The sequence below is a fragment of the Homo sapiens genome, chromosome 3 (assembly GCF_000001405.40).
Source record: "Homo sapiens chromosome 3, GRCh38.p14 Primary Assembly".
In the NCBI taxonomy this organism is placed as follows: domain Eukaryota; kingdom Metazoa; phylum Chordata; class Mammalia; order Primates; family Hominidae; genus Homo; species Homo sapiens.
In genome coordinates this window covers 178,492,910-179,015,792 of record NC_000003.12, presented here as the reverse complement: position 1 = coordinate 179,015,792, position 522,883 = coordinate 178,492,910, and the positions used below count along the sequence as shown (strand labels likewise).

The window sequence follows — 522,883 nt, the reverse complement described above, 5'->3', positions numbered from 1 at the left end:
ATGCCAGAGGCACCTCTCTAACCCTGTTTTCTAGAAATCCTTACTAGGTTATGGACTTTGACCAACGGTATCTAGTGCCACCTTGTGGACTGTCTAGATTTTACAGTTAGCAGTTTGTGGTTGGTGAACTAACTTTAAAGCAGGATGTTTGGTTGAAAACCACCTTGTGGAGGATATGAGTTTTTATCTGTAAATAAAACAAGTCATGCCTTTAAGAGATACTGAGGACTGTTTTTGCAGCTTAAGTCTGTAAAGGATGACAGAGTGGGAAAGTGTTGAATTGGAAATCAGGATCCATATATATGTATGGATAGATATATATGCACAGGCATGTGTGAATGTCTCATTTTTTGTGATTATTTAAAAACGTCTATTTTGTTTAAAAAAATCTGTTCTCTACATATTCGGTTATGTGAACAACAACAAACATGGAAATTAAAATAATGGTCAATGAAGGCCCCAACCAGGAAGTAAAGGACTAGAAAAATCTTTCATCAAAGAAGACTTGAAAATTTAAAAACACAATTATATACAAGGGCAAATGTTACCAAACATGGAAATCTTGCTGACATAAAAATTAAACTATAAAATATTAAAATTTTCCCAAACATAGTTTATTTTTGGGGAAAACAATATTTTCTGCTTTAATAAGCTAGCAATGAAGAAAGAGACTTTTTTAAAAAAGTAGTTTTATTAAATATTTCAAACATTCAGAAAAAGTACATACTGGGTAACTGGTCTCAGTTCTGTCACCAGTGTGTTCCCTGGCTTGTCACTTGACCTCTTGAAATTCAGATCCCCATAACTGGGGTATTAGGGGTGGATCTAGTTATTTCTTCTTTATTCCTCTCTTTCAGTACTATGGATAATTTAGAAGATTGCTGTTTTCAAAAAGAATTGTTTTTTTTTTTCGAAATACATAAGTCCTGAACTCACTCCTGAACTCCATGCTGCCATGTCCCCCCTGCCCAGCGGCAATTGATCGCGGTTAGCAGTTTCTTGAGTCTTTTCCAGATAAAGTCTATGTAACGTGAATGGAGGCATTCCATCCCTACTGTTCTGTTCATCACCTTGGGGTATGTGTGTGTGTGTGTATGTGTGTGTGTGTGTGTGTGACCTTGGCAAGCATTCCATACCAGCACATGTGGATCTATTTCATTGTTTTTCATTCTGTGGTGTTTCCTTGTATGATTTCTAAAATTTCTGTTATTGATCCTCTATTGATGGACATTTATGTAATAATAATTTAAAAAAATTAAACCCTTAAAAATAGCAAAACATATAAAATTTACCATTTTAACCATTTAGTTTACAATCATAATCACTCTCCATCTCCAGAAATTTTTTATCTTCCCAAACGGAAATTTTACTCATTAAACAATAACTCCACATTCTCTCTTCCCCAGTCCCTGGTAACCACCATTCTACTTTCTGTCTCTATGATTTTGACTACTTGAGGTACCTCATATAAGTGGAATCATATGACAATTGTCCTTTTGTGTCTGGCGTATTTCACTTGGCATAATGTCCTCAAGGTTCATCCATGTCGTAGTATGTATCAGAATTTCCTTCATTTTTAAAAATTATTTTTAATTAGGGATATATAATATTGTACGTATTTATGGGGTACATGTGTCATTTTGATACAAACATTCAATGTGTAATGATCAAATCAGGGTAATTGGGGTATCTTATCACCTCAAGCATTTATCAACTTTCCTTCCTTTTTAAGGCTGAATAATATCCCATTGCATGTATCGATGACATTTTGTTTATTCATCCACTGATGGACACTTACGTTGCTTCTACCTTTTAGCTATTGTGAATAATGCTACTGTGACCATAGGTGTACATAGCTGAAGACTTGGAAAATTATAAATTATTTTATATATGCAAAGTGTATAAAAGTTTAATTTTTTTCACTGAAGCTTTGATAATTTGAGTCTGTAAAACAAACTGACCATGGATTAACAGGAAAAAAGGCATACAGATTTATTAATGTACATATGGGCATGGGAGTCATACAAAATATGAAAAACTCAAATGTCCAGACAGCTGATGCTGTAAACCAAAAAGTATCTGAGACAGATCTCAATCAACTGAGAGTTATTTTGCCAAGGTTGATGATACACCCAGGAAAAAAAGCCACTAGCCACAATAGAATCTGTGGCCCACACTTTTTTTCCAAAGAGGATTTTGAGTGCTTCCATATTTAAAGGGGAAAACATGGGCAGGAGAGAAAAGAAGTGTAGATGAAAGAGGCAAGAAGTTGCAATCTTTTGAAGATTTCATCAGCGTTCAGTGGATCCACATTTTACATGTGAAAGGAGAGGGTAGAGGCATTTGTCTCATGCTCAGTGAATCTACGTTTTTACATAAGATAAGTAAACAGAATAGAGGAAGCAGTCAAATATGCATTTGTCTCAGGTGAGCAGAGGTATGACTTCTGGTTCTATCCTTTGTCCCGTTCTTCTGAAGATAAATTGTTTGTTATTGTCAGGGTGAAATTCAACAGAACTGTTTTAGGGTAAGGATCTTGAGGGCCCACAAAAAATTTGCTCGTGAGCAAATTGCGAGGGAGGTATGTAGGTAGTCTTTCATCTTTGTAGCTGTTGAGGAACAAAATGGGAGGCAGTTTTGTGTGACTCAGTTCTCAAGCTTGACTTTTTCCCTTAGGTATGGTGAATAGGGGGTCCCAAAATTTTATTTTCCATTCACAACTCTTTAATACTATCTTGAGGTTACAGAAAGAATAGGGGCTTGAAGCTTGTCAAGACAGGTTATGGTGGCATGAGAGGTTATGGGAAGGAGAGAAGAGGCAAGGTGTGCTGCAAAGGTGGTCTTGTTATGCAGATGATCTCACAGGTAGCAGCCCTCAGAAAGGAAAAATGGGAGGCCAGGTACGGTGGCTCATGCCTGTAATCCCAGCACTTTGGGAGACCAAGGCAAGTGGATCACCTGAGGTCAGGAGTTCGAGACCAGCCTGGACAACATGGTGAAACCCCGTCTCTACTAAAAATACAAAATTAGCTGGGTGTGGTAGCGGGTGCTTATAGTCCCAGCTACTTGGGAGGCTGAGGCAGGAGAATAGCTTGAACCCGGGAGGCGGAGGTTGCAGTGAGCTGAGAGCACACCACTGCACTCTAGCCTGGGCGACAGAGCAAGACTCCATCTCAAAAAAAAAAAAAAAAAAAAAAAAGAGATGGGAGCCTGTGGTAGATGTTTCTATAAAACCTTTAAAGGTGTCAGGCTCTCAGTTAATCTTGCCTTGTTCTGGACAAGGTGGGGCTTCAGAAAAAGCCTGTTTGCATCTGTTGTTTACTTCACTTTATTTCCTCTAGAGATGCAAATCCCCGTAAAAGACTCAGCTTTGCAGGCTGATTCTTGTGTTGCAGGCCCTCTGAATAGTCATCTCAAAATATGTCAAAGAAGTATATTTTGGAGTGAAACATTTCTTAGTTTCCTTTAGTCCCCCACTTGAAACTTTAGAACGTTTCGCTTATTAATGTTTGGGCGCAGTGGCTCATGCCTGTAATCTCAACACTTCAGGAGGCTGAGGTGGGTGGATCGCTTGAGCCCAGGAGTTTGAGATCAGCCTGGGAAATATGGCAAAAGCCCATCTCTACAGAAAAAAAAAAAATAATTAGCTAGCCATGGTGGCACGTGCCTGTAGTCCCAGCTATTCAGGAGGCTGAGGTGGGAGGATCACTTGAGCCTTGAGGGGGAGGTTGGAGGATCACTTGAGCCTTGAGGGGGAGGTTGCAGTGACCTGAGGTTGTGCCACTCTATCCTGAGTGACAGAGAGAGACCCTGTCTCAAAAAAAAAAAAAAAACACAGAAGTGTCACTTATTAAAGTAGGATTGGTAGCTATGGAGAGATTTGGGTTAGAAGTTTTGAGATAAGAGGGAGCAAAACAAATTGGGATAAGCAGAAAAGAACAAATATAAGTATGTCATGCCATATCTTCTTGAATCCGTCTCTTAGTTGTGATACTACATCAGTTAAACTGTTGTTTCCCATTGCAACAGGTGGCATTGCAGATGGGCTCTCAAAGTTAGGCCAAACATCTTTGATAAGAGACATTTCTATGAAAACAGAGAAAAATAACGTTAACATTTGGAACAGCCTATAAATTAGTTTCTTTAGAGTCTGGAGGGCAGTCAGTTGAGAAGATGGCCAGATTTGGGTTAGAAACATCTTCAGTTGAAACAGACAGGCAGTGGCAATCTGGCAGATTTTCCTGGGTTGTAGTTTTTTTTTTTTTTTTTTTTAGTTTTTGTGGGTACATAGGTGTATACATGGGGTACATGAGATATTTTGGTACAGGCATGCAATGCATAATAATCACATCATGGAAAATTGGGTATCCATCCCCTCAAGCATTCGTCCTTTGTATTACAAACAATCCAATTATACTCTTTTAGTTATTTTAAAACGTACAGGTAAATTATTATTAACTATAGTCAACCTGGTATGCTATCAAATACTAGGTCTTATTCACTCTTTCTAACTACTTTTTTGTACCCATTAACCATCCCCACTTCCTCCCCTCCCCTCACTACCCTTCCCAGCCTCTGGTAACCATCAGTCTACACTCTATCTCCATGAGTTCAATTGTTTTGATTTTTAGATCTCATAAATAAGTGAGAACATGCATTTATCTTTCTGTGCCTGGCTTATTTCACTTAATATATTGACCTCCAATTCCATCCTTTGTTGTTGCAAATAATAGAATCTCATTCTTTTTTGTGGCTGCAGAGTACTCCATTATGTATAGGTATCACATTTTCTTTATGCATTCATCTATTGATGGACACTTAGGGTGCTTCCAAATTTTGGCTATGGTGAACAGTGCTACAACAAATATGGGAGTACAGATATCTCCTTGATATACTGATTTCCTTTCTTTTGGGTATATGCCCAGCAATGGGATTGCTGGATTGCATGGTAGCTGAATTTTTAGTTTTTTGAGGAATCTCAAAACTTCTTCAAAGTGGTTTTACTAATTTACTTTCCCACCAACAGGGTATGAGCGTTTCCTTTTCTCCAAATCCTCACTGGCATTTGTTATTGCCTGTCTTTTCTATATAAGCCATTTTAACTGGGGTAAGATGATATCTCACTGTAGTTTTGATTTGCATTTCTCTGATAATCAATGATATTGAACACCTTTTCATATGCCTGTTTGTCATTTGTGTTTCTTCTTTTGAGAAATGTTTGTTCAAATCTCTTGCTTATTTTAAATCAGATTATTAGATTTTTTTCCTGTAGAGTTGTTTGAGCTCCTTATATATTCTGGTTATTAATCTTTTGTCAGATGGGTAGTTTGTAAATATTTGCTCTCATTCTGTGGGTTGTCTCTTCACTTTATTGCTTGTTGCCTTTTCTGTACAGAAGCTTTTAAACTTGATGCGATCCTCTTTATCCATTTTTGCTTTGATTGCCTGTGCTTGTGAGGTATTACTCAAAATTTTGCCCAGAACAATGTCCTGGAGAATTTCCCCAGTGTTTTATTGTAGTAAATTCATAGTTTGAGGTCTTAGATTTAAGTCTTTAATCCGGTTTCGTTTGATTTTTATATAACACAAGAGATATAGATAAAATTTGTTCTTCTGCATATGGTTATCCAGTTTTCCCAGCACAATTTATTGAAGAGACTGTCTTTTCTGTAATGTACACTTTTGGCACCTTTGTTGAAAATGTATTCACTGTAGGTGTATGGATTTGTTTCTGGGTTTTCTATTCTGTTCCATTGGTCTATGTGTCTGTTCTTGTGCCAGTACCATGTTGTTTTGGTTACCATAGCTCTGTAGTATAATTTGAAATTAGCTAGTGTGATTCCTACAGTTTTGTTCTTTGCACTCAGGATAGCTTTGGCTAGTCTGGGTCTTTTATGGTTTCATAAACATTTTAGGATTGTTTTTTCTATTTCTGTGAAGAATGTCATTGGTATGTGAATAGGGATTACATTAAATCTGTAGATTGCTTTGGGTAGTGTGGACATTTTAACAATATTGATTCTTCCAATCCATGAACATGGGATTTCTTTCCATTTCTTGGTGTCCAATTTATTTCATCAGTGTTTTATAGTTTTCATTATAGAGATCTTTCACTTCCTTGGTTAATTCCTAAGTATTTAATTTTACGTTTGGCTATCATAAATGGGATTACTTTTTAAATTTCTTTTTCAGATTGTTCACTGTTGGCATATAGAAATGTTACTGATTTTTGTATGTTCATTTTATGTCCTGCAACTTTACTGAATTTATTTATCAGTTCTAATAGTGTTTTGGTTGCGTCTTTAAGTTTTTCCAAATGTAAGATCATATCATTTGCAAACAAGGATAATTTCACTTCTTCCATTTCAATTTGATACCCTTTATTTTTTTCTCATATCCGATCATTCTAGCTAAGACTTTCAGTACTATGTTGAATAACAGTGGTAAAAGTGGGCATTCTTGTTGTGTTCCTGCTCTTAGAGGAAAGGCTTTCATTTCGTTTTTTTATCTGTTCAGTATGATACTATCTGTGGGTCTGTTATATGTAGCTTTTATTATGTTGAGGTGTATTTCTCCTATTCCCAGTTTTTTTGTGAGTTTTTATCATGAAAGAATGTTGAACTTTGTCAAATGCTTGCTCAGCCTCAGTTGAAATAATCATATAGTTTTTGTCTTTCATTCTGATGATATGCTGTATCACATTGATTGATTTTTATATGTTGAGTCATTCTTGCATCCCTGGAATAAATCTCACTTGGTTATGATGAATTATCTTTTTAATATATTGTTGAATTAGGTTTGCTAGTATTTTGTTGAATATTTTTGCATTAATATTTATCAGAGATATTAGCCTGTAGTTTTCTTTTTTTGATGAATTTTGCCTGGTTTTGACATCAGGGAATACTGGCTTTGTAGAATGAATTTGAAAGTATTCCCTCCTCTATAATAGTTTCAGTGGAATTGGTATCAGTTCTCCTTTAAACATTTGGTAGAATTCAGCAGTGAAGCCATTGGATCCTGGGCTTCCCTTACTGGGAGATTTTTTTATTTTTTTTTTTTGGTCTGTTTGGGTTTGGGATTTCTTCATGGTTTAATTTTTATAGGTTGTATGTGTCTAGCGTTTTGCCAGTTTCTTCCATATTTTCCAATTCATTGCCATATAGTTACTCAAACTAGCCACTAATTATCCTTTGCTTTCTGAGGTATCAGTTGTAATATCACCTTTTTCATCTCTGATTTTATTTATTTGAGTCTTCTCTCTTTTATTCTTAGCCTGGCTAAAGGTTTGTCAATTTTGTTTAACTTTTCAAAAAGCCAAATTTTTGCTTCAAAGATCTTTTGTATTGTTTTCTTCACTTCAATTTCATTTATTTCTGCTCTGATCTTTATTATTTCTTCTACTAATTTTGGATTTGGTGTGCTCTTGCTTTTTTAGTTCTTTAAGATTCATTGTTATGTTGTTTATTTGAATTTTTCTACCTTTTTGATGTTTCTGGCTATAAATTTCTCTTTTTGTACCACTTTTGCTGTGTCCCATAGCTTTTGGTATGTTGTGTTTCCATTATCATTTTGTTTCAAGAAAGTTTTCAACTTCCTTCTTAATTTCTTCATTGATCCACTGGTTATTCAGGATCATATTGTTTAATTTCCATGCATTTGTATAGTTTCCAGAATTCCTCCTGTCACTGATTTGTAGTTTTATCCCATTGTTTTTAGAGAAGATGCTTGATATTATTTCAGTTTTTTTGAATGTTTTATGACTTTTTTTGTGACCTAACATATAGTTTATTTTTGAGAATGATCCATGTGCTGAGAAAAAGAATGTGTATTCTGCAGCCATTTGATGACATGTTCCATAAATATCTATTAGATCCATTTGTTTTATGGGGCAGATTAAGTCATATGTTTCCTTGTTGATTTTCTGTACCATGCTAAAAATGGGGCATTGACATCTCCGGCTATTATTGTATTGGAGTCTATCTCTCTTTAGCTCTAATAATATTTGCTTTATATATCTGGGTGCTCCAGTGTTTTGTGCATGTATATTTACTATTGTTATGTCCTCTTGCTGAATTGACCCCTTTACCATTATTATATAATGATCTTCTTTGTTTCTTCCTACAGTTTTTGTCTTATAATCTATTTTGTCTGAAATAAGTGTGACTACTCCTGCTCATTTTTGGTTTCCAATGGCATGGAACAGATTTTTTCATCCCTTTATTTTTCTGTCTATGTGTGTCTTTATAGGTAAAACGTGGTTTTTTTTTTTTTTTTTTTTGTAGGTGACAGATCAATGGGTCTTTCTTTTTTTTAGTTCATTCAACCACTCTGTGTGTTTTGATTGGGGAGTTTAGTCCATTTAATTTACTGTTATTATTGATAAGTAAGGACTCACTCCTGCCAGTTTGTTATTTGTTTTCTGGTCTTCTCTTCCTATTTTCTTTTCTTCTTGTCTTCCTTTTATTGAAGGTGATTTTCTCTGGTGATATTATTTAGTTTCTTGCTTTTTAGTTTCTGTATCTGTTGTATGTTTTTTTGTTTGAGGTTACCGTGAGGCTTGCAAATATTATCTTATAACCCATTATTTTAAGCTGATAAAAATTTAACACTCTTTTCATAAAGAAACAAACCAATGAGCAAAAAGAAAACTGATAAAAATTCTGCACTTTAACTTTGTTTCCATACTTCTTAACTCTTTGTTTTTTATATTTACATTTTATTTTACTGTGTATGTCTTGAAAAGTTGTTGTAGTTACTATTTTTGATTGGTTCATTGTTTAGTCTTTCTTCCTAGAATGAGAGTAGTTTACATTACCATACAGTGTTAGAATATTCTGTGTTTTTCTGTGTACTGACTGTTTCCAATTAGTTTTATGCCTTCAATTGATTACTTATTCCTCAGTAACATCCTTTTCTTTCTGATTGAAGTACTCCCTTTAGCATTTCTTGCATAACAGGTCTGGTGTTGATGAAATCTCTCAGCTTTTGTTTGTCTGTCTGTGAGTCTTTATTTCTCCTTCATGTTTGAAGAATATTTTCACTGGATATACTATTCCAGGATAAAGTGGTTTTTGTCCTTCAGCACTTTAAATATGTCATGCCACACTCTTGTGGCCTGTAAGTTTTCCACTGGAAAGTCTGCTGCCAGATGTATTGGAGCTTCATTGCATGTTATTTGTTTCTTTTGCTGCTTTTAGGATCTTTTTTTTTATCCTTGACCTTTGAGAATTTGATTATTAAATGCCTTGAAGTAGTCTTCTTTGGATTAAATCTTGGTGTTTGAGAACCTCCTTGTACTGGGATATTGATGTCTTTCTCTAGGTTTGGGAAGTTCTATGTTTTTATCCCTTTGAATAAACTTTCTACCCCATTTATTTCTCTACCTCTTCTTTAAGGCCAACAACTCTTAGATTTGCTGTTTTGAGGCTACTTTCTGTATCCTGTAGGTATTCTTCATTGTGTTTTATTCTTTAGTCTCTTCTGAAGGTGTATATTCAAATGGCCTGTCTTCAGACTCACCAATTCTTTCTTCTGATTGATTAATTCTGCTATTAAAAGACTCTGATGCATTCTTCAGTATGTCAATTGCATTTTCAACTGTAAGGTTTCTGCTTAATTTTTATAAATTATTTCAATCTCTGTTAAATTTATCTGAAAAAACTCTGAATTCCTTCTCTGTGTTATCTTGAATTTTGCTGAGTTTCCTCAAAACAGCTATTTTGAATTCTCTTTCCGAAAGGTCACATATCTCTGTTTCTCCAGGATTGGTCCTTGGTGCCTTATTTAGTTCATTTGGTGAGGTCATGTTTTCCTGGATGGTGTTGATACTTGCAGATGTTTGTCTGGGTCTGGGCATTGAAGACTTAGGTATTAATTATAGTCTTTTCAGTCTGGGCTTGTTTGTACCCATCCTTCTTATGAAGGCATTCAGGTATTTGAAATGACTTGGATGTTATTATCTAAGCTGTACCTGATTTAGAGGGCACCCCAAGCCCAGTAGCATTGTGATTCTTACAGACTTATAGAGGTACCGCCTTGATGGTCTTGGACAAGATCTGGGAGAATTCTCTGTATTATAAAGCAGAGACTCTTGTACTCTTCCCTTACTTTCTCCCAAACAAATGGAGTCTTTCTCTTTCTCTCTGTTCTGAGCCACCTAAAGTTGGTGGTGGAGTGACAAAATCACCGTTGTGGCTACCACCACTATGACCATACTGGGTCAGACCTGAAGCCAGCACAGCACTGGGTCTCACCCAAAGCCTGCTATAATCACTCCCTGGCCGCTGCCTATGTTCACTCAAGGCCCTGGGGCTCAACAATCAGCAAATGGCAAAGCCAGCCAGGCCTGTGTCTTCTTCTCAGGGTGGTGAGTTCCCCAGGCCCCAGGTGGGTCCAGAGGTGCCATCCAGGAGCCAGGGATTAGAGGTCAAAAACCTTAGATGTCTACCTGCTGTTCTATTGTACTGCAGCTGACCTGGCATTCAAACTACAAGACACAGTCCTTAACACTCTTCCCTCCCGTTTTCAAAGGCAGAGAAGTCTCGCTCTGTGGCCACTGCCACCAAAGGCCCATGGGGAGTTTTGCCAGACTACTGCCAATGTTCCCTCAAGACCCAGTGGCTCTTTAGTCAGCTTGTGGTGAATGCTTCCTGGCCTGGGACTCACCCTTCAGGGTGGTGACCTCCCCTCTGGCCCAGGGCAGGTCCAGAAATGCCATCCAAGAGCCAAGTCCTGGAATGGGGATCCCAAGAGCCTATTTGGTGGTCTACCCGGCTTTGGCTGAGCTGGTACCTAAGGTGTAAGACAAAGTACTCTTTACTTTTCCCTCTGCTTCCTCAAGCAGATGGAGTTTTGCCCTGTAGCCATCAGATGTGGGAATGTTCTGAGTCTCACCTGATGCCAGTAAGTCTCAGAGGCTTACCCAAGGCCCTCAACATAATATGTGGGTAATACTGCTGGTTGTTTAGGACCCAAGGGCTCTTCAGTTAGCAGGTGATGTATGCTGCCAGGTCTGGGTCCTTTCCTTCAAGACAGCAGATTCCCCTCTGGCCTAGGATGTGTCTAGAAATGTCATCTGGGAGCTAGGGCTGGAATGGGGATCTCACGATCTTGACTGGTGCCCTTTCCTGCTGTAGCTGAGCTGGTATTCAAGATGCAAGACAAAGTCCTCCCCACTCTTCCCTCTCCTCTCAAGTGGAAGGAAGAGATCTCTTTTGGAGCCTTGAGCTGTTCAACCTGGGTTTAGGGGAGAGGTGATGCCAGCACTGACTTAGTTGCCCTAGTAGGTGTTTCAGTAGGTCACATACTCCCATAGTCCACTGTCTCTGGGCCCTGCTCAGCAGTAGGACTCTCCTATGAGTTGCAGTCCTTGTGGCTAGACTGCCTTTCTAGTTTATTTAGATCTGAGCACTTTAGCCCATGGTGGTGAGGCTTGTGGGAACTCAAGTTCCAACCACTGGGATCAGCGATACCTCTCTGGCTAGGGCTGTTCTAAATGCTCCCTCTGTGGGTGGATGTTGGCTGAGTTTGGTCCAGTTTTCCTTTCAACTGTAAGAAAGGCAGCACTGAGTTCAATGCCTCATAATCGCTGTGCTCTTCCTTTCCCCAGGATACAGAAATGCTCTCTGCACTGCGCTGCCACTGCTGGGGGATGGAGGGATTTTGTGTCAGCAACTCAAGACTGTTTTTTCTACCCTTCGGTGCCTCTTTCAGTGATATGAAGTTAAAACCAGGTACTTTGAATGCTCACCTGATTTTTGGTTCTTATGAAGATGCTTTTTGGTGTGTAGATAGTTGTTAAATTGGTGTCCCTGTCGGGGGGACGATCATTGAAGCCTTCTATTCTGCCATCTTACTCTGCCTCCTATCCTCATTCTGTTTTATCTATATCATTCTTCTTTTATTCCTTCAATGTGAAATAACCTTTAAATAACCTCTAAACTAGACAAAATTGCATTTCCATGAACAAAAACTACATCTTTATGTCTCATTTATAAACTTCCCTGCCAAAAACACATCCTATCTTGTATATTTTTTCTTTATATCTGTATATTGTTTTCTTTATATCTGTGTATATATATAGTTTTCTTTATATCTAATATTTTAAATTATATATATTAACTATAATTTTAACTACTACTAATGAGTAACCCTCATTTCCAGTGAAAAACCAAGAAAGTTAGAAATTTCCATTGTTGTGTACCAGATGGAGAGCCCAGGACAGAGGACAGAGCTGTGATAACAATGCCTGAAGGATTCAACATTTCCCAACTTGCCCAGGAGACCAAGCTTGGCCAGGAAAGATGGGGCCATAGTGGGCTTAGCTCTGTTCTGTAGCCCAGACATTGGTGACACACATATTTCCCCAGGCCTCACCATGGCCACCTGTCTAGACTCCAGAATCTAAAGGCTCAAAATCAAGGACATAAACTCACAGGAAGTTGCATGCAAGGATTTGGGGGAGCCCAGAAACCAGCCCACATAGCTTTAGCACACTGACAAATAATTACCAAAATGTGGGAGCTAAGCAATTTGAATACATGGAGGTATAGTACAAAAACACATAACAGAGGCTGGGAAGAGTGAATGGTAGGGAGAGGGAAGTGGTAGGGAGAAGGGAATGGTAGGGAGAGGGAAACTGGAGAGGATAGAGAGAAGTGGGCTAAAGGGTACAAACATACAGTAAGATATATTTTATATATATATATAATCTATTCTATAATGTCTGATAGCAGAGTAGGATGACTGTATTAGCAAAAGGGTATCATACTCAGGTGGTGGATACTCTAAATACCCTGACTTGATTGCTAATATATACATATAACAAAATTTCTCATGTACCCCATAAATTTGTACAAATACAAAAAATAAAGTCAAAAAATCACAGAAGCAAAAGTTTTATGACTTTAAAACATGTAGTAGAGACAGTATAAATTGGTTTGACCGGTAGAACCATGCAAAAATGCTTAAAATTCTGAAGACATTTCTATTTTATTATACCAACAATTTAAAAACTAGCTGTATTTATCTAAGATTGCTAGTCATGTGAACTTGAAAATCATTTGGACTTATTTACTGAATTTATGAGGGATCATTTATGTCAATTTTGTACCATGTAGACTATATATAAACACAAAAATGTACAAATGTATACATAAAAATGCAGACAAACACAGATTTTATAGATTTGATTTTCAAATTTTGCCGTGAGACAGGTAAAACTCCCTAGTTTAAAAGTACTGTTGGATTAAACTGTGCCTCTGTAAATGTAACAAGTTAAAATTTATCTATGCCACATGGTTTAAGTCCCTACTAAGTTTAAAGGAAACAGGGTAGCAAATTTACTGTCAAACAAAAGAGAATTTAAGCTTTTTCAAGAAAAAGTTTGGGTGTGCATTACAGACACAGAAGAAGTTTAAAAATAGATATCAAGATAACACAAAATCATAGGAATTCATCACATACTTTATAAGGAGACCAATTTTAGTTAGATTCGTAACTTCCAATTTAGTTTCTGTGTTTTTACTGTACCATGGAGCTCAGGGCAGTGAATAGGGCTTACAAGGCTTTTGTAGTTTTCAGGGCCCAGTACTTTATATGTAGAAAGCAGGCTTAGCTGGAAGGCAGAGCACCTAGATCCCCAGAAACCAAGGATCCCATTTTTACACTGAATCCCAGGTGCCCCAGAGCTGAGGCAAAAGGCCAAGAGGGAAATGTCATGGGGCTAGGCTGTGCAACAATTCTACAGTGGACCTCATTGCAAGGACATTTTCTTTGAGGCTGTTGGGAAACCTAATGCCAATTAGCCCACTCCGTGACCAGCCTATCCCCCATGGGAATTTTATACCTTGATAGCAAGTGTTCCTACAGCCTCCAAGTGTCCAAACTGTGCTTTTCTTATCTAAATACTCAAACAATTAGCCTCACTTCAGTAATAACCATTCACTGAACAACTGTCAGCCACCTCTAAAACTGCAGTGACCTATCAGCCATCCAACACCCAAAGGTTAAGTGTTCTTTCACAGTAAAAAGTAACCCCTGGTATTCCTAAAAGCCAAGGAGATTGGGAAACTCAATGCAAAACGGAGCTGAGCTTTAGACCTGAGAGCAGCCTGCCCAGGACTCTTGGGGTTCCATGAGGAATACAGAAGACCCTAATGATATGGACAGGAGACGAGGAAATACTGGGTAGAAGAGGGCAGTTGCCCTGCAAAGGCCCCATCCTCAAGCCTGGATACCTGCTGCCCTAAATGGGAACAGGCATACCTGTTTTCATGTCCAAAAAGTTGTCTTTTCGCCCACCACACCCCGTATTCTATACTCATATAAACCCCAAACCCCTGAATCCAGCAGGAGATAAGCAGACGAACAGAAGAGCAGAAGAGCGGCAGAGAAGGAGAGAAGAGAAGGAATGTCAGGAGGAGTTCAGCTGGGGATGGTCGGAGAATTGGCTGCTGGATGGCCCAATTCTAGGGGAAGATCACCTTCCCACTCCATACACTTTCCAGTTCCCCATCTATCCTGCTGAGAGCCACCTCCACCACCCAATAAAACCCCAAATTCACCATCCTTCAAGTCCATGTGTGTCCCACTTCTTCTGGGATGCTGGACTCTTGTCGGGATACAGAAAGCTGTCACACTGGCCCTCTGCCGTTGTAAAAAGGCAGAGGGTCCACTGGTTAACAATTAAGCTGTCTGTGGATGGCAAGGCTAAAAGAGTGGACTGTAACACATGCCAACTTGGGATCTGGGAGTCACAGACTCCCACTCCTGGACGCTGCTGTGAGGCTGAAGCCCAGTGCTCCAGCTTCTGCACCTGTCCATCTACATGCTCCCCATCCCATAAGGGGTTTGAGCAGCAGCAGCAACCGAATAGACAAGCCACACCCCTGTCACATGTCCTGCGAGGGGGTCAGGGAACTCTCTCATTTCACTAACAAAGGGGTATGTGCTGCTTCTTTCTGTGTTCTTCAAGCAGTCTCAGGGCCACCAGAAGTCCCCTCTAGATCTCTTCATGTGGTATTGAATGTCACAAAAAAGGAAGGAGTAGAAGTAAATGGGAAAGCAAGTCTTAGAGCAACCATTTGGAAAGATTTTAAACCTTCCAAAAACCAATTAAGTTTTACATTTTTTTTTCTCAGCAAAAATTATACCAACAAGAAAGAAAGTGAACAAAGGGATGGAACATATAACTTTTTTACAACAGATTTCATTCAACGGAAAAACTTCTAGGGAGAAACAAGATCCAAAAGAAAAAAAGCAGATGGACCATTAAATATATATATATAGCCTGAATATCAGCTTTTTATTAAGCTGACTTTTGCCTACAGAGCTCTTAAAAAATCTTTTCAAATCTCTTACTATCAGATTTTTAAACCAAAGGTATTTTCCAAGTGACTCAGAGCCAAAACCAATAAGCCTTTTATGACTTAACCAAAGACTCATGAGGCATCTTCTAAGAGGCACAAAGCAGTCCTTGCAACCTTCTCAAAACCACCCCAAAGAAAGGTCAAAGAAAGGAAAGTGTTAGTAGCTACAAGTAGGGTACAATCTGCATTTCTGTCCAGCAATATTCTCTAGCATGTCAGCTTCTCAGCTGACCATCAGCATACACATTGTACATACAATTGTATACCCCATAGATGGAGGATTAAAAGAGACAAAATATCAATAAGACAGGCCAGAAGTTGTCCATGGAAGGGAAAAGGATCTGGGAAGCCAGGGTGGGCGGATCACGAGGTCTGGAGATCGAGCCCAGCCTGACCAACATGATGAAACCCTGTCTCTACTAAAAATACAAAAATTAGCCAGGTGTGATGGCACGCGCCTGTAATCCCAGGTATTCAGGAGGCTGAGGCAGGAGAATCACTTGAACCCAGGAGGCAGAGGTTGCAGTGAGGCAAGATCACGCCATTGTAATCCATACTCAGAGTGACAGAGTGAGATTCCATCTCAAATAAATAAATAAATAAATAAATAAATAAATAAATGGAATCCCCTTAAAGTCAAGAATCACACACATATTACACCAATTTTTATTTATTTACTTTTAGAAACAGGGTCTTTCTCTATTGCCCAGGTTGAGTGCAGTGGCACAATCATAGCTCACTGTATCCTTGAACTCCTGGGCTCAGGGGATCCTCCTGCCTCAGCCTTCTGAGTAGCTGTAGGACTACAGGTGCAAGCCACCATGCCTGTTTGTTTCGTGTTTTGTGTGTGTGTTTTTTTTTTTTTTTGAGGGGAGGTCTTGCTATGTTCTGCCCAGTCTGGTCTTGAACTCCTCAAGCAATCTTCCCCTCTTGGCCTCACAAGGGGCAGGTATTACAGGTGTGAGCCACTGTGCCTGGCCCAAATAAATTTCCTAATAAATGTTTCTCTCTCTCTTTTTTTCCTCCTGAGTTGAAGGACTTACATCACCAAGACACTGGTTCCCTGATGGGAATCAGACCTAGGCTGAAGTGGTGGAAGTGTAGAATCTTAACTAATAGACTACTAGGTGGAGTGCCCTTCTTTGCAAATCTTACAGGGGATCCAAAGCAGGCAGTTTGAATATAGAAAAGATTTTGAGTTTAAATCTGATTTCTGCTTTCCTTTTTTTTTTTTTTAACTCTTGCCAAGGGAGTTTCTAAGGCTATATTCCTTTTGTATATTTTCATAGGTACTGATAAGATAGCTGTTTAAGATGAAAGTTTTAAAAAATGTTTATTTTAAGTATAGCCAATTTATTTATTCCATAAGTGAACTAGTTTGGATACGTTTTTTTCCTGTTAATCCAGCTTGGAAAGGGAACAAGACAGATTCTTACTTCCCTCATTTGACCTGAGTGCCATAGGCAGAGATCTGATAAAAGTGACTCGGGAAAAAATTTCTTACCTTTCTTTGCTGGCTTTGATCAGTTGCTCCAAAATCTCATCCATAGGCTCCAGAACAGAGTGATTTGTTATCCTGCTGACAACACCAAGACTGCAGGGAAGTTGAAAAATTTCCCATGAAATTTTACTAATTTGAGTCTATAAAACAAACTGATAATGGACAGATTAACAGGGGAAAAAGGACATACAAATTTATTAATGTGCATATCAGATGGAAGTTATACAAAGTGTGAGAAACTCAAAGAAATGGCCAGATGGTTGGTGCTTTTATACTATCTCGAGAATATGGAAAGAATAGGGGCTTGAAGCTCGTCAGGACAGGTTATGGTGGCATGAGAGATTACGGGAAGGAGAGAAGAGGCAAGGCGTGCTGCAAAGGTGGTCTTGTTGTGCAGATGATCTCACAGGTAGCAGCCTTCAGGAAGAAGAGATGGGAGCCTGTGGTAGATGTTTCTATAAAACCTTTAAAGGTATCTGGCTCTCAGTTAATTTTTCCCAGATCTGGGCAATGGGGGCTTCAGAAAAAGCCTGTTTCAATCTATTGTTTACTTCACTTTATTTCTTCTACAGATGCAGATCTCTTCCACAAAAGACAGCTTTGCAGGCTGATTCTTGTGTTTGCAGGCCCTCTGAATAGTCATCTCAAAATATGTCAAATAAGTATACTTTGATGTGAAATATTCTTGATTTTCTTTAAAAGTATTATTGAGGATAAGAAATCAACATACATATATCACTACTGAGCTCCCCAGCACTATCAAATCTGAAGATTCTGCCATATTTTATTCTACATTTACCATATTCTATTTTTAAAATAAACAAAACATTACAGATTTAGCTGAGGCCCATTTTACACCCCTCTCCAATATCAATCTCCTGTCTACCTTCCCAGATAAGCCCACAATCTTGAGTTTGCTGTTTATTATTTCCATGTATATTGTTATATTGAAATGGGAGAGTTCCCTGGGCCCCCTCACAGGATGTGCAGCAGAAGCATGGCTCTCTGTTCTGCCACCATGAGCTCAAACCACTTATGGGAGGGGAAGCATACAGATGGTAGGCACAGGAACTGGGGTGAGTCCTTTTGGGCTCCAACCCCACGGCAGCATCTAGGGGTGGGTGTCTGTGACTCCCAAAGCCCAAGTGGGCATGTGTTACAGTGTGCCCTTTTAGCCTTGCTGTCTGTAGATGGCTTAAGTGTTAACCAGCTCAGAGGACCCTCTGCCTTTTTGCAAAGGCAGAGGGCCAATGTGACAGCTTTCCGTATTCTGAGCATCCTGGAAGAATCGGATCACACACGGACTTGAAGAGTGAATGTAGGGGTTTTATTGAGTGGTGGAGGTGGCTCTCAGTGGGATGGATGGGGAGCTGGAAGGGGGATGAAGTGGGAGGATGATTTTCCCCTGGAGGTTGGCCATCCAGTGGCTGATCCCCTCTCTGATTATCCCCAGTCAAACTCCTGTTGGTGTTCAAATGGTCCTTCTCTTCTCTCCTTCTCTGTCATGCTGTTCTGCTGTTTGTCTGCTCGTCTGTTGATCTCCTTCTGGAGCCTTGGGTTCAGGGTTTATATGGGTACAGGATAGGGGTCATGGGAGGCCAAAAGGCAACTTTTTGGGTGTGAAAACAGGAATGCCTGTTCCCATTTAGGGCCATGGGTATCCAGGCTTGAAGATGGGGTCTTTGCCAGGGAACTGCTATCTTCTCCCTGGTATTTCCTGTCTCCTGCTTATATCAGTATTAATACCATAGGTATCTATAAACAATACACAGTATTGTTGCTTATGCTTTCAAAATTAATATAAATGAGATCTCCATACTCAACATTGTGAGAAGAACAAAGATCACCTGGTGGCCCTGAAGCAGATCAGCCAGAGGCAAAACTCCTGATCTCAGGAATTCAGAAGTAATTAGACTTCCCTATTATCTAGAGCAAGCATCTGGTTCCAGGTTTCTTTTCCAAAAATTTATAAGTAACTAGAATTTCTGTACATCTCCAGAATGCATGCATAAAGAAACTCATTGAGCAATGCTTGCTGACAGTAAGGCACCAAAATGCCCAAAATTGTAATCATTTGTCATGAGCTACCTGGGTAATATGATCCGAATTACCCTTAGTCTCCTGCTTTAAGGCCCATAAATCCTACTAAGGAAAAATCCACGGTGGTGCGCTCAGTCCTCTCTCATTGAGGTGCCCAGCTGTGCTCTTCTGCAGTGTACTTTCTATGTAATAAAACTTTCCTTTTCAAACCTATACTGTTATTGGTAAATTCTTCTTACCAACCCACAAGTCAACCACTTTCTGTTCCTGGGGCTCTGACACCTTGCTCAGCACATTGTTTATGAGATTTATGTATGATGATACAGGAAGCTGTAATTTATTTAAAATGCTATATAGAGTTTCATTGTCTGAATATGCCACAATTCATCCTCTGTCCATTGACATTTAGGTGGTTTTCAATATTTTCTTATTGCAAACCACACTGCAATGAATGTTTTGATACATAATCTCCATAGACATTTGCATGAGAGTAAGTCTTTGTTACATCACCTTGGAGCTTGTTAGAAATGCAGCATCCTAGGACCCACTCAAGACCTTACAGAAATAGAACTTATATTTATTCAAGATCCCCAGGTGAACCATAGGCTTATTAAAGTTTGAGCAGTTGTTCTCAAATTTAGTAGTAAATTGGAATTACCTGAAAAGTTCAAAACCAAAATAAGACAAAACAACTTGTGCCAGGGAATACCTTCAGAGATTCTGACTTAATTACTCTAGGATGTGCCTGGGTCTCCAGGGATTATTTATTTATTTATTATCATTATTTTTTATTTTTTTATTTTTTGAGACGGAGTCTCACTCTGTCACCCAGGCTGGAGTGCAGTGGCGTGATCTTGGCTCACTGCAACCTCTGCCTCCCAGGTTCAAGTGATTCTCCTGCCCCAGCCTCCCGAGTATCTGGGACTACAGGTGCCTGACACCATGCCCGGCTAATTTTTTGTATTTTTAGTAGAGACAGGGTTTCACCATGTTAGCAGGCTGGTCTCGATCTCCTGACTTCGTGATCCACCCGCCTTAGCCTCCCAAAGTGCTGGGATTACAGGCGTGAGCCACCGTGCCTGGCCTCTAGGGATTTTTAAAAGCTCTTTAGATGATTCTAATATGTAGCCATAAGCACTGGACTGAAATTACTATGGCTGCAGTGTGTGTGGTGCATGGTTTTTATTGGGATGCCTCTCTAAAAAGAACAGTTTTACCCATAAGGGGCTAGAGCAGGTAGGTAGGTGGAACTTCCAGTAACTTATCAAAGCGCTTTGTCCTATTTTAAGTATAATTAGTTCTTAGCTGAACAAACACTAGCAAGCCCCTAGCTATATATCAGGTGATCTAATAAGCACTTTACTAACATTATCTAACTTAATTTTTGTGGGAAAATTTCCTTTCCACTTAAGAAGACATTGAGATTTTCAATGAAATGGTGCAGTTTATCAGAAAGTCAGAAGAATATATTAGTCATAAGAAATAATAAGACACTGAAGGAAGGTAAGATTCCTTTGCTTGATGTTGAGTGAGAATATGCAGCAGTCTGCTTTCAGCATCCAGTCTGGACCCCGCCATAGGAAAAGCTGCCACCCACTCACCTGGATATGGCACAGACTCTCAGTACACAAAGGAAGAGAACTCAGGATTGTGTTGATTCAGTGGTTGGAGCTTTTCTGCCCAACACTACAACGTCATTGTGATCAACACTGGGAAAATTCCTGATCTTTCAGTGGAGTCTCTGAGCAATTATTAATCTCTCCAGTCATTCTACATCTTTGCACAGAAATTGTAGAACAGAGCAGTTAAATCACAACTGGATTTCAAACATCAAAATGGAAACTTCAAAACTGAAAGTTCGTTTTTTTCATTACTTAAATTCATATCTAATCACATAAGTAAACATACATACATCTTCACCATCAAATAAACACTTTTGAAAGGGAAAAGTCTCTTTTAACTCCCTATTTCCCTAATCCTGCTTTCCCCTTCCCAGAGGTAAATACCATTATTGATATAATGTGTATCCTTTCAAATCTTTTTCTATGTATTTCTACATATATAGTTTTTTTTGTTGTTGTTGAATAATTTTAAACCCTATGCTTTTAATATCAATTATAGTGCTTCTTATGTAACTGTATTTTCTCACCTCTCTCCCAGATTTGCTAAACTCTTCCATTTGTTATCCTAGCTATGAATTTATTCACTCAGGATACAGCTTAAAAATACACTGCAGAGGATTGAAACAAATTACCAAAGTTGAAGAGTTCACTGCTGTATCAGAATTATATTTTTAAAAGGCAAGCAGTAACATCTATGTATCTCCTGTTTTCGATGGATAACATTGTAAGGACGAGGCCTTTCCTGGGGGTGAGGAATGTGCCTTATTTTTGCACTTGGATTCCTTTTCTTCTAGAGCTAGTGGCTTCTTTAGTCAGTAGCCTGAGGGATTTTCATTTGCTGAGTGAGATGCTGTTCCTTCTCCCTTTCCTTCCTCTACCAGTGCAGGAAGACTGATGAATTTGGTTCAGTAGGAATTCTCTCAGAAAGCTGGGAGGACAGCATCCAGCCACTGGGTTCAAGCTATTAGGAAGAGCTGCAGGAAATATCCATTCTGTTTGGCAGATGGACACTCTCAGACTGACTGTTGTCTAATGCCATTGTACATTTCTTCAATATGCCCTCCTACCAAGTCTTTCTTAGTGGACCATGGAAAGAGAATGAGAGCTTAATGTTTGTTTGCATATGGTCATCATTTTATCACTTGGTAATTGAGGAGGAAAACAGGAAATTCGTCTTTGGGCTCAAGGACTTTGCAAAGTCACTACCAGTTAGGAAAACTCTGGCTATGCTGGATTTGAAGAGAGATTTGTCTGCTACCTCATAACTGTCCTACTGCATGTGATTGCCACCTTTGGATTTCATGGACCGATGGGCTAAAGAGTAAAAGCAAAGCATTTGAAGGTGGACAAACTTGAAAAGGGGGAGTACTTCCAAGTAAAATCCAGTCATGACATTGTTTTGCTTAAAAACTTCTATTGGTTTCTCATTGCCTAAACTTTAAATTCTATTGGCAGAGGTCACAAACCAGCAGCCTAGGTCTCAATTTGGCTGGCAGATATGTTTTGCCTAGCCCTACAGTTGTTTTAAAAAAATTAGAATTTATCACCAAGAGATTAAGGTCAAGGGATTTAATAAATAAATTTGGATTTCTGGTCGTGTTGGCCAACATTCTGTATAGGTCAGGTGAAATAAGTTGTGGCTACACTCTTCGGAAGGGGCATGAGCTCTCTTCCGCTTTGCAACAGTCCTTCCCGTATTGGACTCCCCTAGGGCTACTTTCTTAATTGAGCTGCTGTTTCACTTTGTAAATATTGCTTTTTCCCCTAGAGCTTCCTCTGCTACTTCAGGGTGGGTTGCACGTAGGAATTCACCAGCCTTTCCGATGAACATGCAAACTGAGAAGTGTGAGAAATTAATACCCTATGGGCTAACCCCTGGGTAATAAGGATGAAGAGTCAGTTGATAACAGCTGATAAATACTCCCCACTCTTATGTCTCAGATGGATGTTTCCAAGGAATATCCTACATAGCTTCTCAGAGTACCCCTTGGAATAGAGCTTCAGTTTTCCACAGCAGTAACCTGATCCACATTCACCCTTGGACTGGCTTTCTCCTCTTCTCCTTTTTGCTCTTTTCAGTCCCTCACTCGAATTTCTTGGGAACACTTCCTAAAATAAACTGCCTGCAGTTAAGCCCCTGTTGAAGCCTTTGCTTTTAGGTGGGAACCCATCCCTTCCCTGTTTTCTTAACCAGCTTACTTGACTCAGTCAGTTTACCTTCATGACCCTATAGGCATTTGAGGTTGTGACCTGCCTTAGAGACTCACATTTAGGAACTAGTCCCAGGTCTTCTATGCAACTATTACCCTGAGCAACTCCTCAAATATTCCATGCAATATCAAAGCTATTTGCTAGTGCTGTTTCTCTTGCCTGAAATCCCATCCCCTCAACTACCCACTGATTCCAGGCTACCTCTTTTTCTATCAAGCAAAATCCTATTCAGTCTTCAAGGCTGGTTTTATGGCAGGCCAGGTCTCCCTAAAGGTTGCATAGGCAGGCCTCCATAACAACTGTTTCAGTACTGACCGAGTGGTTAAGTTAAATATTAAAAGCTGAAAGAGGCAGTGCCCTATACAAAGGCTGGAATGTAACAAAAGCCCACCAAGAGTTTTGCCTAGGCTTTTCCTGGGCCTTGAAGCCTGACAAGATAACAAATGAGTTCTTAACAGGACCCATTTAGAATTAAATAAGTTTTACTGGGGATCTGAAAAAACTCCCCGGGGATCTGAAGAAACTCCCCAGGCCTCCACAAACAAGTTTATTGGGGTCTGAAGGAACTTCCAAACCTCCATGATTTAGCAGGATACAAGATAAGGGTAATACCCCAGCACCTGGACCCACTTAGATTAAGTAAATTTACTGATGCTCCAGAGGAAGGTGTTCAGGACTCAGACCTTAATTATAGATTTTAAAAAGTTAATTACTTATGTCTTTAGATGAATGCACACTTACAAGTAGACATATAGCTTAGAAGGCATATAAGCTCTGGAAAACTTTGTAAGTTTGTTGGTCAGGTGATATTTTCCAGGCCTTCTCCCTGTACCCAGTTTCCGAAATAAACTCCCTCCTTTGCCAGTTCATCTGCATCTCATTATTGGGCCATGAGAAAAAGCAGCCTGACCCTCAGTTTGGTCTGGGAATAGTTTTAGTTGACCTTCCTCTGTAAGCCCTTCCCTAATTCTTCCACACCTGCACACCTTGAAAGGTAAAGAGAGGGAACTAGAAGAGAGTGAGAGATTGCAGTTAGAGGAAAAGACACTGATAGAGCCAGCACTTGTTGGAGATGATGGTAATGGCATCAGGGGTGCAAGTGTAGGAGCTTACCTACAGAAAAGAATTCTTCATTTTCTGAGATTAGAATAATGATATCAAACACTGACCTATACCTATTATGTGCCAGGCATTATTCTGGGTGCTTTCAAAATATTTAGTAAATGTTAACCTTTCTTTCTCACAAGGACCCTGTGAGGTTTGTATTATTATCATTACCCTAATTTCACATATTAGAAAAGTGAGGTACAGAGAGGTCGAGTAATTTGCCCAAGATCACACAACTGGTAGGTAGTCAGGTAGATGGGTGGTCTCGTTCGGAGTCTATGCTTCTTATCACTATGACTTGCCAGTTCTTTATTATTATTATTATTATACTTTAAGTTCTGGGATACATGTGCAGAATGTGCAGGTTTGTTAAGGGAAGCTAAGTAGAAAATACATAAATAGGGAAAATAAAGCTGAGATGGTTTCTGTCTGTTGGTCTAAATTTTCTTAATGAAGCAGGAGACAAAGCCAGCCAATATGATTACAGGAAGCAGTGACCCAAATTAAATTTGCCTAGGGAGTGAGAATATGAAGTAGGAAGGGTAAATTGGTCTTGGTCTTGTTTTTCCAAACCTTTTCGATATGGTTTGGCTCTGTGTCCCTACCCAAATCTCATCTTGAGCTACAATACCCATGTGTCGAGGGAGGGACCTGGTGGGAGGCGATTGGATCATGGGGTGGTTTCCCCCATGCTATTCTTGTGATAGCAAGTGAGTTCTCATGAGATCTGATGGTTTTATAAGTGGAAGTTTCCCCTGCTTTCTCTCTCTTTTCTGCTGCCTTGTAAAGAAGGTACTTGCTTCTCCTTCACCTTCTGCCATGACTGTAAGTTTTCTGAGGCCTCTCCAGCCATGCAGAACTGTAAGTCAATTAAACCTCTTTTCTTTATAAATTACTCAATCTCATGCAGTTCTTTATAGCAGTGTGAGAACAGACTAATGCTGTACATTGGTACCAGGAGTTTGGGCACTACTATAAAGATACTTAAAAATATGGGAGTGACTTTGGAACTGGGTAACAGACAGAGGTTGGAATGGTTTGGAGGACTCAGAAGAAGACAGGGAGATGTGGGGAAAGTTTGGAACTTTCCTAAAGCAAAAGCCTTTAGCAAAGAGAATGGCGTCATTTTGCCCCTGCCCTAGAGATCTGTGGAACTTTGAACTTGAGAGAGATGATTTAGGGTATCTGGCAGAAGAAATTTCTAAGCAGCAAGGCATTCAAGAGATGATAGAGTGTAAAAGCTTGGAAAATTTGCATCCTGACCATGGTAGAAAAGAAAAACCATTTTCTGGGGAGGAATTCAAGCTGGCTGCAGAAGTTTGCATAAGTAATGAGGAACTAAGTGTTAATTGCCAAGACAATGGGGAAATGTCTCCAGGGCATTTCAGAGATCTTTGTGGCAGCCCCTCCTGCTACAGGCCTGGAGGCCTAGGAGGGAAAAATGGTTTTGTAGGCGAGGCCCAGGTCTTGCTGCTCTGCGCAGCCTTGGGACTTAGTGTCCTGTGTCCCAGCTGCTCCAGCTCCAGCTGTGGCTAAAAAGGACCAAGGTATAGCTCTGGCCATTGGTTCAGAGAGTGCGAACCCCAAGCCTTGGTGGCTTCCACATGGTATTGGGCCTGTGGGTGCACAGAAGTCAAAAATGGAGGTTTGAAAACCTCTGCCTAGATTTCAGATGATGCATGGAAATGCCTGGATGTCCAGGCAAAAGTCTGCTGCAGCAGAGCCCTCATTGAGAATGTCTGCTAGGGCAGTGCAGAAGGGAAACGTGGGGTTGGAGCCCCCACACAGACTCCTCACTGGGGCATTGCCTACTGGAGCTATGAGAGGACAGCCATCATCCTCCAGACCCCAGAATAATAGATCCACTGACAGCTTGCATCATGTGCCCAGAAAAGACACAGGCATTCAATGCCAGTCCATGAGAGCAGCTGCAGGGGCTGAACCCTGGGAAGCCACAGGGGTGGAGCTTCCCAAGGCCTTGGGAGCCCACCCTTTGCATCAGCCTGCCATGGATATGAGACATGGAGTCAAATAATATTATTTTGGAGCTTTAAGACTGAATGACTGCCCTGCTGGATTTTGGACTTTCATGGGGTTGTAGCCTCTTTGTTTTGGCCAATTTCTACCATTTGGAATGGGAACATTTATCCAATGCCTGTACCCCCATTTTGCCTTGGAAATAACTAACTTGCTTTTGATTTTACAGGCTGCCAGGTAAAAGAGACTTGCCTTGTCTCAGATGAGACTTTGGACTTGGACTTTTGGGTTAATGCTGGAATGAGTTCAGACTTTGGGGGACTGTTGAAAAGGCATAATTGTGTTTTAAAATGTGAGGACATGAGGTTTGGGAGGGGTCAGGGGTGGAATTATATGGTTTGGCTCTGTGTTCTCACCCAAATCTCATCTCAAACTGTAATCCCCATGTGTCAAGGGAGGGACCTGGTGGGAGGTGATTGGATAATGGAGGCGGTTTCCCCCATGTTGTTCTCGTGATAGTGAGTGAGTTTTCATGAGGTTTGATGGTTTTATAAGTGGTGATTTCCCCTGCTCTCTCTGTCTTTCCTGCTGCCTTGTGAAGAAGGTACTTGCTTCTCCTTTGTCTTCCACCATGATTGTAAGTTTCCTGAGGTCTCCGCAGCCATGTAGAACTGTTAATCAATTAAATCTCCTTTCTTTATAAATTATCCAGTTCCAGGCAGTTCTTTATAGCAGTGTGAGAATAGACTAATACACTACTACAGTATCAGTAATGCTATGTCTGCCTCTTTATGTTTTATCAAGTACTTGGCAATCCAACTTCTACTTTTTCCAAATTGCATCATTTCTCCTCTATTGGTTCTCCACACCGCACTTCCAGAAACCACAGTACCTGAGCATCTTACATGTTTTGGAAATGACAGGTGTGGGAATGAACCTCAAACTGTCCAGAAGTCTCACTCTGGGAAAGCATGCTTCTGGAAAAAGGACCTTTGCTTCTCCCAGCATTGCTGTGAAACCCTAGGAAGGGTTTGGGGTGCCTTGTAGTCAGGCACAACCTGAGTGGTTTCCAGAACAAATAGGCATTAGATCTTCATGAGAATGGAAAAAAAATGACTCATATGTAGGAAATTCTCATCCCCAGGAAGGTGGTTTGTGGGGGTTAAGTCAGGATGGTAGGGAAAATTATAAGCCACAAACCTTGGAAGGCCTGAAGGCTTTTGCAAAAGTCTCGGGATAAGGTTATGGCTGAAGGCAACCTAATCCTTACCTTGAGTAAATAGCTTAAAGTAGGTACAAAGGAAGGTAGAGTAGTTTACCTAAATAGCTTGTTTATTCATGTGGTCCTAAGACTAACCTTTGATCTACTGTGGGTGCTTAATTGCTTTCTACTCAAGAGGTCCACAGTGTCAATTACCCTCTATTGGTGTTTACTCACGACCTTTGTCAATTAATCTCTACTGAATAAATGCAAGTCTTGCTGACTGATCAAGGCTGTGGCTGTGACTAAGTGGCCCAGATGCTCAGCTGAACTGGCAAAGCAGAATATCCGTGTATCAGTGTGCTTTATTCACCTGTCGTTAGGTCAGGGTCTGCAGGACAGACCCCCACAGTGGTTTATTCACAGTAGTGCATTTCCCTGTGGAATATATGGGTATCTAGGAAGTTTTGTTTCTATTTGTGTTATTGCCTGTGAATGAGTTCCAAAAATGCCACATCAAAATATGCTGCTTTGGTGTGCTCATTACTTTAAACTGAGAGCACTTGGGGAATAGCAAATGCAGGGGGGAGCTTTCTCTGAACTTCCCTTAAGTGTCTAAAGATGAATTCTCAAAGAGCAACTCAATTGTCATGAATTACTTCTCTGGGAATCTTGTCAACCAGGGAGGATTAACTCAGATCACAGAAGGAGACGCAATGCACAGACAGACTTTGCCAGAGTGTCACCTGTTCTTCTGAGGGCTACTCATGTTACAGCCCAACAGGTTCTTTTTGCCCAGTGCACAGATAAAGCCAATGCACTGAGACAGCAGTGCTGCAACAGAGAAAGAGTTTAATTATCTCAAGGCAGTTGAGCAGAAGGATGGAAAATATTTTTCAAATCTTCCTCCCCAAGAGCTCAAAGCCTAGGGTTTTTAAGGATAATCTAATGGGCAGGGGACTAGGGAATGGGTGCTCCTGATTGGTTGTGGGTAAAGTCATAGAAATGTTGGAATTATGTTTGCATGCTGAGTTGCTTTCTGTGTGGAGTTCACAGAATCAGTTGAGTCACAGGTCCAGGTGGCATTAATCAGTTTGCCAGAATGTAAAATTGTAAAAAAAATCTCAAAGACCTATCTTAGGTTTTACAATAGTGATGTTATCTATAGGAGAGACTTGGGAAGTTACAAGTCTTGTGATCCCTGGCTGCATAACTGGTGAGCAGTAAGCAAGCTAGGAAGCAGTGGCTGGTTATCACTTAACTATGCGTAGGTCTTAGCAGAGTTCAGGCTTTTTTCATAATTCTAACCTTTTACACAGACAGTTTCAGTCCCAAACCAGGAGGAGTGTAGTTTCAGGAAGGGACAGTTATTTTTGTTTTAAAGTTAAACTATAAACTAAATCCTTACCGTAGTTAGCTTGGCCTATGCCCAAGAATAAGCAAAGATAGCTTGTGAAGTTAGAAGCAAGGTGGAGTCAGCTTTGTCAGATGTCTCTCACTGTCATAACTTTTGCAAGGGCGGTTTTACTCAGAGACACCTTTTATTACCTGAGAGACTTTTTGTCTGCATAACAAGACAACCTTTATTCACCATACAATTCCTCTCATCGTCATCACATAATTTGTGTCACCACCACCTCAGAAGCCCCAAGTGCCTATTCTTTTCTTTATTTCAGGCACCATGTAAGCTTTCTTGGAGTCTCATATTTTGTGGAATTCCCATGCATGTGTATGTAATACATTTTTTCTCATATTAATCTGCCTCACATTAATTTAATTTGTAACCCAGCCAAAGAACCTAGAAGGGTAGACAGAAGTCATTTTTGTCTCCCCTACACCTGCTTTGTGTAACCATCTTTGAAATTTTTATATTCTCTACCGTTGAAGAAACTTTATATCATTGATGTCTGTGGAAATCTTTTTATCATCTTGTCAACCTAAAAAAAGACACTAGAGAAAATTATCTCTAAATATGTTGGCTTTACTCTGGCATAGAAATGAGGATTATACTTTGGAATGTGTGAAATGGCAAGTCACTAGTGCATTCAGTGAGGGAAGGATAAAGGGAGCTTTTATTTGCAGAAAAGTAGATTTACATAAGCTGCTTAGAAACTGAGTTCATTTGATCTAGAGGTTCAAAGTTAGAGCTGCTGTCAGTTCATTTATGGAGATGCCATTACTAGGCAAATGCTCTTCCAAGAACGTCTTTTATGAATTATTGAAGTTCTAAAGAATATCTAGTGATAAACTGTACCAAAAGAAAAGAGGCATGAATGACATGAAACGTTTTTAGAAAGTCTTTGGGAACAGTTCTTATCTTAGACATGTAAGCATGAGCCTCCCTTCTTGGCCTTCCTGGTCCTGTTTTGTCTGGATCTGACAAAAGTAATTTAATCCTGATATCTTCAGCTTTTATAATCTCATAACCATCCCACCATGGCAGACTCACAACAGACTTACCTCAACAGAGGCAAGAATCCAGATCTGTGGAGGGATGGAAGTATGGTGTGTCTAATTCAAGGATGTAATATGCAAACTTATTATATTTAAAAACTTTAATCAGGAAACAAAATTGAAGTAAACAAACAGACAAACAAGCTAAAAGTGTGTATGCATCTGTGTGTGAGTAATGGAAAAGAAAATGTTGGATTCTGTCTGGTCCTGGGCTTTTTTGTTTGGTAGGCTATTAATTACTAACTCAATTTCAGAACCTGTTATTGGTCTATTCAGAGATTTGACTTCATCCTGGTTTAGTCTTTGGAGGGTGTATGTGTCCAGGAATTTATCCATTTCTTCTAGATTTTTGGATTCACAGCCGAATTCTACCAGAGGTACAAAGAGGAGCTGATATCATTCCTTCTGAAACTATTCTAAACAATAGAAAAAGAGGGACTCCTCCCTAACTCGTTTTATGAGGCCAGGATCATCCTGAACCCAAAACCTGGCAGAAACACATCAACAACAAAAAAAGAAAATTTCAGGCCAATATTCCTGATGAACGTTGATGCAAAAATCCTCAATAAAATACTGGCAAACTGAATCCAGCAGCACATCAAAAAGCTTAACCACCATGATCAAGTCGGCTTCATCCCTGGGATGCAAGGCTGGTTCAACATACACAAATCCATAAACGTAATCCATCACATAAACAGAACCAATGACAAAAACCACATGCTTATCTCAGTAGATGCATTCAACACCCCTTCATGCTAAAAACTCCCCATAAACTAGTATTGAGGGAACATATCTCAAAATAATAAGAGCTATTTATGGCAAACCCATAGCAAATATCCTACTGAATGGGCAAAAACTGGAAGCATTCTCTTTGAAAACCAGCACAAGACAAGGATGCCCTCTCTCACCACTCCTATTCAACATAGTATTGGAAGTTCTGGCCAGGGCAATCAGTCAAGAGAAAGAAATAAAGTGCATTCAAATAGGAAGAGAGGAAGTCAATTATCTCTGTTTGCAGATGACATGATTGTATATTTAGAAAACCCCATCATCTCCTTAAGCTGATAAGCAACTTCAGCAAAGTCTCAGCATACAAAATCAATGTGCAAAAATCACAAGCATTACTATACACCAATAACAGACAAACAGAGAGCCAAATCATGAGTGAACTCCCATTCACAATTGCTATAAAGACAATAAAATACCTAGGAACACAACTTACAAGGGATGTGAAGGACCTCTTCAAGGAGAACTATAAACCAATGCTCAAGAAAATAAGAGAGGCCACAAACAAATGCAAAAACATTCCATCCTCATGGATATGAAGAATCAATATCATGAAAATGGCCATACTGCCCAAAGTAATTTATAGATTCAATGCTATCCCCATCAAGCTACCATTGACTTTCTTCACAGAATTAGAGAAAACTACTTTAAACTTCATATGGAACCAAAAAAGAGCCCATATAGCCAAGACAATCCTAAGCAAACAGAACAAAGCTGGAGGCATCACACTACCTGACTTCAAACTATACTACAAGGCTACAGTAACAAAAACAGCATGGTACTGGTACCAAAACAGATATATAGACCAATGGAACAGAACGGAGGGCTGAGAAATAACGCCACACATCTACAACCATCTGATCTTTGACAAACCTGACAAAAACAAGAAATGGGGAAAGGATTCCCTATTTAATAAGTGGTGTTGGGAAAACTGGCTAGCCATATGCAGAAAACTGAAACTGGACCCCTTCCTTACACCTTATATAAAAATTAACTCAAGATGGATTAAAGACTTAAACATAAGACCTAAAACCATTAAAGCCCTAGAAGAAAACCTAGGCAATACCATTCAGGACATAGGCATGGGCAAGGACTTCATGACTAAAACACCAAAAGCAATGGCAACAAAAGCCAAAATAGACAAATGGGATCTGATTAAACTAAAGAGCTTCTGCACAGAAAAAGAAACTATCATCAGCATGAACAGATAACCTACAGAATGGGAGAAAATTTTTGCAATCTATCCATCTGACAAAGGGCTAATATCCAGAATCTACAAAGAACTCAAACAAATTTACAAGAAACAAACAGTCCCATCAAAAAGTGGGTGAAAGATATGAACAGACACTTCTCAAAAGAAGACATTTTTGCAGCCAACAAACATATGAAAAAAAGCTCATCATCACTGGTAATCAGAGAAATGCAAATCAAAACCACAATGAGATAGCATCTCAGGCCAGTTAGAATGGTGATCATTAAAAAGTCAGGAAACAACAGATGCTGGAGAGGATGTGGAGAAATGGAAATGCTTTTACACTGTTGGAGTGTCAATTAGTTCAACCATAGTGGAAGACAGAGGGGCAATTCCTCAAGGATCCAGAACCAGAAATACCATTTGACCCAGCAATCCTATTTCTGGGTATATACCCAAAGGATTATAAATCATTTTACTATAAGGACACATGCACACGTATGTTTATTGCAGCACTATTCACAATAGCAACGACTTGGAACCAACCCAAATGCCCTCAATGATAGACTGGATAAAGAAAATGTGGCACACATACACCATGGAATACTATGCAGCCATAAAAAGGATGAGTTCATTTCCTTTGCAGGGACATGGATGAAGCTGGAAACCATCATTGTCAGCAAACTAACATAGCAACAGAAAACCAAACACCGCATGTTCTCACTCATAAGTGGGAGTTGAACAATGAGAACACATGGACACAGGGAGGGCAACATCACACACCAGGGCCTGTCAGGGGGTTGGGGGGTAAGGGAGAGATAGCATTAGGAGAAATACCTAATGTAGATGATGAGTTGATGGGTGCAGCAAACCACCATGGCACGTGTATACCTATGTAACAAACCTGCACATTCTGCACATGTATCCCAGAAGTTAAAGTATAATAATAAAAAGAAAATGTAAAACTGAAAAAAAAAAGTTGGAAAGTAAAATTACATTTTTTTACTTCCCAGTCGTGGCTGTTTTTTGTATTTGGTTTTGTCAAAAAATTGTTTGCCATAGTATTACTAGATCATCCTTTTTTTATGGAACAAAACTAAAAGCTCTTCAGTTGTGACAATTATCTCTAGAAGCCTTTCAATAGAAAGGAGATTTAGATATGGCTACTTTTTTTTTCTTTCAATGTCTTCTAGGAGCCAGACACTGGACTATGTATTTAGGCATTTATCATTTAATTTAACTCATCCGATGGTACAAAAGATAAAATAAGAATGAAGAATAAAAGATAAGTTCTGAAGACACTGAGAGTGCTCTTTGGGCTTCATGAACTCTTGAGATTGAGGTTGTAGTTCCCAAAATTCAGTGTGCATTAAGATCCTTGGGGTGCCTGCTCAAAACAGGAATTTTTTAGCCTCACCCTAAGTGATTTGGTTTAAGTAAACCTGGGATGGAGTTCAGAGATCTGCATTTTGAACAAACAACAGTTAACCTTGATACAGGGGACCCACACTCGTTAGAGAGAATGTTTTGTTTTAAAAGTAAAGAAAATGAAAATAACATGTTCTTTTAATGCTTAAATTAACTTATTGCTGGAATTATTAAAATGAGAAACCTCCAAAGTTTTGGTACTTTAAGTCAGATTTATTCATTTTTGAGGTGGTAAGTCTTGAACCTGAAAGAGAAGCCACTGTGAGGGAAAGGGATTATAAACTCATTTAAAGAGATGGAGTTTCAAGTTTATAGAATGTTAACTCTAAGGGAAATTGCTAAACTGTATTTTTATCTGTTAAATGCTTGGAAAGTTGAATTTCACTTTTACTTATTATTATTATCATTTTTCTCCAAATACCTTTTCTTATTCCTTAAAGATCTGAAAGGTCAATGGTGTAGTGGAAAGCGTGTAGATGTTGGCATTAGACCCAAGTTAAACCTCAGACCTTCCAGTTACAGACGGTGTCATCATGAGTAAGTTAAACTCTCAGAACTTTTGGTTCCTCATTGGCAAAACCTGTGTCATAACTACCTCAGAGTGTTACGTGGCTATCCACTGCAATAACTGATAGGAAATTCCCCAATACTGCCTGATACTTAATAAGTGCTTACTACATTTTCCCTGAGTGTGGCAATCAAACATATTGTAGACTAGCTTTTTCTCTCCCCTAATTTCCAATTATATGCTGACGTACATTTAAACCTTATTGCATCTTAGTTTGCTTGTTTCCAGTATGTTAATTTAGTCAACTCTGAGAGAGTTTTAGCATGTGGTGATGGCTAAGTTTTTGTAATATTTTTACTTGTATCCCTAGCACTCTTTATTTCTGTTCATTTTCATCTAATTCATACATATTCATTTGCTGATACATTGGTTTGTGATATTCTTTAAACATTTCATATGCTTATCAACTGAAGTATTATTATAAGTAATAAAGTTTAGATTTCTCAGAGTCCTCAGGCTGGTGGTGACCACTCAGATTCTTCAACTCATTCAGAAATATGCATTGAGAAAAAAAAAAGAAAAGAAAGACATAGGCATTGAGCAATAAGGAGAACCAAACTAATGAGTAGATAATTATATTTCAGATAGGTAATTCAAAGAGAACACTGGAATTCAGCAGAAAAGTGATGGGAAATATTGAAAGCAAGGAAGACAAACCCACCCATTCCAGCTTTGCCTGCCCCTCCCCCCATGCCAGAGCATGCAGTCTAGGGACCTGGGGATTGCCTGTCTCATTTCACCACTGTTGGAGCCTGAGTTCTCTTCCTAGGGGCCTGAGGTTGGGCCTATATACCTTGCCACCACCATGACAGCTGGTACCAACATGCACACACCATCTGATATATCCAAAGTGCTGAAAGAAAAGAGACTGCTAGCCAAGTATGTTATATCCAACAAAGTTATCCTTCATAAATGAAGGAGAAAGAAAGTCTTTCCCAGACAAACAAAAGCCAAGAGAATTCATCACCACTAGTCTGGTCCTATAAGAAATGCTGAAGAGAGTTCGACACCTGGAAGTAAAGGAAGATTATTTACCATCATTAAAACATCTGACATTGTAAAAATCATGGGTAGAGAAACTACACAAACAAGGAGGAGAAACAACACAAATGTTAACACTATGGGAAAACCACCAAAACACAATGATAAACAATAACAGAGAGGATATGCAAAACAATCAGAGATATTGTTTTGTATTATCTGTCATTTAGTAAAATGATAGAAATAAACTTTCACATAATAACCTTTAACATAAACAGATTAAACTTTGCATTTAAAATATATAGACTGGATACATGAATGTAAAAACATGACCCCACTATATGCTGCTTATAAGAAACTCATTTCACCTGTAAAGACACATGCAGACTGAAAATAAAGGGGTTGAAAAAAGTATTCCATGCAGATAAAAACCAAAAGCAAGCAGGAGTAGCTATATATATATATCAGATAAAAATAGACTTTGTGTAAAAGACAGCAAAAAAGAGAAAGAAGGTAATTGCATGATGACAAAGGAATCAATTCAGCAAGAGAGTAAAATTCTAAACATGCATGCATGTTTAAAAGGTTGCTATGAAAAAAATATATGCACTCAACACTGGAGTACCCAGATACATAAAGCAAATATTATTAGATGTAAAGGAAGAGATGGACTTCAATACAATAATTGTTGGGGACTTCAGCCCCACACTCTGATTGTTATACAAATCATCTAGACAGAAAATTCACAAAGAAATATTGGACTTACATTGCACTTTAGACCAAATGGATGTAACAAACATTTACAGAACATTGCATCCAACAGTTGCAGAATTCTCCTCACCACCGTACGGAACATCCTCCAGGATAGGAAAGATGTTAGGACACAAAGCAAACTCAACAATTTAAAAAAATCAAAATCATATCAAATATCTTCTCAGACCACAGTAGAATAAAACTAGAAAACAACAACAAGAGGAATGTTAGAAACTATAGAAATACATGGAAATTAACAATATATTCCTGAGTGACCACTGGGTCAAGGAAAATATTAAGGAGGAAATTAATAAAATCTTAAATGAAATTTGAATCACAACTTACCAAAACCTATGGGATACAGCAAAATCAGTGCTAAGAAGGAATTTTATAGCAATAAACATCTGCATCAGGCTGGGCGTGGTGGCTCACGTCTGTAATCCCAACACTTTGGGAGGCCGAGGTGGGTGGATCACGAGGTCAGGAGATCGAGACCATCCTGGCTAACATGGTGAAACCCCGTCTCTACTAAAAATACAAAAAAAATTAGCCAGGCGTGGTGGCGGGCACCTGTAGTCCCAGCTATTCGGGAGGCTGAGGCAGGAGAATAGCATGAACCCGGGAGGCAGAGCTTGCAGTGAGCAGAGATCATGCCACTGCACTCCAGCCTCGGTGACAGAGCAAGACTCCGTCTCAAAAAAAAAAAAAAAAAAAAAAAAAATCTGCATCAAAAAGGTAGAAAGATTTCAAATACTTAATCTAATGATGCACCTCAAGGAACTAGAAAAGCAAGAACAAACCAACCTCAAATTAGTAGAAGGAAAGAAATAATAAAGATCAGAGTAGAACTAAATGAAATAGAGACTAAAAAATAAAAGGAAGCAACAGAATGAAAAATTGGTGTTTAGAAAAGATAAACAAAATCAATAAACCACGTGTTAGACTCACCAACAAGAAAATTGCTGGGCATGGTGGCCATGCCTGTAATGCCAGCACTTTGGGAGGCCGAGGCAGCAGGATTGCTTGAGCCCAGGAGTTCAAGGCCAGCCTAGGCAACACAGTGAGAGCCATTTCTACAAAAAAAAAAAAAAAAAAAAAATAGCTGGATGTGGAGGCATGAGCCTCTAATCCCAGCTACTCAGGAGGTCGAGGTGAAAGGATTACTTGAGCTCAGGAGGTTGAGACTGCAGTAAGCCCTGATTGCACCACTGTACTCCAGTCTGGGTGACAGAGCACAAAACTGTCCCCCAAAATAAATAAATAACAAAAATGTGATCTGATGAGAATTGCAAAATTTCGAGATAGTAAGAAACCAATAAATGAAAAAGATATATCATGTCTTGTGATAGGAAAGTTAATTTATAGATTTAATGATGTTTTCATGGAAATGTTAATGGGAGTTTTGACAAAATTATTCTGAATTTCACATGAAAAGTGAATAAATAAGAATAGTCATGAAAATGTTGATAAAGAACAGTAATGATGAGTGGAGGGGATGAAAGATGTCTTACAGCTATGTATTAATATATATTTTAAAACTAACATAATTAGTAAGTGTCAGACCAGTAGAATAGAATAGAAAGCCTGGAAGCAGACAAAACAGTAAAATAATTTCACATATGATAGAAGTAGCATCCAAATCACTAGAGAAAGGCTGCATTGTTTTGTAAGTAGTGCTTGAGCAACTTGTTAAATAGGGGGAAAATTAGATTTTAGTTCTTGCTATAAATCAAATAAATTCTTAGTTTATTGGAGAAGCAAATGTAAAAATATTAAGCAATAAAAACTTGAATAAAATATGGTCAATATCTTACTTCAGGTAACAAAGAAAAATTGGGTGAACTACATGAAAATGAAGTTTCTGTACTCCCAGTAGAGGCCAAAGCAATTCCATCTTGGGAGCAAATCCACCATGTTGGCTTCTGACTAGCCCCTGTTCTGGCCTCTCAGATTTCCAGTTTACCTATTGTTCCTTGTGTAAAAGCACGTACTTAATGTAAATCCTGCCTTTAGGTCAAGCAACCTCGGTGTTATCGTACTTCAGCTGTCCTACACATTCCTTCTGAACCACCCCTTCTCTATGGTATAGAAGCCCTGGGTCTGAGGGATAATGGTGTAGGGATCCTCCATCTTGTCTCACTACCACCTGAGACGCAGACATAGCTTCTGTTAGCAAGTTGTTATTAAATGTTTCTTTCTAAGGAACTGGATACATCAGTCTCTTTTCTTTGGCCTTTCAGCCTCCTTGGACTTTGGGGTAGGTTTGCATAGGCCTGCCCATCTTGAAACACTCCCCAGATTGCTTCAAACAGGTTTTAAAACATACTATTAATAATAATAGCCATAGAATACATGACAAACCAAAATTAATCTCTTTCACATATGCAGGGTTTTAATAAGTAAATTAGAAAACAAATATTACAGTAGAAAAGTGAGCAAAGAATATAAACAGATAATTCACAAAAAGGAAATACAAATACCAATAATCCTATGGAAAATATTTGCCTTCAACAGTAATAAAAAATGAAAAAATAAACCAAAACAACCAGTTAACATTTAAAAATCTTTCATATTGGCAATACTTTTTTAAAAAAAGCCTGAGAAACATAGGAAGACCACATCTCTACAATAATAATAAAAAGTATTAGCCAGAAGTTGGGGGGCGGGGGTGTGCCTGTGATCTCAGCTACTAGGGAGGCTGAGATGGGAGGCTTGCCTAAGCCTGGGAGGTTGAGGCTGCAGTGAGCTGTGATCACACCACTATACTCCAGCCTGGGTGACAGAGCGAGAACTTGTCTCAAATAAAAATTAATGATGTCTAATATTGATGAAAATATTAGATAAATGTGTATTGCTGTATATCTTAAGTAAATTAGCACAGTGTTTCTAGAATAAAATTTGGAATTTTAAATCAAGATACATTAATCCTTTGCCTCACTTATGAAACCAAGAACTTTTCATAAAGAAAAATAATCAGAGATGTTCCAAGATTTACATACAAGGATGTACATTAGAACCCAACAGGACAATGGTAAAGTAAACCATAATACATTGCAGAAACCTGCATAAAAAGAAATAAATTTGTTGTATTCCTGTATGCATGCCATTTGCCATGTGACTTTGCAGTTCCTCACAAAAAGAGATGAAGCCTATGTCTTCACTTTTTGATTCTGGGGATGGTCATGTGACATGTTAGTGTACAATGGTACTTTATCAAACATGATGTAAGTAAGCAGAGGCTCAAAATATGCTGTGCATTGAGATTTGGCCTCTCTTGCTGCTGGAAACCCTTTCATTAATTACCACCTGAAAATGCCTGGGCTAGCTTCTTGGAAGATGAGAGACCAGGTGTAGAGAGGCTCCCACTGTTCTAGCTATCCCCGCCTTCCCAGCTGACGCCTCAGATATGTAAGTAGGGCCATCTCGAATGGCCCATACCAGAGGTGTCCAGCTACCCACATAACTGTGAGCAATAATAAATCTTCATTATTTTATTTTATTTATTATTACTATTTTTTGAGATGGAGTTTTGCTCTTGTCACCCAGGCTGGAGTGCAATGGCACAATCTTGACTCACTGCAATTTCCACCTCCCAGGTTCAAGGGATTCTGCTGCCTCAGCCTCCCGAGTACTGAGATTACAGGTGCACATCACCACACCCAATTAATTTTTGTATTTTTAGTAGAGATGGTTTCGCCATGTTGGCCAGGCTGGTCTCAAACTCCCGACCTCAGGTGATCCACCTGCTTCAGCTTCCTAAAGTGTTGGGATTACAGGCATGAGCCACTGCACCCAGCTGTTATTTTAAACCATTAGGTTTTGAGGCAGTTTGTTATACAGCAGAAGTTAACAGACATATAAATCTCAAGAGTGGCAAACTCAAATGGCTTTAGTGGTCAGCAGGTAACATAGATATATAAAATGTCTTTCTGTTTATTTAGATTATTTGGTTTCTGTTATCGGCATTTTGTAGTTCGTTGCATACGAGTCCTGTACATAACTTATTAGGTCTACATAAACATCAGTACAGATGGTTCCTGACTTATGATGCTTCAACTCATGATTTTTGGACTTTATGATGGGTTTATCAGGACTTAACCACATCATAAATTGAGGAGCTCCTTGCAACTTATGATGGGGTTACTATTCCTAGTGAATATGTATTGCTTTTGCACTATTGTAAAGTGGAAAAATCATAAGTTGAAATATTGTAAGTAGGAGACTGTCTGCTGTGTTGCCAGCAATGAATGCATTTTTGCTTTATGATATTTTTGACTTATCATAGGTTTATCAGGAGGTAACCCCATTGTAAGTCAAGGAGTATTTGTATTTCATTTTTTGAGTTGTTGTAAATGACTTTATATTTCTAATTTGTGTCCATGTATTCATTGCTAATACGTAGAAAAACAGTTGATTTTTAATATATATATCTTGTATCCTGAAAACTTGCTGAACTCATTTAATAGTTCTAGGAGTATTTTTTAGTAGATTCAATGAAATGTTCTATGTAGATAATCACATCGTCTGCAAATAGGGACAGTTTTATTTCTCCCTACAAGTTCTGTATGCTTTGTATTTCCTTTTCTTGCCTTGTTGTATTGGTTTGAACTTCCGTCACTGAGTTGAATGAGAGTAGTGGAGTTGCCTTGTTTCTAATCTTAAGGGAAAGACACTCAGTCTTTCACTGTTAGGCAAAATGTTAGCTGCAGTTTTTTGAATAGATTTTTTTTTAATCAAGGTAAAAGAAGATTCCTTTATTCCTGTTTTTTTTCTGAGAGTTTTTATTATAACTAAGTGTTGATTTTTGTCAAATGCTTTTTCTGCATTGATTGATATGGTTTCTTCTTTTCAGTCTCTTAATGCAGTAGAGTACATTTATTGACTTTCAGATATTAAACTAACGTTGCAACCATGGAATAACTTATGTCAGTTTACTGGAATTGTCCTTTTACTAGTACAAGTCCTTTTACTAGTGAAAGTGTCCTTTTACTAGCACTAGTCCTTTTACTAGTAAAAGTATCTTTTTACTAGTATTACTTTCACTAGTAAAAGTGTCCTTTTACTAGTACACGTCCTTTTACTAGCACTAGTACAAGAAACCATGGTCAGAAAGGAGTGACTCAACATTCAGTCATTCAAATGACAAACTTTTACTAGTGAAAGTAGTACTAGTAAAAAGATACTTTTACTAGTAAAAGGACTAGTACTAGTAAAAGGACAGTTTCACTAGTAAAAGGACTTGTACTAGTAAAAGGACAATTCCAATAAACTGACATAAGTTATTCCATGATTGCAACGTTAGTTTAATATCTAAAAGTCAATCAATGTAATCTACTGCATTTCTCTCATTGCTTTTAATTATTTTTCTTTGTTTTGGGAAGTTTGAGTATGATGTCTCTTGGTGTAGATTTCTTTGGTTTATCCTGTTAAGGATTTTATCAGCTTCTTGAATTTGTAGCTTTATGTCTTTTGCCAAATTTTAGAAGTTTTTAGTCATTATTTCTTTGAGTCCTTTTTCAGCACAACTTCTTTCTTCTCTTTTCCAAACTCTGATGACACTAATATTTCCTCTTTTGTTTTTTCCCAAATATCTCTGAAGCTGTATTTATTTTCTTTTTCTTTCTTTCCTTCCTTCCTTCCCTCCTTCCTTCCTTCCTTTTTTTTTAAATTTTGAAACAGAGTTTCACTCTTGTTGCCCAGGCTGGAGTGCAATGGCATGATCTCAGCTCACTGCAACCTCTGCCTCCCGGGTTGAAGCAATTCTCCTGCTCAGCTTCCTAAGTAGCTGGTATTATGGGCACCTACCACCACACCTGGCTAATTTTTGTATTTTTAATAGACAGGGTTTCTCCATGTTGTCCAGGCTGGTCTTAAACTCCTGACCTCACGTGATCCATCTGCCTCAGCCTCCTAAAGTGCTGGGATTATAGGCATGAACCACCACGCCTGGCCATATTTATTTCTTAAAATTACATTTCCTTCAGGTTGTTCAAACTGGATAATTTCTATTGTTCTATCTTCCATTTCATGAATTCTTTCCCCTGTCCTTTCCATTATGCTATTGTATTGGTCCATTTTCACACTGCTGATAAAGACATACCCAAGACTGGGCAATTTGCAAAAGAAAGGTTTAATGGACTTACAGTTCCACGTGGCTGGGGAAGCCTCACAATCATGGTGGAAGGCAAGGAGGAGCAAGTCACATCTTACGTGGATGGCAGCAGGCAAAGAGGGGGTTTGTGCAGGGGAAACTCCCTCTTATAAAACTGTCAGATCTCATGAGACTTATTCACTTTCACCAGAACAGCACGGGAAAGACCTGCCCCCATGATTCAATTACCTCCTACCAGGTCCTTCCCACAACATGTGGGAATTCAAGAGGAGATTTGGGTGGGGACACAGCCAAACCATATCAGCTGCTGACTTCATCCACTGAGTCTTTTCATTTTAGCTATTGCATTTTTAAGTTCTAAAATTTTCATTTTACTTCTTTATGTATTCTGTTTCTTCACTAAGACTCCTTCCTCAATATTTTCATTTGTTTCAAGTGTGTTTGTTATTACTCATTGAAACATTTTTATGACTGATGCTTTAAAACATTTGTCAGATAATTCTGCCATCTCTGTCATCTCACAGTTGGCATCTCTTGATTATGTTTTTCATTCAGTTTGATATCTTCCTGTTTCTTGATATGACAGGTGACTTTTGATAAAAATCTGGATATTCATGGTATTGTAAGAATGTGTGGATCTTATTTAAACCTTCTGTATTTGCTGGCTTTCTGAAACACTGCTTTAGCAGAGAAAGGGCAGCTGAGCCTTGTTACTGCCAGGTGGGGGTGGAAGTCCAGGTTTCCCACTTGACACCTGTTGACACTTAAGGAGAGGGCTCCTTATTACTGCTGGTCAGGGTGAAAATTCTGGCTCCCATTAGATCTCTTCTGATACCTGCCTATCTGGAAGGTGTAGGAGTGCCTTGTTACTCCTCACATAGTCTTCACTGACACTATGGGAGGAAGGTGGCCTCATTACCTCTGGACATTGGTGAAAATTCTGATTCAGTGGTTTGCCTCCTCTCACATTCACCAGTGGGGATGGTAGGGAGCTCATTACTGGCCAGTGGGGATAAGAGTTCAGGCTCCCCACTTGGCCTTCTCTGATGCAACACTGGTAGGGGTGTTGGGATACATTATTATAGCCTGGTGATGGTGGAAATCTAGGTTCCCCATTCAGCCTTTGTTGGCACGGACAGGATTGGGGTACAGTTTTTTTCTGTTGTGTTTGGCTGCAGTAAAACAATTTTTATCTAAACACTTTCTGTCTTGCTTGCCTGCTCCTTTCCTGGTCCTTTGGCTAGACAGCATGCATTTTGGGGCTTTAAGAAAAAAAATCTACACTTGGTGTTTACTGTATGGCTGTCTTCTTTAGCTCTGAGTCTGGGATATATAAAAACAGAAAGACCAAGGTACTCAACATGTCATTCCTCAAGTCTTGAGTTTCCTAGCCAGACCTCAGGGTCTGCCTTCTTTTCTCCTCCTTTTTGAGTATTCTTACGTTTGTTTTACATATAATATCCAGGGCTTTTAGTTATATTAGCAGTAGGAATAGGAAAAAGCACATTGCCTTCCTCCCAGAAACAGAGGTCCAGAGCTTTTAAAACACATATGTCCACAAAACTAATGTAAACTATGAGCTATAGTGGCTGTTTTTACTTAAAATTTTATTATGGGGATTTTCTTTAGGCTATATGTTCCTGAAAAAATGCTCCTTTAAATTATTGTACAATATAACATTGGTTCAGTGGGCTCTAACTTATTCAACTGATCCCTTTTTTTTTGACATTTAGACCATTTTTAATTCCTCGCTAGTATAGGTAACACTAAGTGAACATTAACTCATAATATTCATCCAATTCTCTAATTGTTTTCTTAGGATATGTTTCTAGAAGGGGAGTTGCTAGATTAGAGAGTATACAAACATTTAAAGCCCCTTGATAAATATTTGTTTCCAGAAAGATGGTACTAATTTTCATGCCTAAAAGTAGTGTATGAGAATGCCAGGCTTACCATACTCTAAAGTTGAATACTATCACTTAAAAACTATTGCTGATTTAAAAGGCAGAAAGAATGTTTTTAAATGTTAAATAGGGTGTCTTTAGTAGTGAGGCTGAATTTCACTACAATGCTATTTTAATAAACTCACCAACAACATGGGAGTTTAAAAAGTAGTTTACCATATTCATGAAATTTAAAGCTTGATAATATATAAAAATCTACCTATGTGGTAAAATTACACAGAACTATACACATACACAGAAACACATACAAATGAGTGAATGAAAATAAAACAGGTGAAATCTGAATAAGGTCTGTAGGTTGTACCAATGTCAATTTCTCGATTTTGAAATTATACTATTGTTTTATAAATTGTTACCTTTGGAGAAAACTGACTGATGGGTATATGGGACCTCTTTAAACTATTTTTGTGACTTCATGTGAACCTGTAATTATTTAAAAACTAAAGTTAAACAAATGTTGATAATATTATCTTCTATTTTATTTTAATAAACCTTTTTTTGGAGTGTCTGAACATCTGGCTCTTGAACTAGTTTCCTTCTAAGTTTCTCTGCTTGGATCAGGGACAAGTGAAGACTCTATTCTAGTTGTCACAGCTGAATCTGATATGGACACTTGTCCTTGCCCATGGGGAGGCCTCACTCCTGTTGGGCATATCATATCACTGGCCACGACATTGCTGATAAGCAGAGCTGAGCAGTAGTTTCACCTCAGGCAATTTGATCTTGCTTCATGTCTTGTTCCTGACTCATACCTGCACTTGGAGTTTCTACTTCCCACTTCACTATTCTGCTAGGTGGACACTGTTTCTCCTGTCATTTGATCCTGCTTGAAAACTGAATCTGTTTTGTCTCTTACTTTTTTCAGAAGAGGATCTTGTAATTGTCTATATAACCTGTGACATTGGGGTTTATAAATAATATTGATAGGATGGTCTCTGATCAAAAATGAGAAAATGTATATAAAATAATTAAATTTTAAAAGAGTAAATCATTTTTAAAAGACTATAATAATAGCAAGGAAAAGTTTCACCTAAAAATAAAATAATGCCTAAGAATATTCTTAGGCTGTTAGGATTTTGCCTGTCAGGCAGAACCAGGGTCAGGACCTGAAAGGTTGCCTTTGAATTATATTTGCTCCTATCCTAATAAAAATCCAAATATAACTTTGACAATGCTGATTTGTGTAATATATAAAACATGCTCACTTAGACATCAAAGTTTATGTACCTTTTAGTTATGTTCCCAAAGGACAAAATTGACAAAATATTTTATCTAATTGATTATTTCAAATAGCATTAAAATTTAGATTCAGCATATTAACTATCTTCCCAGGTACATTTTACTTGGAAAAATATCAGGAATATGTGCAGGATTTCAGTATTGAGATTACATAAGAAAGTGTAGTCCTGTGAAACAAATGAAAAATATTGGGTTTAAGCTCATGTAGGGACCAAGGGAAGGCTTCCCTTTTGTGTTCTGCAGGTTCACTGAATATCACTGACAAAGGCATATTAATCAAAGAAAAGACATACAAATTTATTTGATCACAGTTTTATGTGACACAGGAACCTTTAGAATAAAGACCCAAAGCAGGGAAAACTGTCCAGTTTTATGCTTAGGTTTAACAAAGTATGGACAACCATGTGCAAATATGATTGGACAAAAAGGGTATCATTTAATGCTAATAGAGTGAGTAGGGAAACCCAATAAAGCCTATCTGTCTAGATTATTTTTCTTCTTTTTTTTTTTTTTTTTCTTAATGAGACGGAGTTTTGCTCTTGTCACCCAGGCCGGAGTGCAATGGCGCGACCTCAGCTCACTGCAACCTCCACCTCCCGGGTTCAAGCGATTCTTCTGCCTCAGCCTCCCGAGTAGCTGGGATTACAGGTGCCGGCCACCACGCCCGGATAATTTTTGTATTTTTAGTAGAGACAGGGTTTCACCATGTTGGCTAGGCTGGCCTCGAACTCCTGACCTCAGGTGATCTGCCTGCCTTGGCCTTCCAAAGTGTTGGGATTACAGGCGTGAGCTACTGTGCCCGGCCTGTCTAGATTCTTCTTGGCCTCTCTGTGCATGCATTCCTTCCTTCTGGGTGTGGGGCAAGACACTCTCTGGAATTGGGGGTGGGGTCTTATAACCTATGATTGAACAACTAGGCTAGATAGTTTCTTTATGGCAGATTTTTACATAGAAAGGTGGGAGGAAAGTTAGAGCAACATGTTCAGGTTTTATGGCTGGCTATGGGGAAAAAGGGTTCTGGTTTCTATAGCCCACTTTGGAGAAGAAGATTCCAGTTTCTATGACTAGCCTTAGGGGAGAATAAAAAGGCAAAGACAGGAGGGTAGGAAGTTAGAGGAAAAACTTTGGGTTCTGAGGCCTTTATTTTGGGATATCATTTTCTGAGCCCCAGCACTTAGTATTCAAAAAATGTAAGACTGCCTTGGTAGTGACCTTCTGGACACTGGGAACTTTCAATGAAAGATTATAGGGATTATTACTGGAATCCACCTGGAATAAGAATCTACATCCTTAAAATATTTTCTGGGAATCTGTGATCCTATGTCACTTAGTTCAGCCTTTGGAAGAATATGTCTCACGAATTTACAGAATTTACACCTTTCTCTTGTTAAGCCTTGGTAGCCAGACTTTCTGTTTGGAAGTGCCTTTTCAGATAAGACCTAAATCTCCCTTGATATATGGAGCCTCCTAGAGCCAATCTGTCTTTCCAAAGCTGAATATGAAAAGTTTCCAGGCACTGCCACGTTATTGATGACTTCCATTACCCTTTGACGACTTAAATGACAGCCCTGCTGGGGAGAAAAACAAACACAATGGAGCTTCTCTTTCTTCTCCATTTTGCAATCGTACACACTCTTCAGTCTTCTACTTTACTTTTGAAAAATGTCTGTAGTCACTTCTGTCTACTCTTTCACTTCTGAAATGATTTTGAAATTGTTTTTTTTGAGTAAACATCTGAACTCAGGGGCCCGGGACTACTGTTGGTTGGCCCAATTGACAGCCATTAATTTAGTGAACCTCTTATTCATTTCATCTATGTCCATGAAAATTACCAGCAAGTTCAGGGTCAGGAGGGTGTGTAAGCATTCATACACAGTGTGTATGTGTGTCTGTGTTGTGTTTGGTGTGTGATAGAGAACTGATTGATAACAATCGGCCCTATGATCCTCCCCTTTCTGGGTGTCCTAGAAGATGGGCTAAGGGTATGATGAGAGAGGGGTGTTGAGCTTTCCAAGTTAATGCTGTAAGTATTTATTAGAGGGGTAGATTATGGAAGAGGATAGAGTCCATATTTAGCTAGCGTCTTCAAAGAGGAACTGATACCTTCAAGTGAAAGAAAATGTGCATGTTGCCTTATAGAGGCGTTCTTCCTGGCAGGTGACATGCTGTGGCTTTTTATAGAAATGCCTAAATGTCTCAATTATTCTTGCTTTATTTAAATTTTTTCTTTCTTAAAAATAGGATAAATAATAACAGTGACTGCTTATTACAGAAGAAGGTGATTAACTAATGAATTTAAACTTACTTGAAGTTTCTGGAGAAGACTGCTTTGGAAGAAAAAGGCCTATTAGTGTTAAAACTATTAATTATCTTCTAAATAATAATTGTTTATAGATGATTATCAGTGAATTCTAGGACTTGAGCCTCTCTTCCCCCATTTAAAAAATTAAATACATATGTGCAGATTAAATATCTATGTCTTTCATACGCAGCTATCAATTTTGGAGTCCTTGTTGGGACTGGAGGTCAATAGGAGTCACCTTCTTATGGTTTTACATTACCTCTGACATTGCAGATAAATTCACAGTCAAGGAAGTGCTTTTGCAGAAGTTTTCTTAGGTCTTGCAGAAACCTAGTGAAGAACGGTGAGGATTAGCCATGGGGGTTTGGAGTTTGCCACTCCGTGACTCTGCCATTCAATGAGCTCAAGCCTCTGGTCCTGACTCATCTTGTCTGTGCTTCTCCCATCATCCCTCTGCCCCTGCCTGTGGAGAGGTTGGGGTCTGCTTTGCGCCATTGTCTCCTCACTCCCAAGTCTTATCCGTGGTGACTGGGTCTATGCCGGAGAGGAGGAGTCCTCTCATTTGAACTGTGGCATCTTAAGGCTCTATGTGACTATTTTGCAAATGTTCTTAATGATAGGTTTAGAGTTTTCTTTCTTTTCTCTTCCTATACCCTTTCCTCTTCATTTCCTATAGGGCAAAAAGAGTGAAGATAGTAAAGAGTGAATCCTATAGATTTGATTATTTTCCATTAATAATCCAACAGAGTGTGTGGCACATGGTAGATGTTCAATAGACAGCTGATAAATTAATGAATGAATAACCACACTCATATCCACACTGGAAGGTGGTGTATATGGTTGTAGAGTGTGAGCTCTGGAGTCAGACTACCTGGGTTTGAATTTCAGATTTAGTAGCTAGGAGACTTTAGGCAGGTTACTTAGTTTCTCTGCCTCAGTTTTCTTATCTGTAAAGTAGGGATAAAATTCTCTCTCTTGAATTTCTTGTGAAGAGTAAATGAGTTAGTAAGTAATAAGGGCTAAGAATAGTGCCTAATACATATTAAGTACTCAATAAATGCTATTAAAGTATATTTCCATATGTAATCTCATTTTATCCTAACAACTATTTGGTGACATAAATGAGACAGGTATTTCTGGACCTAATAGCTGAGGAATCTCAGGTTCACAGGACTGCTAAGCAGTAGAGGGATGTCTAACATTCATTCTGATTCCAAGGTCTGATTTTTCTAGATTGAAGTTATTTGTTTAGTTTTGAAGGTGATTAAAAGACATTTAAAAAGAAAAGCAATTAGCTTTGATTTCAGTAAAGGTTATGGGTCTTGTAAAAGGTCAAAATCACTTTCTGTGGTTGAATGAGATGAAAAGAGGTTGAATGAAGTAACAAAGATAAGAACTGGTGCTACAGAAATAATGAGTCGTTATCAAAACACCTCAGTGTCTCGGGGAAGAGCGAAAGAAGCACTTTGGAATAACCAAGAGAAAGAATTAATCAATCTGATTTAAAACTGAATAATACCTTCTTTATTTTTCAGTGTTAGCACTGAGCTTTTGCTGAAAATTCACTTTGCTCTAAAATGGCCTAATTTTTCCTTTTAATTTGCATTTCCTTCCTGCCCAGATGCGACTGGCAGCAGCCCAGTGGTAGTTCCACTAAAGCAACTGTGCTACAGCACCTCAATTTGGATCTCAGAGCTGTCCTTTTACATTTGCTTCTTTGCATAATTTGTCAAACTTTGTAAGTTGCACAGCAAAATTCTGCCAATAAAGAACAGGAAGTTTGGGTCATCCTTCTGGGTTTACTGTTTTATATTTGTTTTTTCAGCAACTGGAGTCAAGCTCTGGTGAAAGTATTAACACATTAGCAGTTTGGAATTGCGCTCAAGGCTTCTGTTCAATGAATATGAAAAAACTGAGCAACAAGGAGACTTGGGCACATTATTTATACATTTGGTGAGCTCATTCACTCGCCCAGGGAAATCAGGCAGCACAGCCGCCAGCCCAAGGTTAATTTTGTTTTCTTCTCAGCCAGGAACAGGGTGTGCTATTACACAGAGAGAAATGAGGACTTTTTAATTGGCAAAGAGGAACTTCTGCTGCATAAAGAGGTATTCCAATCACTGGAGGTCAACAGAAATTCTTTCAGATTTTAAAATCTTGCTGTGTTCAAAGTTTAATGCAAAATCCTTCAAATTGCTAGTATTCAAAAACCCTGCATTAACTGTTTAGAAACAGAAGAGGGCACCTCATCATTCCTTATGCCAAATTTATTTATTTATTTTTTTAAGCGTGAACAGGAAACTGGCTTGCGAATGAAAATGAAAAACCACTTCCTTTTCCTAATGAATGAATGAAAAGATTCTGTTAATATTTTTAAAAGCTTAACTATGAGTAGAAAAGCTGTATTCACTTTCTAGTTTCAAGAGACCTCAGAGTTTAAGTTGGAGACTAGCCATAAAAAGTTTAATTCTATTATAAAGTGGCTGTCAAATACAATGCATTTAGATTTTAAACCAAGAGCCGCCTGGATATCCTTCTTTTCTATTGGCTAGGTAACCAGTTAATTAGGGTAACTCCTCCTTTCTTCTTCTCCTCATGTTTGAATCCCAGTTTTTCTCAGAATTAAATCTTTCTAAGCATCAGTGAATCTTTTAAATTTTATGCAAAATGTGTTTGTGTATTTTTCTAGAGGAAGTTTGGAGTTTTAATCAAATTATCTACCCTTTCCTGGGTTAAAACTCCAGGAAGTTTCCATGTTTAATTCTACCTTATGCTAATTGAGATTTTACTCTATATTCTGTCATAATAAATACTATTAGAATAAAAACCTTAGGACTTTTCTAATAATTTAAACCATAACTGTTATGGAATGTAGCAACAAACCTTTTGATTGTCTTTGATATTCTTTGTATTAAGTTTTAGACAGAGTCAAAAGGAAACTTTTCAGTCTAACCTAATCACTTTAATTACTGGTCCTAGAGGGTAGCACTGATTTGTCCTGGGTTACACGAGCAGTGAGCATGAGAATTCAGAAGTAATAGACCGGTCTTTTACCTTTACATTCTTTTAGTCTATATTCTTTTCTCTGAGTCATGCTTGGTTGAAAATTTGCACTGATTCATACATTTATGGAATCCTTATATTGCTCTGCTCACACATATGAGTTGCTTTTTTTTTTTAAGAGTTGAGGGTCTCACTATGTTGCCCAGGCTGGAGTACACTGACTATTCACAGGTGAGTTCATCGCTCACTGCAGCCTTGAACTCTTGGTTTGAAGTGAGCCTCCCTCCTTAGCCTCCTGAATAGCTGAGACTATAAGCACATGCCACCATACCTGGCTTCTGTGTTGTTTTGTGTTTTATACTTTGGTAGATAGTTTTATTCTCTAAGTGAACAGTTTAAAAGCAGCAAAATGCATGTTGTTTCTTTTCCAAGTTGTCTTTGTATGTAAGTTCCCCTGATAAGCATTATGTCTTGTTCACGTCTCCAGGTCTCTTCTTCAGCCCTTGGACACAGTGTCATCCCTATTGGAGTCAATAAAGGTATGGCATGACATATGTATTCTGGGGATAGACTATTTTCACAAAGGACAGTTGTCAATTTCATTAACACTGTACCATACAGGAGTGTTTCTAGGGGGCAGTTGCTTTCTTATAATAATAATAGCAAACATGTATATAGTGTTTACTACTTACAAGACTGGGAAACACACAAACCAACAGACTGTTCTGTCCTACTATACTCTCAGCACAGAATATTTTTGTGGCCAGATGTGTACGGGTCTTTACACATATTTCAAGCAGCTCTCCAGCAGATATCAACTGGGTCTTCCACAATTCAATTCGATTTTGACACTGTCTACCTGAATAGCCCTTACAAGTTGAAGGCTCAGTCCCATACGACTGCTCTCATTTCAGACGCCAATCTCAAGTCTGGGCCCCCCATATTTCTGACTGACCAGCAATAAATTGGAGGTTCCCATGACCCCCTCTCAGGTTCAGTAATTTGCTAGAATGGCTCACAGAACTCAGGGAAACACTTTGCTTACAATTACCCATTTATTATAAAGGGCAGCACTCAAGGACAGCCAGATGGAAGAGATGCACAGGCTGAGTAGAGACGTGAGGGGCATCCCATCCTCCCAGCTCCTCTACACATTCAGCAACTGTGAAGCTTGTCAAATCTTGTTCGACAGCTTTGGAGAGCTTAATCTCTAGACCCCACTCCATTTCCTGGAGGTTGGTCAACAAGGCTGAAAGTTCCAACCCTCTAATCCCTTAATCACTTGGTCTTTCTGGGGACTGGCCCCATCCTGAGGTTATCTAGGGTTATCTAACTCACCTCATTAGCATGAACTCACGTGTTATTATAAAGGGGATCATTATGAATAATGAAAGACGTTCCTATCACTCAGGACTTCCAAAAATTTCAGAAGCCCTGCAACAAAAACTAGGAACAAAGACCAAATATATTTCTTATTATATCACACAAGCACTATTCTGGGCACTTAATTTCACTCTCAAACGACCCTATAATGTGGATACTATTATTATCTGCCTTTTATAGATAGAACAATAGAATCTCAGAGACATTAAGTAATTTACCAAAGATCACAAAATCCGTAGGTAGTGTAGGAGTGAAGGGAACGCTTCATCTCTGTCCACTGAGGATTTGCTGAAAATGAGCTGATAAAAGGCAGATTAATAGAAGAAAAAGGCATATAAAATGTATTCAACATGCATAAACACAGAAGCTACACACAAAATATGAGACTTAAGGAGGAGTCAGATGTTTGATTTTTAAATGTTGTCTTCATAGAGGAGAGATGTATGGACATAGAAGGCAGACATTATTTTGTAAATGATTCTCTTTGGAAGCTGGATGACAAGGTTCCAGGACGGAGAGGGGCAGAACTTCACAAGAACAAAGGTTGTCTTATTATGAAGATAAAGTCCCCAGGTAGTCTCTCAGAGCTGTCCTCAAAATAATATATGAAAAGTCTGTCTGGTTGTAATCATGACCCCGTCTCTTCTCCAGTGGTTAATCTTTCCTGGTTATTTGATGAGATTCCTAGGTAAGAGGTCTTAAGAAAATTGCATTGTCTTAAGAAGGAAAATTTGTTAGTCAGATAAAGAAATTCCAAAGAGGGTCCCTCTTAGTTCTTTGGGAAAGAGGATCAGAGGCCTAAGGAGGCAGGGGTCAGAGGGAGGGGGCTGGAGGTAGAAGGTTAGAGAGAACTTAAGGCTGCTTCTCCCGGCCAGCATGTCAAACCACCATATTTTGGGGCATCGCTTTTTGAACCCTAACAGTGGCAAAGTGAGGATTTGAACTTGAATAATCTGACTCTAGAAGAATCTGAGCACCTCCCCACTATAGTAGGTAATCAATTGACCTTTGGCCAGCTTCTTGATCATCTCTGGACTAGGCCAATCTGATAAGCAAGAACCTTGCAGTCTTGAATTATTTTTATATCAAGAGATTATTCGGTTCTAATCTAAGGATGAAAACAGACACAACAAACTCAAATGCCTATGGGGGTACCGGCAAGTAGTGTTAATGAGTACAGAAGACTGGGTGAAGGATAATCAAAAGGATAATCTTAGTTTCTACTTTTCCTTTCAATTTTTAATTCAAAATGTATTTAACATAAAGACATTTTTACAGAAAAATATTTTCCTACCACAAAAAGAAAAATAATACAAATGAAATAATTGATGATAGCTGACATTCATCGTCAGCATTAGGAAGACAATAGAGGCAGGGGGACTGTAAAATATTGGAAATTACTTGCACTGTCTGAAAAGAAAAGTCATTATGAACTATCACCAGATTCTTTCTCAAGAAAAGGCAGGTACTCATATTTTTGTGTAAAATATGTAGATTTTGTCAGCTCAGTGTTTTAAAAGGTACAATGAGAGCTAAATAAAGCCTATTTTTCAGCCAGAGGTTACTGGTTTGTAGCCTCTGGAAGAAAGGGTATCTATCTTGTAATTGTGTTCGTGGGCATGTGCAGGTGAAAGAATAGATGGGAAAATAGATAGAGTTATTTTGTACCACAATAGCCTGAAGTCAATAGTGAAAGATTACATTTATCATCCTTTAACTGGATTGTATTATAAGTAGCAGTGGTTTTCAAGTCAGAGAAGTAAAAGGTCTGGAAACTGATAATAATGGGCTTATAGATTTATAAAGTAAAAAAAGAACTTCCTAAATATTTAAAATGAATTGATATAATCTATGGACAATCATAATAGGTGAGCCTTTTTCTCTGTGTGTACAGGGTAATCTTCAATTGTAGCAATTTGCATCTTGATGGATGGGTTATTTTATCTAGAATTTTGAACTCTTCCTTTATTCTGTAAAAATACAGGTTTAGGCAATTCTACTTTTCTCTTTTACTATGAGACTTTGAGAAAATGTAGACAACAAATATGCTTAAAGGGAAGAAGAAACTAATTTGTTGTAAATTTCTGCTCCATGTAGTCCCATCCTACCTGTGTAGAATGAACATTTCTGGAGACTTCCCTGCCTCTCTCCTTTCACTGATGACAGTCCAGCTGCAAGTTGCAATGGGGCAATGGCTCTTTTTTAGTTAGTGTCTAGAAATTGGGACTTTCAGAATGGTAGAGTGAAGAATATAGCAAATCCTCTTCCTCTCAAAATAATAATAACACTAAACAAGACTCTAAAAATCAACCACTTGAGAAATCTCAGAATTGACCAAGGACATTCAGAAAATTGATTAGTGTTTATTTAAGAAGATCTACTAAACTCTGGGTACAAACAATGAGAGTCTGTGCTGTATTAACCTGGGCTGCTTCCCTTCTACCTCCCACAGTCCCATCATGTGATAGCTTGGACAGAATAGGGCAATTCCTACTCAGCTAAGATGAATTTAGCTGCTGGCGGGGGCTGACTTGGTTTGGAGAGGGGAGCAGAAAACCCCACACCCTCGGGTGTTTGTTATCACATATGGTTGGCAAACAAATGTTGCAGCTAGCCCAACATTATGATCCTGGTTTTGGTAAGAAGCAGAATACCAGCAAGAAGTCAGCAAACCAGTGAGAAATTTAACAGAGAGATAGCCATAGTGGGACTTGGTAAACTCTTACTTATCCATGATGATTTGGAAGGCTGCCCAAGGCTGTGCACATTCTCAGGAGTTATCCACAAATCCTTGGCTGAACATGAGGGCTTCAGCCAGAAAGGTCCAGGGGGAAGTAAAAGCTGGAATAGGCTTGTAAACAATGTGCTTGGTATACTGGGTTGAATATTGTCCCCTGCAAAGATAAGTTCAGGTCCTAACCCCTGGTACCAGTGAATGTTACCTTATTTGGAAATAGAGTCTTTGCAGTTGTAATTAAGATTTTTGAGATAAGTTCATTCTAAATCACCCTAAATCCAATGACTGTTGTCCTCATAGGAGAACGGAAAGAGAGATTCAAGACACACAAAGAGGATAAACATGGAGTTGAAGGCCATGTGAAGATGGAAGCAGAGACTGGAATGATGCATCACCATCAAGAATTGCTGGCACCCACAAGAAGCTAGGAGAGAGGCGTGGGACAGATTCTCCCTCTAAACCTCCAGAAGAAACCAACTCTGCTGACACTGTGATTTCAGACTTCTGGTCCTCACAACTGTGAGAGAATTCATTTCTGTTGCTATAAGCCACCAAATTTGTGGTAACTTGTTCTGCAGCCTTAGGAAATTAACACATTTGGTGTGTTAATTAGGTTGATAATTAGGTCAACTTCCCATAAGTGAAAGCCTGTGGGAATGTTGGGCTAAGAGACCTATTTCTGATTTCTGGCTCCACAACTTATTAGTTTGTGGTCATAAACATTTAACCTCTGTGAACCTCAGTTTTCTTATCTGTAGAATGGGCTTCCTTGAAGGAGCCTTCTCCTGAATCCAGTCTGTAAAAAACTTTTGTTCTCTAGGCAAACTTTCCCTTTATCTCTACACTTAGGCCCTGTGTTAATTATTTTTGCTTATCTTTGATTCTATCAGACTGAACAAATTCTCTGAGGGCTGAGATTATATGATGTTTACCTTAATGGTAATGATACCTATAACACAGCAGGTATCCTCAATCCATGCTTATATGGTTGTTTGGAGGAGTAAGTCTGGTACTTGGTAGCAATGGTTATCTATGATAATTATTTATGACTGTTTTTAAGATTTGTAGTCTTCTTTTTCATTTTTAGTCACACATCTGTACATCCCTCAGGGAAAAGGCAGAATTTAGACTGTTTTTTTGAGAAACATGTATACTTAAGCTCGTGGAGAGGTTCAAGGAAAATGCTGTAGGTGAAGGATACAACAGGAAATGAGCGTGGTCTGCTCACAGGATGCTAGGAGCCTATCTGCATAGAGGGGAAGCTTCATTCCTGCATAAAAAGATGTATTCTTAGGTATTCTTAGCTGTATTGTAAGTTCCCTTTCCCTTAAAGCATGGTATGCAAACTCTATAGTATAGGATCCACATTTTTGCACGTGTTTCCTTTTTGTTAAACTTATTTGTTTATATACATGACCTCAACATGTTTGTGGCCTAGGGTCATGTGTGGTGAAACTAAATGGGATCACAGATCTCAGAACTATGGCCAGACCAGCTGTCCGAATCTGGGATTATCTCCATCTATAAATAGTGACTGGGCACAAAATCAACTAGCAAAATTAAGGGTTATAGGGCTTGGGTATTTGGGGAAAAAAAGAAAGGAAAGCATGCCAAGAAATCCAAGTGTTAGAAATTAACCCTCCAGGAACAAAAGCAGTGGAAAGCTATAGGCAACCGCAATTGACAGCAATAAATCTCGTCAGGAATGGAAATGTATGAATTGGTAAAAAGGAAAATATAAGGTGTTTTGAGATGCTAAACTCCCTCTGTATCAGAACTGTGCTGCCTGTTTTTGAAAAAATAATTCAAAGGATTTCACTCTTTAAGGGTATTGCACATGAAAAATTGAAATCTTTATATTCATAAAACAACTGCATGAATAAAATTAGCATTTAAAAGGGAGTTCTTCACATCCCATGCTCATGGATGGGTAGAATCAATATTGTGAAAATGACCATACTGCCAAAAGCAATGTGCAAATTCAATGCAACCCCCATCAGAATACCATCATCATTCTTCACAGAATTAGAAAAAAAATTCTAAAATTTATATGGAAAGAAAAAAGAGCCTGCATAGCCAAAGCAAGACTAAACAAAAAGAACAAATCTGGAGGCATCACACTACATGATTTCAACCTATACTATAAGGCCATAGTCACCAAAACAGCATGGCACTGGTATAAAAATAGTCACATAGACCAATGGAACAGAGCAGAGAACCCAGAAATACACCCAAATACTTACAGCCAACTAATCTTCAACAAAGCAAACAAAAACGTAAAGTGGGGAAAGGATACCCTTTTCAACAAAGCAAACAAAAACATAAAGTGGGGAAAGGACACCCTTTTCAACAAATGGTGCTGGGATAATTGGCTAGCCATGTATAGGAGAATGAAACTGGATCCTCATCTCTCACCTTAGACAAAAATCAACTCAAGATGGATAAAAGACTTAAATCTAAGACCTGAAAATATAAAAATTCTAGACGATAACATTGGAAAAACTCTTCTAGACGTTGGCTTAGGCAAGGATTTCATGACCAAGAACCCAGAAGCAAATGCAACAAAAAGAAAGATAAATAGCTGGGACCTAATTAAACTAAAGAGCTTTTGCATGGCAAAAGGAACAGTCAGCAGAGTAAACAGACAACCCACAGAGAGGGAGAAAATCTTCAAAATCTATACATCTGACAAAGGACTAATATCCAGAACCTACAATGAACTCAGACAAATCAGTAAGACAAAAACAAACAATCCCATCAAAAAGTGGGCTAAGGCCATGAATAGACAATTCTCAAAAGAAGATATACAAATGGCCAACAAACATATGAAAAAATGCACAGCATCACTAATGATCAGGGAAACACAAATCAAAACCACAATGTGGTACCACCTTACTCCTGCAAGAATGGTCATAATAAAAATATCAAAAAACAGTAGATTTTGGCGTGGATGCGGTGAACAGGGAACACACTTCTACACAGCTGGTGGGAATGTAAACTAGTACAACCACTATGGAAAATATTGTGGAGATTTCTTAAAGAACTAAAAGTAGAACTACCATTTGATCCAGCAATCCCACTACTGGGTATCTACCCAGAGGAACAGAAGTCATTATTTGAAAAAGATACTTGCACACGCATGTTTATAGCAGCACAATTCACAATTGCAAAATTGTGGAACCAACCCAGACGCCCATCAATCAATGAGTGGATAAAGAAACTGTGATACATATATATATATGTGTGTGTGTGTGTATATATATATATATCAAGTCCAGCCTGGGCAATGTAATATATATATATATTATATGTGTATATATATACATATAATGATATGTGTATATATATATTATATGTGTATATATACATATAATGATATGTATATATATATTATATGCATATATATACATATAATGATGTGTGTGTGTGTGTATATATATATATGTATATATATATATATATATATATATATATATGATGGAATACTACGCAGCCATAAAAAGGAATGAATTAACAGCATTTGCAGTGAACTGGATGAGACTGGAGATTATTATTTTAATTGATGTAACTCAGGGATGGAAAACCAAACAACATATTTTCTCACTGAGAAATATGGTGCAGTGTATACTGCTCCAGTGATGGGTGCACCAAAATCTCACAAATCATCACTAAAGAACTTACTCATGTTAACCAAATACCACCTGTGCGCTGATAACTTAAGGAAAAATAAAATAAAATAAAATAAAAAGATGTTTTTGGTGAATGGCATAAAAAGCCATATGTACTTTCTTAGAAGGCATCACATGTTGTTAAAATTTCTGGCATCATATAAAATTACGAGCAGAATTAGAAAGATCCTCACTCCATTATTATTTTGGTAAATATTATGCGTGTAATGCATATAAATTGCAGAAAAATTTAGAAGCTTTAGCTAAGTATGAATTTTTTTCCCTCAGAGATGGGTCTCATTATATTGCCCAGGCTGGACTTGAACTCCTGCCCTCAAGTAATCTTCCCACCTCAGCCTCCCAAGTAGCTGGGACCACAGCACTCAACTTAGCTAATTATAAATAAAAAAGAAAATCACTAATTTTCCACCACCCAAAGCTAATGGCATAAACCTTTTTTGTTTTTTTTTTTGAGACAAAGTCTCACTCTGTCACCCAGACTGGAGTGCAGTGGCACGATCTTGGCTCACTGCAACCTTCGCCTCCCTGGTTCAAGTGATTCTCCTGCCCAGGCTTTCCGAGTAGCTGGGACTACAGGCGCATGCCACCACACCTGACTAACTTTTCTATTTTTAGTAGAGACGGGGTTTTGCCATGTTGACCAGGCTGGTCTTGAACTCCTGGCCTCAAGTGATCCACCCATCTCAGCCTCCCAAAGTGCTGGGATTACAGGCGTGAGCCACTGCACCCGGCCAACATAAACATTTTTATGTGAATCCTCCTAGATGTATTATGTATATCATGTTAAAATGAGCTTTCACACTATTATTGATACATTCTTGATATTAGTTGAGATATTGTATAGCAATAAGTTTTCAGCCACTTTTAAAGGGGGATTAATTTATGTAGACATGAATCTATTCTTTAAGTTTCTCAAATATATTATTTGTTGTGGAAAAGAGTCTATTTCTATCACCCATCTATCTAATCTAGCTTTTTTTTTTTTAGCTAGCTAGCTTCCCTGGGTCTGGACCCCTTCCTTTATTTTGGGAAGTCCCATGGCTGAACCTGACTTTCATGGTAGAAGCTGAAAATACCAGATACATGTTCCTTAACCTGGCTTGCAGTTAGGGTCCAGGGTCCAGAGTGCAACAGCTGCAGGGGAGGTGAGCCCACCAATCTAGTCTGTGACCTAATTTTTGCTCCTGTCCTGGCTGCTGCCTAGTCTCTCTTATTCCTGTCTATTTTCTTAGCCTGTATCTCCGTATTTTGGTGATTCTGAAAACTACCCAGAAATCCTTTAGAAAATACTTTCCTTCTTAAATGAGCCAGTCTTTTTGTTACTCACAACTCAGAACGCCGATCCATAGAGCACTCTTCTCAGTTTCACCCAGAAAATAGAAGATCTAATTGTCTTCAGTAGGATAGTGAGCCATCTGGATTTTAACCCTCTCCCAGGGGCCTAGGAATTTAGACCCAGAAAGAATTCTGGAGATGGTTTTGTCATCTGCATAGATTGAGGACAATCATGCACTATAGTGGAAAGAGCACCAGGCTCGGAGCCAGAAGAAGCCCTGGATTCAAGGTCTTACTGTCACTCTTAGCTGTGAGATATTGAGAAAATCAGTCAATTTCTTGGGCTATATTTGTATGTATATGTAAATTTGTGTGTATCTGTCTATGACCTCTAGAGTGAGGGACTTAAACTTGAATTTCCTCCGCATTAGAAGATCTTTGATTTTAATCAGATCCAGAAACTTTAGACTTCACATTATAGCTCCTAATTCTGAATTCTCAGTCCTAGTAATTACATAATGCTAAGTAAGTATAAATAATAATTTGAAAATCAAAGAAATAAAAAGGGAATCAATCTATATTCTTCTTTTGCAAGTTTAAACTCATTTGACCTTTTGATGAATCAGTAGCCCCACAGATACCCGACTGGAATAATTTATATGGATGAAAGGACATTTACGCTCAGGTTCATAGCTAAACACATGAATTACGCTTTCACAATTATAAATTATTTGTTTCCTCTATGGTAGCTTCTTACGTTATGAAAGAAAGCTCTTAAATGTTATTAATAAGTATCTGTGTTACCTGTGATGCCTTTCCCTACAGTCTCTCAAGGACTCAAAATCTTATCTCAGGTGAAACTTTGAAGATATAATTGACCTGTACGTTCATAGTTAAGCACAAGTCAGTCAACGTTATACTATCCAGTTTAGATGTTTGTGTAATGAGTACTTTCATCTGCTTCCTTTGATGTATAACCGATTAGTGACAGCAGCATAAATATTCATAGCATTTTCCTACTGGACAGAATCTAGTCCAACTTCTATGTTTTACAGATGAGACTAAAGAGACTGAGAAATTAAGTGACTTGTCCAAGATCACGTAACTATCTTCAAGTTGAGTGGTAAATCTAAGACTAGAACCCAGGGCTTATTATACCTTAAGCAATATGATGTCTAAGGCAGTGTTTCTCAATGGCTGTTGAGACCCAGAGCCTTGTTCATAGTGGGTACTCAATCACTAAATGCTGACTGTCAATAGATTTTAGTACAGTGTAATTTCTGCTATGACATGTGTACTGAGGAATCAAAGAAAATACTCAGGAGTTAAATTTTTAAAAACAGAATTGAATATTTTAATTCTGGGAGACTGTGATTTATTTTGGTACTTAGGTTTTAGATTCAGGCTTCAAGTTGCTAAAATCTCAAACTGTTAATACTATATTGAAATAGATGATAACTGACCCAATGTCTTTCATTCTGAAAGCTCAGGTTGGTGTAGGATGATAGTGACATTGCTTGTCTCTTTAAATAACTAATAAGAATATTAATGTTGATGTAAAGCAGGTGGTGGGGCCATTTAACGTGTGCTCTGATTAACAGGCCATTGCTATTCTGTCAAGGTATTTGACATACACACACCGTGGCTCAGTGATGATGCTCTCTTCTTGTTTGGGTAAGGATTATTTGCTTAGATTATGATCTGAAGTCTTTATAGTGTATTAAGTCACTTATTTAAATGTGGCTAAAGCAGAATGGCAAATCTTCTTCAACAGTGTGTAATGACCTAGTTAAAATATAATTTATCAGATGAGATTGATATGTTCTGACAATAATGCACAATCGAGTTAAATTAAAGGAGAACAGAGATAAAATTCTGCGGGGGATGTGTTCAGAAATATGTGTGTAGATTTATTTTGGAATCTTGGTAATTAAGATGCAGCTGATCTGATTTATTAGACCTCTTCTGCCTCCTTTCATATTTCACTGTCATCTCTTCCCAATTTTAGGATCATCTCTCATTTTCTGCTTTAGTGCACTGACATTTTCCTTCTCTCCAGTGAGAAGCTATTGGACCTGTTTTCATACACAAAAAAGTAGTCTTTTTACATCTTAAAGTTTGCAGTTAGTTCTCTAGAGTTAGAGGTCCTATTTGAATAACATAAATTGAAAAAAATATTCTTTGATACTTGTAGATCTTGAGTTTCCATAGTCTTTTGGGGGTATATTTCTGGCAAAAGTGAAGTGGCTTTGAATACTCTACAGAGAGTACTCTGCTCTGAGATTTTTTCACTGTGGTATTACTCTTTAACAGAGTTTGGTTTGTGACAGGGACCTTTCCATGTTCAGTACCTACAAGGTACTGTGAACATTATTTCTACATTGGTGTTAATTAAGAAGACAGGAGAGTAGCAGAAATGACCTGGGATAAACAGTGACATCTATGGAAGAAGGTAAAAATAAGTATGCTTTTTAATTGCCAAAAAAAGCGTTGCATTGTGTGCAGAATATTTTCAACAAATGTTCTGTTCTCTAACATGCCAGTTACTCTATTGTTTCATTACCTGATACTTCTGTGAGGTTACAGGACAAGAAAATTTATAATAAGGATGCCCTGAGGCATCGTGAGATTACTAAATCCCTTTTAAGCAATTGGTTTCTAATTTTAAAAAGTGAGTGGAAACCTTTAAAAAATGAAATCATACATGAAACCACCATATTAAACAGAAAAAGCAGATGTGTTTGCTGCCTGTGTGGATTGTAGTATTGGAGGGGCTGAGCCTGGCTTACTTGGCCTCCCTGTATTAGCTCTCCCCATGCCTGGATTTTCTGGCATAATTTTCATGTAGCATATTTTAAAAATCAAATTCTAATTTGGAAAATATTAATCTATACTTAATGTAGGCTGAGATTCTCTATTAACTAAAATAGAAAGCTCATTTCCAGACCTTACTAGATAACAGTATATTAACTGTGCAAGGCAGATTTTATAAGTAGGTTGAGTAAATGGCTTCATTTATGATTACATTTGAGGGGTGTCAAAGGTCCCTGGGAAAAAGTATCTGCTTTACAAGATTAGAGGTCACACTGGAAAGAGAATTCTGAAAAGACCCTTGATTCAAGTGGCTTAAGTAATTACTTTATCTGCATAACATAATACATTAGGGAGAAATTCGACCCAATTCAGCATGAATGTGATGAATGTCTATGATACATGAAGCACTGTATGTATCTTTCAGGAATGCAAAGATGAATAAAACAGATCTTGCACTCAGAAAGTTTACAGTTTGATAGTGAAATTCAGTTTAGAGGAATATGAGATAATCTATCTAATTCAACCGCCACATTTTGTCAAGAGGATCTGTTACTGTATGACTTACCCAGGATCCCACAGCTGGTTATGACACAAACCTGACAATTGTTTGGCTGTTCACCAACTTTTCCTACATCTCCAAGAAAAATTAAATTCAGTTCTTAGTGTTTTTCTTATTCCACATTTAAAATAACAAAAGCAAACTACAGAAGAACGATTCTTGAATAAACCCCATGCACTCATCCACAACCAACCTATGGCAGCTTCTGTGCCATCCATTCCCCTCTCAGTCCATGTTATTGAATGAAATCCCAGACATCATGTCATTTAATTTGTGAATACTTTAATATGTATCTGTAAAAGATAAGGATTCTTATTAGAAATACATAAGCCCAATACTGTTGCCACTCTTAAAAATCTAACAGTAGTTTCTTAATATCATAAATTATACTAATAATATTAAAATTCCCAATTGTCTTATGAATGTCATGGATACATTTTTCTTTATTTCCCCCTCAAAATCAGGATCCCAGCAAGATCCTCACTGCTAATTGGTTGACACATTTTTAAAGTCTTTTAATCTATAGGTTCCCCTCTGCGTCCCTTTTTTCTTGCTAGTTTTTGTTTGTCCTCTAGAGTTTTCCAAATCTGATTATTCTTGCTGAATTTCTGTGACGTAGTTCAGTAGTTCACTATGTTCCTCTGTCCTTGGTATTTTCTGCAAATTGGTAGTTACCTCTAGAGGCTTTATCAGATTCAAGTTAGATTACTTTGGTGAGACTGCCTCACAGATTGGACTGTGGTCATTCATCTTCCATAAGAAGACTCAGACACAGAATATCTGGTTCTTCCTCTCACTCTCTTTCTGAAAAGGGCAACAATTGATGGCAATCAGTGCCTAGACCCTTTAGTTCATTAGGGATTGTAGAATAGTAATATTCTAATTCTATCATTTTTACAAATTTACTGTCTAGAATACTTTTTTATTTTTTATTTTTATTTTTTTCTATAGGTTTTTGGGGAACAGGTGCTGTTTGGTTACATGAGTGAGTCCTTTAGTGGTGATTTCTGAGATTTTGGTGCACCCATCACCCAAGCAGTATACACTGTACCAAATTTGCAGTCTTTTATCTCTCACCCCCTTCTATCCTTTACCCCCTCCCCCCCGTGTCCCCAAAGTCCGTTGTATCATTCTTATACCTTTGCATCCTCATTTGGCTGGAATATTTCTGTAAAGAGAAACTTTCTATATTCATTTGTTTTCTGTTGCTTATAACAGAATGACTCGAATCAGGTAATTTATAAAGAGAAGGAGTTTATTTCTTACAGTCCTGGAGGCTGAGAGGTCCAAGACCAAGGGGTCACATCTGGTGAGGGCCTTTTTGCTGGTAGAATCTCTGCAGATCCCTGAGATGGTACAGGGCATCACATGGACAGGGGGCTGAGTTCTGTCCTCCTCTTCTTATAAAGCTACCAGTTCCACTCACATAATAGCCCATTAATCCATACCAATTAATTCATTTGCCCTTTATTCCATGATCCAGAAATGGATTAATTTATTCATGAAGGTCCTCATGATCCAATCACCTCTTAAAGGCCCCACCTCTCAGTATTGCCACATTGGGGACTAAATTTCAACATGAGTTTTGGAGGGGACATTCAAGCCATAGCAATTCCCTCATTCACTATTTGCTGGAGTTTGTGTAGTAAAAGCAGGATCAATATTTGGTTCTTTCCCTTTATTTACAAGTTTTCAGAATAATGAGTTGGTTTCTTATCATCCCTCAAGAGTATCAATAATGACTCCCCACTTCTTTCTTCATTATTGAGATGGTTAATTTTATATGTTAACTAGACTAGGCTAAGGGATGTTCATAGGGCTTGTAGAAGATTATTTCTGGGTATGTCTGTGAGGGTGTTTCCAGAAGAGATTAGCATTTTAATTGGTAGACTGAGTACAGAAGATTGCGCTTACCAATGTGCGTGGGCACCATTCAATCTATTAAGGGCCTGAATAGAAAGAAAATGTGGTAGGAGGGTGAATTTTGCCCTCTGTTTGAGTTGAGCTGGCACATTGATCTTCTCCTGTGCTTAACATTAGCACTCCTGGTTTGGACTAGAACTACACCACTAGCTTTTCTGGGCCGCCAGCTTGCAGATAGCAGATTGTGGGACTCCTCAGCCTCCATAATTATGTGAGCCTTCATAATTATGTGAACCTCCATAATAAATCTCTTTCTCTATATATCTCTTTAGTTCTGTTTCTCTGGAGAACCCTAATACAAGTATCATTGGGAACTCATAGGATTTAAGTGAATTTGATGTGTTTTAATCCATTGCAGTTATTATTCTTATTCATGTACAAATTTCCCCATCTTTGGTCAGCAAGCCCTTCTTGACTCCTAGGTCCTCTCGACTTGACCTCAGTAGTTTTTGATAGCTTTCCTGCTATCTGTCAATAAAAAGATTTTTCAGGTTTATCTTTTATATTCCCTTCTCATGTATCAAAATTTAAGAGGAAAATACAAACATTTCTTAATAATTTTCCTGACAAGGAATGGTAAGGCTGAGTTTCAGTGGTTTCTTCATGGTTATTACCTTTACAGGACAAACCCTCAGGCACTGGTTCTGAATTTGAGTCTGCACTACACAGAAGCATAGCTACCTGGGACTCCTCCTACCTTCATTGACAGTGTTCCAGGATCTTGTCTGAGTCACTTTTGCCAGCCTCAGGTCTTGTAATTTCTGTACTGAATAAATCTTTCCTCGTTGCTTGATTTTTTAGCAGTAAAATTCTTCAATAGGAAGTGATTCATTGTACACATCCTGTCCTGTAAATGGTCAATTCGGCAAATGCCTTTGCTTCTCTTTTTAAAACTGTCAAGTTTCTCTGACTATGTATTTTCCCCCATCATCTCTGTTATGAATTATGTTCCCCCAAAAGAGATGTCCCCAATATCTCAGAATATGACCTATTTGGAAATAAGATCATTGCACATGTAATTAGTTAAATTAAAGTGAGGTCATATCAAGGTAGGGTAGGCCACTAATCCAATATGTTTGGCATCCTGATAAGAAGAGGGAAGATAATGTGAAAAGAGACACACAGGGAGAACCCTATGTGACCATAGAGGAAGAGATCGGAGTGATGCAGCTACAAGCCAAGGAACGCTGGCCACCACTAGAGCTAGAAAGAGGATTCTCTCCACAGTCTGAGGGAGAATAGCCTGCTAACACCTTGATTTTAGACTTCTAGCCTCCGTAACTGTGAGAAAATAAATTTCTGTTTCTGTAAGACACATAGTTTGTGGAACTTTGTTAAAGTAACCCTAAGAAATGAATGCAATAATCTTTGCCAGTAATATACTACATGGACCAGTCTAACTACAGTCATGTGCCATACAATGATGTTTTCAACAATGTTCTTATAAGATTATAATGAAGCTGAAAAATTCCCATTGGCTAGTGATGTCATAGCCATCCTAATGTTTTAGTGCCATGTGTGACTCATATGTTTGTGGTGATGCTGATGTAAATAAACTGGCTGCTCTAGCAGTTGTATAAAAGTCTAGCACATACAATTATGTACGGTACATCATACTTGATAAATAAATGACTGTATTAGTCCGTTCTCATGCTGCTAATAAAGACGTACCTGAGTCTGGGTAATTTATAAAGGAAAGGGGTTTACTGGACTCACAGTTCCACATGGCTGTGGAGGCCTCACAATCATGGCAGATGGTGAAGAAGAAGCCAAGGCGTGTCTTACATGGCAGAAGACGAGAGAGGTGCAGGGGAACTGCCCTTTGTACACCATCAGATCTTGTGAGACCTATTCACTATCATGAGAACATCACAGGAAAAATCTACCTGCATGATTCGATTACCTCCCACCAGGTCCCTCCCATGACAAATGGGGACTGTGGAAGCTACAGTTCAAGATGAGATTTGGGTGGGGACACAGCCAAACCATGTCAATGACTGTGTTACTGGTTTGTGTATTTAATTATGCTATACTTTTTATTATTATTTTATTGTTTTGATTTTTGTTTTTTGCGACAGGGTCTCACTCTGTGTCCCAGGCTGGAGTGCAGTGGCATGATCATGACTCGCTGCAGCCTCAAACTCCTGAGCTCAAGCAATCCTACTGCCTGGCTAATTTTTTAATTTTTGTGGAGATGGGGTCTTGCTATGTTGGCCAGGCTGATCTCCAGCTCCTGGGCTCATGCAATCATCCTATTTTAGCATCCCAAAGTGTTGGGATTACAGGCATCAATCACCGTGCCTGGCCACTATTTTAGAATGCACTTCCTCTACGTGTAAAAAAAGTTAGGTGTACAACAGCCTTAGGCAGGTCCTTTAGGAGGTATTCCAGAAAAAGGCATTGTTATCATAGGAGATGACAGCTTCATGTGTGTTATTGCCCCTGAAGACCTTTCAGTGGGAAAAGACATGGCGGTGGAAGACAGCGATAGTGATAATCCTGAACCTGTGTAGGCCTAGGCTAATGTGTGTGTTTATGTCTTAGTTTTTAACAAGAAAAGTTTGAAACATAAAAAAAAATAAACAATTTAAATATAGAAGATGACTTACAGAATAAGGATATGAGGACATGAGATATTTTTGTATAGCTGTACAATATGTTCATGTTTTAAGCTGTGTTATATAAAAGAGTCAAAAAATTAAAAAAATAAAAGTTATAGAAAGCTAAGATTGGTTTATTATAAAATTAAGAAAATAAATTTAGTGTAGTCTAAGTGTACAGTGTTTATAAAGTCTACAGTAGTGTACAGTAATGTCCTAGGCTTTCACATTCACTCAACACTCACTCACTCACTGACTCACCCAGAGCAGCTTCCAGTCCTGCAAACTCCATTCACAGTAAGTGCTCTATACAGGTGTACCACTTTTTATCTTTTATGCTGTATTTTTACTGTACCTTTCTTATATTTAGATATGTTATATACACAAATTCTTACCATTGTGTTACAATTGCCTAGAGTATTCAGTATAGTAACTTGCTGTATAGATTTGTAGCTTAGGAGTAATAGGTTGTACCATATATCCTAGGTATGTAGTAGGCTTCCCCATCTAGGTTTGTGTAAGTACATATTATGTTCATATTTCTCAGAGCATATCCCCTTTGTTAAGTGATGCATGATTGTATTGAGTCAATAATAGAGGATGTTTTCTAAAAATGGTGATTTAGGTTTTTTTTCAGATTAGAAAATAAATTGTTAGAATTTCTTAGTTTGCATTTAGCATAGAGAATCAGAGAATTTGGGTCAAATCCTTATTTAACTGATGGGGAAAGTGAAGCCTTAGGGAGGAAGGTGGCTTGCCCAAGGTTACATAGGTTATATGTGGGAGAAATAGAATCAGAACTCAGATTTCTGAATGCAAAGTTTAAAGACTTTTCCATTCCATACATTTTTCTGTTTAGCTTTAAATTATTTCTCTTTGCCTCTTTCTTCTTATCTTTGCAGTGAAATTTTAATAACATGAAATGCAGTAGGCTTAGTCAGTGGAGTATAGCATGGAGAGGAAAGGATAGTCCATACTTATGCCAAAAAATAAATTCTTTTATTATATTTGCACTAATTTTGTGAAAGTGGATTTTGGTTTTACTGGAACATTTTTGTAATCCCTCTGTCTCTAGGGGTCAGTGTGGCTTAAAGAAACTTTGTTCTACTTTGTTTCAAACTATATTCAGTTAACACTTAATTGAAGTGACTTTAATCAAAGGTGACAATAAAATGGTGCCCCAGGGGAACAGGAATTAATTCAAAATTACAACCATTATAAACTTTAACATATACAATAATATTGATGTTGGCACATGGAACTTTTCACTGAGCCCATAGGTTTTAACGACTGGAAATAATTGAACTAACTCTTATACCTTTTAGCATGTAAATTATTAATTTTTTTGTTTAAAAGATATATGACTCTATATTAGTCTGTTTTCTTGCTGCTGATAAAGACATACCTGAGACTGGGAAGAAAAAGAGATTTAATTGGACTCAACAGTTCCACATGGCTGGGGAGGCCTCAGAATTATGGTGGGAGGTGAAAGGCACTTCTTACATGGTGGCAGCAAGAGAAAATGAGGAAGCAAAAGTGGAAACCCTTGGTACCCATCAGATCTTGTGGGACTTATTCACTACCATGAGAACAGTATGGAGGAAACCACCCCCATGATTCAAATTATCTCCCACTGGGTCCCTCTCACAACACATGGGAATTATGGGAGTACAATTCAATATGAGATTTGGGTGCGGACACAGAGCCAAACCATATCAGACTCCATTCCAGATTCATTTTAGAAAGAGATGTTTGTGCTTCTTGTTTGAATGAACATTTATGACTAGTCACATTTGTTCTTCATAAAGACATTTTGAAGCAGATTATATATGATGAATATATATGATGTATGTAAGATGAATATATATATTTGTATACATATATTTCATCCTTAAGTGGCACTTAATGAAGAAGAGGCTTCGTGAGCTACTCGAGATGGAAAATTTTCATGGGAAAAAATGGAATGTCATTGAAAAGTTTGGGAAATCTTTGTGACAACTATCAACTTTCTTATCCAAAAAGCTTTCAAAACTCTTTTCCTCTCCTGTTGCCTCTTCCTCACTCTTTCCTTTCTTATCTTATTGGGATAGCGTAAGGTTGAACTGCTGACAAAATTAATAGGTTTCGTGCCATTAATAAGAACTCTCAGATGAGTTTGCCTATTGAAGTGCTTATCAATGAACACACAGTAATACTGAGACAAGGATAGGATAGGAAGGGAGACATGTTTCCTGAGTATCTCTTTGGGGCCAGGCAGCTGCTAAGTAAGAATGTGCCCCTCCCTGCCACCATCTCAACAGTTCTGCTGTTGTTTGTTCCCTTTATTGGAGTTCCATGGGCGATTTTATTTGTAGAAAGAATCCAATTGTTAAGATTCAAAAACCCTGTATAGTAATTACAGACAGTAAATTATAAGTAGAGTAAGGGTGGCTGAATAGAAGCAGCAAACATGCTTAAGGCAATGCAAAGCAGTAGCTAAATTCTGATGATAAGGCAAGAGAAAGAAAAACCAAAAGTGTGGACCAAGAACTTCATAGCAGTGTGGGGCCATTTTGTGTATGGAGAACTGACTCTGCATACTTGTATGGACATTATTACCTTTCTCATCAGTTAATATTTATTGAACTCTTAGGGTGTGCTGGGCGCTGTTGTAATTGCGGGAGATACTAAGAAATATTTAGCACAGATTCTGCCCTAAAGTTTGGTTGACGTAGAAAGAAAATGTGTCAAAAAAAATACCCAAGTTACTACAGCCTATATGATATTGGAAAGTACTAGAAAAGTTCAGAGGAAGGAGGAATTATGGAAAGTTGGATTGGTGTGGAAAGGAATCACAAGCAAGTACAACAGATACTGATAGCTTTTTATCAAAACTATTTCATCTTATCCCTGGGCCCACAACTTCCCTTGCCATCTTAGATGTGGCCACGTGAATGAGTTCTAGCTAATGGAATATTAGCCATGCCCTGTGCCATTTCCAGGCCTAATTCATGAGGTCCTCTCATGCATGTTCCTCCATACACTTTCTCTTTGTGCAGCAGTGACATTGGAAGCCAAGGGTTAAAGATAGCAGAGCCATCAGATGGAAGAGCCGGGGTGCCTGGGTTCCTGAATCACCAGTTGGAGGAGAGCCACCTGACTAACAGGAATACCCAGTTTAGACTTTATGAGAGCAAGAAATAAACTTCAATTGTGTTAAACAGATACAGTTTGGATCTGTGTCCCCACCCAAATCTCATGGCGAATTGTAATCCCCAATGTTGGAGGTGGGACCTGGTGGAAGGTGACTGGATCATGGGGCCAGATTTCCCCCATGTGCTGCTCTAGTGATAGTAAATGCTTGAGAGATCTAGTTGTTTAAAAGTGTGTGGCACCTCCCCCATCTCTCACTTGGTCCTGCTCCTGACATGTAAGACGTGCCTGCTTCCCCTTTACCTTCCACCATGGTTAAGTTTCCTGAGGCCCCCCAGGAAGCCAAGCAGATGCCAGCATCATGCTTCCTGTACAGCTTGTGAAACCATGAGCCAATTAAACCTCTTTTCTTTATAAATTACCCAGTCTCAGTTACTTCTTTATAGCAGTGCGAGAATGGACCAATACATAAACCATTGAGATTTTGGTGTTTTTCTGTCATAGAGCTTATGTTACTTAACTAATACAGAAAGTGAGACTAGAACAGAATGTTGAAGGATATTTAGAATATAGACAGTCACAGAAAATGCTGAGGGCATCTCAGACAGGAAGAATTAGATGACCAATGTCAGGGAGAAGGAAATGCAACACAGGTGGCTGAAATGGAATATTAAAGGAAATTTGAAAGTTAGGTAGTCTCAGTTTATGGAGGCTAAGGCGTTTGCACCCAACTTTATTGCCGAGGTAAAAATTGGAAAGATAAAGGGAAATAATAATAATACTATACTTTACCAAAATAAAAGTTTATTGTTTCAGTGGTGGTGGAGGCATGTTATAGGAAGATTCATATGGAAGTGGTGTTTTGGATGGATTAGCTATTGATGAGGTAAGAGTGAAGGCAGAGATAACTTCCAGGAGAATGTTGGTGAAGACCTGAACTGGGTGATAGTGGAGGGGATAAAAGCAAAGGCTGAACATTTGAGTCTTTACTAAGTGTGAATGTGGTTGACTAACAGTGGGAGTACTGAGAAAGGAAAGAAGGAACATAACTTCCAGGTCCGTATATTAGCTCAGAACAGTGAGTGATCCTTGTAATTATGAACTTGAGGCATGAAGAAAAGAGAGTATAATGTTTATTGTTGTCTTTAAGAAAACAAGGTGGTATTATAATATGTTGTAGGAAGCTCATCATCAAACTAGTTAACATGTAAACACATCAGCATATGGCATGCACACAAATCCATCTTATCTTCCTGGGCACAAAGGAAGAGTATATTTCCCAGGTCAAAACATGTGGCTGAGTTCTAACCAGAAGAGTATGGATGGAATGCTATATACCACTACTAGGTCTGTCCATATATCCCTGGGTTTGATTCCCCGGCCTCTTGAAGGCTACATGTTTCAAATGATGAATTGCAATATGAAAGAATCCTAGATCCCTGAGTCACCACTTGAATGAGAGCTTTCCAGAATAGCTACCCAAACACATTAAACTGTGATTTGAGAAAGAAATACACTTTTAGTGCCTTAACCTCTAAGATTTTAGGGTGTATTTATTATAGTAGTATAGCTAATCTCTTTCTGAATAAAACACAACTTTCAGTTTTTCAGCAAACTTTTATTGAGAATCTAATATATTCAAAGGATGAGATATTTCTAAAAATCAGACTTTATTTATAACATCTCCTGGTGGAATATCCCTATGACAGCACTGTTCCAATGGATTTTTATCATCTTGAAATTCATAAAACTTTGAAGTCATCCATCTCCTGTTTACTCCCATCCTCCCATTATTTGAATGTTAGTTATTAAATTCTGGCCTTTGTGTCAGTTTTTAAAATAAAAATGTTGACAGCATATTTTGACTCTGCCTTTTATTAAATTACTTTTTGACAAAACTCTTAACAGATGAGAAGAGCTTGAAATAAAGAAAACTTAACTCAAAATATCTTTTCTGAGATAGCTTTGGGGGTGTTAACAGATATAGTTTAGATCTGTTTTATTTTTTCTTTATTTGACAGCCAGTCAACCTAATGATGTCATAACATCTGCCCACATACACTGGAGATTTGAGCAGAGATAAAAAACCTTGATCACCTTGGGAATTCCAGTTCTGCAACAAGAAGTTAAATAACCTGAAGATTTTACGGAAATGGATTTATATCTCCTCTCTCTGTCAGATCTATCTACCGTCACATTTGAATGTCAGAGTCTGATGTAAGCATTCCTAAAACAGTAATTTTCAACATACTCTTATATACTCATCATTATTTTTATTGAGTACTGTCTGAATAAGCAGATACCATTCTTAGGATGAAAACTGTAGGCAGACCTGATTGCTGGAAAACAGATTCTTCACCTCAGCTAATGTCATTATGCAATTCTGGAACAATTACATGTCAGTCAATTGGATAACCTAGAAGACATGAATGAATTCTTAGACACATACAACCTACCAAAACTAAATCACGAAAAAATATAAAATCTGAAGAGACCAATACTGTGTAAGAATATTGAATCAGTAGTAAAAAGTCTACCATCAAAGAAAAACTCAGGACTGGGTGGCTTCATTGCTGAATTCTACCACGCTTTTTTTTTTTTTTTGAGATGGAGTCTCACTCTGTCACCCAGGCTGGAGTGCAGTAGCACGATCCCGTCTCACTGGAATCTCTGCCTCCTGGGTTTAAGTATTCTTTGCCTCAGCCTCCTGAGTAGTTGGGATTACAGGCATGTGCCACCACACCTGGCTAATTTTTGTATTTTTAGTAGAGACGGGGTTTCACCACCTTGGCCAGGCTGGTCTTGAACTCCTCACCTCGTGATCCACCTGCCTCGGCCTCCCAAAGTGTTGGGATTACAGGTGTGAGCCACCGTGCCAGGCCGTATCAAACTTTTAAAGAGGACCTAATACTAATTCTTCTGAAACCCTTCCAAAAAAGCAAAGTAGAGGGACTACTTGCAAGTTCATTTTACAAGGCCAGAATTACTCTGATACCAAAGGTAGACAAGTACACAACAAGAAAAGAAAATTATCCTTCATGAACATAGATGCAAAGATCTTTAAAAAATATTAGCAAACTGAATTTAACAACATTTTGAAACAATCATTCACCACGATCAAGTGAGATTTATCTCTGAGATGCAGGAATGGTTCAACATATGCAAATCAATAAATGTGATCTGCTGTATTAAGAGAATGAAGAACAGAAACCATTTGATCATCATAATGGAGGCAGAAAAAGCATTTGGCATAATTCAACATCTCTTTATGATAAAAACTGTCAACAAATTAGGATAGAAGGAATGTACCTCAAAACAAAAAAGGCCGTATATGACAAACCCATAGCTAATATTATTCTGAATGGTAAAAAGTTGGAAGGTTTTCCTCTTAGATCAGGGACAAAATAAGAATGTCCACTCTTGCGCCTGCCATTGCCCAGGCTTGCTTAGGTAAACAAAGCAGCCAGGAAGCTCGAACTGGGTGGAGCCCACCACAGCTCAAGGAGGCCTGCCTGCCTCTGTAGGCTCCACCTCTGGGGGCAGGGCACAGACAAACAAAAAGACAGCAGTAACCTCTGCAGACTTAAATGTCCCTGTCTGACAGCTTTGAAGAGAGCAGTGGTTCTCCCAGCACGCAGCTGGAGATCTGAGAATGGGCAGACTGCCTCCTCAAGTGGGTCCCTGACCCCTGACCCCCGAGCAGCCTAACTGGGAGGCACCCCCCAGCAGGGGCAGACTGACACTTCACACGGCGGGGTACTCCAACAGACCTGCAGCTGAGGGTCCTGTCTGTTAGAAGGAAAACTAACAAACAGAAAGGACATCCACACCAAAAACCCATCTGTACATCACCATCATCAAAGACCAAAAGTAGATAAAACCACAAAGATGGGGAAAAAACAGAGCAGAAAAACTGGAAACTCTAGAAAGCAGAGCACATCTCCTCCTCCAAAGGAACGCAGTTCCTCACCAGCAATGGAACAAAGCTGGACAGAGAATGACTTTGACGAGTTGAAAGAAGAAGGCTTCAGACGATCAAATTACTCCGAGCTATGGGAGGACATTCAAACCAAAGGCAAAGAAGTTGAAAACTTGAAAAAAGTTTAGAAGAATGTATAACTAGAATAACCAATACAGAGAAGTGCTTAAAGGAGCTGATGGAGCTGAAAACCAAGGCTCGAGAACTACGTGAAGAATGCAGAAGCCTCAGGAGCCGATGCGATCAACTGGAAGAAAGGGTATCAGCAATGGAAGATGAAATGAATGAAATGAAGCGAGAAGGGAAGTTTAGAGAAAAAAGAATAAAAAGAAATGAACAAATCCTCCAAGAAATTTGGGACTATGTGAAAAGACCAAATCTACGTCTGATTGGTGTACCTGAAAGTGATAGGGAGAATGGAACCAAGTTGGAAAACACTCTGCAGGATATTATCCAGGAGAACTTCCCCAATCTAGCAAGGCAGGCCAACATTCAGATTCAGGAAATACAGAGAATGCCACAAAGATACTCCTCGAGAAGAGCAACTCCGAGACACATAATTGTCAGATTCACCAAAGTTGAAACGAAGGAAAAAATGTTAAGGGCAGCCAGAGAGAAAGGTCGGGTTACCCACAAAGGGAAGCCCATCAGACTAACAGCGGATCTCTCGGCAGAAACTCTACAAGCCAGAAGAGAGTGGGGGCCAATATTCAACATTCTTAAAGACAAGAATTTTCAAACCAGAATTTCATATCCAGCCAAACTAAGCTTCATAAGCGAAGGAGAAATAAAATACTTTACAGACAAGCAAATGCTGAGAGATTTTGTCACCATCAGGCCTGCCCTAAAAGAGCTCCTGAAGGAAGTGCTAAACATGGAAAGGAACAACCGATACCAGCCACTGCAAAATCATGCCAAAATGTAAAGACCATTGAGACAGGAAGAAACTGCATCAACTAACGAGCAAAATCACCAGCTAACATCATAATGACAGGATCAAATTCACACATAACAATATTAACTTTAAATGTAAATGGACTAAATGCTCCAATTAAAAGACACAGACTGGCAAATTGGATAAAGAGTCAAGACCCATCAGTGTGCTGTATTCAGGAAACCCATCTCACGTGCAGAGACACACATAGGCTCACAATAAAAGGATGGAGGAAGATCTACCAAAAAAATGGAAAACAAAAAAAGGCAGGGATTGCAATCCTAGTCTCTGATAAAACAGACTTTAAACCAACAAAGATCAAAAGAGACAAAGAAGGCCATTACATAATGGTAAAGGGATCAATTCAACAAGAAGAGCTAACTATCCTAAATATATATGCACCCAATACAGGAGCACCCAGATTCATAAAGCAAGTCCTGAGTGACCTACAAAGAGACTTAGACTCCCACACATTAATAATGGGAGACTTTAACACCCCACTGTCAACATTAGACAGATCAACGAGGCAGAAAGTCAACAAGGATACCCAGGAATTGAACTCAGCTCTGCACCAAGCGGACCTAATAGACATCTACAGAACTCTCCACCCCAAATCAACAGAATATACATTTTTTTCAGCATCACACCACACCTATTCCAAAATTGACCATATAGTTGGAAGTAAAGCTCTCCTCAGCAAATGTAAAAGAACAGAAATTATAACAAACTCTCAGACCACAGTGCAATCAAACTAGAACTCAGGATTAAGAAACTCACTCAAAACCGCTCAACTACATGGAAACTGAACAACTTGCTCCTGAATGACTACTGGGTACATAACGCAATGAAGGCAGAAATAAAGATGTTCTTTGAAACCAACGAGAACAAAGACACAACATACCAGAATCTCTGGGACGCATTCAAAGCAATGTGTAGAGGGAAATTTATAGCACTAAATGCCCACAAGAGAAAGCAGGAAAGATCCAAAATTGACACCCTACCATCACAATTAAAAGAACTAGAAAAGCAAGAGCAAACACATTCAAAAGCTAGCAGAAGGCAAGAAATAACTAAAATCAGAGCAGAATTGATGGAAATAGAGACACAAAAAACCCTTCAAAAATTAGTGAATCCAGGAGCTGGTTTTTTGAAAGGATCAACAAAATTGATAGACCGCTAGCAAGACTAATAAAGAAAAAAAGAGAGAAGAATCAAATAGACACAATAAAAAATGATAAAGGGGATATCACCACTGATCCCACAGAAATACAAACTACCATCAGAAATTACTACGAACACCTCTACACAAATAAACTAGAAAATCTAGAAGAAATGGATAAATTCCTCGGGAGAGTAATAAATACACTCTCCCAAGACTAAACCAGGAAGAAGTTGAATCTCTGAATAGACCAATAACAGGATCTGAAATTGTGGCAATAATCAATAGCTTACCAACCAAAAAGAGTCCAGGACCAGATGGATTCACAGCCGAATTCTACCAGAGGTACAAGGAGGAACTGGTACCATTGCTTCTGAAACTATTCCAATCAATAGAAAAAGAGGGAATCCTCCCTAACTCATTTTTTGAGGCCAGCATCATCCTGATACCAAAGCTGGGCAGAGACACAACCAAAAAAGAGAATTTTAGACCAATATCCTTGATGAACATTGATGGAAAAATCCTCAATAAAATACTGGCAAACTGAATCCAGCAGCACATCAAAAAGCTTATCCACCATAATCAAGTGGGCTTCATCCCTGGGATGCAAGGCTGGTTCAATATACGCAAATCAATAAATGTAATCCAGGATATAAACAGAACCAAAGACAAAAACCACATGATTATCTTAATAGATGCAGAAAAGGCCTTTGACAAAATTCAACAACCCTTCATGCTAAAAACTCTCAATAAATTAGGTATTGATGGGACATATCTCAAAATAATAAGAGCTATCTATGACAAACCCACAGCCAATATCATACTGAATGGGCAAAAACTGGAAGCATTCCCTTTGAAAACTGGCACAAGACAGGGATGCCCTCTCTCACCACTCCTATTCAGTGTTGGAAGTTCTGGCCAGGGCAATTAGGCAGGAGAAGGAAATAAAGGGTATTCAATTAGGAAAAGAGGAAGTCAAATTGTCCCTGTTTGCAGACGACATAATTGTATATCTAGAAAACCCCATTGTCTCAGCCCAAAATCTCCTTAAGCTGATAAGCAACTTCAGCAAAGTCCCAGGATACAAAATCAATGTACAAAAATCACAAGCGTTCTTATACACCAACAACAGACAAACAGAGAGCCAAATCGTGAGTGAACTCCCATTCACAATTGCTTCAAAGAGAATAAAATACCTAGGAATCCACCTTACAAGGGATGTGAAGGACCTCTTCAAGGAGAACTACAAACCACTGCTCAAGGAAATAAAAGAGGATACAAACAAATGGAAGAACATTCCATGCTCATGGGTAGTAAGAATCAATATTGTGAAAATGGCCATACTGCCCAAGGTAATTTATAGATTCAATGCCATCCCCATCAAGCTACCAATGACTTTCTTCACAGAATTGGAAAAAACTACTTTAAAGTTCATATGGAACCAAAAAAGAGCCCGCATCGCCAAGTCAATCCTAAGCCAAAAGAACAAAGCTGGAGGCATCACACTACCTGACTTCAAACTATACTACAAGGCTACAGTAACCAAAACAGCATGGTACTGGTACCAAAACAGAGATATAGATCAGTGGAACAGAACAGAGCCCTCAGAAATAATGCCGTATATCTACAACTATCTGATCTTTGACAAACCTGAGAAAAACAAGCAATGGGGAAAGGATTCCCTATTTAATAAATGGTGCTGGGAAAACTGGCTAGCCATATGTAGAAAGCTGAAACTGGATCCCTTCCTTACACCTTATACAAAAATCAATTCAAGATGGATTAAAGACTTAAACGTTAGACCTAAAACCATAAAAACCCTAGAAGAAAACCTAGGCATTACTATTCAGGACATAGGCATGGGCAAGGACTTCATGTCTAAAACACCAAAAGCAATGGCAACAAAAGCCAAAATTGACAAATGGGATCTAATTAAACTAAAGAGCCTCTGCACAGCAAAAGAAACTACCATCAGAGTGAACAGGCAACCCACAAAATGGGAGAAAATTTTTGCAACCTACTCATCTTGACAAAGGGCTAATATCCAGAATCTACAATGGACTCAAACAAATTTACAAGAAAAAAACAACCCCATCAAAAAGTGGGCAAAGGATATGAACAGACACTTCTCAAAAGAAGACATTTATGCAGCCAAAGGACACATGAAAAAATGCTCATCATCACTGGCCATCAGAGAAATGCAAATCAGAACCACAATGAGATACCATCTCACACCAGTTAGAATGGCGATCATTAAAAAGTCAGGAAACAACAGGTGCTGGAGAGGATGTGGAGAAATAGGAACACTTTTACACTGTTGGTGGGACTGTAAAGTAGTTCAACCAATGTGGAAGTCAGTGTGGCGATTCCTCAGCGATCTAGAACTAGAAATACCATTTGACCCAGCCATCCTATTACTGGGTATATACCCAAAGGACTATAAATCATGCTGCTATAAAGACACATGCACATGTATGTTTATTGCGGCATTATTCACAATAGCAAAGGCTTGGAACCAACCCAAATGTCCAACAATGATAGACTGGATTAAGAAAATGTGGCACATATACACCATGGAATACTATGCAGCCATAAAAAATGATGAGTTCACGTCCTTTCTAGGGACACGGATGAAATTGGAAATCATCATTCTCAGTAAACTATCGCAAGAACAAAAAACCAAACACCGCATATTCTCACTCATAGGTGGGAATTGAACAATGAGAACACATGGACACAGGAAGGGGAACATCACACTCTGGGGACTGTTGTGGGGTGGGAGGAGGGGGGAGGGATAGCATTTGGAGATATACCTAATGCTAGATGATGAGTTAGTGGGTGCAGCGCACCAGCATGGCACATGTATACGTATGTAACTAACCGGCACATTGTGCACATGTACCCTAAAACTTAAAGTATAATAATAAAAAATTAAAAAAAAAAAAAAGAATGCCCACTCTCACGACTTCTTTTGAACATGGTACTGAAAGTCTTAGCTGGAACAATTAGGCATGAGAAGAAATAAAAGGCATCCTACTCATAGGTGGGAATTGAACAATGAGAACACATGGACACAGGAAGGGGAACATCACACTCTGGGGACTGTTGTGGGGTGGGGGGAGGGGAGAGGGATAGCTTTAGGAGATATACCTAATGCTAAATGATAAGTTAATGGGTGCAGCACACCAGTATGGCACATGTATACATATGTAACTAACCTGCACATTGTGCACATGTACCCTAAAACTTAAAGTATAATAATAATTTAAAAAAAAAGGCATCCTAATATGAAAAGAAGTGAAATTGCCTGTGTTTGCTGACAACATGATTTTATGTATAGAAAAACTCTTAAGACTCCACCAAAAAACTGTTAGAGCTGGTAAACAAAGTCAGTAAAGTTGCAGGGTACAAAATCAATGTATAAAAATTAGCACTTTCAATATGATAATAAAACCATCTGAAGATAAAATTAAAAAATAATCCAATTTACAATAGCAACAAAAATTAATTTGTTGTAAATTTAACCAAGGAAGTGAAAGATCTGTATACTAAAATCTACAAAACATCATTGAAAAAAATTGAAGAAAACACACAAAAATGGAAAGCTAGCCTGTGTTTATAGATTTTAAGAATTAATATTGTGAAAATGTCTGTATTGCCTAAGGCAATCAACATATTTAATTTAATCCCTACCAAAATTCCAATGTCATTCATCACAATAATACAAAAACAATCCTTAAACCAGTATGGAACCACAAAAGACCCCAAAGAGCCAAAATAATCTTGAGAAAAATGAACAAAGCTGGAGGCATCACCTTCCCCAATTTCAAAGCATGTTACAAAGCAATTGTAGTCAAAACATCAGGGTACTGGCATAAAAATGGACACATTGACAAATGAAACGGGTTAGAAAGCCCAGAGATAAACCTGCACATTTACAGTCAATTGATTTGTGACAAAGTTGTCAGGAACACACAGTGGGTGAAAGAACAGGCTCTGTGACAAATGATTCACGTTTATCACATATAAATGATAAATTGGATATCCACGTGCAGAAGAATGAAGATTGACCTTTGTCTCATACCATATACAAAAATAATCTCAAAATGGATTAAAGACTTATATATAGGATGTGAAATTGTAAAACAACAAGAAGAAAGCATAAGAGAAAAACTCCATGATGTTGATCTGGGCAACAATTGTTGCCCCCAAAACACTGGCAAAGAAACAAAGTTAGACAAGTGGGAAGACATCAAACTAAAAAGCTTCTGCGCAGCAAAGGAAACAACAAAATGGAGAGACAGTTTGTAGAATGGGAGAAAATATTTGCAAACCATATATCTGATAAGAAGTTAATATCCAAAATATATAAAGAACTCAAACAACTCAATAGCAAGAAGACAAACAACCTGATTTAAAAATGGGCAAAGAAATTGAGCAGACATTTCTGAAAAGAAGACATATAAGTGACCAACACATACATGGAAAAAAATGCTCAGCATCCCTAATCTTAGGGAATTGCAAATTAAAACCACAATGAGGTATCACCTCACATCTGTTAGAATGACTTTTATAAAATAGATGAAAGATAAGTATCGGTGAAGATGCAGACAAAAGGGGACTCTTGTACAATTGTTGGTAGGAATGTAAAGTAATGCAGCCATTATAGAAAATGGTATGGATGTTCCTCAAGAAACTAAAAATAGAACTACCTTATGATCTGGTAATCCCACTTGTGGGTATATATCCAAAGGAACCGAAATCAATATGTTGAAGGGTTATATGTACTCCTATGTTCGTTGTAGGAATAGTGACTGATATGGTTTGCCTGTGTCCCCACTCAAATCTCTTCTTGAATTGTAGCTCCCATAATTCCCATGTGTTGGGGGAGGGACCCGGTGGGAGATAATTGAATCATAGTAGGGGTTTCCTTCTTACTGTTCTCATGGTAGTGAATAAGTCTCACGAGATCTTATGGTTTTACAAGGGGCAACCCCTTTCACTTAATTCTCATCCTCTTTTGTCTTCTGCCTTTCGCCTTCCACCATGATTGTGAGGCCTCCCCAGCCACGTGGAACTGTGAGTCCATTAAACCTCTTTTTCTTTATAAATTACCCAGTCTCGGGTATGTCTTTATCAGCAGCATGAAAACAGACTAATACAGTCACAATAGCCAAGATATGGAATTAACCTAAGTGTCTATCAGTGGATGAACAAAGAAACTGTGTCATATGTAATGAAAAAGTGTTCAGCCTTAAAAGAAGGGGGAAATACTGTCATTTATGACAACATGGGTGAATCTGGAGGATATTATGCTAAGTGAAATAAGCCAGGCACAGAAAGACAAAAATGTCATGATCTCCCTTATATGTGGAATCTAAAAAAGTTGAATTCATAGAAGTAGAGAGTAGAATGATGGTTACCAGAAGCTAGGGTTTGGGGAGAAAAGAAAGTGAATGGGAGTTGCTGGTCAAATAGTACAAAGTTTCAGTGGGATAGTAGGAATACATTTTGAGACCCACTGCATAGCAAGAGAACTATAATAATGTACTATATATTTCAAAATAACAAAGAGTAAATTTCAAGTATCTCAATATAAAAGTAATATGTGGCTGGGTGCGGTGGCTCACGCCTGTAATCCCAGCACTTTGGCAGGCTGAAGCGGGTGAATCACTTGAGGTCAGGAGTTTGAGACCAGCTTGGCCAACATGGTAAAACCCCATTTCTACTAAAAATACAAAAATTAGCCGGTGTGGTGTTGCATGCCTGTAATCCCAGCACTCAATCCCAGCTTGAACCCAGGCGGCGGAGGTTGGAGTGTGAGCCCAGATTGCACCACTGCACTCCAATCTGAGTGACAGAGTGATACTGTCTCAAAAAAAAAAAAAGTAAGTTAGATGATGGACATGTTAATATGCTTGATTTGATCACTCCACATTGTATACATATATCAAAGCATCACATTGTACTCCATAAATTTATACAATTATAATTTGTCAACCAAAAATAATATTGATAATAATAAAAAAGGAAAAGAGAAAATTCTGGGAGGGTTGGAAAGTGATAGCTACTATACAGTTTAAACATTTTTCCCCCAAATAAAAATTATATTACTTTTATGATTGTAAATATAGTATGTGAATATTTAAAAACTGAAGCAGTGCAGAAAAGTATATGAAAGAAATATACCCCAAAACCTACAAAGGAAAGAGAACTGATGTTAACATTTTGGAGTATATCTTTTAAGCCTTCTCTACTCATAAACAAAACCAGACATACATAGTTTTTCTTTTTTTTTGCATGTGTACAGTATTTTTATTTTTAACTTTTATTTTAAATTTGGTGGTCCATGTGAATGTTTGTTACATAGATAAACACATGTCACGTGGGTTCGTTGTACATATTGTTTTAAGCCCAGTACCCAATAGTTATCTTTTCTGCCTCTCTCCTTCCTCTCACCCTCCCCCATCAAGTAGGCCCCTGTGTCCATTGTTTCCTTCCTTGTGTTTGTAGGTTCTCATCATTTACCTCCCACTTATAAGTGAGAACATTTGGTATTCAGTTTTCTGTTCCCTTGTTAGTTTGCTAAGGAGAATAGCCTCCAGCACCATCCATGTTCCTGCAGAAGACATGGTCTTGTTTTCTTTTTTCTATTTATTTATTTATTTATTTATTATTATTAATTTTTTTGGAGAGACAGGGTTTCACCATGTTGCCAAGGCTGGTCTCGAATTTCTGGGCTCAAGTGATCCACCTGCTTCGGCCTCCCAAAGTGCTGGGACTACAGGTGTGAGCCACTGCACCCAGCCTACTATGATCTCATTTGTTTTTAAGGCTGCATAGTATTCCATGGTATATATGTACCACATTTTCTTTATCCAATCTGTCATTGATGGGCATTTAGTTTGATTCCATGTCTTTGCCATTGTAAGTAGTGCTGCAATGAACATTCACATGCATGTGTCTTTATGGTAGCATGATTTATATTCATCTGGGTATATACCCAGCAATGGGATTGCTAGGTTGAATGGTAGTTCTGCTTTTAGCTCTTTGAGGAATCACCATACTGCTTTCCACAATAGTTGAATGAATGTACACTCTCACATACAGTCTATAAGTGTTCCCTTTTCTCCACAACCTCACCAGCATCTGTTATTTTTTGACTTTTTAATAATAATCATTGTGACTGGTGTGAGATGGTATCTCATTGTGGTTTTGATTTGCATTTCTCGAATGAGCAATGATTTTGAGCTTTCTTAAAAACATGCTTATTGGCTGCATGTAAGTCATCTTTTGAGAAGTGCCTGTTCATGTCTTTTGCCCACTTTTTAATGTTTTTTTCTCCTTGTAAATTTGTTTAAATTTATTTTAGATGTTGGATATTAGACCTTTGTCAGATGCATAGTTTGCAAAAATTTTCTCCCATTCTGTCTATTTACTCTGTTGACATTTTCTTTTGCTGTGCAGCTCTTAAGTTTAATTAGATCCCACTTGTCAATTTTTTTTTTTGCTTTTGTTGCAATTGCTTTTGGTGTCATTATCATGAAATCTTTGCCCATTCCTATGTCCAGGATGGTATTGCCTAGGTTGTCTTCCAGGGTTTTTATAGTTTTGGGTTTTAATAAGTATTTAATCCATCTTGAGTTAATTTTTGTGTATGGCATAAGGAGGGGTTCCAGCTTCAATCTTCTGTATATGGCTAGCCAGTTTTCCCAGGACCATTTATTGAATAGGGAGTCTTTTCCTCATTGCTTGTTTTTGTCAGCTTTATTGATGATCAGATGGTCGTAAATGTGAGTCCTTATTTCTGGGCTATTTTGTTCTATTGGTCTATGTGCCTGTTTTTGTACCAGTACCATGCTATTTTGGTTACTATAGCCCTGTAATATAGTTTGAAGTTGAGTAGCATGATGTCTCTAGCTTTGTTCTTTTTGCTTAGGATTGTATTGGCTATTCAGGCTTTTTTTTTTGGTTTTATATGAATTTTAAAATAGTTACTTCTAGTTCTGTGAAGAATGTTTTTGGTAGTTTGATAGGAATAGCATTGAATCTGTAAATTGCTTTGGAAAGTATAGCCATTTTAATGATGATTCTTCCTGTCCGTGAGCATGGAATGTTTTTCCATTTGTTTGTTCCTTCTCTGATTTCTTTGAGCAGTGTTTTATAATTTTCATTGTAGAGATCTTTCATCTCCCTGGTTAGCTGTATTCCTAGGTATTGCATTCTTTTTGTGGCAATTGTGAATGGGATTGCCTTTCTGATTTGGCTCTCAGATTGGCTGTTGTTGGTGCATAGGAATACTAGTGATTTTTTTTTGTACATTGATTTCATATCCTGCAACTTTTCTGAAGTTGTTTATCAGCTGGAAGAACTTTTGGGCAGAGACCATGGGGTTTTCTAGACCTAAGATCATGTCATCTGCAAACAGAGATAGTTTGACTTCCTCTCTTCCTATTTGGATGCCCTTTATTTCTTTCTCTTGCCTGATTGCTTTGGCCAGGACTTCCAATACTATGTTGAATAGAAGTGGTGAGAGAGGGCATCCTTGTCTTATGCCAGTTTTCCAGGGGAATGTTTCCAGTTTTGCCCATTCAGCAAGATGTTGGCTATGGGTTTGTATAGATGGCTCTTATTATTTTGAGGTATTTTCTTTCAATACCTAGTTTATTGGGCATTTTTAACATCAAGGGATTGAATTTGATTGAAACCCTTTCTTGCATCTATTGAGATAATTATGTGGTTTTTGTCTCTAGTTCTGTCTATGTGATTAATCGCATTTATTAATGTGTGTATGTTGAACCAACCTTGCATCTGGGGATGAAGCCTACTTGATCATAGCGGATTAGCTTTTTGATGTGCTGCTGAATTCAGTTTGCCAGTAATTTGTTGAGGATTTTTGTATCAATGTTCGACAGGGATATTGACCTGAAGTTTTCCTTTTTTCTTGTGTCTTTGTAAGGTTTTGTTATTTGGATGATGTTTGCCTCATAGAATGAGTTGAGGAGGAGTCCCTCCTCCTTAATTCTTTGGAATAATTTCTGTAAGAATGGTACCATCTCTTCTTTGTACATCTGGTAGAATGTGACTGTAAACCCATCAGGTCATGGGCTTTTTTTTGTTGGTAGGCTATTTATTACTGATTCAATTTTGGAGCTTGTTATTGGTTCTGTTCAGGGAATCCATTTCTTCCTGGCCCAGTCTTGGGAGGGTGTGTGTGTCCAGAAATTTGTCCATCTCTTCTAGGTCTTCTAGTTTGTGTGTGTAGAGGTGTTCGTAGCAGTTTCCAGTGGTTTGACATGGTTTGGCAGTGTCACCACCCAAAATCTCATCTTGAACCGTAATAATCCCCACATGTCAAGGGCAGGACCAGGTGGAGATAACTGAATCATGGGGCAGTCTCCCCCATACTGTTCTCGTGATAGTGAATAAGTTCTCATGATATATGATGGTTTTATAAGAGACTTCCCCTTTCACTTGGCTCTCATTGTCTCTCTTGCCACCATGTGAAAAAAGATGTGTTTGCTTCCCTTTTCACCATGACTTTAAGTTTCCTGAGGCCTCCCCAGCCATGTGGAACTGTGAGTCAATTAAATCTCTTTTCTTTATAAATTACCCACTCTCAGACAGTTCTTTATAGCAGCATGAAAACAGACTAATACATGGTTGTTTTTATTTCTGTGGGGTCAGTAGTAACATTCCCTTCATCATTTCTAATTGTGTTTATTGTGTTTGTTTGGATCTTTTCTCTTTTCTTTTTTATTGATCTAGCTAGTGGCCTATCTACTTTATTAATTTTTTCAAAAAACCAACTCCTGGATTTATTGATCTTTTGAATGTTATTTTATGTCTCAGTTTCTTTCAGTTGAGCTCTGATTTTTGTTATTTCGTATCTTCTGCTAGCTTTGGGGTTGATTTGTTTTCGCTTCTCTAATTCTTTCAGTTGGGAAGTTAGGTTGTTAATTTGAGATCTCTCTAACTTTTTGATGTGGGTATTTAGTGCTATAAATTTCCCTCTAAACACTGTCTTAGCTGTGTCCCAGAGATTCTGGTATGTGTGTCTTTGTTCTCATTAGTTTCAAAGAACTTCTTGATTTCTGCATTAATTTCATTATTTACCCAAAAGTCATTCAGGAACGTCATGTTTAATTTCCAGGTAATTGCATGGCTTTAAGCTATTTTCATAGTCTTTCCTTCTTTTGACTATTTTTATTGCACTGTGGTCTGAGAGTGTGTTTAGTATGATTTTTGTCCTTTTACATTTGTTGAGGATTTTTTTATATCCAATTATGTGGTCAATTTTAGAGTATGTGCCATATGGCAATGAGAATAATGTATATTCTGTTGGGTGGAGAGTTCTGTATAGGTCTCTCAGATCCATTTGGTCCAATGTTGAATTTTGGTTCTGAATATCTTTGTTAATTTTCTACCTTAATGATTAGTCTAATACTCTCAGTAGAGTATTAAAGTCTCCTGCCATTATTGCGTGGGAGTCTGTGTCTCTTTGTAGGTCTCTAAGAACTTGCTTTATGAATCTGGATGTTCCTGTGTTAGGTGCATATATATTTAGCATAGTTAGGTCTACTTGTTGAATTGAACCCTTCACCATTATGTAATGGCCTTCTCATATTTTCTGATCTTAGTTTGGAATCTGTTTTGTTTGAAATTAGGATTTCAACCCATTAGTATGCTTTCACACTGCTATAAAGAACTTCCCTAAAACTGGGTAGATTATAGAGGAAAGAGGTTTAATTGAATCACAGTTCCACATGGCTGGGGAGTCATCAGGAAACTTACAATCATGGTGGAAGTGGAAGCAGGCACCTTCTTCACAAGGTGGCAGGAGAGAAAGAGAGTGAGTGTGTGAAGGAGGAACTGTCAAACACTTATAAAACCATCAGATCTCATGAGAACTTACTCACTATCAGCATGGGGGAAACTGACCCCATGATCCAATCAGCTCCCACCAGGTACCTCCCTAGACACATGGGGATTATTGGGGATTACATTTTGAGATGAGATTTGGGTGTGGACACAGAGCCAAACCATATCACCTGCTTTTTTTCTGTTTTCCATTTGCTTGGTAGATTTTCCTCTATCCCTTTATTCTGAGCCTATGAGTGTAATTACATGTGAGATGAGTCTCTTGAAGACAGCATACCATTGGGTCTTGCTTTTTTATCCATCTTGTTACTCTGTGCCATTTAAGTGGGGCATTTAGTATTGATATGTGTGGATTTGATCCTGTCATTGTGCTGTTAGCTGGTTATTATGCTGGCTTACTTGTGTGGTTGCTTTAAAGTGACACTAATCTGTGTGTTTAAGTGTGTTTTTGTGTTAGCTTTCCTTTCCTTTCCATATTTTGTTTCCTTTCCATATTTTGTACTCCTTTCAAGATTTCTTGTAAGGCAAGTCTTGTGGTAATAAATTCCCTCAACATTTGCTTATCTGAAAGGGGTCTTATTTCTCCTTCATTTAGGGAAGCTTGGTTTGGCTGGATATAATATTCTTGATTGGAGATTTTTCTCTTAAGGAACATTGATTATAGGCCCCCAATCTCTTCTGGCTTGTAGGATTTCAGCTGAGAGGTCTGCTGTTAGCCTGATGGGGTTCTCTTTACAGGTGACCTGCCCTTTCTCTCTAGCTTCCTTTAACATTTTTTCTTTCATTTTGACCTTGGAAAATATGAAGATCATTTGTCTTGGGGATGATCTTCTTGTATAGAATCTTGCAGAAGTTCTTCATATTTCTTGAATTTGACTGTTGGCCTCTCCAGCAAGGTTGGAGAAGTTTTCACTAATGATATTCTGAAATATGTTTTCTTTTTTTTTTTGTTTGTTTGTTTTATTATACTTTAACTTCTAGGGTACATGTGCACAATGTGCAGGTTTGTTACATGTGTATACATGTACCATGTTGGTGTGCTGCACCCATTAACTTGTCATTTACATTAGGTATATCTCCTAATGCTATCCCTCCTCATTCCCCCCACCCCATGACAGGCCCTGGTGTGTGATGTTCCCCTTCCTATGTCCAAGTGTTCTCATTATTCAAGTCCCACCTACGAGTGAGAACATGCGGTGTTTGGTTTTTTGTCCTTGCAGTAGTTTGCTGAGAATGATGGTTTCCAGCTTCATCCATGTCCTTACAAAGGACATGAACTCATCCTTTTTTATGGCTGCATAGTATTCCATGGTGTATATGTGCCACATTTTCTTAATCCAGTCTATCACTGATGGACATTTGGGTTGGTTACAAGACTTTGCTAATGTGAATAGTGCCTCAATAAACATAGATGTGCATGTGTCTTTATAGCAGCATGATTTGTGATACTTTGGGTATATACCCAGTAATGGGATGGCTGGGTCAAATAGTATTTCTAGTTCTAGATCCTTGAGGAATCACCACACTGTCTTCCACAATGGTTGAACTAGTTTACAGTCCCACCAACATTGTAAAACTGTTCCTATTTCTCCACATCCTCTCCAGCATCTGTTGTTTCCTGACTTTTTAATGATCGCCATTCTAACTGGTGTGAGATGGTATCTCATTGTGGTTTTGATTTGCATTTCTCTGATGGCCAGTGATGATGAGCATTTTTTCATGTGTCTGTTGGCTGCATAAATGTCTTCTTTTAAGAAATGTCTGTTCATATCCTTCACCCACTTTTTGACAGGGTTGTTTGTTTTTTTCTTGTAAATTTGTTTGGGTTCTTTGTAGATTCTGGATATTAGCCCTTTGTCAGATGAGTGATTGCAAAAATTTTCTCCCATTTTGTAGGTTGCCTGTTCACTCTGATGGTAGTTTCTTTTGCTGTGCAGAAGCTCTTTAGTTTAATTAGATCCCATTTGTCAATTTTGGCTTTTGTTGCTATTGCTTTTGGTGTTTTAGACATGAAGTCCTTGCCCATGCCTATGTCCTGAATGGTATTGCCTAGGTTTTCTTCTAGAGTTTGTATGGTTTTAGGTCTAACATTTAAGTCTTTAATCCATCTTGAATTGATTTTTGTATCAGGTGTAAGGAAGGGATCCAGTTTCAGTTTTCTACGTATGGCTAGCCAGTTTTCCCAGCACCATTTATTAAATAGGGAATCCTTTCCCCATTTCTTGTTTTTGTCACGTTTGTCAAAGATCAGATGGTTGTTGATGTGTGGTATTATTTCTGAGTGCTCTGTTCTGTTCCATTGGTCTATATCTCTGTTTTGGTACTGTTACCATGCTGTCCTGTAGTATAGTTTGAAGTCAGGTAGCATGATGCCTCCAGCTTTGTTCTTTTGGCTTAGGATTAACTTGGCAATGCAGGCTCTTTTTTGGTTCCATATGAACTTTAAAGTAGTTTTCTCCAAATTTTGTGGAGAAAGTCATTGGTAGCTTGATGGGGATGGCATTGAATCTATAAATTACCTTGGGCAGTATGGCCATTTTCACGATACTGATTCTTCCTATCCATGAGCATGGAATGTTCTTCCATTTGTTTGTGTCCTCTTTTAGTTCGTTGGGCAGTGGTTTGTAGTTCTCCTTGAAGAGGTCTTTCACATCCCTTGTAAATTGGATTCCTAGGTATTTTATTCTCTTTGAAGCAATGGTGAATGGGACTTCACTCATGATTTGGCTCTCTGTTTCTCTGTTATTGGTGTATAAGAACGCCTGTGATTTTTGCACATTGATTTTGTATCCTGAGACTTTGCTGAAGTTGCCTATCAGCTTAAGGAGATTTTGGGCTGAGATGATGGGATTTCCTAGATATACAATCAAGTCATCTGCAAACAAGGACAATTGACTTCCTCTTTTCCTCATTGAATACCCTTTATATCTTTCTGCTGCCTGGTTGCCCAGGCCAGAACTTCCAACACTATGTTGAATAAGAATGGTGAGAGAGGGCATCCCTGTCTTGAGCCAGTTTTCAAAGGGAATGCTTCCAGTTTTTGCTCATTCAGTATGATACTGGCTATGGGTTTGTCATAAATAGCTCTTATTATTTTGAGATATGTCCCATCAATCCCTAATTTACTGAGAGTTTTTAGCATGAAGGGTTGTTGAATTTTGTCAAAGGCCTTTTCTGCATCTATTGAGATAATCATGTGGTTTTTGTCTTTGGTTCTGTTTATATGCTGGATTACGTTTATTGATTTGCGTGTGTTGAACCAGCCTTGCATTTTTTCTAAGTTGTTTGATTTCTTACCCTCCATTTCAGGGATGCCAATGTTCATAGATTTGGCCTCTTTACATATCCCATGCTTCTAGAAGGTTTTGTTCATTGGTTTTTATTACTTTTTCTTTATTTTTGTCTGATTGTCTCATTTCAGGGAACCAGTCTTCAAGTTCTGAGATTCTTTCCTCAGCTTGGTTTATTCTGCTGTTAATACTTGTGATTGCATTGTGAAATCCTTGTATTGTGTTATTCTGCTCTTTCAGACCTGTTAGCTTCTTTTTTTATACTGGCTGTTTTATCCTTCAGCTCCTGTATCACTTTATTGTGATTCTTCTTTTCCTTAGATTGAGTTTTGCCATCCCACTGAATCTTGTTGACCTTCGTTCCTATCCATATTCTGAAATCTCTGTATGTCATTCCAACCTTAGCCTGGTTAAGAACACTTGCTGGAGAGCTGGTGTGGTCATTTGGAGGACATATGACACTCTGGCCATTTGAGTTACTGGAATTCTTGCATTGGTTCTTTCTCATATCTGTGTGTGGGTGTTCCTTTACCTGCAGTGTAGATTGAATACAGTCAGTAGACTTCTTTTCTGCTTGTTTCCACTGGGCCTAGGCTTTGTGCACGGTCTTTATTTGAAGGTGCTTTCTTGTCTCTGGTTTCAGAGAGGGGGTATATTAGTGAGATATTTGTGGTTTTGAAGCTTTGGGGTGTGATCCAGCAGGTAGTACTCAGGCTTCTTTGTCAGTTGGTAAACTCTTGCTTGGTTGTGTGGCTTCCCTATGTTTCCACATAGTTGCAGCCATGTTCCCTCTCAATACTCTGAAAGCATGGGTTCCTTTCCCCCTTGAGTGCTGGCTGTAGATCATGACTTGGCACTCCTGGCTGCCCACTGCAGCTCTGGGGTGATCTCAGTGTTTATTTTCTTTCTCTGACTAGGAGGCAGCAGAGGAAGGGATCTTAGTAGTGGTGTGGTCTAGGTTCATTTGTATATCTCCTAGGGGCTCCACTCCAGAAAGATGAAGGTCAGCAATTGCTCAGTGCAATCAGCTCAGGATGCAGTGTCTGTCCTGTGGACCTAAGCCAGGGATTCCCTGTCTGGTGATGAGCAGTGGTGGTATGTGGGACCCATGGGAGATGGACTGGTCTCTCCTTGGGTTGACTGCAGCGTTTTGGAGGTGTGGATAAGGCACTTAGGGTCTTTGCTCCTTTGTTAGTCCAAAGGTGGCATATGGGAATGGGCATTCACCTAACAGTCTGGGCACTTTTCCATAGGGCTGCTGTGGTATGCTTGGGGCCCACTCGAGTTGCTAGTCACCTTGAATTTTCCAGTACCCAGAGGTATAACCAGTGAAGGTTTTGAAACAGCAAAGATGGCAGCCTGTCCCTCCCTCTGGGAGCTTTGTTCCAGAGAGGTACAAGCTTGTTGCTGGAAGGGCTAAATTGCCCAAACAGCAAAGATGGTGGCCTGCCCCTCCCTCTGGGGGATCAATCCCAGGGAGGTTACAAATCTTTGTCAGCAGGAGAACACTGACCAGGGGGGGGATGGAGGCCCCAGTTGGGAGGTCCCACCCAGTAAGGAGGAGTGGAATCAGAGGCCTACTTAATGAAGCAGTCTGGCCACATTTTGGTAGAGCAGCTGTGCTGTGCTGGGGGATCTCTTCTGGCCCCAGTTGGCTAGGACTCTCCAAAGCCCAAAGCCTGGATCAGCTAAGTTACCCAAACAGCAAAGATGGTGTCCTGCCCCTCCCTTTGGGGGTGCAGTCTCAGGGAGAATTTAAATCTCTGTTGGCTGGAGAGTACAAGTGGGATGGCTGGAGGCCCCATTTGGGAGGTCCTGCCCAGTGAGGAGAAATGGGATTGGGCACCTGCTTAAAGCAGCAGTCTAGCCATGTTTTGATAGAGCAGCTGTGCTGTGCTGGGGGATACTTTCCACTCTGGTCAGCTCAGGCTCTCTGAAGCCTGAAGGCTGGAATGGCTAAGGCACCCAAACAGCAAAGATAGTGGCCTGCCCCTCCCCTGGGAGCTCCTTTTTAGGGAGGTGCAATCCTGCTACTGGTGGCTGGCTGGAATTCCAAGCCAGTGGGTCTTATCTTATGAAGTGCCATGGAAGTCTGACCTGCAGCTTGTCACTGCTCAGCCCCCTGGATTCAGCCTCTTTCTTAGGGGTATTTACAGGGGTCTAGCCTCCCACATTGCTGGAGCTTCAGCTACTTTTGCCAGATAGCCCAAATATCTAAGGCTCTAGGGTCTCCATGTGTGCCTGGATGGCTGCTTTGCTGAGACTCCACATATCTATCTGACTGAAGGTCCTGGTGGAGTAGGTGCACAAGGTCTCTTGACCCAAGGGTTTCAAAGATCTGTGGAAGAAGCATGGTTTCCCTGGGTCCAATATTTACTCACTACTTCCCCGGGTCAGGGAGTTTCCCTTGGCTCTGTATTGCTCCCGGAGGTGCTGTTGTCCTGTCTTGCTTTTCTTCATTCTCCATGGGTCAAGTTGTTTTCTTGATTAGTCCCAATACAAGTACCTGGATGTTTCAGTTGAAGGTATTGTATTTACTCACCCCTTCCATTCCTCTCCATGAGAGCTGCATCTAGTTGGCCATCTTGGCCACTCCTTCCCAGTTTTTTATAAATAGGATTACACTACAGATATTTTTATAATGCACATTTTTACTCATAAACCTGGCATGGGTGTGTTTGCATGTCAATAAATCTAGAGCTACCAAATCATTTTTATGAACCATAAAATATTTTTTAAGGTAAATACCATAACTAATATGTCCAGTCTTTTGTTAATGAACATTTCAATTGCTTCCAGTTTTTCACTATTATAAATTATGCTGCCATGAACTTATATGTACATATGTTTGAATTTTGCATGAGTAGTGTAAATTCAGGGAGAAATTGCTGGGAGGAAGGTAAGCACATTTATTATTTCCAAGTTTAATATTACCAGAAGGAGAGTGTATCTTTTCTTTTGTATAATGCATGGGAAAGACAATGGAGAGGAGGATGCCTAAATGTAAATGAATTGAGAGAAAGAAGTTCACGCTTTGTTCCACCAAGAGTAGGTAGAAACTTCCTAGAATAGATGATAGAATCTGTTCTGCATCTGTAAGCCATTCTGTGGGTCTTTAAAATCTTTCTTTGTTATGGAATCTTGTATTCCAGTGTATGACAATCTTCAGCATAGCAGAAAATTTATTAAAGTTTTATCAAAAGTGTAAATTTGGTGTGGGTAGCAAGAAGAAGGATTTTGTTGGAGTAGAATAATGCCACAGCCTATGTGCATTTCATCCACTTCTCCTCTTGCTCCAAGCCAACCTGTGGACTCCCTCATGATACCAGTTCTGTTGTGGTGTCTTGTAAAGTTACTCATGATCTCCTCCTGGTATTCATGTGGCTCCTTCACAAATATTTTATTCCCACATCCCTGTTGAAGAAAATGATAGCGTTTGATATATTTATTTCCTCATCTCTTTTTCTCTGCCTTACATTAGATAAGTACTCTGAAAAGACAAGTTGGAAGAAGTTAGAGTTTTAGGGTTGAGGACACAGGTTTTGGGGTCTGTGTTAGGGTAATGCAAGAATATGCTGTGGCGGCAACAAAAACAACAACAACAACAACAAGAACAGCAACAAAACCAGAAAATCTCTGGAGTGTTAGGGGATTAACATAACAAAGGTTTGTTTCTTGCTTTCAGAAAGTCTAATGCACATCTCGTGATTCCTCACAGTAACCCTCTTCCACATGGTGTCTCATGGATTCAGGCTCTGTATTTGAAGACTGTACCATCTCAACTCATGGCTTTGAGAGTTACTGCTTTTAAATGCCTCAGCTCAGAAAAGGCACACACATCATTGTAATTTGCTCCTTGTTTTGCTCTCACCTACTGGGCACATGACCTCAGTCTAAGTGCATGGAGGCTGGAAGATGCAGGGTAGCACACAGAATATTTGGTGAGTACCACAGTCTGAGGCGGTCAGACCTGGTATCAATTCAAAATTTTGCATCTTATGAGTGTGTCAACTTGAAAAGTTTGTTAATGTTTCTGTGCCTTGATTTCTTCATTTGTAAAATAGGGATTTGAATACAGATGCTTCCACAATGGGCTTATCGAGACATAGCCCCATGGTGGTAAATTGAGTAGTGTACTCAATGCATATAGGTTTTACACCACCATAAAGTTGAAAAATTGTGAAGTCAGAGCATTGCAAGTTAAATCTCTGGAGAAAAAAGCAACCTTGCAGAGACTGGGGCATCAGGGGAAGACCATTAGTATTGAGTAAATTTCAGTGTGTTTTGACCTGAAATGAAAAACAAGGTATGAACAAATGACAAGTAAGCTGATATTAGTTATGAGTCAGTAGTCTTTGTTTTGTAAACAAAAGACTTCAGTCCTGGTTTTATTATTTTGGGGGTGTGCTATTCAGCTAGGTTTATCTGAGTTAGGACCATCTTAATGTTTGACCTTCGCAATCTAACGTTAGGGAGTAAAACAGCCCAACTTGTGGAACCCAGCTCTATGAGAAGAAGTTTGAAGCACATCCACAACTAAATTTATTTATACCTTTTCAAACAAAGAGAACTTGTTTGAGCTCAGCTATAGAAACACAAATTGAATAAGAATTTTTAAAAATTAAAATTAAAATTTTAGATTCAGGGGACACATGGGAAGGATTGTTACATGAATATGTTGCATAATGATGAGGTTTGGGCTTCCAGTGAACCCATTACTCAAATAGTAAACATTGTACCCAATAGGGAATTTTTAACCCTCACCCCCCTTGCCACTCTCCCCTCTTTGGAGTTCCCAGTATTTATTATTTCCACCTTTATGTCCATATGTACCCATTGTTTAGCCCCCACTTATAAATGAGAACATGTGGTAGGTGGTTTTCTGTTTTTGAGTTATTTTTGTTAGAAAAATGCCTTGTGCTCCACCCATTTTGCTGCAAAGAACATGATTTCATTTTTTAAATGGCTGTATAGTGTTTCATGATGTACATACACCGTACTTTCTTTATCTAATCAACTGTTGATGGACACTTGGGTTTATTCCGTAACTTGCTTATTGTGGATAGTGCTGAGATAAACATACAAGTGCAGGTGTCTTTTTTGTATAATGATTTTTTTTCCTTTGGGTAGGTGCCCAGTAGGGGATTGCTGGGTCAAATAGTAGTTCTATTTATTAGTTCTTTCAGAAATCTGCATACTATTTTTAATAGCGGTTGTGCTAATTTACATTCCCACCAACAATGTGTAAGCGTTCCCTTTTCTCTGCATCCTTGCCAACATCTACTGTTTTTTGATGTTTTAATAGACATTCTGTACTACACAGCCAAAAAAAGGGACAAAATTATGTCCTTTGCAGCAATATGAATGGAGCTGGAGGCCATTTTCCTAAGTGAACTAACATAGAAACAGGAAACCAAATACCACATGTTCTCAAAGTGAGAGCTAACCACTGAGTACATAAGGACACAAAGAAGGGAACAACAGACACTGGGAAACTGAGGGTGGAGGAGGATGAGGAAAGGAGGAAAGGAGGATGAGGATCAAAAAACTACCTATTGGGTATTATGCTTGTTACTTGGGTGGAGAAATTATCTGTACATCAAACCCCTGTGATATGCAATTTACCTATATAACAAACCTGCACATGTACCTCTGAAACTAAAATAAAAGTTAAAAAAATAAAAACCAACTAAAAAACAGCCATTCTGATTGGTGTGAGATGGTACTTCATTGTGATTTTAATTTGCATTTCTCTGATGATTACTGATGTTGAGCACTTTTTCATATGTTTGTTGGCTGTTTGTATATTTTCTTTTGAGAAATGTCTGTTCATGTCTTTTGGCCACTTTTTAATGGGATTATGTGTTTTTGTCTTGAGTTGTTTGAGTTTTTTTTTTAGATTCTGGATATTTGTCCTTTGTCAGAGGCATAACTTGCAAATATTTTCTCTCATTCTTTAGGTTGTCTGTTTACTCTCTTGATTATTTCTTTTGCTGTAAAGAAGCTTTTTAGGTTAATTAAATCCCATTAATCTATTTTTGTTTTGTTGCATTTGCTTTTGTGGTCTGATTCATAAATTCTTTGCCTAGGCCAATGTCCAGAAGAGTTTTTCCTAAATTTTCTTCTAGGAATTTTTAGTTTCAGGTCTTACATTTAGGTCTTTAATCCATCTTTAGTTAATTTTGGTATATGGTGAGAGGTAGGAGTTGTTTTATTCTTCTGCATATGGCTACCCAATTTCCCTAGCACCATTTATTGAATAAGGTGTCCTTTTCTATTGTTTATTTTTGTCAATGTTATTAAGATCAATTGGCTGTAGGTATGTGGCTTTACTTTAGGGTTTTCTATTCTGTTCCGTTGATCAGTATGTGTCTCTTTTTGTACCAGTAATGTGCTGTTTTAGTTACTATAGCCTTGTGATATAATTTGAAGTTAGGCAATGTGATGCCTCTGGATTTGTTCTTTTTGCTTAGGATTGCTTTGGCTATTTGGACTCCTTTTTGGATCCATACAAACTTTAAATGGTTTTTTTTTTTAATTTTGTGAAGAATAACATTGATACTTTGATAGAAATTGTGTTGATTCTGTAGACTGCTTTGGGCAATATGTTCATTTTAACAATATTGATTCTTCCAATCCATGAGCATGGAATGTTTTCTATTAGTTTGTGTCATCTATGATTTACTTTATCAGTGTTTTGTAGAGATCTTTCATCTCCTTGGTTAAATGTATTCCTAGTATTTTTTATTGTGTGACTATTGTAAATTGGATTGAGTTCTTGATTTGTCTTTAAGCTTGAATGTTATTGGTGTATAGAAATGTTACTGAGTTTTGTACATTGATTTTGTATCCCGATACTTTATTGAAATAATTTATCAAGTCTAGGAATCTTTTGGAGGAGTCTATAGAGTTTCCTATGTATAATATCATGTCTTCAATGAACAGAGATAATTTGGTCTTCTTTTTTTTTTTTTTGAGATGGAGTCTTGTGCTGTCGCCCAGGATGCAGTGCCGTGGTGCAATCTCGGCTCACTGCAAGCTCCGCTTCCCGGGTTAATGCCATTCTCCTGCCTCAGCCTCCTAAGTAGCTGGGACTACAGGTGCCCGCCACCACGCCCGGCTAATTTTTTGTGTTTTTAGTAGAGACGGGGTTTCACCATGTTAGCCAGGATGGTCTCGATCTCCTGACCTTATGATCCGCCTGCCTTGGCCTCCCAAAGTGCTGGGATTACAGGTGTGAGCCACCGCGCCCAGCCTGGTCTTCTTTTTCAATTTCAATGGCTGTTATTTCTTTCTCTTGCCTGGTTGCTTTGGTGGGAACTTCCAGTACTATGTTGAATAGGAGTGGTGAGAATGGACATCCTTGTCTTGTTCCAGGTTATTTATTTTTTTATTTTTTGTTTTTGTTTTTGTTTTTTTGTGTTTTTGAGATGGAATCTCTCTCTGTCACCCAGGCTAGAGTGCAATGGTGCGATCTCAGCTCACTGCAACCTCTGCCTCCTGGGTTCAAGCAATCTACTGCCTCAGCTTCCTGAGTAGCTGGGACTACAGGTGCGTGTCACCATGCCCAGCTAATTTTTTGTATTTTTGTAGAGATGAGGTTTTGCCATGTTAGCCAGGATGGTCTCAATATCATGACCTTGTGATCTGTCCACCTTGGCCTCCCAAAGTGCTGAGATTACAGGTGTGAGCCACCACGCCTGGCCTTGTTCCAGTTTTTAGGGTTAATACTTTCAAGTTCTCCTTTTCAGTATGATGTTGGCTATGGTTTGTCATATATGGCTCTTATTACATTGAGGAATGTTCCCTCAGATCCTGATTTGTTGAGGGTTTTCTATCATAAAGGGATGTGGAATTTTGTCAAATGCTTTTTCTGCATCTATTAAGATGATCATATGGTTTCTGTTTTTAATTCTGTTTATGTGGTGAATAACATTTATTAATTTGTGAATATTGAACCATCCTTGCATCCCATAATAAAACCCACTTGATCATGATGAATTATCTTTTTGATGTGCTATTGGATTCAGTTTGCTAGTATTTTGTTGAGGATTTTTGCACCTATATTCATCAGAGATATTGGTCTATAGTTTTCTTTTTTTCTTGTATTCTTGTCTGATTTGCGTATCAGAGTGACACTGGTTTCATAGAATGACTTAGGAAGGAATCCCTCCTCCTTGAGTGTTTGGAATAGTTTCAGTAAGATTGCTACTAGCTCCCCCTTGAATGGTAAAATTCTGCTGTGAATCTGTCTAGTCCTGGGCTTTTTGTTGTTTAAAGGTTTAAAATTTTTTTTTCAAATTACTCATTCAATTTTACTTATTGTTGGTCTGTTCAGAATTTCTCTTTCTGCCTCGTTCAATCTGGAGATGTTTTATATTCCCAGGAATTTATTTCTTTCCTCTAGGTATCCTAGTTTGTGTGCATAGAGATGTCCATAGTAATCTCTGATGATCTTTTATATTTCTATGGTATCAGTTATAATGTCACCTTGTCATTTCTGATGGTGCTTATTTGAAAATGCATTTTTTTTTTGGTTAAGATAGCTAGTGGTTTATCAATTTTGCTTATCCTTTCAAAAAACCAACTTTTTGTTTCATTGATCCTTTATATCACTTTTTTTCTCAGTCTCAGTTCTGCTCTGGTCTTTGTTATTTATTTTCTGCTGCTAACTTTGGGTTTGGTTTGTTCTTGTTTTTCTAGTTCCTTGAGGTGTGACATTAAGTTGTTAATTCAAGATCTTTCTATCTTTTTGATGTAGGCATTTAATGTTATAAACTTCCCTCTTAGCACTGCTTTTGCTGTATCTCAGAGGTTTTGGTATGTTCTGTCTATTTGCCTTTGATTTGCTCTTTTACATTGACCTTGGGTAGTCTGATGACTATATGTCCTGGTGATGTTCAGCTTGTATAGTATTTTCCAGATGTTATTTGGATTTCTTGTATCTTGATGTCTATATCTCTAGCAAGATCAGGGAAATTTCCCTGAACCATTTCTTCAAATATGTTTTCCAAACTTCTTACTTTTTTTCTCCCTCAAGAATACCTATAAAATCATAGGGTTGGTCACTTTACATTATCTTGTATTTCTCAAAGGCTTTGTTCATTTTTTTTAAAATTCTTTTTTATTTGTTTTTGTCTTATTGAAGTAATTAGAAAGACTGCTCTTCAAGCCCTGAAATTCTTTTCTTCTGCTTGGTCTAGTCTGTTGTTAAAGGTCTCAGCTGTGTTTTGAAATTCTTTCAGTGAATTTTTCATTTCCAGAAATTCTGGTTGGTTTTTAAAAATATAACTATCTAATTTTTCATCTCTTGAATTGTTTTTTTTTGGTTTCTTTGTGTTGTTTTCAACTTTCTCTTGGATCTCATTGAACTTTCTTATAATCCATATTGAGAATTCCTTATCTGTCATTTCAATGTTTTCCAAATGAAAACTTTGAAATGGATCCTTGAAAAAGGATCTATTGTTAGAGAGCTAGTGTGGTCCTTTGGGAATGTCACACCATTCTGTTTCTTCATGGTGCTGGAGCTCTTATGTTAGTTTCTTCTCATCTGTAGAAGCTGTCACTTCTCATTTTTGGTTATTTTCATTTGGGTGGGATTTTTCTTCTTTCCCTCCTGAGAGGTGACTGTTGTATATGTTGGGTAGGATCCTTAGGCTTTGTGTCTATGTGCTTTTAGAGGGCCAAGGCTCTGCATGAATTCCTTGGTTATAGATAGTCTTGGTGTATTTTCTCAAACTCTAGTAGCTTGTACGTTGTAGTGGTGGGGTGATGTATGTGTGGTCAGGCTCACTATCTCTTACAGAGATGGGAAAAGAGAGATCTCAAGAGGCTCATCTCATCTCCCAGTGCTATGCAATTCTTTCAGTAGTAATTATATTGGGTTGAGCAGTTTACTCTACAGGCCAGCAGTTGGTGCTTGCATGTAAAAGCCAGCTGAGCACTGTACAAAGATATCAATAGTTGTGATGGGTCCTGCAGTTTGACTTCCCAGCCAGTAGGCGGAACTTTCAGATGAGAGGCAGTTGTGGTAATGGCAGTGGAATTTTAACCTGGCCTTTTGTTGATTGGCAGGTCATGGGACTTTCAGGGTTCACATCCTGTTTCTGTGCTCTGCTGCCAAGGTGGCTGAAGGGAGTAAAGCTGGTTGGGGCTGCATTGGGCCAATCTGCAACTAGGCTTTCCAGGGCAAGTGTAAGTGCTGACCTCAGTGGGGATTTAGGGGAAGCTCTCAGGCTGCCGGTATCACCCTCTTGGTAGGAGCGGAGGTGCCTCTCCTGTACCACTAAACCTGCTCAAGAGAAGAGGGGTGATCTGCGATTTTCAGCTCAGCAGGTGGCCATGGGGCCCACCAGCCTCTCATACCCTGGACCAACACAGATGCCCTGGACCCACCCAGATGCCTTGGCTGGGTGGGCCAAAGGATCTGCTGGGCAGCAGGCCTTACTGGTTAGGCTAGTGCCAAGTTCAATGATCCTGGTCCAGAATAAAAACATTTCCTGCTTCTGGAACCAGCCTGGTCCCTGGCTCTCTTATCCTTGACTGCACAGCCAGCTTCTGACATCTGCACTTGTCCCTTGATTTGGGGCACTTATGAACTCTTACCATTTTTGGTTGCTTGATTGACCTTCCCTCTCAATTCTTGGCTCTGCTTATTTTCCTGATTTTGTGGCTCCCTCAGGTGACTCCTGCCTCTAAGAAACTCTTTGGCCAATCCAAGCCCTGGAATCCCTTTCAACTTGATTCCAGGAGCCTCTCAGTCTGTTAGGGGAACAGACTGATGCAAGGCAATGTGGTGTGGTAAAGAGTGAATGCTTCAGAACCAGGCTGCCTGTGTCAGAATCTTGTGTCTGCCACTTACTGGCTATATGACCCTATCCAAGACATTTTGACTTTTTGTGCCTCAGTTTTCTCATTTAAAAAGTGGGGATAGTAATAATAGTCCTACCCTCATGGGGTTGTTGTGAGGATTAAACAAGAATTAATTAAATGAATAAAAGTGCTTAGAACTATGCCTGGCACATAGTTAAGTGCTTAATGATTTTCATCTATTATTGTTTATTTAGAATAAGAGTGCCCTGGAAGCATGAGGAAGGAAGCAATTAATTTGGCCCAGGAGAGCTGCAAAAAGTTCCATAGAAACCATGATACTGGAGCAGAGTTTTGATCAATGAGTACTTTCCCAGAACTTGGGTTGGAAGGAGGGCAATCTAAGAAGAAAAAGGCTGATGCAAAGGCTCAGGTAGGAGACATAGAATAGAAAATGTACTGTGCATGGGGCTTTGGATGAATGCTGGAGCTAGGGATAAGGGAAGGCATGGCAAGTGATGCAGCTAGAGATGTGGGGCAAGGGGAAGTTGGGAAGGGCTTTAATGCTAAACCAGTAAGTTAGTTCTTTCCTCCTAGGCAGCGGGAAGCCAATGAAAGTCTTTAGGCAAGGAAGTAATTTCAGTCAGATTTGTAAGCTTACATTGGCTGTGCTGTAAAAGATGGATTGCGGTGAGTTGGAGTGTTGGCAAGGAGGTCCCTTTGAAGAGGCTATTTCATTAATCCATGGGGAGACATCATGTGAGAGTTTAATATGATGGGCTATTAATGACTGCTCTTCCCTGACCTTTTTCACATTGAGTTTTTGGGTTGGGTAGGAGGATTTTTTACTCATTTGTTTTGTTTTTTTATTTCTATTTTATTTTATTTGTTCCAAAGCACAACATAAAAAAGCCAGTCCTTTCTATACTAATAATTCACAGCATAAAGCCACTACACGGCATTAGTCAACTTGAAAACCTTTCTGTAGCCAATGCAGCCTAGGATTGGTTAAAACTTATTTGATACAGTATTGTAGCTTTGAGTATGCATGAGTTTTGAGTTGCCCCAGAAGTTAGTCCTTCGTCGGCTTCACTTGTCACAGCATTAGCAATATCCCTGGGTGAATGACCAAGAGTTAAGGATTAAGTTTAAAAGCCATCTTGGCAATTTCCTGCTTGTATTGGTTGGATTTAGGCTGATTTCATTAAATATTTAATTTTATTTGGTTTGCTGCCGGTTAATGCCTAAAAGAATTCTGAATGGTTTTTCTTCATTGTTCACCTGTAATTCTTGTTATTTTCTCAAATGGAAAGATCTTTCCTTCAGATGCACAGTGATTTCAAGAGTTTTATTATTGTATGCCCTACCTCAAGTGATTTGAATTATGTTACCTGTAGAACTAATTCATCAAGAGCTTTGTGAAAACCCTGCACAGGTCTGAAGAGTGTCCATTTGTAATTCCAAGTTATATTTCCTATCTAAACATTCCCTTTATTTGCTCATGTCATTTTGTTTGTTTGTTTTAACTCCCATGCTCTGTCCTTTTGAACAAGTAGCAAAGACACCTATGGTTTTAGAATTTTTTTCCCCCAGAGCAGCTAGGGCAAAAATCTATATAGACAAAAGAAAACCCTGGCAGAGATCTTTTTTTCAAACACATTTCTATTTAGCTGAGAAAAAGACTGCTTAAATGCTTATACCATACAATTCATTGTTCCTTTTCATTAATACTGAATAAAAGGTTTTTGGAGTTGACCAGTTTGCCCCTCTTTGAAATATTCCTCTTCATTAAACAACATTTAGAAGTGTTCTTCAACCCAATCTGAATAGTAATCAGGGTTCCGTTTCCTTTCTCTTTTTGTTTTGGGTCTTCAGAGTGGGGAAAGGTAACTGATGCTTTGTTTAAAAATTTTTCTTTCAGAAGCAATTAATTAATCTGGTGAAACAACTGCTAAAAGTATCCCTACACTTTCTTTCAGGATTGCTGGGTTTTTCAGTGTTGCTTGGTTGGAGGACCTCCAGCTGACACTGTAGATTTCTCTTTGCTTAACATCCTCTTTAAATTTCTCTGGAAGTGTGTGCCAGAAAGATCCATGGACTTACAGATTGTCAGTGCCTCCAAAGCCATTAGGGTTCCCACCTACTTTTTCTTATTTTAAGTTCCGGGATACATGTGCAGGACATGCAGGTTTGTTACATAGGTAAACGTGTGCCATGGTGGTTTATGGCACCTATCAACACATCACCTAGGTATTAAGCCCTGCATGCATTAGCCATTTATCCTGATGCTCTCCCTCCCCTCGACACGCCCTGGTGTGTGTTGTTACTCTCCCTGTGTCCATGTGTTCTCATTGTTCAACTCCCACTTATGAGTGAGAACATGTGGTGTTTGGTTTTCTGTTCCTGTGTGAGTTTGCTGAGTATAATGGCTTCTAGCTTTATCCAAATCCCTGCAAAGGACATGATCTCATTCTTTTTTATGGCTGCATAGTATTCCATGGTGTGTATGTACCACATTTTCTTTAACCAGTCTCTCATTGATGGACGTTTGGGTTGATACCATGTCTTTGCTATTGTGAATAGTGCTGCAATGAAGATATGCGTGCATGTATGTTTATAATAGAATGGTTTATATTCCTTTGGGTATATACCTAGTAAGGGGATTGCTGGGTCAAATGATATTTCTTCTTCTAGATCCTTTAGGCATCACCACACTGTCTCCCACAATGACTGAAAAAATTTACATTCCCAACAACGGTGTAAAAGTGTTCCTATTTTTCCACAGCCTTGCCAGCACTTTTGTTTCTTGACTTTTTAATAATCGCCATTCTGAATGGCATGAGATGGTATCTCGTTGTGGTTTTGATTTGCATTTCTCTAGTGATCAGTGATGTTGAGCTGTTTTTCATGTTTGCTGGGCACATAAATGTCTTTTTTTGAGAAGTGTCTGTTCACGTCCTTTGCCCACTTTTTGATGGCATTGTTTGTTTTTTTCTTGTAAATTTGTTTAAGTTCCTCGTAGATTCTAGATATTAGATCTTTGTCAGACAGGTAGATTGCAAAAATTTTCTCCCATTCTGTAGGGTGCCTGTTTGGTCTGATGATAGTTTCTCTCAGCTTATGTGCAACCAGCCTCTGGAGGGTTTCAGAGGAATATGAGAGCTATCTTCAGATATTTGAAGTTTCATCAAGTGGAGGAAGAATTTAACATATTTAGTATAGAGCTCTGAGCGATAGCACCAGGATAGGTGAAGAAAAGAATGTTCAGAAGCAAACATTTTCCTCAGTGTGTTCCACAGGACTGTGGAATGCTAATGGATGGGGTAGGGGTGTGGAAAGATATAGGGTTAAATGAGTTAGAAAATGCTGCATTCATGCTTTTAAACATTTCTTTATCAAAGCTAATGAGTGTGGTAAATATCTGAGAGGAACATAATATATGTGTATTTGACCATGGAATGTTTTTCATGGAATGGGTCAAAGGATGGATGTCCCACACTTAGAGTGCTAAGAAAGTACTCTGTTGCCTAACATGAAAATAAGTTTTAGTGTTTTACGTTAAAAGGATTAGGTGTGAGTTCTAGCTGCAATAAAGTACAGTGGGACGCCCCACACAAATATAAATACCTAAAGATTTAGTTTTATTTGTATGACAGGAAGTACAACTGCATATTCTTGAGGTCCTTACTAGGTCTCAATTGCTATGGGTGGCATCGGGATATATTAACCTTCCCATCTGTTGTGGTGTTCATGCCTGAAGTGGATCCCACTTGAAAAGCACACAGGGCATTCATGCTGGTTGCTAAATATTTCTCAGCAGACCACTTCCAGAGCCTTACCAAAAAATTATCTTTCAGGTGTGTCTCTTCTGAAATTGTACATGGCATCGTCATTACTACTATTATGTTACTTATAAAATGAAATTAATCATAGTGCTGATTTTACTGATAGATATTTGGGGCTTTCTCTACTAAGTGATAAAAGATTGCTTCAACAATACATACCATTTTGTTAGAATAGGGCTAATATGGTGATCATGTGCTGACTTATTTTAGTTTGGAATTTCAAAGGCTAGTAGAGTTTATATTATTTACATCTGTAGGACTTGAAAAGTAAGTATCATAGTATATTTAAAACAAGGTTCTGGGCTGGGCACAGTGGTTCATGCCTGTAATCCCAGCACTTTCGGAGACCACAGCAGGAGGATTGCTTGAGTCCAGGAGTTTGAGACCAGTCTAGGCAATATAGTAAGACCCTGTCTCTACAAAAAAAAAAAAAAAAAAAAATAGCTGGTTATGGTAGTGCATGCTTATAATCCCAGCTATTCAGGAGGCTGAGGTGGGAGGATCGCTTGAGCCCAAGCAGTCGAGGCTTCAGTGAGCTGTGATCATGCCACTGCACTCAAGCCTTGGTGACTGAGTGAGACCCTGTCTCAAAAACAAACAAATGAACAAAAACTAAGTTCTTGCCAGCCATATATATGGGTTTTTAGAAAGTGGAAAAACATGGAAAATAGATGTACTATAACAAAGACATCATATCTCTTCATGTAAATAAGACCGAGGCAAAGTACTTCTTAAGCAGATTTTTTTGGATAACAGACATAAATAAAAGAGAAATAAATAAAGATGTTGAATTATAGACTTTGGATCTGAAGAAGTTTGAACAGGTTGGAGTGACTACATGTTTTAGAGACAAATGTTAAGTCCCACATTTGGATATAAAAATGTTTTGAGCTACAGAAAAGGGGAAATACTAACTCTACCTCACCAACTATGGGGACAAATGATTTTAATCAACAGTGAGTAAATGTTCTGTGGTTATTAACAGAGTGAATGTGCACTTAGACCACAAGTGGAAGTCTGATAGGTGAGACAGAGAGATGACAGTTATGTTGAACCCAACCCAAGAGAAATGTCATTTCTGTGAAACAAGGCCAAGAAAATTCATGTCTGGTTTTTAGTTGGGAACATTGAGACAAGACTAATTTTTGTTAAGCTGGCTGCATGAATTTATAGCCATATACAGTAAATATTATGGTTGAAATTTGCTGATATTTGGTGGTATTGAAAGACAATTAGTTAACCAATCATTCTCTCTTTTTGTTTTACAGAGGCATGGTTTGCATATCCATCATAGTTCATGACTGACAATCTAGAGGTTGGAGCTAACATTGAAAAACATATTGATTATTATGGGACCAAGTGTTTCCCAAATTAGGGTAAGTGTCATAATGGCCCAGAATTTAATCCCAGGAAAATATTATTTTCTAAACATGCTTTCTTTCCTACCCTCTCTCTTCCTCTTTCCCTTTCTCTTCATAATTAAATTGGTATCATCCAATATTTATCCATATTTTTCATTGTCTGCCACAAAGCTCAGAACCAAATTTAGTGTGCTCAGTTACAGAAAGCAAGTCACTCATCCATGAATTCTAGTTCACTGTTCTTTCACCTTTCTTTTTTTTTGAGACAGAGTCTCGCTCTGTCACCCAGGCTGGAGTGCAGTGGCGCTATCTCGGCTCATGGCAAGCTCTGCCTTCCAGGTTCACACCATTCTCCTGCCTCAGCCTCCCGAGTAGCTGGGACTACAGGCGCCCGCCACCACACCTGGCTAATTTTTTCGTATTTTTTAGTGAAGACGGGGTTTCACCGTGTTAGCCAGGATGGTCTCGATCTCCTGACCTTGTGATCTGCCCGCCTCGGCCTCCCAAAGTGCTGGGATTACAGGCGTGAGCCACCGCGCCCGGCCTCACCTTTCTGATGATTAATAATCATCATTTTATATCTGTTTAATCTATTTTGTTTCATATGCATCTTGATATTACATATTTTTTCAAATTTATTTTTGGAAATAGGCAGAAAATACATGATGTATATATTTAAAAAATGCTGCCCCAGAAGTTACATTAATAGATGAAACTGCTTGCATTCCACAAGTATTTTTGAATGTGAATCAGGCTCTATTATAAGGAAATATCTTGTATGAAAATATTAAATATGATTTAAACAAAGGAGGGTGCCATATGTTTAGTATTTTCATATGAAGTAGAACTTTCCTATATTGAGACAGACTTTTTCCAAAATAAATATTTTGACTCTCTTTGTCAGTCTTCCCAGCGATGAACAGGTAATAATTTTGTAATTGTTCATAGATCTTCTGATTCAAAGACCTACTACATCCTAGACAGGGCTCCAGGTGTTAGAGAGGGGCGTATGGAGTATTGAGACCTACTGCGTGTGCAGACCGGATGAAGGGCTGTGTTAATGACTACAGCAGAAGCAGTGACCCAGAGAAGGTTGGTGAGATGAACTTCGTCGAAGTTCTATTGCCTGAGAAAGAATCAAGCTGTGGTGGGAGACCCAGCGATTGCTTTGGAGCACTAGTTATGAAATTTGCTGTACGTTGGAATCATCTGAAAAAGCTTAAAAACACTGAAGTCTGCGTAAGCAAGGAGGGGGAATCAGAAGTCAGTGTGATACAGTTTTTCCTTGAGTACAGGGTTTTCTCTGCCTCAGAACTGTCTAAATCATCACTCATCACTACATTCTGGAGGTCTTGAGGTTGCCTTCTAAAGGGCTTAGGAGTGGAGGGAAGCTGGGGTTATTTTCTTTAGAAAGACTTCAATGACTAGTCCTCATGGATCTGCTCTAGAAAACTGTTCTGTTTCGGTTGTAGCAATGTGGCCCTTTTAATGCTGGCTTTAATGTAACCTCTCCCTTTTCCCTGGGGACATAATTGTGCCTACAAAGGGAATCAATCCATTTACCAATTTCAAATGGACACTTTCCTATCAATACATAGTTAAATCCTTGGAGTGAAGCATGCAGGATCTGGAGTTGATTGCTAAGTTTTGAGTGCTTTGTCTACCACTTACTAGCTAGGCAAGTTACTTAGCCTCTTTATCTGTAGAATACAAATACTAATAACACAAACCTTATAGTTTAAAAATTATTTTATTTTTAAATTGACAAATAATAATTATATGTATTTATGGAGTATAATATGATGTTTTGATACACATATATATTGTAGAATAATCAAATAAGGCTAATTAGCATAACTATCACCTCCAATATTTATTATTTCTTTGTGGTAAGAACATTTAAACTCCTTTCTTTTAGCTATTTTGAAATATACAATATATTATTATTAACTATAGTTATCATGCTATGCAGTGAAACATCAGAACTTATTCATCCTATCTAACTGAAACTTTGTACTTGTTGACCAACCTCTTCCCTTTCCCTGTCAACCTCACCCCACCGGAAAAAACCCTCTTGTAAACACCATTCTACTTCCTATTTTTATAAGTTTGACTTCTTCAGATTTTACAGAATCTAGATATGAAATAGATAATGTGGTATTTTTCTGTATGTGCCTGGCTCATTTCACTAAACATAATGACCTCTAGGTTCATAGGTTTTTATTGTAAGTATTAAATGATATAATATAAGGAAATAATGTAGAAAATGTCCTGGGACATAGTAAATACTAAGTCAGTGAGTCACAATATGTGGTCAGAGTCTCAATATGTGGTCCCCAGACCAGAAGCTGCAGTGTCACCTAAGGACTTGTTAGAAATGAAAATGCCTTGTTCCCATCACGGTTACTGAGTCAAAAACTCTCAGGATGGGGCCCAGCAATTTGTATTTTAACAAGCTCTCCAAGCAATTCTGATTTTAGCTAAAGTTTGAGAGCCAAACTTTAATCTTATTAAAGATGATTTGTGGTTATTTAATTTATTCCCACCAGCTCTCATTTCAAACAACAAACACAACCTAGTGGTTATTCTATTATCTAAAAAGAAATACCTTATAACATACTAAATTAAAAATTTTAAAATTAATTTATTAATTAACTTTAGAAACAGAGTCTTGCTCTGTTGCCCTGGCTGGAGTGCAGTGGTGTGGTCATGACTCATTGCAGTCTCAACCTCTTGGGCTCAAGCGATCCTCCTGTCTCAGCCTCCCAAGTAGCTGGGACTAGAGGTGTATGCCACCATGCCTGGCTAATTTTTATCTTAGAGATGGAGTCTCACCATACTTCCCAGACTGGTCTTGAACTCTTGAGCTCAAGCGATTCTCCTGCCTCAGCCTCCTGAAATGCTAGGATTACTAGCATAAGCCACTGCATCTGGCCAGAATTATGTTTAAATAGTCAAACTAATCTCCTTAATTTGCATTTCAAACAATCACTTTAAAATAACTTATTTGTAATCAAGACCCTATACCGTCTTCCTTACTGAAAAACCACTACAAATTTGTTGTAATGCGATGTATCAGTCCAGAGGAATATTTTTCTCCTTTGCTCCAGGATACAGCTCTGGAAAACCTTGGGAATAAGGTGGCTGTCTGGGACTGTGAAGTGATGGGCCTGACTAGAGCACTCCAAATTGTGGGAAATCAGGTTGACCAGGTGGGGTATTACTGTTTATGAAAGGCCTTGAAAGTTAGTAAAATTAAGCTTGATGTAGTAAAAACCAATGGTGACCATTGAATCTTTTTGAGAAGGCAAGAGAATGGAAAGTGAAAAGGTTAAATTGTAATAGGGGAGGCCTGGATACCCAAAGTCAGTGTCTTAGAGCTGGCTAAGTTCTGAGGAATGTGGAGACTTCAGAGGTTTTAGAATATCGGGATGGGAAGGAGGCCTGGAGAGAAAATTTACTGGCCGCTACCAGAGACTATACGTCAAATTAAAATAATAGCGGTGACTTTATCAGGCCCGGGGATGTCACCCAAAGGGGTGCATTCTAGTGTGGGCTTTTGAGCTACAGGAGTTCCTAGATTGCAGTCTAGGCAATTGCTTTGTATTTACAGGTGGTCTTCATTGGCTAGCAGGTGGAGGCATGAGAGTGGGTAATTATAAAGTGAGTTCAGCCCTCTCTTGCTTGCTTGCTTTTGCACTCTTTTGGCCTGACAAGACAAAATAGGTGATATGGATGCCTTCAAATACTCTGAGACTGGGGAAAACCTTCAGTTCAAAAGCATGCATTTTCCAGGGGTTGTGCCAGCTGTATTGGATATGGGCCTTAAAGTCAACAAGTGGTTTTTTAGACTCTAGTGACTTGAGCTGTGTGTGTGTGTGTGTAAAGTGTGTGTGTGTGTGTGTGTTTGAGAGGGAGAAGAGAAGAGAAGAGAAGAGAAGAGAAGAGAAGGGAAGAGAACTGCTCGCCTTGTTTTACTGGTGGGAGTCTATCTATTCTTTTCCTTAATGTAATTTTGCAAGTCACTCTGGGTTGGATCCTTTGCTAAGGAAAGGCTGAGTGTTTTGTGTACCTGCCCTTTCCTCATAGGGTCTAAGTAGGAACCAAGTTGACTTCCACCTCTGTAGGAACTCTTGCATAAAGATATATAGGTTCTAATAGTCATTTTCCTTTTATTCCATGGTTTGGGGAGCTACAGCTGTTGCGTAGTCCTATCACAGAATTTAATTTTTGCAAGGGTCACTATAGCATGAACATTTTTCCTCTATAATAGTTTTTGTGGTGGGGGTGGGAAAGCAGATTTATAGAAATATCTTACTTTGAATTTATCTATTGTAATGATAAGGTAGACTTAAAAAGTTCTGTGATCATCTCTTTGTGGGAGGGTATAAGCATAAATACCAAGTAAGTCTCGGTCATTTAGAGATCATGCTCAAAGTCATCTTAACCTGGGATACACTTGGGTTTTAGAGGGGGATGTGCAAGGTCACCAATACTGCGTCCATCAGTTTCATGAGTTACATTTCTCAAATAGGAAAACCATCAGCTGACAGGGATACTAGAGATAATGTGGACCGTGTTCTCTGTCTTTGGTGCTGATTTTGACTTTTTCTTGCTGCTTTCAACACTAGGACCAGCAAGAACAAATTCATCATCATCTACTCTATTTCCAGAGGTCTTAGGTTCATTGTTCTTCCATCTATTTATTATTCAATTCTTCCACCCAATCATTAAATATACATTTATTGAATTGCCTTCTATATATCAGGCAAAGTATTAAGTGCAGGGATTAATATAGCTGACATTCAATTATTGCTATGAAAATGTGAAGAAGACATTGTGTTCTGTTATATTTAATGAACTATTCTGAGGTTATCATTGATAGAATCAACTTTGGCATCTAGAATAAGGTATAGTCAGAGGTTTAGTCAAAAGAGATAAACTACAGATAAAGTAGGAATGGTTGAGTGGTGACAGTCCCAGATTTCATTCACAGATTTGGGATTGTGGCATAAACAAAAGAATAATTCAAAAGCTTTCTAATTTTTTTTCCTACTTCAATTAAGCTTCAGACATCAGTTCACATCTATGGCAACAGTTTTTCTTCTTTGTATGATGCCAGGATGAAAATGTACTATTTTTGCAACACCACTTTCTTATACTTTTATGTCACAGATTTTTAAAGGTATCAATCAGATTAAACAATTGAAAAATAATATATTATTTTTCATGTATGCAATTTCAACAGGAAGTAAGATAATAAAAAAAATTAAAGAAATATTCCTAAGGGTGTTATTTTTCAAAGTGAAACTATCTCAGAATTGAGAGGTATCCTAGATCAAACCATTTGGTTTAGAAAAATGGCAACATAAGTAGAAATACATGTATTTACATAGTGTGTGTATGTATGTATGAATGTACATTGTATATCCATAAATGGCTTGCAAATTTCTTTCTTTCTCCCTTCTTCACCTCTTTATTTCTTCCTTTCTTTCTCTCTTTTATAACTATCTGTACCTATCTATCATCTATCTCTCTGTTATCTATCTATCTGTCATCTATCTATCTATCTATCTATCTATCTTAGTTTTATGTTGATTTAATAGAACACCACAGAGTGTGTAATCCATGATGAATAGAAATTTATTTGGCTCACAATTGTGGAGGCTGGGAAGCCCAAGGGAATGGCACCAGCATCTGGTGAAGGTCTTGGTGCAAAATGACAGAAGGCAGAAGGGCAAGAGAGTGCAAAAGCAAGCAAGCAAGACAGGGCTGAACTCACTTTTATAATAACTCACTCTCATAACAAATCCACTTTCTTAATAATGAACCTACTCCTGAGATAATGAAATTAATCCATTCATGAAGGCAGTGCCCTCATGGCCTAATCACCTCTTAATGGTCCTACCTCTTAATGTCCCACCTCCTGATACTGTCACAATGGCAATTAAATTTCAACATGAGTTTTGGAGGAGACATTCAAGCAATATTATTTTACCCCTTGTCCCCCATGACTCATGTTCTTTTCACATACAAAATACATTCATTCCATCCCAATGCCCCAAAACTCTTAACTTATTCCAACAACTCAAAAGTTCAAAATCCAGAGCCTCATCTAACTCAGATGTGGATGAGATCAAGACACAATTCATCCTGAGGCAAATTCCTCTCCAGCTGTGAGCTTGTGAAATTAACAAACTACGTGCTTCCAAAATACAATGGTGGGGTAGGCATAGGATAGATATTCCAAAAGGGGGAAATAGGCAAGAAAAAAAAGTAACAGGCCCGAAGTAAGTCTAAAACCCCAAAGGGAAAACAGCATTAAATTTTAAAGCTCCGTAATAATCTTCCTTGATTCCATGTCTCACTTTCTGGACACACTGGGGCAAAGATTGGGTTCCTATGGGGTTGGGCAGTTGTGTCCCTATGGTTTTGCTGGGCTTAGTCCACTTGGCAGCTCTCATGGCTTGGAGTCTTGTGCCTACAGCTTTCCCAGGCTGGGTTGTATGCTGGTGGCCCTACAGTTTTGCGATCTTGGGGGCACCTCTAGTTTTATGCCTCTATTAGGTATTGCCCTAGTAGGTATTGCCCTATGAGAAACTAGGTATTACTCTAGTAGGGACTCTCTGCAGAGACCTTGTTTCTATGGCTTCACTGGGCATTGCTTTAGTGTGAGCTCTCTGTGGTGGCTCCGTCACTGTGATGAGTCTCTGCCTGGGCCCCAGGCTGTCCGTGACATCCTTTTAAATCTTGATGGAGCCTACCATGGCTACATAGCATGTGTACTCTGTGTGCTGTAGAGTTATTGCCACATGGTCAGGAGTTCGAGATCAATCTTTTACACAAGGCTTGCTGCTTATACCTTCTGGGTTGGCAGATTGAGCCACATTGGGGTCGACTTGTGCTATGGCTGGGGCAGTTGAGGAGTGCTGTGCTGGAATGTGGAAAGCAGAGGACCAAGGTGGCTCTGGGCAGTAAGCCTGTGGAGGGTGCCCCAGGTCTGTCCTCTGAAACCATTCTGCCTTCCTAGAGCTCTGAGTCTGTGATGGAAGTGGCGGCCTCAAAGATCTCTGAAATGCCTTTAGGACCACTCTTCAATTGTCTTCATGATCTCTTCCATTTGTACTAATGATCTAATGATCTTCATGATCTCTTCTATTTGTACTAATCTCTTTAGCAGATGGTCACTTGGCCAAACCTTTAGTTTGCTCTCCCAAATATACTTTCTCATTCTTTACATGGTCAGGCAGAATGTTTAAACAAAATTTGCTTGCTTCTCTTTTAATTATAAATTTCATATTTAACATTGCTTTTCAGCCTTTTGGGTAAAATCCAGTGTATAAGTTCCATATTTAAGTCATTTCTTTCCACTTGCATCTTACTGTGTGCAGTTAAAACTAGCCACACAGATCCTTCTATATTTTGCTTACAAATTTCTTTTGCCAGATATTCTGGTTCATTGCTATTAAATTCTGCCTTTCATAAAGCTGTAGAGTATGGATATAGTTCAGACAAGTTCTTTGCCAACTTAAAACAAGGATGGCCCTTACTCAAGTTTCCAATAAGACATTTCTCATTTTGGGGGAGGGCGTGGTAGCTCATGCCTGTAATCCCAGCACTTTGGGAGGCCGAGGCAGGTGGATCACCAGAGGTCATGAGTTCAAGACCAGCCTGGCCAACATGGTGAAGCCCTGTGTGTACTAAAAAAAATACAAACATTAGCCGGGCATGGTGGCAGGTGCCTGTAATCCCAGCTACTTGGGAGGCTGAGACAGGAAAATTGCTTGAATCCAGGAAGTGGAGGTTGCAGTGAGCTGAGATCACGCCATTGCACTCCACCCTGGGTGACAAGAGCAAGACTTCATCTCAAAAAAAAAAAAAGATATTTCTCATTTTTGCCTGAGACCTCATTAGAATGGCCTTTATTATTTATATTTCTACTAGCATTCTAATCATGACCACTTAAGTATTTATCTCTAAAGTTTTGGACTTCCCTACAGTTCTTCTCTTCTTCTGAACCCTCACCACAATCACCTTTAATGCTCCATTCATGGCAATCTAGGCTTTTTCCGTTCCTCCAGATTCTTCCAGCTTCTATCCATTACTCAGTTCCAAAGCTACTTCAACATTTTCAAGTATTTGAATAGCAGCAGCCCCACCTCTTGAGACCAGTTTTCTGGCTTAGTCTATTTTATTTCACTCTAAGACAGTATCACAGTCTGGGTAATCTGTAATGAACAGAAATTTATTTGCCTCATGCTTCTGAAGAGTGGGAAGTCCAAAAGCATGTTGCCAGCATCTGGCAAGGGCCTCTGTGCTGTGTCATCCCATGGCAGAAGGTGGATGGGCAAGACAGCTCAGAAGCCAGTGAGCAAGAAAGGGCTGAATTCACTTTTATAACAACTTACTCCAACAATAATGACATTGATCCATTCATAAGGGTGGAGCCTTCATGGCCTAATCGCCTCTTAATGGCTTCATCTCTTAATACTGTCACAATGGCAATTAAATTTCAACATGAATTTTGGAGAGGACATGCAACCCATAACAATATCTATCTTTGCTTAAACAAGATCATACAATTATAATATTTGTGGATGAAGATGCTTCTATCATCAGAATAAGTAAATCATTCTTCTTTAAAGCTTTAGCCTTTAGAGGCCTATTAAAAGAATAGCAGGAGATTTTTTCAATGATGCTCTGTTATTGTTTTAGTTCAAAAAGCAGTTTCAGTAGAACAGGAGTGAGACTGAATATAGTGTTGATTCAATGCTTTTCCATCAGCCAACATCCTGCTAGGTCTTTCCATCTAGCAGAACCCACCTATTGAGATAAACATCAGGGCTCTTTGATGCAGAGGAACAATGTAGATGTAGAAATTCCCTTTCAAGAGGATGATAAAAGGATCAAGATGGGCATTTAGTTTTTTTTTTCCTGATGCATTCTTCTTGATAACATAATAGCTGAAAGGTCACCCTTACAGCTCAGAAGAGTAAGAATGTTACTGCAAGAGATGATCATAAGAAAAAGTATAGATTCACTAGGAAGAAAACAACTGATTGCTCAAGTGTGCATGTGTGTGTGTATGTGTGTGTATACATGCATAGGGAACCTCATGCATTAAACATTTGAGAAAGCATAGGTACAGCTGGTGCCCAGAGAGTGAGTCATGTGATCTCTGAAACATCAAATAATCCCTCTCTGTTTATCTACTTTGTAATTATGGCCTGTCAAATTTCCTTCTTGTATTTGTTTGAAAAATAAATATCCAGCCAGAGTGATTTAACTCTTTCCATGTTTTCCAACTGTTCCATTTGCATCATTGGCTCAAATGTCACCCTGAGCTGTTGAAGCCTGCCTATGTGGCATTATATTAAGTAACCTTTTGTTTCACATAGATCACCACATGGCTTTTAAATGGTAGTAAATTTCAGGCACTACTCCTTCATTCTGAGCTGCTACAGGTGAAAGGCTTTATCTCTCTGGAATCCTTGTAAAATAGCCAGTCACTCAAAAAGCAATTTTGAATCTTTTACACAAAGCTAAAAGATTAATGCCATTACTAAGGTGACATAAAGGGGATGCACCTGCCTTACAAAACGAGTAGCTTTTTCATTACCTTATTCATGTACTGAGGCTCCTCTGAGTTGCTGGCTATGTTCTGCAGTCTTTTGGAAGCTTGGTTCATGGACAGGTAAATATGTTATTCAGTCTTGTCATTATTGTGATTTTTTTCAGTCAATATTTGGATAGGGGATAAAAGATTTGGATAAAACTTAATGGAGTATAGATCCATTAAGTTTTCTTCCTAGATAAAAGTCTCAGTCCAGGCTGGACATTGTGGCTCACGCCTGTAATTCCAGCACTTTGGGAGGCCGAAGTGGCTGGATTACCTGAGGTCAGGAGTTCGAGACCAGCCTGGCCAACATGGTGAAACCTCATCTCTACTAAAAATACAAAAATTAGCCAGGTGTGGTGGCAGGTGCCTGTAATCCCAGCTACTCAGGAGGCTGAGGCAGGAGAATCACTTGAACCTGGGAGGCGGAGGCTGCAGTGAGCCGAGATCACACCATTACACTCCAGTCTGGGCAACAAGAGCAAAATTCCATCTCAAAAAAAATGAAACAAAACAAAAACAAAAATAAAACAAAACAAAGTCTCAGTTGAGATTTCTCAGACGGTCACTATCGATATCTGCTGTTTAGTATTACCCTGCATTCCTTAATTTGTACCATTAACTTAACTGTATGAAAAAAAGATGAATTGTAGAAGATGCCTCTCCTGCCATTTTCTCGTCTTTACTCATAGTCTCTAGTAGTCAAGATTCAGAGTAGCTTAGACACATAAGGCTTCTGGCCATGGGGAAGTCTAAAATTATATTTGGAATTTCTCTAGAAAGAAGTTTAGTTTCTCTAAATACCTCTATTTTGTGACACTTTTTTGATCCTATTTCCATTTTTAAACTATTTACCACCTCCTAAGAAGACAGGAGAGATGATTCCAGAAATGAGCTAGTTCCCACTGAAGAATACACTATACAAAAGCCTAGAACGAGTAGAAAGCAGAAAGTAGAAGCTATGTGCCTGGTCTTTTTATGCCATATTCTTCATGCCTGTACAAAACTTGGCAGAAATTATGACTGAGACCATTAAAAATTATAGAACCTCTCTTTTGTGCCAGCCACTATGTTAAACGATGGTATTTACAATGTTGTGAATTGTACAGGGCTGCTATATCCCCATTCTATAGATGAATATACTGAAAATATAACATATTACATGAATTGCTCAAGATTACATGGCAGTTAAGTGACACAGCTGGGTTGGAAACACTTTTTCTCTGATTACATGCAAAGTTCTATTTTGCATGCAAAGTTCTATTTTGCATATTCAATAAGATAACATAGATCAACTTCTTGGTACTTATTTCTCTTTGCTTCTCCTATTCTGTTCCTCCTTCCCACTTTCCTTTACCTGTCTTCCCCTTCAAGTCACAGTTTAAATAGTTTTCACCTTGTTGAATGTTACTCCTAGGAATTCTCAGACCTTCCAGACAAAGGAGTCCCTCTGTTACATGCTCTCATGTCACCCTGAAGTTTTCTTTCAGAGCATATATCACAACTAATAGTTATTTGTGTCATTCTTTTCTAATGTCTCTTTTCCATAGCAGATTTATAGTTCACGAGAACATAAAAGTCTCTGTCTTGTTCTTCGTTGTGTCACTAGCCCTTGGCAGAGGCTACACACATAAAAGCAGCTTAAAACATATTTGTTGGCTGGTCGCGGTGGCTCATGCCTCTAATCCCAGCACTTTGGGAGGCTGAGGTGAGCAGATCACCTGAGGTCAGGAGTTCGAAACCAGCCTGACCAATATGGTGAAACCCTGTCTCTACTAAAAGTACAAAAATTAGCTGGGCGTGGTGGTGGGCGCCTGTATTCCCACCTACTTGGGAGGCTGAGACAGGCGAATTGCTCGAACCCAGGAGGCGGAGGTTGCAGTGAGCCGAGATTGTGCCACTGCACTCCAGCCTGGATGACAGAGTGAGACTCCATCTCAAAAAAAAATTTGTTAAATGAATAAATAGCTATGAGTAGTAGTAGTTGTGTTATATTTACTATTTTTGATAATTATATATCATGCCTTATATGGATACTCAATGGGGCAATTGAGGAATCTGTCAGAATAAAAGCAACAAAAAACCTACCGGGGTTAGTGATTTCTGAACACAGCCTGAGGTTGAGGTGATCACACCAAGAATGATGACATGTCCAAAGTGGGAAAGGAGGGCCAGATGAATGGAAAGCAAGTTAGCAATTGCTTTGCCTTTGGCCTACCTGCCAGTCAGTATTCAAGAACTTCTGAAAGAGAATAGCCTTTCATCCTATAGCTTTGAATTAAGGGAAATAATCAATTCATCTCCCTGTTTACCATGTTAATAAAAAAAGAAAGATCCAGAGGCAATTTCAATTATACAGTTTCCCCCCAAGTAATTTTCAGTTTACCTCCATTATTTTTCAGTGCCAGTTATGGATTTCTACATTCCTAATCAGACTCTATTTTTGAGCAAATTGTCTACATGTCTTATAAACCTGCACACTGTTTTATATGTGTGTGAAGTTCAGAGAGAGATTTCATCTTCTCTTTAGGTTTTGCTGCTTAGTTAAAGTCATGTGAGACAACTTTGATTGCGTTTTTATTAGTTCTGTTTCACAATATATCAACTTTGAAGTGTTTCCAAGATCTTAGCCAAAGATAATATAATCCGACCCACTTTGGCTTCTGATTTATTAGTTTGATTTGTAGATTGAATACTGGAGAGATGTTAAGAACGTCAGTTTTTAGAGCTTTCAGGCTAACTAAAACAACTACTGTAGAAGTGTTTTTAATTCATTCTATAAGATTGTGCTAAGTGAATATTCAGTGCTATACACCATTGTAAAATGCTTTAAATCAAGGAAAAATAATTTTACTGCACCAAAATCTGTTTAAGAGTATGAAAAGACAGCAGAAACAAACTCCTTTTTGTATAATAGAAAATTATGGTTCCAAACCTGTAAGATTGAGGTAGTCAAACTATAATAGGGCATATAGGCACACAAATGGCTGTTAAACACAAAAACAAGAAAGATCCAGAGGAATAAATATAAAACAAATTATGCTACTCATTGAAAAATAAAATCTGGTAATTTACAGAAATATACAAAATACAATAGGATGAAAAATAAATAGAAGAATTTAAATTACTTCAATTTAAAACCAACATGTAAGGAGAGGATTTTGTGTTGTAAAGTTTTTTTTGTAAAGATTTTTAGTTATGCAGCAACGGATTTTTAATTATTAAATAGTAGAATTAAGTTTTAGATGGTTTCAGGCCTGCCCAGGTGCACTGAAAGAAATACAGGTAGATTCTAATTTAAGAATGGATAATTTAGGAAGAATCTGCCTATGCAGACAATACCAGATGCTTCTCTTTATTCTCCTCTAGGGACAGTTGGACCTTAGACCCCATTTAAAGACTACTGAAAGGATCAATGAACTGAAAATGTATTTTTCAATGAAAATACAGAGAGGTAGAGTGTGCAAAGATCAGCCTGTTTCTCCCTAATTGCTCCCTTCCCTAGTGGTGCTCAATCTATTTCTGGGAAATGGCTGGTGAGAAGTGAGCAAGGAACAGAGAAGTAGAGGATCTATTACTTTTGAAGTTTACTTCCCCTTACTTTTATTTCATTATATTTTATTTTTCAATTTACAAATTTTAGATAAATGCAAAAAATTGTGTACCCACATCCCAATCAGGATATACAAGAGTTCCCTTGTTCTCCCAAATTTCCTCCTAGTGCACCTTATATTAAAACTCTCCCCTGTCTCTGATGTGTTCTCTGTCCCTACAGTCTTGCCTCTCCTGTCCCTTCCCCTCTCATCCCATTCCCTCCCCTCCCCTTCCCTCTCCTCCTCTCTTCTTTTTTTTTCTTGAGACGGAGTCTCACCCTTGTCGCCCAGGCTGGAGTGCAGTGGCGCGATATCGGCTCACGCAACCTCCGCCTCCTGGGTTCAGGCAATTCTCCTGCCTCAGCCTCCCGAGTAGCTGGGATTACAGGCGCCCGCCACCACGCCCAGCTAATTTTTGTTATTTTTAGTAGAGACGGTTTTCTCCATGTTGGCCAGACCGGTCCAGTCTTGCCTTTTCTAAAGTGTCAAAAAAGGGAATTAGCTGCTCTATGAAGTAGCCATTCTTTTATTCCTTTACTTTCTTAATAAACTTGAACAACAACAACAAAATGGAATCATAGAGTGTGTGGTCTTTCAAGTCCACCTTTTTCCACTTAGGCTAATGGATTTAAGATTCATCCATGTTGTTTTACATATGAATAGTTTACATTTTGTTTTGACTGCTGAGCAGTACTTCATTGTATGGATGTTCCACAGTTTGTTTATTCATTCGTCTACTGAAGAACACTTCGGTAGTCTTCAGTTTCTGGTGACTATAAAAAATACTGCTATAAACATTTGTGTCAAATATTGTGTATGTATGTGTGAACATAAATTTTCACTTCTCTTGTGTAAATAGTAGGAGTGGGATTGTTGACTTCGAGTCATATGGTCAGTGTATGTTTAACTTTGTAAGAGACTGCCAAACTGTTTTATGAAGTGGCTGTACCATTTTGCATTCCCACACCAACCTATGAGGGTATCAGTTGCTTAAAAAAAAAAAGTCATTCCACTAGAATTGCAGTGGTATCTTATTATGGTTTCAGTTTGCATTTGCCTAACATTGAGCACCTTTTCATTTGCTTTCTTACTATTTACACATCTTCTTTGGTGAAGTGTCTATTTATTTTTTTTGCCCAATTTTCGTTTCCTTGTGGAGCTTCAAGTGTTCTTTATCTATTCCCAATATAAGTCACTTTTCAGGTATGTGATATGCAAATATTTTTTTTCCAGTCTGTAGCTTGTGCTTTTATTCTTGTAATAGTGTCTGTCACCAAACAAAAGTTTTTAGTTTTGATGAAGATTGATTTATCAGTTAAGAACTCTTCACTTAACTCAAGGTCACAAAAAATTTTTCTGTGTTTTCCTCCAAAGTTTAAAGTTTTATAATTTACATTTAAATCTAAGATGTGTTTTGAGTTACTTTTTTGCATAAGTGCTAGATATAGGTGAAGGTTTAAAAATATATATGTACAATTGTTTTAGCACTATTTGTTGTAAAGATTATTGTTTCTCCATTGAATTTTTCCTTGCATTTTTGTCAAAATCGGTTGATAGAATTCACCAGTGAAAGCATTTGAGTCTGTAGTTTTCTTTATTGGGAGGATTTTAATTACAAATTCAATTTCTTTAGTAAAAGTAGGAATATTCAGGTTATTTATTTCTTTTTGAGTAGGCTTTGGGTCATTTGAATCTTTCAAGGAATTGCTCTATTTTAGTTACGTTGTTGAATTCACAGCTACAAGGTTGTGTTTAGTATTGTTTCACTGTCCTTTTTTTTTTGGAGACAGAGTTTCGTTCCTGTCACCCAGGCTGGAGTGCAGTGGCATGATCTTGGCTCTCTGCAATCTCCGCCTCCCGGGTTCAAGCGATTCTCCTGCCTCAGCCTCCCGAGTAGCTGGGATTACAAGTGCCTGCCACCACACCCACGTAATTTTTTGTACTTTTAGTAGAGACGGGGTTTCGCCATGTTGGTCAGGCTGGTTTCGAACGCATGACGTCAGGTGATCCACCTGCCTCGGCCTCTCAAAAGTGCTGGGATTACAGGCGTGAGCCACCATGCCCAGCCGGCCTACTGTCCTTTTAATGTGAGGTTTGTGGTGACACATTCTCTTTCATTTATGTTATAAACAATTTCCATCTTTTTCCTATTTTTATTGATCTGTCTGGCTAAAGATTAATCAATTTTATTGTTTTTTTTTAAAAAAATAGAACCAACTTTTCATTAATTTTCTGTTTTCTTTTTTCATTTTTATTGATTTCCAGTGCTATAATTATTAATTCTTTTTTTCCACTTGTGTATATATTTATGGGGTACATTTTCTTTGGGGCTTAATTTGCTCTTATTTTTTAATTTCTTAAGTGGAGGTGCACCTTAATGACTTGAAATATTGCATCTTTTCTAATATTAGCATTAAGTACAATAAATTTCACCTGTTAGCACTGATTTAGCCTCATCCCATAAATTCTGATATGTTGTATTTTCATTTTCATTTAGTTCAAAATATTTTCCTATTTCTTTGAGCTCTATTTGACCCATTGATTTCTTAGAAGTATATTGTTTAACTTCCAAATTTCAGGGATTTTTTCAGATATTTGTGTTACTGAGTCCTAGTTTAATTCCATTATGGTTGGAGAACATATTTTGTATGATTTCAGTTCTTTAAAAATTTTTAAAGTTCATTTTACAAGATGGGATATGATGTATCTTGGTGTATGTCGCATGTGTGCTTGAAAAGAATATGTATTCTAGTGTTGTTGAGTGGGGTGTTCAACAATTGTCAATTAGGTATGGTTGGTTAATGGTGTTGTTCAGTTCTTCTATATTACTTCTCATTTTTCTATTAGTTCTATTGATTGTTGAACTGATTGTTCTACTGATTGTTCTACTGATTGTTGAGAAAGAAATGTTGAAAACTCCTAATATAAATGATGTGTCAATTTCTCCTTTCAGTTCTGTGAGTTTCTGCTTTGTGTATTTTTAAGGTTTGTATTGTACTGTTAAATTATTTTTGACTATAGTCATTCTGTTTTGCTAGCAAATATTAGGTCTTATTCATTCTTTCTATTTTTTTTTTGTATCCATTAACCATCCGTGTATCCCCATGCTCTGAACCCCCCAGCCCCACTACCCTTCACGGCCTCTGGTAAATTTGTATCAGGGTCATACAAATTTAGAATTGCTGTGTCTTCCTGGTACAAATTGACCCTTTTCTCATGCAGTGTCTTTCTTTATCTTTGTTAACTTTTCATACCCTAAAATCTTTTTTTAGTCTGATATTAATAAAGGTCCTGCAGCTTTCTTTTGAATAGTGTTTCCAGGTAGATCTTTTACCATCATCTTACTTTTACCCTGTAGGTCTTTTAATGTATCCACTCTGAACATTTCTGCATATTAATTGGTATATCCAGAACATTTGCTTTCAATATAATTAATAATATGGTTGTAATTAGGCCTATCATTTTAAAATTTATTTTTTTCTTATTTTTAATGTGTATATTTTTCCTTTCTTGAATTCTTTTGGATTATTTGAATTATTATTATTTTATTTAGCATTGTAACTGAATTTATCTATTGGCTTTTCTCCCTTTTTAATTTTTATTTCCAATTTTTGTGGGTATATAGTGGGTGTATATATTTATGCGGTCCAAGAGATACTTTGATACAGGCATGCAATGTGTAATAATCACATCATGGTAAATGGGGTATCCAACGTCTCAAGCATTTATCCTTTGTGTTACAAGCAATCCAATTATACTCTTTAGTTATTTTAAAATGCACTATTAAATTATTTTTGACTATAGTCATTCTGTTTTGCTAGCAAATATTAGGTCTTATTCATTCTTTCTATTGTTTGTATCCATTAACCATCCCTGTATCCCTGTGCCCTGAACCCCCCAGCCCCACTACCCTTCACAGCCTCTGGTAACTATTCTTCTACTCTCTGTCTCCATGAGATCAATTGTTTTAATGTTTAGTTCCCACAAATAAGTGACAACATGTGATGTTAGTCTTTCTGAGCCTGGTTTATTTCACTTAATGACCTCCAGTTCCATCCATGTTGTTGCAAATGACAGGACCTCATTCTTTTTATAGAAGAATGGCACTCCATTGTGAACATGTACCATATTTTCTTTATGCATTTATCTGTTGATGGACACTAAGGTTGTTTCCAAATCTTGGCTATTGTGTACAGTGCTGCAACAAACGTGAAGTGCAGATATCTCTTCAATATACTAGTTTCCTTTCTTTTCAGTATGTATCTATCAGTGGGCTTGCTGCATTGTATGATAGGTCTATTTTTAGACTTTTGAAGAGCCTCCGAACTATTTTCCATAGTGGTTGTACTAATTTACATTCCCACCAACAATGTATGAGGGTTCTCTTTTCTTCATATCCTTGTCAACATTTATTATTGCCTGTCTTTTGCATATAAGCCATTTTAACTGGGGGGAGATAATATCTCGTTGTAGTTTTGATTTGCATTTCTCTGATGATCAATGATATTGAGCACCTTTCATATGACTGTTTGTCATTTGTATGTCTTTTTTGAGAAATGTCTGTTCACATCTTGTGCCCATTTTAAATCAAATTATTAGATTTTTTTCCTGTAGAATTGTTTGAGTTCCTTATATATTCTGGTTATTAATCCCTTTTCAGGTGGATAGGTTGCAAATATTTTCTCCCATTCTGTGGGTGGTCTCTTCACTTTTTTGATTTTTGTTTGCTTTGTACAAGCTTTTTAACTTGATGTGATCCCATTTGTTCATTTTTGCTTTGTTACCTGTGCTTGCGAGGCATTACTCAAGGAAATGTTGCCTACTCCAATGTCCTGGAGAGTTTCTCCAATGTTTTGTCAAAGTAGTTGCATAGTTTGAGGTCTTAAGATATAAGTCCTTAATACATTGTAATTTGATTTTTGCATATGGTGAGAGATAGTGGTCCAGTTTCATTCTTCTGCTTATGAACATCCAGTTTTCCCAGAACCATTTGTTGAAGAGACTGTCCTTTCCTCCCATGTACATTCTTGGCAACTTTGTCAAAAATGAGTTCACTGCAGATGTATGGATTTGTTTCTCGGTTCTCTATTCTGTTCCATTTGGTCTATGTGTCTGTTTTTATACCAGTGTCATGCCATTTTAGTTACTATAGCTTTGTAGTATAATTGGAAGTCTGATAATGTGATTCTTCTAGTTTTGTTCTTTTTGGTTAGGATAGCTTTGGCTATTCTGGTTTCTTTGTAGTTCCACATGAGTTTTAAGATTTTTTTTTCTATTTCTGTGAAGAATATCATTGGTAATTTGATAGGGATTCTATTGAATCTGTAGATTGCTTTGTGTAGTATGACTGTTTTAGCAATATTGATTTTTCCAATTCATGAACGTGGACTGACTATTCATTTTTTGGTGTCCCCTTTAATTTCTTGCATTAATATTTTATAGTTTTTATTGTAGAGGTCTTTCAATTATTTGGTTAATTCCTAATATTTAATTTTATTTGTAACTATTGTAAGTGGGATTGCATTCTTGATTTCTTTTTCAGTTTGTTCACTCTTGGCATATGGAAATGCTACTAATTTGTTTTTCAGTATGAATAGTTTTTTGGTGGAGTCTTTAGAATTTTTTTCAATATAAGATCATATCATCTGCAAACAAGGATAATTTGACTTTGTCATTTCCAATTTGGGTGCCCTTTATTTCTTTCACTTGCCTGATTGCTCAAGCTAGAACTTTCAGTACCATGCAGAATAACAGTGGTGAAAGTGGGCATCCTTGTCATGTTCCAGATCTTATAGGAAAGGCTTTCAGTTTTTCCCTATTCAAGGTGATACTAGCTATAGGTCTGTTATATATGGCTTTTATTATGTTAAGGTACCGTCTTCTATACACAGTTTTTTGAGGGTTTTCATCATGAACAAATATTGAATTGTATTAAATGTGTTTTCAGCATCAATTGAAATAATCACATGGTTTTGCCCTTCATTCTGTTGCTATGATGAATCAATTTGATTGATTTGTGTATGTTGAACCATCCTTGCCTCCCTGGGATAAATCTCACTTGGTTATGATGAATAATTTTTTTTAATGTGTTGTTGGATTTGGTTTGCTAGTATTTTGTTGAGGATTTTTTGCATCAATATTCATCAGTCATATTGACCTATAGTTTTTTGTTTTTGATGTGGCTTTGGTTTTGGTATCAGGGTAATACTGGCCTTGCAGAATGAGTTTGGAAGTATTCCCTCCTCCTCTATTATTTGGAATAGTTTGAGTACAATTGGTATGAGTTGTTCTTTAAATGTTTGGTAGAATTCAGCAGTGAAGACATGGGGTCCTGGTTTTTTTTTTTTTTTTTTTTTTTTTTTTTTTGCGGGGAGACTATTACAGCTTTGATCTCATTACTTTTTATTGGTCTGTTCAGGTTTTGGATTTCTTCATGCTTCAATCTTGGTAAGTTTTATGTGTCTAGAAACTCATTCATTTCTTCTAGATTTTCCAACTTATTGGCATATGGTTGCTCATAGTAGCCACTAATAATCCTTTGAATTTCTGTGGTATGAATTGTAATGGCTCCTTTTTCACCTCTGATTTTATTTATTTGGGTCTTTTCTCTTTTTCTCTTAGTCTGGCTAAAGGTTTGTCAATTTTATTTATTTTTTCAAAGAATAGACTTTTTGTTTTGTTGATGATTTGTATCGTTTCCTTCATTTCAGTTTTACTTATTTCTGATCTGATCTTTATTTTTTTTTCTTCTGCTAATTTTTGGATTTGTTCTGCTCTTGTTTTTATAGTCTTTTAATATGCATCATTAGGTTGTTTACTTGAAGTTTTTCTTTTTTTGATGTAGGTGTTTGTAGGTATATATGTCCCTCTTATTATTGCTTTTGCTGTATCCCTTAGGTTTTGGTATCTTGTCTTTCCATTATCATTTGTTGCAAGAAATTTTTCAATTTCTTTCTTAATTTCTTCATTTACCCACTGGTCCTTCATTTACCCACTGGTCATTCAGGAGCATATTGCTTAATTTCCATGTGTTTGTATTGTTTCCAAAATCCCCTTTGTTATTAATTTCTACTTTTATTCCACTGTGGTCACAGAAGATGCTTGACATTATTTCATTTTTTTGAATGTTTTAAGACTTGTTTTATGACTTAATATGTGGTCTGTCCTTGAGAATGGCACATGTTCTTAGGAAAATAATGTATTCTGTAACCATTTGATGAAATGTTCTGTAAATCTTTATTAGGTCCATTTGCTCTATAGTGCAGATTAAGTTCAATGTTTCTTTGTTGATTTTCTGTCTGGAAGATCTGTCCAATATGAAAATGGGTGTTGAAATTTCCAGTTATTATTGCATTGGGGTCTATGTTTCTCTTTAGCTCTAATAATGCTTTATATATTTGGGTGCTGCAGTGTTAGGTGTATATATATTTACAATTGTTATATTCTCTTGCTCAATTGACTCATTTGTCATTATATAATGATGTTCTTTGTCTCCTTTTATAGTTTTTGTCTTGAAATCTATTTTGTCTGATATAAGTATAGCTGCCTCTGCTCTTTATGGTTTCCATTGGCATGAAATATCTTTCTCCATCTTTTTATTTTCAGTCTTTTTGTGTCTTTATAGGTGGAGTGGGTTTCTTTCTTCTATTTTTATTTTTGCCTTTTAAGTTCAGGGGTACATGTGCAGGTTTGCTACAAGGTAAACTTGTGTCATGGGAATTTGTTGTACAGATTATTCCATCACTCAGGTATTAAGCCTGGTTTCCTGATCCTCTCCCTCTTCTCACCGTCCATTCTCTGATATGCCCCAGTGTGTGTTGTTCCCCTCTATGTGTCCGTGTGTTCTGCTCATTTAGCTCCTACTTTTAAATGAGAATGTGTGGTATTTGGTTTTTTGTTTCTGAATTAATTTTCTAAGGATAATGCCTCTAGCTCCATCCATGTCCCTGCAAAGGACATAATCTCATTCTTTTTTATGGCTGCATGGTATTTCATGCTGTATGTGTACCACATTTTCTTTACCCAGTCTATCATTGATGGACATTTAGGTTGATTCCATATCTTCGTTATTGTGAATAGTGCTGCAATGAACATACACGTGCATGTGTATTTACAATAGAATGATTTATATTCCTTTAGGTATTTGCCCATTAATGGGATTGCTCAGTCAAATGGCAGTTCTGTCTTTAGGTCTTTGAGGAATCGCCACACTGTCTTCCACAATGGTTGAACTAATTTACCCTCCCACCAACAGTCTATAAGTGTTCCCTTTTCTTCACAACCTCGCCAGCATCTGTTATTTTCTGACTTTTTAGTAGTAGCCATTCTGACTGGTGTGAGACAGTATTTCATTATAGTTTTAATTTGCAATTCTCTAATGATCGGTGGTGTTGAGCATTTTTTCATATGATTGTTGACCACATGTATGTCTTCTTTTGAAAAGTGTCTATTCATGTCCTTTGCCCAATTTAATGGGATTGTTTTTTTTTTCTTGTAAATTGGTTTAGTTATTTATAGATGCTGGATATTAGACCTTTGTCAGATGCATAGTTTGCAATTTTTTTCCCATTCTGTAGGTTGTCTGTTTACTCTGTTGATAGTTTCTTTTGCTGTGCAGAAGCTCTTAGTTCAATTAGATCCCATTTATCAATTTTTGTTTTAGTTGCAATTGCTTTTGGCATCTTTGTCATGAAATCTTTGCCCATTTCTATGTCCTGAATGGTATTGTCTAGGTTTTCTTCTAGGGTTTTTATATTTTTGGTTCTTTTTAAATTTTATTTATTTTATTTCCATAGGTTTTTTGGTGGGACGGATGGTATTTGGTTACATGAACAAGTTCTTTAGTGGTGATTTGTGAGATTTTGGTACACCCATCACCTGAACAGTATACATTAAACCCAATTTGTAGTCTTTTATCCCTCACCTGCTTCCCACCCTTTCACCCTGAGTCCCCAAAGTCCATTGTGTCATTCTTATGCTTTTGCTTCCTCATAATTTCGCTCCCACTTATGAGTTAGAACATACAATGTTTGCTTTTCCATTCTTGAGTTACTTCACTTAGGATAATAGTCTCCAATTCCATCCAGGTTGCTGCGAATGCCATTAATTCATTCCTTTTTATGACTGAGTAGTATTTCATTATATATCTATATATATCACAATTTCTTTATCCACTCATTGATTGATGGGCATTTGGGCTTGTTCCACATTTTTGCAATTGCAAATGTGCTGCTATAAACATGAGTATGCAAGTATCCTTTGTAGAATGACTTCCTTTCTTCTGAGTAGATACCTAGTAGTAGGATTGCTGGATCAAATGATAGTTCTCTTTTAGTTCTTTAAGGAATCTCCCCCACTGTTTTCCATAGTGGTGTTACATTTAAGTCTTTAATCCATCTTGAGTTAGTTTTTGTATATGGTGTAAGGAAGGGGTCCAGTTTCAATCTTGTGCACATGGTTAGCCAGTTATACCAGCACCACTTATTGAATAGGGATATTTTTCCCCATTGCTTGTTTTTGTCAGGCTTGTCAAAGATCAGATAGTTGTAGGTGTGCAGTCTTATTTTGGGGTTCTCTATTCTGTTCCATTGGTCTATGTGTCTGTTTTTGTACCAGTACCATTCTGTTTTGGTTACTGTAGTCCTATAGTATAGTTTAGAGTTGGGTAGCATGATGCCTTCAGCTTTGTTCTTTTTGCTTAGGATTGCCTTGGCTATTTTCACTCTTTTGTGGTTCTGTAGGAATTTTAAATAGTTTTTTTTTCTAGTTATGTGAAGAATCTCAATGGTAGTTTAATGAGAATGGCATTAAATCTATAAATTGCTTTGGGAAGTATAGCCGTTTTAATGATATTGATTCTTCCTATCCATAAGCGTGAAATGTTTTTTATTTGTTTGTGTCATCTCTAATTTCTTTGAGCAGTGGTTTGTAGTTCTCCTTGTAGGGATCTTTCACCTTCCTAGTTAGCTGTATTCCAAGGTATTTTGTTCTTTTTGTGGCAATTGTGAATGGGTGTTCATTCCTGATTTGGCTGTCAGCTTGACTGTTGTTTGTGTTTAGGCGTGCTAGTGATTTTTGACCATTAATTTTGTATCCTGAGACTTTTCTGAAGTTGTTTATCAGCTTAAGAAGCTTTTAGGCTGAGACTACTGGGTTTTCTAGATATAAGATCATATCATCTGCAAATAGAGATAGTTTGACTTCCTCTCTTCCTATTTGGATTCCCTTTATTTCATTCTCTTGCCTTATTTTCCCCGCCAGGACTTCCAATACTATGTTGAATAGAAGTGGTAAGAGAGGGCATCCTTGTCTTGTGCTGGTTTTCAAGGAGGATGCTTCCAGCTTTTGTCCAATGAGTATGATGTTGGTTATAGGTTTGTCATAGATGGCGCTTATTATTTTCATATATATTTCCTTCAATGCCTAGTTTATTGATAGTTTTTAACATGAATGGATATTGAATTTGATCAAAAGCCTTTTCTGTGTCTATTGAGACAATCATATGGTTTTTTGTCTTTAGTTCTGCTTATGTGATGAATAACATTTATTGATTTGCATATGTTGAACCAACTTTGCATCCCAGGGATAAAGTCTACTGACTGTGGTAGATAAGCTTTTTGGTGTACTGCTGGATTTGTTTTGCCAGTATTTTGTTGAGGATTTTTGCATTGATGTTCATCAAGATATTGGCCCAAAGTTTCTTTTTTTGTTGTATTTCTGCCAGGTTTTGGTATCAGAATGATGCTGACCTTATAGAATGAGTTTGGGAGGAGTCCCTCTTCTCCTTAATTTTTTGGAATAGTTTCAGTAGGAATGGTACCAGCTATTCCTTGTACATCTGGTGAATCTGTCTGGTCCTGGGTTTTTTTTAGTTGTTAGAATATTTATTATTACCTCAATTTCAGAGTTCATTATTAATCTGCTCAGGGATTCAGTTTCCTTCTTGGTTTAGTTTTGGGCCAGTGTATGTGTCCAGGAATTTATTCATTTCTTCTAGATTTTCTAGTTTATGTGCATAGTGGTATTCATAATTCTCTGATGACTGTTTATATTTCTGTGGTGTCAGTGGTAATATTCCCCTTGTTGTTTCTGATTGTGTTTATTTAAATCTTCTCTCTTTTCTTCTTTATTAGTCTATCTAGTGATCTATCTATTTTATTAATTTTGTTCAAAAAGACCAGCTGCTGGATTCATTGATCTTTTGAATTTTTTGTGTGTCTCCTTCAGCTCTGATTTTGGTTATTTCCTGTCTTCTGCTAGCTTTGGGATATGTTTGATCTTGGTTCTCTAGTTTTTCTAGTTGATCTTGGTTCTCTAGTTCTTCTAGTTGATCTTGGTTTTCTAGTTCTTCTAGTTGGGATGTTAGCTTGCTAACTTGAGATCTTTCTAACTATTTGATGTGGGCATTTAGTGTTTTAAATTTCCCTCTTAACACTGCATTAGCTGTGTCCCAGAGATTCTGGTATGTTGTATCTGTGTTCTCATTAGGTTCAAAGAACTTCTTAATCTCTGCCTTATTTTCATTATTTACCCAAAAGTTATTCAGGAGTAGGTTATTCCATTTCTATGTAATTGTATGGTTTTGAGTGAATTTCTTAGTCTTGATTTCTAATTTGCTTGCACTGTGGTCTGGGAGACTGTTACTATTTTAGTTCTTTTGCATTTGCTGAGGAGTGTTTTACTTTCAACTGTGTGATCAATTTTAGAGTAAGTGCCTTGTGGCACTGAGAAGAATGTATATTCTGTTGTTTTGGGGTGGAGAGTTCTGTAGATATGTATCAGGTCTATTTAATCCAGTTTTGAGTTCAGGTCCTGAATATCTTTGTTAATTTTCTGTTTCAATGATCTGTCTAATATTGTCAGTGGGGTGTTAAAGTCTACCACTATTATTTTGTGAGAGTCTAAGTCTCTTTGAAGGTCTCTAAGAACTTGCTTTATGAATCTGGGTGCTCCTGTGTTGGATGAATATATATTTGGGATAGTTAGATCTTCTTGTTGAATTCAACCCTTTACTATTGGTAAAGTATTTCTTGTAGGCAACAGGTCATTGGGTCTTGTTTTTCTATTCATTCAGCCACTCTATGTGTTTTGATTGGATAGTTTAGTCCACTTACATTTAATGTTATTACTGATAAGTAAGAACTTACTTCTGCCATGTTGTTATTTATTGTTTTCTTGTTGTTTTGCGATCTTCTCATTTTTCATTCCTTCCTGTCTTCCTTTCAGTGAAAGTTATTTTCTCTGGTGGTGGGGTTCTTGGTGTTCCTTTCTTGGTGTTTCTTTTTTATTCGTTGTATTTTTTTTTATTTGAAGTTACCATGAGGCTTGCAAATACTATCTCATAACCCATTATTTTAAGCTGATAACAACTTAACGCTGCCTGCAGAAACAAACATGCCAAAAGAAAACTGATTAAAAGCTCTACACTTTGTGTCTCCTTTTTATTGTTTCTATTTATATATTATTGTACTGTCTATGTCTTGAAAAATTGTAGTTATTGTTTTTGATTGGTTCATCCTTTAGTCTTTCAACTTAAGACTAGTTTACACACCACAGTTGTAGTGTTATAATATTCTGTTTTTCTGTGCACTTATTATTACCTGTGAGCTTTGTACCTTCAGATGATTTCTTTTTCCTCTTTTTTTTTTTTTGAGACGGAGTCTTGCTCTGTCTCCAGGCTGGAGTGCAGTGGCATGATCTCCACTAACTGCAATCTCCACCTCCTGGGTTCAAGCGATTCTCCTGCCTCAGCCTCCTGAGTAGCTGGGACTACAGGCACCCACCACCACACGCAGCTAATTTTTTGTATTTTTAGTAGAGACTGGGTTTCACCATGTTGGCCAGGATGGTCTTGATCTCCTGACTTCGTGATCTGCCCACTTCAGCCTCCCAAAGTGCTGAGATTATAGGTGTGAGCCACTGCACCTGGCCTGTACCTTCAGATTATTTCTTATTGCTCATTAACATCCTTTTCTTTCAGTTTAAAGTACTCCCTTTCACATTTCTGGTAGGTCAGGTCTTGTGTTGATGACATCACTCTACTTTTGTTTGTCTGGGAAAATCTTTATTTCTCCTTTAGGTTTGAAAGTTATTTTTGCTGGATATACTATCCTAGGGCAAATGTTTTTCTTTTTTCCTTTAGCATTTTATATATGTAATGCCACATTCTCCTGGCCTGTAAAGTATTAATGTCTACTGAAAAGTCTGCTGCCAGATGTATTGGAACTCCATTGTATGTTATTTATTTATTTTCTCTTGCTGCTGTTATGATTCTTTCTTTATCCATGACTTTTGGGAGTTTGATTATTAAATGCCTTGAGGTAGTTTTCTTTGGGTTATTATGTATTCTTTACAGAGGTTTTTGCTTGTGATTCATGAGCAAGACAGTGGACTTTCTCTATGTTAGCCCAAGGTGGAAGCCTCACCCTGTTTTTTCAAAGCATTTGTTTATTCTATAAGTGGTGATCAGTTATAGTTTAAATCATTTTATTTGTTGTGTCCTTCAGGTTTGTTATGAATTAAGTAGAGTTGTGGGGTATCTGGGTAACTTATTTCCATTTTAACATCATTTATCTGTGAAAATATATTCTAAATTCTAAAAAACCATCATATGAAAACAACACTTGTAACATAACTCATTCCTATTGTATCTTCCAGATAACAGAAGGACTTGGGTCTGAAAGAAAAACTTGCATTGTTACTAAAGTTTTCTTTGTTTCTGTGTTCTCTACCCTAACGGTTGATTTTAGTTTTCAGATGTTCCAGTCCACGTCTGCTTTTCTGGCTCAGAACATGTGTAATCCTATTTCCCTATGGCTTCATGGCCTTTTAGCTTGATTGACCCCTTTGTTTCTGTCCTTCTGGGTCTTGATCTTATGCTATCACAGTCTATTCAAACCCTTCATGCTGATTTTTGCAGAAGATGACATTGGCTGGCACTAATACGATTTGGTTTTATTCTTAATTGATTAATTTGAAATCTTTTATACTTTGTGCCAGGCATTGTTTTAGGTATTCCAATACCAAAATTAATGTCATATAAACCATGACTTTATGAAACTTCTCCTTTAGTAGAAGACTACAAATGACCGTATTACAAGGGTGAAAGGGAGGCTATGGGAATTTAGAGCAAGGCTGGATTACTTCTTGCTGAGGAGATTAGAGAAGACTTAATCAAAGAAGTAGCAATTGAGTGGGTCTGAGAGAAGAAGCAGGGCTTAATCATGCAGAGAAAGGAAGACAATACGTTTGAAGGAAAGTGTATGGGGGAAAGTCAAGGAAATAGAGAAGTACAAGTTGGGAACAGTGGGTTCAGTTCACTGGCTGGAAGTAAGGGATTCAGAAGGAATAGCATTCACCCTCTCATCAAGCATAGATGTGCCACAGTATAGCCACGATCCTGTGTTCAGGCAACTTCTTTATATTCACCCATTCCATTCCTCAATGCTCATCCTTCTCTAAGACATGGTTATTGTGGAAATTAAGAAAGCAACATGCCATTGAAGATGCCATATAAATACTGGAGATCTTTATTCTTTAAGGGGACTCTACCTAATCTCCAGATGCAGGTGATAAGGAGCATGATTATGTAAACGTCCTCCATCTTCTCAAAAGCCTGGTTTTCATAACACAGTAGTCTCTGCTTCCAGAATGCCCAGAAGTATACTTTCTGCTCCCCAGATGGGGCAAATTCTCCCTTAAATTTACTGTAGACTGGATCCCCAGTGAGATCAGAGAACTGGAGGTCTCATCAACTAGCTCTGAAGGCATCTTGAGAAGGAGGATTTCTAAAGTGTTCTAAGTAAGTAGAAGGATTTTTGGAATAAGCAAATTGACTCCCAAGATGACAAAACTCATTTGCATATAAATTTTCTCATCTATTTTTATTTTAAAGCCTAATTACATCATAGTCATCCTGCATATAGCTCAGAGCTGTCTGTCTTGTGTTTTTTTTAAGTCAGCTTAAGCAGGCTAATTGTCTCAGTGCCTCTTACCACCTGTTATTTATTCAAAAGTGCATTTGCAATAATGTATTAAGTGGTAGCCTAGTGACCTGAAAGAGTTAATGTGCTTCCCCTTTTGCCGAACTCCTTCTACCTTAGAATCACTTAGGCACTTAGAGAATTTTATTCAGTGAATACAATATAATCATGTTTGACCCAGACACAGCAAGTACAGGCTTTTAAAACATGTTAAGACAGGGTTGTCTACTGACCCATGGCAAACATCAGAGAGGAATTAACAGACAGTTAAAGGATAACTGTCAGTTTTATTGCAGCTGTACCTGCCATCATGAAGTATTTAAAGTCAAATCAGAACCAAGACTGGAGACTAGCAAGTCAAATATAAGCAAGTCACTAGGGAGGGTCAAGTTGAATTTAAACTTAAATGCAAAATAAATGAAAAAAAAAGCAAACCAGATCATGCCACTTCCATGTTTAAAAACGTTCAGTGGTTCAGAATAAATCTTAAATTCCTCAGTAGGACATAAAGATTCTTTATGAATCAATCCCAAACTAAATCTCTGGGCTCATTTCTTGCATGTATATCTATTAGTTTGCTAAGGGTTTCATTACAAAGTACCACAGACTGAGTGGCTTAAACAACAGAAATGTATTTTCTCTGGAGGCTCCAAGTCTGTTATTAAGGAATCAGCAGGGTTGGTTTCTTCTGAGTCCTCTCTCCCTGGCTTATAGATGACTGCCTTCTCCCTGTCTTCACATGGTTTTCCTTCTCTGCCCATCTTTGTCCAAATTTCCTCTTGTAAGGACAAAATGAGAACACTGAAATGAGAACAGTATAGTGAGCCCTAATCCAGGATTCTCATTTTAACTTAGTTACCTCTTTAAAGAGTCTATCTCCAAATACAGTCACATTCCAAGGTACTGGGGGTCAGAACTTTAACATGTGAATCTCAGGAATGTAATTCAGCTCATAACACCCATCCTCCAACCACACCAAATTACCCTCAGTTCTCCAAATAGGCCTTGTTTGCTCTCACTCTTGGCTTTATGCACCTAGGCTCTTTCTACACTTCCTTGCCTGGTCAGCTTCTACTTGAATCAAGCAACACCTTTGTCCCTGCTAGCTGTGACCTAGAGATCAAAACGGTGTCTCACTTCTGCACTGAAGAAAGTTGTGCTCAACAAATTGATAATTTTAGGGAGTGAAACAAATAAAATGCAGTCGGTATTATGGATTCTTCTGTACATTTCTCCCCTTTCCACATCTCTTCTCCTTAATGACACTTGCCAATCCATATCCAGCCCAGGCCAGCCTTCTGGGTCTGGGTCTGGCTTGAGTTGAAGCTGGGTGATCCACACATGAGGGAGGATGGCATGGTAATGTGTGGGTCCCTGTGGCTGGGTGAGCAATCTGCTCAATAAGGTAACCATTAACCAAATATGGCTATTTCCATTTAAGTGACTTAAAATTAAATAAAATTAAAAATTCAGTTTCTCAGATGTGCTAGTTATATTTCAACTGCTCAAGAGCTACAAATGGCTAGGGGCTGCTACACTGGCTAGCACATCATTTCCATCACAGAGAAGTCCTATTACACAGCTCTATGAGGACACAAAAGGCCAGGTTGGTCTGTGTTTACTTCCTCTGCCTAACCTTAACCCTTTTATTTGGGAATAGGGCAATCCCAAGTGTAGTGAGCTGACCAAGGTTTCTTGGCTTTCTGGAAACAAATGAAACTTTGACTTCAGAATTTACATGTTTTATTATGGTCCTTGAGTAGAACTCAAAGTTGATTCTCACAGCTAGAATAAACAACTCTTTTAACACATTTCTACTCATATCCATTCCAAGGCTACAGAAGTGTTCAGGGAACACTTGGGATACAGGGGAAGGTTGTCTTGGGTGCTCCAAGTTTCCTTTTATATGCTTTGTTCTCATTTTGAGTGTTACAGTCTCCTCTTACAGTCACCAAATATTATTTCTTCTTTTTTTCCCACTAAGAAGTGATCTTAGGGAAAAATTGTGTATTCATCATTTCTTCCTTAGCATGGATTTATTATATTACCATGCCATAGTGTAGGATGACTTAATATAGTGAATCTGAATTAGAAAATATGACTCTCCCCCTACTAGCTGTGCAAGCCTGGAGAAGTATTCTGTCCCTTCTCAGTCTGTATTTCTTCTGCTATAAAATGAGGACAATAATGTCTGTTTCATATGGTTCTAAGTATTGGGAGGGTGTACAACACCTACCTCAGAATACACATATTAAAGTTAGTTAAAAACGTTTTTCCTCTGTGAAAGAAATTTAATTATTGGCAAGTCACCAGAAGACGCTTATTTAGGGTGGGAGAGAAGTAGAGCCCTCTTGTAGGACTCCTAAAAACATTCTCAGAGCCAGCTCTCTATTTTGCCTGCAGATCAGTTTGAGTCTTGAAGGGGGCACAAAAGGTGAAGCATTGTTTGGCCTCTTTGGTTTGTCCTTCCACAGGTGGTGTGTTTATGATCTAATTTCTGTAACAATATTGTGAGGCTCTTCATCGTGAACAGAGGCTTCACATTGTGAAGAAAAAGTGACTTCTGGAAGTTCAGAGAAAAGGCTCAGTGTGGCAGTTCATTATTTCTGGTAGCCAAAGTGGAAACGAGGTGGATCCAGCCTAGGAACAGATTGGACTTGTTAGGCATGGCTATGCACCTTTGCCCCTGTGAGAAATACCTCAGAGAGTGGGAGAAAATTTTCACAATCTATACGTCCAAAAAAGTACTACTATCCAGAATCTACAAAAAACTCAAACAAACCAGCAAGAAACACACAAACAATCCCATCAAAAAGTGGGCCAAGGACATGAAAAGACAATTCTCAAAAGAAGATATACAAATGGCCAACAAGCATATGGAAGAGCTCAACATCATTAATGATCAGGGAAATGCAAATCAAAACCACAAAACAATACCACATCACTGCTATAAGAATGGCCATAAAAAAAAAATAGTGTTGGTGGGAAAGTAAACTAGTGCAACCACTATGGAAAACAGTGTGGAGATTCCTTAAAGAACTAAAAGTAGATGTACTGTTTGATCTTGCAATTCCACAGCTAGGTATCTACCCAAAGGAGAAGAAGTCATTATACGAAAAAGATACTTGCACACGCATGTTTATGGCAGCACAATTTGCAATTGCAAAAATATGGAACCAGCCCAAATGCCCATCAATGAATGAGTGGATAAAGAAAATGTGGTGTATATATATATACATATATATATATATACACACATACATATATATGTGTATATATATACACATACATATATATGTATATATATACACACATACATATATATGTATATATATATACACATACATACATATATACACACCACATATATATATACACCACATATATATACCACATATATATATATCGCTGAACAGTATTCCATAATTATATATAACAGTATTTATATATAATATATGTAATGGAATACTGTTCAGCTATAAAAAGGAATGAAATAATGGCATTCGCAGCAACCTGGATGGAATTGGAGACTACTGTTCCAAATTAAGTAACTCTGGAATGGAAACTAAACATTGTATGTTCTCACTCATATGTAGGAGTTAAGCTATGAGGACGCAAGGCATAAAATGATACATTGGACTTTGGGAACTTGGGGGAAATGGTTGGGGGTGGTGAGGTATAAAAGACTACACATTGGGTACAGCGCACACTGCTCAGGTGGTGGGTGCACCAAATCTCAGAAATGATCACGTAAGAACTTATTCGTGTAACGAAACACTATCTGTTCCCCAAAAACCTATTGAAATAAAAAAAGTAAAACAAACAAACAAACAAAAAGAAATCCTCCAACTGTTCCACCCAGTTATCCTGTCAAAAGACTGCCTATATTGTGGGGATATTTGGGGATAACAGGACAAGGCGATGACTCTCCTTATTCAGTAAAAAACCTGGCATTAGAGGGACAAGTTTACTTTTAAAATTATGCTTTTAATTGATTCTTATAATTACCTATAACCAGAAAATCACCCTAAAAGAAAGATAGTTAGAATGTAGCCTTCCAAATCCAGCATCAGGAAGCTGATTTCAGGATATTAGCATTTAAAGGAAAGCTCTGCTTTTCAGGTAAGTATTCCACTTGTATAAAAACAAAATTTATTTCTAAGAGTCACCCTTTATTGATGGTCATCACTGACAAGAAGAATAATGTGCTACCCAGAAGTTACAGATGTAAATGAAGAGTACTAGAAATAGAAGCTCTTCATATAATGCCACAAAAACCTCCTTAAAGTTTTCCCCTAAACTGAGCTAAATGTTCTATCAGGTAATTACTTTAATGGTGTTTTTTCATGATGTATTTTAAATTTGAAAAACATATGTGAAAGTGTTACAATAGAAAGAGATTTATGTGCTATTGTCCTATTTGTTTTCCTACGTTATAGCAATTTACTACATAATTCAAACATTTTGGACCTGAGCTTTCAGACACCATGAGCAGAAATAATAACTGGGTTAGAATAAATTCTCAAAGGGTCAAATAGGGTAACGTGATGGTATTTTGATGGACTACACAGTATTTAATGGGCTATTTCTTTTATTCACTGAGATAAATTGTCCTCCCTCCACTCCTTTTTTATCTCTTCTTCCTTCCTTCTTTTTCTCCTTCCTTTCTTCCCTTTCTTCCTCCCTCCATTCATACCCTTCCTTTTTAAACTAATGAGTCTAGGAGCTTCTAGTTTTGCTCCCTGCTATATAATATTAAGTCTTGTAGAATCAAGTACACAGTATTGACTGAATACGTGCTATATTCCAGACATGGTTATAGGCATTAGGAATATAGCCAATGAAAAGGTATATAAACCGGTGTCCTCATGGAGCTTATATTTTCAAAATAATCTCTAGATTTGTTGAGGATTTTCTTGAAGCATTTTGGGGGGATTTTCATAAACTGTAAAGGAGAATTCAATTTCTCTGGTTTTCAGCACACATTAAAAAGCCATTTCCATGTACTGAAGGAATTGTAGACAGCCCATTACCGAAAGCTTGGGAAGCCTTGACCTTAAGATTACTGTTCTGGTCAAGTGCCTTAAACATCTCTATCTCTAAATCTCACATTTCAAATGTAACTCATCTACAAACTTCCATGGTCATAAGTCATCTTTTAAAAAACTAAAACTGTTTTTCTTTTCTTTTTTTTTAAACCTTGATGGATTGTCCTGTTTCTTCATTTCCATTGAAATGTTTATGAGCAAATGCCACACAGATCCTGATTTATCTTATTCATTTAGGTCCTGAAATTTGCATCCCTTTTCCTCTGACAAACAATAGATGGCAACACGTTCTGCTTCAAGATCATAGCCATTCTGTTTTTCTTATGCCTAATATATTTTTGAGTTCCTAAGCACGAACTGTCCAACTCTCAGACCATATGTTAACAAATTAGGTGGCAGGACTCAAAACGCAAGCAAAAGCGAGCACTCTCAGGGAAAGGCATTTTGCATGAATTTAGCATTTATGAATCGGGAAATGCCAGGCAAGTTTAAAACAACTTGTTTGAAGTAATTACCTTTGTCCTACCTTTTTGAATTCTCTCCACAGTGTCATTCTTTATCATAATTTGCTGAACTATACCTAGCAATTCAGATTGTGAATAAACTTAGCTAAGCATAGACTAAGTGTTACCAGGAGACAGCCCAACTGGTGTGTAGGAACATTTTCATTTTTTTTATACTTAATTTTTTCTTTCTTTAACAAAGGGAGACAATTTATCCTTGAAATTACACAAACTTGATTTTTGTTATTTTATTTACTGCTTTTTCTCAAGTATAATCATCCTAAAGTTTGACTTCTTCCTCTATGAAGAATCCCTCTATGAGGGGGTCTGAATTTGATGGCAATGCAAGTTTTGTTCTGAAGATTTAGGTTTGCAAATGGGAAGTATTAGTAGTACATATTTTATGAAAGCTTATGTCTAGGGCAAGAAAATCCTTTGATCCTTTTTCCCACATTTTCATGCCTTCTCTAACTTTTATTCTCAAATATTTAATGAATATTTATTAAATATTTATATAAATATGTATAATATTAAATATTATTATACAATATTGTTATATATGAAGCACTGATCTTGGGGATGAGAATTAATATAAATAATATTACGATGATAATAATAGTTAATGGATACCACTCAGAGCCTATTTCTGCCAGGCACTTAGTTTATTCATGAACATATTTCCTGAACCCTGGCTTGGAGCTCTAAAATCAGGAGTATAGCATCCTGCTCATGCACAGCAGGTGCATAGTAAATGTTAACCAAACACATGGGAAAACTCCATTTCCATGAAAAATAAAAAAATATTAGCCAGAGGTGGTGGCAGGTGCCTGTAGTCCCAGCTACTTAGGAGGCTGAGGTGGGAGAATCGCTTGAGCCTGGGGAGGTCAAGGCTGCAGTGAGCTGTGATCGTGCCACTGCACTCCAGCCTGGGCAACAGAGCAAGACCCTGTCTCAAAACAAAACAAAATAAAACAAACAAAAATGTTAACCAAACACATTTCAATTGTGCATGTTGTTCATGAAGAGCTTGTCTCACTCTTCCCCTTTTATTTACCTCTGAAACTTTATTTTGGAGAGGTACTGTCAAGTGATCCAGGGAGGTGATTTGGTCATGGCTTCAATTATGGTGTTTATGAAGATGCTGACCGTTGATTTTCAAGTCATCAGGAGACAGAGAGAGGGAGAAGGGTTTTGATTAAAAGAGGAGATATTGGGGTTAAACAAAGTGAAGGACTTGACTGGGTGGTAAAAGACGGAGTGAGCTCTTTTGTTGTGTCTCCATTCCTGCAAAAGTTAAACAAAGTCAGTAATAATTGACTACTATGGATGTTTTTTCACTTTCTAAGGACAGAGTGGGAAGAGAGAGCTAGGGAGATGGGGTGCAAATGGTGGCTATAACAGTGAAGGCAATTGTGTGGAGAGCGAGTTGGGAGAAGGAAGGAGCCTAGCTTCTTGGTTGAGGATGAGAGCGGAGACATTTCTCTTGTTGTGGGTCCCCAGGTTGATTTAGCAGCCCTCCCAGTTCTTCCTTTCTGGGCTCCTTTGTATCATAGTTTCATAAATGAAGTAGTTTCATGCCTGCTTTTTTTTACCTTCTTCTATGCTTACTAAATCACTTATTTCTGGTTGTATTTGCTGTTGGTGGAACCAATTATTCTACTCCTATCTTTTTTCATCCTAACCCCCTTTTTTTAAAATTTTTTTAAAAAACATACATAAAGAGGTTGGCAAACTCTGAAGATAATGAAAAGATCCTTGAACACAGAAGGTGGTTCATAACATTTATTTCTTTATTTATTTTGAGATGGAGTTTCGCTCTGTTGCCCAGGCTGGAGTGCAATGGTGCAATCTTGGCTCACTGCAGCCTCTGCCTCCCAGGTTCAAGTGATTCTCCTGCCTCAGCCTCCCGAGTAGCTGGGATTACAGGTACCTGCCACCACACTCGGTTAATTTTTTGTATTTTTAGTAGAGATGGGGTTTCATACATTGGCCAGGCTTGGTCTTGAACTCCTGACCTCATGTGATCTGCCTGTCTCAGCCTCCCAAAGTGCTGGGATTACAGGCGTGAGCCACTGCACCTGGCCCAATTCATAACATTTAGGTATGGGATGGAGTGTGATATGGGTGTAATGTAGGCATAGGGGATGGGGAGGGAATGAGAATAACATTAAGAGTTTTCCATATTTATAACAGATCCTAAAAATTAAAATGCAAAGCAATTTAGAATACATTGATAAGTAAAAAGAAGAAAATAAAATTACCTAATAATGACTGAGAACAATTTTATGTCTAACCAAATATTTTTTCTTATTTGTATTTATACTTATTATTTTCAAACTGAATTAAAAATCTCATCAATGTACGACAAATTCATTTCCACACACATATATATACATTTAGATTATTTTATACACACACACACACGCACACACACAAAAAATAATTCCAAGAAAGGGATTTTCCTATAATATTTTATAGCTAGAATGACTTGGTATACATAAAAGCCATAGATTTTTGTTACATTTGTTAGATAATGGCCACCTAGTAATCTTGCTTATTGTTTCTAATAGACGAGATCATCTTTGGTGTCTTAGAGAGGAAAGCAAGTGCTCTAGGAGCCAGGGGAGGGGCAACTGACTGGCCACTTATAGGCTTCATGGGTTGTAAACTTTAGTCCTGCAGTTATAGAAACTGTACCTTCACCAATACCCCCACAGATTGATAAAAATCCACATTAGCAGGAGATTAATGGGTAAAGCAGAATGATAACTCATTAACATATCATGAAAAGTCATCCCTTTGTAGGGATGAGAATGATCTCATGGTTCAATACAAGACACTCTCATTCTTTATTTTGAGGTAGCTGGGAAATAAAATTAAAAATGAAAAATCTACTTTGGAAGCAGGTAGATCAATGGACCTGGAGTTCATTTCAGATGGGTCATGTTGGAACTGATGGATTTTCTCAAATCTCAAGCAGGGAACAAACACTTTCCGCAGGTCCAGAATGTTAGATTTCATCCTGAGCAATTTTTATTCTCCTGCCTAGTGCTGGATACATACTCCTAAGGGGTTTGCCTTCTAGATCCAGCATTTTTCTGGGTCACTGAGTGTATTAGTGCATTCTCACACTGCTATGAAGAAATATCTAAGACTGGGTAAGTTATAAAGGAAAAAGGTTTCATTGACTCATAGTTCTGAATGGCTGGGGAGACCTCAGAAAACTTAGAATCATGGCAGAAGGCAAAGGAGAAGCAGGCACCTTCTTCACAGGGCAGCAGGATGGAGTGAGTGCAAGCAGGGGAAATTCCAGATGCTTATAAAACCATCAGATCTTGTGAGAACTCACTCACTATCATGAGAACAGCATGGGGGAAACTGCCCCCATGATCCAATTACCTCCACTTGATCCCAACCTTGACATGAGGATTATGGGGATTACAACTCGAGGTGAGATTTGTGTGGGGGCACAGAGCCAAATCGTATCACCAAATTTGAATACTTTTTTTTTCTTTTTTCGATTTTTTTTCTTTTTGAGACAGGGTCTCATTCTGTTGCCCAAGCTGGAGTGCACTGGCACAATTATGGCTCACTGCAGCCTCGACCTCCCAGGTTTAAGTGATCCTCCCACCTTGGCCTCCCAAGTAGCTGGGAGCACAGGCACAGGCCACCATGCCCAGCTTTCTTTTCTTTTCTTTTCTTTTTTTTTTTGTATTTTTAGTAGAGATGGGCTTTCCCCATGTTGCCTAGGCTGGTCTCAAACTCCTGAGCTCAAGTGACCCACCCGCTTTGGCTTCCCAAAGTGTTGGGATTACAGGCATGAGCTGCCGCACCTGGCCACATTCTTCCTTTAGATATGTTCTTACTACTGAAAAAGCTAGCAAGCTGTTTTTACAAGAGTAAGTCTTTCTATAGGGACAAACAGACTTTCTGTCTCCTCCCATTATGTGTTGATTTAATTAGCTTAAATTTCAGAAGGTGGACTTAATTTTCTGATTTCCAAATTTAGAGTGCATGTGAGAAAACTGCCTATAAACCCCTTTGTCCATGGTTTCTACAAGCATAGTGAAAAAAATAGAAGGATTGGTGGCCATGTGGCCTCCTGTAATTTCTTTTGTAAAAACTAAGGTTGTTAGAAATACAAAGGGAAGGCTGGGTGTGGTGGCTCACACCTGTAATTCCAGCACTTTGGGAGGCCGAGGCAGTGGATCACGAGGTCAGGAGTTCAAGACCAGCCTGGCAAATATGGTGAAACCCCCTCTCTACTAAAAACTACAAAAATTAGCCAGGCGCGATGGCAGGTGCCTTTAATCCCAGCTACTCGGGAGGCTGAGGCAGGAGAATCGCTTGAACTTGGCGGCAGTGGTTGCAGTGAGCCAAGATTGTGCCACTGCATTCCAGCCTGGGCAACAGAGTGAGACTCCGTCTCAAAAAACAAAACAAAACAAAACAAAAAAACCCACAAAGGGAAGTTAATAAATGCATTTTGATGACAATGGAGGGCATTGCCAAAGCTCAGGAAGGGATAGAACCAATAAAGCTTGAATGTGCATACCTTTGACCTTCTTCACCTCATTTTGCTTTCTGTGGCCAACACCAGTACCACATCTGTGAGAATCTTTCAATGACAGCTGAGGGGTGCTCTAGAAAAGAAAAGGCCTGGACATTTTTGAGAATATTTTTGGATGATGGGCTGAGGGTTCTCTTCCTGTTGGCGCCTAAGGGGCTTATGTTGTTGTTTTCTCATGAACCAGAAGAGGAGAATTAAGGCCCTTAATGCAAAATGAGCAGATAAAACTGCTCACCAACTTAATAAATAAACATCACTTTGTTACAGTTTGGCTTAGTACAATTTATTGGAGTCAGTCCATTGGGTGTTATCTGAAACATTTGCCAGAAAACATGTTTCAGCTAGGTTTGCTTAACCTGAGAAAGCATACAAAATATCCACCAAATTTAACATAAATAAAAACTGAAAGAGGAGCCAGACAGAAAACAGCATCACATTATGTAAGTAACCTTGTAAGTGATGAGGGCTAATTAGGCTGAACAGGAGCATTTTACTTGGGTTTGGTGTTTGAACATCCATTGTTGGTCCTTTACTTCTTCCTTTATGATTTGCATGTGTGTGTGTGTATTGCAATGCATATAGCAATGCATATATATATATATATATATATATATATATATGTAATGTATGCATTTACTTGGTCCTGTTGTTTGAACATCTGTTGTTGCTCTAGAGCAGCTATCATGCTCTAGACTTTCCACATGCTGCTGATGTGAGTTGATGGTCTTACTTCCACTTTACATGTAGAGAAAAGGAGATGCTTTCCTAAATTGAAAGCTTAAAAGAGAGCAGCCTTCCTAGTGCCTGTGTTTCATGCACCTTTCAGAACCTTCAAAGCTGTCACAGTGTATTTAGCTACATTACCTTCACCAGGTGGTAGCTGGCAAACCACAGCCAAGTCCTGGAATAGCTTCCATGTTTGTCAGCTTAAACATTTCAGGACCAGAAGGGGAAATCCTCAACAAATTGCTGCTGAATTACTAAAGGAGTCCTTTAAATAGGGCTGGGTTTTGAATTATTGGGAGTGGCTGCCAGTAAAAGGCAAGAATATAAAAATAAAGAAGAAAATAACAGACCTGAGCAGGAAAAAGATCTAGAAGAGGCAGAGTTAGAGAAATCAGAGAAGAAGGAAATCATAGGCTGCAGCCTCCCTAAAGTCAGGTGAGCAAATGGCCATTTCAATGAGAACCAGGAAAAACCTGATGAGAACCTACTGGCTTTTGGAATAAAGAATTCATTAATGGAACAGTTTCAGCAGAGTGGGAAGAGCAGGGTCAGACCACAAGGGGTTGAGAAGGAAAAGGGCAATCAGGGAAGAGACAGTGTAGCTGGGTGGTTAGCACAGTCATTTGCAGTTAGCTGGTCTGGGTCCAGTTCTACATCCTGTCATTTACTAGCTCTTTCTGATGAGTTCCTGAAACTTTCCAAGTCACTTTCCTCATTTTTACCAGTGAACTTATGACAGTACCTACCTCAGGAGGAATAAATGTGATAATGCCTATAAAACTTAGCTCAGTCTTGGACCCACAAGAAACATTTAATAAATATTAGCTGCAGAAAAAGAAGTAGAGGCAATAAATTTAGATATTTTTGAGAAAGGAAGAGGTAAAGGTGATTGAAGAACGGAAAAAACTTGAGGACATTTATAGGCTCAGTAAAATGGTAAATGTAAAGGAACATAATGGTGTAGAAGAGAGAAAACGTGGTTAGTGGAGGTGTGAGAGGAGAGTGAGGTCAGAAAGTTGAAAGGAAGAAGGCCTTGACCAGCCATGCCTTTTTCAGGCAGAGTACAAAGAAGGGAAAGAGCTTGCTAGATTGTCCTAACCTTAAGAGTGAAAACTCAGAGGTAAATGTATTTGCTGAGAGAATGAGGATGGAGTGAATGTTTAAGGGCTTAGTAGAGGAGAAATGATTTTGAATAGTTGTGGCACCTGCTATGGAAAATTAATGAAAGAAAAACACAAGACAAGATAAACAGCTAAGCTCTGTGGGTCTTGCTGATGGTAGTCTGATTTTATGGTGGACCGTATATCCAAATGGTGAGTTATGAGGCTAAGATTGGTAAAGCTCTCTGGGCAGAAAGAAGGTGCCCAACTGGTAGGCAGGGGAGTTTCTCCAGAGCTGGGACTGGCAATAAAGTACAGTAGAAGGTCTAGAGAAGAGGGGTCTAGGGCAAGGGAGGGCATTGTTGATAACTGACTATAAGGTCCAGATGGGAAATGAGCCAACTGATGCTTCAAATGAGACTAGGGAATGGAAAAATTATGTATAGGCAGATGTTATAATGGATATTTTACTGCATCTTGCTAGAGTTCACATGAACTCTCGTGGAGTTTGAGAGATACTGGCTTCTTGGACAAAACTAAGGTAATTTTTCAAGGAAAACTTGGCAAACCTTCACTACAAAAAGAAAGAAACTTTGGGTCTGCGTCCTTCTGATAAAAACTGAAGAATTCACAGAGGTCATTCAGTTTTCTTGGCCAAATGTCTTATTTGAATGCAGACTTCAAGGTCAGTAAGTCAGGAAACAAAATATTTAAAAAATTTATTTAACCCTGTGGGAACATTTGAGAAGCAAATCTCCTCCACATCTGGAGAACTGGATACACAAAAATGAACCCTGTAGTTAAGACTTGTGAAAATTGGAATGATTGAATATGAACATTTTTGGCTTACAGAGATAGTTTATTTATAGGTAACTCATTTCTCAGAATCATTTTTAAAAATAGCCTTTCTATTAATAAATGTTGCCATAATTAAAAGAATACTTTTAATCTCATGATAGCTCTGTAAAAAGGTATGTTAGTTTCCTATTGCTGCTGCAAAAAATTACCACAAGTTTAGTGGCCTAAAACAACCTAAATTTATTACCGTATAGCCTTAGAGGTTAGAAATGGATTTCACTGGGCTAAAATCAAGGTTTTGGCAGAGGCTTCTGGAGGATCTAGGGGCAAATTTGTTTCTTTGCCTCTTTCAGCTTCTACAGGTTGCCTGTATTCCGTGGCTTACAGTTCCTTCCCTCATTTTTAAAGCTCACAACATAGCATCTCCACATCTCTTGTTCTTTGACCTCTGCTTCCATTGCCACGTCTTCTCTGAGCCTCCTTTTCTCCCTCTTATGAGGACCACTGTGATTACACTGGTCCCCTGTATCCTTAACTGTATCACATCTGCAAAGTTCCTTTAGCCTGTAAAGTCACATATTAACCCATTCTGGGGATTAAAATGTGAACATCTTTGGGAGCCGTTGCTTTGCCTACCACAGTAGGTATTATTACCCATTTCATGGGTGAAGAAACTGAGACTCAGTGTTTAAGTGCTTTTCCTGAAGCCATGTAGCTAGTGATGGTGTATGATATCAGAACTCAAGTCTCTCTGAATCCAAAGATCTCATTCTTTCTGTGAGACCATGGTAATTTCCCTAGTCATGAGGAAGTTTTGGATTATTATATTTTTACACAAGTGCTACATGAAATATGCATGTATATGAGTTTCCTGTTGACACTGTAACAAGTTACAACAAACTTGCTGTCTTAAAACAGCAGAGGTTGATTTTCTCATAGTTTTGGAGGAGCCATGAAGAGTTTAAATCAGTGTAAAATCAGAAGTTTAAAATCAGTTTCACTGGGCCAAAATAGAAGTGTCAGCAGGGCTACTCCCACCAGAGGATTTAGGGGAGAGCTTGTTCCTTGCCATTTCCAGCTTCTGGTGGCTGCTGGCGTAACTGGGCTTCTGGATACATCACCCCAATCTCTGCCTCTTTGTCTTCTCCTATGTGTGTCCATCTAATCTCCCTCTGCCTTGCTCTTGTAAGGATGCTTGAAATGACATTTAGGGCTCTCCGTACAGGATGATTTTTTTATTTCAAGATGATGTTTATTTGTATCAATCTGGGTTCTCTAGAGAAATTGAATTAGTAGGAAGTACACACACACACACACACACACACACGCATATTTCCTATATATGCATATAGAAAGTATGGTATATATATTATATATACACTTCCTATATGTATATGTGTGTGTGTGTGTGTGCGCGTGCACACACACACACATATTTTAAATAATTGACTTACATGATTGTGGGGGTTGGTAAGTCCAAAATCTGTAGGACAGGCCTGCAGGCTGGCAACTCAGGCAGGAATTGATGTTTCCGTCTTGTGGCAGAATCTCTTCTTCTCTGGGAAACCTCAGTTTTTTTCTCAAGCCTTTAACTGATTGAATAAGGCTCATCCACATTATTGAAGATAATTAAAGTCAACTAACTAAATCTTAACAATGTCTGTGGAACACTTCTATAGCAACACATAGAGTAGCGTTTATGAATAATAACTGAGTACGATAGCCTGGCCAAATGGACGTGTGTCACAGGACTTATGTCTATGAGGGCACCATTTGGTTTATTATAGCATATTACAAAAATTAAGATGTAGATGGCATAGAAGGATGAAGAGTTAAAGTGAAAGCTCTTAGTTCATTTTCTGTCCCCCATTCTATTCTCCTTCCTAGAAGAAACACTGTTAACTGTTGGGTGTCTATAATTTCAAACCTTCCCCCATGTATTTATAGATCCACATAATATATGCATATATGCATATATGCATAAATCTATTTTATGTGTATTATAATTTTGACTTGCTTTTAAAATATTATGTCTTAAAATTTTTCTATGTCTGTACATGTGGGTCTATTTCAATTTTTAAGAATTATCTGCATAGATGTCCAAGGTATGGATGTCTCATAATACATTTAACTACTTTCCTTAGTGATAGACCATCATTTTCATTTTTTAAACTATGAAAAACACTGTTACTGTGCATATCTAAGAATGATTATGTCTCCAGGAGACGTTCTTAGAAGTGGAATTACTAAGTCAAGTGGAATTCACATTTTAATATTTGATAATGCTCCTAAATTGTTCTTCATAAGGGCTATACTAATTTATCCTCACACAACCACAGAGTACAGTACTCATTCGTCCTCACCCTTGTCAACATTGAGAATCATAACATTTTAATATTTTTCAGCCTGATTGCGGGGGAATGAAATATCCTTGTTGTTTTGGTTTATTTTTTCTTGATTACTAATGTTATATTAAACATCTTTTCAAGCACTTATTGGCCATTTTTATTTCCTTTCCTATGAATTACCTGTGCCTATACTTTGCTGATTCTTGTTTGGGGTGCCTTTTTAAATAGCTTTTTAGGAGCTCATTTATTCAACATATTGTTAATTTATTCAACATATTTTTAATTTGTTTACTATATGAATTACAAGCATTTTACCTGTGTTTTTCACTTGCTTGTGAACTTTATTTTTTATTTTTATTTTTTTATTATACTTTAAGTTTTAGGGTACATGTGCACATGGTGCAGGTTAGTTACATATGTGTACATGTGCCATGCTGGTGCACTGCACCCACTAACTCATCATCTAGCATTAGGTATATCTCCCAATGCTATCCCTCCCCCCTGCCCCCACCCCACAACAGTCCCCAGAGTGTGATATTCCCTTTCCTGTGTCCGTGTGATCTCATTGTTCAGTTCCCACCTATGAGTGAGAATATGTGGTGTTTGGTTTTTTGTTCTTGCGATAGTTTACTGAGAATGATGTTTTCCAATTTCATCCATGTCCCTACAAAGGACATGAACTCATCATTTTTTATGGCTGCATAGTATTCCATGGTGTATATGTGCCACATTTTCTTAATCCAGTCTATCATTGTTGGACATTTGGGTTGGTTCCAAGTCTTTGCTATTGTGAATAGTGCCACAATAAACATACGTGTGCATGTGTCTTTATAGAAGCATGATTTATAATCCTTTGGGTATATACCCAGTAATGGGATGGCTGGGTCAAATGGTATTTCTAGTTCTAGATCCCTGAGGAATCGCCACACTGACTTCCACAATGGTTGAACTAGTTTACAGTCCCACCAACAGTGTAAAAGTGTTCCTATTTCTCCACATCCTCTCCAGCACCTGTTGTTTCCTGAGTTTTTAATGATTGCCATTCTAACTGGTGTGAGATGGTATCTCATTGTGGTTTTGATTTGCATTTCTCTGATGGCCAGTGATGATGAGCATTTTTTCATGTGTTTTTTGGCTGCATAAATGTCTTCTTTTGAGAAGTGTCTGTTCATGTCCTTCGCCCACTTTTTGATGGGGTTGTTTGTTTTTTTCTTGTAAATTTGTTTGAGTTCATTGTAGATTCTGGATATTAGCCCTTTGTTAGATGAGTAGGTTGCGAAAATTTTCTCCCATTTTGTAGTTTGCCTGTTCACTCTGATGGTAGTTTCTTTTGCTGTGCAGAAGCTCTTTAGTTTAATTAGATCCCATTTGTCAATTTTGTCTTTTGTTGCTATTGCTTTTGGTGTTTTAGACATGAAGTCCTTGCCCATGCCTATGTCCTGAATGGTAATGCCTAGGTTTTCTTCTAGGGTTTTTATGGTTTTAGGTCTAACGTTTAAGTCTTTAATCCATCTTGAATTGATTTTTGTATAAGGTGTAAGGAAGGGATCCAGTTTCAGTTTTCTACATATGGCTAGCCAGTTTTCCCAGCACCATTTATTAAATAGGGAATCCTTTCCCCATTGCTTGTTTTTCTCAGGTTTGTCAAAGATCAGATAGTTGTAGATATGCGGCGTTATTTCTGAGGGCTCTGTTCTGTTCCATTGATCTATATCTCTGTTTTGGTACCAGTACCATGCTGTTTTGGTTACTGTAGCCTTGTAGTATAGTTTGAAGTCAGGTAGTGTGATGCCTCCAGCTTTGTTCTTTTGGCTTAGGATTGATTTGGCGATGCGGGCTCTTTTTTGGTTCCATATGAACTTTAAAGTAGTTTTTTCCAATTCTGTGAAGAAAGTCAATGGTAGCTTGATGGGGATGGCATTGAATCTGTAAATTACCTTGGGCAGTATGGCCATTTTCACGATATTGATTCTTCCTAGCCAGGAGCATGGAATGTTATTCCATTTGTTTGTATCCTCTTTTATTTCCTTGAGCAGTGGTTTGTAGTTCTCCTTGAAGAGGTCCTTCACATCCCTTGTAAGGTGGATTCCTAGGTATTTTATTCCCTTTGAAGCAATTGTGAATGGGAGTTCACTCATGATTTGGCTCTCTGTTTGTCTGTTGTTGTTGTATAAGAATGCTTGTGATTTTTGTACATTGATTTTGTATCCTGAGACTTTGCTGAAGTTGCTTATCAGCTTAAGGAGATTTTGGGCTGAGACAATGGGGTTTTCTAGATATACAATCATGTCGTCTGCAAACAGGGACAATTTGACTTCCTCTTTTCCTAATTGAATACCCTTTATTTCCTTCTCCTGCCTAATTGCCCTGGCCAGAACTTCCAACACTATGTTGAATAGGAGTGGTGAGAGAGGGCATCCCTGTCTTGTGCCAGTTTTCAAAGGGAATGCTTCCAGTTTTTGCCCATTCAGTATGATATTGGCTGTGCGTTTGTCATAGATAGCTCTTACTATTTTGAAATACGTCCCATCAATACCTAATTTATTGAGAGTTTTTAGCATGAAGGCTTGTTGAATTTTGTCAAAGGCTTTTTCTGCATCTATTGAGATAATCATGTGGTTTTTGTCTTTGGCTCTGTTTATATGCTGGATTACATTTATTGATTTGCATATATTGAACCAGCCTTGCATCCCAGGGATGAAGCCCACTTGATCATGGTGGATAAGCTTTTTGATGTGCTGCTGGATTCGTTTTGCCAGTATTTTATTGAGGATTTTTGCATCAATGTTCATCAAGGATATTGGTCTAAAATTCTCTTTTTTTGTTGTGTCTCTGCCTGGCTTTGGTATCAGAATGATGCTGGCCTCATAAAATGAGTTAGGGAGGATTCCCTCTTTTTCTATTGATTGGAATAATTTCAGAAGGAATGGTACCAGTTCCTCCTTGTACCTCTGGTAGCATTCAGCTGTGAATCCATCTGGTCCTAGACTCTTTTTGGTTGGTAAGCTATTGATTATTGCCACAATTTCAGATCCTGTTATTGGTCTATTCAGAGATTCAACTTCTTCCTTGTTTAGTCTTGGGAGAGTGTATGTGTCAAGGAATTTATCCATTTCTTCTAGATTTTCTAGTTTATTTGTGTAGAGGTCTTTGTAGTATTCTCTGATGGTAGTTTGTATTTCTGTGGGATCAGTGGTGATATCCCCTTTATCATTTTTTATTGCGTTTATTAGATTCTTCTCTCTTTTTTTCTTTATTAGTCTTGCTAGCGGTCTATCAATTTTGTTGATCCTTTCAAAAAACCAGCTCCTGGATTCATTAATTTTTTGAAGGGTTTTTTGTGTCTCTATTTCCTTCAGTTCTGCTCTGATTTTAGTTATTTCTTGCCTTCTGCTAGCTTTTGAGTGTGTTTGCTCTTGCTTTTCTAGTTCTTTTAATTGTGATGTTAGGGTGTCAATTTTGGATCTTTCCTGCTTTCTCTTGTGGGCATTTAGTGCTATAAATTTCCCTCTACACACTGCTTTGAATGCGTCCCAGAGATTCTGGTATGTTGTGTCTTTGTTCTCGTTGGTTTCAAAGAACATCTTTATTTCTGCCTTCATTTCGTTATGTACCCAGTAGTCATTCAGGAGCAGGTTGTTCAGTTTCCATGTAGTTGAGCGGTTTTGAGTGAGATTCTTAATCCTGAGTTCTAGTTTGATTGCACTGTGGTCTGAGAGATAGTTTGTTATAATTTCTGTTCTTTTACATTTGCTGAGGAGAGCTTTACTTCCAAGTATGTGGTCAATTTTGGAATAGGTGTGGTGTGGTGCTGAAAAAAATGTATATTCTGTTGATTTGGGGTGGAGAGTTCTGTAGATGTCTATTAGGTCTGCTTGGTGCAGAGCTGAGTTCAATTCCTGGGTATCCTTGTTGACTTTCTGCCTCGTTGATCTGTCTAATGTTGACAGTGGGGTATTAAAGTCTCCCATTATTAATGCGTGGGAGTCTAAGTCTCTTTGTAGGTCACTCAGGACTTGCTTTATGAATCTGGGTGCTCCTGTATTGGGTGCATATATATTTAGGATAGTTAGCTCTTCTTGTTGCATTGATCCCTTTACCATTATGTAATGGCCTTCTTTGTCTCTTTTGATCTTTGTTGGTTTAAAGTCTGTTTTATCAGAGACTAGGATTGCAACCCCTGCCTTTTTTTGTTTTCCATTTTTTTGGTAGATCTTCCTCCATCCTTTTATTTTGAGCCTATGTGTGTCTCTGCACGTGAGATGGGTTTCCTGAATACAGCACACTGATGGGTCTTGACTCTTTATCCAATTTGCCAGTCTGTGTCTTTTAATTGGAGCATTTAGTCCATTTACATTTAAAGTTAATATTGTTATGTGTGACTTTGATCCTGTCATTATGATGTTAGCTGGTTATTTTGCTCATTAGTTGATGCAGTTTCTTCCTAGTCTTGATGGTCTTTACATTTTGGCATGATTTTGCAGCGGCTGGTATTGGTTGTTCCTTTCCATGTTTAGCGCTTCCTTCAGGAGCTCTTTTAGGGCAGGCCTGGTGGTGACAAAATCTCTCAGCATTTGCTTGTCTGTAAAGTATTTTATTTCTCCTTCACTTATGAAGCTTAGTTTGGCTGGATATGAAATTCTGGGTTGAAAATTCTTGTCTTTAAGAATGTTGAATATTGGCCCCCACTCTCTTCTGGCTTGTAGAGTTTCTGCCGAGAGATCCACTGTTAGTCTGATGGGCTTCCCTTTGAGGGTAACCCGACCTTTCTGTCTGGCTGCCCTTAACATTTTTTCCTTCATTTCAACTTTGGTGAATCTGACAATTATGTGTCTTGGAGTTGCTCTTCTCGAGGAGTATCTTTGTGGTGTTCTCTGTATTTCCTGAATCTGAATGTTGGCCTGCCTTGCTAGATTGGGGAAGTTCTCCTGGATAATATCCTGCAGAGTGTTTTCCAACTTGGTTCCATTCTCCCCATCACTTTCAGGTACACCAATCAGACGCAGATTTGGTCTTTTCACATAGTCCCATATTTCTTGGAGGCTTTGCTCATTTCTTTTTATTCTTTTTTCTCTAAACTTCCCTTCTCACTTCATTTCATTCATTTCATCTTCCATCGCTGATACGCTTTCTTCCAGTTGATCGCATCGGCTCCTGAGGCTTCTGCATTCTTCACGTAGTTCTCGAGCCTTGGTTTTCAGCTCCATCAGCTCCTTTAAGCACTTCTCTGTATTGGTTATTCTAGTTATACATTCTTCTAAATTTTTTCAAAGTTTTCAACTTCTTTGCCTTTGGTTTGAATGTCCTCCCGTAGCTCAGAGTAATTTGATCGTCTGAAGCCTTCTTCTCTCAGCTTGTCAAAGTCATTCTCCATCCAGCTTTGTTCTGTTGCTGGTGAGGAACTGCGTTCCTTTGGAGGAGGAGAGGTGCTCTGCTTTTTAGAGTTTCCAGTTTTTCTGTTCTGTTTTTTCCCCATCTTTGTGGTTTTATCTACTTTTGGTCTTTGATGATGGTGATGTACAGATGGGTTTTTGGTGTGGATGTCCTTTCTGTTTGTTAGTTTTCCTTCTAACAGACAGGACCCTCAGCTGCAGGTCTGTTGGAATACCCTGCTGTGTGAGGTGTCAGTGTGCCCCTGCTGGGGGGTGCTTCCCAGTTAGGCTGCTCAGGGGTCAGGGGTCAGGGACCCACTTGAGGAGGCAGTCTGCCCGTTCTCAGATCTCCAGCTGCGTGCTGGGAGAACCACTGCTCTCTTCAAAGCTGTCAGACAGGGACATTTAAGTCTGCAGAGGTTACTGCTGTCTTTTTGTTTGTCTGTGCCCTGCCCCCAGAGGTGGAGCCTACAGAGGCAGGCAGGCCTCCTTGAGCTGTGGTGGGCTCCGCCCAGTTGGAGCTTCCTGGCTGCTTTGTTTACCTAATCAAGCCTGGGCAATGGCGGGCGCCCCTCCCCCCGCCTCGCTGCCGCCTTGCAGTTTGATCTCAGACTGCTGTGCTAGCAATCAGCGAGACTCCGTGGGCGTAGGACCCTCCGAGCCAGGTGAGGGATATAATCTCGTGGTGCGCCGTTTCTTAAGCCCGTCGGAAAAGCGCAGTATTCGGGTGGGAGTGACCCGATTTTCCAGGTGCGTCCGTCACCCCTTTCTTTGACTCGGAAAGGGAACTCCCTGACCCCTTGCGCTTCCCAGGTGAGGCAATGCCTCGCCCTGCTTTGGCTCGTGCACGGTGTGCGCACCCACTGACCTGTGCCCAGTGTCTGGCACTCCTTAGTGAGATGAACCCAGTGCCTCAGATGGAAATGCAGAAATCACCTGTATTCTGCCTCACTCACGCTGGGAGCTGTAGACCGGAGCTGTTCCTATTCGGCCATCTTGGCTCCCCTTCCGAACTTTATTTTGTTTTATGGATTTTTTGACTGTCAATATTTTGATGTACTTGAATCTGTTAATATTTTCCTCTATGGCTTCTTGGTTTTGTGCCTTGCTTACGAGGGTCTTACCTATTTTCTAATAGGCTATGAAACAGAAAACATATTGATTTTATATTTTTAGCAAAGAGTTTATATTTGGTCACCATAGTGCTAGAAAACCCGGATGATTGTGCAGTGGCTTGATAGTTGGCTGCAGTTATCACGGTTTTCCACAGACTTTGTTCTCAAAGAGCTTTGAAAGAACTGAGCTCTCTAGATCTTATTTTGTTTTATTTTTTAGAGATGGGATCTTACTACATTGCCCAGGCTGAAGTGCAGTGGCTATTAACAGCTGTAATCATAATGCATTGCAGCTTTGAATTCCTGGGCTTGAGCGACCTCCCCACCTTAGCCTCCTGAGTAGCTGAGACTACAGGTATGTGCCAGCAATGCCTAGCTTTTTCTTTTCTTTTTTTTTTAAACTTTACTGTGCTTACTAATAAAGGAGCTGTTATTTTTATTTTCTTCTGGAAGCATCAGAAGCTAGTTTCTTCAGTGCCGTATTTTCCATCCTATAATTCACAGACATGGCATTTCTGCTTACAGTAAAATTAATGCCAAAGGAAGCAAACAGTCAGTAGATAAACTCAGTCTTAACCTTCAGTATCATGCTGGTGATGGGCTGTTTCTCAGTCTCCCTCTGTATCATTTGTATGTTGGCTTTTTATTTCCTGTCGTTTTATTGATTGAGAGCTAGTTCCCGCCAGTTTTATCTGTTATGGTAAGGATCCCAATTGGAGATGATATCTGCTATGGAAATTGTGTATATATTTTTTATAACAACATCTGCCTTTTCACGCTGCAAAAATTGGTCCTAGGCAATGCATCACCATCAAGTTACATGGCTTCAAATGACACCCCCAAATCCCAGGAAACATGAAATATGTAACATAGCATAATGGGGCTTCCTGTTGGGCTGCAATTGAGTACTCACCTGTTTCTTTGATGTTTTGCCCATTTCAAAGTGGATCTGAACAATATTTTCATACATGAGATAGGTAGCTGGGAAATTCTCCTTTATTCTGCTTGTAGCCTGTGAATTTGGCAAAGATAGATTATTTGGAACAATTTCAAAGTCTTTTAAAATTATGTTGATCATTGAACTTTTCAAGGCATGTATAGCTTGAAGGAGTCCACATTTTGAAAACTGTATGGTTCAAGTGACTTTTCTTGGAGCAATCTACCTAGGTGGACATAGATAAGAACTTTTCATATGTAAGAGTATATGAAAAATGGAAGAGAAAATAGGTGAGAATTAGAATCCAATTCTTTTGGAGAATTACATTTCTTAAAAATAAAGGAATTAAAACTCTTTGAATAGGTAATATAGTCAATAGTTCAAAACTGAATGCTACTAAAGGATATATGTGACAAGTAGCTTTGCATCCCCCAACTTCCAGCCACTAAGTACCCTCCTAGAAGGCAATCAACAATATAAGTTCCTTGTGCATTTTGCAGAGATAGTCATGTGTAGGCAAATGTATACCTATATGTATCTGTATACCTTAGGGCAGTCTATCAGGAAGGGCAAACTGGAACTCTCAGGCCACAGGCAGAATTCAACTGATAGAAATGAGCCCACTCAGATTATCTAGTATAATCTTCTTTATTTAGAGTCAATTGATCATAGATGCTAATCATGTCTACAAAATACTTTCACATGACACTTAGATTTAGTATTTGATTGAATAACTGGGACCATATCCTGGTCAAGTTGACACATAAAACTGATCATCACAAGTCCACTGCTTGTCAATTTGGCACTCATACATACCTCTTTAAACGATACGTAATCTCCAAATAAAGACAGTAACAAAGTCATACTTCCACTTAACATGTTACAAGTATCCTGTGTAGAATACAAATATGCTAATTATTTCCCAGAATACTAATTATTTCACAAATCCTTGGGTGACATTCACTCTTATTCTTAATATCTTGCAACTTAAGTATACTGATGTAAAGTCAACTGTAATTAAACTGTAAGTATACTGATGTAAAGTTAACTGATGTAAAGTGAACTGTAATTAAAACTGTAACATCTATATTATGTTAGATGATAAGAGAATAAGAGTGGGAAGAAAACAAATATATTTGGTTAAAATATATGCAAATGTATTCATAACAAAATGAGAAAACAGTACCAATAACTATCACAATTCTCATTTCTACAACCGGCCATATGATCATAACTGGTATTTGTTGCTACCTTCTTCCACTACACATTACATATTCCATTTTCATTTTGGCCTCAGCAAGCACCTAAGTTTATCTTGGCTCTTTGCCTGGTGGGGTGACCCAAATCTCATTCCTGAAGGATCTGGGCCATTATCCTGCCTGAACTGGGTTGTTGTAGTTTTTCACCGATTCAAGGCAATAGGCATGGCTGTACTAAAAGATGCCATAAGGCAGGGGTCCCCAATCCACAGGTCATGGACCAAACTGGGCTGCACAGCAGGAGGTGAGTGGCGGGTGAGGAGCATTACAGCCTGAGCTCCGCCTCCAGTCAGATCAGCGGTGGCAGTAGATTCTCATAGGTGCGCAAACCCTATTGTGAACTGCACATGCGAGGGATCTGGGTTGCACACTCCTTATGAGAATCTAACTAATGTCCGATGATCCGAGGTGGAACAGTAGTATCCTGAAACTGCCTCCCCCTTCCACCAGTTCATGGAAAAATTGTCTTCTATGAAACTGGTCCCTGGTGCCAAAAAGTTGGAGATTGCGGCCATAATGGATCTCCTGTATTCCAACACATACTGTTCTGTACACTCATTTTGTAATAGCAACCTGTTTTTTTTTTCCCTTGGTAATTAACATCAGTCTCCCCAGCCAGCACAGTAAATCCCTCTTTGCCTGTTGATTCAGGGCCATGAGTAGTAAGTGGCTGAGTGCCAGTCTTAACTTACAGTGTAGTGAAATCATACAGTGTAGTGAAGCATTTACTCTCTTTGAGACTAAGACCTTTGGACCAGCAGGGCAAAGGTCTGCTGCGGATGGGAAATCATGAGATGAGAAGCAAAATTTTTGTCAGTGGATGATTAGGGCTAATTTTGAGTGATGCCACTCCTATTTCTACCCTTTAATTCCTGGACTTTTGAATTCTGGCTATCAGAGAAACAGCACCACATATTGGATGAAAATTCAGAACATAATCAGCTTTCTAGAGAACATTGACCCAGCACTATAAGGCTTTGCCAACTAGCTGGTGTGGTAACTGAGTCTTCAGAAGGCCATTCCACCGTTCTGTCAAACCAGCTGCTTCAGAATGGTGGGGAACATAAGACTAGTGAATTCCACGAGCCTGGGTCTATTGCTGCACTTCATTTGCTGTAAAGTGAGTTCTTTAATCAGAAGCAATGCTGGAGGGTAGAATACTAGGGATAAGACATTTTGTAAGTTGAAAGACGGCATTTTCAGCAGTATTATTTCATGCAGCAAAGGCAAATTCCTATCCAGAGTAAGTTTTTATTCCAGTAAGAACAAATTTCTGCCCCTGTTGATGATGGTAGTGGTCCAGACTAATCAACCTGCAACCAAATTGATCACCCTACAGAATAGTGTCATGTCAGAGACTCAGTGTTGTTCTCTGATGCTGGAAGATTGGACATTCATTGGTGGCTGTAGCTGGATCAGCCTTGGAATTTATATTACTGAACCTATGCATATCTTTAATCTCTGCCTCAGTGACCACATTTTATGAGCCCATTGGGTGATGGGGAATGGCTAGGGAAAGAGGCTGAGTGGCATCCACAGTCATCCCATGTACTTGAAGCTGGTGTTACATACTGGCTTCTCCCTTGCTTCTTTTACTTAATAAATCTCTTGCAAATATTCCATATCAGTGCATGAAGAGTTTTGAGAAAACACATCTTTCCAAGATATTTTTTTTCCTTTGTATAATGTGAACAGACTGAATTTATGGCCATGCGATTTAAGTGAAAGTCAACAAAGGGGCGAGCTCATGTCTGGACTTGAACTGGTGACATTTTCTGATGTGCTGAGCTGACCACGGAATTAGAAATACTCAGTACCTGAGAAGGAAGCCTGTGCCACAGGATGCCAGGAAAGTTCCTGAAGCTTCAGAGTCCAGTCGAGTTTTGGTCATGACTGTATAACACTTTCATAGTAGCTCATGAGCATTGACCCAAACCAATGACTATCCTTGGCTGTCCTTGTCTTTTCCCAACTTGTCTTTAACTCAATGATGCCTATTCCTTTCATTTGTTAATCTGTGTATCCTCTCTCATCTTCTCATAGCAGGGACCTTGACATAATCATTGTTGTAGTCTAAGTGCCTAGCATAATGCCTGATACATAGTAGGTGCTCAATTTATATTCACATTTAAATTCATTCAACAAATATTAACTGAGCCCCTGCTATTAATGCATGTTGACTGAATACTCCCTTTCTGTTTTCTTTATTTCTTTTTCTGGCTATAACTCTTTCCTTCTTTCTTTCTTTATTTGGCACAAAAGGAAAACAAGTCTTATTGAAAGACAACTTAGTTCAACTCAATTCTACAAACACTTAGTGAGTGTCTACTTTATGCTAGGCATAGAATTTGACAAAGTTTTCTCTCAGGACACTAGCTAGTAGAAAAGAAAGACACCCAAGAATATAATCAAAAGTAAGGTTGGGGAATGCCAGGATAGGAACATGCTTTTGGAGCTAGGAGAGTATTTTCCTGCCAGCAGATGTTTAGTGTGACAGAAGAGGTCATAGTAAGAGATTAATACTAACAACAACAATTAGAATATATGTAGTGATTACTAAGTTCTTGGCACTATTGTTAGTACTTTACATGTATTAGCTCATATACTCCTCACAACAACCCTAAAAGATAGGTACTAGTGTTATCCTAGCTTTTGGAGTGGGAAAACTGAGACACAGAGAGGTTTGCTAATATGGCAGAGCCCCATATTCCAATCCCCCACCTCCACCCCCCAGTTTCACCCTCAACCAATGGCTGATAGGAACTGGTGTATTAGTAACTGAGGAATCTTACCTCTCAGGTGGCTAATTCTTAGGTGGGATAGCTCTGAGGCAAAAGTTCTTCGTTATTGCACAGTTTCCCTGTGGGATAAAATGTCAGCTGTCATAGAGGCAGCGGGCTTGATAATGTTCCGTTAACTAAGGCGAAGTTTTTTCTCTTTCTCCTTTCCCTACTCTCCTGCTGGTATTTTCCGAACCTCTCAAATAAACTGCTGGCCCTTGAATCCTTGTCTCAGTCTGCTTCTGGGTGAATCCAAAGTTGTGAGTGAACCCAAACCAAAACAAGTGACACACCCAGGGTAGATTTGAACCCAGCCTTTGGACTCCTGAGTGTATGCTCTCCCCAATCCCTTTACCTACACTGGGGGCAGGATAGACAAAGAGACTGAGAAAGTCCTCTGGGTTTGAAGAAAATAGTTCAGTGTGACTAGAACAGAGCGGTCTGGGGAGTGGGGGTGTGGGGAAGGGGTGGGGAGATGAGATCAAACAGGCAACGTGGGATGAATGCATGAAGTTCATGTAGATCAAACTAAGGCATTTGAGCCTTATCGCAAAGGCAATGGGAAGTCACTGCATGGTTTTGCTCAGGGTTTGATATGATCAGATATATATTTACAAAAGTTCATTCTGGTGACAATGTAGAGGATGAATTGGAGTAAAGGGCAGTGGAGAGATTGCAGGTAGGATGACTGGTTTGAGGCTACAGCAACTAGGAGAACAACAGTGTATATAGAAAAGAAGGGGCTGACCTGACAGGCACTTAGGACATAGGATCAATGCTACATGGTGCAGGGCAGTTTTGTGGATGGCCTTCGACTGACTCAGTTCTCCATCTTTCTCACTTGTAGTTCTCAAGAATAACTATAGAATGTGCTGAGAACGCAACATCCTGGGATAAGGAGGGACTGGCTGGAACAGCTCAGTCTCTGTTCTAGTCTCCCCTAGAAACTGGAGGTCTTCCAATGCTTCAGCCTAGCAAATCACATAACCCCAAGGTATAAAATCTAGGGTGGGCTGCTTTCTGGGGTCCCTCAGCTTTGGCACAAGTGGGGACATGCGGTCATGACTCCATTTGCCCTGAGCCTTGGAGGGCCAGCTTACAATGAATCTTAGCCTTCTTTTGTCCCTTGCTGCCTCGTTGTAAGTAACTTCTTATATGTGAGTGTTCTGTATCACTGGATTCAGACAATTTGATAACCAATTTACAGTGAAGCTACTTTGCACATGGTGACTGGGTGTGGTTAGGTGCATACCTGAAGGAAATTGAGATATGTAGGGTGAATCTGAGGATTTGGGTGGAGGGTAGTGACTTTAACTGTAGTGGGAATATGTTGGGGGCAGGGATTGTGGTATGTGAGAGAGTCTGTGTTTAGAAAAAGGACTATTTCAAGTGGACATACTAAGTTTTAAGTGCCTGAAGGCTATCCAGGTAGAGATATCCAGAGGCAGATGAAAATAGAGCTCTGAGATTTACTAAGGAGGCAACAACTGAATGTACAAATTTGGGGATGTCAGTTGATATTTGAAGGTATTAAAGCCCTGGGCATGAATGGAGTTCCTTGAAAACTCCAAAAGGCAAAAAAGCTGCTGTGGACAGTATATATTTTCAAGCATATTATCTCATTTAATTTTCATAATAATCATCTAAGATGAGGATGAAAGATATTATTTTCATCATCATCTTGTAAAGGAGAAAGCTGAGACTTGAGAGAGGTTAGAAAACTTACTTCCTTAGCTGGAGATGGGAAAGAGCTGAGATAAAGGCTAGATCTACTGGCTCCAAGTCCAGTGTCCTTCCCATCCCACCACACTGGTGACATCTCAAAATATGTTTGCATGCCTGTGTTGAGTGATTTAGGTATTCTCTAGGAAAGTTTCTTTGTAAGAGAAGGTATTGTATTTTTCTTTATGTTTTATATATATAATCTGTATTGTATTGTAGAAACCTGGCATATGCCATAACATGATGTGTAATGTTCTTTTCTGTAATTTATGCTTATTTACTGATAACTGGACATATATTTAACTCAATGATTGGACCTAGGCATAGATGATAATCCCATTTTTCAAGGGAGTGCTTTCCTTGCAGGTGAATTCTCAGAGGCTCAGCTAATACTGGTGCATTTTTCTCGGTCCATTTATTTCTACATCACCTGTCACCATGGTTGTCTCCCTTTTCATTATTTTTGACCATGTGCTAAGCATCCAACCTTACTCTATAGAATTAAGTTTTAGGCTGTAATAATTCACATTTATTCAGTGGACATCCTGAATGCCTACAGCAAATCTTTCCGAGGTTTTTCTTGTCCACCTTTTATGATCTGAGGAAAGCACTCTCCAAATAGTACCATAAGTCACGTCAGGAAAGGACCCTGACACAGAGCCACCTTGGAACTCAACCAGTTTTGGCCAAGATGTTAGAAAACCTACTTCCCTCTGTTATTTGCCCAGGAAATGACACTGACATTTGAAAAAATGTTACAGAAGAGGCCTTATTATGTGACAAACTGTGACATTAAAAAAATACATGATTTGTGGCATATTTTATTTATTTGGGGAAAAAATCCTGACAATGTCAAATACATATAAGTGAGTCAGGTCCTCGTTCCAACCCTGTGGCAGTCAATGCCAGAACTCAGCTGAACAGATTAAAGGAGCTGCTGGAACCCACAGAATGCAGAAAGGGGCCTGGCAATTCGCTTTCCCACCTCTTGAAGCTTATGTTAAGTGGTGGTGGGAAAAATGATCCCCGATTATGGTATGACACTCCCTGATGTGTTTTTCAGCTTGTTGCTGTTTTATTTAATTTCCAGTCAATTATACTGATGTCTGGATCATTAGTGATTTCCTTTTAGGCAGAAAAACATCACTATCCTGATCCTTTTCTTTGAACATCAGAGTTTTCTTATTCTATATTTTAATTATGATAGTAATCAATCATGACTTACTTATAAGAAGGGACAGTTTCTGAAACTTCTGTCCCCTACTTTCACCCTCTTCAATGTGTCTAGAACAGAGCAGCTGCAACTCATTTAGGCTGTGGATGTGGCCTGCCTGGTGAAAAACTTGAATAAGCCATTTCTTCCAGAAGGTGTGTGTATGTGTGTGTGTGTGTGTGTGTGTGTGTGTATGTGCAGACTTCTGAAACACTATGGCCCTTTTCCCACCACATCAGACTTTCTGAGTATTCAGATTATTTTTGTGAGAGCAGAAAGTGTTTCACCATATGAAGAAAATGTTGGTCATCTACAGTCATCTTTTCTTTTTAGGAGAATAAAAATGTTTCCGGTATAATAACATTAAGCCATATATCAGGTAATAGTCGTACTTTTTCCGATTTGCTAGCAATTGGAGAAAGTAAAGGATAAATAATATTTTCACTTTCTGAATTGATAGCTCATGTTTAGGTCCTTAATCTGAAGTTAAAATAAATGCTGGAAAATCCTCGCATAAAAGTGTGAATATACGTAGAGTGTGTGTTTAATCAGAGCCCCGTTTCTTGACTCTTTTCTGGGGAAAGAAACAGAGGAACTTGGGTTCCGTTTCTGGCACTTTTGCATGTAGCCCTGTTGCTAACAACCCTGGTTCTAATGTATATATTCATTCTCTACTGCTTATCTGCATCTCTCTCCGTACCTCTTGTTTTCTTTTTGGGTGACTCTGAATTTTCTAAACTCAGACACTTCCTTGCTCAGCCTCATGCCTCTATGTTAACAGGCAGTTTCTGGGATTTCAGACATGCTAGGTGAGATTCAACACTGGGACCAAATCCCTTCTTTCACCATTTGGGGGAGTGGATGGGAATCCTCCTCAGAGGTTGCTCCCTGAAAGGAACTGGGAGCAAGTGATAAAAACCCACATTAGTCTCTTGACACCTCATCCACATTCCTCTGATTTGGATGCTTTTAAATCTTCCCAGAACTGATCTTAGTTATGAGATTCCATTTGGCAGAGCTAAGGCTGGGGCCGGTCCTAGGAAAAACTATTAGGAGAGATGAAACTTGCCTTAAGAATCTTTTATTGTGAAACATGCTATGAACATCTTTCTACTTTATCTCCAGACTCTTAGTGTACATTCTTAAAAAATAATAATTATATATCCCCACCCAAATCTCACCTTGAATTGTAATAATCCCCACGTATCAAGGGTGGGGCCAAGTGGAGATAATTGAATCGTGGGGGTGGTTTCCCTCATACTGTTCTCGAGGTAGTGAATAAGTGTCACGAGGGCTGATGTTTTTGTAAATGGGAGTTCCCCTGCACAAGCTCGCTTGCCTGTCACTGCGTAAGATGTCCCTTTGCTCTTGCTTCATTTTCTGCCATGATTGTGAGGCCTCCCTAGCCATTTGGAACTGAGTCAATTAAATCTCTTTCCTTTATAAATTACTCAGCCTCGAGTATGCCCTTATTAGCAGCATGAAAACAGACGAATACAGTAGGATATATAATTATTATTATTTTTAAGAGTGTAAACTAAGAGTTTGGAGGCACTGCAACAGGGTGTTTGTGAAACATAGAAGATAGGCAGCTAGCCTGGGACACAGGAGGTTAGGAATCACCTCTTGGTGCAGGTGAGGTTTGAGCTAAACTTTAAAGGATGAGTATGAGTTAGCCAAGTGGAGAGAAGGGAGATCAGAGAAGGTTGAAACAGAGGAAACAGTAAGTGCAAAAGCCCAGAGGTGTGAGAAAATTTGGAACATTGGGGATGGCCTTTGACTGGAATGGCTGAGGTATAAAGTGACAGTGGGAAATAGACTTGAAGGGCCAGTTGCCTCCACAATCCAAGTCATCAGCAGCAGCAAAACGTTACTAGTTTTTCTTAGGAGTGTAAGTCTTCCTTAATAAAGGCTGCTCTGCAGTCCCTTGCTGAATGAGAAATCTCCTCCTTTTAGCTTGCTTTGATGCCTGCAAATGCAAGGGTTTGGGCTGGGTTTGACTTACTGCTTCCCATAAAACAAAAATGAAAATGGCAAGAATGACCACATGAAGATAGCTTTTAATTTTCCAGTGGCTGCTTTTCAGGGATCTTGGACTACAGTGATATCAGAGGTAGAGTAACTTGCTGGCTTTCCCTGGTCTTGCAAAGTGTCCCTTTGTTCCGGTTCCCCATGGGATTTTTGCAAATCAATTTTGGTGGTTAATGCCAGGAGTTTTTGAGGCTACTCAACTATTAAAAGACTTCCTTCTTAAGAGAGGAGACAGTTGTGTATTTTCATCGTTGGATAATTTGGACATGTGGCTTCTCAAACATACCAAGTGAAATCTTCTAAACAGTCTTGGATGTTTGCCAGGTGAACTTGAGGATTGTTAGTATTCAAAGGGTTATTTACTCAGCCAGATAGTGTGACATTTTCAAAGAAATTGAGAATTGGAAAAGGGAAAGCCTCTGTTAGTGTTAGCAGAAAACCAATCCGTAACAAGTGGCCCCGACTGACCAGCCTAGATCTGGCTCCTGGAATTTCTGTTGGCAGATACCTGAGCTATATTTACAGCATTCACTTTTTCTAGGAATGCTGAAACTTCACAGCTGATTATGACTTTCTGGAGATGGACCTAAATGTAGAATTGGCACCAAATTCTGCATCTGTCACAACTGATAGAAAGGAAGGGACCTATTTTACATCAGTCCCCAGTCTGAACTCCCTGTTTTCTTCTCAGTATTGCTAGATGTTAGCTACAGCAGCTGAATGCTTTTGGTTAGAGACAGACACTGTCAATTGTTCCAAAATGATACTTCTGCCGTGCTCCAGAAGGCACGGGGAGGGCCTATTTTATTTGCTCACCATGAGAAGGAACTAAGTGTCAGGGTTTGCAGCTGCCTGGTAGAAACTGCTAGAATTTTAATGCAGCAAGTAAAAGGGTTGAGATTTGATGATTGTCCAACTAGAGGAGGCTGATGGGTTTGGGCAGACCTTACATGAGGTTATCACATGGATGATGAGGTGTTGAAATAACCACAGTGTTGCAGATGGTAGGTGGGGTAAGTAATGCTTTCTGTTGATTTATCTGTGATAAGAAATATCACTGGATGGTCCAAGGAGGACTCACTTTCTTAAATGTTATGATGTCAGAAAAAAACTAAGAGGTAGGGAGAAGGAGAATTCATTCCTTCATCTTCTTCATGCTCCTTAAAGTTGATTTACTCCAAAATAAGCAGGTAACAGGGCAATTGAATCTGTGCTAGACCAAATAGGTACTACTCAACGCAAGGGACAACAGCCTTAAGAAAAATGCAGAGAAATTCCTTAGTATCTCATGAATAGTAATGGTTGCTTAAATTAGAGTTTTAAAATTCTGAATGATTCCTCACATATTATCACTCCCTTCCTTTCTCTTAAACTAGTTTTTGTTTCCTATAAACTCTTATTATATCAGTTGCCCCCTACTATCTTTTTCTAAGGGAACTTCTTGTCTTCTGCTAAAATAAAAATATTCCTGCATCTTTCACTTAGTGAAAATCGGAAATGCTTTTCCCTCCTTTTAAATTGTATGAGATTACTGAGTGACTCATGCATGTAAAAATTGCAAAGTAAATTTTGAGCACTGGTTCTTTCGCTCTTTTACGCTTTCAGTAATACTTGCTTTCCTTCCCATATATGTGGGACCTTCAACCAAAATCTGGGAGAAGATTTTGGGACAAGACTCTGGCGTGAGTTTTTTTTTTCACATTTCCAGTAGTGGACATCTGCTGTTCTTACTTGCCCAGCATCCCTTCTTCTGTTCTTTACATACACCAGTTGACCTTTGAGGAATTATCTGACTTCCACTTAGTGTGGCAGATAATCACATGCCCTGCCTCCATCATTACAGAAGCGGGCATGTAATGCCATGCTATAGGTCTGGCCCCAAAGAGTTTACTATCCTCTGAGCCATACTGGTGGGCCCAGTAGTGGACAGCAGATACAAAGAGATCTGGCTTTTGTGAGGACTGATATTAATACTGGGGTTTTCTCCTTCTGTAACTATAGAAATAGGGATTTTGTGAACATGTAGTTGCTGGAGATTATCTTTGCTGGTATGTGATTAAAAGTGCAATCAAAAGAAGGAAAAAATCTGAGTGAGAGAGAGAGAGAGAGAGAGAGAGGATTTTATGAAGATAAGTTGTGTCTGCTACCTAAAGAAATTTTTAGTATTGCTAATATGCTAGTTGGTGAAGTTGTGTGGAGGGTATAGAGGACTTTGAAGCTTTCTCTGTGGTCTCTTCATATACTATGCTGGTAACAAGTCATACTACAACTTGCAAGGGCTTGGAGATTAAATTTGTTTTAAGGTTAAAAAAGCAGTTCTGGAAACCCTAGTTAAGTGATTATATTGTTTGAGAGAATGACTTCTTTTTCCACCTCAATGAAACACTTATCACAAAGTCACAACGGGAATTCACAGACTGACATTTTCTTCCAATTCTTTGGTATTGCACTGCAGAATTCATAGTGCCTTAGCCAAGACAAACCCATGGCAGCTGTAGTAATATTTTGTTAGGAGCACAGCTATGCTCTTAAGTAATCTGAGTCTGGTTGTCATCAGATTGAGTTAGAACATAATGCAGAGTTTCAGCAATGTTACTTTTCAGAAGGCCGAATCATACTTAAGAGGTGGTACAGGATTAAAACCAACATAGACATCAGAAGGAGTTAGCTAGTTCATCAGTTTAACTCATACATGAATATTTGGGTTCTAATGGATATATTCTTAATCTTTTAAAACTGATGTCCTTTGTGCCACCTTCATAAATTTCCCTTTATGTCATAATTCTGTCTGAATGGGTTATTTTTCATGGTCTTATGTTTGAGACAAATGGAAATTGCTCTTCCCCATCCCCTCCTTCATTTCAATAAAATAACACTAATAAAATAAGTCAGTGCAGGAGTATTGATTTTATTGTATAGATTTGGTGGGTAGATATTACAGGGAGACAGACTTCAACTTGTTATGAGGAAAACATGTTAGCATTAAGTGGTGACCTGTCCTATCACTGGCAGGATTCAGGTAGTAACCATTCCTATTGCTAGATGATTCCTGCTTAAAATCTATAGAAGGAATTTGTTGATGTGCGTTTTGGGCAAAATGACATTTTAGAGCTATTCTAGCTCCAAGAGATTATATACTACTAGTGGGTATACTAATACGACTTGTACATTTATTATTAATTATAATAGCTACTGTTATTTACTATTATGTCTGTTATATGCTGTATACAATGCTTGATATTTACATACATAAGCCATTTAAGCCCCATACCAATACTTTGTAAATATTATCCCCACCCATGTGGATACCTAATTGTTGTTCTCTATTTTTAATTTCATGTGTGTTTGTTGACCCATCTAGTAGATTACAAAGGCATTCTTAAAATATAAGGCAGGGTTATATACTTTGTATTATTTCTTACAGTTACTTCAAATATGGAAAGGTGGAACAGATTCAACGTAGAAGTTATTTCTTCAGTCCTGCTGTGCATATCATGCTGACAAACTTTTCAGGGGAGTCCTGAAACTATTTCTTGAGTCTACTTTCCTACATGATCCATACATCGAAGTGGTTATTGTAGAACTGTGACTGTTCTTACTAAATTATTTTACAAGGGAGAGAGAAAAGAGCAGAAGTTAAGAAGAGAAGGAACAGTGTCTACCCTTTAATCATCCCTTCTTCCTTATACGGACAATGAGAACTACCTTACTTACTTAACCATTGTTCATTTCAGTGTTTTGGTGGGGGAGGGAGGAAATTTAACTATGCTTGTATTAGAACAAACCATTGCTTTAAAATTATTGTTTTAACTCACTTGAGTCAATTACTCATATTGTTTTGCTAGCCTGCTGGTCTCATTTTTAATGCCAGTGGAATGATTACAGTGTTAAGATGTTTCACCCACAGAAATGTGGTAAGAAATTTATGGCTTGACATTCTGAAAATAATATTTGCTTTATAAATGCCATGCATTCACAGCATGGCCAACATGGTCATTCACAGCAATGGGAAACGGTAGCCTGCTGGAACTCTACATGTCACGTGGTCTACATAAGAGGTATTTTATGATTGCCTACACTGTTATTACCAGTGTCAGCTAGTGTTTTGCCAGTAGCTTTCTACAGAATCATATATTTATTATAGCTATTTGCAAGCAATCATTGGTGCATTTACCATTCCTGGGTTTTAATACAATTGCAACTCAGAGAATCTGAAATCAATTAAGTTTTAGATGGGGTGTGCCAATTGGATAATGAAAGTGATTTGGAAGTGTAGACGTTTATACCATTTAGGGAAGTCATTCTTGATGAATCATATGGAGATCAGAGCTCTGCTTCTAGCAGATGGAAATATAGCTTTAGGGCTTAAAAATGAAAGACTTACTAGGAATATCAATAGAAAAGCTGTTTTTCAATCCATAGATTAATATATACAGATTCTGTTTGAGAATCAGACCTGTGCTCTGAAGGTTAGCAAATGGTATTCATTCCTCTTTCCACATACCTAGGATGGAATGTTCGTGTTAAAAGGGACCTTGATGATCAGCTGACTTCACCTCCTAATTTTACAGTCAAAGAAGTCAAAAGACTAATTGAGAACTTTAAAGTCATCTAGTCACCGTATCTCCAATGAAGTCTTTGACTTCCAGTTCAATGCTTTTTCTTCACTCCTGTAATCTTTTCCAAGCCTCAGAATCCCCCTGTGTTATCTAAAAGATGCCAAAGTCATGGAAATGGTCACCATAGCAGGAAAACTACAGACTGTTTTCTTAGCTCTTCACCATCTTAGTATGTGCATAGCCTTGGGGAAATTATTTAACATCTCTGAGCTTCAACATTCTCATCTGTAGGATGAGATAATAATAATACCTCGCCCAACAGAGTTGTTAAATAATGAAATTAGTTAACATGTGCAAAGCATTTAAAACATTATTAGTCCCAGATCTTTCTCTTTTAATAATGAGCATTAATTGTATATATATCTAAATTTCTTGAAGGGGCTGTTGCTATGTTGGGATTCTAGAAGGCAGCAGTTAATCTCTTTTTGGTGTCATTATTTAAAAATTTCTACATTGTTATCTTAAACATTATTTGGGAATTTTTAATGAAAATTCAGAATTAAGTAAAAATAAAGTAACCCATCTGATAATTTCACTCACATATATTTCACCCTTGGATCACTCGAAGGGAAGCCTAAGGAACATTAAAGACAGCACATTTTCAGCTCTATAGTCTCAAATATTTCTTTAGTATCTTCAGAATTATATGTTTTAAAGTAGAGTAGAAATAAAAGAGTTTTTCATCCTATTTTTCAAATGGTCACAGCATTATGTGTATGTGTTTGGGTGTTAAAAAAAGAAACTTTCTTTGTAATCACTCAAAATATTTTTAAAGGTATTGAAATACAAATTTTTGGACTACCATGGGCTTGTCAGCTCAGAATGCAAGAAGTATTCAAATCTTGCAATTTAATAGATTTTTTTTAAAAAAATTTAATTACACATTTGAAGTCCTGATTACATCCTAGGGATTTATTTGCTTATGAAAAGTCAAACTATGAATTACAATATTGCAGAATAATTTTCCATTTCATCAGATTAGTTTTACCATTCATTCCACAAATGATTTGTAAAATTTTGCATTACCTAAAAAACTTTGATACTACATTACAAAAAGGTACTTAAATATAGATGAGAAAGATAGATGTTTGTCTTCTTCTTTTGATATTGATATTAAATGAAAGATGGAATGTTTTTTATTTAAAATCAATCCCTCGTATTTTCCCCCAAACACAAAAGTAAATAGCAATGTGAACAAAGGCTTTCTTTAAGTCTGTTATTCAGTTCAAATATGTGTTAGAAAAAAGATCTATTCTGTGTATAAAATATAACAACAAAAAAGGGAATTATAAATAGAAAAATAAAACATGTAGAAGAGACTAATATTCTGTGCACATAGCTTTAAAATCCCAATAGGGAATGCTTGTCAGAAGGAGATACTACACATTCATTGACTTAAGCACAAATTCACAAAGAGCAATATTCCAACACATTAATTTGCCACAACACATTTACCCATTGAAACCAGTCCACCAATTTTTACCAACAAGTAGCATCTTAATTTTACCATCTAATGGTTAAATTGAAGTGAAATAAAGATTTCCACACAAATATCAGTAACACAGACTTTCCTGGATTGTAATGGAGCACCTACCAACATTCAGTCAGCTCACAGGTAATGACACTCCTTGTAAGTATCATCTCTTCACACAGTAGCAGGGTCTTAAATGGAAAAGGGGTGTGTTCATTTTCTACATAAATCACAGGAAGATATTATAGAACTGGCTAATGAAAACAGCTTATATTTTGGAAATTAGTTTTACAAATCTGAAGTTATGAATAAAAAGTGATGAAAAAAAGTAGCTGGCTGGGTTTCCCCTCTTCTTTACAGTGATATGGTAAAAAATACAAGAAAAGTACCTAACTTCCTTTAATTAGGAAATCTGGTCCCTTCACTTGCTATAGGGCTCAGTTTAGAATAAGAAAAAAAAATATTTTTGGCTGTAGCTTTAGTAAACAATAAGTGATGAAAAATATTGTCTTCAAGAGATCTGACAACTCAGAACACAGACTTTATCACATTGATGTCACCTACATTCCTCCACGAAGCTTGGCAAATGAATAACTGAGCCCTGTTTTGGCGGAATGAGAGAAGAAAGTACTAGTTCCAGTACAGAAATAAGATTATGAAAACCACCAACCAACACAAAACAGTTATTTATTCTCCTGAATAATAAAGACATCATGTTTGCATATAGAACAGCTTTTGCATTATTGCTCTACATATAAGAATATATTAGGGAACTCATAACAGACTGCACGTTACAAACTTAAGGTTCTTTGGTGAAGAATGAAAGAAAACAGTATTTGAGCTTTAACAAAAATTATTTTATCCATTTTTGCATTTATCTATTGATCCGTTGGATCCTCTCACATAGTAGGGAGAGGTACTGTGTAAGTTTCACCATGGCAACAATTGCCACACCCCCAGCCATCATACAGGTTGGCCAGAAGAGTGAATGGAACAGCACGTTGGAACTGTAGAGTTTTGTTAGGATAACACTCTTCTGGTTTCCTTCTGGGTCAGAATAGCAGGAGAAGTGTTGATACTTCCTGAAGTTTTCCATGACAACATTCACCAGGGACATGGATTCTTCAAAATTTTTTCCACATTTAGGTATATAGGAGCACTGTGGAGAATAAGATAAACTGTTACTAGAAGATACTATGTGTGTTTGAGACTCTAGGAGGGGGTGGAGTATTGTGTCCAAATTAGTGATCTGTGAAATAACCATGGTGGTTATTCTTTTCATATTCAAACTGGTGCCTTTGGAAACCCTAATAAATAACACATTGATTAAAACAATGTTTTAAGGTATCTGACCAAGATGTCCCTTGATTGCTCACCCATATATTATTTATTGATTGAAATAAAATGATAGATATGTTAATTAGCTTGATTTAATCATTCCATGTTGCATGCGTAAAATAAATTAAATGATTCCCAGGATTCTTTTTGCCATAGCTAGGTATGGTAGGTTTTAATTATTTTCTATTGAACATACTTCTTTATGGAATCAGAATGTCAACTCTGCCATCATTTTGTCTGTCCACATCTGTCCACATAACATAAAAACTTACCAGTTCTCTCAGGGAAAGTAGTATACTCTTATCTTTTTATCTTGGCTTCATTTTATTTGGTTACTTTGCAACTGTCATAAAAAAACAGCTACACTTCTGTTGAATTACTGAAAAAGAAATCTGTAATATGTAGGAATATTGAATAAAGAGCTGAGATGAGTGGGTCAGACCCATTTAGTGTGCCAAAGTAGCTTTTCCTATAAGCCAAGGAAAAATAAAACAGCTTTTCCTATAAGCCAAGGAAGAATAAAACAGTTCTTTAATCACCACTCACCTGAGAACTTATGCTACCTTTCTTTTGATCTTTTCACCTCTCTTTTCTTTGGCTACCTCTTTTACATGTCTCTCCGCTCTGTATTTCTACACACTTTGATATGGTTTGGCTCTGTGTCTCCACCCAAATCTCACTTGAATTGTAATACCATGTATCAGGAGAGGGACCTGGTGGGAGGTGATTGGATCATGGGGGCAGTTTCCCCCATGCTTTTCTTATGACAGTGAGTAAGTTCTCATGAGATTTGATGGTTTAAAACTGTTTGACAGTTCTTCTCTCATGTTCTCTCTCTTGCTTGCCACCATGAGAAGATGTGCCTTGCTTCTCCTTCATTTTCTGCCATGACTGTAAGTTCCCTGAGGCCTTCCCATCCATGTGGAACTGTGAGTTAATTAAACCTTTTTCATTTATAAATTACCCAGTCTCAGGTAGTATCTTTATAACAGTGTGAAAATAGGCTAATACAGAGAATTGGTACCAGGCCAGTGGGGAATTGCTATAAAGATAACTTGAAAATGTGGAAGCCACTTTGGAACTGGGTAACAGGCAGAAGTTGGAACAGTTTGGAGCACTCAGAAGAGGACAGGAAGATGAAGGATAATTTGGAACTTCCTAGAGATTTGTTGAATGGTTTTGAGCAAAATGATGATAGTGATATGGAGAAAGAAGTCTGGAATGAGGTAGTTTCAGATGGAGATGAGTAACTTACTGGGAACTGGAGCAAAGGTTGCACTTACCATGCTTTAGCAAAGAGATTAGCAGCATTTTGTCCCTGCCATAGAAATATGTGGAACTTTGAACTTGAGAGAAATGAATTAGGATATCTGACAGAAGAAATTTCTAACCAGCAAAGCATTCAAGAGGTGACCTGGCTTTTCTTGAAATGTGCAGTTACATGCATTCACAAAGAGATGATTTGAAATTGGAGCTTATGTTTAAAAGCATAAAAATTTGGAAAATGTGCAGCCTGACCATGTTGGTAGAAAAGAAAAACCCATTTTCTGGGGAGAAATTCAAGCTTCCTGCAGAAATTGGCATAAGTAAGGAGGAGCTGAATGTTAATAGCCAACACAATGGGGAAAATGTCTCTAGGTATGTCAGGGATTTTTGTAGCAGCTCTTCCCATCACAGGCCTGGAGGCATTGGAGGGAAAAATGGCCTAGGGCCCTGCTGCTCTGTGCAGCCTTGAGACTTGGTGCCCTGTTTTCCAGCTGCTCCAGCTGTGGCTATAAGGGGTCAATGTACAGCTCAGGCCATTGCTTCAGAGGGTGCAAGCCCCAAGCCTTGGCAGCTTCCAGGTGTTGTTGGGACTGCAGGTGTGCAAAAGAGTTAAGGTTTTGGAACTTCCACCTAGATTTCAGAGGATAGATAGAAATGCCTGGGTGTCCAGGCAGAATTCTGATGTAGGGGTGGAGACCTCATGGAGAACCTCTGCTAGGGCAATGCAGAAGGGAAATATGGGGTTGGAGTTCCCACACAGAATCCCCACTGGGGCACTGCCTAGTGGAGCTGTGAGAAGAGGGCCGCTGTCCTTCAGACCCCAGAAGGATAGATCCACCGACAGCTTGCACTGTGTGCCTAGAAAAGCTGCAGGCACTCAGAGCCAGCCCGGGAAAGCAACTGCAGGGGCTGTATCCTGCAGAACCACACCACAGGGTGAAGCTGCCCAAGGCCTTGGGAACCCATCTCTTGCATCAGTGTGCCCCGAATGTGAGACATGGAGTCAAAGGAGATTATTTTGGAACTTTAAGATTTAATGACTGCCTGTCCAGGTTTTGGACTTGTATGGGGCCTGTGGTCCCTTTGTTTTAGCCAATTTCTCCCATTTGGAATGGGTCTATTTACCCATTGCCTGTACCCCCATTGTATCTTGGAAGTAACTAACTTGCTTTTGATTTTACAGGCTTATAGGCGGAAGGGATTTACCTTATCTCAGATGAGACTTTGGACTTGGAATTTTGAGTTAATGCTGGAATGATTTAAGACTTTGGGGGACTGTTGGGAAGGCATGATTGGTTTTGAAATGTATAAAGGACATGAGATTTGGGAAGAGCCGGGGCAGAATGATATGGTTTGGCTCTGTGTCTCCACCCAAGTCTCATCTCAAATCGTAATTTCCACGTGTCAGGGAAGGACCTGGTGGGAGGTGACTGGATCATGGAGGTGGCTTCCCCATGCTGTTCTCATGATAATGAGTGAGTTCTCATGAGATGTGATGGTTTAAAAGTGTCTGGCAGCCCCCTGGCCCTCATGCTGTCTCTCCTGCCAGTATGAAAAGACATGCCTTGCTTCCCCTTTGCCTTCCATCATGATTGTAAGCTTCCTGATGCCTCCCCAGCCATGCAGAACCATGAGTCAACTAAACCTTTTTCTTTTATAAATTACCCAGTCTCAGTTGTTCTTTCTAGCAGTGTGAAAACAGATTAATACACACTTGTATCTTTGGATTTTGTTTTCTTTTGTATCTCCTCCTTCCTTGCCCTTCCCTCAACCCCCACCTGGCTTTAAATCTTTCTCTCTGTTCCTCTTCCTGTTCACACTTCCCTTTCTCCTCTTTCTTATCTAGATACAGATGGAATTAAATCACTTTTTTGTAGTTTTTCTTTTTATTTTATGTTAGATATAGTTGGACACATTTTTAATTAAAAAAGCTATCTCTGAGGAAATCTCTGTGACTTATTTTCCTTGGTTTATAAATGTGCCATGACAAAACTGATATAATAATGAGGGTTTTTTTTTTTAAGTTTGGAAAAAAGTGATTTAAATCACTTTTCTGGGAGATGTTTGGGTTTTTGGTTAACTCTCTTCTCTATTGGTAAGAACCTCTCAATAGACTTTTTACTGTCCTGCCCCTTATGTAATCAAATGATTAACTTATCTGATTTATCAGAATTAAATTGGTTTCTGACAGAATCACTGCTTATCTATACAGTGTTTTAGTGTGAGTTGAAACACTGTGCTCCTTCTTCAAAACATTATAATTTTCAGTTGGAAAATTATCCTAATAAACTTATTTTTTTTATAAAACTCACGTCTTACTGTCATTTACCAATTTTTGCATTGTAACTATAAATATTCACATATATGACTTTTACAATGTGATTGGTACCTCTGTGCAATGCACAACCTCCATGACTATATGCAGAGACACAGATAAGGAAGCGGGTGAACTTTGAGGTACATTGATATAGGTTTTGGGGTAGAAGCCTGAAATTTCAGAAAAATTTAGACCAGTAGATTTCCCAGGAACAAAGTATTTAAAAAACAAAGAGTTTTGGCTAATGAAATATATTTGAATTACTCTTTCCCATGACTTTATCAGTGGGCACACAGGCACCTTGCTTTTTTTTTTTTTTTGCTGAGCTGTAGTCATTGAATTATTTGACTATAAACAGCAGGAAGTTTCTTTGATTAGTTAAGAATGGAGGATGAGCATGCTGGCATTTATCGTAAACCACGTTTAATGTGCTGTTCTTGTAGCAAGGTCTGGTTGACACCTTAAAATTTAACCAGCTAAGAATAAATGTGAATACATTTGTATAGGTGAGTAGAGCAGAGAATCCCCTGGTACTAGCAAGGCATTAAGGGGGTGAAAGTTATCACCAAGAAAGCAGAATTTTTCAATCAGTTATAATTTAGTATGAAAACTGGACTTTGACTGCCATGAAGCAAATTTCCTACCAGTTAGATGCCTCTGGATCAAAAGGGTGTAAGGCAGTGTGGGAATACCTTTATTTTTGTCCTTCAAAAATGGACATCTTCAAAGATGCCCTGATCATTTCTTTAACATTTTTAGAAATGTTTTTTGAACCAAAGCATTTAAAAAATAACAGACAAACCATTTCTGGTTGAATTTAAACCAAGCCAATTTAGATTATGAATGCTTCAGGTATCTGTATATTTTTGTGCCAAGATAGTTTATAGTAGCAATTTCAGTGGTGAACAGTGCTAAGTTATTGAAATGATCTCAGTAAAAATGGCATTCCATTGAAAGTGAAGTTTTTCCTTTTCTTATGCTTTTGTGAATTGATTCAGCTTAAAAATATAGATTTTTAAAGAAACATTTGTCAGACAAATGGCAATAATTCTGTCACTAGGTAAGATTCTTCATATAAACTACCACTGAGAACATCTGGCAGAACTGTAATACAGGAGCTGGTAATTAAAGTTGAAAGCCATTGGGCTTTCATTGCATGCATGTGGGCTGGATGGATGAGGCATGGTCCATACTTGATTGATTGTGGGACCTCAGGGCCAATGGTACACATATGAGCAACAGACAGATACCAGTGGAGAAAAGGTCCTCTGCCCTGGTGTTTTTAGCTCTTTCTCATCTTGTCATTTTTCAACATACATATAAACCAGCTGTCACTAGACCATTAACTGTCCCTGAAAATGAAAATTCTACTATTTGTCAATCAGTCATGTACTTTTATTATTGATAAGTCCTTTGGTGATCATGAATATATGAGTAGTATAACAAGCTCCTAACTTGTGCTCAGGAGATCTGGTTACTGTGTGACTGTAGGCAAGTTATGTGGCCTCTCAGAATCAATTTTTTTGAAACTATATAATGGGGTTAATAGAGCCTTCATGGCAGGGTTTTTTTTGTGAGGATTAAGTGATGAATATGCATAAAGCCTCAATAAATTTTCATTAACATGTTTTTCTATTGGAATTTCACATTTGTCCACATGATCATCTAAAAGTCGTCAATCAAGCATCACATAATAAACTATGAAATCTCTAAGACGAGAAAATTACTAGCTGCATGGTTTTCACAGAAGCAGTCCTGTTTAATGGCTGTCATCTCATGTCCCTTGCCTTTTTGTCTTAGGAGATTTGCATTGTGCTGAATTCTACACTAGGAGCCTAGGTTTTTGTTTCTGTGGCTCAAATGATAGCCATGAGTATGTTTCTTAGGCAGGTGTGAATTTAGAGTGAAGATTTAGTTATCTTATGATTTTATCATGTGTTCAGAGGGTATTTTTATGTCTTTGGTTTTGAATACATAGAATGCATTTCAATAAACAAAACTTTACTAAGTGAGATATACACTTAGTTGGAAAATGTAATTTAGATAGAAAAAATAAACATCCATCATTTTTAGATCTCTCTTTTTTGGTGGGAGGTGTGGGAACGGGAAGATTTAGCTTTTAGACTCTGTATGATATTTAACAGAAAGAATATATGAGTAATAATTTTATATATACAATATATTTTAGTACTGATAAAAAATATGTTAATATTTTACCATGGCTATAGGTCATTCTTTCTTTTGTGCTTTAACATGTGACTATATAAATCTATCAAACCTCTGAAGCAGCCATTCAGTGGAAGATTTAGACTTACATCTCTCTTAATACTGAGTTTTGTTAATAAAATCTTACTGCTTTTCCCAATCCTTAGATTCTTGACAGACAGAAACTTCTCTTTAGTACTGAAAACCACAGGGATGGACCCATGATCATGCTCTTTCCTTTCCCAGCTGAAAAACCTTGGGTCCTGTCAATGTCTTCTGATCATCCTTTCCCTTACATGGGCAATGAAGGTCCAGCAATTTCATCTTCTCTCCAATTTTTGGGGAACTGACTAAATTTTTTTTTCCTTAGCCTCTCTTCCAGAATCTTTCAGAACAGTTATTTTTATTGTCATGATGGACAGAAGTTTTGAGAATTACCTGTTGGGCTTTTTTTCAGACATGCCTCACTAGGCTTGTGTGAAGCGAAGAGTGACATGCCTTCATCTTAAAAATAAAAGATGTGGGGAAGGGAGGAGGCAGTAAGAAAGTGTTTTTGGCTGAATAACCTCACTGTCAGCCTCCTTTTCCTTGTGATGGTAGGAAGGGAGCTATCCATTTCTCAGATCACTTCAAGGGAAAGGTGTGTTCTTCATTTGCCTTTTTATAAAGAGGGAATTGTCTTATTCTTGAAATGGGGTTAGAAATTTGATAAAATCCGTGCGATATTTGTTGGCTCCAATATACCATGTAGCATGTTATATATAGGTGACAAAAACATAAACAATATAGAATGTATAGCGAAACAGAAAAAAACACAGATGGGTGATGAAATGAATTGAGAATGTGGCTAAAAAGCCTTTCAGTAAAGACTGTACCATCATAGAGGTGGGCCACACATGTACTGTAAAAACTCCTTAGTAACCAGGTCCTAGTCTACAATGTCCATGAAGTAAACAAACAAACAAACAAAAACCAAAAATGGAAAAAAAAACATTGCTCATGTGAAACATAAATATTATTAGTTCCAAAGTCAATGGAACTTTTTCTAGTGTTCCCAAACAATGAATATTGTGCACATATTTATTAAGCATATATAATGTACCAGACTTTGCATTCTATGCTTGAGAATGGGACATAGCTCAAATGTTCAAAGAATGTATAGTTCCCCAGCTGGTAGCCTTGGATTCACAAATATATTTTGAACTTTTGAATTTTTTGAACATTAGTGATAAACAGGTGAGTCGAGAAAGTAAATTGAGACTTCATTTCTTCCCACTCCTTTTGAGACTTCATGCTCTTTACTGTCACTTTTTTAAAAAGTGGATCCTACAACATTTACCTTAGACTTGTTTAGTTTGAACTTCTAGTATCTGCTTGATTTTGGCAAGTGGACCGTTCCAAGTATTTAGTAGTGAAAAGGAAAACAGAATTCACACTGCTATGCATGACTGTTTCTTTCAGTATTGAGACAAAGGTCCCACTACAGAGAGATTTTCCTTTCCTGTATTTGCCCACAGATCTCATATCTATTATGGCACTTCTGCTTGATTTGGAGTAGAGAAGAAACTTGAAAGACCTAGGAAATTGACTAAGGAGATAGAATCTTCTCGGCGCTTTGGGATTAGACAATATCCAGAGAGCTTAAACCATGGAATCCCTAGGATTCTGATGTATCCAATTAGTCCTAAAGTGAGGCTGATATCTAATCTGACCTTGAATCTTCACCATGGCCCTCTGTCTTGGCAATTGAAAAGCACTAGGTTCCTTCCCCCGCTTTTCTTCTTGATGCTCAGTATCAGCTTCTTTCTGGCACATTCTTTCTTTTACTTATACACAAAGGTGCCCTCTTCAGCTGTCCCAGATTCAACTTTGGTAAGGAGTGACTAAACTTTGTCAGTCACAAAGTGTTTCTGAATCTATGGTCTACAGGCAGTTTCAGCAAATGTCTAAGAAATATCTCAAATTTAAGATGCTAATTATGGGATGTCAAATGCCAAATTTCAGGGCATATTCCCCTCCTCCACGCCCCCACTTTTTTTTTAGCCCCTTTCAGGGTAAGCTTCTATCTGTTTAATATCCACTCTACATAAACTGGTGCTGAATATACAGTCCTAATCTTACCTATGGATCACAGATAATTCTATTCCTTGCTCATTGTTTCTTACTTGATCCTAAGTGCCTCTTGGAATAGGATGGAATGGTGTAGATTCTCACCTGTTCACCAAAATATCTATCAGAAGGATAAATAATTCATAGAATTTGGATTTTTCAGAACTCTTGTCTTTATTCTCTCAAGGGGATGCTCTAATGTTTTACTCTTTTAAGAGCAAGCATGATGAAGTAAAAATACTTAGATTTTAATTCAGACATAATTAGTTAGTGAATGTGTAACTCTGGGAAAATTATTTTATTATTCTGAGCTCACCTTCATTATGTGTGGGGAAAAGCCCCACACACACCCAGAGTTAGCAGTGTGTTGTGAGAGTATAGTAGGAGAAACTGAATTTGGATTTTTCTACATCATCAGAACAGATATATAGTATTATGCCATATACCAAAAAATGGGTATAGCTTCCTTTTTTTGCACCAAACTACATTTTTAATCTAACCTCAAATCATAGGGGCATGTTTTGGGAATTCCTGGTGAGTAAAAGAGGTTTTAAACTCCTGAAGGAGATGGGCATTGAGGTATTCACAAGCAACAACCACAGTGAATTAATACTCAGCTGCTGTTTTTTATGATGCTAGTGACAGCCTTGTAGCCAAGGGAGGCAGGGACCCTTGAGCCCTCTTGTAGCTCCCAGAGCCCATTAGTCAGCCAGTGGCTCCAGGAGAGCATGACAGTTTATCAGCTTAAACAGCTTCGGTCATAATGTTGACAAGAGGTTGGGCACTGGGTTTAAAGGCTAAAGAAAAACTATGTGAGAGAGGGTAAAAATGTAAAAATAAAATGCTTTCTACCAAGTTGCAGACAGATTGACTAATATCCTTTCGCCTCCTATTGTCTTAGGACAGTTATTATCAGTAGCGCCTGATGTATCTCAATACAACCATGCCCATTTCTTGGTAACTGTGAGGGAGACCATTATTTTTGGTGAGCTTGGGAAGGATAACAGGAAGGGGAGTTGACGTTGAAAATTGTTTATGTTTTTGCCAGAATTATCTTGAATATTCCTCATTTTGCATGAAGATGGTTTAATGACCTTTTGACATGGAGATAATTGTGTATTTTCAGTGTGTATATTTCAGATTAAAAGCAGAGGCTAGCTTTCTAGAAAGTAAAGAATCACTGGGCCAGGAAAGTGAGCCAAATGTTTGGTGCCTTTTTTCCCTGGGAGCATTTGCTGATTGTGGAAGAGGGGTGAGAGCCCAGGAGGCTAACTGGCATTTTTGACAGCCTTGCAGAGCTATGAGCAGGAATTATGATTGTGGGCCTATCAAGCTGGGGTCTTGATAATTCCCCTATTCACTTTGGGTTGGGATTCTGAAGGGCTGCATCCTGGGAGAATAGTCAGCCTGAAATAGATAGGTCCTCATAGGGACTTCAGTTCAGATTTGAATATCACAGTTTATGAAGTCAGAATGAGGTGATCCTGAATGGCTTGTACCTGGCAGAAGTAAGTGGAAATAATTTTTGGAAAAGATGACATTGTAACATTATCCTAGTATTGAAGTTATTTTTTATAAAAATTTTGCAAATATAATATCAGAAACCTAATAAAACATAGCCAGATATTATAAGACAACATGAAAGCAAACAAGAGAAAACAAAAACAGAACAGGTATATATGGGCTTCAAATAGTGAAGATATCAAAATAGACTTTATAATGACTATAATTTTACTTTTTATGTTGAAAGATTTAAAAGACAATAATTAAAATATTGCAGAGAACTAGAAATGATAAAACAAGACTCAGTTGGATATTCTAGAATTGAAAATACAGTAAGAGAAATTAAGGACTCAATGGATGGGTTTAACAGTTGATCTGCAGAGCAGAGGAAAGAATTGCTGAATTAGAAGATAGGAATGTATCCAGAAAGAAGTAAAGAGAGACAAAAGGAGGGAGAAAAACAAAAGGGAGCATAAGACATGTAGGGGATACAATGAGAAAACCTCGTATGTGGCCAACTGGAGTCCCAGAGGTGAAGAGGCAGAGAATGACTACAGACAATGTTGATGAGATAATGACAGAATTTTCTAAAATTGACAAAGAATATTAAGGAGCAGGGAAAGAAGCCCTGGAAATGCTAATGCTAAGTAGGCTAAATAAAAATAATTGCATGTATTGGCACATAATAGTTAAACTGTAGAAAAACCAATAAAATAATCTTTAAAATAGGCCAAGATTACTTTCAAAGAAGCAGCAATTAGACTGAGGGCTGATTTCTGAATAGTAACAATGCTCACCAGAAGACAATGGAAAAAAAATAGCCAACTTAGAATTTTATACTCAGTGAATGTGTCCTTCCAGAAGAAAAATAAAATGAAAAATGCTTTCAGACAAATGAAAAATGAGAACATTTTTTAGGGATGTCATTGCACTAAAATAAATACTAGTAAAGATGATCCTAGATAGAAGAACAGAGATAAAGGAATACGAATAATAAAAATGGAAAAATGTGGATCCATGTAAATTAACATTGACTATATACAACAACAATAGTAATGTCTACATGAGCTTCAAGTATACATAACATAAAAATGATAATATATAAGTTGGGAAAAGAATAAAAAAGTGGAGTTAAAATGTTTCAGTGTCTTTGATTAGTCAAGATTGCAAGTTGTGAAGTTTTATTTTAGGTTTAGGTGCAGGTTTGTTACATAGGTAAATTGCATGTCACAGGGGCGTGGTGTACAGTTTATTTCACCACCCAGGTAATAAGCATAGTACCCTATGTAGTTTTAAATTCTCACCCTCCTTCCTCCCTCCACACTCAAGCAGGCTTTGGTGTGTGCTTTTTCATTCATTATGTCCATGTGTACTCAATGTTTAGCTACCACTTTTAAGTGAGAATATGTGGTATTTGGTTTTCTGTTCCTGTGTTAGTTTACTTAGCATGATGACCTCCAGCTCCATCCATGGTTGCTGCAAAGGACATGATCTCATTCTTTTTCATGACTGCGTAGTATTATTCCATGGTGTATATGTACCACATTTTCTTTATCCTGTCCACTGTTGATGGGCATTTAGGTTGATTCCATATCTTTGCTATTGTGAGAACTGCTGCCATGAACATACATGTACATGTGTCTTTGTGGCAGAACAATTTGTATTGTTCAGGGTATATACCCAATACTGGGATTGCTGGGATGAATGATAGTTCTGCTTTGTGTTCTCTGAACACAATGGCTGAACCAGTTTACTTTCCCACCAAAAGTGGATAGGCGTTCCTTTTTCTTTGCAACCTCACCATTATCTGTTATTTTTTGACTTTAAAAAGAATAGTAACAGAATAGATAACTTCTGATAAAACAGAGGAAGAAATGAGATTCTAAAAATAATTCAATGAGGAAAAGTGTGATCTCTTCAAAAATGGACTGGAGCACGTGGGTGTCCATATGAAAAAACAAACAAAAAAGAAACTTGATCCATATATAAAAATTAATTCCAGTCAGATTTTACTGTATACATGAAAGGGAAAACAATAGTACACCTAGAATGACATTTAGGAGAATGACTTTATGATATTAGGGTGGACATAAGACTTAAACAGAACAGCAAAAGCACTGAACAGAAAGAAAAAGATTGACAAAATCTGGTTACACTGAAATTAGAAGTTTCTTCCACTGAAAGACATTCAGAGAGTGAAAAGGCCACATAATGCGAGAAGATATTTACAACACATATAACCAACAGAGGTTCATATTTAAATGATTCCTATATTGAATGTAAAGAAGAAACAATTCCACAGAAAAATGGGCAAACAACTTGCACGGACACTGCCCAAAATGGATACCCAAATGGCCAATAAATAAATGAAAAGGCACTTGATAACATTAGTCATCAGAATCATGAGGAAATATCACTACATTAGCTAAATTAAAATTACAGATATTACCAAATGTTGGCAAAGATTTGGAGCAGTAAGAACTCTCATACCCATAGGGTTGGTGAGAATGTATATTTGCATATACATTTTGGAAAACTACTTGGCATTATCTACTTAACTTTAAGATATGGATACTCTATGATTTAAATATTCCATTCCCAGGTTTATACCCGATGGAAGTGTGTGTGCTTGTGCACCAGAGACATATATGAGAATATTCATGGTAGAATTACTTGTAGTAGTCCCAAACTATAGACAATTCAAAATGTCCATCAGCAGTAGAATGAATAAATAAACAGACATACTCATACAATGGAATATGATACAGTAATGAAAATGAATGAACTGTAACCAAATGGAATAAATCTAACAAACATAACGCTATGTGAAGAAAACCAGACAGAAAGGAAAGTATTCTATGTGATTCCATTTATATAATGCTTAAAAATGAGGCAAAACTATTAACAAAATATATATGTTTAAGGATATATCCTTAGGTGATAAAAGTACAAAGGAAAGTAAGAAAGTAATTGCCATAAACAGTCAGGATAGTTGTCTTTGGTGGAGGCAGAGCCTGTAGTTATTGAGAGGGGGCATGTAGGGTGTTTTTGGGGTACAGAAAATGTTGTATTTCTTTACCCTTAAGGTGGTTACACGGTGGTTACGAATCTGTTTGTCATACTTGAGCTGTACTTTTTCATTTCATGCACAGTTCTGTATGTTATAATTTACTTTAAAAAACAAGATAGTGGGGCCAATAAAACAAATGATGACCTAGTATTATGCTGAGAGCAAATAAGGTACCAGTCCTGAATACATATCTGGGACATTTATTGGTAGCTTCCCTCTCCGTTTATAGCCTAAATAATGCATTCACAGGGCTGTAGTGATAAATTGTCAAAATGAGGAAATGAAAATATGTCCCACTTTTTGATGCCTATTCAGGTTTAAGAGTTTTATAGGCATTTGTCATTACTGGTCAGCTTTGATTTTAAGATCTGACTTAAGGGAAGATCTTGAAAGACAAGCACTTTGTGAGAGAGCTAGGCTTTACATACTGCAGCACAGCGCTGGGACTGGTATTATTTGTGGCTACTACAAATGAAAGAAAATCAGAGCCAGCATTTTCAAACAACATTCTCTGAAATATTTATTATGTTGAGTCCTCAGAGATATTTGCAAGAATTCCTTTAAGTTATTGTAACAAAAGTTCAAGGTGGGTTTATCAGAAACAAATCCCATTCACTCTCTATGTGCTAGTATTGAACCTTGAATCTACTGCATTTTTTTCAATAACTATAAGTTATATCATTTAAGTGCTGACAATTTAATGAAAAGAAAAGCTTTTACAAGAAAGATTAGAGGTCAGAAGGGTTTATCCTGGTAATAAGAGCCAAGAGTGGCATCGAGTTGTCTTGGCATATGAGATTATTCTGCATATCGAATTGTTACCACAAATCCAAAACTCAATATATTTAACTTAAAATTGTAATGGCAAGTTGGTTCTGCTGACACCTTCCTGGTCATCCCAGACCTTATAAATGTAAATTTTATGTAAAGCTTTAATAAAATACACATTCGTTGAATATCTACCATGTGGACTTGAATATCTTAGTGGACTGGAAAATTCAGCCTCTATGAATATAACATATGTGAAGAACACACACACACACACACACACACACACACACACACACACACACACACAGTGACCATGGGTTGAAAGTAGCATGCTCTGCTTAACATTGTACATGCTCAGGACTCATCTTCATAAGGACCTTGCAAGGTGGCCATTTGTTACTTTTTAGAGAAAAGGAAGCTGAGGATCAGAAAGGTTGTTATATCCCTGAGGTCACAGAACTAAATGACATTGACCATGGACAAACAGAATACACCTTTACCTGATGGTTCCCAGGTACAGGACAAACACATGGTTTTGTCTTGTACATCTCTAAGTTGCATACTTGCTTTGAAAGACTCAGTCTATTTGTGTAAAGATATATTAATATTTACCCTTTCAAATGGAAGTGAAAGCTAAATCTGCACTACCACAAATGTAGGAATGATTTGTCCACAACTTGCACAGAAAATAAATATTTTCTAGGCAAGAGTCACATAGCAAGTTCTCTGAATGGAAGAGGCAGGCTCTGCTTCCTGGAAGTATTTTCCTTTGAAATGCTGGCAAAGGGGAACTTCAGAGGCAGAGAGCCTGGTGTGAAGCTCTGTGGGGTAACTGAAATGCAGTACGCCAAGTTCCTACCTTCTGATTGATTTTTATTGTCTCTTCTGTGTGGTAGAGGAGGAGCTTTTCCCCGGAAGAAGTCAGGTTAACGTACACCTGGAGGCAGGGGTACTGAGAAAGTTTCCAGCAGTCTGGACCACAGCTGAAGGAGCAATTAAATGTTTCCGTGATGGACGCATTCAGCAAGGTGCATTGAGACTCTTCGGTCCACACGCTGCAGAGAAAGGGGTGAGAGTAAACACAGGCCCAAGAGCTAATAGTGAGAAAGGTATAGTCCGAGGGAATTATTTCTCATCTCCTGAAGCTGAAAAATCTTTTCTAAATCTCTAATATGATCTATCTGTGTAAAGTTTAGGCCTTCGAATAGAACAGCTTTAAGCAAACTACCGTATAACATAGACAAACGTGGACACGTGAGAACGTTTTCAATGACTTCCATTGGATATGGTATTCTCCAGTGCTTGACTTAAGTTCTTTTTTCCCTTATGGAACTCACTGGTAACATGAGGCATACTTTAAAATCATCACCTGTCCTCACCCTGTATTTCTACATTGTAGGCAGCTTCTTGACATGCTCCAGCCCCTACCTCTGTATGTTTTACTTTGTACTTTCTGCATCCCAGCTCCCTCCCCAGCCCAGTTTGTAGGCACAGAAGGTGTGAGGGAGAAGGAGGGGAGAGATGGCAAAGGAGTGGAGGGTCATGTGGTCCAGCTTGACAGAGATGGAAGGACAGTGACAGAATGCCTTAAGGTCTTTCTAATAAGGGAAAAAAGATAACTCAACCCTTTCATTATGTCATGAGCAATCACTTACTGCACATTCCTTTCACCCTAATTGGTAATTTACATACATTACCTTCTTTTGTTCTCTCAACAGCTGTGCAAGTTGGGTAGTAATTTCTTTTTAAAAGTGAGTGAACTGAGAAATCCCATGACATATGCAAGGACATATGGGCAGTAAGTGTTGGAAATTGTGATCCAATCTTGTAATTCTCTAAGGCCCAGGCTCATTCTATTGTGTTTTGCTGTCTCCCCACAAACACAATGGAAAAGAAACCCTTTTATGCAGACTAATGGATGAATAAGGGTGCCCTGTTATCTCTCACCTGGAAGGATTCCAGCTGCCCATTGGTCAACTGGTCATTTAAAAATACCTTTAATTTTATGATCAAGATTAACATTTGTAATTAGGAATTAACACACCAGCAATTGATGGTTTGGTTTTGGGTATAAGCTGATCACCATAGCAATGGGAAAACATGTTTTCTTTGCAGATTAATACGCTTTCCTTTTGTTGGACAGGCATCCACAGCTTCCTACCCCTTTGCATGTGTGAAGTTTTATTCCAGAAGCAGGATACTAGACCTGATCCCCTCCCTTGGTGTGGCAAACTGTATTTTCCTGGAACATGGGTGGTCACATTTTGCTTATATACTGAGGAAAAAGTCTCTGATGGTTCTAACCAGATGTGAAGAGCTGAAAGCATTTTGGAATCAACGACCACTTGGGGCCTGAGGCATCAGCACTTTCATAGAAAATGAGCACAGCTGAAGGCCATCAGAGAAACAGAGCAGAGCAGCCACAAATGTGAAAGACGATGCCTTAATTTCAGCAAATTACTGTATTTCAGCTAGATTTTGCTTCTAAAATGAAAGTATTAATTTAGATGGAGAAACAAATGCCACAAAATGGTTTCATTTTCTTTTGGATTGAAACCTCAATTTTTCATTTGAAAAGGTCTTGTTTCTTTAAGCTGAACTGCTGTGAGACTTCATTCGATACATCAGGGCTGGGCTTGCCTGTGTTTAGAGTGTCCAATTTATGGACAACAGTTAGCTAGAGATGCTGGTGGGATTTACTACATGGCTTACTGAGGACAGGAGTACACTTGCTATCCCACAATTTATTTGCCTCCCTATCCATTCAATACACCTACAGCAAATATTGAAATGAAAAGATTCAAAATCTGTTATTTTTAAAAGTTGATGCATAGCAGTGTTTCTCAGCCTAGAAGGCCCATTAGAACAACCTGGGGAGCTTTAATAGATACTGGTGACTGGGTCCCACTCCGGACCAATTAAATCTGACCTTCTGGGTTGATGATGATGGGGGCTGGGTATTAGCATTTTTAAGAGTTTCTGGGGAAATTGGAATATACAGTTGAGAACCACTCACGTGGAAGGTGAGGGAGGGGTTGGTTGGGGTGGAAAAGGGAGGAGGGTGGGGAACGGACAGAAGTGTGAAGTGGCAGGAACAGTGACTTTGGAATAAGCGAGATGTGGGCTTGAATCTTAGCTCTGCCACAAGCAAGAGCTGTATGACACTGGGGAAATCATATCTCTCTTGAGCCTCAGTTTTGCCGTTTTTATAATGAGTATATTTATACTTACCTTATAGAGTAATTGTGATAATTAAAGAAGTAGAAGTCTTTGACACCTGGTATCCAGATTATACATAGAGCTATATGTATCATTATTATTAGATAACATTATTGAAAAGTATTATTTACCAGGAACTTCTCAAAGTTCTTATCAGGAAAGAAGGTGAGGAAGATGACCTTAGGGTTGCCTAAGTGATGGGGGAGGATGGAGCAGGAGACAAACAGCAGGGTCCCACCCACCCAGTGGTATTACCTCTGCATGTATGAGCGCAGGAGTGTGATTCCCAGCAGAAAATACATCATGATGGAGCACACCATCATAGCCAGTCCCAGGAGAATAGCTCGGTCCTCTCCTGCCTTCAGTGCTGTGACTGTTTTCCTTTTGTCCAGGAGGTCATGGTCCCTGATTTTCTGGTAAATATTTCTGAGGTTAAAAACAATATGGTCTTACATTAAGTTTAGTTAATCAGCATGCCCCTAGAGAGCAGGTCAGTTTCTGCCCATGCCTTCCTAGGGCCCTCCAAACCTGCTTCAGTGCAGCTGGACCTCAGTGTGTGTCCACTACCTCCCACACAAGCACACACATGCATGTACACACACTCACAAGCACATGCACGCTTGTATGTGTACCAGTCCTGAGCAGAAATAAGCCCTCCTTCTTTACTCTGGGGCCAATGTCTTAACTGCAAATTAATTTTCCTTCTATCTAATTCTAAAGAAAGAAACCAATCCCCTCAACCCTCAAAATAATGCTTTGGGTTTGTTGACTTTACCATTTAACCCAAATCTGATCATTATTGATTTTTAGATAATTTTGGAATACCTAATGGAGCATTGATTCAAATAAATGGCAACATATACTAGGAATATATCAAATTAATCTTTCATTTTTCTTCAGTAGTGATAGGTAGAAGTTATTTTGGTTAACATTTTTCTCAAGCTGAGAGCTGCTTAGGGCTTTGTTGGCTTGAGATTGATAAGCAGTGTGAAGATGTAGAGTGGTGACCCAGCTATTCTTATATGTGAAAACTTTCGATTGAGTTAGAAAAGTGTCATTCAAATCGAGCCCAGGCCCTATAACTTTGGACAATTTTATTAGTATTTTTGTTTTTTATTTTAGAGCAGCAATGTAGGGTAAGAAAGAACAAGAAATTGAAATCAACTGTCTCCTGAGTTCAGACTGATTTCACTGCTTGTTAGCTGTGTGATCAATAACAAGTGCCTTAGTCTTTCTGATCCCCAGTCGCCTGCAAAGTGAAAATAATGTTTAAATGCATTTTAATGGCTAAGTGACATGATACACGCAAATTATTTAAGAGAATGACTGACATGAGATTTGGCCGGGTGTGGTGGCTCATGCCTGTAATCCCAGCACTTTCGGATGCCGAGGCGGGCGGATCACAAGATCAGACGATTGAGATCATCCTGGCTAACATGGTGAAACCCCGTCTCTACTAAAAAAAAAAAATACAAAAAATTAGCCGGGCGTGGTGGCGGGCGCCTGTAGTCCCAGCTACTCGGGAGGCTGAGGCAAGAGAATGGCGTGAACCTGGGAGGCGGAGCTTGCAGTGAGCCAAGATCATGCCACTGCACTCCAGCCTGGGTGAAAGAGCGAGTCTCCATCTCGAAAAAAAAAAGACAATGAGTGACAAGAGATTAGTAATAAATGCTCCCATTCAAAAATGGGGTGGGGAGCTACAGCTCAATGACACGGACATCAGAACATCCTAAAATTGCTACTATTCTACAGAGAATTTTTAATGGACAAAATGGCAAGAAAATGAGTAGTGTATAAAGCTTGGGGATGGAGGATTGGATTTGAAACCAGGTCTGGAGGAGAAGGTAGAAAAGAAATGCGGAAGTGCTGGGTGCTTGGGGAGATGATGAGAAGCTTGAGTAGGAAGGCAATGCTCAGGAATTCCTGCAAGGCCTGTGACCAAGAAACAGCTCATGATTTTTCAATGTCTATTTTGAGAAGGGAGCTTTGGATTGCAGGGCAGTGGAAATGGGAAAATCGCTGGCCTTTAGAGCCTAGAAACAGCAAGGAGGACAAATAAAATGCTGAAAATGGAAAAAGAAACTGAAGTCATTTTTTTTTAGCTTCAGGCAAAAAGCCAATATGCACAAGAATAACTTCAGATTTTTCATTCAAATTTTTATGGCTAATCGCTCTTGTTGCTTGGGAGAGGAACCAGAGTTGACTCTAAAGTGGAACTTTGCGGGGGAGGGAAGATATGCCTGTTGTTTGCGCAGTTGTGTGTTTATTCAGGGCTTATATTTAGCTTTGTGCTCCAGGATGGCCTGACTGGTGTTTATGGCCAGTATCTGTTCTGATTGGCTGATCCCTTCTGGGCTGGTTGCTAAACATTTTGATTCCTTATAGAGGTGATGGAGTGTGTATGTACTTAATATATTTCCATGAGGTTGTAGGGCCGAGTATTTATTAATCTAAGTATTGGTTGTGCAAAATTAACTGATTAGCTTCTTCTTATTATTATTTTAAAGTTCTCTTTTTGAGGTGGTTTGTATAAATCTTACTCTTTCCTTGAGAAGTGAGCCCATTGTAGTAGGAGAGTCAGAGCTAAATACAGGCCTTTGTTTATCATCATTTCACGGCCTTGTCTTTCCTGGCTTCTTCCCACTCTCACTTGCTCTTGGCTGCTCATGGTCATTGCCAGAGGCCTGGAGAGCCCATATCTTTCATTGTTCCCCAGCTCCCAATCCCAATGCCTCTGGATTAGCTGGCCTGCCCTGTTTTTGACTTCCACAGACTGGCAACCACCCACCCTCTGTGTTTCTTCATTCTTTTTTGAGATTTTGTTTGGAAATTCTAGGATTTACATCAAAGCTTTTAAAACTTCACCCTTTAGGAACTCAAATTTTAAAAAATCAGTGTCCGTTAGCAGCTAAAGCCAGTGGGCTGAAAGCTTTTCTGAATCAGGAAGAGACAGGCTGAGTCTGAGTAGCTTCAAAGACCTGCTGTAAAATAATAATCTGCTGTTACTTCACTTATATTATTTATCAACATGTATTTAACTCTGATGGCTGCCATAGAGATCTGAATTTCCTGCAGATAGAAGACAGCAAGGAGGGAGCATAATCTCACAATTCCAGGGTATTAGACTGTCACACAGCATCACTTATGTCAGCCTATACCCATAAAAGAGAAGAAGTGTAATCAGTGTCATCAGAACAAGAAGCATATAAAAATGATTCAAACGTGTAATTCAAAAACAAATCACAATTTGAAAGTGGTTAACAAATGTTTTTGATATGCTCTGGAATGTATAGAGAGGGGAAAAGTGAATGATTTTCATACAGCCCAAAAATATCTGAGAAATCAGGATACTACCCAGCAAAATGAAAGTGGGTGAGTGGAGTGGGCCATACCCATGGAATTCATTAGTAAATGATTATAGAATTAATGGAAAATAAAGAAATGAATACATGATTTGGAAGAGCAGAGTTCAGTTTAGGTTCACACACTTCTCCTGAATGCTGGTAATCTCTTGTTATTGGGGATATGGCCCCTGCCCCAAAGGAAAACAGACATGTATATAAATATCAGCGTGGGGTGAAAAACTTAATGATGGAGCAATTCACAGAGTGTTATGGGAATAGAGAAGAGGGAAGGATACCCCAGCTTGAGGGAGCAGGACAGAGAGCCAGGGTTGAATTTAGGGAAAGGTTCCTGAAGGAGAAACACCTTAAACAAAATCTTCAAGATTGAATCAGAGTTAACCAAATGAGACAAAGAGTCAAAGGTATTTTAGACAGAAAGACTCACATGAACAAAGGGATGGAGACTTGCAATTGCATGGTGAATATCAGAAACTACAACTGTTTTAATATTACTGAGATGCCTATGGGACAGGGAAAAAGAGGCAGATGAGTTTGCAAAGGTAGGTAGGCCATGAAGGGTTTTGTAAGTCATTCTAAAGAGCTTGGCCTTTATTCTGTAGTGAATAGGAATCTGTCAGAGGGTGACACGATTGAGTTTCAAAATGATCACTCTGGCTTCTGTGCAGAGTTTAAGAAACAGGATAAGGCTTAAATCAGAGAGAGGAATGGGGGGATTGTTACTGTAGTGTTGGCAAAGGACAGTGAGGGCTGGATCTAGGATCAAGGTAGGATGTATAAAGAAGAAACGATACATGGAGAAATATCTATGAGACAGAACTTCAGGATTTGGTGGCTGATAGAATACAGGGGATGATGAGGAAGTAAGAAAAAGGATATAGTTTAGATTTATGCTCTAGTACTTGATGTGGATGACTGGAGAAATCATGGAGAGTGGAAAGGTGAGATTCTTGTTTCCGTATTTCCCTACTCTTCCAGGATCCAAAGAGGTGACTTCTGCTGACCTTGCTAAAGAGGAAGAAAGTGATTGTACATTTATAGTACACACAAGTTTAGTGTCCTAAGCACAGGCAGAGGAGTGACTAATCTCAATGGTGAGATAGGCCAGTCAGAGGGCCACCTCTGTTTTTTGGGTCATTGCTTATGTGTGGCATAATTTTTGTAAAACAAAAATTATCATTTGGACTTGCTTTTGTTCAGGCTTTGGTTTTTTGCATGTCCAAGTAGTAAAGGTAGTAAGTCTCAGTTGGGAAAGAGGGTGTTCACAGCCTGAGACAGGGTGCATTAGTTGGCCCCTTCTACACCATGTTGTCTTCAGTGCTAGTTGGAAGGAGCATGATGCCATATTTTGGGCCACAGCCCTATGTATCCTCTTCCATACTAGGAAGCCTTGTAATGTGTGAGTTACCATGTAAGTATTAACAAGGCTGATAGCTTATCACCCTTTGGTTCTTTCTGTCTATTCTTTATGAATCTACCTGAGAGGAATTGAGGGTGGGGGTGGTAGTGCTAAGAATAATGGAATGAGGGACAATTCACTGATGTGGAGAGCTCAGGAGGAAGAATGAGTCTGGGGTATGACTACAAATTCAGTTTTGACTAAGTGTGCTGCCCAACAGTGGGTGTAGAGCAGGAATTTGACTTTATAAGTTTGAAGCTGATCTAGCCTTGGTGTGTCCTGGCAAAGCACCATATTTAAGGTCTGTTGAGATAGTCTTGGCTTCAGGGTGAACCACATGTTGACAATAACAAATAGTAGATATGTGCAGTCTTTACTATATATAGGGAACATTCTGTTCAAAGCCTTTGGAGAATAGAAGTTATTAATAAATCTACAGGGCAAATCCAAGTATAACAAAAGTGTTTGTGATAAATATCTTGTAAACAAAATATTTTCAATTGTTTAGTAAGGCTTCAATCAATTTTACGCCAAGCATTAGTCAACCTAGTAAAATTTTATTTTGAGCTCCTTTTATGTAGTTTCTTGAAGTTTGATATTGGGGGTCAGCCCATAATTCATAAACAAATTATTTTTGAGGCCATGCACATACAAATATGGATATAAAGAGCAAAATGTGAAAGAAAGTTTTTCCTCCTTGGCTGTCACACCCATTTAAATTCAGATTCCCTTGGTAGCTATCCTATAAAGAGAAGGAGAAAAGTATTCAGGTTAAGGCAGCATAAAGGCCACTTATGAATTAATTTGCTTATTCATTAGTCAACATTTCTAAGTCTTCATCAGATGAAACACAATGTGCTAAGTTCTGGCGATACCAAATAAATAAGACTTAGAGTCCCAAGGGAGCTGAGTGAGATGTCAGTCATTGCAGTGTATGGCAATGAGACTGATTAGATAGGTGTGTACAGGAGAAGCAAACTGATACGCCAAGGGCCAACTTGCTAAAGGATCAGTTTCTCAATGGCTAATTCCCAAAAAGCCAGTTTACTGAAGGATCAGCTCACTACATAAATATTTTGCCAACTTTACGACACTTACAGATTTAACAAAGACTTATTTTAAGGAGTATTGTTTTAAATATAGTAAATGAATATAAATAAATTTTTGTATGAATATTTTAAGACTATATTTTAAAAATCTGTTCAATCATAAAGTGTATTTTTCTTACGGATACATTCATCTTAGTGGTATTTTAGGATCAGTTTGATATTTTTAAAAGCTAAGTTTTCTAAGGAGGCTTAGTCTCTTTGTAAATATATTCTTATGAATATATTTATAAATATGCCTTTCTTGAATACGTTTGTGAATATATCCTTCTAACAAATATGACAAAAATTTAGCATTTCATGTGGGAACCTTTCAATTTTTACTAGTTTTCAGATTCTTTTTAGAGTCACTGGCTGTTTTGCTAATATTTTAGAATTATTGAAATTCTTGTGGCAAATTTCACATTATGACCACTTTGATGGATTTATCAACTTTATCAATTAACCAAAATTTGTTTCTTGACTCATTGATAAAGGTTATGGTAAGAATAGTAGGACCCTCTGCTAAGCTGAAAAGAAGAATCAGTGAAACACGAAGTCTGGCCCACTGACCTAGAGAGGGGGACACACAGGGGTAGAGGAGGGAAGACTAGCGGGCAGAGGAAGCAGGAGGGCATGGCTGGGATGGGGGTGGGGGGAACAGGGGACAGAGAGGAAGGGAGACTGGAGGCCGAGGGTGTCTGGGACAAGAGATGGAAAGACAGAGGGGCGGAGAGATTGAGAGACAATGGCTGCAGAGAGTGAGACGGAGTGGAGTGAGTCTGAAGGCCCTAAATCTGGCCCCCCTGTAAATGTTTTCATTCCATTTAGTGTGGTTTATTATAGAACTGTGTAGGGTTACAGTGATCATACAAAATTTGTGGTATATAGCTAAATTCGATAAATTCATCAAAATGACTGATGACAAATGGATTCTTTGGCAAATTGGCTTCAGGCACATTGGCCATTACTTTTTCAGGCATTCCTTAAAATGAACAGTCAGTGGATCGATGGTAGAAGAAAAAAACAGAAAAGGGCCAAATAAATGTCAGGAATTAAAAACCGTAACTACAGACATGTTATGGATTAAATTGGCCCAGGGCTATGATTTACAAGCTCAAAGGTGGTTTAGGAAGCCTGCCAGTTAGGGACCATAACTTGATTTAAATGGTGATGATTAAGAGTCCTTTGACGGACCAAACTAAGTCTTGGACGAGCAAATGATTGAGAAAGGAAGAGTATCCAGGCAGAATATAAGAGAATAGAGGTAGTAGAGTGTGGTTGGATTCCAGGATATTGTGGGCAGGGAATGGCAGACAGTGAGCTGGTTAGATAGGCAGGCACCAGAGAAAAAGGATCTTGTATGTCTTTTGAAGTTAGAGGGGGCATTAAAAGAATTAAGCAAGTACAATGATTAGATATGTGCTTTAGAAAGATCACTCGTGTTAGTGTGGTTGGTTGTTTAGAAATGTTTACATATGGAGACAAAGGGACTGATTCTTAAACTCTCCCAGTGTTTCAGGTGTTAGATAAAGAGGGGTTTAAAAAAAGAGAAATGATGGAGGAGATTAAGATTTAGATTTACTTAGATGAAGCTGGAAGCCATTATCCTCAGCAAACTAACGCAGAAACAGAAAACCAAACACCGCATGTTCTCACTTATAAGTGGGAGCTGAGCAATGAGAACACGTGGACACAGGGAGGGGAACAACATTTACTGGGGCGTGTTGGGGGAGAGTGGGAGTGGAAGAGTGTTAGGGAAAACAGCTAGTGCATGCTGGGCTTAATACCTAGGTGTTGGGTTGATAGGTGCAGCAAACCACCTATGGCACATGTTTACCTGTGTAACAAACCTGCACATCCTGCACATGTACCCCAGAACTTAAGAACAAACAAACAAACAAACAAATAGATTTAGATCTGGGCATCATTTGTGTCTAGAACTAGCAACACTATGGGTTTTAATGAGACTCTTTAAGTAGTCAGAGAAACAAAAGACAGCGTGGCCACTAAAACATGGAAAGGGCAGAAGAGAATTCTGCAGAATCCTGAAGCTATCAGATACATGATGGGGCACCTGGTGGATGCAGGGAAGAGAAGTAGGGAAAGCATGAATTAGAAATGAAGAATTAAATGTATCTGAAATTACTTGGCTGAGAGCTCTTCCAGAACTTACATGTGCTGAATATTTATGTTTGTGCCTCTCTGGCCCAGTGAATACTGAGCTGTTCAAGAGTTAAAGACAGACCACATCTTTGTAAGTTCAGTCTCTTGCATTTATTAGGCTCACAAAATATGTTCCTTTTATTTGGACTAGACTGGCTACAACAAGCATAGGTTGTGAGATAGCCAGTTATAGGGAGGCTGAATGGTCTATTAAAACTAAATAAATCAGGGAATGATGGCTAGAACAGACCTCCAGTTTCTATCTTCCCATCAGTGTCCATTGGACTCTACCACCAACAAATTTAGTACTCTTTCCAGAAGAAAATCAAACTCTCCAGGCACTGAACCCTCTAGTTCCCAGACTTAGGGAAACATGCCCTTCTGTTAGATCTTATGAAGGTGTACCTATGAGGCAATGGATTGCTGAGTGCCTTCAGAGCTTCAGTGAGCACAGCTGCTATACATCTCTGCCCCACGAGAACACACCTGTTATTTCATATGGCAGAGAAGGCATGGCTTTGATGAACACAGCCATTCTTCTGCCTTCTGTCCACCACAGCCTCTTCCATTTTTGAGATGTGCTTCTTTTACATATATCCTCATCTTAAATTAGTTTCAGATTTTATAGATTTTTCCTTGAGCTGGTAGGTATATATTTTATGGTACAATTTGATTAGTTTAATTATTATTATCTGTTTTGGTCTTTTAATGTGTACATTTCATCAGGAGCAATGTGTTTTTGAGTTTGGGGAGAAATGACAGTCACACTTCATTTATATATATATGTCATTAACATGAAGGATTTTGTCCATGAGCTTAATGTTATTATTGCCAACGTATTAATTCATGGGACTTCCCAGGAAGTCTTGTAACACTGTGACCCAGGTCTTATGGGTAAGACACTAAAAGTGAGAACAAAATTATGGAAACAAAGGTTGGAATTATTCTTTTTAGTCCTGCCTTTAGCTTATTAGATAACACACTCTCCCAATGATATCTTAATATTTTAATTCATATTTATTTTTGTTGGACCAATTAGCATATTAAATTTTATGAAAAGCTTTAATCCAAGATATAGAAAGAAACAGAAAATTATGTGAATCGTCCAGATAAGTGAGGGTGTTATAACCTAGGGAGACTTTGAGAAGTACTGGCCTTTTTATTGACCACATTATTTGGCTCTAATGCAATAATGCTAGAAATAAATAACAAAAAATAACTAGAATGACATCTACAGAAGAAAGTAAAACCATAGTACAAAGAACTCATGGGTCATAGAATAAAGTCCAGCAAAAATTAAAAATCAGAATTAAATGATATGAAAAACACTCTAGAACAATTAGTGGGATGCAGCTAAAGCAAAACTGTATATTTCTAAGGATAGAAATATATAGTTTCAAATACTTAGATAAGAAGAAAGCCTGAAGATTAATGCACTAGGCATCCAAATTAGTAAGTTAGGAAAAGATTAACAGAATATACTAAAACAAAGTATAAGGAAGGAAATAATAAACTTGAGCAGAAATAAATGAAATAGATGAACTATATTAAAGGACTAATGGGTTCAAAGGTTAATTTCTTTTGAAAAGACTAATGAAAAACTGAAAAAATTGATCAAGGAAAAAATAGAAAAGGGCCAAATAAGTATCAGGAATTAAAAACTATAACTACAGATAAGGTATGGATTGGAAAGAAAATATTGAAAATAACTATATAATGAGACATTTGAAAACTCTGAAGTTTATAACTTCCTGAAATATACAGCAAACTTTTCCAAAAATATAACTTACTGAAACTGATTCAGAAATAAATAGAAAACTCAAATACTTATAAATCATTAAAAATTTGAATCATCAATTAAAAATATCACCATAATGGAAACAGTAGTCTCTGATGATTTATAGCTAAACTGTACTTATAGTATACAAATCATTCCAGAATATAGAAAAAGATGAAATGCTACCCAACCTATTAATGAAGTTAGTAAACTTTGATACTAAAACCAAATCAGAACAATACACAAAAAAATTATAGGTCAATATCTTTCACAAACATAAACGTGAAATTTTAAAAACAAGATAAACTAGCAATATATAAAAATGAAAATATATCATGATCAAGCTGTGGTTATCCCAGGAACTTATAATGTGGGTTATTATTTGAGTAGTAATGTAATCTATTACATAAATAATATATTAAAGGGTTATAATCATATAATAATGTAATAAATGTAGATAAACATATTTGACAAAATTTAACATTCATTCATGATAAAAACTCCTATCAAATTGAAAAGATAGGAACATCCTTAATATGATAAATGGTATAGAAGAAATACCTATAGTAAACTTGATACTTAATGGTGAAATGTTGACAGAATCCATTTTATGAGCAGAAACAAAAGTAAAGATGTCCATTATTACCTGTTTTATTCATGATTTACTGATTTACTAGCAGTATAACATATGAATGAATAGTATATTTACTGTAAAGAAGAAATAAAAGCGTATTCACCAATGATGTAATTATGAAGAAAATACAAAAGAATCTATAGATAAATTATTAATAAGAAAATTTAGGCTGGGTGAGGTGGCTTGCATCTGTAATCTCTACACTTTGGGAGGCTGAGGTGGGAGGAGGATCACTTGAACTCAGGAGTTCAAGACCACAGCAAGGCACCATCTCTAAAAAGAAAATTAGCCAGGCGTAGTGGTGCATGCCCGTAGTTTCAGCTGCATGGGGGGCCGAGGTGGGAGGATTGCTTGAGCCCAGGATTTCAAGGCTGCAGTGAATCACGATTGTGCTACTGTACTCCAGCCAGTGTGACAGAGCGAGACCCTTTTGCAAAAAACAAAACAAAACAAAAAACAAACAAAAACTAGTATAGTTGCTGAAACCAAAGTGATATGCAATAGTCAATTGCCTTTTTATATATTAGCAAAAATGGTGTAATTTAAACATTACAAAAAAAAAGACAGTGCTCAAAAGTAAATGGAACAAAACCAAAAATTGACAAATGGGACTTAATTAAACTAAAGAGCTTCTGCACAGCAAAATAAATAATTAACAGAGTAAACAGACTACCTACAGAATGGGAGAAAATATTTGCAAGCTCTGCACCTGACAAAGGACTAATATCCAGAATCTATCAGGAAGTTAAACAAATCAACAAGGAGAAAACAAATAACCCATTGAAAAGTGGACAAAGGACGTGAACAGACACTTCTCAAAAAAAAGACACATATATGCAAGCCAATAAACATGAAAAAGTACTCAACATTACTAATCATTAGAGAAATGCAAATTAAGACCACAATGAGACCATGCAGGATGGCTATTATTAAAAAGCCAAAAATAACAAATCTTGGTGAGGCTGAGAGGAAAAGGGAACACTTAGGCACTATTGGTGGAAATGTAACTTAGTTCAACCTCTATGAAAAGCAGTGTGGAGATTTCTCAAATTACTGAAAATGGAACTACCATTTGACCCAGCAACCATAATTGATACCATTACTGGAGTGGGTATCTACCCAAAGGAAAAGAAATCATTCTATCAAAGAATATCTGCACTCATATGTTTATCAAAGCACTATTCATAATAGTAAAGTCATAGAATCAACCTAAGTGTTCATCAAATGTGGTACATATACACCATCAAATATTGCACAGCCATAAAAAAGAATGAAATCATGTCATTTGCAGCGGGAGGCTGTTACCCTAAGTGAATTAACACAGAAACCGAAAACCAAATACTGCATGTTCTCACTTAACACATGGGAGTTAAACAATGGGTACATGTGGACATAAAACTGGAAACAATAGACACTGGGGACTCCAAAAGGGGGCAGGGAGGGAGGAAAAAAGAGTTGAAAAACTACCTATTGGGTACTAGTTTCACTATTTGGTTGATGGGTTCAATAGAGGCCCAAACTTCAGTATTACTCAATATGCCCATATAACAAATCTTGCACATGTACCTCCTGAGTCTACGATTAGAAAAACAACAGCAGCAGCAGCAACAACAACAACAACAACAACAACAACAACAACAACGTAGTGAAGTTATGAGAGTAGGGGTCGTTCAAGTTTCTTTTTTGGCAGGATAATGAAAGCATTAATTATCTTCATATTGGTCAATTCATGCACACATATGAAAATGTAATTATCTAAAAACATAAATGAAATATCCAAATTTCCAAATGGGAGAAAATAGAATACAATTTTAAAGACTTAATTAGTTTGGCTGAATTAAACAGACCAAAATTACACAAACAAATGATGAGTTAAAAAGTAACTTGAGTTTGGAAAAGGCAGCCCAAATATATTAGTAATCATAATTGATTTGCTCTACAATATTATCCTGAAAGTTCCTGCCAATAGAGTAAGAGTGTAACACATGAGAAAAAACCGTAAGGATTGGAAACAAAGAAACATTGTTATTTGTAGAAAATACAAATAGGGAAATCAAAACAAATCTATCAGCAACTATTTAAAAGCATACTGAGTTCTACAAGGTTGATTGATAGAAAAAAATCAGTAACTACAAAAGCAGTAGCATTTCTACACATCAGCAGTAAAAACACATATATAACATAAGAGGTATGATTATAATTGCCACAAAATGTTGCTTAAATATAAATCTAATGAAATAATTGCAAAATGATATCATGATTGATACTGCAATCATGATAATTCATGATATAATTCATGAATAAATAAGGAATTATATTCCGGGATGTGGAGACTCAATATTTAAAACAATTCAGTTAGTCAATAAATTCAATGCCATTTCAATACAAAGGTAGTACTTAGGAATAAATCTAATAAATGATGTACACTTTTTTTAAATGCAAAACTTTATTAGGAGATACTAGGGAAGACAAACCAATGTAGAGGTTAATCGTATTCATTCAGAGAAAGACTTGGTGACATAAAGATGTAAATTTATCACAAATTAATTAATAAATTTTATAAAATTCTAATAAAAATCCCTAGAGTTTTTTTTGGGAAGTGCGATAGGTGTGACTTGCCAACCTGATTTTAAAACTTACTTGGAAGTGCAAGTGGCTAAGAATAGTAAATACACTTCTGACTACAAAATAACAAGATGGGTGACTGGTCCTATCAAATATCAAGATGTATTACAGGCATAATGCTAAAATTTGTAAACTGTTGTGAGGTGTTTGTCTGAGGTGGACAAAACTGGCCGCTAGAACAGAATAGAGATTCAAAAACATATCCATGTATATATGGAAATGTAATATATGACAAGTGATTTTTAGATCAATGGGGAAAGGAGAAACTCTCCAATAAATGATGCTGGGGCAATTGGTTATCCATATAAAAACTGGATATTGGGTATCAGTTCCAGATGATTAAATACGTAATTGTGAAAGATAATGCTACATGAAATTTAGAAAACTGTGCAGGAGGATGTCTATTTGAAACTGGAGTAGGACGGGATTTCAAAGTGTTCCAAAAATTGTTAATTTAGAATATATTAAAATTACCAAACACCGCATGTTCTCACTCATAGGTGGGAATTGAACAATGAGAACACATGGACACAGGAAGGGGAACATCACACACCAGGGACTGTTGTGGGGTGGGGGGAGGGGGGAGGGATAGCATTAGGAGATATACCTAATGCTAAATGACGAGTTAATGGGTGCAGCACACCATCATGGCACCTGTATACATATGTAACAAACCTGCACGTTGTGCACATGTACCCTAAAACTTAAAAGTATAATAATAAAAAAATTAAGAACATATTAATATATTTATCAAAAGACATGAAAAAGAAAGTGAAAAGCCAAACCACAAACTGGGAGAAGCTATTTACATACATATAGCAGATAAATAATTAATATGGACTTTTATAAAGAATTCCTGCAAGTCAAGTAAAAGACAAACAATCCAGTAGAAAAATGGTAAGAGGTATGATTATAATTGCTGCAAAATGTTACTTAAATATAAATCTAATGAAATAATTGCAAATTATTTAAACAGTCAAGTATTTGACCTAATTGGGGCAAATATTTAAACAGTCAACTCAGAAAAAACGACTAAGGAAATATACTCAATCTCATTAATAATCTGAGAAATGAAAATTAAAATAATAATACCCTCTTGATTACTGAAAATTAGAAATCCGAAAACTCTAAACAAGGCTGTTGAGCAATGGGAATCTCATGTATGGCTCCTTTGGAAAACCATGGCATTACTTGGTAAAATTAAAGCTGCGTGTACTTTTGAACCAACCATTCCCATGTTAGGTATAAATCTTAAGAAATGTTCATACATGTGCACAAAGAGACATGTAGAAGAATAGCATCATTGTTGGCAATGACAAAAGAACTGGAAATAATGCAAATGTTGCTCAGCAGTAGACTGGATGAATAAATGGTAGTATGTTCATGTAGTGGGAGACTACATAGCAGATAAAATGAACTGCAGCGACTCACGCCAGCATTGGTAAATCATAACAACATAATGTTTGGTGAAAAAAACAAGTTGCAGAATAAATATGGCATGATTCCATTTACATGAAGTCTCCAAACATTTGGATGGAAACAATATATTGTTTAAAGATCCAAATGTGATAAACTCATGAAAAAAAATCGGGGAATGATATGCCCAAAATTCAGGATATTGATTGATATTGATTGATGGGGAGTAGAATAGTATTGGGAAAGCATCCTCAAGGGCTTCAAAAATTCTGATTGTTTTGTTTTTTAAACTGAATGATGGGTACCTGGATGTTTATAATATCACTTTGTATATTAACATATGTAATAAATATTCATTTGTATCACTTCAATATTTAAAAAAACAATTTAAAGAATATTTGATAAACAGTCTGTAATGCCCTTAGCTTAAAAACCTCTCTCTTCTTTAATTTCTAAATTAATTATTCTGTTTGTTTGCTGCTTGAAATTTAGGGATCGGGCCGGGTGTGGTGGCCCACGCCTGTAATCCCAGCACTTTGGGAGGCTGAGGTGGGCGGATCACGAGGTCAGGAGATTGAGACCATCCTGGCTAACATGGTGAAGCCCCGTCTCTATTAAAAATACAAAAAAAAAAAAAAAAAAAAAAAGTTAGCCAGGTGTGGTGGCGGGCGCCTGTAGTCCCAGCTACTTGGGAGGCTGAGGCAGGAGAATGGTGTGAACCCGGGAGGCGGAGGTTGCAGTGAGCCAAGATCGCACCACTGCACTCCAGCCTGGGCGACAGAGCGAGACTCCATCTCAAAAAAAATGAAAAGGAATTTAGGGATTAAAGTAAGTTCAACTAACAAAGAAGTTTGTTTAGAGAAGAAAAAAATATTTCTCCACATTGCTGGGTTGCAGAATGGGAGATGAAGATAGGACCTTATGTTTTGTATATAGAAGATGATCAGAAAAAGATCTGGCTTGGAATTAAAATAAGGAAAAAAAAGTAAAACTGACTTCCATTTCTTCTGAGCAAAAAAACATTTGGTTTCAGAATTTTCAGTGAACTTTTCCTTCCACTGAAGTTTCTCTGCCTGCCCTTAAGCTGGTTTCCTGGTATTCTACGATTTGAGGAATCCCAGGGAATCCGATATACTGACACATTTGGCCCTGTTCTCAGGAAGAGGAGGTGTGGAGAGCAGCTGAGGATTTTGTATGGCCTGGCTTCTGGGATTGCTGTGGGAACACAGCTGGAGAAAGCAGGCACACACAGAGGCCAGGTTTGCAGAACAAGAAGAAACTGAATTACCAGCAATTTGAGGCAGTGCTGTCAGACAATCTAGTTAATTTATTTCCAAATAATTAACTGGAGGACCTTAATTATGTAGATTAATTATCAGCCATCATCATCTTCATTATCACCATGTTTATTGCCACCAAGAACACCTTAAACAGAGCCACAGATACTGCTCAAAGTCAGTTTAAAATCTGAGTCATATCTTCCAAGAGTTTGTGAATTAAGCAGCAAAGACGAAGATGTGGTCAAAAAAAAAGCACAGACAAATTAACTTCCAACATTAAACTAAGGAATGGCAGATTCTATTGCTTAATGGCAGATTCTATTGCTTGTATTTTTTGGCCATGCAGACTTATTTAATAAGCTTTTGCATCCCCATCCCATAAATAAAGCTGAAAAATGATTTCTTCGTAGTCAATATTTTAATTATTATAAATCCCATAGTTCTGAAATCATACTTTAAAAATAAAAAATTAAAACAGTAATTTCAGTTTCATAGAATCTTACTGATGCAGAATACTAAGCTAATTGTTCACACCTTTCAAACTCCACAAATATTACCAATACGTCAGTCACATGTTTATTATCTTCTTTGATATGCAATATCCAACTCTATTTTAACATACTTTTCCCCTTGTGGGCTTGGCTGTTCACTATCACTCCAAATATTTCAAGTTTGACAAGAGCCTGGGCAGGTACTGGGGTACAGGGAGAGAGCATCAGCTGGGTTCAAATCCTGATTCCATCACTGGCTAGTTGTTGGGCCTTTGGAAGTTATTGAAAATCACTCAGTTATTTAAAAAGCCTCAGTTTCCTCATCTGTGAAGCCAGCATAATAATATCTATCTTAAGAGAACACAATTAAAACCTACAGTACACAGTAATTGCTTCTTAAATGTTAATTCCTTTGTTCATAAAAAGTAGCAAAATATATTAAATTATTTGCTGAGAGTAAATAGAAGGTGAAAGAAATATATTACACTTCGCTTGCTCTAATAAAGCCTTCAGAATTTCAGGACAGCTGGCTGTTGACAGTTACAATATTCCTGTAGGGCAACAAAACTCTTGGATTTGGTCCTGGCATGAAAGTTGCAGGACCAAACCTCTGTCTTTCTGCACTTTCAAATATAGAATTTGAAATGACATATGAAATTTTATAGTGTTACAGAAAAGATCTTGCTGAAAGATGATTCAACTTGAAAGCAAATGAAAAATAATTTGATTAAGCCTTGAGAAAAAGCAGTGAAAACCTAGAGATGATCAAGTAAAGTAAATTTTCAGTTAATCTGCTTGGTGTCATGATGAGCACTGGGACTTGTTTTTTAAATGCTGACAAGGCAACATTATTTGCCTTCTGGGCTATAATTTTACTTAAATATCATATAATTATTTTTTCCATAATTAAGGTAACAATATGTTACAAAGCATTTGGAAAGCAGAGCAGTAAAAACCATGCTATTTCTTCCAGACTTTTGCCTATATATATTTTTTGTGGCTGCAATCGTAGTTTGCATGCAAATTTTCAACTTGCTTTTTTCAGTTAATATTGTGTCAAAGCATTTTAAAGTGCTAAGTGGTATATTACATTCAGTGATTTATTTAGCACATTTTCTATTGTGAATTTTCAAGTTGCTTCCCAATTTTTGCTATAATATATAATTATTGTGAAGAACAACTTTGCTTTTGAAATTTTTAAAAGAATTTTTATCTGTGAGGCAATTCAGGTTTTAGAAGGAAAATAAAAGTATCAGCTCTGAAAACAGTATTCAGGCAAACCTCCTTCAGGTTCTTCTCCTTGTGCCCAGCACCATTTATCAATTGTAGTTTTTAATTTTTATTTTATTATTATTTTTTCACAAATTTCCTTCAACCAAATCAATCCTGACTTCTATCAGATTCTGCCTGATGCGCAACTTGCTTACATTGCAATATGCTGGTAAAGGCAATTATACTTAAAATTTAGCTTCACTTAACCCAGATAATAGTGCAAGGTCAATGAGAAAGAGGAAGACTAAATATTTAAAAATGACTAGAGAATTTTATGAATACATTTACTCCCTAAACCCAAGTGAGAGGACTGGATTGAGTTGCACAAAGGTCATCTTGTCTTTCATTAATGCTGCCTTTGCCCTTTATCTTTCTTCTTATTCCCTCATTTTTCCCTTCCTCCCAGGCTATTCTTCCAAGGATTTTAAGGGCTCAATGGATTTGTATGTCCTCTTTTCCTCCTCTCATACTTTCTGTTTTCCTTCCCTGCCATATGTCCAGTGCCCAGAAATGCAGTTTTCATCACTTCAGAAGAAGAAACTGAATTGCCAGTAGTTCTCAGTATTTATTATTTTATTAATTATATTATATTTTTATTATTTTTTGTTGTTAATAAAATTAATTCAGTTAATAAATTATTATTAATACATTTGGTGCTCAGTATTTATTGAGCGCCATGTGCCAGGTACAGTGCTAGGTGCTGGAAATTCAACAACATAGTCTGTTTGGTTAAAGAAGATGATGGGAGTGGTGGTTCTTATTGATATCTGAAAGCAGAGCTGGAGTTAGCTAAGCAAAGAGCTTGTGACATGGGAATTTCTGACAGGGAACAACTTTTGCAAAGCTATGTGCTGAAAGCGAACATGTAAAGTGCAAGGAGAAGGAAGGCCAAAGTGTCTGAAACCCTACTCCTGTACTGTAGAGTCTGTCCCCACATTGCAAAGCATAAGGCTCAGTTGCCTACTACTTTCCTGTCAGTATCCTCTTTGGAGAGTCAGGTTAAATGCTTCTGAAAAGTGCCCAGAATCCCAGTGCATTTACCTTTTTTCATCATGTCTATAAGATGAAGAGGTCCGGCCACTGGTCCATATAAACATCTTAGAGAATGTTGGTCCAGGGTCTCCTTTCCTTATGGTGGATGTCCTGGAGGAATGGCAAAAAGACCTAGAAGAGGTACACAATGAAGTTAACAGCAACAAATAGCTCTCAGTGGATTGACTCTTACATAACAACAGGGTTTTGATTCCATAGGGGCAGTGGTTTTCAATCCCGGCTGCATATTAAAATTGACTGGGAATTTTTAAGAAAACACTAGAGCCTGGTCCTCTCTCAGAAATTTGCATTCAATCTTTTTAAATCTTCCTTAGCTGATTGTAACATACTGCCGGGATTGAGAATTACTGCCTTAGGAGAACGTGGTTTTCTAATTGATGTTAAAATCACATTTTCCCAAAAGTATCTCCTTCAAAATATCACTTTGGTATGGTTTCATACTCTGTACTATGCTGTATTTTTCCAAAATTTTAGTTCAAATTTGGATACTAAAACTCAACTTCTTCTTTCCTCTTCAATCTGTTTTTTTCTTTAAAATGCTGACAAGTGTGACATGTTGGTGATGAAACGTCATCTTTAACTGTGCCCCACTTTTGCCAATGTTGTGGCATCTGCCCATGGCAGTTGAGTCTCTGCCTAAGAAAATTACAGCATCAGTGGCAGCTGATACTCACTGGCTTCTGGAGAAGCCAGGTTTATAGGCTCTAGAGTCAAGATATTTTAAGAATGTTGTGGGTTATTATTATTATTATTATTATTATTATTATTATGACTTGGCTTTGGGAGAAGTTCTTTCCTCTCTAAGCACAGCACTAAAAGTAGTTAGCTATTATTGTTTTCCACATAATAATAATTTTCTTGAGAGTTAGGAACATTAAATAAAAAAGCCTTAATCATATATAAAAGTTAAAATGATATTTAACACATTAGAACAAAGGAAGGAAGACTGGTGATTCCTTCATGGATGCATAGTCATTAGTGGCTTTCAGTTTGGTTAAGCACAATATTAATGATAAGCATGAGATGGGAAATAACATTAGCTACTATATACCATATTATCTACTATATGCCACACACTTTGAATGTATTATTTATGCACATACGTATTTCATGAAATGAACATGCATATATCTGTGTTATGCTTATACAATGAAAACTCTGCAAGGTGGGTAGTGATATTATTTCCAGGTTCTAAATGATGCTTTCAGAAGGTTGAGATTTTTGCTTACATTTAGAAGAGGTAGACCCATGCTTCAAACCAGTATCTACTTGCCTTCCATTCTTTTAGTTTTTAAATGAAAAATATATTCTTTAGAGATGAGAACTTGCTACATTTCCCAGGCAGGAATGCAGTGGCTATTCACATGCGCAGTCATAGCTCACTGCAGCCTCAAACTCCTGGGTTCAAGAAATCCTACCTCCTCAGCTTCCCCAGTAGTTGGGACTACCGGTGCGTGCCAATGTGCCTGGCTTAGCTTCAGCTCTGTAATGTGCATATGAATGACCTAAAGATTTGGGCCAGTTGTGGTGGCTTATGCCTATAATCCCAGCAATTTGAGAGGCTTAGTAGGGAGGATCGCTTGAGTCCAGGAATTTGAGACCAGACCTGGCAACATAGCAAGATCCCGTCTCTACATAAAATTAAAAATAAAAAAAATTAGCCACGTGTGGTAGTGTGTGCCTGTAGTTCCAGCTACTCGGGAGGCTAAGGTGGGAGGATAGCTTTAGCCTGGGAGTACCAGGCTGCAGTGAGCCGTGGTTGTGTCACTGCACCACTCCAGCCTGGATGACACAGTGACACCCCCTGTTTAAAAAAAAAAAGAAAAAGATTTGTTACAATTCAAATTCTGCTTTAGAGGGTCTTGGGTGGAGTCTGAGAGCCTGCCTTTGTAACAAGCTCTCAAGCGATGCTGATATTGCTGGTCTGCAAACAACAGCGAGCAGCAAAGGATCAGAGCATGCACTCATAATAAGTGATTGGTTATAGGCCCTGTTTTGTCACTAACTAGCTGTGTGACCTTGAGAAAGTCACTTAACATCTTTAGGGCTTAGTCTGTACCACGGAGAGTTTGAAACTGTTGGCTTCTAAGATTCCTCTCAGCGCCAATATTTTGTGATTCAATAAACTGAAGAATGGATCTAAGCATATACTATATCGTTGTGTATTTACTTTCTGGGATTAGGTTTGGGAGTTGATCTCCTTCTATAACCCTTGGGTCAGCATCAGAGCTATGGGGAACAGAGACTGTGGGAGGTAGAACAGAGGCTGAGAGTTTAGTAACCAGTACAGATGCAAGAATTCATACATCTACTCTTGTTCTAGGATAATGGCAGGAATCAAAGGATTCACCTGAATGGATGCCCTAGACACTAGATTTAGAAAGACGTAGAAATTAAATCTGCTATCTCTTTAAATGGCTTAGGCCTGGTTGTTTAAAGTTATTTGTTTCTTTTTGAACATCTCTAAAATATCAAATAGAATAGGGACTACATCCATTATTAAAACCAGTTAACTTTCAGGAAATAAGAATACTTTTCATCTAAATTGAATGAATTACTTCATAAGAATGAGGATTGGCTTAAACTTTCAAGAAGTTATTTCAACTTGGACTCTGGTGGAATCCTCTGATTGCTTTAGTCATTCCTTCACAGGGTTTGGGCACAATTTGAGTCTAGCTAAACCAATAAATTCCTGAGTGCTGTCCTGTTCCTGGCTATTAGGCAGCATTTAATAGACACATCATACAAATTATAAATGTTTTGAAACTATACAAAGTGAAAGGAGCTGCAGTGATTTCAATACATTTAGAATATTTTTCAGACTGTGTGTCATTATTCCAGCATTGTATCTTTGCTCTGTTTCAAGATGATATAGAAAGAGGGAGATTAAATATATATTTATTCTAATGAACTGTCTAAATCTTGTTGGAAAGGACTTAGTGACTCCTCAGTTTATTCCAATAAGTGGATTTGGAGTGTTTCCACCCTAGTTTTCTTTCATAAAGACAAACCATTATTTAAAACCTGCTGAAGTCATTGTTAATTAAAATAAAAGGGAGTAGCTGCTTTAAAGGCAACAGTACAAAGGTTCTGTGCAGGTTAAAAAAATTTCCAGGCTTCAAAGAAACACCTAGAATTCCAAATATGTTAATGGAAGCTGGCTTGGAGGTTCTTTCCCAGCTCAAAGACAGCCCCCCTGAACTCCTTAAGATATTAATTCAATTTTGCTCATTTTATAGGACAAGAAACTTTTCATTTGAATTGTGATCAGGATAGGGATATAGAGACCAAAAAAGAAAGTACTTTACACAATTTTGTAATTTGGAATCCTCACGTAAAACAGAGATCTGCGTTGTATAGTGGCTGAACAGAGCTGTGGGCAGTGAGGAGAGGAAACCTGAATCTAATTCCACCATTAAATGATCTAGGAACTGGAGTGAACCTGGCAGAACCATTCCTATGTAACTGCAGATGAGTATGATGTGAAAATTCAAAGCTTAAAGATATAATCTCAGCCCTGAGTAAAAGGAGGGAGTCAGTGAGAATGTGATAATTTCCCCGTCTCAGAAATTTATAAAGGGCCCTTTCCATTTCTCAAGCACACACCTTGCTAGTTTCTGTTTCCATGATTCAGTTCGGCCATTCCTTCTGCCTTCATGGTGAATGAGTTACCCTGTTTCAAAGCCATCTCAGATGACCCTCTTCTGTGAGGTCTTCTCTGACCCATATGAACAGTTTCTTCATCTCTGCTCCCAGTTCTCGGTACTTACTTCTGCTAAGGCAAGGCAAAATCTATCCTGTTTGCGTGCAAATCTGCCTCCCATGCTAGGTTATAAGCATCTGTAGGGCAGGACTGTGTCTCATGCACCCTTACAGCACAATCCAGGACACATAGTAACACACTGGCTGTATTTGCTGCCTTGACCATCTAAGTATGTATTGGGAAATGTGGCCATTAGTATGACTTTGGCCTCATGCACTGTGACTCATCTGCTGGGTGCAGTTGATGTTTCCTTTCTGACCCTTCCCTTAGCTTGCACTGTCTTTCATTCTTCTTACTCTCTACTTCTTCTCTTTCCTTCTTTCAATTGTCCAGCTCCATCTATCCCTTTCATTGGCTTGGACAGAAAATTTCTGTTGCTTGGTGAAGTATCATTCACTAAGATTTTCTTTAGATAGGGCAACATGGCCTGATGAAAAGATAAGTGAGAGCAGCAGATGGGGCCATTTGTTTGTTTGCCTCCTGGCATCACCATATGCCAACTCTGTGACTTTGGACAAGTCAATTTAACGTCTCTGAGTTTTTGTTTCCTCAGCTGTAAAAATGGGAATAATAATATTTGCCTTTCTGGGTTGCTTGGGAGACTAAGTAAAACAATACATGTAAAAGTGTTTAAAGTAGACCATGAAACATAATAACATAATAATTGGTTAGTGGCACACACTAACCAATAGTTTACTCTTTTTTCACCCCGTTATTAAACTTAAAAACAAATGGATTGAATTTTCTCTTTTTGTAAAAAAATTCGATTAAGTCACTTTGTACTTGTACATTTAGACTATTGATCTTTTTTCTTATGGGTCAGTGGCACTCAATAGAGGAAAAGTGGTTTTCTGAGACATAGGGTGATAAAATCTGAAGTACTTTCTCATTAGCATTAAGTTCTGATACCCATTCTGAGATATAAAGACATAAAGATAGTGCCTCTGAATGCTGGTCACACATTAGAATTATCTGGAAGAATTTTAAAAAATACTGGTGCCTGGATCTCACTCCAGGCCAGTGAGAATCTCTGGGAGTGGGCCTCTGGCATTAATGTATTTTTGGAAGCTGTCCAGGTAATTATGATGGGCAGCCGAGAAACATGACTATAACCTCTCAGGTTCTGATTTCATAAGTTTAATTATTTATGGATACTCTTTCTGTTTCTAGAAGCTTCTACTGGGTGCCACTTCTCAGTGTCTTCTCACTTCCTACCAGTGCTGAGGCCTCAAGGTGACAGCTGCAAGGACAAGTGAGATACGGGGCAGGGAAAGAACAAAGTGGTTGCAGTTTTCTAGTGTCAGTGGCCCTGAGCTACGCATTTGGGATACTCTTAATGAACTCTTCTTTATTAAATGAGCAAGCAGGAGCCCATGGAACTATTTAACACATACTTATATGCCTAACCTTGCAGAAAACTGTAACACTAATGACATCACTCTGGCAACTCAAAAGGTCACTCTAAGCACAGAAATTTAGGGTTGCTTCTTATGTTTGAGACTTTATCTTTGTAGGTGGCAGATTATATATTCTCCTTAGGAACTGAGTTGTTTTGGCTTCAGGGCCTTTGGGGAAGAAGCCAAATATATGGTGATAATTTTAGACTTAGGGATTTAATTAAGGAAATATTGGTGCATCTTATTACAAGCAGTTTTAAATGTCATTGGGATCTTTTCCCTCCAAATCAACTACATACTTTACTTTGTTTTAGTTCATTCATTTGCCAAACATTTATTAAGTGCCTCTTACATTCCAGGCACTGTCCTAGGTACTGTGGGGACCAAAACATTCAGACCTGCTTCTAAGGAGTGCAGTCCATGGAAGAGTCAGAATAACAAATCAACATTTGTACTACACCAGACCAGCTCTCTTCTAAGGTTGCTATGACTTCCCAGCAGGTATATATAATAGTTGTCTCTCCACATTTACTTAAGCTCTCAGCTTGCTGAATTTGATACTGTTGCTCATTTCCTTCTACTATAAAGAGAAATGTTGTAAATGCTTTGCAACCTTGACTTAGAGGACAATGACCTCTTAGCTTTCCTTCTTCTTATCTAGCTGCTCCTTCCATTTCTTTTGTGGATTCTTATTTCTCTAACTACCCCTTAAATGTCAGTATAATTTTGGGAACTGGCAAGTACTACTGAATAGTCTCTTGATGCTTCATAACAAGAATGAAAAATACTTTTCTCTCCCAATTTGATGCCTAGAAGATTGAATGAATAGCCCTGCTTACTGCCCAGTTGTAGAGGAAAAGAAGAGTGCATTGCAGAACACTATTGTCTTTTGAGAAGAATGAAATAAGAGAGAATACATTCTTTGGATTTTTATTGCAGACTTCTTTTCTTTCTTTCTTTTTAATTTTTATGGGTGCATAGTATAGCATATAGTATGGGGTACATGAGTTATTTTGATACAGGCATACAATGGGTAACAATCATGTCAGAGTAAATGCGGTATCCATCACCTTGAGCATTTATCATTTCATCGTGTTACAAACCATCCAATTATTACTCTTTTAGTTATTTTAAAATGTGCAATAAATTATTGTAGACTGCAGTCACCCTGTTGTGCTATTAAATACTAGATCTTATTCATTCTATCAACTATATTTTGTACCCATTAACCATTCTCATTTTCTCCCTCCATTCCTGACTTTCCTTCCCAGCCTCTGGTAACCATCCTTCTACTTTCTATCTCCATGAGTTCAATTGTTTTAACTTTTAGCTTCCACAAATGAGTGAGACCATGTGAACTTTGTCTTTCTGTGCCTGGCTTATTTCATGTAATATAATGACCTCAAGTTCTATCTATGTTGGAATAAATGACAGGATCTATTTTTTTATGGCTGAATAGTACTTCATTGTGTATATGTACCACATTTTCTTTATCTATTCATCTGTTGATGGACACTTAAGTTGCTTCCAAATCTTGGCTATTGTGAATAGTGCTGCAACAAACGTGGTAGTACAGGTATGTCTTTGACATACTGAATTGCATTCTTTTGGGTTTATCTAGCAGTGGGATTGCTGGATTATATGGTAGTTCTATTTATATTTTTTTGAGGAAACTCCAAACTGTTTTCCATAACGGTTGTACTAATTTACATTCCCACCAACAGTGTACAAGAGTTCCCTTTTCTCCACATCCTCACTAGCATTTGTTATTCCCTGTCTTTTGGATAAAAGTCATTTTAACTTGGGGTGAGACGATATCTCATTGTAGTTTTAATTTGCATTTCTTTGATGACCAATGATGTTGAGCACCTTTTCATATACTTGTTTGCCATTTGTATGTCTATTGAGAAATGTCTATTCAGAACTGTTGCCCATTCTTTAATCAGATTATTAGATTTTTTTCCTATAGATTTGTTTGAGCTCCTTACATATTCTGGTTACTAATCCCTTGTCAGATGGATAGATTGCAGATATTTTCTCCCATTTTGTGGGTTGTCTCTTCACTTTGTTGATTCTTTTCTTTGCTATGCAGAAGCTTTTTAACTTGATGTGATCCCATTGGTGGATTTTTGCTCTGTTTTCCTGTGTTTTTGGGGTACTGCTCAAGAAATCTTTGCCTAGACCAATGTCCTGGAGAGCTTCCTTAATGTTTTCTTACAGTGGTTTCATGGTTTGAGATCTTAGATTTAAGTTTTTAATCCATTTTGATTTGTTTTTTGCACATGGCAAGAGACAGAGTCTGGTTTCATTCTTCAGCATATAGATATTTAGTTTTCCCAGCACCATTTATTGAAAAGACTATCTTTTTCCCCAATATATGTTCTTGCTACCTTTGTTGAAAATGAGTTTAATGTAGATGTGTAGATTTGTTTCTGGGTTCTCTATTTTGTTTCTTTGGTGTATTTGTCTCTTTTTCTTCCAGTGCCATGCTGTTTTGGTTATTATAGCTGTGTGGCATAATTTGATGTCAGATAATATGATTCCTCCAGTTGTGCTCTTTTTGCTCAGTATGGCTTTGGCTACTCTAGGTCTTTTGTGTTTCCATATAAATTGTAGGATCATTTTTCTATTTCTGTGGAGAATGTCATTGGTATTTTGATAGGGATTGCATTGAATCTGTAGATTGCTTTGGGTAGTATGGACATTTTAACAATATTGATTCTCCCAATCCGTGACTATGGAATATCTTCTCATTTTTTGTGAACTCTTCAATTTTTTGCATCATTGTTTTATAGTTTTCATTGTAGAGTTCTTTTGCCTCTTTGGTTAAGTTTATTCCCAGATTTTTTTTTATTTGTAGTTATTGTAAGTGGAATTACTTTCTTAATTTCTTTTTCAGATTGTTTGCTGTTGGCATATAGAAATGCTACTATTTTTGTGTGTTGATTTTTGGATCCTGCAACTTTACTGAATTTGCTTATCAATTCTAATAGGTTTTTGGAGAAGTCTTTAGGTTTTTCCAAGTATAAGATTATATAGTCTTCAAACAAGGATAATTTGACTTCTTCCTTTCCAATTTGGATGTCTTCTATTTCTCTCCCTTGTCTGATTGCTCTAACTAGGGCTTCCAGTACTATGTTGAATAACAGTGGTGAAAGTAGGCATCCTTGGTGTGTTCCAGATATTAGAGAAAAGGCTTTCATTTTTTCCCCATTCAGTATGATATCAGCTATGGGTATGTCATATATGGCCTTTCTTATGTTGAGATATGTTCCTTCTATGCCTAGTTTGTTGAGAGTTTTTTTTTTTTATCATCAAGAGATATTGTATTTTAGTAAGTGCTTTATTTTTGAGTCAGTGACCAACATCACATTGTTTATTTTTATTTCTTTTTTTTTCTTAATTTTAATTTTTAAGTTCTGGGGTACATGTGCAGGATGTGCAGGTTTGTTACATAAGTAAACATGTGCCATGGTGGTTTGCTGCACCTATCAACCCATCACCTAGTAATTAAGCCCAGCATGCATTATCTATTTTTCCCAATGCTCTCCCTCCCCCAACCTCACTCCCTGACAGGCCCTGGTGTGTGTAGTTCCCCTCCCTGTGTCTGTGTGTTCCCATTGTTCAGCTCTCACTTATAAGTGAGAACATGCAGTGCTTGGTTTTCTGTTCCTGCATTAGTTTGCTCAGGATAATGGCATCCAGCTCCATCCATGTCCCTGCAAGGAACATGATCTTGTTACTTTTTATGGCTGCATAGTATTCCATGGTGTATATGTACCACATTTTCTTTATCCAGTCTATCATTGATGGGCATTTGGGTTGATTCCATGTCTTTGCTGTTGTGAATAGTGCTGCAATGAGCCTACCAACCAAAACAAGCAAACAAACAAACAAACAAACAAATAAACACAAAAACAAACCAAGGACCAGATGGATTTACAGCTGAATTCTCTTAATAACTCTTAATAAACTAGGTATTGAAGGAACATACCTCAAAATAATAAAAGCCACTTATGACAAACCCACAGCCAACATCATACTAAATGGGCAAAAGCTGGAAGCCTTCCCCTTGAAAACCAGCACAAGACAAGGATGCCCTCTCTCACCACTCCTATTCAACATAGTATGGAAGTTCTGGCCGGGGCAATCAGGCAAGAGAAAGAAATAAACCGTATTCAAACAGAAAGAGAGGAAGTCAAATTGTCTTTGTTTGCACATGACATGATCCTATATCTAGAAAACCCCATCGTCTCAGCCCAAAAGCTTCTTAAACTGATAAGCAACTTCAGCAAGATCTCAAGATACAAAATCAATGTGCAAAAGTCACAAGCATTTCTGTACACCAACAACAGGCAAGCAGAGAGCCAAATCATAAATGAACTCCCATTCACACTTGCTACAAAGTGAATAAAATACCTAGGAATACAGCTAAGAAGGGAAGTGAAGGACCTCTTCGAGGAGAACTACAAACCACTGCTCAAGGAAATCACAGAGGACACAAACAAATGCAAAAATATTCATGCTCATGGATAGGAAGAATCAATATCATGAAAATGGCCATACTGCCCAAAGTAATTTATAGATTCAATGCTATTCCCATTAAACTACCATTGACATTCTTCACAGAATTAAATGCTTTTTCAACATCAGTCGAAATGATCATATGGTTTTTGTCCTTCATTCTGTTTATACGATGTATCACATTGATTGATTTGCGTATGTTGAACCATCCATGCATCTCTGGGATAAATCTCACTTGGTCATGATGAATTATCTTTTTAATGTGTTGTTGAGTTTGATTTGCTGTTTGTTGAGGATTTTTGCATCAATATTCATCAGGGATATTGGCCTGTAGTTTTCTTTTTTTGATGTCTTTGGTTTTTGTGTCTGGGTAATAATGGTCTCATAGACAGAGTTTGGAAGTGTTCCCTACTGCTCTATTTTTTTGAATAGTTTGAGTAGCATTGGTATTAGTTGTTCTTTAAGTGTTTGGTAGAATTCAGCAGTGAAGCCATTAGGTCCTGGGCTTTTCTTTGCAGGAAGCTTTTTATTATGGCTTTGATCTCATTACTTATTATTGGTCTATTCAGGTTTTGAGTTCCTTTCTGGTTCAATTTTAGTGGATTGTATGCATCTAGGAATTTATCTGTTTCTTCTAAGTTTTCCAATTTATTGCCATATAGTTGCTCGTAGTAGTCTCTAATGATCCTTTGAATTTCTGCAGTATCAGGTGTAATGCCTCCTTTTTTTTATCTGATTTTATTTATTTGAGTCTTCTCTTGTTTTCTTAGTCTGGCTAATGGTTTTTCAACTTTATCTTTTCAAAAAACCAACTTTTTGTTTCATTGATCTTTTGTATTGTTTTCCTTCATTTCAATTTCTTTATTTCTGCTCTCTGTTATGTCTTTTCTTTTATTAAGAATGGGTTTGGTTTGCTTCTGCTTTTTTAGTTCTTTGAGATGCATCATTAGGTTGTTTATTTGAAGTTTTTCTACTTTTTTGATGTAGGTGTTTACTGCTATAAACTTTCCTCTTACTACTGCTTTCACTGTATCCCATAGGTTTTGCTATGTTGTATTTCCATTTTTATTTCAATAAAATTTTAATTTCCTTCTTAATTTATTCATTGACCCATTGGTCATTCAGGAGCATATTGTTTAATTTCCATACATTTGTATAGTTTCCGAAATTCCTCTTGTTATTGATTTCTAGTTTTATTCCATTGTGGTCAGAAAAGATATTTGATATTATTTCAATTTTTTTGAATATTTAAAGACTTATTTGTGGCATAACTTATGGTTTATCCTTGAGAATGATGCATGTGCCGAGGAGAAGAATGTGTATTCTGCTGCCATTGGATGAAATGTTCTGTAAATATCTATTAGGTCAATTTATGTGATAGTGCAGATTAAATCCAATGATTCTTCGCTGATTTCTGTCTGGATAATCTGTCCAATACTGAAAGTGGGGTGTTGAAGCTATTATTGTCTTGGGATTTATCTCTTGCTTTAGCTCTAATATTTGCTTTTTATATCTAGGGGCTCCAGTGTTGGGTGCATATATTTATAATTATTATATCCTCTTGATGAATTAACCCCTTTATCATTACATAATGACCTTCTTTGTCTCTTTTTATACATTTTCTTCTTTTTCCAAGTTTCTGTAAGCTGGTTTATTTTTCATTTTCATTTACATTATAATATAAGATAGTATCTTCCTTGCTTGACTTCACAAGCATAAAGGTGGTAATATTAGTGGCAGGAACACCCATGGTGACATTTCCAGAGCGCTGTCCAGCTGTTCATCATCAGCAAACTGTGTTTCATACACCAGGACAGTGATACACATAACTCAAGTACAAATATTAAATTTAATTTCAACTTTATTTCAGTCTGAGATTAGTGCATTAAAAGAATCTGTAATAAAGCTTGATATAGAGTCTTGTCACACACATAATCTATTTTTATTTAGTATATTATATTTTATATTGTTTAATCCACACAGAGTTTTTATGTGTATGAGTTTTCTATTGCAACTTACAACAAATCACTGCAATCTTAGGCTACAGTTCTGGAAGTCAGAGGTCCAAAATCTGCCTCCCTAACTGGGCTAAGGTCAAGGTGCTGGCAGGAGCGGGACTGAGGTTCCTGTTCCCAGCCCCTAAGAGGCCACCACATTCCTTGGCCCCCTACTCCAAGGCCAGCAAAGCCAGATACCAGAAGAAGCCTGAGGAGGGCCCTCAGGCTCTAATGTTTTCTGCTTCTTTTGGTATCTGTGTGGCTCAGCCAGGAAAAGCTCTTAAACTGCAAGGACTCATGTGGTTACCCTGGGCCAGCCCAGATAATCCTGGATAATCTCCTATGTGTGGTCATATACCCATAGCTTCTGGAGTCGTGATGTAAGCACTTGGGGACCATTTTCTTGCTTACCTCACCATGTTTCCAGGGTCTTTGACATTCTCAATAATAAAAAGTTTAAAAGTGATAATTACAAAAATATAAAAACTCAAAGGATGCCCCCTGCCCCAGTTGCGTCACCTGTCAGCCCACAGCCAGTGCCATTCCACTCATACCTGTCTGCTTTCCAGGTATTGTTTAGCAAATCCCAGACATTGCGTAGACTTTTTCAGTACATTTCTCTGGAAGGGCCCTTAAAAAAAACAAACAAAACAAACCATAATGCCATTATCTTACCTAAAAATTTAATAGGATTTTTTTAACATCAAATATGTAATCAGTTCAGGTTTCCCTGATTGTCACAGAAATCTTTAATTCAGAGTCCCCTCCATCCCCCACAGTGACTTGTCATTTTTGCAACTGTTTTTTACACCCTAGGCACTGTGGATTCCAGCATCTCCCACAATAGCCAGGCATGACTTGCCATAAAGGAGTATGATGGATGCAAGCAGATGTGGCCTCATTTGTCCCCTTGGCCTTGTCCTTACCACACTCCAACTATACTGCCTATGGCCAGGGGGCTCTTCACAGAGCTGTGGTGATTACTTAAGACCCTCCCCACCTGTGAGTTCCAGCCCTCCTTTCCAGCAAGACAGAGGGTTTTGGGTACATCATGTCATTCTTTGCTTCAGACCTGGAAACAGCCACTTCTCCATGAAGGCTGAGTCGTCTTAGTGCTCACTGCTTCTGAGCTGGTTATAATCGTCATTTTTTGATTCTTGATTCTATCATCCTATGCACTGGCTATACCTGTGGAATGGTATTACTTCATTCCAGACTTGGATGGATCTGCCTTGCAGGTCTAACAGTCCCACAGTGACAACGACAGGGACCAGCAGCAACTCCTGCAGGCCTCCTTCCACTTGGTGTAATCCTTCACCTGATAAAACACAACCAGACCTGCATGTCTCATGGATGTAAGCCTTTTTTTTTAGATGGTGCTTGTTGTGAATACTGTGAGAGGCTGTTCAGGTACTGATCCAAGGTGAGAAAGCTGGGGGCAGATAGAGGGGACAGCCGGTCTTTGAGGTTAGGGAGGCAAAAACTTACTTCCTCATGCCCAGCACCATGAGACTAGCTAGGATAGGGGAACACGAAGCTACAGAATGACCCAGACATCAGGACAGAGCAGACGTGTGAAGGGCCAAGGGAAGTTGCCAATCTTGTCATGCCTGTTGTTGGTGGTGTTCTGCAAAGGCGTAGTGTTCACCAGGCCCTTAGTGTTCACCTCTGTACCTGGGGCCAGTGGCTGCTTTGCAACCGTGTAATATCCCTTGTTACATGTTACATGCGGCACTGTCCAGCCTGTGAAGACCTTGGTGTTGATGTCCATCCACTCACTAATGAACCCTTTGAAGTCCTGGATATCCCTTCAGATGGCAGCTCAGTGCAGAAAGGTCTCTGCTTGTTTGTTTGTCTTGTTCCCTTTATCTTTGTTTTTTGAGGCAGAGTTAGCTATTCCCTTCCAACACACTGTAGACTGGGAGGGGTGATTTGGTGTTTTGTCCTCTGGGCTGTTTTCAGACTCCTTGGCTGTCATCTGCATGGGAAGAGTCACCTGCTGGTGTTCAGAGATGAGGTAGCTGGCTTGGATCCCTGATAGCCCCATGCCAAATAGCAGGCTGGACTTCTGGATGACAGGCTCCTTCTTAATCGTCTTCTGCTCAGAACCTGCTTCTCTTTCTTCTTGGCTGTAGGAACCTCCATTTCATGCCGTGGTGCTTCAGGGAGTGTATCAACCTTGCAGTACCACAACAGAGACTGGGCTGGCTGGAAGCATCTGTGTCTGAGTCCTTCTGCTGTCCATTGCCCACCCCCCCAGGGTGAAGAGCAGCTTCCGCTTGGTGGCTTGCTCTCTCAATTCCTTCCCTCCATCACTGTAGTCCAGCTTTGAGGTCTTGGTTAGAGAAACTTTATCTTATCATTTTTTCCTAGCTTATTTCTCTGCCATGTCATCACTGAGAGAAAATTCTTGTCACGTTTTAGAACATCCACCCTTGGGCATCATTCTGCTTCCCTGACTTGATATTCATTTATGATATCATTGCTTCATCATCAACTGTCTGCAATTCCATAGCTGAAAGTGTTAATGAGGAATGTCTATTAAATCTGGTAGAGGTGTGTCCCAGAGTAGGGCCATATATGTTTGATTCCATAGCTGAAAATTAGTATTGATGAAGGCTGGCTATTAAATCTAATGGAAGTATGTCTGAGAGCAGGGCTGTGTATATTTAGGCTCCAAGGATTGAGTGACTCCATGGTGGCTCAGCAGCAGAACATGGGCACTGTCGATGTAGCTTGTGGCTGTGTTTACTGGGCTGTGTGGCCTGAGAGAAAGGGCAGCAGTGACAGTACAGGCTCCAAGCAGCAGCCAAGATGGGAAGGCTGGGTGGGAGCTGAGCCTGCCCTTGGGTGTGCCCAGTGCTCAGACAGGTGCTGTGACACCCAATGCAGGCACTATTGAGAGGGCGTCAGGCTGCAGGCTTGGCAGTGACACTTCCCCAGCTGGAGCTCTTAGTCCATCACTAGTTTTTGTCTTGAAATCTCTTTCATACAATATAAGAATAGCTACTTCTGCTCTTTTTTGGTTTTCATTTGCAAGGAATATCTTTTTCCACTCCTTTGTCTTTAGCCTATGTGTATATATAGGTGAAGTGTGTTCCTTGTAGGCAACAGACCATTTGGTCTTTTTTTTTAAATCCATTCAGCCACTCTATGTCTTTTGATTGAAGATGTTCATTTATTTCCATCCAATGTTATTATTGATATGTAAAGATGTACTCCTGCAATTTTATTGCTTGCTTTCTGGTTGTTTTGCAGTCTTCTCTTTCTTCCTTCTTTTCTTCCCGTGTTCATTTTTGTGAAGGTAATTTTTTTTCTAGTGGTATGCTTTAATTTCTCACTTTTAATTGTCTGTGTATCTGTGGTAGGTTTTTTGATTTGAGGTTACCATGAGGCTTGCAAATAACATCTTATAACCCATTATTTTAAGCTGACAACAACTTAACACTGATTTCAAAAACAAACAAAAACAACAAGCAGACAAATAAGAGGAAAACTAATACAAATTTGACATTTTAACTCAATTCATCCCACTTTTAAACTTTTAGTCATTTCTATTTATTCCTTATTATACTATGTCTTGAAAAGATGTTGTAATTATTATTTTTGATAGGTTTATCTTTTAGTCTTTCTACTCAAGATATGAGTACTTTATATACCACAATTACAATGTTCTAATATTCTGAGTTTGTCTGTGTACTTGCTGTTTTCAGTGGATTTTGTACCTTGAGATGATTTTTTATTGCTTAACATCCTTTTCTTTCAGACTGAAGAACTCCTTTAGCATTTCTTGTAGGACAGGTCTCGTATTGATGAAATCCCTCAGCTTTTCTTTGTCTGGGAAAACATTTTCTCCTTCATGTTTAAAAGATATTTTTGCTGGGTATACTATTTTATGAGGAAAGTTTTTTTTTTTTTTTTTCTTTCAGTACTTTAAATATGTCATGCCACCCTCTCCTGGCCTGAAAGGTTTCCACTGAGATGTCTGCTGCCAGACATACTGGAACTTCTTTATATGTTATTTACTTTTTTTCTCTTGCTGCTTTTAATATCCTTTCTTTATTCCTAACCTTTGGAAGTTTGATTGTTAAATGCTTTGAGGTAATCTTCTTTGAGTTAAATCTGTTTGGTGTTTTATAACCTTCCTGTACTTGAATATTGATATCTTTCTCTAGGTTTGGGATTTTCTCTGTTATTATCCCTTTGAATACACTTTCTACTCTATCTGTTTTTCTGCCTCCTCCTTAAGGCCAATAACTCTTAGATTTGCCCTTTTGGGGCTATTTTACAGATCCTGTCGGTGTGATTCATTGTTTTTTGTTCTTTTTTCTTTTGTCTCCTCTGACTGTGTTTTAAAACAGCCTGTTTTCAAGCTCACTAATTATTTATTCTGCTTCATTAGTTCAGCTGTTGGAAGACTCTGATACATTCTTCAGTATGTCAGTTAAATTTTTCAACTCCAGAATTTTTGCTTAATTTTTAAAAACTATTTCAATCTCTTTGTTAAATTTAACTGGTAGGATTTTGAATTCCTTCTCTGTGTTGTCTTGAATTCCATTGAGCTTCCTTAAAACAGCTATGCTGAATTTTCTGTCTGAAAGGTCACATATGTCTGTCATTCCGGTATTGGCCACTTGTGCCTTATTTACTTCATTTGGTGAGGTCATGTTTTCCTGGATGGTATCGGTGCTTGTGGATGTTCAGCAATGTCTGGGCATTGAACAGTTAGGTATTTATTATAGTTTTTGCAGTCTGGAGTAGTTTGTATCTGTCCTTCTTGGGAAGGCTTTCCAGGTATTCAAGAGGAATGAAGTGTTGTGATCTAAAACTTTGGTCACTGCAGCTGTATCTGCATTATGGGATACCTCAAGCCCAGTAACACTGTGGCTCTTGCAGACTTGTAGAGATACTACCTTAATTGTCTTGGTAAGATGCAGTAGAAGTCCCTGGATTACCAGGCAGAGACTCTTCTCCTCTTCCTTAACTTTTCCCTGAAGAAATGAAGTGTCTCTCTTTGTGCCGAGTTGCCTGGAGCTGTTGGAGGGGTGACACAAGCACCTCTGTGGCCACCACCACTGGGACTGCACTGGACTGGATCCAAAGCCAGCACAGCACTATTTCTTACCCAAGGTGCACAGTGACCACTGCCTGGCTACTGCTGATATTCACTCAAGGACAAAAGTCCCTTCAGGCAGCAGATAGTGAACCCAGCTAGGCCTGAGTTTCTCTTTTTAAGGCAGTGATCACCCCTCCAGCCCAGGATGAGTCCAGAAATGCCATTCAGGAACCAAGATATGGAATTGGGGATCCCAGAAGCCTGCTTGGTGCCCTACCCTACTGTGGCCAAGTTGGTACCCAAGCTGCAAGACAAAGTGCCCTTTAGTCTTCCCTCTCCTTTCCTCAACAGAAGAAGTCTCTCTCTATGGGCACCACAGCTGGGAATGTGCTGGGTCACACTTAAAGCCAGCATGACCCTGGGTCTCACTGAAGCCCCGTGATAAGTACTGCCTGGCAACCACTGATGTTTATTTAAGGCCCAAGGACCCTTTAGTCAGCAGGTGATAAATCCTACCTGGACTAGTTTCTTCCCTTCAAGGCAGTAGGTTCCCTTCTGGCCCACAGTGTATCTAGAAATGTCATCCATAAGCAAGGGCCTGGAATAGAGTCCTTAGGACTCTGCCTGGTGCCATATTCCACTGTGGTTGGGCTGGTATCCAAGTTCCAAGACAAAGTTCTCTTTACTTTCCCCTTACCTCTCCTCAAGCAGAAGAAAGGAGTCTCTCCTGGAGCTGCAAGCTGCACTGCCTGGGTTTGGGGGAGGGGTGACACAAGTACTCCCTTAGTTGCCCCGGATGGTGTCTCCCTGGGTTGTGCACCCACCAAGTCCACAGGCTATAAGCCCAGCACAGCATCAGGACTTGCTCAGGAATTGCAGTCCTTGTGGCCTAGGCTGCCTTTCAAGTTTATTTAGGACCTTAGAGGACTTTTTCCCACAGTGATGGAGCTAGCTGGAACTCAGGTTCTGACCACTGAGAAGGGTGATTCTTCTCTGGCTAGGGCTTGTCTAAATATTCTGTCTGATGGTGCCAGCTGGGTTCTGCCCCCATGTTGTTTTCCACTGTGACAGGGCAGCTGTGAATTTCAATGCAAAGTCCCACAATCACTGTGCTCTTCTCCAAGCACACAGATTCTTTTTCTGTGCCATGCAGCTTCTGCCAGGGGATGGAAGTGGCAGTGTGGGCAATTCAAGACTGTTTTTCCTACCCTTTTCAATGCGCTTTCCTTGTTATGATTTTAAAACCGGGTACTGTGACTGCTCACCTGATTTTTGCTTCTTATGAAGGTGTTTTCTTGTGTGGATTGTCTTTCCATGTAGTGTTCCTATTGCTTGGAAGTGGTGGTGATTGCTGGAGGGTTCTATTAGGTTGTCTTGCAGCCTGCTTTTCAGTTGCTGGGGCAACCATGTATGGACTCCTCTGACTGGCAATGGTGTGGTGGTCACTTGTGACCTCTGTCATGTGTTATGTAAAACAACTGCTGCTCATATAATCATGACGCATTGACATCTGTTTCAGGAGGACAGCAGCTCAGGTTAAATAATGTACCTGTCCTTTAGCCTGCTGTTGACTTGGTTCGTTAAACTCAGCAATGGGCTTTTATTCACAGCTTTGGGTTCCTAATCTTCATTCTGTCACTGAGCAATGGTAAACTGCAGACAAAACACTCCCTATTCCCCCAGTTTCACCATCTGTGAAAATATGACTGTGGAGCTAATCTGTATTCTTTTTAATCAATTCAGCATTCACTTCTTTATCCAACAAATACTGAACTTTTAGCTAGGTGGCAGGCACCGAGTTGGGTGTTGGGAACATATTGATAAACATATCAGACAATGCCTCTGCTCTTATAGAACTTTGGTCTAGAGGACTAGACAAGCAGGTCAGACAAGTGTGGATGGGTGTCTTTAATATAAGATTGTTAGGCATGTTCATAAATAATAAAATAAGTTTTGCATTGCATCACTTCTATGGTCATCACAGCTATCAGAAATGACCATCTCAGGTTTAGTTGAAAGAACTTTTAAATTAGATTCAGGTTGCAATCCCAGCTCCATTATTTAGTAATTATATGACACAAATACATTGTTAATTTCCCTGAGTTTCATTTTCCTCATCAAGAAAATTAGAGTAACAGCAGATATCATACAGGATTTCCATGTGACAATTATTTGAAATAATATATATGGTATTCTGTAGGTACTCAGTAAATGTTAGTTTTTTCCATTTGGGGGAAATAGCAGAATTTTTTTTCAAAATTTGGCCATACTGATACATAAAGCCCTTCTGTTTGATTTTTTTCCAAAGAACCCGAAAAGCCCTCTGAAGAAATGGAAAACACATTTTTACATGGTCTTAATTAGTTCACTGTTTGATAATTTACCTTTAGTGAGCTGTACAAGTGAATAATCACAACTGATGTTCAGTTTTGATTCCTTCTATGCTACACATTTAAAACCAGCTTAATTGTTAAACCTTCACTGTGTTGGGCATCACGCATACACAGCTGGTGTGAGGAAACCTGCTCATAACTCATGTGTTCCTCCTAGATCAGTATAAATGACAGATTTATGTTGAAACCACCCTTTCCTCCATGGTGAATGTGGTTTAACTCTTGTTTCTATAGGGATTCAAACTGTAATAAGAGCTCTTTATGGAGAAGAACTTGAGATGACAACAATAGACATGAAAATGTGAGATACTTCTCTAGACCTATGTACATAATGCATTTGTATGCATCTGACAGTAACCTTTATGAGAACTCTTTACCCAAAGAGGAAACTAATTTTCAGGAAACTAAGTAATTTTCTCAGTTCACATAACTGTTCATTGGTGAAGATAAAATTTCAATCCAAGCCTGTCCAACTTCAAAACCAACGTTCTCTCATTGGTTTTGAATTTTTTCAAAATTTAATTTTTTTTCAGAATTTAATTTTTGCTAGGCAAATGAAGTACCAAAACTCCATCAAAGAAGTAATGGTTAAGCGATGGCAACATTCAGCTTATTTCTTCCATTAATTCTTCATGACACAAAATTTAGAGAGAGAGGGAAAATGAGGGATGATAGAAGAGTGTGGCAGGATGAGAAAAAGACAAGAAAATAAAATATAATGGTAAGAATATGAACAGATGGACCCAAACCTAGGCTTTGCTCCTTATTATCTAAGTGGCCTTGGGCAATTTCTAATGCTTTTTTACATTTGTCTTTTCTTCCGTAAAATTAGCGTGATAATAACAGTATATACCTCATAAAGTTCTTGTGAAGGTTGAGTTAACTTATGTGATATACTTTGTGATGTTACAGTGCAATAATTTTATACCATATATGTGCGTATGCAACAGTACATACTATATGTAACGTGAATATATGTGAGTTAATACATATATATGTTAATACCTGAATATATATATGATATACATGTGAGTTAATGTGTGAAAAATGTCTGCAACATGGGAAGCATTAAGTATATGCTATTACCACTTAAAAATGAATTACATATATATTAGATTTGAAAGATAAAATCGGTGTAAAGGTTCACACAGTTAAATGTATTCAGTAGACATTCATAGATGTGATATTTAATTTTTTATGGAGAAAGGCACAAAGAAAAGAGTGAGCCATGGAAAGAGCACTAGCTATGCTATTAACTCATCTGTAACTGGGGTCGTTTTGCCTCGTGGTCTCCTATTCCTTATATGTAACATGTGGGATTGAAAAAGATGAGTCTAAGGTTCCTTTCACCTGAAAAGTTTTCTTATGTTCTACTTTGGAAAGTTGAAATCGAGGTCTGTTCCTGCAACTTATTTGACTTATAATCTGTCTTTGGTTAAATGTAATTTATATTTTACATTTTGTTTATTTATTTCTTTTTTTTTTTGAAAAATTGCAAGTAGGTTTTTTTATTTTTTGGCTTTAGGTGAGTCATATTACATGAGACACCACCCAGTTAATACTTTTTTTAGTTTTTTTACTTTATTATTATACTTTAAGTTTTAGGGTACATGTGCACAACGTGCAGGTTTGTTACATATGTATACATGTGCCATGTTGGTGTGCTGCACCCATTAACTCGTAAATGAATATTCGGTAATGCTCATGGCAAATCTAGTAAAGTCGAGGGTGGAAAGATTAAGCATCAAATGGGAAGGCGAAATGAAAGTCCTCCACTGATCCTTGTTAATGATTTCTATGGGCTGCATTTCTAGAGTTGGGCATCTTGGGCACAAAACTTCTTATGGTGTTAGGATCCAACCACGTTTTTGTACCTTATTTCTTCCTCACCCTATTCCATTTCCCCATGGAGCCCTATCTCTAATGCAATGGATAAACTACTACTCCATCCCAAAGGGGAGCTAATGATTAATTGTGGAAATTTTAAGTGTCATGGCAAATTGGTAAGGGAGGTATTTTGTGGCCAAGAAAATATGGTTCACTGGACCTATTCTATCCAATTGTGGTGGTTATTGGGTGAACTATAATTAAATTTGTCCACAGCCTCTCTGAACTCATAATATGTGTAAAATTCTATTCCTGAAGGAAACCAGCATACTGAACTCAGTGTTCTCAGCCTGAAACTGAGTCATTCAGCCCTTTCTTTTTGCCAATAGGACAAAGCTTCCTTTGATTTATTCATGTCTTTTATTGCTTAGTGCAATTGTGGTAAGAAACTCTGGAGATAGAGATGACTGAGTTTGAATTCCATTTCTGTTCTTTTGCTATCAGTATTACACTGGGTGCAAGCTAATTAACTTTTCTGAGTCTTAATACTCTTGTCTCCAAAATGAGACTGTTAATGCAACCTTTAAAATTTCTCATGAAGATTAATTAAAATAATAGGCTTGACATTATTAGTAGCTACTTATTTACACAGAGCTGTTTATTTATATGTATACAAATGAATATGCTTTTTTATATATCCTAATATACCTAACATGCCAATGTTTTAACTTTATATGGGTGTATACTTTAAAAGAGAAAATTCTATAAAACTTAGTGTGCAGTTGAATAAGTTTTTACAAACTGAACACATGTGTAAAACCAGCATCCAAGTCAAGAAACAGAATTGTAGCAGAATCACAGAACCCCTTTTTATTCACCTTCCATTCTCTACTTACTTTCCAGGGATAACCACTATTGTGCTTTTTTAATATTATAGATTCATTTCATAGGTTTTTAAATTTTGCAAAATTTGAATCGGTCAATATGTAATTTTTGTATCTTATAATATTATTTGTCATGTTATATTTGAAATATTATGTTTGTAATACTATATTTTTAATATTCCTCACTGTCATTCTGTATGGCAATTATCAATTATTGTTATTACTGTATAATATTTCATCATGTAAATTTATAGGATATAGAATATGTGTATTTTAAATTGTATTATTAGAAACTGCCAAAAAGTTCTCCTATGCAATTGTCAAATTTATATTATAACTTATTGAGCACAATAGTTATCATTTACTCTAAATCTTTCAAAAAATTAGCATTGCCTAAATTTTCATTCTAGTTATTTTAGTGAGTGTGTGATGGTATCTTATTGAACATTTTCATTTCTTTGATTAATAATGATGTTTATTATCTCTTTAGATGCTTATTAGATTTTTAAAAATATTTTTCATCTTTAATTCTTTTTCATTTAAGGCTTTTGGCCATATTTCTGCCTGATTCCTAACATGCTAAATTAAGAGCATTAGCCTGACTGAAGGGATTTGAGACATAATTCAGAGAAATCATTGAATATTAGCATTTGTCAGAGATATTCTGGGCCAGATGCCAACATTAAGAGTGGATACTTTTTGGTTTTCTTGGATAGTTTTTTTTTTTTTTTTTTTTTTAAGGCTTCAGGTAAAAGGCCACTTAGAAGCAAATGGATCCAACAACAAAAGACTTTTACAATGCAAAAGACACTAAGCAGATAAAGGAAAATGTATTTGAAATTCTAAATCCTACTCTCACTCATTGAAGGATTATACTTAAAGATGTATTTAAAAAAATCAGTTAACAGGAATAATGATTCTCTTTGGATGGCTACAGGTCAAAGAAAAACCAGGTCAGGTCAAATTGCTTGGATTCTATGGTGAAAGACTCTTGAGAAGTATTAAATTAGATACTCCTTTAAAAAAATCTATGCTTTCAGAATTGCCTGGAAAATGTTTAATAGGATGACTTGGGTGCCAAGGAAGCCCTATAAATAACATAAATAACTTAGAATAGTTTAAGAGCTTGCATCTCCTACATTTTGTAGCATATAGATTCTTGAGTTCTAAATTAGGGACACATATACTCCTAAAAGACAACCCAGTTTACAAAGAGGAAGCATGGATCAAAAAGGCAGATGGACTTGCTTTTACCTCTCACTTCTGATCCTTCTTTGCTATATGACACGGGGTAAGCTAGTTAACCTCTGAATCTCAATGTCCTTATCTGTAAAAATGAAGGTTGTAATAGCTACCTCCAACAATTGTTTTGCTATGATGCAAGAAGACATATTAAATGTCTGGAACATGATAGGTACTAATAAATGTAAATTATTTCTCCCAAAAGAACAGATTTGGTTATTTTGTCCAACATCTGCTGTCAAGACCCAGAAGAACTGCCTCTTTGCCCATAGGCTATAGCAGCCAATAGAGACAGTTGTTTTCTTGGGAAAATAGACATCAGTCTGTTAAGAAGCATTCATTAAAAGCGGTTTCAAATTCAACAACCCTTCATGCTAAAAAATCTCAATAAATTAGATATTGATGGGACGTATTTCAAAATAATAAGAGCTATCTACGACAAACCCACAGCCAATATCATACTGAATGGACAAAAACTGGAAGCATTCCCTTTGAAAACTGGCACAAGACAGGGATGCCCTCTCTCACCACTCCTATTCGACATAGTGTTGGAAGTTCTGGCCAGGGCAATTAGGCAGGAGAAGGAAATAAAGGGTATTCAATTAGGAAAAGAGGAAGTCAAATTATCCCTGTTTGCAGACGACATGATTGTATATCTAGAAAACCCCATTGTCTCAGCCCCAAATCTCCTTAAGCTGATAAGCAACTTCAGCAAAGTCTCAGGATACAAAATCAATGTACAAAAATCACAAGCGTTCTTATACACCAACAACAGACAAACAGAGAGCCAAATCATGAGTGAACTCCCATTCACAATTGCTTCAAAGAGAATAAAATACCTAGGAATCCACCTTACAAGGGATGTGAAGGACCTCTTCAAGGAGAACTACAAACCACTGCTCAAGGAAATAAAAGAGGATACAAACAAATGGAAGAACATTCCATGCTCCTGGGTAGGAAGAATCAATATCGTGAAAATGGCCATACTGCCCAAGGTAATTTACAGATTCAATGCCATCCCCATCAAGCTACCAATGACTTTCTTCACAGAATTGGAAAAAACTACTTTAAAGTTCATATGGAACCAAAAAAGAGCCCGCATTGCCAAGTCAATCCTAAGCCAAAAGAACAAAGCTGGAGGCATCATGCTACCTGACTTCAAACTATACCACAAGGCTACAGTAACCAAAACAGCATGGTACTGGTACCAAAACAGAGATATAGATCAGTGGAACAGAACAGAGCCCTCAGAAATAACGCCGTATATCTACAACTATCTGATCTTTGACAAACCTGAGAAAAACAAGCAATGGGGAAAGGATTCCCTATTTAATAAATGGTGCTGGGAAAACTGGCTAGCCATATGTAGAAAACTGAAACTGGATCCCTTCCTTACACCTTATACAAAAATCAATTCAAGATGGATTAAAGACTTAAATGTTAGACCTAAAACCATAAAAACCCTAGAAGAAAACCTAGGCATTACCATTCAGGACATAGGCATGGGCAAGGACTTCCTGTCTAAAACACCAAAAGCAATGGCAACAAAAGCCAAAATTGACAAATGGGATCTAATTAAACTAAAGAGCTTCTGCACAGCAAAAGAAACTACCATCAGAGTGAACAGGCAAACTACAAAATGGGAGAAAATTTTCGCAACCTACTCATCTGACAAAGGGCTAATATCCAGAATCTACAATGAACTCAAACAAATTTACAAGAAAAAAACAAACAACCCCATCAAAAAGTGGGCAAAGGACATGAACAGACACTTCTCAAAAGAAGACATTTATGCAGCCAAAAAACACATGAAAAAATGCTCATCATCACTGGCCATCAGAGAAATGCAAATCAAAACCACAATGAGATACCATCTCACGCCAGTTAGAATGGCAATCATTAAAAAGTCTGGAAACAACAGGTGCTGGAGAGGATGTGGAAAAATAGGAACACTTTTACACTGTTGGTGGGACTGTACACTAGTTCAACCATTGTGGAAGTCAGTGTGGCGATTCCTCAGGGATCTAGAACTAGAAATACCATTTGACCCAGCCATCCCATTACTGGGTATATACCCAAAGGACTATAAATCATGCTGCTATAAAGACACATGCACACGTATGTTTATTGTGGCATTATTCACAATAGCAAAGACTTGGAACCAACCCAAATGTCCAACAATGATAGACTGGATTAAGAAAATGTGGCACATATACACCATGGAATACTATGCAGCCATAAAAAATGATGAGTTCACGTCCTTTGTAGGGACATGGATGAAATTGGAAATCATCATTCTCAGTAAACTATCGCAAGAACAAAAAACCAAACACCGCATATTCTCACTCATAGGTGGGAATTGAACAATGAGATCACATGGACACAGGAAGGGGAATATCACACTCTGGGGACTGTGGTGGGGTGGGGGGAGGGGGGAGGGATAGCACTGGGAGATATACCTAATGCTAGATGACGAGTTAGTGGGTGCAGCGCACCAGCATGGCACATGTATACATATGTAACTAACCTGCACTATGTGCACATGTACCCTAAAACTTAAAGTATAATAAAAAAAGAAAAAAAAAAGCGGTTTCATGTTAGAAAGTGTCAGGTGCATAGGCTCCATGAAAGAAATGATTTAGGCCAGAAAACTAGAGGTGGTCCATCACTCCCCCCTGTTCCTCACCCCTCATCCCAGATCCCAGCAGTCACCAAACCTTTGCTTACTATATACATATATGTATATATATGTGTATATATATATTATTATTATTTTTTAAATTTTTAGACAGAGTCTTGCTCCAAGGCTGGAGTGCAGTGGCACAATCTTGGCTTACTGCAACCTCTGTCTCCTTGGCTCAAGCAATTCTCCTGCCTCAGCCTCCCGAGTAGCTGGGATTACAGGCGTGTGCCACCACGCTTGGCTGATTTTTGTATTTTTAGTAGAGACGGGGTTTCACCATGTTGGCCAGGCTGGTCTCAAACCCCTGACCTCAGGTAATCCACCCACCTCAGCCTCCCAAAGTGCTGGGATTACAGGCGTGAGCCACCGTGCCCGTCATATATTCTTAATTCATTTGGTCCCCTTTGCTGTAAACAAAACAAAACAAAAATATCTTCTTAATATCTCTAGAGAAGCACTGTCCAGTAGAAGTAGAATGTGTCACATATATAATTTTAAATTTTCTAGTATTACATTAAAATAATAAAAGAAATAGGAAAAATTAATTCTAATAATATATTTTATTTAACCTAATATGCCCAAAATATTACAATTTCATCATGTAATAAAAATAAAAAGAATTAATGGTATAATTTACATTACTTTCACAAAGGCTTTGAAATTCAGTGCATATTTTATACTTATAGCACTTTGCAGTGCAGACCAACCACATTTGGAGTGCTCAGTAGTCACCTGTGGCTAGTGGCTACTGTTTTGCACTGTTTTAGAATCTGCTGTCTGTCAGTATATAAATTTTAGCAATAATAAAATGTCAAAAATAATCACTATTTTTATTTATTGAGCACTTGGTATGTAATAGGTCTTATGTTTTACATGTATTACATTGATAACCCTATCAGATATGTGTTATTACTATCCTATTTTATGAATGAGGATGCTGAGGCTTAGGGAGGTTAAGTAATTTGCCCAAGGTCATGCAAATTTTCAAGTAGTAGATACGGGATTCAAACCCAAGTTAGTTTGACTCCAATACCTATCATGCTGCTTTTCCTGAAATAATCAAATTGCCTCCTAACTGGTTGGCTTGCCTTACAGCAGGGTATTTTGATATGGCTGTGTCATAGTAGCCACTTGAAATTGTAATACCATTATTTTATTATTTCTACCAAGTCATTTATGTCATGGACATCCCTGGGCTTCAGCCATCTTTGAGCCTAAACCTATCTGTCATCATATTCATGAGGAACTTTCAATCCCTCCTTGCATCCCTGAGTCTCAACTGGGAGGCATGGTGTTGGGGTGAAGTGCAGAAATGCAATAGACATTCAGGATGGATTAAGATCGTTGGAGAAAATGCCAGCATTGTTCCTATAAGGAATAAAGATTCCTTAGGGAGAAGACTGATTCCAGATGTGGGACAGGAAATAAGGAAGATGAATTACACTAGATAGCAGGGCATCTATCAAAGACTATCAGACTATCAGGATTGCTTCAAAGGAGTTCAGGGACCAACTTGAAGATGGAACAAAGAAAGGGCAATCTAAGTATCAATCAGGACAACAGCTGAAATGAATAGAAATACAGCAAATGTGTTTAACCCATAATTTCATAGTGCTTTTTTTTTTTTTTTTTTTAAAAAAAACAACTAATTGGTCACCATTAGAAGATGCTAGGGAATCAACTTATTATATTGAAACCTGGTAAGTATAGGAAAAGAATCCATCATTTATCCTATATTTCTTTTATTAACTAAAGCACTGGGAAACCAAATAGTAGGTGAATTAAAGTTTTTCTTTGTAGAAGTATTTAACTTAGTTAATGAGGATGGTATAGTAGAATTAAACTATCATCATTTTGCAACTCATAATGGGTTAATGTACTGAGACCTTGATCATGAATGATTTTTATTATCAAAAAGAGAACAACTACAATATCAATTATGATTTAGTCTTACAAAAAACCTGAACCTGAATATAATCAATCCCTTAGATCCTATGAACAATTTATAGAAAGTAAAGAGGACAGAGGAACATGTTATAAAATATTGTGGGAATCGGTCAGCAAAATTGATACTGAGAAACTCTACACTACAAAGTGGAGCCTTAGAGAAATAAATTGCAAAGATAAAATGGAGAAAGAATCTATAAATTAAATGTAACTTAAAGGACATATTGACTATGACGTTTGAACTTTTTCAAATTCTAATTTACAACCTGTAAAGAAAAACAGTCATGTTCTCCCTTGTTCTTGTTGATTTTTACCTATGCCAGTACAATTCTTCTAGTTTACGTGTATCCATCAATGGCTTCCCATCATCTCTAAGTAAACCCAAAAAAGATTTTTGCAGTGCCTTACTTCAAGGAGGGGATCATAAATACAAACTTTAGAGATGGTCTTCTGGAAGAGGTGGATATTGAAAGCCAAAGAAAATGAATAACAGTGGGAAGAATTTCTGGGAAAGGCCATCAAATGGACTCACTGATGTGAGCATTTTGTGTGAAGGCTGGGTGGGAGGCTGGGGCCTCCTCAAGTAGAAGGTCCATGTTGTGCAGCTGGAGAATAACCCACTGTGAAAAATCCAGACTTGGGTCTGGGAGGAGTTGGTCCTTGGTACAGTGGGATTCATCACTGCACATTCCTTTTGCCCCTTAAGTATCAATACGAGATGGTGCTTTCTTCATCCTTTCCCCTCACATTTCACACATTTTCTTGTATTCCATGCCATGGAATTTCCATATTCTGAAAGGTCAGGCTGCAGTATGGACTCCAAGTTATGCAAAACTTTATGCTGTGCCATTCATAACCAATCACAGCATAACATGTCTTGACACTCCAGCTGAAATGGATGATTAAATGACTAAATTATCACATCGCTCTTGTGCAGGTGGTGGTAAGGAAACGCCCAGTGGCCAGGTGCCAGGAGTCGGGTTGGAGGGTGTTGGTGCTACAGGGAGGGAGAGCCTAACTGGCTAGTCCTGAGCCAGTGGACAAATCCAGGCCAAACAGTAACGTGCAGGTACAAACTGTAACATCAAATATTATATGCAAATTCAAAGACTGGCCTTGGTGTGTTCCTCAGGGTGAAAGATGGTTCAGGACCATAGAGAATGGTACACTGGCTTCTCCTACCTTCAAGATTTGAGACATGCTTTACTGTATGATGCAGGGAGTGAGCCTGGAACAGGTGTGTGTGTGTGTGTGTGTGTGTGTGTGTGTGTGTGTGTGTGTGTGTCTTAAAGGGTAGAAATCAGGCATAATATATTTGACATTAGACTCACATGACTGACTCTCAGCTTTCCTCCTTATTGACCATGTGGCTTTGAGTTGGCTATTAAGCCCGTCTTAGCCTGTTTTTTTATTTTTAAAATAGAATTATTATTGGTACATAGTAGGAATTCGACTGAGTAGCTCTTTTTAATGGATTTATCTTAAAGCTTCAGTTGTATCAAGGTCAAAAGATGACTCAATTTCTTTGTTTCTGAACTTTTTCACCTTCTTGAAACTGATACATAGGGTCAAAATAAAACTCCTCTCAAATTCCCTTTGGCATATTGCTTTCAAAACACGTTAAATGAATGAAAAGAAACACTGCAAGCAAATTGTAGAGGTAAAAAAATAGTCATTGTGTTTTTCAAGAAAAATTCCATGGGAACAAAAGGAAATGCAGCTGCAGTAGCCAGGGACAGCTACCACTTGAGAGCATTTGTCTAGAGCTGTCCACGATGAATCATGGAGCTGGGGAAATAATTTCAGATGATGTGACACATCCCTAGATCTGTATTTTACTCATCACTGGGTAAACAGGGTTATTAAGGGAAACTAGATGACAAATCAACCTAAGCTCATGCCATGACTATTTATACTTTATGGAATTTACTAAAAATAATTACTATAAGCACCTATTTACTGTTAGGTGACATATGAAGCCCTTTGTCATCTGAGACCCCTAAGTCCCTTAGAAGTCATTTTTCTCCCCTGCATTTTTTTGATCAATTTCTTTGAAATATTGTAAATGAAGAGTTATCCAGCTATTGGTTAAACACCTTTAGTGGAGGGGAACCCACTTTCTCTGATGACAAACCCTCTTATTGTTAGACATTTCTTTTATGAAAAGTGTTTCTAGAATTTGAGCTAGAATTTGTTTCCCAAGAGTTCCACTAATGTTCCTGGTTCAACACTCTGGATTGCTTTCCAGATATTTTAGTACATCTTGCCATGTAATGTCTTGCCAACATTTCTGACTTTTTTGTTTTTGAGACGGAGTCTTGCACTGTCACCCGGGCTGGAGTGCAGTGGCGTGATCTCAGCTCACTGCAACCTCTGCCTCCCAGGTTCAAGGAATTCTCCTGCCTCAGCCTCTGAGTAGCTTGGATTACAGGCGCCCGTCATCACACCCAGCTAATTTTTTGTATTTTTAGTAGAGATGGGATTTCACAATGTTGGCCAGGCTGGTCTTGAACTCCTGACCTTGTGATCTGCCTGCCTTGACCTGCCAAAGTGCTGGGATTACAGGCGTGAGCCACCGTGCCTGGCCAACATTTCTTTACTGTAAGTTGCATATAACTACAATTATTCTTCACATGGCATAATCTCAGTTTGTCTTCATATTCTGGTCACCTTGTCAGGCTATGCTCCATTGGTTAATATCTCTCTTAAAGTATTATGGGCATTACAATATTAACATTTATTATTTCATGTTGCTTTGTATATTTTAATTAATGTAGTTGCCGGAAACCCCCATAAGATAGGTATTTTTATTATTCCTATTTTACTGATGAAGGTTGCATAGCTTCATAACTTGCTCAAAACCGGCAAGTAGAGGAGCCAGGGTTTGAACTCCAGCAGCCTACATTAGGAGTCTACACTTTTAAACACTGTACGATTCTGTTTTTCTGATTATACAACTTCTGGTGTCATCTAATTACTTCTGAGGATGGCAAAACTATCACCTCCTTTTATTTATGTATTCTGTGATCATGTCAACATTCCTGGCTGGGAGGGTCGTCTATGATACATACAGGAAATTGTGAGTGAAGAGTCAGATTCTGAAATTCCCCACCTGCCTTGTGAAGACCATGCAGAAGTACCAGGCTCTATCTTGAAAGGTGATGGTGTCCCATTAAACATTTAAATTATTTTTTAAAAATTTGAACTTCATCACATGCTTTTAAGCAAGGGAGTCAGCCACTCGATCATATTTACATATTTGAAATGTTACTGTGAAGGTAATGTTGAGGATAAATTAGAGCAGATGAAACTATGAGCAGGGAATTGGATGGTAATGGCCATACTCCAACCAAGGGTAGGGGTGAAAAGAATGAACAAATACAGGCAGTATTTAGAAGATATAGGGTCAGGGCTTGATGACTGATTAGACTAAAGAGAGTGAAGATGATGGAGGGAGGAATTAAAAATGATTTTTAAACTCTCTTTGGGGACTGTGTGGATGGTGGCATTATTAACCAGTATGGGAAATATAATAAAATAATAAAATGAGAGGTGCTTTGGAGCAGGGATTGAGTGGATGAGTGGATGGAGTTGTTGGGGAAGGCAGGGAGTGGTTGGGAAAGGTAAAGAAAATGACAAAGAAGACACTTGGGGAAAGTGTTGTAGGCAGTTGACACATGCTAGGACTCAGAATAAAGGTCCAGGTTGTAGATACAGACTTCGGAGTGTTAAGAATTTTTAAGAAAATTCTGCAGGGTGAGAAGGGAAGGGGTGCTTAAGATGGAACCCTGGGGAGAAGCATCAGTTACTGGATACCTCTGAAAATTATAAATGAAAGCAGGATCCATTGACTTAAACCAGTCTGGAGGCAGGTAATCTCCCTCGAGATACATAGAGAGTGCTGCAGTTTAGCTTTTGTTCTTGGGAGCCCCAGAGGAGAAAGTCCCTGAGTTGTCCTTGATGACTTCCTGTGTCAAAACTCAAGCAAAATGATTCTAATTTTCTTTATTGCTTGTCATTTGTAAATGAATTTGCATTTAGATAGAGAATAACATGTTTGACAAGAGCCATATTCATTATATCAAAATGTTTCCCAAATACTCTAGAAGGGTAGCTATTTGGTATGAAATGGACATGTTTTGCATAGTATATCTGAGGATAAGTGATTATCGCTTAAGAAAAAGAACTCCTATTTTAAGAATCTAATATTTTTAGCGTGAAAATCCAGGAAGTTTAGGTTTCAGTAAAAAGATAGTTAAAATTCGATTTTATCTAGAATATAAGTGTTAGGTCATTCCTCCTCAATATTTTCTCTAAAAAAAGTTAATCTCCTTTTCTTTGTCTTTAAAACAATTTCTCTGGGTGTTTTATTTACTGATGCATTTATTTACATAACATTTGTTATATAACACATAGTAGGTGTCAGATATCACACTAGATGTGAAGGATTAATTCCCTGTTTTCAGACAGTATCAGGAATATGGTAAACCTTAAAAGAAATCAAGTGTTTAAAAAAAATGTAATTTATGATTTGGCAGTGAATATTAACTGGTAGACTGTAGACAGTTTTTAATAGCATTCTTATTTTTGTATGAATCATATATTAGTTCTTGGTCCAGAAAGTCAAGATGCTACAATATGTCCTTGAACTTTAGATGCATTTCTGGAATTAGGATATTAATATCATGTGGCATAAAGAAAGTGAATCTGTTTCTGATAGCAGATCTATACCTGCATTTGTGTAAAGATGGTTCTGGGAGGCTTGGTAACCTCCAGAAGTTGAACTCTTTTGCAACCTCACAGAAGAGCTTCTAGTCAAAACTAAGGTCAAAGGAACAAGGAAAATACTGAGATGCTAGGTAGAAGGAATGCACAACATTTAAAATTGCACTAAGTGTTAAAATGGTATTTAAACTGTTGGTATAATTTAGAGCTATTGTTCTTACTGTCTGCTCATTTTGGACATATCCTAAATTACAAAGGGGGAAAGAAGGATAGTGAAGTCATTTCAAGTTTAAATGGGGAACAAGGAAGTAGAAGTGTTTCTTGGCAAGCCTAACGCTTTTGCCTTCATTACAGTCCAGAGCGGGGGTGCCCTCAGTGTGTGCTTTTCCTGGCTTCTGTTACACAGATCTGGCCAGGAATGTCCACAACTCTTCTGGAATATAAATGAGAGTAGAGTGCTCAAGTCCCCATGATGGTTCAGAGCCCATCTCCATGTAACTTCCCACACAGCCACTGTCTTAGATTACCTAATTGCTTGACTTCAAGTATTTTCTTACTCACCTGCTCTAGATTTAATGGATTCCCCAAAACCGTGAGATGGAAACAAGGCAATATATGGAACAGGAACCTGGGACATAGAAAGGGCTCTGTAGATATGTTTCCTATCCTGTCTTTCTTTTCTTTCTTTCTTTCTTTTTTCACCTTGTATCTTTCCAAGGCTCAGTCCAAAGAAAGGTGTAGACATGAAAGGTAGGACTGTAACTGGTAGGTCTGAATGCCCCTCTCCCCATTCCTCTGCTAAAACTTACTTACCAGCGTGATAGTATTAAGATGTGGAGTCTTTATGAGGAGATTAAGCCATAAAGGTGGAGCCCATGTTCGTGGGCTTAGGACCTTTAAAGAAGAGGCTTCACACAGCCTTTGGCCCTTTTCACACTTCTGCCTTCTGTCATGTGAGGATGCTACCATTAAAAATTTCATCAATGGAGTGGTCTCTCACCAGACACCAATGCTCAGACCTCTTCATGGACTTCCCAGTCTCCAGAATTGTGAGAAAATACATTTTTGTTCTTTGTAAATTACCCAGTGTGTCACATTTTGTTATAGCAGCACAAATGGACTAAGACAGTAACTGAAGCAGAAAACTCTGTACTAAAACAACTTTGAGTTAATATTTTTTAATAAGACACACTGAACATTTGGTCTGTGGCTGAAATGAAGATGTAATGGCTTTCTGTCTGTAAATGAGAACTGGCAGGATAGAGAGCTCCTTACCTCACACAGCTTGGCAATTATATCAGCAAGAGAAAAGGAGGTATCACAAACCTTTGGAAGAATATCCCTGGTGAATTTCTGGAGTCCCAAAAAAGAATATGGATCTGGAGTCTGAGTTGGTGGGAAGAGTGGGGAGGAAGAGGTAGTGAACATGCATATATGGTAATTCCCAAGATATGCACATTCTCCTCATTACATTCCAGTAATGATTATGTTCTTTGTGTTACGGTGTCTCAGACCCAGTACAAATACATTTGACAGAACAAATAGGGTAAAGCCTATTTGATTATTTTGGACCCAGATTCAAAAAGGGGGAAAAGCAGGTCTGATATTAATATTATTGAGCATTTACTGCTATAAATACATAATCTTCCATGGAATTTTAAAATACTTAAAATTTAAAAATAAAAGCCATGTTGAATAGTAAGAAAGCAGTTAACTTTCTGCAAGAAAATAATGAAGTGGAAATAAAATGTTATTTAGTATATATTAAGATTGGGGATCAAGACTCTCTAAGCCTTGAACAAAGAGAGCAGAAAGGGAGGACGATAGGCCTTTCTACCTTTTTCCTACTCCTAACTCAGTAAAGAGTTGCCGTGACTGTGTGATCCGGGAACAGCCTGCCAGGGACCCCAGAATGCCCTCGTCCATGCCAGGTTTCCCCTTCCAAAGTGTGGAATATGTAGGGGAGGTCCAAGAACAAAAAGTAATAGATAACTTCTTTTTTTTTTGAAACTGTCAACAGGAAAAACTCAGAGCTTTGAAGTCTTTGAAGAGACAGAGGCAAATGGGGTGAATACCGCTAGCTTTGAGTTCCAAAGAAACCACAAGGGTGGTTCAGGTTGAACTAATTTCCTAACTGGGTATATAAGATGTGATAATTGGGGACTAAATTGGGCTGAGATGGAAATTAATTACCATCAGTTAGACAAGACATCTACCTACTTCTACATGTTTCAGTTATTTAAAACTTGTGCCAAACAAGTCATTTTTAAACAATTATTTATTGAACACCTGTTATATGCAAGGCAGTGTTATCTGCATTAGGAAATTTAGCAGTGTATGAAACAGATCATTATAAAGTTACTGTATTAGTCCACTTTTACACTGCTGATAAAGACATACCTGAGACTGGGTAATTTACAAAAGTAAGAGATTTATTGGACTTACAGTTCTACGTGGCTGGGAAAGCCTCACAATCATGGCAGAAGGTGAAAGACACGTCTCACATGGTGGCAGACAAGACAAGAGAGCTTGTGCAGGAAAACCCCTGTTTTTTTAAAACTGTCAGATCTTGTGAGACTTATTCACTGTCATGAGAATAGCATGGGAAAGACCTGCCCCCAAAATTCAGTTGCATCCTTCCAGCCTCCTCCCATGACACATCGGAATTACAATTCAAGATGAGATTTGGTTGGGGACACAGCCAAACCATATCAACTACTAAGTTAAACAAAATGAAATTATAGACATTTGACCATTTTCTACCTACATAAAAGGCAGTGTCATATGGTTCAAGCTAACACATTCAAGTGGGATAAAGAGATAAAGATAACGAATTATGACTGTATATATATCATGTTGGCTGGTGATAATGCCTTGGAGAATATTATGCAGGGGAAGAAGATACGTGGGAGGAGGGGATCGTTAGTTAATCTATTAGTGACCTCACTAATAAACCAACATTTTGATGAGGACCTGAAGGAGGTAAAGGATTTAGCTAGAGGCGAGTAAGTAAGGAATTTAGCTATGGAGTGAGTAGGTAAGAAATTTAGCAATGAGGTAAGGAGGTAAGGGATCTGGTCATGAGGTAAGGAGGTAAGGGATCTCTCCATGAAGTAAGGAGGTAAGAAATTTAGCTATGAGATAAAGAGATAAGGAATCTGTCCATGAGATAAATAAATAAGGGATCTGGCCATGAGATCAGGGGTAAGGGATCTGGTGGTGAGGTAAGCAAGTAGATTTCCCATTCAAGGCAGGCGAATGGCAAATGTAGACCCTGAGGTGATAATGTGCTTACTGTATTTGAAGAACAGCAAAGAAGCAAAGTGAGTCACATGGAAGTGGGGGAGGTGCATTAGAAAGTTAGTAGAGGGCTGGTGCCATGGCTCATGCCTGTAATTCCAATGCTTTGGGAGGCCAAGATTGGGAGGGTTGCTGGAGCCCAGGAGGTTGAGGCTGCAGTGAGCTATGATTGTACCACCGTACTCCCGCCTGGGTGACAGAGTGAGACCCTGTCTCAAAAAAAAAAAAAAAAAAAAAAAAAAGAAAGAAAGAAAGAAAAAGAAAGTCAGCAGGAAGCCAGATCACAAAAGGCCTGTAGGCAATGTCCAGGACTTGTCTTTTGCCTGGAGTGAAGTGGAGAGCTGCTGCAGGGCTTTGAGCATCTAATGGACATGATCAACGTCACTTTTAATGGAGTCCTTCTGGCTGACAGGTTGAGCCCTTGCAGTGAGCAAGGGTTGGAACAGAGAGACCCATTTTGACATTGTATTTAGAAAGAGTCAGGACAGAGATGATGGGCTTGTGGAGCAGTAGGGTAGCGTTGGAGATGCTGAATCTATTTTGAGGACTGGACTGACAGGATTTGATTGTAGAGTGTGTGAGCAAAAGAAGAGCCAAGGATTATTCTAAGAATGGTATTGTGATTTTGGTGTTATCGGGTAAACCAGATAATTATAATTTAATGAGTATTTATTTTCTTCAAAACTAAAACATAACTGACTAGATTTTGTGCAATTGTTTTTCCTGAGAGTATCTGTTGGACTTATCCTGTGCTGCCAGGCATCTCTATTCATTTACCCCCAAATTAATCCTGATACCAACAAGACATAAAAGCTAAGAGTCAAAAAGACTTGAGTTCTGACTCTGCCAATTAGCCAGGATGTGAGGTACGTCTCCTGGAAGCCTCGGCTTCTCTTAGGTGAAGCTAATACAATAGCTTGGAGTGGTGGGTGTGGTTAAATGAGATAGTGCATGTAAAGTGTCCAGCAATAAATACTTTATGTAAATTTCAGTGATAGTAAAATGTGTATGGACTCTATCAGAGTTCTTGGCAGCCCTCTGCACCATTTTCACATATTTTTTTTGATTTTAACTGTTGAAGCTTTCTTACTGAGAATCATTTTATGGTAGTTTGCTTTTTTATGTTGGTAAAAATAATGGTCAGTTTGTCTCAAGAATTTCCCTAAAAATTTATGACACTTGTGAAGTAGGTAAAAGTAAAGTGAAAACACCGCTAGGTCCTGTCTGTTTCCTGGCCTTCATACAATACCGCACTTGGTCCTCATCTTCTGTTCACTCCAAACCTGAGGCTATCCCTCTTGATCAGCATTTTGGTGCTCAACATCAGGGTAACCTGAAGCTCCTGTCTCTTGTATTTCAAGTCATTGAAACTAAATCTCTGCCTTGATTGCTGTCAAATTCCTGTAGATGTAACCTAGATGTTATCTTCCAATCATGTCTGAGAATATGGGCCCTGTCTTGTTCTTGGCATAGCCTCTCTCAGAGCCTGGAGCTTGGCTCTTGAACACCTGCCTGGAGACCAGGCCTTATAACTTGGGCAACTAGAATTTAGTACCCGAACTGGCTCTGAGAGTGAAATGAGGAGCTATAAATTATGCAGAAACAGCCCTATAGGTAACTATGTAGACATATGTCAAGATTTGCATAGGATAGTTCAATATTTGGCTGTTGTTCTATCATCCTATTGGTATTCCTTTTTACTGTCAAACTGTTCTGATTTGGACAATAAATTGTATAAATTATTGACTGAGTTACAGACATTTTTTTCTGTTAAGAGCCAGTTTTACTAGAGACTACATTTGTAAGTAATACATAGATCTGTTTTTAAATTATACTCTAATTTATTTATATAATTTGCATATTCTGGCATCCAGAAGGTTTTGATTGCTGTAGCTTTATGTCACATTTTAGTATTTGCTAACACTAGACCATCATTGTAATTTTTTCTCATAAAAATTTGTTGGCTATTCTTCAGCACTTTTTCTTCCAGATAAACGTTAGAAACAGTTTGTCACATTTACAAGTTTAAAAATTCTCGTAGGATCTTGATTGGAATTTCTCTGAATTTTTGAATTAATTTGGGGAGAATCAACATTTTTACGAAATCAAGTATTTTTATACTTTCTACCTTCTTTTCTGGAATATTATTAATGGATTTGCAATTCTTATCCTGTGTCCACCTTTTGGGGTACCTTACTGGTAGGATTCTTTGCCTCTCTCCCGTAGTTGTTATTTTTACCTTATGCTCGATCTCACGCCTTGCACAAACTGCACCATCTTTGAGTGTCAACAGCTGGATCACACCCCCCTCTTACCCCACCCCAGCAGAGGGTTGCTGGTCTTTCCCATTTTACCCTGTCCTGGTGCAAGAACTGGTTATGTAGGCACTAACCATAAGACATGATAGAACACACTTTCATTAAGCAGTGAAAGCTTTTTATACTCTCAGTGAACCTGAAAATCCATTTACACCATATATACTTTAATGGGAAAATAATGGCCAAAACATCAAATGGTTCCAGTGAATTCAAGGTAAATCAGAGACCATACACACCATGAGTGAAAAGCTAAATTGATCAAGTCAATAGAAGAAGGCACATTTAGAAAACTCAAAGTGTCTTGCACTTCAAGTGGCAGGTGAACTTTCAGTAGATGGCGTAAATGTAAGTGTTTCTTAGAGGAGGGATTGGGTTGGGTTTGCTGGGTTTGTTTTGCTTTGGACATTAGACAGCTCTCTAATATTGCTATCACTTCTTCACCGTGCAATGTTGGTACATTATGGGGTATTCTTCCTTTCAGATTTCACTCATGTGAAACTAAAGGAAAAATGTGAAAATTAGATACACTGAATTGATGAGTATGTCTTGGTTTTTTATTTGCTCTGTGAAATGTACATGTGGCTCTTTTTATTACTTTTATTGTTTATGTGGGGGAAATAAGAAATAGGTCAGTAAGATCTATGAGGCGAAAATGCAGATCTGCCTGAGAAGTAAATGCACGTTGCCTCTCTCTAGAAATGGGCAGAGCTCCTTTAGGGAAGTGAAATGGCAAAGCAGGTGTCCTGAGAGTAAGACTTCTTGACCTTTCAAAATCCATACCTCCTGCAGTGCTTTTCATTCTGTTTTCTGCCAGCCAAGAACATTTTGTCAGGTTTTACTTTCTATAGTGTGTATTATAGAAAACAAAAATATACTGAATATATATTTTTTTCTCAAACCATTTCTTTGATTTGAGATTATCATTTAGAGTACATGATAAATTTTTATTTATCATGTATAAATATTTATCATGTATAGTCTTCACTTGCTCTGATGCTTTAAAATACTTGAGGGCGCTGCAATTTGTTAGATGGAGAGTATGATGGAGAGTGTAATGGGCTGGGATGAGTGTAATGATCTTGGTCTTATGAAGTCAGTGGAGAAGGAGAGGAAGTAGCGTCAGGCAGAAACTCATTAGCTAAAGCAGCATAGGGAATCAGGGGAAAACCGAGCTTAGAAGGAGATGCTGCCACAGCAGTGGGGCAGCAGATGGCCCAGACATCAAGATTTTATGTCCAGGAGCACAGCAAGTACCTAGAAAATATTTGCTAAAATAATCTTTGAATAAATTGTTCTGGGGGAATCTATCTTCACTTAAATTCCTGTCTGCACATAGTAGGTAGTGGGGGAAGATATCTTTCCTGGAAAAAAAAAAAAGACTGGGCAAGAACCAATGTGGGTATCAGCCAAATGCGAACACTGCAGCCTGTGGTGATGGAAGTGATCAGATCAAAGAAGAAAGTGTCTTGACAAAAGTCCTTTCCAATAGATTGGCCCAGTATGGAGTGTGTGTGTAGATAAGGAGTGTTTCATCCATGGCTGAAGAGCCACAAATCTACATAAAACCCTCAGCCTTGGGCTGTAGATGTCAGGTTGGCCTTGAATGAGACATGTGAGTGAGGAGAGAGAGAAGCTGGAAAGGAACCAGTGGTCACAGCCATACAGCTGTGGCATCTGACCTCAAATAGTCCCACTCACAGGGGTTGTAGATGAATAAAGAAGATGTTTGGGGCATCATCTCCTTATAAAATGAGTTTCTACCTTTGGCATTCTTTTGAGCATTTTACACTCATAATTAGTTTTTAGCAGTTTAATTTGCATTTCTTTTTGCAACAACATCTTGCTAACGCTAACCACAAGATGGAACAGATTTATGTGGGCTCTAGAGAATATTGGTTGATTTTTTAAATGTGAAGTAATATCATAAAGTTGAAATCTATTTCAAGTTATCCTCCCTAGGTCCATTCTTCTCCCTCCCATTCCTGAAGCAGCCCCAAATCATGAATTTGATTCATACCTTTCCAGTTCATGTTCTATTTATAACATGGCTTTGAGTGCTTCTGGAATATACAAACATTCAGACCATTTGTGTATATTATTTCACCACATTCTAGTTTCACTCAACATTGCATTTCAAGATCTACCTATTTTGATACACATTGTTTCATTTGCTTTAACGTTATTCCTTTGAATAAATATAATACAGTTGCTTATCTGCTGATGAACAGTTAGATCAGGGTCCTTCAACCTCAGCACTATTCACATTTTGAACCAGATAATTGTTTGTTTTGGGGGATTGTTCGGTGCATTGTAGGATATTTAGTACCCTCTCTGGCCTCTACTCACTGGATGCCAGTAACATCAATTATGACTATCAGAAAATATGTCCAGACATTTCCAAATGTCCCCTGGAGGGCAACCTACATATTGAGAACTATTGCCTTAGATTGTTTCCAGTTTTTCATTGTGACAAGCAATAATGCATTGTTTCCTTGGTCATGCTCCTGGTATACACATGTAAGCATTTCCTTAGGGCAAACATCTAGAGACAGAATTGTGGGTTTCAGGGTATGTAAGTTGTTTAATTACTCTCTAAAATTATATCAACATCATGATACTCTTTTAAAACCATTTATGTTTTTATTTGACATTGCATCTAAAGTAACGTCCACATATCAAATCAAGTGAATAATTCTATGCATATTTAATAAATTGTGAAAAGAGATGTTTGTTATCATGTCTTCCTTTAAAACACTTAAAATCTAGTTGGGAAGGCATATCAGAAATATGCACGAAGTTAAATAACAAAATAGGAAAATAAAACAGCAATTCAAGATAATTATGCAATTGTCACAAGGCAGAATTAGGTTAACTGCCAAATCACATGTATGAAAAATATTTGTGGGCTGAGCATGGTGGCTTATGCCTGGAATCCCAGTGCTTTCAGAAGCTGAAGCAGGAGGATCACTTGAGGCCAGGATTTCTAGATCAGCCTGGGCAACACAGTGAGACCCCATTGCCATAAAAAAATAAAAAAATAACCAGGTGTAGTGGTATACACCTCTAGTTTTAGCTACTTGGGAGGCCAAGGCAGGAGGATCGCTTGAGCCCAGGAATTTGAGGGTATAGGGCGCTATAATGGCATCACTACACTCCAGCCTGGGTGACAGAGAAAGGCCCTATCTCAAAATAAAAATAAAAACAAAACTTGTGATAAGAATATGGAAGAGGGGTATATCTCTTTTTCTTCTGGGAACATAAGGGAAGGCTTCCTATAGGAGGTGGGATTTGAGGTGGGTCTTTTTGTTCAATGAGACTTGGACAGGCAAAGAGGAGTGGAGATGTGGAGAGGTAGAAAAACATTTGGTTATATTCTAGGCATGGAGTCTTGGGGAAGAAAGAAGGTCTTAGATTAAGAAGGAAGAAAATCAAAGGAACAGAGGAAAGTAGACTCTGGAATATTTGGAGTAGGGAAGATAAGGTAGTTCATATCTTACAATCACCATCTTCTGGTAGAAGTAAGAGCAAAGGCATTTAATTAAATGTGATGATAATAGAGATGGGTGGGATTGAGGGCTCGATGAACAGGAAGATGGTCTAGGATAGCAATTTTTAAGGAGTTATTGGTACTAGGGAACAGACAGGTGATTAATAAAAGCATTGTCTTGTACAAAACCAGAAAGTACAGGGTTTCAGTCTTGTTCCTCCAGTGCACACATGTGTGGACATGCACACACACGTGGACATGCACACATGCACACGCGCGTGCACACACACACACAAATTCTAGCAGAACTGATCTAGAAGCCCAGCTTAGGCATTTGCTGAGAACGTGAATGGGATTGTGGAAGAAGAATTAGTGACAGATTGTGTAGGTGACAAGCCAAATCATGTTTACTGAAGTAAACACCTTTTTAAAAATCTGGCCTCAGGCTCCCTTTGGAAAAATAAAGAAGAAAAGGTAGAAAGTGAAAGTCAACAAGAAATGAGAGGTGGTTTTATTTTATAAAACAGAAAATGAGCCAGGCTGTAGTAAGTATTCTTGCAGACACTCACCCCATATCTTAAAGTCGGGTCTATACTAGTTGGCCAGTGACAGGCATCTTTTTTAGTGGGTGGTTGATAACACGTGTGTGAGGGGTAGTTGCCACAACAATGCACTTTGGGAAAGAACGAGTGAACTCTAGGAGTCCATGCCCAGTCTCAAATGCTGCGATGACTACTTTTTGGTGCCTACTTTGTAAGAAGACACAGCACCATTACCTGATTAGCAAAGTATAATTTGTGAGCAATAGTGTACAATTTAGCTTGGATGTGTTCACACTGTAATTTAGTGAAGATTCCCATACTACGTTATTCATTCTAGACATCAAAGAAGAGTAATAAATATGCAATATTTTTCCTTGTTCTAAATGTAGTTTATTATTCTCATTGATTTGTTTTCATGAGTCACACAAAGTATTATACTTTACTTGTATTAGTTCATTTATCTGAGTGAGTTAAATAGCTATTTAAATACCCTTCCATTTTCTTCTGTGGCTAACACAATGCTCTGGGCCAGGAGAGATTTTATTTTATTTTATTTTTGGACAAAGTTTAGTTGCTATATATGCATGTCACTCTGGGTAATGCAAATATAAAAACTTCCAGTGTTCATAATGTGGATTGTTCTTGCAATCACACCAGTCTTAACAGGATCTGCACTGGGCATTAGTACTCAAAATAATGAGTTGTGCTGAGTCTCATTCTTTGACTCAAGGAAGTACACACATGCACTGCTTAATGACATGGATATTTTCTGAGAAATGTGTTGATTTTGTCCTGTGAGTAACGTAGAATGTATTTTACACAAACTTAGATGGTATATCCTACTACACACTTAGACTATATAGTGTAGCCTATTGCTCCTAGGCTACAAATCTGAAGTTTGTTACTTTACTGAGCACTGTAGGCAATTGCAACACAATGGTAAGTATTTGTATATTTAAACATAGAAAAGGTAGAGTAAAACTACAGTATTATAATCTTATGAGACCATTGTCCTATGTCCTATATAGTTCATCATTGACCAAAAAAGAGGTGCATGAATGTAATATGTTGTAATGGTATGGTATTAAGAATTTCTGCTTTTTGGGTGACAATTCATGAAAAATCAGTTTATAACTCAGTGTGCCACCACATTTCTTGTTATAATAAATGTATTTGCACAAAGATCAAAATGTGCGAAGTTATTTCTTTTTAATAATGAGATGTAGATTTTATGTTTGACAAAATTGTAAATGGTGTGGTGGAAAGAGCAGTAGACTACGAATCAAATAATGGGGGTTTAATTCTAGGTCCTTCATTTATCATCTAACCTTGAACATTTAGTTATCTTGAGCCTTGTTTCTTACCTATAAAATAATCCTGATTATGGCTTGCATTTTATAGTGGTTTTCTGCTTTAAAATGAGTTTGATATATGTCACTCTATTTAACAATGACAAAAATCCTGTGAATGTTAACTTAGTTATTGTTAGCACCATTTTTTCAGATCATGAAACAGACACTGAAGGCTTTTCCAAGGCATGCCACCAGTAAATGACAGAAGTATAACATAACCTATGGTTTTCTACTTCCAAAAAGATTATTTGTTCTACCACTACACAGTGGTGTGTTTCGTTTGATTCTCTCACAAGAAATTGCTGAGTATCAAAAGACATGATCTAAATTTTGTCTCCATCTACCCACTCTCTCCCATGGTCATATCCTAAATTGTATCATCACTAGTATCTGCACCATCTCAGAAATCTTGATTTTAAACATCCTACTCCTGGTCAACAGCATTCACCTGAAGCTTATTTATTCTAAGATTCTCTATGCAATAGCTTTTTGAGCTTACTGAATCTCCCAGCTGTTTTTCATTATCCATCAACTTCTCACTTCCTCTCTTTGCTTTTCTCCTCATCTAAATCGATTTCACAGTCTTTTCCTATAATCCTTCCCTTGCAGTCACCCCTAACTCCTTTGCCTCATTTTCCCTTTATTGTCCTTATCTGACTGAACCCCAATCTTTGGTGAAAATAGCTATCTTTTCTGCTCCTGTACAGCAGCAGCCAACCTTTACTGAAGAAAATCACAAAGCCTGACTTACTGGCTTCATATTAAAGAATGACTATACATTTCAAATGATACTCAACCATCACCTACAGTTCCCTAATGAGTTTGATTTCTCTCTTTGAAACAATTAATTCATATCTTCACCTTTCTTGTCAAACCTCCCACAGTTTTCAGTTTGTTAACTGATAGCTTGCCTTTTCCACCACAAATCTATACATCCTTCCTTCCTAGATGACCTCATCTAGTTCCATGCCTTTAATTATCATCTATCGCTAAGTGACTTCCAAGACTCCCAAATTTATATCTCTGGATTTGTCTCCTAAACTCTAGACTCACATATACTTCTGCCTGACACTATTTATGTATCTACTAGACATCCAAAAATTGACACTTCCCAACAGGACTCTGATTACTTTCCTGACAGATACTCATTCCTTTTTTTTTTTTTTTCAACTCAGTAAATGATCATACAATCTACTCAGTTTCTCAAGCCTAAAATTTTATAATAACTTTTAATTTCTTTTTCTATTTCATCATGCTTTCCTAAATCCAGAAATGTCCATGCTCTGTTGCTTCTACTTCCAATATATCTCTCTAACTAGTTCATTTCTCTTCATTACCACTACTGCCACCCCAGTTTCAACTTTCAACCTTTCTCTCATCTGGATCTCAGTTATAGCCTCATTACTGGTATTATTTTTTTCTTGGCTGTTCCCTTACATTCTACACCCTGCAGCAGATGGAGAGGCATTTTAAAATAGGACATTTTATCAGGGCTTCCCTTGTTTTAAATCTATTAATGGTTTTCCATTGCTCTTGAAATCTGAATTCCCCATAGGCCCTGCATGTTCATATTTTCTCTAACGCTGTTGTGTTGTACTCCTTTTCTTACTGGGATATAGCCACACTGGACATGCCACGTCTTCTCAGGGCTTTTGCATATACTGTTCTCATGTCCTGGAATGTTCCATTCCTTACTCTTGGGTTGGCTGGATTCTTCTCACCTTTTTGTGTTCAGCTCCATAGCATGTCCCCAGGAATGCTTTGTGTGGCCACACTTTCTAAGAGCTCCACCTGCTTTTCCTTTTTCTTCCGATTACTTTCTGTTCTTGGTTTTTGGTTTTTTTTTGAGACGGAGTCTCGCTCTGTCGCCCAGGCTGGAGTGCAGTGGTGCGATCTCGGCTCACTGCAAGCTCTGCCTCCCGGGTTCAAGTGATTCTCCTGCCTCAGCCTCCCGAGTAGCTGGGACTACAGGCGCCCGCTACGACGCCTGGTTAATTTTTTGTATTTTTAGTAGAGACGGGGTTTCACAGTGTTAGCCAGGATGGTCTTGATTTCCTGACCTCGTGATCCGCCCGCCTCGGCCTCCCAAAGTGCTGCGGTTACAGGCGTGAACCACCATGCCCAGCCTACTTTCTGTTCTTAAAATTTTTTCTTCATAGTCCTCACAATCTGAAATTACTTTGTGTGTTTGTTTGTTTATTGTGTATCTCCTTCAACCAAATGGTCAATGCGTGATATTAGGGACATTGTCTATATTTTTTTTATAGCTTTTCTTCAGTGCTTGGCATAGCTCCCAGCAGCTACTAGGCTCTCGGCAAGAATGCTTGTTGAGTAGTGCATGAACATAAAGGACTCTTTTACTGTGGTATAACACTTTCTACTCTTTATGGATGGGAGGATTTGCTTTAGCTGATCAGTGGCACAGTTGATCTATATTGGGCACGAAAAGGCAAAATGACAAGCCATCTTGGCTACATTTGCCATTCAACAGTTCTTCCCACATGAAAATCTATCTTTTGTTTTGCCAACTCTAAACTAGGACTAATAGGATGTGGATAGACTGTAAGGAAGTGTTGACTCAGATAAATAATATCTGTTAAGAAAGATTTATGGGGAAATGATGTTGCATAGAAGAAATATAATTTTATTTCTTCTGTGCTTTAGAAAATAATATTGGATTTCTATTGCTCGTTCCATGTGATGACCTGAGAAGAATGCACAATGCTACTATTGCTCTGGCACCACAGGAAACTGCCTTGAAACATTGACATCATAGAGACGAGGAATGAGAATCAGAGCATGTCACTCACTATGATTCATTTCTAGCCTCTTTGTCTAAGCATGGAGATTTTCTTTAAATGAAGTTAAAGTTCATTCAGACTCGGAGTTAGTGCAGACTCGGAGAAACTGCCCACACCTCAACTTAAGTATGTGAGTAATTAAAGATGTGCCACTTTGAAGGTCTCACACCTTCCCATTTTTATGAAATTCAAGGGATTAAAGACCTTATCCAATTTCTTAATGCCGAGGCCCTAGAGCCCAGAATTGCAAGTGGTGCATATTGTTATTAGTAAATCAAGTTATTAGATAAAATTTTGATCAGAAAATGATATAAGCAGTAAAAAAGTAAACCCTAAATATCTTCTATAATCATTCTTTCCTTCAATGGCCAACACTTACATGTATTTTTTCTATTTGTTACTTGTCTCTAAGGAAGAAACTGATTATAAACATTTTCTTTAGAGACTGTATTTGTTATTAAATCTGCTGTTTGGGACAATTTCAAAGCCTTTCCTCACTACACCCATCCTTGCTTATCTCCCTTACACTTCGACTGCATCTTTGTTTCTTCTTTTTCCTTTAATTTATTTCCTTCTTGTAAAAGAAAATTTAGCTAAGATTGATAGGTACAAAGAGAAGTGAAACCAAAGAAGGAAGAGTTATGATAAAAAGTTACCAGTGAAAATTGTGGTATACACAAACACACACACACACACACACACACACACGAAACTCTTGGAGATACATTATATATATAATATATATATATCTTGGATATGGATATATATATAATATATATATCTTGGATATGGATATATATATAATATATATATCTTGGATATGGATATATATATAATATATATATCTTGGATATGGATATATATATGTAACGAAGGAGATATATATCTATATATATCTATATATAGATATATCCTCTTGGATATATCTATATATAGATATATCCTCTTGGATATATCTATATATAGATATATCCTCTTGGATATATCTATATATAGATATATCCTCTTGGATATATATATATATATAGATATATCCTCTTGGATATATATATATATATAGATATATCCTCTTGGATATATATATATATATAGATATATCCTCTTGGATATATATATATATATAGATATATCCTCTTGGCTATATATATATATATAGATATATCCTCTTGGATATATATATATATATATATAGATATATCCTCTTGGATATATATATATATATATATCCTCTTGGATATATATATATATATATATATCCTCTTGGATATATATATATATAGATATATCCTCTTGGATATATATATATATAGATATATCCTCTTGGATATATATATATATATAGATATATCCTCTTGGATATATATATATATATAGATATATCCTCTTGGATATATATATATATAGATATATCCTCTTGGATATATATATATATAGATATATCCTCTTGGATATATATATATAGATATATCCTCTTGGATATATATATGTGTATATATATCCTCTTGGATATATATATGTGTATATATATCCTCTTGGATATATATATATATATCCCTCTTGGAGATATATATATATATATCCTCTTGGAGAGAGATATATGTATATATATCCTCTTGGAGAGAGATATATGTATATATATCCTCGTGGAGAGAGATATATATATCCTCTTGGAGAGAGATATATGTATATATATCCTCTTGGAGAGATATATATATATCCTCTTGGAGATATATATATATATATATATCCTCTTGGAGATATATATATATATATATATATATCCTCTTGGAGAGATATATATATATATATATATCCTCTTGGAGAGATATATATATATATATATCCTCTTGGAGATATATATATATATATATCCTCTTGGAGATATATATATATATATATCCTCTTGGAGATATATATATGTCTCCTCTTGGAGAGATATATATGTATCTGTCTCTTCTTGGAGAGATATATATATATCTATCTCCTCTTGGAGATAGATATATTATATATATATATCCCTCTTGGAGATAGATATATATATATGTATCCCTCTTGGAGATAGATATATATATATATCCCTCTTGGAGATATATATATATATCCCTCTTGGAGATATATATATATATCCCTCTTGGAGATATATATATATATATATATATATATATATATATATCCCTCTTGGAGATATATATATATATATATATATCCCTCTTGGAGATATATATATATATATATATATATATATATATATATCCCTCTTGGAGATATATATATATATATATATCCCTCTTGGAGATATATATATATATATATCCCTCTTGGAGATATATATATATATATATCCCTCTTGGAGAGATATATATATATATATCCCTCTTGGAGATATATATATATATATATCCCTCTTGGAGATATATATATATATATATATATATATATATATATATCCCTCTTGGAGATATATATATATATATATCTCCTCTTGGAGATATATATATATATATATCTCCTCTTGTAGAGAGAGAGATATATATATATATATCCTCTTGGAGAGAGATATATATATATCCTCTTGGAGAGAGAGATATATATATATATATCCTCTTGGAGATATATATATCTCCTCTTGGATATATATATATATATATATATATCTCCTCTTGGATATATATATATATATATATATATACATCTCCTCTTGGAGATATATATATATATATATCAATCACCTCTTGGAGATATATATATGTATATATATCACCTCTTGTGTGTGTATATATATATATATCCCCTCTTGGATATATATATATATATATATATATATATATGTATCCCCTCTTGGAGATATATATATATATATATATATATATCCCCTCTTGGAGATATATATATATATATATCCCCTTGGAGATATATATATATATCCCCTTGGAGATATATATATATATATCCCCTTGGAGATATATATATATATCCCCTTGGATATATATATATATATATCCCCTTGGATATATATATATATATATCCCCTTGGATATATATATATATATCCTCTTGGATATATATATATATATATCCTCTTGTGTGTACATATATATATCCTCTTGTGTGTATATATATATATCCTCTTGTGTATATATATATATCCTCTTGGAGATATATATATATATCTAGATATATATATATATCCTCTAGATATATATATATATATATCTAGATATATATATATATCCTCTTGTGTCTATATATATATCCTCTTGTGTCTATATATCCCCTTGTGTATATATATATCCTCTTGGATATATATATGTATCCTCTTGGATATATATATGTATCCTCTTGGATATATATATGTATCCTCTTGGATATATATATCCTCTTGGATGGATGTGTATATATATATCCTCTTGGATGGATATAAGATATATGTATATATATCCTCTTGGATATATATATATATCCTCTTATATATATATATCCTCTTGGATATATATACATATATATATCCTCTTGGATATATATACATATATATATCCTCTTGGATATATATACATATATATATATCCTCTTGGATATATATACATATATATATCCTCTTGGATATATATACATATATATATATCCTCTTGGATATATATACATATATATATATCCTCTTGGATATATATACATATATATATATCCTCTTGGATATATATACATATATATATATATCCTCTTGGATATATATACATATATATATATCCTCTTGGATATATATACATATATATATATCCTCTTGGATATATATACATATATATATATCCTCTTGGATATATATACATATATATATATCCTCTTGGATATATATATATATATATATATATCCTCTTGGATATATATACATATATATATGTCCTCTTGGATGGATATATATATATATATCCTCTTGGATATATGTATACACACACACACGTGTATATATATATGTGTGTATGTGTGTACCACAATTTTCACTGGTAATTTTTGATTGTAACTGTTTTTTTTTTTTGGTTTTACTTCTTGAACCTATCAATCTTAGCTAAATTTTCTTTTACAAGAAGGAAATAAACTTAAGGAGAAAGAAGAAACAAAGATGGGGCGGAAATGTAAGAGAGGTAAGCAAGGATGGGTGTAATGAGGAAAGGCTCTGAAATATACATATATATATATTTCCAAGAATTTTTTTTCATTGTCACTTTAGTGCCACTTCTTCCCATTTTTGTACTTTTTCTTGGCAATTTTTCTCTTTAAAATCGCTCCCAAGAGTACTGCTGAAGTGCTGTCCAGTGTTTTTAAGCTCAGGAAAGCTGTGATGTGCATTATGGAAAAAATGCATGTGTTAGATAAGCTTCATTCAGGCATGAGTTTTAATGCTGTTAACTCTAAGCCCAATGCTAAGCAATCCACAATAGGGTACATCCAGAGAAAGAAAGAGGAAATTGGCTGATATGTGCCTGTAGGTGAGGTTGCTCTGGAAAGTGCTAAAGTAGCATCAGTAGTGCCTGATAAAGCTATGGAAGGGAGAAATGGCTGAATTTGGGATTCATGAGATGATGCCTGATAAAAATAGGCATAATGGACAACATTGTTCTGAGGCTGAAAGTCAGAGAAATTTATATTCATTTTACCCAGGTTCAGGAAAAATTTAAACTCTTCTTGACTAGTGTGTTATTATAAAGAAATAATGCATATAATTATTTGTGAAAATATATATGAAGTCATATTTCAAACAGAAACACACATAAAACACACATAAAACAAGGTTTTGTTTTGATTGGTTGACAGAAACATTGTGACCAGAGGCTCACAGAAACCTAATTCTTTATTTCCCATAGGAATAGTGGCTAATTCAACTTTACATAACATAAATAATGCAAATAATGAGAATTGACTGCCCATATACATACTTTTCTCTATTCACACAAACACACACACACGCATACACACACACACACACACCCACACCCACATATATATACACACACATGTGGAAAATCTATATATACCCTTTAATATGTATATTTTATTAAAATGGGATCATGCTTTTCACAATTTTATAATTTGCTTTTTTTCTATTTTAACATTTCATTATGATCATCTTTCCAGTTGAACTGATTTGTCACATGATTTTTAATGGCTGCGTGACATTTATTTCATTTTATGAATATAGCAAATTTTCAGCAAGAAAGTTTGTAATAATTTATATCCTCCTCAGCAGTGCCTGAACCCTGACCTCAACTGAGTATTGTCTGAAATTCTTCCTCATTCCATTGTTGTGTTTCTCATTCTATATCTGGCATAATTTCTTTCTGTATTTCTGCCTTGGGTGACTTGAAATATAATATTTTAGGCATGTGGCTAATTTTGAAAAGTTCTGCTGGTTTTGAGAACAGTGTTTGAGTGCAACTCAGAAAACGGTTGTATTGTAGTTGATACAGCCATGCCAAGAAATTAAATTTGTCAAATTTCCAATAGCCGAAAGTTTTTTTGAAAAAAAGTGAAGGAATAATAACCCAGAGAATGTCCTTTGCATAGCCTAGGAAATGTCAAAAATTTGCCATCCACATAATCTCATTGTCTGCTCCAAGTTAATATTTGAAATAATTTGGGCAAAACCAAAAATACCATAGCAATAACATTGACATTTTGTTTTACCTGCTTGATACAAAAGGGTGGCTATGGTCCCACAGAGGTTAAAAGTATTTTTGTTCTTAAAATGACCTCAACCAAAGGAAAGATAGTAAAATACATTTTCCTACTCTACATTAAGCTTTAAACAAAAATTGAAACAGATCACAACTGTTAAAGGGTCAAACCTGAAAAGACAGTGGTGCTTCCCACCCCCAGTGTGGTGTGTAATTGAAAATAAACATAATATGAAACTGTACAGTAAGTGTGAGGAAGTTCTCACTATGATTTTTCTCATATTGGCTATCTTGAAGCCTTTTTATATTCAAAATGCCAGGTTCATTCATGGGGCGTTTTTTGAGTGCTCCTGCTATGCACAGGCATGTCTCCTTGTTGCTGCTGCCCCAGATGGAGGAGTTGCTGACACTGCCTGCCGTGGAAACGGCACTCTCATAGCTGTTGGTCATGCTTCCCTTCCTTTGCTGCTGGTGTTAGCAACTCCTAGATGCGGTAGGGGAGCCTAATGTGTGCCTGCCAGAATGGGGAAATGGTCCATCTGCTCTGCACTGAGCTTTAATTTCATTGCCAATGACGGCTGCAAGGCAGATTGATGCCCAAACATGGAGTGCACAATGGCACTTAGAGGCTGCGGGAGAGGAACTTTAGTCTGTTCATAGCCCATAACCCAGAATGAGGGCCAAACGTGCTAAACAAGCTGTCTGTAAAGCTGCAGGGTCTATGCCATCCCAACCAGATGGAACTGGTCTAGAAGCTGGGAGCACTCAGTTCCTAGCCCACTGATGTTGCTACAGTAGTGTGACCTTGAGCAAGTCACTTCGCCTTCATGCTTTGTTACAGCAAAGTATCATCTATAAACGTCAGATTAGAGAATGTGATCTACCTACCTCCCCTGTTGTGGGGGCGCATGACATAACATCAAATCTCAATGATTCATCCAAGTGCACCACAAATGCTGCCTCCTCTGTGGTCATTCAAAGGGCACCTCTGATTCCTCCAACTGAACAGAGTCTTTCCTTTTGAATTCTATTGGCATTTTAATAGCATCTTTCTTTGGACACATAATAAATAGATTAGCAAACATTTATTAGATGTGCCAACTTTATTCTGGCTACTATTCTAAGTACTTCAGTGGTAGTTGGGGGTGGAGTAGTGAGATCAGGTACAAAGATAAATAACCAAGTTCTTGAAGGTTTGGTTTAAAGATAATATGAACTAAAATGAAATTAGTATGTCAAAGAGATATCTGTCTCTTGTGTTCATTGAAGCATTACTACACTAGCTAAGACTGGAATTGATCTGTGTCCATCAGTAGATGAATGAATAAAGAAAATGTGATATATATATATATATGTATGTGTGTGTGTGTGTATATATATATATATATATATATATATACAATGGAATATTATTCAGCCATGAAAAGGGGGCATCCTGTTATTTGTGACAATATGAATAAATGTGGAGGACATTATGTTAAGTGAAATGAACCAGGCACAGAAAGATAAATACTGCATAATCTCACTTATATGTGAAATCTAAAAACATTGAATTTATAGAAGCAGAGAGTAGAATGGTGGTTATGAGAGTCTGATGGGACAAGAGAATGGAGAAATGTTTGTCAAAGTATACAGAATTTCAGTTAGATAGGAGGAATAAGTTCAAGAGATTCATCCTACGACATGGTGATTATAGTTAATAACAATGTATTGTATTCTTGAAAACTGCTATGAAAGTAGATTTTAAGTGTTTTCACCACAAAAGAAATAAATATGTGAGGTAATGAATATGTTAATTAGCTTGATTTTGCTTTTCCACAGTGCATACATATATCAACACATCACATTGTATGCCATAAATATATATACTTTTTAGTTATCAATTAAAATATATTAGGAATTTTCTATATTCCATCTAATTTTCTCCCAATAACTTTGTGCTCCTTCATAAGAGAAACTCTTTTTTTTGATAACTCCCTTGGCCATTTTAAAGCATTCACCAGAATGTCTCATAGAAAGTAATGACAGCATACTGAACACTTAAGAGTCCCAGGCATTTTTGTAAATGCTTTACATGAATTAACTCATTCAGTCATTTTTCCAATACGATTGTTATTACTACCTTATAGACAAGATCAGAAAATGGCACAGAGGAGTTAAGAACTGCTCAAGGTCACACAGTCAGTGTTTGGCAGAGCCAGAACTCAATCCCAAGCAGCCTGACTCCAGAACATACACTTGTGATCATCGTGGCTACCTCCCGTGGTAAATGAGGTCCAGAAATATTTGTTGAATGAATGAGTGTTAGAGTGTTTAAAAAGTTTAAAGTGCTTTACAAGGTTAAGTCATTACTACGGTTACTACAGACATAACTATCACTACATGACTGCCATTGACATCCTGTAACATTTTCAGAGGAAGGAAATCTCATCATTTTACTTCTGATGTTGGAGCTCAATAACATGCAGAGAGCAAGCACCTGATCAGAGAGTTGAGCAAACCTAGTATAAAATGCAAGTTCAGCAGAAAGAAAGGTAGAAAAAAAGAAGTCTTTGCTTTATTATCCTAATGCTTGGGGCCCATAGTATTTCGGCTAATTCTGGGTGAATTCTGATTACTAGCCCCAACCCACAGTGTTAGTTTTTTGCTTCCCCAAAAGACTATGCATTAAGTTTGTCTCTTATACAGACTGATTATTCACTGACTTTATCTTTACTCTCAAATATATCCTTTTTAGTACTTAAGCTAGACAATATCGTGTCATCTTTAATTTCTACTCTCCTTCAGTTGGTGGCTAAATCCTGCCCATTAAGTGTTTTTGAAAGATATTCCCTCTCTTCTACTCTGACTACCATTAACTTCAGTATTTTTGATTACACCACAGTAATAGGTTTCTAACTGGCCTCTCAGGGTATGATCTGTATTTTCTCCAGTTTTTCCTCCAGTTTTCCATTCTCTAATTTACATTTATGAAATGCACATCTGGTATTATCCCTTGTTCTTAAAAGTCATTAATGGCTTCCATTTACCTCCAAGATAGACCATAAACTCACTCCACAATGTGGTCCCAACCTGCTCCTTGGACACCATTTCCCATTATACTTCCTTATTAATTGTATATACTATAACCACACCAGACTGCTGTTCACCATTCCAAAAATGGGTCATATGCTCCCATGTTCCCAGGACAAATGCCCTACATTCTTGTCAAAAATTCCACCTGTTAAAATGTTTGATTTTCTTAAAGGCGCAGCTCAATGTCATTTTCTGATTATCCCGAGCTAAAATTCATTGCTATTCCTAACAATTCTATGTTTATAGTTCTCTTCTGACACTTATTTGTTTTATATTATGAGATCAGTAATATACCTTTTATATAATAGATTGGAAGCTCCTCGAACTTTAGAAAATAATTCAACTTTGTAGCTATATAACAACTAGCATAGTTGTCATATATTTTTAGCTTTTTAAATATGTAGGGCTCATCTCCCCACATATACTGTTGGCTTTGGCAGGCAGTGACCATTTGCAACATGAGTTTGCTTCTGTATTTGGGGTGTTAACTTTAAATTTGCTTCTACCAGTTAACTTCCTTGGGCAGGTGGCCAAAAGGAAGTTATTCTAATTTCTTCTTTCAATGATTGCCGTGAGGGCTAAGAGAAGTAACATCTGCAAAGCACTGGATATATTAGGATCTCAAAAAAAGGTAGCCATTGATTGGTTGCTTTATGTTTGAAGTTGGCACAACACTTTATGTTGCTGAGTCTTGGCATGAGCCATCCAGTCTCAGGGATTGATTGTCTCCCATAATAAAACATGTGTGCAGTTTAATTCTAGCACACTCTCCAAATAAACATTTCCCTCTTCCCTATTGTACCTTTGTGAACTGCCAGCATGTTTCCATTTGCTCTAAAATAATCTACTCAGTAGTGTCTTGTAACTGCTTTTTTTTTTTTTTTTTTTTTTTTTTTTTTTTGAGACGGAGTCTCGCACTGTTGCTCGGGCTGGAGTGCAATGGCATGATCTCGGCTCACTGCAACCTCTGCCTCCCAGGTTCAAGCGATTCTCCTGCCTCCTAAGTAGCTGGGATTACAGGTGCCTGCTACAATGCCCAGCTAATTTTTTGTATTTTTAGTACAGATGGGGTTTCACTATGTTGGCCAGGCTGGTCTCAAACTCCTGACGTTGTGATCCACCTGCCTTGGCCTCTCAAAGTGCTGAGATTACAGGCATGAGCTACTGTGCCTGGCTGTAATTGCTTTTAATTTTGAAGGATTTAAAAGATTATTATTATCTATTTGTCTCTGAACTATTTCTTTGTATACCTTTACTCTGGTCTTCTTGGAACCTAAAAGAAAGCCTCAGTCTTGCAGAGTATAATGCCTGAAACATAACATCAATAGATAAGTATTTGTTGACTCAATAAATGGGGAATAAGTGAATGGCTTCCATGCTCCTGGTAGGCAAAAAAAATGCAAACTATTTAGTTATGTGAGTTGTCTATATTAGTCGTGCAAAACTATCCTGGGTTTCTAGGCAGCATATCTGAGAATGTTTTTTAATATCTGGGGGTAGATTAATCTACTCCTCCCTTAAATAACAAGTCGATCCATTGAGAAGAAAGTGCTATGGTGTACTCAGGCAGAATTTAAAAGAACATGAGCATTACATGAAGCAGGAAGTTAATTTGCCTGCTGGAGTTGATGAGGAAGTAACACAGGGAATTATTATTCATCTCTTTAGGACTGCCAGGGTGAAAAGTTTTCCCTCTTATTACCTAATGAGGCTCTGCCAACTGGGTACCCCATAAGCTCCTACTGTCTGAAAAGCAGTGCCAAATCAGGACTTTTGTTGGGAAAACTGACTCTGTGCCCATGCGGGTGCAAAAGTCTGTCTGCATGCTCTGGGCAGTGTGTGCTGAATGACAAGGTGAGTCTAAAGGAGACAAAGTGACTCCTTCTACCTAGGTTAGATTAGACGACGGCAAGGGCAGATAAAGTTATCTGGGAAACTCCATGTACCAGGCTCTGGAATCAGATCTGTTGGATTCTGCCTTCAGAGTAGAATGTCTGACTGGCCTTTCTATTGCCCTTATCAATGAAGACTGTTTAAAGCTGAATTGACTGAGCAGTGTTTTTTTGTTTTGTTTTTGTTTTTGTTTTTTTTTGTAGAAGGCTGTCGCAGAGTAAAATAATATCATGAAATGACTTCATAATTAGCTACTTTAGATTCATTTGTGGGAAAAAAAGTCAAAGTCAAAACTTTACTTCCTTTTCTTTTCCTTCCCAAAACACCTACATCACCATGCCCTATTTTCTAATTTTTTTTTTTTGCCAAAGTTATTGACTAATAAGATCATGGTATCTTACTGGCAGAGTAAGTGGATTATTTTAATTCCCATTGGACTTCTTTTCCAAGTGACTTCCTCAGCAATAAGGAAAGAGTTCCCACATCTGAGCTCTAAAAGTGGTTAATGGATGTGTCTTTCTCTACAAATTTAGTGTCTTAAAGGCACACAACATACTTACTTAAAGGAAGCTCTCCTGTAGTTCTACTGTGATTTTCATGTCCATGCCCATGGGAAAGAGCCTCTGTCTTCAATCTTACATAGTTACTCTGGGTCTCATAACCAAATTAAGAGCAGAAGAAAATACTGAGTGGTAAATTAAATCAGCTTTCCCAGAGGTTAGAAACACTTCTCAGCTACCTCTGTATTCATACATCTATTTTCCAATCTGTTCAATTCAGCTGTCACAATTTCACCCCATTTACCCCTTGCTAACACTTGAAATGCTGCCTTTAATTAATTCTCCACACTCAGAACTTTGAGCAATGCCAAGTTAGTTAATTATCCAAGTGTATTGCTTTAAGCATTTCCTAGATGCGAATTATAAAAATTCTTGGTGAGTGCCAGCATCATATCTTCAAAGACTTGAGCTTCCTTGCCCTCCACAGAGCTGTGCTGGATACGAAATGAGCAGATGGCACAGAACAGTATCTAGATTAAATTTTCTCTCTCAACTATGATATAGGTATCCAGAAACATCCTCCTTTACTTTACTGATGAAGTGGAAAGGTTGAAAGGAAAGGTGTAACCAGCTTTTGAATAAGTTGGACTAGAATTATTATTGTATAACTTCTCTAAGATCTCTAGGGGCTTATAGCTTTGTGCTAGGTGTTACCAGTTGAAATGAGATAAGATTATCATGGATGCCAAATTTTACTGTTGTAGTAGAAATTTGTTTTACAAAACGTCTCTCATGAGAAAAGAAAGGAAAGCAATAACATTTATTTATTTTCTTTTTCTCTGCAGGCATTCTAATATATGCATTCTTCATAACAACTGTGTGAAACATATTAATATCCTCATTGTTAACGATGAAGAAACTAAATCTCAGGAAGAAAAACTAAGTGAAGACAAAAGAAGGATTTGAACTGAGGTTTGTCAGACTCTCGGGACCATGCTGTTGAAACCACTAAACCACGCTGCCTCTGGGTCACTTGGTAAACAGCATTTAACCATTAAGAAAGTCATTAATAAAGTTCCTTGTGCTCTCCTTGAGATTACAAGCCATTGATTTGCTAAACTGGAATCTTTGTTTTGTTATGGTCACAATTACTTGCCAACAGGAGATAAATTTATTGAGTTTCTTAAATATGAGCACCTGTCTTCCTTCCCTTAGCAGAGAACATGTCTCAGTCAATATTTCAACATAGTGGACATAGGTCACCAAGACACAAAGTCTCAGGATAGTTAAGAAATAGTTTGTGTTCTAAGGTATCTGGGGGTACCAATTTTCTCAATTTTCAATAGCGGGGTTCTCAATTTTCAATAGCTAGCTTCTATTTGTGAACATTAATCCAAAATTGTTAAAAGCATAAAGTTCAGAATATTTCCTGCAGGCCTGTAAGAAAAGGTACATACTAAAATCTAATCTTGTTATAGAGAATTAGTTTTTATACAAACTCTCTACTTAGGGGTGGGAAAAAGGATTGTATCTCATGTTGCCTAATTCCCATTCATAAGCCATTAATGTTCTTTTCTAAACTTTGAATTTTTACAGATTATTCTGGGAGATTCTGGGAGTCTTTTCTCCAACACTCCAGTGGCATCTGACTATGTGAGCTGATAAGATCTATAGATCTGTGAGTTGGCAGAGCTGTGAAAAGTTTCTCCCTTCTTAGGACATAAGCAGGAAATCTTGATACAGGAATCAATAAGGGGAAAGAGAAAATGTTTATTAGAACAAATTTATTATATTTGGGTGAACAAAACACTTATTTTACAGTAGACTAAACTCCAGGATATGGAATATTTCTCAATTTCTTTAACTTGCTATTGTTGAATATAATTTTGGCTATAGTCACTTTGAGTGATGGTTCCAAACAAGGCAGAATTTGGCCTCTAGAAACAGAGAGAAATATCCAGAGAAAATATGGAACGTTCACTGGCCTCAGAGTAAAAAGTTCCAAATTGAAGTCCTATCTTTGGTGACAATTAATGGAATGAAGTTGGGTTAGTCATCAGACTTTTAAAAACCTTCGTTGCTGAATCTGCAGAATGGGCACATTAGAAATGTCAATCATATTGCTGCCATGCAAACAGACTCCTCTATTTGGTGCTATTTCAACCAAGTAACTTTCCTGCCTACAGCAACAGAAAACTGGTTCAGGGTGAACACCTGTCATAAGGTGAACTAGCTAACTTTGAGGAGGTTTATCATAAAAAGATGAACTGGATTTGAAATAGGAAACAGAGTGAAACATGAGGTAGAATCAGGACCAAGAGAAGTCTTGGTGAGCCGAAGTTAGGATCATTTCAATCAAGTAACAGTGAGGTTGAGAAAAGATTTATAGACTCAAAGACAAGACTAAGTCAGTTATTACATTAGCATAGTCATTGAGACCATAGGTTTTGGAGTGAAATGGATGTAGATTCTTATTAGCTGTGTGATCTTCAGCAATTTACTTAACATCTCTAAGGTTCTGGTTTCTTGTCAGTAAAATGAAGATAATAGTAAATAAATAGTAAAATGGAGATAATTTTCATTATAAGATTGTTGTGAGGATTTTAATTAATACATGATAAACCCGTAGAACAGTGGCTGGCATTTTGCTAATTCTACATCAGTGATATGGTTTAGCTGTGTCCCCACCCAAATCTCATCTTAAATTCCCACATGTTGTGGGAGGGACCCAGTGGGAGGTAATTGAGTCATGGGTGCATGTCTTTCCCATGCTGTTCTCATGGCAGTTAGTCTCATGAAATCTGATGGTTTTATAAAGAGGAGTTCCCCTGCACAAGTGCTCTCTCTTTGCCTGGTGCCATCCATGTAAGACGTGACTTGCCCCTCTTTGCCTTCTGCATGATTGTGAGGCTTCCCCAGCCATGTGGAACTGTAAGCCCATTAAACCTCTTTCTTTTGTAAATTGTGCAGTCTCAGGTATGTCTTCATCAGCAGCATGAAAATAGACTAATACAGTAAATTGGTATCAGTAGAATGGGGTGCTGTGGAAAAGATACCTGAAAATGTGGAAGCAACATTGGAACTGGGTAACAGGCAGAGGTTGGAACAGTTTGGAGGATTCAGAAGAAGAGAGGAAAATGTGGGAAAGTTTGGAACTTCCTAGAGACTTGTTGAATGGCTTTGACAAAAATGCTGATAGTGATATGAACAATAAGGTCCAGGCTGAGGTGGTCTCAGATGGAGATGAGGAACTTGTTGGGAACTGGAGCAAAGGTGACTCTTTTCATGCTTTAGCAAAGAGACTGGTGGCATTTTGCCCCTGCCCTAGAGATCTGTGGAACTTTGAACTTGAGAGAGATGATTTAGGTTATCTGGTGGAAGAAGTTTCTAACCAGCAAAGCATTCAAGAGGTGACTTGGGTGCTGTTAAAGGCATTCAGTTTTTTAAAGGGAGCAGAGCATAGAAGTTTGGAAAATTTGCAGCCTGACAATGTGATAGAAAAGAAAATCTCATTTTCTGAGAAGAAATTCAAGCCGGCTGCAGAAATTTGCATAAGTAACAAGGAGCCGAAAGTTAATCCCCGAGACAATGAGGAAAATGTCTCCAGGGCATGTCTAAGGTCTTCACAGCAGCCCCTTTTGTCACAGGCACAGAGACCTAGGAGGAAAATATGGTTTAGTGGACTGGGCCCCAGCTGTGTGCAGCCTAGGAACTTGGTGCCCTGTGTCCCAGCTGCTCTAGCCATGGCTGAAACGGGTCAATGTAGAGCACGGGCCATGGCTTCAGAGGGTGCAAGCCTCAAGCCTTTGCAGCTGCCACTTGGTATTGAGACTGCCAGTACACAGAAGTCAAGAATTGGGGTTTGGGAACCTCTACCTAGATTTCAGAAGATGTATGGAAACACCTGGGTGTCCAGGCAGAAGTTTGCTGCAGGAGTGGGGCTTTCATGGAGAACCTCTGCTAGGGCAATGCAGAAGGGAAATGTTGGGTTGGAGCCACCACACAGAGTCCCTACCGGGGCACCACCTAGTGGAGCTGTGAGAAAAGGGTCACCATCCTCCAGACCCCAGAATGGTAGACTCACTGATAGCTTGCACTGGCACCTGGAAAAGTCACAGATACTCAATACCAGTCCATGAAAGCAGCTGGGAGGGAGGCTGTACCCTGCAAAGCCACAGAGGCAGAGCTGTCCAAGATCATGGGAACCTACCTCTTGCATCAGCGTGACCTGGATGTGAGACATGGAGTCAAAGGAGATTATTTTGGAACTTTAAGATTTGATTGCCCTGCTGGATTTCAGACTTGCATGGGGCCTGTAGCCCCTTTGTTTTGGCCAATTTCTCCCATTTGGGATGGCTGTATTTACCCAATGCTGTACCCCCATTGTATCTAGGAAGTAACGAACCTGCTTTTGATTTTACAGGCTCATAGGCCTAAGGGACTTGCCTTTTTTCAGATGAGACTTTGGACTGTAGACCTTTTAGTTAATACTGAAATGAGTTAAGACTTTGGGGGACTGTTGGGAAGGCATGATTGGTTTGAAATGTGAGGACATGAAATTTGGGAGGGGCCAAGGGTGGAATGATATGGTTTGGCTGTGTCTGCACCCAAATTTCATCTTGAATTCCCACGTGTTGTGGGAGGGACCGAGTGGGAGGTAATTGAATCATGGGGGCGGGTCTTTCCCATGCTGTTCTCAATTATAGTAAATAAGTCTCACAAGATCTGATGGTTATTATAAGGGGGAGTTCTCCTATACGAGTTCTCTCTCTTTGCTGCCATCCATGTAAGATGTGACTTGCTCCTCCTTGCCTTCTGCCATGATTGTGAGGCTTCCCCAGCCACGTGGAACTGTAAGTCCAATTAAACCTCTTTCTTTTGTAAATTGCCCCGTCTTGGGTATGTCTTTATCAGCAGCATGAAAATGGACTAATACAATCAGTGTTTGACTTATTACCTGAGAGGTATCATACTAAGTGTTTATGTGATTTATGTCAGTGAATCTTTCAACAACTTTATGAGGATTATTTTATTAATATCTCCACTTTGTGGAAGAATAAACTGAGGCACATACAGGTTTATTAACATCTTCCTGTCACACAGGTAGTAGGTGGCAAAGCTTGCATTTGAAGTGGGGCTTTATGGCTTCAGAGTCTGCTTGTTCACCATTACCTTCCACTGCTTCTCTATAATTGATGAGTAGCAGCAAGAAGAATGTAGAGCAGGCAAATAGAAAGTAGCTGAGCCCTAGAAGTGGCTGATAACTTGTGTAAGAAGAGCAAAATCAGGCTGTGGGGATTTATGGCTGCCCTGGGTTCATTGCAGGTCTTGGGAAGCCTGGCCATGCCTAATCCTTTTTTTTTTTCGGATCCCACAAGATCCTATGTGTCCTTGCAGGAAGTTTCCCGTTTCAGGAGAAGGCTCCAGTGAGCCTCTGTTCCAAGCATGACACTGAGCCACTGGGTGTCAACCCTTGCTCTATCTTGAAGAAACAAGGTTTGTCAAAGATTTTTGTTCCATGGAAACAGGGATTGGTTTGGTTTGGTCACCATCATCCACCTAACATTTAGCATAGCACATAGTAGGGGTTCCTGAAATAACTTTTTGAAAGAATGAGTAAAAAACTGGAGTAAAACAAATGTAAAGCACTGCTTTCTTCTAATTACTGATATAACTATTTCTTTCAATGACTAATTCCTCATGCACTAGTCTACATAGTTATAGAAAAATGACCTTTTGTTGAAAAACAGAAGGAATTGTACAATAGTTATAAAATAAGTGTTTCAAATTCCTATTACTTGAAGGACTGAGGGAGCAAAAAGATATTTCAGGTTATTAATCTATATTTATCATGTCAACAATTTATCAGGCAGAATGCCTAACAATAAAAGCCCCATTATGGCTTCATTTAACATGAAATACCGTGTTATTAACTTACAATATTATGTGTATTTCACCCTGATCATAGACATTTCAAAGAGCTCACAGTCTCTTTCCATCTCTGCAGGTAGTTAAAAAAAGATTTAACTTCTATCGCTATAGCAAACCATATTCTAGTGAATACTGACCTTCTTGAGGGTCATATGCCTATACCCTCTGAACTAAAATTTGCTAATGATATTTCACAAATCTCCAGAAATAGATGCTTTAATTCTGTCCAATGTTACATTCTCTTCAAACAATGCCTCTCTTTTTCTTGCTGAAAATTCATAGCAAGACCAGCGGTCGATGAAGCCAAACACTTCCCAGGCTTCCCCTTGATCCTCCTGCATCAAATGCTTAAAATTTAATGCTGGAGCTTATAGCGCCATGAGCTCCAGAGATAGAAGTAAATGAAAAGTCAACCTTTCAGGCTGTATTTCTGCTCAAGCTTTTGTGTTTGTGGTTCCCCCCACCATGGCAGCTGAAACAGTTTGCTATCAGAACACTCTACTGTCAGAGGAACTTTGTGATCAACACGACGCAGAGATTGGAAAATGTCACTATTAGGGAATTACAGTAACCAGGGCTCTTTCTGACCAGGTCCATTTGTGCTTGCAGAATTTTGTCAACACAGCAGGAGCCTGGGGAGTCAGGCCACTTGTAGTAGCACGTGGGAGTATATGCTTGCTTTTTCTCAGGGAAAATTCAGAAGATTAGAAGGCTTAGCTGCTCTGAGTATCTCTGAGCCTCTGTATCCTCAGAGGATAGTGCTTTAAGGAGGAAGTGTGGTGGGCATCATCTGACATCTGCAATGGCCATGATAGGTTACCATCGTAATCTGTTTTTGTGTCTGTCTTGATAAAAACTAGAAATATAAATTTATGTGTACCATTTCTACAGTAGATTTATCCTAGCATAATTCAGACACTTACAACTTCTTTCTAGGAGACAGAAACTTTGGGGAGAGGATGTGTGACAAGCAAGAACATTGTTACATGATATGGTCACAGGGCTCCTGGACTCCTTTTCTGCACACTCTGCTACACTGCTATGGAGGCCACACTGTCTTATCTTAAGACTTTTCTTCCCTTTACTTTCCCTTCTAGGAATCCCACTCATTTTGCCCACAGGCCTTGGTATTCCCTCAAAATAGTGTTTCTTGTAACAGCCACAGACTCAAAAAATCATTCAATTTACCTTACCCTGAATACCACACAGGCCTCTGAGACAGCCTGGACAAGGCCCTAGTGATGTTTACCAAGTCTCCCTCTGTCAGGTCACTGGATTGCATATTTATTGGCCAGTGTACACACAGCACAGTGATGAAAAATGATACCCCACAGCCATATTGAAGCAATATTCCAAGGTGTGTGAGGCCGTCAACTCAAAACCCTTTGAGAGATTACCCCATCCCCAGCCATATGTTTGGTACTACAGGTACGTTTTTCTGCCTTTACCACTTTGGGAATTTTTTTGACAAGGGGTCTCCGATGACTGCCTTGTTGCTGTGCAGGGAGGAGAGAAGTGAGGCTCAGGTTTCAACTGAGGTGTTAATTATACCAGTGACAGACTTGCTTTATTAGGGCTTAATTGACATCTTTGTCTCAAGCTTGAGAAATCTAAACAAAGAATATTTAAACTTTGGCTTTAGTTTTGCCTCGACCAAAAATAATTATTATTCCTATAAGTTGTATAGTGATGTATTAGGGGTCAAATGGAAATAAAATTTGAGGCAAATCCAATGTCATTTAGAGTTACTTGCTTTGCCACAGCCATGATCCTTACAGCACGAAATAAGCCTCAGATCAGAGGGGTTTCTCTAGAGCAAAGACATAGGTGTGCAGGTGTAGAACACGTTTAAACAAAGCCCCCACCCTTGTTGAAAGAATGTGCTATTCCATTAGAGGTTTTATGAATGTGAGTATCATTTGAATCTTTCTAAATGAATGAGCCTGATTTTCCTAACCATTAACCGTAGAGTAGTTTTAATGGCTCTACTCCATGAAATACATGCTGACAGTGAAACTGCCTTTATAAGGTGTTCTATGACTTTCAATGCTATCGTTCTGTAGTCAAATGTATTTTTATTATAGATATTAACAGTTGGTTAGACTTTCTTTACCTGCCCATTATGTTCATAAATCAGTGCATCTGTAATAGTTAAGAAAGAAGAACTTGTTAAAGCTTATGTTTATTCTTCCACATAATAATCTTAGGAGCTAGATAGGTGCTTATTCATTACCCATTAATGTTGGATTTCTCCAGAATAAATAGAAGACTAAATCTATCCTATGAGCCTTGGGTAGATGCAGAGTTGGGATTTATCAGAGAAATATTTAAATAGTTCATAAGGGCAAGTTCATCCCCTCAGCAGGCATCTACTAAGGTCTGTTGTTGACCAGACTACACACTAGGCTGGGGGTCTCACCAACATGAGGAGGATAAGTCTGACCCTTGAAGAACTTGCTTTCTCATAGCTGAAGGAAGGTTGTGGACGCCTGGTCTGAAATTGACATTTGGAAGCCTGGAGAGGATCAATGTCCTCCCCTTTTAACCCCAGCCTACAGGAAAAGGATTGTGGGGAGAGGAATCTTCCTGGTAGAAGACAGGGAGGGATGACCTGTTGGTGGTAAGACAGATTCAGTTAAGGGGAGGGAAGTAAAAAATGAAGCATGGGATAGGGATAAATGTGATGGAGGTAAGAGATCTTTGTAGAAAACTAATAAAGCCAGTGGAAAAAAGAAAAACAAGAGATATTTTCCCTTCCTTCTAGGAGGAATGGAGGAAATAAATATTCATTGGGTTTCTGCTATGAGCCATACAGTGTGCTAGGTGTTTCACAGGTGTTCCATTTTTTTCTTAAAACAGCCCTGTAAGTTGATGTTATGTCCATTTTATAGGTGGGAGAATGAAGTGAGCAAGGTTAAATATCTACTAAAATTCACATTCCAATGCATGGTAAAAGTGATGTTCAAACACAGGTGTGTTCATCTCCAAACACACTCTGTTTACGTGACAGATGCCAAGACCTCAACTGCAAATGGACAAACATGTTCATTTATTAATTCAACAAATGTTGAGCCCTATTGTCTGCCAGACAGTCGAGGATATTTCTCTCTCACTCCTTACTTTTGGGCTTTCATGCGTTTCTCCTCTCCTTGCCTCTAAGCCTTATACCCTTTTAAGCTTTTTTTAATTTGTCACTTGTGAAGAATTGATGATTTTGTATCCCAGGTCTGCTGTTCAGGAAATTAAATTGTTTTGTTACTTTGAGCCTGTGAGTTCTCTTCTGTAAGGTGAAGGATAGTAAGAATCTTTCTTTCATAATGTTGGGTAGTTTAAATGAGGTAATGTATGCAAAAGAGCCCAGTGCCTGACAGATGGCAGGTGCTCAACATGTGTGTTCATTAAGGTAGTCAACCAAAGATTCTCCCACCGAAGCAGAAAGTGGTACAGAGAATATCTCCTTGGAGAACAATAACTCTGCTGATGGTGATGATGGTGAATAATGATACAGAAAATCCTTAAAGACAGAGCACAAGTAGGCTTCCTAAATATATATTTTGTATGGCATACTAAGCTTAACAGTAGCTCCTAAGATTATTATGTGGAAGAATATAAGTAAGCTTTAACACATTCTTCTTTCTTATTTATAGTGGATGCACTGATTTATGAACATCATGGGTAGATAAAGAAAATCTAACCAACTGCTAATATCTATAATAAAAAATGTTTACGGGGGCCAGGCGTGGTGGCTAATGCCTGTAATCCCAGCACTTTGGGAGGCTGAGGCGGGCAGATCATGAGGTCAGGAGATCGAGACCATCCTGGCTAACATGGTGAAACTCCGTCTCTACTCAAAAATACAAAAAAATTAGCCAGGTGTGGTGGCAGGTGCCTGTAGTCCCAGCTACTCAGGAGGCTGAGGTAGGGGAATGGTGTGAACCCAGGAGGCAGAGCTTACAGTGAGCTGAGATCGCACCATTGCACTCCAGCCTGGGCGACAGAGCAAGACTCTGTCTGAAAAAAAAAAGAAAAAAATGTTTACGAAGCAGAAGCAGCAGCAGAAGGAAAAAAAAAATCACTTGCTGACATTTCAAATCAAAAAAATTTTACATAAAAGTCTAAATTTCTGCATTTTCTTGAAAAATAGGAAGATTTGTCAAGAGTAGGTTAGTGTTCCCACGTCAGCTGGAGCTGAGCAGTAGCTGTCCCATGTCAGCAGGATCATGCTACACAGTGTCAGGGTGAGTCTGTGTTCTGGTTTTCCTGGGACAGCTTGGTTTGTTCCCACTGACCTAGCATAATTATTAATAGCATCCCCTTTTCTTCTGATTTGGAGAAGTTTTATATATTCCCTTCATCTCTTTTATGCTTTAGGCCTACTTGCACCACCTCTCACCTTTATGTTACCTGCCTGCCCCAGTAAGCGTTAGAGATTGTGACCTCTTTTTATGGGCATCTTTTTCCTGTAGACTATGTTTCAATAGCACACTGTTTTCCAAAGGATTTGGAGGTCAGAGAGATTTAGCTTCTCTACCTTCAGAAACTATATTCAACAATCACTCTTGAATTCAAGGAAAGGACAATATCCTGTTAAGTTCTATCTGCCCTATGGAGAGCCTATACCAAGCATGGTAATTTGCTGGAAAATTTGGTCAGACTCAGTATGTTGAACTAGATAATTCATTTGCCTTTGAGGAGTCCTTTCATCTCTGCAATAAAAAAATCTGGAGTTGTCCCCAGAGGTAAATTCTTTGAAACACTCAAACAGCAGGAATAAGAAGATATGATTTCCATGGCTATATGATAATGGCCTGTTACTTTTGTATAACTCTTTTCCTTTGACATAGAAGTCTCTCCTTCAACTTATCACTTGAGGCGGGCAGGTAAGTGTTTTTGTTCTAGTTTTATAGATGCGGAAGCTGACTGAGAGGTTAAGTGACAGAGCCTAAAGTCACACAGCCTGTGGGTTATGGAAGTGGGGTTGGCCCACTTCTGAATCCTCTCTTTATGCTCTTTCTACCTCCTGCTGATATACATGTTTTTTTTTTTTTCTGTTATTTAGGGACATTTTTCTAAGCTAGAGGCCCCTAGCCTTTCATCTTATGACTTTTTTCCTTACTACATATCAATTGACCACTGGAAATTATATATTTTTATAAAAATATATGCCCTTGTCCTGCACAGCATTATTTTCTACATGTTGGGAAACAGACTGATTCAGTAGGTATTCATTGCAGGCACATCATGGACTAGACGTAGTCTCTGACTTCATTAGACTTACAGTTTGGTGAGCACGGAGAACAGACATCGGTATGTTATTACAAACTATAGATGCTGGTAAAGACAAAGTTTCCGCCCTCAGGGGTTTATGTTTCAGTGAAGGAAAAGTACTGTGAGGGCCTAATGGGCTGGGAGGCAGGTGAGTGGGGAGAATTAGGGTGTAGGAAGGAATCTACTATGGAGAGTCAAGAGAAGGCTCTTCTCAGGAAGTGAAATTTGTCCTGGGGTCAAAAATGGGGCTTTAAGTTGGGTAGGAGGGTTCCAGGCAGAGGAAAGAAGATATTCAAAGGACCTGGGACAGAAGGAAGTTTGGCTTATGGGAACAACTTAGAGAATACCAGTGGTTTCATGCTTGAATAATGAGGAAGAGTTGTACAACCTGAAGCTGCCAGGTCATGTAGACTTTGGAGCCATGCTGAGGATCTTTGGTAGTATTCTGAAAACAGTGTGGAGTTAGTAATAGTTTTAAGCAAGGGAGTCACATGACCAGATTTGAATTGTAAAAACATCCATCTTGCTGCTAGAGTAGAATAGATTGTTGGAGGGAGGGCCCAATAGATGAGCACAGGTTAGAAGGCTGGAGATGCCGGTGGCTGGGACTAAGGGTGGGAATGAAGTTGAAGAGCAGACTTGGTGTGGGGTTAAAGATGGGGAGTGAGAATGAGAGTGAGAAGGTGTTAGGATTACTGCTATGTTTCTGTCTTGGGTGGTGGTGGTGTCACTCATTGAGATAAGGAGTAGTGGAGGGGGAGGAGTTCTGGAGGAAAGGAAATTAGTACTAAAGGTTAATAAAAGTGGTTAATCAATCAGCAAATACACTGACTTTCTCTTGACAACAGAAACACCAATACCTTCTGATCTCTTGGGTCGGGGGAGGATATTGACAATTTTTAGCTATTCAGTCAATAAACACTTACTGATACCTAGTTGAGTATTTGCTAAATACCAGTGTTGTTAGCAAATGCCGATATCTCACAGCCCTCTTCAAAGTGAATATCTTGGGTTACGTTGGAAAAAGTGATAACATTGAGGATCCACTTAGAAAAGTTCTAATCAAATCCTGAGTAATCCTCATCTCTGAGTTGTTTTTCCTGATATTACCCTCAACTTACATTTTATGTGTAGCTCTCTTAAGCCACTATACCAAAGCCATTATAGTCTTTTTTTCATACTAAAGTATACATTCTTTGTTTCCAGCACTACTTTGGAAGCTTCTGGAGGACAGGGACCATGTTGTATTCACCTTTGTTTCCTCAGTGTCAAGCACAGGTCTAGCACTTGGAAATTATTTAGCAAATGGTTGTTGGTTGAGTGTTTGATATTATAGACAAGTTTTAAATTTGATATTCCTCAGTCTCATTTTTTATTCTACTAACAATGTGCTGTAATGTAAATGTAGGAACATTTCCTAGAACGTAATAAGGACGAAGTTTGAGACCTAAACTGAAATCCCTTAGGCTGTGGTTTGTTAAAAAGTAAAAAACAAACAAACAAACAACCCTGTTTTTATTCTTGCATTCTGAAAGGCATACCTAGCACCATTAGTGGTTTATCTTGGGGGAAGAGATGGAACTAAAATTTTCCATAATGCAATTTTTTTTTTTTTAAACAGAATCTCACTCTGTCACCCAGGCTGGAGGGCAGTGGCACATCTCGGCTCACTGCAACCTCCGCCTCCTGGGTTCCAGTGATTCTCTTGCTTCAGCCTCCCGAGCAGTTGGGATTACAGGTGGGCACCGCCACGCCTGGCTAATTTTTGTATTTTTAGTAGAGATGAGGTTTCACTACGTTGGGCGGGCTGGTCTTGAACTCCTGCCCTCAAGTGATCTGCCTGCCTCAGCCTCCCAAAGTGTTGGGATTACAGGCATGAGCCGCTGTGTCTGGCCCATAATGCTATTGTAACAAAGTTTAGTAACAGAGTTCAGGAGGGAAAAAATTAGGTGCTAGTCTTACTTCAACTTTTGCTGTTTTTTGATAAAATTGGTTAGACAGTCTTTCATCCATAGACTTCTTGTATAATTACCTGACCAGGGACATTTCACGCATCATATGTCATTGTTTTGGCACCAGTACTTAAATTAATTTAAAACATTAAACATTTTTTGTTAGCTTTAAACATATTTCATTAGTATCAGTTCTCACTCAGACTTTTCAACTTATTTTCTATAACTCTATGTGGTGGGCACCTGTGTATGCCCATTAGGAGCCTTTGGGGTCTATGTTTCTAAAGAGGCTGCTTTATCAGCCCTCCTTCTGAAAGCTGGTGCCCATTCTGAATGTCATCCAAAGCCATCCATCAAACCGGTTACAGCGTGGGCAGAGGTGAATGTGCCCCTGGCGCTGTGTCAGGAGTTTGTATAGCTTGTGGGGCTTAGTCCTAGACATTCCTCTTTAGCTGCAGAGTGAAAAGGTCTGGAAAGGAGAGCACAGTCTGTTCTTTGGTGAGACAGTCTGAGTGGGTGTGAATGCAGGAGTCTCAGTCTAGCAAAACAGGTACAGAATTCAGAAGCAGGCCCTTTAAAGATCTAAAGCCAACATTCATCATGGCCTTGGTATTTAAATGGTTAATTAACCCGTTTAGATGGGTTATCTTTTAAGTAAGGTTATTGAGTCCTCATAAGCAGCATGACATAGATTGTTCTGTTTTATGAAATGTAATTGAAAGTTTTCTTATTGCCATATTTGAAATACTAGTTTCAAGTAAACATGCTGTTCTGGAAAAGACATTTATTCAGCGTCCAGGGGAGTGTTGGGTTTGCAGCCTAGCTCTATCACTCACTAGTCTGGAATCCCAGGGCAATCCTTGTGTCTCCTCTGAGCGTCAGGTATGTTATGAGTATTAAAAAAGATGTGTGAAATGTGCCAAATGTGTAGTAGACACCAAAAACCGGCAGACTTTATTTGTACTCCTATAAACATTTTACTGGACATAGTTGAATTATCCCTGATGGTAGACACATCTGTATTTTGTGTTCTTGGGATTGTCTCTGTCCCTCTGTGCTATTGTCATCAAGCACGGTGCTGACTCTCATTACATAGAAAAAGTGAGTCTCTTCTTCCAACCCCTTTTCCATTAATCCTTACTCTTCTCTTGCACTTCTGACTGATTCTGCTCTGTCTTTTGAGATGTAACAATAACCATGAAACAATTTATCAAGGAGTTACATGTACCAGTACTAAGCCTGGTATGCATATCATCACACTTAAAATGTATACAATGCTCAGAAATAGAGCTTACCTCCACTTTAGATATGTATTGATTTAGATATGTAAAGATTGGAAACTGAGCTTAGAAAAAGTCATGGCACAGTGAGTTGTGAAGGAGCTGGAACTTGAACTCGGTTGTTTTAAACACACCCTCCAAAACTGGGCTCTCAACCCCTTAGCCAGGACTCTTCAGAGTGTGCGTTGGCTCGCATACTAAGGAGTGAACTGGATATTATGCAGATAATCTGCTCTATTTATAGGTAGAAAGCAACTCCGATTTGCAGGCTTTGGGTTTTTGTTGTTACTAGTTTTTATTTTTGGTGCCTTTCTTGGCACCCTGGAGTGAAGTCATACTGTTTTGAGAACTGTGATCCAGGCCATCTCCTGTGTCCCTCTGTCCTGCCTTAGTTCTGACCAGCTGGTGGGTGGCAGACTGGATGCTGCCCAGGGGCAGACTGCTCAGCTTCTCTGGTGTGGCATCCCTGTCACTCTCTGGCTATCTTACTTCATAAGGAGTGCTTTTCAACCTTACTTGGGTTTGTTTACAGACAGACACTAAAGCTTGTAGCAGAAGGCAACATGCTGGGGCATCCTGTTTAATTCAGGGCAGGAGAGCTGCTAAGAAGGTAAATCTGACTCCCTAGTCTTATTCACTACTCTGCTACAGAGATAAATCATGATGAGGATATTGATCTGATAATGGGCTAATTGTGGCAGAGATTTATGAAGGTGAAAAGATCTTAGCTGGCATACAAGAATAAGGATTTTCAGAAAACTTGAATATGAACGTTAGTGAGAGTTTGTGGGAATCTTTGGAAGTCATTAAAAATGAGACAAAAGTGGTTCTTGGTAGGCCTTTTAATAGATATACTGTAATCAATTGATTGAAGACACCAGTTAACTCGGTTCTTTGACTTGTAGGAAGAAGGTGGGATTAGAATGGAGAATTCTTCTGGAATCTGGCTCCAAATTTGGAATCAGAGGACTTGGGTCTAAAACCTGGTTTTGCCACTTAACCTGTTCTTTGAACACAGGCAAGTGGTTTCACACCTTGGGTCAGGAATTTAAAGACTGGACAAAATAATAGGTAACGCTAGAATTGTGCATGCCAACATTCAAGCAGAGACAAGCTGTGCAGCTAATTTTTTCTACAAGTATCACTAAGCACCTACTATGTGCCAGGCTCTCTGCCAGGTGCCAGAGGTATATCAGTGGACCAGATGGCTGAAGTTCTTGCACTTAATGGTGTTTTTATTTTAGTGAAGGGAGACTGAGGAAGCACAAAAATAAACAAGATACAATTGAGCATCCTTAATCTGAAAGTCCAACATCCGAAATGCTCCAAAATCCAAAAGTTTTTGAGTGAAGGCATGATGCCACAAGTGGAAAACTTCACACATAGGTACTAACATAAGCTTTGTTTCATGCACAAAATTAGTAAAAAATATTGTCTAAAATTACCTTCAGCCTATGTGTATAAGGTGCATATGAAACATACATGAATTTTGGGCTTACACTTGGGCACCCTCCCAAGTTATCTCATTATGTATATGCAAATGCTTCAAAACCTGAAAAAATCTGAAATTTGAAACACAGGGCTACTCAACCTGTAGATGTTGCTCAGCTACAGAATTTTGATCCTTCTTTTCTCTCATATCCCACATCCAACTGGTCAGAAAATCCTATTATTGGCTCTGCTTTTAAAATACACCTAGAATTCAATCACTTTTCACCTCCTCCACTGCTACAACACCTCAATCCAGCTACCATTATTTCTTACTTGCATTACTACAATGTTCTTCTGAGTTTTTTTGCTTTTATTGTGAATTTTTCATAGTTTAGAGTTTAGATTCAATACAGAAACCAGATGATCACTTAAAAATTTAAGGGCTGGGTGCGGTGGCTCATGCCTGTAATCCCAGCACTTTGGGGGGCCGAGGCGGGTGGATCACGAGGTCAGGAGATCAAGACCATCCTAGCTAACATGGCGAAACCCCATCCCTCCTAAAAATACAAAAGTCAACTGGGCATGGTGGCATGCACCTGTAGTCCCAGCTACTAGGGAGGCTGAGGCAAGAGAATCACTTGAACCTGGGAGGTGGAGGTTGCAGTGAGCCGAGATCGTGCCATTGCCCTCCAGCCTGGGCGACGGAGCGAGACTCTGTCTCAAAAAATAAATAAATAAATAAATAAAATAAATTTAAATCAGATTATATCCCTCCTCTTCTCAAAACTTTCCATTGGCTGCCTATTCAATCCAGAGTAAAAGTCAAACCCCTTACAAAGGCCTATGATGTCCTGTGTTGTTTGACTTCTCGTGACCTCTCTGATCTCATCTGCCCCAGCTCACTCTACTCCAGCCACATTGGCTTCCTTGCTGTGCTTGGAGTATATCAGTGATGTCCTGCCTCAGGACCTTTGCATCAACAATTCTCTCTGCTTTGATTGCTCTTGTTCCAACTATCTGTATGGCCAACTCTCTTACCTCTTTCTGAAATGTCACCTGCCCATCTTAACTGAAATTGTAAACTTTGCTGCCTACCTGCTAAAATTTCTACCCCATTTATCTACTCTATTTTTATGACTTTTTATTATGGAATATTTCAAAGATACACAAGAGTAGAGTACAATGAAACCCTAAATATTTATTGCGCAATTTTAACTATCATCATCTATGGCCTGTCTTTTGCTGTTTATCCCCCATCACTGCTCCTCATCCCAGATTATTTTAAAGTGAATCCCAGAGTCATGTGATTACATTTGTAAGATAGCCTCGTCTCATTATTTGTGGTAGTTACGTTCCATAAATCCACTGTGAACACTGAGCCAGCGAGTACTAAACCATGACTCCTGGAGGAAATACAGAGTTAGGTTCCTGTGAGCCTCTGGTCACATTTTCATCAATAGATCAATACACAACTTTGTTTCATGTATATTTTTGTTTAAATGCACTTTATATAATATACATTATTGATTCATTAACATTGCACTCAGGGCAACATCATTATAACTCATGCTTGAATGAAACTTATTTAACACATGTGTTTTCTCCATTAAGCACATCACAGCCTTTTCGTACCTTGGAGCACTAGACAGCACTTCAGTACTATGCTTGGGGGACATTTTAAACAATAAAATCACCAACAAAACCCACAAAAATGTGACACTAAATAGACCATAAAAAGTATACTTTACAGTATGAGAGCTGTACAACTGTTGCCTTGTTCAGCCTCAGGTGGGAATATGTACTTCAGGCAACTTAAATTTTTTGCCTCTCTGCACATGTATGTCTCTGAATGACTGTGAAAGTTCTTCAAGTGTTGATTTTGAGGTTACAAATAAATTGTATAGCAAGTAGGTAAATTTGTAAATATGGAATCTGCAAATAATAAAAACCTACTGTAGATTAGTATCTATTTTCAATAGAGATTCTTTTAAAAAACACAATCACAATATTATTATTTTACAAAAATTTTAATAATTCCTTAGTATAATCAAATATCCAGTCACTGTTGTATCTCGCAAATTTTTTCTATATTTCTTAAATCCCTTTTAATCTGTACATTTTCTCTCGACCTCTCTCTGTCTTTTTTCTCTCTTGTTTTTACCTTGCAATCCTTGGTTGCAGAAATAGATTGTTTCCCACGGTCTGGATTTTGCTGGTGGTTCTTCTGGCATTGTCTAATAAGGTCCTCTGTCCCCTGTACTTCCTGTATATTCGTAGTTAGATCTACAGGCTTAATCAGATTCAGATTTTAATTTTGAGACGGAGTTTCGCTCTTGTTGCCCAAGCTGGAGTGCAGCGGCACAACCTAGGCTCACTGCAAACTCTGCCCCACGGGATCAAGCGATTCTCCTGCCTTAGCCTCCCGAGTAGCTGGGATTACAGGCATGTGCCACCATGGCAGGCTCATTTTGTATTTTTATTAGAGATAAGGTTTCACCATGTTGGCCAGGCTGGTCTTGAACTCCAGACCTCAGGAGATCCACCCACCTCGGCCTCCCAAAGTGCTGGGATTACAGGCATGAGCCACTGTGCCCGGCTAGGTTTTAATTATTTTAATTTTTTGGCAGGACTGCTTATAGGTTGTTTTGTACTTCCATCAGGGAACACATAATGTCTGTCTGTTTCTCATCTAGTCGTATACATTGCCGCTGATGCTCATTTCCTTGACCAGTGGTTCTCAATCAGGGACAATATGTTTCTTCCCACGGGGGACATTTGGCAGTGTCTGATAGGTAGAGACCAGATATGCTGCTAACTATCGTATAATACACAGGAAAGCCCCTCACAACAGGGAATTATCTAGCCCGAAATGTTGGAAAATGGTGACACTCTATCATTTCTGCTCCACTGGTTCGCTGAAATCCTTTTATATTAGAGAAACTTCTCAAAGTTTAATCATAAACTTCTGGTATCCTGAGGTACAAGTCATATAGAAATGGTATGATTTAAACTATGATGCTCGATATTGTTCCAACTGGGGCCAGTAGGAGGCTATTCATATAGGCTCCCACTTGGCTCTGGTTTTCTTCCTTTTCCTTATTTTTTTTTCTTTCTTTTCCCTTTGTTAAAAGCCATCTTTTAATAAAATATATAATTTAATATGTTGGTTGTATATCGTATGTCTCTTCCACTAAAGCAGGAATACTTGTTTGTTTTGTTTATGAAGATACTTAAGTATATAAACTAGTGTCTGGCACATAGTTAATGCTTAAATATTTGTTAAGTGAATGAATAACAGTGAGCAATTAGAGGGGGTACTGTTTTAGATTGTGTAGTCAGGGACAGCCTCCCTGCAGATGGTGCATTGATATAAGGCCTGAATGACAAGGAGGTGCCTGTCATGTGAAGATTTGAGGAAAGAGCATTCCAGGCAGGGGGAAGGCTTGATGCAAAGGGTCTACTGCAGGCATTAGCTGAGCTTATTTAAAGATCAGAATGAAGGCCATTGTGGCTAGAACAGAGTGGACAGGAAGGAATGGTACCAGGCAAAGCTGAAGAAGTTGGCAGGATTGAGCTCTCATAAGTCATGGCAAAGAGTTCCCATTTCATTGTTTGACGGAAATAAATTGGAAGGTCTTAAGTAGGAGAAGATTTGATTAGATTTACATTTTACGAAGAAGCACTCTGGATGTTATGTGAAGAAATGGCCTTTGCAGGGCAAGGGTGGAAACAAAGAGATCAGTTAGGAAATTATTGGAGTAGCTGAGGATTGGATGAGGGGATGTGTTTGTGTGTGTGTGTGTGTGTGGGGGGGTGTTGGGGGACAGTAGTGACAAAGATAAAGGAAAGCAGTTCAAAATTTGAAAAATTAAAACATGCAGATACCTTCTGACTTTATACATGCAAGTACCGTAAATATCTAGTAGGTTATTATAACAAGCATCTGTATCATGAGCAAGTTATGCAATTTGATAATTTGCAGATCATAGGGCCACCTCAAAGCACAAATTTTTTAGTAGTATGTGATTGTTATTAGGGTCATTCACCAATATTTTGAATCTCTAACTTCTTGGAACGTGGTAGAATTGTCTTCTTAGTTTTCTTGTGGTTGGTTGAGGCCAATGAGTGTGGATGAAAGTGATATGTGTCAAACTAGGCTAGAGCACTTAATTGTCAATGCAAGATTCTCTAGAGGTCTTTTTTTCCATGAAGATGGTGAGATTACGGCTATTTTGTCAATCTCAGTTTCCTGCTTAGTGACTACAATGAAGAGAGCCTTTTGTCAACCAGCAGTGGGCATGTAGCCTGAGTGAGGAGTAAACTTCTGTTGTTTTAATCAACTTAGACGATTTGTTTATAACTGCAGCATAATCTAGCCCATGATGATTGGTATGTGGCACAAAAGCAAAACCTTAAAGACAGAAAAACCAAACCATCTTCCAGGAAGTGCCTGGGAAAGACAACTATTCAAAGACCATTTGCTTCATACATACATACAATTAACAAGCTGAGATGACACAAAGTGTAAAATATGCCTGGAAATGAAATAAAATTGCAATCTGCCCAATGTGGTCATTTTATTAGTCTATTTATTAGTAAAAGAACTTTTGGCAGGAATCTTTGACCTGGCTGACTTCGCCCCAGCACCAGACTAATTGAAAATCTCACCACATAAAATATGAAAGTCAAGATAGCAGGAACCTAGAAACAGAATTTCTCAAAGTGATAAAGGATTGCAAGATCATGGATTGTGCTGGAGTTAAAAAAAATTAGAAGGAGAAGACAGGGATGAATGACATACTTAGCTGGATTTTTGTCTGCTTGCAGTTGCTGAACCTGATTCTGGAAGGTACAACAATTTCGGCCATCTTCCTAATCAATACTGTGAGATGGGACCAAATTGATTGTGTGGTACATGAAGCACAGCCCAGGAAAAGCTGATGAGACCTAGACACCATTATATATTTTGCCTGACTTATTAACTTACTCTGTGTCAAAATTGAGTCCGTTTTTGATAAAAATACAGTACTGAGGAACTGTTTCTTTCCTCCTTCTCCATGTCCTTGTCTCTTCTTGGTTAACAAACCTGACTAGCAATTGTTTTTCTTTTTTCTTTTTTTGCAGTGTTTGTGAAGATTTTCTAACCTGGTATCACACGGGTAACTTCCTTTTGTTTGCTTATCTTACATTTCATCTGGAAAATTATGTGATAGGCCAGAGTAACACACAGACCTTTCTCCTAAAGAGTTAAGTAGAGCTATGTATCAACTTACCAACACTTGATTCTTTGGTTCTAACGTTGAGAACAGACTAAGTAAGTTTGGAGAAAAATGAGATAAGCACAAATGATGAAATAGGATCACATCCCTGAGTAACTTTCCAGGAGTAGAAAAGTTCTCAATTTAATAGAGGGTGAGATGCCAAGTTTCAAGTGTATATACTATTTTTTGTAGGTAGAGTGTATCCCCATAGAAAAGCTCATTTTGAAGAAGCATAATTGTAACTCTGGATGGAGGTAGTCACCCTGTGTATAAAAGGACAGCACAGGTAGAGGGAGAAAGTGGATGAGAGAGAGTGGGACCCCCCTAGACCTGAGGCTAATGGAGGTGACTGGTAGGTGCCTCTTGCAAAGAGTTGTCAAGAACACAGATTCATCCCAAAGCTGATCTCATCTCTTTTGCTTCTTGGACAGACAGCGCTCACGTGATTCATAACTTCTCTTAGAAATAGTAATCTGTCTGTTTGTGTCACGGGCAGCATTGCTTGATGCCTCCTGCCCAACACTTTTTATATGAAAAATAAGAAACTGCATTTCCTTTCTGCAGTTTCTCCCCCATTTTGGCCCATCATGTTTCCCAAAATAACCTCACTAATTCACTGGAAAGATTTTGTTGATACAAATGTGTCTTTAATGTTCTCTGACTGCTAGATCTAAAGATGTGAATACTGTTAGGGTCCATGTCTGGGTGAAGCCACCCATCTTTATTATGTCTGATTCCTGCCCACTCTCTTTAAGGAAAAATCACAGGAAGGAGACTGATTGGAATGAAAAGGCAATATTAATATGCATTGCCATTATCAGAGTCTATCCCAGAGGCTGGTGTGAGTGATGATGCAACAACAATTTTGGGTGATTAATGAAAAAATTCACAGATAGCCAGTTCCATGCATAAGGCCTATACCTGTTTCCAAGGCACTCACAGTCTATTGCAAGGAACAGATAAATAAGAATATGAAATCAATACTGACTGTATGGTAAGTGCTATGCACGTATTGTTAGCAGTATGTGTGGAATGTGGCAAGAACTTTTAAAAGTAGCATTTAACCTGGCCTGGAGGGGATTATATTAGTTTTCTATTCTTGCTGTAACAAATTACCACAAACTTAGTAGCTTAAAAGAACACAAATTTATTATCTTATAGTTTTAGAGGTTAGAATTCTGACACAAGTCTCATGGGGCTAAAATAAAGGTGTGTGCAGTGATGCATTCCTTCCTAGAGGCTCTAAGGGAAAACCATTTTCTTTTCTTTTCTAGCTACTAGAGGTTGCCCACTTTTTTTGGCTCATGACTCCCTTCCTCCATCTTCAAAGCCAGCAATGTTGCATCTCTCTGACTTTTCTTCCTTAGTCATGTCTCTCTCTGACCATAGCCAAGAAAAGTTTTCTCCACTTCTAAAAACTCATTTAATTAGATTGGGCTCACAAGGATAATACAAGATAATTTCCAAATCTCAAGGTTATTAACTTAATCACATCTGCAAATTTCCTCTTGCCAAGTAGGGTAACATCTTCTCAGGTTCTAGAGATTAGGACATAGACATCTTTAGGGTGTCTACTACTCTGCCTACCACGGTGGAGAAAGAGGACACTAATAAAAGCCTTCTAAATGGGAGTGACAATTTATTTGAGTCCTAAAAGGCGAAACTAAAATTATTCAGGTATATAGGGGAAGGGGAAAAATATGGGGAAGAGAATCTTGACCAGATGGGAACTTTGGATTAGATGAGAGCAATATGTATTGAGGCCAGTACGTAGATTCAAGAACATTGAGAGCTAGAATAGATATTTCCTTGGTATTTCAAAAGGGTATATGGCTATTTCCTGTTACTTCAATACACACCTAAATAGCAAGAGTTTTGCTGTTATTAGCTTACTTATTCTAATTTAATTAGCAGCCTGACGAGGGAGGCAGGTGGTGTTATTAATGAAGATAGAGTTTGTTGTTTGTTTGTTTTTTAGATCTCTAGCCAGGGTAGTAATGAAAATGTGATCGCAACAGAATGGAAAAATCAATGAAAGAACAGCTGAAACTGTAATGAAAGAGACAATATATCTTTTCAATAAATTATGGGAGAAAGACAAATTAATAAAAATAGTGACAGGCTGTGATCTTGAGCTACATTGGCTCAATGTCTCATATTATCATAAGTAAACATTTTATGTTTGCTATAGAAACTTTTCTACTTTGAAATCTTCAGGGCAAGTGCAGAAGTGCAAGTAAGTAATATATTTGAATGTCTATTTTATTTCATATATTCTTATCATAAAGAGAAAAAATGGAGCAGACTCTGGTCTGTAAAAGCAATTCCAGTGTTCTTTAGATGCAGTGTATATCTAAAAAATATCTAAAGAAATATTTGAAAAAAAACCTGTCAACCAAAATTCAATATACAGTGAAAATATTCTTCAGGAACGAAGGTAAAATAAAAACACTTTCAAGTCAAGTCAAAGAAAACTGAAAGAATTTGTTGCCATCAGACCTACTCTAAAAGAATCAGTAAAGAAAATCTTCTGACAGAAGATAAATGATACCAGAAGGAAACTCAGAACATCACAAATGAGAAAAGACCAACAGAAATGGTAAACACAGTAGATTATTTTTTTCCTCTTGAATTCTTTAAGTATGGTTGATGGTTGAAAGTAGAAGTTAGGGCATTGTCATATGAGGTTTTCAGTATGTGCAGATGTCATATATAAAATAATTGTAAGATAAAGGGGGAAGATAAAGGAACCTATTTGGTGGTGAGAGTTTTACATTCTACTTGAACTAGTAAAATATTGATTGTATGTAGACTATGAAAAGTTATATATGTAGACTGTAATCTTTAAAAGGGCCACTAAAATATTATTCACTGAGATAATTAAAAACACATTAAATAAATTAAATTTAAGCATTAAAAATATTTAAATTATCCAAAAAAGTCAAGGAATAGAAAACAAAGGAATGAAAAATAGAGAAAACAAATAAAATGGGAGAGCTAAATTCATAATAATTATATTAAAAGCAAATGATCTAAATATACCAACTAAAACATAGAGATTGTTAGGATAGATGGATTAAAAAAATAAACCAACTACATGCTATGTACAAGAAACTCACTTCAAAGGAAATAATATAGGTAGGTTAAAGGTAAAAGGTTAGAAAATGATACGTCATGAAAACACTAATCAAAAGTAAATGGACATGTTTATATTAATATCTGACAACATTCCATCGAATAACAGCACATGAAATATTCCTTTTTAAGTGCAAATGGGAAATTCACTAAGATAGATTATATTCTGGGGAAAAACAAACTTTAACAAGTTGAAAAGCTGAAATAATAAAAGATGATCTCTGACCACAGTAGAATTAAACTAGAAATAAATCTAGTTGAAAGATATCACGTGTATAGAAATGCTACTGATTTTTATATGTTGACTATTTTTATCCTGAGACTTTACTAAAGTTGTTTATCAAGTCTAGGAGTCTTTTTGCAGAATCTTTAGGGTTTCCTAGATATAGAATCATATTGTTAGTGGTGATAACTTTTTCGTTTTTTGGTGGGGGGAGGGCAGTGCCTTTTATTACTTTCTCTTGCCTGATTGCTCTGGCTAAGACTTCTAGTACTATGTTGAATAGGAGTGGTGAGAACAAAATCAAGAATGTAATCTCATTTACAATAGCCACACACACATACAAATACCTGAGACTACATGTAACCAAAGAGATGGAAGATTTCTATGAGGAGAACTATAAAACATTGCCTAAACAAATCAGAGATGACACAAACAAGTGGAGAAGCATTCCATGCACATGGGTTGGAAGAATCAATATTGTTAAAATGTCCATACTTGCCAAAGCAATATACAGATTCAATACTATTCTTTTCAAATTACCAATGTCATTTTTAACAGACTTTGAAAAAAGTATTCTAAAATTCATTTCTCACCAAAAAAGAGTCTGAATAGCCAAAGCAACCCTGAGCAAAAATGAAAAAATAAAAATAAAGCTGGAGGCATCAGATTACCCAACTTCGAACTATACTACAAAGCTACAGTAACCAAAACAGCATTGTGCTGGTACAAAAATAGACACATAGACCAATGGAAGAGAATACAGACCCCTGAAATAAACCTGCACACCCACAACAAAATGGTATTTGACAAAGTTAACAAAAATAAACAGTGGGGAAAAGGTACGCTATTCAATAAGTGGTGCTGGAAAACTGGCTAACCATATGCAGAAGAGAGAAACTGGACCCCTACCTCTCACCATATGCAAAAATTAACGCAAGATGGATTAAAGATTTATGGGTAAGACCTTAAACTATAAAAATCCTAGAAGAAACCCTAGAAAATACTCTTCTAGACATTGGCCTAGGCAAAGAATTTCTGAACAAGACCCTAAAAGCAAATGCAAGAAAATAAAAAATAGACAAATGGGACTTAATTAAACTAAAGAGCTTCTGTACAACAAAAGAAACTATCAACAGAGAAAGCAGGTAACCTAGAGAATGGGACAAAATATTTGCAAACTCTGCATCTGACAAAGGACTGATATCCAGATTCTATAAGGAATTTAAACAAATCAACAGGAAGAAAACAACCCTATTAAAAAGTGGGCAAAGGACATGAACAGATCCTTCTCAAAAGAAGACATACCAGTGGCCGACAAACATGTGAAAAAATGCTCAGCATCACTAATCGTCAGAGAAATGCAAATCAAAATCACAATGAGATACCTTCTCAAAATTGTCAGAATGGCTATTACTAAAGAGTAAAACAACAACAACAAAAACAATAACAAAAACAGACGTTGGTGAGGCTGGAGAGAAAAGGGAATACTTATACACTGTCAGTGGGAATGCAAATTAGTTCAGCCCCTGGGGAAAGCAGTTTGGAGATTTCTCAAAGAACTTAAAGCAGAACTATCATTCAATGCAGCAATCTCATTACTGGGTATATACCCAAAGGAAAATAAATAGTTCTACTAAAATGATACCTGCACTTGTATGTTTACCATGGCACTATTCACAATAGCAAAGACATAGATTCAACCTAGGCACCCATTAACAGTGGACTGGATAAAGAACAGTATACATACACCATGGAATACTATGCAACCATGAAAAGAATGAAATCATATCTTTTGAAACAACATGGATACAGCTAGAGGCCATAATCCTAAGCAAATAAACACAGAAACAGAAAATAAAGTACCACATATTCTCATTTGTAAGTGGGAGCTAAACATTGGGTATACATGGACACAAAGATGGGAACAATAGACACTGGGAGTTCCAAAAGAGGGAGATGAAGAGAGGAGCAGAGGTTGAAAAACTACCTATCAGGTACTATATTCACTACTTAGGCAACAGGATCCTTAGAATCCCCAACTTCAGCATAATGTAATAAGTAATAAACCTGCACATGTATTCCTTGAATGACAATAAAACAATAAAAAATAAAAACAGGAAAGATATTGGGGAAAATCTCCAAACACTTAGGCATTAAAAACACTCTTCTAAAGAGCATCTGCCTATTTTATTTGCTGAAAACTACAAAATGCTGATGAAAGACATGAATAGATGGAGAGACATATTATGCTAATGAATTATAAGACTCAATATAGTAAAGATGTCAATTATCCACAAAGTGATTCATAGATTTAGTACAATTTCAATCAAAATTCCAGCAGGATATTTTAAAGATATCACAATCTGATTCTATATTTTATACGGAAAGGCAAAGGAATTAGAATAGCCAGAACCATTATATATGAAAATGAAAAACTAAGTTGGAGGAATTATATTATTATATTACTGATTTTAAGATTACTATAATGCTATAGTAAGACAATGTGGTAGGGATAGACACATAGATGAATGAAATTGAATGGAGAGTCTAGAAACTGATTCACCCAACTATAGTCAACTGATTTTTTTTTACAAAGATACAAAGACAGCCCAATATCGAAAGGACACTGTTATGGTTTGAATGTGTCCCCTAAAGTTCATGTATTGTTAATTTAATCCCCAATGCAAAGGTGGGAACTTTTTTTCTTTAAGACAGGGTCTTGCTCTGTTGTCCAGGTTGGAATGCAGTGGTGCAATCTCAGCTCATAACAACCTCCGCCCCCAGGGCTCAACCCATCCTCCCACCTCAGCCTGCTGAGTAACTGGGACCACAAGCATGCATCACCACACCCAGATAATTTTTGTATTTTTTGTAGAGACGAGGTTTCCCCATGTTGCCCAGGCTGGTCTTGAACTCCAGAGCACAAGCCATCTGCCCATCTTGGTCCCCAAAGTGCTGGGATTACAGGCATATGTCACCGTGCCCCGCCAAAGGTGGGACCATTTAGAGGTGACTAATATATGAGGGCAGAATTCTCATGAATAGATTAATGTCGTTATCTCTGGAGTAGGCTCATTATCACCAGAGTGAGTTTGTTATAAAAATGAGTTCAGCCCTCTCTTGTGCTTTCTTATCCTCTCTCACCCTCTTGCCTTCCACCATGGGATGATGCAGCAAGAAGGCCTGTGCCAGATGCCAACAGTTTGATATTGAACTTCACAGCCTCCAGAGCTGTGAGAAATAAATTTCTTTTCTTTATAAATTACCCAGTCAGTGGTATTCTGTTTTAGCAACACAAAACTGATCAAGTCTTTTCAACAAGGCTATTGGAACAATTATATATGTATATATGTGTGTAAAAAAAGGACCTCATTTTAAACCTCATACCCCCTTATTAAAAAATTAACTAAAAATATATGATAGGTAAAAGCTATAACATCAAACTCTAAACTTTTAGAAAAAAAATGGGGAAATCTTTGTGACTAGGAATTAAGCAAGAGTTGTCAGATATGACACCAAAAAGGGTAAATTGTACTTTATCAAAATGAAACCTTTTGCTCTGCAAAAGACTCTGTTAAGAGAATAAAAATACAAGCCATGGACTAAGAGAAAATATTTGAAATTACATATCTGACAAAGGACTTGTAAGAAGGATGTGTAAAAAAATTCTAAAAATTCAAAATTTTAAAATGGGTAAATGGCTTGAACAGACATTTCACCAAAGTAGATTTAAAAATGGAAAATTACCACATAAAAAGGTAATCAACACCATCAGCTATTTGGGAAGTGTGAGTTCAAGCCAAAATAAGATAGTATGACACATTGATTAAAATGGCGAAAGCGGAAACACACTGACAATTAATACTTGGTGTTTGAAAAAATGTGGAAAACCTGGAACTCTTTTGCATTGCTGTTGGGAATTCAAAATGGTACACCCACTCATCCACAGTGTGGTAGTTTCTTACAAAGTTAAACATACACTTATGACATGAACCCAGTAATTGCGCTCTGGGGTTTTCATTCCAGAAAAATAAAAACTTATGTTACATACCAAATGTACACACAAATGTTTATAGCAAATTACTTACAATCACCATAAACTGCAACTATTGAAATATCCTTCAAGGGTTGAATGGATAAACCACTGTCCTATAGCTCTACAATGGGATACTACTCAGCAATAAAAAGTAACAAACTATACAAACAACAACAAGAGCAAATTTCAAATGCATTATGCTAACTGAAATACTGGTACCAAAACAGAGATACAGATCAATGGAACAGAACAGAGCCCTCAGAAATAACGCCGCATATCTACAACTATCTGATCTTTGACAAATCTGAGAAAAACAAGCAATGGGGAAAGGATTCCCTATTTAATAAATGGTGCTGGGAAAACTGGCTAGCCATATGTGGAAAGCTGAAACTGGATCCCTTCCTTACACCTTATACAAAAATTAATTCAAGGTAGATTAAAGACTTAAACGTTAGACCTAAAACCATAAAAACCCCGGAAGAAAACCTAGGCATTACCATTCAGGACATAGGCATGGGCAAGGACTTCATGTCTAAAACACCAAAAGCAATGGCAACAAAAGCCAAAATTGACAAATGGGATCTAATTAAACTAAAGAGCTTCTGCACAGCAAAAGAAACTACCATCAGAGTGAACAGGCAAAATGGGAGAAAATTTTCGCAACCTACTCATCTGACAAAGGGCTAATATCCAGAATCTACAATGAACTCAAACAAATTTACAAGAAAAAAACAAACAACCCCATCAAAAAGTGGGCAAAGGATATGAACAGACACTTCTCAAAAGAAGACATTTATGCAGCCAAAAGACACATGAAAAAATGCTCATCATCACTGGCCATCAGAGAAATGCAAATCAAAACCACAATGAGATACCATCTCACACCAGTTAGAATGGCAATCATTAAAAAGTCAGGAAACAACAGGTGCTGGAGAGGATGTGGAGAAATAGGAACACTTTTACACTGTTGGTGGGACTGTAAAGTAGTTCAACCATTGTGGAAGTCAGTGTGGCGATTCCTCAGGGATCTAGAACTAGAAATACCATTTGACCCAGCCATCCCGTTACTGGGTATATACCCAAAGGACTATAAATCATGCTGCTATAAAGACATATGCACACGTATGTTTATTGCGGCACTATTCACAATAGCAAAGACTTGGAACCAACCCAAATGTCCAACAATGATAGACTGGATTAAGAAAATGTGGCACATATACACCATGGAATACTATGCAGCCATAAAAAATGATGAGTTCATGTCCTTTGTAGGGACATGGATGAAATTGGAAATCATCATTCTCAGTAAACTATTGCAAGGACAAAAAACCAAACACTGCATGTTCTCACTCATAGATGGGAATTGAACAATGAGAACACATGGACACAGGAAGGGGAACATCACACTCTGGGGCCTGTTGTGGGGTGGGTGGAGTGGGGAGGGATAGCATTGGGAGATATACCTAATGCTAAATGACGAGTTAATGGGAGCAGCACACCAACATGGCACATGTATACATATGTAACTAACCGGCACGTTGTGCACATGTACCCTAAAACTTAAAGTATAATTTAAAAAAAAACACTGAAAAAAAAGATTATATACCCTATGACTCCATTTATGTTATTCTGGACAAGGGAAAACTTTAGGACAGTGGTTGCCGGGGGCTAGGTACTGGGCAAACGGCAGAGATTTGAATACAGCAGGAGGGAATTTGAGGGAATTGAGAGAACAGTGTATCCTGATTGTGGTGATAGTTACATGACACACTATGTGTATTAAAATGTACAGAATCAAACACCAAAAAAAGAGTCAATTTTACTGTATGTTATTTTTTAAAGAGAAAAATGTATATTTGGACATAAAGATGGTAGAAGCTGAAAAATCTTGCTTATGTCTCCAGTTTGCAATGGTATTTTTGATGTGGGACAGGAGAGAACATAAAAATCATGAGTTTATTCCACCTGAAAATTATAACTATTCCTCAGCCAGGTTTTATAAGCAAAAAAAGAAAGAAAAAGGAATCAAACTTGGAGACAGAATATAGTGAAGCCAAATGCTTCCCACTGCCTTCTGATAACAGGGTTAATCACTTCTGAAGTGGCCTAGAGGCCCAGAACAGAGTCACACAAGCTGTTACCTATGAGTTATAAAGCCAGGCCATTCCTAGTTTCTGGGGATCAAGGTTAAATGTGGCATTGCCACAGCCTGTAGGGAAGTATCTTGAAATGGAATCCCCAGGAATGTTCAAAGATCATTCAACTCCCTTGGGTTTAAAAGACTGTAATAAGAGGAAAGCCCAACTTTAGTCTACTTGGAACAATGCCAGCCTCCTGTACAGGGTTTGGTATGCTGACAGGAGAAAGGGTGTTGACATGCAGTAATTGTTAAGGAAAAGAATAAAGCAACTGATGAAAATGCAAGAAGCTGGGCTAAGCTGTAAAATGTTGTACTCTATAAGCAGCCTTAATCAAGAGATAATAGATCCAGACTGATGCAGTGATGCTTCTGAAAAAGTCACAGGGCTGGGCTGGAGGCTGCGAGAGATCATTAGCTTAGAGACCCAGCCCTACCTCTAGATGTCCATAGCTTGTGTTAAACCCCATCTTATAGCCACTTGGGGTCTTCTGGCTGCTTCTGTGATGGGATAGATCTCATTAGACTTGGGCTTCCAAATCCAGGACTATGAGTTTAGAATGAGACAGAGATTTGTGTCTCTGATGTTGGTATGACCATATATTTGCTTAGGTCAGTAAGATGCATATACGATATAGAGAAAAAAAATCAGACTAAAGTATGCTAAAGTGCTTCATGATTTGACTTTCTGAGAAGGTGTGGGGCAGTGGAAAGAAACTGGGAATTTGTCTAAACCCCAGCTCTATCCCGACTCAACACATGGTCTAGAGCAATCTCCCAGTGTATTCCAATTTATAGCTCACCTAATCTATGCCACTTCTGATATCAAACCAAGAAACTGAGTCCCAGAAAGACAAAATGACTTGTCTTGGGTAACACTGTCATTTAGTGCCATACTGGCTTTAACTCAGATCTTCTGATTCCAGAGTGGGGGAACACGAAGGAAATGATTTTGATCTTATAGGCAGGCCTACCTAACTTCTGAGAGAAAAAGTTTATGTCCTTGAGAGGAAGATTAGCTAGCTAGCTAGACACATGCATACATACAGAGATAGACAGACAGAAAAAAACTCAGGGACTTGGTAAGATTTTCTTGTTTGGTTGGGTTTTTACCTGCATACAGGGCAATGCAATGGAACGTAACACCTGCTAGAGAGGAAATTATAAGGAAAAGTTTCTTCTCAGGCACAAAGCTGCAAGACGCTTGTATCCCAAATACCTGTAATTTGTTAAGTGTTATTCTGATCTACTTCTATCACAGAAGGGATGCAGAGTGGCTGACACAAAGGGGCTCAGATCAGAGCCTGCTGATAGAAGGACAGCAAGTGAGAAACAGTAAAGATTATTCAGAGGGAAATGCATGAAAGTAAACTCTATTTACAAAAGGGATAAGTCATGTCCACTTATTATTGTTAAAGATGGTGGCAGTTTTGAAACAAAATAAGTAAGTCTCTAGAAATGGACGAGAGTTTAGGAATGGTGATCTCACTTCAGATTCTCAGGAGTCACCAAAGGTGAAGATGCCTTTTTTTTTTTTGTAAAGAAAGTACTGACAAAATTCTGACTCTGTTCTTCCTTCCTGCCTAAGTTCCCATAACTTATCTGCTTTGTCTACCTACTCCCCAGGTTATCCCGAGGCTGTCTTATTCATCTTTGTATCACTTATTAGACTACTCTAGTAGAGTGCCTGGCATACAGCAGGTACTCAATAAATGCTTGCTGAATAAGTTGATAATGTTGACTTTGTAAGCTCTAAAGGGCTACATAAGGAATTATTGTATCTCTTGAGAAGATGCCTCCCTGAAGCTATTTCAATTCCAGGAGTCAGTTATCACACTTAATGTGAACAGAAAGGGTGTTTAACTTCAATTGTCCAATTCTCTCTGGGAGAGTTGAAGCAAACTCAGGGGAGTTTGGACCTGGCAGACTGGCCCTTGGGCAGCATCCTATACTGAGGTTGCATTAGGCTTCATCATTAACTGGAGGGACTGGAAGCAATTTTCTAGCAATTTACAGCCAAGGAAGGAAATCAATTTCAGTTTAAAAGAAACATAATCAAAGGACGCAAAGTATGAATGTGAAGCCCTGGGCAGGATCTGAGGAGGTTAGAAATGAGTGAAAAAAATTTGGTGCAAGCAGGATGAAGGTAAATGGTTCATGAACACAGTGGTGCTGGAAGTCCATACTTTGGAAACAGGTGGCCAGTTTAAAAGCCCAGGCCAAACTAGATATGAAGTTAAAAAGCATAATAGAAATACACTAGTTTTATTCTCTTTAATTTTCCATTTATATATGGATACATCTTGATGTTGACATATACTTATTTTAGGTTAGACATGTTGGAACTTGAATAGTTCATCCTTTTTTTTTTTTTTAAGTTGCTGAAATTTGCCCAGACATAAAGTGTGGGCATAAGCCTGACAAGCTGATCATTTAACTTATTCCAAAAAGGCAGGGCTTTATGTTTTTTAAGCAATGCCTAAAGACTGACTCTACTATGACCTGTGGATATGAATGATATCCTGGAGAAAGAAGGGGTGTCCCTGGAATGTCCTCAGTCTCTGACTTGGGGGTGAAATATAATTTGGTCCAGGGACCCGTTCCTCCCAACTTCCTGCAGTTACTAATATGCATATATGTGGAAAACCTGTCCCTGAGATTCTCTCAAGGCCTGTGATATCAAGAAATGCAGGTTTTGGGATCATGCCTGTAATCCCAGCACTTTGAGAGGCCGAAGTGGGCAAATCACTTGAGGTCAGGAGTTCGAGACCAGCCTGGCCAACATGGCAAAACCCATCTCTACTCAAAATACAAAAATTAGCTGGGCATGGTGGAGCATGCGTGTAATCCCAGCTACTCCGGAAGCTGAGGCAGGACAATCGCTTGAACCTCGGAGGTGGAAATTGCAGTGAGCCGAGATCGTGCCATTGCACTCCAGCCTGGGCAACAGAGCAAGATTCCATCTCAAAAAAAAAAAAAAAAAAAATGCAGGTTTTAGTTCTGGCTCCACCTCTTACCAGTTCTGTGACCACTGATGAATTATCTTTCTGAGACTCAGTTTTCTCTCAATTGAATGGGAAGGGCAATAGTATGTAGCTCATGAGGTTGTTGTGAGGGAGATAAATGTGATAACGTGAATGTTTAACAAGACCCTGACGTATTGCAAACTCTCAACAAATATTTGATACTATCAATGTTATTATGTACATTCTCTGGGCATTCAGAAAAATTCAGAAATATCAAATATGGAAGAGAAGCTAAACTCACTGTTAGCGGGTATGTGATCAAACTGCAGAATGCTCTGCTAATTCTGTTAATTCAGAAGAACCACTGGGAGTTGGCTGAACTGTAAGCTTTGGTTAGAGAGATTTGTGTATTCAGTTGGGAACAACTGACAGTATGGAAAGATACCTCACAGGGTCAGAGGCACTGACAGGAAAGTCCTATAAAGCATAAGAGAGGGGCAGGCAGTTCTGGCATCTTATCCAGATCTCAATCAGTGCTGTTGGACCACTACAGGTCTTGGACTTGCTACCTGAAAAGTTGACTTCTGTTCTCCCAGGGCCCTGGTCTCCTGGTCAGGTTGGTTTAGTTGTCATCCTACCATGAAAGGGAAGCTCACTAAGCCAAGGGCCCTTTGTAACACCAGTGATAGGAAAAAAACTTCATCAACTAAACACACAGAGTACTTGACAAATGCCAACTGCATATAGTGTTTAGTAAATAATCACCACATGAGGAAGAGGCAGGTCCCAGTTGGATATAACAATAAAACCCATGACAGCAGTATGGTGTGGTTTCCAGATATGCTTGATTTACAGTAGGACTCAGAAACCAGAAAAGCAGCCTAGTGATATAGGTCCTAACTTGTTCCTCCTTGAAACAGTAGATCCTAGCTGAAAACTTAACTCAAAGACACAGGGAGACATACATCAAAATGTTGAGAAGGTGAACTTCAGAGGAATGGCTCATGTAAACCTTCCATTTGAGCCCACAGAAGGAATCTTTCTCTATTTGCCTCAACCAACCACCAACTTTCTGAAACCAAAAAAAAAAAAAAAACCAAAAAACAAAAACAACAACGAAAAAGACAATAGAAAAAACTATACCACTGCTCTTTCGGATCTGTTCTTCCCAAGTGATGTGAGTGTTTAGGAGTTAAATTTTCTTCTGTGGCTCCTGCAATCCCCCTAGAATAGAGCTCTAAAAGCAGACAGACAGCTGTTTCAGAAAAGCATGAGGCAATAATCAGCCCACATTGCTTACCAAAGCACAAAGCTCTCGGGAACACAGGCCATTATTCAAATCAGACCCAAACTCTCTCTTTCTCTCTTTTTAAAATCCTCAAACAGAAAAAGTAGGCTGGAACCTTCAAAATCTCTCTGTAATTTTCCTCCAAAATAAACAAAGTGGTCAGATATTTTTTTCTTTTCAGTGCTATAAAAATGCCCGGGCAGACATATAGAATTTCATATTCAGGAATGAAGAGCTTCAGGAAGCTGCAGATGCAACTAGCTGTTTTTTCTAAACAGAAGTCTAGATGTTTTTTCTAGACAGGAGACTGGTGCAGCCGTGATTTCCATGTTCAATCTCTCCTCAAAGTCTAAGAAAGTGGGCCCAGCCTCAAGGGCAGAAGCTTTGCCAACGGCTGACGAACATTAGATTTTCCCAAAATGACCCTGAGTCTGCTCACTACTGTTTAGAAGCCTTCACCAGAGCAAAACTGCCCACCTACCTGTGAACAAGTTCAAGTGCTTTCATTTGACCCAAAAGAGTCTTCTCATTATTATTGCAACCTATCTTTCCAAACTGGGCTCATTCACTTCTGCGCACTGTTCCTTGTCATTCACTAACCATGTCGTGCTTTCTCCCGAGTCTACATCCTTACACATGCTCTTCTCCCTTCCAAGAACCCTCCCCAGTCATCACCTGGAAAATTCCCACTGGTCCTCCAAGACCTAGTGCAAAGTCACTTATTTTGTGAAGCTTCCCAGATGTCTCAGGAAGAGATGGCTGCTCCTTCTGCTGCCTCAGCCAACACTGTGTCCCTCCTCATGAGTCCAGGAGAGCACTTGTAACTTACTTGTTTGAGGGTCTGTCTCCCCAGTGAATGCCTCCAGAGCAAGAAGTGTAGCTTATGTCTAGCATAGGACCGAATGCATAGCAGGTCTGAAGGAATATTTGCTCAATGAATAAATGAAAAAATATTGAAATGAAATACATGGTAAGTCCAGAAGCACTGAAGAAGAAAGAGTGTGTCTGGTATTTCCACTGTGTGTGTGTGTGACTGAAGGAAGAGGCATGCAGCTCAAGTATAACCGGGAATCTATTCCTTGAAAAATTAATACCAAGTTTTCTGGTCAGTAGCTACTTTTCTGAAGGGTTTTGTTTTTCACAGGCAACAGAAAAACTTGAGAGTTTAAGAAGATAATGATAATATTTTTATATGCAAGCAGAATTTTTCTTAAAAACATGAGCAGACTAGTAAGACAACACAAATGCTTTTCCCACAGGGTTAATGATGAGGGATTCATGCATTCCAGGGGCTATATTACTTGGGAGCTTCCACACAGGTTTGCTCCACAGAGCTGAGATTTTTATAATGATGGTCATTCTCAGAGCACCTCCAAGGGCCTCCATTCATTAAATTGTACTAAAGATAGACCATGTGAAGGTGGCTTTGTGTGGAAGCAGCGTCAGAGCATGGCTCATCAGGTAGCTTTGCAGGGCCCATGGAGAGCCTTGGGGCAGAGACCATACCTTCTGTGTGGCAGAGACCATACCTATGGGGGTGGGGTGAAGAGTGGAGGTAGGGGGCAGGCTGGCAGAGCAGGAGTCTACTGCAAGATGTTGCCCCAATTGGATGTGGAACTTTGGACAGAGTAGTTCATATCTGTGTTTGGTTTCTAGATTTGTTGGACCAGATCTATAAAGTAATCTCTAAGAAATATTTTTGCTCTAGCAGTGGGTGACTTCAGGAGTAGGTAAATCTTTCTCTTAATTTGCAGCTACAACATTATTTTTCTTATTTTGTCTGCCCATTAAACATTCATGTGGACCAGCTTTACAGAGCTGGTTTTGTTTTGTAATTAACAGTGATTTGACTGTTCAGATATTTCCCAAGAATGAAATGCAATTTTTCTGAGTATTTGCCCATACCCAATGTGAAAGGATAAAAACATGAATCTGTAACCACAGGATGAAGAGGCTCTAACATTTACAAAGTAATCATTACATGCTAATCACTATACAAGCTTTCTCAGTCCTTACAGTAACCAATCCAAAGCCAGTTTTAACCTTATTTTATGAGGAGGAGACTGAGCGTGGTATAAGATCTCTCAGTCCATTTCATATTTGAACAGGCCCTTCCTCTCTTTTCCCAACTAAATGTGTATGTATATGTAGCAAGAGGAATACTAAAGACGAAAAGTAGGAGAAACCTGGGTTCTTGTTTCCAGCCCCCTGTGGGCTAGGGCTATGAGTTTGCCAGTTGCTTTAACTTTCTATTTAGTTTTAGTTTTTAAAATGGTGATGTGTAATACCTAGTATTCCCAATTCACAGATGTGTTACGAAGTTCACAGAATAAAATATAAAATCTCTTTGAATAATATAAAATACCACTCAAAACTCCAGATTATATAGAAAGGCAGTTTGCACTGTGATTGAGGCAGAAGTCTCTGGAGTCTGTCTGAATCCTGGCTCTGATATTTATCACGTGTACGACCTTGGGCAAGTTAACTGACCTCTCTGTGCTTAGGTTCCCCATCTGTAAAGTGAAGATAATAAAAGCAGCAAATGCTTGTAGGGTTCCTAAGAAAATAACACACACCGACAACACCTAATATTGCAGTGCCTCACATACAGTGTGCGTGTAATAAATGTCAGCTATCATTGGCAGAATTTTTTCACTGGGGTGACATGCTACAAGAGCCAGAACTCTGTTTGTCTCATTCAACATCTTCAGCACCCAGACTCTCGGCTGGCACCTGGGAAACATTCAATAAATATTTGTCGAGTCAACGTAACCCCACACTTATTCACATGACTGCAACCTCCTTCAACTAGACTGTATGCAGTATGAACTGAACAGTCTTCAGGGAATATCTTGGGATAGGTATCCAAAATAACAGGTAAATTTCTAATCAGTTCCAAGTTCCTCCCATTATACACAACATCTACCGATTATGGCACGTAGGTGGTTAGGCCCCCTAGTAAATATGTTACTCTTGTTATTTTCTGTTGGGAAAAAAGTGATACGGAGCTACCAGTACACTATTAATCTCCTGGTTTGAATAGGCATGCTAAGGTAGAGACCTTTTCAAACTTAGGTGGCACAATAGAAGGATTAAACTCACAACATCAAAGTAGAAAATACAGAATTGGATACTCCCTACTCACAGTGACAACGGCAAAATTTTGTCTGACAGAGAGAGGATGGAACTGAGGGAGCCAACATTTGTTGCATGTCATCAGAGACCAGATAAGTGATTTTAGTTAATCCTCATAACAACGCAGCATTTTACACTTTCCACTCCACAGATGTGGAATCAGAAGTTCAGAGAAATTACATAATTTTCTAAGGAAACAACATAATTTGAAACAAGGTCATCTTATCCAAAACCAGTCCTTTCTGCACTACGTTAAGCCTGGCACATAGAAAATTCTCAGTAAGTGGAGAATATTAAAGGAAGTTTTATTTTATTTCTTCTGGCTGGCCAGAGATGATGGTGGAAGTGATGTTTAGCCTGACTTTAATTTTAACTGGGGCTTTTGGACTGTTCTGAAGACTCTGTTTTCTCTGGGTTTCGTATAGGAAGTGGCTTTACTGGCTGAGACTGCTCCCAGTCCCAAGTAAATTTAATTCCGAAGTTGGTTCTTATCCTGCGTTCTTAGTGTCTTATGACCAAATCTTGTCTCTTGGTTCCTAAAGAATAGGTAGAAATCTGTCTTGGTGGGAGAGACAGCGCAAGGCCACAATGATTGTCTGGAGCTATATTAAGGGGTGATGGGTATGGTAGAAGTTTTGGGAGCTCAGGATTAGTTAAGTTCTCTCTGTGCAGGATGCAAGAATAAAAACAAATTGCTGCAGACCAAATGCCAGGCACAATATTAAGAGTTTTTACTTGTACTGTGATATTTAATCTTTATAACTAAAATATTTGCAAATATACACAATTAAAATAAATGCAGTATGGCATGGTGGTAAAGAGTTTGTGCTCTGGAATACCCTGGCTTGAATTTTGACTGACTATTGGCAAGTGCCATTTTCTCATCACTTTTTCTCAACTGTAAAAAGAATATTAATCATAATATCTACCTCAGGTGATTTTTATGAGAATTGATGCAAAGAAAACTTAATAAACTATTTATATAAACGGATAGGTATAGTTCCTGGAACAGAGCAAGCACTCAGTTAATGTCCCCTTGATAGCAATCTCCTTGAGGGCAGAACCCATGTCCATTCAATTCAGCCCCGTGTCTCCAGCTCCTTCCGTATAGTAGGCACTCAGCAAATATTAAATGTGGGTTGAGTAAACAAATGAATGCATAATGGATGTAACAGAAGAAGCATTAGAAGGACCTCAGATCACGAGGCTGAAGTAAAATATCAATACTATAAGGAGGTTTAATGTTAAAATAAAATTAATAAGAGCCTCAAGGAAAACTTTCAAGGTGCTTTCTACCCCATTTAGTACTAGGGAGAATTTGAATGTTTTAAATGGCTTTCATCTGCATAATGGCTTTTCTTTGGCCTCCTCCTATACACAGAGACACGCACACACACTCACGCACACACATACACATATGAGTGGGGGAAACCTCTGAAAACAACCTGCCTCCAGGCCTTGGGCTTAGTTATAGCCCTCTATAAACAGGGGTTCCTATAGGTTGGGGAGGAGAAACACAAGTTTGGTTTCTTCTAGCTGGCATGCAAATCTGGAATTTAGGATTATTGAGGTCTGAGGCTTGGAATAAGGCACCTGAGAATTGTGTCTTCCCAATAAGGTTCTCTCCAAAGTCCTAGACTGCCCTGCATTCCTTTCCCCGGTTTGAATATGGGTAGTTCAAGGTAGTACTTTCTTACAATGGGGAAAGAAGAAAAAAACCTCAAGGGAAGTTCAGAAGTGAATATACCTCTGGGCCCTGAAAAGGCCTTGCTCTGAGAATGAGCTGAAGTGAGCCCCTGCTTGACTCCAGTGGCTTGAGGGTGCCATTTAGTTCATGCCTTGGATTCCTCCTGCCAGTGGTAGGGAAAAAATAAAACTTTATATTAACTAAATTAATATAGTTAATTTTTGGTTAACTATATTACTTCAGGTCCCTGGAGGCTACCTGCCAGGGATGGGAGGTTATCTGAATGGATAGGTACACACAGGAGCTTCAGAGTTCAGAGAAGGTAAATGTGCATTTCCAGAGCTTAGACTGAGATTTAAGTGCTCGGTATAAATTGCTGTTGATCCTGGGCTCCTCTGAAAGTTTTTGGACCCTAACTATATTTTGCACAGGGACCTTATCCATACAATCTCAGCTGCTTTATCTGTAAAATCAGTGAAAATATTTTTCTCCCAGAATTGTAGTGGAGATGAAACAAGATGTACATAGAATGGCTTAAATGAGCAGTACAAATAAAATCTGGGGAAGACTGGGAAACAAATACCAGGATTGCCTAAACTGGTGTCTTAATGTGTTAATTTTTAAAAATTCTCAACTTCCACTAAAACAAAATTTCTACTTGAAAATTTTGTGAGTTCATTTGAAGTCACTGAACTTAACTGAATGAACAAAATTCCATTCTGCATAATATTCTGCAATTTATACTTTTTACCATTTCAGATGTGCCCTTTCTGATGTTTGAGTTAGGGAATCGTACTGTATATAAAACAGTCTTAAAAAATCCACATTGTGTTAACCCGTCTTTTGCTATTGACCTAGCACTGACAGTGACTGCTGCTAGTGACAATCTCAGAAAACCAGTGTAAAATTAAATGCCATCTTCTGTGGTTCTGTTTCAATACTTTGCCATAGCCTATAGCTAGAAGTTTAATTCAAGACTTCCCTAGAGCTGAAGCCCAGGTGATTTAGCCACGATGCTTGGAAAGCAGGAAAACTGTTGCCTGGCAACCGGAAACATTTGAAAATATCCAGTACATTTTCTGTTTCGCGTTCACAGCCCTCTTGATATTCCAATACACATAGCAGATGTTAATCCTCCTGTTTGAATTTTAAAGGCATGAAACAGAGTAGTGAAAAGTGGAGACAACGTTTTCATTTGCAAACTAACAAATTGGCTTCGGCTCCAAATCTTTGGGAATTTGCAGAGACTCATTTTCTTCATGTTGATTTTCCCTTCTTCTTCCCCTAAATAGAACTAGTACACTGCTATTTTTTCCTCCTTTAACCTATAAGAGGAGTTAAGCTTCTTATAAATCAGAAATGCTTGCTGGGAATGTTGATAAAGAAGGTAAAGCTAGAAAGAGACTTTAGAGTATTATTTATTCATTCGCTCATTCATTCATTTGTTCTTTTACTCACCCATTGGTAAATTAACAGATGCATGCTGTATTGTTAGTAATTAAGAGACAAAAACCAGACACACTTAGGTTCAAATCTATCTGTCTGAATGACTACATTTGAAGTTATTTAACCTCTTACTAAGCTTCAATATCCTCTTTGTAAAAGGGAATAATAATAGGAATTGTGTTATAGGGGCTTTTTTTTGCTGAGAATTAAATGAAATAAAGCAGGTAAAGGGATCAACATAGCTCATGGTATAGAGGGAGCACTCAATAAGTTGTAGGTGATGCTATTGCTACTGTTGTTATTTTTGTTGGTAAAGTCCCACTCTAAGGCCACACTATGGTATGGAGGTTTCTATAACTTCATGGAAAACAGTATAAGCTCTGCCATCAGACTACCTGTATAGCTTTGAGCAAGTTTTATACACTGTAAGTGCCTCAGTTTCCTCAGGTGTAAAATGAGGTAAACAATAGCATTTTACCCCACAGTTTGTTGAGAGAATTAAATGAGAGAATGTTTTTTAACAGCATAGCCCAATGCCAGGCACAGAGAGCTAGTGCTCCATGAAAGCTGGCTTCCATCACCATTATCATTATTACATATTACCACCACTGGTAGTACAAAGATGAATAAACCATGGTCCCTGTTCTTGAGCAGTCTTGTGAGGGTATATGCATTCACTGGAGCACACTTAAAAATGATTACCTAGAAGGGGGCAGGTATGATAATAGAGCTACAAACAGAAAGCCCTAGAAACCCCAATAAGAGTATTATCCTCCTAAGGCAGACACTGAAACTATGGTTCTCTTAAAAGATAAACTTTGGCATGTTAACATTTTAAAGAGTTTATTTGAGCAGATAGCAATTCATGAATCAGTCAGCTCCAAACTGGAAGTGATTTAGGGCTCTGTCCAAGAGGCACAAAGGGAAGGATTTAATAGGTTGAATGTGGAAGTAGAGCAAATAAATTATTCGATTGGTTAAAGTTTGAGCAATTGCCTTACTTGGACTGTCCTGGTGGGAAGGTCCAGACAATATAAGTAGTGGTTAGTTGGCCTCCTGTGATTGGCTGAGCTGAAGTTTTGTTTTCTTTTAAATTAGCCCCTTACAGGAAATGAATCTGAGCTAGGTTTCTATTTGCTTAGGTAGGAACTCAGGGTGTGAGAATCACCTCAGTCTAATGGCTCCCATTTAATGATTTTAACAGTTTTCACTGTTGGCTGCATATTAGCATCGCCTTTAAAAATTACTTATGCCTGGGTTCTCCTCCCAGAGATTCTGAGAATTGGCACAGGGTATCATCTGGGCATCAGGAATTTTTAAAGCTCTCAGATGGTTTTAATGGGCAGCCAAGTGCAGAATTACTGTGAGGTAATCACCACTTGATCCTGATCATCTTTACTGCGAAATTGGCACAAGTATCTGAGAGGAGCTGTGAGGTTCTTATCCTTGTTATCTCTACCCCTGCCAAGAGCATGGCACTTCAGAGTACCAACTGCAACAGAAGCAAAACTTCTGATTTTTCCAAGTAGTAGTGCTGGCATGCAGATACTGACAGTAATTGCTCTCATTTATTTAGAATATTTTATCTCATTTAACCATCCCAACAACTCTGAGAGCTACTTTTCTCTTCTTTACACAGATGAGAAAACTAATGATAAAAATATTTAATTAGTTTACCCAATGTTTCACAGCTGGTAAGTAGCAGATGTCTCTGTTCCACTCAACTCACCTCAAGGTTTATACCAGAGGCCCTGAAATTTGACCCTGAAAATAAGTATCACTTGCCACTCATATCCTCCCTTAGGCCTTTCTCCTTCTGTCTCCACTTGCACTTGCAAATGAAAGAGACTAAGTATTCTTTACTTTTTTTCTTTTTGCTGTATATGTATATATATTTATTACACTTTAAGTTCTGGGATACATGTGCAGAACGTGCAGGATTGTTACATAGGTATACATGTGCCATGGTGGTTTGCTGCACCCATCAACCCGTCATCCACATTAGGTATTTGTATTCTTTCTGTGAGTCCTCTGATGGCTGCGTTTTGTGTTGATATGGTAAATAAGTCAAGCTAACTGTAAAGCTTCTTTGGTAGAGGAGTCTGGTGTTTTCCTGAAGGCACAGAAACATTGGTGTGGACTATAATGCGCACTTGCAAAAAACTGGGGATTTGGGAAGGTGCAGATAGCAAGTTATATTAGAGTTGGGTAGAGTCTGGGGTGCAGAGAGAGCTGTTCTTAATCATCAAGTGATAAAGTTGGGGCCTGGCAGAGGGATTACAAACTGGGAAAGAATGACTTCCTCTTTTTTATGAAGTTCCTGAGGGCTCAGTAGTGCTGGCTTGGATTGGGAGTTGAAAGTTTGGAGATTAGAAAGGGGTACAAGGCCAGATATTGTGTCTAGTCAAATGTCATCTGCACCCATTGGGAAATAGCGTGGACCTTCTAAATGCTCCAAATGTGGTTATTTCTACACAAACAAAGACTAGATGGTGAGGGTTGCTAATGGCACCTTACCTTTGTCAAGGGCATATAATTGCAAAAAGGAATGTCAGCTGTTGTGTGGGGAGGTCCTCCCTGTGCCAGGCGTTCTGCATACATTATCTCATTTAATTATTATAAAATTCCTGTGAGCTTAGTATTATCGTGACCTTGCTACAAATAGAAACACGGATTCTTCAAGACTCAGTACTTTGTGGAAGATCAAGCAGCTGGTAATTTGAGAAGTAGGCAAATAAATACCTTCTGTCTCTGGTTGCTGACACCAAAGGCAGGAAATGTGGGTTGTCAGTGCATGTCTTGGAGTGGTTATTCATGTTCAGCCTTGGGCAACTGACTGTGAGCTCCGACAAGACAAAATTTTCCCCTCCCTCCCTACATATTTAAAGGTGTGTCTTGGTCTGATGTGTGGGTGGTAGAAGCAGGAGCTTCATAGAATGAAGGCCAAAGTATGTCTTCTACATTTGTGCCTTTCTTCCTCCGCTTCTATGTCTATGTTTCTATGTAATGTTTTTGGCTGAAGGAGATGGGGTTTTATTTCTCCTACCACTGACTCCAAGGTATTTGACATTCTGTTTCCTGGAGGAGATGGCTTTGACTCCAATTTTGGTATTTCCTTTTAACTGTGATTATTTCAGATATGCTGAATATAAATTACCATTCAAAAGCATAGGAATGAATAACAATAATTTTTAAAGGTTTTGTTGGCAAAGAAAAGGCTCTTACAGACAACTATAAAAAGCATTCTTTTTTTAAGTTTTTCCCAAAGTGCAAACATCATAACCCTTCTGGAGTGTGTATGTATCTGGAACTTATTTTTAAGCATTCTTTCCTGTGTGATTAAGCTCTAATTTGAACAACATTTCTGTAATCTTTAATTTTATGAAAATAAAACCTACTCTCTCATTTATATTACTTGAAGATAGACAATGAAACAACTTTTCATAATTTCACAGTACCTGATACAAGTTCTTGGCTAGGCCAGCTTTAGCCTATGGAACGACCTAAGAGACAAGTGAGGATATTATCTCTTACCCCCAAGAAGCTGCTGCACAGTGGCAGCATGGTTTTCACAGGCCTGAGATTCATTCCCTTCTTTGCTGCTTGGGATAGGAAGTGACTACCTAGAAAATTGTCCAGGGAATCACCCCTCCATCAATACTGTTCAGGGACTCAGAATAGGCCTCTGCTCAAAAGTCTGAGGTGAAGCTACCAGAAGGGCTGTATAGGGATGTAGTGGGTGGGCAGGTTCCCAGGATATGACTGGTTTAGGCTACCAGCTTGAGGATTGGGGTTGGGAGCATGAGATCTGGAACCATGGATTTATGGGAGAGAGTCTGGGTTTTGGCTTAGAAAACCCTAGAAAGGAGCTTACAGGAGAGTTTATGCTAACTTGGATTTGAGTTTGAAGAGGAGGAAAGGATGATAGTGGTGATGGTGGTATATACCTAGAGAAGTAGAAATAGAAATGAAAGAGCCTGGAGACTTGTGAAAATTTCATCTTATAGGAGTCAGGAACTGAAGATGGTTGGAAAATATCTTGGCCATTCAAATATACCATTTATTCATAGCATTTAATGAAACGACCCTGTGAATAGCCTGGGAATGAGCATGATGCAAGAAAGGTGGACTTTAGTCTTGGTTCTCTCATTAACTGGTGTTGAGTTTAACAAAGCCAGTTAACCTCTTGAGTCTCATGTTCTTAAATTGTAGGAGAGGAAGTAAGGTGATTGCTTTCTTGTTCTCCCTTCCAACAAGGTATCTTTAAAAACAGATTTCCATCTTTGTGAAGGGAAGATACTTGTCTAGAGAAGCACTGATGAAGAAAATTTTTTTTTGCAATGATAGAAATATTCTATAACCATGTGCCAATAAATACAATAGCCACTAGCCCCATATGACAATGGAACACTTGAAATATGGCTAGTGAGACAGGAATATGGAATTCTTAATTTTGTTGGATTTAATTAATTTAGCCTTGTTTGGCTAATGACTACCATATCTAGACAGATATCTAAGTCTAGATAAATTTGAAACACATAGTATGCTTCTAGGTTTGGAATGTATGCAGGGGTGATACCCAGAATATTTTACAGCTAGCATAAAAAAGGGAAGAGACTATCTCTTATTAGTTGACCTCTCTGCTTGGGAGCTGCCACGATGAGTTTGAACTGTCAGAAAATGTTTGTTTGGGAGTGTGATTTACATAGCAAATCAAACATAGGGCATGTCAATTTTTACAATGACACTTGAAACCTGGTTGTTTTCCCTGGAAGATGGAGATTTTAAATAAAATTAAACATAAAAAGACTTTGTCAATTTCTAATGCCATATCTTTCAAATTCCAGCATTATAAAGTGAAATGATTCTTTTCTCCAAGTTCTGATGTCAATTGGTCTATAAACGAAAGCATTTTCTTTATTGCTTGAGAGATTCACCACAGACCTGACTCTTGAATTTTTTCTGGACTTAAAACTCTGGGAATTGTGTTACTTTATGCTATCATTTAAACCACCTTGTTCCTCACTCTAACATCTTATAATAAATGTGTGAAGTTACTCACAGATGAATTCCTTTTGATTACTCACTGTTTAGAAAGAGATTGGGTCTACAGCAAGCTGGGTTCCACATGGAAAAGCTAAGATAAACACACCCATGTAAGTAGATACATGATTACATAAACAAGGCCTGTGGAGAATGTTCATACATTCATGTGACTCTCAAAGTTTTTATGACTCATTTATGCTATATATATTTTCCTATAATTTTGGTCCAGCATTAGCTGAGTACTGTTAGCTAAAGAATAACAGTTTCTCTTTGCTGTGATTAAAACCCTTGGTTTCTTTATCAATTTCAACATGAATAATGAACACGAACAGCTACTTTTTTTGGGGGGGTGGGTGCCTGAATGGGACTTACCAGGGTCTCCATATCATCCCCTGACTGAAATGACCAGCAGGAGGCCAGAGGAGTACAAATGGAGAACTAAATACCTTCCTTTTCCTTTTTTCTCCCCTTTATCTAGCCACTTCTGTTTTTCTAAAAAGCCTTGGGAATAATGGAATGGTGGAAAGCATGTAGGCAAATCCCAACTCCAAAAACATTCCAGTTCTGTGGCCCTCCACTCAACCCCTTTTCTCACTTGCAAAATGAGTCTATGAGTACCTGATAGAGATAAGAATGTATTCGGCACTTAGCAAATAGGAGCCCTGAATAGATGGTTATTAATATTATTGGTCAAGAACTCGTGGTCATTGTCATCATCTCTCTCCTTTTTGTTTATTTACTGATTCTCTTTCCCTTTTTTCCTGTTAATATTAATCATCCTTCAAATATTTTTCTTGACTATCTTAAAACTTAAAGGGAATAAGGCTATCTGTACAATTAACTACATAACTAATCTTCATCCTTCTCCTCTTGTCTCCCAACCTTTCCTTGGCCTGAAAATACATCCCTACCAACAAGCCCATTACTATATACATGATGATAAAGTTGCAGGAAGCAGGTAGGATAAAGCTACTTAAGCAGAAGTAAAGGAAAAGTTGTTAAGAACTCACTTTGTATCAGGCAGTGGGACTAGATGCTTTTAGTAAGGAAGAATGTCTGGCGTATCTGCCCTAACTCCACCTGCTTCCATGAACAAAGATTTGACAGTGATGGTCTCAGACTCGGTTCATATCCCTTGATTAACTGTTTTTTAGCACTGATATTTGTGTAGATGTGAAGGCTATTGGAGCTTTAAAAAATCATTAGATGAAATTTATTTTTGCTTGAAAAGTCTACATAGAATGTAAGTGGCATTAATTAAGTGAGTTTTGATAGGCAGTCACAGTAAAATCCTGTAGGGGAGGACCTTTGGCTCTTGTAATACAGCTCAGTGGGGCTCAGTTTCACACTCAACCAGGCAAATTCTCTCATTAGCTTTATTTATTTATTTTTATGTATTTCTTTATTTTTAAATATATATATATTTATTATACTTTTTAAGTTCTAGGGTACATGTGCACAAAATGCAGGTTTGTTACATATGTATACATGTGCCATGTTGGTGTGCTGCACCCATTAACTTGTCATTTACATTAGGTATATCTCCTAACGCTATCCCTCCCCCCTCCCCCCACCCCACAACAGGCCCTAGTGTGTGATGTTCCCCTTCCTGTGTCCAAGTGTTCTCATTGTTCAGTTCCCACCTATGAGTGAGAACATGCGGTGTTTGGTTTTTTGTCCTTGTGATAGTTTGCTGAGAATGATGGTTTCCAGCTTCATCCATGCCCCTACAAAGGACATGAACTCATCATTTTTTATGGCTGCATAGTATTCCATGGTGTATATGTGCCACATTTTCTTAATCCAGTCTATCATTGATGGACATTTTCGTTGGTTCCAAGTCTTTGCTATTGTGAGTAGTGCCGCAATAAATGTACGTGTGCATGTGTCTTTATAGCAGCATGATTTATATTCCATTGGGTATATACCCAGTATACCCAAAATGGTAATGGTATGGCTGGGTCAAATGGTATTTCTAATTCTAGATCCCTGAGGAATCACCACACTGTCTTCCACAATGGTTGAACTAGTTTACAGTCCCACCAACAGTGTAAAAGTGTTCCTATTTCTCCACATCCTCTCCAGCACCTGTTGTTTCCTGACTTTTTGATGATTGCCATTCTAACTGGTGTGAGATGATATGTCATTGTGGTTTTGATTTGCATTTCTCTGATGGCCAGTGATGATGAGCATTTTTTCATGTGTCTGTTGGCTGCATAAATGTCTTCTTTTGAGAAGTGTCTGTTCGTATCCTTCACCCACTTTTTGATGGGGTTGTTTGTTTTTTTCTTGTAAATTTGTTTGAGTTCTTTGTAGATTCTGGATATTAGCCCAATGCCATCCCCATCAAGCTACCAATGACTTTCTTCACAGAATTGGAAAAAAACTACTTTAAAGTTCATATGAAACCAAAAAAGAGCCCTCATTGCCAAGTCAATCCTAAGCCAAAGGAACAAAGCTGGAGGCATCAGGCTACCTGACTTCAAACTATACTACAAGGCTACAGTAACCAAAACAGCATGGTACTGGTACCAAAACAGAGATATAGACTAATGGAACAGAACAGAGCCCTCAGAAATAATACCACACATCTACAGCTGTCTCATCTTTGACAAACCTGACAAAAACAAGAAATGGGGAAAGGATTCCCTATTTAACAAATGGTGCTGGGGAAAGTGGCTAGCCGTATGTAGAAAGCTGAAACTGGATCCCTTTCTTACACCTTATACAACAATTAATTCAAGATGGATTAAAGGCTTAAATGTTAGACCTAAAACCATAAAAACCTTAGAAGAAAACCTAGGCAATACCATTCAGGACATAGGCATGGGCAAGGACTTCATGTCTAAAACACCAAAAGCAATGGCAACAAAAGCCAAAATTGACAAACGGGATCTAATTAAACTAAAGAGCTTCTGCACAGCAAAAGAAACCACCATCAGAGTGAACAGGCAACCTACAGAATGGGAGAAAATTTTTGCAATCTACTCATCTGACAAAGGGCTAATATCCATTCTCTCTATAGCTTTAAAACTTTGTTTGAAGAGTAGTTTAAAGCATCAACAATTTCTTGTTGTTGGTTTTTTTTTTTACACTACTCATCAAAAAGATATTGGTGATTGGGGATGAGTTAGCTGGAAAAAGTAATGAGCTCTTGTTTCTATGTCACGAGTAATATATGTTGCAAATATCTTCTCAAATCTCTTCCTAAATCTCAGTCATATTAGGCATGGGAGGATATTTAGAATTCTTATTTTCTGTAAGGAAATGGCCATGTGAGGATCCAGAGCATATCTTTTCACCTTCTTGGGCTTGTTTTCCTTTTGAGAAAGAAGGGCATTGGGCTAGCCCAATATCACTGTATGGCCTGAAAAGTCCTTTCACTGAATCTAAGTTCCAGTGGTCCAGGGATTTAATTTACCTCCCTGGTAAGGATAGGAGGCTATAAGAGAGCTTGTGTATATACTTTCCAAAATATATGTGTACTTTATTAAGCCTTTAGGCTTAAAATGGAATTTTAAAGAAATCCTATAAATGTTTTAGACAGTGAAGTGGAATTATTTAGTTGATAGGAGATAAGTACTGAATTGGTTGTGAGAAGATCTGGTATTTTTTTAAGCTAGTTTAGTATCCATAAGCAACTAACATGGGCATTAATATTTGCATTGTAAAATTAATGTAATTATATCTGCACAGAATTATTTTGAAAATTAAAAGAGGCAAAGTGAGTGTCTTCTGTAGGCTTGAGTCAAGAACTCTCAGTCATCTTGGTAATACTGGCTTGGATAGATGCCTAGAGCTGCTGGAAAAAGGCCAGAACTTTCAGATCTTCAGAGGAAAGGCACCGACCTTGCATGGGCCATTGCACACTGGGACTCATTTTTGAACCACAACAGCTCCAGGGGAACTGGTGAGTTCAATTGGCAAGGAGAAACTCTTTCTTGCCACAGGCCTCTAGAACCCCGGCAGGAGGGGAACCCTCGACCACCACATGACACTTGAGGTAGCAGCAAGAGCTGCCTAGAGAAGTGGTGGGATGGCAAGCCAGCTGATGTGAAGCCCAGAGGGTTTGGTGCAGGAGTGTCTGTAGTGGAGCACGGTCAGGGACAGCCATCCCCCTAAGCTCAAATTGCTCTCATAGGAGACTTTAGCCCTAGGGGAATTGTCAGTTCTGATCTCCGCAGGGTGGTCTTGGACATCAGACGGGGTTGGACTGACCTGAGCACCCCTTGGTCTCCTGGCCTCTCCCAGGGCCCCAGCCTGGTCATGCCAGCTTACAGAGCAGTTTTGGGTGCCCGGGGGGCCCACACCATAGCTTCTGTACTGGCAGACCTTACCTGACTGGCACAGAGCTCCAGTGAGCCAGCCCCTATGGCCTCACACCAGCCTGTATGCCCCCTCCCCATACTGCAGCTTTCCCCAAGCCCACATCAATTCCTCATATCACTTTGCTGGTGTGTGTCTTCACAGGTGGGTTTTGCATTACTTTGCCCATCAGGATGCAAGAGTGCAGTCCACTCCCCTTCACTCACTAACCACCATTGCAGGGAGCCTTGGCTGGCACAGAGCCAGCAAGCCCCACCCTCACCAGAGCCCTGCTTTTGCACTAACACTGTGCAGACAACAATGGATCCTTCTATGCCCTGAGTGATCCTGCTTGCAGGGCATGGAGAAGGCACCCAGGCCTGAGCTAGTCAGCATCCTGCCCCAAGCCAACACCACTTCTAGTGCAACAGCACACATAGGCTCCAGCAGGGGCCCTCTGTACCCCCTGGTTGCATTGCCCCCACCACTGTGGTGGATGCCCACAGGATGGCAGGCAGCCCTGCGTCTGCTAGCACTCTGCTGCAGCTGCTGCACCTTGGCCCTCCCAGCACAGTGGACTCCAAACCTTGAAGAGCCAGATAATAAAGTTGGGGCCGAATATGAGTCCCCCAGAGTTGGAGCATGCAGTCTAGCAGTTGGGAGCTGAGGGTTGGCCCCCTAAAATCTCCCAGAGACAAAGTCAGTCAGCTGAATCCACCTTATACCACAATTAAATCTCCAAGGTTGTCCAATAGAATAAAAGAAAAAAATCCAAAAATCAGCAACCTCAAAGATTGAAGGTAGATAAACCCACAAAGATGAGAACAAATCAGCACAAGAAGTCTGAAAACTAAAAAATGCAGAGTGCTTTCTTTCATCCAAACAACTGCATCACTGCTTTGGCAAGGGTTCTGAACTGAGCTAAGATGGCTGAAATGACAGAAAATAGAATTCGGTATATAGATAGGAAAGAAATTCACTGAGCTACAGGAGTATGTTGAAACCCAATGCAATGAAGCTAAAAATTATGGTAAAACAATGCAGGAGTTGGCAGACAAATAACCAGTAAAAATAAGAATGTAACTGACCAGATAGGGCTAAAAAACACAAGAATTTAATAATGCAATCACAAGTATTCATAGCAGAATAGACCAAGTGGAGGAAACACTCTCATAGCGTGAAGATTGGCTTTCTGAAATAAGACAGGCAGACAAGAATAGAGAAAAGAGAATGAAAAAGAATGAAGAAAACCTCCAAAAAATATGGGATTATGTAAAGATATGAATCTGTGACTCTTGGTGTTATGAATCTATGACTTATTGGTGTCCCTGAAAGAGATGGGGAGAATGGAACCAACTTGGAAGACTTATTTCAGGATGTTTTCCATGAGAACTTCCCCAAACTAGCTAGACAAGCCAACATTCAAATTCAGGAAACACAGAGAACCCCAGTAAGCTACTTCACAAGATCATCCCCAACACACATAATCATGATTCTCCAACATCTAAATGAAAGAAAAGATGTTAAAGGCAGCTAGAGAGAAAGTTCTGGTCACCTACGAAGGGAAGCCCATCAGACTAACAGCAGACCTCTTAGCTGAAACCCTGTAAGATAGAAGAGATTGGGGACCAATATTCAACATTCTTAAAAAAAAAACTTTTAACCCAGAATTTCATATCCAGCTAAACTAAGCTTCATAAGAGAAGGAGAAATAAGATTCTTTTCTGACAAGCAAATGCTGACGGAATTTGTTACCACAAGACCTGCCTTATAAGAGCTTCTGAAGGAAGCACTAAACATGGAAAGGAAAGACCATTACCAGCCACTACGAAAACACACTGAAGGACACATACCAGTGACACTGTAAAGCAACCACATAAACAAGTCTGCAAAATAACCAGCTAACATGATGACAGGATCAAATCCACAGATGTCAATAATAACCTTAAGTGTAAATGGGCTAAATACTCCAAATAAAAGGCATAGAGAGGTAAGCTGGATAAAGAACTAAGACCCATTGGGCTGCTGTCTTCAAGAAATCCATCTCACATGCAATGACACACATAGGTTTAAAAGAAATGTGTGGAGAAAAAATATACCAAGCAAATGGAAAACAGGAAAAAGCAGGGGTTGCAATTCTAGTTTCTAACAAAATAGGCTTTAGACCAACAAAGATCAAAAAAGACCAAAAAGGGCATTACATAATGGTAAAGGGTTCAATTCAACAAGAAGATCTAACTATCCTAAATATATATGTACCCAACACAGGAGCACTCAGATTCATAAGGCAAATTCTTAGAGACCTTCAAAGAGACTTAGACTTCCACACAATAATAATGGGATACTTTAACATCCCATTGAAAATATTAGACAGATCACTGAGACAGAAAATCAACAAAGGTATTCAGGACCTGAACTCAGCCCTGGATCAAATGGACCTGATAGATATCTACAGAACTCTTCACCCCAAAACAACAGAATATACATTCTTCTTATTACCACATGGCACATACTCTAAAATTGGTCACATTCAGAAGTGAAATACTCCTCAGCAAATGTAGAATAATTGAAATGATAACTAACAATCTCTTGGACCACAGCACAATCAAATTCAAATCAAGACTAAGAAATTCACTCAAAACCATGCAATTACAAGTAAATTGAATGACTTCCTTCTGAATTTCATTGTTTACTATTTGGTAAAAGTAATTTACTTTTTGGTAAATAATATCATTATTTACTTTTGAGAACAAAGATACCACATATCAGAATCTACAGGACACAGCTAAGGTGATGTTAAAAGGGAAATTTATAGAAGAAAATGCACACATCAAAAAGTTAGAAAGATCTCAAGTTAACAACCTAATATCACAACTGAAAGAGCTAGAGAATCAAGTGCAAAGAAATCCAAAAGGTAGCAGAAAATAAGAAATAACAAAAATCAGAACTGAACTGAATAAGATTGAGAAATGAAAATACATTCAAAGTATCAAAGAATCCAGGAGCTGATATTTTGAAAAAAATTTGATAAAATAGACAGACTTCTAGCTAGAATAATAAAGAACAAAAGAGAAAAGATTCAAATAAACACAATCAGAAATGACAAGGCGGATATTACCAGTCACCTCACAGAAATACAAACAACCATCAGAGAATATTATGAACACCTCTATGCACACAATCTAGAAAATCTGGAAGAAATGGGTAAATTCCTGTACACATTCACCTGATATGGTTTGGCTGTGTCCCCACTCAAATCTCATCTTGAATTGTAGTTCCCATGATCCCCACAGGTCATGGGAGGGGCCAGGTGGAGATAATTAAATCATAAGGATGGTTTCCCCCATCCTGTTCTCATGATAGTAAGTTAGTTCTCATGAGCTTTTATGGTTTTATAAGAGGCTTTCCCTTTCACTGGGGACTCATTCTTCTCCTTCCTGCTGCCATATGAAGAAGGACATGTTTACTTCCCCTTCCACCACAATTGTAAGTTTCCTGAGGCCTCCCAGCCAAGCTGAACTGTGAGTCAATTAAACCTCTTATCTTATAAATGACCCAGTCTCAGGTGAGTCTTTGTTAGCAGTGTGAGCATGGACTAATACAGTAAATTGGTGCTGGGAGAATGGGGTGCTGCTATAATGATACCAAAAAATGTGGAAGCAACTTTGGAACTGGGTAACAGGCAGAGGTTGGAACCATTTGGAAGGCTCAGAAGAAGATAGGGAAATGTGGGAAAGTTTGGAACTCCCTAGAGACTTGGAGGGCTCAGAAGACAGGAAGATGTGGGAAAGTTTGGACCTTCCTAGAGACTTATTGAATGGCTTTGACCAAAATGCTGACAACAATATAGACAATGAAATCCAGGCTGAGGTGGTCTCGGATGGAGATGAGGAACTTGTTGGGAACTGGAATAAAGGTGAATCTTGGTATGCTTTAGCAAAGAGACTGGTGGATTTTTTACCCCTGACCTAGAGATCTGTGGAACATTGAATTTATGAGAGATGATTTAGGGTAACTGGAGGAAGAAATTTACAAGCAGCAAGACATTCAAGAGTTGATAGAGCATAAAAGTTTGGAAAATTTGCAGCCTGATGAGGCAGTAGAAAAGAAAACCCACTTCGTGGGGGAGAAAGTCAAGCCTAATGCAGAAATTTGCATAAGTAGCGAGGAGCCAGACACTAATCACCAAGACAATGGGGAAAATGTCTCCAGGATATGTCAGAGACCTTAATGGCAGACCCTTCCATCACAGGCCTGGAGGCCAAGGAGGGAAAAAAGGTTTCCTGAGCTGAGTCCAGGGCCCCCCTGCTCTGTGCCATGGGGACTTGGTTCCCTGTATCCCAGCTGCTCCAGCCATGGCTAAAAGGGGCCAAGGTACAGCTAGGGCTGTAGCTTCAGAGGGTGCAAACCCCAAGCCCTGGCAACTTCCATGTGGTGTTTGTCCTGCAGTGTGTAGCATACAAGAATTGAGGTTTGGGAACCTCTGCCTAGATTTCAGAGGACGTATAGAAATGCCTGGATGCCCAGGCAGAAACCTGCTGCAGGGGTGGAGCCCTCATGGAGAACCTCTGCCAGGTCAGTGCAGAAGGGAAATCTGGGGTTGGAGCCACCACACAGAGTTCCCACTGGGGCACTGCCTGGTGGAGCTGTGAGAATAAGCCCACCATCCTCCAGACCCCAGAATGGTAGATCTACTGACAGCTTGCACCGTACACCTGGAAAAGCCACAGACACTCAACACTAGCCTGTGAAAGCAGCTGGGAGGGGAATTGTACCTTTCAAAGCCACATGGGCAGAACTGTTCAAAACCCTGGGAGCCCACCTCTTGAATCAGCATTACATGGATTTGAGAGATGGAGTTAAAAGAGATCATTTTGGAACTTTAAGGTTAAAAATTACCTTATTGGATTTCAGAATTGCATGGGGCCTGTAGGCCCTTTGTTTTGGCCAATTTCTCCTATTTGGAATGGGTGTACTTACCCAGTGCCTGTACCCCATTTTATCTAGGAAGTAACTAACTTGCTTTTGATTTTACAGGCTCATATACAGAAGGGACTTGCCTGGTCTCAGATGAGACTTTGGACTTGGACTTTTGAGTTAATGCTGGAATGAGTTAAGACTTTGGAGGACTGTTGGAAGGGCATACTTGTGTTTTGAATTATAAGGACAGGAGAATTGGGAGAGGACAGGAGGGGAATAATATGGTTTGACTGTGTCTCCACCCAAATCTCATCTTTAATTGTGGTTCCCATGATCCCCACATGTTATAGGAGGGACTAGGTGGAAATAACTGAATCAGGGGTGCGGTTTCCCCCATTCTGTTCTTGTGATAGTGAGTTAGTTCTCATGAGGTTTTATAAGTGGATTCCAGTCCACTGTCCACTCATTCTTCCTGCTGCCACATGAAGGAGGATATGCTTGCTTCCGCTTCTGCCATGCTTATAAGTTTCGTGAGGCCTCCCCAGCTATGCTGAACTGGGAGTCAAACTTCTTTCCTTTATAAATTACCCAGTGTCGGGTATGTCTTTATTGGCAACATGAGAAGAGACTAATACACACCCTCCCAAGACTGAAACAGGAATGCGTTTAATCCCTGAAAAGACCAATAATGAGCTCTGAAATTGAGGCAGTAATAAATAGTCTACTAACTAAAAAAAAAAAAGAAAAAGAAAAAAAGCCCAGGACCAGATGGATTCACAGCTGAATTTCACCAGATGTACAAAGAAGAGCTGGTACAATTCCTACTGAAACTATTCCAAAATATTGAGGACTAGGGGCTCCTCCCTAACTCATTGTAGGAGGCCAGCATCATCCTTATACCAAATCCTCCCAGAGATACAGAAAAAAAAGCTTCAGGCCAATATTCTTGATGAATATCAATGTAAAAATCCTCAGCAAAATACTGGCAAACAGAATCCATCAGCATATCAACAACTTGTTCACCATGATCAAGTAGGCATTATTTCTGGGATGCAAGGTTGGTTCAACATATACAAATAAATAAATGTGATTCATCACATTAACAGAGCTAAAGACAAAAACCACATAATTATCTCAATATATGTAGAAAATGCTTTCAATAAAATTCAACTTTCATTCATGTTAAAAAGTCCCAATAAACTCGTTATTGAAGGAACATACCTCAAAATTATAAGAGTCATATAAACAAATCCACAGCCAACATCATACTGAATGGGCAAAAGCTGGAAGCATTCCCTTTGACAACTGGCACAAAACAAAGATACCCTTTCTCACTGCTCCTATTCAAAATAGTATTGGACATCCTGGCCAGGACAATCAGGCAAAAGAAAGAAATAAAAGACATCCAAACAGGAAGAGTGGAAGTCAAAATATCCTAATTTGCAGATGACATGATCCTATATCTAGAAAACCCCATAGTCTCAGCCTAAATGCTTCTTAAGCTGATAAACAAGTTCAGCAAAGTCTCAGGATACAAAATCAATGTGCAATAATCATGAGCATTTCTATACACCAGCAACAGTCAAGTCAAGAGCCAAAACAGGAATGTAGCCCCATTCACAATTGCCACAAAAAGAATAAAATGTCTAGGAATACACCTAACTAGGGAGGTGAAAGATCTCTATTAGGAGAACTGCAAAACATGGCTCAAATAAATCAGAGATGACACAAACAAATGGGAAAACATTCCATGCTCGTGGATATGAATAATCAATATCATTAAAATGGCCATAGTGCCCAAAGCAATTTATAAATTCAATGCTATTCTTATTAAACTACTGTTGAGATTCTTCATATAACTAGAAAAATCTATTTTAAACTTTATATAAAACAAAACACAACAAAAGCCCAAACAGCTGACACAATCCTAAGCAAAAGGTATAAAGCCAGAGGCATCACACTACCCAACTTCAAACTATACTACAGAGTTGAAGTAACCAAAACAGCATGGTACTGACACAAAAACAGCCACATAGACCAATGGAGCAGAATAGGGAGCCCAGAAATAAGGCTGCACACCTACAACTATCTTATCTTTGACAAACCTGACAAAAACAAGAAATGGGGAAAGGATTCCCTGTTCAATAAATGGTGCTGGGTTAACTGGCTAGCCAAATGCAGAAGATTGAAATTGGACCCCTTCCTTATACCATATGCAAAAATTAACTCAAGATGGATTAATGACTTAAATATAAAACCCAAAACTATAAAATTCCTTGAAGACAGCCTAGGCAATACCATTCAAAACATAGGCATGGGCAAAGATTTCATGATGAAGATGCTAAAAGCAATTGCAACAAAAGCAAAAATTGACAAATGAGATCTAATTAAATTAAAGAGCTTCTGTACAGCAAAAGAAACTATCATCAGAGTAAACAGACAACCTACAGAATGGGAGAAAAATTTTTGTAAACTATGCATCTGACAAAGGTCTAATATCCAGCATCTCTAAGGAACTTAAACAAATTTACAAGAAAAAAACAACCCCATTAAAAATTGGGCAGACATAGACAGTTTTCAAAAGAAGACATACATGTGGCCAATGAGAATATGAAGAAAAGCTCAACATCATTGACCATTAGAGAAATGAAATCAAAACCACAATGAGATACCATCTCACCCCAGTCAGAATTGCTATTATTAAAAAGTCAAAAAATAACAGGTGCTGGTGAGGTTGTGAAAAAAAATGGAATATTTATAGACTGTTGGTGGGAATGTAAATTAGTTCAACAATTATGGAAGATAGTGTGGCAATTCCTCAAATACCTAAAGACAGAAATACCATTCCACCCAACAATTACTAGGTATATCCCCAAAGGAGTATAAATTGTTCTATTATAAAGACACATGCATGCGTATGTTCATTGCAGCACTATTCACAATAGCAGAGACATGGAATCAACATAAATGCCCACCAATGATAGACTGGATAAATAACATGTGGTACATACACACTATGGAATACTATGCAGCCATAAAAAGAATGAGGTTGTATCCTTTTCAGGGACATGGATGGAGCTGGAGGCCTTTATCCTTAGCAAATGAACACAGGAACAGGAAACCAAATACCACATGTTTTCACTTATTAAGTGGGAGCTAAATAATGAGAACATATGGGCACAGAGATGGGAAAAACACACACTGGGACCCTATTAGAGGTTGGAGGGTGGGAAGAAGCAGATAATTGGGAAAAATAACTAATGGGTACTAAGCTTAATAACTCAGTGATGAAATAAGAAATGCCCATGACACAAGTTTATCTATGTTAAAAAAAAAAAAAACCTGCACATGTACTCCTGAACTTAAAACAAAAGTTAAAAAAAATTAAAAAGCCAGGTGTGGCTCACACCTGTAATCCCAGGACTTTGAGAGGCTGAGGCAGGTGGATCATTTGAGGTCAGGAGTTCAAGACCAGCCTGGGAAACATGGTGAAACCCCGTCTCTATCAAAAAAAAAAAAAAAAAAAAGACTTAATGGGGAATTATGCTGTACACCTGTAGTCCCAGCTACTCGGGAGACTAAGGTGCGAGAATTGCTTGAACTCTGGATGTGGAGGTTGCAGTGAGTTGAGATTACACCACTGCACTCCAGCCTGGGAGGCAGAGTGAGACTCCATCTTAAAAAAATAAAAGATTATAAACATAAAAATACTTTGCAAACTCAAAGGCCTTAATTGACCTATAGATCGCTAGATCACTTGAGTCACTTTTAAAGATGATTCCATAGATTCCCTGCCAAAACGTTTGAAGCAGAAGAACTCTGAGTTTCATTCCAACCTTTAGTACACCATGTCATGATTCAATCTTCCATGAGTGAACTATCCATAGTGCTGAATCTGACTGCATTGATTTAGAAAGGGAAATCTTATTTTATGTGAGTGGTTTGTTATTAATGACTTTGCATAAAACATAATTTAAATAATCCAAGGCTAATTTTCCCAAAGTAGTAAGTGTAAAGAAGAAGAGTGCATGTCAGAGGACAAAAATCTACATCCCCATTGTCTCAGTTCTTCCCTCACTCCCTCCCTCTTTCTCTTCCTTCTTCCTTCTCATTCTCCTCCTCTTCCTCTTATCCCTCTCCTCTTCCTTCAATGATGCTTTTATATATTTTGGTGCAAAATTATTTATTATTTATCACACTTCTCTCCTAAATCAGCAGTTCATTGTTTCATGGCAGTCATCTAGTTCTCTTTAAAGTGTTTTAGCATATCTAACCTTTGTCCCAAAGTTGTTATTTTTGGAGGCTTTTTTTTTTGCCCTAGCACTATGATTTGATGAATAATTAGAAACTTTATTATAGTATATTAAAAGGCTACATACATTCATAATAGTAAGCATCACACTAAAAGTCAAATAGTCACCAGAATTATCTGCCAAAGTTCTGATACATACAATGATAAGATTCACATGATTTTGGCAAAGGATAAGTTATTTTGCCATTTGGTGATGGCATAATACAGTTTATAATTCACTTGGCTTTCTACTTCAGAAATAACACATTTCCTGATTTCTAAAAACACAGATTTTTATTATATAAAATTTTGTGTATACAGTGATTTTAATATATCACACTATTTCAAATTTGCACAATCTAAATTTGCATAAAATGTCAATTACACTACACTTTAAGGTCTCTCTCCTTTCCTTTGTCTGGAGAAGAAAACATAGGTGATGTATTCTCTTTTCCTTTGGTAAGTTTCCACAGTAATATTGTATTGTTTCAGTGGAGATATTGCAGAGTAGTGTATGAACATGTCACTAGAGTGAGAAGACCCAAGTTCAAGCTACAATTTTACTACTCACTCACTTTAAGTCCTATCCATGCAAGGTCTATGTTTTCTTTTCTAGAGAAAGGAAGGGAGAAAGAGGTATTTTCCAGAGTATTTGGGTGTTAAATCAGATCATCTGGATGTCTTTCTTCCATAACTTCTCTTTATTTTGAGACAGAGTCTCGCTCTCTCTCCCAGGCTGGAGTGCAGTGGTGCAATTTCAGCTCACTACAAGCTCCTCCTCCTGGGTTCACGCCATTCTCTTGCCTCAGCCTCCTGAGTAGCTGGGTCTACAGGCGCCCACCACCACGCCCAGCTAACTTTTTTGTATTTTTAGTAGAGACGGGATTTCACCTTGTTAGCCAGGATGGTCTCGATCTCCTGACTTCGTGATCCCCCCATCTCAGCCTCCCAAAGTGCTGGGATTACAGGCATGAACCACTGTGCCCGGCTTATAACTTCTAAGATGCTATACAAATGCAAGGCGGTTCTAGCTGGTAACACCCTTTTTAACAGTACACAAAGTTCCATAAAATGAGATAAAAAATATGGTATTAAAAGTCCAGGATTATAAAGATGCTCATCATTATCAAGTCAATGTACATTTTTTTAACTAACATTTTTTTGAGGAGAGAATGACACAAATCCACTATAACAATAGAAATTTGCATTATAATAAACAACAATATTTTCTTTAGACTCAAGATTTTCTGAATGCTAACTTTGTTTAAAATTTTGTAATACACAGCAATTTTCTCTAAAGACTGATTTGACTTAAGCCAAAACTGATGATAAGTTTAGTTTCTTTTCTCTTTTCTCTATTTCTTATAGTTTTAATTCCCAAAGAGTATTTTTTATGTATAAATACTTACTGAAACACTTGCTGTTCAAATAAAAATAAATACTGATAACAAAGCTGGTACATATAGATATTCAAATTATTTGATAGAAATATGAGAACGTTTACCACCTTTAGTTAAGTCTGTCTTTCTTTGCCTCATGTTCAATAACTTTCTTTTGGCCCTTCCACAAAAATTAAAGCCTATGCAAATATAAATAAATACGAAGTTCACAAAAACTTTAAATTTGAGCTAGAAACTCAATGGTTAAAAAAAAAGCAAACACTAGATAGTCTATCTTTAGGGTTTTCTTTTTGTTTGCTTGTCCTTTCATTTTTCCTGAAATTGCAGATTGGACAAAACCATTTCAGGCCTCTGGGATATGTATCTTCCATCTATAATAGAACAAATTACAAGTGAAAAAGCATTGTTATGGAGTCTTCAGCTTAAAGTTGGCATATTTATTTGTTATGTGCTGCACAATTTCTATTCCTTGGTCTCTTCCCATTATAAATTCATCATTATACTTGTTTTTTAATTAAAAAGGTAGTTATTTATTGTGTCCCCATTTAATTTAGAACCTGAGGTATCATATCATTAAATCAATAAGATTTGATGACAAATTTTATAAAGTTGCCAGAAAAATATGACCATAAACTTGATTTTAAAATTCAGGCTACAACTGCTATCACTAGCTTTATTTTTTCTAGTGATGAAGTAGCAAAATTTGCCATAACATTAAACCTCAATTATTATCCTATAAAATATTTTTCACCTGAGCACTCAGAATCTCATTAGTTTCTTTATCTTTTCAAATCAGCAAGTTCTGAAAATTCTTATTTGAAATGCAAAAGCAAAAGGGAGGGTTGTCAGCAGCCCACTTAATCCTTGATTCTCAATTTTTCTCACCCCAAACCTAACCTCTTTCCTCCTCCTGTATTCCATTAATAATTTCAGGAATATTTCCCAAACTTTCATTGATTGAGTTACCTTAGTAACAGTGGACCCAAAGTTTCTGGTAAGAAGGTTTCAATTTTGTCAGGCAAAGATATTTTTCCTTTCAGTTACATTCATTTGTAGTTTCACCTTTTGGAAGAAAGCCTATTTAAAAATAAGTAGTTTGCAGAAATATTCTATTTCCAAAGAGTTTTGAATTTTTTTCTTTCTTTTCCTTTACTCAAATTTTTGAAGGTATTTTCCAAGAAAAAAAATAATGAAAGTACTAAAAGTGTCAAAATTAGAGTATTTTCCTAGTACTTTCTCTTGGCTGCTCATGAACAAAAGCAGCAGTCATAAAAATAAATAATAAAAATTGAGGTTCTGCATTCAAACTTTATTTTACAAAGCCCTGGTTACCTCCACAATTTTGAAACTCTGTCTCTGCCCTACCGTGCTGTTTGCGTATCATTCTCCAGTTGTTTTATTCACTTGATTCCTGAGCATTATGTTAATTCCCATAAGCAGCACAGTTCAGCATTCAACTGGATATGTTTTTCTCATGCTATCTTTGCAAAAGTCTTTGTTTAAAAGCTACTTCATTCCCATCAGGCAGCAAGGTAGAAACTCCAGACCCATAAGTACACTGAAGCATATTACAAAAATATGATGAGACTCAATGAGGAAACTTGGATATAAATATTAATCTTCCTTTTATCAGGATAGGAACCAAAAAGTCTGATCTGACTTTTTGAATTGTTCATGCAGTTCATTCCAGTCATGTGAAAGTAAATCAGGGTCAGCTTTTTTTTAAATGGCACTGCCTTTATTTTGGAAAATGTCATGGCTGCAGCCAGAGATATAGTTTTCTTAGTTCCTATTTCTAAGAGCATCCTCATATGGATTCCCGGATGGAAATGCAAAATGGCTTTGTTATCCTTAGCCACCCCTACTGGGCCACTTTGTCCTTGGATGGTATTTGTTTTTCTAAATCAAGCATGCTCAAGAGAAATTTCCAGTCCATCTAAACCTATTCATAGATTCAATATAGAGATACTTGCTAATTTGCTTTCATGGTTAAAAAGATAAATAAAAGCTGTCTGCACTTCTTGCCAGTAGAAATTCATAATCTACAGTTGGTTGGAACATGATTTGTTCTTTTTTTAAATGTAAGGTTTCCTGAATTAAGTAGAGACAGTTTGTCCAGATACCACTCTCTGATTCATCAGGGAGTCTCTGTGGTAACTACATTTTCCTCTTTGATTATTTGGGTGTCGCGAAAGTTTTTTAAATTGTAAATGAAGTAACTAAAAGTTGTACACCATATACAGACATGGACTTAGGTGCATACATACACAAAGAGGTGTTACTTGATGGGATTTAGGACATGGTATCCCCAAATAGGACACCTTGGAATTTGAGAGAACAGCAAAAGCAGGAAGGTCACTCTCACCTTCCCTCCTCCCTTGAAGCAGGTAATAAAACTTAGGAAGAATTTTTCTGGCCCGAAGCAGGTTATAAGGCCCTCATTTGAGAGGTGCCCTTCCCATACTCAGAAGAAAAGAACGTCTTTACCTCTAAAGACACAGGGCACAGAGAGGAATTGGAATAAACAGGTCTTACTAAATTCCTTCCAGTTTATTACCAATAGATCACTTTTAAAGAAAATTAAATCATATTTCTTCATGACTACCAACTTTATCACCAAACCTAGTATGGAAAATGCACAGGTTTATCCATTTCTTTGGGTCTTTATTTCTTTATGAAGTCTCCCATGCCACGTAGAACTTTATTAAATAAATGTGTATGCTTTTCTCTTGTTAATCTGTCTTTTGTTATAGGGGCTCAGCCTATAGAGGCCTCAGCCATCAATGTAGAATGGGTGAGAAAAACATATTTCTCATCCTATCTATACTAAAAAGTGAGTTTACTATTTGCAAAAGTATGGGACCATCAAGGTTTATTATCTCTCTCTCTCTCTCTCTCACACACACACAATAAAATCAGTTATGAAAGAATACTAGAGTTTCTAAAAAGTATTTCATAATGATGTTATTAAGACCATGATTTGTGGTAGTCAGTGCTTTTTCCTGAAGCCTGGAGGACTTTTTACTTTGACTAACCAGAATTTGCAACTTGAGTGCCTCTTACCTCTATTTTTAAAAAGCAAAAAATAACTTACTTAGAAGGTATTAACTGAACTATTAAATATTTTATTGGGTTTTCTTCTGGTTTCTATCTATCAATGCTTATTCCTTCAGAATGATACTGTTTAAAAAGAAAGCACTGCTAGGCTGTGGGAACGTTATTGATTAACTTCGTGGTGAGGAAATAACAACTGCTCAGGTTTGGACTTAATAATTTCCTAACAAAAAGCTTCCCACGTGCATAGCCCTTCAAGGCAATAGGATGATGTTATATAAAAACAAGGTGACTAAAGTATTAAGTATCAATTCCTAAATATAAAAACAGAACCACTGTTGATGTGGCTGATGGATTTGGCAAGAATAAGCAATAGCCACCTTGGTCTCTGGCTGCCTTTGGATGGCACTAACACCCACAGGCCAACATGTAGTTGTAACCACATGCCTTAATGTTATAAGACAACAGAAACCTCAAGGTATCTATGAAAGATCTTATCAAAAAGCAAAGATGCTATCAAAAGGCATTCTCAAGTGTGGATTCCTTGGACTAAACTAGATTATTATTATTGATGGTTATGGCCTATTCCAGGAGCTTTTAAAATACTGATAGCTACTGGTCCCAGCCCCACCTTCACCCCTATTTATCAAGGAAACCTAATGGCAGAGCCTAGGCATGAACATAAAGCCAGGCCTGCCTCACTTCAGAGCCCTTGCTTGTCACCAGATCAGTTTTTACCTTGTAATCAATAGATCTCTCTTCTCAGTTTGTGGCCTCTCACCCAGGTGGAGTTGGGTAGGCATGGTCCCCAGAGGAGCTGTCCAACACTCAAGGTTCTGAAGTAGCAGAGTAGAAGAGGAAGGAGGGAGGGCTTTCCAAACAGATAAAAGATGTATGCATTTCTTTAGGTAAGAAAGGGAAAACTTCACAGATGCGTGCTTTTAAAATAAATTTTACTGTGTATGTTTAAGGTATACAAAATGATGTTATGGAATATATGGAGATAGTAAAAAGGTTGCTATAATGAAGCAAAATAACACACTATTTATTTATTTTTTGAGACGGAGTTTCGCTCTTGTTGCACAGGCTGGAGTGCAATGGCGCGATCTCGGCTCACCGCAACCTCCACCTCCCAGGTTCAAGCCATTCTCCTTCCTCAGCCTCCCGAGTAGTTGGGATTACAGGCATGCACCACCACACCCAGCTAACTTTTTTTGTATTTTTAGTAGAGACGGGGTTTCTCCATGTTGGTCAGGCTGGTCACGAACTCCCGACCTCAGGTGATCTGCCCGCCTCGGACTCCCAAAGTGCTTGGATTACAGGTGTGAGCCACCACGCCTGGCCACATACCCATTATCTCAAATAATTACCCATTTTTTTTGTTTTTGTTTTTGTGGCAAATGCAGCTAAAATCTACTTATTTGGCACAAATCCCATACCTATATTACCTATAGTGCTCATGTTTTACATTAGATCTCTAGACTTGTTCATCCTGCATATGTGCTATTTTGTATACTCCAATCTACATCTCCCCATTTCCTCTCCCACCCCCCACCCTGGCAACCACTGTTTTGTTCTCTATCTCTCTATATTTGAGATTTTAAAGATTCCACATATAACTGAGATTATGCAATTTTTTTCTGTGTTTGGCTTATTTCACTTAGCATAACGTCCTCCAGACTTATCCATGTGGTGGCAAATGGCAATATCTCATTTTTTAGGAATAAATAAGTTTTCATTGTATATATATAGAACAGTTTCTTTATCCATTCATCTGGTGATGGACACTCAGGTTGTGTCCATATCCTGGCTACTGTGAATAATGCTGCAGTGAATATGTGAGTGCAGATACAAAGTGGTGATCCTTTCCTCTGGGCTTTCACTGTAAGTATAGCAGTGAGTATCTCCACTTCTCATTTACTCTGAGTATTTGACCAGAAGAGGGGTTGTTGGATCATGGGGTAGTTCTATTTTTTGTTTCTTTAGAAACCTCCATACTGTTCTTCATAATGGCTGCACCTATCTACATTCCTACCAACAAGATACAAGCATTCCCTTTTCTCCACACCTTTGCCAATATTTACCTTTTGACTTTTTGATAATAACCAGGCAGATGAGTGTTTTGATAAGCATTTGACAAGCCTGGAAAATCAGAACCATTAGCAAACAGGAGCAGTTGATGAGTGAAGGTTAAACTGAGGGTTGGGCTGCATTGTCTGATGCAATAACGACTAGGTACATATGGCCACTGAGCACTTGAGATGTAGCTAGTGTGAACTGAGATGTGCTATAAGTATAAAACACACATCTGAATGTGAAGACTTAGCATAAAAAGAATGTAAAATATCTAATTAGTAATTTCTATGTGATTACATGTTAAAATGATAATTTTCATGTATTTATTCAACTTTTATCCTAGATTCAGTGGGTACATGTGCAGATTAGTTATCTGGATATATTGCATGATGCTGAGGTTTGGAATATGAATGATCCTGTCACATAGGTACTGAGCATAGTGCCCAACAGTTAGTTTTTTTGAGACTTGTCTCCCTCCCCTCTCTGTGCCATCTAGTAGTCCCCAGTCTTTATTGCTGCCATTTTTATGTCCTCAAGTATCTAATGTTTAGTTTCCACTTACAACTGAGAACATGCGGTATTTGGTTTTCTGTTTCTGCATTAATTTTCTAAGGATAATGGTCTCTAGCTGCATTCATGTTGCTGCAAAGAACACGATTTCATTCTTTTTTATGGTTGCGTAGTATTCCATGGTGTATATGTACCATCTACTGTTGATGGGTACCATGGTTGATTCCATGTCTTTGCCATGGTGAATAGTGTTGCAATGAATGCGCAAGTGGATGTGTCTTTTTGGTAGATTTATTTTCTTTTGAATACATACCTGATAATGAGATCACTGTGTTGATAATGAGATCACTTTCTACAGTGGCTGAACAAATTTACATTCCCACCAACAGTGTATAGGCATTTCCTTTTCTCCATAGCCTTGCCAACATCTGTTTTTTTTTCTTTTTTGACTTTTTAGTAATAGCCATTTTGACTGATGTGAGATGGTATCTCATTGTGGTTTTGATTTGCATTTCCCTGATGATTAGTGATGTGGAACATTTTTTCATATGTTTGTTGGCTACTTGTATGCTTTCTTTTAAGAAGTGTCTGTTCTTATCTTTTGCCCATTTTTAATAGGGTTTTTTTTGCTTGTTCAATTGTTTAAGTTTCTTATAGAAAATTATAATATTTTAGATATATTGAATTAAATCATCAAAATTAATTAGCCATTTATTTTCACTTTGCTTTAATGTAGATATTAGGTGATTTTAAAATTACATATACAAGTCACATTTGTGGCATGCATCAAATTTCTATTGGACAGTGTTGACTTAGAACTTGAAAGGAATATTGCTTAGGAGATGCTGAATAGAAGATTTGAGTAAATAGGTGACAAAATCAACATTATACTTGAGGATTATGTTCTTGTGATTGTGGCAGCTTAGAAAAATTTGCAAGGAGAAGACAGCAGTTGGAGGGAAGAGATGACCAACAGCAATTATTGTGTAGTGACTATGTGCCTGGCACACTGGTCCACTATCTCTCTTTATCTCCACAACAACCTTGGTATGTAAGTATTCCTTGTATTTCACAGATGAAAAACTGACATTTAGCAATAGTAAGTAACATTTCCCAAATTACTTAACCTACTGAAATAAGATTGCAGGTTCAAACTCATGTATACTCCATGTCCTTCCACTTGACCAGGGAAGTGGAGAAGAATGGCAGGGGTACTGGGGACTTACCTATGGGGATGGGGAACATTTAGAAAACTGTAACACAAAAATTAGCAGGCTTTGAGAAAAAATGAGTGCAAACAGTTAAGAAAGAAGATATTTAAACAAACCTTAGGACCAAAAGCCTTGGGGATACTGAGAGTGGTGAGAAAAGTTTTAAGTCTCAAGTTGAGGGTTATGCTGATGAAATAGCACTGCTCTCCCCGCAGACCATTCCATAAGTCCACTATAATAATGTACATTTAGTGGACTCCCACTGTATGCAAGATAGTGCCAGGCAGGATGGTAGGGGGAAAAAAGAAACACAAAATACATTTTCTAGTTCTTTGTCTACTTGAGAAGACAAGAAGTATGCCTCTGAATCCATTGAGTGGCAACAAAGCTTCAGGTAGTCGATATGACAGTATCCGGCTACGTATTTGTCTAAGGACCTTTGGATAACTAGCAGTAGGACCTTGGACAAATTACTTAACCCTTCTAATGTTCAGTTTTCTTATCTGTAAACTTGACATAACATTATCTTGCCCACCTTTCATGGTTGTTGTAAGAACCAAAGTCTAAATGAAACAATGTGTATTAATATGCCTTGTGAATTATGAAGTGCCATACCTGACTTGAAAACTCATTTATTAGATGTTATTAACCTAGGCAGATATAGGCCCATTGTTTTTTGGGGGGCCATTAATAAATCCACAGATGTTGTCAGGCTTCTAACTCATTCCCAAAAGCACCTGAATGTGAATTAGCTATTACAAATTATTGAGCACATAACTAATTCTCACTGCTTACAACAATCCTGTAAAGTTGGTATTGTTATACTATTTGGCTAACAAGAAAACTGCAGCTCCAGGTTTCAGTGACTCTAATTAGTAAGTGTGAGATGATGATCTGAAATCTATGCTCTCTGACACAGGTTCTGTGTTCTGGCCTCTGACTCCCAGAGTCTGATTCTCTGAGTCTGGAGTATCTGTATATCTGTTAAAATTTTTCAGTGATTTTAATAGGCAGCTAAGCTAAGGAATCACTGCTCTAGCAAGCTCTTGGTGACAGGAGTTGTCTTGTGAGGCAACTCAGAGCTCTGACTGTGAGAAAAGTCACAATCTGCCTCCTGGAGCTTCTACTGATTGGCCCCAATCCTATCCTGCAGGGACACAGAGGTAGCCTGAAAAGCTTTCAATGACAGTCCTTCAGGCACTTATCTTCAGGGGCATCTGTTTAGGGAATCTGGGGGCCCCGTTCCTAAGAGTCATATTCTACTAGTCTTTAGACTCCAAGTCTAAAATTTCTTTACTGGGATACATTTTGCTGAGAGAAGATAGGAAGACAAAATTTAGAAAATGAGTCACACTGAGCAAGGTTGTTGAATGAGGAGTGAGCAAAACCAGGAGAGCGTGGTGTCCCTTGTGTACACCTAGACTAGATCTGTACAGTTGCCAGCAGAGAGCTCTGATGGAGGATATCAGAGACATGACCTCAGTAGCTTCAAAAGCCAAGAAGGAAAATGAGAAATTCCTCACATTGGAGTTGGGTTATAATATTTCTTTTTTCAGTAAAATGTAATATAAAGAGTTTTAGCTGTGTCTTGATTTTCCTGCATTTTCATTTCCCAAAATAATGAAACAAAAATCTTTGGAAATAAAGAAAAAAAAGGTTTGGATAAAGAATAGCCCAGGTGAGTGACAACCAGCCTCCAGATAGCACAGGTAGGTGTTGTAGAAGCTGTAAGTGTAGCTGGAGCACATGGAAAAAGTGTGCTTCTAGCCGGACAGGCCCTGAAGAGACCTCTGGGCCTCCCTAGGCAGGTGCTGGTAGAGTCAGATTAAAGGAAAAGGCACAGTCCTTCTGCATTCCCCAGCTCTTCCTCACCTTATCTCTCTCCCACAGGCTTTGCAGTAACTTTACTGGGATTAGGGAAGACGTGTGCAGTCTCATTCAAGAAGAAAAGAAAGTGGGGAGCAGAAACAATCAGCTGCTAATTTATGCGCAGAGGGGTGCTCCAGAGCTCCTTGGGGTCTCCAGAAAGTTGTCCACTAACAACCCTGGAGTCTGGGGCCGATTCTTCCCCACTGTCACCTGCCAAGGTCAGACTCTATGCTGTCCTCCAACTGCTTGGGGGAAAAGCTCTGAAATGTATCTTTAGGAGACATTTCTGAGGACAGAGCACTTTGTGAATGGGGGCATTTTCACTCACCCTCTTTCAAATCCTTGTTGGAAAAAATAAGGGAAATATATACAAAAATCAAATGATAGGCACTCTGGAATGGTGAGGCTTTATTGCACTAGGGAGTTTTTAAATTTAATGTCTCTGTTAATTCTTTCCAGGCCTTTGGGCATCTTTATTTTAACCAACACCACCAGAGGTCAAAGGGGACAGGGCAAGTGGACATGAACTTGGGTGTAACTTCTCTTTGTTTCCAAAGATCCTTGAAATGTGCATGTGGCCCCTACTGCCATACCTAAGACCTTCCTTGAACCTAATCTTCACTACCAGCTCTTCTTTTGCAGATCTAAATCAGCATGTCACTCTGAGCTTTGTGTAGAATCATGTATGTACATGTGCAAGCCCCAACAGACAGTTGGAAAGCTCTGAGAGGAAAACTTGGATGTATGAAATACCTACTAAAAATCAGGCTTTGTGCTAAAGATTTTAATACGCATTCATTCATTCCACTGATACAAATAGAGCCCATAGGCTGGGTATGGTGGCATGCACCTGTAGTCCCAGCTACTCAGAAGGCTGAGGCAGGATGATCACTTGAGCCCAGGAGTTCCAGGCTGCAGTGAACCATGAGTGCACCACTGTACTCCAGCCTGGGTGACAGACCAAGAGCCTATCTCTAAAAAGAAAAAATAAAGGAGAAATTGAGAATTGAGCCCTTAGTTAATATCACATTAGTGATTAATGTTAATGTAGTGTATATCTTTTGGGAGACCCAGTCAACAAATAAAAAAACTGATAAATATACATATGTAACTAACCTGCACAATGTGCACATGTACCCTAAAACTTAAAGTATAATAAAAAAAACAAAAACAAAACAAAAAACAAACAAACAAAAAAAAACTGATAAATGAACAACAATGACAACAACAACAACAAACCAATTATAGCAATAATTAAATGTTAAGAAGGGTACGAATAGAGTGCTGTGAAAGAGAATAACAGAAGGATTTATTTTAGAAAGAAGATCAGGAAAGGTCTATGGATCTCTTTTACATTGAGCCCGGTAATGTGATGAGAAAGCCATAACCATGCTAGTGACTGGGGGAAGCCTGCAGCCCACAGAATACTACATGCTCCCCACGTTATTCTAGGACATGTTGGTCTCCCCTTCACCACTCACTGGCATGCTTTGCCCATTGAATACAGAAAATGTTTCCATATCTTTCTGTTCTTTCTCTTTTGGATACAGCAGCATCCCCAATAGGTGAAGTCATCTGAGTTTTCATGTGCTGGTGGTTCTCAGTGTTCTGGGTACTGGACTATGTCGGAAATGAGGTTATCAGTCTACAAAAATGTGTTCCAAGGCAACTCCAGTTTGATCAGCCATTCACATAAGGCTGAAGATAAACAAATCAAGTTCTGCTATGCTTGAATTTTACTGCCAGTTTTCCTGTCTTCTATCTTCCTCTTATTTTTATGTCTCTTTGGCTAATTTCTTATATACCTGTGTAAAATAAAAATAAAGTCCCTTAGGCCCACAGGCAAGAGGGAATGGGCTCTTTGTGGCAATAAGATTCCAAATTATAAATGGGATCTGAGGCCATGTCAGGCAAGGGTTAATTCATGCACCACCCCCTTCCCCCTCACTTAAAGAATAAACTATGTTCTAACTGCCACAGTTTCCATTTTTGTTTTTTCCTCTAACAGCTAAGGAAGCACTGGTCTCAAGATAAAAAATGTTAAAACAATTGCAGCTCACTGACCCCTGACACTGACTAGCTCACCCTCCTGTTCCATAAGCCATAACTCCCATTTTGATTGGACAAGAGACTGATTTCAGCAACCTTCTCCTAATTAGAGACCACTGGTGATGAACTAGTTCTGGCCCGTTTATAGAGGTTGTGAACTGGGAGCCTTCGTGTCCTTCTTTTATCTTTTGACCTATACAGGCTAATTATAATGCATTTAAATGCGAAGTCTCTACCCCAAAGTGAGCATGGGTCATATGTAACATACATGATCATTTAGTATGTGTGCATTAGGACCCCCTTCCTGAATATTCATAGCTCCTCCAATAACCTGTTGAATATGCATACTTGACCAACCTGTTCAGTATAAATTCCTGTCCCATCCTTCTCCCCCTTGAAGGGCTTGCTTGCTTTCTCTGTTAGAGGCTATGCTTCCCAGCCTATCAAAATGATCACCTCTCAGGGTGTAATCCTCATTAAGAAATAAAGCTTGCTCTCTGAATTTGTGAAAACCTCGTGATTTTTGAGTTGACATCTGGTTCTCTTTACATGGTGCACAGACGACAGGCCAGGGGTTTTAGGAGGAGGCTGGGAAGTGAAACACATGTTCCTGGTGGGAAGACAAAACAAATGAGCTGAGGGCAGCAGGGGAAGGTGGCTGGATACTGAGCTTCATCTGGGCCAGCACAGAGGGCTGACGATGAAGAGAGCTGTCTGCGTCAGGTGGGGACTTCCCACGTGCCCAGGCTTATCTGTGTGAGTCCCTCCTCATGTCTTCTTGTCTCTTGTCCTTTACATGACCCATATTCATCATTTCTTTGGTTGTTCACAGTCTAAAATTGTCCTCCATGTACATACCCTCCTTATGGTGTCTGGTGTTTTCGTTAGGAAAAGAGATATAAATATGTAGAGGTTAGGAGGAAATCTCTGAGTCAGGAAGCCCTCTGTCAACTGAGGTCAGCGTGGGGAGTTTGATGTTCCACTCCCAGAGTTGTGGCAAGTGCTTTTGTTTTAGCTGGTTTTACTTATATTAACTGAGGCAAAGTTTACACCATGAGGAAATGAAAGTTGGGCTGAAGAAGACTTTGCTTCAATTGCAGGTGGAGTCATTCTCTCTTTCGCTGTGGTGAGGCGAGCAGGGCCCAGAATAGGGACCACTGGCTCTGGGCTCTGACTGCTGTTTGAGGTTGGCCACTCCTATGGCCTAGGGTGGTCTGTTCACCTTCTCCCAGGCTCCATTTCCTCATCTGACACGGGGATTAGGCCTTCCACACTCTAGTGAGGGCTCAGTGAGGTAATGCAGCAGAAAGCGTTTCGTAACGTTAAAATGCTAAACAAATGGAAGGGTTTGTCTCTCCCTAGTATGGAAAGGTCAGGAATAAGTGAGTGTCAGGCAAAACATGAGAAAGTTGTGTAGCATGCAAGTATATTGACTCTGCTACCTAAAGTCCGTGTGCCAGGCTATAAAGACTACTGTAAGGACATTTGCTGTGAGAGGTTACTTTACCTCCAAGTGGCTTATTTTCTGCCTCTTTATGGATTATCGTTACCTGGGTGACAATAAAAAAACTCAAGCTTAGGGCTCAGTGGCCTTCTTGGGAGGCAGGAGGTGGTAAAATTCAAACCCAGGATGCTCCCTTGTAGAGCCACTAAGGTGTGCTTGGAGAGAATGGTGGAGCTGGAGGAGAAAAATGGCTGAGGAGGATGTGAAGACGGACTTTGGATGTTAGGGGAGAGGAGAGTGGTGAAGGTCCCTCCTGACAGTCCCAGCCCTGCACTGTCCCTCTCCATCTGTGTCAGTATCTCCACATGTCTGTCAGTCAGTTCACCTCTCTGTCTGCCAAGGATTAGACTGTAGCTCTAACCATGGAGTGAAGCCTTTATCATTCGTGCCCACTGAGTTAGTCTTGTCACTCATGCTCTGGTGTGCGTCCAGGCTCTGAGACTGGACTTATGCCCTGGGTGGCCTCCAGTTCTTTACTGGGGCCTTAGCACTGCTATGATGCCAGCCTACTCCCTTTTCCAGGCCTGGGTGCTTTCTCTAAACCCTAGCTTCAGCTTCAGCCTAGTATTAGAGGCGTAACATGGGCTTGGGGTCATAGATACTTGAGTTTGAATACTGACCCTATCTCATACTAGCTGGGAGATTTTAGGCAAGCTGATTAACCTTTCTGAGCCTCAGTATTCTCATCTTCAGAGTGCGGGTAATAAGTATTTTGAACAATTATGAGATAATGTTGATAAAGTATCTAACAGACCCAACACAGAATATGTTGTTTAGAACTGGTTGATATTATTAAGGTTATTGCACAGGGGGAGAAACTTTGGGAAGAAGCATGTTTCTCTCTGTCTGACAGGAGGCCAGAGACTCCTCTAGCCACCGGCTCTAGCATTTTAGATACCAATCCTCATTTTGTAATGATGCTGTCAGCCCTCTAATTTATACTCTGATCTCTATTATGGCTATTCTGTTCTCTTGCCCCTAGAAGTTTCTAGAGAAGAGCAGATAGTTCCACTTTTAGATGTGCATTTCCAAGAAAACATGTGAACATTGATCAAAGATTTTTCATATTTATTGAAGAAAACTTTTTTTTTAATGTCTAAGGAAAAAGTGGTCAGATGCTAACTTGCACTCTTTACTTACCCAGGCTTGCCCTTGATCAGGTTTTGCCCTGAGTCCACCCCGAGCAGGTGTGTCAGCAGTTCTGACACTAACAGAAATCCAGCCCTGCGGGAAAGCTGGCAGTTCATCCCTCTAAACTGAACATCACCTCACTCTCTTGAAATGCCCTCAGAAACACGGTAACTGGTACTTAGCTTGATGCAAGTTAGAGGAATAAGATCCTTTGTTTCAAACCTCATCAAGTTCTGCAAGTCTTGGCTGATGTTTACTATTCAGTAATTTAAATACACCAGGCTTTTCACAAATGCTTATTAAGAGGCTTGTTAGGCTTTTAAATACTGAATAGCTTGTATAATAGGACATGACAAAGGTTGAATTAAAAATGAATCAAAATTATATTTTAAAACTATATTATCTTTCATTCAACATTTACAGACATTTACTGAATCCCTACCATGTGCTGGATATGGTGCTGAGGATTAAAAGCAATAAGACTATTTCTGTCCTTGTGAAGCTTGCCGTCTATTTTAACAATTAGCAGAGGACATAATAGGAAGTGCAGGAGCTGCAATTATAATTTTATGGTCAGAGAAAGTCTTGCTGAGAATTTGAGAGGGAACCACATGGCATTCTGGGAGAAGAACATTCTAGGCAAAGAGAATAAAGCCCTCTTTCTGGAACAATGTCCAGTTTGTTCCAGCAATGGCAAGGGGGCCATTGTGGCTGAACTGGGCCAAGCAAGGGGAGAGCAGTGGAAGAGCTCAGATTGTGGTGGCCAGATGGTGATGGGACTGGGAGGCCATTGCAAACATTGGCTTCTATTATGAGAGAGGTGGGTTTCAAGAAGGGGGAAACCATGATCTGGCTTGCCTGTTAGGCTCACCGAGACTGCTTTGTTGGAAATAGACCATGATGGGGTTGCTAGGGAAGGTAGAAGCAGGGAGACCTGAGATAATTGATGTGAGAGATAAAGGTAGCTTGGATTAATGTGGCAGAAGTAGTGGTGTCAGATTCTGGATCTATTTTGAAGGTAAAGTCTATCAAATGTACTGATGGATTAGATGTAGGGAATGAGAGAGAGAGGAGCCAAGGATGTCTTCTAGACTTTCATCTTGAGCAACTAAGTTACCATTAATGGTGAAGACATGAGTGTAGGTGAAATAGGCTTGGAGGAACCAGATATTTAACTTAACATGCTAAGCTAAAGATATATATATATATGACATCTAAGTGGAGATGCTGAGTAGAAAGCTAGAGTGGAGTCCAGAGTAGAAATATAAAAAGTTGTGAGTTTACAAAAGGTATTTAGAGCCATGGCACTAGATAAGGTCATCCAAGGAGTGAGTGTAGAAAGAGAAGAGAAGAGGTAGAAGAGATGAGGAGTAAAACAGAGGAGAGTGAAAGAGAGTGGCCAGTGGGGTAAAAAAAAAATCAGAAGATCATGGCATTCTGGAAGCAAGGCAAGAAAGTAATTGATGGATGAAGAGGGGACAGAGTCAATGGTGTCAAATGTTTCTGAGATATAAAGAAAAGGAGGCCTAGGAATTGATATTTCGTTTAACAAGTAGAGGTTTAGTAAACATGATTAAAACGATTGGTAGAGTGGTTAGTAAACTTTATTAAAACATGTGGGCAAAAGTCTAATTGAAATGAATTTAAGAAAGAAGGGGAAAGAAAGAATTGGTGAGAGTGTAGGCAGAGGCTTGTTAGGCTTTTACAGATGAGGACCTTACTTTAATGAGAAGCAGACCTTAAAGGGCCTTACTGAAATGAAAAGCAGAAAAATGAGGCAGTTCCTCTAGGGAAGTGAAATCAAGAAAAGATTCTTGAAAGACTGGAGAATTAGCCTGAGGCTGCCTTTAGGCTGATGGTAAAGTTTCCATAGAGAAGAAAAATTTAATCATACAGTGTTGGAGCACTGTCTTGGGTGGGCATGGGCTCCAGTGCAAAGTGAAGGGGTTGCTCTCCCACACGTGTCCTGACAGTTCATCTATAGTAAGAGGAGGGAAGGTGAAATTTATAGGCACAGATGCTGGTAAATGGGTAAGTGTGACGGTGGGAGCTTGAAGGAGTTCTCTTAAGGTTGCTTCTATTTTTTTTCAGTAAAATAAGAATTAAGGTCATTAGCTGAGAGTGAAGATATGGGAATAGAAACCAGAGACGTAAGAAATAATGAGATATGAATAGAAGAATATTGCATTTGGTAATAGACTAGGAAAGTATATTAATAATATATTTTCCCTTAGGCCCACTTGAGGTTTATGGACATGAATAAAAAGTGAGACTCCTTCCATTGTCGTATGCTTGTGTCCAGCCATAATAAACTGAAGGGTACAAGCACAGATTAAGTGGAGAGTTGAATTTAACTAGGGTTGAGGTTTTTCTGAATGATTGTAATGAAGTATAAGAGGGGCAAGAGAATTGAGAGTGCATGCAAGGGAGGGATACAAATAATTGGGTATGCACTTTAAGCTGGGTAAGAGAGAAGGAAAAATAAGGAGGCAAGGGACAATAAAAGAATAGTATGATCAATGAGTTGTGGCTCTTTGGGCCATCAATGGTTTTTGGTAATGTGTAAGAGCAAATGAACTGGAGATACAGAAAGTGGTGGTCAGAAAATGGGATGCTTCAAATTTAGATTACAGGTGTTTTGCAGGTTTGGAGGACAAGCCTGGAGGTATGACCCTGGAAGTGAGTGGCTGAGATAGGAAGATGGACAATATCACTAGAGGAGAGCGGTTTTGGAAATGAAAAGGCCAGAGTTTTGGAAGTCTCATCTTGCAGACACTGAAGTCACTACGAATTTAAAGAACTTCCCTAGTAAAAATATTGAAGACATTAGCTTAGGATGTACCATCAGCTTCCTCAAATCAAATGTTCATGGGCACATTTCTCTGTGGGTGTATGAAGTCACGAAGTCAGTGTTAGCATAGACCCTTGTGAATGTTCGGTGCCTCTCCGCTGCATTTCCATAAGCAAACTTTATCTCCTCTAGGCTATCAGTTACACAGCAGTCATCTTTTTAATCTGCTTTCTTTATCCAACTACAAGCTCTTTAAGGACATGGATGTACTATTAGTCATAGGAACCTTAAAGGCTGGCACAGTGCTCAATAGATATTTGTTACTTACAGTGGTTGAGAACACTGATTCTGAAGTCTGAAAGACCTAGGTTGTAATTCCAGCTGCCTCTTATTAGCTAAATACTTCTGGAAAAGACACTTATGGCCATTTCCTTGTCTGTAAGATGGGGACATTACCCCCTACTACCTCCTGCACCCCTCACAGGGGTGTGGTAAGGAATCCATGTGACAAGGCTTTACATAGAAGGTGATCAGTAGAGTCCTGGAACGTAGAAAATGCTTTATAAATTTTAAATACTGAATCATGAAGGCAATAAAACTTCATGCTTGTGTTATTTCCAGGGTGCCAGACTTCCACATCAGCCAGTCCTGTGCTACAGTCCTTCAGAGAAAAAGGGTGTTAGGAGGAAGCTGACTCTCCAAGAGTCTCCAGTAGTTTGGTAACATGCCCAGTGAGAGATGATGAAAGAATGTTATTACTAGAAAAGATTTCATGAGTTCTCTTAGCCAAAGGTGTGCACCTCTCTGTGTGCACAGCCCAGGAAATGCAGTGTCCCTGTTTCCATAGTTACCCAACGAACTGAAAAGTGTTGCTAGTTCCAGCCTCTATGTTGTCAATGATTACATTATTGTATTACATGTTGATTAAGCTAGAGCACATAGATATGATAAATACTCATTTATAAGCACAAAAACTACTGTTTCAGAAAAGTGCACTTAAGGAACTGTTCTTAGGCTCTTTGTTTTCAGGGAAGCAAGGACAGACAGCAGAGCAGGGTGACGTGGCCTGAAATGCACGCTGTCTAATGCAATGCAGCCTTTCTCTGCTCTCTGTTAAGCCCCTCAACCTTTTGACTGACCAGAAAACTGTGCTGTGGATCATCAATTTCACCTTCTCTCTGTATTCTGTATTTTCTCTCTAAGCTCAGAGCTTGCCGCTCTGAGACACTGGGGGCTGAGATAATGAGTCTAGACTGCTCATTTGCTCTGCCAGGCAGATGGGAGCACCTGTCATGTGTGGGCAGACTGCCTCTCTAGAGGTTGGGCAGTAGTGGTGTGTTTGGACCCTCTTTCTAGTTCCAAATGCCACAAGGTTACACAATTAAGGGAGAGTTTGAATCAAAACATCTTATGTCAACCTCAAAGCAACTGAAAAGTGGTTTTTCTTGTAGTTTAGTGGAATTATCCCTGAATTGGAAACTTTAATCAGAGCAATTTTCTTTCAGTGGGCCTAGAAGTTTTTGGAAACAATACAGGCATTTTGATTCTCTCGATTTCTTTAGATCTCTGCAGGTTCAAACCAATATCAACCAAATTCTCTATTTCCTTGAGGCCTGTGTGTTTGTACGTGTGTTTTGGGGTGGGGGGTGGTGGTGAGGGGGGCAGTGGTGGTGTTTGACTTTCAAGAGTTAATCTTTTAATGAAGGAATCAGATTGAATCTGAAACTTCTTTCTATTCTAGAACCAGTTGTATTGTCACCTGTTACTTGCTCCAACCTCTGCTGTACCCACGTCTTCCAGCGGGAAGAATCAATCTCCCTTTTGTACATTCCCAGAGGCCTCTAGGTATCAGAAAAACATCTGAAGTGTGAGTTAGAAGACCTAGATTTTATACCCAGAGTAGTCACCAACAAATGAGTAGCCTTGGACAAATCACATCACCTCTCCCGGCTTCAGCTTCCTCTGTAGCAGAATAAAGAACACTGAGCTGCCTCACAGGAGAGGCAATGCAGCAGAGTGGTTAAGACTTTTGACCAGCAGTCAGATGACCTGGTTCAAAGCCCGGATTCAAAACTTAAGAACTGAATGACTTGAGCCTCAGTTTTATTACCTGTAAAATGGGGATAATAATGGTACATAGTTTGTAAGGATTGAGGCCTTCTGTTGTGCAGCCCTCTTAGGAGTTGAACAATGAGCCATCATCTTTAGGTAGGTTTATTCTGCTAATTTTTAACTTGCTTAACATCAATACAATAAAGACCTCAGAACACTGGCACGTAACACTAGAAGTGTTAATTACTGTTGTTATTACTAACAGACATTCTAGAGTCTCCCAGTTTTAAAATTTTCTTTTGTTTTAATATCATTTGCTTCTATAATCCCCACCCCTTTGCAGAAGTTCTTTGATTGTCGTGACTGGTGTTAATGATATCTAGTGGGTAGAGCCCAGAGGTGCTGCTAGATGTCCTACAGTGCACAGGCCAGCCCTGCTTCCCACCAACAAAAAATTGTCCTGTCCTTGAGGATTGCTATGAAGGAGGGATTTGAAACCTGCTTTGAGTGTCTTTTGGTGATATGTTTTCTTTTCCTTTGCCAAATTAGTATTTATTGGCAGTGATGATGCTTCTGGCTCAATAAGTGGTAATAGAAGAGGATGGTAAGTCCTGTTTTATATCCTTCACTTTCCACTGAGAAAGCTCAACTTCGAATCCTTTCTCGCAAATCAATCAATATGTATATGTATTTTCTAGTCAAGAAGAATCAATGAAAACCAGCTCCAGACACCTAAAAGTGAAACTTTTCTTGGCTGTATATCCACTTCCTGCTTGCTTTCTCTTATCTCTGTGGTTTGCTGCTGCTTCACATTCTACCCACTGTTGGGACAGGGGATCCCTCTGCTTCTGTACCTACTAAAATTCTGCTCTTCCTTTAAAATCCATGTCACACATGGTTCCTTCCATGATGTTTTTCCAAAACATCCAAAAGTTTCCTTTTTACTGCTGGCTCCCAGAGCCTATGATTTTATGTTTCATGGTGTATCTCATATCCTGCCCTGTATCACAGGTATTGACATATTTGTATAATCCTTTCTCCTAAATGATAAGTTCCTGGAAGACAGGGATTGCCTCTTATTCACCTTTGAATTATCTTTAGAATTTAGCCAATGTGTTGCATACACATTGGTGAGGTTGATTAGGTGAGGCTTCAAGCAACACTTGGTGAATTACAGTATTGTTCCCATGACTAAACTCCACCCCTACATGTTCACTGCAGTTGCCCAGGACGTCCCTAGGCCTGCATTAGAATTCCTGTTTTAATGTTCCTAGGTATTACCTTTGCAATGTCTACACTCTGTCCTCTCCTTCTCTCCTCTCTCCTCTTTTTTTTGAAGGTTAATTATTTTCACTGATGAAATCTGCCATGATATACTTCATTTGTCTGTCCTCTTCTGTTAACATGCAAGCTATTTTAGGAATGCAGTAAAAGGTCGCAGCTGCTATTAATAAATTAAGAAGCAGCCTGAATTCCCCTGTGGGTCACATGCCCATCCATCTTCACTTATGTTTGAGAGGTGTTTCCTATGAGCCCATGTGATTTACTTTTTTCCTATCATACTACCCACCCTACACACTACACCAGTCATTGAGGATTTTCATGTTATTTTTGTCCTGGCTTTAATTTTACATTTGATTTATATTCTTTCCTTACTTCTCTCTTCTCATAAGAAGCAGAAGACAGGGAAAACCCTCTGAGCTATGTAAATATCTTTTTATGAATTGGATGAATTGGACCTCTAGAGATGAGAGCTTCATTACTGAAGGAAAGATGAACTGTCTGTCCCTGTGATTTGATCATAGAAATGTGCCATTTTATAAAGTCTTAAGTATTTTTTTAAAAGTAGTAATAGATAAACCATTTAATGTTATAATCACTTGCTATTAAAGAACAGAAGATATGGACAATTGCAGTAAGTCATTATAAGTAATCATAGCTTTATTTTTGGTGCTGATGAATGGAATTACATTTGGACCTGCCCACAAGTACACAATGCCCACACATACATAAGTAGCAGTTGTGATTCAGTTTTACACACTGTAGCAATACTATTAGATCGATGCACAGATCCGTAACTTTAGGACCTCGTAGGGAAGAGATTCATTACTTCATGACTTTAAAGAGCTTCCAAGCTCAGCCCCCTGACATTTCTTTTTTCCTACCTCTATCTAACCTCACTTCCTGCTAGGGTTATAATTTTAAAGATGATCCTACGTTTCATGTCCTGAAAAATTTCACAGTCTCCATTGTGTACAGCTTGGGGTCCACAACTCCTCAATATCGCAGAAAAAGCTCTTACACTCCACCCAAATTTATCTCTTGGCTCCTGTATTCAATACACACTTAAGCCACAGCAAACTTCTTTATCTTCTCTGAAAATATTGTGGACCCTTCTGTGCCTTGGACCCTCTGAGCAAAAGCTTCCTATTTCCTGGAAGGCTCTGCTCACCCCCGTCTCCTTACCTCCTCTTGACATAACCCCACTTCCTCCTATGAAGTGATAAATGTGAAAAGGACTAGCAGAGGGCTTGCCGCAGAGCAGTGGCTCAGCAAATACATGTTCCGTGGGTGAATAGACAACTGAGCTTGCAAATTCAAAGAAGGATCTTTGTCTTATTAATGAGTTCTCTTCTGGATGTTTATAAGTAAGTTTAACCCAGCATGACTGATCCATGTATAATATTGTTTTTATGTAAAAAGAGATACGTACTCCCTCTGCTTAAAAACTCATGGGGGCAAGAGAGGACCATCCTCACAGTAATTATTCGCCCCCAGCCAACCACCCACTGTGGACTGTTTGTCTGTCAGCCTTGGCCAACCAGAAACCCTGAGGTAGGGGAAGAAATAGAAGTTTGGACAGGAAAGCCGATACTCAAGAGTGGGGCTTTAGGGGGCAGAGTCCTGGATGGTAGAGGTTTGATGGGAGAGGTGGGTTGTATTAGTTTACTAGGTCTGCCAGGCTAAACAGCAGAAATTAATTGTTTTGAACATTCCAGAGGCTGGAAATCCAAGATCAAGGTGTCAGCAGGATTGGTTTCTTCTAAAGCCTCTTTTTTTTGGCTGTAAATTGAGGCCACCTTCTCACTGTGTCCTCATATGGTGTCTTAGTCTGTTTTGTGCTGCTACAACAAAATGCCTGAGTAGTTTATAAGAAATGAAAATGTGATTTCTCACGGTTGTAGAGGCTGGGAAGTCTAAGATCAAGGCATCAGCATTTGGCGTCTTGGGAGGGCCTTCTTGGTGTGTCCTCACAAGGTGGAAGGTAGAAGGGAAAGTGAGCTAAATGATGTGTGAAGCCTTTTTTATGAGGGTCATAACCCCTTTCATGAGGAAGGAATCCTTATAGCCTACTTACTTCTTAAAGGCCTTGACTTCCTAGGCCTTGACTATCACATTGGCCCCATCTAAACTTTGGAGGGGACACATTCAAACAATAGCACATGGTCTTCTCTGTGTGTCTGTGTCTTAATTTCCTCTTTTTATAAGGATACCAATCAGATTGGAATAGGCCTATCCTAATAACCTCATTTTAACTTAGTTACTTCTTTCGTGACTCTAAGTACACTTGACCCCCCATGTCCATGGATTAAAAATGTTTGAAAAAAATAAAATAAATATAACAATAAAAACAATACAAATCAAAAAGAATACAATGAAAAACCATTTATGTAGCATTTACATTGTATTAAGTATTATAAGTAATCTAGTGGTGATTTAAAATATCTGGGAAAACTTGTGTAGGTTATGTGCAAATACTACATCATTTTATGTAAGGAACTTGAACATCTGAAGAGTTTCGTATCTGTAGGGGGTCCTGGGACAAATCCCTGCTCAATCACATTCTAAGGTACTGCAAGTTAGGACTTTGTTGTATGAACTTTGGATGGGGGGATACAATTAAGTTGTTAACAGGGTGGTAATTGGGACAGCAATGGCTGCTCACAGGAAACGCTGGAGAGCAGGAGCTATTCCTTGCCTTGGCATTTTTCACAGTGCCTTGTTCATGGTGGGCATTTAACAGATCTTTTTGGAATTAAATGACAGACTCTACTTAGAAGTGAAATAAGATTTTCAACATGCAAGCTTTCCCTCTTGGCCTTTATTTCATATGCGAGTTTTATCAGCATTTTGTTGACATACTGATTTAAATAATTTTAGAAAACACCACGCAGAATCAAGGATCGAGGCCTTTCATTGTACACCCTTCCTCTGGATTGGCAATAGCTACAATTTTTGGTAGGTTTATTTCATTAATTTTAAATTCAACTAACTATATTACCATGCAGGTCACATGCCTCTACAAAGATGTTTTGTTATGTGTTTATTTTACCAAGTGTATTCATGGATTTTTTACATGCTTATCACTAAACTGATCCCTAAAAAATGATTTGAGGTGGCCCTTAAAATTTAGACACAGTATTTCTATTGCATTGTCTTCATCTATCTCTTTCATGACCCTCTTGCAAATGTAAGTAGTGTTGATCTGCTGATCTTACTTGTTCTCAGTGAACCATGCTGGTGTCTAGTAAATGTCATGCTCTTAAGTGTTCACAAACCATGTTTTAAGTAACCTTTTCAGAACATTTACACCTACTTCCCTGGTCTGCTGCTCTCCAATGACACACACACATCTACATTGAATAGACAAGTAGAGCTAAAGTGTAGAGGCCTCCAAAGTTGCCTCATGTGACCAGTAAAGCCACATCATACATACTTATCAGCATTAGCTGGAGGCGTAATAGAAAGGCTTAACGGGGATGCTATTCTTGGACAACCCCACTTGGCAGGATTTGTGCTGATGAAAAGTTGCTAGGAATAGTTCTGAGATTTGAGACTGGTCACTTGTATGGTCTTAGTATCACCATTTATTATTCTCCTGGCATTATATTACATATTTATTTGTTCACACATTCGTGAGTATCTCATTCTGGAAGATAAACTGTACGAGGATAGAAACTTTGCCTGTCTTGTGTGCTGCTCTATTGCCAACCATCAGAGCAGTTCCTGATATTAAGCAGGTGACAGATTCTCTGAGGATAAACTTGCTCATATGTCAGATTATAATACCAATATTTGTTATGCCTAATCTCAAAGTCATTGAAAACAACTAAAGAGGCATAAAGGCAATTTGTATAGTGCAAAGTAGCTTGTAAAGATAAATTAAGCAGTTATAAATATATGTGGTTTTGAAACACTATAAAGAAACACTATGTAATAAAATGTTACGTAAGGACTTCAGACTTGATGGAGTAAAAACCTTTAAAAAAAACAGTTTATTTGCTGGGTTGCCAGCTCAGTATTTTTAAAAAGTTTATCATTTTTTAAACAATGTTGAATTTGTTTAGAGAAATCTAAAAGAAAACAAAATTATATTTGAAAGCAAAAATTGTTGAAATTACAGATAGCACATGAACCTCTCTTCTCTTGTTAATAAACTCTTTTAAAAGTGTGACTTCTCTCTCAAATGAATCCTGTCTATGAGAAATGTCCTCTGGTGGAACCTTAAAGGTTGATCAGAATTCCTAGAAGCTCTTTGTTTAAATAATCACATGAAAAGATTCCTCTTAAACTTGTCTGTCAGCAAACAAATGCCACAAAGCAGAATGAATTTTACACCTTTTGGGAGTCCATTAATTTACTTTCAGTGGCATCAAGTAATAAAAACTCTTATAGCAAGGTCACAGTTCCATTTTATATCAAACAACTATCCTTTCTCATGTATGATACATGAAGCACATTTCTTGCTCAGGGCAAAATGTTTTATTAAAATTATTTCCTTTGTTCTTTTGTATAGATCGTCCTTTGTGACAAGAAAAATTATCTTCACAATATATCTCTTTAGGACTTCACTGTATGATTATAATTATGTCAATAGAACTTCATCTAATGCTACTTTTTTATTTTCTTTAAGAAGGATGCCATTATTTACGTGAAAATGAAATTTTTCCCTTCCTCCCTCCTTCTCTCCCTTCCTTTCTTCCTTCTTCCCATTCTTCCTTCCTTCGTCTCTCCTTTCTTTTAACTGTGGGAGATTTATAAAAAGAGATGTAGAAAAAAATGAATCTTTCAGATACAGGGATGCCTTTCTTAATCCTCTGGGTACAAAGAATGACTGATAATTATAGATTTTACAGAGCAAACAAGCCAATCTTCATAATCTCCTCCTTACACCATCACAAGTATATTCTCTAGCCAAAATTGATGAAAAGAAAAAAAAGTATATAATAGTGTAGCAAAGAGGAGTGCATGCCCAGGTTGTTTGACTTTAGAATCATCCCCTCTGTCATTCAGACTTAGATTTTTATAGCCTTTCACCCAGATTACTGTAAAAGCCTCTCAATTGTTCTCCCTCTTATCTCTGCTTTCTCCAACCTATCTTTCCCTCTGTTGACTGAGAAATGTTTCTAAAATTCCAATCTAATCATGTCATTTGTTCTCTACTTTTATTAAAATTTTAATCTTGACCCTCCTCCTCCATTGTGGACATTTACAATTTACAGGGCTAGCTGCAGTGAGTTCCTGCAGGTCCCAGTGTACCACATGAAACTTCTCTGAATGAGGATGAGCATTCCTGTTCTCCCTAACCATCAGGAGGTAAAAGTGCTATGTAAACGGAAAAATGCCAAGTCTAAAGACATTAAAAAGAACAGTAACCCTTGAACACCCCGACTCTTTCTTTTCCCTCCCCTCTAGATGGTTAGAAGGACTAGTTTTTCTTCTTTTGTGAGGTCTTGTATGTTTCATTGCCATAACTCTTTCAAACTTGTGCCACAGTCTCTAGATTAGTCTTCTTGCCACCAGTGTTTCAGCTACAGTACTTCTTTCACATCAGTTTAACACCCTTAAAACACTCCTTTGCACCATGCTAAGATAGCTTCAGAAGCTTCCAGATGCCTATAGGGAAAGCCCAGATGAATGAGTTTTATATTCATTTTGAAAGTTCTGTGCTAATAGTAAAGTGTTATACAAAATGAGGTAATACTGTTGTCTTTTAATGCATTGGTATCATTTTGGTATCAGCTAGGTCCCTAGAGAGCAGCTATGTAAAGTTCAATCTTTCTAGTAGTACAAATGACTTAAGGAATGAAAACATAATCTGTCTTCAATTTGTACTTTGCTAAGCCTACCCTGAGACTCAAGGGATTTTGTAAGTCAGAAAGAAATCATTTGGAGATGAGATTAGGAATATCTTTGCTGTTTCATAAGGTGGCAGTTTAAGAGTTAAAAGAGAAACCGACATCATGTAGAAAACATTATGGGAATTTTTCTTGGAGGCAAGTGTGATGTCATGGTTAAGAGCATGGGATATGAATTTACAGTTCTTCAGTTCAAACTTGGAACACTTTTATATTCTGGGTAACATATCTTATTACTACAGTGACTCTCAAAGAATCATGCCTATTGTATGTATACCCTTGTTGAGCTCTCTCCACATTAACCCTAGGTTTGGGACATTGGTAATGTGACTCAAGCAGAGGCTTAAAGAGTGCTTATTCACTGAGGCTTGCCCTTTCTTACTCCTTCCTGGGAACCCATTTGGCAACAAGTGAAGAAACCTAGGCCAGCCTCCTTGAAGATGAGGGACCAACGGAGAGAGAGGCTCTGCTGTCCTAGCCCTCCCACAGAATAAGTAAGCCTAGCCAACACCACGTGGAGCAGAGATGAACCATCTCAGTTGAGCCCAGCCCAAATTGCTGACCAAAAGAATTGGGAACAAATAAATAATTATTGTTTTAAGCTACTGTGTTTCTGGGTGGTTTTGTATATAATAGTAGCTACCTGATACATTGGATGACCCAATTACTGAACTTCTCTTAGGCCTGTTTTATCACGTGCAAATGGGGATAATTTTAGTAATTTGGGGTTGCTGTGAAGACAGTGAGATAATCCATTTAGAGATCTTAGCATAAGTAATGAATAAATATTAGTTATAATTATATTTTATATCAGGAATTATTATAATTAAAAATCATTAAATTAGTAGTGAAATAGTGTAATTTTTTCATATTTGTTATTTCATACTCACACTTCCTCTGTGAGATATTATTATCCACAATTTATATTTGAACAAGTGGAAATTAAATGATATCCTTGACAAGCAAATGTTTTCTAAGCCTGGGCTCTTTGCACCATGTAATAGATGATACAAGCTCTTGTCCTTTTTATACCACAGAAAAGGTATAAGACCATAATGGTGTGAATTTTGTATATAGTCTTCATCCTTGGTCATATTTTATAACCCAAAATGATCTGTATCATTGTTTACATCATATTTATCTTGCATTTTATGTGTCTCTAAGCTACCTCAAATCGTTTTTCAAAACTTTTTTGAGGCATTAGAAAAAGACTATAAAATTTATATAAATATTGCCCAAGTAATGACATGGCTCCTTGAATAGTTTTTGATGTTGGATAAAGCTGAGTAAATGAGAACTTGTGAAGAGAAATTGCAAAGAAAACAGTTTAGCAAAGGGTATTCTACTTTTAGGATTATCTTTGAGAATAAAAATTTATTTCTGTGGCTATGCGATAATTTCAATACTTTAGCATATAAACACCTGTGCTTATAATTGTGAAAACAATATTTATTCACATCTAGAGTTAGTACCTATGGAATATTCTGTGTGGCCTTAGTCATACCATTTCTGAGATGAATATCATAGCAGATTGTTTAATTTCTAGTTAAATTTCAATGCCATCTATTGTCTCCTTGATTCATCTAATTTCTCTGAGCTTTTGTTTCCTCATCTGTAAAATGGGATAATAACAGCCACCTTATCCTGTTGTGAGGACTATAGATCTAGTAGTGTGTATTGTCCCTGTAAGAATGCTTGGACTATAAGAGGCATTCAATGAATTAAAGACATGTAGAGCAGAGCTTCTCACACTTCAATGTGTGTATGACTCTTCTGGAGAATCTTGTTAAAAGTCTGATTCTGATTCAGTAGATTTGGGGCGGGATCCAAGATTCTGCATTTCCGGCAAGCTTCCAAGTAATTCTAATGCTGCTGGTGCATGGACCACACTTTGAGTAGCAAGCATAATGATCAGGGGTTGGTAAACTGTAGCCCATGGGTCAAATTCAGCCAACTGCCTGGCTTTGCAAAAAAGTTTTACTGGAACACAGCCAGGATCATTTGTTTATCTACTGTCTATATCTGTGCACTACAGTGGCAGAGTAGAGTGACCGCAAGAGAGACTGTATAGCTCACAAAGCTGTTTAGTGTCTGTCTCTTTATTAAAAAAAATGTTTATTGCAGCACTATTCACAATAGCAAAGACTTAGAACCAACCAAGATGCCCATCAATGTAGACTAGATAAAGAAAATGTGGCACATGTACACCATGAAATACTATGCAGCCATAAAAAAGGAAGAGTTCATGTCCTTTGCAGGAACATGGATAAAGCTGGAAACCATCATGCTCAACAAACTAACACAGGAACAGAAAACCAGACACTGCATGTTCTCACTCATAAGTGGGTGCTGAACAATGAGAACACATGGACACAGGGAGGGGAACATCACACACTGGGGCCTGTCGGAGGGTGGGGGGCTAGGGGAGGGACAGCATTAGGAGAAATACCTAATGTAGATGACGGGTTGATGGGTGCAGCAAACCACCATGACACGTGTATACCTATGTAACAAATCTGCACGTTCTGCGCATGTATCCCAGAACTTAAAATATAATAATAATATATATATATGTATGTGTATATATAAAAAACACTGAAGGTTTGTAACATCATGAAGGGGCAATATAATGCTGCTAGAGGGACATAGAAGGATCTGTCTGAAGAATCAGGTTATTTTATTGGATCCCACTAGATCACCATGTAGGAAGAAAATGCTGGGAATAACTGTCAGTGTCAGGCCCTGTGTATATGAAGCAATAGGACCTGGTGACAAGTGTGCAGGATTTGAAGTCTTGACCCTGCCCTTTACCAGCTCTGTGACCCTGAGCAAGTCATTTTAACCTCTCCGAGTCTTAGTTTGCTCAACTGTAAAATAACATTCACCAAACCAACTCTTGGATTCCCTTGGAAGATTAGTGATTATGTATGAAAGATATTTAACATATAACCTGCCACAGAGTAGATAATAAAATAACTGTTACCAGGGCATGGGCTAAGCAAAGAGGGTCTTGTCAGCTCTGAGAGACATGGCTGGAATTTCTAAGTTATTGTGATGCTCAGGGTCAAGTGGGTAGTTGTTTCCTGGTTCCAGGTGGTCCTTCTTGGGAAGGGGCCCCAGTGAGAACTCAGTCCCAGCCAAGTGGGTTGGGCTTCATGGCAGAGTTCTAGTCCTGATGGTAATATCTCAGAATCTGAGACAAAAGCCTTATCACACAGATAGGGAATATTCGTAATAATAAAAATAATGACTATTTTCAGTTGAATGCCTACCATTGTCTGGTGCTGTAATTGGTATTTTGCATACGTTTTCTTATTTAATATCCTCTGCAAACTCTGCAATGTAAATACTAAGAGATGAGACAACTGTTGCTCAATAAAATTAAGTAATTAATCAAAGGGCAATCAAGTAATAAGTAGCAGAAATGGATTCAGATACAGGACTGTGTGATTCAAAATTTATGCTCCTTTTGCTTGGCTATGAGGCTCTCATGCTGCAGGATAGAAGGAATGGCTGACGCTTGATATAGAGACTAGCACTCAGGGCTCATCTTAGGCCTATTGGGAAGTCAGCCTATTGTGAAAACTCCAACTTCAACACCATTTTCCATTTGCTGATGGAAAGTGGTCTCTTAAAAACAAAGCCAGGATGTCTGTGATTAGGTGGGAAACTGTGTGGGGCTTAGACTGCAGATTGGATAATAATAATAATAATAGTAATGATAATGATCATAGCAAAAGCTACCATTTATAAGGAACTATAATGGGCCATGTGCTACACACACTATCTCATTTAATTAACATAACTTTCATATGAAATAGGAGTTATTCATTTTATTTTAAGAGATGTTAAGTAGCTTGCTCATGAAGCCCATGTGGCTTGCATTATATATCAGAGGCTGCACAGAAGCCAAGCTGTACAGTGCAGAAATTGACCAAATCTGGGGCCATGTCTTGGCTTTGATGTTAGCTGAGTGAACTTGAGATAATCATGTACCCTTCTAAGTTTTTATTTCTTTATCTGTAAACAGAGGTAATTGTACCAGAAAATATATCATGGATATTCTAACACCAACATTTTAAGATTCTATGAAATTGACATCAAAGTTGACTAATATCACTATCTGGAGAAAATTGAACTTTTAAAATTATGGTTTTAAAGAACTTGTTGAAGGCTTTAACTCTCCAGCTTCACAATATTAATACAAAAGTTTAAATATGAGGGGCTTCTATGTCTAAGTGTGGATTTGTTCTTCACAAATGTTTTGTCTGGCTGGAAACCTGAGGATGCAGAACATTCTGGCTTGAAATCAAATTGCATAATATAATGCTTCTGTGATTTTCACCTGGCAGTTGTCATATCGGATCTGGCCTCCATTCTGGAGACATGCATAGAATTCCATAGTGACTGCTTCATGCATGAGCTGACTTTGCTATTTGAAATGTTGAAAATATCCTTAGCCGATTGCTTTGCGAAAGCTCCTTTAGCCAGAGTAGAGGCCAGAAGGAAATGTGCATCTTCTGAGAGCCCGTTCACTTTACTATTGGCTTTCTGTTGAGGCCCAAGCTCAGGCATTTGCCTGAAGAGATAACCTGGTATTCTTAATAATCTGATGGGGTGGGAGCTGTCTCTCAAGTATGTCATTCATGTTCACTCAGCACTGTGCATGCCAGACTTAATGAGATTATCCTAATTCAGGAAGATAACATTCTGAGCATTCTGTAGGCTTTTGATGTAATAATCTGAGCAGTCCTTCATGTGTATTATTATTTTGAGCATCATTTACTGAGTAATATATTATAGTCATGATATGGTACTAGCTAGAGGAGTCTGGATGAAGTAAAGAAAGCAGAAGGCATGGCCCTCTGGGCTTTCTGTTCATTGGCTGGCATGCATTCTGTCTAGATTGGAAGGCAACCATCCCCACATTAATTAATCAGAAAAAATTCATCTTTTATAGTGACACAGGAGAGTGTGACACAGATATCTTAGTTCAGAGGAAAGAAAAAGTAAAGGAAGAGAGGGATCAGTGCAGGGGTAAGAAAAAGCTTCTTGGAGTAATTAGTACCATGAGCTTTCCTGACAGCGTAAAATGTGGGTGCTAGAGAAAAGGGAGGAAGTACTACTAAGAAGAGATAACCTTATCTTGATTAAATAATGAAGATTCATTTAACTTTCATGAACAGATGGTTTTGACTTCAATTTCTCAATGATGAAAACACTAGCAGCTTACTGGACTTGTTATTATGAGGGATACCTGTTTCTTAAAGTGCATACTTTGGAAGTTTGACAACTGGTATGAAAAAAATGGCATTATTTTGACAAGATCTTAAGTTTCAGAGCCAATGATGGCTGTCTCTTCCCTCTCATCATCTATGTCTTTGTCATCACTTCCTTTCCTTATTTCTCTTCCCTGGACTCATTCCATGCATTTAAGCTGGATGGGATTCTAAAGTGCCAATACCAAGACAGAAGTAATGGCAAAATAGGACTGGATCAAAGTCAGATACTTGAGGGAGTAAGTGCCATGGTTAAAAGATGGTTTGTCCCCATGAAAACTTGTGTTGACACTTGATTCCCAATGTGGCAGTGTTGGGAGGTGGTTCATTTAAGAAGCAATTAGGTCATTAGGATGCATTGCTTTCTTTGTGTGGGATTGAGTTAGTTTTTGTGGCACTGGATTAGTTACCATGAAAGTGGGTTATTATAAAGTGAGGCTGCCTCTTGTGTTTGTTCTCTTTTGAACATGCTCCTTCCATGTGATGCCATCTGCCATGTTATGACACAGCATGAGGCCCTCACCAGATGTAGCCTCCAGGTCTTGAACTTCCCAGCCTCTAGAACCATCAGCCAAATAAACTTCTTTTCATTATAAGTTATCCAGTTTCAGGTATTCTGTTATAGCAATAGAAAACAGGCTAAGACAGTGTGGTACAAAACACTCATTATAGAGCAAAACCATAACTGATTACAGACCACAGACATGAGGATAGCTTTTATCCATTGATGGTAAGCTTGCTATGTAACATCACCTCATTTTGAAAGGGTCTCGTTTGAGGTAGGTGTAACTATCCTTATTTTACAGGTGAAAACCCAAGATTTAGAGAGATGGCATAGCTTGAACAAGGTCACATAGGTTTAGAGGTGGAGTTTGTTCCCAGGTCAGTCCAGCTTCAAAGGCTGAGCCTTATGCTGAGAGCAAGAGCTCTCAACTCCAGGCTGGAGTGACTAAGAATCAGCAATGAAAGAGAACCTTGAGATATCTTTCAAAGAATTCAAAACAATTAGGAGAGAACACCAGCAGCCTGAAGAAATGAACTCAGAGCTATCCTGTGTGGTGCAGGACCTCTTTTGTGGGGATCGTAGCAGCAGGGAAAACATATGGGTTCTGGAGTCAGATTGAGGTTTAATATTGCCTCTGCTACTTACTAGCTGTGTAGATTTAGACAACCTGGGAACCCTATTTCCCTCATTTTGCAGGAATGTAATAACAACTGAGGTACTGAGAGACAGAGAGCATCTAGCAGGCAAGTGGCGGAGGGCCAGCATAGTAGGTGCTCAATCAATAAAAACCCTGAAGGTCACACCCTGCATTTGGGTTTGACTGAGTGAATTTTTTCTTTTTTTAACTTCAGCTGCTCCTACTTGTCTCCTTTACCACCCCCCTACCCCGCCCCAACAAACACATGTTTTAATCGTGGTAATATGTGCTGTTTAAACTTCACAGGTGAGACTTAGGATATAGGTCAAAATGAGTACAGCATTCCTTTATTTATTTATTTTTTTGAGACAGAGTCTCGTTTTGTTGATAAGACTGTAGGGCAGTGGCGCGATCTCGGCTCACTGCAACCTCCATCTCCCGGTTCAAGCGATTCTCCTGCCTCAGCCTCCTGAGTAGCTGGGATTACAGGCACCCACCGCCACACCCGGCTAATTTTTGTATTTTCAGTAGAGACGGGGTTTCACCTTGTTGTCCAGACTGGTCTCAAACTCCTGACCTCGGGTGATCTGCCTGCCTCAGCCTCCCAAAGTTCTGGGATTATGAACGTGAGCCACCGCACCCAGCCTGAGCACAGCATTTCTTTAGCTGGTTGCAAGAACACCCTGTTACCTTTGCTATTACACTGATTAACACATTTCTGACATATGCTATAATATCATTATTCAAGAAGAATTCTCAGGTGATAATTTCTACTTTATAGGAATATCATTTGAATTCAGTGTTTGTTAGCATGAATGCCTGCTAGCTAGTGAAAGAAAGCTTGCCTGTTCCTGGAGAATCGTTTTGGGACTTATTTGGGAATTATTTCAGTTGTCAGAAATAATTCTATTTGCATTTACTAGACTGTGAAGATATCTCAGAAGAAATTAAATATACATTTTCATTTACATTAATGTAATATAATTGAGGTCCCACTCAGTACTTCCTAGGTCATATTGATAGGTAAGCCTGTTTTCTATCATGTTTACGTCTTAATTACATGTCTGGTTATGAGACAATTGTTGCCACTTTCAAAAAGGAAATAATATTTCCTTTTACTAAAGGAGAAAAGGCCTTTTGTGGGCCTCCTTTATGGAGAATACATGAGTCCCACTTGGTTTCATTGCTGTTCCATCCCCGGTAAAAGAAGGCTGATAGTTACTGTGATACAGATCTCTTGTTTTCCCTGTGATAAAAGTAAATTCTGATGAGAGGTTGTGAATTCAGGAAGTCTGGGAAGCTCCTACTTTTATATGAATAACTTTCATGCATCAGGCTTTGGGGAAATCCTCAGAAGACCAATTTGTCTGCTTAGAAGTGTGGCAGGTAGGGCCTTCTCTGCTGGTGCTGCCCAGAGCCCAGGACCTGGGCGTTCCTGGCCTCTGAAAACCTCACTCTTCAGACCAGTAAACCACAGCACTGTCGCCCTTTCTACAGGGCTAACTCTTTCCTTGCATTTTCTCTCCGTTTTGTTTTGTCGTTTTTGGAGAATATTCTTTAGAAAAGATTGGGAAAGCTCAAAGGCAAATCAACCAAGGGGGGATCTTTACTGTCCTTGTGGGTGTTTAATTCTTACCAGTTACCCTAAAAGCTTTCTCTTTTCATTTCTCAGCACTCCATCTGGGCTACAGCTGTGATGTTTTATTTCCAATTCCTTTATCTACTTCTTATAGGTAGAACCCAGAGATCATTCTACATCAGCTTTTTGTCACTAAATTTTTCACCTGTGATTTGAAACTGCCTTATACTACTTTAAATCTGAATTTGGGTAAACTCTTACTAACACATAATACAATAATTATCTTACATTTTTGAGAGAATTAAAATTAATACTGAAGTACCATTCCTAGTTTGTGCAAGATTTTCTTTTCTTGGACATGGAAAGGTGTATTTAAATGTAATTCATTTCACTAAGTCCCAGAGAAATAGAGATAGAGAGAGAGAGAGAGAGAGAGAGAGAGAGAGAGAGAGAGAGAGAGAGGGAGAGCTAATATTTACTGAACTTTACACTAAGCATGTTATATACCTTATTTGATCTCATTTAATTCTCATGACTGCTCTCTGAGGTAGAAACCACTAACCTTATTTGATCTCATTTAATTCTCATGACTGCTCTCTGAGGTAGAAACCACTATAATCTCCATGTTACAAATGAGAAAACTGAGGCTTAGACAGCCTGAGATAACACAGCAAATAAGCAGAGGAGCCAAAACTTGAACCTATTCAGGCTGACCGTAGAGCTTACTCCCTTAAACAAGTATGTGATACCATTTTTCAATAAGAACAATACAGCTCCACCTTACGTTTTGCTAGTCAAAATGTCTTCACCTCAAAATGTCCTCGCCTCTTGTGTTTTCCTTACCAAAAACTCTCTACACTTAAAAAACAAAAACCAAAAGCAAACACATAAAAATCCCATCTTTTTTAAAAAAAGTCTAAGTATTGGAATATAATTCAAGGCTATGCCTCAAGAGATAACATGTATGTAAAAGTTCTTTGAAAAGTATAAATTGTCAGTTTTGACCAATTTTTGTTGTGGTTTTCGATCTCATTCATTTTTGCCATTAATTTTATTATTTTCTTCCTCATTTCTTTGGGTTTGCTCTATTTATCCTTTGAGTTGAATGTTCAGCTCAAATTTTTGGTCATCTTTGTTTTGTGATAAATGTATTCAAAGCTGTAAATTTTCCTGTAAATATTATTTTATCTATGTCCCTCATATGTTGACATGAGATGCTTTTACTACCCTTCAGTTTAAAGTATTTATAAATATGCATAAATGAAACCAAAATCTCCTTCGTTGAAAAGACAAACAAGAAGAATCAACGTATGGCAAGGCTAATTTTTAAAAATAAATGAAAATACATAAAACCCAGAATGAAATAAGGGAAATAGTCACAGATATAAAATAAGTTTATAATATAATAAGAATAATCATGTAAAACACTGCATGCCAATAAGTTTGAATAAAATGGACAAATTTCTGGAACTGTGAAAAGTGCTAAAATTGGTGCAAGAAGAGACTTAGCTAGATCTATAACCTAAAGCTTCTAGGTTCAGCCCATTACACAGATGATCTGACTCAAACTTGCAAGAAATGGTAGTTTTCATCTTATGAAAGAGTTTTCAGAAAGTAGTAAAAAAAGGGAAGATTTTCTAACTCATTTCATGAGGCCAGTGTAATACTGAGATGAGGGACACATAAACTCAGCACACATATGAAAATTATAGGCCAATTTCAATGATGGTTATTGGTGCAGATGTTGCAAGTAAAATCTCAGCTAGCCAAATTTTACAGTATATTTTATGAAAATTATAATTAAGCATGATTCAATCTTAAAAACATAAAGACAATTTGATATTAATAATATATTAATGTAATTCAATTCATTAATAGAGAAAAAATTATTTAATTATATCAATTGTTACTTTAGTTAAAGAATATCAAAAACACTTGATGAAGATTTATGGTTTCTAAAAATTTCCTGGAGGGCCAGGCCTTGTTTAACTCTATAGAAGCTACATATCAAAAGGCTAGAGCAAACATCGTACTTAATGGAGATACTTTAAGGTCAGACACAAAACAAGGATGGCCACAATCTTTACTACTATTTGGTACAGTACATAGTATCCTTTCTATGCTATAAGAAAATAAATAAAGAATAAGAATTAGAAGGGAAGAGACAGAATTGTTATTATTTGAAAATGACATAATTATTTACATCAAACATAAAAAAGAATTCATGAATAAACTATAAAAACTAATATGAATGTTTAGCAAGTTTAAATTAACTTAGTATTTTTATATTAGCAAAAATCAGATAGAAAATATGATATTATCCAAAGGCTATGAATATAAACTATCTACATAGAAATTACCTTAACAAAGAATCCATAGGACCATTATGGAGAAAGTATAAGATCCTACTAAAGAATATAAAAGATACCTGAATAAATGAAGTGATAGCATTAGTATATGGATAAGATGATGTTGTAAAGGTGTTAATAATTCTTAAATTAATATATCAATTAATTTATGGATATAAATTTAATTAAAATACCAGCAAAAATTTTAGGGTAATCTTAATAAGTTGACTTAAAACAGTATATAGAGGACTGGGAGCAGTGGCTCACGCCTGTAATCTCAGCACTTTGGGAGGCCGAGGCAGGTGGATCACCTGGGGTCAGGAGTTTGAGACCAGCCTGACCAACATGGTGAAACCTCGTCACTATTAAATACAAAAAAAATGGCCAGGCGTGGTGGCACATGCTTGTAATCCCAGCAACACGGGAGGCTGTGGCAGGAGAATCACTTGAACCCAGGAGGAAGAGGTTGCAGTCAGCTGAGATTGCACCATTGCACTCCAGCCTGGGCGACAAGAGCAAAACTCTTGTCTCAAAAAAAAAAAAAAGTATATAGAGAACTAGAGGTCCAGAAATAGCTAAGAAAGAAAAAAAAAGGAGCAAAGAGGGGAAATTACCTTACAATATTAAATACGTAACATTATTAAATTAATTAAATTTAAACATTAAAACATATTACAGTATCATAGATGTGTGTTAAAAATAGCTTCACAAATCACTGGAGAAAAAAATACATGATTTTTTTTTTAATACTTCAAGTTCTGGGGTACATGTGCAGAACGTGCAGGTTTTTTACATAGGTATACACATGCCATGATGGTTTGCTGCACCCATCAACCTGTCACCTACATTAGGTATTTCTCCTAATGCTATCCCTCCCCTAGCCACCCAACCTCGACAGGTCCCAGTGTGCAATGATCCCCTCCCTGTGTCCATGTGTTCTCATTGTTCAACTCCCACTTTTTGATGGGGTTGTTTGTTTTTTTCATGTAAATTCGTTTAAGTTCCTTGTAGATTCTGGATAATAGCTCTTTGTCAGATAGATAGATAGATAAAAATTTTCTCCCATTCTGCAGGTTACCTGTTCACTCTGACGACAGTTTCTTTTGCTGTGCAGAAGTTCTTTAGTTTATTTAGATCCCATTTGTCAATTTTGGATTTTGTTGCCATTGCTTTTGGTGTTTTAGTCATGAAGTCTTTGCCCATGCCTATGTCCTGAATGGTATTGTCTAGGTTTTCTTCTAGGGTTTTTATGGTTTAAGGTCTGATGTTTAAGTCTTTAATCCATCTTGAGTTAACTTTTGTATAAGGTGTAAGGAAGGGATCCAGTTTCAGCTTTCTGCATATGGCTAGCCAGTTTTCCCAACACTGTTTATTAAATAGGGAATTCTTTCCCCATTGCTTGTTTTTCTCAGGTTTGTCAAAGATCAGATGGTTGTAGATGTGTGGCATTATTTCTGAGGCCTCTGTTCTTTTCCATTGTTCTATTTATCTGTTTTGGTACCAGTACCATGCTGTTTTGGTTACTGTAGCCTTGTAGTATAGTTTGAAGTCAGGTAGCTTGATGCCTCCAGCTTTGTTCTTTTTGCTTAGGATTGTCTTGGCTATATGGGCTATTTTTTGGTTCCATATGAACTTTAAAGCAGTTTTTTTCTAATTCTGTGAAGAAAGTCAATGGTAGCTCGATGGGGATAGCATTGAATCTATAAATTCCTTTGGGCAGTATGGCCATTTTAACTATATTGATTCTTCCTATCCATGAACATGGAATGTTTTTCCATTTGTTTGTGTCCTCTCTTATTTCCTTGAGCAGTGCTTTGTAGTTGTCCTTGAAGAGGTCCTTCACATCCCTTGTAAGTTGTATTTCTAGGTATTTTATTCTCTTTGTGGCAATTGTGAATGGGAGTTCACTCATGATTTGGCTCTCTGTTTGGTGAATAGGAATGCTTGTGATTTTTGCACATTGATTTTGTATCCTGAGACGTTGATTTTTATCCTGAGATGTTGCTGAAGTTGCTTATCAGCTTAAGGAGATTTTGGGATGAGACGATGGGGTTTTCCAAATATACAATCATGTCATCTTCAAACAGAGACCATTTGACTTCCTCTCTTCCTATTTGAATGCCCTTTGTTTCTTTCTCTTGCCTGATTGCCCTGCCAGAACTTCCAATACTATGTTGAATAGGAGTGGTGAGAGAGGGCATCGTTGTCTTGATCTGTTTTTCAAAGGGAATGCTTCCAGCTCTTGCCCATTCAATATGATATTGGCTGTGGGTTTTTCATAAATAGCTCTTATAATTTTGAGATACGTTCCATCAATACCTAGTTTATTGAGAGTTTTTAGCATGAAGCGGTGTTAAATTTTATCAAAGGCCTTTTCTGCATCTATTGAGATAATCGTGTGGTTTTTGCCATTGGTTCTGTTTATGTGATGGATTACGTATATTGATATGCCTATGTTGAATCAGCCTTGCATCCTATGGATGAAAGCAACGTGATCACGGTGGATATTCTTTTTGATGTGCTGCTGGATTCGGTTTGCCAGTATTTTATTGAGGATTTTCGCATCAATGTTCATCAGGGATATTGGCCTGAAATTTTTTTTTGTTGTTGTGTCTCTGCCAGGTTTTGGTATCAGGATGATGCTGGCCTCATGAAATGAGTGAGGGAGAAGTCCCTGTAGTTCAGAAGGAGTACCCAGATTCATAAAGCAAGATCTTAGACACCTACAAAAAGACGTAGACTCCCACATAATAATAGTAGGAGACTTTAACACCCCACTGTCAATATTAGACAGATCATCGAGACAGAAAATTAACAAGGATATTGAAGACTTAAACTCAGGATCAAGCGGACCTAATAGACATCTACAGAACTCTCCACCCCAAAGTAACAGAATATACATTTTTCTCAGCACCACATCACACTTATTCTAAAATTGACCACATAATTGGGAGCAAAACACTCCTCAGCAAATGCAAAAGAATGGAAATCATAACAAACAGTCTCTCAGACCACAGTGCAATCAAATTAGAACTCAGGATTAAGAAACTCACTCAAAACCATACAACTACATGGAAACTGAACAAGCTACTCCTGAATGACTACTGGGTAAATAATGAAATTAAGGCAGAAATAAATAAGTTCTTTGAAACCAATGAGAACAAAGACACAATGTACAAGAATCCCTGGTACACAGCTAAAGCAGCATTTAGAGGGAAATTTATAGCGCTAAATGCCCACAGGAGAAAGCGGGAAAGATCTAAGATCAATACCCTAACATCACAATTAAAATAACTAGAGAAACAAGAGCAAAGAAATTTAAAAGCTAGCAGAAGACAAGAAATAACTAAGCTCAGAGCAGAACTGAAGGAGAAAAAAGTCAATGAATCCAGGAGCTGTTTTTTTTAAATGATTAACAAAATAGACTGCTAGCCAGACTAATGAAGAAAAGAGAGAAGAGTCAGATAGATACAAATAAAAAATGATAAAGGGGATATCATCACTGATCCCACAGAAATACAAACTACCATCAGAGAATACTATAAACACCTCTACTCAAATAAACTAGAAAATCTAGAAGAAATGGATACATTCTTGGACACATACACCCTCCCAAGACTAAACCAGGAACAGTCAAATCCCTGAATAGACTAATAACAAATTCTAAAATTGAGGCAGTAATTAATAGCCTACCAACCAAAAAAAAAAGCCCAGGACTAGACAGGTTCACAGCCGAATTCTACCAAAGAGGAAAAAAAATTCTATAGATGATGTTGGGAGAACTGTTGCAGTATATGGAAAAAAATAAAGCTGGATCCCTACCTCACATAATATGCAAAAAGCTTCTAATTGAAATAACTTCTAAACAAGAATAGTAAAAATATGAAAAGAATAGAAGGTGATGTTTATGAGTATCTCTAGTTTTTATGTGGAGAAGAATTTATTGAACAAGACTAAAAGAGCTTAAAACATAAAGAGCAAAGATGATGAACTGATTTACATCCAAACAAAAATTATATTCAATGAAAGAGAACACAGGAAAAATTATCAGAAGATGAAAAACTAAGACAAGTTACTTACAAAATGTAAAGCAGATAAAGGAAACTAACATCTAAATCATATAGGGAATTACAAATCTGTAAGAAATGGCAGGAAACCTAGGAAAAATGGGCAATACCATGATTAGGCAATTTAGAGAATGAGCTACCTATGTCTATGATGAATAATGACATTAAGATATAAGCAACATCACACTTATTAGAGAAGTGCAAATTCAAAAAACAATGAAATACCACTCCACATCCATCAAATAACATATATTAGCACACCAAATAATGCCATGCTTTGCCAAGGACATGGGGAATTGGAAAATGAGGCAGCAAACTATAAGTGACATTAAATATGCAAATCCTGGTGCCTAGATATGTCTATAAACCAAAAAATCTTTAACAGACTTATATGGAGTTGATGTTTATTTGTTACGGCAGCAAGGAAAGAAAGCAAATTGAATGTCCAGCTAGGCTAACAGATAAGTAAAATGCAATCTATGCATTCCATGGAATACAAGTTAGGTTTACATAAAAACAGAATGGTTCACTCAAGAAGTGTTAAGAGAACAAAGAAATGACTTATTTTTTATGTTTTTGTTTTGTTTTGTTTTGTTTTTAAGAGACAGACTCTGACTCTGTAGTTCAGACTGGGGTAAAGTGGCATGATCATAGCTCACAGCGTGCTGCCTTGAACTCCTGGGCTCAAGTAATCTTCCCCCTCAGGCTCACAAGTAGTTGGCACTACAGGTGCATGCTGCCACATTTGGCTAATGTTTTAATTTTTTTGTAGAGATAGGGTCTTGCTATGTTGCCCAGGATGGTCTTGAACTACTGGCCTCAGGTGATCCTCTTGCCTCAGTTTCCCAAAGTGTTGGGATTACATGCGTGAGCCATTGTGCCTGGTAAAACAACTTATTTATGACATAATATTTTTGTGTATATCATATATGGGAACATATATTTCAAGAATACATAGAGCTCTGAATGAATGTGTGAAAGTAGAATATTAAATTCTTTAGTGTAGATACCTATGGTGCAAAGAATAAGAGTGTTGGTAAGGAACAAAGGGAAAAATAGGGCTCTGCATGCACTTGATGAGAGTGTGTCATGAGCTAAGAAATGTGATTAATTCAGTGTTGTGCACTTGAAGTCAGAAGAAAAAAGAAAAGACAATATGTACTGTATAAATGAAATTAATTATTTATATATAATTATATCAAAACATTACTGATATTCTCATGTTTGAAAGTAATAACCATCTGTAATCATTTGACTTAAAATGAGACCTTTATTTTTCATGAATTGTTAGCAAATATTTGTTCTACGATTATATGTCCTACTATATTTTAGTATGTCCAGAATCGTGTCCACGTTGCTCTTTTCTATATCCCAGCAACCTAAAACATTACTGCTGGACCATGATGGATTTTCAGTAAAGGTTTGATGAATAAATAAATAAAACTGCCTTGGTTATCCAAAAATCATGAAGGGAAGCCTACTTAACTATTATTAAGTACTTAATGTGCTATAGGTAAATAACATGTATTCTCATTTAATCAACAAAACACTATGGGGTAGCCTTTCTCATTTGCATTTTATAGATGATAAAACTTGGGTTCAGATAATTTAAATAACTTTTTTAAGCTTATAAGTGGTGGACTTAGGATTTTAACTCAGGTTATTATGATTCTAGTGCACTCTGTTAAGGCTCTGGAAACAGGCGAGTAATCACAAGACATTGCTAAATTCTAGTAGAAAGCAACTAAACTCTTTTTCTCATTTATTTTCGTCTGCAAATTTTGTCCATAGTGTATGTCTAGAATTAAAAAGAGAAATATGGAAAAAAGCACACAGGTAATGAACTTCATCTGTCTAATAGGAATTTTCTCCCTTTATTTTATTATTTATTTGTTTGTTTTTTTAATTTGGAAGGAGAACTTTGTGTCTTATAAAGGGTTGCAGCCTGTGCAGTGGTCTTTCTGACAGGCTAGGAAGCATATTTATCCTTACAACTGGCATTAGCAGACGTGCAAACCAGAGAGGTCCAGCAGCAGGCAAGCTGAGACTTAAGTTAGAACTGGATAGATTATAAATTGATGTAGCAGAATCAACATATAAACATACTTCATAGCTGTCTTTTTTATTGCATCTATTTTCAATTACAGTATAGCTATAAGATCATACTTATTTTTCTTAAAGCTTCTTAGCATTTATCCAACAATACTATATATGGAGAAGTTGATTCAAGAGATCAATTATGTGGCTGTATAATGAAGTTTACTATTGAAAATGCTTTTTTAATAAAGACGATTTATCTGTAGAGCTGGCATAGATTTTATTGAAGTCATTTTTCTCCTTATTGAGTGGAGGATAAATGTTCTTTAATGAATTCTGTCACCAGGAACAGACCAAGTTCATTAACAGCACGACACACTATTAACTTACTATCCAGAGCTGTGGCTTGGGAGATTGATGCCAGAGAATGCTTCCATCACCCTGTCTTCTGTAGTCCTAACTAATTCTCAGACCTGCTGGTCGGAAAGGATTGTTTCAGCCTCGCTTACAATAGCAGGTTCTTACTTCTTTACAGTGAGTGTCATGCTTTCCCTGGACTACAACATCAACATCTCTGGCCCCACAGCTGTTTCCCTTTTATCTTCCTATAAGTCAGAGAAACAGATGCCCTTTGTCCCTGAGAGGTTCAGTCTGTTCTTTTCTGGCTGGCATAGCTAAATTATACTAAGTTTGGGCCAAAATGAAGCTGGCAGTTAAACCAAGCTTATAATGTAGAGGAAACAAATTAATGTGCTGATGATTCATCAAAACCTTTGTCATGGAGGTTGAGCCATTGTCAGATATTTGCCTGTTTCCAGAGTCCTTAAGAGTCCACTGCCCAGCACAGATTGAAATGAACCTTGGGCTCTCCCCTACAGCTGTTTGATTTCTCTGTGATCTTCAAACTATCTCTCCAGGACTATCATCTAGGCAGGGACACAGATAGCCTCAGGAAATAAATGTTCTCAGGCCCACTTCTCTGGACACTGTCACCTTTTTTGTTCCAAGCTACATTTTCTTGTGTTCAGATGAGACGTTTCTCTTGATAACCATGGATGCAGGTAACTGTATGCAGATGGATGTGAGACGCGAGGGTCTGCCTTACTTCTAAGCGGAAAAAAATATGTGCCCTCATTATGTGATTCCAGGAGGACCACAAAAAACTCCTGTCCCCCTTCAAGCAGCACTAGACATTCTATCAGATTTGTTAAATGCCTAATACTTTTTATTCCATTAAAAGGTAATAGGCACATGAGGCTTTTTGGACACATATGTTTCGCAGACCCTTTCATGCTGTGCCTCACCCATATGCTCTCCCTCCCCACCTCAGTCAGAGTACAGCCTCCAACTGCCTGCTGTGAGCACTGGTCTGTCTTGCCTGAGGGCTTTCTCAGGCCCCCAGAACCGGCTCTGTGGCTGGGTTGGCAGAACGGAAGTGCCACTAACACTGATCCAGGAGCACCCTAACCAGTGAATGAATAGATACCTCCACTCTCTTTGAGCCATTCTCCTACACTGGCTCCCAGGGCTGCCCTGGTGGGATTGCACATCAGTGGCCCATAGAGGTAGCTAGCTTGATATTTTCCCCTTCATTGACTGCCTTTCCTTCCTGGACTGAATTTGCATCCCCCTTACAGATGTTTATTTCCCCTGCCAAAGAAATGAATGGCACTGGAATCATTGTCTCAGGAGTTTGCTTTCAGAGGATTCTAAGTACAAAAGGCAAGGAGAGAAAACATAAGAATCTTGGATCTTAGGCTGGGTGCGGTGGCTCATACTTGTAATCCTAGCACTTTGGGAGGCCGAGGCGGGCAGATTGCCTGAGGTTGGGAGTTCGAGACCAACCTGACCAACATGGAGAAACCCCGTCTCTACTAAAAATACAAACTTAGCTGGGCATAGTGATGCATGCCTGTAATCCCAGCTACTCAGGAGGCTGAGGCAGGAGAATCGCTTGAACCCGGGTGGCAGAGGTTGTTGTGAGCCGAGATTGCGCCATTGCACTCCAGTCTGGGCAACAAGAGCAAAACTCATCTCAAAAAAAAAAAAAAAAAAAAAAATCTTGGATCTTAAACAAGGGAGGGGAACTACCATTAGAAAAAGAAGGCAACGTTTTAAAAAACAAGTACCTATGTCTTAGGTGCTAAGGACCTTGAAAGGCATTTTCATATACATGTCTTCATTTAACTCAATTTAATCTAATCTAGTTCGGTTTGGTACATTCTTATCCCTATTTTATAGGTGGGTAAACTAAAGCTCTACAAAATGAACTTGTCTAAATTCATGTAGCTTGTAAGGGATGTAGAGCTTTGGTTCATACTGAGATTGTGTGACTCCAAGTTCGCTATTTCTTCTGTAACACCATGTTTGCCTGCTACTCTGCCTCACAATTTTGGGTAGTGCGAAAATAAAAGCATGGGTCTATGGCAGAAACTGATGCAAAGCTAAGAGGAGAAGCTGACGATGCACACATACACATGTCTTTAGCTTAAGGACAATCTGTGAACACATTGGAGCTTAAGTGGCCCCATCTTAGCCTTCCTCAATCATCTCACAGATGCAGCACTGCTGCAGAGGGCCTGCTAAGCCAGGCAGGTGGAGTTCCAGGTGTCTCAGGATGAGTGTAAGCCCTTAGTGTGACAGAGTGCAGTGGTTCTTATATAGTTGTGTCTGGCTATGATACTTATCACATGGCGCCATGGAGGACATGGACTTTGAAAATCAGCAGCCCTGTGGTCCAATTCACATCTTCCCCACCTGGCCCTCTCCAACAACACTCCAATAATGACCCACCTCTCTTCCTTGGCTAAATGTGCTCTCTCAGTGCCTTTGCACACTGGTGCCCTTTGCCTGGAGTTCCTTCTTGCTTCCTTTCTATCTAGAGAGTTTCTCCTGTATCTTGAAGTCCCAGTCAAGCACCACCTTCTTGGGAACCTTCCCTGATTTAGGCATTCTGGTGGAGTACTTTGTTTTTGCCTTGCTCGGAGGGTATTATCATTTCTTTCAGATCTCAAAAGGACTTCTGGAAACCAGGTACAGTTAGTGACATGGTGGAACTGGGGGAGTATTTAATGTGCTGGTTTGCCTCAGAGGACATGGTCTGTGAGAAGGCTGTTGATTGGATATCTAAAGGTGTGAAGTGTGAAAAGGGATGGAAAAGACTGGCATATGCCTCTATATCCTTCTGGTAGTTCCATGGGCAAGGTCTAAGCTCTTGAGGGATGATGATATTGAAGACAGAGTTGGCGTTCTCAGACAGCTCTGAGAACTGGGAAGTGGTATCACAACAGGCAATGTAGATTGAGGAAGAAGAAGGCAACGTGTGTGAGGAATCCTTGAAAGTACCTAGAAACAACAGGGCGAGTCCCTAAGAAAGTCAGGCTAGAGGGTTTGAAATTTGGGGCATTTCTATGACTGGAACCTACTGTTTCCTGTGGGCTGGGGAGATCAGGGATGCCTGACTTTTAGCTCCTGGAGAGCAGTGAACTTATCTTTTTTGACAAGATTATCAATATCTTGAAATAATTATAGATTCACAGTATGTTGCAAAGAAATGCACAGGAAAGTCTCATGCACCCTTCCTCCACTCTTTACCAACATTAGTGTCATGCACAACTGTAATACAATATAAAAACCAAGAAATGGACACTGCTACAATCTGTAGAGCTTATTCAGGTTTCAGCAGTTATACATGCATGTATGTGTGTGTATATATAGGGCTATACAACTTTATCACATGTTTAGCCTCATGTAAACACTACTACAATCAAGACACTTAATTGTACCATCATCACATGACTCTGTCATGTGACTGACATCTTTATAGTCACCACTTCTATCCCTTCCACTATGATCCCTAACCCCTGGCAACTACAAACCCATTCTCCAGCTCCATAATTATGTTATTTCATGAATGTTCCATAAATAAAATCACTAAGAATCAATCCTTTGAGATTGGCTATTTTCATTTGGCATAATTTCCTTGAGGTTCATCCAGGTTATTCCATGCAGTGGTTCATTCCTTTTTATTGCTGAGTTGTATTCTATGCTATTGTGTACCAAAGGGACCTTGTCCCACCCAGCACATAGCTGGAGCTCAGTGTCAGCTATGTAAAAGAATAACTGACTCTACAAACAACTTGCTGTGTCAAACGTCTTCTGCAGGTGGGGAAAGTTGAAGCTGGTTATTTCCATAACATTTAAAACAGGTAATTGTTTTGACCTTCTGATTGAAATCCACTGCCATGAATCCCCTTAAATGACCAGTCACCTCATTTGAATGATGAAGAAGTAGATCAAATAAGACCAAATGATACAACAACTGCATTTGCATGCTGCCATGATCAGGCCAAATTTTAAATTGGTGATATAGTTGAAAACTTCAGTTTTTAATGTCTTGATTACACTGCAAGATTTTCACCCCAGCAATGGAGTTTAACAAAAAATTTGAAATCCCAGGAAATGAAATTGCATTAATGATGGACTTTATGTATAAAAACCTGATGAGAGGATCTCAGAACATCTTCTCCCTAACTTGCACTTCTAATAATATTAGTATCTTCCATTTCTATTGCACTTGAAAATTATAAAAGGTAGCTTCATACATACTGTTGTGCTTAGTATTGAATTAATACTGTGAGGAAGGTGGGGAGCACAGGGTGGTGCTGGTGGTGGGTGTTATTGTCATTTCCCTGGACACATAAGAGAACAGAACCACAGAGGTGTCATCTTATTTGTCCAGGACTGCACAACTACTTAATTCATAAGCCTGGTTAGAACTCTGATCTTCATTCTACTTTCACCCCATTTCTTATGGATAAATAAACACTTTTTAGAAAAGGAGAAATCTGTGCTTTTTTATTTGGAGACTATTTCCATCATTTGACCTTTACAATCCCAATGTCAAAATATCCCATATGTGTATTTCTGTAGTAATCACTTGCTGAAAGTCATGTTTGTATAAAACAAAATCTCTATCTGAATTGTTTTTCCCCAAACAAATCTTAGAGATACTTAGAATAAACTGCTGTATATTATTACACATGATTGCAGTAATTTATTTTACCTGGGGGCAAAATCCTAGCTATTTAGTAAGTCTTATAAAAATCTCCAGATGGCTTAATTATACCAGTTTAGAAACTAAGGGTATAAAAATAAAATGGATAAATAAGCATAATTTAGAAACATATTGAGATGAAATATAAAAGTTAAAAAGAAAGTTTTTAAAAATAAGATTTACCCATTCATGATAAAAACTCTCAACAAACTAGGAATAGAGAGGAACTTTCTCAACTTGAAAAGAACATGTACAGAAATCCTAGAATTGGCATGATGTTAAAGAGAAAGAGAACATTTCCTCTAGGGAACAAGGAAAAAAATTTAGCTCTTACTACTTCTGTTCAACATTGTACCAAAAGTCCTAACTACTGCAGTAAGGTAAAAACAAGAAATAAAATGCATACAAAGTGGGGAAAAAGAAAAAAAAGCTTTATTCATACATATGATTATGTGTGCAGAATATCTCAAAGAATCAACAAGAAACCCTCCTGGAATAAATCAGTGATTATAGCAAGGTCCCCGAACAAAAGGTTAATATATAAAAGCCAATTGCTTTCCTTTTACTAGCAATAAACAAATGGATTTGAAATTTAAAAAAAATAGTATCACATAAAATTGCACCAGTGAAACTTAAGTATAAATCTGACAAAATATGTGTGGGTTCTATATGTGAAAAACTACAAAACTCTTTGAAAAAATCAAAATAAATGTAGAGATATCCCCATTTATTGATTTAGAAGACTTAATATTAAGATGTTAATTCTTTCAAACTTAATCTATAAAGTTAACACAATATCAGTCAAAATTCCAGGAAGCTGTTTTGTAGATATTGACAAACTGATTCTAGAGCTCTTATAAAAAAGCAAAAATCTACAATCAGTTACACAATACTGAAGAAGAACAAAGTTAGAGAACTGAAACTATCTGATTTCAAAAATTAATGTAAAGTTAAAGAAATCATGACAGTGTAGTATTGGTAAATTAATAGACACATAAATCATTAAAACTAAATTCAGAGTCCAGAAGCAGACCCAAAGAAACATGTTCAACTGATCTTTGACAAAGGAACACAGACAATTCAATGGAGGAAAGGTAGTCTTTTCACCAAATGATAATAGACCAATTGGATCTCCATATGCAAAAAAGAAGAACCTAGACACAGACCCAGAGACCTTATTACTTAAAAAAAAATTTAACTGAAAATGGATCATTGACCTTAATGCAAAACTACAAAACTTCTAGAATAAGCATAGGAGGCAATCCAGGTGACCTTGGATTTGGTTCTCAGTTTTTAGTACAACCCCCAAAGCACAATCTATGAGAGAAAAACCAATAAGTTGAACTTTATTAAAAAATGAGAATTTTGGCTTCATGAGTTGGGAATTAATTTTTGGTTGTCAAATAATTAACTTTTAGTCCAGATGAGTTTTCAAATATATATAAACAAAAAAAGAGGAAAATTTTCAAGGCATAGAGACTTAGTGATATGGTTTGGCTCTGGGTCCCCACCCAAATCTCATGTCAAATTGTAATACCCAGTGTTGGGGAGGGACGTGGTGGGAAGTGTTTGGATCATGGGGGCGGATTTCCCCCTTGCTGTTCTTGTGATAGTGAGTGAGTTCTTACAAGATCTGGTTGTTTAAAAGTGTGTAGCACTTCACCCTTTGCTCTCTCTCTCTTGCTCCTCCATGGTAACACATGCTTGCTTCCCCTTTGCCTTCTGCTGTGATTGTAAGTTTCCTGAGGCCTCCCAGCCATGCTTCCTGTACAGCCTGTGGAACTGTAAGTCAATTAAACCTCTTTTCTTCACAAATTACCCAATGTCAGGTAGTTCTTTACAGCAGTGTGAAAACGGACGAATACAGTTACCAATAGAGATAGTAGCGTCTTGTGCCCATTTCATTGTGTTGTAGTAAGTCATGATATATAAAGTCCACAAGAATGTGAGGTTGAAAATAAATTTTAATATTTCATGGCATTTTTTTTTTCTAGGACAAGGGAAAACATTGATATTTATTGGCATGTGTTCTGTGTCAGACATTGTACTAGACACATACATAACAGTATGAGGAAATCTTTTTCTTTCCTACTTTTAGCCATGAGGTTAATACATGCTCACACTGATTCCATCCCTCACTCCATACAGAAATAATAGAAGGATGTTATGCAAGACATGCAAACTAAGAACTTGATTTAAAAATTGAAAAAACCATTTAATTTTAAATGTCCTTCTGATGTTGTATAGAACCACATGGCACACGTAGGTGTGTGGATGTGCTATAGTGAATCCCATTTTTAAAAAAATTTCCAAGAGGCCTGAGAAGTGAGTGATAACTCACAGAGAGTGGAAGAATAGAAAGGAACATGCAACAGGGGAATGGACCATTTAGGATCAGTTTGAGAAGAGCCCTTTTTCCCAAAGGGGAAAGTTACTCCTGAGGATGAAGAACCCTGGGATTTGGGTTATATAGATATTATTTTATTTATTTTTATTAATAACTTTGTCATATAAGTATTATTTAACCATCTTGTAGATAATGAAATGAGTCTCAGAGAGGTTAAATACTTTGCTCACGATAACACAACTAGTAGTAAATAACAGAGGAAGGATTTAATCCTTGTCTAACTCCACAGCCAATGGACAGTACAGTATAGTGATCAAGTAGGTAGATTCCAGTGTCAAATTACTTTGATTCTCTTTCTGTGATTTTCACTTATTAGCTGTTTAACCTTGGATAATTTATTCAACATATCTGTGCCTCAATGCTCACATCTGGAAAATAGTGATATGATCTCATCAGATTGCTGTGAGACTTAAATGAGATAATTAATGTCAAGATTTTAATACATTACAAGGTGTATAAAACAGATCATATATATCAACTGGAATTATTTTAACATGGCTTTGCTTCTGTCATAAGCAGCAAACAATATTTGAAGATGTTACTTGGATTTATAGAAATTAAAAAAAATCTATTCAAGGGTAACTCTAGTACAGCTAAAACCGATAAAACAAACAAGAGTAGAAAGACATCTAACACATGAAATCTGTAGCTACCACTGCATAATGTAGAAACCTACCTTAAGTCAATGGTCTATATTTCTAGAGTAAATATAAATTACATGGATGTTTAAAAAATCTATTTAACAATTTAAGTCTTTGGATATCCATAAGGAAATGATTGACTAATGCTATTTTAAAAGGCTTGTATGAAAGAAGTCTACAAGCATTTGGTAGTCTGTACCAGAACAGCCCATCTAAACAACCCCTCTAATTGATATGTTCTTTCTACTATCTAAGAAAATACTTCCTGGTCAAAATGTAATTTCTTTCATATCTGTCTCCTCTGATGAGACTTCAACCTCAATACATATGAATTGGGGCCAAAATATATACAAGACACTACATTAGTTATTTAAGCTTACATTCTTGTCAAGAGTGTCTTTTAGTGAGTATTTTATCATAAAAAGTGAGAAGTGCCATAAGAGAATTGCAGGTAAAACACTGTAGGTGTTTGGAGGCAGAAAATATTGCTTCCAGCAGGAGGATGGGGAAAAGCTTTAGAGAAGAGGTGGCATTTTATTGGTGCCTTGATACGAGAGTAGATTCAGACATGCAGAGATAATGGGGAAAGCAATCTAGAGGGGAATAAAAACAGGAAAATATAAAGAAAGGACCATGCAGTTCAGTAAGTTAGGAGTGTATCTGAAAGAGATTAGAAGGAAATGAACCAAAAAATGTTTGGTTGAAATGAGGTTGTGGGGATCTCAAAAAACAGTCTGGGGAGTTTGAATTTTACACACAGGCTAAAGGGTACAATTAAATGTGTTTAAGAATAGTAGACTTTTCCCTGTCCTTTGAAAAATAACTCTGGTAGCTATTTCCAGAATGGGCTGGAAGACAGAGAAAATAAGTGAGGCCGCAAATTAGGTATTGTGGAAATCCACAGAGAGGTCTGAATCGAGGTGCTGATGGTGAAGAGGACGTAACTGCTATGAGTTGTGGCAGTTGAATCAGCAGGATTGAGCCCTGTTTAGATGAGTGTCCAGGAACAGAAAGGAGTTTAGTAAATCTGAAAGCTGTATCACTAAGAGGGTGCTGGGACTCCTCAATAAAAACAGAAGTATTAGAAGATTCAGGATTGACAGAAATACTGAAATCATTGTGGGACTTAATAAGTTTGAATTTATCTTATAGAACACCCAAGTAGGAACATGTCCAGTAAGATGTTGTAAAGGGAGAATGGTCTATCAGAGACAGAAAATAACTACCATATGCAGGGTTTGTTATGAGCCTTGGGTTTCTTCTACCATGCTTGTGACTACCTAGTATCTCCAGGTTTGCCCCATGAGTTTGTTAGTGGTTTCTTCATAAACCATCTATCCCTGTATGACCTTCATTTCACTTGTGTTAGACCATTTACATTCATTTACTGAATTAGAACAATAGGTATGGGACCTCACAAATTTTCTTTTTCTATAATTTCACCTTATAGATTGGGGAAACTAAAGACCAATGTAATTAACTATCTTCTAAATGTTATTAGATACTAATGAAGAACCTTCTCACCACTCCCTTCCAGTGTCCAAGTTCTGCTGTGTCATAAGACAGTTCTTCCCATCCCTGTGTCACAGGAACTCCTAACCTCAAGAAAAGAAAATAGGAAACAAAGATAGTTTGATCATGCTGGTGAAGCCACATAGAAAAAGGAATGTTTTTACAATGTTAGTGGGAGTGTAAATTAATTCAACCGTTGTGTAAGACAGTGTGGCTATTCCTCAAAGACCTAGAAGCAGAAATACAATTTGACCCAACAATCCCATTACTAGGTACATACTCAAAGGAACAGAAATCATTCTGTTATAAAGATACATGCTTGCATATGTTCATTGCAGCACTATACACAATAGAAAAGGCATGGAAGCAGCCTAAATGCCCATCAATGATAGATTGGATAAACAAAATATGGTACGTATACACCATGGAATACTATGCAGCCACAAAAAAAAGAATGAGAGCATGTCCTTTGCAGGAATATGGATGGAGTTGGAAGTCATTTTCCTTAACAAACTAATGCAAGAACTGAAAACCAAACACCACATGTTCTCACTTATGAGTGGGTGCTGAATGATGAGAACACGTGGACACATGGGGGAACAACACACACTGTGGTCTGTTGGGGGGCATGGGCTTAATACTTGGGTGGTGGAATGATCTGTGCAGCAAACCACCACGGCACATGTTTACCTCTGTAACAAACCTGCACATCTGGCACATGTACCAGTGTACTTAAAAGTTGAAGAAAATAAAAGCAATGCTTAGAAGAGACTCCAATGATAGAGAAGGACGATTCTTGGAAAGAGGTCCCAGATGGCTTGCTCAAGCAGTTTTGTGTATTTGTCCCACATGAAGGTGAAAAGAGTGCTGGAAGCTTCAAGATACTCAAGAAGCTAAGAGAGTGAGTGCAGTTTTTCTTTCTGATTATATATTAAGTCCCCAATGCACAGTGATATCACAAGGCAATTAATTCAGACATGGGTCCCTCTATTTGTGTTTTGTTTTTAAATGACATGCGTGAAAAACATAATTCATCTAAGTTGAAGAGATTTTTTTAATGTTACTTGTGCCTCTTACTTTATTTTATTTTTTTCGTAAGTTATTGGGGTACAGGTGGTATTTAGTTACATGAGTAAGTTCTTTAGTGGTGATTTGTAAGATTTTGGTGCACCCATCACCCGAGCAGTATACACTGCATTATATTTGTATTCTTTTATCCCTCACTCCCCTCCCATTCTTCCACCCAAGTTCCTACAATCCATTATATCATTTTTATGCTGAAGGGATCTTTTTTGAGAAGCAATTTTCTGTAAGTCCCTGGGCTGGGTTTGGAAAATTTGGAAGAAACCAAACACTGACTTATGGTTGTATCTGAGACACAGATTTCAAGGACATAAAGTACTCAAACAATAAATTATGTTATATCTAATTTAAAATCAAAGTTCAAAATTACTTTAGCTTGGGAAAAATGCTCAAACCATACATAACATGAAGTGCACAGGTGAAATATGTCTTCTGCATCTCTAATGACAGTGATGTCAATGAAACTATGAAACTCTGGCTTTTGGTTAATAACCATTTTGTTTGTGGTACTAATGACTATGAATTAGTAGGTAATGAACAAGAACTGAAGTATTGAATTTGTATAATTATTATAGTTTACCAGGCAATGATCTTTAAAATAATAAGCTAAAAGATAATTTCATGCCCAAATATAAATTCTTAAATGTCACCATATAGACACAGTGGTGAATGATTAGTATGTGAAGAAAACACAGAATGTATACCTGAATATAAATTTAGGTCTTGATGGCACCACACAGCCTGAATGAAGAAGGACTATGACACAGAAAACCGGGCAGAGTTGCAGAGCAAGTGATGAGACTGGTGAGGAGAATGTGGCAAGATGCCAAATGACACTTCTATTCATTCATAGAAAACTGTGACACAGAATTTCAGAGCTATTCCACTACAGCTACATCTAAAGTTGTCTGTTGTTTTTCCCTCTGCCCGGTGTCAAAGCTGAGCTTATTGTGAGGAAGGGAGTGTGTGTGTGTGTGTGTGTGTGTGTGTGTGTGTGTATGCATAAGCACCTGTGTAAGGGATATTATAATTATTGCAAACAAGAATCCTGTAACTGCTGGATACTTGTCTTAGTAACATGTATGTCCCCAGGCCTCACTAGCCTACTGGCAAGGAAGAAAATAAATCAGCAATTTGTATCCAAATGGTGCTGGTTCTTAGCTCTTCTTAGTTCAAGCAGGTTGGTAAAGTGTCCTCCTCTGGCTGGTATTTTGGCTCATCTCCAAGGCTGTTGAGTGCAATAAAATCTTTGTGCACTGGGCATTGCTGTTTCCTCTCCAGCCCTTCCACTACAGAGAAGCACTACCTTGTCTGCGGTGCTGCCCCCTGCTATGCCTTAAGGCTGAAAAGTCATACATGAAAACAGAATTCAATTCCCTTCCATCACCACAGTCCAGGAGCCTCAATATGGGACAGGGAAAGGGGAAAATTTTCCTCCCCACTGAACTCAGACTTGTACCCTTGCACCCCATGTTGCCTCTATCTCTCCCATTTTACCCTAGGCCTGGCATGACCAAGACCTTCTGATCAAAGGCCCTTTTCCTCAGAGCTCAAACAATTCAAACAAATATACAGTTATAGAGGCCTTCAGGGTCATAGGCACTCATAAACTTAATCGTGGTTACTCCCCTCTGCCTTCTTAAATATTTCTCCCTGAGATCTCACATCAGAAAGATGGCAGCTGTTCACTTAGGCTTTTGAGGGAGTCTAGCATTGGGTTTTGCTCTGTTAGACCAAACCGTGTGATATGGTTTTGTTGTATCCCCACCCACATCTCATCTTGAATTGTAGTCCCCATAATCCCATGTATCATGGGAAGGACCTGGTGGGAGGTAATTGAATCATGGAGGTGGTTACCTCCATGCTGTTCTCATGATAGTGAGTCAGATATCTCATGATATCTGATGGTTTTATAAGGGATTTTTCCCATTTTGCTTGGCTCTTCTCCTTGCTGCCACCATGTGAAGAAGGGCATGTTTGCTTCCCCTTCTGCCATGATTTTAAGTTTCCTGAGGCCTCCCTGGTCATGCTGAACTGTGAGTCAATTAAACCTCTTTCCTTCATAAATTACCCAGTCTCAGGTATTTCCTTATTAGCAGTGTGAGAACGGACTAATACAGTAAATTGGGACTGCAGAGAGTGGAGTGCTGCTGTAAAGATACCCAAAAATGTGAAAGTGACTTTGGAACTGGGTAACAGACAGAGGTGGGAACCATTTGAAGGGCTCAGAATATAGGAAATGTGGGAAAGTTTGGAACTTTCTAGAGACTTGGAGGGCTCAGAAGACAGGAAGACATGGGAAAGTTTGAAATTTTGTAGAGACATGTTGAATGGCTTTGACCAGAATTGTGATAGTGATATGGACAATAAAGTCCAGGCCAAGGTAGTCTCAGATGGAGATGAGGAACTTGTTAGGAACTGGAGTAAAGGTCACTCTTGTATGCAAAGAGACTAGCGGCATTTTGCCCCTGCCCTAGAGATCTGTGTAACTTTGAACTTGAGAGATATGATTTAAGGTATCTGGCAGAAGAAATTTCTAAGCAGCAAAGTGTTCAACAGGAAGAAGAGCATAAAAATTTGAAAAATTTGCAGTCTAATGATGTGATAGAAAAGAAAAACTTATATTCTGGGAAGAAATTCAAGCCAGTAGTAGAAGTTTGCATGAGTAACAAGGAGCCAAATGCTAATTGCCAAGGCAATGGGGAAAATGTCTCCAGGGCATGTCAGAGACCTTCATGGCAGCCCCTCCCATCACAGGCCCAGAGGCCTAGGAGGGAAAAATGGTTTCCTGGGGCAGGTACAGGTGCCCACCCACCCTGTGACCACTGTGTGCAGCCTCAGGCCTTGGTGCCCCACATCCCAGCCCCTCCAGCCTTGGCTACAAGGGGCCAAGGTACAGTTTGGGTCATGGCTTCAGAGGGTGTGAGCCCCAAGCCTTGGCAGGTGCCATGTGGTGTTCAGCCTGCAGGTGCACAGAAGTCAAGAACTGAGGTTTGGGAACTTCTGCCTAGATTTCAGAGGGTTTATAGGAATGCCTGTATGTCCAGTCAGAAGTTTGCTGGAGGGGCTGGGGCCCTCATGGAGAACCTCCGTGAGGGCAGTGCAGAAGGGAAATGTGGGTTGAATCCCCCACACAGAGTCCCCATTGAGGCACTGCCTAGTGGATCTGTGAGAAGAGGGCCACCATTCTTCAGACCCCAGAATGGTAGAGCCACCAACAGCTTACACTGTGCACCTGGAAAAGTTGCAGACACTCAATGCCAGCCTGTGAAAGGAGCTGGCGGGGGGGCTGTACCCTGCAAAGCTACAGGGGCGGAGCTGCCCAAGACCATGGGAGGCTACCTCTTGCATCAGTGTGACCTGGATGTGTGTGAGACATGGAGTCAAAGGGGATCATTTTGTAACTTTAAGGTTTAATGATTGCCCTATTGGATTTTGGACTTGCATGGGGCCTGTAGCCCCTTTGTTTTGAACAATTTCTTCTATTTGGAATGGGTGTATTGACCCAATACCTGTACTCCCATGGTATCTAGGAAGTAACTAACTTGCTTTTGATTTTACAGGCTCATAGGCAGAAGGGACTTGCCTTGTCTCAGATGAGACTTTGGACCTGGACTTTTGAGTTAATGCTGGAATGAGCTAAGACTTTGGGGAACTGTTGGGAAGGCATGATTGTGTTTTGAAATGTGAGGACATGAGATTTGGGAGGGGCCAAGGGTGAAATGATATTGTTTGGCTGTGTCCTCACCCAAATCTCATCTTGAATTGTAGTTCCCGTAATCCCCATGTGTCATGGGAGGGACTCAGTGGGAGGTAATTGAATCATAGGGGGAGTTACCACCATGCTGTTCTCATGATAGTAAGCTCTCAAAAGATCTGATGGCTTTATAAGTGGCATTTCCCCTTTTTCTCAGCACTTCTCCTTGCTGCTGCCATGTGAAGAAGGACATATTTGGTTCCCCTCTGCCACGATTGTAAGTTTCTTGAGTCCTCGCCAGTCATGCTGAGACATGAGTCAATTAAATCTCTTTCCTTTACAAATTATCCAGTGTCAGGTATATCTTTATTAGCAGTGTGAGAATGGACTAATACACCATGGGTCTTAGTTTGATCCCAGGGATAGAGAGCATACTGTGTGTACTATCATTTTTCCTTAATCAAGCCACTCTTTTCTGTAATGTTATTGTTTGTTGTGGAGATAAAGGCAGAGGGACATACCCAACAGTCAGACAAAGCCCTGTGTTTTCAGCCTCTGTGTTGAGATATGTACATTTCCTGAGGCATTGTACTAATCCTGTTTCCAAAGGAAACAAAAGCATCAGGATAACATGGTCTTGCCTCCCAGATGACGCAGAATAATTTATAGTTTCAATTAAATTGCTTCCAAACCTGTTGTACTGTCAACCTGTTGCAGTGAATGCAAATTAAATAACCCATATTTCTATTTTAACTGAAAATATTTTCTAGTAAGGCTGGAAACCATGCATGATGTGAAGCTGTGGCTAGAATAGCTGTTTTCTCCATGTGAGAATTAACATCTGGTTAATTATTATACCTAGTTATTATGCTAGGTATGCTTCTGTGGCTTGAGAATTGTTAGTGCAGTTAACTTTGAGTAAAATTTAAATTAATTAGCCAAAGGAGTGGCAAAACAAGCTGAAATCCATAATTTGAATTTTAGTTAGTAGTCCCATTTTCTCCCAACACCTTTTAATTTGAATTGTGACAAATAGCACACCTGAGATTTGAATTTCCCTCTCTCATTCTTTGTCTACCTGGCTATAGTCAAGGAACAATTATTCATCTGTTCATCCATTAATCCATTCATCCATCTGCCCATCCATCGACCCCCCGATCCAGTGTTCACCATGTGTTATTTGGGCCTAACCATGGGCAGCAAAAGGGAATTAAGGAATGCCAGCCGCATAGGCGGAAGCTGAGTAGTTTTGTCAGTTCTTGGATTGTGGGGTAAAATGCATTCATGTCCTTTTATTAATAGCTATGTGGCTTGGGTCCCCTAGCCTTTTCAGTCTCAATGTAGCTGTTACTGACAGCACTAATAAGCTGTCAGTCTGTTTTTGCCATGTGTTAGGAAGCAAGCACCACTGAGAATGCCATCTTTACCAGGAATTTCAGAAAGTACTGAGAGGTTTATCAGTCACGGAGAAGAAGGAATATGAAGTGGGAAGATGACCTAGAGGTTTGGTTAGTGAGTAAGGAGTAACTTTTACCCCGATGAACCATATTAAGGAGGTAGGAAGGGTCTCTGCCTTTCTTAAAGTTTAGATATCTGAATCCTTTTAATAGATAAGCTTCCATCAGGGAGAGTAGAAACACTTTCTCCGTATTAAAAATGCTATATAGTTTTATTAAGTTGTCTGACTTCTTTCTTTGCTTGTAAATAATGCCTAACATATTCGAAACTACTGAAAAATAAGGTGCTTCACATAAATCACTTTTCCAGATAATTGAAAGTTGCTTTCTAAAACACTAAAGCTGATTAGGCTTGGATAACATTTTCTTAAAAACAATTCCAGCATTTCTGTTCATAAGAGCTCTTAAGAGTTCTTAAGAGTCCACTAGTGAATGAAACATTTTGCTTAGAAGACAGAAGTTCAGGTCTCCATTCCTCACATCAATTTGCATATACTATTGCATATAATAGCATCTATGTATCTTGGAAAAAAGAGATGGGGAAGACAAGAAAAGGAGAAGGGAGGAGGGAATGGCATGGTATCTGTTGCCCTCTCACCTCCTTGAATTAATTTACTATAAACTAGAAGCTGGACTGTGGTGCCCACAGTATACTTATAAAAACCAGAAACTGGCACAACCATTTTCAAGAAAGAATTTGTAATATTCCAGACCCAATGTAACTCTAGTTAGGAACCAGGTGGCAAAATATAGCAAAGAGTTTAGAAGAGATCGTTCTCTCTGTGACTGGCAGAAACAGAACTTGACAGTCCATGACCTTGGCATTAGTGATGGTTCCAAAATTCTTATGTGGAACAGCTTACTGGTGGCAGTCCCGTTGGGAGGAGATGCTGGAACACTTATTTTATTTCGAAGATGATTTTGTGTTCACACACATTTTAATTTAGATTGTATGCTTATTTGTCAGTAGGTTCTAGGAGAGTATTGCTGGAAATTGTGGGAGAAGGAGGGGTCTAAAGCCCAAGCAAGCCATCCTTTGATACCATCTTTCTTGTCATGGTCTTGGTGTAAACAGAAATGGCTCAACTGTAGCAGAGAGTCTCTTAAAAGAAGCGCCAGGGAAATGGACTTTGTGGTCATTTATACATGGAAGTAAAAGCAGGAAAAAAGCAATATGGTGGACACTGGGGCAGGGTGAGTTCTTCCTTTAGCACTGGAGATTCATAACTGTCATTGGGCATGACTGTAACTGTGAGTCTGTTGGTGGTGTCAGGTAACATTGGCAGTACATTAAACATGATCTCATCTTACCAGATCTAAGAACCATCACTAGCCTATACTGTTTACTGTAGTTTGTACTGCAGAAATGCCCTTTGAAAGTATGGAGGTATGTAGGGCATTTTGCCTTACTCTAAATGGGCCCAAACTTAATGAGGAAGTTCCATTTGGAAACTTCTGGTTGACTATTCATTTCCATGAGCACAAACTTACTACTTCTCCTTCTTGACATTTTATTTATTGAATTATTTGTGTTTATTGTGTATTTATTTGAGGTCAAGGAGTTTGTCTTATTGATCTTTGTGTATCTGTGTGTCTGGCACAAAGCTTTTACTATAAGAGGTACTCTGTAACTATTACATAACAAAATACAATGATGATTGTGATCTTGGAATATTGGTGACCTCATTTTCCAGACCAGGATTCTGTTTATGTTGTTTTCAATCTCTCTGATTATAACACCTCTTATGCCTTGCAACCACCCCATTCTCACCCCAACCAAGTAACATCCTACTGCTTTGATTCCTCTTGAACTTTACCCAGCGCCTCAGACTTCTAATAAGAAATTTGCCCTTCACTTCACCACTCTGCCTTTCAGGAGGAATCACCTCCTTTTTCCCTGTTAATTTTTCCTACAGGATTGCATTTAGTTTATCCTTGCTTGCTCTAGAATTAGAATATGCTATTTATAATAAACAAATCAAACAAATCCAGATGAGTAGAATGAACAGATATATAAATGCAGAAAAATGTAAGACTATGTATAGAAGACAATGAGTCGCTTAATATGGCTGGAACTAAAAATGCAGGAAGGAGTGAAAGAATAGAAGTTTGGAAAGCTAACCGGGAACTGAAATAGGGAGTTGGGGGTTATAATGTAGATAATTAGGAGCCATTTTAAATATTATAGAAAAGGAGAGGTCTGAATGAAAATATTAATTCCGTACATTAAATTGAGTAGTTAAATTTGCTTCAGTTAAATGAGTATTTTTATATTGTTGAGATGATATCAGGAGAAGATATTTAAGTAGACAGAGGTCTTATGGTAAAAGTAGTTCGTGCTCTTGGGACATGAGCAATTTAAAACCAAGTATGTGTTTTCTTAGATATAAATATAATGGCTATAATATACACAGTTGGAAGTATTCTCTCCAGAGCAGCCCAGCCAGAATTCTTTAAAAGACTTAGGCATTTGAACATCTCTACCATTTTTAAGAATGATTTTCCCTTTCCTAAATCCCAGGAAACTACACAGTGGTCCTTAATATAAACACCAGAAAGTGCCCTTCTATGGTAAAGTTTATCACGTGTACTCCTAGAGGGTCTTTTGCAGTGGCATCTTCCCATAATGATTCTTCAGTTCATTTAACTCACACCCGGAGCTGGATACTTAACAAAAGCCCCATCATTTTCTGTATAGTTTTAGACTGCAATTCCTTGAAAATATTGCTAGATCACAATAATCAAACCTCATTCTCTAATCTCAGAAATGATGGCTAGCCTACCCTCTCCAGCATTTTGATTACATTTATTCTCTAATTCATGTTCTGTGTTATAGGAAGTAAAATGATAAGTTAAATGCACTTTAATTGGCAGAAACCAGGATCATTAATTTTCCTTTCATAGGATTTCTTTCCAAGAACTATTTGCTTACAAAATCAAATGGGACTAGAGTCTGGTATTCACAGAGGAAAACCAAGTGCTCTTGTCTTCTTTTGTTCAGTCCTCCTTTTAGCATTGAAGCAGAATCCTAGAGAGGAGTGTTAAGGAAGATGGATGTTGACAAGAAGGGAGAGGGGCTTAGGGAGAGTTACTGTATGAGACAAAATAATCTAGCTCTAAGATAATTCTAATAATAATTAGAAGTTTGTTTATGAGTATATTTTGAAACTGTTAAAAATATGAAGCAAAATCTTATACAATTAATTTAGAGTGAAGTCATTTTCTTAATTAAAACTGGGCTAAGTGGTTAGTTTGCGCTCATTGTCATTAGCCAGGAAATTCACACTAGTCAGTTCCGCACAATTACAGCTGCCTCTTTAGCATTTTCTGGGTGTTCAAGTCTCACTTTTTCCTTCCATCAAAATTTAAATTCTTTGCTCTTCTTTGGAAAATCAGTGACTGAAATACAAGAACAGAATATTTGATTGCACTGGTTGCTGTCCCCATAATACAATTCAAGTCTTTGAGAAGCGACAACTTATTTCAATACAATTTTATCAGATTAGCATAATCAAGGCTGAAATGGCGCATAAAATACAGGTGAAGATAGAGCAGCATGATTAGCAGCTGCAGGTCAGTTCTTTTTTCCTGTGACCTTAAATCAAATGGTCACCATGATGAAAGAAAATTAAGAGAAGTTTTCCAGGGACAAAGTTGAGAAGGTGTCTGAACATTTGTTGAGGAAAGTTGTTTCATATAGAATGTTATTATGAAAGTGAAATGAGTCAAAATGAGATATCATTTCTCACACGCTTTTATAAGAACAAATGTAAAAGTTTTCTTTCAAAAAAGAACTGGGTGTTAGGTTTCAGCATCAGTCTTATAATGAGGCTCTGGACTGTACATAAAACTGTTCTCCTAGGACATTCTACTATAATCCAAAATGGATGTTCAAAGCCACAACATCAGGCTTCAAATTCTTGTTTCAAAGGCAAAATTATGGAATAACAGTATAAATTAGTCTTAGTATTTTCTTTGTAGTTGTACATTTAAGGAAAAATATTACCAGATAACCAAAATGTAAGGCCAATCATGAATGAAATTAAAGAATTTCAACTTTTCTTTCTGGTTACTTCAGAAGTTTAGACTTTTAACACGGAGAGAATAAAATAAATCTCAATGTTTATAAATAATCTAGCCAACTCAAATCCTTAAACCTCTATGAGGCAATTAATAAGATGACATTAATTGCACTTAATAATTTTACACAGGAGACAGGCGTTTATCCTTATAAATTAATTTTATAACCTTGGATTTTGCCATTGGCCAGTGTAAGTTAACATTGTTATAGTTAACAAGTTAAGTTTACTTGTTATAGTATAGTTAAGTTATATATATACTTATATATATACTTACTATATATATATAAGTTACATATATACTTATTCTCTCTATATAAGTTATATATATACTTACTATACTATAGTATAGTATAGTTAAGTTAACAAGTTTTAGTATGATATGGTTAGGCTTTGTGTCCCCACCCAAATCTCATCTTGAATTCTAATCCTCATAATCTCCATGTGTCTAGGGAGAGACGTGGTGAGGAGTGATTGGATCCTGGGGGCAGTTTACCCCATGCTGTTCCCGTGATAGTGAGTGACTTCTCATGAGATCTGATGGTTTTATAAGAGGCTCTTCCCACTTCACTGCATACCCTTTCTCTCCTGCTGCCTTGTGAAGAAGGACATATTTGCTTCCCCTTCTGCCATTATTGTAAGTTTCCTGAGGCCTTCCCAGCCATGTGGAACTTGAGTCAATTAAATCTTCTTTCTTTATAAATTATGCAGCCTTGGGCAGTTCTTTATAGCAGTGTGAAAATGGACTAATACTTTGTAATAAAGATCACTTGTTGAATACTTACCATGTGTCAGGCACTTTGCAAGCCATTTTACTTAAATTATTTAATTTTTCCCACAAGCCTGTGAGGTAGACTTTATTATAATTTTCACTTCATAAATGAGAAATCAATGCTCAGAAATGTTAAATAACTTGCATGGGTCTGACAGTTAATGACAGTACTGGTGTTCAGATTCAAGTCTCTCTGACTCCAGGTCCCCTTTGCCTTTTTGCAAGATCTCTTATACTACACAAGGGAGCAATGCCAACGATAGAAATTTACAGGAGCATTTTGTCCCATCATTTTCCATTTTCCTCAGTGGTATGAGAGAATGAACTCAGGTACCAGAGCATTCTGAAATTAACCTTCAGCTGGGTGCTCATTAAAATAGTTTCCCTGATCAGTTTCTTCTTAAAAAATACTCTGTGTCCTTTAGGCCTATTTCACTGTATAATAAATGAGACAGGGGAATGTCTCTCACTAATACTTATGGCAAGATCAAGTCTTACTCTATAGGGTGAGTCATGTCAAAGTTTTACTTTTTGCCATTGATGCATTTGGAAGAACACGAACACGTGACCCCTGATTTATGTAAGAAGGGTAGGAAAAGTGAACAAGTGGATATTGAGCATATACTACACTGATGATAGTCCATTTTGAGGAGTTGAAAACAGGTTCAGAAAAGTTTAATGACTTCACCAAGGCTGCCTACCAAGTAGGTGAAGGGTTAGTATTTGAACTTAGGGCTGTCTAACTCCTTGACTCATCTTTTCTTCCCTATTTTCCACTGTTCTACACTATGTAATAATTCACTGCTTGATTTGTGGCAATCTCTGTTCTCTATCTTCCTGATAGACTTTGCTATGAGTTAGATAATAGTCAAGCACCTTAGTTGCCCCTCTTCTCCCCTCACCTGGCCCACCTCCCCACCCCGGCATTGACCCCAAAGTGCAATGCCCTGGTCACTTGGCAAGCGGCTGGGCCTGGTGAAGGCCTAGGGGCGGGCCGGAGCTCCAGCCAGGTCCCTGAAAAGAAGCGGCTGCTCCCCGACTTCCAGGCCTTAGTTGGGGTGGGGGGGTCCAGCTCCTGGGCCTGGGGTCTTCTCCCCGCCCCCACCCCCTTGTCCTGGGTGGGCCCCTGCCTGCCTCTCTCTGCCTTTTCCTTGGGTGTCCCTCCTCAAGCCCTGTGGCACTGGCTTGGGTGGCAGGGCCCACTTGTTTCAGGGACCCCAAGAGGTGCCCCCTGGCTCCTGGGACTGTGTGTGTGGGTCTGGTGGGTGATGGGGGGAAGAAGGGCCAGGCAGAGGGTGCAAGGGAGGAAACCCCTCACCAGGAGAGCCAAAGACAAGGTTGTGCCTTACCCCAGGAGCCACCCCTGTGCCCTCCTTGCCCTGCTGTTCACCCCCTACCCCTTCCCCTGGGCAGCCTGCTGCTTTTTCCTTATCTTCCTCCCCTGCCCTGCGCTAAGCTGCATGGTTTCCCTCACTCTGGGCAGCCAGGAAGGAATCTGAATGGAGAATCACCAACCACCAGAGAAAAAAGACCATGGGGCCCTCCCCTGCCAACTCCCCTTCCCTGGCTGCCCACTCACCCACACCTCTGTCACTCGGGACAGGTTGCCCGCCCTGTCCACGTGAAGTGCCAACACCCTTCCCACCCAGGACCGAGCCCCCACCCCTCCCTGAGCCCCCAAGTGAGTTTGCACATTTAACTACTGTAATGAGAAGAGCGGCGTTGGCAAGTGTGAACCATGAAAATATAAGTGAAACTGATGAGGAGAATAAACTAAATGCCTTTTTTAAAAAAAAAAAAAAAGAAAGAAAAAAAGAAAAAATAGAAAGCTACTGAATCTTTCTAAAAGCCCCCAATTCAAGATATTATGAAATTACTAACATAGAGGTCAAATGGATCACACTTGATAAATAATGTGTTGTCTCAACAAGTATGTTGGAAGGAGAAAAATTTGACTTTATGCAACATTACACATTTTCCACAGTGGAATTCAACCATTTAGTATAGACATCTTAGTACAGATATTTTGCAGCTACAAAAAACAAATTTGTGTATTTTCAAAAATCCCAGGCAACAATGAGAAACTTTTATTATTAAGTTGAGCTGTTCATGGGTTGGGTATCAATCCAGAAAAAGGCAAAAAAAAAAAAAAAAAAATTACCCAGTAACAAATTTTTTGTTTGTTTTGTTATTTATTTATTTATTTAATTCTCTGAGGTTTGATTAAAAGAAAGCTGAAATCTGCCCTTACTTGAATGCTGGTGGCAATTTGCTCAGCTCAGCTCTCCTTTGGATCAGGGGCCTTGGGTTAGCTAACCGCCTGGGAATTGGGCCCAGATGCACACAGCACGTAGGTGCTAATCCACATGAAACTTGAGGCACTGAAAGGGGCAGCTGTGTCTGATGTAATTTATCATACCTGTGATGCTATTGTCCTTAAGGTATCCTATGACCTGGGACCTTCTCTCAGGAGAGCTCCTGGGCAAATATTCTTCCAATGAGATTATACCTGAGGCTTGCCCAGCACTCAAGTAGAAGGCTAGCTGAGGCTTACCCCTGACATCATGAATAGCTGTGACTCATCATTTTAAATTGAGGCCTTGAATACGGTCCACCAGTATGGATTTGTAGATATCTACAGGGCATGTTTCCAAAACAGGAGGAGTTGATGCAGAGGGAAACAATAAACAAAAACCTAGAATGAATTATAAAAGTTTGCTGAACCTCAACTCAAATACCAAACATTATTATTTTATTTTCTATGGAACTGAGAAATAAAACAAAGCTTATTTTATTTTATTTTATTATTTAAACTGCAGTGAACCACTTTGAACCTGTCACTGATTCACTGAACTGGAACCAGACTAGAATATCAAAATATTTTCTAAATCACACATGAGTCAACTGAATATTATTTAGTTAAGAGTTCCTGGCTTGTTCACTGTCAGAACTAAAATTCAAGTTGATGATTTCTCCCTGCCGTATATCTGGGTGTGGGTAGAGACACTATAACAGAGGCTTTGGTAGTAGAATAGGGAGAGAGAATACCTACTAAATTAATGCTTCAAACATTTCTTTTAGCTAATTTTGTTAATCAAACAAACTCTGACACTGAGATTCAATATAAATCACGTAAGTGTGGCCCTATGGTGATTGAAGCGGTATCTGAGGTCCCAAGTCCAGGCAGTTGGATACTGCTGCCCCTCTAGGGAATGTCAGCACACCATCAGACACAGAATAGCCCCACACTAAATAACACTGTGCAGGATTTGAGTTCTGTGGCTTTAATCATTTTTTTGTGTGTAGGTGATTCCTTGGGCTTTATTTCTCTCCTGAATGTTAATCCATATCTATTTGCTATTCACTTAGACTACTTACTGGTGTCCCAAACTTGACGTGTCTAATGTTGAATAGTTCTATGTTCCTTCAAACAAACTACTCTTGTATTGACTATTTGTGTTAATGTCATTCTCCTGGTTAACTGGGCTTGAAACTTAGTTAACTCCTTTAATCTCTTCTCATATTCAATCCCTCCCAAAAAAAATCAGTGTCCCACTTTGTTATGGTCCAATTAAAGGATCCTACGTTTGTGTCAGACTTGGTTTGTGATGCTGTACTCAGATTTCAGGTGGGCAGTGAAGTCAGCAGGGGCGCCTGGATAAGCAGACACCACCAGATGCTATGGGGGAGGCTACTTAACAAAGCTGAAGCAGCAGGTAGAGAGGTTTTCAGGAATCACAGCAAGATCAAGGTTCAGAACTGGGGCAACTCAAGAGGGCACTGTGAATGGTGATTGGTTCAACCTTGCCTGTGGTGACTCTCATCTGGGTTGTCTTTAAGATAACTCTGGCCTTGGGTAGTTTGAGAGTCAGGATCTTCCTTTGGCTTTACCATTTATCAACTATATGACCTTGAGCAAACAACTTTCTGAGACTCAACATTATCAAAGGTAAAATATGGATAATAGTTCCTTCCCTTCTTTGACTTTGTGGTTAAAATTAAACAAAATGGTCATGAAACAGGCACCATACATTTTAATGTGCTCTATGCATGTGGTGGTGTTAGGCAGTAAGATCTGTGTACTCAGCTTTTCATTTGTCCATTCATTAATTCAAATATTTATCAAACACCCACTGTGTCCAGGCACTCTGCTAGGCCTGTGATATAGTGTTAAACACATTCTCAACCTCTTACAGATAGATTCTGCCCTCACAGAATACATGAGAAGGCATGTTTTAAACAACTTATTACATGACTAGTAATAGTTTTCAGATATACTCCACTTCCTATATGCCAATCTTGTTCTCAGCATTCATCTCATTTAGTATTCCTGACAATCCTATAAGAGAAGCAACAATATCTTATTTTATAAATGAAGAAATTTAGCCCCAGAGAGCTTAAACAACTTGCTTGAGGGATTTCACAGCTAGTAAGTGGCAAAGGCAAGATCATAACCCAATTAGTCTGTCTCTAGATTCTATGCTTAACCTAATAATCACTACATCAAATTACCTCCCTTACTTGAGCCAGAGCATCCCTCTAGGTAGGTAAGAGCAGTCACTTCCAAATTCCATAGTTAACTAACCTTTCTGATCTTGAGTTCCCTTCTCTGGAAAATAGGGGATAATACTAATGTCTACTTATGTGTTTTTTTATTTTTTATTTTTTATTTTGGATAAAAGGAGATAATCCTTGTAAAGAAAACTTAACAGAGTAATTTATCTCACAAATGCATAGTAAATATTATTTTTTAGCTATTGATTATAATAAGTGCAATGGAAAAAAACTGCAAGGTGCTGCGAGGGAGTAAAACAGGAAAACCTAGTCTAGACTGGCTTAGAGGGGCATGAAAACTGTCCTGGAAAAATATTTAAGCAGAGACCCAAAGAAATAATGAACAAAGATATCAGAAAGAGAAGGGTGGAGGAAGCAGATATTTAAGCAGAAACCCAAAGAAATAATGAACAAAGATGTCAGAGAGATAAAATATTTAAGCAGAGACCCAAAGAAATAATGAACAAAGATGTCAGAGAGAGAAGGGTGGAGGAATCCCTAGTTGGGCAACTAGATTAGTTCCTTCTAGAAACAGAGAAAAGGCCAGAATAGCTAAAATGGAGAGAATAAGAGGAGCAGGAATTAGGGGGTTGGTTGGAGAGGCAGAAGAGGAACTTTCCCATCTGTTCCTCCCTTGTTATCTGTTCCACTGCTATCATGTGAATTCAGGCTCTATTGTTTTGGGCCTAAATTATTTCAATGACTTTGTAATTATTCTTCCTGTTTGTACTCTCTTGCGTCTTCTATTCATTGTGCATATTCCCGGCAAATTAAGGTCCTAAAGCACCCCTTTGACCATGGCATTGCCTTACTAAAAAACTTTCAAAAGTTTGCCATTGCCTATGAAAATAAATTCCAAACTCTTTAGCCAAGCATACAGTGATAATTTCAATTTGGCTTCAAACTGCTTTGGGTCTTATATCTCAAAACTTCCTTTACATACCCAAAACTCTTAACTAATTTTGCTCTGTCCTTCTCTGCCTAGAATGCATCCTTCTTTCCCCTTTCTATCCAGTCTTAGCATTGGCAAGTCCTGTTTATCTTTCACATTTGTATCAAATGTTATCTTATTGCCAGGAGTTAGATCTGCATCCTTAAAATCTTACACCTTTTTGGTTGTCATTTGCTATGGTCTGAATGTTAGTGTTTCCCCAAAATACATTATGTTGAAATCCTAACGTGTAAAATGATGGTATGAAGAGGTGGGAACCTGGTAAGTGGTTAGGTCATGAGTGCTTAGTGTTCTTATTAAGGAGACCTCATAGAATTAGCTCATTCTTTTCATCATGCAAGAGCACAGTGAGAAGGTACCGTCTATGAACCAGGGAGCAAGTCCTCACCAGACACTGAATCTGCTAGCACCTTGGTCTTGGACTTCTCAGCCTCAAGAATTGTAATAGATAAATTTTTGCTGTGTATATCCCTCTCATTCTATGGCATTTTGTTACAGAAGCTTAATGGACAAAAATATCTTTCCTGTATATAACTTTTTCTCTAAAAAATAATTTAAAATTTTTTCCATTTAAAATCTGCATATAAAAATTATTCATAGTTTTATTAGCTTATCCAGCTATTAGCATTTTGGCATTTTTTTCTAGTTGTATGTATGAATATTGAGAACTTAATTTTTATATACTTTTCATTATAATCGTATGTTCATAACAAGTCCTTAAAAATATTACTTTGAGGGCTGCCTAATATTCAAGCATAGGAACATATCATAATATATATAAACATTCCCCTGTGGGAGCCTCAGTTTCTTTTTCCATAGAATAAGTCAATAAGAATGCCTATCTTCCACCATTATTGTGAAGATTAATGAGAAACATATTAAAGAACTTACAAAAGGAACTAAGACATAGTAGATGCTCAGTAAGTAATAATCATTGTTCCTTTTTGTCTTGCTGAAAAATTTCCCTATGATTTATGTGCTCTCAGATGAAAGATGGAGTGTATAGGGGTAAGAATGAGGAAGCTCTTATATGAGGGACTTCTCTTTGCCTACTAAAAACAAAGATTATTCTGCCCACAAGAAACAAAAGGCTTCCATTTCTCTCACAAGACTCAGTAAAAATTATCCAAAACATGTAAATTTTTATTTTTGGCAATTTCGTGGGTCAAGGAAAAGGTTGGAAGCAAAATGTGGTTTAAAGATGATGGAAATGAAATTCATTTTACTTTCTGTGGTCCTTATTTCCATATATAATCATGGATTGACTTTAGACTTTTTTGGTTTAATTGTCGCAAGCAGAAATATCTTTGGGCCTCGGTTTTTTATACTCTAATAAATCTTTATAATAAAATGAGTTAGAGGTAGTCTTATTTTATCCAATTACTCCAAATTTGATTGCAAGTCCAAGAGCATTTTAATCCTCTTGGTATTTATAGTCTGTAAATCTTTGATAATTTCATGTTGCAGCCATCTTTTACTCAAAGTTACGTGTTTAGTAACTTTGCTCTGAGTATTTCTTTAGGTTTTTATTTCCTTGATCAAAACTGAGCAGGCTGCTTGAGACACTTCTAGTCTCTAAAGTTCAATTTCCATGTGACTTCTGACATTTATTCTTAGAGGAGATGAACAGTTGCTTATTTTAAATATATCTGCCATACCTGCAGCTAAGGAAAGATAGTATATAAGGCCCTCCAGTCTCACTCTCCTTCCCCTACTAGACTGTAAATTCTTCAAAGCCAGAGGTCATATAATGCTCTACTCTGTATCCTCAGAACCTAAACTGTGTCTGATACATGGCAGCTGCTCAGTAAATGTTGGCTGAAAGAATTAACGATGACTGCTGTTTCCTCACTGTATTAGAGAAAACTTTTTAGGACACGGGCTTTGGGATCAAACAGAGCTGGGTTTTAAACCATCACTGGCTGTGTGTTCCTGGACAGGTGATTTGTATTCCCTAGTCCCAATTTTTTTATCTTACAGTGAAAAAATAATTCTTACCTAAGGACTAAAGGAAATAATATGTGTAAGTGGGCTTGGCACATAGAACATACACCATAAAATGTATCTTTCCTTCCTTTTTGAGATATCCCAATTCACATTACTTTTTAAATTCTCTTAGCCTCTCCTCTATCTGAGGCTAAATTCACAAGAGAATAAACTATGTAAGTAAAAGGCTATAAAAAGCAGTAGAAAGATGGAAAAATGGGAAGGGCATTGAGAATTTTTTAAACTTCTTTATGGCTTTCGGTAACTTTCATTTTCCAAAAATAGGTTTCTGTTTGCCAATCAGATAGATTACCTTCCCTTTACCTCCTCTCTTCTCACTTTTGAGTTGTAAGTGAAAAGGAGGCATAAAGAGAGTGAAAGAAAGTGTCAGAACTCCCTATGCTTGACCCCTGAATGCAAGAACGAAGCTCTTGCTATGTATCTGGTCTTTCTTTCTGTTGAAATAGGGTGAAGACAGAGAAGGATTAGGGCAGGATGATTCAGCACGCAGGCTCTGTGGGCAGATGGCTTATGAGGATAAAATAAAAAATTCATGTAAATGAAACATTGGCAAGGTATCTGGCACACTGTGAGCCGTAAATAATGCCAATATTTAGGACAATAATAGATGATGATGATAATGAAAATGTTAATGGTAATAACTAGAAGGAAATCCACACAGAAACAAATAAAAAGTTGTATTATTTTTGCTGTTATTTATTTTTGTAATAATGTGGAAAAGTAAGAATTTGAGCTTGTGGAACCATAATTTGATATTGGTTGAAGTTCTTTTCCCCTCATTTTTGCTTATATACTGCCTATAGGAAATAAGATAAAATGTATTATTTTTACTTAAAGATACTATCTATAAAAATGATTCTAAGTTTATTAAAAATCTATCTATCTGCATATGATTTTTGTCTATAGGCATATCTACAATGAAATATGCCAGAAATGTGTTTTCTTAATGTGAAGGACGATTACTTTTGAGTGTTGGGTTTTTTTTTTTTTTTTTTTTTTAGACAGAGTCTTGCTCTGTCACCCAGGCTGGAGTGCAGTGGCGTGATCTTGGCTCGCTGCAATCTCTGCCTCCTGGGTTTAAGCGATTCTCCTGCCTCAGGCTCCAGAGTAGCTGGGACTACAGGTACCCACCACCACACTCAGCTAATTTTTTTTGTGTTTTTAGTAGAGACGGGGTTTCATCGTGTTGGCCAGGATGATCTTGATCTCCTGACCTTGTGATCCGCCTGCCTTGGCCTCCCAAAGTGCTGGGATTACAGGCATGAGCCACCGCGCCTCGCTGGGTGTTGGGTTTTCTTTTGTGTTATTTTGATACTTTCACCTTTGTGTTTTTATTTTTTTATTTTTATTTTTATTTTTTTGAGATGGAGTCTTCTCTGCCGCCCAATCTGCAACCTCCACCTCCCGGGTTCAAGCGATTCTCCTGCCTCAGCCTCCTGAGTAGCTGGGACTACAGGTGCCTGCCACCACGCCCGGCTAATGTTTTGTATTTTTAGTAGAGATTCGGTTTCACCATGTTAGCCAGGATGGTCTCGATCTCCTGACCTCACGATCTGCCTGCCTCGGCCTCCCAAAGTGCTGGGATTACAGGCGTGAGCCACCACGCCTGGACTGTGTTTTTAAAAACATTTAATTTTTTTAGATGGTAACATTTCTTTTGAATAATAATAATATTTTAAAACAAGCTAACAATCATAATTAGAAGCAAATATTTCAACATTCTAGTAATAATTAATTCTGAGTGGTAGGAATTTGAGCAATTGTTACTTGTTTCTATGTTCTTTTAAAAATAAAAAACACACGCAACAAAAATCATCTTAAAGAGCACTAAAATCTAGGAAAAAAACAAAAATAAAACCTCTGTATCTCCTCCGCCCATACCACATTTCCCCAGTGAGATAGATGGATGTCTATGTAGTCCTAAAATGTCTACAGGGAAGAAAATGGAGTTATCCCTCTGGTCATTGATTCCAGCCTGGTCAAGTAGGAAAGGAATGGGTTGGAGATAATATACCTAGATTCCACTTTCCATTTTTACAAATGATTTGGTATGAATCTGTAGGCATATCATGGAAGTTTACTCCCTTTTTGTTTTTCCATCTACGAAATGGGATTATAAAACCAACCCCACAGGAGGCAGGGCAAGATGGTGAGATAGAAGCTTCCACTGATTGTTCCTCCGACAAGGACACCAAGTTAACAACTATCCACACAGAAAAAAACACCTTCATAAGAACCAAAAGTCAGGTGAGCACTCATAGTACCTGGTTTTAACTTTGTGTCACTGAAAGAGGCATTGCAGAAAAGAAAAAAACAGTTCTGAATTGTAGATGTCGCCCCTCCTCCACCCCAGGCAGCAGCAGCTTGGTGCAGAGAGTGTCTCTGGATGCTGGGGGAGGGAGAACACAGCAATTTCGAGGCATTGAATACAGTACTATCCTGTTAGACCAGAAGAGAACCAGACAAAACTCTTCCAACACCCACCCAAGGAGGGAGTGTTTAAACCAGCCCTAGCCAGAGCACCATTTCTGATCCCAGTGGCATGAACTTCAGTGCCTGAAAACCTTGCCACTGAGGGCTACAGCACTCTATATCTCCAAGTAAACTTGAAAGGAAGTCTAGGACGTAAGGACTGCAACTCTTACGTGAGTCCTAATGACAAACTAGGCTCAGAGATGGTGGACTCTGGGGGCACCCGACTTACTAAGACATCAGCTGGGGCTGCCAAGGGATTGCTGGCATCATCCCTCCCCTCACTTCAGGCTGCATAGCTCACAAATCCAAAAGAGAGCCCTTCTTTCTGCTTGTGGAGAGGAAAGGGAAGAGTGGGGAAGACTTAGTTTTGCATCTTGGATACCAACTCAGCCACAGCAAGATAAGGCACCAGTCAGAGTCGTGAAGTTCCCATTCCAGGCCCTAGCCCCCAGATGACATTTCTAGACACCTGGGTCAGAAGAGAACCCACTGCCTTGAAGGAAAGGAACCAGTCCTGGCAGCATTCATCACCTGCCAACTGAAGAAGCCTTGGGCCCTGAATAACAAGCAATGATACTCAGGTACTGTATCAAGGCCCTTGGGTAAGCCTCTGAGACTTGTCTTCAGGCTCCAGCACAACCACAGTGAGGCAGAGCATCAAGTGGGCTTTTGGGTTCCCCAGTTCCAGGATTTTACTCTTGTATGGCATTTCTGGACCTGCCCTAGGCCAGCGGGGAGCCCATTGCCCTGACAGGTGAGTCCCAGGCCAGGCAGCACTCATCGCAAGCTGACTTAAGAGCCCTTGAGCCTAAAGGGAACATTGGCTGGTAGTCTGGCAGTTCTCCTTGTGGCCTGGGATGGTGATGGCTACAGGGTGAGGCTCCTTTGCCTTTGGAAAGGGGAGGGAAGAGTAGGAACAAGTGCGTCTGTGATTTGACTGCCAGCTCAGCCTCAATACAATAGTACAGCAGGTAGACTTCTAATATTTTTGACTCTGGTCCCTGACTCCTGGATAGCATCTCTGGACCCACTTGGGGCCTGGGGGAATTCACCATCCTGAAGGGAAGGACAGAGGACTGGCTGGCTTTGCCACCTGCTGACTGTAGAGCCCCAGAGACTTGAGTGAACATAGGCAGTAGCCAGGGAATGGTTACAGCAGGCCATGGGCGAGATGCAGTATTGTGCTGTTTCAGATCTGATCCAGTGCAGTCATTGTAGTGCTGGCCCACAGGGGTGTGTGTGTCACTCCACTTTCAGCTAAGGTGACTCAGAACAGAGAGAGAAAGAGACTCTGTTTGCTTTGGAGAAAGTAAGGGGAGAAACAGGAGTTTCTGTCAGGTAATCCAGATAATTCTCCTAAATCTTGTCCAAGACCATCAAGGCAGCACTTCTATGAGTCTGCAAGAACCACAGCATTACTCGTCTTGTGGTGCCCCCTAAAGTAGACATGGCTTACATCACAACACCCAAGTCCTTTCAAATATCTGAAAAGCCTTTTCAAGAAGGACAACTACAAATAAGCCCAGATGGTGAAGACTACAATAAATACCTAACACTTTATGCACAGACACCAAAAAACATCTACTATCATCAATACCATCCATGAAAACATGAACTCACCAAATGAACTAAATAAGTCACCAGGGACCAATGGTGGAGAAACAGTTATGTGACCTCTCAGACACAGAATTCAAAATAGCTGTGTTGAGGAAACTCAAAGAAATTCCAGATAACACAGAGAAGGAATTCAGAATTTTGTAAGTGATATGGTTTGGCTGTGTCCCCACCCAAATCTCACCTTGACTTGTAGCTCCCACAATTCCCATATCTTGTGGGAAGGACCTGGTGAGAGATAATTGAATCATGGGGGCAGGTCTTTTCCATGCTGTTCTCATGATAGTGAATAAGTCTCATGAGATATGATGGTTTTATAAAGGGGAGTTTCCCTGCACAAGTCCTATTCTCTTGTCTGCCACCATGAAGACATGACTTTCACCTTCTGCCATGATTATGAGGCCTCCCCAGCCATGTGGAACTGTGAGTCCATTAAATCTCATATATATATACATATATATATATACATACATATATATATACACATACATATATATACATACATATATATATATATATATATATATATATATATATATATATATATATATAAAATTAGCCCAGTCTTAGGTATGTCTTTATCAGCAGTGTGAAAACAGGCTAATACTATAAGATAAATTTAACAAAGAGACAGAAATAATTAAAAGGAATCAAGCAGAAATTCTAGAGTTGAAAAATGCTATCGGCATACTAATGAATGCACTAGATTCTTTTAATAGCAGGACAGATCAAGCAGAAGAAAGAATTCGTGAGCCTGAAGAAAGACTATTTGAAAATACAACAGTCAGAGGAGAAAAAAGAAAAACATAGAAATGAAGCACACCTACAGGATCAAGAAAATAGCCTCAAAAGGGCAAATCTAAGAGTTATTGTCCTCAAAGAGGGGGTGGAAAGCTTATTCAAACGGATAATAACAGAGAACATCCCAAACCTAGAGAAAGATATCAGTATCCACGTACAAGATGGTTATAGAACCAAGCAGATTTAACCCAAAGAAGACTACCTCAAGGCATTTAATAATCAAACTTTAAAGGTCAAGGATAAAGAAAGGATTATAAAAGCATCAAGAAGACAGAAACAAATAACATATAATGGAGCTCCAATACCTCTGACAGCAGACTTTTCCATGGAAACTTTACAGTGCAGGAGAGAGTGGCATGACATATTTAAACTGCTGAACTTTACCCTTGAGTAGCGTATCTGGTGAAAATATCCTTCATCATGAAGGAGAAATAAAGACTTTCCCAGACAAACAAAAGGGGAGGAATTTCATCAATACCAAACCTGTCCCACAGGAAATGCTAAAGGGAATACTTCAATCAGAAATAAAAGGATATTAATGAGCAATAAATACTCACCTGAAGGTACAAACCTTACTGGTAATAGTAAGTGCAGAGAAAAACACAGAATATTAATACACTGTAACCGTGTGTAAAGGACAGTGGCACAATCTTGGCTCACGGCAACCTCTGCCTCCTGGGTCAAGAGATTCTCCTGCCTCAGCCTCCCAAGTAGTGGGGATTAAAGGCGCCCACCACCATGCCCCACTAATTTTTGTATTTTTAGTAGAGATGGGGTTTTGCCATGTTGGCCATGTGGGTCGTGAACTCTTGACCTCATGTAATACTCTTACCTTGGCCACCCAAAGTGCCGGGATTACAGGCATGAGCCACTGCTCTCAGCCTAACAACTCTTTGTCATTACAGTGAGATATAATTAGAAATAATAAAATGTTAAAAAGTGGAAGGACAAAGTCATGGTGAGTTTTTATTAGTGTTCTTTTTGTTTGTTTTTTGTTTATGCAAACAGTATTAAGTTATTATCAGGTTAAAATAATGGGTTATAATATAATATTTGCAAGCCTCATGGTAACCTCAAACCAAAAAAACACACAATAGATACACAAAAAATATAAAGTAAGAAGCAAAATCATACTATCAGAGAAAATCACCTTCACTAGAGGAAAACAAGAAGAAAAGAAAGAAGGAAAAGGAGATCATAAAACAACCAGAAAACAAATAACAAAATGACAGGATTAAGTCCTTACTTATCAATAATAATATTAAATGTAAAATGGACTAAACTCTCTAATCAAAAGACATAGACTGGCTGAACAGATGAAAAAACAAGACCCATTGATTCACTGCCTACAGGAAATACTACATCTATGAAGACAAACATAGACTGAAAATAAAAGGTTGGAAAAAAGATATTTTATACCAATAAAAACAAAAAAGAGCAGGAGTCACTATGCTTCTTTCAGCCAAAATAGATTTCAGAACAAAAATTATAAGAGACAAGGAAGGTCACTATATAATGATAAAGGGGTTAATTCAGCAAGAAGATATAACAATTTTTAATATATATGCACCCAACACTGCAGCACCCAGATATAGAAAGGAAATGTAATTAAAGAGAAATAGGCCCCAATATAATAATAGCTGGGGACTTCAACACCCCACTTGCAGCATTGGATCTTCCTGACAGAAGAATCAACAAAAAAAATCAGACTAAATTTGCACTGTAGACCAAATGGATCTAATAGATATTTACAGAACATTTCTTCCAACATCTGCAGAACTCACAATCTTTTCCTCAGAACATAGATCATTCTGAAGGATAGACTATGAATTAGGTCACCAAACAAGTCTTACAACATTACAAAAATTAAAATAATGTCAATAATCTTCTCTGACCACAATGAAACTAAACTAGAAATTAATAACAAGAAAAATTTTGGAAACTATACAAATACGTGAAAATGAAACAATATATTCTTGAGTGATTAGTGGGTTGATGAATAAATTAAGAAGGAAGTTGAAAAATTTCTTAAACAAATAATAACGGAAACACAGCATGCCAAAACCTATGGGATACAGCAAAGACAATACTAAGAGGGAAGTTTATAGCTATCAGTGTCTACATCAAAAAAGAGAAGAAACTTCAAATCTACAATCTAACAATGCATCTTAAAGAACTAGTAAAGCAAGAGCAAGTCAATCCCATAATTAGTATAAAAATAAATAAAATGAAGAAAATATAAAAGATCAATGCAATAAAAAGGGTTTTTGTTTGTTTGTTTGTTTGTTTTTTGTGAGACAGAGTCTCGCTCTGTCTCCCAGGCTGGAGTGCAGTGGTGCGATCTGAGCTCACTGCAAGCTCCACCTCCTGGGTTCACACCATTCTCCTGCCTCAGCCTCCCGAATAGCTGGGACTACAGGCACCTGCCACCACGTCCAGCTAATATTTTTGTATTTTTAGTAGAGACGGGGTTTCATCATGTTGGCCAGGATGGTCTTGATCTCCTGACCTTGTGACCTGCCCGCTTCGGCCTCCTAAAGTGCTGGGATTACAGGCGTGAGCCACTGCACCTGGCCTGGGGTTTTTTTTGAAAAGTTAAACAAAGTTGACCAACCTTTAGCCGGACAAACTAAGAAAAAAAGAGAGAGGTTCCAAATAAATACAATGAGAAATACAAAAGAAGGTATTACAACTGATACTGCAAAAATTCAAAGGATTACTAGTGGCTACTATGAGCAACTATATGCCCGTAAACTGAAAAATCTGGAATAAATGGACAAATCTCTAGATACATACAACCTACCAATATTGAACCAAAACATGAACAGACCAATAATAAGTAACAAGATCAAAGCTGTAATAAAAAGTCTCCCAGTAAAGAAAAGCCTGGGACCTGATGGCTTCACTGCTGAATTCTACCAAATATTGAATGAAGAATAAATACCAATTCTACTCAAACTATTCACAAAAATAGAGGAGGAGCGAATACTTCCAAATTTATTCTATGAGGCTAGTATTACCCTGATACCAAAACCAGAAAAAAACACCTCAACATCACTTCATGATAAAAACCGTCAGGAAGACTAGGTATAGAAGGAACGTATCTCAACATAATAAAAGCCATATACAACAAACCCACAGCTAGTATCATATTAAGTGGGGAAAAACTGAAAGCCTTTCCTCTAAGATCTGGAACACGACAAGGATTCTATTCAAAATAGTACTGGAGATCCTAGCTAGAGCAGTCAGACAAGAGAAAGATATAATGGGCATCCTGACTGGAAAAATAAGTCAAATTATTCTTGTTTGCTGATGAGATGATCTAAGATTTGGAAAAACTTTGAGACTCCACAAGAAAACTATTAGAACTGATAAATTCAGTAAAGTTGCAGGATACAGAGTCAACATACAGAAATCAGTAGTATTTCTATATGCCAACAGTGAACAATGTGAAAAAGAAATTAAAAAGTAATCCCATTTAAAATAGCCACACATAAAATTATATATCTAGGAATTAACATAACCAAAGAAGTGAATGATCTCTATAATGAAAACTGTAAAACGCTGATTAAGGAAATTGAAGAGGACATCAAAAAATGGAAAAATATTTCATGTTCATGTATTGAAAGAATCAATATTGTTAAAATGTCCATGCTACCCAAAACAATCTACAGATTCAAAATACCAATATTTTTCACAGAAATTAGAAAAAACTATGCTAAAATTTATATGGAGTCACAAAAGATCCAGAATAGCCAAAGCTATCCTAAGCAAAAAACTGGAGGAATCACATTACCTGACCTCAAAGTATACTACAGAGCTACAGTAAACAAAACAGCATGGTACTGGCATAAAAACAGACACATAGACCAATGGAACAACATAGAGAACCCAGAAACAAATCCACACACCTACAGTGAACTCATTTTTGACAAAGGTGTAAAGAATATACACTGGAAAAAAGATAGTCTCTTCAATAAATGGTGCTAGAAAACTGGATATTCACATGCAGAAGATTGAAACTAGAACTTTGTCTCTTACCATACAGAAAAATCAAACCAGGCTGGGCATGGTGACTCACACCTGTAATCCCAGCACTTTGGGAGGCCAAGGTATGTGGATTGCTTGATCCCAGGAGCTTGAAACCAGCCTGAGCAACGTGGCAAAACTCAGTCTCTACCAAAAAATATGAAAATTAGCTGGGCATGGTGGTGCATGCCTGTAGTCCCAGATACTCATGGGGGTGAGGTGGGAGGACTGCTTGAGCCTGGGAGGCAGAGGTTGCAGTGAGCCAAGATGGCACCACTGCACTCCAAGCTGGATGACAGAGGGACAATCTGCCAAAAAAAAAAAAATCGAAATAGACTAAAGACTTATATCTAAGATCTCACACTATGAAATGACTACAAGTAAACATTGGAGAAAATTTCCAGGACATTTATCTGGGCAAAGGTTTCTTGAACAATACCCTACAAGCACAGGCAACCAAAGTAAAAAATGGACAAATCGGATCACATCAAATTAAAAAGCTTCTGCACAGCAAGGGTTGTAATCAACAAAGTGAAGAGACAACTGACAGAATGGGAAAAAAAAACACCTCAGACAAGGGATTAATAATCAGAATACATAAGGAGCTCAAACGACTCTATAGGAAAAAATCTAATAAACTTATCAAAAAATGGGCACAAGATTTGAATAGACATTTCTCAAAAGAAGTCATAAAAAAGGGCAAACAGGAATATGTAAAGGTGCTCAACATCACTGATCATCAGAGAAATGCAAAACTATAATGACATATCATGTCACCACAGTTAAAATGGTTTGTAGCCAAAAAACAGGCAATAACAAATGCTGGCGAGGATGTGGAGAAAAGGGAACTGTTGTACATTGTTTGTGGGAATGTAAATTAGTAAAAACAGTATGGGGAACAATTTGGAGGTTCCTCAAAAAAACTGAAAATTGAGCTGCCATACGATCCAGCAATCCCACTGCTGGGCATGTACCCAAAAGAAAGGAAATCAGTATATTGAAGAGATAGTTGCACTCCTGTGTTTGTCGCAGCATGGTTTACAATAGCTAAGATTTGGAAGCAACCTAAGTGTCCATCAACAGATAAACAGGTAAAGAAAAATGTGGTATACGTACACAATGGAGTACTATTTAACCATAAAAAAGGATGCGATACAGTCATTTGTAGCAACATAGAACTGGAGGCACAGAAAGACAAACTGCATATTCTCACTTATTTGTGGGATCTAAAAATCAGAACAATTGAACTCATGGACCCAGAGAGTAGAAGAGTGGTTCCCAGGAGCTGGGAAGGGTAGTTGGGGGCTGAGGGGGCAGTGGAAATAGGTACAAAAAATAGAAAGAATAAATAAGACCTACTATTCAATAGCACAATAGGGTGATTATTGTCAATGATAACTTAATTGTACATTTTAAAATAGAGTGTAATTGGATTGTTTGTAACTCAATGGATAAATACTTTGATGGATGGATAGCCCATTCTCTATTATTGTGCTTATTTCATGCTGCATGCCTCTATCAAAACATCTCATGTACTCAATAAATATATGCACCTACTATGTACCCACAAAAATTAAAAAAAGGATAAATTAAAAATACAATCAACCCTATGTATATTTTAGGACAGTTTTAATGAGAGAATTCAGAGCCAATTTGAGCACTTCAATTTTAACTCCATGTCCTGCAGGAATAAATGATTATTGCCAGCCTATGGGTAAAATTATAAAATGCTCTTGCATCCTTGTTTACTTTCCTTCATGGGTTAAAAATCCCACAAAGTCCAGTTTTTCTCCAAAGCATTCATAGTGTCTGTTGCTTTACTTTAGAAGTTTGAATTTAATTTTCTGATTTTGTCTATTTTGCTCTTACCTCTTTCAAAGTCTCTCTATCCTGTGACTATAATTTTACTTCCTCTCATGTATATTTCTGTGCTTGTTTAGGATGATTCAAAATATAAACTCACATTTTTAAGCTCTTTTACTCCCTTTGTGTGCTCTGTGTCTCCTAAACATTAAAATTTTACTTAAGGAAGAATCTTAGAACTACTAGAGAAATGGTGTTCATTCTTGCTAGCTGAGTAGGAACATGGATCCCATAAAAATTGATCTGTTCTTTTCATTAAAACCTATAAAGAAAATCTCATTTTAAATGACTGTATTAACAAGATAACAGAGCATAGAAGGAAATTACTTATGTTAGATACTCAGTAGCTGACCCAAGAAATTATGAATGCTTTCTTAAAGCTTTGTCTTTAGTATTTGCTAATAAGCCAGTTAGCAAACCTGAAACACAAACTTGTATGTGTTTATGCACACATACACACACACACACACACACACACGCATGCACAATGAATTTGGAGGGACTAATGCTAATTAAATTGACAATTGCATTTACTTTGATCACTACCTTGGCAATCCTGTATATAAACTCTCAGATAAGATACAATGCCTACATTACAGAGACTGAGAAACACAACTCTGTAGTCCTGAAATCTGGGCAGTCTAGAACAAGAAGTTAACAGGTTGTTGTAATCAGAGGTTTGAAGAGGTTTGCAGGCATTTTAAAAACAAAAACATGGATTTTAAATGACCACTGACATACTCCATCCACAATCCTGCCTGTCTTTTGATTTCTTAATTTATTATCAACTTAGCCTTTCCACATGTTTCAGAATCTTTAGGGCTCCGTCAAAATATCTTTCTTCTAGGAGATCTAACCCTTTGCCACTGCACTGTATACCTGCCCCGATGTTTTTTACACCCGAATCACCATTAAGTTTCTATATTCAGTTCTTTGTGTTGTCTTAACCTCTCTTTAAGAGGAATATGCTCCAGTGGAAATAACACTCGTCCTAAATCTGACCTTGGACCTGGTCCTGTTTTAGTCTATTCAGGCTGCTATAATAAACTACCATAAGCTGGGTTGCTTATAAACAGCAGAAATTTATTTCTCACAGTTCTGAAGGCTGGGAAGTCCTAGATCAAAGTGCTGGCAGATTCAATGTCTAGTGAGGGACTACTTATTGGTTCATAGATGGCTGTCTTTTTGCTGTGTCTTCACATGATGGAAGGGGAGAGAGAGCTTTCTGGTATCTCATCTTGTATTTCCCGAGATTGAAGCTTTCTCTATAGCTCAAATCCCATTTGTAAGGGCTCTGCCCTTGTGACTTACTCTCCTACCAAAGCCCCTTACCTCTTAATACCATCATATTAGGGATGAGGATTTTAACTTATGAATTTGGTGGGGGGGATGCAAACATTCAATCTATATTATTCAGCTTCTGCCCCCACCCCCAAATCATGTCCTTCTTACATGCAAAATACATTAAAGGGATCATCATAGCCCCAGAGATGGGTGAGACTCAAGGTATGATTCATCCAGAGACAAATTGCTCTCCAGCTGTGAGCTTGTGAAACCAAACAAATTATGTACTTCCAAAATTCAAAGATGGCTCAGACAAAGGAAAGAAATTTCCACAAAAAAAAAAAAAAAAGAAATAGGAAAGAAGAAAGGCATAACACATTCAAAATAAGTCCAGGCTACAAGGGAAACTTCATGAGGTCTTACAGCTGCAGAATAATCCTCTTTGGCTTGTGGCTCTGCCCTCTAGGTCCACTAGTTGGGGAGGTACCTCTCTATGGACCCACAGCTTTGGGCAGAACCTGTCTAACCAGTTGAAACTCAGGCAATGGCTCCACTTTTTGTAACTGAAGAGGCATCTCTGATGATATTTGAATTGCTTTTGGGGTTCTTCTTCCCTTGTCTTCAATAGTGCACATTTGCAGCTGAATAGGTCCTATACTATAAAACGTATCTATAAGATTGGTCCTGTCCTATAAGACGTAAGAAGTCTGACAGCCTCCCTTCATTCCTTCCTATCTCCTTCCCCTTCAGTTCAAACTGGTGGTATTCCTTCTGGGGTGGCTGATTAAATCTACAGTTTATGCCCACACAAATCTTATCAAATGGTCACTAGGCCACACCCTTAGTGTTCCAAACATTTTTTCTCAATTTTTGCAATATGGATGGCTGCAAATTTTCCAAATCTTTAAGTTTAGATCCTTTTTGCCTAACAATTCTATTGTTATGTCATTTTCCCTCTTAGATTTTACTGTAAGAAGCCAGGGGGCACCAAGCTGTACTTTTAACACTTTGCTTGGGAATTATTTCAGCTAAATATCAAAGCTTGCAAGTTCTATCTTCCACAAAGCACTAGAACATAAACACTATTCAGCCAAATTATTTGCCACTTTATAAAAAAGATCACCTTTCCTCCAGTTTCCAATAAAATATTCCTCATTTCTGTCTGACTTTTGCTGTTTATATGTCTACCAATATTCTGTTCATGATACTTAGCTATTCCATAGGAAGACTGAGGCTTTCTATGCTGCTTTTCTTTCTGAGCCTGTACCAGAATCACCTTTAAAGGTCTATTCATGGAAATGCAAACTTTTCCTAGCATGTACATACAAACTCTTTCAGCCTCCACCCTTTATCCTGTTTTAAGATACGTTTTAAGGTATTTGTTACAGCAGCACGTTCACTTCTTGGGACCAATTTTCTGTCTTAGTCAGTTTGGGCTGCTATAAGAGAATTCCACAGACTAAGTAGCTTTTATAAACAACAGAAATTTATTTCTCCACAGCTTTAGAGGCTGGGAAGTCCTAGATCAAAGCACTGATAGATTTAGTGTCTGGTCATCTTCTGGTTGTGTCCTCATGTGATGAAAGAGGGTGAGAGAGCTCTTCAGAGCTCTTTTATAAGGGCTTTAATCCCATTCATGAGGTCTTGGTCCTCACAACCTAATCACCAACCAAAGGTCTTGCTTCCTAATACCATAATATTTCAAAATATGAATTTTAGGGGAACACAAACATTCAGTCTGTAGCAGGTCCTAAAAAAACTACTTGACCTTAGGCCAGACATAAATCTTTGGGGACTTCTTTTTATAGATCAGTAAAACAAATGGGGCAAATTGAATATTGTCTAAGCTTTCATCAGTTTTATGATTCTGTTGGTCATAAGCTATTATATCACAGTTATGAGTATAATGTGTCATGTTTTCAGAATTCTTAGGCTAGCCAGGAACTTACAGATTGCCTAATCAAATTGAATAATTTTACTTACTGGGAAACTGATTGATTTAAATGATTTACTTTGTGTCAAATAAGTTAGCCAGCAGCAGGACCAGATTCTATGCTTTCTCATACAAGGCAAGTAACTTCAGAATGAGTATCATTAGTCACTAATAAATCAGATGAATGATTTGGCAAGGGAAGTGCTAGCAGGTATTGGTGAAAATGAGATTTTTCTGGATTTTCATAATTTTAAAAACCAAATCTTGTAATTCCAAACTTGTAAATTCCATTTATATTTCTTTAGTTCATTTAAAAATATTCATAAACCATTTAAAATCAGACTTGAATGTTTGCACTAAAACCATAGGGTAATTTTAGGTTATGAGGAGAAAATGATGTGGATTTCAGACATTTTGAAATGCTGTTGGCTGCATGCTATAAAATATTCATGGTTCTGGGTTACACTGTGTGCTTTTTTTTTTTTTTAAACCACTTCAATTGCTTCTTTCAGCATGTTTTTTGTATTGAATTTTACTCTGTGAAACTTTGTTTGTAGCATTATTTTCCATATTTTGGAATTAATTTTGTAATTTCTCTTGATCATATCTGACTTTGTCCATCAGGACTTCATATAACTCACTCCACTCCAGTTGCATGTCAGTTCTGTGGTTTAATTTCCTTTCTCACCTGCAAACAGTGCTTATTTAGCAAGGAACAGCATTCCCATCTGCTTTGTTCCAAAGGGGTGAGAGTACTGGGGGGAGGTGGGCAGGGAATGAGGACACACTGAGTATGAGGTGATGAAAGACTAAGATCAGAAACAGGATGCCCTTTAGAGAAAGAGGTGAGCAGAGCCATGTTGGGGTAGCCTGCTGTGTCTCTGGGAAACGGCTGCCACAGTTGCCTTGGGGTGGTTCTGTGTCTCCTCAGTGTGAGAACTCTTGCTCCAGGGCTTTGAACTGTGTCACTGATACTCTTCCTTTTAGACCAGTATATGTGCAATGTCAGTTTCACTTACCAGCCTTCATGGTTGCTTTCCCCTAGACATGAAATTTTCAAATGTCCCTGAACACAGAATGAAGGTGCTTAAACTTGAGAATAAGCAGTAGAATTTCCAATTCCCAACAGACCCTCCACTGCCTAGAATACAGTATCATCACGTCAGTACTGCATCTGGTTACCCTGCTTATCATTCAACTAACATGCTCTCCCTATGGTCTCAACTCTCCCATGTTCCTGAAGACAATGGATGTCTGTGACCCTCTCTTGTTGGTCCTCTCTGCAGTTGTAGAGCATCATCTCCTCCTGGAAATGTTCTCTTCTATTCTGTTCATTTCTTGAGCACTTCTGATTGCCTCTCCTGACCTTTTGGGTCTTCCTTTTTTCCTTCCTTTGCCCATTTCTTCCTTCCTTCCTTTGCCCATTTCTCAAATGACCCATTTCTTTTTTCAAAAATTTGTTCTAGGGCTTCTCTTTTTATCTACATGTTCTCTCTGGGCTATTTCTACAGCTTTAATCTCTATCTCCATACCTTCCCAGATCCCTGACCTGTGTCTCTGTCCATTTTTCTATTTCTTTTAGCTCCTTAATAACATATATTTAACTACCTGCTTTGTGTAAATCTGATATATACATTTGAAATAACTTACACTTGATTATTACATTCTACTTATGAGACTTATAAGCACCACCCTCAGGACCCAAATGCCATTTTTCTGTCCCATCTCTTCCTCATTTTTTCCCTGCCCCAGGGAGTAACATAATCCTTCTGACTACACACTTCAAAGACCTCATCACCTGCCATATCCAATTAGTCACTGAGAACTCTCAGTTCTACACCTTGATCACAGTCCATCACCTCTCCCACGTTACTCATCCAGGCTGTCACTATCTCTTACTATAATGGCCACCTGTTTTGGAAGATGTGCTTCCCACCCCGTCCAATCTCTAACTCCAATATATTCTCTACATTAGTGGTTCTCAGTATGTGGTCCCCAGACCAGCTGCATCTGTGTCATCTGGGAACTTGTTCAAATTGCAAATTCACCAGCACTATAACATCAGAAACGCTGGGGGTAGGCTCAGCTGTCTGTCCTACCCTCCCGATGGCTTTGGTGTTTGTAAAATATGAGAACCTCACCAACGTCAACCCACTCACTTCATACTTGTCCTACTAAGCTACAGTCCTTTACTCACCCTGCCTCCTCTCTCCAGCTGCAGGACCCTCGTACCTGCTGCTGCTCCCATTCTTCCTTTCCACCTGGCTGGCTCCTCCTTGTCCCTCTGGCTTTGCTTACATATCACTCCTCCCCCCCACCCCCGAACCTCCCAGTACCCAGAGCTGTAGTAGGGCTTGTCCTAAGTGTCCCACAGGACTCTGCAGTAATGGCTATTTTTTTATTGACCCCCTTTATTGTAATTGCTGATTCCTTGTCTGTCACATTTTCTAGGAACTCTCTGAGGATTTGGACCGTGTTTATTCTATTTCCTAAAGCTTTATTTCACTGAAGCTATTAACTAAATCAGAATTATTCAGGCATATAGTAGGTAAATCACCAAAAAAAATCGATATATATATTTTTTTGTGGGGAGGGGGATGAATGATTCTGGTTTCTGCCCTATATCCCTCTGGGTTCATGCTGCTCTATAGGCATAGGAGATAGTTAGTTACCCTAGATTGGCGAGATAGTTACCCTAGATTGGCAATCTCTTCTAATTCTCCAAAGTCATACTTTCCCCTATATTCCAGGTCTCTGCCATACCAGCTAAGTCATCTGAGTGGTGATATTAGGGTATTATCCTGGATCTATCCTTCTTATACCTCTCTCCTCTATCATGTCAAGGCAGTCAATAAACCTGTTGAGGAAAAATCATGCAGAAGCCTGTTATTAATTATAGAGAGATCTAATAATTCAGTCTGGCAGAAAACCCTTTAATTTACCTGCTCTCTTCCAATTCTTTGCCAAGGCTCCTCAAAATGGTCAGACAATTCCTGGCCAGGTATTTGCATAATGGCTTTTCTTCTGTTGCCTTTGTTCCTTTGTGGCCCCAGCTAATTGCCTGAGAGTGCCACTGTTAGTTTTCAACTCTTTCTGATAGAAACCCTGTGTACTAACATGGAAATCTTAGGTAATCTGCTTTTTCAAAGCACAATGCAGAATTTATTGGCGGTGGTGTAACTTTAAGAATATCCGAGAAGCCACCAAGGCCTCTAGGTAAAATAGAATGAGGAACTTTTCTGTACACTTCCTTTACCCTGTGACTCAAAAGGAGGGCCCCTCCTGAGGAAAGGCCAGGAAAGTAATGCAATGTTTAATTTTTCTATACTTCTTGTAGAAGTGTTCTTTCTGAGTCAGCTGTGGACAGGGATATTCACTGACCTCAAGATTATGCTATCCAAAGAGGTTTGTGTTATTTTCGTACAACTGAAAAACCCCTCACGGGGCCACATTCATTAAAAAGACCAGTGGTAGTTGTGGGGAGGTTCTAAAGACCTTAACAAAATCACCTTCATTTTTAAAATTTTTATTTATTTATTTATTTTTATTATACTTAAGTTCTGGGGTACATGTGCAGAGCGTGCAGGTTTATTGCATAGGTATACATGTGCCATGGTGGTTTGCTGCACCCATCAACCTGTCATCTGCATTAGGTATTTGTCCTAATGCTATCCCTCCCCTTCCCCCCCAACCCCCTGACAGGCCCCCATATGTAATGTTTCCCTCACTGTGCCCATATGTTCTCATTGTTCAACTCCCACATTTGAGTGAGAACATGCGGTGTCTGGTTTTCTGTTTCTGTGTTAGTTTGCTGAAAATGATGGTTTCTAGCTTCATCCATGTCCCTGCAAAGGACATGAACTCATCCTTTTATATGGCTGCATAGTATTCCGTGGTGTATATGTTCCACATTTTCTTTATCTAGTCTATCATTGATGCTGGACAGGATATGGAGAAATAGGAATGCTTTTACACTGTTGGAGTGTAAATTAGTTCAACCATTGTGGAAGGCAGTGTGGTGATTCCTCAAGGATCTAGAACTAGAAATACCATTTGACCCAGCAATCTCATTACTGGGTATATACCCAAAGGGTTATAAATCATTCTACTATAAAGACACATGCACGCATGTTTATTGCAGCACTATTCACACTAGCAAAGACTTGGAACCAACAAAATCACCTCATTAACCTCTCTGAGAGATGTCTGCCCTTGCCCTTCATTCCTACCATCTCTGTCCTGAAGTCCCCATCCTCCCTTTCCTGTCTCTCCAAAGCAGCAGATCCCTCCCTACCCTTTATGAATCAAGTGCTTATGTAGAATTCTGTTTTATAAAATAGATAAAGCTGCTTTTTATGTGGATACATTTATTTTCCAATGTATAGCTTTTACTTATTAAAAGTCAATGTATTCCTTAAAAAATTAAAAACAGAGTTATTGTATGATCCAGCAATTCTACTTCTGGTTATCTATTCAAGGTAATTGAAGGGTCTTAAAGAGATATTTGCACACGCATGTTCGTAGCAGCATTATTCAAAATAGCCAAGACATGAAAGCAACCCAAATGCTTGTTGATGGACAAATGAATAAACAAAATGTGGCATATATATACACAATGGAATATTCAGCCTTAAAAAGGAAGAAAATTCTGACATTTGATACAACATGAATAAATCTTGAGGACATTATGCTAAATAAAATAAGCTAGTCACAACTGGGCCCAGTGGCTCATACCTGTAATCCTAGCACTTTGGGAGGCCGAGGTGGGTGGATCACTTGAGGTCAGGAGTTCAAGACCAACCTGGCCAACATGATGAAACCCCTTCTCTACTAAAAATACAAAAATTAGCTGGGCATGGTGGCACACACCTGTAATCCCAGCTACTTGGGAGGCTGAGGCAGGAGAATCGTTTAAACCCAGGAAGTGGAGATTGTAGTGAGCCAAGATCATGCCACTTGACTCCAGCCTGGGCTGGGTGAAAGAGTGAGACTCCATCTCAATAAAAAGGCTAGTCACCAAAAGAGAAATACTGCAGAATATGTCTTGTATGAGGTATCTAGATTAGTCAAATTCATAGAAAGAGAAAAGTAGAATGGTGGTTCCCAGGGGCTGGCAGAGGAGAGGGAAACGAGTTGTGTGTTTCATGGGTATGAAGTTTCAGTTTTGTAAGAGGAAAAGGTTTTGGAAATTAGTTGCACGACAATGTGAATGTGCTTAATACTATTGAACTGTATGCATAAAATGAATAATGAATACACATAAAAATAACATTTTATGTGTATATTACCACTTTTTTAAAGAAAGTAAATGCACAAGGTAAAAAAAAGTCATGTGTAAGGATGAGTGTGCAGAACACAAAACACCTGAAATCTGGAATTGTGTGTTGCGATTTGTCATCAACATTTAATGTGTATTGTTTTGATAGCACATACTTTTAAAAAATTCTGTAGCCTGATGACTTTTTCTTTTTCCTGCTTTTTTAGTAGCTTGCCATATAATTCCAAGCTATTCATCAGTTAAGATTTCAGGAGCATCTTTATTGAATTAAATTGGAAACATAAATTCAGCCATCCCTGATGTATTAAAATTTGATCTATATCACATTGAATTTTTGTCAATTATTCTTTTTAATAGTAATTAAGCAAATATTTTAAAAAGCAAATTGAAAGCAAGTGTTTTACAACCTTTGCAGAAACTCCATAAAACCTTAGAGCTTTGGTGAACCACAGTTTGAAAATCACTGCTATAATACACTATGTTAATCTTCTACTTGGTTTTCACCTTTCTCGATCCACTCTCCACACATCTGCTGGACTTGTCTTTGTAAAACACGAAACTGACCTTGACATATCTTTGCTTAAACATCCTCTGCATAACTCCATCTCTGTAGCATGGTGGTGATCCCTAGCTATCTGTGAGTAGCACTGAAAATTCCAACCTCGAGTCTATCCCCAAACCAAATAAATCAAATATTTTGGGTTGGGTTCTGAGTATATTTCAAAAACTCCCGAAGTGTAGTGTGCAGCAAGAATGAAGAACGACTGACTTAGAGGAGAGTGCATACACCTCTTAATATGACACATAAGAGCTTCAAGATTTGATCTTTCCCCAGTCATGCTTAACTTCAACATGGCCCCACACATGGACCAAATGAGGTCCCTGGTCACGTGAGCACTCTAACCCTTTCCTGCTTGCTCAGGTTGCTCCCCCTGCATCTGGCCTTTTTTGTTATAACCCCTGAGAGTCCATCTTGACAACACAGCTCAAACATCACCAGTTCCATGCTGGTTCCTTCTTTCCTTTGTCCCTCCTTCCCCCTTTCTTCTAACCAATGAATAAACTCTACTGTAATCATAGCTTTCTTTCTAAAAAACAAATATCTCTCTGTTTGGTTCATTATTGATGTGAATTACTGGGAAAAGTTTCCTTACCAGAATGAGTACATAAATGAATGAGTGAATGAGTGAACAAATAAATAAATAAGCAGAATACCTATTAGCTTGCTAAGAAATCTGGTCACTCTATCTCTATATAACAATTCGTATTCTCTAGTGCTTTACAGACCTTTATTGTCTATAATTTGCATCGCAGAAAAGTGGCGCTATGTCGCTATCTCTTGACTGGATTCAAACCTGGAGTTCTCTACAAATCCCAAGCTCATCCCACCAAACACTTTTATATACGGAACTACTCCCCAGTTTAGAGAGTTTAGAGGTTAAGATGGAGGGGTTATAGCAAAATGGTCAGGTACCTGACTGAGCTTATGTCGCAAGTTTTGAGGCTGGTTTTAAACTCTAATTAGAAACTTGAAGTCTGTATTTCTTGTTTTTTTTTTTGTTTTGTTTTTTTGTCCTGCATTTTCCTGAATTCTTTATCATCAAACTGTTTTCTAACAGTTTAAAAATCTGAGTTCTTATTAAGGCTCCATGTTTCACTTTTCCAGCCATTTCTTCCTCCCACCCCAATTTTTTAACTTTTGAGATATTTAAGAGCCAACACAAAAGAAGAAGTTGTAGCCAAGGAGATTATCAACAGGGCTTTTTACTATCATAACTCGGTCAGAGAGGAAAAGATGAAAATAACCATCTAAATATCTTGCCTATAAGCTTGCCAAACACAACCCACGGTAGTTTGGAAAATGAATGGTGAGGAGCACATCATTTGAGTATATTTGTGTGAAATTACTGACATTGTGATACTTGAGCACCTCCAGTATTTCTGCTTCAGGAGTCTTAATGCAGTTCATGGTGAATGATGTGTTTGTTGTATCACTGCGTCAGTAAATTGAAATGACAGTGTGACTTTGTTCCCATTCATGCTTTGCATGCCAATTTTATCCCAAGTGAAACCTTCTCTTTGATTATTCAATGGGCCTAGCTGTGCAAACTCAGTGTTGTGCACATTTCATGAGGAATGAAGCTAGGGAGAAGCAAGTGGCTTTTACATGCCTGCACACTTATAAGTGAGCTTTACTTTTCCCAGTGGCTGTGTCCTATGGGTCACTTTCTCCTTCATAATGATGATATCCGAAATAAACTTTAAACTAGACATTAATGTAATGGTTATTGAGCTGTACATTGTGTATCTTTGTACCTATTAACATCACAATCAACATAGCATTCCAGAGTGCCCCACAATCATAATTCATTAACAAGGCAATGATTTTCAACTGGCTGAGGAGCTCCTTTATGTGATAAAAACCCATTATAGAAAAGAGGCATAAGAATGTCAGGGTGTGAATTAAATTTCTCCCCATGATGCCTGTTTAAGTCAGGTAGCTCGAGACTGTGCATTACTAACCCTGTTCTTTTATGAGTCTCCTCAGCATGCATGGCATCTGCGTGGAGAAGAGCAGCAGGCACACCTGTGAAGGCTGAACCTCAGGATGGAAACTCCACCCACCCTGTTCTCTCTTCTCCAGCCATATGCCACATAGAAACCTTAAATATGAAGCAGACAATGGATTGGATGTATTAACTGAAAGAGGTTCTCCAATAAAGTATATCTTTTAGTTTTGGTGGAGATTTATGGGTCCTGTTTGAGAGACAGATTTAGTGTCTGGTACAAAATTGAATCTCTTGCCTTTTAGAAACATAGAAGTTTCTTTCAATCAGGCTGTTGTAAAGATATCTCATTCATTCCTGAACTTCACTAATTGTATCAGGGTTTGGCAATTCCTGGGTTGGGGGCGGGGGTTGGTGGGAATGTGGGGCTAGAAGATGGGAGAGGACCATGGAAAAACTTGTTGACTCTTTTAAGGCAGAAAGAAGAAGCAAATTAATCTCATCCAGAGGATGAAGTAGACTACAGTTTGGCTCATGTTTGATATTGTCTTATGGAAAGTAGCAAAGGGTCATGATGAGGGGAGGTGGTAGTGTAATTAGGGAAAGCTTAGACTTTGGATTTATATGTTCATTGAGTTCATATCCCAACTCTTCCAATTATTAGTAGCTTTGTGATCATAGGAAAGAATGTTTTAGTTTTTCTGAGTTCTCTCATTTTTAAAATAGAAAAATAATGCCTTTCTAATATGATTGTTGTCCAGCTTAGATAACATGAGCAAAGGCCAAGTGTATATAAAAGTATAAAATCAATGATATATGTTCTTATTCTGAACTATCATTATTGAGGATAGGTTATTGAAATTGAAAATAGATCATCTGCAACTGGATGCATGGGAATGTGTGAGTAGGACTCAGAAACTTAGTTAACAAAAGGAAGGCGTCTAAGGGATTAAGATTGAAGAGCAAGATAAAATGTTAATGTGTTGGCATCTATGGGAACACATCTCAAATCAAAGGTGGCAAGAGCTAAGTGGGTGATGGGGTTGAGTGGAAGGTGCCTCTCAAGCTGAGTCCAGACACATTCTTGGGGTCATCATTCTCCTCCCCTTCAGTGCCTCTTCGGAAAGCTCAAGATCCCCTGCCTGAGGGTGTCTAGTGATTAAACCCAGATCCACACACAGAGCATCTGACCTACTGAATGGTGCCCAGTAAAGACCATTTATTTCCTTAGTCTTCAATCTGAAATGTAAAAAAGACCTATACTACTTGTCATCCTGCGCCATTCATTGGTTTGGCACCTCTATTAGTCCGTTCTCATGCTGCTAATAAAGACATACCCGAGACTGGGTAATTTATAAAGGAAAGAGGTTTAATTGACTCACAGCTCAGCATGGCTGGGGAGGCCTCAGGAAACTTACAATTATGGTGGAAGGGAAAAGCAAACACATCCTTTTTCACATGGCAGCAGGAAGGAGAATGAATGCCCAGCTAATGGGGAAGCCCCTTATAAAAACAACCAGATCTCGTTAGCACTAACTCACTACCATGAGAACAAGATGGGGGAACTGCCCCCCATGATTCAATTATCACCACCTGGTCCCTCCCACAACACATGGGGATTATGGGAACTGCAATTCAAGATAAGATTTGGGTGGAGACACAGCCAAACCATATCAGCAGCTAAGGATGAGCAGGACCTCGGGCTTTTCAGAAAGGTGGCAAGTTGAAGAGGAGCAGTCACTTGGACTACCAGGATTCAAACCATGATGACCCATTCATCAGCTCAAGTAAATCACTTCACCTCCTGAGCCTTAGTTTCTCAAAATTTAAATCACGGATAATAACACTGACCTGCCTAGTATTTGGATGTCATGAGGTTCAAAGTCAAACAGAGATAATGGATGATAAAGCACACTGGAAACTGTTAGCCATCATGTGAGGATGTGACAAATTTTTAATATGCTGAAATACCTCTTTTAGCAGTGATAGCCATCTAACAGTTGACAGCCTCATCGTATTGATGTATTGATTTTTTTTTTTTTTTTGCAAATACTGTATATGCCACTAAGGCACGGAATAATAAGACGTTAGTAATTCAATATTCAAACAGATAATTGTATGCCCATGTCTATATTAGCCTCATAAATAATTTCATTAGTAGTGTGTCATTGGAAAGAAGAATTGCAAACAGATTTTTCATAAGAGAATATGGTGAAGAATGAAATCTCTCTAATGATACTCATATGAAACTTTAGTATTGTTGTGTAAGTTGGGATCTCAGTATTATTCATTCATTTATTCATTTCACATTTTTAGTGCTTTTTATGTGTTAACATTCCTCTTTTTTATCTATACTCACTTATAAATAATGCTTATGTGTTGACAACTTCTGAGTTAATTTATGTAGTTGCAGCCTCCCCCTTGAATTCCAGACTAAAACATCCAGTTGTCTACAAGGCATCCTGACTTGAGTGTCTAATAAGCATCTCAATTCAACATTTCCAGGATTGAACTTCTAATTTGCTCCTATTCTCTGCAAACATGCTCTTTCTATTCTATCTCAGTAAATGGCTACTCCAATTTTCCAATTCCTTTGACCCCAAACATGGGGGTCATCTTTGATTTCTTCATTCTGTCACACCTACATCAATTCACCAGCAAATCCTATTGCTTCTAGTTTCAAAACACATCCAGAATCTGGCAACTTCCCACCATCTTCACTGCTTCCACACTAATTTCTTGCTCAGGTTAATGTAATTTCTTCGTAATTGGTCTCTCTGCTTTTGCTCTTCTCACGCTTCTCACTCTCACAGACATTCTCACCATGGAAGCCAGAGTGAGCCTTTAAAATACAAAACAGATCATACCAATTATTTGCTAGAATCCTTCCAGTGACATTCCATATTACTCAAAGCATAAGGTCCTACATGATCTGCCTCATTTTCTGTCTACCACCTAATCTCCTAATAGTCTTCCCTTCACTCACTTTACTCTTGCCTCAGTGCTGTCTTCCTGATATTCCTCAAATATGCCAGGCACACTTGGGTAGGTAAGGAGGGAGGGAGGGAAGAGGGCATACCAGAAGAACAAAATAGCATTTTCAAAGTGATGGCTCTCAAAGAACTTGCCTGCTTGGAATTTCAGTCCCTCTGGGGTCATGCAGACATGATTAGAGATAAAAGCTTAGTCAGGTAATGAATGATCTGGTATGCCGTGGCCAAGAGGTTGGACTTTATACAATAGGTAAAGAGTAGCCAATAAAGAGTTTCAAGTAGAAGGCTGACATAATCAGACTTGCATTTTAAGAATCTAAGGTGGAGATGTATTGAAAGGAGAAGGATGACCTGTTGGAAGGACATTGCAACACGGGAAAGAGACACAAAAGCCCAATCTAAGGCCGGGGAATTGGTAGTAGATAGAGACGGGAGGTGATTAGGTCATTCCAGGAAGTGGAACATGCCATATTATGGACATTAAATAACTATTGGTCAACAAAATAAGCATCGGTCAAAATCAATAGAATAAAACTTTGTCACCAGTTAGTTTTCAGAGTAGATTGTAGTGGGGAGAATTCAGCTCAAGGACTCCAAAACCACTTTGAAATCAGTTTACAAAATTTAACTTATCCAATGAAAAAGTGGACTCATAAAAGTCAAATCATGTCTTTTGATGCAGTATTCTCTGGCTAGACTCTTTGGCATGTTTAATTGTGGATTTCAAGATGCATTTCATTTGATTAGTCCCTGTAGAAGGAACTGAGTCAGGTGATATATGACTTCTTACTGGTTTGCTTATTTTATTAGACACTTATTTCATTTCTGGTACTTCATTTCTGGTATCATTTTCCATTTTACACGTCATAAATATATACATAAATATTTTAAAAGTTTCTGTTAATCCAGGTTGAATATGTGCCATATAATTGATAATAGCTCTAAAAGTACCTAGGTAATAAACTGCTCTGGCCTCCAAGCTTAAGTTAACTTAAAACTCGAGAATGGCATGTTAGTTGGCAGGACCCATAGAGATTATCTACAACACCCCACTCCCCAACACCAGAGCCCCCTTCCCTCTGCTCGTACTTTATTTTTTAAAAAAAGAAATTGAGGGGTAAAAGAACTTGTCAAACTTTATACCTTTAGTGGCCAAAACATTTGGAATATTAAATGGTGTTTTCTGGGACCACGTTAAAGCAAAAGAGTCACACGAAAAAAGAAAACGACTTCAGTGTGCATTAGAAGCTCCAGAGAGTATGCTAACAAACTGGGCCCTTCTCACAGAAATTCTGATTCCATAGAAACCTTCACTTTAAAAAAATACCTCACTGCAGTGATGCTAACGTAGATGGTCTATGTGCCATACTTTAAGAATGACTCTCGTAAAACAAAATAAGCAGGCGCAAACCAGGAGTTTACCAAAACGTATAGACCTACCAGAACTTTAAAAAGACAATAGTATAACCCAGATTACAGGTTAACAGATACTACTTCTCTATCAACATCTCTTTTTATGGAAAACACACATAGCACACATAGGCTGTCATAGAGCCTTTGTGGCTGTCCAACATAGCATAATAATTGCAAATACAATTATCCCTTTTCAGCCATTTGTGTATCAAGCCCTCCTGATTTTTATGCATTACACATACGCATCATTCCTTAAGAGAGTGTGAGATAACCATAAGTATTAAATGATGTCTTTGTCCTCAATGGACCTCTGGCTTAGGAAAACAGATGTGGTTGCTCTCTTGTGGGAGGCAGAAGCTCATCTGTATTACCTTCGCGTTCCACCTGCACTCTTACATTCCCATAGTCTGAAATAACGCAGTCAAACTATGCCTTTCAGGAATGCTTTGTTTGAGGGCTAAGGGTGAGAGATCACACATTATGTAGCCTGAACATGATTTACAACTGCTAGTGTGATTAAGATAATCAGATCAGACCATCCATAAATATTGCCAGTAATAGCAAAGAAGAAAATCCTATGGAAAGCAATATATGCTACAGACATGAAGGGAAAGTACTCTTTTGCCCTCCCATAGAAAGATACAAACTTGAACTGGGTTATTATAAAAATTCACATTGGGCTAAAACCGACACTAGGAATCATCTTATTCAGTAATTTTCACCAAAAAGAAAAAACATTGGTGGCAGAATACTGTTTTCAAACAAAGTTTTATATAGAACCCTAAAAAAAAATAAAGGCAGAGCTGCTCTCAATGAAGCCAGGGGAGTAGGGAAAAGCTGGGCCTGATCTTTTCAACCTGTGGACTGACCGACCTGATATTCTACATCAGAATCCCAGGGGTTCACAGGAAAGCACTATGACCAAAGACGTTAAGGGATTTGACTATAGCAAGAAGGGCTGGAGTCTTCAAGTTAAACTTAGGAGCCTAGGGACCAGCGCTTATTCTCTGAAGGCCAAGCTGCCTCTCACTCCTTGATACAGATGCCAGATTATAAAAACACACCATCAGCAATGGAGGTCCCAATGGCATCTATAGCCTCTTTATAGTCATGTGACAGTCTGGCTGAGTACCCCCTTCTTCAATGTGGGTTTCTTTGGGGAAGATTGATTTAAAGCAATGAGAGACGGGGAGTGCTCCCTCCTCCTGAGAAGGCTTGGGGACAAGCAGGAGAGAAGTTTTTAAGAAAATGGAAACCATGAGTTCCTCGTTTATGCATGTTTTGAATCTTACTGTGTAGAGCACTTGGTTCTAGAAAAAGACAGAATGAGCCCCGAAGAAGGGAAAAGCGATGAAAACCTAGTGATCTGTGCAAAGAAAGACAAGGAATGTGAAACAGTCAGCTCTTTCTTTTGGCAGACTCACGTATATGCTGATTCCTCTAATGAGTATTTATTAATCTTAACCATTGAGTATTGATTATGTACAGGGATGTTTGAGGTTTTTTTTCCATTGGAGTCCTCAGATCTATGGACTAACTATGAGAGGGTGAGAATTACTTTAAATAAAGACCTACCAAAATGTGGCTTATGAAATATTAGCTTCCTCTCCGTTGCAGATTACACCATTTTGTTTTACAAGTTTCCTGGGCCAAATTCTGAAGTAACTTGCTTTCAGTCACTAATCTGGGCTTTGTTTTTTAGTGGATCATGGATCATGCAACATAATAAAAAACATTGAAATGAAATTAGTAGACTTGCTTTCTCTTTCATTCAAATAGGAGGAAATGTTTGGGGGAAAAAGAATTTACCAGTCCTGCACCAAAATCGTAATTGCAGTGGGATCCTAACTCTACCTTAAAAAGTGATTAAAGTATTATATAAAAGTAGAGTTGTGGAGGGCCTGGGCACTGGCATGATACACTCAGTCATGACCAGTCATGATGTACTCTTAGTTTGAATAGTGTTTTCTCCAACTACAAGCTGTATGGCTCAAGGCAAGTTACTTAACTGTTCTGTGCATTAATTTCAACCACAGATAAGAGATACTAGTAGTGCCTACTTTGTAGCATTGATGAGGATTAAACAAGATAATGCATACAGCTCTTGGAGAAGTATCTGGAATATACAAAGTGCCCAATAAATGTCAGCTATTATTATTTCCAAGTGGTAGGACAATGAGTGATTTTTTCCCTTAATTTTTTAAAAAAGTTAATGCAATTATGTTATATGTTACATTATGACAGAAACTAAAGTCATAAATACAAAACAAAAAGTAAAAATTTTTGAAATTTGAAAATGTTGAAAGGCTCTCTTTTTTTTCCTCTAAATCCAATGTCAACTAAGATGAGGTTCAATTTTTGAGAGGAATAGTGTGTATATGAAGGGGAGAAAAATGGATAAAAAATGTACAGATAAAATTGTTCTACCCAATCTTTTTGCAAAAACCCGTTCTCCCTCCTTTTTTCTCAATGAATATTTGTCACTATGACCTTCCAGCACTAAATAAGAGAGAGAAGGAAGGAGGATAAGAGGAAGAAGATGAATAAAAATGGTTAGATGCAATTTTTCTGGTTAAACCTTCCCAAATCTCAATGGAATAACATTTTAGTCTCATACCAAACCTTACCTCTCACTGTCATACTTCTGGGCCAGTAATTTTAAGTGTATTGTTATGGATATAGATCTGACTTGATTTCGTCTTACACAGTAGGATGTTAAAAGAAAATTCCCAGCTCAGGGTGAACAATTTAAAATGTTACGACTTTCTTTAGGGGATTGCAAAAGAGAGTTTTGAGATCTCACTTTTACCTGGTCTTGCCACTTCAGTGAATTAACCCACAAGTATTTATTGAATGGTTAATTACTCTGCGTCCAAAGTTTTAAAACTTTGTCTAGGACAGGTCACTACCCTTCCAAATGGCCTCACACAATCTCTTTTCAAATGTGAGGGAACCCTGGATGGGATCAGGCTGAAATAAATCTATTGTCAAGGAGTTTGAGACCAGCGTAGGCAACACAGCAAGGGCCTGGTTTCTACAAAAATATTTTAAAATTTGTCAGGTGTGGTGGCACACACTTGTAGTCCTAGCTACTTGGGAGGCTGAGGCTGGAGGATTGCTTCAGCCCAGGAGTTCGAGGGTACAGTGGGCTATGATTGCACTACTGCATTATAGCTTGGGTGAAAGATCAAGACCTTATCTCAAAAACAAACAAACAACAACAAAAAAAACACAACCTCCCCCTCCCCCCAAGGAAAAAACCAAAACCATGGTGTGAGTCCCTGTGATCTGCTGGTTATTTCTGAGACACCATAATTGGGAATTAGGAAGTGGGGTGTGGAGACAGATCTCATTGAATTAGCACAGGCTGTGGTATTTGCACGTGAGCTCAGGCAGAACCAAACGTGCTAACAAAATTCAGTGATTTTACAATGCACCTAGTGTTTCTGCCAGAAATTTGGGCTCTGCAAGCCTTGTGTTTTCTAATTGGAGGGCTTGGAAGGGGGAAGCTGAGCTGTTAGAACGCTGGGGTAAAAACCCATTACATTTATTTGATAAGGATTGTATGTTTTAGGTAATTTTCTATTTAGATAAACCTGCCCTTCTATTTAGTGAAGAGTCTTTTTTAAGGCCATAGAAGATGGTTTAAAAAAGCAACCCTACTAAGTATTTAGTGTTTGAGTTAAGCCTGAAGGGTATCAGTTCATTCACATAGGCTCTGTTAAACCACTTAATAGCTGTGTGACCTGAACAGTCATTAGCTGTTGAGCACTTTCTCTGCGACAGGTCCTTGCTCCTTGTTTCATATCCATTATCTCATAAATTACTTACAATAGTCCTTTGAATGGCCCCTCTTATTTTCTTCATGAGGAGCCTGAGGCTTAGAGTACTGTGGTAATTGCCCAAGGTTTTGTAAGTGGTGTAATGATGCTGGGTAGCTGGGTTCAGTGTCTTCAAACGGAAGTCGTAATAGCTACCTCCCAGAGTGGCTGTCAGGAATACACGTATATGTATACATGTTTATATACAATATGTGATATCCACTCATATATACATATGATATTATGAATATAGATAAAAATTAAATTAAAAATTATATATATACCCACACACATATATGCATGTATGTGTGTGTCTGGTACATGAGAAACATTTGATAAGTAGCATTATATCAACAGAGATCACCTTTCTACAATGAGAAACTTGCTTCTGTAGAGGAATATATAGACACGACACAGGTGAGAAGTAAATGAAGAAGATTTCATTTGAGGCTTGCTAACACTCTCTTAAGGCAGAGTTTTAATTACTTTCTACCATCTCCCTGCTTAAAGTTCCCTGAAAATTGTTAATCTCCCACTAGTTGAATGAATTATACACTAATAGGACTCTTTTGCTTCCACCTCAGGTAATGGTGACAGAGCTTTTAACCTCTGATTGGAATGAGGCCTTTTTTTTGCATGGGACCTCTCTCTGATAGACTATGAGCTTCTTAAAGGCAGGGTCCATCTGGTTAATGAAGTCCTTGACAAGGTGCCTGATGTTGTACAGGTGCTCTGTTACCTGCCATCTCTTAGTAGGTCAGAAAGAGCCTCTGATAAAAAGATTACTATGCAGCCATAAAAAATGATGAGTTCATGTCCTTTGTAGGGACATGGATGAAGCCGGAAACCATCATTCTTAGCAGACTGTCGCAAGGACAGAAAACCAAACACCGCATGTTCTCACTCATAGGTGGGAATTGAACAGTGAGAACACATGGACACAGGAAGGGGAACATCACACACCGGGGCCTGTTGTGGGGTGGGGGGAGGGGGGGAGGGATAGCATTAGGAGATATACCTAATGTTAAATGATGAGTTAATGGGTGCAGCACACCAACATGGTACATGTATACATATGTAACAAACCTGCACGTTGTGCACATGTGCCCTAAAACTTAACGTATAAAAAAAAAAAAAAGATTACTGGCTCACGCCTGTAATCCCAGCACTTTGGGAGGCCGAGGTGGGCGGATCACCTGAGATCATGAGTTTGAGACCAGCCTGACCAACATGGTGAAACCCCATCTCTACTAAAAATACAAAAAAAAAAAAAAACCACCCAAAAAATTAGCCGGGTGTGGCGGCACATGCCTGTAATGCCAACTACCCTGGAGGCTGAGGCAGGAGAATCACTTGAACCCGGGAGGCGGAGGTTGCAGTGAGCCAAGATGGCACCATTGCACTCCAGCCTGGGCAACAAGAGGGAAACCCTGTCTCAAAAAAAAGAAAAAATTACTGGAAAAGATAATCTCCTGAGTTCTGTTTATTGGGGGACAAAGGTCCTTGGACTCTAGGGGTCCTTCTTCCACCCTCTGTTTCCCAACACTTCCCAGGCCTTAGGTCAGCCTGGGATAATCCATTTCTGCTGGAAAATTTATTAGGGATTATCTAGTAAAAATGAATAAATGAAGATATCTTAAAAAGATTTTTCCTAGTAGATTGGAAAATGTAGTATAAAAGCTGAAGAAGTTAGGAGCCATTTAATAACAAAAGAGGAATAGATAAATAGACCACCCAGAGAGCAGAATAGAGTTCAAACCATGTCCTCTTCACCAATTACTATGTTCACACCATAAATGTGCCATTTTGAATCAGTAAAGGAAGAAGAGACTATTTTATTACATATATTTGGAGAAAAATAAAAGTATATTCCTTTTTGGTATCCAAAAGGTGGTTTTAATCCACATTTTAGTCCAGGTGGATTAAAAAATCTAAACATAAAAAACAATATTGTACTACAAAAAGTATAAGAGAATAGTTTTATAATCTTGACATCAAACCGAGAAACCACAAGAGAAAAGATTGGCATTTTGGGCCGGGCATAGTGGTTCACGCCTGTAATCCCAGCACTTTGGGAGGCCCAGGCGGGCAGATCACCCGAGGTCAGGAGTTCGAGACGAGCCTGACCAACACGGTGAAACCCTGTCTCTACTAAAAATACAAAAATTAGCCAGGCGTGGTGGCACATGCCTGTAATCCCAACTACTCAGGAGGCTGAGGCAGGAGAATCACTTGAACCCGGGAGGCGGAGGTTGCAGTGAGCCGAGATCATGCCACTGCACTCCAGCCTGGTGACAGAGCGAGACGCTGTCTCAAAAAAAAAAAAAAAAAAAAAAAAAGAAAGAAAAAAAAAAGAAAAGAAAATTGCTTTCTCCCCACCTCCTTCTATTCTTCTGAAAAAAAATTATGACAGGCTGTTTTCAAAAAGTAAATTTTAAAGGCACAAGATTTATTTTATGCTAAAATATAATGCTGACTAAAAGAGCTCATCTTTAGACTTCCTGACGTGCTTGATTTGTTACCACAATTACTTGTTTCTTTTTTTTTCCTGTCCAGTGGCATATCACAAAACTTCTTTTTAATTTGGCTCTCTGCTGGTGTTTGCAGCTGGAAATTATTTCCACCTCCTGCTTAGGTCAAGGGAAAGTCAAAGATGGAAGGAATCTTAGAATTCATCTAGTCAAATCCTCCATCCTAAACTTGAATTCCCTCCACAAAATCCCCTCTTGACACATCCATGGGCTTATCCCAGTTGCCCCAGCCTATGTAAACGAGGCAAAGAGCAAGAGACAGGGTAGAGAAACAGCAAGAGGGGAGCAGTGGCTGTTTCTGCACCTTACAATCTTACTAAGTTTTCTATACCACTTTACCATACAGAAAAAATACTCAATTAAAGATTGTTTTATCAAAGGCCTTACCTTCTGTTGTACCACACACACTAACTAATAAACTTACATGGCAGTGTGCGAACATTAATGAGAATGAATCACTCCTAAATTATCAGCTCACATTATCATATAAATGATCACTTTTATTTTCTCTCCCAATAGTGCTATAATCTCTAATAAAACAGTTTATACATGTTGTAAGTGAGACTACTGTGCCCTAGAAAACTAGCATTATATTGCTTTGTTAATAAAAATGCAAAACTACTCAGGCAGCTTTTATCAGATGCCTAAGTCTCTGGATCAAGCCCAAGTCAGCCCACCGTACATCTGGAAGAAAAGCAAGTCAGACTGAACCCTGAACACAGTGTTACAGGAAGTATCCCAGGCTTGGTATATTCAAATACCCAGATAAGATTGCTGATCATGGAATCTGTTTCCAGCCCTGTCTCTCTCCCCTTCCCAACCCTAAAAATTTCTTTTATTAGAATTTGGGGGTCTAGTAGCAAAAGTAAGTGGAAAACAATGATCCTACCTTTGATGCATTGTGGCCACGATATGGACCATGAAAAAGAAGTTCTCTAGTCTAGTGAAAGGGATGGTTAATATAATAACTTGGACTTAAATGAAGCCTATTGGCTCTGTAGGAACACAAAAGAAATGACCCTGTGGGGGTAAAACAGACCTTTATAAATTTCATCATGCATCATGTGGGACAAAAGAGCCACTGAAATTCGAGTTTGTACAAATGTATTATGATGATGCTGTTCTTAACAAGTTCTGCCAAAGTCTGAAAAACATAAGCGTTTCTAGAGTCGCTATTTGCCAGGAGAATAATCTGCTTTCTGTTTGCAGAAATCCAAGTGAAGGAAAGAGGATTCTGTCCAGAGAGTTTTAATTTGACCCAAAACCTTAATCAGATGACTTTTCTGTAGATCCTTCTCTTAGTCTGTCAAGAAGAGCGCTGCTGCTGAAGCCAAAAATATTGGCAGATAAACTCCTTACAAGAAAGAACATTGTAGATAGGTGCACACAAACACAATATGTAAACAATGGCTATGCCTCAGATGGTTTCTGTTTGTTTTTTGAGGGTGATGGAGGGAGGTTATTGCAATCTTTTGGCAGTGAAAAAATAGCAGGTGTGATAATCAACTCACCTTTCTATCAAGAGAGTGAATTTAAATGGGTGTCGCTTACATAATATTAATATAGTAGAAATTTGACTACTTAGTCCAAAATAAAGAAATAGGGATGAATTTTCATACAAACTTTTTCTTTTTTTTTTGGTTTCTTTATTCCATTTTATTATTTATTAAGACTGTTAACAAAAAATAGGCTTTATTTTTCCTCTGAACTTAAAAACTATAAATTTACTTGGGTCACTAACAGTGCTCTCAGTCTGAGAGAAAATAACATAATAACAACAATAATGAACAAAGCACTTAGCATGTGCCAGGCACTGTTCTAGGTGCTTTTACCTATTCAGTCATTACTTTTCACAACAGCTCTGTGAGGTAAGTACTATTTCATACAAACTTTTTCTTTTGGAGAGGGAGGGAGGGAGGGAGGGAGACAGCACCTGCGGGAGACTGGGCAGGATCTCTCCTATGAAGTCAGAACAACTATTGCCTGTGGCAAAGTACCCAGCACTGTCTCCCACTAAGCCTCACTAATTTATCTTAGTCTGTACATGTAAGAATCCTCTAATACACCAACCTTGGACCAGTTTCTCATTCTCGTTCAGGGTTTTGTAAGGTGAGCAGCAAGCTGCTTTGGAGGCACTAAACTTGTGTGTTGGCTGGGATATAAAAGCCATACCCAGATGCATGAGCTATCCGTTTCATCATCTTTTTAAAGCAGACGTGTTAGCCCTGCCAGCTAGGACAACCCCTTGGCTAGCTGCCTTTTGTCTTCTGTACATCTCCTTTGCCAGTGCCCTTGGAGAAGTTAGACATTACAAAACATGACAAAAATAACACCATTTCTGGTTAAATAAATGATTTCAACCTAAGTTTTCCTAACCAGGGAAGATAGCTTAGTGTGGAGTTTCACAGACCTCCGGTTAATTCTTCCACCTGCTACTGCATCACTTTCAGGCCATGAGAACAGGTAATTATAACACTATGGAGTGCAGTGAACAGCTTGCTATTGGAAGTCAAAGAAAGGAACCATTAACTCTGGCCGTTTCCTTCTTTTCTGACCTTAGCATTTCTGAGTACATTTATGTGCATTATCTCCTTTCTTCTTCAAAACATCTCTGTGAAGAGCGTAAGGTATTATTCCCACTTTTAGAAATAAAAATTTCGGAGCCTCAGAAAAGTTAAGTAACTTGCCAGGATTACACAGCTAGTAGATTTTAGCTGTGAAAAGGAAATTTTTATTCTGCTTTTAAATTCTATCTTCTTGAGGACATCATTGTAAAAGATCCAGTCAATGAGAAACAGTTATTGTTTTTATATTTTGTAACTCAGTCAAATTTGAAATAAATAGCTCAAAGTTCTTAACTATTTACAATTACAGAATATCACCTCCAACTACTGAATTAAAGGTTTTTGATGAATCCCAGCCAAAAAGAGACGGAAACTTGCCATTATTAGGTTCCCTTTTTATATTTGTATAACTTAATTTTGATTTAAATAAGAAAATAAGATTTAACCAATGATTAGTATAATCTGATGTAATTGCTCATCTTACTTTGTGGAATGCAAATAACAAATAGATCATACTTTAAACAGCCAAATATCCTATAAGTATATTAGCAATTTTTATAGTAACTTTTTTATTTCTGAAACATGCATCTTAATACGTATTAACAAATCTAGGTAGCCATTTCATCCATCAAGTAAATAATGTATACTTTAAGACTGTTCACTTGAAGTCCTAAGACATAGATTATATTGAACTCAAAGCACATTATTTCTGTTTCCTCTTATAACCAAATGAACATATAGAAAATTATTCCATTTTTAAAGAGAACCAATATCATTGGATTCTTATTTTATGCCAGAAGTTTTACATATAATATTGTCTTTCCTTCTTCAGTTTTACCATTGAGAAGTTGATTCTCAGAAAAGTTAAATAATTTGCTCGTGGTCATGCAATAGTTCAGTGGTAAAAATAGTATTTAATCCAAGGCCTTTTCTCTGCATTGTGCAGATTCACAGTGACATTATTATTTTTTCATATAAATGGGCATATAAACAAAATCATATGCAAAGTCTTCCTATTTCTAGAAGGCCTAAGAAAGATATAGACAATAGATACAGAAAAATAATTATTCTGGAGGGAAAGCTCAATGTAAATTAACTTTTAAAAAAAATTAGTGATAGATGTGAGAAGAGGTCAATCAAAAAAGTGACCTTTTGAATGACTTGCCCTGTATTTGTAAAACTAGACAACCCATTATCTTGTAATTACATGACATGTCTTAAGGAAATAAATTAAAATATTTGTTATGCTCCTTATCTGATTTTTTTCTATTTTTCTATACTCTAAGTTCTGGGATACATTTGCAGAATGTGCATGTTTGTTACATAGGTATATGTGTGCCATGGTGGTTTGCTGTACCCATCAACCTGTCACCTACATTAGGTATTTCTCCTAAGGCTATCCCTCCCCTAACTCCCACCCCGCCACAGGCCCTGGTGTGTGATGTTCTCTCCCTGTGTCAACGTGTTCTCATTATTCAGCTCCCACATATGAGTGAGAACATGCGGTGTTTGGTTTTCTGTTCCTGTGTTAGTTTGCTGAGAGTGATAGTTTCCAGCTTCATCCATGTCCCAGCAAAGGACATGAACTCATCCTTTTTTTATGGTTGCATAGTATTCAATGGTGTATATGTGCCACATTTTCTTTATCCAGTCTATCATTGATGGGCATTTGGGTTGCTAGCAAGTCTTTGCTATTGTGGACAGTGCTGCAATAAACATACATGTGCATGTGTCTTAATATTGGAATGATTTATAATCCTTTGGATATATACCCAGTAATGGGGTTGCTGGGTCAAATGGTATTTCTGGTTCTAGATCCTTGACTAACTGCCACACTGTCTTCCACAATGGTTGAACTAATATACACTCCTACCAACAGTGTATTCCTATTTCTCCACATCCTCTCCAGCATCTGTTGTTTCCTGCCTTTTTAATGATTGCCATTCTAACTGGCATGAGATGGTATCTCATTGTGGTTTTGATTTGCATTTCTCTAATGATCACTGATGATGAGCTTTTTTTCATATGTTTGTTGGCTGCATAAGTGTCTTATTTTGAGAAGTGTCTGTTTATATTCTTTGCCCACTTTTTTGATGGCGTTGTTCTTTTTTCTTGCAAATTTGTTTAAGCTCCTTGTAGATTCTAGATATTAGGGCTTTGTCAGATGTATAGATTGTAAAAATTTTCTCCCATTCTGTAGGTTGCCTGACCACTCTGATGATAGTTTCTTTTGCTGTGCAGAAGCTCTTTAGTTTAATTAGATCCCATTTGTCTATTTTGGCTTTTGTTGCCATTGCTTTTGGTGTTTTAGTCACGAAGACTTTGCCTAAGCCTATGTCCTGAATGGTATTGCCTAGGTTTTCTTCTAGGGTTTTTATGGTTTTAGGTCTTATGTTTAAGACTTTAATCCATCTTGAGTTAATTTTTGTATAACGTGTAAGGAAGGGATCCAGTTTCAGTTTTCTGCATATGGCTAGCCAGTTTTCCCAACATCATTTATTAAATAGGGAATCTTTTCCCCATAGCTTGTTTTTGTCACGTCTGTCAAAGACCAGATGGTTGTAGATGTGTGATGTTATTTCTGAGGCCTCTGTTTTGTTCCATTGGTCTATCTCTCTGTTTTGGTACCAGTACCATGCTGTTTTGTTTACTGTAGCCTTGTAGTATAGTTTGAAGTCAGATAGTGTGATGCCTCCAGCTTTGTTCTTTTGCTAAGGGTTGTCTTGGCTATACGGGCTCTTTTTTGATTCCATATGAACTTTAAGGTAGTTTTTTCTAATTCTGTGAAGAAAGTCAGTGGTAGTTTGATGGGGATAGCATTGAATCTATAAATTATTTTGGGCATTATGGCCATTTTAACTATATTGATTCTTCCTATCCATGAGCATGGAATGTTTTTCTATTTGTTTGTGTCCTCTCTTATTTCCTTGAGCAGTGCTTTGTAGTTGTCCTTGAAGAGGTCCTTCACATCCCTTGTAATTTGGATTCCTAGGTATTTTATTCTCTTTGTAGCAATTGTGAATGGGAGTTCACTCATGATTTGGCTCCCTGTTTGTCTATTATTGGCGTATAGAAATGCTTGTGATTTTTGCATACTGATTTTGTCTCCTGAGACTTTGCTGAAGTTGCTTATCAGCTTAAGCAGATTTTGGGCTGAGATGATGGCGTTTTCTAAATACACAATCATGTCACCTTCAAACAGAGACAATTTGACTTCCTCTCTTCCTATTTGAATACCTTTTATTTCTTTCTCTTGCCTGATTGCCCTGGCCAGAACTTCCAATACTATGTTGAATAGGAGTGGAGAGAGGGCATCCTTGTCTTGTGCTGGTTTTCAAAGGGAATGCTTCCAGCTTTTGCCCATTCAGTATGATATTGGCTGTGGGTTTGTCATAAATAGCTCTTATTATTTTGATACATTGTATCAATACCTAGTTTATTGAGTTTTTAGCATGAAGGGCTGTTGAATTTTATTGAAGGCCTTTTCTGCATCTATTGAGATAATCATGTGGTTTCTGTCATTGGTTCTGGTTATGTGTTGGATTAAGTTTATTGATTTGCATATGTTGAACCAACCTTGCATCCCAGGGATGAAGCCAACTGGATTGTGGTGGATAAGCTTTTTGATGTGCTGATGGATTCGGTTTGCCAGTATTTTACTGAGGATTTTCACATCAATGTTCATCAGGCCTGATATTGGCCTGAAATTTTCTTTTTTTGTTTTGTGTCTGCCAGGTTTTTGTATCAGGATGATGCTGGTCTCATAAAATGAGTTAGGGAGGAGTCCCTCTTTTTCTATTGTTTGGAATAGTTTCAGAACGAATGGTACCAAATTCTCTTTTACCTCTGATAGAATTCGGCTGTGAATTCATCTGGTCCTGGGCTTTTTTGGTTGGTAGGCGATTAATTACTGCCTCAATTTCAGAACTTGTTATTGGTATATTCAGAGATTTGACTTCTTCCTGGTTTAGCCTTGGGAGGGTATATGTGTCCAGGAGTTTATCTATTTGTTCTAGATTTTCTAGTTTATTTGCATAGAGGTGTTTATAGTGTTCTCTGATGGTAGTTTGTATTTCTATGGTATAAGAGGTGATATCCCCTTTATCATTTTTTATTGTGTCTATTTGATTCTTCTCTCATTTCTTCTTTATTAGCCTGGAGAGTGGTCTATCTATTTTGTTAATCTTTTCAAATAAACCAGCTCATGGATTCTTTGATTTTTTGAAGGGTTTTTCATGTCTCTATCTCCTTCAGTTCTGCTCTGATCTTAGTTATTTCTTGTCTTCTGCTAGCTTTTGAATTTGTTTGCTCTTGCTTCTCTAGTTCTTTTAATTGTCATTTTAGGGTCTTGATTTTAGATCTTTCCTGCTTTCTCCTGTGGGCATTTAGTGCTATAAATTTCCCTCTAAACACTGCTTTAGCTGTGTCCCAGAGATTCTTGTATGTTGTGTCTTTGTTCTCATTAGTTTCAAAGAACTTACTTATTTTTGCCATAATTTCATTTTTACCTAATAGTCATTTAGGAGCAGGTTGTTCAGTTTCCATGTAGTTGTGTGGTTTTGAGTGAGTTTCTTAATCCTGAGTTCTAATTTGATTGCATTGTAGTCTGAGAGACTGTTATGATTTCTGTTCTTTTGCATTTGCTGAGGAGTGTTTTACTTCCAATTATGTGGTCAATTTTAGAATAAGCATGTTGCGGTTCTTAGAAGAATGTATATTCTGTTGATTTGGGGTGGAGAGTTCTGTTGATGTCTATTAGGTCTGCTTGGTCCATAGCTGAGGTCAAGTCCTGAATATCCTTGTTAATTTCCCATCTCATTGATCTGTCTAATATTGACGGTGGGGTGTTAAAGTCTCCCATTATTATTGTGTGGAAGTCTTAGTCTCTTTGTAGGTCTCTAAGAACTTGCTTTATGAATCTGTTTGCTCCTGTATTGGGTGCATATATATTTAGGATAGTTAGCTCTTCTCATTACATTGATCTCTTTACCTTTATGTAATGCTCTTGTCTTTTTTGATCTTTGTTAGTTTAAAGTCTGTTTTATCAGAGACTAGGATTGCAAACTCTGCTTCTTTTTGCTTTCCATTTGGTTAGTAAATATTCCTCCATCTCTTTATTTTGAGCCTTTGTGTGTCTTTGCACATTGATTGGTCTCCTGAATACAGCAGACTGATGGGTCTTGATTTTTTATCCAATTTGCCAGTCTGTGTCTTTTAACTGGGGCATTTAGCCTGTTTACATTTGAGGTTAACATTGTTATGTGTGAATTTGATCCTGTCATTATGATGCTAGCTGGTTATTTTGACTGTCAGTTGATGCAGTTTCTTTATAGTGTCAATGGTCTTTACAATTTGGTATGTTTTTGCAGTGGCTGGTACTAGTTTTTCCTCTCCATATTTAGTGCATCCTTCGGGAATTCTTGTAAGGCAGGCCTGATGGTGACAAAATCTTTCAGCATTTGCTTGTCTGTAAACTAATTGATTTCTCCTTTGCTTATGAAGCTTAGTTTGGCAGGATATGAAATTCTGGGTTGAAAATTCTTTTCTGTAAGAGTGTTGAATATTGGCCCCCACTCTATTCTGGCTTGCAGGGTTTCTGCAGAGAGATCTGCTGTTAGTTTGATGGGCTTCTCTTTGTCGGTAACCCAACCTTTCTCTCTGGCTGCCCTTAACATTTTCTCCTTCATTTTAACCTTGGTGAATCTGACAATTACGTGTCTTGGGGTTGCTCTTCTCAAGGAGTATCTTTGTGGTGTTCTCTGTATTTCCTGAGTTTGAATGTTGGCCTGCCTTGCTAGGTTGGGGAAGTTCTCCTGGATAATATCCTGAAGAATGTTTTCCAACTTGGTTCCATTCTCCCTGTCACTTTCAGGTACACCAATCAAATGTAGGATTGGTCTTTTCACATAATCCCATATTTCTTGGAGGCTTTGTTCTTTCCTTTTCATTCTTTTTTCTCTAGTCTTGTCTTCATACTTTATTTCATCAAGTTGATCTTCAATCTCTGATATCCTTTCTTCTGCTTAATCGATTCGGCTATTGATATTTGTGTATGCTTCATGAAGTTCTTGTGCTGTTTTTCAGCTCCATCTTCTCTAAACTTGTGTTTGTGTTCTTCTCTAAACTGGTTATTCTAGTTAGCAATTCCTCTAACCTTTTTTCAAGGTTCTTAGCTTCCTTGTATTGGGTTAGAACGTGCTCCTTTAGCTCGGAGGAGTTTGTTATTACCCACCTTCTGAAGCCTACTTCTGTCAATTCATCAAACTCATTCTCTGTCCACTTTTGTTCCCTTGCTGGTGAGGAGTTGTGATCCTTTGGAGGAGAAGAGACGTTCTGGTTTTTGGAATTTTCAGAATTGTTGAGCTGGTTTTTCCTCATCTTTATGGATTTATCTACCTTTGGTTTTGATATTGGTGACCTTCGGATGGGGTTTTGGTGTGGATGTCCTTTTTGTTGATGTTGATGCTATTCCTTTCTGTTTGTTAGTTTTCCTTCTAACAGTCAGGCCCCTCTTCTGCAGGTCTACTGTAATCTGCTGAAGGTCCACTCCAGACCCTGTTTGCCTGGAGTGGACGCAAGCGGAGGCTGCAGAAGAGCAAATATTGCTCCTTGTTCCTTCCTTTGGAAGCTTTGTCCCAGAGAGGCACCCACCAGATGCCAGCTGGAGCTCTCCAGTGTGAGGTGCCTGTTGACACCTCATTTGTGGGAGGTGTCAACCTGCTGGGAGGTGTCTCCCAGTCAGGAGGCACCGGGGTCAGGGACCCACTTGAGGAGGCAGTCTGTCCCTTAGCAGAGCTCGAGCACTGAGCTGGGAGATCCTCCGCTCTCTTCAGAGCTGGCAGTCAGGAATATTTAAGTCTGCTGAGGCTGCACCCACAGCTGCCCCTTCCCCCAGGTGCTCTGTCCCAGGGAAACGGGAGTTTTAGGTATAAGCCCCTGTCTGGGGCTGCTGCCTTTCTTTCAGAGATGCCCTGCCCAGGGAGGATGAATCTAGACAGGCAGTCTGGCTACAGCGGCTTTGCCAAGGTGTGGTGGGCTCTGCCCTGTTTGAACTTCCGGGTGGCTTTGTTTACACTGTGAGGGGAAAATTGCCTACTCAAGCCTTGGTAATGGTGGATGCCCCTCCCCCTACCAAGCTTGAGCCTCCCAGGTCGACTTCAGACTGCTGTGCTGGCAGCAAGAATTTCAAGCCAGGGGATCTTAGCTTGCTGGGCTCCATGGGGGTGGGATCTGCTGAGCTAGACCACTTGGCTCCCTGGCTTCAGCCCCCTTTCCAGGAGAGTGAACAGTTTTGTCTTGCTGGTTTTCCAGGCACCACTGGGGTATGAAAAAAAATTCCTGCAGCTTGCTCGGTGTCTGCCCAAACGTCTGCCCAGCTTTCTGCTTGAAACCCCGGTCCCTGGTGGTATAGGCACCCAAGGGAATGTCCTGGTCTGCAGGTTGCAAAGACCATGGGAAAAGAGCAGTATCTGGGCCGAGTGCCTAGTTCTTGGCACAGTCCCTCACAGCTTCCCTTGGCTAGGGGAGGGAGTTCCCCAGCCTCTTGTGCTTCCTGGGTGAGGCAACGCCCCACCCTGCTTCTGCTTGCCCTCCGTGGGCTGCACCCACTATCTAACCAGTCCCAATGAGATGAGCCGGGTACCTCAGTTGCAAATGCAGAAATCACCCGCCTTCTGCATTGATCTTGCTGGAAGCTGCAGACCAGAGCTGTTCCTATTCAGCCATCTTACCAGCCACCCCCTTATCTGATTTTGTATAAGCTTAGAGTGATATAGGAAAGGTGGCAGGACTGAAAATATAACCTCTAAAACTGGGACAAACTTCTGACTTAAAAATCATATTTCTGTGAGATCCAGCTGTAGAAATTGCAATGTACTTAGGCTAAATAAATGGTGAAATGAAGAGATTTTGATTTTAAACAGTGTTCACAGTGTTACCAACAGGGATGACATAAATATATGGACATAAAAATTTTTTCCCTATAAAGTTCAAGCTTGGTAATTTTCTCTCCCTCACACATCATAAGTATGTATTGCAAGCATTTTTTTATTACTCACAATTTCTAAAAAGTGAGATTGGTGGATGCCTACCTGGCATGGGACTCACTGTTCTTCCCTTTACTGTAGTTTATACTGGTAATGATTATGATCCTGTGTATCTATATAAAGTCCTTTGGTTCACAAATGCTTTTATATCTTTTATTTCATATTAGTTGTATCCTGTCAATAATCCTGTGGAGTAGAAATCACAGCAAAATTACCGTCAGTTCTGACTATCACTAGATGGTATCTTTATTTTCTTTGATTTGTGCTTCTACATGTTTGGAAGTTGATTCGTCACAGCTCACAATTGTTAGTATACATATTTTAAACTTGGTATGTTAATATTGACCCTGGTTGGGAGGAGGATTGGAATGATGCTAATAAACTTAGCAGTCTTGGTATATTTTACTTGTGGTGATGTGACATAACCCCCTACCCCAGAACCCAACTCACCCTGCTCTCTATTCACTGAGTCCCCTTCCTTCTGTAACTACCCAGCCCAAACCAGTATCTCATCTCTTTCCTCACTCCCATTCTCGTTAGATATTTTATTATTTCCATAGTATTTATCACAGTTGAATTTATCTTGTTTATTTTCTCACTTTTATTATGGCCTCTTACAACTAGAATGGAAGCATCACAAAGATACAGATTTTATTTGTTTATTTATTTATAGACAGAGTCTTGTTCTGTTGCCCAGGCTTGAGTGCAGTGGCGTGATCTTGGCTCACTGCAACCTCTGTCTCCTGGGTTCAAGTGATTCTCCTGCCTTAGCCTCCCGAGTAGCTGGGATTACAGGTATGCACCACCATGCCTGGCTAGTTTTTGCATTTTTAGTAGAGACGGGGTTTCAGCATGTTGGCCAGGCTGGTCTTGAACTCCTGACCTCAGGTGATCCACCTGCCTCAGCATCCCAAAGTGCTGGAATTACAGGCATAAGCCACCACGCCTGGCCCAGATTTATTAATTTATTTAAATTGTGTACATTGTATCATCCAGCACATAGAGCAACAGGTGTGTGAATGAAGGATAAAATCTAGATGGTCAGGCCTTGAACCACACAACACTTCCACCCTGATTAAAGCTGACTGGGCAACAGCTGGGCACTCGACTCAAGGGCAGCCGATCCTTAAGTTAGACAGGGATGTCTGACACGGACTGGATGAGAAAAGATAAGCCAAACAGGCAGATTCCCTCCCTTAGGAATTTGCAGCAAAAGCCATAAAGAGAATCAACATTACATGGTGGCTGTGGAAGTAAAAACATGAATAGAAAGCAGTTGTAAGCTGCAATGAGTCCAACAGGGATAGAGACAAGTTGAACATGAAGAAATACTTAAAAGGCAAAGAGATAAGATATGTCCGGAAGGAATAAGGCTCACTTAGTTCTGAAGCCCCAGGAGGAGCCAGGTTAAAATGGTAGAGTCAGAGCGTGAAGAGTCACAGCCTGCTGCCTGTGTGTTCAGTGCAGCCTGATCTCCAAACAAGCTTCTGCTTCCCTCATTTCCTCCATGGGAACCTGCACTACCTAACATCTCCTTGTTTGGGGCAAGAGGTGTGTTTCCTTGGTTTCCGTGTTCTTAGAGGACCTCTGTTCTTATATCTAAAAGAGACTAATTCAACTGTCCTTCTTGGTGTCGAATTTAGAGTGCCACATGTTTGGCTCTATTCTTGGAAAAAATAATCTAACATTAGAACATAATTTTATAATTTACAGAGTGCTTTAATGTATATTATGCCATTTGCTTCTCACAGCAACCTCGCTCTGTGAAGTTTCTTTATTTCCTCTACGTGGGAAATTTCTCTCTTACACACTTCTTGATCATTTTCATCTCTCCTTTCACAGGCATCACAGCTTTATTTGAGTGAATGCCTTACATTTTTCTATTAAACACTAAACGTGTAGAAAGCAGTTTATCTCTCATATTGCTTAGTGCCATGTCTCATACAACATTGCTGCTAAATAAAAGCCTTTTTTTTTTTTTTTTTTTTTTTGAGACAGGGTCTCACTCTGTTACCCAGGCTGGAATGCAGTGGCACAATCATGGTTCACTTCAGCTTTGACCTTCTGGGCTCAAACAATCCTCCCACCTCAGCCTCCCAAGTTGCTGAGTTGAGGCATGCACCACCACACCTGGCTAGTTTTTTTTTTTTTTTTATGTTTTGTAGAGATGAGGTCTCCCCACATTGTCCAGGCTGGACTTGAACTCCTGAGCTCAAGCAATCCTCCTGCCTTGGTTTCTCAAATTGCTGGGATTATAGGCATGAGCCCCCACTGTACACAGCCAAATCAAATCTTTGGTCAAATACGGAACTGGCTTTAAGACTGAACGTAAAACAATTCCAGAAACTCTGGTTGCACTTATTAATATCTATACTACTGATTTAGACCTTAATTCATAAACTTTTGGAGTTGTTACTTAGAATATTTCTGGCCAGGTGTGGTGGCTCATGCCTGTAATCCCAGCACTTTGGGATGCTGAAGCAGGTGGATCACCTGAGGTCAGGAATTCGAGACTAGCCTGGTCAACATGGTGAAACACCATGTCTACTAAAAATACAAAAATTTGCTGGGTGTGGTGGTGGGCGCCTGTAATCCCAGCTACTCGGGAGGCTGAGGCAAGAGAATCTTGGAACCCGGGAGGCGAAAGTTGCAGTAAGCTGAGATTGTGCCACTGTCCTCTAACCTGGGTGACAGATTCTGTCTAAAAAAAAAAAAATTCTTCCTCAAATGTATTTACATTTTCACATTTTGTTCATAATAGTTTCTGGAGAACCTACTACAATATTTACTGTATGAATTCGTAAATAAATGAAAAAACCTACTTAAAACGTGTCCAGTTATAACATTAGTAAACAGTTTTAGATTCATTTATTTTAGTTATTCCAAGCATTTGCTTAGGTTTTTATTCTTTAAAGTCATAACTTCCTAGACTATGACTTGATTAGGTTATTTATATTTGCTGATTGCTTTTCTTCCTATGTAAGTGGTGTTCTGAGGACTGAGTCTGGATGAATAATGTCATTATCCATGGAATCCACATTTCCCTCAAAGATGCTAGGATTTCCCTTTGTTTTATCTTGCTGTTTTATTTTTAAAGATGCAGAAGTAAAGTGGGGAGAAGTAAATCAACAACCAAAATGCACAAAATTGCAAGTCTTTTTCAAAGGTAGTAGAGATAGCACTGGAATTTTGCAGAAGATTAATACATTTCCTTTGTTATTACTACTAGATATCATGTTCTAAACAACTATATTTTTATATACTAAGGTCATATGTTGGAGATTCTTGATAATCTTTCATCATCAGTATTAGCTGAGAGTAGCATATAGATAAAAACAGACAAGATAGCACTTGTTCTTTGGATGATTCTTCCCTTGAGAAAAATCAGTGATTTTCTGTTTCCTTAGCTACTCTGTTAAATAGGTAGTCATGCATTCTATGTATGGATATAATTGTATAGCTTTGTTGAGCCAGTTAAGTAAGCAAGTGGCATGATTCTGCCAGAAAGTCTCTTCTCTCTATACTAAACTGTCATACTCACTCACACAAAAAATGCGCATTGACCAACCACCCTTCTTTTGTATATGCTGTGCAGCTACCCCTGGAAATGTTTCCATTTGCTTGGAGAAATGATTGTGTAACATTCATTTGAAATATTCAGAATGGCAGAATTTTAAATTCAAAAAATAAATCTTACACTTGTACAGTAATTTACAGAGTGGGAAACAAAGACACATGCACACGTGTGTTTATTGCAGCACTATTTACAATAGCAAACACTTGGAACCAACCCAAAAGCCCATCAGTGATAAGCTGGATAAAGAAAATTTGGCACATGTATATCATAGAATACTATGCAGCCGTAAAAAGGAATGACTTCATGTCCTTTGCAGGGACATGGATGGGCTGGAAACCATCATTCTCAGCAAACTAACACAGGAACAGAAAGCCAAACACCGCATGTTCTCATTCGTAATTGGGAGTTGAACAATGAAAACACGTGGACACAGGGAGGGCAACATCACACACCGGGGCCTGTCAGGGGTTTGGGGGCAAGGGGAGGGAGAGCATTAGGACAAATACCTAATGCATGTGGGGCTTAAAACCTAGATGACAGGTTGATAGGTGCAGCAAACCACCATGGCACGTGTATACCTATGTAGCAAACCTGCATGTTCTGCACATGTATCCCAGAACTTAAAGTAAAATAAATACATAAACAAATACATAAATAAGTGAAACAGAAAAAAGTATATATATATATATATATATATATATATATATATATATCCATAAGGAAAAGGCAGATCCACAGATTTTGCCTTACCTACAAATATTCCTTCTATTTTATTTATTTATTCACCATATATTTATGTAACACATTATTAGATCTTGATCAAAAGGGGAAATGTGAAAGTTGTCAGTTTCAAAACAGAGTCACTTGTGGTAAAAGAACAACAACAACAACAAAACACTTTTGTCAAATAGAGCCAGGGAAAGCCGTGAAGCTTGATTAAAAAAAAAATCACAAAAGACTCTGCTACACATCCACATAGGTATATAGAGCAACTAAAAAGTAGAAAGAATAAAATTGTAATAAATTAGAGATTATATTTAAAGTACACATAGTAATTCAGTGTTTTAAAAGTTTATAGTTAATTTGTGGAAGAAAATATTAGCCTCTGTGACATCGTGGAAACAGTACAAAATGTTTACATCAGAATGTGGCTAGCCTTGCTTTCTTGGGAAAACCACTTTAAGTCTGAAACACAGTTTCCCAATCCCAAAGTGATGAACATATAATAGCTATTTCAAAGCATTGTTGAATGGTTGCATCCTATGAGGCAAAACAGATAAAACTTTGGTGTAAATTGTTAAGTAAGATAGCATATCTTTGTGGTCAAAGCTCCTTTTCTTCTTACCAGAGTTCATTAATTATATTACCTATTACCCCCATTTTTGTGAGAATAAAAATTGCTGCATATCATATTTTCTTGACAGTCATTTCTTTGTAAGGTTTTGCTCTTTTAGCTGGTGCCTTCTGCTCCTTTTTTCACTTGTTCTTTGCTCCAGAATCAAGTGTTCAGGGTTTTTTCTCTCCACAATAGCTAGTGACAATTATGTGAAAAGAACTGAGGACTAAAAGTCTTTGTTATACTGAGTTATTAACAAAGGAAACATTTACTTTACCAAGAGCAAAAAAAAAAAAAAAAAAAAAAAAAGGTATCATTACCTTTGGTCAATGTTCAGAAGGGACTGGAAATATTTTAATTATAATGACCTTCTATTGCAGTTGGGTTCATTTTAATGAGGTAAGTTTCTAGTCTTCTTGAAATATTTTCACGTTTTGTCTAATGACCTCCTAATTTCTCAGACTAAATTAAAAAAATTGTGGGGGACTTTTTTGATTGCAGGGTGTTGTGAATGATTTAAAAAAATGTATAAAACATAGTCCTCCTTGAGAGGGTTATGATTTGTCTCCCAGCATAATTAAAAATACATGAAAACTAGGAAACCACTTTCAATGGGTGAGAGACTGGTTTCAAGATAGTGATGACTTGTAAGGCACTACAAAGATATTGGGGAATATTGAAAACAAACTACTTCATTCTGAAGATTAAAAGAAATAACATGCATAGGAGAAAGAGCCAATGCTACCAGATTAGATGTCATTACTAACAAAAGAAAAGAAAAACAGACATGGCTACATTCCAAATAATCTTGCTCCGTGCCAGGAGTAGAGAAATAATATTGCAATGAATACTATAGGAGTTGCGTTTCAAGATAATAACACAGTTTTAAAATTTCATCTTCAGCCCCTTTCCTTTATAAATCAGGGAAAAAAAGGCATGCAATAAACAGATATAAGTTGAAGGAGGCATAGATGCAGAAGCTATTGCTGGAAGCAGTTCTACATTACCCCTTGAAAATCACTGAATTTTGAGACAGAAGGGCTGACTTTTAACTCTTTCAGAAGGTTGAAGGCAATTAAATTCATTATCCTAAATATTTACATTTATATAATTCTTTACAGTTTACAAAGTGGTTTTGCAGAAGTTATCCCTTTAAATTAAAGAGGCAGATGATGTTCAATACACCAGGCTGTGAGGAAAACATGTTTTTCTACTCAGAATGTTTAAATCCTGAGGCAGTCCGGCGGTTGTAAACAACTGACTACAGTACTATGGAGGCTCAAGGAGGGAAGCAACCAAGGATGTAAAAGTAATTTATGGAAGAAGCTGTAGGTGGCATCTATTATTTTGTTTCTTCTACATCCTTTTCATTTGGAAATTGCCTCTTTCTCTTACTGTGATTTGGATGAGGCTATGAATCAAAGGGTAGTGCGCCCCTCTACACCGCAGATGTGGTTACATGAACCGAGGTGGTAAATTAGAATGTGCTATGTTTCTAACCATTGTGATTAGCCACCATGATCGTGTGGGGCCAATCAGATTTAAGCAGGGTCTCTTCACTTGAAGTCCTCTTTTAAGGTAATTATTTGGATGTTTGAAGAGATTGCCTCTCTGTCCTACTGAGGGCAAAGTCTATGTAGTTCTGAAGCTTCTGGTGGCTATTTATTCCTAATACATGGGGAAAAACTTCTGGAAAATGTAGCCAACCCAAAAGAAAAAGAGCCAAGAAATAAAGAGAGAACATTTTTGAGCAGCTATGCTAAGCCAGTCAACTCCTGATATTTTTACTTATATAAGCCAATATGATTCATATTTGGTTGGATGTATTTGAAATGTGTTTCTGTCATTTATATCCAAAACAGTTCTGAATAATACAGAGACTGAACTCTTTTAAACCAAGGTCCTAGTTCAGTCTATCTATCCATCTATCTATCTATCTATCTATCTATCTATCTATCTATCTATCTATCATCTATCTATCTATCTATCTATCATCTATCTATCTATTATCTATCTATCTATCTATCTATCTATCTATCTATCTATCTATCATCTATCTATCTATCATCTATCTATCTATCATCTTAAAGATTTCTCTACACATTCCAGGTAGGATAAATGCATTTATTAGTTCAATAAGTATTCCTTGAGTGTCTTCTAAGCACTGGAAAAGTGCTGGTTATGATGTATTTCTCTCCCTTTCCTTTTACCATTCCTCTTAAGAGCTTTGAAGTACTGTGACTATTAAGCTGATTGACTATCCCCATGATTATAGCATGAATGTCATCAGAAGGTTTTGTGCTCTTTCCAAGCGGAATTCCTTCCTCTGACATTATGAGTGTTCAAGATATCACTGGCATTTATGAATGTGTAATCTGGAGGGATCCAGATTTTGTCTGTGGTTTCAAAAAGGGAAACAGGAAAGTATCATGAAAGAAACATAGCAGGAACATACATCCAAGCTGGTGTAGTTACACTCACAGTGGTGTAGTGGCTGGCCCAGCTTCAACAATTAGTCAACAGGCTTTAAAGTCTGAGACGTTTATGAACTTGCTTTGACTCAGATAAAAAGGAGAAAGGGAAACTACTTTTTCTTTCTGTCTGTGATTACATATCTTCTTATCTGTGTCTGAGTATATATTAAATTATAAACCAAGTCTAACTGCAGTGTCATATGGAAATTAGGCTTTCCATATGTTAATTTTCTAGATAACTAAAAATTACCTCTTTACATGACAGCATTGTTTTATAACATTAAAATATTTGAAAGGGACCTTTAATCACACATTTCTATGTTTTCTTAAGCAAAATATGTTAATAATAATGTAGTTACCTAAGTGGATTCCATGTGGTGGACCCTGTGTTAGCCACATACATTCAACATTTCATTTAGACCTAGTGTACTGTGAGGAAGAGATGGAATCTTTATTTAAGGGAGCAGTAAACTGAGAATCATGGTTAAGCAACTTAACCAAGATCACAAAACCACAGGGTGGTAGAGCTGGGATTTGAACTCAGATATGTCTGACTCCACAGCTGCTATTTTTAACAGTGTCATCATTAAGAACATAAAGTGTGTGTTTCGCAAAGATTAAGTGATGCTCTCTCTGGCTACAAATAGTCTAAACTATTTGTCCTGGCGCAAATGTCCTGGCGCATGCTGCTCTTTAAGTTATGTTTGTCTTTTATAATTTTCTTTATATTTTTTCTTTATTGTTAGAATGCTAGCTGTAACTCTTTGCTATTGTAAGCAGGCCTGACTATAGCAAAATGTGTCCTCCATTTCAGCTGATTGCTTCTTATCTGCTTTAAGGCTAAATAAGTTTGTTAGTGATTTCAGGTTCTCTGTGTAGCCATACAGAGGCAATAATGATGATAATAATATAGTGATCATTTATTGAATACCTTCTCTAAGCCACTAGTTGTATTACATATGTGTCTACTTAATCTCCACATTTAGACATTTCTATTTGTTGCTCAGGACTTCCTCCCCAACTGTTTTCTATGTCTCAGGTAATTTTCAAACAGATGATATTGGCTGATAAATGATACCATGCTTAAGTGAGCTATTTAGACACACACACACACTCTCACACGCTCTCACACATGTGTACTCTCATCTACATGTACATTCAGAAACTCAGATTACTTCCATTGATCTTTCTGCTTCTGGTCAGATATTGGCAAGTATAAAGATCAGAATGAGAAAACCTAGAATGGTGATATGCAAAGTATACCTTCAATAGAGTCACGATACGCTCATTTGAAAATAATCGAACTACTTCCATTAAGTACCAGAAGGTTTGAAGACATCTTATTAATCTGTGTAATTATTCATCATAATGCATCCTCAGTACCTACAGCTACAAAAGATAGGACATTTATCTTTAAATGAATGCTTCTCAATTATGCCAACATCAATGTGTTTTGCTGTAATATTTCCTGGGTAGCCATTAGGTGGTTAATTCATACAATATGAACGTACATTGTTAAGCACAGCGCTACTTGGTAACTTTTGCAAAGTGTGCACTGTAAATGTATCCTTAGTAAAATCAATTTTTGCTGAAATGTCCCCACTTGAGCAACATTCATATGGAGTTTCCTGGATTTGTACACATTTATCTAAATTTAAAGTAAGGGATAGTTTTTTTTTATGTTTGCTTGATTTAAAAAATTAAATTAATATGTTATTCCTCTCTGACATTGGGTTCAAAACAAAAAACAGAGAAACTGGTTTTCTTGAAGGAGACAGGATGTAATGGCTAGGTAGACTAACATTTCTTTTGACTTGGTTTTGGAGAAAGTTTTTGAATGGCTTGTGTGTTATAGTCCATATGAGTTTTCTCTGAGCTAACATTGCCAAGTAGGAGTGTGTGTGTATGTGTGTGTGCACATGTGCAAGTGTGCGTGTGTGTTTGAGTGACACGGCCAGATACTGCCACTCAAGTGCTGAGACCAATGAACTTTACAGATGTGATTCAATTTATATTTAGACCTACCTCTAAAAGTATCTAATAGAAAATTAATACCTTTAGTAAACTGCACATTCTAAACATGGTTTTACCTTATTTATTAATAGGCCGGAAAAAGTTGGACTAATATTATACCTGAGAAAGTTATAGACTACCATAGACCTTAGCAGATCAGCCTTGAGCATTTTCATCTGAAACATCTAAGTGTTATTACTTAGACGTTTTAGGAGAAATGCATGTAAGAGAAGAAAAGACCTTAAAGGACATCTGGTTCAACCATCTTTGGGTGCTTCAGTTTATTCTCATGATATTCCCCTTGCCAGTAAGAATCTGCCCTGATTCAAAGAGATAAGTTACTATCATTTAGTTTGTCTACCTTCAATATTCTTGGAACTTTGGACATATTTCTGAATTTTTTATATTCGTGTTTTACTCTCTGTTACCTTGTTTCCAGGTTCTAGATTTCATTAATAATTATAATCAGTGTTATTAAATATTGTAGTGTTTCTAAAAATCCAGCTCTTCTTCCTTGTATGAGATTTATATTGTGAGGATGTGATTGATCAGAATCTTGATTTTCAGCAGGATACTATATGAGAAAAGCCAGAGGGGATGCTGAAGATTTAAATTTGGAGATATAAATGCATTGGTAGAGAATCTGAAAGTCAATGATAGCTATGTGTACCTAGCCATGTCTTCTGGGGGTAATTCAATCGAATAGTTAGACCTGCTCTAAAGAACGACACTCTTAGAAAAACAAACTCATGTGACACAACACTTTCTTTGTATCCATCTTCATATCTAGAGATACATATTAATTCTTGGCAAAAGAATGAGTTTGTGGCTGCTGCCATGGCCTTCATCCATGCTTTAATTGATTTTCCTTGGACAATTTTTCCTATTCTCTCACATAATTCTGCTGTGTATCATTTTCCACTCTAGACAGTGTAACGTCATTTCAGAAGAAGAGGAATCCCAAAATGTAAACTTAGAAGTCAATACTGAAGCAGGAACTATGATGAGTCTCGACTGCTGGTGGCTGCTTGTATGACTTTGGGTTCATTATTCCTTTCCATCTTTTTTAATGGAATGGTACTTTTCTGTTTGAGATAGTTTAAATAATACAGAACAGCAGAAGGTAGGATGTGGTCTCTTCTGCTCTAGCCCTTCGTCTCATTCTCTAGATGTAACTACTGTTAATCACGTGGCATGTAGTGTTCCAGATCGTTCACTATATCCATACAGATGTATATATACTTTATTAATAAAAAGTTAATTTTTCTACTTATGATATTTTTGTATTTTTGATTTTTATACTAAGAAATATTACTAAAATATTCTTCCGAATGAATTTAATTTCATATACTTTAATATTTTTATTACCTTCAAAGTATTCTAGAATATAGATGTATCATAAGTTTGTTTCACCAAATAACTGTTAGGTTGCCTCCAAAATTTTAATATTACAAATAATGCTGCAATGAGGAAAATTGCACATAATATCTTTGCACACATGAAAAAGTATTTCTGAGGAATAAATGGCTAAAAATTTTGTTGCTGAGGTAATAATTTTGCTTCTTAAAGTTTTTGATAGATTTGGATGAATTACCCTCCAAAACATTTGTATTGATTTGTAATCCATCAAGTTAATGAGAGATGGGCAAGTTTTTTAAACTGAGCTCTAGTTTTCTTGTGCAGAAATGGGAATAAATTACCTTTTTTTCTCAAGATTAATATGGGGATTCGATAAGGCAATGCATGTAAATCACCTAGCACTGTGCCTGCTAGAAGTGGGGTGTTTGATAAATCTTTATTCCCATCTGTTTACTTTCCAACTACTCTACTTTATACAAAGCAACAACATGCAATTGTTAGATAGGTCTGATTTTTCCTCTCAATTTTTCCAGTTGGATTAAGTGCCCTGTTCTCAGACCTATGATATTCAGACCTACATAAGCACTGAATTTCTTGTCTCAGTCAGAGTTTGTTCTAGTCACTATTGTTATATATTAATCATTGTCCTTCTGTGACATATGGTACCCACCATAATCAGAATCTCAATTTTTTTTTTTTTTGAGATGGAGTCTCGCTCTGTCGCCCAGGCTGGAGTGCACTGGCACGACCTCGACTCACTGCAACCTCCGCCTCCCGGGTTGAAGCGATTCTCCTGCCTCAGCCTCTTGAGTAGCTGGGATGATAGGTGCATGCCACCACACCTGGCTAATTTTTTTATTTTTAGTAGAGATGGGCTTTCACCATGTTGGTCAAGCTGGTCTCGAACTCCTGACCTCGTGATCCACCTGCCTTGCCTCCCAAAGTGCTGGGATTACAAGCATGAGCCACCACACCTGGCCAGAATCTCAATGTTTTAAAAATACTTTGCAGATGTCTTCTCAGTCTTCTTGTTGTGACTCTTCATTTCCATGTTTTGGGGATTTTAAGACATGGATTTCTATTTTGAATGATTCAACATTAAAGTGTCCACTTTGACTCAGTCTCACAAAACGTCATAAAGGTGGCTCTGAGAGATTGCAGATCCTAAATTCTGAAGCTCCTCATCACTACGCCTATGCTCTCTGCTCCTTTGTTGAAGGACTCTGGGGGACGCTCTGGTATTTCCTTTCCAAAGTACCCACACTTCCTGGACACCACCCTTACTTTCTAGGATTGCATATGCCTTCCCCATACTTCATTTTTCCTGGGTACTTAATTTATGACTTCAATTGATTCTCATCTCAAAGCAGGGATGAGTCCTGTCTGAGAAGTGAAATGTGATGCAAGACCATTCAGTAAAGGAGACACGTCTTTGACTTCAAGTATCTGTTGCACATGAAATTGAGTCCAGGTTTATAAGCTACCTTCGAGAACCATCTAGGCCTGGACCCTGGTAGTCTCCAAGTCTGGGTGGGCTTTTCATTTATCAGAATACTGTCTCATAACCATCTCATGAATGTTTGCGCTCCAGCTACCCACCACAGAAACAACTCGTTTAAGCTTTGGACAACTCTGACTGTGAAGACAACTTCATTTTATTTAATAGATAATGCTTACTCTGTGCAGATACTACTTTAGGTGCTTTACAAATATTTACTCATTTAATCCTTAACGGCTGCCCAGTTTTTTTCTGGTTTAGCCCCTAAAGAGAAGCTAAAATATCTGTAATACCTCATCTGTATAGCAACCTTCAAATACTTGGAAGGCAACCACCAGGCTCACAAGGGTCTACACTTTTTCAAATTAAAGGATCCCAGTTCACTCAGTTGTTCCACATGCTGCACAGTTGTGAGTTATTTCGTATCCTGACCACTCTCCTTTGAATGTCCTTTTATTTTGTAATGACTCAGAGATTCTGGCTCACAGATGTGTTTTGCTTGACACAATATCTATTTTATTTGTTTTGTTTTTACATCCAAAAGTAAAAACAAAAGGAATTTGACTATCTTTCTGCTGGGCACACCCTCTCCAGCTTCAAGGTTTCATCAGTGCTTACTGTCTTTGTCCCGCTTTCACTCAACTTGGTCCCCAAAGGTGTCTATGTTTAAGACCCCTGCTAAAGTGTCATATTCAGAACTGAACCTAGATGCAATCTAGCCAGTCACATTCTGATCGAGGAGGGCCTTCATGCTATGATGATAGCAATACTGCAAATTCAGATTTGTGTATTTCAGCACATTTCCTTACAATGCATTTTTAACCCATGAGTCAGCCTCTGAAACTGGATTTAATCACTTTACCTTCAAAATAAAGAATCCACTTGCACCAAGGCATTACTGAAGAGTGTATAGTTTATTGACAGTTTAGAATTGGAGGAAAAAGAGAGGGTTTGTAGAACACAGCATTTCCCTCCAAGTTTCTTTTCTTAGCCTTATAGCTCTTGGGTCTTCTTCTCTACTTTCTTATCTGCTTTTTCACCGCTACCACTTAGCTGTAATGGTTCCTGCTTCCCTTCCCAGAATCCTGTCTCTGGGGCTTCTCAATCTCTTTCCCTTAATTACGCAGTCTTGGCCCAGCTGTGCCAAACCTAGTGGTCACACTTGTCATTCCCTTGGCTAACAACAGACCCTCCACTTACTAAGACCTATTTCATAGAAGTCAGTGAGTGATTGCATAACCAAAACATATTGTTTTTGTATCACAATAAAATCAATTGTGTTAGAGCTAAGCAACATATCTGACAGGAAGGTCACATTCATTAATGAAGATAACACAGCTAATTATAGAAAGGTAGGCAAAGAACCCAGCACTGGGGGTTCCAGATCTGTATATATAGCATTGCTTTATATACAATATTACTAGAAACTGTATTTGTTCACGAGCTGTCACTAATTGTAAGTACAGTAAGTCTTGGTGATATTTTAGATTTTATTTCATGTACACCAAAGTGGATAACTGAATTTTAAATAAGCCCAATTAAAATTGAGAAAGTTCTAGAAAATGGCTCAGATTGCTCTAATTCCCTGTATGAATCTTGCCATGTCTTTCATCATGTCTTGGCTGGTTTGGTGTCCTGTAATGGTGACAGTTTTGTTTTTCCTTTTCTTAGTCTTATTTTGTCACTCTTCCTTCACCTTGCACATACACTATAGTTGCTGCATATCAGATTATAGCTAAAAGGCTGCTGTATTTCTTTCCCTTCTGAGTTTTGGCATAAAGTATGTTTTGAATCTCCTGATACAGGGAATTTTGCAAAAGGTAAAAAATTGTGAAGTGAGCATTTCCAACTACGCTAACATTGGAATCTAATGCAGCACTATTACAGAATGATGGGATTTTAGAGTTGGAAGGACCTTATCACTCATCTCATCTGATCCTCCCCTACATTTAACCATGAGGAGATTTAGGCGTGAAAAGGTCAGTCTTTTACTGAGAGTCGTAGAGCCATTTAGTTTCAGAACCAAGAATAGAACTCAGCTGTCCTAACCCTAGTCTAGTTGCGCAACTCCACACAGCTTTCATGTAAAAGCAAATAAACAAAATGGCCTATTTCTCAGCATTGTTTTGTTTTTATTGATAGCAAAGGGGATCATGTGCTACTTACAGTAATCTCTAAAAATTTTATAATAATCCTTGCATTATCCTGTTAAACTGTTGCTGTAGCTCTGTGCTTAATAGATTGAAATCTATTATTCATAATGCCATCTTGTTCCTGTTCAAATAACATTATCCTTATGACTAAAATTTTATGGAGCCATACTTGATTTCTTAGTGGAGTGAGATGATACATCATTAGAGAAAAGAGTTTTCATTTGTGAATACGATTCAATAGATATTTTTCAAGCACCACTCTGAGTGTGGCATTATTGTTGGCACTTTTTTGGATGCAGAGGCAACATATGGCATGCCTTTTAGCCTCAGATAACTGATACTCTGCTGTGTGCTTCTGAGTGTCCAGAAGCATCTGAAGCAAAACAGTGCTGCGCCTAAGGAGATGGTATAGGGTGGTGGCTCAGGTCACGCTGGGTTTGCATCCTGGTTCTGTTGTTTAGCAGCTGTGTTATCTTGGGCAAGCAACTGTAGTCAAGCCTTAGTGTCCACATCTGGGGACAAAAATGCACTAACTTCATATAGTTATTTCAAAAATTCTGATAAAAGACAAGACAGAAATCATTTGGCACATCCCCAACACGTAGTGCTCAAAAATGTTAGCTAATGTTTAAAATCTTTATCACCTTAAGTCAGTGAACTCTCTATCAAAGAACAGTGTAGAGCAAAGCCAATTATCTCGCTACATTTAGGAAAAGAAAACTTTGGCTTTGGATAGATTTCATTGATTGGCTGACTACTGGTTGATTGATCTAGGTGTGCTTGTGCTTGTGCGGCTCAGTGGAGTGCATTTGCCCATGCAGTAATCTCAAGCTTGGAAAAAGAATTCTAAGGATAAAGTTGGGAATAGCAATCGCTTCAGTGGGGTGATATCTTTAATTTAATTTTGCATTATTTGTTTTCATGAGAAATACCCTCCAGATAGAAGTCTCCCTCCCTTTGATTGTCAGTTTTTATTAGTCACCTCAGATTCTTAGACAAAGGCCTCCTGATTGGATGTCAATTACTTGGGTTCTCATCCTTTCTTATCTCTAACTCACTCTGTTGTTGCTAATAAATTAGCCCCTCAGAGGAAACATTTGAGCCAAATGGTACAAACTATCTTGGAAAACTTGAAGTATTTTGTTTGGTGATCTAAAATAATCAAATGAACTGACTAATTACTTGCCAATTATTTTCTTTCTTGTGGTTCTTAATTTATATATATATAAAAAGTAATTTATATATATTAGTAATTTATATATTCATTTTCCCTGTTTAATAAAAAAGATATGTATAATATATAATAAATATGCTGTGTATTCATAAAAGAGTATATAAATATACATATATTGTTTTAATATATATTTTATACATATTTGTATTATATATTTTATATATATATAATTTTTATTAAACAGGGAAAACTAAATATGGGCAAGGAAAATGACCTTAATACATCTGTATAGTCTGAAAAAATAAATTATGGCTAATTTAAAATGAAAGGTTTCTTAAACAATTTTGCAGTCAGGCTATTAATAATCATTTTCGCAAAGTGGACAACATATACCAGGAATATTAGAGATTCATGAATTGCTGTCAGTTTGAATTTGTATATATTTCCTCATCACTAAAAATACTGTGATCTAGTATGCAGAGGAAAAAAGGGTCCTGGAAAATAATAGTGTTGTTAAATGTTTTTGTAAGACAATTTCTAGGTGTGAAAAGTTAATTAGTGATATAAAATACATATTTGGATAATTAATACCAGTGAAGACTAGACACTTGTTGCCTAAAACAATGAAGATACTTTTTTTATAGAGTCATCTAGATGCTTATATCCATTTTCCAACTCAGTTTGCGTGTCTAGACAGAGCTTCTTTTAAAAAATTGTTCAAATACAAGAAAATTCTCATAGTAAAATACTTGAGAATTTGAAAGGCTGAGAAAAAATCATGATTCCAATGTATTATATTAAAGTTGAAATCTGAGACTTGTGAATTAACATCACGCAATGTTTTAAAATATGAGAAAATATGCACTAGAATCAAGAATAACCCTAAATCCAACTAAGAAAAGAAAAATCACTTCCCTGTGAAAAAAACCATTCTCACAAGTCCTCATGTCCCTCCACTCCTGACTTTATAGTCATACAGATAGTTCCAAAGCCAGCAAATATTGCATTTTCTACACTTTTCCATCATGTAATCATTTTACAAAACATCCAAACCAGTACAGCTCTTTTAAATTGTAGCCTCTCCTCTCTTTGTGTATCACCAATTCTTTTTATTAATTCATGGGGATGAATGCAAAATAAATACAGTTCTTTGGGTGAGTCCAGCTTACCCACAGCGCGTGCTGCCCTCTCACACCACTCGCCGCTTTGTTGCTCTTTCTCTCAGTTCTTTCCAACATGCCCCTGGGTCTCATGAGACGACCCAAGAGCGTACTGCATACTTGGATAGGATTAAGAAAAGAAAGAAAACAGAACGGTGCCCAGCAGCATTTATACCAAGGTGCAGTGCCCTTCCTGGCACACAATGTGAGAAGAGAGCAGTCAACCATGCAAGGTAAACAGCAACCAGCCTAGTGCAACTAACTAAAGGTAGTGAAAAGCCCACTGAAGCACAGAGCTGAGTTTAGAATATTTACACCAACGCTCCTCTATTTTACTGATAAGGAACCTGAAATTGAGCCATAAATTTATTTATGATTTTAAAAAAACCTGGAACTATGATCCGTGAAATATTCTTTATAGTTTGTTTTGAACTATTTTAGAAATGTTGGTGGAGGGATGACAAAAATTAAAATACAGACAGAAATGAGAGAGGCTTAATTCTGAAAGAAGTGTTCTAGCTTATTCATCTTGTTTTACAGATTTAAAAAACCCCAGGCCCAGAGAATTGCAGCTCCTATCCTTGTATTGTAGCCATGCAGAGGAGACCCACTGATCTTGTTACTACACACACAGCTCCTTTTTAATTACTTAAAATAAGTCCTGTGACAGCTTGCAGGATCTATCCTGCTGATTCTGTAGGATTGCAAGTTTTCCTTTTGCCTTTCATTGGATTTCAAACAATGTATTGAGTGTGGCAACTGAATTATTACAGTCAGTTATCTGTGTATTGTATGGGCAATTTAAAATTGACTTGGGTTAAAATGGGAAACTTCACACTAGTCATAAGAAACTCTTCAGAGATGCAGCAATTCAATCTGGTTCACATAATAACAGCAATAAAGAAGAAATTGCACATAGTTTTTTTTTCTCTCTTGCAAAGAGCTAAAACCAATTTACAGATTTTCTTATTAATCCTCCCAAAAGAACGACAGCCATTTTGCTAACCAGGAACCTCACAGCAGAGGTCAGGAGGCCAAGTGTGTGCAGGAGCTGAAGGCACTGGTGTGGGGCTCCAAGGTTTCGTTTCAATGTCTCTTGGTGTTGCTAACTTGCTGTTTGATGGTGGTCAAATCACAGAATGTCTCTGAACCCTAGTTTACTCATAATTTAAATGGTGGGTGAGATAATCTCCAAGATACCATCAAGGATGAATTCTCACTGATTTCACAGAGATCTCAATGCACTGCTTAGATTTCCTTATTCTTGATACCTTTACTTAAAGCCTTCACTAAAGCTCTATTAACGTTACTATTCTTCTATCTGTTCCCCAATTATAATATTTCTTTTTCTCTTTTTCATAAGAGTAACAAGAAACACAGTAATGCCCTTTCTTTGTAAAGGCATGGCCAACGAATAAGGGTAGAGAGAATAAAGCAGTAATTGGACAGTTACCTTGTTTATCTCTGTGGAAATCTTAATAGTTATTCGGAATGCTTTAAATTTCTTTAATGGCCCAGTCTTACTTTTGCACCCTCAATGTAAGCATCTCACCTTCTACTTTCTCAGTTCGAAGCCATTCATCAGGAGTCCTTTCAAAGTCTTTCTAAATGTTTCCGCTCTTAATTCATCCTTTTCTTACTCCGCCACCCCGGTACTATACTACCCTCATCTCAGAGGAAAAAGAGAGCCTTTGTCATCCCAAAATAACCATCTATAGTGGTCTTAATCCAATGTCCAGTTCTTCTAAGTAAGTGACTCTCATACCTAGATACAGATTTGAATCACCTGGGAAAACTAGTAAATAATCCTGATCAGAATCAGGACCAGGTGTTAGTATTATAATAAGGGTCCTAAGTGAGTTTTATGTTAAGAAAGGGTTGATAACCAGTGCTGTGGAGGTCTTGATTGATTAATTAATCCTTGTTTATTCTTCAGCTTTAATCCATTTTACTGGCTCCTTCCCTCAAACCTGCAAATGTGTTTAGGCTATTATTATCCTAATAAAACACCTTCCCTTGTCCCTCAAGCTACGATTCTATGCATCCTCCTCTCTCCCACTTTATCTTCTCAATGGTTCTGCTCCTTGTTAGCCCTGAAACAGCTTTCTATGCAGTCACCTCATGGCATACACAGTCCCTTATGCTTCATGCTACTCAGGCTCTCTTTAGGGCCTGACATTCCCAATCACCCTTGCCACTGTAAAATTCGCTCTTCCTTTGGCCTCTGTGATTCTGCATTCTCCTGGTTTCCTTCCCAGTTGCACAAAGTTTCCTTTAAAAGTATGTGTCGGCAGGGCGAGGTGGCTTACACCTGTAATCCCAGCACTTTGGGAGGCCGAGGTGGGTGGATCACGAGGTCAGCAGTTCAAGACCACTCTGACCAACATGGTGAAACCCCATCTCTACTAAAAATACAAAAAAATTAGCTGGGCGTGGTGGCAGGCGCCTGTAATCCCAGCTACTTGGGAGGCTGAGGCAGGAGAATTGCTTGAAACCGGAAGGCGGAGGTTGCAGCAAGCCAAGATTGTGCCATTGCACTCTAGCCTGGTCAATAAGAGCAAAACTCCATCTCAGAAAAACAACAACAAAAAAACCCAACTATGTGTTCTATGAGTCTCCAAAGCATAGCTGCTTCTTACTGTTCTACACTAGTTGCCATTAAATTATTGATTTATTCTCTACCCTAAAATGATTGCTTAAGTTTAAATGACCACATCCATGAAAATGACTCTGGAATCTGCATCTCTTCCCTGAGTTGTAAATTATACTTCACCAGGATATATCCTCATCTGGATGTTCTTCCTCCACCTCAAACTCAACCTGAGTTTATCATCTTCTACTGATTTCACCCCTTCTCTGTGACGTCCTGCTGAACTTCAGTCAGCACTGTCCTTCCAGTTTTCTGGGCTTCTAAATTCTGGTTATCTTTCACTCTTCTTTTTCCTATTTACTCTCCATATCCTATGCATCCCAAGTTGTGTCTGTTTTGCTTTTGAAATTTTGAGGTGTCTATTTCCTTCTTATTTCTAATTCTTATTCGAGCCTTTGTTTAAGACACAGATCAAATATGCAGCCTTCCATGATGGCATCCCCAACTCCTGATCAAAATTAGCTTTCCCCTCTTTGGTGATCCCAAAGTGCTTTGTGAGTCTAGTATAACAGTGAGCACATTCTACTTTCTAATATAGCACCATATGTATAGTCTCCACCACTTAGGTTAGACCCTCAATGTCAGAGATGATATGCTTTCTTGGATGTAGTTAGTATCAAGGATGAGGGACTTACAATCTATCTGAGTAAACAAAAATACCTCCCCATTCTTTCTCACCCTGGGCCTCCTCCCCACAAACTGCAATACAGTGGAAATGGCTATTCACCATAAAGTGAATAATGACAATAGGGCTTTGTAAACATAGCCCATGCTTTTATAACAACGGCTAGTTTTGATTGCTCACCCATCATATGAGCACATGTGTTATATATGTCATTTCATTCAAACTTCCCAAAAGACCTGCAAGATAAATATTATGAGCACCCATTTTATAGATGTAGAAACTGATGCTCAAAACATTAAGTAACTTGCCCAAGATGACACAGCTAGTAATGAGAGGACAAGGTCCAAATCCCAGGTGTGAAAGCCCACGCTCTTAACTTCATGTGATTCCATTAGACTAAATTGGGTGTTGTGTCATACAACAGGAGCTGGCGGCACAGGGAAGAAAATTTTTTGCTTGGGGAAGGTTTGTGGACAATGAAGAGTTATTTTATTGAGAAAGAGTAAGATGTTCTGTTCAGTCTTTCTTTTGACTCTCATTGTTCTTGGAACTTCCCAGTTGCAGAGTCCACCTGAGCAGCAGGTAGCATGGGGGCTTACCATGTGTGAGAGGACACTCTTCTAACATACCAGCTCCTCTGATCTGTCAGACCACCATTTCTATCACCTCTCTTTTCATCCTGAAGGCATCAACTTTAAGTAATTCTAATTTAAATGACAAGAACATTGGTCTTGGTCATATGTTCTTATCAGCTACCTGCTAAGGAAGGATTAGTTTGACAGCCTTGTGAAGTCCTCTCTAGACAACCTCTATCCATAATAAAGTCACTTGCAGAGAGCAGAGACCCATGTCCTTACAAAAGACCCATATGCTTTTGAAAACCAAGACATTGCTTTCTTTTGAATAGTAATCAGTACTAATTTGCAAGCAACTTGAGAGTAAGGGAACATGTCTTCCAGTCTGTTTATCAACCCTAGTTTCTTACTAGCCTACTGACTTCTGAGTGTAAATTATACTTATTTCATAGAAATAATGCAAACTTGAGTTCTTTATTTTTGAGAGGAAGGAAAAGCATAAGTGCTTTTTTTTCTGAAAGGGGCCTGAGAATTGATTGTTAAAAAGAATTGAATTAAATTAATTTGCAAGTTGGGTCACTTGTTCTACATCAGAAAGAAAGAAAGGAATTGACATTTCTAATAAGGTTCTAGGTGACACTGGTAAGAGAAACAAATATTTTTTTCTTTAAACAATACATGTTTATGAACTCTCTAAATATCACTGTGATTTGAAGTTCAATTCTGTAACACCAGATGACAATAGGCATGGTTCTTTGGTACCAATTGTAGTTTCGAGATTTGACTCCAATAAATATTTCAGGCTTGAATTCTTATTAAAAGTTGATTCAAATTTATCTACAACCATATCCTCTGAAGGTTATTATTTTACCTGCATAGTGGTTTGAAATTTTATTGCGATGGGGATAAAGTATATAACTCTGGAATCAGGATTGGATCAACTGAATTTGAATTAGGCCTTAACACTTGTTAACTGTAACTTTGAAGAAGTTGAAGGTCTTTTCTGTGCCTCATTTTCCTCATCTGAGAAACAGATATTAAAAAAAAAACCTACCTCATAGCTTTATCATCAGCATGAGATGAGATAATCATGTAAGCATAACACCTGACACATAATAGGTAATCAATAAATGTTAGCTATTAATAATTTTAATAGTTTTTGTTAAAACAATCTGGCTGTGGTATATTTCTTTTCAATGGTTTTGTCTAATTATTTGCATTTTTCTTTTCTCTGCTTACCTTCATTCCTTCTTTTATTTTTAGGAAAACCGATATGAACAATCCTCCAGTACTATAGAATCTCTGGCTGGGTGCGGTGGCTCAAACCTGTAATCCCAGCACTTTGGGAGACCAAGACAGGCAGATCCCTTGAGGTTGGGAGTTTGAGAACAGCCTGGCCAACATGGTGAAACCCCATCTCTACTAAAAATACAAAAATTATCTGGGTGTGATAGCATGCGCGCCCATAATCTCTGCTCCCTGGGAGTGATGAGGCAAGAGAATCACTTGAAACCAGGAGACGAAATGAAGGTTGCCGTGAGCTGAGGTGGTGCCACTGCACTCCAGCCTGGGCCACAGAGGGAGACTGTCAAAAAAAAAAAAAAAAGGAATCTCTCTGAAGCTGATCAGAGAATGCTCAGTGCTGAGTGACATTCCTCAGCCAAAAACTCTCTTTCTGTGTCTGGGTCACAATTCCCATCATTTCTTGCATTTGAGTGGTTTGTCCATGCCTTTTAATTTTGTTTTCAGTGGGCATTGTTAAAAGTCTGTGTTGGCCAATTTTCAGTTCATTTTTCAAAAGTTGGAATCAAATCTTATAAACATATCCAGATTAAGACTAGCCACAAACCAGGATTTCAGGTTCTTTTCTAGCATGGTGCCAGATTGTACTTAGGTAGGATAATAAGGGAAATCTGTTTCCTTCCTCACATTTTATGTATCTGTCATAAATCTTAACTGACTTTAGATGAACTGCAATTTAGAAGTTCAAGTTTCAGGTGAAGGTTCGGGTGAAATTTCATTTTAATGTTTTATTAAAATTGATTTTCTTTTGTGATTATGAATGAATGCAATATCACTGCAGAGGAAGCATGTTGACAAGCAGTGACAAAAATCCAGCTAAGATAACAACATAGGGCAGTTGTTTTCTGCTTATCTTTATTGTAGAACTACCAGTAAGAAACGCTTAGGTGTTATTAGGCCTTCGAAACACGAGTAACATCAAACTCTGCACTAGTTAGCAAAGAAGAGAGAAATCTAAGCATCATTATGGGGGCTGTCAGAAGTGACTATGGTATTTATTCACAAATCTAGTGGACTACTGAGGCTTAAAATATGTGACTTATTAGGACATTGCTTTTGAATACTAATTATAATAATTTTAGAATAATAGATTGTTTGAATTCCTATAATTTAGAGAAAAGCAAAAGCAAGGATACTTATTATATTTGCTTGAGTTAAAACAGTTACAAATATATATTTAACAAACTAATAGAGATGGAAAGAACTATGGTCTAAATTCTACCTAGTTTGGGAAAAGGTGATTTTATAGAAAAGCAGCCCCATGCATCATATTAATGAGCTCAAGGCTGATTTTGGGGAAATGAGACAGAAAGGAAATAAAGCTTATAGTACCATTGATATACAGTTATGGAAATTATTAGGTAAATAAAATAGAGGCATAATAGTATTTTGTCTGAAATGGGTTGTCAAACTGAATTGTCTTAGGATGGTGGCAAAAGAATAGAATATTTTGGGGGGGGGTTTAATTCAAAAAATAAAACTGCAGAAAAATAGAGAAACAATTTGATATGTTAAGAAAAGAATAGGAAATCTGTTATGAAACATTTTCCTTCTTTGCTGGACTCTTCTTTCTCTTTCGCAACTCCTCAGTGTGGGAGTTTGTGGTGGGAGTGCTGTTACATCATTCTTCCACAGTCGACATTTAGAATCGTATCTGTAAACCTTGGTCAGCGTCTGGATGGGGACCAGCCATGCATTACCTTGTGCATATACAAAGGGAATTCTAAGATAGATTTTGATCCACAGGAAAGCAGATTGCCTGGGTTAGCTGCCCCAGACGTTTGTGTGTGAGTCATATGCTTTCTTCTGGGTTCCGGAGCTCTGGGTGTGGCAGCTCTGGGTTCCGGAGCTCTGGGTCCTCTTAGGACCTCACAGTCCAGACCTGCACACCTGGGGCTTGTGCACACTGGTACCTAGGGAGAAAGTGTGTCAAATGGCCAGCAGGTGTCAAATGGGATATCTGAAGGTCTGTCAGTCTGGCAGGCTTCAGCTTGAATATTGGCTTTGCCATCTACAAGTTGTGTACCTTGGGCAAGCTGATCATGCTTTCTGAGCGAGAGATTTCTCAAGTGCACGATAGGGATTTTAGGACTCTTCTGAACTTTAAATGACAGAATGCAGGTAAAATGCCTAGTACAATCCTTGCACTTAATAAGGGCTCACAAGCTATAACTGATATTATTGTGTAAACTGTCTGCCATCTACAAAATGCTCAATAAATGTTGTGCAACATTGTGGATATTTTTAAGGACTTGTTAGCAGTGGCCCCCTTAGAATAAACAACTATTTCTCCAAGGATTTTCCCTCCAAATCCTCTCTGAAAATGCACATGTCTTAGTGAAGAAGGTTCGAAAGGCCGAAGTGATGGGTTCATAGTTAGGTCAGGCAGTGTGGCCTGCAGTTTACATTAGAAGAGCTGGTGGAAAGCCTGGCTCTGCCATTACTTGTCATGGGACTTGGGATAGGACTTTCAATGCTTTTTAACTTCAGTTTTTCTGTCCTAAATGGGGATGGTGATGCTCACCACACAGAGTTGTGAGAATAATAGGAGATAAGTTTAGAGTGAATTCAATGTGTAATCTACAAAATAGGATAAGATACTAGTTCATCAACTACTAAAAAGCCCTCACAGCCAGCCTCTGGGAAGAAAAAGCATCTGTACTGTTCCTTCATCCTCACCGGCCCTTTGTCAACTGCCCTCACTCTTACTTTCCTTTTGGGGAAAATTTTTTCTTGGAAAGAAAAATCTGCATCCTCACCACTTGCTCAGTCCTTTAATGTCATTGCAACCTGATTTTGGTGCTTATCCTCTTTGTGGAAAATGGTCTCCCGCTTTTTCATTGAATTCAGAGCCAAAATCCAAAATCCAAAATCCAAAGCTCTTCCTTTGAATTCTCTGTAATATTTGACATGATTACCCACTCTCATCTTAATAATAAAAACAGGAGTCATTTATTGAAATGCTACTATGTGCTGCACTGTGCTAGCCACGTGGCATACATGATTTCATTTAACTTATACAAAAGCCCTTGTGTGGCCGGTATTCAGATCCCATTTTACAGAGGAGGAAACTGAGGCACCGAGATGCTAACTTCTCAATATCACATAATTGCCACACTAGTGGCAAAAAAGAGATTGGAACCCTGCTAATACTGATGTTCCTTCTTAGAGCTTTGTTCTTTTCTTAGCTTCTGTTCGTAATATTTTTTCTGTCTATTAAAATATCCAAAGCACTGTGTAACTTTGTATGGCATTTCTCTCACTATCTCACTCCTAACTCCTGGGAACTTGACCTACCTCTTGAATAATGTATAATCCTCAAGGACCTCTTTTATTATAATGCCTTCGTGGGGCAAATCTTTTTTTTTTTTTTTTTTTTTTTTTGAGACGGAGTCTCGCTCTGTCGCCCAGGCTGGAGTGCAGTGGCGCTATCTTGGCTCACTGCAAGTTCTGCCTCCCGGGTTCATGCCATTCTCCTGCCTCAGCCTCCCGAGTAGCTGGGACTACAGGTGCCCGCCACCATGCCCGTCTAATTTTTTTTTTTTTTGTATTTTTAGTAGAAATGGGGTTTCACCATGTTAGCCAGGACAGTCTCGATCTCCTGACCTCATGATCCGCCCGCCTCGGCCTCCCAAAGTGCTGGGATTACAGGCGTGAGCCACTGTGCCTGGCCGGGCAAATCATTTTTTAACAAAGGAAATATTAGACAAAGAATCTCTCCTTGGGGTTGCAAAGTCTGAAGATTAAAGTAAGAATCTGAGAATGACATCAATTCCTTAGTTAATTTACTTATATAGCCAACATAACACTGACCTTATCAAGGTAAGAGTTTCCTTTAAGTTAACTGGTCAAGAGGTATTTTTCTTTTCATAAATAATGCAAGGGGATAGAAAGATAGCTGAAGAGAAAAAAAAATATGCATACTTTTTTATAAGTTACATTTGGAAACTATTGTTATTCTGATTAACGACAAAGAATTCCAGCCAGGGTAGAGTGTAATGTGATTTAGATAAACTCTAGGTAAAGTAACAATGCACAGGAGAGAAATTTGAGCAAGTTTGCATGATGCTCAGATGGACCGTAAACAAGAGACAATGAGTGTTGTTACTTTTCTTGTTGACCTTTATTTAACAGAACTCTCTCATTAGAAAAGAGCTTGCTTTAGCTTATTGTTAAAACTGCTGTGTGCTCACCTGCTTTGAAAAAGGAACAGGCAGCCTGACATGGTGGTTCACGCCTATAATCCCAGCACTCTGGGAGGCTGAGGCAGGCGGATCACCTGAGGTCAGGCATTCAAGACCAGCCTGGCTAACATAGTGAAACCTCATCTCTACTAAAAATACAAAAAAAAAAAAAAAAAAAAAAAAGCTGGGCATTGTGGTGTGTGCCTGTAATCCCAGCTACTTGGGAGGCTGAGGCAGGAGAATCGCTTGAACCCAGGAGGCAGAGACTGCAGTGAGCCAAGATTGTGCCATTGCACTCCAGCCTGGATGACAGAGTGAGACTGCATCTCAAGAAAAAAAAAAAAAAAAGAAAATAAAAGAAAAAGGAAGAGGCAAGGTAAGCCCCGAGGCAGATTGTTTCCCTTCTTTTCTCTCTTCTCTCTATTTCAGAGTCTCTCTAATTCTTCTCTCTCTTCATGCTAATAGGGTTAGCATTACTATATTCATTTATATATTCAGTGGGCAATATTTGTAAAGTGGATGTAAAGCATAGTATACAACATTATTTTAAAGAAAAGCGTACTAAAATATAGAGAACCACCAGGTATAATGAAATTTCCATTTTGTTAGTGAAAATAAAATATTAGCCATTTCATATTGCTTATCTTTTTATAAGATACCTCTACTTATACTGACCAAAATTCTATAAAGTAAGTGACATAATCTCACTTAATAAGGGAACTCAATTATTTGCCCAAGGACATGCACTAGATGGATTTTGAACTCTGGTCAACTTTCTTTCTATTCATCAATTCATCTTTTCATAAAATATAGTTCCTGTCTTCAATTTTGTAAGTAGAAGTAAAAAAGGAAAACTTATTTATACATATAATTATGTTACAAGCAAGTACCAAAAGGTAGAATCTGCTGAAGGAGTTCAAAGATTGGAGAGGCTCCTTCTAGCTTGGAGTGAAAGGAATAGAAAAGGAAGAGGAAAAATGTGAAAGGATTAAGGGGAGGCTCTATTTAAGAGGAACCATTGAGAATTGGTAGATTTTGGGAGGTGGAAATGAGAGGGGAAAGAGACCTTTTCTGGAGGTTTGAAATGCATGGGGCTCAGGGACAGAGATATAAAGACATGATAGGCATGCTTGAGATATGGCAAGTAGTATAGTTTAGTTGTAACAGGATGAGAGAAGGGAGGTAAGGATTAGGCTAGAAATTCACCTGGCCATCAAAAATTGGAGGGTCTTGACATCCAGTCCTAGAAGACTTGATTTGCTTGGTTAAGTGAGAGCCAATGGCTGTGATGAGGGAAGTTCCATGATCAAGGTCATGCTTGGAAACTATTCATTTGCATGATCTAGGCAGAAGAAACCCAGGGCAGAAAGAGATTGCAAGATCTATCTATAGTATTTGGTAAATTTCCAGGCCTTACCCAAAAAGATTCTGATTAAATATGGGCCACATGAAGTGATGTTTTTACAAAGCTCCCCAGATAATTCTTGTGCAGGTGATTCAATAACTACCACTTTGAAAAATATGAGGGTAGAGTTGAGGAGGTTATTTAGCAAACTATCTTAATAACCAAAGTGTTCCAATAAAGGGACTTTATTTGTCTGTGAAGAGAAAAGTGACAGAAACAAAAGATATTTTGAAAGAAGAATCAGTAGGCCAATTAGATCTATCGTTGGAAGAGGATTCAAAGACAATTATTGGCTTTAATAGCTGGAAGATTTGTGGTACAATGAACAGAAACATGAGACAGTATAGATTTATTAGGTCTGATAAGAGTTTAATTTTGCCAAGTGAATTTTGAAGTCTAAAGATGACAGCCACAGGGAAATGTCAACATAGGTAGTAGACAACACAGGACTTGGGTTGGAAGAGCAAGGTTGCAGCTGGAGAGATGGCTTCGGTTTTAAGTGTGGATAGATGATATTTCCAATTACTGAAAAAAGCTCTAAAGTGTAAGAGAAGATAAAGAACCCAGGAAAGGAGAAAAGATAAAAAGAACTATAAAGTAGGAGAGAACCTGGGAAGTTAAATAGTTAAACATAATTCAAGTCAAGTAAAGAGAGGATTTCAAGAATATACATGTACACATACACACATACATACATACACATACACACACATATATGAAATAGAGGCAGTGAGCATACACTATAATTTTAAAATGTTTTATGATGAAAGGGAACTGTAGTCCTTTTCCAGTGTTCCATAATCTCACCATCTATCCAGTTGTTTAACCAGAAATATAGCGTTATCTTTGACATCGTCTCTTTCTCTATCCACATCTCAAATATAGTCCATGAACAACTCTATGAAGTGATTTTCTGTCTTAGTTCATTTTATGCTGCTATAACAGAATACCTGAGACTGAGTAATTTATACAGAACAGAGATTTATTTCTTACACACCTGGAGGCTGGGAAGTTCAAGGTCAAGGGGCCAATGGTGGAAAGCGGAAGAGCAAGAGAGCACACACACATAAGAGAGAAGTGAAGGAGGAAAAGGGGGCCCAACTCGTCCATTTATTAGGGACCCACTTCCACAATAACTAACCCACTCCAGCGAAAATGGCATTAATCCATTCTGGAGGGCAGAGCACTCATGACCTGCTCACCTAAAGGTCCCACCTTTTAACACTGTTGCATTGGGGATTAAGTTTCTGTCACGTGAACATTGGGAATGTATTCAAACATAGCACTTTCCAGACACATATTCTTCTGGCCATCTTTCCGCCATCTCACAGCTGCCTGGGCTAGGCTAGCATCATTTGGATTACTACAGTAGACTTTCATCTGGCTTCTTGGCATCCACTCTTGTTCTTCTCCATTTTGATCACAACACTGCAGTCATAGATACCTTTGGAAAGTGCAATTACCTTGTCAGCCCCCTGCTTAATACCTTGGATGGCTTTCCATTCCTCTTAGAATGATGAGCAAACTCATTCGTGTGACCTGTAAGGTCTTACTTAGCATGGCTCTTTTCTACCTTTTAGCCTTATTTCCAAATACATGCTGCTGACTCTTGCTCTCCAGACACATTGACACTCTGTCAGGGCACAGTCCCCACTTACTCCCTGTAACAGGCTATAATTTAAAGGGTAGTAGGATGGAGAATGAATTTTTAAAACGTGTAGACACCTTAGGACGTTCATAGGTTGTGGTGAAGTAAGTAGCTTCCTTTTTATCTTGTTTATTAATTTTCTTATTACTTCTCACTAGAATACAAGCTGCAATAAATGTACTTAAACACCATCATGTGCCTGAAATCAAAATTACAACTTTATATGCTTATATGAAAAAAGATAGCTTTCTTCATTTAGGCATGTAAATCAGAGCACATTTGTTTTCTTTATACCAGTTTTTTTCACTTTCAGTTCAGCAAACACTAAATCCACGTGTCAATGGGGAAATAGACCTAGAAGACTGAGAAGCAGATTGTTATAGACATTCTCTAGCCAGTTTTCTTTGTACCAGTTCTATTGTTATATTTTCTATATCTACAAAAATTTTCTCATATTTGGGTATATGTTATCTAAACCTTCCTTCTCCTTTGTACATAAACTTTATTTCTCTGTCAACTTTTCTTTTGATTCATTCCAACAGAGAAATGAGTCCTGTGCTGTTCTATTTTTATGTTTTCAAAGCAAACAGTTACCTTGAGTTATCTACACAGAGAGCCTCACATGGCTGTTCCCAAGCACCACACAGATAAAACCACCATGAAGCAAAGTTAAACCAGTGAATGATCATCTTCACAGAGAGGGAGAAATGGGACCAATCCTGTCAAAATGCGATGAAAATGTGGCCTCTAAAATTAGGTATTATTTTCTTCTGGATGTCAGGTTTCTTTTCCCCCTTCTAATTTCCTCATTTGAAATATAGTAGGAAACAAACAAACAATCCAGAGACAACCAATAGTTCCAGAATTTCTACAGAAATAGAATCCCTCTGTAGGAGTTTTAGTTCAATTTGATGGGACTATACATTCTTCATATAGTCTAAAATTTTCAGATGTTTATGCAAAACCAAACTCAAGACATTCAAGAATTATCTCACGAGCAAGATTTACCAACTGCTTCTCTATCCTTCTCATAAAGTGCCTTATGCAGCATGTCCGGAATGATTCTCTGCATCTGATGCAAAGCAAGAAAGATTCTAGATTTGCATTTGAATTGCTGGCTATTTTTAACTTTCTCAGAGTTTTACTTTGAGAGATATTTTACCTTTGTGGATGAGTTATGGAGTCAGGTGCTTGACCTTTACCAGCTTTCCAGTGAAAAATCCAATGAGGAAAAGACTTCAAACGTCTTACAAAACCAAACTCATTATTTATGAAGTCCTGAACTATGTCAGTGACATTCCCAGACACACATAGTGTAGTAAGGGCTTTATTTCGAGAAATTCCCAAATTGAATCCTCTTTAGTAAGAATCCTATGTGGACTAATTTTGTAAATGATTTCCAATCATAGAAATGCCTGTGAGTGATAGGATTCTACAAACAAACGGGCAGCATCAGAACTCACAAGCTGCTCTTTCCTTCCCCTTCTATAAGAGCCCTCTCTACACCATGGTGTGCAAAGGGGATTCTGTGGAATTAAAACTTGTGTGGTTTCTGGAACCCTAAATCCCCAGTCAAGCAGTCTGGTAAATAAAGATAAGGCATTTACTTGATTTCCCTAATATGGCTTTACCTCAGGGGACAGGGTAAGGAGGAGGGCATATATTAATCAAGAGGTTGTTTTTAAAAAACCTATTGTATATACTTAATATAGTTCTAGTCACCTGAGATTTATAAAAAACATCGTTGCTGCTTTCAATGAGTTTGCAACCTAATTATCTGGCTAAAAATTAGACTTTAAAATTTTAGTTGCATATTTTACTACTTGCCTATTTTTTTTCTCATCAGATAGATTTGTTGAAAACTGAAAATGAGCTCTGATGTCCAGAATCTTTTGGAGTTTTAATTTTACACTCAGGAAAACACCAAGATGACAAGGAATCTACATGTGGGACTCAGCTGACATTTTCCCTATTTAGTATAATGCTGGCAAATGTAAGCCAAAGCCCTCCTGTCCAGTATTATAAGTATCTTCTCTTTCTTTCCTAAGAAGTCAGCAGACTTGACATTTGACTGCTTATTCATTTCCTCCCCTCTCCAGAGCTGAAATTCTCACCCAGGATCATCTGTCACCCGGGCTTTGATGAGGAGGGGGTTTAGGCATTTGCTGTCTGAACTGTCAAACTCAAAGTCAGCTTTGAATGGAAGGTCCCACCATGTGCTTTAGAAAAATAGGGTAGTGGCTGTGGGCAGACAGCAGAGAGGAAGGGAGAGAGAAACATTCTGAAAGAGCATCTGATGTGGGCCTGGGAATATAAAGAGAAGAGGTGAGAGGACAGGTGAATGAGAGTTTAGTGAGCCCATGGCAGATCCAGGGCTTAATTATTATAAAATAATTCCCTGCAGCACTGTATTTCTGAGGTGTATGATTTTTTTGACCATGTGGGCATTTACCCTTTTTAGGTCAAACTGGACACTAAGAAATATACTATAGATATGATTGATTTGTTCTTTCAAGAAACACTTATTGAGCATTAACTACTGCCATGAACTGTGCTAGGCATTGAAAGTACTGTGATGACGATGACCTAGTCCTTAACCTTTCAGAGACTTACAGTTTAAGGAGGGGTGGAAGGAGGCAGATAAGTGAACCAAATATCACAGCATAATGTATTAAGGACCGTGGTAGAATTATGCACAGAGTATTCTTGCAACAAAAAGGAGAAACATATTGTGAAGATTAAGAAAAAAATCCAATCTTAAAAATCTGTGACATTTTTATGACAGTGACACATACACACTTTTGGAGAGATATACTAGTGTCGGGACCAGTTGCACTTACAGAGGAAGATATGAGAAATTACAAAATATTAAAGAACACATCCCCCAAAATTCAACCATTAGTTACCAAGCTTCAGGAATCGGAAATTTGAGAAGTTATTTGGTACAGAATGAAGCTCAGAATTGACCAAAGAAAAGGAAAGTTTAACCTATGTAGTAGATCAGGATTTGAGAGTTTCCCAATAGTTTAATTGGAGGTAGTGACATTTTTATTGAGCAATTAAATGAAACACCCTTTGGATTCAAAAATTAATGCTAAATCTAGAGTAACTGATGAGGTTAATTCCCAATTTCATGCACGTTGTGCACTGAAGTCATTTGTATGATCATGCATTCACCTGGTCAGTTTCTCAGGGTTTCAGTCAGCGCAGCCACAGACAGAGTGAAGACACTGGACATGTTGAAGCTGAAGTCTGACAAGGTACTGGGTTGAAGTTCTGTCCCAGGTATGTGAATTATAAAATTAGGTTTGGTATCTCAGAGAGGCAGACATTTTCTTTGATTTTTCCAGAATTGCTTCTTTCATTTTGGGCCTAATAAGCAGTGAGCAAATGTCATACATTTCAGGAAAATTGGTTTCTGGTTCTGGTCAAATGACTCTTAAATGACATCTATTGAATGAATTTGGAGACATGACATGCCAAGAAGTAAAAACTAAAGGGGACCTTTAAACCAAATCTTGCAGTATTATAATACATGCAATTAAAGTTTATAGTTTCATCTTAGATGATAATAGTTTAATACAAATAGGTCATAGGCAGTATGCACTAATTTGTGCCAAGCATGGTGCTAACACCTGGGCACAGGTTATTTCATTTAATCCTTGTGACCCCATGAATAATATACCATTACTACCTACATTCCTTCTGAGGAAAGGGAGACTCAGGCAAGACGCAGAACTGGGATTCAAACCAAGATATTCAGGGCTGTGAAACTGGTTTTCTAATACTCCATTATACAGCGTGTCTAGAAAGGGCTTTCTTAATTTGTAAATTTGCATTAATTCAGATTGTTTCCTGGGAGTTTGAGTGTACTTTTGTTTAGGGAAGGAGTACATGAGACATCTGTATTGTTCAAATATGAAAGAAAATTCTATTCTTTAGATTCTTCCTTTAAAAAAATTCTCCTAACCACCAGTAGCCTTCAGTCATCAAATACATTAAAGACAGTTAATCTAACATTCTATTTATCAGGAGTCTTTACAGCTGAATAGAGAGTAAATTTTGATAGCATAGTAGCTCTTTGACCTTGAGCAATTTGATTAACTTTCCTACTTTTGAGTTTTCTTATCTGTTCAATGGAAGGTATAATATCTACTGCTGAGGTATGCTGTGAAGATTAAATAACAATAGTAATGAGATAACTATTACTTTTTGAGCTTCTCCTCTGATCCAGTTACTCTAATGGGAAAGTGGTATATATTATGACATTTAAACTTCAACCCAACCAGGTAGTTATTACTGTCATCAATTACCACTGAAGAAACTGAGGCTCAGTAAGGTTTAAGAAACTTGCCCAACATCATGTAGCTATTTTTATATATAAAGTTTCGGTGCTGCAAAAGGAATAGCACTAGAATGTAAAATTTTCTTTTTAATTCTTAGCAAGACAAGTTACTTCTATAGAAGGATGCGCCCTTACAGATGGATCAATGGTGAGCGCACACTTGGACAAGGGAGGGGAAGGGGTCCTCATCCCTGACACACGTGGCCCCTGCTGCTGTGTTGTTCCCCTATTGGGTGGGGTTAGACTGCACAGGATAAACTAATTCCAATTGGCTAATTTAAAGAGAATGACAGGGTGGGTGCTTTGGCTGGAGTCGGAGCAGAGCAGGTAGCAGGTAATCAGAATGAGTCAGGGTGGAGAATGAGCAGGTGATCGGACTGAGTCAGGGTGTAGTAGGTAATCGAAAAAGGTTGCTTTATGAGGAAGTTAAGTTTAAAAGTAGAAGGCAAAGAATTGAACATACTGATATTAATTCTTTGAAAAGAAATTTAGAACTCATATCTAACAACATGAAGTAGAAAAGGTGAGATTCAAACCAAGTTTATCTTGTCTTAATGCTTGTGTTTGTCTCAGATGCTGCATCCTTTTCACATCACACTACCTCTTGACACTATAAAACATTCTAGAAATATTGGACATTATTATTTAAATCCAATTTGTACAATAAGATTATTCTATTATATTTTAATTAATTGAAAAAATGTATAAATGGTAGAGAGGTCACTGTTTAACAGACCATGAGATTGTACCATGCTGATTTTGAAAGTGTAAATGAATAGTACGATTATTGATTGTATTAACTGATTACTACTGCTGCACAGGCTACTGGGGCTTGTACACTTAGAAAGCCATACTGACCCCAATCATCCCTTCCAACTTGGTTTTACCATCCCTTTCCTCATTGCCAGGGGAGAGCAAAGAAAATATAGGACGTGTCAACATTTATAGTCATTTGTATAGGAGATCTGTGAAAATGTCCTTTTTGAAATAGAAGTCATCGTTTGGATAAGATCAAATTCAGACAAATTGAATTTTTATTTGCTTTGACATGGATTGGAATCAGTGATGTGATTTTTTTTCCCCCTCCTGTGCAGGCAGGGGAAAGAAAACCATCTTGATAAATTTCCTTAACTTTCTTGAAGGTGCTCTTTGGAAAAAGCAACAGAGTGTTATGACACAGAGCTCTGACTCTGAGGTTGAAAATCTTATACTTGGAATCTAATGCTACTAATGGATTTTGATGAAGGAAAACATTTAATTACCACATTGAATAATTTGTTCATTCGTTTGACAATTGCTCATTAAGTGCCTACTACATAAGAGACCCTATTCTACGTGCTATGAATACTTCAGAAAGTAAATAAAAATTCCTGCTTTCATAGAGTTTACAACTGAGGAGAAGGGAGATAGACAATAAAATCTTAGCATGTAATGTCCTGGGGATAATATGGTATGCTATGGAGAAAAAGAAAGCATTGTCTGGGAATAAGAAGTGTACAAAGGGGTGTGATTTGAAAGGTGTTTTCAGGGAAGTTTTCTGACATTCAGCAGAAACCTGAAAAAAAGTAAAGAACTGAGTCAAGTGACTATGCAGGGGAAGAATTCTTTAGGCAGCAGGCAGAGCAAGTCAAAGCCTCTGAGGTTTGAGAGTGCTTGGTGGATTTGAGCACTAGCCCAGGAGGCCAGCGTGGTGGCAGTGGAATGGAAAAGAATGGTAGCAGAAGGGTACAGGGAGGAACCAGATTATTCCAGGGCACATGGGCCACTGTAAGGCCTTGGCTTCTGTCTGCAGTCATACAGAAAGACATTGGAGGCTTTTGAGCAGAAGGTAGGACTTAACGTCAATATTGAAATGACCACCAGTGTTGGGTAGAGAATAGAACGTGTGGGTGGGAGAAGGGAGGCAGAAGTAAGAGACCAACTGTGAAAAATGTGTAATAATGTGAGAGTTGGTAGTGACTTGCCCAGAGTGGTAGCAGTGGAAATGACAAGAAATAATTAAAGCTAGGCACAGTTTGAAGGTAGAGGCCTTAGGATTTCCTGTGATGTGCAAAAGAAAGAGAGGATCACAGAGGACTCCAAGGTTTTTCTTCTGAGCAAGTGCAACAGTGAAGTTCCCATTTACACAGATGGAGAAAAATATAGAAGGAGGACATTTTGTGGAATTCCGAACTTTGATTTTGAACATATCCTGTGTGAGATGCCTGTAGACATTTAAGTGGAAATGTTATGTAGGTAGTTGGATATGTAAGTATGGAGGTTAGAGGAAAAGTCAAGGTTAGGGATTAGAATTTGAGAGCTCTGTATACGGGAAGTTTCTGAGGGCTTGACACTTGATTGAACTCATTTAGGGCTTAAGTATAGATAAAGAAGAAATTTATAGTTGATCCATGGAACACTCCAATATTTAAAGGTTTAGGAAATAATAAGGAACCAGCAGGAGATTGAAAAAGTCTCTGTTTATAAAATAAGGAGAAATCACACACACACGCACACATGCACACTCAACACACACACACGCACACACACACTCTCTCTCTCTCTTTCCCCTTTTTTCAGAAACCTGAGTTAAGAGGTAGGAGTCAGTCCCTGAAAAAGGATAATGCTGTTTTTCTTGAAGTACCAAGAAACCTAAGGATGAAGAGGATTTGACAATGGAATGGCATCTTTAATCAGTTGTGCTTAGACAAGCAAATGACTTTGGAATTTGAGGTGAAGACATACTACATGATATGCAGCAGGATCACAGACAAAGATGGCAACAGGGGCTGGAGATAAACTTTTATGATATGTCTTATTCTTACTATTGATATAATAGATGCTCTTTGAAAAAAAATGCAACCGTGCAAATGTATGAAGAGAATAAAATGCACCAATTCCGCCTCACTGAGATAACTGCTGTTAAAATTTTGATGCATTTTTTTCTAGTTTTTTTCATACACACATATGCATTAACAAAATTATATACACATTCTTGCAGTCTGCTTTTTTATTTGATATCATAGCAGAAATATTTTTGGAAGCTTTATTTTTAATTATATTTTGATGAGAGGGAGAGATGATCAAAGGGAAGATTGTGTTAGTTTGAGAAATATCTGGTCCAATATCTTCCAATAAAGTAGGATGATGACTGTCTGTGTATATAAGAGAGACAGAGAACAAGGACAACTCTGGATTCTAAGTGTCTTGGTGACTGATACGATGGCTGTGTTACCCATGGGGACTGAGGAAACAAGACTGACTAAAGCTGTGCTTATTTTTTATATCAAGGGGGACTGCAGACTTGCTTTTTGCATAGCTGGAGAATTGTTTGTTTTTTATTACTAGATGTAGAAGAAGCTGAAAGAAAAAGATATCTCAAAATGTTTTGGCTGGTATCTACCAATGTAAACAGGCAATAAAATTAATTTGTGATATAAAGTAGATTGTTTTGACTAAATTACTTGGTTTGGCTTTCCTCACAGCTTATAAAGAAAAAAAAACAAGCACCATATCTCCTCTATATTTTTCAGGTTGTGGGCATACAGTTCAGACACATATATCATCAAGAATACGGAAACTTTTTCCTCATCAATCTGTGAAAATTGTGAAAATTCATTTTAGTTTATCAGTAAAGTGTTATGAGCATAACCATAGCAAAATAATTTCTCCTGTTGACAACTTTCAAGGCACGAATTGCCTCTAAAGTAAATACTTGATGCAATTAGATTCAGAAGATATCGGTAAGACCAGAGGCAGTGAAAGTCCTTTTACCCTTAATGAAATTAATGAAAATAATAGAAATAATATCGATTTGTAAACCTCTAACAACAGTAAGTAAAATGTATGTGTGTATTTTTGTTTGTGTATTTTGAGCTCTCTCTTTCTATACATGCATTCTTGACTGGTCAGTTGGCTGGAGAAGGGACTTCACAAGGTCAAGGGCACACATTTCACTGGTAACATAGAAGCAGAAAACGATGTCATAGCTATCAAATGCACCAAGAATTCCATACAGTCATTTCGTGGACATGTGGTCTGGTCACGTAAAGACCAGCCAAGAGAGTTCGGCTGGTTCAGTAAAATCCACCACACTGTTAGGAAAAACAAACAGGAAACTGTAACATAGATGCCATCTACTATGGGGCAATGATTTCAACTTTGTATGTGGATTACAGTATATATATAGAAGCTCACAAATACACAAACTCAACTGCATCAGAGAAGAGCAAAAGCCCTATTTATCCTTAATTGCAGTATTTAGCTGAAAACAAACATACTCTAATCATCTTCCAATTTTATTTCTAGTTAATTCTGCATTAGTATGGAAGTTTTAGATGCATTTGAAGAATATTGCATTCTTTTATAAATTTATAATTATTTCACATATCTGCCATTCGTTATAACCAATCTATGCCTCAGAATACAGAGTTTTTCAGAATATAAAGCAACATCTTTACAGCTCGGAGTTTGTGAAGTCCACTGGGGAAACAACACAACAGCACTGAGAAATTCACTTACTATGTTTCTGCCACTTCACATTGAGGGTCATATGCAATGACAAAGACTGAAATTTGCACCATAGATCAAGTTGAGAAAACACTGGTTTCTGATCATTGTACTTTTGCCTTAGAAATCTCAGCCTGTGATTTCCTGACATTTCCTTTTCTGATTGTGCTATACCGATCCCATATAAAGTACAAAGCAGTATAATAAGTTCCTCTGCAAATCTATTCATTATCGACTGGACTTTGGAACCCAACTGCCCCTCCCATCTTTGAAGGAGAATTGTGTTTTTATGCTGTTCATTTAAAAAACAAAACAAAACAGAAAGGTAAAATGTCAAGTCCATAACCTCTAACTAATCACCATTTCCATCTGCAGCCCCAGCAGTTGTTGAAAAGCAAGAGCAGGAACCGAGAGAAAGCCCCTTCTTTTAGTCGAAAACTCTTACTCTGCTTAGGAAAACCATGAACCCAAACAGTGTGGGTCAGCCTTTCAATATGCAAAACGGACGAAGGTACCCAATTTTCTTTTATAATGGATTACATAGGAAATAGTTCTTTGTCAGGGAAATTTGTCGTAATCTTCCAATTTCCCCTTTGAAAAATCAGACTCTGACCATCAAAACACATTGACTGTAGAAATAAAATAACAGGTTTCAAATCTTAAGGACAGCTTCCTCTTTATTTTTCTTGGACCTTTATGCCTTCCACCCACCAAAGTCTTCACTCGACCCTACCAGTACAGTAGCCCAGCCGGCACCACAGGTAAGAGGCAAAGTGTTTCCTTCGTGACCTCTAAGCATTCTACTCCACAGGAAAAGCAACGTGGAATGCACACTCAGCAAGCTGTAAGCCTGGAGCCAGTTTGTCCTGGAGGCATTTCTGCCATAAAACATAATACTGTCCACTGTGTTTTGCTCTAAGCAGAGCGTCTCCCACTCCCCTCTCCCTCCTCTTGCTGCTTCTCACTCCGCACCTGGCTGCAATTCACGATCCTCACGCCACAGAACAAACAAAAAGCATGAAACAGCAACAGATTCCTTTGTTTTACATGCAAATCCTACCTCCGGTAGTTGTCACATCTTCCTCAAAAGCCACGCTTAATTTTTAATGACAGCGATCCGGTGCAGTCCTCCAAATAGCCACCGGTAATCATCATTACCTCTTGTGCCTAAAGCCTTTGTGGACCATTAATGTCACAACCCTTTCTAACTCATAGCTTTAATACTCCCTGCTCAAAATGTCTGAAAGAGTTTGGAAGGACAATAGGAGTGACAGGCACGCTAGACAGCCATGCTTGAAATTAGTTATCTGGAGCTCCGTTAAAGCTGCTTCATACTGTTTTAAAGCGTGCAGGAGGTAGGATTTATTAGCCTATGATAGGCATGCTGTTTCTGTTTTTATTAAATACTGTAATAGGCTGTCTGTTAGCAATGCTGTGATAGGTCCAACATCACTTCCCCACTGCTTTCGAATTCTCATATTAAAAAGGGAGAGAGGGCTCACAGTCTTCCTTCCCAGACCGACATCGCCCTGCACTGGATCAGATTTCCAAATCCTCCTTAACTATAGGAGAGAGAGCCAAATAGATATTTTCTATATGGAAAGCGAACTTGGTAGTAAACACTCTAGGATTCTCCAAACAATTTTCTCACTCCCAGTAAGGGATTCCTGCTCTTCCCAGTTACAAAAATAAGTGTTCTCTGGAGTTAGGTATGAAAATCAATCCAAATAGGAAAAGTTCTCATTATTACTGAGATATGACTTAAGGTACACATGTACACAAAATCTCAAATTATAGATCAACTAGACTGAATGGATCATTCAGTGCATAAAGTGTTTATTTTATGCTGACTTACAAAGCTTTGTGTTTCAGGCTGAAGCAATCACATGCCATGCACAACTGTCAAACGGCAAGAATGAATGATGGATGGAAAGAATGGGAATGTGTACGTTATCTTGCTCCACTTTGGACAGTCATGATCATGGAAGATAGAAGAGGGATTTCTTAACATTGGTCAGAGAAGAGGGTATCAGTTAGCTGGAAGTGCTACTCTGAAAAGTTAAGTACCTTTGCAAGTAAGGAAGCGGAGAAAGTTCTTAATAGAACTACACAATTTATTCATTCTCTTCCGCATTTCCTTTCTTCCTGCTACTCCAGGAGCAATAGTATTGTAGTAGTTACTACGGAAACTAGATGGTGTGCTCCAGGGAAGGGCTTAAAGAGAGCAGCAGATGTAATATGGATGGACATGTATTATACTGGCCTATAGAACTAAAAATGAGTAGCAATTAACAAACAAAAACTGCTACAAACTACTACAACAAAATATTAGAGAGAATGATTATAAATCACCACTACTTAATTATTGGTAGTTTTGTAATCTAGAAATGCTCTAATGATCGGGTCATAGCATCCATTATTTTATTATATGTAATAACTGAATATCTGAATTGCTCAGATGTCTGATAAAGCAAAGACGCTGTTTCCTCTGCTCCTTTGTCCCTCCCTCCCTCCCTCCCTCTCTGTCTTCCTTCCTTCCTTCTTTCCTCCCTCCCTCTCTCCCTCCCTCCTTCCCTCTCTCCCTCTCTCTCTTTCTTTTCTTTTCCTCTCTCTCTCTCTCACTCTCTCTCTCTCTCACTCTCTCTCTCTCTTTCGAGACAGGGGTCCACTATGTTACCCAGGGTGTTCTCAAACCTTTCTTTTTCTAAACTCCTAGTTGTCAGTTTGAATATGCCCTAATGGTGTGTGAGTTTTAGTTGTTACTTGACTGGTTACAGTTTCTTCTCAGGAATAAAACGTGATTTAGAGGAAAACTGTCCTAGTATCACAAACCATAATTTTGTTCTCTTTGAGTATCCTTATAGTGGTTTTCCTGGGACAACCAAAGTCAGAAAATACTTATTGCAACTCAAATTAAAAAAAAAAAAAAATCTTTGCCCATTAAATTGGTAGGAAAAAGAGAAAAAGACTTTTTCAAATTTTCAGTTTTCCAAGTAGTAAAAGAAAAAAAATTCTTTTATGTTAAGAGTCCAAGACATTTCACTAGCCTCATGGTCATCCAAGAGGAACTATTTCTCACCAGCGTAATTAAATTTTCACAGTTGTGAGGAGTCCAGCGAATACAAAATTATTTTCTTTAGTACCTCAACTTCACAGTTTGTAATTGGAGTAACTGATACCACTGAAGTGTGAGTATAAAAACTCCGAAAAGAAATTGTTGAAAAACAATGCTTAAAGATTTTATGAAAATCCTGTCTTTTATAGGCAAGCAAATAATCCAAACATTTGTAATAGAAGAATTATTTCAGGGGAAAAGTATTTGTGATATTCTCTTTTAATAATAATGGGGCTGAGCACGGTGGCTCACGCCTGTAATCTCAGCACTTTGGGAGGCCGAGGCAGGCGGATCACCTGAGGTCGGGAGTTCGAGATCAGCCTGACCAACATGGAGAAACCCCGTCTCTACCAAAAATACAAAAAGTTAGTCGGGCATGGTGGTGTATGCATGTAATTCCAGCTACTCGGGAGGCTGAGGCAGGAGAATCACTTGAACTCGGGAGGTGGAGGTTGCAGTGAGCCGAGATCGTGCCATTGCACTCCAGCCTGGGCAACAAGAGCGAAACTCTGTCTCAAAAAAACAAAACAAAACAAAACAAAAAAAAAAAAAAAGGAAAAGTAATATTACAAATTATATCTCACAGTTATTTTTTCAAATGTAAGGAAGTGTTTAAATTATAACCTAAACACCACCACTATATGATTTAGAGAGAGAAAAGAAGAGAAAAGAAGAGAAGAGAAGAGAAGAAGAGAAGAGAATAGGAGAGGAGAAGAGAAGGGAGAAGAGGGGAGGGGAAGAAAGCAGAGAGGAGGGATCAGAAAAAATACCCCAGTCGTATACTTCCCTCCAATTTTTATCTGTGGCTAATTCAGAAAACAGTGGCTAAAAATACAAGAGATAAATGAATAAGATTTTGATAATGGGATAAAGCGAGAAGGTGGGCCTGGGGCAGGGATTGTTAGTGACGCTTTCTGGAGGCTCTGTTCCTGGAGGAGCAAAGAAAGCCCCTAACTCAGACCCATCTGAGAATAAAGGAGGTTTCTGGAAGGAGCAGTGTTCAGATGGGAATGGGGATGGAGCATAAGATGGTTTGTTGTGGTAGTGAAAGAGGAGCAGGAAATGAGGAAGGGACGCTGAAGGAGGAGAAAGAAGAGAAAAAGGAGAAAAGAGATTTATGAGGAAGGAAGGAAAGAATTTCTTGAGATAGCATGGTATTGGAAGAGGGCACAGGCTTTGAAATAAGGCAGCCTGACTTGGAAACAGTTCTGCTAGCCTGTTTCCAGTTCACTGTGTTCAAATGAAATGATAGCAATGGCTGTTCTAAGACTGCAGTGATGTGAATGAAAGGACATAATGTATGAGTGAAGCTCTTTACAAAGAGATGTACTGAAATAAATGTTAGTTATCACAGAGCAGGAAGAAAGAGGGAGATGCATGATTGAAGATGAGGAGAGGGCCACAATAGGAAAGAGAGGAGAAAAGGGATAGGAAGAAAAGGAAGCATGAAAAGAACCTCTCTAGGGGAGGTAGAAGAGAGAAAAATTTCTCCTGTTGAATCATATAAGATACAATCTCTTTCTTGCATTTGTTTTGTTTTCTGGATCACATTTCAATAGCTGTTCCTTTAGTTTTACCTCTATCATGAAGTTTCAGATAATAAAGTGTCTTTGAAGCTCATACCTTCTTCAACAAGAGAGAAACCTATGCTGAATTTGTTGAAAGCTTGTTCTACCATTTTGAAAACAGCTGATCGGAGGAGTGAATTTAGTAACTCTTAGCATTACTTTTCTGGATGGTTCCCCAGAGAGTGAAGTTTGGGCCGGCAGAAGGCAGGGACTGAAGTGATATTTCAGAGCTATATTACCAAACACATTCAGCAAGAATATTTTGTGCATCTGTAACTTGATAACATTTCAACAGCATCTGCTCCCTGAATGTACATCAGAGAACTTGTTCTGGAAAGAATTTGTGTGTGTTAACAAATATTAGGTTAAGAACTGGAGACTGGGGGAGAGTGGTGTGATCACACATACACAGAATTTGCAGTTTACGTGCACAGCCCGCCAGTGAAATGGTTTAATGAATGGAACAATGAATGCATAATTTCATTATGAGTCATCACTATTAAAATGAAAATTTGATAGATACATAACCAGAAAATGTAGCTATCTGTTACAGACACAAGTGCTAATTATATTTTGGAGTATATAATTTATGCTCTGAATAATACAGCAAGTAACTGCTTTTGCCCTATTATGACTATTTTTCCAGGAACAACAGGAAAGTTAGTTTAGACACTGCTTCCTTACTATTATATTTCTGTGAATGTTGAAGCTGACTCACTTTGAAGTGATCTACAGTTCCACATTAGGTGCATACAAAAGGCATTTTCTAGTATAAACTCAAATGCATAAACTTAGAAAGCAATTAAAGACAACAGTTGAAGAAAATCTAACATCAAACCAGCATCTTATTTCTAAAATAGAAATGAAATGCTTTAATTGGTCCATATCACTTTTCACAAAAATTGTCCTTCAAATTTAAATTTCTCTAAAAAAGTTTTCATGAAATCATAATTTCTAAAAGTTTACATTTCTGGAGTATATTTGCCCACATCACATTTGATACTTTTAGAATAAAGTTATTGGGTGGCAAGGCAAATATTAATAGTTACATTTCCATCTAGGCAAATTGAGGATAAGGGAGGTTTAATGATTTTTTTTGCAATCACGTAGCCTGTGCGTATGTCCTCATAATCCAGTGTTCTTTTTATTTCATAAAACTTTTCACCTAGGTCCTGTATTTTTTAGTTAAAACTTCTACTAATATATGCAGCAGAAGATTTTTTAAAAAAAATTTTAAAATAAGAGAGACAACAAAGAGAAGCTACGCACTGGTAGAAAATATTCACAAGACATATTTTATAAAGGACTGCTATCCAAGCTATACAAGGAACACTTAAGACCTAGCAATAAGAAAAACACACAACCTGATTAAAAAATGTTCCAAAGACCTTAACAGACACTTCACTAAGGAAGATATATGGATGGCGAATAAGCATATGAAAAGATGCTCCACATCATATGTCATCAGGAAAATGCAAATTAAAACAACAACACACTACCACTATGCACCTATTAGAAGAGCCAAAATCTAGAACAGTGACAACACCAAATTCTGGAGAGCAACAGGATGCAAGAGCAACAGGAACTATCATTCATTGCTGGTGGAAATGCAAAATGGTGCAGCCACTTTGGAAGACAATAAGCAAAGCATACTCTTACCATATGATCCAGCAAACAGGCTCTTTGGTATTTATCCAAAAGAGCTGAAAACTTATGTCTACACAAAAACCTGCACACAAATGTTTATAGCAGCTTTATTCATAATTGCCAAACTTTGGAAGAAACCAAGATGTCCTTCAGTAGCTGAAAAAAATAAACTGTGGTACACCCAGACAATGGAATATTATTCAGCACTGAAAAAGAAGAGCTCTCAAGCCATGAAAAGACATGGAGGATAGTCAAATGAGCATTACTAAGTGAAAGAAGCCAATCTGAGAAGTCTACCTACTGATTCCAGCAACCTGATGTTCTGGAAAAGTGAAAACAATGGAGACAGTAAAAAGATCATTGGTTCCCAGGAGATGGGAGGTCAGGGGAGGGATAAGTGGGTGAAGCACAGAAAATTTTTAGGGCAGTGGAAATAGTCTGTATAATACTGTAGTGACGGATCATGTCATAATACATTTGTCCAAACCCATAGAATGTACATCACCAAGAGTGAACCTTAATGTAGACTATGGACTTTGGGTAATTATGATGAATCTAAATATAGTTTCATCAATTTAAAAATTAAATATAGGTTCACCAATTTTAATCAATGTACCACTCTGGTGGGAGATGTGGATAACGGGGAAATCTCTTCATATGTGGGGCAAGGAATACAGTGAGGGGGTATATGAGAAACCTCTGTGTCTTCCTCTCAACTTTGCTGTGAACCTAAAACTGCTCTAAAAAATAAAGTTTTTAAAATAAACTACAGAAAAAAGCATAAAATAAGAGATTGCTGGAATATATATATATATATATATATATATATATTTTCTCCTTCTATGTGACAAATACTCATGGCTTTTTAAGAAACATTTTGTTTTATTGCAACTTATGTTTTTAAGATAGAGTTGCTAAATATTTTTAAAAGGTGAACTATAGAAATTCATAATAATTCTAATTACAGACTCAATATTGAATAATTCTGTAATAATTGCAGCTGCCCAGGACTTCCTGACCGGTGGGTTACAAGCAAAAACCCACCCAGTACGACCACGATTTGGGTCATGTTCTTGGATTATTTGATTGCTTTCCCGTCTCTCTTTATCACAATTAGGAGAGCAAGTCCTATAGGTCCTAACCCCCACCACCAACCTTGTGGCAGTTAGCCTTACCTGCAGGTTTTATATAGAGTTATTACCATTCTGTGTGCATGTGGTCAAATGGGAGAAGGAGGTACATAATAATATAATATACATATTAATTAATTTTATCTAAATTTTCAGAATAGTAACATCCTCTCCAACACCTCCCTGATTCCCCACCAAACACAGATAGAGATGCTGCAGAGCCCACTCTTGGATCCCATGAGAAAGCACTGGAATAAGCTAGTTTAACCACTTTCAGAAGCAATAGTTCTTTGGCTGAGGCATTGCATTTGGCAGAAGCTTATTGGGGCTTCATTACCATCCTTCTGAAGCCTGTCAGAGTACTGAACATAAATCAGTTTTAAAATAAAACATAAAATAGAGCATTGACAGTTGCTGAGGTTTTATTTCATTTGGAATCTCCTACTTCCCAGGACCTAGCTGCAGTCTTCCTGCTTATTGGAAATATGGACTATATGAATGTGGCACTCCAGGCTCTGTGTATCTATGTGCAATCAATGGGAAGATGATACTGGTTGCTATACAACATAGCATTAGACATGATACCTGCTGCTTTCAATATTATGTTAATTAAAAGACATCTGTCTTCCAAACAAAATGGAACAAAAACAAAAATCTTTGGTATGCAGAGAGCTCTAAGGTTAGCTATAAAAGGCAAAGATTTATGTGTATGTTGGTATTTACATTTATGTGTATATTTTATTAGCTCATTTTATGTTGCTAGATTCTTAGAGTAAAAGAAGAACCACTTAATAAACAAAATGCTATTTAGCAAAATGTGAATATTTTTTGTGAAACGTTCACTTTACAAAATGACAGCATAATCCTGATAAATGTATTGTGTCTTTGCTAGGTGGAGAATTTTTAAGGGCTTATTAAATTCTAGGCATCTAGAAAAGTCTTAATAAATATTTCCTTGTTTCATAATTTACTTAGAAAAGGAATTGGCAAAATGGATATAAACACATACATTTGCATATTGAAGTATATTTGTAAAGTTGCTTTCATAAAGGGTGTAAGTTAGATAGGATGGTAGTGTCATTGTATGTCCTGTTTTATTCCTTAAAAATGAAACAAAAAATCCCTAAACCTTGTTTAATTCAGATTATGAAAGGGATACACACTCAGTATTGAAAAATTGGAGTATCGAAAAAACATAAAAATTAAAAGTATACAAAGAGTATTTTAAAAGTTTCCTATCATCCCACAATCCAGAGATAACTTCTATTATAATATTAAAGAGCATTTTATTGCATCTAGTTTTATATATTTATTTTCTCCTTATCCTTATGTTTTCCATGTTATTTTGAAATCTTTAAATCTTTTTAATAAACATATAGTATTTTGTCATATGCATCTTCTGTAATTTTTTTCAACAACCCTCATTGGTTAACACACAGGTTATCTTCCTTTTTCATTAGCAAAATGGCTTTGCTGAAGGCTTAGTACCAAAATCTTCGTCTACATCTCTGATTACATTACTTTAGGATAGATTTCCATGCGTGGATTGTTGGGCTGAAATGTACGAGGATTCTAAAGGGTCTTGGTATGTTCTTGCTGAGTTGCTCTGTTGAAGGGTTGTACCATTTTCATAGCCCCATGAGTGGAGTATGACTCTACTTTTGGCAGAAGAGTCATCATGGTGAGAAAAGAATGCTTTATTCCAGTCTTCCACACAGGTTTATTTCATTTTCTTTTTGCTTTTGGGACTAAAGTGGAAATCACTTGTCATGTAACAAGAGGGGAGAGAAAGGGGGCAAAGGAAAAGAATAACTAGTGTTGGCATTTTTATTTCAGTTTCTTGAAGTAGAAATGTTTTCATTCTTATTGTGGGAAGAGGGAAAGTGAAGAACTACTGCAAAGTCTGGTCCCTAGATTCATGTTGTTCCTATTGTTCAAAGCAAAATCTCTTCCTCACTGTGTCCTTTAAAACCTTGGGTATTTCTACTTCCAGGGGATTCTGATGTAAGCAAATCCACATGGTAAATCTGGTGTGTCTTCCTGGAAAATCAATTTGCTCCAAGACTGTAGGGACAGGAGTTTTGAATTTTTGTGTTCTGTAAAGTTTTTAACAGATGCATAAGATCAGGTTATTCAACATCATTAATAACGTAAACTCAGAAAAAAAGATCAATTTTATGAACTGGGAGTCATTGGGAATCTGGAACTATTTTGTCTTCAGGGAGCTTTTGTGATAGAAGTCAAAATGAACAGAAAACAAGTCCTCAGTGAGAACTGGTGATGCTAATACAAAAGGATGGGAGCGTACAATTTCTTGGCAAGTTAGAAGAAACCTATGTTGCTTGCTATATGGAGAAAGAGTTTATTTCCTAAGATTCAGTATTTTTTTGGTTGTTACACATAAGAAAACTGCCCACATACAAATCAGATCAACATCTTGCTAAAATTGCATTCAATTAAATGTTAATTTAAATGAGTCCCTGTTTTATTTTAATTTCTACCAGTGAAGTAACTTAAATTGTGTGTGTGTGTGCATGATTCTAGGGCCATACCTAATTTATGTCTTAAGTATGCTAATTCTAAAGTTATATTTTCAACTGTGATAGCTCTCTGGCTAGTTAAAAACAGTAACTCTTAAAATGAGCTTGAAATATCAGGAAATATGCAAGATAATGAAGGAAATTAAGAATAACCTGAAATTATAGACACGTGTCAAAACTGACATCCTTAAAGCTCTCTACAAAGTGCTTGATAGCAACAAGGTTGATAGCATGACCCAACTATGTCTGGAAAACACATAATGAGAAGCATCCAGACTTGTCAAAAAGTGTAGAATGTACCCAAATGTTTATTTAAAATTTGAGTATATTATCATGGAAATAGAGAATGACATTTTTTCTTATACAAGAATACAATGGATAAACATTCCATGAATCTATCATTTCTGAAGGGAAATTTAAAAAACAATCACAGAATTTTTGAAGAAAAAAATCACTAGAGTTTTGCCAACTAAAAGAAAAAGTCTTGGGTAGAAGTACTAGAATGCATTACAAAATCAAACAAGCCATTCAAAACAACTTGACATTATCTTTAAGTTTAAAGCGTTACCTTTTCCATTTCTCTTAGAAAATGAAGTTTATGAAATAGAGACACTTTGGTGAAATCTTAACCATGCGTGTGGCCAGATGGTGACTTTGTAAAAATTAGAAAAAGCCACCCCTTCATCAGAATTTATGAACCTTCTGTTAGAAAATAATCTCAATAAGTAGAAAAACACTATGATGTCTACATATATGAATGGCGGCTCTGGAATCACAGCATAAAAAACCTGCATGACTACAGGTGATAGTCTTGTATTTCTCAACTGAGAAGTGGTAGCACAGGCCAAAATAATTGTGGCAAATTTGTGTTTTAAAAAGGATTAGGACTAACCTTCCTCTTTCCCTTATATTTTCATGATAACTTGGATAATTGTCTATTTTTATTTAATACTGTATTTATTAATGGTCATGTTTGTGATATTAATTTGCAAATTACTCAATTGTATTAAATGATGAAGAATTGTTTAGTAAGTGAGTTATTTAACAAAAACAATAGTAAGTGCAAAAATGTATTAACAAAGAAGAGATTTTACGATACAGTTCGTTGAGTGTGGCTCACTTCCACTCTTTTCCTTTCTCCAATAGACTGATGGCCCTTTGCAGGTGTGACCCTGAGCTCTGCTGGATTTCTTGTGAAGAAAACTCCAAGGAATGGATGAATGCCTGGAAACTTACTGCTGGAAGTCATAAGGCAATGACAAGAAAATAGCATATCATTGGAAGACTTGACCCATGGGATCTATAAATTCCTAGGGAAGCTCCTTACTATAATTTGTTTGGTTTCTATGGAATCCAACAAGAAAAGAAATAGCGAAACATGTGGGTTGTCTCCTCTTTGGCACTAAGCCTGGGAGAATATGAAGATATCTGAAAACAAAGAGGCTTCCTTCAGGTGTTCAGGAGGGGGCTAACACTGCCTACTTGTATGTCAAGGGCCCATGGGAGTAGACACTCCCAGAATGCTACCACTTGGATTCTCCAGGGATCATATGTGATACCAATCAGCTGACAAAGAAAATAACAACCCATCTAAGGGGATTCAGCAGCTAGAAAGAAAATGAGTATGCCAAGCAAACTGAATACACGACCAGCAAAATAGAACTTCAAAAGGAGACAAAATACAACATTCTCTCTCTCTCTGTGTGTGTGTGTGTGTGTGTGTGTGTGTGTGTTTGCATGTAAATAACAAAATTCAAGTTCTGGACACAATTTTTAGAGCTAAACACATGACCTTCCAACTAAACTTTTTATTAGATATCAAAGAAGCTGGTCACTGTTGAGGTGAAGATCAAGTGCAAGATACATTTTGAGGCACAGAGCAAAAATGTAAAGAATCAGAAAAAGACAAGAGACTTGAGGATTTAATCCAAACAACTGAACAGCTAAAAACAAGAGCTACAGGGGCAGAAGAAGAAAAAGTTTAAGAAAGAGACAGTATATTATTTTCTCTGAGAAGAGGTAAAGCTGGAAACCTGTTGTAAGCAAGATTTATTGAATTTTCTCATCATAGTCTTAAAAGAGCAGTACTCCAATAGGTCTTGTTTACTAAAGGAAGATTTGTTGAAAGAATCAAACAACTGATGGAGGCTGATGAAAAGAATACATGACGATCAATGACACTTGGTACACACGTTCACACTCACAGACACATACACAAACGTTGGATAGGAAAAGGCTGGCTGGCAACATGTGGCAACAGTGCTCTGTAAGGACTCTTGAAGTAGAATAAATAGTCTTACTGAAAGAGGAATTCAGATTATTATTTTTAAAAACTTGGAACAAGAGTTCTAGGCTGACTCAGCAAAAACTAGGAGCCAGGCTAGGGGAGGGGATAAGTAAAAATCCTTCCAAAGGATTCCTATCTGGGGAAAGGAGGAGAAGGCCAAGCATTTAAGATCTCATATTACAGAGGACAGGAGAGGGAGCACATTGAGAAGAAATATAGCATCTTGGTTGTATAGTGTGTTCTGGTGTGAAAATGTGCATTTAATGTTCAAAAATAGTGTGAGAAAAGATAATCATTGATGGAATAGTACCATAAAAGTCCCAAATTAACAAGAAAAAAAAAAAAAGAAAAACCACAATAGATAATAGCATGATCAGCAAAGATAAGGGAAAGAAAAAAAAAAGAAGTAATATAAAATAAATAATTAAAATAAAGTGTAAAGGAAGACATAAAATCAAGTACAATGGTTACTATATCATTTGTAGGCAGAATTTTCCCTTTGAAAGACTGAGACGTCAGATTGGGTTAAAGCAAATTTAACCCATGTATATGCTATTTAAAAGAAAATAAGATAAAGGTGAACAAAGATTGAAGATAAAGAGGTGAAAAAAGAGGTATCATACAAATGCAAGCTAATAGAAAGTTATAATATTAGTGGCAGCTGATATATTTAAACTTAAAAGCACTATAGAGGATAAAAAATATTATATAATGATAAAACTGATACTACTTGAAGCAATGATAATCATAAACCTATATTTACCCACCAATTAAAAAACATCAACTAGCTAAATACATAAAGCAAAAACAATTAAAAATTTGAGAACTTTTAAAAAGTTATAATAGGTAACACTAATTTAAGGAAGTGATAGCTCTCTCTAAGAATTGGACAGATTAAATATGCAAAAAATTAGTAAAATCATAAAGCAATTGAAGAGTATCATACATCGGTAAGAATTTGTAAAAAGCTTCCATCTTTCAAATAGAGAATCACAATTACAAAATAATCATAGTAATAATAATAATGGTGATAATTATGTACTTGACTAACAAAGGAAAACCTTACAAATTTTTAAAAGTTGGGTGTGAGCCATGAGCCATGGTCTTCTATCAAGTATAATTTGTGACAGAGGAAAATGAGAGGTGACTAAAGAAAGGTTATTTCTTAGAAATAAAATTTTAAAAAGCACTCTTGAATTACCATTGTAGAAAGGGAAAGTCAAATGGAAATTATTATTTATCTAAGAACTACAAAGGGAGACTCTTTATTCTGTAACTTACTACTCCTAAAATATACAACTCCAAATGCCTGTACTATTAAAAAAGAAAGATGAGAAAGTAAAGCTAGTACTATACATCTGAAAAGATTAGAAAAGCAATTTTTAAAAAGAAGTAGAAATTAATAGAATAGGAAAAAATGAAATGAAAGAAAAGACAAATTAATCTAAAACCTTAAAAAAACTAATGAAATAGATATACTCTGAGCATGATTAAAGAAAACACAATGAGCAAAAATACATGACATCAATTAGAAGGAAGATATAAATATAGAAGGAAGATATAACTGTAAACATATACATTACAGTTGTAATAAAATAAAACATTTGAAAACTTAGATAACAAACATGCTAATAAACCAGTCATCACATAAAAGATCAGATGTGTTCACAGCTGAAATTTTACCTAAACTTTAAAGAATAGTTAATTGTAAAGCTATTTCTAATCCAGATCATAAAAAATGAGTAAATCATTTAATTTGATTTTTATAAAGTCAGAATAACTTTAGTACCAAACCAGAATAAAGTTACTTCGGAAAAAGTAATAATATATTGTGTCAAACTAGGATTTATTCAAGAAATGCAACATCTATTAATCTATCAATATAAGCTTTCAACAAATTCAAGGGGAAAAGTCATATTATCTTGTTAAAAGACATTAAAAGGCATTTGATAAAAGTCAACATCCAGTCCTAATAACATATTAAGTAAAATAAAAGAAAGAACAAAGAAAGACAATTTAAATATAATAAAGACTGTTTTCCAAAATCCAACAGCAAATATTCTAAATGTAAAACTCTAAGGAAATTTCAATTAAAATAATAAATTAGTTAGGGATGCTTAGCTCAAAACTCTTGATTGGTTCTGCACTGGTCTATTAAGAAGTTCAAGCTTCCTGACATGTGAAGGCATTCTTGCATGGCCCTGCCTCCTTTTGGAGCTTCATTTTCTTCACTGTATTACTCATAGGTCACTGTCCATTGAGATCTTTGTCTAGCGCCCATGTTTGATGTTTTCTTCCCTCTCTGCTTGTGCTCATGCTGCCCTCTTTCCCTTCCATGACTGCTCATGCTTCTCCTCTCTTTTTCATCTGGGGTATGTCTCATTTTTAAGACCTACTCCTGCCCTCCCATAGATGCCCATGTATTGCTCATAAGAAATGCTGCTTCAGCACAGAAATAAGGTTCATTTCCCTTTGCATACCCAGTATCTAGCTCTGTGCCTGACACATAGAACATGTGTAATAAAAGTTAACTGAATCAATGTACAAAGAGATGAACAATCCACAAACACTAAAGCCTCTGTTGCCTTGCTTTTACTACCCCTAGTAACAGCAATGGTGGTTACTTCCTGCTGAGATGCCCACTCATGATGATGACAAAACTTGTCTCTTTGTGGATGGATGAATTATGTTCTTTTGTTTTATGACCCATATGCACACCTGACAAATGGTGCTAGTAATGGATTTTACTCGTGTTCTGCGTCATGAACTGCCACTTGTGTCTGTATCTGCTAGATTACTTGCCCATTCCTTTGTTCTTGCCATTGTGTCCTGAAAGAATGGGATGAGCATGGGGGCAGAGGAGATGTTCCAGAAGCCCTGTTCAGTGATCCAGAAGAAGTCTTCACCTTTTACGTGGTGTTTTATACAAATTCTCTAGTGTTTTGCTATGGTGTTTTGCTGGCTGATGATTCAGTGAACACTTGACAATCATTGCTTGTGCAGTATGCATGTTTTTAACTACTGATTTCGAGGCTGTCAAGGGGAAAATTTCTTTTGAATGAACTCAAAAGAGTTCAGTAGGTGAGCTTGATTCTGCAGCTGCTAGAACTTGCCACTTCCTGTAGGTATTTTTTTTTTTGTCTCTCACTCTAGCCTTTGCCATCTGCCATTGTTACATGTCCCAGATGTGAAAGATTTTCTCATTATCCTGTAAACATGACTCTGTCATCCCCTTCATTTGTCTGGCCATTAGTTATCAAATTGTTGAGGGTCTGGCTGACCGTTCCTTAACACGTCTGTTCCAGATGCTACTTCTACAAGGGGAATGAAGAATAGCTAATATGCTTCACAATTAGTAGCTTATATTTAATTGCTTTCTCCTAATTCCAGTCAACTTGCAAAAATTTTAATAATTGGTATAACTTATACTCAGTTGTCCTATATATTTGGGCATGTAAAATGTACCGTATGGAAATTAAGGCCACACTCCTCCAACTTCAAAACTCATTTCAAGTACCATATTCTCAGGGAAGCCTTACCTGACCCCACCCAGAATAAGCTGTGATTTTTTCCTTTATTCATGTCAGTATTTTATAATATACCACATTTAATTACAATTGTTTGTATGTCTAGAGGTGAGGTTAGGTTGTATATGTCCTTTACTTCCATAGTCTCATTTATTAACACTATTAGCAGTTGCTTAGAAATTAACAGGTGCTCAGTAGAGACATGTAGCCCGACTGACCAACTACCACCTTCATTTGAACTCTTTATATCCATGCTGGTGAGTTCTTAAAGAATGCAGAAGACCAGTGCTAGGGAAAATTCTAATAAGCAATCTTTGGTGATATTTCTTTTTTTTTTTTTTTTAAGACGGAGTTTCACTCTTGTTGCCCAGGCCGGAGTGCAATGGCATGATCTTGGCTCACTGCAACCTCCTCCTCCCGGGTTCAAGTGATTCTCCTGCCTCAGCCTCCGGAGTAGCTAGGATTATAGGTGTGTGTCACCACGCCCAGGTAATTTTTGTATTTTTAGTAGAGACGGGGTTTCACCATCTTGGCCCGGCTGGTCTCAAACTCCTGACCTCGTGATCCACCCGCCTCGGCCTCCCAAAGTGCTTGGATTACAGGTGTAAGCCACTGCGCTCAGCCACTTTGGTGATATTTCTCTGGAAGCCTGGCTTGGAAGCAAGAGCACTGTATTTATAGTTGGGAAATGTGGATTTCAGTATCATGGCTGCTGTTTTTGAATTTTGCATGGAGTAATTTTGAATGTCACCTTGGAAAGTCATGTACATTCACCTTTCCCACTTCTAATACAAGGATACTAATATGTATCCCCACCTCAGAAGGTTATAGTGAGAACCAAATAAGAGAGCATTTGATAAAATGTAAAACGATATGCAGAACGAAGCTGCTAAAGTTGCTTCTGCTCATTTTGACATATTCAATGTATACATATAGGTCACATGATATATTTAATTTAGTACATTTAAATACTGTTTTAAAAAATTATTTGTCACATAAAGAATATAGAGCACTCTAAAAAGGATAATAAAAGTGATTTTTCTTCTGGGCATAACCAAGGCTTTAGTAATCCTTCAAAGACGGAAATATGGCAGGTTACAACGAAATGGAAAGCATGTAGAATAATCGCAGCATCCTTTTTCAAAACTGGATGCTGACTGCCTCTTTAGTTCTCTCCCAAAACTATATAGGATTCATTATATTTATATATGCAGGTGGCATTTGACCAAATTAGGCTGTCTGTATAAGAGCTTTATTGAGTAATTCCAAAGGAATTTCCCACTCTTGCTTCCCTTGATAGAAGGTCACAGAATTCACTTGGCTTCAGATAGACCCATGTGAGTGCTGGGAATTTGGTTCAACTTCCCCTCCCTCTACATATTCTGCTGAGAGTCAATTGATGTCTGCTGGTGTTCCATTTGTTAAGTAGTGGATTACTGATCAAATGTTATCTCTCTGGCAGAGCATACGATGACTTAGAAACCCTCACCTTTTACTATCATTTAGGGGTCCCACAGTCACTACTCTCTTAGTTTTGTTAATTTCTCCAAAGCCTTCCAGTAGTTATTACCACCGTTCCTTCTTTAGGGTAATCAAAAGCAGTTTAGAGAATAAATCACGCATCTCTACTCTGGAAATTTGACAACAGAGCCCTTAGCTCCCTAAGATGCTGTCTTCATCACATAAAACAGGCTTTTTTGGGGTCTATGACCTTAAATTAAGTTTATGCCATTAGCTTCACCTATCATAGTACTGGGGGCTAATTCATTTCTTTTATCTTAAGAAAAAAAATTAAAGATCTGGTATAATGCTTTTAAAATTTTTCACATACTTTGACTTCATCTTCTTATCACCATTTTTCAATTTCAATTACTTAGTGTTTTAGAACCAATATGCTAAAACTCAGCATGATAGAAAATACAGACCAGATCTTTAGAAAAGGGCAGACAGCAAACTAAAAGGCAGAAAAAGAAATGGAGCAAAGAATGGTCACACAAGATCTGTATTCTGAGCTCTTCGAGATGCCATCCGTTCAAACGTTACTTACCTTGGCCTCAAGACTTTATTCTACTGAACATCACTTGTTAGGTCCCTAAGCTAACATGTATTTTCAGACATGGTTCTCTGATTTTCTTATGTGAAAACCTGGGCTGATTTACATTCCATGACCTGAAAATAGATGCCTGCTTTTGTTGATGGAATATTAGCTCAATTAAAAAGAATAGGAATCCTGGAAGGTGCCTAGAGATGACATGGAAAATTAGAGGATTATAACTCTAACTTTTTCACAGAGGAAACTATAATAAAATTCATTTTTCCAGAACCCTAGAGTTGATACAGGATTTGACCTAGGAGTACTTGCCTTCAAATCTGTGTTTAGCCATTTACTTGTGTGCGAATCAGGGCAAATCCTTTAACTTTTGTGTTTTTCAGGTTTCTCATCTATTAAATAGGACTTCAAATACCTACCTCACAGAATTATCATTAGGTTCAGCTGTATACAATTCCTTTGAATACTCTAAAGACTACAGCTGCCAGTTGGTCTTGAGGTTATTTCTTGTCAAGATCAAGCCCTATCAGAAAAACCTAGTCTCATGTAGGGCAGAAGGGTAGTTTTGGTTTCTGACATTCTATAGATGTCATTTCTCTTGACCTTGGTAATGTTTCTAAATTGAGTTTGCAGCACAGTATCGGTCCTTGTGGAAATATGACTAAGAACACGTACACTTCTAACTACATAACATCTGGCTAGAAACATAATCTGAGAATAGTCTTTGAGAATAAATGGTTAGAGACACAACAAGTGATGTTCAGTAGCAAGAAGTCTTAGAAGCAGGGTGAGTCACATTTAAATCAATGACACAGCAGAGACCAATGAAGATTATTAAGTATATCAGTGACAAGGCTGTGTAAACTGGGTTCTATTACTTTGATAAAAGATAGATTCAGAATTCAAAGTGACTTTGGTGATTTAGAAAATAAATACAGAAAACTCGTTTCTAACTAGGAGCAGAGGAAGACACAGGATGGGGAGAAGGCTCAAATGTGCCCATATTTATGAGGGGAAAGAGCCAGCTATGTGTGGAGGGGGAGAAAAAGAAAGTGAGGTTCTGGGTAGTTATCAGATTGCCTGTGAGTCAGCAATGCGGCACTGCAGTTAGAAGAGCCAGATGAGTGCTGCAGGGCACGACAGGAAGGTGGCATGGAGCAATATCTGAAGGTCCACCTCCTCTTAGACGGATAACTGGACAGACTACATATGGATTATCAGTTTGTCTCTGGTTAAATACCTGTATATATTTCTTTAGGATACCTACTATGATCACTTTTGCAGAGTGAAGATGGCTTTTCTCTTTCTAATGTGAGCCATAAGGGATGCATTATGGGAGAGGAGTTATCTAAAAATGGAGAAACCTAATCCTATTTAGGGCAGGAGGGACCCCAACCCTCCTTAGCCTCCTCTATTAAACTATTATTTGTCAGTTGTTTTGAAAGTTTCAAAATACTTTAAAGATTTTCTAATTTTCAGCCTATATTATCTCTTGAATCAGTGAATCCTTAAGTTTACTACTCAGAAGGGTACCACTGTGCACGAAGACCATTGCACCCTGTGTCTTGTGTAAATTCACTTTTTTCTTGGACAGCCCCTTTTCCTTATGTCTACTTGGTGAACTTCTCTTTATCCATCAGGTCTCAGCTGAAGCCTCACTCTGTGTGAAGCCCTTTTTGACCTTCCTGGGTAGAGTTGTATCCCTTACGCTCACCTCTGCTGCATTGTGTACATTCCCCTGTTAAAGGCTCATTAATCACACTAGATAGAATTAGAATGTGAGCTTCTTGAAAGTACAGATCACATCTTACTCATCTATTCATCTTTGTATTCTCAGACCTAGAAGTGCCCCTGGCACATGGTGTGTGCTCTATAATTACCTATGAAATGATTTAATGAAGGGTTGAATGAAGATGAGTACATAACTACAAGATCTATGTGAATAGGTAAAAAAAAAAAAAAAAAAGTCCGCTATTTAACTAGAAAAAAGGCAACTCCAACTTTCTGTATTCCATAGTGTACCACACGGGTGAGGAATTATATTTTAAAAAGAATTTTAAGAGTTTCCCGTGAGCTGTAAGAAAGAAGTCGTTGCCAGTAACAACTAAGCATAGTCTTTTCTCCGTTCACATGCAGACGATGAGCTAGAGTAAGTTTCTTCTAACTTTAAGTTCTTTATTACCTCATGCTAAGTTCCAGCATTTTCTATTCTTTGGCTTCTACCAGTTGCTTGAGGATCCATGATGGAGACAGACTCATCCTGAAAAGCCCAATTCCACCTTCAGCAAAACCTACAAGAGGTCTCATCTGTTGAAGTGAACTAAAAGTTTAGCAAGTGATAAAATTTTCACATTGTCACACATTCATTTAATAGTAAGGGGAAACGTGAAGCCAAGAAATATTTTTTAAGGCAGCAATGTACAAACATATCTTTTTCATTCTGTAAATCTCTTTTCTCAGGGTAGGTTTGATCAGAGGGAAAGAAACATCTTTACCATAGTATTGTCTCCAAGTGTTCTGTTTCTGTTTTTTTGAGTGAAGCGTTTGATGCCTGTTGAGGGTTTTAGTGGTCTGATTCTGACTGTAAAGTTGCTGATTTCTTCTACCCACTACCATTTTTGTTTCAGAAACAAAGCAACAGAAAATGGCATTGTTTGTTTGCCTAATGACATGTGCTAAACACACACACACACACACACACACACACACACACACACACAGAAGAAAAACAAAAAGCCTCCCTCCTGTCCTCCAGCTCATTTTTAATATTTATCTTTTCATGAGTACATCCAGCCTATCTTTAATGTTGTCAACATGTTCCTAAGCAGGCTGAGTAGGGTGTTAGCAAACAACAGCAGCAGGAAATCTCTAGTCCCTGACAGTTAGAGAGGGCTCCCCTCCAAGAAGTGAGCCTAAAAAGTACATATTAGCTTTTTTAAAAAAATCTCAGACTCAACAAATTTATTAGTGTCATGATTTCATTTTCTATTTTAGAATATCATGGTTTTCACAGTGTCCCATGATTCTATTAATTCCTTTTATTAACAAATGAGTTATAGATATTTTAATTTATATCTCAATTCTTAAGATTCTAGAAGACATAATTCATCAGTCACAGACATCAAGACCTCAGTGAGAAATTGGTTGGTAGTGGTGACAGCATGAGTTTGAGAACCAGGATTACCTGAATCTGAATTATGGTTCTGTATGTTCTACCTGCATGACTGAGGAAATAAGCTTCTCTGTGCCTCAGTTTCCCACTTATAAAATAAGATTGACATTACCCCATTTTCAGAGTTAGTGTCAAAATTAAGTGAATTGCAACATGTAAGGCTCTTAGTACAATTTCAGATATATAGTAAACTCCTGATAAATGGTGACAATGAAGATGATGATGGAGTTGAAGATGCATTTTTTTCAGCAGAGTTCATTCAGACAGGTACATTCCCTGATGCTGGAGATCACAAATCCTTATACGTAAAAATCAACTCTACCTTTTAGGATGGAAAATGTCTAAAGGTTTTCAAGGTGTTGATTTTCAAATGTGTTAAAAAGCTCAAAAGAGACAAAGGCTTCAATATTCAGACTGTCTTCTGGCAGCGTTAGAGAAGGCTCAGTCTATGTAAATCTAGAAGTTGCAATTTGTCATTTATTTTCTGAACCTCCAAATGCATATTTTGGACCTTTATTTTGTTTAAATTCTTGGGTGATAATTAAATCACAGGAGTATCTATGACATATGTGGTTGGGTGATCACCTCTTAATCTCAAATACCCTGTGACTGTTTCTGACAAACATATTTTGAAGACATTTATAAAAGAGAATAAATAGTTCGCAAATATTTTCTCCCATTCTGTAGCATGTCTGTTTACTCTGTTGATAGTTTCTTTTGCCATGTAGAAGCTATTTAGTTTAATTAGGTCTATTTATCAATTTTTGTGTTTGTTGCAATTGCTTTTGAGGACTTAGCCATAAATTATTTGCCAAGGCTGATGTCCAGAATGGTGTTTCCTAGGTTTTCTTCTAGTATTTTATAGTTTGAGGACTTACATTTAAATATTTAATCCATCTTGAGTTAATTTTTGTATATGGTGAAAGGTAGGGGTCCACTAGCATCCAGAATCTCTTAGGAACTTAAACAGTTCAACAAGCAAGAAGTAATCCTTTCAAACAGTGTGCAAAGGACATGAACAGACACTTCTCAAAAGAAGACATACAAGCAGCCAACAAACATATGAAAAAATGTTCAGCATCACTAAACAGTAGAGAAATGCAAATCAAAACCACAATGAGGTATCATCTCACATGAGTTAGAATGGCTATTACTATTATTATTATTATCATTATTTGAGATGGGGCCTCACTCTGTCACCCAGACTGGAGTGCAGTGGTGCGATCATGGCTCACTGCAGCCTCGACCTCAAGTTATCCTCCCACCTCAGGCTCCTGAGTAGCTGGGTCTACAGGAATGTGACACCACGCCCAGCTAATTTCTATTTTTTTGTATTTTTTGTAGAGACAGGGTTTTGCCATGTTGCCCAGGCTGGTCTTGAACTCCTGAACTCAAGTAATCCATCCGTCTCGGCCTCCCAAAATGCTGAGATTATTGGCATGAGCCACTGCACCCAGCTGGCTATTACTTAAACGTCAAAAAATAACAAATGCTGGTGAGGCTGAAGAAGAAAAAAAGGAATGCTTATACACTGTTGGTGGGAATGTAAATTAGTCCAGCCACTGTGGAAAGCAGTTTGGAGATTTTTCAAAGAATGTAAAACAGAACTACCATTTGTCTCAGTGATCCCATTACTGGGTATATATCCAAAGGAAAATAAGTCATTCTACCAAAAAGACATGTGCTTATATGTTCATGGCAGCACTATTCACAATGATGAAGACATGTAATCAACCTAGATGCCCATCAATGGAGGATTGGATAAGAAAATGTGGTACAATATACACCGTGGAATACCACGCAGCTATAAGAGAGAAGAAAATTACATCCTTTGGGCTGGGTGCAGTGGCTCATGCCTGCAATCCTAGCACTTTGGGAGGCCGAGGCAGGCAGATCACTTGAGGTCAGGAGTTTGAGACCAACCTGGCCAACAGGGTGAAACCCTGTCTCAAAAAAAAAATGTCCTCAGCAAATTAATGCGGGAACAGAAAACCAAGTATTGCATGTTCTCACTTATAAGTAGAAGCTAAACATTGGGTACACATGGACATAAAGATGGGAGCAATGGACACTGGAGACTACTAGCAGGGGAAGAGAGACAGGAAGGCAAGAGCTGAAAACTACCTGTTGGGTACTGTGCTCACTATCTGGGTGACAGAGACTGTCATACCCCAAACCTCAGCATCACACTATATAGCCATGTAAGAAATCTGCACATGTACCCTATGAATCTAAAATAAAGATAAACATTTTTTAAAAAGTAAAAAGGGTCAAATTAAAAGATAATTATAATAATATAACTGTGTCGTATTTTAAAAATAAGTAAATGTATAAATGTTAAAGACTAAAAAAAAGAGGATCAGTAGAAAAAAAAAGGTGTTACTATTTTAAGGTAATTAATATTTTGGCTTCCTTGGCAGTAAAAATAGGACTTCACCAGATGGCAGATGTCTTTTTGGTTAGTAATGTCACGCTATATTTTCAAAGAAGAAATGGGGGAGGGAGGGGAGATGCTGTTGAGAACAGCTTTTTCAAATCACACCAAGGCATATAATATGGGGTTTGGGAATGGAGGAGGAAATGAATAAACAAACAAGGTATTTTTATTGCCTAAGAGCATGAACTTAGCTTTCTTGAGAAAATGTGACTTTTTCAGATGAAATTGAACATGTGAGAGCTGTGGAATTCTGTGAGGGTGTGTGTATTAGAAATAGAGCAATGCAGACAATGAAATGCCCAGACGCCTCAGAGCAGGAGTGTTCAGGGTAGTTAGGAGAATGCTTCCCTGAGACAGAAGGGAAAGACAGGACAGGTGGGTCTCCCTTACTCTGAATTCCTCTGCAGTGTTCTTCTCCTTTCATACACATGGATTGATTTAAGACTCTTATAAGCCTCTGGGAAAAGCACTGGGGAAACAAAAGTATCCTCAAAAGTTCACCAGCTGGTAAAGAAAGCAGGATGTAGCCCCCACTTATGGACCAAAGCCAAGGCCCAAGCAAGGCAAGAGGAAGGCCAAGGTCCCATATCTATTGCAGCTGGGGGCAGTTAGACCTCAAGCCTTTTCTCAGTGTGATATTCTCAGTCCTCTCCAAACGGCCTTATGGTGGTGATGGTGAACCAAATGGCTGAGCCATGAGTGAGCCTCAGAGGTAATAATAAGTGGCATTTATTGAATGCCTACTATGTGCCAGAATCTTTACATGTGCACTCTCCGCTTCCTTGTTGATCCCTCAAGACAGGTGTCGTCTCCACTTTGTTGGAATGACAGGGAATTGAGGCTCATATTGGTGGAGTAATAAACTCAAAGTTACACTGAAATGTCATTTAAGCCCCTATCATTCTGGAGTCAAAGCCTGCATTCTTCCTATAATACCACAGGGTTCCATAGGGCACATGTATTAGTCCATTCTCACATTGCTACAAAGAAATACCTGAAACTGGGAAATTTATGGAGAAAAGAAGTTTAATTGGCTCAGGGTTCTGCAGGCTATACAAGAAGCATAGTGGTTTCTGCTTCTGGGGAGGCCTCAGGAAACTTACAATCACAGTGGAAGGTGAAGGTGAAGCAGACACATCTTACATGGCAGGAGCAGGAGGAGGAGCGGAGGGGGGGAGGTTCTACACACTTTTAAATAACCAGATCTCATGATAATTCACTCACTCACTATCACAAGAACACAACTGAGGGGAAGGTGCTAAACCATTCATGAGAACTGCCCCCATGATGCAATTACCTCCCACCAGGCCTCACCTCCAACACTGGGGGTTACAATTCGTTGTTAGATTTAGGCGGGGACACAGGCCCAAACCATATTAGCACACTTGTGTCTTCTGGCATGTTCTCATTTTCTTTAGCTTCTGGGCTGGCAGCAGGAGAGGAAATATATGTTTACATGATAAGATTAAACATCCGGATTTTAATGCGCCCAGTGACATGAAGTGTGTGTCAGTGTTATTTTAGTATTACCACTATGGAGAACGGTTTGGAGGTTCCTCAAACTAAAAAGAGAGCTACTATATGATCCAGCAATCCCACTGCTAGGTAATCTACCCAAAAGAAAGGAAATCAGTATATTGAAGAGATAGCTGCACTCCCATGTCTATTGCGTTTCCTATCTTTTTTTTTGCCATGGTGAAGCAGGGTAGTATGTGGAAAGGATATTTATGTGGAAGTTAAGCCATGAAGATTTTAGTCTGAGTTGCACCGCCACAAAGTTGTGGTTTTGGGTAAGTTATTTAAAATTCTATGCCCCAGTAACTTCAAATGAAAATGAGGAGTAAATTAAATTACTGTTTCTCTAATTTTTCCTCTAGGTCTAATACTAAATGATTTTTAAAGGCTCTCAAAGCCTTTTTTGATGAAACCATCACTCCTACCTTTACCCGATCATAACTGCCCCATTTTCATGTGAAAAGACTATGGTACACATATAGCAGATAACTTACTTCACATCTGCTTTGAGTGCGAATAGACTCCTGATTGAGTCTTCAATGATGGTTTGAGTAGATTTAGGAGCACACTTTCCAAATAATTACCAATATTCATGAAGATAATTAACTTACACAGACGTTGGAGGCATAATACAATCCTTAGAAATATCATCTGATGCCAGGAATGTTTACCGAAGATTCATTTATTTCCCCAATCAGCTGAGGCATGAGGGGAAAAGGAAAGATAATTTCATGGTTTTACATGCTCTGTGGGTACATTCTTATAAACCTCCCTGGTTTTATTATTTGCTTTTTAGATTCATTAATTCTGCCGAGGAAATTAAAGAAGCAAATGCTAGTAAAAGAGAATTGAAAACTCTAAAATGCTCATTTTAACATATGTTATTGCGAGTATCAGTAGCTGCTGACTTGAGTAATTCCTAAATTCAGATTCTCTGGACATATCATGACCACTCTTTACAGTGACCTTTTAAGGCAGCTACTGTCATCTTTTTTTTAATAGCTTTATTGATACATAATTCACACTGTTGTCTTCCTTTCACCAGCAATGTAAAGAACCTCATAGGACTTACGTTGTATATTCAAAGGAACTTACTGTTTATGCTAAAAGTATGACTTGAGCCCAGATAAACCTATTAAAAGGTCTGTGTATTTTCCTCTCTGCTGGAGGGGAGAACACGATCACAGCGGTAAGGAAGGGATGCCCTGCAAAATGAGTGATCTTTACTCTGAGTGCGTGCTGAGGGTATCGCTTCTCATGCCAGAATACATGGGTGTTTGGGATGGGCTACAGAAGGGCATGGCTTACAACTGAAAACTGGTGCTCTTACAAACATTTCTCCTGAAGCTTATATGCATGACTATCCCCCACTCTTTTGCTCATTGTACGTCCACTCTTTCAAAATGTTAAAAAGACAAAGTTCAAAACTTAAAGGTCATCTGGTTTAACCCTCATTTTTACAGAAGAGAAAATGGACAATTAAAGAGAGCAAGTACTGTTGAAGAGTAGAGAGAGTCTGGAAACATAGATTTGAGTCCAATGGCAGAGTATCTTGAGAGCCAGATTAGGGAATTTAGACCTGAACCTATAGGCAATGGAGCTACTTTAGGCACTAAGTAGGGAAGAGACCTTTACTCAAGGTCACACCCTCATCTGAGGTTGATTTGAGAGTAAAGTCCAGATGGTAATGTTTAATTGTTTCTGTCTGTACCCTGCTTCTCTCATTCACTTTAACCTTTGATCTGTTTGGGTACCATTATGATAAACTAAGATCTTTGGAGCCATGGTAATCCCAAACTTTGTCACTGATGTGTAATATACGTGTAAATAAGGGTTACAAATAAAAAATCTGTAGAAAATGTCTTGTTATAAGAAAGGAATGTTTGCTGCACTGGATTTAATCTAGATACCTTTTAGAACAAAGAAAGCATATTTCACAATTGCAACAAGTAGATTAAGCTTAATAGGAAGTTCATGATTTAATTACAGTAAACAATTTGGAACACAGTGTTTTCTATCTAAAGATAGACCACAGCAGAACTTTTACCTGGAACATTTATTTTCCCTGCATTATGGATATTCCACATAATCAGCAATTTTATGTTACCTAATTAAACCATACTTTCAATATTTCATAAAATTATTGTTATACTTATGATTATCTTCCCATATTCTTGCCTCTGCTTCTTTACTTTTGCCCTGGTGTCTGTTTTTATTTTACTTTTCTTAGAAAAACAAATACACACACACACAATTCTTTCCCTTTGTAAATGAAAATAATTTGAAGGTTTTATACTTGATGTAAAAGTCTATGTAAAACATCCTTTATGAATTTTGTTTTACTCTTTACTTCAGGGCATGCTACATTATTGTTTAATATTTTCAGGTTATCTTTGTATTAAAGTAATACTGCCCTAGCTTGGCTTCTCTGACACTGAGACAGAGTTTGGGGTATGAATTAATTTCCTAGGGCTGCTATAACAATGTACCACAAATTGAGTGACTTAAAAAACAGAGACTTTGGCCACGTGCGGTGGCTCACGCCTGTAATCCCAGCAATTTGGGAGGCTGAGGTGGGTGGATCACCTGAGGATGGGCGTTTGAGAACAGCCTGACCAACATGGAGAAACCCTGTCTCTACTAAACTTACAAAATTAGCCAGGCATGGTAGCACATACTTGTAATCCCAGCTAGTCGGGAGGCTGAGGCAGGAGAATCTCTTGATCCTGGGAGGTGGAGGTTGCAGTGAGCCTAGATGGCACCATTGCACTCCAGCAATGCACTTGTTGGGCAACAGGAATAAAACTCCATCTCAAAAACAAACAACAAACAAACAAAACAGAATTCTGTTGTCTCACAGTTTTGGAGACTGAGTCTGGAGTCAAAGTGTGGCAGGGTTGGTTCCTTCTGAGGGCTGTAAGGGAAGGCTCTGTTCTACGCCTTCCACACACCTTTTGCTGATTTGTTGGCATTCTTTGGTCTTCCTTGGCTTGTGGCAGCATCACCCCAATTTCTGCCTTCATCTTCATATAGTGTTCTTCGTATGTGTGTGTGTGTGTGTGTGTGTGTGTCTATGTCAAAATTTCCCCTTTTCGTAAGGCCACCATTCATATTGCATTAAAGCCTACCTTATTCCAACATGATCTCATCTCAACAAGTTACATCTACAATGACTCTGTTTTCCAATAAGGTCATATTCTGAGATACTAGGGGTTGGGACGTCAACATACAAATTTTGGGGGCCCACAATTCAACCCATACAGGGTACAAAATGTATATCTGTGAAGGAAATGGGGAAGAAGCAACATTGGGCAGAGGAAGAAGTTAAGCTGTGATGCAGAGCCTCCAAAGCCTTGGACCTTCTGGCGGTGGGCTTTGGAAGAAATATTGCCCATCAGAGTGTCCTTTGACAGGCAGTGGTGAGCCTTCACACCCCTGTCTCACTCAGTCATTGGGTGTGGGCTGCTAGGAAGGACTTGACCTTGGATGGCGCATCTTTGTGAAGTACTGGGAGACCCTGAAGGAGCAGATAGTCAAAGGTCGGCTACAGACTGCATTCCTCATGGGGACAGCAAGTTCTTCCATGAAGAGAGATCTGGGTGGGAGAAATCCATGTCTACCACAAATACAGTGAATGTTACTGACCTCTACGAAGGTCAGAAAAACCTTGATCTGAAAAAATATTGACCTTATAAAAATGTCTCTCTTCCTCACTTAAATGCCTCAAGTATCTCCATTGCCTATAGGTTCAGGTCTAAATCCCCTAACCTGACTCTCAAGTGTCAAATACTCTGCCATTAGAGTCAAATCTGTGTTTCCAGACTCTCCCTACTCTTCAACAGAATCCTCTTCCCTAGCCATGCTGATATTTCTTTACCTAGGACATGACTTTTGCATTCTTGCTTCCAACACTTTGTACAAATGGAACTCCTGCCTTAATGGTCTACCTGATGAGAAGTACAGAGGTATTGAAAAGGTAGATTTTAGTCCAATTGGAAAGGTCTTGAAGTCCAAACTAAGAGGTTTATAACTAAATCTATAGTCTAACCCAGGGGCTGACAAAATAGCCTGCAGGTCAAATCCAGTCTGCCATCTGTTATTGTAAATAAAGTTTTATTGGAACACAGCCATGCCCTTTTGTTTACATATCGTCTGTGGCTATCACATTATGATTTTGCTCAATAGCAGAGTTCAGTAGTTACAACAGTTACTGTATTGCCCACAAATCCTAAAATATTTACTGTCTGGCCCTTTACAGATAAAGTTTGCGGATCCTCTAATTCCTCTAAATCAACCCTTTGTAATAGTAGCAGGAAACATACCAGCTTCCCCCTTCAGCACTCTGAATGATTCCTACTCTCACTGAGCTTTCCAATCTCTAAAGCTATAAGGCACATAGCAATTTTGCTATATTGGGATTTGTGCTTCCAATGTCTATGTCCTACGGATCCAGCCAGATTGTGAGCTTCCTGTGAGCAGAGACTGTGCCTTCATTTTACTTTGGACTTTGCACAGTGCTTAACAGGGAGCATTTGTTAATAACATGGAGATTAATAGCACTTGTTTGTGAGACAGTTTCTTGGACTGCAGAAATGGGCTTTGGAGTCCAATAGATCCAGTTCCTCAGTGTTATGTGTGTGACCTTGGGAAAGACACATAATTTCTCTCAGCCTCAGACTTCTCCTTGGCCTCCTTATGATTTTCACAATTTGAGGCTACAAGAGAGGTATTTGGCCTAGAAGATAGTCTTTCATTCTATGCTATAGCTACTGAGGTAAACGACACCTCTCACACTCAAGCAGAGTGGAGCAGAAGGCTTTGTGTAGAAGGCATTGCCAGAGTGACTCATTTATGTTACACACACAGGCTTGTGCAAATAAAAGAAGAGATAGAGCTCTGGACTTTTTCAGTGGGGACACTAATGGCATTTGGTGGGGCAGGTGATAGTTTTCTGAGGTGAGGGGGTCCTTCTCTTTGTAGATTGTTTAGCTTTTCTGTTTCTCTCCCGCTAAATGCCAGTAGTGACTCCAGATATCACTGTGACAGCTGTAATGGCTCACACATATTTCCGAATGCATGCCAGGGGTCACCAGCACCTTGGCTGAGAACCACTGGTCACACTCTAAAAAGTGCTAGGTGTTCTGCACTTAGAAATCTCTAAGGGGTTGAGGAGACTTCCAGTAGAACACTTCTACTTTCTTCCGTTTTGTGTCATTAAGATTTTTTTGAAAGATGCTTATGGCTAAAATTTTTGAAATTAGATATAATAGTAGCTGTACAGTTGAAATCAAACGTTGCTTCACTGTAAAGCCTGAACCAAAAAAATGTCAGATTGAAACTGAAAAAAGATCATTCAACCAAAGAAGGCATGGAGCAGGATAGAAAAAATGGTGGTGGGATTGGGGGGTCCTGTCCTATTGAGACCAATACAGACTGCCCCCCTCCCACCATCATCTAGATATGGACACAAACACCAGGATCATACTGCAATCATGATAACAATAATGTCCAAATAAGTGATTTAATACCTAGTAGGAGCTAAACATTACATACTTACTATCTCTACACTTAAACTTAGCGTGGTAGATATTATAGAGGCCAAGAAGTCTCAAGGAGGTGGAGCAACGTCCCCACACTTATGCATTTATGCAGCTGATTAGTGACTGAACCTACATTAAAACTTACATTTTGCTATAAAAACCATAGACTTTCTGCTCCACCAAGCTATATAATATTATTTGTAATTTGTTCTTCATCTGACATATCAAATAAACAATTGTTTGCATGGGGCATGTTACTATGGTTGCTGTTTATGTTTTTTTCTTTCTTTCTTTTTGTTTTTAATCTGGAGGCAAGGTCTTGTTCTGTCACCTAGGCTGGAGTGCAGTGGTGCAATCATGGCTCACTGCAGCCTCGACCTCCTAGGCTCAAGCAATCCTTCTGCCTCAGCCTCCTGAGTAGCTGGGATTATAGGTGTGCACCACCATGCCTGGCTAATTATTTTATTTTTGTAGAGATAGAGTCCTACTATGTGGCCCAGGCTGGCCTCTAACTCTTGGGCTCAAATGATCCTCCCACTTGGGCCTCCCAAAATGCTGGGATTGCAGGCTGAGCCACCATACCTGGCCAATGTTTCTGTTTAAAAGTGAAAAAATTGTTTGTGGCATATTGCATATGATAATATAAGTTTTATTTTTTTCTGCTCATCAATCCATTTTTTGTCCTTGTTAAGACTCCTTTCAGGTAGTTAAGTGAGATGCCTGCAGTAGGGTGAAGCATCAATATTTGCACTGTCTTAGAGCCCTCTCAAGCATGCCAAGCAAGGAGTGTCTCCTCTAGAAAGAGATTGAAAGCAGCCTCTTCCTGTGTCACTTATTACTCCACGTTGGTACAGATTAGGAACAGAAGGAATGCTACAGAAATCAAACATCTCCACAGGAGGCAGTTTTTCTTTCTAACAAATCATAGGAATGGTTCTGTGAGGCAAATAAGGCACTGTTTGAAACTGTGGACTTTTGATTTTTTTAGCTAGGATAAATATGTGTCACTTGTGAAAGCTCTGAGTCAGGACTTTAGATTATTAAGTATGCTGCTATTGTTAAATAAATAAGACAAGTCAATTGATTATCATCTTTGGAACTTGGGAGTCCATTTTGCAAAATCAGCTAATGTGCCTAATCATGCATGGAAGTTAGATATGAGACCGTTATGTGTACATCGATAATAAGCCATTGTTACGAAACACAGATACAGGATTTCCCATTCTGTTTCTCATAATGCTTGATTCCCATATGTTTCATTGTTGACAGCTCAGCAGAGGCATGCAATATTTCTCCCTTATTTTCTGGCTTATCACATAGATAAATTGTCTAGAAAATGCCATTAGTAATTTTCTCTGTATTTACTTAAATTGCTTATACAAATTGCTCTATCAGTTCAGGATATGAAGTTCTTTAGAAATTAGTAGCTTATATCTCTGGCTTTGGGTTTTTAGTGTTTTTGGGTTTCATTGTCTTCTTTCTTAAAGCATGTTATAAAGACTTGGGCCAACAAATTCTACAATTATCGCCAAACTTCAGAGGTTTTACATTTTTTCCTTCAGCCCACTTCACTATTTAGTGTCCCTTTTCATAGTAAAAAGTGGTCTTATACAATTAAATCAAATTGTGTTATAAATGAATATATTTTTAAAAGAAGAACACTGTACTTGCAGATGAAAGAGCTGGATAATCTTTGCTTTTAATTTCTTTGTCCAACCTCTAGACTGGCTATGTGGCATAGAGCAGACCATCGTTAGTCTGGGCTAAGGTTTTCTCTTCTGCCAGATGAGCACGTTGGAACAGGGATGGAAGAACTTGACAAGTGACATGCTGGATGGTGTGGGTCAGGCATTTCTCTCACGCCCATAGAATCTGTCTGGCTTCATTGTCCTTTTCAACATGAATCTCTAGGCAGTATTTCCAAATGATCGAATTAATGTGAAGTAAAAGCAAGTTGTCATCTTTTGTCCAATGACTAGTTGGCTCCTTCAAGCCCACATTAATGAGTTGTAATGTCAGTCCCTCTTAGATATTTTTACATACGCGAGAGATGATGGGTGGAGCACAACACTTAATGGAAAGCAAAGACTCCCTGACAATAAAAAGTTAGCAGAGTAGATGAGAACATTGGGGAAGGACAGATGAGTATCTGAGGCTTTCTTGGTATCATTCAAATCCCATGCTCTTAATATCATCCTATATTATCTCCCTTTCAAAACTCATTCTATTGAGACTTTTAAAAACTAAGAAATTTTAGCTGTTAATTTATAAGAATAGTTTTTCTACTACTTAAGACTGAATAAAAATTAAAACTTTGGGTTAATTACTTAGAATTTTATATATGAATAAGAATCAATGAATTTTATTTGTGAGAAAATTGAAGAAATCATGAAAAGCTGCAAAATTGTGGACAAATAAAAAGAATTTTTATTAACGTAATCGAGTTTCTTTGTTTCAGAGTAGCTGCTAACTGGCCTCAAATCCTCAAAGGATATTATTTTCATAGGTGACATGCTCTTTGCATTTACTGTTAACCATGTGAACATGTTGGGAGCACACACACAGAATACTCCTCTCCATCCCCCCTCCCCAACACCACTCCACTCTTTTTCCTCCATCACAATTTCTATTCTCTATCTGTTAAGGTAAATGTATCAGAGCTGATCATAAGAGACACATATTCTCAGGTTGCCATTTATCTTGTATGTACTGGCAGATTTGCTTATTTTTTCTTTTGATGAGATTGTCGCCTTTTGTAAATTATAGGCAAGACCAAAGAAAGCACCTGTTATTTTCCCATATGCCTCTTTGTTTCTCCCCAAATCTATTTCCCCTTTAAACTCAATTTAGCCAAATGACTCATGTAACATCATAATAATATCACTCCAAACAAGCTCATTCCTCATGGTCATGCCAAGAAACTTGCTGTCAGGGGTTTGTGAATTTTCCTGCATCCACATTGGGATTTGACTCATGCTGAAATTTGTTGACCTGAACATAACATTTGTTATAAAGTATATAAACGGATGCATAAAAGGAAGTGCCATAATGAAAAGAGTTGAAACTTGGAACTGGATAGATCAAAGGATTTACTTCTGGTTTAATTATTTACTAGCTTTTCTCATGCAAATGCTTTGACTTTTTTTGACACTCGGCTTTCCTATCTGGAAAATAGGAGTAATATTCTTACTCAAACAGCACCTAGAAAAGTTTCTGAATCATAACAGATGACCAAAAGTGGTTGTTATTGTTCATATGTTATTGCTATTTCTATTATTATTTGTTATTCAATGGCAAAAATCTCAAATATAAAAAAGTCCTAGAACCTGTCTACAGTTGGCCTTCGTATCTAGGGGCTCTACATCCATGGATTCAACTAACCTTGGAATAAAATACTTTAGCTGGGCGCAGTGGCTCACGCCTGTAATCCCAGCATTTTGGGAGGCAGAGGTAAGTGGATCACTTGAGCTCAGGAGCTTGAGACCAGCTTGGACAACATGGTTAAACCCCATCTTTACCAAAAAAAAAAAAAAAAAAAAAAAAAGAAAAAAAATTAGTCAGGTGTGGTGGCTCACACATGTAGTCCCAGCTACTTAGGAGGCTGAGGTGGGAGGATCTCTTGAGCCTAGGAGGAGGAGATTGCAGTGAGATCATGCCACTGCACTCCAGTCTGGGCAACAGAGCCAAACCCTGTCTCAAAAAAATAATAATAATAATTAAAAATACTAAAAAATGATGTATGGTTGTGTTTGTACCAAACATGTACAGAATTTTTTTTCTTGGCATTATTCCCCAAACAATATAGGAAAACAACTATTATAGAGCATTTGCATTGATTGTATTAGGTATTAGAAGAAATCTAGAGACAATTTAAAGTATATGGGAGGATTGTGTGGGTCACATGCAAATACTGGACCATTTATATAAGAGACTTCTGTGGATTTTGATATTGTGGGGAAGATTCCTAGAATCAATACTGCATGGATACTGAGGTATGACTATTTCTATATTGGCTGAGTTGTGAATTAAACATTTTCTGTAAGAGAGAGAGTCTATAAGATCTGTTTTTATTTTATAAGATAGAAGAAAGTTTTATAGTATGTGTAGTATATGGAGTGATAGTCTTGGAATACTATATGGGTTAAATTTATACTGATTCATAGAATTAATCTGCCTAATTGGAACCCCCTCAGGAGCTGATGAGCACAAGCAACACAGCAGAGCCCATTAACTCCCATTTTAATCTAATTTTAATGTAAAAGCCAATGAGCAAATAATGTTTACTGTATTAAATTTTGCTCTCTGCATCCTGTATGACTGAAGTGAACTGCCTCAGGTGACAGAGATAGCTTGGGGTCAGTGAAGTTTCCCTTCGTGGTTTACTCTTATAGAGTGACATACAACACAATGAGAAGCAATGAAACACAATCACATATCCAGATTCTTCATTCATTCACTCTTGCTTTTACTTTAAAAAATCATTGTTTTTCACACCTGTAATCCCAGCACTTTGGGAGGGCGAGGTGGGCAGATCACGAGATCAGGACTTCGAGACCAGCCTGACCAACATGGTGAAATGCTGTCTCTACTATAAATACAAAAATTAGCTGGGCATGGTGGCAAGCACCTGTAATCCCAGCTACTCAGGAGGCTGAGGCAGGAGAATTGCTTGAACCTGGGAGGCGGAGGTTGTAGTGAGCCAACATTGCACCAGTGCACTCCAGCCTGGGCGACAGAGCGAGGATCCATCAAAAAAAAAAAAAAAATCATTGTTTTGATTCTTTACAACAAACATGTTGACGTCAGTTAGTATTTGTTGGAATGGTCCCCTTACTCATGATGCTAAGCACTGAAGAAAGAGACTGCTTGGATATAGGCTCTGCCTTCATGTTGTTTACTGTCTAGTAGGAAAGGTAAACATAAATAAATCAGAGGAATGAATGTTATAGATACACTGATGACACTGATTAGGAAACAGGGAGAGTATAAAGGCAAGAGTAGTTAATCCCAAACTCTGCAGTATGAGAGTTAAGGATTTTTGTGATCTTGCACCAGCCTAATTTTTCAGCCTCATCCTTTACCACTTTTCCTAATCTTATATCCACTCCCCACAAATACACGTATGTATTCTATATTGTATTAAATTGTATTAATTGCCACTCTGTATTAAATTATATTTTTCTGTATGTCCATGCACAGTCGTATTACTTTAATATTCGGATGGCTTGGTAGGAAGCCTAAACCTTGGCTGAGATTTAAATTTAATCATCAGAGGGGTGAAAAATAAACATCTCCTAGGCAATAGATTACTTCCTCACTGAGAATTTTGGAAGTCACATTTCTAAAGTGACTGCCTGATCAATACATGGTTTCTTGAGCATGGCACCTGAGGGAGGAACCTAATGAACACCATTTTATTTCCCAATCCAAAGAGCTGGCAAATGTTTTCCCAGAGAGCTTTCTAAAAGTGAGGATCGAAAGTCTCCGTCGTGATGAGCATGAGCACGCTCATTCTTTTCTTTTTCTTTTCTTTTGAGACGGAATCTTGCTCTGTTCCATACTCATTCCTAAGATAACATTTTCTCATACAGGACAATGGTGTGGATTGGCCTAAAAACAATATAGAAGTAGTTATTACCACACTTTTGACTCTTGCATCTGATGTGAACATGGCTGAGAAGTTAATGGCAACAATTTTACATCCTGGTCTCAAGAGACATGTTTTGCGAAATATAGTCCCAGAGTAACGCATTTATAACACTAGGCTTAAACGTACCATCTGTGACAGAAGAATTCAAGCCTGTCAAGTCTCCTTTCTACTCTTATTTCATTCATTTCTACAAGCGATTTGTGATCACTTGTGTTAGGTAGCATGGAGAAATAACCCAAGCAATCTTCCATCACCTATGTTTTAGGTAATGTGTAAAGAAGTAACCCAAGCTGCTTGCATTGACATGGATAGCTATTAAGCCGGTTTCAGCCTTTACTTACTGGGATAAGGTGGTGAAAGCCATGGTCAGGTTCTTTTTTTTTGAGACGGAGTCTGGCTCTGTCGCCCAGGCTGGAGTGCAGGGGCACGATCACGGCTCACTGCAAGCTCCGCCTCCCGGGCTCACGGCATTCTCCTGCCTCAGCCTCCCGAGTAGCTGGGACTACAGGCGCTCACCACTGCACCCGGCTAATTTTTTTTTTTATTTTTTTTTATTTTTAGTAGAGACGGGGTTTCACCAAGTTAGGCAGGATGATCTGGATCTCCTGACCTCGTGATCCGCTCGCCTCGGCCTCCCAAAGTGCTGGGATTACAGGCCCGTGAGCCACTGTGCCCAGCCAAGCCGTGGTCAGGTTTTGGCAGTCAAGACCACAGCTGCTGTATTAGGAGTGATGCATACACTACAGTTCTGGCCATTTTTCTTGAGCGAGACAAACACTTTCGCATCATTCCAGGAGGGTTTCTTTTAGACTATTATTGAATATGGTTCTGATATGAGATTTGTCAAAGGAAGCCAGCCTGGCTAAAATTTTCCATTATCTGAATCACTTCCTCTGAACATAGTTTACAAGAAACCAAAAAGTATTTTGACTCACTTTTAATGATGACCATGATAGAGTACCAAACTTTACAAGGGTTGGTAAAGATATCTCTTAAGTTGTGAAATAAAGAAAAATAGGTCAATAAATATTTGCATTTTAGTTTGACTACATCCCGAGTTTGGAAGAAGTGGGGGACAAAGAGAAGGGTAAGATTGATGGCTGATGCCAGAAATGGCTAGGAGGTTTTCTGAGGCCTGTTAGTCCCATATTTATAGGGAATATTTAAGTCAGGGACAATTACTTAAATATTAATTTTTTTAAATAAAAGCAAAATGATTTAACGAGAACTAAAGCAATATAGCCATACCACCCCCAACAGCTTGGAAGACTGCATCTTTGAGCCACACCTGGGCAGGCTAGAATATATTTCTATGTTCTTCACATACAAAAGGGGTCTGATGAGGTGGATATAGAGGAGGAAGAAGAAGTTTCATGGCCTTCAAAGTGGGCACAACCCTAGAATGTGGGGAAGAGGCCAGGAAAGAGCAGTATCTAGATGAAAGCTTGTACATTGAGACAATGGAAAAGGTTAGTTTTCTGAAAAGTGAAGTATGTTAAGGTTGGACTGGTTCGTAAATTTCTCTGATATATTCAAAGGATTTAAAAAGCAAGAAAAGTGGGCTCTAGGCTCTTTGTTATTCACATGACCTTCAGCAAGTCATTTAACCTTTGTAGAGCTCAATTTCCTCATCTATAAAATAACAGGATTGAATTAAATAATCTTTAAGGTCCCTTGAAGTGCTGACATCTATGAGATTAGAAGCATTAATACTTAAAAGGATTAAAAATATTATCTATCCATTCCCCTTCTCTCCACCAAAAACAAAGCAAATGAACAAAAGTGGACTATATCTCAATAGAAACTCCTCATTTGGGTAGTGAGATTGATAAATACTTTATTCTCCTTGTCATTAGAACAAAAAGAAATCTCAATAGGGTTAAATCCCTTAAGGTATGTCTTGGATTGGATTATCGAACCAGCTCAGCACTGCCTCTTTCCTGCCTCATGCCTCTGATCCCCTACCCTAATGAAAGACCTGAGGTTCTCCCACAGCATGACCTTCTCCCTTACCTGCATGCCTCGGTGAACCAACCTTCTGCCTGCCCACTCCTTGTACACACTTCAGGACTCAGCATAACAAAAGATTCACCAGAAAGTCTGACCTTCCAGACATCTTATCCCTCCCACAGAAAAAGCAAAGTCTTATTCAGCTGGCCATTTCTGACTACATCATTGTAATTTTAACTGTTTATCACCCTTCTCCCCTACTAGTCTGGAAAGCAAGGATCTTCTTATCTATCTTGGAATTTCAGAGATGAGCACTTTGCCTAGTACTAGGAGGTGCTCAATCAATGATGTTAATTAAATTAATGAACACACAATTAAACACTTTTCAGGGAAAAAAATGCAGAGACAAAACAATGTCTTTAAAAGACAAGCCAGAGTCATGTCTGCTTTTTCTAATAGTCTATCTCAAAACTGCTCTGTCACCTTCCCATTGGGAAGAGTCTAATGGCAGAGATAATACTAATCACTTCCCATTTGCATGCAATTGCCAATTTTCCCGGGCTGCATTTGGCTGGTAGCAACGGAGTCTAATCTGGTCCCATCCATTGGAGAGCATTCCATTGTAATAGCTGTCTTAACAAGTTGGGAATGTGTCACACACAAGCTACTTATTTCTGCATCATAAACTTCTAATGTTTCTTTGGGCTGATAGAGTTTTGTGTTTCCTGAATTTGGGAGATTAGCCAAATATTCTTTTCTTCTTGTCAATGTTTTAGATTGCCCCCTCACCTTGTGTCACCCTCCTGTCCCAGTGCTCACTGGAAGTCTGGGATTGTTGGAGTTAGCAGACTTTTTTCCAAGATACTGTTCCCTCCTTAAAACCAACTATAAGTTACTAGATGTTGACTGAAGATAAGAGGTCAGCCATCCATGGAGTTTATGCCACAGGTCTCAATTTTGGGGCATGCTTAGATCGATCCATACTATCACTCCCCACTTCAAAACCTGCCAATACTTCTCCCTCTAATTCTCTAGGGGCAGAGGGTGTAAGCACATGATGTGGCAGGAGGTGGAGAGTAGCCCTCAGCACTGAGCTGCAGATGGCTATGTATTGAAATGGGCCTGGGAACACAGAAATGAATAGGACATGATGCTGAACCCCATGGAATCCAGCATCTAATAAGGATACAGATAATTAAATTACAATACAGTGTGATAACTGCTAACATAGGGGCAAGCATATACTCTTTCATGCCATTTCTTATTCCGCTGGCACCTAAGTAGAGTGGACTGCAGTGTGTAAAATGTATTCCCCTGCTCCCTTCGAATATCTACTAATTATTTGTTCCTTCAGAAGGCTGGGACCACACTGTTCTTTCATATTCATTGGTTATAGTTATCAATAAAGGTCAGACAGAGAGGAGAAAAGAGCTATGACCCGGCTCTGGATTCATCACTAAGGAATTCACTCTCTACCTATGTAAAGGAAGACACTCTCATGTCCTTGCCCTCAAAGGGCTCTTGGTCTGCTGGGGGAGAGAGAAATGTGACATGTTTGCCCTCAAAGCTTTCTAGATCCAGTAGGGCATAGTGAGGACAAGGTAAGGTCTGCATTAAAGTGCAATGTGTGTGTGTGCATGCACATGCGTGCATGTGTGCATGTATGTGTTGGAGGGGTAGGAGGAGGGCAGAGGTTTCTTGAGCTATGAGTTGGGCAGTGTATTAGTCCATTCTCACACTGCTATAATGAACTACCTGAGACTGGGTAGTTTATGAAGAAAAGAGATTTGACTCACAGTTCTGAAGGCTTTACAGGAAGCATGGCTGGGGAGGCCTCAGGAAACTTACAATCATTGTGGAAGGTGAAAAAGAAGTAGGCATGTCTTCACGTGGCAGAGCAGGAGAGACAAAGAGTGAAGTGGGAGTTGCAACACACTTTTAGGCAACCAGATCTCATGAGAACTCATTCACCATCATGAAAACAGCAAGGGAGATGTCTGCCCCCATGATCCAATCACCTGCCATCAGATCCCGCCTCCAACACTGAGGATTACAATTCAACTTGAGATTTGGGTAGGGATACAGAGCCAAACCATATCATTTGTCCCTGCCAAAAACTTATGTCCTTCTCACATTTCAAAACACAATCATGTATTTCCAACAGTCCTCCAAAGTCTTAACTTATTCCAGCATTAACTCAGAAGTCCAAGTTCAAAGTCTCATCTGAGACAAGACAATTTCCTTTTGCCTATGAGCCTGTACAATCAAAAACAAATTAGTTACTTCCAAGATACAATAGGGGAATAGGCATTGGATAAATGCTCTCATTTCAAAAGGGAGAAATTGGCCAAAACAAAGGGGCTACAGCATCCATGCAAGTCCAAAACCCAGCAGGGAAGTCATTAAATCTTAAGGCTCCAAAATAATCTGCTTTGACTCCATGTCTCACATCTAGACCACACTGATGCAAGGAGTATGCTACCAAGGCCTTGGGCAGATTCATCTCTGTGGTGCTGCAGGGTACAGCCCTTGTGGCTATTTTCACAGGCTGGCATTGAATGCCTGTGGCTTTTCCATGCACACAGTGAAAGCTTCAAGCTGTCGGTGGATCTACCATTCTGGAATCTGGAGGATGATGGCCCTCTTCTCACAGCTCCACTAGGCAGTGCCCCAGTGAGGACTCTGTGTTGGGGTTCCAACCCCACATTTCCCTTCTGTACTCCCTTAGTAGAGGTTCTACATGAGGGCTCTGCCCCTGCAGCAGACCTCTGCCTGGACACTCAGGCATTTCCATACATCCTCTGAAATCTAGGCAGAGGCTCCCAAGTCTCAACTCTTACCCTCTGTGTATGCACAGGCTTAACACCATGTGGAAGCTGCCAAGATTTATGGCTCGCACCCTCTGGAGCAGTGGCCTGAGATGTATCTGGGGCCATGGCTGGAGCTGGAGTGGCTGGGGCACATGTAGCAGTGTCCCAAGGTTGTGCACGGCAGTGGGGCCCTGGGCCCAGCCCACAAAACCATTTTTCCCTCCTAGGCCTCTGGGCCTGTGATGGGAATGGCTACTGTGAAGGTCTCTGAAATGCCTTCCTTGCATTTTCCCCATCATTTTGTCTATTAACCTTTGGCTCCTCTTTACTTTTGTAAATTTCTGCAGCCGGCTTTAATTTCTCCCCTGAAAATTGATTTTTCTTTTCTACTGCATGGTCAGGTTGCAATTTTTCCAAACTTTTATATTCTGCTTCACTTTTAAATATAAGTTCCAGTTTCAGATAATCTCTTTGTTCATGAATATAAGCATATGCTGTTAGAAGAAGCAAGGCTACATCTTGAATGCTTTGTTGGTTATAGATCTCTTCAACCTAAATCAACTGAGACTGGGTAGTTTATGAAGAAAAGAGATTTGACTCACAGTTAAAAATTCCACAGATCTTTAGGGCAGGGGCACAGTGCCTCCATCCTTTTTGCTAATGCACAACAAAAGTGACTGCTGCTCCAGTTCCCAAAGTTCTTCATCCTTATCTGAGACTACCTCAGCCTGGATTTCATTGTCCATATCACTATCATCATTTTGATCACAACAATTTAACAATACTCTAGGAAGTTCCAAGCTTTCCCTCAACTTGCCTTCTTCTTCTGAGCCCTCCAAACTGTTGCAACCTCTGCCTGCTACCCTGTTCCAAAGCTGCTTCCACATTTTCACATATCTTTATATCAATGCCCCACTTCCTGGTACCAATTTTCTGTATTAATCTGTTCTTGCATTGCTCTAAAGAACTACCTGGATGGGGTAATTTATAAAGAAAAGAGGTTTAGTTGACTCAGAGTTCTGCAGACTGTAAGGAAGCATGGCTGAGGAGGCCTCAGGAAACTTACAATTATGGCAGAAGGTGAAGTGGAAGCAAGCACGTCTTCACGTGGTGGATCAGGAGAGAGAGTAAAGAAGGAGGTGCCACAAACTTTTAAACAACCAAATCTCATGAGAACTCACTCGCTATCATGAGAACAGCAAGGGGGAAGTCTGCCCCCATGATCCAATCACTTCTCATCAAGCCCCTCCTCTAACATTGAGGATTACATTTCGACAAGATTTGGGTAGGGACAAAGAGCCAAACCATATTAGGAGGTGAATAAATGTTTACCAGGTTAACCGATAGACAAAAAAAAAAAAAAAAAAAAAAAGATATTCTAGGAAGGATGGATCTGGAGGTCTAGGCCTGATGGCTCTAGCTGTTTATAGTAGTGGAGATGAAGCCAAGTGGGCTAGTACTTCTTCAGAAAACACAAAATACGTAATCATAGCAAATATATATGACAGGCATTAACACTCCAAAGGTCAGGGTCCCAAGGTGGTCAAAGCACAGAGGTGGTGAATCCAGGCAGTCTTCACCTAAGAGATGGCTTCACCTAAGAGAAGCGCAAGGCCTTAGACACCAAAAAAGCCTGTAGAGTAAACATCTTACCTCTTCAGGGGTGGATGGTGACAAGGCAATGTAGAGGCTTTAGGAAGCATAGCTCCTGGGCACCTGGAGGATGGAGGGCCACACAGGAGCCTAGGGGTTATCAGCAGATATTCACACCTTTTGGCAGGTTAGGGAAAGATTTGAAGAGTCAGTGTTGGAATACTGAGAATGTGAAGGAAAATATTGCTGAGATCCACCAATATGGCTAAAGGGACAGTTGCTCAAAATGCTGAAGCTCCCTGTGGCCTGCTTTGGCCAGGACTGGCTCAGGAACTGCAGGAAAGCACTGGGGGACACACATGTGGAGACATGGGGTGGCTGAGGGAGAATGGACCTCTCTTCTTGAGTCACCACCTCCATTGTGTTATTCTTTTTCAAAGACTTAGAATGAGTTCCTGATGCCTCGCCCTTTAAGCTCAAACTCCCCTGAGCGGCCAGCTGGGACCTTCAAATTAGACCCATGTTTCCTTTACAGTCTTATTTCTCACTTTTAAAATAACATTTGAGAAATGTTCCCAGACCACAGCAGGCTCATTTCTATCTAGGATTTTGGTTTTCCCTTCGTTTTCACTTTAAATGGCTGGAATGACTCGCTCACTACTTATGTAAATGATATTCATCATTAAACAGCCAGTCAAGCCCTACGTGTTTTCCACTCTTACCTTCAGTTATTTTCTCTCAATGATTTCCAAACCAATTTAGCCCATGTGTACACATACTTCTCTTGTACGATGACACACTATTTAACATCTAATTATTCCCAGATTGTTTAGAAGATGTTAGCTTTATCTCCTTAGATAGATAATAAGCTACTATAATAACAAGGAAACAAAATAATAGTAAGGAAACAAAAGTTTCCTTTTCTCCCCATATTCTCAGTCATTACCTAGTACTTAGCACAACACTGCAGAACCATATGGGGCTAGATACAGGCATAAAAATTGGCCAGATAACTGAAGTAATTTAGAGACATAGATCTGAGTTCCACTGGACACTTAATAACTTATATTTGGCTGAAAAATGTGTAGATCCTTCTTTTCATTCTAACCACTCATATGAGTTCTCATGGTTTATCATGAAGTGGTTTTTTTTTTAAATCCACCATGATCATTTTTCACATTTCCTATTATATTTCATGTGAGTTTTGGGCTGTCTACCACTACCATCCACAAATTTGGAGTAGAGTAAGGTCAGAAACAGTGATGGGTAATAAACATAAAGTTTTTTTCGTCTTTGTAGTTCAAAGCATTTTCTCTATTGTGTTATGCAACTTGGACCTCAAAAGCCATTTGGGAGGCTGAACATTCTGAAATCATTCTCGGCTGTTTTGCAGACACCAGCAACACTGGTAGCCCCATACTATCAGCCATGATCTACCCCACCGTGTTCTTCCACATCACCATCAATGGCAAGCACGTGGACCGTGTCTCCTTAGAACTGTTTGCAGACAAGTTTCTGAAACAGCAGAACACTTTTATGCTTTGAGCACTGGAGAGAAAGGATTTGGTTACAAGGGTTCCTGCTTTCACATAATTATTCCAGGGTTTATGTGTCAGGGTGGTGACTTCAAACACCATGATGGCACTGGTGGCAAGTCCATCTATGGGGAGAAATTTGATGATGAGAAATTCATCCTGAAGAATACAGGTCCTGGCATCTTGTCCATGGCAATGCTAGACCCAACACAAATGGTTCTCAGTTTTTCATCTGCACTGCCAAGACTGAGTGGTTGGATGGCAAGCATGTGGTCTTGGCAAGGTGAAAGAAGGCATGAATATTGTGGACGCCATGGAGTGCTTTGGGTCCAGGAATGTCAAGACCAGCAAGAATATCACCATTGCTGACTGTGGACAATTCCAGTAAGTTGGACTTGTGTTTTACCTTAACCACCAGACCATTCCTTCTGTAGTTCAGGAGAGCACCCCTCCACCCCATTTGCTTGCAGTATTCTATAATCTTTGTGCTCTCATTCCCTTTGGGTTCCATGTTTTCCTTATTTCCTTCCAGTTCCATGTTTTCCTTATTCCCTTCCATGCCAAACTGTATTGAAGAATTAAGTTTATGATTATGAAAAAAACCTAAATAATAACAACAACAACAACAAAAATCATTCTCATTTTTGGTCTGAGTGCTGAGGCTGTCTGTAAATGAGTGAGAGAAAAAATTTGCTTTATGCTAATTCCAAGTAGAAATGAAAAGTCTATCAATAACCATGATGGTTTTTGGAAGGCTTAGGTCACGATGTTCGGGTGATCATAGTCACTCTGCTCA

The 522,883-nt window shown here is 38.2% G+C and overlaps 2 protein-coding genes, 2 long non-coding RNA genes and 1 pseudogene across 12 annotated transcripts, besides 9 other annotated features; 4 read left to right on the top strand and 1 right to left on the bottom strand.

Moving 5' to 3' along the window:
• LOC124906307 (uncharacterized) lies at positions 9,760-107,427 on the top strand. 4 transcript variants are annotated; one of them, XR_007096177.1, is made up of 4 exons: positions 9,760-11,732; positions 48,835-48,914; positions 50,297-50,348; positions 54,230-55,831. It is a non-coding gene; the product is annotated as an uncharacterized LOC124906307 (long non-coding RNA). The 4 variants fall into 4 exon arrangements; XR_007096178.1 differs by lacking the exon at positions 48,835-48,914 and adding an exon at positions 33,328-33,424; XR_007096180.1 differs by lacking the exons at positions 9,760-11,732; positions 48,835-48,914; positions 50,297-50,348; positions 54,230-55,831 and adding exons at positions 91,168-94,105; positions 101,231-101,406; positions 106,087-106,194; positions 107,128-107,427.
• Positions 43,875-44,075: a silencer, noted in NCBI's record as "peak4949 fragment used in MPRA reporter construct". NCBI's record gives its function as "represses an SCP1 promoter by STARR-seq MPRAs in K562 erythroleukemia cells {active_cell/tissue: K562}" and the evidence as "EXISTENCE:reporter gene assay evidence [ECO:0000049][PMID:32103011]".
• Positions 154,602-155,428: an enhancer, noted in NCBI's record as "OCT4-NANOG-H3K27ac-H3K4me1 hESC enhancer chr3:178578153-178578979 (GRCh37/hg19 assembly coordinates)". NCBI's record gives its function as "activates a minimal SCP1, AML or CMV promoter by ChIP-STARR-seq in naive H9 embryonic stem cells {active_cell/tissue: H9 hESC(naive)}" and the evidence as "EXISTENCE:reporter gene assay evidence [ECO:0000049][PMID:30033119]".
• On the top strand, positions 155,388-490,326 carry KCNMB2-AS1 (KCNMB2 antisense RNA 1). 2 transcript variants are annotated; one of them, NR_126560.1, is made up of 8 exons: positions 155,388-155,499; positions 156,170-156,304; positions 258,660-258,713; positions 266,557-266,747; positions 267,308-267,389; positions 478,397-478,532; positions 479,894-480,079; positions 489,168-490,326. It is a non-coding gene; the product is annotated as a KCNMB2 antisense RNA 1 (long non-coding RNA). The 2 variants fall into 2 exon arrangements; NR_126561.1 differs by lacking the exons at positions 258,660-258,713; positions 478,397-478,532; positions 479,894-480,079 and adding an exon at positions 213,859-214,000 and having other exon boundaries at positions 267,308-267,364.
• Positions 171,364-479,357, bottom strand: KCNMB2 (potassium calcium-activated channel subfamily M regulatory beta subunit 2). Of its 4 annotated transcripts, none has more exons than XM_011512325.3 (6): positions 479,082-479,357; positions 220,575-220,651; positions 208,328-208,450; positions 190,035-190,205; positions 187,420-187,615; positions 171,364-173,140 (listed from the first exon to the last, which is right to left on the bottom strand). In XM_011512325.3, exons 3-6 carry the CDS (start codon positions 208,381-208,383, stop codon positions 172,856-172,858), a joined length of 708 nt encoding a protein of 235 aa, XP_011510627.1. In that variant the 5' UTR covers positions 208,384-208,450; positions 220,575-220,651; positions 479,082-479,357; the 3' UTR covers positions 171,364-172,855. The 4 variants fall into 4 exon arrangements, with proteins under 4 accessions (XP_011510627.1, NP_005823.1, NP_852006.1 ...); NM_005832.5 differs by lacking the exon at positions 479,082-479,357 and adding an exon at positions 456,809-456,943; NM_181361.3 differs by lacking the exon at positions 220,575-220,651.
• Positions 187,963-188,495: an enhancer, noted in NCBI's record as "NANOG hESC enhancer chr3:178545086-178545618 (GRCh37/hg19 assembly coordinates)". NCBI's record gives its function as "activates a minimal SCP1, AML or CMV promoter by ChIP-STARR-seq in naive H9 embryonic stem cells {active_cell/tissue: H9 hESC(naive)}" and the evidence as "EXISTENCE:reporter gene assay evidence [ECO:0000049][PMID:30033119]".
• LOC124909461 (uncharacterized) lies at positions 264,188-275,737 on the top strand. 2 transcript variants are annotated; one of them, XM_047449427.1, is made up of 2 exons: positions 264,188-266,683; positions 267,308-275,737. In XM_047449427.1, exon 2 carries the CDS (start codon positions 268,774-268,776, stop codon positions 269,848-269,850), a length of 1,077 nt encoding a protein of 358 aa, XP_047305383.1. In that variant the 5' UTR covers positions 264,188-266,683; positions 267,308-268,773; the 3' UTR covers positions 269,851-275,737. The 2 variants fall into 2 exon arrangements, with proteins under 2 accessions (XP_047305383.1, XP_047305382.1); XM_047449426.1 differs by having other exon boundaries at positions 264,194-266,747.
• Positions 303,725-303,925: a silencer, noted in NCBI's record as "peak4947 fragment used in MPRA reporter construct". NCBI's record gives its function as "represses an SCP1 promoter by STARR-seq MPRAs in K562 erythroleukemia cells {active_cell/tissue: K562}" and the evidence as "EXISTENCE:reporter gene assay evidence [ECO:0000049][PMID:32103011]".
• Positions 307,902-308,111: an enhancer, noted in NCBI's record as "active region_20855". NCBI's record gives its function as "activates an Ori minimal core promoter by ATAC-STARR-seq in GM12878 lymphoblastoid cells {active_cell/tissue: GM12878}" and the evidence as "EXISTENCE:reporter gene assay evidence [ECO:0000049][PMID:35858748]".
• Positions 338,459-338,568: an enhancer, noted in NCBI's record as "active region_20854". NCBI's record gives its function as "activates an Ori minimal core promoter by ATAC-STARR-seq in GM12878 lymphoblastoid cells {active_cell/tissue: GM12878}" and the evidence as "EXISTENCE:reporter gene assay evidence [ECO:0000049][PMID:35858748]".
• Positions 411,649-411,728: an enhancer, noted in NCBI's record as "active region_20853". NCBI's record gives its function as "activates an Ori minimal core promoter by ATAC-STARR-seq in GM12878 lymphoblastoid cells {active_cell/tissue: GM12878}" and the evidence as "EXISTENCE:reporter gene assay evidence [ECO:0000049][PMID:35858748]".
• Positions 470,160-470,209: a silencer, noted in NCBI's record as "silent region_14907". NCBI's record gives its function as "represses an Ori minimal core promoter by ATAC-STARR-seq in GM12878 lymphoblastoid cells {active_cell/tissue: GM12878}" and the evidence as "EXISTENCE:reporter gene assay evidence [ECO:0000049][PMID:35858748]".
• Positions 478,727-478,796: an enhancer, noted in NCBI's record as "active region_20852". NCBI's record gives its function as "activates an Ori minimal core promoter by ATAC-STARR-seq in GM12878 lymphoblastoid cells {active_cell/tissue: GM12878}" and the evidence as "EXISTENCE:reporter gene assay evidence [ECO:0000049][PMID:35858748]".
• On the top strand, positions 521,983-522,466 carry PPIAP75 (peptidylprolyl isomerase A pseudogene 75; annotated as a pseudogene).

What these genes read in the sequence shown, in the direction of transcription:
- KCNMB2 (XM_011512325.3), bottom strand. Translation starts at nt 208,383, where the DNA reads ATGTTTATATGGACCAGTGGCCGGACCTCTTCATCTTATAGACATGAT. An exon ending in TATAGACATGATGAAAAAAG is followed by an intron (nt 190,206 to 208,327) that starts GTAAATGCACTG and finishes TTTTAACCTCAG; the next exon opens with AAATATTTACCAGAAAATCA. An exon ending in CTGCGCTCATACATGCAGAG is followed by an intron (nt 187,616 to 190,034) that starts GTAATACCACTG and finishes CTTTCTCTGCAG; the next exon opens with CGTGTGGACCGAAGAGTCTC.
- LOC124909461 (XM_047449427.1), top strand. Translation starts at nt 268,774, where the DNA reads ATGTGGAAGCAACATTGGAACTGGGTAACAGGCAGAGGTTGGAACAGT.